Below are 576716 nucleotides of genomic sequence, written 5' to 3'. Positions count from 1 at the left end.
ACACAAGTTTCAGATTCCCACTTTTTGGGTTTTGGTTGTATTGGCTTTGTGCAAAAACTTTTAAAAATTTTATGTGATAAAAATTACCCATTTTACCTCCTATGAATTGCTATACCTTTCATTTGGGCTTAAACTCTTTCCCTATCTAAAAATCTGACAGATAAATTTTTCCATGCTTTCCTAGTTTGCTTATTATGTCACTCTGTGTCTAAATTTTATGTGAGAGTTTGGAACTATGCTCAAAAAGTTATCAAACTGTGCATACCCTTTGATCCAGCAGTGTTACTACTGGGATTATATCCCAAAGAGATTATAAAGAAGGGAAAGGGACCTGTATGTGCACGAATGTTTGTGGCAGCCCTTTTTGTAGTGGCTAAAAACTGGAAACTGAATGGATGTCCATCAGTTGGAGAATGGCTGAATAAATTGTGGTATATGAATATTATGGAATATTACTGTTCTGTAAGAAATGACCAACAGGATAATTTCAGAAAGGCCTGGAGAGACTTACATGAACTGATGCTGAATGAAATGAGCAGGACCAGGAGATCATTATATACTTCAACAACAATACTATATGATGACCAGTTCTGATGGACCAGGCCATCCTCAGCAACGAGATCAACCAAATCATTTCTAATGGAGCAGTAATGAACTGAACTAGCTATACCCAGAAAAAGAACTCTGGGAGATGACTAAAAACCATTACATTGAATTCCCAATCCCTATATTTATGCACACCTGCATTTTTGATTTCCTTCACAAGCTAATTGTACAATATTTCAGAGTCTGATTCTTTTTGTACAGCAAAATAACGTTTTGGTCAGGTATACTTATTGTGTATCTAATTTATATTTTAATATATTTAACATCTACTGGTCATCCTGCCATCTAGGGGAGGGGGTGGGGGGGGTAAGAGGTGAAAAATTGGAACAAGAGGTTTGGCAATTGTTAATGCTGTAAAGTTACCCATGTATATATCCTGTAAATAAAAGGCTATTAAATTAAAAAAAAAATTTTATGTGAGATGTCTGTGTTTAGTTTCTTCAAGACTGCTCTTTCTTTGGTTTTCCTCGAAGTTTTTGTTGACTATTGAGTTCTTGCCTCACCACACTGGACTCAGGAGTCAACAGAACTAAGTTCTAGTTTTATCTATTGCTAACTAGCTCTGTAACATTGAATAAGTCAATGCATAACTATGAGCCTGTTTCCTTATCTCTAAAATTAATTTCCGTGAATTGGGGTTTTACTGGGGCCAACTCCAAAGAGCAAGGTTTCAATGTGAGCATTTATACCTAGAAAATCAGCAATCAGTACTTAAAACTTACTGTTTTGTTGATTGTCTAGACATTTTGTCCATCTAAGAAAATAATAAAGATTAAATGCAGATTAAAATTAAAAGTGCATCATGTGTACATTTTTTTCTGAAGGTCTTTTGTTAAATATTTACTTGAATATCCCTTACTAAGATCTCTTTCTGATTTAATAGGCTAAGATTTTAGTGTCGACCTAAGAATCAACAATTCCTATCATATTTTTGGTGAGTGGATTGCAAGTTTTATAGACAAAAATAATCAATAGTTAAGTGTTTTGACTGAATAGCACATTTGAAAAATCATATGGGCACTTGTCAGTTTTATCCCAAATGTTTGACAACTAAAACCTGTAAAGAAACAAAAATTCAATTGAGATTTGAGGATATAATTGTTCATAGAAGGAAATATACCACAAATTGAATTGCTCAATGGTGTCCTGATTACATCTTATTTCTATGACATTGCCCCCAGTGATCTCATGTGAAAATAATCAAAAATGTGGGAATCATTTATAAAACATTTGGGCCTCATGGCTTTGATCAATTTATGATGAAATGTATAACAGAATCCCAAATCCAGCAGGAAGCTGTGAGTTCTGTGATCACAACTTGAAATTCATTTATGGCAATAGGTGGTATAGCATTTCAGAAACATCAAATGTCTCATATTCTTTCTGTAGATGAGAAAAGTCAGTGAATCTTTGAAAGTGTAGGAAGACAGTAAGATGGAAGGATATATGAACTGAGATGATATCTCTTTAGGGTTTCCCCTCTGTTAATTCAACACCCTATTCATTTTCCCTTCCTGAAACCTTGATGGACATTCCCTCTGATATGAATTTCAATATCACATTTTTTTTCATTTCAGAAAAGCTGAACTTTGGTTCTTCCTGTTCCAGAAGAGATGATGATGTCACTTAATCTCTTTAATTTAGACAGTGATATAATTTATCAGTAGGTGTCCTGAAAAGATCATAGGCTCATGGTTTTAGAGAGAGATGGGACTTTAAAAGCCATCTAGTTCCAACCCCTTATTCTCTAGATAAAGAAATTGAGACCCATAAAATTTAAGTGTCTTATCCATAGACACACAGTAAATGACAAAACTGGGTTCTGGATCCAGGTCCTCTGACTACAAATCCAGTATGCTTTCCACTCTATCATGTTGCTTGCAATCCAGACCTGAAATTTATCTTTTTAGAAATTCCTGGCAAAAACCAACAGATATACTTTGACCCATCTGTGAGGTGCAATAGAAAAAAATACAAGGTGATAGTGTCAATACCAACACATACTAGTTGTTGGACCCAGTTGTTTACCTTTATGAGCCTCAGTTTTTTCACCCATAAAATGAGGATACCATTACCTATCTCATAGATTTTATATTTTCTCATAGATTTCAATTTCTCATAGATTCTTAAATTTTAAATCAATACATAAATATCATCACCATCATTCATTCATGTATTCATTATTGATATGACTATTCTTGATGTAACCATACTGGCTCTTAGAAATCACCATTTTCTTTTCTGAAGGCTCACAATCCATTTTTTAAGGACACCTAAGTAATGCAGTGGATAGAGACCCAGATCTGGAATCAGGAAGACCTGGATTTAAATTCAGCCTCAGACATGCACTATAGTTGTGTGACCTGGACAAGTCACTTACCCTGTTTACTTCATTTTCCTCATCTGTAAAATGATCTGGAGAAGGTAATGGAAAACCACTTCAATAACTTTGGCAAGAATATCCTAAATGGGGTCATGAAGAGTCGGTCACTGAAAGGACTGAACCACCACAGCACCATGTTTTATACTGAATTATTATTCACATACTTGAGTATGATGAGAGTATTTCTAGATAAGATTCAGTGAAACTGCAAATCTGCATCTTTGAATTAAATGAGTTGGTGTCAGTGGTTCAATGTCAACTTAGAGGAAAGTCTCTAGTGGAAAGCCTCCAGGATCTGTCCTTAGTACTGTCCAGTAAACCTTATAATCTTTTTCCCCCCAGATAAATTGCTTTCTTGCTATTCCTTCCCATCTTGTAACTGCAAAATTATTTTTTTTGCACCAAATCTAAGACTTTACACTTACCTTTATTAAATTATTTCCCATTAGATTTGACTCAGTGTTCTAGAATCTAGTTTGTTGGGACTACTTTGAACTTCTATTCTGCCATCTGGGCCATCTGCCAAGCTGTTCTTTCTGTCTTTGAGCCATTTGCAAATTTGATAAGGGTTCTATTTATGCCCTTATCAGAATAATTGACAAAGAAGTAAATTAGTGCAGGGCTAACATCCCTGGGGCATTCCAAAGATTCTTTCCAAGGTGATAGCAAGCTACTGAAGGTTAATCTTTTTAAAGAGTTTTTGGATTGCCTATCATTTCACACTGTAGAGTCCTATTGACCTTGGAGTTCACTGTGATACTAAACTCTGTTTAATATAAGCTCCTATCTGTGACTCCCCATATTTCACTTGTGCATTCAATTTTTAAAACCTAAATATAAGACATTTATCCCTATTAACTTTCATTTCATTACATTTAATCTATAATTTTAACCTATTTAGAACTTTTTGAATTACAATTCTATCATCTATTCTGTTAGCTATGTCTCGTCCCTTTATGTCATCTACACATTTTGCAATTTAGGACCTTCATCCAAGTCACAGTCAAAAAACTGAACAGAAGAGGACTCAGGACCTGTTCTTTGACCATCATCCCAATCACTCTCCCACTAGAAACTTGGATTCTCACCCAGAGATACTGAGTGGCTCTGATATGTAAATTTTGCCTTATCTTGTCCAGAATCAACTCTCCATGTTGCTTTCTAGTCATCTCCAATTTATATTATTGTGCATTTGCTTCTCCCATTTATAGCTCTCTTTTATGTGTCTTTTCCCCATTGAAATATAAGCTCTTTGAAGGGAGGAACAATAATGCTTGTATTAGTATGCATAGTGCTTATCTCTCTCTCTCTCTCTCTCTCTCTCTCTCTCTCTCTCTCTCTCTCTCTCCTTTTTTGGAAAGGAATCTCAAAAGTCATCTAATGCGATCCCAGCTCCAATTTACAGATAAGAAAAATAAGATCTAGAGAGACCAAATGTTTAACAAAAGTCATACATGAAGGAAACTCAAAGCATAATTTGAACCCATGTTCCCTGATTCTAGAGTTGATGTTCTTTCTTTTCATTATACCATGTGCCTTATAGGTGACTCCTCTGGTAACCACAGACTCCAGTAACCCCTTTAGGTGGGAAAGTGCTGTTCTAAGCCTCCAGATATGAAATGTTTCCTAGTTATTTGATAATGATAATGATAATAAAGGGAAGCCAGCTGGTGCCCATAGTGCACAGAGTACTGCCCCTGGAATCAAAGAGATTCACCTTCATGAGTTCAAATCAGACATGTACCAGCTGTGTAATTCTGAGCAAGTCATTTCACCCTGTTTGTCTCACATGCTTTATCTGCAAAAATGAATTGGAGAAGGAACTTGCAAAGCACTCCAGTATTTTTGCAAACAAAATCCCAAATAGGATCCCAAAGAGTCAGACATGAGTGAAAGTGAATGACAAAATGATGATGATGAAGGTGATAACATTTATCTAACACTTAAATGTTTACATAGCACTTTCTTCATAACCCTGTGAGGTAGATCATAGTAAGCCACATTATATACACTTTACATATAAGAAAATAGGATTAAAAAGATTAGCATGGCCACACAGTTAGTGTTTGAGCCAGAATGAATTTGGACCCAGTCTATCTGATTCTCAGATCAGAACTCTCTCCACCATAGCAAAATTAAGCTTATTCGGTGATAAATAGGTTAGGCTTACTCCTCCAGAAAACCAGGTAGGTATCTCTCACCAAGCTCTTTGTTTAATATAAGTCCATCTTGTTCATTCTTTTCTGTTCTTATCTTTGTTATAAATATGTATTGTACCAAAAGACACTTGATTTGTGTTAATTCTTTCTTCTATTAACATCAGGCTATTTTTTCAAGAATACCTGTTTCCCTGCGTGACTTTTTACTTTCCCACTCAGTTCTATAGAATACAAAATTTGGAATATTTGTCCTGGAGACAAAACAAGCTATAATTTTGGATTTTTTCATGAATTAAGATACAAATATTTCTTCAGAAAGCCAGGGTCTGTTGACCGATAGGGGTACAAGGTAGGGAATCTAATGTTTTTTCAATGTACTTGCATTTTACAGAACTGTGGTTAGAAAAAAGCAGCAATAAGTAACAATGTGTTTCATGAAAAATTATAGTTATGTAATAATATCCATGGGGAAATTTTCAGTTGAGAAAAAAAGAGTAAGCAAAAGAGGTGGTGCTGGCTCTTGCCCCTAGAGCACATTCTTGAACTGATGATGATTTCCTCTGTGTATTTTGGCCAAATTGCAAGAAAAGTCTTTGATTCTATTCAAGAGAATCAGCTATTGGTTCACAAAAGACTTCTGGTTTCTGACTTTTTAATGGCTAGTGTGCCATTTCAGCTTAGGCGAAGAGACTGATTTAAGGCTGCTTTTGTAAGCAGGCAGAACAGGAGCAGCCTGTGGGATGTGATTTCATAGGTGCTAGAAAGGCCCTTTTGGCCAAAAATATCTTCTTTCCCTTAACAAAACTTTTTGATGCCTGGAATTCTCCATTTTGTGTTTGATTATTTTGAGTTAATATGTTTTCTTCCATTTAGCATACTAATACATTTACAATCTTCAATATTCAACTCTTATAATATTCCTTATAGTGAAAAATAAAATATTGTTTCCTAGTAGATGGTGTAGGAGTAGTGGACAGGGTAAGAGTAAAGATAATGGAAGTTTGGGGCCTCAAAGATTTTCTAGACTTTGAAGTTTAGATAGGGGAGACTTTAAATATTTACAACTCACTCAATAATTCCAAATTCAGCTTTTTCCCCTTTGCACAATAGATAGCTTTGAAATATATAGATATCAAACAATAATTTCTCATATTAATACTTACCAGAACACTTGGTTAAAGGGGCCACACCAAATAGTATGACCTAATGGGAAGGGGTGCTTTGCTCAGAATGAAAAAGGCTTATTAAGTTTTCCTTCTGATATATGAGTGACTAATCCATCACCTCACCTCTTTGTCCCTTAGGCAACTCTCTAGGTTTTTAAGTCTCAGAACTGTTTCCTTGTTGGAAATTAATTTGCACAAATGAAACCCTAAGTCCAGATTTTTAAAAAAGGACAAACAGTCACATAAATCAAACTTCATGCTTTCTTGCCATCACCAGCACTAATAAAATTTGCATTAATAAAATTACAATTTTTAAAAAAAGACTCAAATGGATTCATCTGTCAAATGAGTCAGAGAAGGAAATGACAAACCAGTCCTTTGGCACGAAAACCACAAATGAGGTCATCAATAATTGGAGATGACTAAAAATGACTGAACAACATATATGTGTGTGTAAATATATATATATATATATATATATATATGTATATATGTATTTATATGATTGGCATCAAAGTTGGAATTCAATCTAACCAATAAACGAACTAAGAACCAGTTAGCTGTCTTCTTGATTAAGAGGACATCTTCTGTCAGTTTGTTCTATGAAAGAGAAAAGGCAGAATGAGATGGAAACTGTGCTTAGAGGCATAATACCTGAGCTCAGTTTTGACTGTGACATGTACTAGCTGTATTATCCTGGACAGGTCACTTTCTTAGCCTATTTCCTATGATGAGGAAAGTGTTGTAAAAGACTAAAATACATATAAGATATTTTGCTATTATTATATATTATGCACATAAGATATTATTTCTTCCCATAATATCAAACCCAGGGCCCAGTAAATTCAGCACTAATGGAAAATAGCCCTCCATACCCAAACTTGAAGTGAGAGGATATTTTCTTTCCATCAGGGGCATATATATTTTTCCCTTCTCAGTAGTGATGTAGGGTGAGCCTTGAGAGTGAGGAAGATTTCTAAGAGGGGAGAATGGCTTATAGTCAATGTAGGAAATGTCAGAAATGGTAAAACTGGCCCAATTATCTAGAAACATCCTGATAGAATTAACAGTGTGCAGACATGGAAAACTTTTAAGTTACACTCTACACTGCATATATCAGAGGGTGGTGATTTTAGCTACCATCATAGTTGGATTTAGCCAAAAGATCAGTTCTAGACAAGCTCCATCTCACCCTGATAATTATGCCCTTTGTACCCCTCTGAGGGGAAGTGTCAATACAATGCCAAGTACTCTGTATTTCTCAGAGAGTAGACAACCTCCTATATCTCAACTCTGCCTCTCTGGTTTGTCCAGATATCTTTTATTCAGCATTTGAAACCAGTGTAAAATTAGTCCTTGAGCCCCCAATTACTGGTCAAATGTAGAAGTTTTAGAAGTTCCTGATCATAAGATCATAGATTTCAAACTAGAAGGGAATTTAGAGGTTCAAGCCACTCATTTTACAAGTGAGGAAACTAAGGCACAGGGAAATGACTTGTCTTATATCAAAAGGTAGCAAATAGCTAAGGCAGTATTTGAACTTAAGTCCTCTGGCTCCAAATCAAACACTCTCCAAACTTGTTATATTTTACTAAGCCCTGGTGATATGACTTTGGCTCAATTGAGTCAATTTTTCATTGGAACAGATACATGGATATTATATATAGTTTTCTACTCATCATAAAATGAAAAAAGGAAAAAAAAAACATTACATAAGAAAAAGGCTATCTCGTGGCTCTATCTCCACAGCTTCTTCTATATCCAGGCTGCTCCTGATGTAGACGTATTTCACTGTACACACAGCTAAACATAGTTTTGCTGCTGTAAACCAAAGAATCCTGAGAAAGTCATGGTTATGTTTGTTTAACAATCCCCATCAATTCCTCATATAAACAGGTAACTGAGACTAGGAAACGCAATATGGTTCTCAACTCATATTTGACGCATACATCCAGAAGAACCATCCATTGTATGAAGAATTGAAGAACTCTGGATCAAGGTTTTGGTACATCTCCTCAACCAAGGGTATAAACTTTGGGGTTTGAATAGAAAAAAACCTTTTTGGCTGCTACTTTGGGATCCAGGCTCATTTTGCTGTCAGAGATCTCTATCTCTTATCTCTATAGCTACATCATCATTAATGGAATGGTAAAACATAAGGAAGGGCAAGCTAGATGAGGAGGGAAGTTTTCTCTTTTCTCACCATTTTTCATCCTCATTTCAGACCTGTAGACCTTCAGTTGTAGTTTCCAGAGGATCAGCAATTGATACAAATAAAAACTTTCCAGCACAAACTTTGCTGGCTACTGGCAAATCAGTTTTAAAATTATTTTTGGATTGTATTCAGTGAAACTGAAAATAAAAAAATTTCAAAATTCCTGTGAGATATTGGGAAAGGGCTGCTTTTCTCCCTAGATGCCCACACTTTCCATCACTTCATATCAGAATGGAAGTGGGAGGCAGTATTTCTAGGCTATTTTGGCTGGCACCGCCAACAAATTCTGCTGGCAACCAATGACGACAGCTCTTAAACTCTATTTTCCTTCTCTAGTCCCTTTTTTTTGGTAAATATATAGAATACATTTTTAAAAATATATTTTTTAAAGTTTGGAGTTCCAACTTCTATCCCTCCTTTCCCTAACCCCTCCTTGAGATAATAAATGGATACAGTTTATTATATATGTGCAATCATGTAAAACATTTCCATATTGGTCATTTTGTACAAGAGGAATCGAATAAAAGAAAAAAGAATTAAGGAAAGAAAGTGAAAAATAGCATCCTTCAGGGTGTATTCAGTCAATATCAGTTCTTTCTCTGGAGACGGATAGTATGCTTTACCATTAGTCCTTTGGGACTGTCTTTTTCACTCCCTTCTGAATGAGCAAAAGAAAAGGCTAAAATCCCAAGAAATGACAGAATTGCCTTCTCACTGTACCTTCCAGTCATATCCTCCCAATCCATGTTGGGTCTCATTTTTCAATTACTAGTCATCCCAGAAATATTCTACCTATCAGGGACTTTGGCTTAAATTACTTCTTCCAAAACTTCTGACTCCCTGCTGAAAAATGCATTTGCTTTATTATGGCAGAGTATGTTGCCCAGTATCCCTTCTGTGAGAATATTACTATCCAAAATGTGATTTTGTAAGGCCTTCCTGACCCAAAGAAGTCGGACTACGTTTTTTTGACAGCTTCATTGTCAGAGCTGCCAACAATAATCTGGAGAAGAAAAAAATGACTCTCTGAAAAGAACTTATTTGTGCCCCAGAATCTGCCTCAATTTTATTCCTGTGGTAAGACATCTTTTTAATTGCTTTAAAAATGTGTAAATGCCTTTGGTTTTTATATCAACTTCCTCTCTGTTTCATATCTGTCTTCCCACACTGAAAGAACACAAAAAAATGCAAAAATACTTCAACAAGACTAACCAATGTATCAACTACATCTTTTGGACCCATAGCTCAAGAGTGACAGGTAGTCTGATACCTCTTCTTTGGGAAAAATCAGTCATTATAATCACAAAGTGTTAAAATTTAATTTTGTAGTTCTTTTACATAATTATTACATTGTTACATTGATATAGTCACTATGTATTTTTTCTTGGTTGTGTTTCCAGCACTCTGTATCTGTTATCTTTCCATGCTCCTCTTTATTATTTTTATTCATAATTTCTTATAGTGTGGTAGTTATACTTACCTTATGCTTATGCCACAGTTTGATTAGAAAAGCAATTCTCCAATTGATGGGCATCTACTTGGTTTCCATCTCATTGATCGTTTTTTAAAAAGAGCTGTTCTGAATATTTTGGTGTATATGGGGCCTTCAGTTGCTATTTTTAATTAGCATTAAGCATCAGGAAATATACAGCTTTCTTGCCAAAAATTCCCTGAGCCTACTCCTCAAGTGAGTCAAGAAACAGTTCTTTCCTGGGGAGAGGAACTTCTCTCCAAATTCTAAGGGGCCAAACCACCAGTCAGCTCTAAGACTATATCATTGGATGTTAGCTAGGGAAAGCCAGTACGTGACTGCTGGTCATTAGGATTTTTCACATTTCGTTTAGATATTGCCATTGTCAGTCTGTGGGAGACCATTGCTCTTTCTGCAGGAAGATGGCTGGGATAAATATTCTATTTATCTGAGGCTATCCAAAGAAGCTTTCCTCTTGGGAACCCAGAAGACAGATTGGGGCATTAAACTGAGCTCAGTAAACTGACCTGAAACAAAAGGGACTAACTGTATACCCACCTCCCTGTAGAGACAGGAATCTATCCTGGGCACACAGGTGTATAGGAAGGCTTGTACACCTCTCTCCCCAAATGGGGTCACGAAGAATCAGAAACAATCAAGACAACTGAACAATGACAAAAAGTGTTTGTTGATGGGTTGATAATGCTCTGGGGCTACAGAGTAAAAAATAGTCAATACAACCTCTGGCTATTCATGGACCAATATTTGAACAAAATGCAAAGATGTTCGAGAAATCCTTCCACTTTCTTCCGTTACTTCCATTTTGATATGGCTCATTCAAAATAACATACCAGTTCCATAAGGATTTTGTATTTTAGCATAAAAACATTTGCGACTCCTGTCATTTCATGAAAATCATCAAGCGATTTATAATTTGCAAGCAGTATTTCACAAGTCTCCATGACCTTCTTGTTTTAGATATGTGAAACTTTACTTAGCTGGTATATTTTAGATGCATTGCATCAGTAAAGCAGAGACCCTGACAACAGAAAAAGCATACTGCTTTCCAAAAGGATTTAAAGGATTTAACATGGTATCCTTATTGGCAAGTCTAGAAGCTGAGGGAGCTATATGTGATAATCTGATGTAAAAACTAGAACAAGAGAGAAGATCCCCCCAAGGTCATAAAGAGAGGTTTAGCTATAGCTCTCTTAATCTCCAAGCTTATGCTCTACCTTCCAGGTTCCCTTAGTTTACCATCTGTTACACACACACTAATCCCAACAATAATAATATTTACATAATAATTAATTTAAAACTTTGAATAATATTTAGATAATAAACTAACATTTATATAGTTCATATTATGTACCAAGCACTGTGCTAAGAACTTTCCAAATATTATCTCCATTGATCCTAATAACAAGCCTAAGATGTACTGTTATTATCCCCATTTTACAGATGAGGAAACTAAAGCAGACAGAGATAGATGACTTGCCCAGGGTCAGACAGATAATAAATGTTTGAGACCAAATTTGAACTCCTCATCCTGACTCTGTCCCCTGCTCTTTGCATTGCTGCCTCACATCAGTTAAAACAGTTTACCCTCCCTTATATCCAAGGAGCCAGTTCCATGATAAAATTGAAGCCAATCATAACCTCCCTCCCCATTCCTTCTAATTTTTTGGCAGTACAGAAGTGAAGATCCCTTAGGACCTATAGATCTGAAAAACAGCTGATCAGAGTGATCCAAATGAGGAAAAGGAACCCGCCTTCTATTGATATTCAAAACTAGAGAAAGATCAGTATGCTTTCGAAAAGGTCTATTCATCGAGCAATATTAGGTTTAACCATACTTTTCTTAAGTTCAATGAAATTCAGGAAGCATATTTCAACTGAGAATTGACTTTGATAATTTATATAAACAAGAAAAGAGAGACAAACAAAGCTAGCTCTCTGTGGGTGGGTATTTTTTATCCTTTTAACACCAATTTTTGAGGTTAGAGTAACTTCATTTTCTAATAGGTCTCTTCATCGGGTCAGGTAAGATGTATCACTCAAATTGATCAGATTATTTTATTACCCAGATAAGGAAATAGCTATGATGACCTCTAAGGAAACATAATGACAGCAATATAAGGAACACAATAACAGGCTATATTACAGGACTGAGAGTGGAAAGGACTTTAGAAATTCAACTCTCTCACTTTATGGATAAAGAAAGTAATTTCTTTACTTAAAAGTGAAGTGACTTTTTCACTCTTACATAGGTAAGAGAAGAGAATTGGGTGTTACACACATAATTAATAACAAATTATTTAGATTCATCTAATGCACATCCCATCATTTTTTTAACATAAAAAAATGGCTTAAAACAGAACACCCACTAACAAGGAGGAAAATCCTTAGCTGGCATCGATTAAGACAAAATATTTGGTTAGTTTGTTCATTTAATTTCTGCTTTTCCAAAAAAAATGGAAGGATATTTTCAGTTGATTTTGGAATATACCTTTTTTTATTAAAGCCTTTTGTTTTTCAAAACATATGCATGGACAATTCTTCAACATTAGCCCTTGCAAAACCCTGTGTTCCAATTTTCCCCTTTCCCCCATGCCCTCCCCTACATGGCAAGTAGTCCAATATATGTTAAACATGGTAGAAATATATATTAAATCCTTAAATCCTATATATATATACAATTATTGCACCACAAAGAAAAAAGAAGAAGCAAAATAAAATGAAAGCAAACAACAAAGAAGAGTGAGAATGCTATGTTGTGGTCCACGCTCAGTTCTCATAGTCCTCTCTCTAGATGTAGATGGTTCTCTTCATCACTGTACAAGTAGAACTGGTTTGAATCCTCTCATTGTTGAAGAGAGCCACGTCCATCAGAATTGATCCTTGTATAGTTTTATTTTTGTCGTGTATAACAATCTCCTGGTTCTTCTCATTTCACTCAGCATCAGTTCATGTCAGTCTCTCCAAACCATTTTGAAATCATCCTGCTGATCACTTCTTATAGAACAATAATACTCCATGACATTCATATGCCATAACTTATTTACCCATTCTCCAACTGTTGGGCAAACACTCAGTTTCCAGTTTCTTGTCACTATGAAAAGGGCTGCCACAAACATTTTTGCACGTGTAGGTCCTTTTCCCTCCTTTATGATCTCTTTGGGATATAATTCCAGTGGAAACACTGCTGGATCAAAAGGTATGTACAGTTTGATAACTCTTTGAGCAGAGTTCCAAATTGCTCTCCAGAATGGCTGGATCTGTTCACAGTTCCATCAATAATGTATTAGTGTTGGACAGATACCTAAGGAGTTTTTTGTAGTTATGTATCTCACATTCCATAATCCTCAAAGTTTGCTTACTCACAATCCTTACAAGGATCAAAACTATACCTCTTAGATTGGCTAAGGTGACAGGAAAAAAAAAAAGATGAATGTGGAAGGGATGTAGGAAAACTGGAACATTAATGAATTGTTGGTGGAATTGTAAACTGATCCAACCATTCTGGAGAGCAATTTCAAGCTATATCCAAAGGGCTATCAAACTGTGCTAAAAATTTAGATCTAACAATGTGTCTATACTGGCTCTGTATCCCAAAAAGGTCATAAAAGAGGAAAATATGTGTGAAAATGTTTGTAGTATCCCTTTTTGTAGTGGCAAAGAACTGGAAATTGAGTGGATGCCCATCAGTTGGGGAATGACTCAATAAGTTATAGTATATGAATGTCATGGAGTATTATTGTTCTATAAGAAAGGATGAACAGACTGATTTCAGAAAAGTCTGAAAAGAGTTCATGAACTGATACTGAATGAAGTAAGCAGAACCAAGAGAATAGTTCACACAGTAACAACAAGATTATGTTATAATCAATTGTGATAGAGTTTCCATTTTTCAACAATGAGGTAATTCAAGGCAAAACCAATAGACTTTTGATGGAAAGTGCCATCCACACCCAGAAAGAGAACTAGGAAGACTGAATGTGGATCAAAGCACAGAATTTTCACTTTTTATATACTTTTTTTTCTTCCTTGTGCTTTTTTTTTTCATTTTTGAGCTGATTTTTTTTCAGCATGACAAATATGGAAATCTATTCAGAAGAATTTCCCATATTTAACCTATATTGGATTTCTTACTGTCTTGGGGAAGGGAGAATGGGAAAGAAAAGTTAGAAAAATTTAGAAGACAGGGTTTTACAAAAATGAATATTGAAAACTACCTTTAAATATATCTGGAAAAATAAAATACCATTAAAATAGAACAAGAAAACAACATACAAGTTTCTAGGCCATATGATCTCACTGATAAAGTATACTAAAAAGAGTCTTGGAATGGGAGTCAGAGGGTTAGATTCAAATCCTACTGTATTAATTAGAATTGTGACTCCTGCCAAAGCATTGAGCTTCCTTTGAACCTCAGTTTCCCGATCTGTAAAACATAAGGTTGTACTAGATGCCCTCTAAAGCCTTTTCTTGCCCTGTGATCCTTTGACCTCTTTAGCAGCAGATCCCTAAACTACAGGACATAGAAATTGGGCTAGACAGGTCTAAAATCCTGTTTTCTCCTTCATAATCAGACAAGTTTTCATGTCTAGTGATTGTAGTAATGGAAATCTCCAGCACAATGACAGAAGGTTTGGGGAGCAAAATCTTGGACCTTGTAGATAACACCACCTGAGCATCATTTTGTCTCCCCGGGGATTTTTTAAAAAGAAATTTACTTAGATTTTTAAGTGCTTATTTGAGTGAATCTCAGCCAACAAATGGCGACATACTCTACCATTTCAAAAGACATCTTAAGCCATGGGAAAGAAAACATGAGTGTGAATCTGACCCATGTGAGAGCTGAAGGAATCTTACAGCTTTTTAATCAACACAGATTTTATGCCAATCCCTTCATTTCTCCATCCCCTGTTTCATAGGGTTTAGGCACAATGGCTAATAATGGGGTTTAAGTTATCAGCAATTGCTCTGTAGAGTGTGGTAAATTGCACTTAAAAGATTTTCTTTATAAAGTAATTTTAAGGTCAAAAGATCATAGATTTAGCAGCTGGTCTTAAAGGTCAATGAGTCTAATCTCATTTTTAAGATGAGAAGATCAAAAGGAGACCATCTGGACCCAACCAAAGACCTTTAGTAATGGGAAACTCACCACTGCTTGGGAGAACTCATTCCATTCTGGAAAGCCCTAAATGTTAAATGGGATTGCCCATCCTTGCATCTGCATCTGTCTCTCTGTACCTGGAAGTTAGGGGGTGCAGTGGGCAGAATGCAGGACCTAGAGCCAGGAAGACCTTAGTGAAAATCTAGAGTCAGACCCTGACTAGCTATGTGATCCTGGGCAAGGCACTTAACCTTTGTTTTCTTTAGTTTCTCCATCTGTAAAATGAAGGTAATAGCATCACAGGGTTGTTGGGGGAATCAAAGGGAATAATATCTGTAAAGCACTCAGCACAATGTCTGGCACATAGTAGGTGCTTAATAAATGTTTGCTCTTTTCCCCTTCCCCTTCTCTGCAACTTTTACTCAGTATTCCTACTTCTTTCCTCTGGGAACAAGCAGAATAATGGTAACCCTTCTTCTATGTGACATCCTTCTGTTCCTTAAAGCCTGCTTAATAGCCTCTGTTTGACATCTCTTCTCCTTTGCTTAGCCATCTCTTGTTCCCATACAAATCATCACATGGCATGAGCCTGAGGCCTTCTTTGGGCTACTCCATGTCCTTCCTAAATTATGTATGTAAAAAAAAGTATGTATGTATACATGGTACACATGCAGACTGATCAGGGTAGAGAGTAATAGGTTCTCCTAGAAAGAACGAATCGGGATTTTAGATGCAACTTTCTAATGTGCTTATCATTATACATTCTTTATTGGTGTTTGTGTATTACTTCTCCTGTAGGACTGTAAGTGTTATGAGGGCAGAAACCATGTTTTAGGCAAATTTTCTATCTCCTTCAAGGCCCAGCAAAGTTCTTTGCACATAGCAGGAACTGAATAATTGTTTATTGAGTTGATAGTTTAGAAAACATGAACATTAGTGGTATAGTTTTATTGGGATTATTGTCTTGCCCCCACCCCATCCCAAGAGGAAAATATTTTCTCCATCCTTCAGATTCTGGTCAAATAAAAACCCCATCATTAGCATGACCTTATGTTATGAAGGGAGAGTGATGGTTCGCTACAATCAAGGCTTCATGGAATCTCAGCAAACTCCAGCTCTCTCCTCTGCCATGAGAAGCTTTCCAGGAGGCCTCTGGTGCAGCAGCTGCAGATCTGACCAACTGGATTTGCTCATCCTCCCATTTGCCTGCAGGGACTCATCACTCTCCTCTGCTCCAAAGTGAATTGGTACTAATTGGCCAGTGTCACTGAGGTTTTTACCTGGCTCCTGATCAATGGAAACAGAGGCCTGTAAAGTATGTCTGCAGGGATGATAGAAAGGAAAAGTATTATAAACACACCTTGCTGTCCAAACTGTTAACTTTGGAACAATCAGGGAGTCATCAAACCAGAGCAGCAGAATTGGGAGGGACTTTAGCAGCCCTTTTGTTCAACTTTTATCTAAATCAGGAATTCTCTCCAAAATATCATTAACAAATGCTCACTCAGATCTCAACTTGAGCACTCACTACCTATCAGGATAGTCCACTCCATGTTTGGAAACCCAAATTTCATAATAAAAAAAGAAATACAAAAAACCCCAAATACTTTGACTAATATTTTTAAACTTGAATTATTGTGCCTGAATAAATCACAGGTCACAATAAAGTGAGTAGATCCTGGAGAAAAAAAAAGAAAGAAAAAAATAACTGGGATTTTAGCTGCAACTTTCTAATGTTTTTCTAAAATTTCTAATGTAGGAAGGTCAGTGCTCTATTATAAAGCACTAAATTTATAATCAAGAAAGCTCATCTTCCTGAGTTCAAATCTGACCTGTGTGACCCTGGTCAAGTCACTTAACCCTATTTACCACAGTTTCCTCATCAATAAGAAAATGAGCTGGAAAAAAAAGGCAAACTGCCTGAGTATCTTGGTCAAAAAAAGCCCTAAAATTGGATCTTGAAGAGTCAAATATAACTGAAAGGACTGAACAGCAACAATGGTTAGGAAATTCTTCCTTTTATTAGGCCAGTGTCTGCCTCTTTGGAATGCATCATGGTGAGGTTGGAAGAGCATTGTTGTGGGTTTCAAAAGCCCTCATTTGAGACCCAGCCTATTTACTAATCTTACTATGTGAACATGGACATATGAATTAATCTCCTAGGGCCTTAATTTTCTTATTTACAAAATGGAAGTAATGCACATTTCTACTGCCCATCTCATATAGGTATTGGGAAAGAGTTTTATCAAATGAAAACATATACATACCTTTATAAATACAATACACATATGTATATACATAGCACATATATGTGCATATAACACATAGGTATAAATATATAATACGTACATGTATATATGTACATTGTGCTGGACCTCTGATTTCCTCCATGCATGAGCATCCAGTAACGGTCTCTATCCATTCCCATTGACACTATCTGGATGACTTGCAGTCCTAGAAAGTTACCCATGGCAGTGGGAAGTTAAATGATTTGCCCAGCATTGAACCACTAATATATGTCAATGTAAGTAAGGTCTGTGCTCCAGTTCTAACTGTCCACCCAGTATTCCACACCATCTCTACCCTACCTATGTGAAGTGTGATCTTTACTGGCCCCTCATCCACCTTACTTCCAGTCTCCACAATCCAGATGAAACAACTCCAATTGCTATTCCATGTTAACTTTTGTCAGGTATTTGAATATAGATATTAGAATGCATGGGAGGTGATGAGATTTCCAAGCAAGATGATGTAGAGAGAAATGAGAAGAAGCCCCAGAATGTTCCCCTACAGGGAGATGAGTGACGAGCTCCCTCTGTATGCTTGTGTGCCTAGGATAAATACAGAGAAACTTAAAGGCTTGGAAAACATCTTTGTGGGACTGATTTCAAGTGTTAAGCAATATCATACGGGAGGGAGCATGGGTCAGAAAAAAGCTTCATGAAGGGGTTAAAAAGTTAACTGGGACCAGAAGGAATTCTGTAACGCCAGGAGATGGATATAAAGAGAAAGAACATTTCAGGCATGGGGCACTGCTGTTGAAAATTCTGAGAATCAATAGAGGGAATATTGTGTTCCAGGAAAAGCAATAAGACTAGTGTCAGTGTGCCACAGATTATGTGAGGGGAGTAAGATATAAAAAGACTAGCAAGTTAGTATAGTCCAGATTGTGACAAGCTTTAAAAACTCTTTGATTTTGGGAGTTGCTTGAGTTCACTGAGCAAGGAAGTAACATGGTCAGATCTCTACTTTAGAATAATCACCTTAGCAACTAAATGGAGGGGAGAATGGAGTAAATAGAGGCTCGAACCATTCCCCAATTGATAAATGGTCAAAGAATATGAACAAACAATTTTCAGATGAAGAAATTAGAACCATTTCTAGTCATATAAAAAAAAAATGCTCTAAATCACTATTGTTCAGAAAAATGCAAATTAAGGCAATTCTGAGGTATCACTCCACACCTCTCAGATTGGCTAAAATGACAGGAAAAAGTAATGATAAATGTTGGAGGAGATGTGAGAAAACTGAAATACTAATACATTATTGGTGGAGTTGTGAACTGATCCAACCATTCTGCAGATCAATTTGAAACTATGCTCAAAGGGCTATTAAATTATACATACCTTTTGATACAGCAATGGCACGTTTCTACTGGGCTTGTATCCCAAAGAGATAATAAAGGAGGGAAAAGGACCCACATGTGTAAAAGTGTTTGTGGCAGCCCTTTTTGTAGTGGCTAGAAACTGGAAGCTGAGTGGATGCCCATTAACTGGAGAATGGATGAACAAATTATGGTATATGAATATTATGGAATATTATTGTTCTCTCTAAGAAATGACCAAAAGGATGATTTCAGAGAAGCGTGGAGAGAGCTGCATGAACTGATGTTGAGTGAATTGAGCAGGACCAGGAGATCATTATATACTTCAACAATACTATATGATGATCAATTCTGATGGACGTGGGTCTCTAACAATGAGGTAATTTAGGCCAATTCCAATGAACTTGTGATGGAAAGAGCCATCTGCTTCCAGAGGGACATCTGTGGGGACTGAATGTGGATCACAACATAGTATTTTCTACTTTTGTGGTCGTTTGCTTGCCTTTTGTTTTCTTTCTCACTTTTTTCCCCTTTTTGATCTGTTTTTTTCTTGTGCAGCAAGATAATTGTATAAATATATATATAGAAGAATTGTGCATGTTTAATATATATTGTATTAGATTACTAGCTGACTCGGGGAAAGATAGGGGGAAGGGAGGGAGAAAAAAATTGAACACAAGGTTTTGCAAAGGTGAATGCTGAAAACTATATTTGCATATATTTTGAAAATAAAAAGCTATTATTAAAGAAAAGAGAGAAAAAGCCTTGAGGCAGAGACAAAAGGCTATTTCAGTAGTACAAGAAACCATTCATGAGGAAATGAACTGGGATTGTATCTGAATAGGTAAGAAAAAGGATACCTTGAAGATATAGACCAGTTTTGTCAAGGGGATGAATTGTGGGTTGAATAAGAAATTAAGGATGACACTAATGTTGTAAGGCCGAGCAATAGGAAGGATAATGATACCCTTGACAATGATAGCGCTGTTTGGAACAGAGGAAGGTTTTCTAGGAAAGGTAATGGGTTCCATTTCAGACACCCTGAATCTGAGATATCTCTGGAGCATACAGTTTGAGATGTTCAAGACGCCACTGGAGATGCATAACTTACCAGTCTCTCAGGAAAGAACCTAGGGTCTGATATATTCATAGATGTGGGAATTATCTACATGGAGAAAATTCTTGAGATCTTGGGACTTGAGGAGACCACCAAGTGGGATAGTACAAAAAAAGAAGAGAGCCCAGAAAAAAGCTTTGGAACAATCACGATTAATGGATGTGACACTGAAGAAGAACCAGCAGTAGAGACTGAGAAATAGCAACCAGAGAAATCAGAAGAGAATAAAGAGAGTATAGTGACCCAAAAACCTTAAAGAAGAGAGAGAATGTAGAAGATCAAGAGAATCAAATACTGCGAAGATGCAACAATGAGGACTCAGATAAAGCCTTTTTGTATATGTATATTATAGATATACTTATGCATACACATGTAGTGTAGTACATATACATGTATATACATGAATCTAAACACACTGTATATATGTACATAAAGAAAAATACACAGTGGGATCGACAACTAGTCACTAACCACTGGGAGAATTGTGAAAGTGCCCTTGAAAAAGGTACCCGAGATGAGGTTTGAAGGGAGATAGGTATTCTCATAAGCAGAAGGTAGGAGTGGGAGCAGTACAGATTGGAGGAAAGCCTGGACAAAACAAGAAGGTAGGAGATGAAAAGCAAATGGGAGAATTGGCTGTATGTGTAAGAAATGTAGAATTAGCCTAGAAAGATAAACTGCAGGCAGACCATAAAGGGAATGAAATGACCCCTAAAGTTTCTTGAGGAGTAACACATTCAGACTTTGTGTTTTAGGAATATCACATTGGCATCTGTGTGAGGGATGACTTTACCATAGGAAACTTTAAAGACAAATTATCATTATTATTTTATTGTAAAAAAAATTTTATTGAGACAATTTCATACAGATAACATAATAACTAGAATATTATGGCTAGTATTTACAAAGCGCTTTGAGATTTGCAGAATGCTTTACAAATATTAGCTCATTTTATCCTCACAACAACCCTGAGAGGTAGGTGCTATTATTATTATCCCATTTTACAAATGAGGAAAATGAGGCTGATAGAAATCAAGTAACTTGCTCTGAGTCACACAGAGAGTGTTTGAGGATAAATGTGAACTCACATCTTCCTAAGACTGAATCCAGTACTCTATCTATTGTATCATCAAGATACTTCTACGACAATCCTCACAGCTAAACTTTAAAAATTCACGGATCAGTGGAGGTAATTTCCTACTCCACTCTCTGAAGCTAGGAATTGTTTTAACCTAAATATCCAGGATCCAACCTCCCCCCAAAAAATGATGGGCAAGATGAGTCAAGGTTACCTTGCAAGGGATAAATTATTTCAAACCATACAAATGAGAGGACATTCTTACTCCTACAATATTTCCATTTTGGTGTATATGAGGAGAGGGGGAATCTTTGTCAGCCTGGCTTAGAGTTTCCCCAACTTCCAAGGTCATGTTCCTCAACCTGAAGGAACCTTCACATTGCCATTTCCTCCTTGGAAAGTTAGGCTCCTCCAAAGCTATAATGAGAGCAGCAGCAAATAAATAAATGTGTATAAAGTGATCCAAGTCCTTCAAGCACTATATATAAAAGTCAGTTCTTATAGGACTCAGCTTTGTTATGGCATGTTACTGCTTCCTGATTAGATTTTAATCTTCTAAAAGGCCATTGCTTTGAATTTAGCAAACATATTTTTCTCAAAAAAAATCTCTCGAGCGCAAGCCCTTCAATTCCTAAATGACTAATATCCCCATCTTTGCATTAAGTGTTGGAATAAATGACTGCGTTTTTAGCCTGAACCATAAAAAAATCACAGCCAGAATTAGACTCATAGAATATGTTGTTTCCCCATTTTCCCAATGAACATACCTAATGCCCCTGACCAGCCCCAACTCTGTGTACCTAGTGTGAGGCTCTTCTGATTTATTTCAAAGAAAATGCTTTATTTAAAAAAAAAAGGGAAGGGATATTTATTTCGTTGTTGATGGAAAATAGATATTAGGTGGCTAACTTACCAGACTAGCTCTGTTTTCCAACATTTCCTCCATCTCATCTGCTTCACTTCTCGGTGCAGTCCTGATCACAAGGCAGATGGATGGATAGGTGGATGGATAGACTGAAATTCTCTGGTGAGGTGCATACAAAAGAAGCTATCAAAAGCAATCAAATGAAAGTTCCCTTGAGGACAGAGGCTCCAAGAGTCAGTCTGCATTTTCAACACTTAAGGCAGATGATGTTTGTGGTTGAGTGGGAGAGTGAATTAGCTGAGCATGGGGAGGTGGAGATCCAAGATGGTACCTACCTAAATATCCACATATACCTCAATTATAGGGATGACAATGCTACCATCTGATAATTCATTCCTTTGTGAAAAATAACCATTTCTCATTGTGTGCCTAAGGGCTCTATTACAATGAATGGAAAGAGCATTAGATCTGAGAATAACAGGAGCTAAACTAGAATCTTAGCTCTGCCAGTTATTTGCCTGTGTTAAGTAAGCTCCTACATTCCTCTGACATACAGTTTCCTCATGTATGAAAAGAAAGAGTTGATCTGAATGGCTTTCAGAGTCCCTTATAGGTCACATTATTGGTTAAAGATGATCGCAACAATTCCCATGATCTTGAGAAGCCATGGATTGGATTTACTGTCTCACTCAAGGGCACGATGCATCCAAGATCTGTTTCTTAGAGCTTTTGGAATGGGACAAATCCATCTCTTGTTTCCTTACCTCTCTGGTTTTCCAAACAAATGGTGGGGTAGCCTAGGTCTATGGTGAAATAAATAATCAACATTAAACATTCTAATCATCTGCCATTCCAGATTCTTCCTTTATAACCATCCCTCAGCAACTCTCCTCTTTTTAGGGTCATGTAATTCAAATTTTTCATCCAATGCAAATTCCAGTAGTTGTCATCTACTGACTCCCCAGGACATCCTCCCTCATTTCTCAATGGATTGATTTTCTGGGTCATAGCTTTTCTCTCCCCACTCCAACTTCTGCCTTTCCTCCAAGGGATTTAAATACAAAAGTTGATGTTTTTTCAAATACTTTAACTTCTTGATCCCTCAGTCTAGCCAACTTCTATTGCCTATTTTTCACTTCTGTATTCAAGAACTCTAAATTTCCTTTATCTGATCATTTTAAAAATTTTCCATCTTTACTTATGCTTTATTCTTCCTAAATGTATTATTTTTTTCTCACAGAAAAATATAAACACTCTATTCCTAGCTTGTGCCAGACAATACTCTCCTACCTTCCCAGTCTTGATCCCTTGTTCAGCTTCATACAATACTCTCTAAAATTCTTTGCTCCCTTGTCCTAATGCTGATCTTGTCAAGTCAGCGTGCTTCCCTCCTACTCACATATTGCCAAACGAACTAGAGAACTAGAGAAAATCATGAAATTCTGCTGACTGGGTCCACTACGGATTTATGATAACGAATCTTATCTGGGTCTTCATTACAACCAGACAATCCTACTCCTCTTCCCTCATTGATTCTTTATTTTATTCCCCATAGCAGCCGTTCTAAACCTTTGCTTCTCGTTTCAAACCTCACAAATCATTTTCTTGTCCATCATTTTTGTTGAGGAATTTGTCTCACACCTACACAAAGAATTGAGAATATTCACTGAGGGCTCTCTTTTCACCAATACCTCATGCCACATTCCTGGACAATCCTAGGATTGCCCCAATATTTACTCCTTTAATCCAGCCATTGATAACGAGGTGGTCCTTCTGCTTACCAAGACCAACCTCTCTACATATATCTTTGATCTCATTCCTTCTCATCTTCTAGAGAGCTTGTTCTCATCATCTTCTCTATCTCTCTAAACTTCAATATTTCCCTATCAATTATATCTCTCCCTCCCACTTACAAACATTTTTAAATCTCTTCCATCCTTCACTAATATAACTCTACCATGCTTCCAGCTATATATCTTTATCTCTTCTTCTCTTCTCTGCTAAACTCTTGCATTCATTTTCTCTCCTCTCATTCTCTTTTAACCCTTCTAAAAATTGGCCCCTGATCTCATTATTCATCTAAAACTGCTCTCTCCGAAGTTACCAATAATCTGGTAATGATCAAATCTAAGCCCCATCTCAATCCTTACCCTTCTTAACATTTCTGCAACATTTGAAACTGTTAACGATCTTCTCTTGCATACCCTCTCTACTCTGGATTTTCATGACTATTTTCTTTTCATTTTCTAGCTTATCTGGCTGCTCTTAGAGATTTGTTTTGCTGGATATTCATCCATATCATATGCACTAATTATATAAGTGTTTCAAGGCTTTATCTTGGACTTTTTCTTTGCTTCTTGCTCTCTTATCATTTTTTCATCTTTCTTTTGGTTATTTTCCTTTTGAAGCTATTTGTATAAATTTTTAAAATATAATTTGTTCTCTAGATTCTGTTCACTTTATTTTGCATCAGTTCCTACAAATCTTCTGGGGATTCTTTCCTTGGTAGTTTTTTGTAACACTATTCCATTCTCATTTGCTGATCTTTCTTCCACTTTGTAAATAAGAAAATTAAGGCCCTGGGAGATTAATTCATATGTCCATGTTCACATAGTAAGGGAGTAAGTGGTCTGGGTCTCCAAAGGGCTTTTGAATCCCACAACAATGCTCTTCCAACTATTCCATAATGCTTTCCAAGGAGGCAGACACTACCCTAATAAAAGGAAGAATTTCCTAACCATTCTTGCCATTCAGTCATTTCATGACCCCATTTTGAGGCTTTTTTGACAAAGATATTCAGACAGTTTGCCTTTTTTTTTTCTCTAGCTCATTTTTTTATTGATGAGGAAACTGTGGCAAATAGGGTTAAGTGACTTGAGCAGGGTCACACAGCTATTAAGTGCCTAAGGCCAGATTTGAACTCAGGAAGATGAGCTTTCTTGATTATAAACCCAGTGCTCTGTTTATTACGCTGCCTACCTGACCTTCCAAACATGGAGTGGACTGCCCTGATAGGTAATGAGTCCTCAGGTGGAGGTCTGAGAGAGTATTTTTTTTAATGTATACATATTTATACAGTTATCTTGCTGCACAAGAAAAATCAGATCAAGAAGGAAAAAAAAAACCTGAGAAAGAAAACAAAATGCAAGCAAATAACAACAGAAAAAGTGAAAACGCTATGTTGTGTTCCACACTCTGTTCCCACAGTTCTCTCTCTCTGGGTGTAGCTGTTTCTCTTTATTACTAACCAGTTGGAACTGGTTTGAATCATCTCGTTGTTGGAAAGAGCCACGTCCATCAGAATTGATCCTGGGATGATCTTGTTGCCATGTATAATGATCTCCTGGTCCTCTTCATTTCACTCAGCATCAATTCCTATAAGTCTCTCCAGGCGTCTCTGAAATCATTCTGCTGGTCATTTCTTACAGAACAATAGTATTGCATAGCATTGATATATTATAATTTATTCAGCCATTCTCCAATTGGTGGGCATCCATTCAATTCTGAGAGAGCTTTTGTTAATATTTTGGAGAGAATTCCTGCTTTAGAAAAAAGTTGAACAAAAAGGCTGCTAAATTCCCTCCCGATTCTGCTGTTCTGGTTTGATGACTCGCTGATTGTTCCAAAGTTAACGGCTTGGACAGCAGGGTGTGTTTATAATACTTTTCCTTTCTATCATCCCTGCAGATATACTTTATAGGCTCTGTTTCCATTGATCAGGAGCCAGGTAAAAACCTCAGTGACATTGGCCAATTTGTACCAATTCACTTTGGAGCTGAGGAGAGTGATGAGTCCCTGCAGGCAAACGGGAGGGTGAGCAAATCCAGAGTTGGTCAGATCTGCAGCTGCTGCACCAGAGGCCTCCTGGAAAGCTTCTCATGGCAGAGGAGAGAGCTGGAGTTTACTGAGATTCCATGAAGCCTTGACTGTAGCAAACTCTCCTTTCATAACATAAGGTCATGCTATGATGGGGTTTTTATTTGACCAGAATCTGAAGGATGGAGAAGATATTTTCCTCTTGGGATGGAGTGGGGGCAAGACAATAACCCCAATAAAACTATACCACTAATGTTCATGTTTTCTAAACTATCAACTCAATAAACAATTGTTCAGTTCCTGCTATGTGCAAAGAACTTTGCTGGGCCTTGAAGGAGATAGAAAATTTGCCTAAAACATGGTTTCTGCCCTCATAACACTTACAGTCCTACAGGAGAAGTAATACACAAACACCAATAAAGAATGTATAATGATAAGCACATTAGAAAGTTGCATCTAAAATCCCGATTCGTTCTTTCTAGGAGAACCTATTACTCTCTACCCTGATCAGTCTGCATGTGTGCCATGTATACATACATACTTTTTTTTTACATACATAATTTAGGAAGGACATGGAGTAGCCCAAAGAAGGCCTCAGGCTCATGCCATGTGATGATTTGTATGGGAACAAGAGATGGCTAAGCAAAGGAGAAGAGATGTCAAACAGAGGCTATTAAGCAAGCTTTAAGGAACAGAAGGATGTCACATAGAAGAAGGGTTACCATTATTCTGCTTGTTCCCAGAGGAAAGAAGTAGGAATACTGAGTAAAAGTTGCAGAGAAGGGGAAGGGGAAAAGAGCAAACATTTATTAAGCACCTACTATGTGCCAGACATTGTGCTAAGTGCTTTACAGATATTATTCCCTTTGATTCCCCCAACAACCCTGTGATGCTATTACCTTCATTTTCAGATGGAGAAACTGAAGAAAACAAAGGTTAAGTGCCTTGCCCAGGATCACAAAGCTAGTCAGGGTCTCTGACTCTAGATTTTCACTAAGGTCTTCCTGGCTCTAGGTCCTGTATTCTGCCCACTGCACCCCTAACTTCCAGGTACAGAGAGACAGATGCAGATGCAAGGATGGGCAATCCCGTTTAACATTTAGGGCCTTCCAGAATGGAATGAGTTCTCCCAAGCAGTGGTGAGTTTCCCATTACTGAAGGTCTTTGGTTGGGTCCAGATGGTCTCCTGTTGATATTACAAAGGGACTGCATTCAAATGCAAGTTGAACTAGTTAGCGCCAGAAGGCCTCTGTCAGCTGTGATGCTCTGGATGGCAGCCAACCTCCAAGAGCATGAAGAGTTTCTTGGGTTTTTGATGGGTTGGTATTTGGACTGAATCCATGATTTTATTGAAATATATCTAATATGGGGCAACTAGGTGGTGCAGTGGATAGAGCACCAGCCCTGAAGTCAGGAGGACCTGGGTTCAAATCTTATCTGAGACAATTCCTGGCTGTGGGACCTAGACAAGTCACTTAACCCCAATTGCCTCAGAAAAAAAAAAAAAAAGAAAAGAAATATATATATCAATAAAATCATGGATATATATATAACATATATATGGAATTCTTGAAGAAACTCTGAGGGAGCTGTGCGGAACTTAGAGGCTGACTCTATTGACCTTGCTGTATTGTTTTGCCAGACTCAGAATCAAAAAGACTCAAGTACAACTTTTACCTCATACACTCACTAGCCATGTGACTCTGGGCAAGTCACTTAACTTCTGTGCTTTGCTTTTCTCATATTTAAAATGAGGAGATTGGACTCATTGAGCTTTAAGACCAGCTGCTAAGTCCATTGATCTTTTGATCTTAAAATTATTTTATAAAGAAAACAGATAAGGTGCAAGTTACCACACTCTGCAGAGCAATTGCTGATAACTTAATTTCCTTAATAGCCTATAAAATAGGAGATGGAGGAATTTAGGAGCTGGGCTAAAAAGCTATGTTGATTAAAAAGATCTAAGGTTCCTTCAGCTCTCATATGGGTCTGATTCACACTGGTGATTTCTCTCCCATGGCTAAAGATACCTTTTGAAATGGTAGAGTATGTCGCCATCTGGTGGCTGAGATATACTCAGATAAATACCTAAGATCTAAGGAAATTTCCTTGGGGGGTGGGAGGGAAGTCCCCTGGGGAAATAAAATGGTATTCAGGTAGTGTATCTGCTAGGTCCAAGAGCCTGCTTCCCAAAACCTCTGTCACTGTGCAGAATATTCTCATTATTACAGTCGCTAGACATCAAAAACGTGTCTGATAACTTTGATTACATTAAATTTAAAAGGTTTTGTACAAACAAAACCAACAGACACAATATTAAAAGGGAAGTACAAAGCTGGAGGGGAAATTTTTACAGCCAGTGTTTCTGATATAAGTCTCTCTCATTCTAAAATATATAAAGAACTGTGTCAAATTTATAAGACTACAAGTCATTCCCCAATTGATAAATGGCCAAAGGATATGAACAGATAATTTTCAGATGACAATATTAAAGCCATCTGTGGTCATATGGAAAAATGCTCTAATCACTATTGATTAGAGAAATACATGCAAAGATAGTTTTCAATATTCACCTCTGCAAAGACTTTGTGTTCCAAATTTTTCTTCCTTCCTCTCCTCTCTGCCCCTCCTCTCCAAGAGAGCAAGCAATCCAATATAAGTTAAACGTGTAATTTTTCTGAATATATTTCCATATTCATGCTGTGAAAGAAAAATCAGATAGAAAGTGGAAAAAAAAGAAAAAGTAAAAAAACAAAAATTAAAACCAGTAAACAAACAACAACAAAAGGCCAAAACACTATGCTTTATTCTACATTCAGTCTCCATAGTTCTCTCTGTGGATGTGGATGGCATTTTCCATCACAAATTTATTGAAATTGCCTTGAATCACCTCATTGTTCAAAAGGGCAAACTCCAACACATTTAATCGAATAATCTTGTTGCTATGTACAATGTTCCTTGGTTCTGTTTACTTCCTTCAGTATCAGTTCATGTAACTCTTTCCAGGCTTTTCTGAAAATAGCATGTTAGACATTTCATATAAAATAATAATATTCCATAATATTCATGTACCATAACTTATTCAGTCATTCTCCAACTGATGGACATCCACTCAGTTTCCAGTTTCTTGCCACTATCAAAAGGGCTGCTACAAATAATTTTTGCACGTTTCCCTCTTTTATGACCTTTTTGAGATACAGATGCAGTAGATCCACACATACAAAAGGTATCCACATTTTGATAGCCTTTTGGGTGTAGCTCTTAATGCTCTCCAGAATGATTGGATTACTTCTCAATTCTATCAACAATACACTAGTGTTCCAGATTTCCTACAGCCCTTCCAACATTCATCATCATCTTTTCCCATCATCTTAGCCAATCTGAGAAGCGTACAGTTTAACCTTGCAACATGTAAGGATTGTGGGTAAGCAGACTTTGAGGATTATGGAATGTGAGATACACAACTACAAAAATTCCTTTAGCTATATGTCCAAAAAGCAATCTGAAAATAGCCTTCTATTTTTTTTTTTGACAAGCAGAAATTAAGTGAGCAAATTAACCAAATATTGTCTTAATCTATGCCAATTAAGACTTTTCCCCTCCTTGTTGGTAGGGATTCAGTTTCAAGCCAATTTTTTTAATCTAAAAAAAAGTCATGGGGTATGCATTGAATTAATCTAAATAATTTGGTATTAATTGTGTATGGAACACCCAAATACTCTTCTGTTGTTACCTGTATGACAGTGAGAAAGTCACTTCACTTCTAAGTGAAGAAATTAGGTTTTTTTCTTTTTTTAAGCTTTTGTTTCCAAAGTAACTTCATAATTTCGTCATTCACTCTTGCAAAACTTTGTATTCCAAATTTTTCTCCCTCCCTTCCCCCAACCCCCTCCCTTAAATAGCAAGTAATCCAATACATGTTAAACATGTTCAGTTCTTCTATACATATTTCCATAATTATGCTGCACAAAAAAATCAGATTAAAAAGGAAAAAAATAAGAAAGAAAACAAAAAGCAATTAAACAACAACAAAAAAAGGTGAAAATACCTTGTTGTGATCCACACTCAATCCCCACAGTTCTTTCTGGATGCAGATGGCTCTATCACAAGACCATTGGAATTGGCCTGAATCAGCTCATTGTTGAAAGGAGCCACATCCATCAGAATTACTCAGCACATAATCTTGTTGTTGCTGTGTGCAATGTTCTTTTGGTTCTACTAGGAATTACTTTCTTTATCCACAAAATGAGAGAATTGCACCTCTAAAGTCCTTTCCAATTCTCAGTTCCATAACAGAGTCTGTTATTGGATCACTTCTATTCCTCTCTTTACATTTCCATCATATCTATTTCCTTGTCTAGGTACTAAAATAATCTGGTCAGTTTGATTGATACATCATTCCTAACCTGGTGAGGAGACTTATTAGCTAATGAAATAACCCTGACTTCAAAAATTGGTATTATTGTTAAAGGGACAAAAAAAAAAAATACCCAACCAACAGAGATCTAGCTTTGTTTGTCTCTCTTTTCTTGTTTATATAAGTTATCAAAGTCAATTCTCAGTTGAAATATGTCTCCTGAATTTCATTGAACTTAGGAAAAGTATGGTTAAACCTAATAATTGCTCAACAAATAGACCTTTTTGAAAGTGCTGATATTTCTCTGGTTTTGAATATCAGTAGAAGTGGGGTTCCTTCTCCTTATTTGGATCACTCTGATCAACTGTTTTTCAGATCTATAGATCCTAAGGGATCTCCAGTTCTGTACTGCAAAAAAGTAGAAAGAATGGGGAGGGAGATTGCGGTTGGCTTCAATTTTATCATGGAACTGACTCCATGAATATAAGGGAAGGTAAAAAGTATTTTAACTAATTTGGGGCCGCAGCACAGAGAGCAGGAGATAGAGTTAGGAAGATGAGTTCAAAATTGGCCTCAAACACTTATCATCTGTGTGACCCTGGACAAGTCATCCATCTACCGTCTGCTTTAGTTTCCTTATCTGTAAAATGGGGATAATAACAGTACCTAAATCTTAGGATTTTTATTAGGATCAAGCAAGATAATATTTGGAAAGTTCTTCGCACAGTGCTTGGTATATAATAAGAACTATATAAATGTTAGTTTATTATCCAAATGTTATTCAAAATTTTAAATTAATTATTTTGTAAATATTATTATTGTTGTGATTAGTGAGTGTGTAACAGATGGTAAATTAAGGGAGCCTAATAAGTAGATCATAAGCTTGGGGATCAGGAGAGCTGTAGCCTAATTTGGTTTTATGACATCTCATCTCTTGGGAGAGTTTTTTTTCTTGTTCCAGGTTTTGGATTGGAAAACTTTGGACTATTACATGTACTTCCCTCAGCTTCTGGGCCTGCCAACAAGAATAAATCCTTTGCAAATCCTTTAAATCGTTTAAGAAAGCAGTATTCTTGTCCTGTTTTCAGGGTCTCTGCTTTGTTGATGTCATGCATCTAAAATACACCAGCCAAGTAAAGTTTCACATATCTAAAGTAAAAAGGTCATGGAAACTTGTGGAATACTGTGTGCAAATTATAAATAGCATCATGATCTTCATGAAATGGCAGGAGTCGCGGATGCTTCTATGCTAAAATACTTACAAATTCCTTATGGAGTTGGTATGTTATTTTGAGTGAGCCCTATCAAAATGCAAATAATGGAGGAAAGTGGAAGGATTCTTTGAAAGCCTTTGCATTTTGTTCAAATGAATATCCAGAGGTTGTATTAACTATTTTTTTACTCTGCAGCTCCAGAGCATTATTAATCTACCGACAAAGACTTTCTTGTGGTTGTTCAGTTGTTTTGATTTTTCCTGATTCTTTGTGACTCCTTTTGAGGTTTTCTTGGCAAAGATACTGGAGTGGTTGGCCTTTTCTATCTCCAGCTCATTTTACAGATGAAGAAACTGAGGAAAATAGATTAAGTGACTTGTCCAGGATCACACAGCTAGTAAGTGTCTGAGACCATACTTAAATTTCTATCTTCATGACTTCAGACCCAACAATCTATCCATTCTGCCACTTAGTGACCAAAAACACTTATTACAAGCATCTACTATGTCCCAGGATTAAATGCTGAAGATTCAAAGATAAAAGTGCTACCCTCAAAAAACTTAATATTTGTCCATGTTCAAGGTACTAGACCTTGTCAGGGACACTGCAAGATGAGCCCATGCATATCACTCAGGTGTATAGGCAGTAAGGAATAGTAAGAAAAGACTTGGTGGGATTCAGAATAGGAACAAGGAGATCACAGGTCAATATTTATTCTCTCCATGACATTGAGTCAATGTTCCAAAATCTCCATTTCTTCACCTGTATAAAGCCAACTAATCAATTAATCGATATGCTTTTGTTAAGCACCTACTATGTGCCAAGCACTGTTCTTGGTACTGAATATTCCAAGAAAGAAAAAAAAGTCCATGTCTTTGAAGGTCTAGTTAAGCACTTTGCAATTCAATTCTCCAATAGTTATATTATGGGAAAGATTCCTTTTGCATATGAATTAGACTAGATGGCCACTGATGATATTTTTTCCAAATATCAAATTCTATGACTCTGTGATAAGCATTTTGTGCTTTGCAAACCTTAACATGCTATGTAAACTACTACTGGGATTATATCCCAAAGAGATTATAAAGAAGGGAAAGGGACCTGTATGTGCACGAATGTTTGTGGCAGCCCTTTTTGTAGTGGCTAGAAACTGGAAACTGAATGGATGTCCATCAGTTGGAGAATGGCTGAATAAATTGTGGTATATGAAAATTATGGAATATTACTGTTCTGTAAGAAATGACCAACAGGATGATTTCAGAAAGGCCTGGAGAGACTTACACGAACTGATGCTAAGTGAAATGAGCAGGACCAGGAGATCATTATATACTTCAACAACAATACTAGATGATGACCAGTCCTGATGGATCAGGCCATCCTCAGCAACGAGATCAACCAAATCATTTCTAATGGAGCAGTAATGAACTGAACTAGCTATACCCAGAAAAAGAACTCTGGGAGATGACTAAAAACCATTACATTGAATTCCCAATCCCTATATTTATGCACACCTGCATTTTTGATTTCCTTCACAAGCTAATTGTACAATAATTCAATCTGATTCTTTTTGTACAGCAAAATAATGTTTTGGTCATGTATACTTATTGTGTGTCTAAGTTATATTTTAATATATTTAACATCTACTGGTCATCCTGCCATTTAGGGGAGGGGGGGGGTAAGAGGTGAAAAATTGGAACAAGAGGTTTGGCAATTGTTAATGCTGTAAAGTTACCCATGTATATATCCTGTAAATTAAAGGCTATTAAATAAAAAAAAAAAAGAGAAAAAAAAAAACATGCTATGTAAACGTGAGACATTCTAATTATTAAAATCCTCCTTTTAAAATTGAATTGAGTGAACTTTGTAAGCTCTGAGGATAGTGTGATTTGTGGCCCATCTGTCCAATTTATTGTAGGTTCATAGCAAGAGTTCAGTAACAATCCATAAATACTCAGAAGTCAATAAGAATCTGGCAAAAACAAAAACACCCCATATATATTAAGTAGAAAAGGTGCTCAGGAGCTATGGAAATGTTCCTGGAGTAATAATAGGAAGAAGCCTTACCGATCTGCACTAACAAATGGTAAGAGATAATACATTCTATTTAAATGATGACTGATAGTTAGCCATTATGCTAATGTAACATGGACTTGAATATTCTGACCTTCCTCTTTCAGGATCTGGGCTGTTACATTTTTTCCTCCCTTCTTGGTTCTCTAATACCCCCAAAGGATTGGAGAATTGGAGAATCTTTTTCCTTTGCCATTGACTCAAATTCCCACCAACTACCTCCTCTTTTTCCCTATTTGAGGGGCCCAGTTTCTAGAACTTAGTTTGAAAAAGAATATTTACTTCAAAAATCTAACAAGAACAAAACATTTTCCCAACATTTTGGAGGCATAATCCTCCTACTTTGTTCTCTGGAGTGGGGGCAGATTAAGTCACAATTTAGCTCAATTCATACATAGCATTAGATTCACCAAATTGAATGGACTAGAAGGCAAATTCTTCAAGGACCAGGACTATTTTTGCTTTTTTGGTTGGCTAGTCAATGGTCAACAAGCACTTATTATAGAGCCTACTACTATATATCAGGAACTGTGCTTAGCACTGGGAATACAAAGAATGATAAAAAGCTGTCTCTGTTCATGCTGAGCAATAAGTAAAGTACTTAAAAAGGCTTGTTGACTGACTAATCAGATGCAGTCAAGTATTTAAGATGTTTTGTAAGCCTTAGTTGCTGTTGATCAATCATATAAGAGTCTTCATGAGCCTATTTAAGATTTCTTGGCAAAGATAATAGAATAATTTGTAATTTCCTTCTCTTTTGCCACTTACTAGTTAATGTAACCTGGTTAAGTCCCTCAACCAGGCAGCTTGATGATACCATGGATAAAGTTTGGATATGGAAACAGGAAGACCTAAATAACTGTGTGATCCTGGGCAAGTCACTTAACCACTATATGCCTCAGATTCTCATCTGTAAAAGTACCAATCTCGAAGAATTATGAAGAGGATCACAATATGTGTAAAGTGCTTTGCTGGCTATTATTATTAATCCATCTGGATCTCATTTTCCTCATTTGTTCAATGAGAGGATTGGAGTACATCCAAGGTGTCTTGGATGACCTATAGATCTAGACTTAACCTCCACAGTGTTGCCATATTAAAATGGAATCAGGACATGTTTAACAAAATAAATAAAGATAAAATGCTATCTAGATAATATTAATTTGTGGTTCTCCAAGTCAATTGATTTCTATTTGAGTTTGGAATACATGAAATACATGAACTTTGGATTCCCTTCCAGATCAAGATCTATAATAAGCCACATAGTCGGTATTATTTCCTTTCTCTTTTATTTTTATTTTGAGAAAATTGGGGTTAAGTGACTTGTCTATGGTCACACAGCAAGTGTCAAGTGTCTGAGGTCAAATTTGAACTCAACACCTCCTGACTCAGGGCCAGTGCTTTATCCACTTTGCCATTTTTATTCTCCTTTCTTTGTCTTAAAGAAGCATCTCAGGACACATTTTCAATGACTCTCTGGTAGTAGAGGCAATTAAAATCCAGTTTTTGTGCTGATTAATAGCATCCTCTAGTGGAACTCGGGAGGTAGTGAAGGTTTTCAATTTGCACCAAAAAGTCAACATTTTTAGGCAAAGTGATCTATTTAAAGGCATGAAAAATTTGTCAGCTCTTTAAAACCTTTTTATAGAATCACATGAAATCCATGGGATATACACATACTTTGAGTAGGCCAAAAATAATGCCACTGACTTGTTTGTTTGAGTTCTGCTCCTGGGAACCATGGCTCTATGGAGGCCAAGATCTAGGTTTGAGCCTGGGCTCTGCTACTTAATCCTTGGGTGACCTTCAGTCATTTTCTCATCCATCAAATGAGGTAAAGCTCAATGACTCCAAAGTTTCCTTCCAGTTTTAAATCTTTAGACCATCTTTAAAGCTCCCTGAGCCTCTAGCTTTCAGAGTTTCTGGCACAGAGGAAGCATTTAATAAATGCTTGTGGGTTGGTTGATTGATTCTCCTCTTTGGCTCTCAATTTCAATTTCAATGCAATGTATATAAAAATTAAAATTAAGATGATAATCTTTGACCTGTCTACCTCTTGTGAATATGGTAAAGATCAAATGTGAATTCATATATGTAAAAGCATTTTGAAAAACTGATAAATACAAGTCTATATAGAATAATTTTATACACATACAGCTATTTGTGTCTAATGGTAGTTATCTCTAAGGTGGGGCAGGAGGAGGGAAGAAAAAAGGGGGGAAAAGAAATTTACATAATAACTTTGTTATATATTTTAAAGGATTAGGATAGATTTACAGTTTCAGGTGCAATCATCTTTTTATTATATTGTTGCAAAGTTACTTGTTTTATTCTATAAATTAAAAAGAAAATAAAGAAAAATTTTAAAAAGAAAAAAAAAACTGTAAAGGTCTGTACCAGTGTATGATATTATCAATGAAGGTAATTGCTTATTTTTAACTCAATAGGAAACTGAGAATATGTATTCTGGGAAAAACTCAAAATGCAGCTGCTCTGGATGTCTACAGAGCCTGATTTGTTCAAATGGATCTCAGCTAATTTAGGAAAGATTTTTTCCTCACCCTCAGGGGGTGGGGTGGGGAGGAAATTAGGACTCTGGCTATTTCTAAATATCTATATACACACCAGCAGGTTAGAGAGGATGGGAAGGGGAAGAAAGCAAGAGAAATTTTTTCCTTCTAACACCAGGCATGTTCACAGGTTGCAATGTCTCAAAGCCTCCCATTGTTGAAATTTCCAAGTTTAATTGTTTAAAGTCACTGTGGTTATACCTAATTAGTTTTTTCAGCGAGTTTTTTTCCTTCTTGAATTAATCAAATTGATATTTCCTCCTTATAAAGGCATCACTGGGATATGACTACATTATTACAGATAAACAGTTCACTAGCACCTTATGATTAAATTATGAGCATTCTAGACTTTTTTCCCAAAGACTGATTCTCTAAAAGACATAAATAGATACACACAAGAAGCATTCAAAGTAGATGAAAAATAACCTTAGAAAGAAAGAATTAGCTGTGGGAGAGGAAGAAAAAGGTAATATTTGAATTGCCTTAAAGAAAGTCAGTGATTCTAACAGAGGTGAGGAAGGACAACATGTGGGACATGGGAGTTAGAAAATATGGAGACACTGAGTTGGGAAATGGATGGAGCATTGTGTGTGAGGAAAACCAAATTGACCAATATGGTTGGAGCAAAAAGAGCAAAAAAGAGAGAAAATTGGAAAGGTAGGATGGGGTCAGGTTGTGAAGAATTTTAAATTCAAAATGATTAGCCTGTCAGTCAGCAAAGATTTATTTTTATTATTTTTAGCAAAGATTTATGAAGCCGTACTATGTACTGAGGTGCTGAGCTAAGTGCTAGGGATTTTAAAAAGTAGTTTATGGATGAGCCATGAAGTAATAAGGAATCAGTAGAATGTTTTGGATTGGGGGAGGGTGACATAGTCAAATCTACAATTTAGAAAAATCACTTTGATAACTCTTTTGAAGATGAATTAGAATGTCAAGAGACTTGAGGCAAAGAGCATGAAAGAGGTGATAAAGGCTTGAATTACAGTGGGAGCTGAGAAAAGCGGAGATATAAGAGAAATGTTGTAGTGTTGGAATGACAAGATTTGGTGATTTTGATTGGATATATGATATGACTGAGAATAAAGAGCCCAAGTAAAACACTGAGATGGTGAATCCAGAAGAATGATGGAGGATTTAGAGAAATGGATAGTGAATTCTGTTTTGGTCATGCTGAGTTTGAATGCTGATAGTGAATCAGTACAACTTGGTTTTTGAATCCCTGATTGACCACTTAATCCTAGTTGTCTACATTGTGACATCTATTTTTCTCCCCCTTCCTTACGTCTTACTGTTCTCTCTAGACTTTGCCTTAGATTTATTTTATTTTTTTTAATAATTATAACTTTTTATTGACAGAACCTATGCCTGGATAATTTTTTACAACATTATCCCTTGCACTCACTTCTGTTCCGACTTTTCCCCTCCCTCCCTCCACCCTCTCCCCCAGATGGCAAGCAGTCCTATACATGTTAAAGAGGTTACAATATATTTTAGATACAATATATGTGTGCAGAACCGTAGTTCTCTTGTTGCTCAGGAAGAATTGGATTGAGAAGATAAAAATAACCCAGGAAGAAAAACAAAAATGACTTTGCCTTAGATTAAAGTTAGCTTTCTTATTAACAAATTCTCATCTAGGTGTTAATGAGTGGTGGATGTTAATGATATTAATGACTTATGAATGCTTTCATAAGTCATATTTCATAGGATTATCTCTCTGGATAAAATCTAGCTCAAGTAGAATTTTTATTCATACCATAGTTAGTACTAAGGAAGTAAAATCATTATCAAGGAGATTTTGTTTTTAAATACTCAGAGATTCAGGGGAAAAAAACAACACTTTTTCCCCAACTGTTTATGGGATTGATGAATTACTAAACAGCAATCTACATTTCACTTTGGAACAAATAAATACTATCCCAGAAAGATAAGGAGTGGATTTTTTTAACCAACAACTTCTTTGGACTGATCACAACAGCCATTAGGGATAAAAATGAATTGAGAAACTCCATAACTACTCACTTTAGGGAAGAAAATCTTGGAGTAAATCCCCTCATCCCCTCTTCAGATTTTACTATTCTTTAACTACTATTTTGGTGTCAAGATGACTGTGTTCTTCAAAGAATTTTATCTATTTAAATAAAAAATTGAAGCTCAGTTCTCTATGGAATTTTATCTTCTTTCAAATTGTGTGTTTGTATTTACACACATACATATATACACATTTGTATATGTAAATAGACTTGTGTGAATATAAGCACATATATGTACACATATCCACATGCATGTACATGGATATATCATATGTGTTTTCTTAGTTATAAATGATAAGGAGATAGATTGGACTAAATGATTTCCAAGGTCACTTTTAATTCTAACATCCCATGATCCAATATCTCTTCAACCATACTACTAATACTATTGATAGCATATATTTATATATTGCTTTAAGGTTTGCAAGGTACTTTACATATATTATCATACTTGACTTTTACAACACTGTGAAGTAGGTGTTATTATTATACCTATTTTACAGATGAGGAAACTAAGACTGAGAGAAATTATGTGACTTGTCCAGAGCCAGTAAGTATCTGAAGTGGATTTAAACTCAGAACTTCCTGAATCTGAGTGGAGTACTCTATATCAAATGGGGAAAAACTTCATAGCTCATAATTTAGGATACAGATTTTTAAAAAAGCAACGTCTTTATCCAGTTACATGTAACTATGAGGATATTCAGAAGTAAGAATTCCTCCTTAATTGAGCAGACCCAGGGCTTTTTACCCCCTGAGACAGACAATCTGCTAAATGATTTGTCTCGTTTCACATCCAGAACAAAATAATGTGTTTCTATGTTCATCATTGGGAGGTGGCACGTAAATCAGGCCAGTCTTCTGGTAGCTTAGGTTTGATAATGGAATGGAATGAAGTACTATTAAATATTTCAATAGTTTCAATAAATCTACAAATGTAGATTTATTTAGACATTACAGGGGCAGGAAATTTAATAAGGGTATGCACTGGGGCAGTTAGGTGGTACCCTAGAGCAAAGAGTGCTGGGCAGGAGTCAGGAAGATTAATTTTCCTGTGTTCGAATCTTACCTCAGACACTTACTAGTTGTGTGACCCTGGGCAAGTCACTAAACCCTGTTTGACTCAGTTTCCTTATCTGTCAAATTAACCAAGGAGGGGAATGACACCATTCCAGTATCTCTGACAAGAAAACCCCAAATCATGAAGAGTCAGATGTGATTGAAAAATGATAGACAAAAAATCTCAAATTACAACAGATTGCAATGATGTTCTGGTAAATGTTGACCTTACTCTCTGAGAGTAAAAAAAATGTACACAATTTTAAGCTTAATTTGCATCATTAATTATTTCTCTATCACTTTTCTTAAGTCTAGATAATCAATAAAACAATAATTCAATTCCTGATTTGTAGCTGATTTATGAGGCAGAGATTTACACTGAAAATTTAACAATTGGTTCTTGAGTCAGTTGGAGCTGGCTTGAAAGGATTTTCTCAAAGTTACAAAGCTAGTAAATGGCAGAGATAGGTTTTAAAACCATTTCACTAAAGAATAAAGTCATTAGCAGCCAAACAGCAAACATTATTTAATTTTCCTTCTTTATATTAAAAGTGAACACTAAAAATAATTATAAGGTTATATAAAAATGTAAATTAGAGATGGCAAAGAAATTTGGTGGAGAGACACTTCTGATTATGGCTTAGATGTTTCTAAATAGGATAATGGACCATTGTAGTCATGACTCTTGTGATTATTGTAGTTATGGCCTTGCTCTGTTACTGAGCTGTCTCTAAGAGAGTTATCCTCTCTGACTGCTTTTTTTTCCTGACCTGATCTCTTTAATTAATTAATAGTCCACAGGGTTTATCCTTTCCAATTCCTAAACTCATGAATGAATGAAAAAAACAATCATTCATTGCTCACTAGGTGTTAGATAAAAATCCAAGACAACAAAATAAATTCTGCCCTGAAGGAACTTACATTTTAATGGAGGAAGAAGTACATAAAAAGGAAGTTGTGTTCGAGACATTAGAGGAAATGGTGATTGGAATCATAAGACAATTGATTGGCATCTCCTTTTCAGTAATGATGATGTTGATCTCACCCAATTATTACTGTGATTCTTTGGTTTGGGGGGATATTGAGAGAGGGGGAAAAACAAGGAATGGCATCAATCACAACCAATAATAATTAGTCACAATAACAAATTATCTTCTACATTCATAAAATATTAGTAATAATAGTAAGCATTGCATTTTTTTGTTTCTCATTTTTTCTGATTTGATTGGATTTTTCTTGTGCAGCGTGATAATTGTATAAATATGTATGCATATATTGCATATATTCCTACCATGTTGAACATATATTGGATTACTTGCCATCTAGGAGAAGGGGTAGGGGAAGGGAGGGAAAAATTGGAACCCAAGGTTTTGCAAGGACTAATGTTGAAGAATTGTCCATTCATATGTTTTGAAAAATAGAAAGTTTTAATAATAATAAAATAAGCATATAAAGAATACTTCAAGACTTGCAAAGTACTTCATGTATATATAGTCTCATTTGATCTTCACAACCCTGTGAAGATGTTATTATTAAGTCCATTTTGTAGTTAAAGAAACTGAGGATAAGAGAGTTTAAGTATCTGAGGCAGTATTCCAGGTGAAAAAATGAAAAGCCAAAGAGACAGAATTTCTGGGTGATTAATAATCAATTTATTCATTAGGCTAGCAAATAATCAATAAATTGATGATAGTCTGGTACCAAAGATAAATCATGGATATTATCAAATATATAAATACCTTTGGAAAAGTGGGCGACCCTGACAGAGATCAACCTTGATTAGTGAACAATTGCCTCAGGCTACCTGAAACTTTTTCCACCAGTCACCCCGTTTCACTTGACAAATTTTTACGTGATCCTTGGTATATAGGTATCTAAAATAGGTATACAAGTCAAACATTTGCTGATAATAAATCCTTATTTCTCAATCCCCACAATCAAGTATGAGACCCCATTTGGGGTCATGATCCACAGCTTAAAAAATCCTAAGGGGATATAGGCAAAGGTATCTCTTTCCACAGATCACTTAAATTGAACACTGACCCAAAGATCACCTAGATTAGGCTTTCTTTACACTTTCATCAGAAATAATAAAAAAATAAACTCTTACCGTTGGATAGGGTCCAGCTCAAGATGAAGGAGAATATTCTCAGAGGATCTGATTAATCTCATAGTCAGCCCTGTCCATCAGAGGCTGATTAATCTACAAGGTCTAAACTTTAAGTGAGGAAATGCAAAAGAGAAAAATAAAGAAAAGGACAAACCTTGAATCCCAATAATAGTTGGTTCTTAATAATCATTTATCTCACAACTCACTCTTATCCAGCATACCACTTCATTAATTTATTTGTTTTTAATGTGTAATTAAACCTGTGATTTAACATGTATTTCAGCATGAAATCAAAAGTCTGAACCCAACTAATAATAATAATTGTCATAGAGACTTGAGCATTAATTTTCACATGCTATTGTAAAATTGATTTACAACAGTTTCACCAAAAGCCCAGGCAGTGTTGTGATCTCTTTGGCTGGATATACAGACATCTGACCTTTAAAATGATTATATCTACTTAAATCTGATAGCCTGGAGTGACAGAATACTAGTGGGTCGTGGGGCTGGAAGGAGCCACTAAAGCCTGTCTCCAGAACAGCTGTGCTAATAAATTAACACGAGCTATATACAGGCTATCGCCTTGGAAAGAGCTAAGGTTGGGCTGAAAAGAAATGGGGCAGTAGATGAGTGAAAATCCAAACCCTAATGAAGAACATGAAGCAGGAGTCAATGGGGCTTCCTATCACTGTGTCATGGCTGTGATCACTTCCAGAAAGTCTGGCCAAAAGTTTAACAAATTAAACTTTTTTTTTCTGAGTGCCCAAAGCTAATACGCACTAGCAGTGTTCGGCAGATGGTAATGTGTCTTATTGGGAATGACAAAATTGTGAAATTGTCCATGTTTGTCTTTTATCACCTGCTTATCTTTTCAGAACTCTGCTCCCTCTCCCTCTCTCTAAGTGACTCCTGCCTCTCAAATGTCAAGTTTACTCAAGAGGTCCTTTTCCATCCTCCGTCAAAATTTGTTCTCAGAATAGGTTCTGATAAACTCTTTCACAATACAGGAAAAATGGCTTTCAAAGTTCAAAGAAAATACCTTGATTCTTCAGGAGTGGTAGAAACTGGAAAAAAATGCTGGGCTTAGAGTCAGAAACTTGAATTCAAATCCTGACTGTAATTTCTATCAATCCACAAGAATTATATTAAGTATCTGGCTATGTGGCTCTGGAATTATGAGGACCATATTCCAGATTTATTAATGTCACCAACCTTCACTGATTCAATTCAGTTCAACAAATGGTTCCTTTCAACAACTACCTATAACACTTCTCATATAATAGCGTATATTATAACGTATATTATAGTTATCTGTATTGACATCTGATATTCTTTTGGAGCAGAGCTTCTTAACTTTTCCCCCTGTGATCCCTTTTTACCTAAGAAATTTTATGTGACCTTGAATATATAAAATAGATATACAAATCACATATGTACTGATACTAAATCACAATTTTGCAAACCCCATATTCAGTTATAAGACCCTATATGGAGTTGAAATCCACAGTTGAAGAAGCTGGGTTATAGACAATGAGTTCCATGGAAGGAAGTTCAAAGTCTGCCTATTACGTAGCATGCTCTGAAGTCAAGGAGCACTTAATACTTGTTGGAAGAAAGAATAAAAGAATGGAGGATGGCTAGGAAAGGAACTCTGTAAAAAACTGTTGTTCTGTCATTCAACCTTCTAAAAGCAAGTATCCCCATAAGAGCTCTCCCACAAGATTTACTCTGTCCCCTTTTCTCTACACTTGCATTTTCTCTTTTCAACCTCAAGCTAAAACTAGAGTGGTGTGATTGGGCTTTGCCCTAGAGCAATGAAATTCAGAGGGGGCTAACTCCCTTGCATTCCTACTTTAGCATAGAAACATAACAATAACCCATAAAAATAATTAGTTTAAAACAAGGATTTGAATTCCATTTTAAAATACTAGATAGGATACCAGATGGCTCACTTTTTCCCCAGTTGGACTGCTTTCTAATCTGGCTGTATCCCTTTTTTCCTTTACAGCTGAGGCCAAATGCTATTTGCTCTGGACACCAAGATTACTTGCTACAATTCTGTCTTTATGCAAATGATTCACAGATTTTCTCTCTACTGTGAGCTCTCTTCTCATCTTGGGCTTTCAAAGTTGGGTTCTCCAAGACTAGTACAAGTTCTAACAGATCCAGGTAGTAAAAGACCCAGTGGTAGGATGTGTTTGTCATTAAAAATAAAAATAAATAAAAATAAAAAATAAAATAAATTAAAGACAGATAGCCAAACTCTAACAGACTCATAACCAGAATCCTGCCCAGGTAGTAATAGGTGTGATTTCCCCTACTTCAATGAAATGAGTGCCTACACTGGTGACATTTGCTCTTTCAAAATATTGAAGTGATGGTTCATTCCAATTCTTCAATTTAGGAAGGAAATTGACAACCTGGAGAAGATTCAGAGGAAGACTACCAGAAGACTGAAGGGTCTTGAGATCTTGTTATATGATAATTAGTTGAAAAAATGGAGATGGGAAAGAGAAGACTGAGGGGGTGGGTGGGTAAAGACAGAATAACTGTCTTCAAATATTTCAAATACTATGAAATTGGAAAAAAGGATTAGACTAATTATTTTTTTTTGTTTAGAAGACAGAGCCAAGAAAAATGGGGTGAAAGTTGTAAAGGAACAAATTTAAGATGGATTTATGAAATCCCATGATGCTGTAAATCTATGGTGGTAGTGTGTTCAATAATTCAGGTTTTTCACTGAGTTGAGTAATCCTACTCCTCTTTACCCTGATCCCATTCTTCGGAAACTCCCTTGTTTTGCAGAGGAAGCTAAGATTAATGCATTCCATCATGTCACCCCTACCATCAGAATCCAGGTCCATTCAAGAATTGCTAAGGTCCTTTTCTGTTCTGGGATGCTGAAAGACCCCAAGTACAGCTAGTTAGCCTGATGTATCAGACAATACCCATCATGGCTTTCCTTAATTAACTGATTAACTAGTTAAGCTATAGAGAAGAAGCACTGTTTGTAGTGAGTGGATGAATATCAGAGCCAGAGAGACCTCCCTCTAAACCTGTGCAACCTGAAGCTCTGGGGGGGGGCGGGGGGGGGGGGGGGGGGGGGGGGGGGGGGGGGGGGGGTTACACAACCACGTGTAAAGGGCAGGAACTCTGGAGAAATACACTCAAGGCTCAGTGTGATTGATTTACTCCTACAACAAGGTGTTAACCCAGTGGAATTGATGAGACAATGGTAATCTAGTTTACATGTACTTAGTACTTAGTATAGTTCGACAAGCTAGTACCTTGTTTTAAGGATACTCCTCCAGAGTTCTGGCTCTCTACATCCCCCGCTTTCTTTTACAACTGTGGAAGGCTTTAAGTTACAAAGAAGGCACTGACTTGCCATGGGAGACTGTTTCTCAATTTAGGAGCTCTAATATCAATGAAATCACAGATCCAGCCTCCATCCCCAAGCTGATGACAAATCAATTAAGGTTCATTTTGTTTCTTGTTTGGTTTTCCCCCAGACCTGGATTTTCATTGCTCTTGGTAGCTCCAGTTGAAGAATTTCCTTGACTAATGCAGATGAGAACTTTCTGTCATTTATGGGCTTAGAGTGTTTCTGGGACATTGCAAGATTCGGTGACTTGCCCAGACACAATTTCACAAGGCAGTAGAGGAAAGTCTTGAACATTTAGCTTCTCAGCTCAGAGGCCGGCTCTTGTCCCAGCTATACTGGCCAACTTGTTGCTCCTCCAACATGAAACTGCTTCCCTACCCCAGGCTTTTTCATTGGATGCCTGCCATGTTCAAAATGTTCTCCCTCTTTATTTCTGACACTAAGTTTCTCTGGCTTCCTTTAACACTCAGTTCAAATTTCATATTCTCTAGGAAGCATTTTCCACTAGTCACCTAACCCTCCCTCACTGCTCTCTAGACGGAGATTACCTTTCATCTGGATTTATACATCTTGGATATACGAAGTTTTTGTATATTATCTCCCCCGTTATTGTAAGCACCTGGGTTTTTTGCTTGTTTGTTTGGTTTTTATCCCCAGTACTTAATATAGTGCCCAGAACACAATCCTTGCTGACTGCCTTTCATAAAAATAAAGAAAGAAGGCAAAAATAAAATTAGATCTGTAAAGAAATCCTACTTTATTTCTGGACCTGATTGTGATTGTTTTAATAAATGGAATTCCTGATGAAAAATTTCTCTCTGTCAATCCAGATCAGCCTTGGGGTACAAATCCAATTTAATACATAGAACAGTATGAATTTTAGTTTAACTACCATAGCCAACCTTGATGTTTCTTCAACAGTGATCTCCCTTCTTTCAGACAGAAATGAAAGTTCAACTTTTACAAAACATTCCTTCTTGAGACAGGAATGTTTGATAAAAGTTGAACTTTCATTTCTTGCTTCTGAAGTGTCTGTGCTGTGAGATTTAATATTTGAAAGAGAAACCTAAAGAAGGAAAAGGAAGAGATTAAAATTTGAAGGAAGAAAGTTAACACTCCATAGTAAACTGGATTTCTAGGGCAGTAGCTTCCTGATTTTCAGGGATATAAATGCCACATAAACATTCACCAAAACTTTCTATTTGAGGGTGTATTCAACGCAATTATGAAAGTTTCCTAATTGAATGGATGTCCATCAATTGGGAAATGGCTAACTTGTTTAGCTAAATAAGTTAGCATATATGAATGTAATGGAATATTATTGTTCTATAAGAAATGATAAGCAGGCAGATTTCAGAAAAAATCCTAAAAGACTTACATGAACTGATGCTAAGTAAAGTGAGCAGAATCAGAGAACATTGTACACAGTAACAAGATTATGTGAAGGTCAACTGTGATGGACTTGGCTTTTCTCAGCAATGTAGTAATTCAAGACAATTTTGATAGATTTGGGATAGAAAATACCAACTGCCTCCAGAGAGAATTATGGAGACTGAATATGGACTGAATCTTCTTTTTTATTTGTTTGCAAAATTTCTTTTTTCCCCCTTTTGGTCTGATTTTTCTTATACAAAATGACAAATATGGAAATATTTTAAAGGTATTGTGCATGTTAGATTGCTTGTTGTTTTGGAGAAGGGGAGATGAGGGAGGAAGAGAGAAAAAATTTGGAATATAAAATCTTGCAAAAATGAATGATACTTTTGAAAACTACACATATTTGAAATAAATGTAACACTTTTTTAAAAAGAAGATTACCTTTCAAGGAGCACCCAAAGATTCATCTCTGCAGTAATTAAATTTGCCACATCAAACAAGGATATAAGGTCATAGAGCAAGAAAATTTCAGCTCCTTTCCAGCTGACTCAATTGTGCCTCATTTCATCAAATGTTCTTCACCAAAGAAGTTGAAAAGAATAAGGAGTCAGGAGAAGAACCAGGCAAACAAATTTCCTTTTTCTACTCATCTGTGGCTGCCTCCACCTCTACTTCTAAACTTTCCTAAGATATCCCAGGCCATTCTTGTATGAGGAGTAATTCAAGAGTTCCAGGGACTCAGAATTTAGAGTCATTCTGGAATGAACTACCTATGATAGTTTTGAGAGTACCAGAGCTATTTGTGATGAAATCACAAATTATTAACAACTCTCACTAATAACTTCCTAGTAAAGGGTTATAAACAGCATAATTACCTCAATCTAACTGATGCAACCACATCCCTTTAATAGAAAGATGACAAGTAAAATGCTAATAAGTTGAATGAATAATGAGGAAACAGGTATTAGGCTCCTGCCATGTACTTTTATTTGACATATTAAAAGTCCTTATAAGTCAATAGCACTTCTAAGAGAGGGAACATGGAGATCACAAGGAAAATATTACGAAAGTCCTCTTGAAACCTTTCTTTCCACCGACATACAGTTTCACCAGGAAATCATCTACTTGATTCTAAAGTTTGTCTTTGACTTTCTTCCTCATCCCCTACCCCCCTCCAACAAAGGTGCATCCCAGCTGCAAAACACAACTGGATGCTCCCTGATTTCAAGTCAGACAATTTGGTTTTGAATTCTGACTCTGCTAGTAACTTCCTATGAGATCTTGAATCAATCCCTTTACCTTATCAATGGACCTCAGTTCCTTTTCTCAAAATATGAGGAGGAGCAAAAAATATATATATTTGAGGAATTTGTCTCAGATTAGGGATTCTTGATCTTTTTTGATATAAAGTTTGGTGAAACCCTTCACAGAATACTTTTTAAAGACAAGAAATAAATTACATAGAATTACAAAGGAAAACAAATATGTTTAAAAAGTCATAGCTTATGAACAGACAATTTTCAGATGAAGAAATCAATAGTGCTTTAAATCACTATTGATTAGTAAAATGCAAATTAAGAGAACACTGAGGTATAACTCCATACCTCTCAGATTGGCTAAGATGACAGAAAAAGATAATGATAAGTATTGCGGAGGATGTGGGGGAAATGGGACACTAATACATTGTTGGTGGAGTTGTGGACTGATCCAATCATTGTGGAGAGTAATTTGGAAGCCCAGAGGGCTCTCAAAGTGTGCATACCCTTTGATCCAGCAGTATCTCTACTGGGCCTGTATCCCAAAGAGAACATTAAAAAAAGGCAAAAGGACTCCCATGTGCAAAATGTTTGTAGCAGCCCTTTTTGTAGTGGCAAGAAACTGGAAACTGAGTGGAGGCCCATCAACTGGAGAATGGTTGAATAAATTATGGTATATGAATGTTATGCAATATTATTGTTCTGTAAGAAATAATGAGCAGGATTTCAGAAAGGCCTGGAGAGACTCACATGAACTGATGCTGAGTGAAGTGAGTAGAACCAGGAAAACATTGTGCACAGGCAACAACAACATTATGTGATGATCACCTGCCTCTTTTCAACAATGAGGTGATTCAGGCCAATCCTAATAGGCTTGAGATGGAGAGAGCCATCTGCAACCAGAAAGAGGACTATGGGGGACTGAATGTGGATCATAACATAGTATTTTAATCTTTTTGTTGTTGTTGCTTGCTTTTTTATTTCTCATTTTCCCCTCTTTGGATCTGATTTTTCTTATGCAGCAAGATAAATGTGGAAATATGTTTAGAAGAATTGCTCAGTTTTAACCTATATTGGAATTGCTTGCTGTCTAGGGGAGGTTTTGCAAGAGTGAATGTTGAAAATTATTTTTGCATGTATTTTGAAAAATAAAAAAGCTATTACTATCATTTAAAAAAAGTCTGAACTGAATTTGTAAAAAAAAAAAAAAAAAGAAAAAGAAAAAGAAAGAAAGAAAGAAAGAAAAAAGTTATCCTTAAAAAATCACACACAAATAAAAATATGTTCAGTTACCCCAGATTAAAAACACCTAGACTAGTCAATCCCCAAAGTCCCTTCCAGCTGTAACATTGCATGATACTAATTTAGCAGAAATGAAATAGAGCTTAGGACTCAGTGAGGGCTGAAAGCTGTCATTTCCATTAGGATTTTCCCCAGGTTTGTGTCCAAGTGTGTGAAATAGTCAAGAAGGCTAAATGTCACTTTCTCTCTCTCTCTCTCTCTCTCTCTCTCTCTCTCTCTCTCATTCACTTTGCATGAATGCTTTGCTTCAATTATACCTTTTCTCATCTTTCTCTGGGTTTAGTCTTCATCCCCTGTCCTTAATTACTCCTCTCTCTCTCTCTCTCTCTCTCTCTCTCTCTCTCTTTTAGCTGCTGTTCTGCTTTGAATGGAGTCCAACTCCATCCCAGGACACCTGCTCCACATGCTTTGCCTGAGAAGAGCAATGATATGAAAATTGGCAATGAAATTCAAATACCACTGTAGAGGTAAATAATCTTGACATCAGAGTTTCCCATGTTCTCTGAAACCTAGTGCCTTATGCAAAGTGAATAGGGGTTCTGGGAGAAGATATTCATTCTTAGCAGCATTTCACCCTCTAAGATATTAAATTTAGGGAGACAGCATGACACTGTCAGATACACTGACCTATATAAGAAACTGGCAATAGTTGTGTGAAAATGGACAAGAACTTAGTCTGTCAACCTCAGTTATCCTCATCTATAAATGAGAATAACATCAGATGTTGTGAGAATCGAATGAGAAGTAAAAAAAAAAAGCATCAAATAAATGTTTTCTGTTTTTATTCAGTAGAAAATTAGCTGTACATAAAAATGCTTATAATCTGACTTTGTGGGGATAGAAGAAAATAGGCTTTATCTCCTTTATTCTATAATTCTTCACACTAGCCCACCCCGATTTATCCCAAGAATAGACCATACTAAAATTGATGTTTCATCCAAATTGTCCTAACTTATGTTCTATAGTAAAATTAGTTTAGGAAATGTTCTCAATATATTTTATTAAAGTAACTGAAATTTATATGGTGCTTTCTTTTTATTATCTTCTTTGAATTTTACAACAACCATGTAAGGTATTATCCCTATTTTTCAGAGGAGAAAATTATGGCTGAGAGTAGTTATAGTGCTTGCCCTGAGGTTCCCAGCTCACAAGTGCCAGAGGCAGTATTCAATCCTAACACTCAGTGTACTATTTCACACTGCCTCCCCATCAAGTATAATAAAGATGTCTCCTAGTTGCTGATCAATGTAGGCATTTTTGTCATAAATACAGAAGCCCTGGGTGAGAGGGGGTAAATGGCCAGGAAGTGATCCAGGCAATTTGTCAGTCAATTGAAGTACCTGAATGCCCATGAGCGATGTGGTGGAGCACAGGTGTGCCTCATCACTATATTTTCCTGAAAAGTTGCCCACAATGGCTTAAAAAAAACAAAAAACATCCCCCCCCCAAATCTTCCAGTATCATTTCCAAAGATGGGCAACCTATTGTGATAGAACCTCTCCTTGCAATTTAAATGGTCCAGGAGAATAAGGTGACCAGCAACTATATTTGGGACTTTAACCTAAGTGCTTCACACTGCTGACCAGAGAAAAGGCAAATGTGGAGACAGTCGGGGTTCCTGCATCCAATTGAATCAACACTGAATCATGCCCAGGTACCCCTTCCATGTTATCGTTAAATAAACCTCCTTTTGGGAGATCTTATATGGTCTGAACTTCCCTGTTTTCTTGAGGGCAATGCCATCCTTCCAGTCATTTGCTTTGCAATCTCAGAGGCTTTTCATTTTCCCTCCCTCCACCCCCGTAGGCTATTAACACAACATTTTCTCACATCATTTTTCATTCTCACATTCACTCTCTTAATTCAGGATCTCTTTATTTCTCATCTGGATTATTACAATAAACGTCTAATTAATAGTTTCCCCGCCTCAGATCTCTCTTCCCTCCAAACCACCCTTCACACAGTTGCCAAGTTGATATTCCTAAAGCATTAGTCTGACCATATAAATGCCTCTGACATTTAAAGCCCTTTACGATCTGGCTCTGACTTATTTGTCATCATGCACCTTCAGAGACTCTACAATTCAGCCAAACTGGGCTGCTTGTCTTTTTTACAGGACATCTCGTTACTTCTCCCAATAGATTACACTTTTTTAGGGCAAAAGATGTTCTATTTCATTTCATTTTCTGTTATTTTGTTGTTGTTGTTGTTGTTTATTGGCACCTAGTGGGAGCCTAACAAATGCTTATAGAATGATTGAAAATGGATTAAATTTGCATCACCCCTGCTGGACTACATGCAAGATAGGGAAGACATGGGAAGATGAGGGAGTGGTCCACACAAAGAGGTGATTGAATCGGAGGAATTTAGGAGAGGAGAGCAGCCAAGCAGGGCAGGGACGGCTGGCAGCCTTTGCTGAAACAAATAAAGGTTTATTTTGGATCTGGACAGAAGTGCTCAGCCAAGCTGCTGCCGTTGCTTCTTGGTGGGGTGGGATGATGAGGGATGGCTTGGACAGGGAAGTCTCAAGTCATGATGGAACCCGACAGGAAGTCTTTCTGAAACACTAGGAGAGTCTGTTCTCAGTCATTCTTAGCCATATCTCCTTCCCTCCAGAGTCCCAGTGATCATCTCCCAAACTACCCCCCCCCCCCGACTGTTAATAGGGAGAGCACAGAGAAGGTTGAAAAAGGTCCAATCAGATGAGGAGGTTCAAACAATCAGGGGTTGTTGTGAAATGAGGGAAATTTGAGGGGCAAATCTATAGCTCCCCGAGTAGCCGGGGAGTCGCGTTTCATTTGCTGGAGGATTGCTGCCAACCCAGCAATCTGCTTTCATGCCATGGCAAAGCTGATGGTAACATGGCCCAACAAGGCCATGGAAAATGGTTTTTGTTGCCAACAGTAGAACTCTTTGGTGTCTGTGGAACCTAGAGGTTTGGAACAAGAAAGAGGGAGATTGTATTTTTTAAGGAGGCTGCTGAAAATGTTAGGCAACAGAGGCAGAGGAAAGGTAGGTTAGAGACGTGTTAGATACACAGAACTACAACTGGAAGGGAAGGGACGTCCCTGGTCATTTAATCCACCCCTTTCATTCCTCCACTTTAACTATAAAATTGAGCTTCCTAAAATTCAGGTCTCCCACATTAAACTGTGAGAGCAAGGAAGTTTTTTTGTTTTGTTTTTCCTTTCTTTGAAAGTATATAAGGGGTGCTTAACAAATGCTAGTTGACTGATTATCAAACTGAATTTTCATCCATTCCACTTTGCAGCCAAGCTGCAAAGATATGAACACTCATACCTCTTCCTTCCCTTTCCTTTTTAAGAGGGGCTGGTGTGGGGTGAGGTATTTGATAGCTTGAGTAAGTGGAAGCAAATTACTTCTATTGAAAAAATATTGTAAAACACCATTTCCAAAGACCATCTCACAAAACCCAGACAATCAAAGCATTGCATGAACATACAGTGTTGACAGCCTGGCGTTGAGGGTTAGCTCTGGGAACAGGTGGCCTTGGACGCAGTTTTTGCCAATCTTTGGAAACAGAGCCTATCACATGGCAGCCCTTATCTACTCTCCATTCCAACCTAGCTGTTTCCCCAAACCTGATATTCTCTACACTTCTCTGTGCATTTGTCCAATCCTTCCCCTGGGCCTGGAATTCACTTCTTATCTCTTACTTAGAATTCTTATCTTCCTTCTAGACCCAACTCAGCTCAGGTGTCATTTCCCCCTGGGAGTCCTATCCTGATTCCCCCCAGGTGATATTTCCCTCTCCTCCTCCTTAAATTTCTTTATACTATATCCCTCCAATGTCAAGAATCTTCACTAGCTCCCTATTGCCAGGAGGAGAAAAAAAAAAAAAAAGCACATTCTTTCGTTTGACATTTAATTTTAACCCGGTTGTAATCTACCTTCCAGAATTATTTCATGGTGTTCTCTTTCACAAACTGCTCCAGTCAATTTGTATCTTGTTCTCCCCCAAATTCAGTGTCCAATTTTCTACATCTATGCCTCTGCACACCTGTACAGGCAGTTAGACCTGGAATCAGAAAGATTCACCTTCATGAGTTCAACTCCTGCCTCAGACACTTAGTCTCTGGGAAAGACTCTTATCCCCATTTTCCTCAGTTTCTTCCTCTGTAAGTGAGCTGGAGAAGGAAATGGCGAACCACTCCAGGATCTTTTGCTTCCTTAAAACTCCATTTCAGGTGCTACTTTTTATAGCAAGCTTCTACTTCCTTTAGTTATTATTCCAATCTCTTTACTGAAATTACTTTGTATTTACTTTTTTTGTATATGTATTATCTATCTGCTCAAGAAAGTGTAATCTCCCAGAAAGAAGGCAGGCAAATCTTTGGTCTCTAAATCTCCAAAATCAGGCAAGAGGCTTTATGCATTCATTGCATTGAATTGATAACCTTAAATTAGCTGGTACTTAAGAACAAGAATTGTTCCTGTTTATCTTTGTGCACTCAGGCAATTAACATTTATCTAATGTGCATATCTCTGTGTGTGTATTGGGGTGGGATTCCTTCCCCACTCCTGCTTAATTCCTATGCTTTCCCTCGGTTCATTTTTAGCTCTCCCCTGTTTATAGTTAACTTTATAAATATGTGTTTTCATGTTGTTTCTTCCCATTAGACTATAAGCTCCTCGAGGGCAAAAACTAATTTTTTCCTCCTTTTCTGTCCCCAGAAGTTAGCATAGTAGGAACTAACTAAATAAATATTGATGGATTGATTAGATGTCTAATATAAAGTTATATTTGTGAGACTAGAGGACAGGAGTATCAACTGTCAAGCATTTAGAAACCACGACATCAAGTGAAATAAGAGAGAGAAGGGAGAGCCCAAGCTAAGACATAGTTAAAGATCCTGCAAAGGGACCAGAGAAGGAATATTTATTTGGATAGGTTGTAGAAGAATCAAAACAGAGAAGTAGCAAGAATTTTTTTTTTTTTTGCCATTTTCAAAGCAAATTATTTTTATTTTCAATTTTAAATTCTCCTCCTTCCTCTCACCACCCCCTGACAAGACAAGAAATAAGATACATATTATATATCTGAAGTCATGCAAAATCTATTTCCACATTAGCCAATATATTGCCATTTTAAAATAAAACTTCCATGTGGTGCTGAGAAATGCATAGGGTCTTTGGCAGTCCTATTTAGAAGATGCCATAAGTCTTTCTGCTCGAATGTTTTTAGCAAGTTGTTCAATTCTATATTTTCTCTTTTGTTTATTTTTCTGTTACACTTATTAAAAGGGAGGAAGGGACATTAAAATCTACCATTATTTTATTACTATATCTTCTTAAAATTAAAGTTTCTGTTTAGAAACATGGCGTCTTCTTTTAAATAGTTTCTATGTTATTATCTGATAAAGTTTACTTCCTGAATACTCTATGTGTGTGTGTGACTTTTAGAAACACCATTCTCTCTAGTTGATATAGATCCCCTTCTCCCCCAGTAGATATTTTCCTATGTCCCTGTGTAGTTCATTTTGGATCTCTGTCTTCCCTATCTCATTTTCACATTTTTGTGAAGTCCATCACAGTTGATCATCCCATAACCTTGTTGCTGTGTACAATGTTCCCTTGGTCCTACTTATTTCACTCAGCAGCAGTTCACATAAGTCTTTCCAAGTTTTTTTCTGAAATCAGCCTGTTCATCATTTCTTACAGAACAATAATATTCCATAACATTCATATGCCATAACTTATTCTTCCATTTCACAACTGATGGGCATCCACTCAGTTTCCAGTTTCTGGCCATTACAAAGAGACCTGCCACAAACATTTTTGCACATGTGGGTCCCTTTCCCTCCTTTAAGATTTCTTTGGGATATAAGCCCAGTAGAAACACTACTGGGTCAAAGGGATGCACAGTTTGATAACTTTTGGGGCATAATTCCAAATTGCTCTCCAGAAAGGTTGAATCAGTTTCAACTCCACCAACAATGTATCAGTGTCCCAGTTTTCTACATCCCCTCCAACATTCATCATTATCTTTTCCAGTCATTTTAGCCAATCTGAGAGGCATGAAATATTACCTAAAAGTTGTCTTAATTTGTATTTTTCTAATCACTAATGATTTAGAGCATTTTTCATATGACTAGAAATTTTAATTTCTTCATCTGAAAATTGTTCATATCTGTTAACCATTTATCAATAGGGGAATGGCTTGTAGTCTTATAAATTTGAGTCAATTCTCTATATATTTTAGAAATGAGGCCTTTATCAGAAACATTGGATGTAAAAAGTTTCCCCAGTTTTTTGCTTCCCTTCTAATCTTGCCTACGTTGGTAATACCAAGAAGATTTAAAAAGAAAAAAAAGGATAAAGGATACAGGATTGATTGACAATATCAAAAGCTGCAGAGAGTCCAAGATGGAAGAGGACCAGGGGAAAGATCATTAGATCTGCAAATAAGAGATTATTAATAACTTTGGAGAAAATATTTTTAATTGAATGATGAAGTTAGGTCAGATTGCAGAGAATGAGGAAGAAGTACAGTCCCTTATTATAGATAACCCTCTCAAAGAATTTAGCCCCAAAAGGGAGGAGAGAGATAGAGGACGATCACTATCAGGGAGAAGGAAGGATGGCTTTTTGAGGATGTATAGACATAGGCATGTTTATAGACAGTAGACAAGCAGCCAATAGAGGCAACAATCAAAGATCAATGTGAAAAAGTAGACAATAGAGGGAACAATGTGCTGGACAAGATCAGATGGAATAAATCACTGTCTTAGCAAAAAGCACCTCTGCCATTTAAACAGGTATAGGAAAAAATAGTGACAAGGCATCTGAGTGATGTGAAATAAGAAAGTAGGGAGAAGAGAGAGCTCTGCAAATGACTTCAATTTTTTTTTTCAGTGATATGAGGACAAGGTTTTAGGCTGGCAGGGAAAGAGAGATTGTCAATAGCTTGAGAAAGGGCAAGAAGGGTTGGAAAAGATGCTGTGGTAAGATAGTGCATTGATAGGAAGGTGTTTAAAAATCACGTTGCTGTCCGATTCTTCTTGTGCAGCAAAATAACTGTATGGATATGTATACATATATTGTTTTTAACATATACTTTAATATATTTAACATGTATTGGTCTATCTGTCATCTGGGGGAGTTGGTGGGGGAAGGAAGGGAAAAATTGGAACAAAGGTTTTGCAAGGGTTAATGATGAAAAATTACCCATGCATATATCTTGTAAATTAAAAAAAAATCTTGTGTAAAAAAAAAAAAGAATTGCCATGTTGCAGTGAGAGCCAGTTGAGATTATGTAATGTAAACCTGTTACTCAAGAGTACATGAGTAAGAGGTTAGGTAATAAATAGCAGGAGTAAATCAAAGATGGGGTTGGGAAGGGCAGAAATATTCTATAAGATAATGAATGGGGCAAGAAGAGGACATCATATAACTGAACGTGTTCACAATTAAATTAGGATGTAGAAGGAAGGATATTGTGGACAGTGTGAGGTAGCCTGGGAAAGAACTAAGGACTTGCCAATAAGGATTGGAGTTACAAAGCACAGAGAATGGTGGAATGACAACAGACTACGATCAGATAAAAGAATTTCAAAGTTTGTGAACTTGGATGGATGACATTTGTGGGCGATGGCAAGATCAAGGGTATGACTATCTCTCTGCAGCTATTGAAGGTGGAAGAGAAATACGTAAGTAGAAGAACTGGGAGATTAAGATATCTGAAGGAACATCACTTATGTTCATTGGGAAGTCCCTTAGAATGAGAGCAAAAGTTGGAGAGGAGAGAAAGAACAGTTTTTATTTAATAAATGTTTCTCTGCTTGAATTAAATCTGTTTCTAGCTTTCATCATTAATTATTCACAAATCCTCAAACCGCAGTGCCTACACAATTAAGCAAGGAAGGGTGAATGAAAAAGATTTTTGGTTTTAAGGAAGTAGTTTAAAGCATTGAGAGAAGTTATGTAGACTTTGCAATCTAGCAAGTTAAATCAAAGTTATAAAGTAGTATTTTCCAGTTTTTCTTAAAGGTTAGAGAAGAGTAAAAAACTTTGTAGGATAAATTTATATCCAATATGAGATATGTTATTTAAAGGCATAGAAATTATGAAGGTGAAAAAGGAAACATTTCATGATTGCATTATAAGCAAATGCAAAGATGAGCATTTTCCCACTAAAATAAGCAATCATAGCTATACATGATTTTTGATTATTCACTCTAAGTTTTTAGTTAAGCAAAATTTCTTCTATAGTTGAAATGGCACTTTTTATTATCAATTTATCTAAACGTGTCATAGGATCCAATGAAAGTATCTTATAGATTTTATTGGGGAAGGTGGGTATTGAGGAAAAGAGGTCTAGATCTGTTTCACTGATATTTTCTTCTCAAATAAAAATACTGTTCATTTTTATGGAAGGGGACAAGAATCAGAGGATCCAGATTAAAGCTGATCTCTATACTTATTGTCTGACCTTGCATCATTCAAATTTGTTGGCCCCTGCTCTATCATCTGAAAAATGAGGGGGCTGGACCAGATGGCCTCCAGGTTCCCTTCAATCTCTGCATCCATGACTTCATGATCTAGGTGGCTCAATAGCCTGCAAAATTTAGGCCTGGGTTGTTTACAATGCTGCTGTATCATGCACGCATGCTCAGATTATTTTAGTAGCTGTGGGAGGTAGGAGCAACTGTACACAAAGAGACCAGATAATTTTGTGAATGCATATCATATATAAGGAAAGCTCATCAATACTTCAAAAATGGATCATTTCTTTGGGGTGTGCAGTCCCTCTAACAATGCAGATGCCTTTGTACATGGTCTCAGTACTGAAGTACTTTGGTCTTTGAAAAAAAAAAGACCCCAGAAAACTAACATTCATTGGTCAGTCTAGAAATGAGACAGACAAAAAATCCAGTGCCTGACACTCTTCCAGTCTGATGGAACCTGCCAAAGTTTGCACTTCACTGACATAGAAGGCAAGGATTTTAGACCACCTTCCATCTCCTGCTGAAACATCCAAGAAGACTTGTCATGGAGACTAAGTGAAGAAAAATGGCACAAATGGCAGAAGAGCTTTGGAACATTGGAGTTCCTTTCTAGGGATGGATGATTTCACTTAGTCTCTACAGATGCAGCTGAAAAACCAGCTCAACATGGAATGAAAGAAGAAAGGAAGGAAGAAAAGAAGGAAGAAAGAGAAAGAGGAAATAAGAAAAAAAGGAAGGAAAGGAAAAAGGAAGAAAGAAAGAGAAGGAAATAAGAAGAGGAAGGAAGAAAGAGAAGAAGAGAAAGATAGAAGGGAAGAAAAAAGAAAGGAATGAAGATGGAGAGAGGAAAGAAGGGAAAGAGAAGGGGAGAAAAAAGCATTTCTAAGGCATTTAACTATATACCAAGCACTGCGCTTAACTCTGGGACAAATATAAAAGCTAATCCAGGTCCTGCTCTCAAGAATCATATATTCTATTGGGAGAAATAATAAAAGGAAGTCATGACCATGGAGGGGTTATTTTGATTAAGAAAATTACAGAGTTGGTGAGTGTGGTCACTAGGGAACAGATTAAATGATTCTTCTCCAAGACACTAAGGATACTTTCCTATCAGACCAGAGAAGAAGTCCTTAGGCTTTGGTTTCTAGGCCAGGTGATTAGGCATTTAGGGAATAAAGACTGTCTAGGGCACAGCTGAAGATAACACACATAAGAAATGGTAACTAGGGAGAGTCATTTTGGTCTGGAAAGAGACAAATGGAACTGCATTTTAGAATGGTAATGTCGTGTTAACTGAAAGCCATTATTGACCTGTGGACAATCATGGCCGCTCTCCTTAGCTCGGAAAGGTCATTTGCCATGATACTAAGACAACTGGTGTGCTGGAAACAGATCCTACTAATTCGTATGAAATTTTCAATGTGACTCTTGCAAACACTACAGATCAAAGCTTGATTTATTGTTTTATTGATTTTCTAAACTTTTTTAAATGATAGAGAAAATGTTAAAATGCATATTTAAAATGTGTTGTATGCAATTGTTTTTCTTGCAGAGTTAGTTGTTAAACATTTACCAGCATACAATATTCTAAAGCAACCAAATGTAGTCTTTTTCTTTTTCCCCTACACAGTCACAGAAGTTATGCATATAAAGACATAGTAACCATGAAAAAGAAATAACAGAGAGGTTCTACTTCAAAAAATAGACTCTGCTTCTGCTTTTAAGTCAAAGAAATTCTGCAATGTGATTGGACCAATTTTGTGATAGGATATCACATTATCTCTCTTCCTGGCATTGGTCCAGTTAGAAGTGGAAACCAGTGACCTCTTTTAAGGATTTTTTAAAAAATTATTAATTTGTATTCTAAACCAACAAACATCTAATAGAATAAGAATGTTCACATATAGAAAAACAAGAAATGATTATTAATAATCAGTGGTTTGGGAAGATCCAGGGTTGGAAGATCCAGGGTTCTCCTCCTTCTTCAAAAGTCCTCATTTCAAGGCTCAGTCTCTGAAGGACAGGACTGATGGTAATAGATAGAATTAATAATCTCCTCAATCTAGTTTTTTGTTACCATGCTCAGTTTTGCAAGAGCTTTAATTTAAGGTGAAACTCCTAGCCTATTGTGTTCTACTAAGGTGTGGGTGAGGGAATACAGACCCTTTGAACAATGGTGGGGTATGATTTGGAAGTAAAAGCAAGTCCTGTAAACCCTCATTAAAATAGGTCATCTCTCATTATAATATTCATTCTCTCATTGATTGTTAACCAATCAGAGATGAATGCCACTCTCAGGAATACTTTCACTCATCCAAGGACATATAAACTGTGAGCCCATTCCCACGCTTGTCTTTGGACCAAGAAAGATAGCCAAATAACCATCCCTTTTTATTAATAAAATGCTATTGTTACTAATAAAATAATTATCTAGATATATCTCAAATTTTTTAAGCAACACAAATCTACAAATACCTATTATATATAGCTTCTTTTGTTTTAAAAATACATAATAAATAGAATCTTAAGCTTTCAAATATTTTCTGATTTTCTCCTTTCTGATATAAATGCAATATCAATGCAGTTCTCATTGAGTAACTTAATTGGCTTCTCCAAAAACTATCAACCCACCCTCCTACCCCCTCCATCCCAAATAAGAACAATGATGAACACAACAATATTGAACACAAATCAGGATCTTAGATAACTCAGGCCACAGAATGATTTAGTCAGATTCCTTCATGAAAGCCTGATCTTAAAAGATCAACATATGATATATCAAATAAGATATAAATGAGATATGATATATCAAATATATGATTAAAGGGGAATTGCCACAAAACTGCTTATGGCATGATTCAATCATCAAAAGGAGACTGTCTTTATGTGGCACTGAAATGGTCACTCTACATCCTTAAATAAATGACTTATTACAGTATTAATATGCTGTTAGTATCTCATTAGGAAAATCAAAATTCAATTAATGGGATAAAAAAGAAGTGTTGAAACAATTTAAAACAGTCCAAAGATGGGCACAGGACTCTGAACATACTGAACATTTGATGTTTGTAGGGTTGAAGGGTTGAATTTGTTTCCATTTTGATTTGGAATTAAACTGGAATTTGGTTTTCAAAATAAACTGGATATGATTTTCTTCTAGGAGTCGAGGAGTCAGGGTTCATCCTAAGGGATTATTTAATTCCATGAAAAATTTTGCCTCACTCTCTGTGTTCCAGCTGATTAAAGGCATTCATTTGGGCATCACTGGAAACACAAGTGGTTCAGTAGGAAATAAGAAAATTAGGAGTACATTACTCCAGCATGCATAACTATTTCTGGATATATTCTTGTAAAAGTAAACTAGAATGAATGTTGTATTAGTGAAAGAAAAATGAATTGTTAATGTACCTTACCTGCTTAATTCCCCCCAAATATAATTTATCACAATGATGTATTACTGAGGTTCCATTCCATTTAGAATAAGATGCCTACTAAACACCAAATTCATTTCTTCCTACACTGTTGCTAGCTAATAGGAATCATCCTACAAGAATGCTTTTAATCATTGTAGCCTCTAATACAAAATTACCTACTGTAGGATACAGTCCAAACTCATCAGTTTGGCTTTCACTGCATTGTATATCCTGGCTTTATGTACTCAATATATATCTTTAATCACTCATTTCATTGACCGTTAACCAATGTGTACCCTCTGTTCCACCCCACCATACTTCTTCATTGTCCTTGAAATATATCATGCTCCCCATCAGAATATCTGTGCCTTCTCTCTGTTTCTGCCAATTCTAATTTCATTTCTCCTTTTATTCATGAAAAAAAATGAATATCTAGTATGTGCAATGTGTTGTCCTAGAGGCTGGAAAAGATAAAAAGATAAATAGGAATAGGATGCAGCCCATTAAGGAGCTAATAATCTAGTAGAGGAGATGGCATATACTCAGATAAATATAATATTGAAATATGCTAAGTACCTCATTCAATTAAATGAACACTTAAAAGTCTAGTATATGCAGAGTTGGGCTAAGCACAAAGATGGAAAAAAAATGACAAAAGTCCCTTTCTCCAAGGTGTTTACCATCTAATGAGTCGTAGGATATACTAAATATACAAATGAATTAATACAAAAATTATTTATTAAATCTACTATGTGGCAAGCACATTAAGGGATACAAATACAAAAGCAAAGACAGCCCTTATCCTGAGGGTGTTTCACACACACACACACACACACACTCTCTCTCTCTGTATTCATGTACATATATAGAAAGATAGGTAGATAAATAAAATTTTAATTCTGCACTTGATGTTCACCAAAGAAATGAATATATATATATATATATATATATATATATAATAAAACAGAGATAGGATTATAAATAAAACTTCAGATCTCTATTTATAGCTTGATTTTCCTTTAACATATGTAAGTTCAACTTGTAGCTTTCAAGGCTATTTTGCTTCTCTCCCCTTCTGTTTTTTCCTGCTTTTTCTCAATTAAGAAATTTTAAAGACATTTTAATTTAATTTTATTTTTGGTTACATCTTAGAAGTTTGGGACTGAGGTTCTTGAGAGCACCATGACAATTTTCCGTCAAGGAAGCCTTACTCATGGAACATACTCATGGGAAAAATATTCACAATGTTTTTTGAAGATTGGTATAGCTGTGTCTCCCAAATAATATTTTGTATACTACCAGTTTTTCTTCCTGCAAACAAAACTCCCAAGCAATATTTTGTCCTGACCCCCGATATGCAGTTTGGATTGTTTCAGAGACAGCATCCAAAATCACAGCTAAAGATTCTCTAGGCACTTTGGAGCATACCCTCCCCTCCAGCATACACATCCCTTCCTTCTGGAGGATCCCCCCTTTTTGCAAAATGGAACTATGTCTCTCTGCTCCCCAATGCAGCCCAGGGCTTATGTGAGTTAGTGTATGCCCGAGTTTTCCTTCCTTTAGATCCCCTAATCTTCTCTCGCTCCCCCTCTTCCTCAAGGCTTGAAATATTTATATTGAATCAACCCCCATTGTTTTACATGATATTAACTCATTAAAGTGGTTTTTTTGTTTGTTTTTGCCAATGGTTCTGGCTGGCCCATCAATACTTTTATGTAAATAAACTGGGTCCTGGACAAGAGCTCAACCCATCGACACTGTTTAAGTCCAGCTCACAGCAAGGTCAGTAGGAGAACCCTGTGTCCTCCCAGGAGGGACTCCTTCATGTCAGAGGACTGCCATGAAGCACCTCTATTTCCCTCTCCCATCCTCCCTTCCACCCTGGAAAACAAAACAAACAAGAACAAAGCCCTCATAATAAATATCCAGTCAAGTAAAACAAATTCCTTCATTGGCCACATCTGAAAACATCTTATTCTACATCAGCACCTATCCATCAATAAGGAATGTGCTTCAACGTGAGACCTCTCGCTTCATAGGTGGTTATTGCATTAGTTTCCAAATTTGTTTTTATTGATGTGTACATTGTTCAAGAACATGGCAAACTACCAGAAGACACAGTACTTATCTCGAGGTGTCCAGGAAGAGAACGAACTATCATGCAGTGACAATTCCCAATAATGGCCACCAAGTGGTGGTGTTGACCTGGGGAAAGCACAAATAGTATGTAGATGCTGGGAGATCAGGTAGCTATGGGCTTCGAGTGACTGTACCTCTACACAAGTTATTTACAAGCTAGTTGTTTTTGGTAATTATGGACCAACGAACTGAAGTGGGATTAACTAGGGATTTGGTCAAGATGAACAAGTATTAGCTCAAGGGAAAGCAATAAAAAGTGACAAAATAGCCTGACTTGATCACTAGGTGAAATCTCTTCATTATCTTGGAATTGGCCAGTACTTCATCCTTTGATATCAACTTTTGACTGTCATATTCGACTCAATTTTTCCCTCCTTAGGTTCACTTTACTATTAAATGAACCAAATGTACCACCATTTATGACAAGTAGTGGAAGTTTGATGCTTTTACATATATGCAATACCAAAACTTAACAGCTATTAAAATTTGAATTTCCTCTATTTTTGTGTGGCTATTTACCAATTCTTATTTCCTTTAGGAAGCCTACTATTTTTTTAGGTACTTCCTCCCTCCCAGACCAAATGGCTAATAACACACTTGTGAACCAATACTTGATCATCTTCTAGGTGTTCAGAGCACTAGTAAACTATTGTTCTTTGTCCTTCATTCTCAAAAAGGACCATAAAATCAGGGAGACAGGACATGCAACTAAATTGAAGGCCTGTGCAAAGTCAGTCTCATTTTCTTCTTTGGAGGCATCTGGGACCAGTGGAGAGATCTTGATCTTTTTAAGTTAAGGTCTTTAACTGGTCTCAGTTTGACTTAAGGCAACACCCATTCAGTGATTTAAAGATAAGTAAGAAATGAGGCAGAGAATGACCTCTATCTGAATTAGCAAATCAAAGCAGAAAGATAGTCATCTCAATGTTTTCTCAATTCAAACATCTGTGGAAACCACTTTCATACAATGACAAAGTGCAAAAAAAAAAAAAAGGGAGTCCTCAAATACAGCTCAAAGATTACTAATATATATTATGACATACATGAAAATAAATACAACTCTCAGTTATTTAAAATGGACATCACATTTATATGGCACATTACCAGACTGTTGATTCCACAGATTATTTTCCAGAGATCTTTTAACTACATTTGCAAATTCCAAACTTAACTATACAGAGTATAGTTAAGTCTATTTTATTCCATTAACAAAACAAGAAAGCTTCCCCCCTTATAAAAATCATGGGTGAACATAATGAATTCATGAAGGAGGCAAGTATATTTATCAAGTATTATGGACATAGGTTCAGCTGGCACACAATGTGATAGAATATACATTTCACAGAACCTTCTACTAAACCAAAATTGACTTATTAATTTGATGAATATTTACCAGGCACCTACTATGTATGTTCATACCACTATGGAGAATACAAAAGCAAGGTCCCTGTCCTCAGAGTTTATTATTTAATAGCTTAAACTTTTGGGTCCAGTTCTTTTGGCTATCCTGCTTCAAGCCAGTTCAACTATATTAAATTCACTTGACAAAAACATAGGGGCTATTAATGTCTTCATTACAATTAACTAGGCAGAGAGGAACTGCATTTCCAGGTGTTAGAAATCATGACACAATCCTCCTCCCCCTCAATCACATCATCTCAATTGCACATACTTCCAATTAATTACACTGTTCAAATCGACTCTTTCTCCCTTTCCTCATTCTTTAGAATAGCCTATCAGAAGAAGGAAAGGAAGATTTGTGGCTTCTTATTTTTTAAGGCATGAGCCATAAAACAGATATAAAAGCAAAGAGTCATCCAAAGACGATATTAATTTTCACAACAGCACAATATGACAGCTTTTAATTAACAAAGAACCAAATTGTGACACTGATGATATACAATTCAGCTATATACTACACTTACTTGTTCCAAGTATTTTACAGTAAAGGAAGAATGGTCATGGAATGTGCCATTATGCTTTTAAGGAGAAGGGGAAGTAAGCTCAAGATGGTATTTAATGCTTTCTTTTCCTTCAGTGCTCAGCTGATTAACTTCCAATGTCACACAATTTAACTATTCTTCTTGAAAAGAACTACTTGCTGAAGGAGGAATTCATTTATTTGAGAAAGTTTATATATTAAAAAAAAAGTGCTTGTAACTTGGATCTTGTTTAAACTTGGGAGCATAACTGCTCACAAAAGTGTTAATAAGCTTTTTTATTGTTAAGCTGCAACATACATGGTTTAATACAACAAAAACATTTTAAATCAAGTGAAAAGTAATAAACTGAACAATAAACACTCAAAACAAAATATTTTCCATTGGAAATGTGTTAGGATGAATAAAGGGCTTAGTTACCATCTTACTGCAATTTTCTTATGTGTTACTAGCCTACAGACATGTTTTCTGTAATCATGCAGATGTGAATGGAACTTTGAATGATTAAATAAATGAAAAGTCCGTTTACTGCAGAGACTCATTTCACAAGGTAGCCAATTTGGCTTAGAGAACAAAGCTATTCAAGAAATACTCCATGTGTTTTTGCTCATTTTAGAAACCATGAACCTTAAGCTGCTCCTCCTTGACAATGCCAACCTGTAAAACAAAACACATTTTAGCAAGCTGTTTTTAGAGGGGGGAAAAATAATCCCTCCCTAAAATCATCAATATAAAAACGTCCTTTAGTTGGGACACTTGGTAAAACACTTATCTCTGGAGAAAATTTCTTTGTAGAACTCAAAATACAATTTTTGTATTTTGTCTAAATGTGTGCTCATTTCATTTAAATTAAACAGTAACAGAACCATATTCTATCAAGGAATCAAATTTCTGGCAGCAAAATCTTCTGAAAAATTGTCACAAATCATTTCCCAAATAGTGTTATCATAAAATTTTTTGTTTCAATCGAAAACAAGACCTTCAGACATCTGTAACGAACAATGTAAGGCCATTTTAATGTGAAATGGACATCTGTCCTTCTGCCACTATCTACACATCCTCTAATAACTACTCAGTAACTGATTCTGTGCATTGCTTTTATGAAAGTAATTAATTGTTGATATATAAATATGATGATCTAAATATTGCTCTAGTTCATCTGCAGCCACTCACCTCCAAGAGGAACTGGCAAATGTTCTTTCTCTGGTCACCTTGAAGCTGGATAACCTCACCGTATTCAGGATGTTCAATCACAGTACCATTACAAGCAAATTTCTGGAAATAGATGAGCCACAAGCAATTACACCTTTTAAAATCACTAAATCAATTTCACCATAACAGTTTAAGTATTGTAGTTCTACATTAAATGAGAACATATTAAAATGGCAGTTTATAAATGTTGGCAAATTAATACAAAAGTTAATCGAAACTAATAAGATCTTATTGAATTAATTAAATTAAAAACTAAATTAATTTTCACATAAAATATACACTTAAGGAGTTCTTCTCTCCCCTTCCCCCCCCCACTTTTTTTTTTTTTAACCTTTCAACTGGCTGGAAACTGGACATTACTCTAATACTTCCTTTTCTTTTTAAATTTGAGAGTGAACTATTGCACACAATTTTAAGGTTTGAGCACGAAACTTGGAATCCAGTTACTCGGCTTTTGTCTTTTCCGTTAAGAATAATATCTCTTACCTTTTTGAAAGCTTTCACAAGTTTCTTTTTGTCATAATCATCTGCAATTCCCTGAACAGTAGTCAGTGTCTTTCTGCCGTTTCGTTGTTGGATTCTTATATGAATGTAATCCTCAGTCCCTGCCGGGAGTAAGTCGTCACCCTTAGTTGCATCAGCAAAGGGGTCTGTGGACACAACACCAAACAAGAGGAGTAAAATTACCGGAGAGGAAGCAGTTGGAAATTTAGAGTAAAAAGAAGAATGTTCTAGCTGTTTGTAAACCATTCTGGCCTTATAAGCCTTCCCCTCCCCCCAGTAATTGTGCTTCAAGGACCCCATCATCACCTTCAAGAGACACATGCCAGCTGAAATTGACACTTAAAACATAAATCGCTATAATCGATTATATACAAAATCTCTCGAAAATGTTATGGGACAAAGCGGTCTCCTTTTTCGTTCCAGATTTTAAATGTTTTTCTCTTGGAACGCGTACGTTTCTATTACTCATTAAAAACAATCATACCCGAGCACCCAGCACCTCCAGGTCAGAGTTTTACCCCGTTAACACGCGGCTCTCCCAGCGCCCCCGGCGCAACCCCCCCCCACTTCCCCCCTCAGTGCCCACGGAGGCCCCCGCGGCGGGGGGATCCGAACTGCACCCACAGCGACCCGGCCCCAGGGGTAGGAGACCCCCGCCCAAGGTCACCGGGGCCGAGGCCCCGCACGTCTGGAACCCAGACCCCAGTCCGAGGGTGGGAGCAGGCCGGGGCGGACAAAGGCGGGAGCCGGGATGGAAGCGCAGCTCGAGGGGCCCGGGAGATACAGTTGATGGGGGAGGGGAGAGAGCGGCGATGGGGGAGGGTGGCGGGACGCCTGGCCGGGGAGGGGGCTCGGGGCTGGAGCGGGGGTCCGGGCCGGGGTCCGCTCGCCGTCGGCCATTTTCTGGGCGCAGACAAAAGCCCGGGGGCGCCGCGGGAGGGGGGAGACGCGCGGCCCGGGGGGGCCGGGGATAACGGGCGGCCCGGGAGCTCCAGGCCGATACTTACCGAAAGATTGGAGGTTCTGGATAGTGGACATGCGATATTAGTGAGAGGCCGGTGAGGGGATAAAATGCCTGCGGGGCGCGCCCGGGAGGACCCTGTGTCAGAGGCTGTGGGGGCGAGGAAGGGAGACAAATCACGGAGAAGAGGCAGCGGGGGCGGGGAGCGAAGCGGAGGCGGGCGGAGGGCGGCGACGGAGGCAGCGGAGCAGCGGCGGCGGCGGGAGGCAGCGGAGACAGCGGGGGATAGAAGCGAAGGAGACGCGAAAGAGGAGGCGGCGCTGCGGCTTCTCCCACAAAATGGCCGAACGCGACTATTTAGGCACGCACTCCGCCCATTCCACGTGACTGTCTCCGCGCTACGTCTCTTGGGACTTGTAGTTTTCTCCTGGCGTGACTGGCGGCAAGGAGCGCCCCCTGGAGCAGAATAGGAGACCACAAATCCCAGCAGGCCCTGCGTCCCCCCGCCCCCCCCCCCCCCCCCCCCCCCCCCCTTCGGCTCCTCAGGGGGGCTTGGAAAGTTGTTTCTAAGCTCCTCACTGGAAGAATTCGTTCAGGGGAGGGCGAGACCCCACCCCCTCCCCCTCCCCCTTTCCCCTCCCACGCAGACACTCCCAAAAGCCGGGGGTCGTGATTTCAGAGCCTCAGAGACCTTCAAAAATCATTTTAAAGAAGAGGAAACTGAGGCAGAAGGAAGGGCAGTGACCCGGCCACAGTCACGCAGAGAGAGGAACGTTCACGTTCACGGGTCTCTGACCGCGGAACCCTTTTCACATTAATTAATAACCCACTCAGGTGCTTTATTAAGCGCCTACTACGTGCCGGGCGAGTCAATCAGCCCGCCATTGTTCAATAATTAGGCGCCGAGGGCGTGCGCGGTCTGGCGCGCGCAAAGAAGCGCTTTTCCACTCTGGTTACGGGTTCCCCCGGAATTTCCCTCCGCTCCCATCGGCCCTTACTCCCGATTACTCCGTTTTAGACCAGGATCTGCCCTTGGGTCTTGCTGGCCCGAAGCCCAGAGCTCCATCCTTTCAATCTTGCTCCATTCTCCGCGACCCCGTTCGGGGTCTGAGCAAAGACCCCGGAGTGTTCGCCATCTTCTCCTCCAGCTCGCTTTACAGATGGGGAAACTGAGGCGCACGGCTTCCGTGACTTGTCCAGGCTCACGGGCTAGTAAGTGTCTCGGCTGGATTCGAACCCAGGAAAAGGCGACTTCTGGACTCCAGGGCAGATCAGGGGACCTTCCAGATGATTAGGTGGCCCCTATAGCATTTTACAGAGGCAAAAGGCTCTCCCAAGGCTGGATCTCCTCGGATTCCCACGGGGTTGACAGTCAAGGTGCTGGCATGCTGACAGTGCAGAGGAAGGATGAGAGAGTTTTAGGCAGGCTGAGACACTGATTCCAGGACTCTTTCATATACAATCCCTTTTTGTGTACTGAAATGTTGGGGTGGGTTGAGTAAATTCATAATCAAAGGACTCACTCCCCTTGTCCACTTTCCATTTGTGAGTCGACTTTCCCATCAGAATATCATCTCCTTGAAGGCAAGGATCGTTTTAAGTGTCTTTTGTGTCCCCAGTGCTTGGTATTGTGCCGGGCAACAGCAACAATAACAACTTGTGTGGATGTGTATGTGTGTCTTTGTCTCTCTGGTGTACACATATATGTTGGAATCTTTACAAAGTGTGAAGCCATTGGAGTTGATTTGATCTTAGAAAGAGATATTTTGGGCCAGAACGTGAAACAAGGTACTAAGTGGAACTGATAGAAACCATGCTTGTGTTCACACCTTTAGAGAGCTCATAAGTATCTAAGTACTCAATGGAGTTCACACGTTGGAGAGTTTTACTTGGAGTCAGAGAGAGCTCTTGGAACCCACAAGCCCTCTCTTCGAGGCAAGAGATTCATTGCATCTTCCACCTTGGTGCTGGCTGGAGGCTGAAGAAAGCAGAGGCAGAAGCCAAGGACAAAGCTGCAAGAGCTCGTGGAACCAAGCAGAGAGATAGGCCTGAGCTAACGGGGCTATCTTGGAAGGAGAAATAAACGTTTGTACTTTTACCAGCTGGCTGCATTTTGGAGTAATTATTGATTGTAACTGAAACTAAGGCTGCCTCCAGAAAACCTTCACACATATATGTAGAGGGAGAAACTTTGGAGAAGTGTTCCTGAAACAAGTATACCTGAAACAAGGTGTTAACTCGGTGGAACTGAGGAGATGATGATTCTCTAGAGCACACATATACTTAGTACTTAGCAGGTTCTCTAAGTTCACACATACTCAGTAGGCTGTAATGATGTAATCGTAATAGGGCATATACGGGCTAAGAAGGCTGGAAGCCACACATTCTATCTTTGACCAGCTTCAAGTTTGCTCTCATGCCTCCTGCACTAAGATCAAGACTGGGTCAGCATGAAGAATCTAGACTCTTTTCTTGGCCATTCTCGTGGTGACTATCCTGCTGAAACCAAGCCCCTTCTGGAGAATGTCCAGAAAGCTAGCCCGAACACTACACATATAGATATACATATGCCCCCCCCCACATACACACACATATATACCCATATCCCTACTTCTAAATACACAAAATATATACCCATACCCTAATATACATATATATTCCACATGAATATATACATATATAAATTACATAAGAATTTTTATACAGAGAGTATTCCAAGAAACTATTAAAATAAACTTAAAATTTTATTTAAATTAAAAATTTTAAACACATGCACACTTTTAGCAGTTTTATCCAGCCAGGGCAATTCTTGGTATGTTGACATCTCAGCTATGCTCTTGGGGAGTTGCTTGGGAGGCAGAGCATCAATGACTTTCTCATTATCACACAGCTTGCATGAGTCAGTGACAAGGCTTGAAATCAGGTCTTCCTGACTCTAAGATTGGACTTTTATCCAGTATCCTAGCTGCTCCTAGGTGCAGAAATAGATATGGAGTAGGAAAGCAAGAGTCAGAGAAATAGTCTGTGGATAATGCCAGAGACTGGAAGAAAAGTCAGATTTTAAACAATGAAGGGACTAAAGGACAGCATGCTTAGAGACCCATGTAGGTTTGTGTGTGACAGGGATATTGTTTTGTGATGTTGCTATGAGGTAAATCCAGAAAAGCTTAAAACTACAAGCTTGCATAAGAAAAATCTCTTGAAGCAGAACACTAGATTGAAGTATGGCCAGTTGATGGAAGATTTTCTTTGTCTATAGGCGTATATTTTTTTGGTCTGTTCTTTCCATTTCCCATAGTAAATGTTCCTGAATAGAAATTCCCTAGCGTGGGTGAAATTTCATCATGGTAAAAATTCACTTGGGTGAAATGTAATAGAATTTTGCAATGATGAGAAAAGTCAGAATGCATTCACCCTATTTCATGGAATTTGCTTATAATGGAAATGTCCAGGAAAGATGCCAAGGTCTTTGGCTATAAAATCCTTTTGCAGTTACCAGATTTACTATCTGCCTTTATGTAAAAAAGGCCAGTGTTCTGAAGGACAAGGTGTATGGAGGCAAGAGATCTGACCTATTTCTCCCACGTACTTTGGTGTTGCAATCTGAATAGTCATGCAAATTCTTTATTTTTCTCTTTTCTGCTCCTCCCTGACTCAACTGAAGAATTAAAAAAAAAAAACAAACCCTTATAACAAAAGCACACTCAAGCCAAATGTCCATGTGGGCCATGTATAAAAAATGTCTGTCTCTTTCTGCCTTTTAAGTCTATCATGTCTTGGGCATCTTTGTTCCTCTGTATGCTATGTCAGTGCATAATCAGAACATTCATTTTCTCCATTAAAAAAAGTCATTTTTTTTTTTTTTAGAAAGTCAGATTGAGGTCATAGGAAGAAATGATACCCTTGAAGTGAGGAGACACCTGATTTCAATTCGCACCTCTGAAGCTAATCAACGTTGACACCAAGGAAGAGGGAACGTAATTTCATAGAGCCTCAGTTTCCCTCAAATGTTAACATACAATGTTTAGAAGAGACTCAAATAAAATAATAGAAATACAGCATGGTGCAAATTTAACAACATAATATATGTATATTAGATATTATTATGATCGTTCCATACAATCATTCAATATAGACTTGGATTTTTGGACTAGACTCATGACTTCATTGGTTTAGGGTTTAAGGAGCTTTTTGGGAAGGGCGATGGACTCCTGCTCTGTAATTTTCTGTCTTAGAGAGTTACCTGAAGCATCGTGAGATTCAATGACCTGTTCATGGTCACAATCATCATGTATCAGAGGCAAGACTTGAACCTAACCTTATCTGGCTATGGGGCCAACCTTGTATCCGTTACATCATACAGCTTTGATATAGAATGCTCCCTTTAAAATAGGTTGCCTTAATCCCACAGTCCCTTAAGTGGATGTAATTCTAAATGGAGCATGATGAAATAAACTATAGAAAGTGTGCCTTGGGGTTTTGAATGTTAGAGTGTAATAGAGCTACATTAAGAATATTTATGGAATATGCTGAGAACATGTTACTGATGAAACAGTTATTTATATGGTAAAAAGTAAGAAAATAATAATCCTCACTGCCATTCCAGCCTAGTTATATGTCCTGCTTCTCATTGTGACTGTGAAACACTCCAACATGAGTTTGTATCTTTGCAGAATTTCTTTATAGGCCTGTTACAACTGGCTCTGTTTAAAATAAAGTGATTTTAAATGGGAGTATTTAGCCCATGCAGTTTGTTTTTGTTTTTGTTTTTTTGTGCGGTTGATGTCCGATCAGTAAACTGATCTTACCTTTGAAGAGAAGACTCCCTTGGCATCCCTCCTGGACACTTCACCTCAACTATCAAGTTGCTTGATCCGCAGAATGAACCAATTCCTTGGAGCCAGAATCTCCTTTGACTGCTAACTTACACATCTCCCCTGTTGCCATAGAACTGTCTGGGCACTCCTTGGGAGGAATGAAAAAAGTGGGTGATATATTGCTTCCTACTCTGAGGTAGGGAAAATTATCTGGCCATTTGCTTTGTTTCTGGTAACCTGCTCTCTCGACTCTCTCATGGTAACACTGACACAACTAGTATGATTTTGTAACTACATGTTCCCATTCATTACATTTGCTGTCTAATCTCTCTTAGATAAATGGCACAGAATGCTGGGCTTGGAGTCAGGGAGATTCATCTTCCCGAGTTCAAATCTAGATTCAGCACTAGTTGTTTGATCTTGGACAAGTCACTTAAGTTTTCCTCAGTTTCCTCATCTGTAAAATGAGCTGGAGAAGGAAATGGCAACAACTTAGTGTCTTTGAACAGAAAAGCTCAAGTGGGGTCATGAAGAGTGGGACACAATAGGAAAAAAAAAAAGACTGAATAATAGCAACTCTCCTATTAGACAGACTCCTTTAAGATCGAGAGTGGGGATGTGTCCTTTTAATATGTACTAGAAAGAGCCTTGGGCAAAGCTAATTACTATCGAACTGTGATTTGGCTAATTGGGAGGTACTAAAAGATATTTAATAAAATGGGCTCCAAAGCTTGCTTGCACACGCTTACTTTCCCTCCCTCCCTCTCTCTGTGTCCCTTTCTCTCTCTTTCCCTTTCTCTCTTTCTATATCTCTCTGTCTCTCTGTGTGTATCTCTCTGTCTCTCTCCGTTTCTAGGTCTCTTTTTCTGAGTCTGTCTTTGTGCGTGTCTGTATATCTGTCTCTGTCTCTCTCTCTTTCCATATATATATATATATATATATATATATATATATATATATGTCTCTATCTCTGCTTCTCTGTGTGTCTCTGTCTCTCTATGTGTGTCTCTGTCTCTATCTCTGTGTCTGTCTGTCTCTCTGTGTCTCTCCCCTTCCTCCTCCCTCCCTCCTCATCCGCCCCTTCCAGATGTATGCATAGGGAAATAGCGAGGTTTTGCACCGAACAGACTATACAGCAAAACCCAAGGGACTGTGGCTTGCAGCTACATGGGATAAGGATGAAGATGTAGTCCGGGAAGATGGGGAAGGCTGCCTTCTTTGATCTTTTGTTCTGAATCCATTTGCACATCGAGCGGGGAGGGCTCCTCAGACCCCCGGCTTCCACCTGGAGGTGTTTTTCTAGGGCCTCGGGATCCTTCTCTGAGAATTAAAGGGAATTTTCCCTCCGGGTCAGAGAGTTGTCCAGGCTACATTTCACATCAGCCCGGGCACTATCAGACAAGGACCCCTCCGACTTCTTCCAGAACGTAAGGCCATCGGCTGGGTTTGGTTTTCTAACTCTTAGACCTTGAATATGAATGAAAAGAATTAGGGCTCTTGCAGATGCGGAGACGGGTGACTCAGACCTAGCCGAGGACCACAGCTGCACCCTCTAGCCCAGCAGATGGCGGGAGAGAGCAGCTACACTGAGATGACATAATGCCCAGGGAAGAAGACGTGTCCATGGAGATGGGCTGCGTACCTGGGAGCTCAGCAAAGGATGCTGCCATCAGCCCGGGATGGATCGTTTGTCCCAGGCCGTGTGGGATTGGGTCAGACTTTTCTCCCTTGCCTTCCTTTCACGCCTGAACACACGGGGAACCAAACTATGTGCTCCCCCCCCCCCGCCCCCAAATTAGCCCCGTGGATTCGAATGCAAATTTCGCTAATCTTTGTTGCCTGCAGATAATACCCATGTGCACCGTGCGTGAGCCCTCATTAGGTCTGCTCATGGCTTGTGTGCTTCCCCCTAGCTGGTAACCTGTGGGAGGTTATGTGAGTATGGAGGGGAAGTCACTTTGTTATTCTGTTTGATTAATGCCTTTTTATTTTGAAGTTATTGATCTTCGTTGGCTGGAAAATATAAATACATCCATCAGTATGTGCAAAAGAGCCATTGGTTTTGAATTGATGCTAACAAAATACCTCAAACCTGCTGGAGCTTTTCTAAGGGACATGTGAAGTTATCCCAAAGAATACATGTACATATGAATTGTTTCTGCTTGTTTTTCCTTTCTAAAGATTCTATGTTTATCACTATTATTTGATCAAAAAATTTCATTGGAAAAATTTAGGCAAGCTGGATTCCCTGGAATGAAGTGCCAAATTTACAAAACATGACTGTGAAATGGAAACACAGTTTCCCTGATTAATTAATAGTCATTAATGAACAAAAACAAAGGAAAATTATTTGGACCTATAAAGCCAGAGATTTGTGTGAATGATAAATTGTTGTTTTTGTTCAGTCATTTTTCAGTCATATCCAAGTCTTTGTGACTCCATTTGGGGTTATCTTGGCAAAGTTAAAGGCCATTTCCTTCTCTAGCTCATGTTACAATTGAGGAAACTGATAGGGCTTTTTGCTCATTTTGGGCAGTGTGTCTATAAAAGTAGAGAAATACCCTCTTCTTTTAACATTGAGGAAGGATTATGAAGAAAAGAATGTTCTTGATGCCTTGTGCAGCCCAAGATTAGAAGCCTTTATCATTTCACTGGGGTAAAATTAGTAATAATGATATCTTCTCCACCCAGCAAAAGCAGAAAAAAAAATAAAAGAGTCAATTCTTTTTAATGTCAAGAAGAAAACAGAAGGGGGTCAGTTTTGAAACAAAATTGAATTTGTTATATACTTAAATCAATACACCATATAATCAAGATTCATAATCACATATTCCTCTTTTTTTCTCTTCTTGCGTCATGTTTGGTGATGTTGGAAAGTTCAGAATAGCAAATATTTAAATGAAATTGTGAAATAAATTAGTTCACTGTTCTTTTGTGTTTTTCCTCTCCTCCCCCTCCCCCTCCACCCAGTTCATTGATTTTATCAACTCTCCAGCACAATTCCTAGCACAAAGTAGTGTTTGTTTGGGGGAGGAATTTAACAACAACTCATATTTGCATAACAAATTGAAGTTTGCACAGCAACCTTTCAGCCTCTCAGTTGTTGCCATTCTGATTTCCTCTAATCTCCTTTTCTAATCCATTGGGGAAGCTCCCTCAAGGAGATACAATCTTCCATCAACTAGTGAATTGGGCATTCCACACAAAAACTCCTGGAGGGAGGTGCTATTATTATCTCTATTTACATTTGAAGAAACTGAGGCAAATGAAAGTTAATGAGTTTCTCTGAGTCAAACTACTGGGAAATACCTGAGGTAGAATTTGAACTCAAGTCTTTCTGACTCCCGAGTACTATACCACGCTGTCTACAATTTGATGAAACCTATAGATCCCTTCTCAGAAGAGTTTAAAAATATATGGAACCAAGGAAAATGCTAAATTTCAGTTAGTGAAAATTAACATTATTTTTATTCCATTTAAGTTCATGAACTCTTTGCAACCATCCATGAATCTGTAGACTTTAAGAAGTCTTAAACTATGTTTCCCATAAGAGGTGGCAATATAAGTTGTGTCTTAAAGGTAGGGGTATGCTGGGCTTGTCCAGCTTGATGATCAAGCTTGACTATAAAATTCTTAGTGCGGAACATTATACCTGAGAAACCACTAATGCTACAAACTAAGGCTTGACTCATTGTTTTGCTGATTGTCTAGCTTTAAGAAAATGATGAAGAAATTGTGAATAATGCAAAGACTTGAAGTCTGGAGATTGACTGCTGTTATCAGAAAACAAGTGGGCCAGATTGGCTAGAACACAGAACTCATGAAAGGAAATCATGAAAATGCCTGAAAAGGTAGGCAGGAAATTAATTCTGAAGGATTTCAAATTTCAAACAGGGAGTTTGTATTTTGTCCTAGAGGCAGTAGAGATTTTTGAGCAGAGAAATGACATAGACATATTCTTTGAGGAGAATGGATTGAAGAGAAGATAAACTAGAAGTCTGGAAGATAATTAGGATGACAATCTAGCGGACAGGGTATGAGGACCCAAACCAGAGTGTTAGTTTTGAGTGTGAAATGAAAAGATTTCTAATTTGGGAACCTCCATTTGTTTTTTTAAATAAATGTATTTATTTCTTTTGTTTTTATACTACCTAGATTTCTCAATGTGTTCCCTCTTCTAACTGCCTTCTAGATAACTATACCTTATGGCAAAGAACAAAAAAAGGCAGGGATAAGATATCCCATTATAATTACATGAAACCCTTATTGAAAAATGTAGTGGCCCCCTTCAGATAAATTTGCTGGTCTAGAGGGATTTACTCAAACTGCATTCCTACCCTTTTAGATGTGATTGGCTTATTCTAATCTGACTAAATTCACACCTTAGTAGAGGAGGGGGCTTCTTTCAAGTGAAGCTCGTTTTTCATCTCTACTTTGAGTAGGCTCATTTGCACCTTGTAAACAAGAAGAGGCTTTGAGTTTCTCTTTTGCTTGTGAAGAGACCAGCCAAGATAATGAACTGTCTCCCTATACACAGTCTAGCCATCGTTTGCATAGACCTTCATGAGGGCTGAAATTAGTATTGGCTTTGAGTGTGAAATGAAGAGAAGAATTTCATTGTGCCTTTGGGAACCTCCTTTCTTCATTAAAAAAGAAAAAAATGTGCTTATTTCTTTTTTTTTAATACCACCTAGATTTTCCAATTTAGAAATTAAAATTTATGGGCAAATGACCTTGAATATAGAAATGAAGATTTGGGAAATATAATGGATAATCGTTATAGTTTCTCCCTAAAGAAACTTAGCCATGAACCAGGAAAAGTTATTGAAAATGCAACTACGAGTTGCACCCCAGGAGTTCAGCCCCAGGTTTGGGGATGAGGTGTTTGGTAACTTCTGTTCTTGCTTTGCCATTTGAATAAGTCCATTTGCTAAGACCTAGTTAAGAATACAGACTGATTGTTAATGTAGAACATACCCGTGTAAATCCAGCAACTAGGGTTAAAAGCAGCTATTCAAACCTAAGGGATTCTTTGAAGGTTGAGAGATTGACTCTAGAGAGTCTGATAATTATCAGCAATGTTCCTTACCCATAATCCCCTGCTTTGGGTTGGGGTGGGGTGCACCTTTTCATATTTTTACTTTGGAGCCAAGTTTGGCTACCATTATCTTTCAGATTGTTGTGATTGTTGTCTACTCTGTCTGCAGTATTGTGTTACTGTATATACTGTCATCCTGCTTTCATTTATTCCATTTCGCATCAGTTTATGGCTTCTGATGCTTCTCGGTGTTCATCATATTGCTTCTTACATGTACCACAATGTCTAAGCTTTGCATCTGTCCCCATAAATAACTTCTTGTTGTTGAGTGGTTTCTGTCATGTCTTATTTTCCCATCAGGGTTTTCTTGGCAAAGATCTTGGAGTGGTTTGCCGTTGCCTTTCTAGGTCATTTTATAGACGTAAAAACGGAGGCACACAAGGTGAAGTGACTTGCCCAGGATCATAAGTACCCAAGGCCACGTTTGGATCCAAACGCCCTTATAAATGACCTTGCTAATATTAATCACAAGCTCTCTTTCCTCAGAGAATGTTTCCTTTCACAGTCTATCACCTGACACTAGGGAACGATAAACTTTCTTCTAAAGATGCTTCTTCCTCTGCAGAACATTTTGTCTATGTTTTCATATGCTGAACTCTGTTCTAGAAGGAAGAAGTGTACTTTTCACAGAACTTTTAGAACTTCCCTTTGTCACCATTACTCATCAACTTCTTTTCCTTTGAAATTCAATCCATCTGGCTATCTTGCTGTCCCTATTCTTTTTTGTTATCTCCCAATCGCATTCCAATGTGTTCGCTACATAGATCTCAGACTTTTTCCTCCCTGTATCCTCTGTCTTCATTCTTGATGTCTTCAATATTCAAGTTGATATCCCTTGAATGTTCTGGTCTTCAACTCACTGATTTTTTTTTCCAAGTCCCTTAATCTCAAGCTCTACTCATTCTTGAATCACCAGTTTTACCATCACCCATAAGTATCTCATTTTCAAGATTTTGAACTTTGTAATTCTGCTGATAATATCATGTACCTCTTCCTCACCCACTGCCTCATACCTCCTAAGCCTCCAGTCCCTTCACCCCTCCTTGCTTTCCCCAGGGAAAAAGAATACCCCGTTCTGCTCTTATTTTCCTCCCTTCATAGTCATTGAAGTTAACCAGTCTGACAAGGCACTATCCTCCAGCCTTATCTTCCTCAACTCTTTACCATTTGACCACTCATTCCCTGCCAGTTTCCAGTTAGGTGTTATACCTACTATCCAAGTTCTATGTATCTACTCCTAAGCTGTTGAATCCTCTTGGAGAAAGTCATGAAATTGTGTTAAGTGGAACCACTGTAATTTATGTTGTTTAATCTCAAGTGGGCCTTTACTTCTTCATGGCAACTCTTTTACTCATCTCTGATTTACTCTCTTCTCATTGGGTCAGTTTTAAACTTCTTGTCTCTTCAATTCTTCAGGCACCGGAATGCCACTAGCCTCTGTTTTCTTAGCAGAATTCTTTTAGGTAAGGAGAGAAAAATAGGATGTAACTGGAATAGGAAGGGCCTTGGACTCAAATATAAGGAGTCTATCCTTAATTCAATAGGCAATGGGGAACCATTGTTAGCTTTTGAGCAGAGGAATGATGTAGTTAGAATGACCCATTAAAATTTTCACAAGGGAATCAGAATGAAGAATAGGTTGGAGCATAGAGAGATTGGAGGCAAAAAAAAAAAAAAAAAAAAGTCAAAAAGCTATTAAATAAAAAAAAAAAATAAGGTGTTAACTCAAACCTCTTCAGAATCCCTTCACCTCAGTCCCCCTTTTCCTTTGTTTGGAGAGGGTGGATGGTGGGCATGGAGAGCTGCTCTCAGATCCTCCATTTAAGGAAGGGGGCTCAGGGCAGACACTCATTTCCCATTTGACTTTAGAGCTTCATCATGCTTCTACTCTGTACTTTTCCTCCTCTTTTGTAGTGTTCTGTGACAGCATTCTGATTTGCAGATTCTTTTTATGTATTGTCTTTTCCCATTAGAGTGTGAGCTCCTTTTGAATTCTTTTGTATCCATAGTACTTGCCACAGTACATTATAAGTGTTTAATAAATGAGAGTATGGTTACAATGGGAATGAAAAGAAAAGGATAGGAGCAAGAGACACTAAGGAGGTAGAGTTGGTGATATGGAACAGATTAGATTTTAGAAGCAATCTATTAACAAGCATTTATTAAGTGTTTAGTATGTGCTAGCATTGTGCTGAGTATTAAGCATGGGAAAAGGTGAGTAAGGATCAAAAAAAAAAAAAAAAGTGAAGATGGCCCCAGTATCCTCCCATCTATACCCACTGGAGATATATATATATATATATATATATATATATATATATATATATATATATATACCCAAAATAGGGAAGTTAAGAGAGAAAAAAAAAGTTTTGGCAAGAGAAAAGATGATAAATTTGGTTTGTTGACTTTTAAGGTACCAGCAGGAGAATCAGGTAGGGATATTATGGAAGCATATAGCTTTAAAGACTCAGTTGTGTTATAAAATTTTTTTAAACTATTGTGACAGTGTTCTAGTGTGAGGTCCTTGGTTTCAGTTGACACTCAGGCAGGATTATAGATTTAGCACTGGAAGGGGTCTTTTTTTCTGTTTATGTTGGTTATATTTATTGATATTTATTTTTAATAGCTTTTTATTTACAAGTTATATGTATGGGTAATTTTACAGCATGGACAATTGCCAAACCTTTTGTTCCAATTTTTCCCCTCCTTCCCCCCACCCCCTCCCCTAGATGGCAGGATGACCAGTAGATGTTAAATATATTAAAGTATAAATTAGATACACAATAAGTATACGTGACCAAACCGTTATTTTGCTGTACAAAAAGAATCGGACTCTGAAATATTGTACAATTAGCCTGTGAAAGAAATCCAAAATGCAGGCGGGCAAAAATAAAGGGATTGGGAATTCAGTGTAATGGTTCAACATCATCTCCCAGAGTTCTTTCCCTGAGTGTAGCTGGTTCAATTCATTACTGCTCCATTGGAAATGATTTGGTTGATCTCGTTGCTGAGGATGGCCAGGTCCATCAGAATTGATCATCATATAGTATTGTTGTTGAAGTATATAATCTCTTGGTCCTGCTCATTTCACTCAGCATCAGTTCATGTAAGTCTCTCCAGGCCTTTCTGAAATCATCCTGTTAGTCATTTCTTACAGAACAATAATATTCCATAACATTCATATACCACAATTTATTTAGCCATTCTCCAATTGATGGGCATCCACTCAGTTTCCAGTTTCTGGTCACTACAAACAGGGCTGCCACAAACATTCGTGCACGTACAGGTCCCTTTCCCTTCTTTACTATCTCTTTGGGATATAAGTCCAGTAGTAACACTGCTGGATCAAAGGGTATGCACAGTTTGATAACTTTTTGAGCATAGTTCCAAATTGCTCTCCAGAATGGCTGGATGTATTCACAGTTCCACCAACAATGTATTAGTGTCCCTGTTTTCCCACATCACTGGAAGGGATCTTAGAGGTCACCTAGTCAACTGCCTTACTTTGTAAATGAAAACGAACCTTAGAGTATTTATGGGACTTGCCAGAGTCACACAGTGGCATTAAATAAGTGGGGAGACTTGAACCTGGCTCTTGTCCATAACTCTTTCCACTGTACCACACTGCTTGTCTTAAATTGGGGGAAGGATTCTGAATCCTGTGTTTGGAGAATGAACTAAGAGGAGAAATACCTTTATGTGGATTGAGAGAAGTTAAGCTGCCTGAAAAGAGAGATTGCCCTCAGGAAGAGATTTTCTCCAAAGCTCACCAGCCTTATCATTACTATTGTTCTCCCTGGTAAGTTAAAAGCCATCAATTTTAACTAAATATCTTTGTTGTTCTGTATTGTGGATTTCTAGCTTCTGTTTGACTATTGTCATAGCAAATAAATGGAAGTTCCTAGAGGGAGACACTGTAATCTGAGTAGCAGAGGAAACTCGGAATATCTCTCTAAACTGAAATGCTTCTAGATTATCTCTGATAGATTTTATTTAAAATACAGACAATTGAATTTTTCTTCCATGACATCCATCAGGCCGTTGGGAATACAAGACCAGAATGGTTGGATTTCATTCAGTTTGGGACCTTTGACTCTAGGGGAACTGTCTCTTTTTAAAATGCTGATCCACTGAATACAACTATGTTAAGCACTTTCAGCCACCTCTGTGTCTCGGGATCTTGAGAGCAGAGGGAAAACCTCCTTTTAAAGCCTGACTAGAAGCTCAGCCATTTTATCACCAAGTGAATACCCTCTATCCCTTCTCCTTTTCAGTTTTCTTTCTAATCATCATTAGATTTTAAACTCCTTGAAGTCAGGAACTGTCTTTTTCTTATTTTTATATCCATAGTGCTCAACTGTGTTTGGCATATAGATATATAATATATATAACATATATAAATATATTATATTGCCTCAGTTTTATTATAAATTTTATATATATACACACATATACATATATACATTTATATACACACATATAGATAACTGAAGTCATTTTAATATATACACATAAAATTAAAGCAGTCCAATGTACTCTATATACATATGTAGCATCTATATAATATATATATATACACACACACAACCATATACATTACATATCTATAGCTATGCCCAGGAGTCTACCACTCTCTATACCCATATCCATATCATCTATATCTATGTCAATATCCCTATCCAAATTAGCTATACCTATCTATATCATCTGTATCTATATCTAACTCCATATATATATGTATGCATATATTTACTAAGACAATGGGGGTTAAGTGATTTGCCCAGGGTCACACAGTTAAGAAGTGTTAAGTGTTTGAAGTCACATTTGAACTCAGATCCTCCTGATTTCAGGGCTGGTGCTCTACCCACTGCACCACCTAACTGCCCCTCGCATTATATTTTTTAATTATATTCTGGATTGCCCCCTTCAGCCAGGGTCAACAGCTAGGCATCATAGATTGAAAAAACCCCACTCTATATGCATTTGCCAGTTTTCCCTTTTATCACACCTCCTCTGTGAATGAGAAAATAGTCTGACCAAGGAAGTATCTCCCTCATCCTATTACAATGATTGGTGCAATGTGCGTATTTCCTAATAAATGGGGTTTGTGTCCCTCCCATACACTACTGGATGAGCACGAATTTGACAAATTCCAAAGGATTGGATGGAACCGGCATCATTTTAGCATGAGGAGTAACAAGGAGGAGCCCAGAGAGGAGTGAAAACCAGACTGCAGAGAAGAGCTAGTAAAGGGGTTTAACAATTGCTAAAAGTCCTGATCAAAAATGCAAAAGGAGCAAAGGAGAAAACATCTGATTTGGGAATTTACATTTGTTGGTAAGAAGAAAATTATGTCATTGATTCCAAAGCCATCTATCTGAGAAAGTATGGTGTCAAGTTGCCTTTGACTTATCACCTAAGAGGTTAATGGTGGAGCAAAGAGAAGGTCAGCCCCACACAGGAGGAAATAGCTGTCCTCAGTTACAGGAAACCTCTGATTCTGGCTTTTTGTCACTATTCCCATTTCAGATTTGCATGCCCTACCTTCCACTTAGGAAAGGACTGTGGAGGGATCCTAGACCAGCTCTGAACCATGTTGATAGATGATCAGCCCAGCTTCCCTTGAAGAACTCCAGGGAGGAATCTGCTACTATCCAAGCAGTCCATTTCATTTTCCAATAGCACTGGTTGTGAGATACTTGGTTATTACAGATAGCTGGAATCTGCTTTTCTGCAACTTCTATCCATAGCTCCTATTTTTTGAAACCCTGGGCCAAGCTGAACTGCTCCAAGTTTTCTCATATAAGAAAAATTTAAAAACCCACCAGTTGCCACTGTCTTCTCTTTCTCTTTTTCTTCTGCTTACCATCTGTTCTGATACAGTGGGTATCAGTATTGGAGCTTTAAGAACAGAGTTCAAATGCTGGTTCAGTCACTGACCAGTCACATGACATTGGACAAATTATCTAACCTTCACTTGCTTCAATATATAATAAGAGGATTGGTCTAGCCTTTTCTTGGGCCATCTTAAGCCTTTCATTCTATGATTTTAGGAAAACAGTCCATAACACTTAAGTTTCACTTTGGACAAATTGTTTATATAATTTCTGAGTCTCAGTTTCCTTATGTATAATGAGAGTTGACAAGATGGCTTCTAAGGCACCTTCTAGCTCTAAATTTTGGATCCCATCATCCTTGAAATCAGAATTGTTTAAATCCAGGCAAGTCACTTCCCATTGCTGCATCTTTACTACCTCATCTCCACACCTGGGGATTGGACTGTGTGATATTCATCTCTGAAACGTTTGATCCTTTGCCATGCAGCTCAGTGACATCTATAAAAATAGAAACAACCACTGTAACTCATAACAGAGTTTTGGTGAAAAATAATTAAGGAATATTTATAAAGAATTCTTCCCAATAATGAAAATGTCTATAGCTTGTGTATGTTGAGTATACACAATTTCTCTAGCTCTATTTCTATCTATTAATTTATTTATTATCCACCTTCTACCATCTATCTATTATCTCTATTTAATAGAAAGAATTCTCTTCAGCAGTAGCAAAGTTCTAATACTATATACTCCATGATATTTCAAGCATAGGAAATGAGTTATATTGAAGATGTTTGAATAAAAAGATTGAAGAGGGTAAGGATTGTTTCATCCTCCAAAAAACCAAGTAGAAGCAAAAAACAAAAAGAAATATTTAAAAATAACCCCACAGATAAAAACCAGCCATGTAAAAAATGAGCAAATCAAGGAAAAGTGCTGATACAATTATACTACAGAGACATGAATCAGTTAAAATAGCAAGTCTAATCAAAAAAGGGGAGAAGGAGAGCAAGCTGAATCACCAAAATGAGAAGTGAGAAAGACTAGCTCATAAAGAATTAGTGGTGACTGTTATGTACCGGCTAATAAATTTGAGAATATCAAAGAAATGGATGACAATCCAAAAAAGTAGAAAATAATCAAACGAACATATCAAGACTTGGACAACATATATAGTCCAAAATCAGGAGATATTAGTTAAAGAGATCTGAGGTGCCAAAAGATGCTAGACCCAAATGAATACATGTTCCCAAACTAACTCTTTTTTTTTTTTTGGATAGCATTTTTTTTTATTCTTTCTTTATGTGTGGGTAATTTTACAGCATTGATGATTGCCAAGCAATTTTTTCCCTCCTTCCCCGCATTCCATCCCCCCTGATGGCAGGTTGACCAATACATGTTAAGTATGTTAAAGTATAAATTAAATACAATATATGTATACGTGTCCTAACAGTTATTTTGCTATACAAAAAGAATCAGAGTTTGAAATAGTGTACTATTGTGTGTACTATGAAGGAAATCAAAAATGCAGGCAAACAAAAATTTAGAGATTGGGAATTTTATGTAATGGTTCAAAGTCATCTCCCAGAGTTCTTTCGCTGGTTGTAGCTGGTTCAATTCATTACTGCTCTATTGGAGCTGATTTGGTTCATCTCATTGTTGAAGATGGCCACATCCAACAGAATTGATCATCATATTGTATTGTTGTTGAAGTATATAATCTCCTGGTCCTGCTCATTTCACTCAGCATCAGTTCATGTAAGTCTCTCCAGGCCTCTCTGAAATCCTCCTGCTGGTCATTTCTTACTGAGCAATAATATTCCATAATATTCATATATCACAATTTATTCAGCCATTTTCCAATTGATGGGCATCCTCTCAGTTTCCAGTTTCTAGCCACTACAAAGAGGGCTTCCACAAACATTTGTGCACATACAGGTCCCTTTCCCTTCTTTAAGATTTCTTTGGGATGTAAGCCTAATAGAAACATTGCTCAAACAAAGGGTATGCACAGTTTGATGACTTTTTGATCATAGTTCCAAATTGCTCTTCAGAATGGCTGGATATATTCATAATTCCACCAACAATCCAAACTAACTCTTAACCACGAACATTATTTTCAAAGTTTGTAGGTTTTGCAACTTAGTGGACCACAAATTCAAAATGAGTCAATGGTATGATGGCTGCCAAAAAAGCTAATGAGATCTTGGACAAAGCTTCCAGGAATAAGGAGGTGCTATTTTGTACCTGCTATATTTTGCGTATCATATAAATCATATCTGTAGCACTGTATTCAGTTCTGAGGGCTGCAGATTCGGAGAGACAAAACAAACTGGAGAATTTCTGGAAGTGGGCAACCAAAATGTTGATGGGCTTTGGGCCCCTGCCATATGAATACCATATGAAGGAGTAGGGGATGTTTAGCATGGAGAAAAGAAAGTTCAGTGGAGAAAGACTTATTATTTGCCTTCAAGTTCTTGAAGCATAAGAGAAAGGGAGCAAGAAAAGGAACAAGTATTTAATAAGCACATCCTATATTTCCAGCACAGTGCACTACACAAATAATATCTCATTTGATTCCTATAAAAACTGGGTGAGGAAGGTGCTATTATCTCCATTTCATAATTGAAGAAGCTGAGAAGAATTTTTGTGACTAGCTAGCTACATTTGAACTCGGCCTTCTTGACTCCAGATCCAGCATTTTCCCTATTATATTCACCTAATCATGGGATTAAATGTGTTCTATTTGGCCACAGAAAACAGAATTAAGAGCAATGAGTAAAATATAGAACTAGCAACAAGGCAAATTTAACTTGATGTCAGAAAAATCTACCTTATGATCACAACTATCTAAATGAGGAAAGGGTTCCTTTGAGTAGTAGTCCATCATGGAAGGTCTTGAATCAACGCCCGGGGGACTATTGGTTGGGTATTTGTAGTAAAGATTCTTTTCTAGATAAAAGTTGGTCTGGATAGTCAAAGAGCTGTCTTGCAACTCTTAATTTTTGTGAGTCTGTGTTTCTGCCATTAAGTGAATATGGTGTTGATCCCTAAATTGAACAAAGGAAGTCAAAGATGAGAAATGAAATTTTAGACCAATATCATCAGGGAATATGGATATTAATTACTAAGTATGTGTAAATACAGTCACCTCTGCTATACACATTCCTAAAAAATCACTGTGCTGTGCAAAACAATGCAATAAAAACAACAAGGCTTATGGGGAAAAATGGAGTTAGGTGACTAGCACTCAACAACTGAGTCAGTGATACATAAAAAAGATAGAAACCTAATAAAACAATAGTATACTTTTATATATATTAATGGTTGAAGAATATATAAATATTACAATAAATACTGATGGTATCCCAGGCCAGGGGTTGCTTCTTGGCTTGCCTGGACTGGCAAAGTTCAATCATGGTTGTCCAACCAGAAGGCCAACAAGATGGATCTTAGTGCTACAACTCTAGGACCATAGTGCTACAACTCTAGGACCATAGTGGAAGACAGGGAGAGGATGAGTGGAATAGAGATCATTGGTGTAGGGCAGCACATTTTTAATCATAGCTCCTACTTGCATCAGAAAATATATATCATACTTTATCTTGAAAAAAGGCTTGAAGTTTGCTTGTGGAACAGGGCATTAGAAAGGTTATAGTTGGTGAATTATTGTGAAGTGGTGAAGCCTTCCACTTTCTTACTGTTTCTTTTCTTTTTCTTTTTTTTTTTTATTGAGGTAATTGGGGTTAAGTGACTTGCCCAGGGTCACACTGCTAGGAAGTGTTAAGGGTCTGAGATCAGATTTGAACTCAGGTCCCTCCTGACTTCAGGCTGGTGCTCTATCCACTGCGCCACCTGACTGCCCCTTTCTTACTGGTTCTTGAGAATAAGATCATCCATAAGCAAAGTAGAAGTTCACATCATATTCAAATTATCCCTAAATAAATCAAGCATATTGGAACAAACCACATTTTCAAAACAATAATTATAACAGAACTGAGTATAGAATATAGAAGTATATAAAACTATTATGTGACAAAATTGTGACAAAGTTGGATTTATAATTGAAATGAAAAGATGGTTTGATAACAAGAAAACAATCTATATAATAAACCTCATCAACAAGACAAAAAAATAAAGACAATATGATCTTATAAGATGTAGATAAAGTCTTTGGTAAAATAGAACAAATATTCATGTTAAAAGATGTTAAAATACAAGCAGGGAAGTATCTTTCTCTGATATGCTAAAAGAAGTACATATTTGACAACAGAAGCTACTATATACAATGAAGAAATACAAAGCATTCTCATTAGAAACATCTGTAAATAGAAATATCTATTTTAGTCCCATAGAAAAATTTTAGAAATTTTAGCAATATGGCATGGGGACAAAGTTAAATGAACTAGTACTGGCTATGAAGAGGCAAAAAGAGTATTTGCAGACAATTTTATCATAAACTTAGAAAATTCAAGACAGTGGATCACTCCTGTGTTGAAAAAAATTGGCAATCACAAATGAATTTGGTGAAGTAACAAAATAAAAGAGAAACCCAGAAAAGACATTTTCATTTATATGTATCACTGATAAGAATAAAAGAAATTGATAAAATAAAATTTGTAATAATGACAAAATAGAGCAAATATCTGGACGTTGATCTATTAGATGGATATCTGGATATCTCCATATATGGAGATAGCTTCAAAAAGTTTTTGATAGAAATCAAGGAAGAATTGAACAGATATTACACAGTCCTTCCTCATGGCTAGGGTGAACAAATGGAGTAATTACGGATCAACCAACAATTAATTAATCCCCTACTATGTGTTATGCACTCTAGTCTACAAATACAAAATTAAATGGTCCTAAATTTGAAGGAGTCTACACATTTCATTCAGGCACACTGTGTGTGTGTGTGTGTGTGTATGTGTGTGTGTGTGTGTGTGTGTGTAGATGAATGGATTTATACAATACATACAACATACATACACACAAAGTAGTTAAACACAATAGAGTTGGAGAGAGAAGACACTAATGGTTGGAAGATCAGAGAAGTCTTCCTGTAGAAACTGGTGCTTGATCTGCACCTTAAGAGAAAGGAAGAAGAATATATGAGGCAGAGTTAAGGAGAGAGCACATTTTATTCATAGGAGATAGCCAGAGATTGGAGATGGAATGTCACGTTTGAGGAACAAAGAGAAGGCCAGTTTGTTTAGATCATAGGGATATAACATATAAAGAGTCTGGAAAGATAGGTTGGGCCAAGTTCTGAAGGACTTTAAAGACAAAATTGAAGTTTATATTTTATTCTAAAGTTAAAGTCACTGGAATTTTTAAGTAAATGAATTGCATAATGAGAACAAGGCATAAAGAAAAAAATATTTCCATGACTGTATGGAGGAAAAATGGTAGAAATGTGAATGTTTCCCAAACTGACTTTCGACTTCAATAAAATACTAAGTGGTTATTTCCTAGAATTAGATTTTCATAACAAAATTCATATGAAAAAATAGAGAAGAACATTAAGAAATGGAAAAAATGGAGACTAGCATCATGAGATTTCAAATTGCATACTAAATTAATAATAAAATTTATCCCTTACTGGAAAAAGTGGAGAAATAAATGAAGGAATATGTATTCTTTAATACAGAAGCTTGGTAAACAGCAAAGATTAGTGTTTGACATGGCTACATTAAGGAAAAAAATCACTGAGAAGTGGGATCATTATTCAGTAAAAATACCAGGCAAGAAAAAGAAAAAAAAGACAAAAATTTGGATCTAGACCTCATAACATATACCTATTTGTATAGAAATATTCATAGCTATGCTATTTGTGGCAGTAAAAAAACTGGCATGTCTAAAAACTGGAGAATGGCCAAAAATATGGTAAATTTATGTATTGGAATATTATTCCCCCAGAAAAAAATAAATATGAAGCATTCAAGGATTTATGATAATATCTATGTTTGCTGAAACAGAGGAAATTAATAGAAGCAGAGCTACCTGTACACGGACTATCACTATATGAAACAAATAAAGGAAAATAAGAAGAAAAACATATTCCCAAGGAGGCATGATTTGAAGAAAGTCTGGAAGGGGCAGAGACCAAGAGAATTTTCATGATTGTTTTTATAATTATCTGGTTCTGTTTTATTAAAGTCAAAGGGGATAACATTTCACCTTTTATGTGTTTATTTATTGTTTCTGGGAATGTTTGTTAAATTCATTATTAAAAGAATATAGAAAAGTAAAGATGAAGGAGTAGGTCTTTGAAAAAATTTTTTGCCAAGATAAATTTTATTTTTATTTTTGGCTCAATATTTAGTGTCTTCAAGTGATAGGTAATTTGGAAAACATTGATTGATTCATTTTCAGAGTCCTGCTAGATTATATAACATTTTAAAAGCTTCAGATCTCTGCTCTAATCCTAATTAAAATGAATATGCTTTTGAATAATCAAATGAAAACATCTTTTGTTAGAGAAAAATCTATTCCCTGCAACACAGAAAGAATATTTGTCAGTTTTGGTTTATATCATGGAATGGCATACAAAATGACACATTTTCCATGCTACCACTAAGCTTCTCACATTTATATAACATTTTGAATGAGTCAAAGCATACTGTTTTTATTTTTTAGAGAAAGTAAGAAGCATTGAGGCACTCTGATTAAATTTGGCCCTTACTTTAAGGAAAAGGAAGGAATGAAGCATTAACTGGAACACCAGAGTGACTAGTGAAGCCAGAGAATGTAACCACTAAAAAATGAAGAAATTCTACCCGAGTCATTTCATATTCTTGTCTGGATCATGTTGGCACGATCATAGACAAATGGGATTTTCTTACCCTGGATTGGAACAGGTTTAACGTAGCTTGTTTCTTCTTAAGTTTAACAAGGGAAAGGAGCCACTCAGTATTAGAGTTCAGTACTAGAAGAGCTGGACAGCTCCTGATGAGATTTCATGCAGTGCTGGGCTAGTTCCAGTTCAAAGACCTCTCCATAATGAAGTCAGAGGATCTTAATTCAAGACTCAGCTCAGTGTTTAAAAATCTCTTGCTTTGGACAAACCACTTGGTCTCTCTACCCCCATTTTTTCACATTCAAAATAAAGTTGGTTTAGCCGACCTTTCTAAATCTTTGATTCTATGAGCCTAGAATCAAAACAAAAGAAATGAGAATAGCTATGTCACAGTCTGGTGCATAGAATTAATAATTAATCAAACAATGGAGAAAGCACCCATTTTTCAAGCACATACTATATGCCAGGCACTGTGCTAAGTTTTGGGCACACAAAGACAAAAGCAAAACAGTCTCTTCCCCACAAAGAACTTACATTCCATCAGATATTACACATCTCATTATGCTATCAGATCTATTCCATTAGATTGCAAGCTCTTTGAAGGTACAGACTGTCTTAATTTTCTTATTTGTAGTCCCAGGGCTTAGCCCAGTGCCTCACACATAATATAATAAATATTTATAGCATAAGGGAGACATGTATATGTATATTTAAAACATTTACACAATGAAAATTGTTTGGGGAGCATGAGACCTAGCAGCTGAGGGGAATCTGGAAAAGTTTTACATAGGAGGTAATGCTTCCATATCTTTTGTTTTGCTACCAATACATTTAAATTCTCTGTGTTTTTTTTCTCAGTGTTCAGCTGAGAAAAAGGATATAGAATAATAATTTGAAGAGATGGTATGATCTAATGAAGGTGTTGCTTTTTTCTACAGAGTGAGGAGAGTTGAGCACATGAGCATTTGAATAAATTTGAAAGTACTAGGGAAGGAACAGATAAATAGAAAAGGCTGAAGATTCAAAGAGGTGGTGACTGAAGTTGCTATTTTCTGGAAAAGATAGGAGGGGATAGAATCTAGTACATATGTAGAGAGGATGGCCTATAAAGTAAAAAGGCCACTTCTTTGTCAAAAACAGAGAAAAAGGAAGAAATATAAAAGACAAAGAAAAAAGGGGATGATATCAAGGGGTTTTGAAATGAAGAGAAGGGGCATAAAGAAAACTCATCTACATTGGGCCTAAATCTTTTCAGTAAATTAAGAAGCAAAGTCCTCAGCTGAGAAGGAGAGGGTCATGAGAGATGTAAGAGGCTTGAGGAGAAAGAGGAAGGCTTGAAATAGTTTCTGTGGAGAGTGAGATAAGGAATCAATTAGGGAGAAATAAAAGGACTACCTTGCTGTTTTAAGGACCATGTTGTGATTGAATAATATGACTTTATAAAGTCAATACAATGTGAGACTTAATCCAATTCTGTTTAGGAGCTCATGAGTAAGAGCAGAGGACAGGTAATTCATGGTTCACTTTTGGCAAGAGAAGAACTGTGATAAGATAAGGAGGTGAGGATTTCCAAAGAAAAGGACAGTGTAGAATTGAAATGGATAATTACTGGGTTAAGATTAGAAAGGGAGAAGGTAAAAGAGTTGGAAATCTTAAAGAGAGCAAAGAATAGGCTTAGGCATAGGGAGAGGGAGATGCAGAATGCATCATGGTCATAAATGGTCATAAAGAGAAGCATCAGAATTTCTAATTAAGCAAGTGGACAACTTGGGGGTTGTGGTAAGATTCAGTGGGTGACCTGAGGTGCAGTGAAGGAGGAGGTAATAGAATTTAAGGAGGGTGAGAAATTGGGAGGTTAGGGGATCTCTGTCAAATCTATAATGAACTGTGAGAAGCACTAATAAGTAGAAAATAAAGTAGATTGCTTTAATGGGCCAGAATTTTGGAGAAATGTACTTGAAACAAGGATTCTTACAACAAGGTATTTAACTCAGGGTAATTGATAAGACAATGGTTATCTTGTTTAGCATGTGAGTTCTCTAGTTCAGTATGATTAATTTAATCCTACAACAAAGTGTTAACTCAGTGGAATTAAAATAATGATTCTCTAGTTTACATGTACTTAGTACTTAGTAAAGTTCTACAAGTTGACACCTATTCTACAATATTGACACCTATGATGATGTACTTATAACAGTATATAAGAGCTAAGGAATCTGGGAGGGGGGCAGACTCAAGATAAAGACCCTCGTGGTGACTGTCCTGGATCCTTCACTTCTCCACTGAGATGAGAAGGATTCCATTTTTGATCAGTCTTGTGAGGGCTCTCCTGCCTCCTGCATTTCCTCCACTGAAACCAAGACCCATTCCAGAGAGCCTCCAGAAAGCTAGCCAGGCCCCAGGTGAAGGAGACAGACTGTGAAGGAGATAATATAGACTTTGGATTTTATTATTCTGCTGAAACCAAGACTGGTCCAGAGACCTCCAGAAAGCTAACCAGAACCTTACACATAGCAAATTAATCTCTGTTTTGTCCATCCTTCAAAGCTCATGGCAAATTTTACTTGTTCTATGAAGTTTTCTCTGATGATGGAAGCCCAAAGAGGTTTCTCTCAATTCTTGAACTTGTAGTTAATTCCACAGTTTCTCAAAACCATACAACCTGGAGCTTTTTAACTATTTCACGTGTGTTACTTTTGTTTCATTGTCTGAAATATATTGTACTTGAGGGCGGAGACCCCACATTATATTTCTTTCTCATGGAGTCTAGCACAGAAAGCCATAGGATCCTAGAAAGTGCTTACAAACAATTGTGTGAGGGAGAGGAAGAGGGAAAGGGAGAGGGAGAGGGAGAGGGAGAGGGAGAGGGAGGGAGGGAGAGGATTCTTGGCAGCATGAAGACTAATCTTAGGGAGATCTTTCATAAAAAATCTAAACCATCTACCTACACTTTTTAAAAACATCTATTCCAACTTGCTACCTGCCAAATGGAATAAAGACACTTTAGTGTTTCTTCTCTCATGCTTTTTATCCTCATCATGTTTAAGTATTTGTAGCTTGCAGAATATCTCCTCAAATCTTGTTATATTTAAAATATATTTCCTCACAGTGACTGACAATCAAAAATTTCTAGCCATAGATATTGATATTAAAGAACAAGCTGGAGATACAATGAAGTGGTGATATTGTTTGACCTGTATCCCACTGTCTTGAATGTAATTTATATGGTCCAGATATAAACTTAATACCTTTCTAGTCACCATTTTAAAGAAAGCTGTCTAGTTCCAATTATAAATGATGAGATATGGTGGTTGCCCTGGAAACTCTTCTGAACACAAATAGAAACATGCTTTTGACTTCTCTGATCTCTGACTGGGTACCTACGTGGAAATATTTGGATTCTTCTGATTGTGTCTCACTATTTCATTGCTATACTTTGTAAAAAAAAATAGCCAATTTAGTGTTAAAGAATTTATTTGTTCCATGTAGACAAACTATTGAGATAAAAGAGTTTATCAACATAACCGTGTCAGGGAATCTTAGAACACTTGAGAAAGAAAGGATTTTAAGGAGCATCTGCTTCAACCCTCCTCCTTTTTAAAAAAACGGAAACTGAGGTCTAAAGGAACAAAGTGACTTGGCCAAAGTGATGCAACTAGTTGAAGGATTGATAGTTCAAAAAATTACCAAGCCATCAGTAATTGTGACCATTTTAACAGAACATGATTGTATTATTATGCTACATATCAGCAAGACATACTTGAGAATGCCACCTTAATATATTACACAACAATAAAGAATAAAAGCTTCTTTTGATAATAAAAGGCAGCAAAGTGAATTGAACCAGTATTGAACTTGGAGGAAGGAAACCTGGGTCCAAATCTTATCTTGAACAACTGTTATGATTCTAGCCAAGTCACTTTACCTTTAGTGGTCCAGTTCTCATTTGTAAAATGAGGATAAAAATTGTTGAAAACTCCCTTTCCTAAAAGTGAGACATTTGCATATTGCCAGTCCTACAGCATCTTTACCATTTCTCACTCTCTTTCAAAGATCACTGACAGTTGCTCAGTGATCACATGGGTCAGTTCTCTTGGTGCACTGGGATATCATTCATCTGGGTCCAGTGTCTTGAATTCACTGAAGGCTGCTAGTGCATCTTGCAAATTTCTTTCCTTTATCTATTAGCTATTTTTGTTATGTTCCTTTCAGTCTAATGATTATTCTTTTTTAGCAGAGAAAAACATCTTTGTCCCATCTATCTTGAGTGCTAATACTATTTCTTACTTGATCTTTTTCAATTCTTTGGTATTATTTTTAAAAAACACTTTGATATATTTTGGGGGAACATAATTTGACCCATTGCATGACTGAACGCCCATAAAACTCAGGTTAAAATTTGACTCTGCTCCTTTCTATCTTTGGCTTTAAGCAAAGTATTTCCCACTTCTAGCCTTCAGTTCCCTCGTCTATAAAATTAAGTTGGACTGGGCAGTCTTTAAGGTCTGTTTTGACTCTTAAGTCCTACTATTCTATAAAATACTGCACACAGTAATCAAATAATGTTGGTGGTTTCATTCAAACCAATAAATACATTGTGAGTATCATAATTACTTTGCCATAATGAGAGAATGAAAGAAAAACAACCTCTGGCTAATTTTCCCTAGGGTGGTTCCTCCCAACCTCTGGATTGTAAGACATTTCAGAGAAATATGAAAAAAGCTCATTGAATTCTTTTAAGGAGATTCTGAATATAAGATATGAGAGACATGGCATTTGGAGCCATAATTCCTGTTTCACATGAATCTAACACACCCTGCTCCATGTGCATGAAGATATAGAGAAAAAAGTGAACCAGCCATTTTCTTTTAAAAGCTTGGGTGCAGCTAGATCAAAATCTTGGCTCTGCTGTGGATACCTTCTTCTTTTGGCTTCAAGTAAGGCAATTCCTTTCTTTTGGTCTCAGTTGCCCCATTAGTAAAATGAGGCCAGCAGGATCTATCAATTCCCTTTCTGATTTAATTCCTACAATCTTAGCATAAGGAGCTGAAACTTATTCTGCTGCTGAAACTAATGGAGTGTTAACAGCAGATGGAAAGAGATGGTATAAAAGACTTACGCTCTCCTTCACAGAACCACGGCAGGAATTTGTTAATTGACAAAGGGAGGGAGATGAGAAGGCAATAACTGTGCCTAATACATCTGCTATACTTCCCTTTCCACTCTGGGCTCCCTTGTTAATTTGAATAATTTGCACTTAGCAGCTCAATTCCTTTTAAAGACTTAAAGGACTTTGTGGCTCTTTCATTCATTTTCCTGATAAGTCCTTTGGGAATTGAGCTGTGTATATATGAGAAATAATACTCCAAATCTGCAGACTGTTTTATATGTTATTTCATATGATTTTTTAAAGCAACTCTTGAAGGTAGGGGTTATTACTCCCCATTTTAGAGACAAGAATGCTAAGGCTAAGGCTGGATTGGACCACGGTCATATATTTAATGTATCAGAGGTAGTATTTCAGCTCATCTTCACGGCTCCAACTTCAGTTCTCAGGAACTCAGGTGTTCCTGACTCCGGGGGCAGTACCCTATCTAGCTGCCTTAGGTGCCCTGTATGCCTTTCTTTTATTTGTTTCTCCAGATATAGGATCACAATTTATTTCCTCTTCCTCAAAAGAAATACTAAAACACAAAAGAGTCCCAAGTGCATATTAACCAGGATATTTAAAACATAAAACAACAAGACATCTTTTATTTTATTCTCTTAGGAGATAAAGACAGCTTTGTAGGGCTGATCGGTGCAGTCACCTCTGATTCACACTGAGCAATCTACAGGTCCATGTCTCTTGGCAAACCAGTTTATGATTCCCTTTTTCTCAATCTTGCCAGGTGCAGCATCCTGCACCTAAATGTGCATTTCCAATATATCAGGACAACCATCTCTAAAAATCCTAAAATATGGAGACTGGGCATTTTTGTATTAGGGAAATTATTGCCACTGTTAATATGAAGTGGTTTCTGCATTCTATTCAGCTTTGGCTGATTTTTCCTTTTATATTTTTATTTGCTTTCTTGTAAAATGTCGTTACCTAGAATTCCATCTTACTATCAATTTCTGCTTTGCTAATGCTATCACATAATTTTTGATGCAAGCTTATGTTTTTATCCTTCCATTTTCCCTGATTTCACTGGCAAGGCTTTCAGCATCTTGGTTCACTGCCTTGGCAGAGCATCTGCCTCTCTTCCTAACACCTCTCCCCTCCTCCCTTCTCCCTATCCCCCAAACACTGAAAGTGGGCCACACTCTATATGGCAGCCCAGCTGTTATCACTCAGCTGGTCTCCAATCCAGAGCAGATCATTTAACCATTAAATTGATGACAAAAGCAAAATTGCCTGCCTAGAACAGGAAATGTGCTTCTTTGCTGGACTATCATACAAAATGACCTGCTGTCTCTATAGATTATAAGGAAAGAAGGGCTCTCAGTCACTAAACTTTGTAAGGAAATCCCTCTATAACGGCACTGTCACTCATCAGGATATAATCAGGGTTTTTATTTTTTTGGTGGTGGGGAGGAGAGATAGCAAAGGTGGATACAAATATTGCTTTATATTTTGGTCTTAGAAGATACCAGTATTTAGATATGTTTGTATTTGTGTTGTATATACTACGTACTTACTTATCTAGGTTGCATTCCCCCATAGCATGTTAGCTCTGGAGGGCAAAGAATATTTTGTTTCCTATCCATACCACTGGAAACTTAGACTTTATCCCTGACTTTGCCCTCTCCCACCTGGTCAACCTTTTGCTTCATTTTTTCCCCTAAAACCAGCTGTCCTCCCAGGAACTTACTAGGTTCTTCTGGTCATGCTCTTCTTGGTTGACCTTCTCTCTTTCCATTAACTCTTTATATGGTGTCTTTCCCCATTGCCTTCCTCAAGGCAAGGCTCTTGAGGCCAGGAAATATCTTGTTTGTATTTGTGTCCCTAGCTTTTAGTACATTACCTAATTATAGCAAACACTTAATAAGTACCCTTCCTCTCCATATCTCTGTTTCTGTCTTTTTTCTTTGTTTATCTGTCTCCCTCTTCTCCACATTATTAAGGTAGTTTTTCCAGAGAGAGAATATATTCAAACATTTAGAATATTTGGAAAAGCCAAATTTGAAAGTATATCTTAGAATGATATTTTTTAGTTGTTGTTACTTAAGGTAGTTAAAACATACATTTTGGAATTTTTTTCTAGTTATTTAGCTTTAACAAATTACTCCTGAAAAAATGATTACATTTTAGTAACAACAATTCTTAGAACTCATGCTGTCTCTCAACTCTGGGCTAATTTCCCAGGCTGCCTCATCTGCCCTGGGTCATCTCCTTCATTATAAATGATATCTCTGACATTCTGCTAACTATGAAAAGAATAATAATAGCTAGCTCTGATATTCTTCTTTAAGGTTTGCAAAACCACTGTACAATATTAACTTGTTTTATCCTTGCACCAATCCTACGGGGTAAGTACTATTATCACCCCCATTTTATAGATGCAGAAAGACAGATGGAAGTTCATATCAAAATTCATACAGCTTTTGAACTCAGGTCTTCCTGACTCCAATTCAGCTCACTCTCCACTTTGTGAAGTGTGAAGAAACTTTACATTCTGTAGGATGACATTTGTATTACTATTTGTCAGATACATGCAAGATGCTGTTGTGATTAATAAAGTACTGATCTATTTAAAAGAATGGCTGAAGTAATTGTAAATGCAATATAAGCTGATAGAATAAATATAAACTCCCTGAAGACAAGAACTGTTTGTATACATCACTCAGCATAGACCCTGGTACAGAGGAGATGCCTGATAAATCATTGTCAATTGATCAATTGCAGCTTTTTTCTAATCAATGGATGTCAACAGTACAGTTGCTATGATGTGGGAGTCTGAATATTTTTATGTTAAGAAGGGGTATTCATGTTGGAAACGGTTGGGAGCCTCCATCTAAAGTCTTTCATCCTTATCTCTTTCAACTACTCAAGCAGATACCACATCTTAATATATTTTAGAGTTGTCTGTGTTCATTATCTAGGCTACTTTTAGGAATGAATAGGTCGGCAACTCTGAATTTGAATCAATTAAAGAGGCTTCAGATATTTTAAATGGACATTTAAACTTTCCAACCCCAGGGAAAGCTCTTCAAAAGACAGTTCCATTTACCTGCACTATATTATAATTATTACTCAATTGCCAAGGCTGAGGGCTCATTCAGCTAAATGTTCTGTAAAATGCAAATTTTGCACAAGGCAGACTTCTCTAAAGGAAAAATAAAGAGGTTGTCATGCAAGGAGATGTTTTTAAATGAGCACACCAAATGTCTTCTTGATTTGAAATGTTTCAGCATGAATTTCAGTGAATAGAGGATCCTTGCTGATAGAAATATTGTCATGACTGTTCAGAAGCAGCCAGGTGGCCAAAAAGATAGAGGGCTGGATTTGGAATTAGGAAGATTTGTTTAATTAAGATACTTAATGCCTCTTAGCTTCTGTTTCTTCGTCTGTAAAATGGGAATAATAAAAACACCTCCCTCAAAGGGATGTTGGGAGGATCAGTGATGGTCTCCTACACATAAAGCATTTTGCTAGTTTGGCTATACCAAGAAGATTTGGAGTAGATTTAATATAGGCATGGAGCAATCTCTTCAAGATTTTCCTTCTCCACTAAACATTCAGGCACTCCAGGAGAAGCTCCAATTTTCCACTAAAGATTGACTTAAAGACAATTAGTAATTTCTGGCATGTGTTCCAAGAAGTATGATTTATTATGTATTTTGGGAAAATGACATAAACAGCAAAACCCTGGACCCCATTTGGGGGGCCTTATAGCACAAAAAGACTAGTGAATGGAGGATAAATACAAGATAATTTTTAAAAATTACTTTGCACTAAATTTGATGTTATTTAAAATTTTCTTCTGTTGCCCTTCACACAAACACACACACACACACACACACACACACGAGTTTTCTTCCTGCTTCTCAGTGCCCTGCAGTGTTTGGCACATGGCACAAATGCTTGCTTAGTTCTAGTTTAATGTTGCTCCTTGAGAACAGGAATGGTTCCATTTTTGTCTTTGAACCTCCAGTGCCTAGCACAGCACCTGGTACAAAAAGGTGTTTAATAAATGCTTGTTCAACTAGAAATTAGATTTAATTTGATCTTAGCTTTTATCTTATTTCTGCCTTTGTTTCTCATCATCCTTCCTTTCAGATCATCCATCTCATTTGACATTTTCGACCAAATATGTGCATCTGATTTTAGATCAAGTCTATGGAACAGAAAAAGCTAAAGTCAAGGCAAGATTTTGCTTCAAACATTTTTACCCTTGAAGGAGAAGCTGCTGGGGCTCTCTGTGCTCATTATGATCGCAGAGCTCATGGGATTTCAAAGCCTTGTCACACATGAAAGTGACCCCCTAGATGCAGCTGGTTCTTCGTTCCCGTAGCCCTTTATGGGACTGAATTGTTCTCTGTACTTTGCAGAAGGCAGATAGTTGAAAGAAAATGGTTTGCCTGGAATTGTGAGTTAGTTGGTTAGAGCTCGGTGATAATGAACCCAGGGTCATGAGTTTAACCCCCAGGTGGGCCAATATGCCTAGCAGTGAGAAAAACTTTCTTCCATGGTAGAGATCTTGTTCCAGCAAACCTCTAAGCTTTGAAGATTCTATAAAACGAGAAGAACGGCTGTTTAAACAGTTCTAGGCTAAACACAACTTAGCCCTTTTTGTTGTTTTTTAATTGTTTCAGTCTTTGTGACCCCATTTGGGGTGTTCTTGATAAAGACACTGAAGTGGTTTACCATTACTTTCTCCAGCTCCTTTGACAGATGAGGAAATTGAGGAAAGCAGGATTAAGTGATTTGTCCAGGGTCACACAGCTGCTAAGTGTCTGAGGACAGATTTGAACCCAGAAAGAGGAGTCCAGGTCTGGCTCTCTTCCCATCCACACATTGAAATCCAGCTCTGTTCCTCTATGAAGCCCTCTCTGCCCAATCCAGCTAAAAGCACCCCCTGCTCCAATCTGCAGCCCTCTAAACCCTTCCAGGGCCAAGCACTGCTTGATCTCTTCTGTTGACTCATTGTGTCGCAGTCTCATTATTTGTTCTCTGTATATATTTCATACCTCTGTGAGACTGTAGGTATTTGAGGGCAGGAAATGGAACTTGTTTTATCTTTATGAGGCAGTTACACAGCAGAGCAGGTGGTAAACTGGACTTAAGTCTGGCAGTCTTAAGTTCACATCCTCTCTCAGACATTTACTAGCTAAGTAAGCCTTGGCAAGTATTAAGCCTTTTTAAGCCTTACTTCCTTACCTGTACAATGGGGATAAAAATAGCACCAACCAATTTTACTTAAATTAATCTATTTATTTAGTGCCACACCCATCAAACTATAAGAAGTTATTTTTGGAGTTAGAAAAATAATAACAAAAGTAATTTGGAAGAACAAAAGCTCAAAGATGTCAAGGGAATCAATGAAAAAAATCTGAAAGAAGGTGGTCTAGCCATACCAGATCCCAAACTGTAGTATTAATTGGTAATTATTAAAACAATTTGGTACTGGCTAGGAAATAGAGTGGTAGATACAAATTATATTATAGTAAATGACCATACTGATGTAGTATATGATAAACTCAAAGATCCAAGTTTTTGGAACAAAAACTTCTGGAAAAACTAGAAAGCAGTATCGTAGAAATTGGGTATAGACCAACATCTCACACTGTATACCAAGATAATGTCAGAATGGGTACATGATTTACACATAAAGAGTGATACCATAAACAAATTAAGAGAGCGGGGAATAGTTTTTCTGTCAGATTTTTGGATAAGGAAAGGATTTAAGACCAAAGAATATATAGAGAACATTGCAAAATGTAAAATAGATGATTTTGATTATATAAAATAAAATTTTCTTTGCATAAACAAAACAAATGCAATCAAACTTATAAGGAAAGTAGAAAACAGAGGAAATTTTTTTTTGGCAAAAAGTATCTGATAAAGGCCTTATTTCTCAAATATATAGAGAAATGAGTCAAATTTATAAAAATACAGGTCAAAGGATATGAACAGATAGTTTTCAAACAAAGAAATCAAATCTACCTACAATCATATAAAAAATTCTCTAAATCACTATTAATCAGAGAAATGCATATTAAAACATCTCTGAGGTACAACCTCACACCTATCAGAGTGGTTAATATGACAAAAAAAGAAAATGTTGGCTGTTGGAAAAAATTGAGATACTGATTCATTATTGATGGATTTGTGAATTGATCCAATCATTCTGGAGAGCAATATGAAATCATGCCCAAAGGGCCATAAAACTGTCCATACTCTTTGATCCAGCAATAACACTACTATATATATCCCGAAGACATCTAAAAAAGGGAGAAAAGGACCTATTTGTACAAAAACATTTATAGCAACTCTTTTTGTTTTGGAACTCAAAGGGATGCCTATCAATTGGGTAATGGCTAAACAAGCTTGGTATATGATTGTAATGGAATATTATTGTGGTATAAGAAATGATAAGCAGATTGATTTTTAAAAAAACCTGGAAAAATCTACATGACACTGATTCATAGTGAAGTGAGCAGAAACAGGACAATGTTGTATATAGTGAAAGCAATGTTGCTCAGTGCATAACTCTGAATGACTTAACTATTTTCAGCAATAGAATGATCTAAAACAGAAAGAACTAATGATGAAGCATTCACTCTCTCTTCTTCTAAAGAAAGAACTGATCTTGATTGAATACAGACCGAAGTATGCTATTTCTCATTTTCTTTCATTTTTTTCTTTTATTCGCGTCTTCTTGTACAAAATGACTAATAATGAAATTTTATACATAATTGCACAGGTATAACTTGTATCTTATTGCTTACTATCTTTGGGAGAGGGATAAAAGAAGGAGAGAAGGAAATAATTTGGAATTCAAAACTTTAAATAAATGTTAACAAAATAAATAAAAAGAGGGCTGTCATTGATGTGGGAAGGGTAGCAAAAGATTATTGTAAATAATCTTTTAAAATTTTTTAATAGTATTTTATTTTTCCAAATAAATGTAAAGATTGTTTTCAGTATTCACTTTTGCAAAACCTTGTGTTCCAATTTTTTCTCTTTCTCTTCCCTATTTCCTCTTCCTCTCCCCAAGACAATAAGCAATCTGATATAAGTTAGAAATGTGCATTTTTTAATGATAGCTTTTTACTTACAAGTTATATGCATAGGTAATTTTTCAGCATTGACAATTGCAAAACCTTTTGTTCCAATTTTACCCTCCGTCTCCCCACCCCCTCCCCTAGATGGCAGGTTGACCAATACATGTTAAATATGTTGAAGTATATGTTAAATACAATATATATATATATATATATATATATATATATATATATATCTACATATCCACACAGTTATTTTGCTGCACAAGAAGAATTGGACTTTGAAATAACGTAAAATTAACCTGAGAAGGAAATCAAAAATGTAACCGGACAAAAACAGAGGGATTGGGAATGCTATGTAGTGGTTCACACTCATTTCCCAGAGTTCTTTCGCTGGGTGTAGCTGGTTCTATTCATTACTGAATAATTGGATCTGATTTGGTTCATCTCATTGCCGAAGAGGGCCACATTCATCAGCAACGATCATCATATAGTATTGTTGATGAAGTATATAATGATCTCCTGGTCCTGCTCATTTCACTCAGCATCAGTTCATGTAAGTCTCTCCAGGCCTTTCTGAAATCATCATGTTGGTCATTTCTTTTTTATTTTTTTTATTTTTTATTTAATAGCCTTTTATTTACAGGATTTATACATGGGTAACTTTACAGCATTAACAATTGCCAAACCTCTTGTTCCAATTTTTCACCTCTTACCCCCCCCACCCCCTCCCCTAGATGGCAGGATGACCAGTAGATGTTAAATATATTAAAATATAACTTAGATATGTTGGTCATTTCTTACAGAACAATAATATTCCATAACATTCATATACCACAATTTATTCAGCCATTCTCTGACTGATGGGCATCCAGTCAGTTTCCAGTTTCTGGCCACTACAAAAGAGGGCTGCTATAAACATTTTAGCACACGTGGGTCCCTTTCCCTTCTTTAAGATTTCTTTGGGATATAAGCCCAGTAGAAGCACTGCTGTATCAAAGGATATGCACAGTTTGATAACTTTTTGGGCATAATTCCAGATTGCTCTCCAGAATGGCTGGATATATTCACAACTCCACAAACAATGTATCAGTGTCCCAGTTTTCCCACATCCCCTCCAACATTCAGCATTATCTTTTCCTGTCACTCTAGCCAATCTGACAGGTGTGTAGTGGTATCTCAGGGTTGTCTTAATTTGCATTTCTCTGATTAATAATGACTTGGAGCATCTTTTCATATGGCTAGAAATAGTTTTAATTTTTTTATCTGAAAATTGTCTATTCATATCCTTTGACCATTTATCAATTGGAGAATGGCTTTATTTCTTACAAATTAGATTCATGAATTGTAAATAATCTTAAGGCTCCTGGAGGGAAGAGGACATAAGACTAATACCTTACCTTAAAGTGGGGGAGAATAGTTGATTAGAAAAGAAAAAAGAGAACAGAAAAGTCCGAGGAACACCTCAGTTAGAGTTAGTTCATGATTTGTGGCATCTAGGTGGTGCAGTGAATAGAGTGAAAGGCCTGGAATCAGGCAGACTCATCTTTGTGAATTTAAATCTGGCCTTGCTTACTATGTGACACTGGATATGTCACTTAACCCTGCTTGCATCATCTATAAAATGTGATGGAGAAGGAAATAGAAAACACTCCAGTTTTTTTTTTGAAAAACAACTGAACAACAACATTGATGATTTTAGGAATCTTTAAAGGTCAAAGTTAAGGAGCTAAATCACTGGAGACAAGACTAGCTTATTATAAACACAGTTCCTACCATGTTAAGGCAAGATTTTCTTTTCATCTTTCACTGTTATTTCTGGGATAACTTCATCCAAAATAATTATTTCTCTCATCTTCCTATGAGACAGGGTGTTGCTTAGAAAAATAGAAGGTCAGCGAATGCAACAAAGATATTTTCTCATTTTTTTCTGGAAAACAGAGATGAAAATGGGCCAAAAGACAAATTAAAGGGGAAATGAGGTATTCAAAATAGGTAATTATTACCTATTCAGAATGGATCTAATAGGAGAGAGATTAGATGGGCCTCATGAAGTCTCCAGCTTATAATCATTTTAACTAATGTCACTAATTTTCTACTTGGATACCTCATCTTAAGGTGAAGATGGCCTTTGGTCCTTGCCAGTGGAGTGTACGCTTGGCAGGTTTCCCTGAACTCAGTAAAGTTCAAGTATGAGCCCAGTGAAAGCCTGTATGTTGTTGCTGGTTCAAGGACTAGTCTAGCTAGTTTGGAAAGGATTATCACCAAATGCTTGGTCATTGGGTGATTAATTTTTATTGTTATTCTTAATCATCTTTTTTGTTTTTTGCCAAGGCGTCTCAGGAAGACTAATAAGGCAGGGGTGTTGCACACCTGCATCATTGAAGAAGGCACCTACTATGTTTTCTCTTTCGGTCAGCTCATGCTTTTCAAATTGAGACTCAGCTAAAGTTGTCCAGGATAAGGACTCCTTGGAATATACTCTTCAGCTTTTTCTAAATATAAAGTGTATATGGAAAGGATCCTTCAGTGCCTTCTCTGTCATATACAACTCAATTTGACTCCTTTGTGTTTCCAGCTGGTTCTGATCCTTACTTGGAGTAATTTTGGACAAATTGAAGAATCAGGGATTAGAATAAATGTAACTTTTCATCTTCTATTTTTCTCCAATGGATCTGTCCTCTCACTGATGTGGACATTCCCTCTAATGCTGCAAAATGCAGTCCATCTATCCCAACTTGGGATAAGTCAACTGAGTATGTCAAGATACTGAAAGGGTTACGTGGAAGAGTTACTAGATTTGTTCTGTCTGGTCATAGAAGCTAAATGACTGAGTATCCATTACGTAAATTTTAACGGGGATTCTTTCAGATATGAGTTGGATTAGATGGCCATTGAGGTCACTATCAATTTTCAAATTGTGTTATTCCTTAAGATTACGAGGGAAGTCTGCCTAACCTCCTGACTTCCTTGCTTTATCTTGACATTGAAAGGATATTAGAGAAACAGTGGATTTTCATAAATCTGGAATATGGATATTCCTGGAATTTTTAGTTGTTCATTTGAAATTGAAGGAAGGTGAGGAGTCTCATGTTGGCATCACATCTTGGAGGAGTGACAAAAATTTCCTAATAGTCTTTCTTTCCATAGAGAAAGCAAATTAATATTTGCTTTCTGGAGAGGAAGGATATCAAGAGAAAGGTAAATCCCTAAGTATTTTCTTTGGTTTAAAGCATAGTTTGGCATGATGCTAGGTTTATTTTTTTAGAGTATTTTATTTTGTTATTTTATTTTAAGTTTTTGATTCTCTTCCTCTTCTTTCTTCACTAATTGAGAAATATGTATCCACATTTTTAAAATATACACATAGATATGTAGTATATATTATATATGTACCTCTCTATATTTATAAATGTATTTGTTTTTGTTCAATCATTCAGCTGTGTCCAACTCTGTGTACTTTTTGCAACTCTCTGGCTCATACTGTCTGTTGGAATACTTTGCCATTTCTTTCTTCAGTGGATTAAGCCAAATAAAAGGGGCTTACCTAGGGTCACAGAGCTAGTCAGTGTCTGAGACAGGATTTGAACTTAAGCCTTCCTTACTTCAGGCCCAGGGTTTTATGTGTTAAGCCACCTATCTGCTCCATCCCTATCCCTCTATCCCTATCTCTCCCTCTGTCTTTCTTTCTCTCTGTCTCCCCTTACTCCTCTCTCTGTCTCTGTCTGTTTCTTTTTCTCTCCCCTCTTTCTGTCTCTATCTCTGTCTTTCTCCACACACACACACACACACACACACACACACACACATTTAATTCCTACAGTAGCTCTAGATTTTCAACATCATCCTTTTCCCCTCCTGCTTTTTTTCTTTTTGAATAACTCTGATTAAACTTTATGCAGCACCTGCTTAGATCCTTCCTTGACTTGGAGCATGCTATGAATTCTCTCAGTATTTACTGTCCTAACTAGTGGTGAATTAGCAGCTTAGATTCTCAGAGGGCAATGTCTAATTTCCTCCCCAGAGTTCTAAAGATCTGAAGAACCAGAGTTTCTACTTCTGGTGATCAAGAGTTCCTAAGCAATGTGTTCTCCAATACTGATTAAATTGTTGACATCTATTTGCTTTTGCAAAAAGGGTATTTATGGAGAAGTCATGTCAAGAAAAGTGGTTACAAAATAGTTACCCCAATCCAGGGGACATATTATCTCCTTGCACAAGTAAGGTCCCTGGAGAGAGTAAGTTCAAACTTAAAATAAGGTTGGAATGATGATGATGGTGATAATAATTACTACTTATACAGTTCTTTAAGATTTTCGGTGGTATCTGATTTGATCTTCCAACAAGTATGTGAAGTAGGTGATACTGCCCATTTATAGGTAAGGAAATTGAGGCTGACAACAGGTTAAGTGACTTGATCCTTGTCCCACAGAAGGTGCTTGGGGTAGGATTTGAAGCAGGTGTCTGAGGCAAGTCTTCCTGACTGCAGCTTTTACCCCTGCCCTACCCACTGACATTTGTTTCTGGAATGTTATTGATGATGGACCACCCATTTTCTTATTTAATGGGACTGCTCCTCTCACCATGGCGGCTTTAGCAGATGTTTTCCTTCCAGTTGTTCTGGATCTTCTTCCTTCTTCATTGCAGACAATGCCATAACCATGTTCCTCCAGACAGCCTCCTTAGCCACCATCAGCTCTCTCTGCAGTGCAAGCTCTGATGGCTCTCTGAGGCTCGTTGGTTGGCTACGAACTCCCAAATCAGAATCCCGACCCCCCCCCCACAATCTGGATAGAATAAAGAATAAACTAGCAATCTGTTTGTGTGTAGGGGTTCCTGGGGGAAATAGGGCAACTTGGGATCTCAAGGAGTCCTCCTCACTGGACAAACCTCCAGGGAAGCGGGATGCTTCGGGGACAGGGGCCATCCTTGTAGTATCTCTGTGGAGTTTCGGCTGTACTGACACATAGCTTAGCCCTGAGTCGTCATGGCTGACATGAAACAGGAAAAGGATATTTGCTCACACTTTGGAGTGTGGGTACGTCTGTGTAGGGGGAAGACAGAGGTTGGGTCCCTCCATCGTATGTGTACTGAAGGAGGCCTGTCCAAGCTTCTAGGTGATGGGCTGGGATCCCCAAACTCTACTGACTTCCAATCTCTCATCTCCAGTTACTGTTCAGACATCTTGCATTGAATGTCCAGCAGATGTCTTAAACTCAGTATGTTCAAAATATCATCGTCCTCCCTTAATGCTCCTCCTTTCCTGTTACCGTGGACACCGGTACTCTGGCTCACAACCCCATGAGTCTTCCTGGACTCCTCACTATTTCTCCCTTCCTCCCCACCATATCCAAGCTGTTGCCAAAGCCTGTCACTTTTAGCTCTGTAGTCCCCTTTTCTCCCCCAGCCTGGTGCAGGCCCTTAGAACCTCCTGCCTTGATTATTTCCAGAGACTTTTAGTGGGTCTGTCTGCGTCAGTGGGGACCAGGCTTTCCCCACTCTGGTTCACTCCTCCATTCAGCCGATAAAGTGATTTTCCTAAAGGGCAGTTTCCATCATGTCCTCCTCTATACAATAATTATACTGTCTCCCTATTGTCTCCAGAAACAAAACAAAACACTCTGGCATTCAAAGTCATTCATGACTTATCTCCCTCCTACCTTTTCAATCTTTTTACACCTTATTTCCTATGTCCAGTGACAACTGACTTTCTGGTTGTTCCAAAAGTGGGAAGAACTTTGGATGTGGAGCTGGAAGGACTCTGGGATCAAGGTCTTGACTCACTATTCTTCCTGGAGTTAAAGAACTTTATTCAACTCACAAACTCTCTGAGCCTTGGTTTTTCATATTTAAAACAGGGACTATAATATTTGCACTATTTACTTGTAGTTTGTATTTACAGTGTAGTTAAGAGGACCAAATGAGAAAATGCATGTAAAAACACATTGCAGCTGCATCACAGAAATGCAAGTGATTATTATAACATTATTATTGTTCATATAATGAGGGCAGTGATAAGCCATTAAAAGTCTCCAGTTGGAAGCAGCAGGAACAATTTCTAATGTTGGGTAATATGCATTACTCCTCATTTCTGATTGAATTCATTAAGCTATTTACCAGATCAAGGCAAGGGAGTAACATTAATTCAACTACATTAATTATAGCTTCTTTAAAATCTCAATTAACATTTATTACCTCTAAAATTCATCCTAAAATATAAGAACTTAGGATTTATGATAGTTATTAAAAAAGGAACTTTTATTACCCTGCTAATGAAGTTAAAATTGAGGCCATGGACTTTATTATCCATCAAGGTTTTACTAAATCTTACTTTCGATTTGTTGGGTTTCCTGGTGCAATGTAACACGTCTGTTTCACACATTGGGCAAGTACATGAAAAATGGATTGTATGACAACTTAATTTTTCAATAGGGATAAGGACTGAATGAATTGAACTAGATGTTCTCAAAGGTCTCTTTCATCTGTGACATTCCATAGATATACCCGAGAGAAGATTTATCCAAAATGACCAGATCTAGGGAGGATTAGTCTTGTCCAGTTTAATTAATTGACATAATTCCTGTTTCAACACATACAGTAAATTGATTTATTTGATATATGGAATATAGAATATAGATGGAATAGATGGAATATATTCTATTCCATTCCATTGAAGCCAGTTTCTTTTCAGAATGATTCCAGAGTGGGAGCAAGAGATTGAAATTGCATGGGGGTGAGGGAGAGAGAAGTAGCAAATCAGAGAGGAAAAGCACATTTTCTTTTCAGGAGAGCCTTACTTCTGAAGGTCAAGGTGATGGTGGTAAGTGGCTGATATACAATGGTTTTGTAGGGTGACCCTGCAGGGCTCTTTCCCATCAAAGTTTGCTCTTTGTTGCAGTGATTAGACAAAATTTTATAATGTGTAATTCAGGGCTGCCTCAAAAACTCAATCCTTATTAAGATCAGCAGGAGTCATATGGATTAGTCACCATGAGCTTTGGAAACTTCAGCAAGTCCAAGAGTAATTATTTCTGTATATCACACACAGGGACGGGAAAGGCAGAAATAATCAGGCATTGTTTAGGCAATTACATGGAAGTAACTGCAATCAGAGTGATGGAGAGCTGAAGGTAAGCCACAAGAGCATTACAATGAAACTCGAGCCCTTTAACTTGAAAGTAGCTTCTTGTAAGGTGAGTTGAGGGGATGCTGGGTTCCCTGAAACCTTCCCAAACTCCCTTTGAAAAGCACTCCTCAGACAGTGATCTCCATGTATGCCGGCCTGCTTGCCTGATGGATGCAGATTTACAGACCGACACTGAGGAATAGGCTCCTGAGTTCCTTAATCAATATAGATCAAGTGATCTTAAAATACATAGGAAATACAAAGGAAAAAATAAAGATTAAGTATCTTTCTCATTCAAGTCCATGAACCTCTTGACATCTATACAGGAACATTGGACCTCAGGAGAAGAGCCTCTAATCTAGAATTTGGAAAACATATCAGTCTGGTCAAGCAGAAGAGCTAAGCAATCAATAAATCAACATGTACTTATTAAGTACCTCCTATGTGCCAGACTGAGGTGCTGAGCTGGAGAGCGTAAAACTCTCTCTCCTTAGAGGGGGCCCATGGTGGGCAGAGGCTCATGGGAAACTTGCTCCCTTTTGCCTTTGGAGGGCTGATATAATCATGTGAAAGAGGGACCTGGTCTCAGAGGGCAGAACTGGAATCAATGGGTAGAACTGGCAGACAGGGCAGATTTAGGGGTAAAATAAACCACTTCCTAACATTGGGGCCGGCCAAAAGGAAGTCAGCTTCTTGGAGGGGGTTAAAGGTGAGGGGCTTCCTTTTAATGGAGGTTTTAAAAAAAGGCTGGATGACCGTTTGTCAGGTATCGAGATTTCAGTTCTGATGCAGATTAGTTGACTTCTGAGCTTTCTGACACTGAGATTCTGTGTTTGTTCCCGTAGGACCGATGAGCTTAATTGAAAGTCATTTCATTCTTTTTTTTTCACAGCTAAGAACTACCAGCAAAGCAGACTCAACTGTATGTGACTGGTATAAATCCTTAAGATTGGTCTCAATGCTCTATTCATTCTGTTTTTAACGAGACAATATCTTGACTTTGGTGTGTAAATGCTGAGAACGACATCCCAATGGCATATATTCTGAATCTGACAGGCTCACTTAAACTATAGGCACCTATTGCCTAAGCTAAAGAGACATCTTTGTTTCTTCCTTCCCTTCCTTCTTCCCTTCCTTCCTTCCTTCCTCCCTCCCTTCTCTTTCCTCCCTCCCTCCCTTCCTCCCTCCCTTCCTTCCTTCCTTCCTTCCTTCCTTCCTTCCTTCCTTCCTTCCTTCCTTCCTTCCTTCTTTTCTTCCTTTCTTTCTTTCTTTCTTCTGAGGCAATTGGGGATAGCAATGTTTGAAAAGCTGCAAATCACTCACCTAGCATTGAAAAGTCAAGCTTTCCTCCTAGATCAGCAGAGTGTCCCTTGTGACTGATATTAGAGGTACAAGTCTCAGTAGTCAAATCCTTATTCAACAGAGAGATATCTACCCAGAAGTCATCTTCCTGGGCATGGAGTTCCTTTTCTGGCCTTATATTTGGCTTCTGATTTCAGATCTATCTGCCTTTTATAGAACTCCAAAAAGCCACTTAAGGACGTGGTATATCCTTCCCCATACTGCTCGTCAATGACTCACAAGTCCCTTCAGACAGAAGCGGCTTTAGCCACAATTTCTCAATAATTCAAGCTTTTAATCAGAACTGTATTTAATCAGGTTTGTGCGCCAGTGTCCTGTGACTGTATGTGTGTGAATGGATGGGGGGTTGGTGATGCAGGGAGAATATAGGGTGAATACCACTATAAATTCTTGGCTTCTCTGGAAACTTAGATCATATTTTAAAATAAGTGAAATTACCAGCTATCTAGAAAGCTGGTGCTGCTCAGGAATTAGGGAGCTGGCCTTGGAGTCAGCTCATTTTAGGTAAAGTCCCATATTGGCTGTGTGACCTCAGGCAAGTGACTGAACTCCTTTTTCTAACTTGCTAAGCTCTAGACTGCCCAGAAATTGCTGGTTTACATGGGTCAAAAGGGTTTCTTCATGCTCTACCAATACAATCACAGGTTTAGGCCAAAAGAAAAGCTACAACAAAAACCAACTCTCTTTTTCTTGGTCACACACAAACAGGTGTGATTTCTCAGAACTAGCATCAGGGGAAAGCCCACATTCCAACCAGGATTCCTATAAGGACTCCAGAGTGGGCAGAAATTGCTTTGTTTCTGTTGATATCTAGATTTCAGTTTATGTTATCCGGGTGTTTTAATGCAAAGTGAAGGCGCATATTGAGTTAGGAAATAGCTAAGGCCGGTGGTCAACAAGAGATGTCCCAGAAACCCCTTGAGCTTTGGGAAGCTAGAACAGGTGCAGGGCTCCTTGGAAGGTTCCTGGGTATCCAGTGTTACAAAGGAAGTCAAGTCACTGCATCTTCCCCTTTACCTCTCAAAATAGACTGAACGTCTTTCTCATCCAAGTTCATAGACTGCTGAAATCTCTCCAAAGTCAATGAACTCCAGATTAAAAGCCCAAGAGACCTGTGACTTCAGCATTTACATGAGACTTGAGGCAAGTGGTCAAACCTGAGAGGTCATTAAAGGACAGGAGGGAAAGCCTTCTGTGACTCAATTCAATTCAGCAGGCATTGACACTGACTACATGATGGATGCAGGAAAAAGAACTTAAGGCTCTTTCTCCGAGGCTGAAACAATCAGTCCATCTGGTCAGAAAAAAATCATCTGACTTAGGGAGAAACATCAGTCAAAAGTATTCTGCTGGTAGTTCCAGCTTGAGTACCCAGAATGTGTGTGCGCACGTGTGTGTATGTGTGTGTGTGCGCGCGCATGTAGATGTCTCATATTCTTTGAGAAAAAAAACCCCAGTCACAGACATTATTTTTCATAAATGACTTTTACTCTGTTATCACTTCTCCTGACAGTAATTCTTGGCAAAGATGCAGATAACATGAAGGCAAGCTTAACTTGTACTCAGACTTCATTAAAGAAATCATTAAAGCATCTTAATTTTCTTAAACCATTAAAATATTTCATTTATAAAAATTAATCTAAATATAAATATTAACACTAAAGATTGAAATCACTTGATGACAAAATAATCCTCCATTTTGATAGAACATATGTTTTTTATGATTTTTCTGAATGGCAAAATTAAATCTTCACACAGATTTGGCACAAGTAAACTTTTGTAAAAATTCAAATGCCATAGAGCAGGTTTTTTTTTTTTATTTTTTTTTTTGCAATGCTTACACAGGACACGTTTTTGTCAAAGAAGACAGAATATTTTAACACTAACACAACAGTAGCTTCTTCTCATGCCTCTTTATGGAAAACATTTTATTCTGAACTCAGAGCTTTTTTGAATGGTGGGCTTTTTTCTTCTCCATTTTGTTTTAAATGACGCCAGTGGAACAAAAACCAAAGATTTACTCTATTCAAATGAGTCTTTTAGGTTGGATAACACATACACAGTATTAGTAAATATTATAATTAGACAAATATGCAAATCACCATCAGGGGCAGCTCATGATTCATACCTGCAGCCACCAAGATTAGGGAATGGATGTAACAGACAAACCAATTATCTAGAGGTTAAAAATGATGCAAAGGGAGATTTTCTTAAGTCATCTCAATTCATTCAATACTCCTAATTAGATTTTTCTTTAATAACTTATGAATAAACATGTCCTATTTTATTGAATGAAGTTCTTAGGTCTGTTTGCTTTTGTGAACAGATTGCAAGTTGACACAAATTTAGCACGTGTTCCTGTTGTCCACATGTCCAGAGTAACATAATAGTTTATTGTTGCTATACTTAAAATTTGGAATCATGTCCCTTATGGTAAATTTTTTTTGAAAAAAAATTATGTAGCATTTCTCTTGAAACAATTTGATACTTTGAGTCCTAAAAAATTATTTTCCAACTGCCTTTCAGTAAGTAATCTTGTATTCAATTTATCTTTTGTACTCTATTAGAACCTACCCAATAGAACTTTACCTAGTAGAAAGAGTCAGAGACGAGAGTCTCTCTGCCTTGGTGTCTTTATCTGTATACTAGGGAGTACTAGTATCTTCATGGCTTACCTCCCCCACAGGGAGGGAAAGCACTTTGGAAGCTATATTGTATAATGTAAATATGTGAGCTAACATTAGCACTAACTTGCACACCCTTAATTTTGGTTAATGCTCAGGAGGTGAGTTCTGGACTGTGTTTCCCATCATTCTTCTCTCCTCTGGTGTGGGAAAGTCTTTATCCTAAGGAGGTCCATGGGCACCTACACAGTGAATGAATCCCCAATTGTTGCTGAAGGTGTCAAGGTACCAGTGGCTTGCCTGGATTTCATGATAGTCCCTGGGATGGAGATAAAGAACAAATGCATGTCTTTGTTTAGGTGTGCCATATACATTTCACCAGGGTCATCCTGGTGGAATGAGACATTATGATTTGTGACTGCAAACTAATAAAAATAATCATAAGCGCCAGGAGCCTGGCAGACAGAGAAGAGATTAACAGATGTCTCTGATCACCAGTAGGTTTCTTTTTTTATCTTTTGTTTTTAGGAATGAAACTGCTCCCCTTCCACTCCCAACATCAGTGAAACTAGCATTCACTCTCAGGTCCGTTTTCCATAGCATGCATAAATCAGGGAGGTCTTTGTGAGCACTGAGGGGCCAGTATATGGTCGTTCCCTCTTTTACCAGATGGAATTTTGATAGCCATCTGGTGGAATCAGGGCTACCAAAAGGAAAAAAAAAAGCCACATATATTATCTTAAGACGACATTCTTTAGCACAATTGATTGACAAGAAAAAAAAGTGTCATTTGTAAAACAAAGAGCTTTGCTTTGGAAACTCAGTATCTTAGTATCTTTCCTGGAGTCTCAAGGGAACATAAGGCAATGTTCCCACTAGCAGACCAGAATGCTGAAGCCTTGGACAGCTTTCTCAGTGAGGTATCCAAGACAGAAAGAAAGCCCTGCTCCCAGAGGAAGCGATGCTCCTCCGGGGCCTATTTTCTATGGGACATACTGTATACAATGGCTGTTCAAGAAAGGCACTGGTGTATACAGCTGGAGGCAGTGTGTGATTGGCAGTAGAGAGTTCTGTACCACTAAAACATTATGGCGGATCCTAGAGTTGGTTCCTAAGAGAAAGAGAAAATGACACATTAGCAAAAGATCGACTAAGACTTTTGGCCACTTTGCAATAGTAAAAATATCTAAGACGTTACTGGCTATCCATCCAACAACTCCAGGCCATTCCTACTTTAGAGCTTAGTCAGAAGGACTTGTGGTCAACATAGGCTTCCAGGACTCTTTCCATGGCTGCAGATTGGTACTAATAGATAAATCCAGGGTAAATGCCCGAGGAACATAGAGTTTAAAAGCTGGACTAGATAGCAGGAGGCATCTAGGTCTTAGCTTCTTAAACTGTGGTCGTGGCTCCATATGGGGTCTCATAAATAGATATGTAGTATATATATGTAATATATATGTGTGTGTGTATAGTATGTTTTTGTATAGATATGTACATGTGTATGATATATAAGTAGATATATAGTATACATATGTGTATGATTTAAATAGATATATAATATATATGTGTGTATATATATGTGTATGGTATATATGTGTATATATGTATGATATATAGATATATAGTATATATGTGTGTATGTATATATGTATGGCATGTATATGCATGTGTTATAAATAGATATATAGTATATATGTATATACATGTATGGTATATATGTATATATGATATATAGATTTATAGTATATATATGTGTGTGTATAGTATGTATATGTATACGGTATATAGATATATAGTATATATGTGTGTGTGTGTATATGTATGCACACACACACACACACACACATATATATATATATATATATATATATATATATATATATATACACATGTAATATACAAAAATATATTTTGATCCGGGCTTCTTAAATTTTTTCATTCATGACTGATTTTCACTTGAGAAATTTTCGCATTACCCTGGGTATAAAGGTATATAAAACAGGTATACACATCAAACATTTACTGAGAATAAATCATAATTTTTTGACCTCCACATCCCGTTATAAGACCCTATATGGTGTTGCAAACCATAGTTTAAAAAGCTGAGCTATAACTAGATAGAGAATATGTAATAAAGGAAATTTCATCAAAGAAGCATTAACAGCAAAGGAAGACTGGGAAAGTTCACATATAGAAGATGAGATCTGAAGAAAGCCAGAGATACTAGGACTCATTTGAGTTGGCAGGGAAAAAAACTGATAGTAACATACTAGTATGCAGGTTGTTGTCAACCCTCATAGATATTATTCTCTTCATCAATGTTTTTTTTTTTTTAAGTAAGAAAATACAAATTGTCTTGTTACATAGGAGGCAGGCACTGAAAAAGTCTAAATGTTTTATACCTGAACAAGATTTGGATGGGAAAATATTTCTGATTATAAAGCTCAACAGCTCTATAGGAAGCAGCAAAAAGGGATGGATTAAAGGATTAGATAGGCTTTGTATTTTGCTCATGCTTTTCTAATTTTCTGTAATGCTCACAAAGTCTCCCCCCATTTAGATCTTAGTCATCCTTAGAGGCCTACAGCAAATCCTTCCCTTTCATTTTCCTTGACCAGCTAGCTCAAGTGAGATTTCTTTTCTCTGGACTCCCAGAGTACTATGGAATTTAGTATATATTGCTTGCTGGTAATTAGTTTTTCATACAGGTAAGTCTTATCTCTTCAACTAGTGTGTAAGTTGTTGGGGAGCAGCTGATCTGTATTATATTTCCTTATTTAAGATATGGTCTTCAAGCATAGAAGTACTGAAAATGTAGCAAGCCTACTACCAAAGCGCTTATAGTTTTTTAAGCAACTAAAACAGATACTTCAAAATACATGGCATTAGAATATAAGCTTCCTGAAGGAAGGGTCTATTTTGGCTTTATTATCTTTAGTACTTAACACAATGATTACATACAGTGAGCACTTTTTTGGGCAGCCATTTATTAAGTACTTACTATGTATTAGACACTATGCTAAATGCTAGAAATATTAAGAAAGGCAAAAATATGGTTCCTACCCTAAAGGGACTTATGTAATATTATAATTATACAGACTACCAAAAAAATATGTATGTACAAGATACATACACCTGCATCTCCTGTATATTGAAGGAAATCAGGAACACTGAGAGTCAGAGGTGAAGAGGAAGCATGTTCCAGGGAATGGAGGATAGCCGGCTCAAAGGTTTGGACATGGGATGTGGAGTGTCACATGGGAGGAACACCAAGTGGACCAGGCTAGCTGAATGTGTGTAGCAGGGTGTAAAATGCAAGAATTTTATTTATGTTTTCTAGTATAAGGAAAGGTAGGAAGGAGCCAGGTTGTGAAGGGCTTTGAATTCCAAACAGAGAATGCTTGCTAATTGATTGAAAGAAAAGTAACTAACTATACCAGATAGTATATTTGTCATTCTGTGAATTAAACTCTGAGGTTACCCCCCAAAAGGGGCTGTGGTTTCCAGTGTTCTTGCCTAGAATTAACCAATGTTCATTGGGGAAAATGAGGAGGAAAATGAAATTTACCATCAAGTCCTTGGCAGTACTTTTTCTTTCTTTAATCCTTTGTGTCATAGACCCTTGGATTATGAAATTCCGGTTAAATGTTTTAACAGAAGTGAGCGAAGCAGCCTCTATCTTCTCATCTGAAAAGAAGTAAGTGAGGGACAAGGTTTATTAATAAGTCTTGGCTGAAAGGTTCTCCAAGGGCTGGCTACTCAGAAGACGAGATCTTTCCATTTATCTCCTTTCCAATCTCCCCTTTCTGTTTAAATCATGCAGATTAGACAGTTAGTTGATGGTTTTAAAACATACTTTTCACTGGTGGGGCTGGGAGCTTTCGTCTTTGCTGCCTTGATGTGTCAATGGTCTGTACCTATAAACAGAACAAAAGAATAAACATAGGTATCTTTTACAAAGCCAAAAGACCCCCCCCCCAATTCTCCAGATGCTGAATGTGATGACAAAAAAATTAAAAACACCTGGTTCATTTGCTTCTGGTCCCGCTTCCTTGTCAGACGGACACATGGAGCCACATTTAAGCCTGCCAGTGTCAGGGCTGCAATCCTGCTCTCGATATCTGAAATCTTAAAGCACAGAAAAATGGAGACAGGCAGGAAGAAGAGAATAAGACTGTTAAAAGTCTTTCAAATATTCAAAACCATGATTAATCAACCATGTTATATATTCAGTAAGTCTACATTCCCAGAGAGTAAAGGTCAAAATACTCAGTCTTCCCTTACAGGAATGCTAGAAGTGGCCATAAGAAAAAGTATGGATAGATTATTTTATTCTTCTAAAAGTTTTATTTGTTAAATGTGAGCATTATGCCAAAAAGGTATAATTTCTTCCTCTCCTTTTAAAAATCAACACATTCTTGGCAATTCCATTTGAAGGTATTCCAATCATGGAATGCCACGATTTCCAAATAACCAAAATTACTGGTGACCTAAAGTACAAAGATCAAACACATAGTGGGTCTAAGTAGGCAATAACATGTCACTCATGAGGACTTTTTTTGTGAGAAGTAAAACCCCCACACACATACATATATACACACACATAAACACACAAACATATCTAGCAAACATAATCAGAAACGGGGGGAGGGTAGGATGAAGGTTGCTGCTGCTGCGAGACAGGGAACTACTATATTAAATTGCTTTGAGAGAGCCACTAGAATGCTGTAGAACCTCTAAGAAAGCAATAGAGAAGTTTTTATACCCCCAGATTGCTGCATAGAATAAGTGTTTTTCGCTATGTGCGTAACTTTAGCTTTAACCTGATGTCTTGCTGCATTACAAAGATGACTATGAGTCCTCCATGGCTATGCTAAAGAAGCACAGGCGCTATCTTGGATTTTACCTTAATTTAAAAGAATTCACCAAATGCCTGTCTGAGGGTGAATATAGAAAGAGAAGGAAAGCATAACTTGAGGGCACTTTTTGCAAGGGACAGAGGGAAAGGGAATACGATTATAGAAAGGCTATGTTAAGTGAGCAAGACAAACCACTTAGTTTGTTGTTTTGCTGAAAGACTGGAGTAAAGAAAAGGGATATTTATTATTGGGATTATTATACAAACGGTGGTAGAATCAGGGAAAAAAGAAATACATGGCCTAGTCCGTATCTAGCTGTCATTTACCACCCCTGTGACTGAGCAAGATAATTCCTCCCTCTCCTTTTAAAAAATAAATACTCTCTTGGCAATTCTATTTGCTGACCAATCATGGAGTGCCACCATTTCCTCTGGGGCTCAGTTTCCACACCTGGACAGTGGGGGAGCGGGTTAGGCGGAATTCCTTCTAAGATCTCTTGTGGCTCCCTGACTCAGGGTCCCCATCTGGACACTCTCACCTGCAGCTCTGCATGGTGCACCTGGGCCGCCGCCGTGGCCACCTGGTCCTCCAGCTCGGCAAGCTCCGACTCTCCCGTGGTGCTGCTGATTCTTCGGGCAGCATCCTCCAGGTCATTCAGCTGGCCCTCTAAGCCATAGACGGTGCCTGCAGTCAGATACACCTGCAGACAAGGGACAAACGACAGCCGTAGGGACTCTGGGTCAGAACGGAGGCTCTCGGAGGGGAGGGACTGAGGGCAGTTTCCTCCTGGTCTCTGTATCCCCAATATCTGGCCCGGGGCCCGGCCCGGCCCATAGCAGGCATGAATAAATATTTAACTGATTCATTGGGACAGTTTCTGGACTAGATAGGTTACATTTTAATGGGAAAATTGCTTTGGTAGCCAAGTCAGGTCTCGACTTAGGGATGGGTGAAAGATGACCAAATTGAGAGATTTGGGGCAAGGGACCTGGCAGGGATCAGGCTTGGACAGGTCACTGAACTCTGGGACTTAGTTTCCTTTTCTGTAAAAAGAGTTGGCTGGGCTTCTGTCCCTTCTAGGCCCATCAATGATTTTGGTCTCAGGAGTGCTCTTCCCACCCTCCTCATGGACTCTTGGCTTTTCTTAGGCAGCACTGGATCCGGGCACCTGGTTATTATTTTTAAAGATTTTACTTGCACTTCTTTTGTGGATTTTTGATCACGTCTGATGGCGTGTCATCCTGGTCTGTCAGCTTTTTGGGGACACCCAGAGAGGGGACAATTGTACATTGTCTCACCCTTACCTTTTGTGGAAGAAGGCAATATTCTCTTCTACTCCACCACACTGCCTGATAATAGACACTATGTCCATCACCAGGCCTGAAGTCTTCCAGTCTGGAAGGACCTGACGGAGACTGCATTCCAGTGATTGACCATTTTTGAGCCTTGCCTTCCCTGCCACAATTAGGCACTGAAGCTAAAATGGAAGGCATCTGTAAAATGAGCTGGAGAAGGAAATGGGCAGCCACTCCAGTATGTTTGCCAAGAAAACCTCAAATGGGGTCACAAAGAGTCAGACACCACTGGAATGACTGGACAACAAATTTGATAAGCTGCTGTATAAAGTATTCCTCTCCCAAAACTGGGTATTTTCGCTGGCTGACTCCCATGTCTGGAACGCTTTCCCTCCTCATCTCCATTTTTGGCTTCCTGCAAGTCTCAGCTGAACTGTATGTTCTAAAGGAAAGCCTTTCCCAATCTCTGTTAATTCTAGTGCCCTCCCTCTGAGTTTATCTTATGTGTAGCTTATTTGCCCACAATTGTTTGCATGTGTCTCCCTCCTTAGGTTGTGAGCTCCTCAAGAACTATTTTTACCTTTGTATATCCAGTACTTTAGCACTGACTGGCACATAGTGGGTATTTAATAAAAATTTGTCTTCACTTTGCAGAACTAGATAGGAGTTAAGTGAGAGGTCTTGAAGAAAAACAAACAGAAAGAGTGATTTAAATCACCTGCCTCTGTCTCTCAAATGAGAATCTAGAATTATTTTTTTCTTTTAACTAAGGCTGATTTTTTCTCTCAATGCATTTCTGGATTTCCTTCTAGAAAAGACAAAAAGTTTCCTTTACTGGCTTGACAAATTCAGCAAATTTTTCAAAAGAGGTGGAAGATGGTTTACTACTATTCTTGATTCCTCCTGACTTATAAGGTTCCCCCAGGAATATGGAAGGATTAATCTTAAAAATGAAATGGGGGACTAATATTTCCCTACAGAAGAAAATGCCTGAGAGACACCTGGAAACTCTTTGACAGGAAAAGCTGTGTTTTCAAAAGCCTCTGCCTTATAGCATCTCCCCAAGAATACAAAATCATTGCTTTAATCTCCTTAGAGCAGAGGAGATTACTAGTGTCACTTGCATTCTGAGTCAGTGGTAGACATCTTTAGAACAGGAAGGCTTAATGAACATGGAAATGGAAACGGGGCTGAGCACGATGGAGGCATCTGAAATAAGCTGACCTCTGACAGCAAAATAATCCTATTACATGCCTTGCATAGGAGCAGGGAGATTCAGGAGAAAGGTTTATTGTAAGTTAAATCTAACCATTTCAGGTAATAAAGTGTAGTAATATGATTATATTTGTAAAGTACTTTGCAAACCTTAAAGCTCTAGCTAAATGTTAGTTATTATTGTTATTATTGCCTAAGTGTGCAATAAATATAAAATTTAAATAATAATAATATTGATAATAGATATTATTTGATTCGAGTCTAAATGTATATAATACTTCAGTACTTCAAGGATATGAAATTTTGTGGGTAGGGGTTCTGCCTCTCAATTCCCAGTTTAGAGAACCTTTAGGGAAGGAGTTATTAATATTTTTTAAATGTTGCAACTCTCTCCCCACATCTTTATCCCGTTTTGGTGAAGAATATAGCCCCCTTCACCAAAGAGTGTTTTTAGAGGCATAAAATGAAATACAAAAGATTCCAAAGGAAACCAGTAATATTGAAATATCAGAATATCAATAGGAAAAAAATTACAGACCCAAGATTAAGGAATTTATCAGCCTGCAGTCAGTCCAGTGATGAGCTTGTCGGCATTAAGACTGAAATGAGGTCATTTAGTCTAAACTTCTTACTTTATAGATGAAATAACTGAGGGTCAGAGGATGTTAATGACTTGACCAGGATTCTGTACATAGTAAGAAGTAGAATCAGGATCTGAACACAGTGCTAAAATTCGCCTTCTCCTCTACCACCCTCCATGGCTAACAGAAGCCAGCCCAGCACCAGCACTAGTCTCTAAACTTCTCCCCTCTATATGGCTTTCCCTCTGACTGTAGATTTTGAGAACCGGGTAGCCCTTCTTCCCCAAAACGAGCTACCAGAGAAAGGCCCCAGTGGAGGCTGCTAGCTGCTACATAAAATACATCCTTTTCCTAATTTGTTTTCCCCCAAACCTATTTGATTCTGCTTTTAATTTCAATAGAACTTAAATTTCTCTAGGGTAAGAAATGTTTCAATTGTACATTTCTATCTCTAGCAGTGACTGGCACAAAGTAGGTGCTTAATAAATGCTGGTTGATTGGCTGTAGGGCATAGTAACGATAATAAGAGTTGTTCAGTCACTTTTGGTTGTGTTCAACCTCCTTGTGAGGTTTTCTTGACAGATATACTGGAGTGGTTTTCCATTTCTTTCTCTAGCTTTTTACAGATGGGGAAATGGAAGCAAACAGGGTCCCACAGCTAGAAAGTGTCTCAGGTTGCATTTGAACTCAGATCTTCCTAACTCCAAACCTGTTATTCTGCTCATTATCCCACCTACCTGCCCACAATAAAAGTAATTTCCATTTATACCATGCTTTACAATTTATTTGTGTGTACTTTCTCATTTGATCCTCACAACAATCCTATGAATTATGAGCTTCACATAGGATCACATAGCTGGTAAGTATCTAAGGCCAGATTTCAACTCAGGTTTTCCTGAGCTCAAACTATTTTCAAATTGTTTTTATTGTTATTATTATTATCGTGTAGTGGCTGTTATTATTATTACAATTGTTGTCATATTCAACAACCTCTCTGAGTCCCCAACATCTGGTGATTCTGTTACTTTGCAATTTAAGGCCCTTCTCCACCAAAATGGAGTTCTTTAAATCAGACAGGAGAATTAAATGTCCCTAGGACAGCCCTTTTGCATGTGATAGAATGAGGGAGGGTGAAGTTAAACCATGATGTGTCCCTGGGGCTTTCTCTTCCCTGATAGTTCTTGCTGCAGCCTGGAATGTGCTGCTGCCTCCAGATGTCAAGAAGTCCTGGAGGTCCTGACTCTGTCCCTTTCTCTACAGGAGAAGGAAGCCCAGGTTTGATTGAGTCTTTGGATGCACGTGTAGTCCTTTCCCTTACACTGTGTTGACCAGTGTTCCCACTAAGACCCCAGTAGGATTTGGGGGCTTTACCACCCTGTGGGGGATTGTTGGGCAGGAAGGGATGGCCAGACCACTATTAGATTCTGGAGAATCAACTCAGCCCCTGGGACTGTGACTATTTCATAGGTTATCATGGATTCAGGCTGAAAGGCGTCTTAGAGGAAAAACAATTCAGGGCTCCCATTTGACAAGCAGAGAAGCTGAGGTCTGCAGAGGGAAACTGAGTCCCCCATGGTGCTACAGTAGCCAGCGAGCCCCTCAGCCCTGCCAGTCCTCCTCCCTTCCTAGCCCTCGTCCATGTGTTTGAGATTGTTCACTGGGTGCACTGGGCTAAGCTAGTCTCAGGGAAGGTGTCCATGTACAAGAACCAATTAGGAACCACCATTGATCAAACCTGAGCAGGGCCCACCCAGGCTCACATTTTCCTCCAGGGAAGTGAGCTGCTCATCAAGTCTCACGTGGTCTGTCCCCCGAGGAAACGTCCCCTTCTCTCTCTTGGGAGGATCTGCTGGGAAGTCCCAGGGACCAGAGGACTCTGCTATCAACTCCTCTGTGGCGTTGATGACCTTCAGGACTTCAGTAGAGATGTTGCAGAGGGACACAGCCGAGTACTTCTGTTTGGCCCATGCATGGAAAGGAAGAAAAGGCAAAAAGATCACATCAGTCACAACATGAAGCTTCTGGGTTGTTTGGAATGAAATATAAATATAAACGTGTTGTTTTCAAAGACAGCGAGCGGTGAATTAAAAATGCCAGAATATTTTTTAAATGAGAAGATTTAAAAACAGCTATTTTTAAAAACACAGCATGAAGGGACTTGAGTGAGTGAGATCTGGTGTGACTAGACTGGATTCTTTGGCCTGAAAAACAAGTATTTTATTTGAACCGATAGTCAAGAAAAAAACATTTACTTCATTACCAGTTGTGCCAGGCAATGTGTTAGGTGCCAGGGACACAAATCAATCAGTCAGCAAATAATTATCAAGTACCAAGATAAAAGTGGGATATTTCTTGACCTCAGATTGCTGACACTATGATTTCCTATTGTCTAATATTTCACTGGACACTTTCTATAACGGGGAGCTCAAATTTACTTCATTTCATAAACACTTATTGATTGTATAGGAGAGCTGTTCCCTTACTGTCCTTGCTACCTGCTTTTATTACATGGCTTTATTTTATTTACTTGGAAACATTTCCATTCAGATTTTCTAATTCCACAGCTGTTCAGAGACTGTTCTTAATTAGATCCAAATGAGCATACTTGTTTGAGGAACAAACATTTATTTATTGTTTTATTTATTTTTGATCCGTAGTTCTACACAAGAACCCACAACAAAGATTTTTAGGAACTAGCTCCCATCTTAGAACCAGAGAAGCCAAAAATATAGAAGAGATCAAGTCATTTGAAATGGCTGTGTTGACTTCTATACCTACTGCCGTTTGTTAAACAATAATTCTTTTTTTTTTTGGACAGTTAAATAATTATTCTGTTTATTCATATCATAGTGCAGACACAATAGGTGAAGAAACATAAGGTACAAGGGAATTGTTCTTTTTCATGGTTGATAAGTCCTTCAAGAATGAGTCTCTTAAAGAAAGGCTATCAGAAATATTTCATGCTGTTAAACAATAATTCATAGCAATATATAGAGCTATCCTCGGGACTTTTCCCTTCTGGCTCTAGAAAATGTGGTAAAAACATTGCCTCAAATCTACCGAAGGGACAAGAATCTTCCTGTTCTTTCCTCTTGTATGTCTAGTGTGGTGGGGATTTGCATCTGGCTATCCCAGGAGATTGATTTAGCTGCCATGGCAGATGTGTGCTGTTGACTGTAGACAGACTTTTCCATATGCTAGAAATCAGTGTCTAGAAAAGTAGATTCCAAGTACCTTAGGTGAGATGGGAGTGCCACGGCAAATGCCATAATGGCACATGCTTCCTTTGACCTGGCTCTATCTTTGTTTTTCTTCTCCATTCTCATGTCTGGCTGTTTACTTAGGATGATGAGTATTGATCAAGAGTACAACTAATAGATAATAATTTTCCATGTCTGGGTAAATAAAAGAAAATCACCACTCTTGAGATCTCTGTAAATTTACGAGTTCTTATTTGCTTGCACCCAGTAAAGAGAATTACAGGGGAAGAACTGGATTCAGCAGGAAACAAAATCATTTTTTGTTTATTTGTGAACCGTGATGAAATTGACTTTGATCATTTTACTTTTGCTTTCAGAAAAACTATCAAAAGTGTAGGTGAAAAAAATGCATTTATATTCTTAAAAAGATATGCAATGAGAAAAGATTGATTCTGAATAGATACAAAAAAGGTACATGAAAAAGATGGAGGTATGTAGTATTGGGACCAGCGTACAAATAAATCCAGAGCACAAAGCCTCTGATGTGTCAAATAAGAAAAGAACAAAGAAAAAAAGAAAAGAAAAAAAAAAAAACAAGCCATAGGAGCCCCACAGAGAATGCTTGTACTTTAATAAAAATGATTCACCTATAACATTTTAAGATTTGTGAAACATTTTCTATGTATTATATTCTTTGATCTGTGAATCATGTATTATTAGTATTCACATTTATTGCAGATAAAGAAATTGAGGCAACAAAGCCAAAAGCATAATGACTTGCTCAAGGGGTCACACTATAAGCAAACATCCTAGTGGGTGTTACCATGTCCTTCTCAAAATCATTTTACAGATGAGGAAATTAAGGTAGATAGGGTTAAGTGACTCTCCAGGTTCACAAAGCTAATGTCTGAGGTTAGATTTGAACTCAAATCCTCTTGACTCCAGGGTTGGCACTCCATCCATTGTGCCACCGGCTTAATAAGGGAAATAAATTCCTAACATCAAAGGAATGTATAGGAAATAAATATTCAAATCAATGTTTTTTTTTGCATGCAATTTTTTTTTTTTGCTGCTAACAAATTAAGTCAATTTCTCTAGTTCTTAGCCTCTAGTCCAGTGAGAGGGCACTTCTACTTTAAGATAGCCACAGGTTTGGATATCTACAATTTGCTTTAATTCATCAGGAGAGAACTGGTCACCAGCTGGCCCAGTGACTTAACAAATTAAAAAAAAATAATAAGTTATGTACTATGTTCTGGCTTGCTGGTTTCCTGATTATATAAAAAGTGTGCTCCCTGTTGGGAAGCAGAAACAGGGGTAACAGCGAACAGATCTTACAAGCTGCACTTTCCCAGCTATAAGGAATCAAGGACTCTTGTTGCCTGGAATATTTGATTGCCTTCCCTCCCTCCTGTCACAGTTGGCCTGAATAAACAATGTACTGACTTCTATGAATGCAATAAATAGAAATATCACTGGCTTTGGAGAGTGCTTTTAGGTTGTCCAAATCATGTCACAATTGGAGGAGTGGGATCTGATGGCAGGAAGGTTCAATTGTCTTCAAGCTGAGAGTCAGGGACAATTGGGAGAATAATCTCTGATCCCAAATCTCTTTTCTTCTAGTTAGAGAGGGCTTGGAGAGCAGATAAGGATGGGCAAAATGACACGAATATTAATCAGGAGGGGAATGTCCGGCTAAGGTGGATCTCAGGGATAATTTCAGGATAACTATGGAAAAATAGAATTTGCCTTTGAAGTAACTTGGATGGAAGTGCCTTGAGGGGATTGTTCTGGACACTCCAATAAACAAGGAGGAGATTTTAAGGTTTGAAAGAGAAGCAACAAGCTACCTTCTTTGAGATAAAAGATGCCATTTTAAATATCTGTCAGCAAATGTTTAACTTAAATCCCAAGTGGACTATTTAAATAGAAGCTCATTTGTAATTAAGACCTGCCTCAGGTAGATTTTATATCATAGATTTTACACTTATTGAGAAATCACAAGGTTACTTTTAATCCATGCTCCTTTACTAGCATTAATAAGGAGGAAATTTGGTATAATTTTAATCAGGATAAATTGCTAATAAGGGGATGTCCAGACTGCCCTATGCTGAATCAAGTTGTTGTTGTTGAGAAAATGAAAGGGGAAATGGACTTTTTTGGGGGGAGTGAAAACATAATAAAATATGAATAAGATGGTTCAGATAGTCAATTAAGTATTTGTCAAGCACAGGCATATGCTAAGCACTGAGGATGAAAATGCAATTAAAAGGCAGACAACTCCTGTCCTCAAAGAACTTACACTACAATAGGAAAAATAACCTATATAAAGGAACTACAAAGGCGAGAATGGGATGGAGGAGAGGTGAAGGTGGTAGTAAAATGCAAAGAATCAAAGCAGATCTAGGAGAGAAAATCAAGGATGGATAATCATCCTTCCAGAAAAAGGAGGTAGGCTTTGGGAGGAACTCATCAATATAAAAATGGCACCACATAGGTGGAGAGACATTCCCAGGTGAAAAGGATGGGACAAAAACATAGGGACACACTGCATTCTACATGTCAGAGGAAATGTCCAGATGCTTTTGGTTTGCTGGACTTGATGTCAAATATTGTTTGATATGATGATGATAGGATCAAAGGATCACAGATTTAGAATTGAAAGTAACCTCAGATATCAAGTCTAATCTTGTCATTTTATGGTTGCAGACTCTGAGAAAGATGAAATGACTTGGTTTAAGTCACACAGCTAGAAATTGGTAGAGATGGGATTTGAACCAAGGTTGTAACTAGGATGATGATGATTAAAAAAATCTATTGCTACCTGAAGCATGGACCAATTTTTGTCATAAACATGTTTTTATTGCGATGAAATTTGTTGACTCATGGAATATAAGTTGCTATCAAAGGCCCGGTGAAGAACTAGCATCCTTAGCACTCTAGCAAGCTAGAAAAAACTTCAAGTACAAACGCAGTAATCTGCCTATTGTCCCAGAAGCAGCCTAGTTAAATTCAAAGAGTCTCATGTGGCTATAAGGAGATGATTTTGGGGGCCACAGAAACTCCTAATGTCACAGAAGAGTTTTCATAAACACTGGAGATGAAGTGCCTAGATTAATTACTCTGACACTGATGAGGATGAGGATGGTACTGGTAGCAATTATAAGGATGATGATGCTAGCAACTGGCATTTATATGGCACTTAAAGGTTTGCAAAGTGCTTTATACAGATCACCATCCATTTTCCCTACAATAATCTTGAGCGATAGAAGAGGCAGAAAGATAAGATTTTTATCATACAATCTAAGAACTGGAAATGATCATCTCCTCATTTTAAAAAATTGTGTTAGTTTATTCTGCAAATATGTTCATTTTCATACACAAAGCAGAACAGAAAAAGAGAATTTCATGGTGCAGCTGGGTCTCTGCACCAGGCACAGTTTATTTTTCTCATCTAATATAACAAATTTAAAATGTTATTTTAAAAGGAGTCCTGCTTATGTTTCTAGCTAATGTTCTTTCTAGTATTTCCTGTGCACTGAAAGACCTTTTCTTCTTTTTAAAAAATTTGTTAACCCTAATACTAGTCTCCTTTTTTCCTCAAAACAAAGAAAGAAAAAAAAATCCCAACTACCTTCGCATAAGATATAGTCAAGCAAAACAAATCAAGTCTGAAAATGTATGTGTATCTCATTCTATCCTCTGAGTCTATCTATCATCTCTCTACCAGAAGCCAGTTTTCTTGATAAAACTCAGGCCCTGAGGAGTGAAATGATTTAAGGGCATACAGCTAATTAGCAGCAGAACAGTCTTGAATCTGTAAATCTTTCCCATTTCAATGCTCTTTCCAGTACATCACGTGGCTTTGCACTAAGCCAGTGGGTGCATCATTTCTGTATGACTGGCCAACACGTTGACCAAACATCATCTGAGACCAACATCTTGAATCAATATTTTATAGGCTGGATTTAGGTTAGGTGTTAAGTAGTGGCTGTTCACATCCAATGCACTAATTCATTTGCAAAACATCTGTTTGTCCTTGTTTTAGGTGGAGACTGAGTAAAGACAGAAAAGGGGAAGGTGGCAGGAAATTAGCCTGGAAAGAATATATAAAGAATCAGAGTATGGTCTTCATTTTTATGTGATTAGCAAATAGAGCTGGGAGGGAAGGGGGAAACGCAAAAATATATCATTGACAAAAAAAAAAATAAGAGAAACCAAACAATAGGGAAAACTATTATAATAAGACAAATTGGTCTTTGTCTTGTGGAGGAAAATGGATGTGGAAGAAAAATAGTGGTAAAAAAGTAGTGACCAAACTGTACTTATATCCAAGTGTGCTGATTTACTTATCCAAGATGTACTTATCCCTATAAACAGAAAGGGATCATCTTAACAAATGGATAAATAAAATCAACTTGCAGAGGATGTATTGTAGAAGTGTTAGATTAGGTATTGGGAGACTTGGGTAGAAATTGCAGTCCCATTGTTGCCTTTACAGCATGGCATTGGGCAGGTATTGCAACATTGCCGAGTCTCAGTTTTTCCATGTACACATGGAACCCTACTTATCTCAATGACTCTTTTTCTTTGGGGTAAAGATCAAATGAAACATGGCATGTAAAAGAGCTTTTAAGACTTTTAGTACTAGATGAATATGAGATGGCACAAGAATATTTCAGTGCTAATTAAGTCGGGGATAGAAACATCCAGAAAATCCCTAAATGAAGCAATTAGAAACATCATTCGTTTTTTCTTGGACCCAGCCGTGGGGAAAAAAGACACACACACACACACACACACACACACACACACAAAGTAGGGATAGCCATGTCCTGATCTTGGCTCTACTATAACTTTGGGAAATTGATTAACTTGGAGAGCTGGGTCTCAACTTCTCATATATAAAATGAGGGAGTTGTATTGGATAAATACCAACATTCCGTATTATTCTAGACCAGGTCCTTAGAGAGATCTTAAGGTAATAGAAAGGTTGTTCAATTGACTCTTAGGTTTGAGTTCTATCTTTGATCTCACTGGATCTCAGTTTCCATATCTATAAAAGGGGAAAATAATAACCACTTCCTTCCTAGAATTTTTATAAGGATTAAATGAAATGATTTATGTAAATTCTGAAGTGCTATGTAAATAGCACTTTATCATTAGAATTAACTTTAGAGAATCCTCTTTCAAGAACTCAGCATTTAAAGATGGATAAATGCTGAGCTCACTGTGGGCACACAGACACACACAAACAGAAACTTCAATCAGTGAGAGAGATCAATATGCCTTACATGGGACTTGAGCTCCCAGAGTTCAAATTCAGAAAGACTTTATTGTTAGCTCTGAGGAAAACATCTTAGTGCCTGAAGGCAAGAATATCCAGGAAGCCCCTTATGAGAGAAAGGATTTGATAATTATAAAGATGGCTTAGAAATAAGAAGAATTGACAGAAGGGTTGACTCTGTTGAAAAAGAGAAAGTACACAACTTCTCCCACCCAGCTCTACCTCCTCCCACCCCCGGCCCCACTCAGGGGACCATAGAAAAAGCCACTAGCTAGCTGCAGTATTCTTGCATCCTTTGGGAGAAGTCTGTGGAAGCTTGCCAGGGACGGAACAGAAAGCCAAGTTAGCCTGATAAACTGTCACATTTTATGGTGTTCTGAATAATATATGAGGCATTCGCAAAATTACTGAATAAGTAAATTTCAAAAAATGTCTAAAGTCCATAGAATTTCCCTTTAAAGTATCTGAACTATACAAAGATGCTGCTCCTGATCTTAGTCAGTAGGTCATTAGTGGAGTCTTTTTCTGGTGGCAAGGATGAAATTGCTCTATCCACCTACCTCATTTTTGATAAATGTCATGCCCTTGAGAAAGAGCTGGGCAGTTTCTAGATCCATGTGATCAAATGACACAGGAAAGCTAATTGTCCCCGAGAGACCATATTGGTGACCTTGACCTTATTTATACCCTGCTTTGACTTCCTCTGCTAATGAATCCGAACAAGGATACATGACAACAATAGTAACATTAAAACCAGGTGACTCGGAGTACCAGGTGGGGTCTGCCCATTCTACCTCCCAGCCAGGTAGGACCACTTGGCATTCCCTAATCCTGCCCTAGTCCTTCCCATGTCATTGCAATGCGTAGTTCATCCCTCACGGCTGAAAAGGATTCTGCCTGCATTTTGCAAACTGTGGCTGTTCTTGTCTGGCCGTTTCAGCCATGTCCGGTGCTTTCTTGGCAGAGACACTAGAGTGGTTTGCCATTCCCTTTTCCAGGTCATTGATGAGGAACCTGAGGCAAAAAGGATTAAGCTGCTAAGTGTCTGAGGGCAGATTTGAACCCAGAAATGGGAGTCCAGGTCTGGCTCTCTGCCCATTCACACATTGAAATGCTAATGCTCAAAATCCAGCTCTGTTCCTCTAGGAAGCCGTTTCTGCCCAATCCAGCTAAAAGCAAGCCCTGCTCCAATCTGCAGCCCTCTCTGGCAAGTCAAAAGCGTTTCTAAACCCTTCCAGGGCCAAGCACTGCTTGATCTCGTCTGTTGACTCATTATGGCACATTCTCATTATTTGTTCTCTGTATATGTCTCATACTTATTTGAGGGCAGAATGGTTTTATCCTTGTGAGGCAGTTACGTGGTAGAGCAGGTGGCAAACTGGACTTAAGTCTGGCAGTCTCAAGTTTGCATCCTCCCATTTAGTAGCTATGTGACCCTTGGCAAGTATTAAATCTTTCTTAGCCTTACTTCCTTACCTGTAAAATGGAGATATTAACAGCACCTACCTCTCAGAATTGTGGTGCCAATCAAATGAGATATTTATAAGATGCTTTGGAAATCTCAAAGTACCATATAAATGATAGCTTTTTAATTATTTTATTTTTGTATGTGTTTTTGGATTCAAAGGTTCTAAAGATAGATGGATATATTCTCTCATTTGATGCTCACAACAACCAACAATATGGTAGGTACTATAGATATTATCACTATTCTATAGATGAGAAATCTAAAACTCAGACAGGTTAGTGACTTCTCCAGGGCCAAAGAGTGAATGAGTCTCTGAATCAGGATTCAAAATCAGGTTTTCCTGTCTTGGACTCCAGTATTCTACCCGGTATATCACGTTGCCCCCTCATAAAATTGAATTATTAATTCAAACAAACAAAAATGTTTGCCCAGATATTTCCCCAATAGCAGACTTCTCTCTCCACTGACAGAAGGGCTCATCACTAGTTCCCAAGGCTAATTCCAGAAAATAATAGGCATCAGCCTTAATAAAGACTAGCACCATCTCCTTGTCTTGCAACCAAGTGACAGCCATGACCCAGGGAGCCATCAAAGGAAGTTGGATTACAAAAACCTGAAGCAGAGTTAGTTAACATAACTCAAAAAATGTGGCAGCACTAAAGCTAATGGCCATTTAAAAATCAAGAAATAAAAATAACTACAGCAGAATCCTATTTTCTGATAGAAAGAAATAAATTAATCTGGACATAATCTAATGCCCTCCATTACATATTCTAGACAAATGGATGTGGTTTTTTGTTTTAAAATATCTTCTTCCATTTAAAATCCTTTCTTCTGAAAAAAAAAAAAACACATGATAATTTGTCAGAATTGGAAGGGACTTTTAGGAGTCATTTATGCTAGCTCCCTCATTCTTATAAGGTAAAGCCCACATAAACAAGTAGTTCAGTGGATAAAGAACTAGTCCAGAGTCATGAAGACTTGAATTCAAATCCAGCTTCATATATTCACTGTCTAAGGCAATTCACTCACTTTATACCTCAGTTTCCTCAACTGTAAAATGGGGATAATAGCATCTCTTTTTAAAAGATTGCTTTTAGGATCAAATAAAATAGTTGTAGCATGTTTAGCACAGTGCCTGATATATCCTAATAAATGCTTGTTTCCTTTCTTCTTTCCTTTAATGACTTTACCAAGGTCACATAGTTAATTTATGGGAGAACTGGGATTTGATTCCAAGTCCCTTGACTCTACTAGATCCAATGCTTTTTTCATATAAGCTGCTAATTACATTTTTTCTTTCCTACCTTTAAGCTTTGGGAATAACTATTTTCCTACTTTGCTGCCCAGGACCTTCTGGTTTTAAAGTTAGTGTTATTGCAGACAAGTGAGAATTTTTCTCTCTCTTTACTAAACTTTGGAGTGTATGTATGGGATATTCAGGAGGATTAGCACCTCTGGTGTGAGGTCTTGCTGAGTCCTTTTCAGGTCTGCACATTTTATCTTTAGTGTCCATCTGCCACCCAACTATTATCTTAGAGCTTCTTCCAGGAGCTCTAAGATACCCAGTGGCCCCTTCCTTGTCAAACTATTTCATCAAACAGGCTAAACCAGGTTGAGACTAAACTATAGACCTCAAACTCCAGAGATGTCTGTCCCCCAAATGTGAAGATTTTTCCCCATAGGAATGGGTGGATGAGAATATGGATGGCCCATGTTCCAGGGCCACGGGGAACACAGAGTTTGGTCAGACATCCAAGATGCTAAGATCACCCACTGCATCCCAGACCGTCAGTAGTGGTCCTGATTCTTGTCTTGCCATTGGGGTCTTGATGACTCTGGAAATGCAACTCTGTCTTGCTTAAATCCAATTTATGTATAAGTCAAGACATCACCCGCCGATGTCATTGGTCTTCAAAACTGTTGTTTCAGGAGAAATGAGGAATGATGAATGGCCACTAAATGAAGGAGAGGTTGAGCACTGTTTCTTCGAGCAAAAACCAAACACACTTGATCTTCCATCAAACTGAAACAAAGGCAATTACTAACGATCCTTCTAGAGGCCTCCATTAAGATTTTTCAAGCTACTAGTTCCAATTTCCAAGTTTCACTGTAGGCCCCAAAGAATACCAAAACTATTTGGAGCCTGGATAAATAGAGAGAAAACCAACACTTCCCTCTAGAATTTCAGACAGAACAGAGACAGATTAAATGTCTAGAGTGCTTGTAAATTGGTTTCTCTCTTCCTATTTGCTTTGTCTCTTCCCCTAGTTCTTTCTACTGTGGTTACTATCCATAAGGTGCACATCAGTCTAATGTCTGCTACTTTTTATTTTCACCTTTTCTTTCACCCCACTCCCCATGTCTTAACATTTTGTGTGTGTATGTGTCATTTTTCTTCTTTCATAATAAAACCTACTACCCTCTCTGAAATACATGCTTCTTGGCTGGCAGTTGTGATGAGGAAGGAAGGGAAAGACATTAAAGCATCCCACATTTCTGTCATTCTGAGGCAGTATCCCACTGTTATTTATTACCTGAGGGGAAGACATCCTCTTGCCTGCCTAGCCCAGCCCTTGTCAAAGGGGGGCACTGAATAAGTGCTGCCCAACTACTTTTAGTCTTTTTCTCCCTCCACCCCTGTTAAGATCATTCACCGTTCTGAGGATAAGAGCACAAGATTTGTCTCAGAACACAAGTGTTGAATTCTCATTCTGTGACTTAGCTGGGGACTCTGAACAATTCACTGGCCTAAACTATGTAATGAAGGGATTAGATTAGATAGGATTCTTCCACGTTCATGTCCTTCCAGAAGCATATGGTACTTCCTCTGTGAATCTTCTAGAATAGGGCTTCTTAAACTTTTTTCATTTATAACTCCTTCCCCCCCCCAAATTTTTATATGATCTCAGGTATATGGGTGTATAAAATAGGTATACAAACCAACATTTACTGATAATAAATCATAATTTCATGATCCCCATATTCAGTTATGAGACCCCATATGGGGTTGTGATCCATAGTTTGAGAAGCAAGGTTCTAAAGTATGGGGGTGATGGAAAGATCTTGTGGATTAGGGAATCAAAGACTGTCAGGGTTGAAAGAGAATTGAGAAATCAATTAGTCCAATTCCTGAATCTTATTAAGAAAAAAAAACAATCAGTTAAGTTAACATTGATTAAGCATCTATTATGAGCAAGGTACTTAGTGCTGGATACTGGGAATATAAATATGAAGCAAGAATACTGGCAATGGAGTTGGAGGAACTGAGTTTTAATACAATCTCTCTCACTAATTATCTGTATGACTTTGGACTCATGAAAATTTGCCTAGCATCTTTGACTTTGACATACTTTCTCAAGTTGAAAGCAAAGCGAAAAAAAAGTTCCATACATTAAAGAAGAGGGTCTGAGAATGTGGGTTAAATGTAAGGATTCTATACTCACAATGCATTTGTTTATTTCTCTAAAAAAATTACTATGATTTGGCAATCCAAGTTAGAGATCAATTGCAAAGTGGCAATACATGATGATTACAAAATCCATTTGTTTTTCCTTAAATTTTAATCCATTACCACAACGATTCTTAACTTAGGGTTTGTGAACTTTTTAAATTGATAACTATATTTTGATATAATTGGTTGTCTTTGTAATCCTATGCATTTCATTTTATTCATTTGAAAAGTATTTTGAAAAGGGATTCATGAACTTCACCAAATTGCCAAAGGGGCCCATGTCTCCCATTGCTGTCATAATGTAAAGAAGGTAAAATGCCCTCCAGACCAAAAGGAAGAAATGTGGTATTTTTCTTTTTACAAAACCTTCCATAGAACTCCCTTCACCTATAAGTATGTGGTTCAGTGGTAAGTGCACTGGATTTGAAGTCAGGCTGTAGGTTGGAATCCTGTCACTGCCACTAAATAGCAATATCATCTTGGGTAAATGACTTCATCTTTCTGGACATCTGTTTTCCCAGTTCTAGTAAGAAAGGGTTTGCTAGAGCAAAGCTTTCTAAACTGTATGTCTCAACTCCACATGGGGTCACGTATCTGAATGTGGGGGTCATGAAATTATGATTTGTTATTAGCAAATGTTTGATTTATATACCTATATGTTCATCATGAAAATTTCTCAGATGAAAAGTAATTATCAATAGGAAAAGGTTAAGAAGCTTCTAACTCACCTCTAAGGACTATTTCAACACTAAATCCATGATCCTAATTCATACAAAGGTACTAGCATGGAGGATTCTCAGATAAGACTTACCTATATCAGTAGAAAATGTGTAAACACAAACAAGTACTCTAATGGTGGAAAAAAGACATTTTAATGGAGAGATATTTTTAAGTAGTAGGATCTTCCATTTAGTCACATAAAATATATAGTTTAAACCACCTAAAATACATAGCCTCCTGAATTGGGCTGGACGTTGTCCCATCTCCCAATGGAGCTTGAGTCTATTAAGGTGGAATTTGCTACTTGGTGAGAACAATAATGAGACAGGAATAGAAGTGACTGAAAGAAAACCTTGGAAAGTTCTGATGTCCACAAGCCAGCAACCCTCCAATGCTGCGTTAATGCCGAGCTCACTCCCTGGCATCCAAGTCCGTAAGCCCAAGTGATTCAATCCCCATTAAAAAGCGAAAGCTAGAACATATGGCATGCTGGGGACAGTCACAACAACAGACTTGGAGGAGCGGTTTTGGTGACAGGCTCATTTTTTCTGCCTTAAAAAAAGCATACCTAGTCTCAAGGCATCAGGAGACAATTAGCTAATAAAATGTGCTCTCCTGGAAAGCCCTCTTCCGTGTCTCAAGATGCCTCTGTCTTTCTCTTTCCAACTACAGAAGTTATTCTTGCGATCGCCTGATGAAAAATGCCAAACCGTAGCAGAGAACACAGCTGAAAATTTGTCCTAGCATCTTAGACTTTAACACACTTTCTCATATTGAAAGCAAAAGAAAAAAAAAAAAAAGAAAGATAATTCAAATGTTCCCCAGGAAGCTGCCAGAAGTCTTTTGCAGGAAAAATGTAAAAGCAAATGTTTCAGTTTTCATGAAAAACAAGGCATCCTGGCAATGTGTCTAATATGTGTCAAAATATGTTTTGCGGGATGCCCTTGAAAGAAGAGACTTGATTAGCAAGTCTTACAGTTATAACAAACTGAAAGATGAGCAAGGCTACTTAGGATATTAACATATGCAATTAACATTAAGCATATGTGCTATAAAGAGTCCTAATGAACTAGAACTTTGGGCTAATTGAAGGTGAGGATTCAGAGGAAACATGTCTCGATCACTAAGGCCCTCTAAGAAAGAGATGATAAGTTAAGTGGGGAGAAGACGAAGGGTCCTGGGTTTGAATCCTGGCTGTCCTAGCTGACTTGAAAAGTCCCTTCCAATTCTAAATCTGGGACTGGGTTTCAAGGGTGACGGAATTTGGGATGAGCCAAGGAAGTAAATTTTTATTGAAAAAGTCAAATCTTATTTGAAATTTAGTTTTTCTACTAAAATTATGGATAACGGAGCCACAAAATGTCTGAGCTTGGAGGGGCCTTAGAGAAATCTAATTAGACCCATTTTACAGATGAGGTCACTGAGGCCCAGAGATGTGACTTGTCTCCTTTCCCTCTTACATTCAGTCTGCTCCAGTTATAGGTCATCCACGAAGGTAAGGCAAGTGGCAAATGCAGAGACAAATGCTACAACTGCCTTCTAGCCACAGGGACATTATATTTGACACACTGTCTTATAGACAGCAATTAAGGTATATTACGAGTGCAGTGGATATGGACGCTGAAAATCTCAGGATGAGCATAAGGTCCCTTCTAAAATCTGTGGTTTCTCTCCAGATGAAGGGCATGTGGAGGCCATCCATCAGACGATAAGAAGAAAGAAAGAAAAAAAAAGAAAAAAAAAAAAAAAAAAAAAAAAAAAAAAGAAGAAAGGGAAAGACCCGCAGAGCCCTAAGAATTCTCAGTTCTGTCACCCCAGGAGTGCTGTTTTCCTCACCTCTGTGAGGAAGGTTGGCAGGAAACCTCTCAGCTGGGTAGAAACAGATCATAAAGACCCAGAGTGAACACAGACAAACTAACGCCATGGTGCAGGGGAAGAAATGCAGACTTTGGAATCAGGAGACCCGAGTTCAAATCAAGTCTCTGCTAATGAATTACATGACCCTGAGCAAGAGGTTTTAGCTTTGTCTTAGTTGCCTTACCAACAAAATAGTGGGTGAAGGGTAGATGAGATATGATTTTTTTCATTTTCTAGAGTCCTTGACTTTAAGCTATGTATTTAGCTATGTATAAAGTAGAGTGGGCTTGGAGTCAGAAGAGCTGGTTTGGTTTCTTAGCTGTGTCAGGGGACTAAGTTATGTGACTTGGAACAAACCTTTTTTTCCATGCCTCAGTTTTCTCATCTATAAAATGGGAATGATCACCAATCTAAGTGAATTATTATAAGGAATTCACTTTGTAATCTGCTTTACATGAGTTCTCAACAGTATTACTTCCATTATTATTTGTTTTGAGAAAACATTGAATCTATGTAAAAATAGCATTATAAAGTTTGGGTTTTTTGACCATTTATTCTAATATTTGTCACCTCCTCCCTTCAGGTTCCCCTTTCTACTTCATTTTATTTTTACAAGGAGTTCAGGTTCTTCAGACTAATGATCAGCTGTTCAGGCTTCCTCTTGAAATGTCTCAATTGGGCTTGCCTTTTAGTCACCGTCTCCTGCTTCATAATTTTCCTTCCCTCCCTTCCAAAACTTCCATGGCTCCCATAAAAACTTATTTATCATTCATTCCCTCAGAATCCTGCTAGGTCACCAGACTGTGAGAAAATCAGTTTCCCCTTGGAACCTCTGTTTCTTCATCTTTAAAATAAATTAAGTGTCCCAATTTCCTTTTAACTATAAATTTATAATCCTTAGAATCTAGGTAGACTGAAGATGGACTGAATTAAAACATGTGCTAATGGATGAAAACTACTCATAAAGTATCCCCTTTAAGAGAACATACATTTAAAGAGAGATCTTCAATGCTTGAACTCCGAAAAATGAGTAAGGTGAAAATTTCAGACAACACAGCAGGGCTGAGACACACACTTACTCCCGTGCTTCATTGTGACATCAAGGGCCTGGATCGTTGAAGATTTCATCAGCAACTGTGGTAGCTCTTATCAAATTGGAAAAGCTTCAAATACAGACTCAGAGATGGAGTCTGTCTGTCATTGGAAGACCAGTCTAGCTAAGAGTAGAAAGATTCAGCCCTAAATGAGTTGGTTTTTCTGCTATGGCAATTCACAAAGATCATCTATTAAGAGAGGGGGAAGGAGAGTTGGTTGTGATTTGCCATAGTTGAAAAAATGCCTCGAAGTATGTGTGTGTATAAATATATCTCATCAGCCAAATGGTGATCATTTTTTGTTATATTAATTCTGAAAGCCCATCTACCAAGTCACTAAGGATTGTGAACTACCTCTGTAGAGGTAATACCAATGCAAATAAAGTTACAGATTATTGATGTATTAAGGAAAAGGAAGAGAGAGAGAGAAAGAGAGAGAGAGAGAAAGAGAGAGAGAGAGAGAGAGAGAGAGAGAGAGAGAGAGAGAGAAAGAGAGAGACAGAAACAGAGACAGAGAGAGACAGAGAAGGAGGGAGGAGGGAAAGAAAAAGGGGGAGGTGGATCAAGAGAAAGTTTGTGTGTGTAAAAATGGATATAAACTAAGAAACCTTCAATTCAGACAATTTAATTCAATAACATAAAGATTCTAACAGACAATATTCACATATATGTATATATAAGTACACATAACATATTAGTATCTGAATTTATATAAATATACATATAAAATATATGTAATATATGCTATGTATATACATATGTATATAGTTACAGGAGTTTGAGGGAAATTAGACCTGAAAGAAGCATAATCTGATCCATTTCCTGATTTACATGCAAAAATAATGAGGCTCAGAAAGGATACTTATGATTATACAGGAATTTGGAAGTCCTATGGCTAACTAGGTCTTTCATCTCCAAATCCAGTGTTCTGTTTTATGCTCCTCCTTCCCCCCAAAGAGAATCATATACAGGAAGAGATTTCATAAGTCTAACCCCTACAAACTCAATGACACACACACACATATATGTATGCATATATACAGATGATATATATGCATGTATACATATACATATATATGCATACATACTTGTATATATCAATTCATTGATAATTTGAGGAAGGGTTCTGTAATCCTCAAATGGTGGTTTATAGATGGCCATCCCAAGTGCTCCTCAGCCAATCCCTGTGCTCAGTCACAGACTCAGCTGAGAGGCCCACAGCCCTTGGAGTTTTAGAGCCCTGAACCCGCCCAGCCAAGCAGGCAGTTTCTCTGGATGCACCGATGCAATGGGACCTGGTGACGGGCAAAGCAGCCAGAAGCACAAGGCAAATAAAACCGTCTCACCTGTTGTAGCACTGTGGACAAAAACTGTAGCTTTAAACAGACATCTAAAGCCTCTCTCTTTTCCTAGGAGAGCAGTTAAATAGAAATTCAGGAAAGAGATATTAATTCCTAGTTAGGAAACAGGCCAACTGAGAAAAGTCTAGATGGTAATATAAAAAGATAAAGAGATAAATGTGAACTATTCCAATCTTATATTTTTCTGAGATTAAATTATTCACTGGGATCATGAAATTACAAGGACTTTTGAACCCCTTGTGAAAGCTGAATTAGGCCCTTCTCTGAAGGATCAGAATATTTTAGGAGTATGTGATACTCCAGAATAATAACTGATTTTGAAGATTAATACTCCTAAAATTAAATATTATAGAACCTAACAATTATTGGATGAAAATAGAAAAGAATATATGTATTTCTGTATGTGTCCTTACAAAAACTAACCATATCTTGGGACATCAAAACCTAACCAAAAATATAGAAAAGCAGAAATATTATACATATCCTTAAATAATCATAATGCTATAAAATTATATTAGAAGACCATTAAAAAGTATAAATAGCAATGAAACAACCAAATAACTTAATCCTAAAGATTTGTTGGGTGAAACACCCAACAGTAAACACCCTAATTTTGGGAGTACCCAAAATACTACTTGGGGAAAATTTTTGAACATTAAACATTTTTGTAAAGAAAAAAGAAAATAATGGATCAATAAATTTAAAATTCAACTAAAATATTAAAAAAAACTAACAAAAATTTAAAAACCCAGTTAAACAGGGTTAAATAGAAATAGAAATCTTGAAAATTAGGGAAGAAATTAATAAAATTGAAAACCAACAAAAATTTTATTTAATAATAAAAATAGCTTTACAAAAACAATAAAATGAATGTCATTTTTGATTGCATAAAAAAGAAAAACCAAATTTCAAGTATCAAAAATGAAATTAAGATTCACAGCAAATTAAGAAGTAAAAGATATTATTCAAAACAATTTTGCCTATCTGCCAATGAAATTAATAACTTAAGTGAAATAAATGTTTACAAAATTGTAAAACACCTAAATCAGCAAAACAAGAAACCAAAAGTTTAAACCAATTTCTGAGGAAGAAATTAAGCCATAAGTTCCAAGGGGGAAAAAATTGCCTCCAGAACCAGATGGATTCAGTGAATGAATTTTATCATTCAAAGAAAAAAATCCAATATTACATAATTGTTTGCAAAAATAGCAAAGAAACCATCTTATTAAATTTCTTCTATGACACAGATATGGTATTGATACATAAGGGAGAATCAAAACAACAAAAAAGAAAACTATGAACCAATGTCAGTTGCATAGATGAAAAAATTTTAAATAAAATATTTGTAGAGACTAAAACAATATCTCACAAAGATTATACACTATGATTAGTTGTATTTGTTCTAAGAATTTAAAGTTGCTTTAGAATTTAAAAAAAACAAACTTATCTATATTAATAACAAAATAAGAAAACCATACGATTTTATCAATAGAGAATAAGTTTTTAACAAAATTCAATATCCATATCTATTAAAAACCTTAGAAAACATAAGAATAAGCAAACCTTTCCTTAAAATGTTAAGCAATAAATATCTAAAACCAAGACCTACTATTATATGTAATGAAGATAAAATAGTATCTTTTCTAACAAATTCAGGGTGAAACAAGGGTATCCACTATCATCACTTCTGTTTAATCTATTACTAGAAATTTTGGAAATAACAATAAGACATAAAAAAGAAATATAGAGAATAATTATAGGTAAAGAAGAAACAAGGTAATCATTTTTTTGCATATGTTATACTTAAGGAATCCTACAGATTCAACTAAAAATTAATTGAAACATTCAACGACTTCATCAAACCTGCTGGATATAAAATAAATTCAGAAAAATCATCAGCATTTCTACATACTACCAATAAAACCCAGCAGGAAGAGATGGAAAGAAAAATTCTATTTAAAGTTATTATGGAGTGGATAAAATAATTAGAAGTACATAAATAAAACTACATAAAATTCCTTGCAGAAATAAAGATACCAACTAACTCTAACCTTAACTCCAAAGATTAGGGAAAATAATAATTGCTTATGGATGGAATGAAACAAAATAATAAAAATGAGGATATCATCTAAATTTACTTATCATCTTATACCAAAGGATTACTTTATAGAACTAGAAACAACCACCACCACTACCACTATGTAAGAAAAATGGGTTAAGACTCTCAAACAATAAAAAGAAATAGAAATGAAGACCCCTTGTAGTGCCGGATCTCAAATTATAGTGTAAAACAATACTTATTGAAACCACTGGTATTAATTGAAAAAAATAGAGATTGATTAGTGAAACAGATTAGGCATACCAAATGCAGAAGTAAATGTATCTGGCATCCTTATATTTGATAAACATAAAGAACTTAACTACTTGGCTTAGGACTCACTATTTGACAAAAGTTGCTGGGAAAGTTGTACAGAACTAAGGAAGAAATTAGATTTAAATCAATGGCTCACACCATAATCAAAGATCACCTCTAAATAGTATGTTACCTAGATAATAAAAGGTCAAATCATATACAAATAAGAGCAACATAAAACAAATTGCCTAAAAGCTATATGGTTTGGAGAAAAGTTTCTGATGAAGCAAAAAATAGAGAGGATCACAGCAGGTAAAATAGATAATTTTGATTACATAAATTATTTTTTAAAGTTTATTTTTGGCTTATTTTTGAACAAACAAATCGAATAAGGGTAAGATTAAAAGGGAAATAATTAACAGAAAAAATTTGCATTAAGTTTCTCTTTAAAGTTCTCATTTCTAAAATATATAAGAACTGATTCAAATTTAAAAGAAAAAAATAAATTCCCCAATTGATAAATACTCTAAAGATACAAGCAGGTAATTCTCAAGATTAAAAACTCAGGCTTTTTCTAACCATGTGGGGGAAAAAAATGCTCTAAATTCTTACTGAGTGAAGAATTGAAAGTAACACCAATTCTTAAATTTCACCTCACATCAATTAGATTAAGAAAGATGACAAAAAATAATGTTGGAGAGACTGTCGGAAAACAGGCTCATAAATGGGTACAACCATTCTGGAAAGCGATTTGATATTATACACACAAAAAATAACTGAACAGTGGATGCCTTTTGACTGAGTTATATTATTAGTATACTCAAAAGAGAATAAAAAAGGAGAAAAAGGCCATCTTTTTGTGGTGGCAAAATAATTTGGACACTAAAGTAATATTACACATCAATCAAGGAATGGCTCAATAATTTGGCATACTACTGTGCTACAAGAAATAAGCAGATATATGATTTAAAAAAAAAAAACCTTAGTACAATGTAACATAAACAAGAAAAGAAGCTTTGGTTCCCAAATGTACATGAATATCAAGATGCATGTTTCCGAAGTAAATAGAACCTGAAAAACAATTTATATTATAATGTCAATACTTTAAAAAAGAACAATTTTGAGGAATTATATAAACTTTTGATGACTGAAGTGAGTAGAAGCAGAGGAATGTTATGAAACAACAATGTAAAAACAAAAAATTTTGAAAACTCTCAAGAACTATGATCCAAACAATGACCATTTATAGTTCTAGAGGATAGATGATGAAACAACTATATCAGACAATTCACCTCAAGCAAGTCTTTAAGCCTCATTTTCCTTCTTTGTAAAAAGGATATTTTAATACCTATAGTATTTTACCTTATAAGAATATTGAGAGTATCAAATGATATACTAGTTTATGTTTATAAATGTCTATAGAAACCCCAAATGTGCTATATAAATATACTTGTTAGCATGTTATATAATTACTCCTACTGCTATTATTACTAGTGGTGAAACCATTTTCCAATAATGTACTGGCAACCTGATTTTTGGAATTCAGAATCTATGTTCCAATAAAAGCAATATTATAAATGATGGGTAAGCTCCCAAGTCAATCTAACATGATCCATAATCCATATAGTATCTGAAATGCAGCCTGCACATTAACGGTAATGGATAGAACATGGTAATTAAGGTTAGAAAAGCTGTCCTGGAGCCCTGACTCTGTCCACTTAACTAGGCACATGATGTGCAAGACACTGAACCTCTATGATTTTTATTTTGTTTCTTTCATCTCACAAGATTACTGAGGATCAAATGGAATGTTGTATGCATTGTATCTTGTAACTATGAGGTGCTACTCAGGAGTTAGCTATTATCGAGCAATTAGGTGATGAAGTGGATAGAGCAGTTGAACCTGGAGTCAGGTGGATAAGAGTTAAAATCCAACCCTAGTCATTTACTGGGTAAGTCACTTAACCTCTGTCTGCTTTGTCTATAAAATGGAGTTAATTATAGTTCTTTCCTCCCAAAGCCATTGTAAGAATCAAATGAGATAATATTTGAAACAAGCCTTTGTAAGCCTAAAATGTTATAACTCAGAATGCTGGAAACACAGTTCCAGTCCGTGATACCCTGAACGGGTAAAAGTCAGAAGAAAGGAGATATTTACTCTTAAGTACTAACTTGTCACTATTTTATCTGCAACTAAGAAGGAACTCCTCTATAATTGTACATTTACACAAGAGAAGGTATTTTTCTGGGGCTATTCCTTTCTAAATTTTCTTAAATGGAAGAAAAAAAGAATAGTTTTAAGGTAAGAATTCTTTTTTTTTTTTTTTTTTTTTTTTTGTATCATGGCAGTCTGATAAAGCTTATGGATGCCTTCTCAGAATAAAATTTTTTAGTTCCTAATTGAATGAAATGTTAAATTTCAGTTTTTAAAAGGTAAGGAAATAAAGATGTACTTTTAAAAATCCCACTTAGACATATCATCCCCTGAAATCAATGCATTAACATCTCGGGGGTCCACGAATCCCAGGTTAACAACTACTGGGCTAGGAGTCCAATGTAGTGGTGCATAAAAATTGAAGCCCTGAGTATGTTATTTGTAGGTATTTGTATTTGACAAATACATGGATTTAGTAACTAATTTTTATATGGTATTTTATAGTTTATTTAGCATTTTTCATATATTAGTTCAATTAAGTGTTACAAAAACTCAATAAGATAAAGAGGACATTTCTGATCAGCTTTCCCCACTCTAGTTTTTTCCTTCTGAAATGACATTCCACTTAAACTGTATGTAGACTGCACAAACATTTTTTAATATAGAGTTTTCACCCCCATGAGAATGTAAGCTGAGGGCAGGAATTGCTTTTGCTTTTCTTCGCATTCCCAGCACTTAGCACAGTGTCCACACTTATTATGTGCTAATAAAATGTGTTGTTTGAGCATAATCATCGCAATTTTAGAGAAGTTATGTAGAAAGTAGAAGGAGTTATGTAGAACAGAAGTTGTGACTCATCAATTGTTAAAGACTTAGTAGCAGAGGTAGTTTTTGCACCCTGGTCTTCCTGTCTAGCCATCTAACCATTATGCTACTTGCATTTATTCCCCATTCACTAACCCAGGTTTAGCTGTTGGTCATTTGTATTCACTATAATCCTTCTTTGAGGATTTGAGGGACTTCTGGAGAATTCAGTTGCATTTTAGCTGCCTAGATAGAGAGATTCCCAGGGTATCTGGCAGTGAGGATGGGAGTGCCCAGGCAATGATACAGGATACAAGATGCTTTCGCTACTTTCCTGACTGGTACAATGATATGCCATGGATGCTAATGGAGAAATTGAAATCATAAGGACATGTAAAACCAAGGCTATCTGATTTCTAAAGCCAATGCAGGAGTATTCCACCAATATTTTTGCAGGCCAATGTATCTTTGTCAAAGATGTTAGAAGAAGAGAGTGAGAAGTAGAAATCTCATCTAGATATTCAAAATAACTAGGAAAAGAAACTTATTGGACCCTGAATCATTTGGTTAATTCATTCTCTATTTCACCTGACATTTGTAGAGAGACATAGTTTATGTGAAATGATTGCTCTCAGTGGGGCATTGGAAGCTTATAAAGATGATCCAAATATATCTAATTTCTATTATGTTCAGGTAGTAATGGATTTTCCCTAGGAGAAACTAAAGCGGGCAATTTAAAGGAAGTAGGGAAAAAAGGAAAAATTGAAAAAAAAATCTAATTTCATTAAATATATTAATGGTGACTTCTGAGACATTTACCCTTCAGTTCAATTCAGTTTAATTAACATTTATTAAGCATCTACTATGTGACAGGCATTGTGTTTAATACTGGAGAAACAAATAAGAAAAAAGTCTGCTCTCATGCAGCTTACATTCTAGTGGCTGAAAAATGGGGGAGAATGGAATGGGGGTGTGCTAATCTGTAGAGTCAAAGCCAAGCAGACCTGCTGATGGAACATGGAGTTACCCGGAGGGTGATGAGCCTTTCATAAAGAAAAATGATGGGAGAAGTTCAATGCTCCATCCCACAGCCTCCAGATAGAAGAGGCAGCTAAGGTTAAGTTGAGATGTTGAAGATCAAACCCTTTCCAATATTATACCTTTTTACCTTCTACTTTGCTCTTTGGCCTCTTTTTTTGAGAAGTGAAATTTAATGTTTGATTTTCTAAAGTTGTGACATCTGCTGCATCTGCTACTAGGACAGCCATTAGGGTGATTTCATTGGCTACACAAAAGGCTCGGAGTCAGGGTGTCACAACCAGTCTTATTTTTAGCCCTATGGCATTTTAATTATCAATCCAATTCAAAAACCATTTATTAAGTGCCAGTTTTGTGTGAGACACTGGGCCCCAAGTTGGGGATACAAATATGAAAAAAAAAACCCTGCTTTTTAAAAAAGGTTTTGCCCTAAAAGAACATGAAGAGGAAGAGGAAGAAGACAAGTTTGCACACACACACACACACACACACACACACACAATTAAGATACAAGGTAAAATCTGATAGAGGAAAAGAAAAAAAAATCTATCCTAAAAATGCTTGGATTTTTTTTTTGTTTTTTGTTTCTGGGGTCAGAAGTCTAGAGATCCTTATAACCCATGTGATCTTACACAGTTTATTTAATATCCTTGGGCCTCCAGCTTCCTCAATTGTAAAATGGGTGTGTGTGTGGTAATTGTGGATTAGGGTCTCCATTTGTTATCCTAATCTTTTCTCCTCTCCAGTGTTGCACACAACTGCCAAAGTTATTTTCTTAAAGCAGAGGTTGGTCTGTATCATTCTTCTGCTCTAAAACTCTCAGTAGCTCCTTATTGTTTAATATTCCTGGGAGTTTTCATTTTGGTATCTTTTTCAGGAGATGACTGACTTGAATTCAGTTTCTATTTTATCCTCTGGTTCTAGAATATTAGGAAGTTCTCCTTAATAATTTCTTGAGAGATGCTGTCCAGGCTCTTTTTTTAAATCACAACTTTCAGGTAGACCAATAATTTTTAAATTCTCTCCTGGATCTATTTTTCAGATCAGTTGTTTTTCCAATGAGATATTTCATTTTTTCCCTTTTTTGGTTTCACTTTATTGTGTCTTAATTTCTCACAAAGTCATTAGTTTCTATTTCTCAATTCTATTTTTTAAGGAATTATTTTCCTCAGCGAACTTTTGTACCTCCTTTGCCCATTGACCAATTTTGCTTTTTAAGGCATCCTTCTTCTCATCAGCTTTCTTTTTTGTTGTATTTCCTTTTTTATTTCCCTTTGTACCACTCTCAATTTTAACTTTTACTCTATCTTTCTCATTTGATTTTCAAAGTCCCTTCTGAGCTCTTCTATGGCCTGAGCCCAATACTTATTTTTCTTGGAGGCTTTGGGTGCAGGAGCTTTGACTTTGTTAACTTTTGTGAGTGTTTTGATTTTTCTTGTCATCATAATAACTTTCAATGCTCAAAAACTTTTTAAAAAATTTCTGTTCATTTTCCCAGCTTAAAATGGGGTCCTGTTTCCAGGATGATGATGCCCTATCTCAAGCTTCAGGGGTTTTGTGCAGCTGTTTTCAGAGATCCTCCTAGGAATCTGACCCCAAGCCGCCTTTCTTGTCATGAAGCAGGGCTGGGGTTGGGGCTGTACTGACCCTTTCTGCTGACCTTCCGATTCCTCCCTGGGGTCCCCAGGCTAAGAGGTCCAGAAGTCTCCAGCACTACTGCAGATTCAGAGGTCCAGCCTAGCTGGCTCTGGGTCCGGCCAGAGCGGGCCGAGGCTGGCGTGGCCTGCAGCAGGATTGCACCCTGGACTCCCATCCTGGTATCTCAGACCTTTTCTGCTGACCTTCTAAGTTACCTTCAGCTGGAAAATGTTCTACTTCATCTTTCTGGGTGTTCTGATGCTCTAAAATTGGTCTAGAGTCATTATTTAGAGGAATTTGGAGCAGTTTGGGGGAGAGAATGGTGAGTTCTTGCCTTTTCTCTGCCATCTTGCCTGGGTCTCCCAGCTCCCTTTTGTTTATAGGATAAATGACTCAGCCTACCATTGAAGCACTATGAGCCTTTCTCTTTTCAATATCGTTCTATAGGCCTTTGTGAACTTCATATTCCTGTCAAATTTGTTGCTAGCTCTTGCCTGAACTTGACCTTCACTCTTCATCTTCAGTGCATTTTCATAAGCAATCCCTCATATCTGAAATGTGCTGTCTCTTCAAACCCACTTTTTAGAATCCTTATATCTTTTAAGATTTAAATTCTATTCCATGTACTCCATGAAACCTTGCTGAATCCTTTTGGTTACCAGCCCCCCTTTCCTTTCCACAGATTTACTTCTCTGTGGAAATTCTGTATCTGCTAATAGAAGGTAAACTCCTTGAGGGCAAATATTATTTTTATTTTTGTCTCTCTCCCTATTACCTAGCAACATACCTGATATATAGTAAGCAATCCCTATATATTTATTGAATTGAATACCGTAAATATTATTTGTCTATTATATATAATTACATTTTAATTGCATTTTGTAGTCTACAAATTGCTTTCTTCATTTTACAAAAGATTCAGTGGCTGCCCATTGTCCCATCGTTTGTATGTGGCTATGGTCTGTATTTCTGATTCAGAAAGGAGCACATTCTTCACAGTGTGATGACTGCTGCCTCCCAGAACAGGAACTGCACTGCCTGCATAAAGAGGGGTTGGCTGACAGACAGGTAACTTGCTTTTTTAGAGTTTTAATTTATGGAATAAAACAAGCATTTTCCTAATGTAGAAACATAAGAGATGATTGCATATGAAACTGCAAATCTGTTGTAGACAATTTGCTGTCTTTCAAATATACAACAAAATTATCATGTAAATTTCTTTTTTGTCTTCCCCCCCCTCCAACCCTGCCCTAGAGATGACTACCATTAGACACAAATAGGTATCTATGTGTAAAATTGTTGTACATACACTTCTATTGATCAGTTCTTTCTTGGGATGCAGACAGCATCTTTCTTAATATGACCTTTATAGTCAATTTGGTTATTTACAATAGTTGGAATGACTTATTTGCTCAAAGTCATTTTAAGAACAGTATTGCTGTTACTGTATATGAGATGTTCTCTTGGTTCTGCTCCTTTTGCTCTTCATTTTTTCATGCAAGTCTTTCTATGTTTTCCTGAGATCATTCAGCTCATCATTTCTATTAACACAGTAGTGTTCCATCATAGCTTATTCAGCTATTTCCCAATTAATGGGTTTTGAGAAACGGTTAAGAATTATTGGATGGATAGAAAACATTTCTTAAGCCCTTACTTTGTGACAGGAACTTGGTAAATGGTGGGAACAAAAGCAAGACAGTTCCTGACCTCAAGGTCATTTTAATAATTCAGCCTCAGATACTTATTAGTTATAGGAGTCTGATCAAGTCATTTGGTCTCTGCTTGCCTTACTTTCTTCAGCTTTAAAATGGGGACAATAATTACATTTACTTCCTAGGGTTATTGTGAGGATCAAATGAGATAAAATTTGTAAAGTGCTTAGTACAATGCCTGGCACATGGTAGATATTTGGTAAATCCTCCCTCCCTCCCTCCCTCCCTCCCTCCCTTCCTCCCTTCCTCCCTTCCTCCCTCCCTTCCTCCCTCCCTCCCTTCCTTCCTTCCTCCCTCCCTTCCTCCCTCCCTCCCTCCCTTCCTTCCTCCCTCTCCCCTTTCCTTCACTCCTCCCTTTCTCCTTTCCTTTTCCTTTTCCTTTCCTTCCTAATTCTAAGCATAGCATTCTATTCACTATACTACCCGATGCCCCAACAATTCTTAGGGGTCACTCGGCTACCACTCACCCACCCAATTAAAATGAGACTGTTTCTGCATGTGCGAGAAAGAAGGGCACCCACATGGCCGCCTGGCCCTTGGACCTGCGTTTGTTGGGGCCTTCCTCGCTGTTCCCAGACTGCCCACGAAAGGAGCCCGATCTGCGTGCGAGCAGTCCGAGTGACCGCTGGGAAAACCCCCCTGGATCTGAAGCCCGCTCCCCTCCCTCCCTTCCCCTCCCCCTCCTCCCCGCTCACGGTCCTCCCTCTGCGCCCCCTTTAGTCTAGGTGACTCGGCACTAAGTTATCCGGTGGTTCCCTAACTTAGAAAAGAAAGGTCGAACTAGCTGCTCTCTGGGCTCTCCCCAGCCCGAGTGCGGCAGAGGCTCCGCCAGAGGCGCGTTTCCCTGGCGGCGGGGCCGGCCGGGAGAGCCCCTCGCTTTCGGCTGCCGGGGCCGCTCTGCTCCTCGCGGGGCGGCGCGCTCCCGCCCGCCTCCCTCCGTCTCCGCGGCTGAGGCTGTCACTGGCCGTGCTGGCCCCTCTCCGCGCAGGGGCCGCCTGCACGCCCGCCCGCCGCTGTGGCTGCCGTGGGCCCGCTGGGGCTGGGAACGCCGCGTCCCGGAGGTGGTCTGAGGGCATTGCCGCTGACTCGCGGTCTAATGAGCTCTGGGGCTATAAAAAGGCGCTCGGCAGCAGTGAGACCGCGGGCAGAGACAGCACCCCCGCCTCCCCGGCTTCCTCCTCCGTCACACCTGAGAGCGGAGCGGGGGGAGGGGGGGGAACGAGAACCCGGCGACGGGTCAGGAAAGCCGACTTCAAGTCCCATTTCTGTCCCCAACTATCCACGTGATCTTGGGAAAGTCACCCTCTGCATCTCAGGTCCCTCATCTATAAAAGTGAGGTAGAGGGGGAAAGGATGGGCTAACCAGTCAACCCAATTAAAGGAAGTGCTCCCTTTGTGTACATCACTGAAAGGCAAGCGAATATGCAAAAGAAGGCTGTGGGAAGGAAGGAGAGAAGGGAGGGAGGGAAGGAGGAGGAAGGGGAAGGAGGAGAAAGGAGGGAGGAAGGAGGGAGGAAGGGAGGGGGGAGGAAAGAAGGAAGGGAGAAGGGAAGGAAGAAATAAGGCAGGGAAGATAGGAGGGAAAGAGAGAAGATAGAAGGGAATGAAGGGTAAGAAAGAAGGAAGAAGGGAAGGAAGTTATAGTTACAGAAACTAGATTATGAAAGACTCATATTAAAATCAGGAGTAATTGCCATCTTTTCCCTCTCAGCAAAATCCTGCAGGGAAGGTAGAATTTCTTTTCCCAATATATTATTAAACATTATGCGTATGTTTTAAAGTTTCAAGGAAATAGAGATCAGCCTAGCTGGATTTGTATCCCAGTGCTATCCATTCATCCAGAAGACTTAATAAAATGTAACTGACTATCCTACAGGCTATACATGACAGCCTCTACTGATTAGGCAAGGTAGAGGTGGGCACCACAGTATAATGGAGAGGGATCTCATCTCGGGAGAGATCTGAATTCCAATTCCAACTGTGACAATTGGCAAAACCCATTTCTCTGGGCCTTCGTATATTCCTTGGTAAAAGGCAGGGGTGATAATACCTGTAGTGCCTCTCTCAAAGGCTATTGTGAAAATCAAATGAACTATATATAGAGAGAAATTGGGAAGTCTTACAGAGTAACTATGTGAATGCTAATCATTGTTGTGATTGTTATTTGTATTTTTAACAAGAGACACAGAGAGGAGAGAGAGGGAGGGAGTAGAAGGAGGGAAGGAGGAAAGGAGGGCCCTGGAAAGGCACTTTCTCACTCAGTGACCATTGGGAAATCTCTGACTATACTAGAAAAGATGCCAACATGCTTTGGTAGAGAGAGTTGACTCACCCAGGAGTTCCTTACATTAGTGAAATCACAGGTCCAATCCCTATCCCTATTATTATCTTTAAATAAAAGGATGCATTTGGTGGACATTTTTCATGTAACATAAATATTCAAAATCTTAAATAATCAATGATAAAAAAGAACAAATCTATTCAAATCTCATTCTTGAATTTTATTTTCACTCTTCTTTTATATCTAGCTCATCTTTCCACAATGTTTTTTTTAAAGCATTTGAATGCTATTCAAATAATTGTTTATGTCAGTGCTGTTGAACTCAAATAGAAATTGGAACACTGGGTGGTTATGTATTATTTTAGAAAACCACATGTTAACATTGTTAGATTTTATTTTTGTTTTTTTCAATATTTCTCAATTATATTTTAATCTAGTTTGTTCTCACTCAGGAGTGTTGCTGGTTTAATGTGTGCAGGGCCTCGTGGTTGATAGTTCTTATCTATTTCTCAAACTTGCTTTTTTTTCTGCATTCATTTCTGCTGAAAATTAAATTCCCCTCAAGGTGATTTTTGACTATATATTGGAACAATTATGTTTGTGTGCCTTTTCCATAGGAAATAACATTATCTGATCAAACCTTCTGAGTAGAAAGCATGGACAGCTGGTTACTTGGCCTTTTGACCTTGAGCAGGGCTGGGCTGGCACTCAGAGGGCATCTGCTTTCCACATGATCACTATGACGTCCCACTTTTATTCCCAGCAGTAAGTGAGCTATTCACTGACGTTACCCAGTTTTCCTCTTCTCTTATCCTTGACTTCTAGAGCCACATTTATTAACATATGAGAAAAAAAAGCAGAAGGTGCTACAAAGTTCACCTTCAGAAAGTCCAGTCTCAAAATTACTGGGAAAAAACAAACATTTTTTCATCATGAGTATACTCTCAGTGATACTACCATCTGGCTAATGGAACACAGCAGGGCAAGAATGATGTTAATAGTTGGGGTAAATGTAGAAAAAGAATCATAAATCGGGAGCTACAAAAGTCCTCAGAGATGAATTAGTCAAATCTTTTCATTTTATAGGTGAAGAGATTTGAGGCTCATGGAGGTTAAGGTATCTGATGTAGGATTTGAACCTATAGTCAGAGCTCTGACTTTGGAGCCAGTATTTTCCCCCACTATGCTGTTCAATTGTTTTTTATGTCATATCTGACTCTCTGTGACTCCATTTGAGATTTTCTTGGCAAAGATACTGGAGTGGTTTGCCATTTCCTTCTCCGACTCATTTTATATATGAGGAAACTGAGATAAATAGGATAAAGTGATTTGTCTAGAGTCATACAGCTAGTGAGTGTCTAAGGCTGGATTTGAACTCGGGAAGACTGAGTCATTCTGACTGCAGATCCTCCACTCTATCCCACCTAGATGCTCCTGGTTTATATGTAAAATAACAACATTATATAATCATAACATAGGATAACATTATTACATGGAAGCAATTAGATGTGTGAATATGTATGGGAACAGTGACAAAGGAGGCCATCCCCTTTTATATGCGATCTGTACACAGTAAATGCTTAATCAGGCTTTTTCTTACATTAATTTATCTATTCATTCCTAGGAATGAATGGAAAAGAAGTGGGTCATTTTTACAGTGTGACTGCAGGATATAACACACAGGCTCCATTAGCATGCATGCAAGGTAGAGACAACAAGAGGTTCACTACAGAGAACTTGCCTTTGAAAGACACATGTATCGGATTCAGTAGACAAGATAGAAGGAACTGGTGGCAATCAGCACCAGTGGAGGGAATGCCCACATGGATGAGAACAGACATGCAGAAGAGGCTAATATTTGCTTAGAAATGTACTTCATTAGCTTTGAGGGAAAGACTGATTAAACATTACTTTCCTCCATTCTATAGTCCAGTCAAACATGGTTCCCTGCCCACAACATTCCATCTCCCATCTCCATGCCTTTGTATAGAGGTAAGATTCAGATGTGGAATTCTTTCCACTGCATCATATTTTGGTTGTCTCTATATATTTGTACTTCGGGGTACAATGATCACTTTTTGATTCGCATCTAGATTTACACAGGGTACATTATGCCATGGGGCTCATTCCACACAAGTTTCAACATTGACCAGTGAATGGTCAAAGAAAATGTAGGCTGTGCTTTGAGGTTCAGAATGACAATGAGCTGATGGGGAATCTGAAAAGCTTCCCTGTCTCCTCAGAGCTCATGCATTGTTCAGCACAGGATCCAGGCCATTTCTAAATGCTCGGTACCACACAAGGACCATTTGGAAAAGAAGAAAAACCAAGTTCTTTTTGATGTTAGCACACAAAATAGGCTTTGTTTCTTTTCAAAACATCCTTGTGTGGGAGCAATCTTTTTTTCCCTAGCATTAAACTGAGCTTAGTTCTAATCTTTTTTTGTTGTTGCTGAGATGTTTCACAGAATAGGTTTTGGTACCATCAATTGATCAGATTACAGTTAAGATTGGATAGCACATAGGAGGAGGGAGCATGGAAGAATCAGTGATTAGTGAGACCACCTCCACATAACTACCTGACCTTGGATAAAGGACAAGTGTGAAGTTCCTAAATTCATATTATCATTAATCTTTACTACACTAGCCTAAATACAGACCGCCTTTCTCCTTTGTTCCACCCACAACTGCCTCAGTTTAATTTGTATAAAACTAGAATATGACCAATACTTGGAGTTCTTTCTCTGTCTTTCTCTGTCTTGTCTCTGTCTGTCTCTTTCTATTTCTCTCTCGACTCTGTCTGTGTCTTTCTGTCTCTCTCTTGCCTATCTGTACGTATGTCTGTCTCTCTGTCTGTTCCTCTCTCTCCCTCTCTCTCCCCGCCTTGTCTCTGTCTGTCTTTATTTCTCTTGTCTCTATGTCTGTTTCTGTCTGTTTTTCTTTGTCTATCTGTTCCTCTGTCTCTTTCTCCCTCTATCTCTCTTTCTGACTTCTGTCTCTGAATCTCTCTCTCTCTTCCTTGTCTCTGTCTTTGTTTCTCTTGTCTCTATCTCTCTTTGTCTATCTGTTCCTCTGTCTTTCTCTCGCTCTCCCTCTCCCTCTCTTTCTCTCTATCTCTCTCTGTCTTCTGTCTCTTTCTGTATACATGCACATGTACACACACAACATTTTTTCACTTCAAAGTCATGGCATTTTTGGGTGGAGACTATAGTTAGGCTTGCCCTATGTTCACACCTCTAGTGTATACTATTCCCTTTCATTAATACCAAAGATTCTTGTGACCAAATAACAATGAATAGACAGGCTTCTGTAGGAAAAAATAGACCTCAGGTAAATCAATCCAGATTAATTCTATCAAAAAATCTAATATGAAATAAGAAGTAGAGCCTTGATGTTGAGAATAACTGAGTATAACTTTTGTGATGATTGTTGTTCAATTATATCCAATTCTTCATGACTCTACCTGGAGTTTTCGTGGCAAAGATACTGGAATCATTTGCCATTTCCTTTTCTAGGCCATTTTACAGATGAGGAAAGTAAGTGTCTGAGTTGGACTTAAACTTGGGAAGATGAGTCTTTCTAACTCCATGCCCAGCACTTTAGCATTTCTTCCTAAATAGTGATCTAATCACATAGATCTAATTGACAGGTAATTATTCATTCATTCATTTATTTTTGTTTAGTTTTTTGCTCCAAACTTTTAAACTTTTAAAAGGTTGGAGGATTACATAAAATCAATAACCTCCAATTAAAAACCAGACTGAAAAGAAAGCCTCATTAAAAACAGATGGGTAAACCCAACTCTACCTGCCCAGATGTATCCAGGCAGAGGAATCAGATGAACCAAAGGCCGGATGTGGGTACTGGTTTGAGCAGATACTCATTGCGGTCTCTACAAATACTAAATTTTACCCCATATAAAAGCTGGACCAAGCTCCCAGCCAGGGTTCCATAGAACTCACCTTCTTTAGCTCCTCCTGGATGCACTGGCCATTGTCTTCGGAGGACAGACTTTCTTTCTGCGGGTCTGATTCTGTCCTGGCCTCCGACTCCTGTTCCTCACCTGACGACGTTTCCTTCTCGCTCATTTTAGCAGCTAATTCAAACAACCTGGATTTCAGCTTCTCCTCCGTGGTGTTTGTCCTGCTTTTATGGTGGTGATCTTCACTGCTGATATCAGTCTCCGACAAGTCATCGAAAACCTAAAAGGCACCAAGATGGGAAACCAAAGAAACACCTGTCTCAGTCCGAATATCAACAGTAGTTTCCAACAAGCTCCCACTCATGGGCAGGTAGTCTGGGACTTTCCTTCCTGAGCAATATTTTCTATATTTTAGACTTTCTTCCTTGGTACAGAGAGACATGTACTTCAAAGTTCATCCTTTTATCTACTTAATTCCACAAACTTTTATTTAACACATACTGTGTCCCCAGAAGTGGCTCAGTGGATAGAGGACTGAACCTAGAATCAGAAAGACGCGAGTTCAAATACAGCTTCAGTTGCTTGGTATCTGTGTGACCCCGAGCCAAACACAGATAAATTGCCCTCAGTTTCCTCAAATGGAAAACAGAGATAGTAATAGAAGTTACCTCCTAGGGTTGCTGTGAGGATCAAATGAGCAAATATTTGTTAAGCATTTAGCCCAATGCCTAACACATAATAAATATGTGTTTTTTTCCTTCCTTCCTTTCTGATGTCCCAGGCACCATGTTAAGATACAAGAGTGATCAAGACAAAAATGAAACATTTACCACTTAAATATATATATAAGTTGTTTCCACCATTAGAAAGTAAGGTCCTTTAAGGCAATAATTGTTTCACATTTGTTGCAATCACAGTGCCTACTATAGTGTCTGGTGCATAATACATGGTGGTTATTATTGAGTCATTTTTCAATCGTGTCCAACTTCTATGACTCCATTTGGAGGGTTTTTTTTTTTGCTGAGGCATTAAGGGATTGAGGGATTAAGTGACCTGTTCAGGGTCACACAGCTAGGAAGTATTAAGTGTCTGAGATCAGATTTGAACTTGAGTCCTTATTTCAGGGCTGGTGCTCTATTCACTGCAGCACCTAGCTGCAATATCTTAGCAAAGATATTGGAGTGGTTTGCCACTTCATTTTCCAGCTCATTTTACAAATGAGGAAACTGAGGCAAGCAGAATTAAGTGATAGCTACTAAGTGTCTGAGGTTAGATTTGAACTTAGGACTTCCTGACAGTCCTATACAGCTTCTCCATAATAAATCATGTGTTGATTAATCAATTTGGCTGAAGAAGCTCAAATTCTACCGGACATTCTACAGCAGGGGTCCTCAAACTTTTTAAATAGGGGGCCAGTTCACTGTCCCTCAGACTGTGGGAGGGCCGGACTATAGTAAAAACAAAAACTTTGTTTTGTGGGCCTTTAAATAAAGAAACTTCATAACCCTGGGTTAGGGGGATAATCGTCCTCAGCTGCTGCAGCTGGCCCGTGGGCCACAGTTTGAGGACCCCTGTTCTACAGTATCAGTTTCTACAATCTTTGGGAGATACCAAAGAAACTCTGGGCAAATGAGCAGCAGCCTACAACGCTCTGTTTCTCCCAAGTACATTCAGCAGCAGCCTCTCTCCTCCTCTGATCCTTCTTATTTCCCACCTCTAATTCCTGGTTGATTTCCTGCAGGCTTGACATGATTTCTCCTAGACTTTGACATATAGATTCTGACAGGCTAATAATTTACAAGGCTCAGGGAGTTAACTCGATGGAGGAAGGACTGTATTTTAGCTTGACTGCTCATCAGTTCACATCTGTCTCTTTGTCAGTTTGCATTTGGTGACCACTTTGGAAGGAGTGACTGATTTTGGTGAAATTTGTTGTAGGGCTAAAGGGTGGGATAATAGCACTTTTGATTGGTGTTTCAGTTAACCATGTTGAGATTAAGTGATGATTGATTTGGTTCCTTAAGTAAAGGTTTCAAAGATGTACGATTACGGAAAAATTGCTAGAATTCACAGAGCTGGTAATGATGAGTATGCAAATTTAAGGATTTATTGATAATGCGTACTAGTACTTTGAAATTTTGCAGGAAGTGTAAGCTCCTATCCCAATGAGGGTAATTACAATGGCATCATTACATTGGTCAACATCAAATACAGTCTTAAACACAGGAGAATAACTAGGCAGAATTTGGTCTAGTAAACTTTCTGATTAAAATAACCAGCATCAATATCTCAAAAGGACAGGTAGGTGCTCAGTACATAGAGCACGAGGGCCTAGAGTCAGGTAGACTCACCTTCCTGAGTTCAAATCTAGCCTCAGACACTTACCAGTTGTATAATCCTAGGCAAGTCATTTAACCCTATTTGCCTCAATTTCCTTATCTGTAGAATGAGCTGGAGAAGAAAATAGCAAACTACTCCAGTATCTTTGCTAAGAAACCCCAAATGGGGTCACAAAAAGTTGGAAATGACTCAAATAACTGAGTAAGAACAGCAACAAATAGCTCAAAGGAAAAATGACTTTAAATTTCATTTAACGTTTGACTATGAATATATTATAAGAAATTTTGTTATATTTTATAAGACTTAACATTTTTCATGTGTATCATTTCTTTTAAAAACTTAATGTATTTTAATTAATTAAAAAAGATGGGGTCTCCCTATTTCATCTGGGTCATAAGTACAACGGCTGACTACTTATGGACCTCCTAATCCTCATGAGAATAGGGCCAGCTTGATTTGCTCTTGTGTTGACTTCAGCTAGTTTATCCATCCTTAAGCAACCTTAAGCCCCCTGATTCCATGGGCTCACCATTCTTTTGCTGTGTGGACACACAATTGGCTCAGTCCTCTACAGCTCAGAACTCCAGATGAGCACATATTCCAATTTTTAAATGAACTTTAGAATTATTCATAGAACATAAACTTAACTTAAACATCAACTAAATTTTGTTCACAACATGTGTTGTGAATTATTTATTTATTTATTTATTCCTAAACAGTTGCACATAGCAAACCCTCATACTGCTGCAGGAAAGTCTTCTGCAGATATCTATCTATAGCCATCTACAGCCATCATAACATTTTGTCTTTCTGTCTTGGTCTCTCCCTACACACACACACACACACACACATACGTGTGCGTGTAAATTTTTCATTAGAAACCTGAGACCTGCTGCAGAACACAACCCTCTTTTCACCTGATAGAAGCTAATGAAATATTCAGGATATACAGAATAGCCAATGTAATGGACTCAACTCCGAAATCTTTAGGAAATGAAGCACTATCACCATCTAGTGGCAAAAATAATTGAATGAAGTTCGAAAAAAAAAAATGGTTGAATCTAGAGAAAAGGTTTTTATTAATGAGTATTTACATAAAACCCTAGGAATGGTTCAGTTTTATTAAAGTAATCCATCTTTTTTCCCCATAGGTTATCTTTAGAACCATTATTTAACTGAGTCAACATTTCCAATTAAGAGAAATGAACCTTTGAAAAAAATCTAACCGCCTTCTCTGAAGCTTCCCCCCCACAAATTTTGTCTTTTAATGTCCAACCACCAGGCAGCAAACATTTATTAAATACCTAATATGATGTACCAGGAACTATGCTAAGTGTTGGAGATCCAAGTAAATGCAAAACCCTTCAACAATTCTCTCAGGGAACTCAGTCTAATTGGGAAGGTGCTATATAAATAGCCTTGAATGACCAAGTTATGGCTCCTGAAAGAGCACTGGTAACTTTGGAGAGAGCAGTTTCCATGGAATGGTGAGGTTGAAAGCCGGACTATAGAGAATTAAGAGAGAGTGAGAGGAAAAGTAGAAGCCTTGATTATAGATGGCTTTCTAAAAGAATTTAGTCATAAAAGAAAGGGAGGTGAGAGATGGATGACAGCTAGTGGGGATGGATAGCTCAAGTGAGGGGTTTTGAGAATGGGAGAGACATAAGTTTGTAGGCAGTAGGGAATAAGCCAACAGACAAAGAGTGATTGAAGATAAGCGGGGATACCAAAAGAGACAATCTGCTGGAGAAAATGGGATGAAGAAATGTAAAGGAAATGTTGCATAATATAATATAAAGAATGTTGCATCTGTAGAGAACATGAGTTCCAATCCTGGCTCAAAGATTTCCAAACTCTTCTCTCTTTAACCCATCCTCTAGATCTCATACTAATCTTTTGAAAGCACACATCTGACCACATTACCTTGGCCATTTTAAGTCCCCAAACTGTTGCTGCTGAGGCATTTCGGCTGTGACTGACTCTTTATGTGGCCCCACTTTGGGGTTTTCTTAGCAAAGATACTGGAGCCATTTGCCATTTCTTTCTCTGGCTCATTTTACAGATGAGGAAGCTGAGACAAATGGGATTAAGTGACTTACTCAGGGTCTTACTCAGAGTCTGAGGCTGTATTTGAACTCATGAAGATTTGTCTTCCTGTGATGTATCCACTAAACCACTTAGTTCTTGACTACCCAACCCCAGAGTACCTTTACAGGCATATATATCATACCTTATTTGCCTTCATGCCTGATAAATAAGACAACTCACTTCCTCTCAACTCAGAATTCAAATTTTCCTTTCCATGAGCTCCAAGCCAGAAATGTACTTCCTCCTCCCTTCTTTCTCTTAGAAGCCACACTTTCTTTCAGAACTGACCTTTGTGCATCACTTCCTTTGTGCAGCCTTTTCTGATCCCCTTGGACTAGCTGGTTCTCTCTCTACCCTGCTTGCTTATTTGTGGACATGAGCTCTTTGGAGGCGGGGGGTCATTTTGTTTTCATCTTCGTATCCTTATGCCCCAACATAGTGTATTGCTCTTAGAGGGTTCTACTCAGTTTTTTATTGTATTGAATTTAATTCAATATTAACAAACTCCTGAAGAGCTAGAGTGAAGGGTAATGCAAATGTGACAGAGAGAGGGTGGGGATGTGTAATCAGACAATCTGGGTTTCAGTTCTGGTTCTGTGTGACTTTGGCCAGATCATTAACCTCTCTGGATGCAGTTTCCTCATCTCTGGATGCAGTTTCCTCATCTCTGTGAGGCTCCTTCCAGCTCTGAACCTCGGAGCATGGAATAGCACGAATTTGTGAGTCAGAGAGATTTGCTAACTGTGCGACTCTAAGCAAATCACTAAATAACCCTATGCCTCAGTTTTCAAATTTGCTAAATGAAAGGGCCGGCTTGAGGGCCTCTAAAGTCCTTTTCAGTCTTAAACTTGTGGTCCACTGATCAATTAACTTGCAGCTAGTGATCACTTTCTTTATCCATAAAAGAAGACCTTTAATGTTCCTCCCAGGTGTTTGATTCTCAAAGAAGCAGTTCTCAGAATGGCCTCTATAGAAAGGGATCGCCTGCGTGCTGGAGCTATCGGGAGGGCTGCCTGGAGGAGGGGGCGTTTCAGACGCATCCAGAAGGATGGGAAGAGATGGAGGAGCCAGGGAGTTTAGGACATTGCCTATGAGGACAGATTCGACATGGTGCATGGCACATAGAGAGCACTGAATATTTGCAAACTCAGCGATCTCAGCTCCAGAAACGGAAAGAGACCTCAGAGGTCCCTCTGGGTTCTCAAACGTTTGTTCTCGTCAGAAGTTAACGAGGATCTGACGGGAGGATTTCTGTTTATGTGAGTTATTTTTATAAGTTTACCAAATTCGAAACGAAAGCTACTTTAAATGCCTCAGAGATTCTCTGGAGCACATTTTGGGAAGCACTCACACGGCCCAGTCCCTCGGATTCACGGCTGAGCAAGCGGAACCACGGGGTTAGGGGACAACAAAGGCGCACGGGCAGGAACCCGTCCTCTGAAGCTGGGCCCTCCGACCCCGGGCCGCCTCCTTCTCTTTGCCCTGTTCCTGCTGCCGTCACAGCTGATTGGATAGCAACAAAGGCGGCGGAGGGGGAACCGTTAGCCGTGGGGGTCACGGAGATCGGCGCTGCTAGCTAGGCTCGGGCCCGTCGGGAGGCTTCGGGCCTGACTGAGGGCTTAGCTGCGCCCCTCCGCAGCGGGCGGCGTCCGGAGGGGGCCACTCAGGCTTAGGAGACGGGGATCATCGGGGCGGGCGCGGCGCTGGGACTTCACTGGCCCACAGGGAGACCCGGGGGGCTGCCCGAGCGGCCGCCCCTTCCCTAGGGCCCTCCGTCCCCGAGATGGATCGGGGCAGGGGGCGGCGGGCAGGACGCGGGGCCCGGGCCTGGCGCAGAACCTCAGGGCCCGCGCGCGCGCGCTGTTACCTGGTTAGAGTCCGAGTCCTTGTCCCGGGTCGGAGAGCGGGCCTTCCCCGCCTCCGGCTCGCCCGAGGCCGGCTTGCCCCGCCTCCACCTGCGGGAGCGCGGCCCGGCCGCGTGCGGAGCGTCCTCGGCCTCGCTGCTGTCCCAGTCCGGGGAGGCGGCGGCCTGCGGGTTGAAGTTCACGTCCAGCCCGGCCTGCGCGGGCTCCGGGGAGCGGCTGCCGGGGGCCTTCCGCGGCAGCCGGGGGCGCTCGGGCCGCGCCTGCGCCTCCCGCGAGGAGCTCACCGAGGACGTCTCCGAGTCCGAGCACATGGCCTCGAGGGCGGCGTAGGGCCCGGGCGAGGCGCCCCGGGGGCACTGCCCGCACGCCCACTCGGCGCCGCGCGGGGAGTCCGCGCCGCAGGAGGTCTCCGAGAGGCTCGCGGGCCTGCGCCGGAGCTTGTTCAGGGTCAGGCTCCAGTCCAAGTCCTCCTCGCTGTCGGAGCCCATCTCCTCGTAGGCGGAGACCACGCGCGACGCCTTCTCCAGGGCCTGCAGCGCCTGGCTCTTCGGCTTGGCCAGCAGGGGGCGCGGGGACGGCTTCAGGGCCACCCAGTTCCCGTCGGCGCTCTGCAGCGCGGGGTCCGCGCCTGGGGAGAAAAAGTTGTGAGAGCTCTTCCTGGTGCCGATGGGGCGCCGGGCCGCAGAGGGAGGGGGCGGCAAATGCGGCTGTGGGGCGTTGGGGGCCCGAATCCAATCCTGGCCGGGCGCTATCACTGCCGTGTGAGGTTTGTGCAAGTCACTCAACCCCAACTGCCTCCGCAAATATTATATATATACACACACACATACAGAGAGACAGAGAGTGAGAGAGACAGAGAGATAGAGAGACAGAGATAGAGAGACAGAGACAGACAGAGACACAGAGAGAGGGAGACAGAGAGAGAGAGACAGAGACAGAGGAAGAGAGACAGAGAGACAGAGACAGAGAGTGAGACAGAGACAGAGAGTGAGACAGAGACAGAGAGTGAGACAGAGACAGAGAGAGATAGAGAGACAGAGACAGAGAGAGACAGAGACAGAGACAGAGAGTGAGACAGAGACAGAGAGAGAGAGATAGAGAGACAGAGAGAGGGAGACAGAGACAGAGAGTGAGACAGAGACAGAGAGAGATAGAGAGACAGAGACAGAGAGAGACAGAGACAGAGACAGAGAGTGAGACAGAGACAGAGAGAGAGAGATAGAGAGACAGAGAGAGGGAGACAAGAGCAGAGAGGAGAAGAGACGAGAGAGAGATGGGATAGAGAGACAGAGAGATAGGAGACAGAGACAGAGAAGCAGAGAGATAGAGAGAGGAGACAGAGAGAGACAGAGACAGAGAGAGACACAGAGAGAGAGAGAGAGGGAGAGAGACAGAGACAGAGAGAGATAGAGAGACAGAGGAATAGAGACAGACAGAGACAGAGAGAGAGAGAGACAGACAGAGACAGAAAGAGAGAGAGGGAGACAGAAACTGAGAGAAAGACAGAGAGTGAGAGACAGAGAGACAGACAGAGAGTGAGAGACAGAGAGAGACAGAGACAGAGACAGAAACAAAGACAGAGAGAGACAGAGACAGAAACAGAGACAGTGAGACAGAGACAGACAGAGACAGAGAGAGACAGAGAGAGAGAGAGACAGACAGACAGAGACAGAGAGAGAGGGAGACAGAAACAGAGAGAAAGACAGAGAGTGAGAGACAGAGAGAGACAGACAGAGAGTGAGAGACAGAGAGAGACAGAGACAGAAACAAAGACAGAGAGAGACAGAGACAGAAAACAGAGACAGTGAGAGACAGAGACAGAGAGAGACAGACAGAGACAGAGAGAGACAGAGAGAGAGAGAGTGTCTGTGTGTGTGTAGTGGCGATCAGTTTTTTTTTTTTTTTTTTTTTTTTTCTGTAGACAGGTGGTAGAAGGCTATTCTTCTAGCCCAAAGAGGAGCTACCACCAAGATTTTTCTTTTATGTTCTTTTTTTTTTTTGTCTCCTCATAAAATTTGGAAAATCTGTGTGACCTCAAGTTGAGGCAAGATCCCCAGAATCCATGACCATCCTCTTTCTGAGAATGATAGGGAACTTTATGTTTTGGGGATTATTGTTAAAAATTCTATTTTGATTATAGAGGAATCATTTTTGTTAGATTTCTATATTTACTAAGCTAGAAATGTCTGTGGTCCCTGAGCTTGATAATCTAAGATTATATGTTTATTATTGAGTAAAGAATTTTCTCTGTCATCTACATGCTCCATGGCCCTCACAAAATATATTTTTTTCCTTGAGCAAACCATATCTTTCTTTTCTTAGGCTTGGTTCCTAAGCAAACTCATGGCTTTGCAAATAGGAAAGTACTGACCTTCAACAGATTTGGAGTGCAAGTAGGGTGAAAAAGTAGCTTCTCATTGCCTTAAAATTAGGAGGAAAGTCTGCCTACCAACTCTAAGTAAGGCAAAGTAAGAATCGAGATCAAAGATAAGTTTATCACAAAACTGTCTTATCAATCTGGGAAAGGAATACCATTAGATCTTTTAGTCAGAAGACGATTACTACTTATATTCATTTTAAGCCATCAAAATTTAGAAGTATATGTATACACACATATACATATATATATACACCACATATATGTATGTACACACCTCAACTCTCTTATTCTTAATTTTCTCATCAATAAAATAACGATAATAATGCTTGCTGCCCAGTTTCTGAAGTTGTTAGGAGGAAAGAATTCAGAACCAGATCAAAATATAATTGGAAAAATTAAAAAAAATAATAAGATAATACACCATAAATAATGTGAATTTGTGGGTTTCGAAGTCAATGTCATCTGTGGGGATCCATTTCTATTTAAGTGATACACCGCTCCCATCAGCCTTAGGATACTTTAGGAATAAAAGCTGGGATTACAATCATTCCAAATGACAAAAAATGATGCTGTTCCTACTCTGGGATTTTCTTCCATGGGCATGGGATGCCACAGCACTGAGTAATGTATGTAAAGGGGAGAATCTCAAATCCCACTTTTCAAAACTATAGAAGTTGTGAGCTGCAGAGGTCAAACATCTTGCCTTTGTTGGAGGAATTGAAATAAAGGTCTGAATTCTATTCAAATGTACTCTGCTATGACTGATAGACTGCCAGAAGAAGGACAAAGGCATTTTAGCTGCTATTTGCTCATCCCCTGGCCAAACTGAAGTGCTGTGACCCCCTTTTGGAAGGCAGGGGTCCTTAGATCTGTTGAATTCTCTTAGAGCTGCCAAGATTTTGAACTTGAGATTATTTAGTTTTCTTGACCCTTTTGTGCTCAGTGGCTGGTGGATGTTAGGGTCCATTGGGACTCATTAACCAATTCCTCTCTTGAAGCATAAACAACAATGTCAAAGATAGGACAACATTCATTAAGAAACTTGAAGAGACTCGCCCTAGTCCCTCGAGGCTGCCTTCCTTCCATCTCAGTGCAGTTAATGGAGAAATGGCCCCTGGAGAGCATTTGCTTTGTTGTTAAATAAATTAGACAGCCTTTGGGGGGGCCTCTTATGTTAAAATACGTAACAGCAAAAACACCAGAATATCCAGAGGCAATATGGGTGACATCTTCTAGCTGAGATACAGACCCTCCTTTTGTTTTTTCTGCTCACTAAGCAGTCAAGTTTTATATGAACATATTAAGATTACTTACCCAGGTTCTTCTTTATTAACATATTAATAATAATATGAAATTATTTTATATTTATTTTATCTTAGATGTGATATAATTATTTGTTAGGATTAATATTGTTTTTAAAAGTTTAATTTTAAAATTTAAAAAGTTAATAACAATTTTTATGATAGTACCTCCTATTTATGTCACATTTTAAGGCTGACAAAATATTCTCTCCACATTAACCCTATGAAGATAAAGAAAGGCAGTGTGGTTCAATGGAAAGTACAGATTACAAAGAGATGTCAGTCATTTGGAGTCTGGAATATTCAGGTTTGGATTCTGCCTCTGAAACTTAGTAGCTGTGTGACCATGGGTAAATCACTTAACTCTTCTGAACTTCATTTCTGCATTTGTAGAATGAGAATAAAAACAGCTACAATCTCTCCCCTGGCTGGTTGTTTGAGGATCAAAGGAGAGAATTATGTAAAACCTGTAAAAGTGTCAACTGATATTATCACTGGGGCAGCTAAGTGGGGCCATAGGGCACAGTCTCTGATATCTACTAGCTGTATGACTCTGGGCAAGTCACTTATCTGGTCTGCCTCAGTTTCCTAATCTGTAAAATGAGCCAGAAAAAGAAGTGGCAAAACATCTCAGTATCTGTGCCAAGGAAACCCCAAATGGGGTCAGGAAGAGTCAGACATGACTGAAATGATTCCACAAGAACATTGTTGTTAGTATAATCCCTCTTTTATACATAAGGTTTTATAAATACATACATAAGTGTGCATATTATATATGTCCACATATATATATATAATATTTAGATTATTTATGGAGTAGATAAGGAAACTAAGTTTGAGAGACAAAAGGTATTGAATGGAACCATCAAATAATGTAAGGGTGGATGGGACTTTGGAGATCATCTAACTCTACCTCATTTTTATAGGAAAAAACCCTCTGAATCACAGAGGAAGTACATTGCCTACAGTCCCACAGTAAGTGTCCAAGCTGGGCTTTATTTCCAATTCTTCTGGTTCCAATAGGAATCAAACCATGCTTCCTGTTCCACCACATGGCCTCTTATGCTTGGATGCTAGAGGTGTATGACATTAGGAGACTTCTGTTTCCCCAACCTATGAAGTGAAGGCTTTAGCTGAATTCTCACTAATGTCCCCTTGTAGATCTCATCCAAACCTGAATATTCCAGACCTCACATGACTGACATCTCTTTGTAATCTATACTTTCCACTGAACCACACTGCCTTTCTTTATCTTCATAGGGTTAATGTGGAGAGAATATTTTGTCAGCCTTAAAATGTGACATAAATAGGAGGTACTATCATTAAAATTGTTATTAACTTTTTAAATTTTAAAATTAAACTTTTAAAAACAATATTAATCCTAACAAATAATTATATCACATCTAAGATAAAATAATAACATAAAATAACTTCATAATATTATTAACATGTTAATAAAGAAGAACCTGGGTAAGTAATCTTAGATTCCTTGATTCTGTTATCCCATATAAAGAAGCTCCTTTGACAGAATAACTGTTATTGTTTGTAACAACAGTATTGTAGAGAGCTTTAAGATTTCAAAGTACGTTACGTACGTTGCTTCATTTGATCTTTATCACGATGCTGGTCCATAGGTGCTATCCCCATTTTACAGATGAAGAAACTGAGGTACAGTTACATGACTTGCCTAGGGTCACCCAGCTGAGCCTGGATCTGAAGGCGGGTTTTCCTGGTTTCAGGCCTAGCACTCTGTGCTTTGTACCAAGCAGCTTTCTTGTTAGTTGGGAAGTAGGAACAAGTAATGGGAACATGGGAAGGACAGTGGATGTAAAACTGTCGCTGGGCATCGGGTGGACAGAAGCTTATAACTAGGGATGTGATATAGTGAAAAGAAGTGGAACTGGCGTTAGGCAGCGGACTTAACCTTCCGTATCTCAGTTTCCTCATCTGTAAAATGGGAATCATCGCAAGAAAAGAGTTTTGGAAACACTGAATCACTGCATTAATGTGAGTTATTATTGTGAGCTACCATCATCATTATCTTTTGAACCTGTAAATGAGCCAGGGAGATCTGGGATAGGGGCACTTGTGCTTTGGTGATGCCCTCGGTTCTCCCTGGTCACTTTGGCACTGAGTGTGTGGCCTTCCATGGGCACTGCCAACAGATCAAATTATTTCCCACTCTTAAGGCTCCTGTTGCGAGGGCTAATGAGCAGCCACAGCTCGCTTTTAGGAGGTGCAGACCCATCGTAAATGTATTAAAATGGTTACTTGTCTCATTCAGTCTGTCCATGCTCTTCCAGCTGGGCAAGGCAGCGTACTCTTGTTCCCTCGGCTTCTGCGCCTGGACCCTCTGCTCTGCCCACGGGGTCTCCGGGGGTGCCGAGACCTGTGAGTCTTTGCTTGGAGCCTCTTCCCCAGTGAGGGAGAACGCCGACTGGGACCTCTGCTGAAATAAAACACGGAGTCTTAAAGGGGACAATTACCCTTGCGGCAATCAGCAAGCACCTACTATATGCCAAGCACTGTGTGTACTGCTGGGGATGCAAGTACAAGCTTACGTTCTAACGGGAGAGACAAGGACATACCCATACATTAGAAAACCCTCAGGGTCCCTTTTTGGCTGTACTCAAGAAATCGGTATAGCCTGGCAAAGTTATCAGCATCGAGGCAGGGAGGGATTTTCCTGTCAACCTTCAAAGGGAAACCATTAACTCCAACTCCTTTATGCAAAACTACATGTTCCAAATGAAAATTCCCTTCTCTGGAAGGAAGACTGCAAACTTAAGAAATGTCATCATCTCAAACAACATCACTTATCTAGACATTATGTATTCCCGGACTGAAGTACACAGACAGTTCACCAAATAGTAGGAAACCGCATTTTCATGTAAATTCGTTAGGGTTATTCCTAGTTGTTAGTTGAGGGTTATTGAATTTATTGGTTTGAGACTTTTTTTCAAACCAATAAACAGGAGTGTGAAGGTGGATCAAAAGGTTTGGGACATTTCTCCTTGGAGAATCCGTTGGTTATATATTGTATCAGAAGATCTCAACCAGGATCCAATATCCATGTTGGGTGAGCAAAAGTACAGAGGGGATGGGGGTGGGATTATAGGGGTCACTAAAGCCTTTGGGGAGAATATACTGTGAGATGAAGAAACTTAGAGAAAGATTGTCATGGAATGAAAGAGAACAGACTTTGGACTACCGGAGGATCTAAAGTCTGTGCTGTGGGTGATCCTGTCCTGTTAACTCAACCTCTCAGTGCTCCAGACAATTCTAACTCTCAAATATTGAGTAAGTCCAAATCTATATTGGTAGAGTCTCATCTCTGGGTATTGTCCATAGCAATGAGATTATAAAAAATACGTCAACCTGCCTTAGTGTCCTGAATGATTCCAGGCACCACAAAAAGCTCTCAGTATTGTTGAACAGAAACTCATTTTTCCATCAGTTAACTGAAATGAATTTGTTCCCCAGAAGATGGCATCACAACTACATATATTCTTGATCATTGAATAATTTTACTCTACCTGGGAAAGCTGTGAGGAGGGATTTAGTTATTTAATTCATACAATCTTGTAGTTTGCAGTACCCATACTAATTACCCCTCTGTGGACTCCATTTATCCATTCCTTTACTCCCTATCTCCTGGGCCTCTTCCTTTTTTTCTTTTCACTTCCTTTTTTTCCCATTGCTTTACTTTGTTGTTTTTCAATCATTTTTAATTGGGTCCAATTCTTCATGACTCTTTTTGGGGGTTTTCTTGGCAAAAGAAAACCCTATTTGCCATTTCCTTCTCCAGTTTATTTTCTAGATGAGGAAACTGAGGCAAATAGACTGAACTGATTTGCCCAAGATGACACGGTAATTGTCTGAGGCTGGATTTGCATTCAGGGAGATGGGTCTTCCTGATTCCTGGTAGCTACCTAGCTACCCTGGAGTATTTATTGTAATCAAACAAAATAAAGAGAATCCTTTGAAACTCTGGAGGAGAATTAAAATCCTCAATTTTGACCAAAAATAACTCAAAATTCTATCCCATGTTATAACCACAGAAATAAAAACATCTCAATGCTTGTTAAATTTTATCTTAGTGGTCTCTAGGAGTGAAGTCAAGAGACTTTTCCCTTCATCAATGATGGATATTTTAAACTGCCCTCAGCTGATACTTTGCTAATTAGTTGAGGGGAAAAAAGTGAATTTGTTCTATTCTGGCTTTGAGAAGTTTGAACATAATAGAGAATAATTTACTCTGAGCTCAGATCCTGAGTCAGGCACCTGGGCTTCAGTGTTGCATGTGGTTAGCCCTAATGACAAACAGATGGTGAAATCACTCTCTCTTTCCTTCTCCTATGACAAGTGGCCCTGATGAATGTTTGGTAGGAAATGAGGCACCACATAGTGAGTATTACTAAATAAGGTGGCTCTGTAATTTAAAAGTGTTGTTGGTTTTTTCCCCCAGGATGCAGGAAGTGCTTTGGAAAAATCCATCAGAAAGAAGATACAGTCAAATCTCACTAATTCCTTCTAATGATGGGGAAGACCAGCTTAATTCTGAAAAACACTGAATCACAGACAACTTTAAAAGAAAGTCACTCCTGTCTCATTTAACCCAAATGCCTTTCTTCCTCCTTATTGTCCAAGTTCCAGCCATCTTTCCAGGCCTAGAAAGTCTTATTTCTTCCATGAATCCTTCCTCTGTTCTGTCTAGTCATATTTTCTGAATTATTCTAGCGTATAATTTTTGCACCTTGTGTAAAATACACTGTACTGTATCTTTAATTATCTCAAGCATTGGAGTTGACTGTAATACATCACTAATAGCTTACATTTTTATAGTACTTTAAAAACATTGTCTCAATTGATTCTTACAACCAACCTAAGAGATAGACAAGGATTATCATCCTTATTTTTTAAATTAAGAACTTAGACTCAGTTAGGTTAAGTGTCATATGGCTATTAAGGGTTGCAGGTGAGATTTGAACTCCCATCTTGCTGTTCTCTTCTAAAAACCACTCTATTACTGAAGTCAAGTATTATTTCTAATAGTTCTTTGTAATCATTTCCTTCATACTGCCTAATCCAATTCTTGGCACACAGTAAGTGCCATTTTACTAAACATTTCAACTCTGTTGCTTTCAAGTCCATATAGTAATATAAATAAAGTGATTACAAATAGGGATCGTGTCCAAACTTTGGAAAGAACTATATAAGGATGATTTATCATTACTTGCATAGAATTGGATGCTGGTGTTTGGTAGTAATGCTTCCTCTTATGGAGATCAAACCTTCTTTCTGTAATCAAATTTATACTTGCCCATCGTTTTGTAAACACCTCCATCTTTCTGATACAAGTTTGATGTTACTACTCTCTTTTTCTGGTCTTGGTATTATTTAAAATAATGCTGCCTGACATAACAATTTGCAATAACGCCTATGATGATGACAAATTATAACTAAATCTATTTTAATTTTATGTAATTCAGTCTTCATCTATTTATGAGGTTCTGTGTTAGGCAGAAGGGATAGGAAAAAACAGAGATTCTTAGTCTTATGGGGTTTACAACCTACTAGGGGATGGTGTGGGATTAGGGTAAGCAGAATATGATTGTATATACAGAGGTAAGTAAATCCAGGACAGTTTAAAGAAAAAGATTTTGGAGAAGCTCACTGTCATAGTGTTACTTGGATAATATTGTTCTGATTAAATTCCCTGCCCTGATTTCAATCAACATGTTTTGGCAGAACCAATAAATGGAATTAGATAGCATATTTCAGTTCTCAATCTACAATGATTCAATTGAAATAAATTCCCATTTGCACTGCTCAGCCAATTATGTCTATGTTATTATTTCGGCAAAACATTTTTCAAGTGTTTAACATTTGCAAATTACCTACGGTGGGCAGGAGAATGTATCCTATCTTCAGAGGGCAACTTTTGTCATAGGTGCTGATATATGCATATTGATTTCTCTAATATCAATGACATAGAGGGAATATGAATGCCAAGAATTTGGATAATAATTCATATTTATATAATACCTTAATTTGCATGACATTTTCTTCCCAATTGATCTTTGAAATAGAGTAGTATATGTATTGTTTTTTGGACAATGGAATATTGTACACATACACTTGTGCAAATGCAACTATGAGAGAGACAGGGGCAAAAAGAGACAGAGAAAGAAAGAGAGAGAGAGAGGGACAGAGAGAGAGAGAGAGAGAGACAGAGAGAGAGAGAGAGAGAGAGAGAAAGAAACACAAGAGTGAGGCAAATTCCACTCAGAGCCCCATTTGCTGAGCATAGGACTCTGAGTGTGAGATGGGAGACAGGAATCTGATGCTCCCTCAGCCATTCTCAGTTTCTGTATGGTTCTTACAGCATTAACCTTTTCTTATGGGATGCCAACCCTTCCTTCTTCCATCTATTTCCTGCAGCCAGGTCTCCCAGGATCCCACTTCTGTCATGACTCCTCTGCTCTGTTCTATCCTCCCTAAAAGCTGGGGGCCATCCTGGCCTTGCACAGTCTCCAGGGGCAAAGCGATTTCCCTTTATAATCTAGATATATTCCCTGTGTGTCTCTAATTCTGAGGCTCTGTAGGGGAAGGGGAGAGGGCGGCTGAATGGAGAGAGTTTTGAAGGGAGGGAATGCCAAAGGAATTGATCAGGATGGACCTGGGATTCCAAGAAGCAGTTCACTGGACAGGAAGCCCGATGTCCTGCTATTTCAACCTCACACACTTCTCTGACTTAGAAAATAGGAAAAAGTCCAAAGGATGTTGTAGGCCCAGAAAGTCTCACTTCCTCCTAAAGAGGTGGTATAGGGCTTGGGGTCAGGAAGACCTGAATTCAGATTAACCTCAGATATTCGGTGTTTTTTCTTGGGCATATCACTTTCACTTCACTTCCCCAACCTGTAAAATGAGAATAAGTGCTGTGTTGAAGAGTTAATGGGAGAATCAAAGAAAATTTGTAAAAAGTGCTTAGAACAGGGTGTCTCTCTCTCTCTCTCTCTCTCTCTCTCTCTCTCTGTATATCTTCAGGGGATTTGGCAGCAAGGTCTGACACACAAACTCTTTAGGATAAAACCAATATAAGACAACACAGTACAAATAACACAAGGGAAAACCACTTAGAACATCAGATCTCTTTGAAACCACCATTGCATCCCAGAGATGTCTCACTGGGCTCTATTTCTACCCCTTTCCCTTTTATTTTTTGCAGAAGCAATTGGGATTAAGTGACTTGCTCAGGGTCACACAGCTAGGAAATGTTAAGTGTCTGAGACCAGATTTGAACCCCGGTCCTCCTGACTTAAGGGCTGGTGTTCTATCCACTGTGCCACCCAGCTGGCCCTCTTTCTCTTCTTTGAACACAAGCAGTTTAACAGAAGAATGAGACAGTCTTTAGTGCCTGGAAAGCAGCCTTTCTTCTCCCAGTTCCCCCATACTTCAAGCAGCTTCAGCATGGAAGAGATGCTGATGCATAGATACTGCCTCTGCTAATCCCATGCTCAGATGTCCTGACTTTGTGATTGTGGTGGGCCCAGAAGATAGCTGAAACTGGACCAGCATTAATGATCTGGGTTTTTTCTTAAGAAGAGAATTTTATGGATATATTTTGTTCTTATGTCACTTAAATTTTACCCTGTACTTCTTTCCCCCTCTCTTCCCAAAGAGCCATTTATGTAAGAAAGAATTTTTTAAAAAGGAAAAAATTAAGCAAAATCTATCTAGATTTTTAAAAAATCTGAAAATATATCTAATGTTCTACAACTCTGGACCTGGGAAATTTGCATTTTGGTGAGAAAGGTCCGAAAGTTTAAGGTATTGCACTAGGGCAGAAAAATTTAAACAAAATTTTTTAATTGATATTATTTTGAAACTATCAAGATTTCATATCATTTATCTAAATAAATGATGAAAGTCTCAGAAATGTAATTATCTGTGAACAAACAAGTAAAGGCGGTTCAAATCTTGTCTGTTGGTCTTCTGGTTCTCCCCTTTCCCCTCATCCCCCATCCTTTGTCTCCACTGCTAGTGCCTTCCCTCTCAGCTTGAAGGTAATACGCGTTTTTTCTTTGTACGTGTTCCCCCTCATTGAAAAGCTCCTTGAAGTCAGGTGTCTTGGCATCCCCAAGCCTTACTACAGGGCCAAGGAGACATGTAAAAAAAAAAAAAAAAAGCTTGTTGACTTGTCAGGCTTTAAAATGCAAGACATAAACTGCTCACACTCTTAGCCAATTCAGGTATCTTCTTTATGTCATAGTCTACCGCACAAGATTTCCTACACCCCACGGCCCAGAAAGCTAATCTAGCTTCTATCGTCAGTACTTTGTAGGTCAGAATCCTCCCCAAAATTTAGTTCAAAGCTCACGCCAATGCATGCATTGTTACCGGCTTTAGTTAGACTACTGGTGATGCAATGGGTAGAAAGCTGCACATGGAATCAGTCCAGCTTATTTCAAATCCTGCCTCAGATAATTATGTAACCCTAGATAAGTCACTTTGAAGCCTCAGTTTTCCCTGTATAAAATGGGCATAAAATTATGGCATCAAGCTCTCAAGGGTATTTGTAAAATACTTAGCAAGTTTTAAAGTATATACATACGACTATTTCCAACAATAACAATTTTTAAAAATTTTAAATAAAATTTAAATTTAAGAAATTTAATGAAATACCATTTCAACAAAAGTCATAAATCTGTAAAATTTCCCTCAGAAATCTTCAGATCACTCTCACCAATACCCACATCCTCGGTCCTATATGTGGTGGGTATGGCAACATGCTCCTTAGTGGTAAAAATTCCATTGCTTTTGCTTTCTAGGTGGTAGAAGACAGCCTCCATTGCTTACTCACCAAGAGTGTGCAGGATGCCTGTTCGCCCCCTGGAAAAGCTGGTATCTGCTGACTGCTCACCTTCCTGGTGCTACTGCTGGGCTGTGGCCAATCACAGTCCTTCTCTGTCTGTTCCCCTTTGTCTTTTTGCTTCCTTATGATCTGCAATAGTGGCCACAAAGGGTGACTGGTTACTGGAAGGATTCTTTTTTCCTTTTGAAGGCCTAGGTGTTGGTTGTAGTTTCAAATTTATTGAAAAAATCAATATATTTTGGGCATTTGGTCAGTCTCTCTGTCTCTGTCTCTCTGTCTTTCTGATCTCTCTGTATCTGTCTCTGTCTCTGTGTCTGTTTCTCTCTCCCCTGTCTCTCTCTCTCCCCCTTTCTCCCCTCTCCTTTCTCTCTCCTGGACAATTTTATGGACAAATAAATTTTTTAAAAATAAATTTTATGTAATAGAATAGAAAGAATATGACTCGGATTTTCATTTCACAAGTAAAGAAACTGAAGGGGCTTTGACTATGAGATAACTTCTAAGGACCCTTTAGTTTTATCTCCATGCTCCCCAAAGAAGAGCTAAACAAGGTTTTTCATGGGCATTTTAGAAGGGAATTTTACTGAAGGCCCGATTGTAATACAAGGTGAATTCCATTTCAATTTGGTGGTGCACTGGGGACCCACTTCTCCCCTTGGAGAGGGGCTGGTAGCAGATGTGCCCAGGAGATCCAGCGAAAGGGGCAGAGATTGGGCAGAGTTGCCGCTACCCTGTATAGCAAGTTTTGATGCATTTTCTGGGAAGACAGAACACAGGGAAGATGTGATCAAAATTCCTTCCAATTTCTTCTCATCTGTCAGGTGCTTTGGACTAGGGGTGCAGTTGGCTTAAAAATGCTGTAGCAAAAGACAGCGAGGTACCTTCTGAACGATGGTGGTGGCCAGCTCTTCAATCAGCTCCTCCTTGTGTTCACGTAGATAACTGGCTTCATTCTGTTTGTCCTAGGAGAACACAGACATTTACCCTTGCTATGGACCCACAGACTCTATGACAAGGAATTTGCCACATACTCCTTGGGACCAATTGGATAAAAAATGGCTTTTGGGGCTTGCTTCCAGGAAGGCTTCTTAAGATAAAGGAAGCCGCCTTTATCCGTCCAGGAGGACGATGCTCCCGAAGGATATGTTGTATAAGTGGGCCCGTGGCACCCATGGTGAGACCCTCCATCGGGGTGCACTTACCAGGCTATCCCCGGAGGCTTCTGCCTTGGAGATGGCCTCTTCCACGGCTTCTTCGGCCACTCGCAAGGCCACTGCCAGGATGTCCATCATGCTGTGCCCTGCTCAGGAAATAAAAGGGCATCATTGTCGCCAGATGGCTTAGGATGCTCTGAGTGGAAATAACAGAGTCAACCGTCCATTATTCCTCCCTACTTTCCTCCTAGGAGCATTAGAACATACTCTTTTAGGGATCATGATAATGGAGATTGGCAATTGATGATGAGACAGGCAGTGAAGCCCAATGGAACATAAGTTAGAGGCTCTGAGGCAAAAAAAAAAAAAAAAAAAAAGTATGTTATTTAGTACCAGACTGACTCTGGTCAAGCTGCTCATTTCCTCAGGGCCTCAGTTCTTTCATTTTTAAAATAAGAATTGGATTAGGTCAGCCATGTCAAACTCAAATAGAAATCGATCCCTGTGGTTACTTATTGACTGAGAACATTCCAGATTTATCTATATTATATTGTATTTTTATTTATTTTGTTAAACATTTTTCATTTTCATCTGATTTGCAAACACTTGGGAGTTTGGGGCTGCTTGGGGGTCAGACTCACCCCCCTGAATGTCATCTATCTCTAAGCCTCCTCACAGTTCTAAATCTGTGATCCCATGGTTCACAGAGTGCTAGACTCTGGATATGGTAAAACATGATATAAGAAAACTAACCCATTTAAAAATAGATAAAATCTGTACAAGTACAGAGAAAAGGTTAATTTGATTTGGACAAAATGACCAGTAGAGAAGTTATTTTAAAAAAATCCAAATAAATTTTTTTTTCTTTGTTTAAAAGCAGTGTATTAAAAAGTAAAAAAAAATATTTTCTATGATTAACAACAATAAAAGTAAAATAACTGATGTTTATAAAGTACTTAAGTTTTTTTTTTAACTTAAAATCTCATGGGAGATGGAGGCAAGATGATGGAATAAAGGCAGGAAGCTCTTACCCAAACCCCTCCAAATACCTTTAAATAATGACTCTAAACAAATTTTAGAATGTCAGGACACACAAAAAGAATACCCAGGTGGGACTGGAACACAGTCCCAATGCAGGCTGTACCAACACAGCCTGGGCCCCAGCAAGCCAAGAGAAGGCTTTAGGAGCCTTTGAATCAATGGCAGTGGTAGAGGTTTTCAGCCCATAAAACACCAAGGATGATTTGGAAGGTTGTCAGGAAAGGTTTGTTGCACTAGGGTGTGAGGGGAGCTCCAGCAAACCAGGAGCAGACCTTGGGAGCCATTGAATTAGTAGTGATGGCAGTGGCCACAGTCGCTTCTGGAGGTCTCAGCCCACAGATGGCAAGGGGATTGAAGGACTAATCAGAAGGAGATTGCAGGGATCTCTGCTAGTACCAAGCCCAGATTCTGTTGCTTTTCCCATGCTCACATCTGCCTCTTTGCAACTTCTACACATCATTCCTAGCTGTCCTTTAGGACAAAGCAAAACAAGTCCAATTTCTCTTTTATACCAATGTTTAAGTTGTAATAGTTATTTTTTTTTGAAGGAACATTACCTTCCGACTGCCTGTAGAATGTAGAATCACTGCCACTGATGCTTCCTTCATTCTCCAAGCTCGGCTCCAAAAAGCTTCCTTCTACCAAAAAAGAGAAAGAAAAAGGGACACAAGAAATATCATCATCACTGCAGTGGATCTTAAACTTTTTGCAGGGAGGAACCCTTCATTAGTTAATTACTCAATCCATCCATCCATTCATTCATTCACTGTCATTCATTTACTTATTTATCTATTTGCATTTCATCTATCTATGAATTTCTGTCTTTTTCAGTTGCCTTTTTCTACCCATTTACTAATATACTTCTATAGTTCTTAACACAAAACCCTTTCTTATGTTAAAGAAAGACAGTTAAGGAAAACTTATTATATTATTATATTTTTATATATCTTGATGTGTTAAACAAATACTCTAGGCATTTTAAAAACTATTTGAATAGAATATCTTTTTCTATTTTTTTGGGGGGGTTGGCTAAATATAGATACTATAAATATATTTTTTAAAAAACTGAATCTCACTAAATCTATTAATCATCTTGATAAACTTTTTCATTGATTCACTAGGATTTTCTATGTATACCATTATATTTTCTATTAATAAGGATAATTTTGTCTTTTCTTTCCTGTTTGTAGCTTTAATTTCTCTAAATTATGAAAAAGAATAGTGAGAAAAGAAATATCCTTGCTCTATATCCATAGATCTATATCCATGTGTTTTGGGAAATCTTACAGTGTTCTTCTATGTAAATGAGAGGCAGCTGATAGCACAGTGGACAGAACAGTAGGCCTGGTATCAAGATCTGGGCTCAAATTCAGCCTCATATACTTAACAACTCTGTGACCATGGGCAAGTCTTTTAAACTCAACTTGTTTCAATTTCCTCAACTGTAAAATGGGGATAATAATAGCATCTATTTTTCTCTCTTTTAAAAATTTTTCCACTTAATAGCATTTTATTTTTTCCACTTACATGTAAAGATAGTTTCAACATTCACTTTTATAAAATTTTGATTTCCAAATTTTTTTCTTCTTCCCTTTTTGCCCTCTCCCCTCTCCAAGACAGCAACCAATCTGATATAGGTTGTACATGTACAATCATATTTAATGTATTTCCACATTAGTCATGTTGTGAAAGAAAAATCAGAATAAAAGGGAAACACTACAAGGAAGAAAAAACAAAAAAAAGAATGAATGATATGCTTTAATTGGCCTTCAGATACCATAGTTCTTTTTCTGGATGGGGATAGCATCTTCCATCATGAGTCGTTTGTGAATTGTCTTAGATCATTGTATTAACAGCACCAATTTCACAAGGTTGTTGTGAGGATAGAATGAGGTATTTATAAAAAGTACTTAGCAGAGTGCCTAACACATAGTAGGAACTATATGCATGCTTATTCTTTTCCCTTTTTTCCCTGAATATCAATTTGTACCTCTCTGTATCTCTGTCTCTGTCTGTCTTTTTATCTCTGACTTTCTCTCTTAAACATAAAGGAATTTCAGCATCCAAGGCCAATTCTCTCTCTCCTATATTAATTAGGTTTCTATTCAAGACTTGGTCACAACTTAGTCTTTTTATTTATTTATTTTTTTGGTTTATATTCTCAACAAATATTTGTATTTATATACATGTCTATAAACCAAGAGCTCATGTTTTATATATAATATGATTATATATACATATATACATACAATACGTATTATATGACATGTATTATGTTATGTTGTAATTATACATATCATAATATGTATTATATTATATGTAATTATATTACATATTATATATACATATATTTGTAATATATGCTTATATATTTATATATAAAATTCAAGAGCTAGTGTTTTTCAAAGAGAAACACTGAAATAGTTATATTTTTTGACTATGTTAAGGAAGAACACTTCTATGGCTATTATTTTGTAATTTTAGAAAAAATGAGTATTGCATATTGTATAATTATGTTTCTTTTCTGTTGAAACAATCATTAGGTTCCAGTTTTTAATGACCAATTATGTTAATTGTTTTGCTAATATGGATCATCTTTATAATCACACAGAATAGCTTTTTAATATATTTCTGGAGTGTTTTTTTTTTTTTTTTGCTAAAATTTTATTGAAAAATTTTCAGCATTATTTGTTAGAAAAAATATTTGTACATTCTCTTCCTCAAATTTATCCCTCCCTCATTTGGGTACCAAGGTCATATTTGTTTCTTAAAAAGCATTTATAGAATATATATTTTTTATCAATTCTTAAAAATAATTTCTGTAGCATAGATATTAATTGCTCTTTAATTTAAAGATACTCATAAATTCATGTGGTCCAGGGTTACCATCCTGTCCTTGCCCTTCAAAATGAATTTATTACTTGTTCTAATTATACTTATGAAAATGAGTTTTTAAAGATAATTATTTTCCTTTTTTAGTACTTAGAGAGTCTGCTATGTAGTACAGTGGGTAGACTTAAATTTAGTGTCAGGAAGACTTGCGTTTGAATCCTTGCTCAGAAATTAATATGTAACTTCGAGGAAATAATTTAATTTGTCTCAGCTTCAGTTTTTTATCTGTTAAGTGAGAATGATAATAATAGTACCTACCTGACAGGAATATTATGAGGATATTGTGAGATAACATACATGTAGTGCCTTTCAAAAGATATAAATTTTAGTAATGATTATTTTCTTTATGTTTCTCTATCAATTTCTTTTAAATTTTCAGTGATGTTAAAATGAAATATTTCTGATAATTCTTTTAATTTCCTTACTGTTGTTTTGAATTTATATTGATTATTTTTATTCTTATAATTCAATTTTCTCTTGTTAATCAGTTTAATTAATTTTTTAGTTTAAAGAAAATTATTTACATTTGTGATTTTTATAGTTCTTTTTAATTTGATTTATTTCTCATGTAATTTTTATACCTCCTTTTGTATTTGATTTGTCCATTTCCTAGTTTTTAAAAAAATGTGCTCATTTTATATTTTATAAGTCTTTTTTTCAGAGATTTAATTTGTTCTTTGAAGATTGTTTTAGTCTATTTCTCTAAAATGTTGCCATGTTGCTTTATTATTTTCTGTGTTTATTATTGCTTTTATGATTTTTTTCTCTTGCTCACTAATCACTACTTAGGATACCATTTCTTCTGGACCTTGTCAAATTGGAGAGTTGCCAGAGTATTGAGGGGATAAATGACTAACAATTATCTCATCAGTAGCATGTGTTTGAGGTAGAATTTGAACCCAGGTGTTACTGAGTCTGAAGCTACCCCCTTTATCCTACTGCCTCTATGTACTACTTAGTCTACATTTAGGCCTTTATTTTTTGCTTATGTTCCCTGTATTAATTATTATTTTTGCTTTTGTTGTGTTTTGGTCTTTAAAGGAAAGAGGTGATTAGCATTTCTGTCTTTCTGTATTTTTTAATCTATTCTTTGTGCTTTGATATAAATAATTTATTCAGTTTTTCCTCTTCTAAGAAATGTGGCTGCATCATCCCTCTTATTATTTTACCCTTCTATATAATTCTGAAATCTAATATCCCATCCATATGCTTTACATTTTTTAAAAACATATATTGTTTTAAGGGGTGCATTAGTCTATATTTATAGGCAAAGACTACTGCTGGGCTATTCAAATTGATTTTCTTTTATAGTTACAGATCTCTCTCTTGACTGCAGTAATTATTGTTTGACACAGAAATTCTGAAGTAAAAAGAATATATATCTTGGTTCTTTAAAGTTAGGTTTCCTTTTTTTTTTATGTTCCACATGGGGTTACTTTAAAAATATAAATATTTTTCAATATCATTCAGTCTTCTTTTTTTTCCTTCCCCTTTTCCTTTTGTCTCACCTAGAAGATTTACATCATAAAGGAGGTAGTATACTTTATAGAAATACCTCTATCCCTTTACATTCACCCATGTACACCATAGCACCCTGGATCCTGTAAACTCCTCAGGACAGAGATGTCACACTCCCTCTCCATGCACAGCTTGTGATCCTGTGATCCTTAGGTAGTTAAAGCAACCTTGGGATGTATTCGTATCCTCCAAACCCATCATGAGACTTCACCTTTTAGGGAACACACCTCAATTCCTTTTCTGCAACAGCTCCTGAGTTCTGCTCCTCAGTCCTGACTTTCTGTGCCAGCCATCTCTTCTCCCAGATGTTCCTTTCCTATTTTCTACAGCTGCTAAAGACTCAAGAAACCACTTTCTGCCTTCTTCTGAAACCTCTCCTCTGAGTAACTTTCCTTTGCATCATTTTTCACTAGACTGAAGGCTCTCATCATTGGAGAGTGTAGATTATAATCCATGGAATTTTATTTAAATTCTTCCTCCTTCTCTGATCTTGACTTTGCTGAAACCCAGAGATCATTAGTTACTTAGAGCCTTTGCTCATAGGCATTCTTTCTTTGTTTTCTTTTAATAATCAGAAGTTGGAAAAAACCTCTGCTATATTCTTCTCCAGCAAGTGAAGCACAAGAGCACTGATTTCATTTTAAGAACCTTTTCTTATTAGATACTTTTATTGTATTTCTCTTATGTGAAATATCTGTATGTCATTATACTGATCACCTTGGGGTTTCTTTTCTAAAAATTACTCTATTTTGTTGAAAGTTTATCTTTCAAAATGAATGATTGGATTCATTTTTAAAAGATATATTATTTTGAAGGGTGCTTTATTCTATATTTATAGACAAAGACTACTGCTGGGCTATTCAAATTAATTTTCTTTTATAGTTAAAGGTCTCTCTCTTGACTGCAATAATTATTGTTTGACACAGAAATTCTAAAGTAAAAAGAATATATATCTTGGTCCTTTAAACTTGGGTTTCCTATTTTTTTAATGATCCATATATTTTCTCTATCTGTACTTTGCCCTGAGTTTCTAATATTCCTGAACAAACTTCTTTATTTTTTACTTGATGGAATTTTGGCTTCTTAATTCATTGCATTTTTTCTGGGCAATCTATTATCTTCAAATTATCCTTTTGCATCTTATCATTAAGTTTTGGACACCACAAGTCATATAGTCTCTTTTTATTCAATTCTGTCATATGTTCTTCTCTTTCACTATTTCACTATGGTTCTAAATCTCCCATCTTTTTTGGAGAGTTTATACATCCTATATTCTAAATTCTTTATTTTATGTATTCCTCCTTTAAAATTTGTGATTTTCTGTTTACATTCTGCCCTAATTTCCATCCAATTTTTTTTCTTTTGATATTACTTTTGCATCTTTTCACTATTCTCAACATTTCCAGGATTACTATTTTACATCATTTCTGGAAACCCAACATGATATATTGTCTTGCTTTATTTTCCATTAGACATTTTGGGAGTTAATTTTATTAATTTTTAAATATTAATTGTGTTGAGATCTTTCTAGATTACTTATTCATTTTTTATTTTTTAGTTTCATAATTATTTTTTCTGCTTTGGGGCTAGATTTATACTTGAGCTTTCTCTCTTGGCTTACTTTGCTTCTGCTTCTCTCATGTTCTAGGTTAACATTATTTTGCCTGGATATCTGCTTAGTCAAAACTTCAAAAGTAGACTGATGTATAGATTCTGTCACCTTCTATTTGTGTTGGGGCCTCTTTCCACCTCTCCCTTCTCTAGAAAGTTTTATACTTCTGAGTTTTCCTCTCAACCCTATGGGACATTTTCTCCATCCTGGGTCTAGGTGAGTTTAATCTATTCCCCTTGATCAAGGGTGACACTGGAGGTCAGACTGAGTCATTGTCAAAAAGAGACAGAATAGAAGTTACCACATATCTAAAACTTGATATTTGTATCTGTTAAAGTGAGTTGTGTTGGTATCAGGACAGATTGGGTAACATAAGGTGTATATATAACAAGCCTTTCATGTAAATAGCCTACTGCTATTCTATGCTTTTCCTTGTGTGAAGGTAGCTTTAGTTCCTTTTTTGTCATGTGATTTTAATTAATTTGATCAATTCATTTCTTATTATTCTGAGGTGGGTGAGGATGGAAGCTTTGCTGAGAATTCTGCACAATTCTACTTTAAAGACAACTTTGTGTTTCAATAAACATATTTTAAAGTGATTAAAACAAAATCTTTTACTAATTGTATCTAATAACATATAGTTGATTTAAAAATATTTATATCTTCAAATTTCTATTCTGCATTGAATAACATTATAAAAGCCAAATAATTAGAAGGTTGTGATTATATAATAAGTGAGATGGGAAGGGTTTCTGTTGGAGACAACAGCTCATTTGTAAAATGCTTCACAATACTTTTCGTTTTTCTTTCAACTTAACACAGAGAGAAGGATTTTGAGGGGATTGTCTCAAATAATTATGTTTTCACTTTGAAGTTTTGAGTGTTTTTAAATGAATTATGTTTCATCTGTAAATGCCTCTCTAGTTCTGGAACTCTTAAAATCTGGTAACAACACTGTATCAGCATCACTGAAAGTCAATTCAAACTGGAGATAACTATTATTGTTATCAGAATTTGATTCATAATTTAGGTGCATGGATGCTTGTTTTATCATCAGAATCTTAGTTTAATAAGAACATTTTTGCTTTCTTATTTCTTCAGATATACTGATGTTATCCAAATAGCCTTCATGGACAACATAAAATATAAATAAAATAAATAATATAAAAATTCATGGGCAACATAAAATGTAAAAATACAGCAAAATTAAAATATCTATGATTATAAATTTGTGCTGATTTTTTTTCAGACTTTTTACTGATACACATCAATAGTTAAGTGTTTAGGTGGCCCCTCTAAAGGGGCAGGATCACTAATTGAGTCTAATTCAGCCTCTTAGAGTGCAAAGAGCACTATTTCTGGGATCAGAGGACCTAGGCTAAAATCCCATCTCTGACATGACCTATGTGACCATGAAAACATCATCTAATCTCTCTGGCTTTTCAGTTTTCTCATCCATAAAAAGAGAATGTCACACTAGGCAAAAGAAGTCTTCTGGAGTTCCTTCAAGTTCTATGATCCAAGACCAATAAGAAACCAGCTTTCCAGTAATGTCATCAACTTACATCAGTTTCTTTGAATTCACTTGAATCCAGTTAAACTGATAAGAACACTGCATTCAATTAACACATGAGAACAAAGCAGAGGGGATTACATTGGGTGCTTATCTTCTCTTACAACCTTTCATGGATAATTTCATAGAATCTAGAGTTCTCTGGAAAACAATATGAGAAATATGATTCTCTAGATAAAAATCAGTAGTTACTCCCCATCAAGCCATCTAAGTCTTCTTAGACTGAGTTTTCAGAAACAGTGTGTCATAGTAATACGACTAGTAATCAAATTTGCACTGACTTCTTCCACCCTGATCAATGCTAGGCCATCCCTCGCTCTTTCTCCTGTTCTTCACATTACTAGACTAAGAGAATCCAAACATTCCATATGCAGTGTCAAGAATTTCTCCTCTGCACCTCAACACATTCAGTCTGGAGGCTCTAAGGGAAAATATAGAAAAAGAGCAGACAAGTGAATCATAGTGGATTTAATTTCCTTTTGAGGAAAGAAAATCATTTTATGCATTGATTTAGGGAAGTCATTTAATTACCATTGGATCTATATAGATGTAGACAGCTAGGTGATGCAGTGGACTTAGACTCAGGAAGTTTGAGTGCAAATTCAACCTTAGACACTTACTAGCTATTTAACCCTGAACAAGCCACTTAACCCTATTTGCCTCAATTTCCTAATCTGTAAAATGAGATGGAAAAGGAAATGGCAAACTACTCTAGTATCTTCCCAATAAAATTCCAAATGGGGACACAAAGAGTTGCACATGATTCAAATGACTGAATAACAACTGCATAGACATGACATACAAGCAAATTTTTATTTTAATGGTTGGTTTGAATACAAAGAATAGATAGCAGATCCGACTGAACCAGATTATCCTTAAATTATTCTTGGGTTTTAAATTGGGAGCTTTTATCAATAGCATTACTATATAGGCTTAATACTTCTAGATCTTAGGGAAAATGAGGAGGTTCACCTAGATAATCTTGAAAGTCCCTTCATATTCTAAGTCATAAGGGTATATGGTTTTATTTTCTACTTAGCTCTGATTCTTAAAGCACATTTCAGGAAAATCAGTAAGGGATTAAGCCTTAATGGCTTAAGGCTTATTTATTTGCTTTAAGACTTTCAGGACATCCAATGTGACACAAAGAAGCAGAATTCGAAAAGGCTAAGAATTTAAACCCTTTGTCCTGAATAAGAATAGATTTTTACCAACATACTCTCTATCTTCCTTATTTTCCTGAGTTTTGATGGAATATAAACTTCTTGATGACTGAGAATGTCTTCTTTATAGCCTCTGCTTCTTGCACAATGAGAGGGGAAAAGGTAAGGGAAGAAAAAAGGAGATAATGAGGAAAGGCACAGTGAGAAGGAAAATGGAGGAAGGAGAATTATAAGGCCCAGATATATATATATATATATATATATTTGTATACTTGTATATAGGAAGAACATAAAGCAGAGACTGTATGAGCTTGGAGAACTGGTCATATTACCTACTAGTCCTATTTATAATTAGATAATACCTAAATTACAAATACCATGGTTATTATCACAGGAACAGAAATAGAGTTCAGTTTCAAAGGACATGGCAATTCCTAGAGGCAGCAATGTGGGTAGAAAGCCGGCCTTTGAGTCAAGTACAAGTCCCTCCGAATTTGACCAGGGCAAAATCCTTTCACTTCTCAGTTCCCAGAGCAACTTGCTAAGTCTCTAAGTTGAAGGGCAGAAGTTGATTTGTATTTGGTGGAGAGACATTCTAATGAAATCACAACTCTGGTCTCCCCTTCCCTCAACAATACTTAAAGACTGAGGCAATATGGCTCAATGGAAAGAACACTGGATTTGGAGTCTGAGAGGGCATGAACATGGGTGATTTTGGACCAGACATTTGGACATCATGGGGTTCGAGTAGCCAACTGTCTCGTCCCTCAAGTGTCTAGTCTCTTCTTAGTTCCTGTTCCCAAGAAATATTTCAGGAAAATCAGTAAGGAAGAGGATAAAAAAGCATGGATGCTTTTCTCTCTTGGCTACAATATTTCCAAGTAGCTTGTGAGCCTGTATTTGTGACAACCACTCTGAAAGTCCACATGAGTTAAAAAGTTCCTTCCTATTCCTCCCTTGCCTAAATGGGTATCTTATTTTTAGATGAGACAGAACTGAAGAGAGTGTTGAAACACCAACAATGTGAGATGATGACAGTAAAAAGGCTGAAAATGAGATGGATGATATTTTTCCTTCAGCAACATTTGCTAATCAAAACTATTCCCATGTGCCAGCAGAGTGCTGAAGACTGAATGAACATTTTTGTGTTCATTTTCCTGTTCTCACAGCTCTGATGTGTTTCCCCTTAGTTTCCATAACCTACATGGCACTAGGGATAGAGTGCTAGACCTGGAATCAAGGAAGATCTGAGTTCAAATCCAGACAAGCCCCTTCACCACTCGTGGTCTGTTCCTCATCTATAAAATGGGGATAATAATCTATTTATCCCTAAGGTTTTTTTTTTTTTTTGCAAGAAGCAAATTAGAAAATGTGTATAAAACACTTTGCAAATTTAAGAGCACTATATAAATTTTATGTCAGGCAGGGGAAGGCCAGTAGTACAATGGATTGAGTTTCTGTCCAGGAAGACTCAACAGCCTGAGTTCAAATCTCCTCTAGGTACTAGCTTTGTGGCCCTGGGCAAACCCTTAACCTTGTTCTTAGCCCCAGAAAACAGGCTCAAGACCAAATGAGCACAAGATTTAGAAAAGGAAAAACTTCCTAACAATGAGAGTTGTCCAAAAGCATTGTGAGGTAGTCTGTTTCTCATCACTGGAGGATTTTGAATGATCACTATATAACCGGCCATTGGTGACATTATGGAAAGGATTTTTTTTTTGACTCAGTTTTGGATTAGACTAAATGGCCCCTGAAATCCCTTCTCCAAGGGTATTCCAAGATTTTGTGATTCTAAGATTTAACAAGATCCTAAAAGAAATGCTACAAAAGACTTACATCATAACTAGATTGAGGACTCCTATTCACTTCCCTTGCCTGTCTCCAATTCTGCATTTTTAACCTTTTATCCAAGCAGGGATGTCCAAATGTATTTTTACTGTTCCAATACAACTGGCTTCCACCTACCCCATCCCCAGGCCCTCTTCACTTATACCTTAAACTCATTCACTCTAAGATTATTTCCCCTTCATAGTCTATTAACAGTCCCTGGAGCAGGGCCCAATACCTATTAGGTCAAAGCAAGCTCCACTCTCCAGTCTGTGTTTTTTATACAAGTTCTTCAGGACTTTAGCACTGCCGAAACGTTTGAAGCGGCTTTTCACGTTATTGTAGTACCATTCTAGGGACTGTGTTCTTAGGAGTCTAAAAGAAACAGAGGAGAAAACAAGATTTAGAAATAAATGGCACATATTCAATAATTGCACTTAAGTAATGTAATCACTGGAGTTTATAACCACCGGAGTACTGCAGGTAAGATTAGAAGACCCGGATCTGAGGCGATCTTTTAACCCATGGGCAAGTCAAGTATCATGTGAAATTATTGGTTGTCTTCAAGAACAAAGAATCACCACCATTTATTTTCTAATTAAGGTCTTTGGTCTCACTTTGTTTACGTTTAAAATGAGGCACAGCCTATGGCCAATCACCATAATCTCTGTGATTTAGTAGGCATTTATTAAGCCCCTCTACTGGTTAAGTGTTAAGGATTCAAAGACAAAATTAAAAATAATTCCTGCCTTCCAGGAGCTTATGCTTTATATCTAAGAACCCAGTCAGATAATTTAATTCAGCATTAAGAATTAAGCAGGTGCTATGGACAAGGTATTGTGCTAAGCATAAAAAGGAAATAGTTCCTGCTGTCAAAAAATGTACAGTCTAATAAGGGAATCTGAAATATGCTGAATATAAAGTGTAGAGGCAGTATGTCCAAAGAACAAAGAAAAAATCCAAAACACCAGGAGAAATCTGAAAGAGAAAAATCACTTCTAACTCGGGGGGATTGAGAGGTCTTTAGGGAGAAGGAGACCATGAAATTATTTCTTGAAGGGACAGACTTTACCATTTGTGAGTAAAAACCCATTCTAAGCATTTAGAACGAGCCCCATGTGCTAGATATGGACAGAGGAAGATAAGATGAAAGAGGCAATGTTGAGTATTCCAGTTTTAACTGTAACCTAGAGTAGTATAAAGGGAAATAATAAGGCTGGTGAAGTAGATTGAAATCAGATTGTGTAAGGCATTGAATATCAGAATAATTACTTTCTGTCAGATACGGCAAACCACCACCTTGATCTTGACCACTATTCCCCCCCACCCCCCGCCATAGCCCAAGACCCTTAACTCAAGGTCCCCAGGAAAAGCAGCATCCCCTACATCACTAGTCTCTGCAGACATTGTCCAGGGCAGATCCTTGTGGAGATGTGGCCAAGTACCTGTTGATGATGTTGCAGCCCTCACCTCTTCCGAGCCCCAGCTACTAAAGACTTAGACAAGAAAATTCTTACCATCAAAGTACTTTCAAATGGCTCAAGCACCAAAACAAATAGAATTTTATCAGTGTAATGACATTTTGAAAAATGCATTACCATCTGCTTTCCTCTTGTAACCTAAGGACCGTGGGACCTTTCCATCTGGCATTTTCCTATATTTTTGTCTTCCCTTATTTAAAAAATAAGGTTCTTGAGAGCAAGAACTGCCATACTCTTCTATTTTTATCTCCACTACTTAACACAGTGCTTGGGACACAGTAAGGACTTAATAAATTTTTTTTCACTCATTCATTCAAATTCAAATAGGCAAATTTTGAACACAATACTTGGGACTCCAGAGCCAGTATACTATGCCATGTATTTCTATTAGCTTTAAAGCTTATTTTAACTAATATTCCATTATCCACTTAACAAAAATTTATCCAGCTTGTATTATTTTCCAGACACTGTGCCAAAAACTCAGGATACAGAGAAAGGCAAAAGCAGTCCCTGCCCTGGAAGAGCTTACATTCTTATGGGAGTAGGCTCTATGTAAATAACTAGGTCTCTACAAGATATAATAGCTGAGGCAATCAGGAAAGGTGCCTTTCTTTTATTGAATAATCTCCAATTAGGAAGATGGAAAGATCCGAGGTATCCCACCCTGTAGGATATGTTCTTTGTGAATCCCTAAATTAGCCAGTTTCCCCAAAGGGCAGTTATCCCAGGTGCTGGGAGGATCCAGATGGCTCTTTCAGCACACTTTGCTACTCATTCCTCTTAGATTGCTACTAAAGCATTGTTGGATTCACTCGAAGATACCAATTTTAAAATAAATAAGTGAATTAAAGCAGAAATGTCATATGAATGCCATGATGTGGTGAGTCCTTCCAAAGACTTTCAGATGCTCTCTTTATATTAGCTCTTAGTCAAAACATAGTCTCCAGCTTTCCTCAATACCCTGTTTGACAAGAACCAAAGCATCTCAGTTTACAACTATATGAAGTTGACAGCCATCCCCCAAAGGATTGCATTCTAGCCTAACCATGGCCCAGCAATTCACTAAACATTTCTGACAAGTTCTAAGTTTGCATGTGAAGAGTTTTAAAAGCTTGTCACTCAAAAACCACTGCACTTGAGGTAGCTATTTTCTATTAAAATTGGTGAATAAATGCTCTGTTCTATGCCATTTTTAAGGCCTATATTGGAATAAAGCAGAAGCTAGTGCAGTATTTAGAAATGATACTAGTACCTTATTTGCTTATAAATTAGAATTCATTATGGAGTGGATCCTTTGTGGAATCTTATCTTGACTTGGGACTCCTCCCCCTTGACACCTTTTATTCTTCACAGAGTAATACAATCACTACCATCATTGCTTTTAAAATGGGCATGTCAATTGGCTGCTCAGTGGGCCAACTTACCATTCCTTGTGATTTCTGGGAGGCCATTTTTTACTTCAAATGAAGCTTCAAATGAGACCTATTAAAGACCTTTTGTATGGACTCTGGAAGGGGAAACGAGGCAGGTGACCTTGCACAAGGTCACCTTACTTAAATCCAATTCACTTGTGTGTCATATATCACTCCCCTGATGTGATGGTCATCTTCAAGAATGAAGGATACGTACAACTCAGAAATCTTGTGACTCTAGATCCAAGTTTCCTTTCTCAATCATGACCCCACTAGATGCACTGAATGCCCAGTATGATGCAAAATATTTATATTTGTAACTCTAATCCTTCTCAGAATGACTGGAATATAAATGCTCTTAAATTAATTAATTAATTCATCCTTTAGTCATTATTTCAGGGAATTTAGAATGTTGGAATATCAAGACTTTCATATACTATAGGGCCAACTAGGTGGTACCATATTGCATACAGCACTGGACCTGGAGTTAGGAAGACTCATCTTCCAGACTTAAAATCTGACCTCAGACACTTCCTGGAAGTGTGACTCTGGGCAAGTCACATAATCCTGATTGCCTCAGTTTCCTTATATGTAAAAATGAGTAAGAAAAAGAATTGGCAAACCACTCCTGTAACTTTGCTAAAAAACCTCCAAATGAGGTCTTGAAAAGTTGGATACAACAAAGGGCTGAATCACAAAGAATCAGCATAGATGCTGAAGACAACAATCTAACAAGACCATGATTAATAGGATTTTGAATTAGTAGAGAATTTAGGAGTAAACCAATCTACTCATTTTATGGAGAAAGAAACAGAAATTCAGAAGGAGTAAATTATTTGCCTAAAGTTACAGATGCTCAGGAGTAGGATAGAGATTTGAACCCAGGACTTAGGTAACATTAACTTAAATCTTTATTTTGGTATCTTCTGAATCCTGTTGTATTTTTGCAATTTTTTTGGTGGCAATTATGAAGGAAAATAAACTGATGTCCTGGGCTAGATGAGGGTTGATTGTTGGGTAAATAAATCTATCCCTGAAAAAACATTGATCTTCTTGGAATATATTGAGATGTTCCTGTGAGGCTCATCACAGTTATAGAGAGGATCACATGGATTTTTTGAGGAAAGATGAAAAAAATGTGAGATATAAGCACAAACACACATTTCTGGGGAGGAAATGGCTCATGAATTATTAAATGGAATCCTGTAAAATGCTTATCCCCAAGAATATTATGGACTCAGTCAGAATGGAACAGGGTGAAGAGAAGCATATAAGTCCATCATTCCTAGGAAATTACTTCCCATTCTATGGCTGCCTGGCCAATTTTGTCTGTTTTAGGAAGGATGGAATTGTGATTAACATTTTGTTTGGAAATTTGGGGGGATGGAAACCAAGCAGACACTTCAGGCTGCTCAGGATTCTCCTCTGACGCCAAATCCTAATAACCCTAAAATGAGGCTCCTCTTCCTAACTGCATTCACAGAATGATGACAATGAATTTTCTAATGCTTTTTCCCACAGTTGCTAATGCTCAGATAAGTCACAATGATTTCACTGATTCCCTGCTGCTGAGAAAGCATTTGGGAAAAAGTAACTATTCTATAGACATTGAATAAAAGAGACTATTCAAAAAGAAAGAGCATATTTTTTAGCACATTTCACAATCTTTTCATGTTGGCTTCTCTTTCAAACAGGGCCTTATCTAAGAAACTATCTTGAATCTCAGATAATAAAATAGCAGAGCCCCGCCTCCATTGAAATGACAGTCGCTCCCAAATACTTATTATCAGAGTAATGCATCTTATCAATTGAGGAGAATGTTATGAAAAAGATTCCGGATAGAAGGAAGTCCATACCTATCTGACCCTATACATTGTGAAAGGTAGTTATTGCATTAAGAGCTATTCTGATACCTCAGCCTTGTGCAAAGGCTTTGCATTCTTCATATTTGTCACAATTTTATAAGGCTATATATATTCCATGACATCTATATGAGGACAGAGAAAATGGGGAATGGGAGAGAGGAAAAATGAGAGAGAAAGAAAGAGAGAAACAGAGTCAGAGAGACAGACAAAAAAAATACAGTGAGACAGAAAAAGAAACAGAAACATAGACAGAGAGACAGAATCAGAGAGAGACAGAGAGAAAGAATTAATTCCAAGTCTTCTGACTCTGGGCTAACTCTTAATCAATCAATTAATAGACAGTTATTAAGTGCCTATTATGAGCCAGGCACTACATACAAATGAGAAGAAAACAATCTCTCTTCTTAAGAAACCAACATTCTAAATCACTCAGCACACATAGAAATTCATTTGTGGATTTCTAGAGTATTCACGGAAGAAAAGCACTTCTGGTGTAAGGGCTTATTGAGCTCTTTTCAGGACTGCTCATCCACCTTTGGTGTCTTCCTGGCACTCAGTTTTCATCTATGGCTCCAAGAAGCTGGAGCATCCAAGTGGCCACAGCCTGGTAAGCCATCTCAGCAGTCAGACTAAACGAGGTAGAGGGTAATCAAAAGGCCCTGAACCCACCATGAATTAGAAAGTTGTCTACCCCAGAATGTGAAGACTTCCCGGGTGGAATGGGCAGATGAGAACAGTTTATTCCAAGGACCATGGAGACAGCTGAAGGAGAGGCTGTGGAATGCTTAGACCTCAGTTAGACATCAAAGTTGATCCTCCACTGCATCTCAAGCCCATGACAATCATCTTGACTTTCATCTTGCCACTGGACTATAATGACTGAATGGGGCTGACAACTTTGTGTGATTGCCTCACTTAAATCTAATTCATGCATGAGTCAAGACATCACCCTTGGGAGGATTCTGGGACAATGGCAGAGTAAGTCAGTAAGTTTCAAGCTCTCCAAATTCCTTCCACAAATAGAACAAATTTGCACCTCAAGGTAAACATAAACTGGTGAAAAATCAAGAAGACTTGGGGTAAAACAGGAGTCCAGGTACAACCCAAGAATACCCAAAGAAAGCCCCCAGGCTGAGGATTAGCAAGTTTGAAATGCCAACACCTCCAGGCTAGCTCTACCAAGTGGGGATCTCTTGAGCAAGCTGGGTTTGGCTGTGTCTCAGCCCAAACCACAGAAACTTTTATCTCCTGGATAGCATGAGGAGTCAGGGTATGAGTGTGGAAGACTGAGGGAGCCTCAGTTGATTAGGAACACCAGACTTAGCTGGGCTGCTGAGATGAGCTCTGCTCAGTCCTAAGAAGGAACCAGCACCTGTGAATACAGAGGCAGTAGGGCAGGGATACTGCTGGCTGTGGGGCATTTGCAGGAGAGGGGAGCTCTTGGTTTGAGGTTCCTGATCAGAGGGGATAGCTGAAGTGAAGCTAGAGGTACCATCCCCACTTCATGATTAAAGGTGCTTATACTAATGATTCTCATAAAAAAATGAAACAGCAAAGAAGAAAAATCCCAACCATAGAAGCTTACTATGGGAATAGGGAGGACTGGGGTTCATCTTCCGAAAAAAAGATTGAAGTAAAAAAAAGCTTCTTTTACTCCAAACAGAAAATTTACAGAAGAACTCAAAAAAGACTTTAAAAATCAAATGAGAGACATTGAGGAAAAAAGTAAAAAACAAAACAAAACTAAAACTAAAAACCATCCAAGAAAAACAAGAAAATTATGAAAAACCCCAACTAGAAAAGGAAATACAAAGTTTCAAAAAGGAAAATAACTTTGAAAATTAGAACTGGGCAAGGGAAAGTCAGTGAAAGTATAAGAAACTAAGAAATATCAAAACAGAATATAAAGAATGAAAAACTAGAACAGAATATGAAGCAAGAGAAAAACAATAAGAAAATTTTTCTCAAGAAGAGAAAATATGAGAATAATTGGACTACCTGAAAACTGCAAAAAGGACCTTGATACAATAATGCAAGAAAATGCATTCTTGCACAAACAGGTCCCTTTCCCTTTTTTAAAAATCTCTTTGGGATATAAGCCCAATAGAAACAGTGCTGGGTCAAAGGGTATGCACAGTTTGATAGCTTTTTGAGCATAGTTCCAAATCGCTCTCCAGAATGGCTGGATGTATTCACAATTCCATCAACAAATGTGTCAGTGTCCCAGTTTTCCCACATCCCCTCTAACATTCCACATTATCTTCCCCTGTCATTCTAGCCAATCTGACAGGTGTATAGTGGTATCTCAGAGTTATCTTAATTTACATTTCTCTGATTAATAATATTAAAAATATATCCATGTTAAATTCCACGAAATCAATCTTTGATATTGGCTCTTATACAGTAAATTTTCTCCTGAGCTCGGGTTTGGTTGAAAGTCCTGAAAATCTGCAAGTTCCTTGAATGCCCATTTTTTTCTCATTCAATATTATGAATAATTTTGCTAGATGTGATATTTTTGGCTGCAAAACTAGTTAGTTCTTTTGATTTCCATGTATGTATACATATATATATATATATATATATATATATATATGTATGTATGTATGTATGTATGTATTGCAGGACCTGAAGTCTTTTATCATGGCTGCTGATAAGTCTTGTACAATTCTAATTGTAGCTCCAAAGTATTGGGATTGTATTTTCCTTGGTTCTTACAAAATTTTCTCTTTGATCTGTGGGTTTAGAAATGTGGCAATATTTTTATGTGTTTTCCACAAAGTATCTCTTTGAGGTGGTGATCTGTGGATTTTTTTTTCTATTTCAACTTTCCCCTCATGTTTTATCGCTCCAGAGCAAGTTTCTTGGATTTTTTCTTGCATTATTGTATCAATTGGAGAATGGCTTGATTTCTTATAAATTAGAGTTAATTCTCCATATATTTTGGAAACGAGGTCTTTATCAGAACCTTTGACTATAAAAATGTTTTCCCAGTTTATTGCTTCCTTTCTAATCTTGTCTGCATTAGTTTTATTTGTACAAAAGCTTTTCAATTTGATATAATAAAAATTTTCTATTTTGTGATCAATAATGATCTCTAGTTCTTCTTTGGTCATAAATTCCTTCCTCTTCCACAGGTCTGAGAGGTAAACTATCCTACATTCCTCTAATTTGTTTATAATCTCATTCTTTATGCTTAGGTCATGAACCCATTTTGACCTTATCTTGGTGTATGGTGTTAAGTGTGGGTCAATGCCTAGTTTCTGCCATACTAATTTCCAGTTTTCTCAGCAATTTTTGTCAAACAGTGAGTTCTTATCCCAAAAGTTGGGGTCTTTGGGTTTGTCAAACACTAGATTATTAAAGTTATGGCTGTTTTGTCCTTTGAACCTAACCTATTCCACTGATCAACTAGTCTAAATCTTAGCCAATACCAAATGGTTTTGGTAACTGCTGTAAAGCCAGTGTTTTTATACCACTAAGTTCCCTTTTCTTTTTGCAGAATGATTTCTCCCACACCCCACCATGGTAAATTTGAGCTTATCATGTATCCTGGCACTATGTAATGTGAAAAACTGGCATAAAATGTTGCCAGGTGTCCTGAGGAGAGAAGAGACACATCATGAAAAAGGCCTTTCCCCCCATTTACCTTTTCCTTTCCCTTCTTTCACAGTGGGTGGATCAAATAAATTCAACATTTATGTTGTTGATGTGCAAACCACTGGGGAAACAAAGGTAAAATTCAACCCCCAGAGAACTTACATTCTTCTAGAAAAGCACCAAGTATTACAGCCCTGGTTAAAGTACTGTTTAGGTATATTTGGGGATATATTTATGAATTAGAGTCAGCTTTTGAGGACATAGGATCCTGAGAATATTTATACTAATATATAGAAAGAACCATTTATGTTTGGAAGAACACCTTTTTTTGGAGTTTATTACCTCTCTAAGAAGACACTTTTATTTAAGCATATGTTTATTTCTCCATGAATAAGATTATAAATTGATTGAAAAAAGAAGTTGCGAAATAATTATTTAACCACAGAGAAATCACCTCAGAGAAGGAAGCTACAGTTGTGATTATTTGCTTGGAGTAATTCTAGATCTTTCAACCTTTCACAAAAGGAAATAAATAAAACAAAAGGCAATTAAGATTGAGCTATACACTTCTTTGCCCATCTGGGACACTGACTGCCCTAGGAATGCTGCATTATGGGTGAATTCAATTCTCTTTATATGTTTTATTAAATTTCCTTTAAAAATCTATTTTTTACCTTACTATAAGCTAATGGTTTGTTTTTCTAATGCATATCTAATGTATGAACCATTTGGGATTTGATACACATTAAAGTATCAGTAGTAGAAAGCAATAAATTGCTTAGGTAGGGAAGGAAGGTCACATGGATTATTCAATAATAGCCTAAGAACAGCAAGTTGTTATGCAGAATGGTTGGGGATGGTATGTTCTAATAATCAAGTATTTTGATGGGCAAAAAGGGTTACAATAAGACCATAGTTGGATACTTGTTTTTCAATATTTTTGGCTTTTGATTGGATCTATGATTTCTTCAGCATAGGAGGCTATCAATGAACTTTTTTTTTTTAACCAAGGAACATAGGTATCCACTCTGTGTGGCTAAGTAATTTGACCAAGTTCACATAGCAAAGGCACAAATCTTCTTGATGGCAATGCTAGCTCTCCAGCCACTATACCATCTAGCTTTCATTTGAAGACTTCAAATATAATATCAAAATACTGAGAACACCTATTCTCAGACTTTAATGGATCTATAATATTACCTTGACTATATCCCATCTAGGCCTAGTATGGGAATGGGGAGATTTGCACTTAAATTGGGCCTTGGACACTTATTAGTTGGGTAAGCCTGGGCAACTCACTTATACACTATTTGCCTCAATCAATCAATTAACATTTATTAAGCTCCTACTATGTGTCAGGCACTTTGTGAAGAATTCTTCTGTAAAATGTGGAGAAAAATAGTACCTATTTCCCAGGTTGTTAGAACCAAATGAGATAATATTTGTAATGCACTATATAAATGTCATCATCATCATCATCATCATTTCCACAATGATGAAGTTAAAAAATTTAAATCAGTATCTTTTTTTTTTCTGGACCTGTGATTTCATTGGTATATGGAGCTCCTTCATGATGAAACTTTCTTTGCCAATGAAGCTCAGCATGATCTCTTCAACTTATAATTTTAGAGAATTGCCAGGGGTGTGGAGGATGAGGTGGGGAACTCTGAAAGCTTATGTGTTATGTCCAGGTTCATTCAAATTCTGTCTGAGGCAGGATTTGAACCAAAATTATCTGGATTGTGGGACCAGCTCTCTTTCTTTTATATGACACTACCTTAGTAATAAGTATGATAATATTTCATGTTGCCATAGACATCTTTTTTTTTTCTGATGAGCTCATATTGCTGTATTATTTCATTTAAAGCACATTTAAAAATAAAAAGAAACAAACAAAAGATACTCCCCACTTTAGCAAAGATTTCAGTCTCTTTAATGTATTAGTAGGAAGTCTTTCTGAGTTTCTGAAGTAGAAAAAATAATTTATTATTTGGTGGCCAGCCTTCTAGCAATGAATTTTTCTGCATTTAGATAGGTAGGCTGGCTGATGGCATCTATATAATTACATCCATTGTGGAACCCACTCTTTAAATTTTTCCAATATGGTAGGACCTGATTCGGCTTAGATGACATTGATATTGCTTCTGAAAACACAGGATCATCTCCACACTGCAACTAGGTAAGAGAAAATGTCTTTAGAAGAGAGTTAAAATAATATTCTGAATATTAATAACTTCAAGGTGCTAATTATGCATGCCTTTTAAAAAAGTCTTCTACTATTACAATAAACGAATTTGTAAATGCAATATATTCCTAATAGAACATGACTGAAATAACTCAATTCAATTTAATTCAATTTGAAAATGGCAATGAAATTCCTTGAGCAACAGCACTTAAAAATATAGGAATAATTTTGATTCAGCTAGACTAGAATTTGTTAAAAAGAGAAGAATTAAAAAGCAGGAACCAGCCAAAATAAGACAATGGCTAAACATTTAGCAGATTAAATATGCAAATGAAGGTAATAGAGATAGGATGATTTCCTCATATGCTTATCAGTGACTTGTTCACAAGGTGGCTTCTGCTTATATTTCTAGGCTTATTACATATGTAACAAGTTATCTTCCACAGGCAAAATGGGGGTATCATATGGCTTCGAGGGAAGCAAGATGGAATTTCCAGTTTCTTCTCCTTAAACGCTTGTCTAATAGAGACTTTAATTTCTGTCATGAAGGGAAGCAGGAAGTTGGGTCCAGAAGCTCTTTTGAAGGAGAGGGTACTGGGATAGAATGATAATCTACCTGATCCCTTAAGTACTATTAATCTAGGGAAGTTAATTTTCAGGTTTAAGCTAAACTTCTAATCGCTGTTCATTAATGAGGAAGGACTCTATAGCCAAAACTTTGCTTCCTTCCCCTAAATCCTACTTCTACAATGAATACAAATAGCAATTAGGAAAGAAACTCATTTATCCAAGTTGATAGTAAGACAAAAATCAGAGAATAGGATATATGATAATATATATCAGACAATATATATTGAAGGAACTCTCTTCTTGGGAGTGCTATAACTCAACTGAACCAAGAGAGAATCCCAGATTTCACCTAAAAGGAAATTCCCCCAAGCTGAAGAAAAAACCATGATGGAGATTGCCAGCTCCATTAATGTGGCTTCTTTCTGTAATCTTATTCTCCCTTTCAACAACCTGAAACAGAGTTAGCACTGTGGACAGTTCCTTCTCCCTCAAAACTGGAAGCCAGAAATGTCCAAAATCCAAAGAGATTCAAAAGAAAAAACTCAAGAGATTTAAGAACTCTCTTCTCTCATACTCTCATCACCTGCTTTACCCCTCATCTAGGTATAAGGCACTACTCTTTTCCAATGAAAAGAGAATCCTGCACCAATGGACATTCCTTTCAGGAATTGTACGGTCTTGCCCAACTGGTATGTCTTTTGCATATGACATGTATCCTTCTGTCTCCACATATTTGTTCGCACTTTCTCCAAGCCCAGAATATGCTCCCTCTGCCTCTTAGAATCCTAAACTTCCTTGAAATCTTAGCTCCCCTCCCTTCCCTTGCAGTTGCTAATGATGAGATTTGCATATATTTTGTACTTAAGTGGGATTTGTTATTCTTTATAGAAAATATAAGTTCCTTCAGGGAAGGTACTATGTCAGTTTTGTCTTTTTATCTTCAGTGCTTATCATACTTTTTGGCACATAGGAGACAGTTAAATAATATTGATTCATTAATTGCTACTACCCAGAATATCACCCAATGGTTTAGGTGATATTTGGGAGAAGATATTGTTCCCTATGACAATGTATATAAAAACATCATCATATCTTCAGACCAGACCAGCACTGTTGGTGAAGGGATGTGGGGAGGAGAGAAAGAAGCAATAAAATTCATGAATTAGATCTTGGAAGGAAACAAAAATGATGACAGCAAAATGGGAGAATAGGTTCTGCTATGTAGATTGAGTGCCCTCCTGGGGGAGCACAAAAATGCTAAAAGAAAGAGATACTAAACAAAAAACAAAACAAGACCAAAAATTATTGGAAGGGCCTAAAATCACCAAGGATAGCAACTTAGTTGGTTTTGAAATTTTTTTTCAATTTTTTTCAAAAACAGGCAGCAGGGCAAAATATAGTATCTAGAAAGGTAGCCTGGCAGTTAGGAGAACTGGATTCAAATGTCTCCCTAATATAGTTTTGTCTCTATATCTGTAAGCAAATTATTTAACTTATCAGTGTTCCAGACAAGTATCTATGACTATAAACTACAACAGGGCTGGCGCTCTCTCTCTCTCTCTCTCTCTCTGTGTGTATATATATATATATATATATATTTGTAGAGAGAATCTTTTACCATCGAAATCTCAGATTTGGGTAAACAAGAAAAATAAATATATAAAAAATGGAAAAAATTTCTAATTCAAAAAACCAGAGAGACTAGATACATGTCAGGTCAGGAAGACCTTTTGAAAAGAGCTTGTTGATCAAAAAGTGATTAGGAAAAAAACAACTCCTAACATGACCATATCTCTGTTTCCAGAAACCCAGTTCTCTCCCACTGACTGAAGACAGGGACTGGCTTTCTAAAATGGAGAAATTGTTTTTGAAAAGTAAGAGAATGCCCAGAAGAATGAAGTAAAGATAGGAATAAATAGTCTCCTAGGAAAAAGACAGAGTAGGAAAAGGGTTCATGATTATGCCATATGTCACCTGCAATCTGTCAGGGACAGGGAGCTGCAAATATCATCTTCACCTGTCTTTGACAAAAATGAGGGAAAAGTTGATAACAGGAGAAGATCCATTCATACACACATACAAGAACATGTTTGTATGTATATACATGCTTAGTATTTATGAACTCCAGCTGCCTCTCCAGCTGGCATAGGGCATTAATCCCTACCCAAGGAGGAGAGAGCTCCACATCAGTGGGTTTGACGGTTCCTGTTACATATATTACTACTTTTAGGAATTCTTGAAGCTAAGGATTTTAAGAGGCACAGGTGATGAGAGAGCATATTCCATATTTAAATGCATGTGTGTGTGTGTGTGTGTGTATATATATATATATATGTGTGTGTGTGTGTGTGTGTGTGTGTTTGTGGATATAAAAAACCCTTTACTTCTCTGAAATTCATATATATGTATATGTCATATATAAATATATGATATATAAATATGCATATATATAACACATACTGCACACACATATGTAAGCAGATACATACTCATATACCCTTTACTTTTCTGAGAATTTATATATTTTTACATGTATGTGTATGTATATATACATTCATATATACAAACACACATACACACACACTCACATACACATTTTTCCTATTGTGGCCCAGGATTTCCAGCTCATATGTCAGGAAGAATCTCCACATATCACATTCTCTTTCTTCCTCTAATGCAGGGCTTCTTAACCTTTCCAGTGTTATGGATTTCTCTGGCAGTGTGATGAAGGCTGTGGGCTCCATCTCATAACAGTGTTTTTAAATGCATAAAATAAAATTCATAAGATTACAAAAGAAAAATTTTCTATTGAAAAAGTTATAAAAATATCTTTTTAAAAATGTCCATAGACTTCAGGGTAAGAAACCCTGCTCCAAAGTATTGCATTCTCTATGAAATGTGCAATTAAACTCATAGTCAGTCTACATGAAAAATACAATTTTGTTTTTATAAAACTTTAGACTTTAAATCTGCATCTGTCCTGGAGTTTTATCCTCTTTTAGTTTCCAGGAACTTTTTGCTAGGATTTAAATTAGCATAATTGTCCTGGATTCAAATGGTTATACATTTACTAAGAAAAACTGAGAAAATGCTTGAACTAACATAATACTTGTCTCCCCCCAACTCAAAAGTATGGAGCTCTCTCCTTATTGGTGGAGTGCTCTGTCCTATGTGGGAGATGGGCAGGTGGGAAAAGACCTCCGTTCTTCACCAGTACCACTTTGGTAGTTGATGTTGGGGGAAATTTCCTACAAATCTGCTTATCTAAAATAAAATGGGCTGTCTCAAGAGATAGTGGGTATCCCCTTATCAGAGGTCTTCAGGTTCTGCTTAGATAGTCTCTTGTCAGTAATATTATCATGGGAATGTTTTTATTTGGCAAGGTTGGAACACAAGGTAGCTCAAGTCTCTTTTAATTCTTAGCTTTGACTAAGTTCACTGACTAATGTCTATCACATGGCCATTCTATCAACAGTACCTTGTTGAGCCATCTAATATCAATATCAGCTTCCTGGCTAGCATGTGGGTACTATAAAAATCAGATATTTCTCCTGTAAAATTTAAGTGTTTATAGATCATTCTAATCAGGCTTGAGATTATTTGACAGAGGCTAATTTTACCCAGATATGGACGTTAGTTATAAAATAATACATACATAATACTTCTATAATATACATACAACATGTATAGCTAAACATATATATGTTCTCTATACACATGTATGCATGTATAAATAATATTAGATACGTATGTCTATCTCATCTAACTCACAACTCTGTGATTATATAAAATCAATCTGAAGGTAAAATTACATGAATTTTACTGCACTAAGAAAATTCATGTTGAACAATGACAAGTCAAAATCAACAATAAATGATAAAATATCTAAAGCAGGAGGTAGTACTAACATTGCCTATGAAGGCCCATTATTACAATTTCATTTTTTTACATTGACAATTCAGAAATGAGAGCAAACATCATTTTAATGAAGCTGGCAAACAGAACCATGGAAGTGCTTAGGGCAGGTATTATGGCCAAGTTGTATGAAGATACTGGAAATATGAGTAGAAAATAAAATGTACTTCAATTTGGAAAAATACAAGTTAACGCGTGTGGATGTGGACACAGTCCTGTCAAAGGAAATTCAAGGAAATATTGGATGATAAACAAAATCAACTTTAATTAATTCAATTTTAATTCACCTACAGAGAATTGGCTCTGCACAGGTATTCTGTGATAGTCTGGGATGAAAACTGAAATTTAAAGTTTCAGGTTTTCAGTTTTATTTTTTAATTTGTAGATACTAAGTTGAATATTATGATTACTCAGCATTTACATAGCCCACATCTACCCAGGCCCTGCATGCCTAAAATTTGGGTAGAGGGTAAACTACACATTAATCTATTATTTAAATTTCCCTAAACATTCATTATCAGCAGGCAGTGCATTTTGTCTCTGAGACTACAAAATAATAGCTTTGGATTCTAGAACACACAAAAGACTTCTCTGTGCTGAATTAATGTTGGCAGAGAAATATGGAACAAGCCAAAGTCAAAGTCATGTTGACCTGGGGAGGATTGTGCTGTTTAGAATGGAGGGAGCAAAGGGGGAAATTAGGTAAAGGGCCCTTAGTTTGGGTCCTACCTATTTGGAATAATGATAATAAGCTTTGTTAATATAGTCACCCCCATGTTAACATAAATGCATATATATATATATATATACATACAAATATATATATATATACATATATGATATATATTGATTATACGTCTACATCTTTTTTTTTTTTTTTAATTCCTTAATGAATCATGTTGGGAAAGAAAAATCAGAACAAGAGGGGAAAATAAAGAGAAAAATAAAACAGAAGAAAAAGATTTTTTAAAAAGTGAACATAGTATGTGTTGATTTAGATTCAGTCTCCATAGTTCTCTCTGTGGATGCAGATGACATTTTCTGTCCAGAGTTTATTGGGATTGCCTTGGATCACTGAACCTCTGAGAAGAGCCAAGTCTTTCCATAGATGATCATCACATAATCTTGCTGTTATTGTGTACAATGCATTCTGCTTGTTTTGTTCAGCATCAGTTTGTGTAAGTCTTTCAGGGTTTTCTAAAATTAGCTTGTTCATCATTTTTTTGGTAGAAAAACAGTATTTCCTTACTTTTTTATTACTGTAACTTACTCAGTCATTCCCCAATTGATGGAAGACTCAATTTCCAGTTTCTTACTATCACAAAAAGGGTCACTATAATCATTTTTGCACATGTGGGTCCTTTTCCCTTTTTACAGATTTTTTGTGATACAGCCCTAGCTAGTAGTGACACTGTTGGATCAAAAGGTATGTACAGTTTTGTAGCTTTTTGGAAATAGTTCCAAATTGTTCTTCAGAATGGTTGGATCATTTCACAACTCAACCAACAATGTATTAGTGCATAAGCATTTATTAAATACCTACTCTATGCAGGAGATACAAAGAAAGGTAAATGTTTCTGCTGTCAAGGACCTCTCAGGAGACAACATGAAACAATTCTGCACCAATAAGATACACATTAGAATTAACTGGAGTTATAATCATGGGAGAAAGGTGCTAAAGTCAAGAATGAGGAAAAGTGTCTTACAAAAGTTGAGTGAAGCCAGGGAAGTTAATAGATGGAGAGGGAGTAAGAGAGAGGAGAGATTCCAGAGACTGGGACAGCCAATGAGTAAAAATGTCCAAAGTAGGGAAACAACATGTTGTGTATGGGGAGTAGTAGGGAGGTCAGTGTCATTAAAATAATAATTTGTTTATATTATCAACCAAGTATCTTAATTCAGTAATTATATCACTCCATGCTACTTTTGAAAATGAAGGACAAACAATAATTTACAAGACTTCACAGGAATGACAGTTGAAACTTTATTTTTCTACCTGTGATTTTTTTTAATGGCAAATGGATTGTCTGAACAAGACATCAGGGGAAATTTTTATTATCTCGAAGTGACCTGTTTTTGAGTACTTTAGAAATACTCAATTACATGCAGGCCTGTTACCTTAACAGTCCTTTGCCCATTCACTAGCTTCCCCAGTTCACTCTCTCACTTATTCATTATATTCAACAAATATTATTTAGTGTAGACTACATGGAAAATACCAAGAGAATCCCACGTTCCTTTTAGTATTCTAGGTCCCCATTCCACAGCCTAGCATGAATTTAGACTTTCTGTGTTCTACTTCTGCTTTTCTTGGAGATTGAGACTTATTAAAAGATAATGATTTTCTAGGATGTCAACCTTTTATAGCTTAAGAGACCAAGGGAATGGAAATGAAATGGGTGTTGAAATTAGGAAGTCATTGGAACTTTGCAGCTTATATTTCATATAATTAATGAGCTTTGATTTTACTCTGTTTTTTCCTAATCTAATTATATTGCTTAACTATGAATTTGAGATCTATGTAACAGAAAACAAATCTTGGATGTTGAAGAAATAATATGGTTTTCAGGTTGGAGCAGAAGACCAGGTGAGGGAAGTAGTGATTGGTCAATATTTTTGGACTGAGCCTGGGCTAATAGGGAAGGGGCAAAGTGCTGGATGATTGTCCATTTACTAACAGGTCACATCCCTCTTACTTGCCCTATGTTATTAGTTGCTAATAGGGCAATCTGTTATAGTTTGAACTCTCTCCCAGCTCCCCTCTCCTCTTCTCTTTCCCCCTCTCCTTTTCCCTCCCCTTTTTTCATACCTTCCCTTCTCTCTTACACACACACACACACACACACACACACTTTGCAGATAATCAAGAACTAAAGGAATGTGTCCTCAGGCTTGGATTTTGAATATTAAGATAAAGTTAAGGCAGCTTGAATGGCTTCTAATGCTAAGATATTTGGAGTGCAGAAATGAATACAATTTAATTGGAGATATTTGGAGGAAACTATGTGCTCCAGGAAATTTGCTGAGGCCTCCATAAAAACAAATGCTTGCCATTTTAAATGCAGCCTTAAAAAGAACTCTGCATCAAGTAAAAATTGTGGCTCTTAGTTTATGTAAGCCAGTTTTATAAAAACAAAACAAAACAGGAGCACAGAAAGTACTGTGATGGGTAAGAATCGTATAAAAATAATATCACAGAAAGGGTGTTATTGAAGAAGAAAAACAGAAACATACTTTAGGAACAGGCCAATCAGAGCAGTATTGAATTCTAGTGTCATCTTCAACTCTTTCCATAAAATTTGCATGGATTAACTAAAAAAATATAAAGGATTTTGCCAAGGTCTCCTCGGTTATAAAAAGGACAGTTTGGGTAAGTGATAGGGGAAAAAAGCATGGTTTTGATTCATTTTAACCAAAGTTTCTTATGAGCTTTGTGCTGTTAGAGCCTTTTTATAGGATTTTCATTGCATTTCATTAAAATACATTAATTTGTCATAAAAAACAAAAACAAATAGAAGATTGCATTCAACTGCAGGTAAAGTAGCTCGTGCACAGTATGTATGGGGTATTAAACTGAAAATCTCTCTCATACACTCTCTCTCTCTCTCTCTCTCTCTCACACGCACACACACACACACACACACACACACATACACACATTATTGAGTGGGTTGCACAGTTGGCAAACAACTTCCCTCTTTTCTTCACAATGTAACTAGCTTGACTAAGTGATGATGAAGTGGTTCTCAAAGGTGTTGATGCCATTTGAACTTTAAAAAGCCAGAAAGCATAAAAGAGCATTTCTTAAAATAGCCTGAGCCCAAATTCTGTGATTCTCAAGTGTTAAGGAGAAAAAATTCCTGTGTCTTTGGCTTAGTTCAATATATTTATCCTTCTGGGAAACCAGTATGGGAGAAAACAAACAAAAATAATCTTAATGATAAAAAAGTCTTTTTGATGGAAATAAGTGTACATCCATATACAAACACTTTCAAATTCAGAATAATTTACTTTTCATAGGCACATTAAAAGGAACTACCAAGTTCATCTAGCCTAGGGGTTCTGCCATGCACTTAAAAAATGTTGATAATTGGATATCTATATAATTGGTTTCCTTAATATTATGGATTATTTAAATTTTATTTTAAAGATTATGCAGAAATGGGTTGCATAGGCTTTGCCAGATTGCCCATGGAGTCTAGGACACAAATAAGATTAAGATTCTCTGTTCTATGAGGCCCAAAGAACTATAAAACTGTGCAGATCCTTTGATCCAGCAATTTCACAACTGGGTCTACATCCCAAAAAGATCATAAAAGAGGGAAAAGAACCTATATGTAAAATTATAATAGTCTTTTATGTAGTGAGAAAGAATGAGAAAATGAGTAGATGCCCATCAGTTGGGGAATGGCTGAATAAATTATGATATAAGAATATAATAGAACATTATTGTTCTATATGAAATGATGGGTAGGGTGATTTCAAAGAAGCTTGGAAATTCTTACATGAACTGATGCTGAGTGAAATTTACAAAACCAGGAGATCGTTGTACACACTAACAACAAGATTATGTGACGATCAATTATTATAGACTTGGCTCTTTTCAACAATGTGGTGATTCAAGGTAATTAAAAAAGACTTGGGATGGAAAATGCCAATATTATAATACTAATCAATTTGATAGTTATGAAGTGGCACCTCAGAGTTATTTTAATTTTCATCTCTTTACTCATAGTATTTTAGAGCATTTTTTTTCATATAACTATAGATAGATTTGACTCCTTCATCTGAAAACTGCCTATTCATATATTTGACTATCAACTAGGGAATGACTTGTATTCTTATAAGTTTAACTAAATTCTCTATATATGTGAAAAATGAGGCTTTTATCAGAGAAAATTGCTTTAAAAATTGCCACCATTCTTTGGCTTTCCTCCTAATCTTGGGTACCTTGGCTTTGTGCAAACCTTTTAAAATTTATTATAATAAAATTATCCATTTTATATCCTGTGATGCTCTCTATTTCCTGTTTGGTCATCATGTTCTCTTTCCTTAATTATAGATCTGACATGTAACCTATTCCATGCTCCCTTAATTTGCTTATGTGGTAGGTCACCCTTTATGTCTAAATCATACACCCATTTTTAATCTCATTTTGGAATATAGTGTGCGATGTTAGTTTGTTCCTGAGCTCTGCCAAACTGCTTTCCAGTTTCCCCAGCAATTTTTGTTAAATAAATTTGTCAAATCAATTAAACATATAGATATTCATTATTGAGTACATTTAGGAGTCATTATATATTGCAGCCATCATTTTCTTATCTGAAGATTGCTATTGTGTCAACATCACTTTGAAGACATTGTCTTCTCCATTTCCAGGCACAATAATAAATAAATGGATGTAAAGAAGCTTCAATAACTATTTCATTAAAAGCATCACTAAAGATACTTAGGAATATAACATTAAATCTCTACCAATCTCTTAGGTGTCTCATGTCCTACAGCCTCCTCTCTGCAGAGAGCTGTTTCAGCTTGCAGAAGCAAAACATAAGCCTGTTTGGAGGAAAATAATCACATCCAAGTCTGATTGGGGCCTGGGATTGAGGGTTCTTATTCTACCACTGTCACCATCACCAGTGGAGGTCAGACTCCTAGTTCCATTCCAAGTAACTTTTTGTCCTTTCTTTAGTGTGAATATGAACTTCCTTCAAATCACAATCCCAGGATGATCATTCTTGATCATAATGGTTTATAAATTTGCTAAGTCTGGTCAGGAACACTCAAAAGGAGTTTGCTCTTTTGATTTAAGTTCATAATTTTAAAGTAAAGATTATAGTTAAATTTTAAAAGAATAATTGTTATAGTTTCTTTGTATTGATGAATAAAAACAATAGCTTTTAAGGTTGATTGTTCAATAATTATTCACCTAGAAATAGAGTAAAAAGCCCTGGATACACTTCTCAACAAAATGTATTAATACATACCTATGTAATTGACTATGTGTCTTCATAGAAGAAATTCCTATCAAAGTTTTCAATAAAAAGAAATAAAGACTCCAACAAAACTCTGAAATTTGCATCATACAGAAGGTCCCTAGCATTTTGTCCTGAGATGACACAAAGGATCCTGGAGAATTAGAGTTCTGATCCTCAAAGATTCAGGGAGGCCTAATCCTGGGAGGATGAAGTCATTGACCTATTCCAGGTGACCAAAGCAAAGACCAAACACTCAAAAGTGTAACATGAGGCAGGGCTTGGCCCTGACAGAAAGCTTTCATTCGAGAACTAAAACTGGAGAAACTTAGTAAATCAAAGAAGACACAGACAAGATTTTTTAAAAATTATGGTAGGTCTAGGTCTATATTTGGCTACTCCTAAATCCAGTCTAGAAGATAGAGAATATATGCAGAGACTCAAAAGAACAATATATTTTACACAAGGTATACATGAATTCCTAGAAGAAATGGAGTAAAGGATTTACAAAAATGAAATAAAGACTTCAGAGAAAAGAATTGGTAGAATAAATGGTTGGCTGGCTGCTGTCCTTCATTCCTGAAGAGGGCCAAAATAAAATAACTATGATCCGATCAAGGTTAAGGTAGAGTGTGTCTGACTATGTTTAACCAGACCATTATAACCAGATCAAGCACAAATAGTCCATCTGAACATTTGGAACATCTAAATTTGTGTATCTCATGTTTCCTTTGAATTACTGCAATTCTGCTTTGCTCATACAGCCTAACACTTCATTTTATGCAGACATACTATGCTGGGAACTATAGTTCCAGTCTCACAATTGACTGCAAAGTTCTTAAGAGTGACCTTGATGGTACTCTTCTGTTGCTTCTTCTAACTTTCACATGTGTGCCTGAATTGTGTGAGTTCACCATAAAGTAGTCTTTTAGGTAAATGCACATTTGATATTTAAAGGAGAATATATAACTTATAAGAGAAAGTGGTAAATCTGATCCAAGTAAGGGATTTCCTGAAAACTAGAATGAACCAAATAGAAATCAATGACTCCATGAGAAAACAAAAAATAATAGAGCAATATAAAAATATTTTAAAGCAAAAAAGTAAGATAACAGATGTCAACAACAATTGTCTTGAAAATAGATTAAGAAGAGATAAGTTAAGAGTCACAGATACCCAGGAAAACCATGATTTAAAACAAAATAAAACAAGAAGCTTGGATATTTTATTTTTAAAAAAAATCATAATATATTTAGAGGGTAAAGTGAAACTAGAATGTATCTACTTATTCCCCCTGAAGGAAATTCCAATAGTATTACTCTTAGAAATTTCATAGCCAAATTAAAAATAAAAATAAAAATAGACAATAGGTTAGAACAAAATGATAATGTATCAGCAGTATGGCTTCTAGGAAAAAAAAGAGACTAACAAGTAAATGACACTTAGATTGTAATGAAGGATGCTGTGACCATTTGGAATTGTGCAACAGGATATGTGGTGAATTCAGAGTTAGAGAAGCTGGGTATACACTAGTTCTGTTAGATGCAACCTATATGATCTTGAATAATTTACACTCTCTGGGACTCCATTTTCTCATCTATAAAATGGAGAGATAGGATTCAATAATTTCTGAGATCTCTTTCAGTTCAAAAATCAATGATCCTATAACTTCCAAGAAGGAGATAAGGTGAATAGATGAGTTGGTTTATGTTTGACTTCCATGGAATGATCAGAAACTTTTATAGCAAGCTCTTAAAATAAAATTTTGAACTAAAAAGTTCAAAGGTCCTGAGACCTAAAAGACCCCACTCCCCAAAAAATCCCAAACCAAATCAAACCATCCATCTCCTTGGCATTAGAATTAGCTCCTTGGTAACAGAATCAAGTTCAAATTCCTTAGAATGAATTTCAAGACTGTCCCATACTTTGGCCACATCATACTTCAAAGTTTTAGTCAGCAATATTTATTAAGAGCCTACTATGCCGTCAGGTTCTATGCTAAGCACTGGGAAAACAAATCACATGCAAAAAAGGAAGACAACTGCCTTCAAGGAGTTTACATTCCATTGGAGAAGATTAACACATAAAAAGAGGGTTGGGAGAAGGTATAGAGCTTGTGGTAATTAATAATGGAAAAGTCTGGAGGAGCTGCCTGGTGGAAAATGATGACATGACGTATTAAATGGAGGTTTTAGAAGAAGCTGTCCAATCAGAAGAAGGGGCCTTGGGGCAGAGGGTACTTTTGAAAATAAATTTCTGGGCTGAATCAAAATTCAGGGGAGTGCAGTCTAATGGGAAATGAATTTATCTCTCATTTATTCCTAACGTGAATCCTTTTCTCTTTCCAGATTAATCTGTCTCAGTGATTTTCCCCCTACCAGCTGGTAAGTTGCAAACAATTGTTACATGTCAGTAGGCTTGTCAAAAGATGAATATTTCCCAGCGCATAACATTCTTAGACCTTGGGGCTAAAATCGAGCATGAAGTAAAATGAATGTGTTAGAAATATGCGCCTCATTAATTTCAATCTGGGTTTCTCTTCCTCTTGACCTTGTTACAAAATTTCTCTCTTGGTTTCTCCCCTCTTAACAGGAAGTTTGAATATCATGATGTTACAATATATCTATATGGTCAGTAACTATATTTGCTTTTATGTATTGATTAGGATTAAATGGTTAATCATTATGAAGCATACAATAACATTTTTGCTCCTTTTTTCAGTTCATAAGGTCATATAAATACTCAAAATTGCCGATTCCCAATTTTTTTGGGGGGGGGGCGGGGAGAGTACTATTCAACTTCAACATATTTCCATCACTTTGTCTTTGGTCATTTTGTTATTTCATGTTTATTTCCCCTCTCTTCTATCTTTGCTTATGAAGGTTGTCTCTAGCTTTTGAAATCAAGCTCAAGTTCCACATCCTCTGTTGTGTTTTCCCTAACATGACCAGAATGTAGTAATTATGACTTTTTCCAGGTTTCTGAAATTGATAGGGTACCAATCATACTTGTCATTCCTTTAGCATGTAAGAAAAAAAACAGATATTATTCATTTTTAGTAAGAATTTTTGAGGGGGGTCTTGCTTTAGGACAAGTGATTTATCAATATGGCAACTTCTAGCACGGAAAGTCTCTACATGACTCAGATCAATGTCCTCTCTATAGATAATAGTCTTAGAGAGGTTCCTAGAAGCACTAAGAGTTTAAGCAACTTGCTTAGAATCATACTGCCAGCTTACTTTACAGGCAGAAATCAAATCCAGGTCTTTTGAATCTAAGTTCAGTCCTCCGTGTGCTACCTACATCACAGTGTTAGTAATTACCAAGGATAATCAGTTTGAAAAGGAAGCCACAAGGGCAGCTAGATGACACAGTAGTTATAGCACTGGCACAGGAGGACCCAAGTTCAAATCCAACCTCAGACATTTAACCCATCCTAGCTATGTGACCTGGGTAAATAACAACTCCAATTGTCAAATAGATAATTTTTTTTAAAGGAAGCCATACTTGGGGAATATCCTGCTGACTAGGTTGTAATCCAAAGAAAACTTCTTTATTGTCCTGTTCTTCTTTGTCTTGCTAAGTCACTTTATAACTTTGGTCCTCAGTTTCCTCATATATAAAATAGGGGATTAAACAAAATGACCTAAAAATGACCTCTTCTTCTTCTAAATCTATCCTTTGTCTATTACTGATCCCCTTCAAATCCTCAAACAGTTCCTTACTGATGAGGTTGCTATCCCATCCCAAAGTCACATATCTCAGATTTCTTTCAAAGTCCCTAGCTCTATTACTCCTCAACTTAATTTGTTTTATGAAATTCGAAGGCATCCTTCATGATGCTCTTCCAGGTACAAGTTTTGGTTTTCTTTGAAGACAACACTTTCATTTCCTTTCTGAGGCTGCCAGTTCCTACTTACGACCCTAAATTTATGTCCCCTTGTCTAAGTGCCACCTCAAAGAACATTTAGGGTTCCTAATAGTACTTTCAGAGCCCCTTTGGACCTAAAATGATGATTAACTTCTAGAGACTCACAGATTTAGATTCCTGTGAATTTGCCCCTTAGACTTCCATCTTCCATGAAGATTCCTCCCTGCCCCTCCACCCCCCCTCCCCCTTAGAGAAGTCCAAACCTAAAGCAAGGCAGCTGAGGCAAACTACAGCCAGAGCTAATGATCTAAACACTGGCTGTAAGGCTTACTATGTGTTGATTTGGGGAAAGTCACTTAATTGGCCTTAGTCTTAATTTCTACATCTATAAAATGAGGGGATTGACCTGAATGGTCTTTGAGGTAGTTTTCAGTCCTAAATCTGTGCTCCTATAACCTCACTGATTTAAACTGATCTGCTCTGCCTCCCCTTGAAGAGGCAGAGCTGAAATATTTCCTTGATTTCTTTATGCATTGAATGTCCTTTCTGAATGATGGGAGCATTCTGTTTCTGTACAGTAATATCACCTTAAGGAATACACACTCACTCACTCACTCTCTCTCTCTCTCTCTCTCTCTCTCTCTCTCTCTCTGTGTGTGTGTGTGTGTGTATTTATATTTTCAATTCAACACATGTCAAATGGGAACCTACTATGTGCTGGTACTTAACTCAACCATGCTGGTTATGAATTTCCCAATATTCAGATAGAATTCTAAACCTATTAACTGGGACTTAAAAATAGCATAGACAGATCCTACCAGGACATTTCTTTCTACAATTCAAACTTCAGCTTCTATTTTGTCACTTCTAAAAGAAAATAATGAGATTGTATTGCAGGATTTCCAGTCTTTAAAAAAAGATGTTGGTAACGTAGAAGTTTCCTCCCCCCCAAGAATTATCTCTTTTGAATTTGTCTCATATACTGAAATAAAACGACTTCAAAGTTTTCTCTTATCTCAAAATTCATCTTAATATCTGTATCATGCCCTCCACCCCACCCCCACCCATATCTACAATACTGAAACCTCCCTCCTTCCCCTGTCTTGTTATGAAAAGTAAGTACCACTAAAAAATAGCTGCAAGAATATTCAAAGAACATATGAAGAACCTTGTTGTTAAAATACTGCTACCTAAGCAAGCATCACGATCCTCATGAAATTGATCAACTCATTTAAGATTACCTGAGTCAAAGATTCTTCTATTCCCAAGTTCATTTCTAGCCTTAGTTCCTTGAAAAAGAAACTTGGATTAAACACCAATATGCTGGTCAGGAAGTCAGGAAACATTCACAAGCCATCTTTGCTCTCAGAGAAATGCAGAAGACAAACCACACAAATTAATTGGATGATCCTGGCTAGGAAGATACAGGGAGCTTCCCACGAGCCAAAGAATGAGGCAGGAAAGAAGGAAAGCTCAACAGCCCGTTTGTAATGTTTGCTCCTCTTCCCAGTTTCAGCTGAATGATACTGACAAAGAGCTGTGAAATCCCAGACAACTGAGATGAGAAAACCCATCAACACATAACATAAAAAGTGAGGGAGAAAGACTGAAACTCATTTCAAGCTGTCTAATTCAAGGAAACTTCTCTTGGGGGAAAACTTACCTGCATCCTCATATTTTACTTGGATTTTAAGATTTCCTTTATTTTTTGTTTTTCCTTCTGCAAAGACTAGCTTTTGCAACTCAAAAATGCTTTTGGCTTAAAAAATACAATCTTTTCCTGTCCTTTCTTGTCAGTTCCAGACTATCAAATTTGCTTGGTTAAATGTTCAGAAGCAGCATAAACAGACCTCAATGGGCCCTGGGTGGGGGAAGGAGGATCCTGAAAAAGTCCACAGCATGGGGAAAGATCTCTGAGGAGGGTTCCATCCATTACCGCTTTCAATAGAGATAGGTAAGGAGAAATAGAGGTCACATTTAGTTAGTTATGCATAAAGAGAAATAAGATTCCTCTCTCATCTCCTCCTTCCTCTCCTTGGTAAAGCCCTGCCTCAATGTTATTTTGCTTTTTACAAATTCTATACATGAAATGATACCCTTTAGGCATAGCACTAAAAACCCATGACTGCATTACTTCAAGTACAGGTACCATTTAGCAGCATACATGTTATCTGAGAGTTAAAATTCCACAGAGCTCTTCTTGTGTGACTGTCACTAATAAATAGGACTAATGCCATCTCCTCTCATGCTGGCAGAGCAGAACCAGATGGGCCTTTTTGCCTTTTTATAACTTTACTCACTAACTTGAAATGTGCCACTTTCAGTGCCTGTCTTTGTCAGGTGGTGTTTATCTGGGTATCTGGATGAGACATTTTCCAGGCAGATATCTAGAAGAGAAGAAAGTTGGACAGTGGAAGCTACCCAAGTGCCTGACAGAAACCCAGATGCCAGCCTACAGATGACGTCAAGGGGAGAACTGGCAGAAGGTTTTGCTAATTACTCACAGGAGATCTTCATCCTGGCAACACAACAAATGTGGATCCAAATCTAAGTTCATATTCATAAAACATACATATGTGTATATATATACATATATGTATAAATATACTTACATATATGTACTTCATATATATTAGAATTGGAGTTAATTTTAAATATTTTGGAATGATTATAACATCAGAATGCTAATCCACTTTTTTTCCCAAAACACCAATTCTTTTACCTTTATTTACTTACTGAGTTTCTGCTGTGTTTGTCCCAATGAGACCACAGAATGGAATCAAAGGTCAGGAGAAAGGATAGATCTTCTGGGAAAAATTAGCAGGAATTGCATTTCTTGTAAGGCTTTCAATCTGATTTTGAGAAGTGAAGCCTTAGGAAGGAAATCAGAATGTGCAATGGAAGCCAGAGTTTAAGATTATTAACCATTTGGTCTTTGCATAAGACTTTTCATAATTTGGACTCTGCCAATAGAATGGGTCATTTTGCATGGAATTGACCTTATAAAGGAAATAAACTCACTGTAATTCATGCAAATAAGCCCTTCTGAAAACCTATCTGTGCACTAATAACTAGGGATACAACTAGATCCTTCCTCTCCCTCACCCCAAATCTCATTTCTTAGTTCTCATCAGGTGGTAGATGCTAACTCTCAGCTGGAGGCTGACTAATTCCCACTGAGCCAGGAAGTAACCCAGATCTCTCCACCAATATAACTTTAGACTCAGTATCCTTTTCCCAAAAATCCTTGGGATTTGTCTTGCCATTACTCTGCAACATCTCTAGGGCTTTACCATCTGGCCTGTTTCTTTGTCCACTGGACCTCTGTACCACTTACCTTTCTATTGGCTATGAAGATGAGTCCTCCTTTATGTTTTGTTTCTCTTAATTAAATTGTGAACACCTGGGAGCAACAACTGTCTTACTTTTTCTGTTCTTATCACTAATACTTTCTTTTCCATCACATTTCATCTCATCAGGAAAGGATTTTCATGGGGACAATTAATTGGGCATCAAAGGTAGACAATAATAGCTAACATTCATGTGGCATTTTATGGTTTACAAAATGCTTTACATATATTATTTCATTTGATCCTTATCTAGAATAACTATGTGAAGTATTAGTACCATTTGTCCAGATGAAGAAAATGAGGCTCAAAGAAAAAGCTAAGGAAACCCAAAAGTAGAGGCTTTAATCAGAGAAAGATGAAGATCCAATTATTTTTCATTCCATTGCCAGCTGAAAATATTCTCTGGTCTTTTTTCTTTCTCATCACTCAGAAAGATATCTGTAGCTTAAGATTGGTATGACTAGGAGTTTGGAGGGAAGATAATGAGTTCTGTTTTGGACATGATAAGTTTGAGATGTCTGTGGGATAACATGATTTTTGGGATAAAAAGATAATTTAGACCTACAGCTCAGGAGAGAGACTAGGATTGCATATATAGATTTGGGAACCATCTGAGAAAACAATTGTAGCCCTGGGGACTGATGAGTCCCAGACAAAGTTTTGGGGAATACCAACAGTTATTGGATATGATGTGAATAAAGACTGAGATGGAGGACAATGAAAGCTAGAATCAGGACCTAGTTCTTATGATTACCAAATTCAAGGCTTCTCTACTATCATTTATTCCAAACCCATGATTTTAGTGAAACAAGATCACTTATCCAAGATCACATAGTAAGCTACAGGCAGAATTGAAACATGACCAAGTCCACATACTGGTTATTAGTAGAGCTGATGCCATTACTGGTTTTCTTATCCCTAGCCTTAGGCTTAGAAATGCCAAGATGAGAATGTTTTGGGTTTATTAATTTGCAGAGCAAGAGTTTTTAATTAAATGCTCCAAAGTAAAGTGACAGGTAAAAATCTACATGCAAGACTGCTAATCCTTATTAAGCTCATTCTTGTCTCTTAGTCCAGACTGAAATTAAAGAGGAAAAGAATATACATTTTGTTGCTTAAATTGTTAAAATTGCTGCTTAGAATTGATAAAGTTAGTGTTGCCACTCCTGCTTGGTGGCTTATAGCAGGAGGAAAATAGGAAAATGTTTGCCTCTTTGACTTGAGATTATTTAATATATGTCTGTATCTCAGATTTTCATGTGCCAAATGAACTATATTGGTAACTTATGACCGGCAAACTTCTATCTGAAAATATCAAACCATTGGGAGTTTGAAAATCAAGGAGAGAGAGAGAGACCAAGAGAGAGTGAAAGAGAGAGAACAAAAGTGAGAGGGAAAGAGAGCAAGAGTGAGAGTGAGACAGAGAATGAAAGAGAGAATGGAGGGGACAGGGAAGCCCTAACACTCTGAGCCCAGAAAGAGGGACCCTTCCTTAATGATCTTAATCATTTGCCCTGGTTTATCAGGTTTCTGATTAGCAGATGTAAAATCTTGGGCCTGGGGATATCATACCATCACAAGCCTTCACACGTTCTAATTGCACATATTTAGTCTATATCAGATTTAGTCTATATCAGATATTTTTGCTGTCTTGGAGAGGGAAAAATAAGGAAGAGAGGGAAAACATGTTAAAAAACCATCTTTATGTGTACTTGGAAAAATGAAATTCTATTTGAAAAAAAGAGTCTTTTACAAGCTTTGCTTTTATTTTCAACTTTATGGAACAAGATGCTCTCATGTCAGATCCTCTGGTTTCAACCTTACCCATTTGCAGTTTCCTTTTGTGTTGCCTTCTTTCAGTAGATTGTAAGATCCTTGGGTGGGGAATTAATTGTCTTTTTTATTATTTGTATTCCCAGTGTTTCTTATCTGCCTGGCATATAGTAGGCACTTAATAAATGCTTGTTGATTGATTGACCACGGACCTTAGAGATTATTCAATCTAATACCTATGTTTAACAAATAAGGGGATTGGATCCTAGAGAAGTTGAGTGATTTGCTCAATTGAGCTCATTTAGAAAGTTGTAATAGAAAAATGAGCCAGCACTCATGAGTCTGCTTAGTGCCCTTTCTACTGTGCCACAATGCTCATGTTTTGTGCTTTTTGATTAATCTGGTAGAATTGGAGTCATCTTCACCCCTTTTCCTTTTGACTTTCCATGTGAGAGGAATATTGTTGCTGTGGTGAAAGTTCCCTCAGCTAAGTCTGGGAACTCGGGCCAAAGAAATTGGCACTTTGTGTATGTCCTGTCAGCTCTTCTTCCTCCTCCTCCTCATTATTCACAAAGGAAAAATGCACCTGAAAGCCTTTTATCTCTAAGACCACATTTCTGAACTTGGCTAGGCATGGGGCAATAAATCAGCCCATGAATTTAGATCGACAACAGCAAATATTACAACCAAAAAAGAAAGAACAGAGTCTATCAGCTAATTCGTGCTTCTTTGTCTTCAAACTTGAATCCAGATAGTGAAATGAAGTTGGTCCTCCATAGAAAAAGTCAGATAAGACAGTTCTTGTGACCAGTAAGGAGTAAAAAGATGTCTGATCAGGGATGGCCTGGTTTGAACCAAAGCCTGTCAGTCAGATTCACATATTCCTTTGTCTCCAAATTGAAGAAAGCACCAATCGTTGATGTGACTGTTACCATCAAGAAGATAGAAAGATGGTTATCAGAAGGTGAAAAAAGTTGGATCTGCGGTCATTAGGCAATTGAGGACATTGGTCCAGGATCATTTGTCAGTGACAGACCCAGAACTGATCACCAAATTTCCTAGAGACCACAAGTATTTTTTGTTGTCCAGACTTATATCTCTGGAAAACTGCATTCAGTGACATGATATAAGTTTCCAATGAGGAATATTTTAAGGTTCACAAAGTGGTTTTTGCCCAAATATTCCACCAAGTTGTTATAAGATAGAAAAACCATTAGCTTTTTAGTCAAAATACTGATTTATATCCTGTCTATGATGTTTACTACCTATGTAACAATAAGCAAGTCTCCTTAGTCTCAGTTTCTGCATTTGTAAAATGGGAGGTTAGAGAGGTTCTAAAGTCACTACCACATCTAAATTTATATTTATATATAAATTTATAATTCTGTGAGTTCTCTAGCTATTATAACATCCATTTTACAGATGAAGAAACTGATGGTCTGAGAGCTTGAAAAATTTGCCCAAGACTACACAGCTTCCAAGTGTAGGAACTCAGACTCAGACTTTCTTACTCAAAGCTTTTGGTCTCTTTTGTCTGTGCCATGCTGCATTTATAGATCTGGTAGTATGACTTATTGCTTAAATTTATACAATTCGGTATCACTCATGGCTAGGAAAGAATGTCCCAAAGTCAAAGATTCTGAAGATAGCCTGCAAAGCTCTTAGAAAACCTTGTGGATATAAATCTGGCCTGGTTAGGTCAGAAGCAGGCCCACATATGCTTGTAGGAAGGAGAGAGGAGAGGGAGAAGAAAAGGGAGAGGAATTTTTTTTTAATGGTTAATGTCCTTTGATGGGCTTCAGAATGGTACTGAGTTCTGTGGATAATGAAAGACCCTGATGTCACAATGAATTCTGGAAGTCTAGTAGGAAGCTGTCTCAGGGTGTAAGTTAATGTGGAGCCCTTGGATTCAACTCAAATGCATCCCTGTAGCCACTGTAGCATGCATTCTAGCATATAGAACAGTTTAGGATAGGGAGCATGACAAAATGTCAGAAAGAAATAAGAGAGTAGGGAGCAGGGAGCTGGGAAATGGGCAGATGATGATAGGTTCTTCAGGATGGTCTAATGAAAGCACACTAAGGCTGTGGGGAACAGCTGGATGGAGAAGGGTTCTGTGGGCACTTCTGCTGGGGGCCACAAGAAACCAGGATACTTAGGGGAACAGAATTCACATATCAGTGAATTAAGTATTAGGTTGGCTACATTTACAATGGAGAGGTGGTGAACATGGGTAAATGATAATAATCTCAACCATAATCAGAACATTTGGAAGGGAGAAGAATTTAGAGAAAAGGGAATGAGTTCCATTCTGGGCATGTTGAGTTTAAGATGACTCCATGATGTCTGGTTTGGGATTTCTGAGAGACAGCTGGAGCTTTGTTTTTTTTATCCCAGCACCTAGCACACCATTTGGAAAGTAATAGGTGCTTCCTAGTTATTTGCTGACTGATTTATTAATTTTTTTAGGGTATTTTTCCTTAATAGTTCTATGTCAATAATATTGCAGCCTTCTCATACCCACCCTGTGCATTATGTGATTTCTTGGTATTCCATTAATTCTAAAGAAATCATATACATTGGAGTAAAAGTATAAACTCATAATTTAGAACATATAGAAAATATGACATTGTGCCAAACTCATTCTTCTTTGAAAATTAAACTGGATTCATCAAACTAATCAATAGTTTTATTCAATGGATTAAAAAACTCTCAAATTTGTTACTCCTTATTATAGGTGATATCTTTCTAGGCGTGAAGGGGAGCCAGTGTATCTGGAAATAAAGATAATGTTAAAAAACCAAAAAAATATATAGATAAAAATTTAAATAAAAAAAAGAAAAATCAAATTATAGACTATCCCATTTTTCCATCTACGCCTTACAAGTTGATCCATAGTCATTTAATTTAAAATAACATATTTTAAAATGGCTACAACATATATATTTAAACAATGTGTTTATTATGTATATATGTATATAATACATATATGTAAAATATATTTAATAAAAATAGATTATTATAGCATATAGCATAAATATATAAATATAAAACACACTTATAAATATGTATATCTCTATCTCTTTGTTTCTTTCTCTCTCTCCTTCTGCTTTAGCCAAATGGCTTATCAAGCCTAGTTTAGAAGACATATTCTTCATCTTTGATCAACTGTGGAACACTCAGCTTTGTGTGGGCTGGAAGAGCATTCTTGGAAAGAGTTCTTTTAAACATGATTATGGCAGTGTTTGACTTCTGATTTTTACAGGGACAAAGTGTTAGAGCAGTAGCAGTTTGTGAAACCTTGTTCCAGGCGTTAACTAGATTTTAAATAGATTTCAATAGTGTCTGAATGGCACTGGCTAATTTACTGACTAATTTCGACCATAAACAAGTTTGAGGCTAACAGGAAGTAGGACTCCTTTCAAGACACAACTGGGATCATGGGATCATGGGGATTTGCTGTTAGGTATCTGTACTGGAGTCATGATTGTGCTCAATTAGGAATCAGATGTTTGACTCATTCTTTTATTAGCTATGGAAAATGAAAAGGTTTGATCAGGTCACCCTTACAGTCCTGGTGTGCTGGATCCATTAGTCAATGGATATTCAATGTGTGACCTTGGACAAACGACAATCTCTTTGGGTCTCAATATCCCTAAATGTAACCTAAGTAAGCCCTTGTATCTCTAAAACCTTATATCTCAGAAACCTATTTGATAAACCCTACTATCTCCTTTGTGGGAAATAGGATTAGGTATTATTAAAATCTTTAGACAAGTTCTATACTGTGTATCCTGAAACACCCTATTCACTTGGGATAGGGAATCTTTATATATATATATAATTTTTTTGCTTTGAAAAAAATCCTTAAGAGCCTATCAGAAAGTGGCATTTTATTTCCCAGCTGCTAAATGCTAGTTTTCTTAAATACTTAGATGACAAAATTATCAATATCATTTTTTAAAAAGGAGAGGCCCTAAATGACATTGTTTGTCATGAAAGCTTTCCATTGGGTCAATACACATTGTTACTATTAATTGTGAAAGAAGGTACATTTGAGAAGTCTGAGACAATGAAAAGTTTTTTCTTCGGGGAGGGTGAATAACTTTTATTAAAAAAAAACTTTTTTATTCTTTGATATCTGGAGAGTTCTTTCAGATGTCTGAGAATAGCTGATCTACACTTTTACTTGATGAACACTGAGCTGGGATGTGTATTTTAATTGGGCTTGAAATTAACATCTATTTTTATTTACTTCTTATTTTGCTCTGGCATCATTAAAGATATTAGCAAAATACTTTTTGGAACCTGTTGCTAAGCAACAGACGACAAGTAGAGAAATGCCCAAGGACCAAATTCTGTACGAACCAAGGTCTGATCTGAACTCAACTTTGGTGAAAACAAAGACATTTCTAAAGGCAAATTGCTGGATTTCCTAGTAAACTGTAATCTTCTGTGTATTAGAAGAAGAAAACAAACCCAAATGACTTCCATGCTTGTAATAACCCCAGAATCTATTAGATCTCATTCCCCTTGAGGGACTCATCACCAAGTAAGGAGGTGATGGTAATTAATTGAGAATGATAAAGACTATGATTTGAGAAGCTCTTTTTTGTGTATTTTGAAAGTTAAAGGAAGGTTGATTTCTTAAAACTTAAGAAAACAGTTAAAATCAAAGGGGAGGAAAAAATCTCAATGGTAATTGGATATTATTGTTGCTCTCTTCCTTTGATGATGATGATAACTATAAAAATAACACATGTAGTGCTTGAAGGCTTGCTATGTGCTTTACAAATATGTCCTCATTTGGTTTTCAAAATAATCTTGGGGGGTAGGTACTATTATTACTCCCATTTTACCAGTGAGGAAAATGAAGAGGGAAGAGATTAAATGACTTGCACAGGATCACATGTGTGTGTGTGAGGCTAGATTTTAACTCAAGGCTTCCTAATTCCAGATCTAGCACTCAGACCACTTAGTTGCCAACAGAATCATTGAATGTTTAAGCTCAAAATCCTAGAAGCCATTTTTTTCCCTTTAAAATATGGAGCCTAGGGCTCTAGAAAAGTTCATAGTATAATACACCAAAATCTGGAAGGGACCTTACAGACCATATAGTCCAACCTATTCTTCATTTTATTGATGAAAAAACTGAGGTTAAGTTGGCTAAATTACTTGTTCAGTGTCACAGATAACATTGGAGGTATTATAGTACCTCTCTGCCACATAGTCACCCTAAATGGAAATAATGGACCTACATCAAATTACTAGGGGACTATTCAACATGATATCTGCTCTCACTGTGCAAAGCTCTGGGGATACAAAGAAAGGCAAAAGCAATCCCTGCTCTCAAGGAGCCTGTAATCTAAGAAAGAAAGGCAATATGCAAGTAATTGTGTACAAGCAAGATATTTACTGGAGAACTTGGAGATAATTTAGAGGGACGGTTTAGCATTATAAAGGATCAGTGAGATTTTTAGCGGGAGCTTGAAGGAAGCCTTGAAGTATTCCTGAGATATCAGGAGGCAGTGACAAGAAGGGAGAAGGAGAGAACATCCCAAGATCGTTTTCAACTCTTTTGTAGAACTTCATTGACTGTAATTTGATTTATGATTTGAGATTCAAAACCAGTGACCTAGAACAACCCTCCTACTTTACAGATGAGGAAACCAAGGCCAGCCATCATTAATATAGTAGTCATTACTGAATTCTTTCTAAGACATCCTGAAGATGTCAAAGTGAAACTGTTACTTAAATTGATTCTTAAATATGAGTCTTTCTGGGAGAACAACTAGAGATAAATGACTATTTCATGTCCCAGTAAACACAGCCCACTGACATTTAATAAGTTTTCTAGTTACATGTCATAATCAATAAGGCAGAAAACATAATGAGCAATCAATTTCATAATCAGGAACTTGTTCTGCCAAAATAAAATTAGGTGTGTTGTATTATACTAGACAATTCATGTCATCACTTCCTTTACAGCCAAAGATGGTGATTAAGAACTCTTAACTAGTAACTAAAAGAAGGATATAATCAGGGAAACATAGCCTATTGCCTCAAAAGCTGAAGTTATTTAATTTTAAAAATTATAAGAATGTATTGTACAATAGAAAGAGAATTAGCTCAGATGGCAGAGAACTCTTGGTTCAAATCCTGCTTTGGTCACCAGTTTCCCCAATTGTGATATGAGGACTAGATAGCTTATGACATTCCTTCAATCCCTAAATATATGATTCTATATATTAATTTCTCAGGATTATAGATGGTTCCCCCAATTATGAAAACTTTTCAGCCTAAAATTAATTTTATTTATTCTGTATTTATTTTGGAAACATGTGTTATCCTCTGTAATGTAAACTCCTTGAAAACAAATACTGTCTTATGTTTGCTTTCATATCCCCAGTATCTAAAGATTAAAACAACATATAATCTGCTAAACAACATATATCTGACTTCAATGATAGAAAAAATGAGGATGAGGAGAAATATATGAGAAAGTATTGTTCAGGGGAAAAAAAGAAACAGATCAAAAACTTATTGGTTCGACTAAAGCATATGCATCTATATTCATTCATAATGAATGCTTTCTTTAAAAAAGAGCTGGCAGTCTCAATGAGGTAAAGAACCAAAAGAAATTACAAAGAATGAAATTTGACTAATTTTAACTTATAAGAAAAGATTTAGACCTCTTCTTCATCAGAGCTAAAATCAGACTTTATTTTAACTTTGTTATTTTATTTTAATTTAATTTTAATTTTTTAAAATTTTAATAAGAATCACAAGAAGAAGTTGAAACGGGGTGAAGTTAGGAAGACTTAATCTTAAATTATTTAAAGGAGCTTTTTAAAAATAAGAACTGACATGGACACTGAAAAATAATAATTTTACTCTTAAGTTTAATTTAAATTAATTGTTATAACAAGAAGACTAAAAGAGCCCCCAAAGTATCTTACTCAGCATAAATTTTGCTCACTTGCTAAATGGGGAGGGAAGGCTGCCAAATTCAATGGTTTAAAATATAAACTTGTCTGTAAATTAGTACAAAGAAGGATGATGAAGAATTCTGAGCAGTATCATATCATACAGCCGAGACAAGCAGCAGAAGGCAAAATCAGTCTAAAGAGAGCTTGGCAAGATATCAAACTAAGCAGAGTCATCCCAGGAGCATGTGAGGATGAATAGGAAAAGCCAAGTACAAACAGAAAAAGGAGAAAGATTTGAAAATAAAACAAAACAAAAAACTTTACAACAAATTTTTTTTTCTCCGTCAATGATAATGTAACCATAATAGTATAATCCTTTAGATGCTTACAGAGAAAATAGAAATGATATTAAAGAGAATAAATATGGGAAGAAAGGCAATGAGATTGAATCAAAAATACATAAAAGAGAGCTTTACCTGAAGGGACATAGTTGCGAAGACATGAAGGATCTTGTTTAAAATGTATCCAAAGGAAAAATAGAAAAAAAAAATAGTCTTTAATGATATCAAAAAAGCTAAGTAAACACTATTACAAATCTATATGCCTAATCTCCCATCTATACAAAATCTTCATAAAAGTCATTTTTAGATGAATTCAAAGCATCCTTGATGAGGATAATAGTAGGGAACAAGTAGATTTTCACAATCAATATTTACCAAAGGTCCATATCTTTATAACCTCATAGCCTACTGAAATAATGTAGAGCATATAAGATTCAATTTTGCCTATTATTTCTTAATTATGGAAAAACCATTTGATTTAGTATATAACAGCTCTAACAACAGAAAAAAAACCCTGTTTAATGATACTCTGGTAAGAAACATTAGACAAGGCATAAAATAGAGCTGTGCTCACCAAAAGTATTTGACACTGTGATACCAGACCTCCAATACATAGTACAGGTCAAGAAGAGATTCCTTGTGGCTAGTGAAGCTTTTTAAATGCTTTAGTTTGTTGAAGACATTTAACTGATTGCATCAAGCCTCAAGACACTGCAGATCCTTGTGCAACAGACTACAATTACTTGAAGAAATATGGTCTCTCTATCCACACAAGAAAGACCAAATGGATGAAAAATGTTTCTATCCATATTTCAACATGGATTTGATATCCAATAGATCTTTGTTCAACAATGTTCATATCTGAAGCAGAAAATATATGTGGGTCATGTACTAAACCCAGAGTTGAAAAAGGATGAAAAGAGTGAATGAATCATTTTTGGGAAATTGTAAAATATTTTTACTGAACGAAACCTTTCCATAACAGCAAAGGCTCCTCTTTTTCACAAAAATATTTTACTAATATTGCTGTATGGCAATAACACCTGGAACAGCATTGCCTTTGAAGAACTAAACATGAACATTACACTAAGGGCAGTGGAAAAGCACATAGTGATAGGAACACACTGCAACATATAACCAATATGAAGCTTGAAAAGAAAACAGAATGAAAGGATATCATTAGGGATTTATATTACAGAAAGAAAAGATGAGCTAGCCACATAGCAATAGCAAGGAATGGCAAGTATACAGCCAGAATACTCTAATGATATACTTTTGATGTTTAGAGAAAGCAAGGAAGGTCTCCAGGGAATTGGGTGGATGTCCCATGATAGGAAGATATCATAAAGGAAGGGAAAAGATGGGCTTCAATTTGCATCATTTGATGGAACTAATGAATTGTTGAGATTATAAATCCATTTAAACATCTTAGTATCCAGTCTAGTGCCTGACACATAGGAAATAATTTAAAATGTCTTTGTTTTTCTAGGAGAATATAGGAGAAAATACTCAGTTCAATAAGTATCTTTCCCCTCCAAAATAAAATAGAAATTGTGATTTCAAAATCCCTTGAATTATATAACCTTAATCCTTATTCAGCAGTTTACATTTCTTTTATTCATTTTTGGGAGATCCTATGCTTAATAAAAGGATTATAGTTGCGCCGCTTTGTAAGCAGTTTCAGTAGTGATACAAATGCCATACCACATATCCCAAGCCCTTGCCAAATTGTGGTGTTTCTACCTTCACATTTCCCACCCTTTTTCTCCATTTGCACAGCCTACTTTAGGCTCTCATTACTTCTTGCCTGGACTATTCCAAATGCTTTTCAACAGGTTTTTCTAACTCAAGTCTCTCTCCATTCTAATCTATCCTTCATTCATCTGCCAAGGTGATTTTTGTCTCAAGTTGTTTTCCTTTTCAGTGATCTCCAGTGTTTCCCTATTACCTCTAGGAGCAAAAAGAAAGTCTTTGGCACTAAAAACTCTTCATAATCTGGCCTCTCCCTTCATTTCCACTTCTTCTCAATGGACTCTATGGTCTATTTACACTAGCCCACTGGCCGTTTTTTAAATAGCATGGTCCATTTCCTTTAATCTTGTCCATGACTGTTATGGCATATAGAATGCTCTCACTCTCTATATCACTGCCTTTCATTCTCTAGCTACCTTCAAGACTCAGATTAAATTCTACACTCTCTAGGAGGCTTTTCCTAGTTCCCTATGATGCTAGAGCCTTCCATATACTTTCTATATGTTTTCTTTCTTACCTATTCTCTTTCTCATTAGTATATAAGCTACCTGAGGCAGGAAGTGGTTTTTGCTATTTCTTTGTATCCCCAGCATTTAGCACAGTTCAAAATTTGTCTCCAATATAAACACATATATTCAATAAACACAAAAATCTACCTATGGATACCTGCTTTGATGTTTTTGAATGTTCCATTGATGTATACTTTAATTCAATTGCATTTAAATCAACAAACATTTATTAAGCACCTATGTCAGGCTTTCTGTACACAGATTAAAACAATACAGTCTTGACCTCAAAGATCTTGCATTTTACTGGGAGGAATGACATGAATAGAGATTAACAAATGGAAAGTATATATGAAGGAAATAAAAAGTGATTTTGTGGAGGGTGTCAGAGGAGGACACTAATAACTGGGAACATTGTGGAAGGACTTTTGAAAGGAAGAGATCCTTGAAGTAACTATTAAAGGGATCTATAGATCAGAAGAGGCAGAGGCAAAGAAAGAGAACATCAGATTATACTTTTAGAGTTTTAAGGGACCATTAAAATTGGCTAATCTGACACCTTTATTTTAAAGATGAGGAATCTGAGATCCGGAATATTTTAAATAGTTTGCCGAAGGTCTCATAACGAAGCAACAGAGTCTAGATTTAAAGTGAGGTTTTCCATCACCAAATCCAGTCCCCTTACAACTATTCAAAGGAATAGAGGTAATAGATGAATTAAATATGAGGAACAACAAATAGGTCAGTTTTCTGGAAAAAAGAGTATTTGAGAAGAAATATTAAATAAGTCTAGCTAAATAGGTTGGAGTCAAAATGGGAAGGATATTAAATGTTAAATAGGGGCAGCTAGATGGTACAATGACCCTGAGTTCAAATATAGCTCAGACATGACCTTGAACAAGTCACTTAACCATAATTGCCTCAGGAAAAAAAGTTAAATAGATCTTTTTGCATTTTAGCCTAGAGACAATAGGATTATTGACACTTTGGGGGAAAGAAATGACATGCTCAGATGTGTTTCAGGAATTTTAATTAAATAGCTATATGTAGAATGATAGAAGAGAATATAGATGCTAGAATGGATCGTCCACACAACAGATGATAAGATCTTGGTTGCCATGTGAGTGGAAAAGGACAGATCCAAAAAATATTTAGAGACAGAAAATAACAAGATTTTTCAGTTCAAAAGGTGAGAGATCAATGAGTTAAAGATAACTCTGATATTGTGAATCTCCATGACCAGTAGGATGTTGGTACTTCTTGGAGGGAAGCTATGAAGAGGAGTAGGTTTGGGGAAAGATGATAAGATACATTTTGGACATTTTGAGTTTCAGATACCTGCAGAATTACGCAGCTTAATATGTTGTCTTCATGAGTTTTTATGACAAATATTTCAATGATAAACTTCTCTGAACTTAACTTAGGCTGAGCATTGGGGAAGTTATCATTCTTCCTGCCTAGTGATACTCTTTCTTCTCCTTACCCTTGCATTAGCTTTCCCTCATTTCTAGAATGCATTTCCTCCTGCCCTCTGCCTCTTAGATCTTCCAAGGTTCCTTTGATTCAAACCAAATATTTTCTTCTTAAATTGAAATCATTTCTAGTCATATGAAAAGGTATTCTAAATCACTATCAGAAGAAATCAAATTAGCACACCTCTCAGATTGACTAAAATGACAGGAAAAAATTATGATGGATATGGAGGGAATGTGGGAAAACTGGGACACTGATACATTGTTGGTGGAGTTGTGAACTAATTCAACCATTCTGGGGAGCAGTTTGGAATTATGCCCAAAGGGCTACCAAATTGTGCATACCCTTTGATCCAGCAGTGTTTCTAGTGGGCCTGTATCCCAAAGAGATCATAAAAAAGGGAAAGTGACCCACATGTGCAAAAATGTTTGTGGCAGCCCTCTTTGTACTGGCAAGAAACTGAGAACTGAGTGAATGCCCACCAGCTGGAGAATGGCTGAATAAGTTATGGTATGTGAATGTTACAGAATATTATAGTTCTATAAGAAACAATCAGTAGGATGATTTCAGAGAAGTCTGGAGAGACTCACATGAACTGATGCTAAGTGAAGTGAGCAGAACCAGATCATTGTAAACAGCAACAGCAAGATTATACAAGGCTCAATTCTGATGGATGTGGCTCTCTTCAACAATGAGGTGATTCAGGCCAGTTCCAACTGTCTTGTCATGAAGAGAGCCATATACACCCAGAGAGAGGACTGGGGGGACTGAGTGTGGATCACAACATAGTATTTTCACTTTTTTGTTGTTGTTTGCTTGCATTTGTTTTCTTTCTCATTTTCCTTTTTTGATTTGATTTTTTTGGTACAGCATGATAATTGTGGAACTAAGTATAGAAGAAATGAACATGTTTAACATACATTGGATTACTTGCCATCTGGGGGTGGGGGAAGGGAGGGAAAAATTTGGAACACAAGGTTTCGCAACATTGAATGTTGAAAATTATCATTGAATATAAAAATAAAATACATAAAAAGCTTTAATAAAAAAAAGAATGTGTTTGCATTTGGGGAGAAGAGGGAGATTTTCTTGCAGCTAATTATACTATCAATTCTGTTCCCTTTGAGATACTTTCAGTGATATATATTTCTATGAATAGAAAGAAGATCATATAAGAAAAAATAATGTCTTGTTGGTTGGTTTCTATGATTAGCAGTGTTTCTGGAATGCTTAAATAAGTGGTAATGGTCATTCAAATAAATGTAAACACCAACTATGTATAGAAGGTATATTAGGTAGAAGATAGAGATAAAAAGACAAATTTAGTTGGCATAACCTTTGAGAATTCATGAACAACTCTATGCCATGGTAAGTCATCAGTGCAGAGCTTAGTTTGAAACATGTGTATACACATGCCACATAATAGGTAAATTATACATAATTACTTTCACTCTGGAAAATTTAATGATAAAAAGAGGGGTTTTTCAATTTAAAAGACATAGTTTCAAAAATAGAAAAAAGGAAATTGTGTTATTATTTGATAATAAAAGGTAAGGGTAATAAGAGGTACAGTGGATAGAGCACTGGGCTTGAAATTAGGAAGACTCATCTACATGATTTCAAATCTGGCCTTAGATACTTCCTAGATGTCTGACCCTGATTATTTTAACACAATTTGACTCAGTTCTTCATCTGTAAAATCAGTTGCAGAAGGAAATGGGAATCCACTCCAATATCTTTGCCAAGAAAACCCCATAAGGGATCATGAAGAGTCAGACACAATTGACATGATTGAACAATAATAATAAAAGGCAAACAAAAAAGATAAATTAGAAATTATTTATTGATTTTAATTATTAGTATTTATCTTTCTGGTAATTTTAAGTGATTATTCTTTTTTTTCCCATGGCAGTTATATAAGCTAGGTTTATGATGAGAAAATAAAAATGACCCAGAATAAAAAAGTTTAAAAAACTCTATGAAATCATTTCATTCACTCCTTATTCATTGCATTTCAGTTGTTTAAAGGATGATTCATAGTTTCTTCCTTGACCTTTGTTCTTTTTCTCAATGTATAAAAATCAATTGATGTCACTTAAAAATTTGGCATTTGTCTGCTTTTCTTGGTGGACTGAAACAGCCAGCTAATCTAATTAGAACTATCCCTCAGTCTATGAAAATGTTTGCGTTTCTCCTTTTCTCATCTGCACTGATGCAACTTACAAACCTTTGTGTTTCTGTCCTTCCTAAATAGCTCATTTATAAGAACATGTGCTGGCAATATAATAGAATGACATAAGAGTTCTCCTGTGACTTTTCAGAGACTCCAAGGGCAATTCACCCATTGCCTTTTATTTCCCTCTAGATGATTCCTTGTTAGAGTAAATTTAGGTCGGCCTGGGTTTGTGGTTCTCAAATAGCAAAAATCAGATCGTCACAACCCAACCAAGTAGCCCTTTCTCTAATGTCTATTGTCTATCTTTGTCCTTCCTGCATTGAAACCCCATTGCTAAGAGTTTAAATTTCACTATAACTGAAAAGAAACCAGCAGATAGGAAGACCTTCAGAAAAATAGGCCATGGATGTTGGAGATTTAAATGACAATTTTCAGTTCAAGTGAGTTATTTCTTTTTTGACAGGAAGCATCCAACTGTACATAGAGTCATATACGTCCTTCCCCGAGGTGCTAATTTCTTTGCTTCCTCTGGGGTTCATGATTGAGCCATGTTCCTCCAACAATTTAAGATAGGGCTATAAATCTGACTTTTCCTAAAATTCCCCACCCTAAATTTCAAGTCAGATTAAAATCATCTCTTAAATGTGTCTGGACAATGATTCACTGAGACATTCTACATCCTAGAGTTTGAAGAATGGCAGGAGGATTGTCTATTTTCCATTATTCTTCACTTAGATAATGTTACATCCAGTATGCATGAGTGTTTTCTAGAACTATTTTTTTTTCTTTTTTGTGCTCTGATTGTATATGAATATTCATTTGATTGATGTTCTTTTGATGGAGGTTGGATTTTATGATTACAATTCCATTGAAAATGGTAATCTGATCATTTTTGCTTATGATGAAATCTAAAATATATTGACCTGCCTGAAGAGGAGGAATAATAACATGTCTTAAAATGATTCCAATTTAGAAGCTCCTTTATTTGATATTTCCTATCGATTTCTATATCCTAGAAGATATAGCATCTTTGAAAATAAAGGCCCAAATACATTTCCCTCAAATCTTTGCCAGTTAAATCAGTGTTGGGGGAATTAACATTTCTTTTAGAATGCTGTATAAAATTGGATAAAATTCTTTTATGTGAAAAATTATGCCTTATGCCCTGATGTCAACAAATTCATGTCAGTCACATCTAAGGGGTGATTATTGACTCATTTTTAGCACGATAAAGTTAATCTCAAAAACTTACAGTCTCTTGGATAAGGGCAAAAATCACCAGTCCACAATCAACAGGTAGTTTCTCTCCACTATTAAGATAAGAGCTCCTTTCATTTCTAGATTATATGGAGAGTTTTAATAATACATCAATGCAAAATAGACCTTTCTTTAATTAAAAATGGAAATGAGGGTGATTGACACATGGCTTATTAAATTTCAGGCAAATTTTTTTGGGAAACAAAGGGATTCTATTAGATTTTTGTTAGAACTAACTTTGTCCCTCTGTCTAATGGTTCATTTATAATACCTTTCTTTAATGCAGACCAAACCAAACCAAACCAAAACAATATTATCTAAGATTTGCTAAGTGGGCTCACTAATGACCTTCCTCAGATTGCTTCCAGTTAGGCAAACAAAGAAGGATGATACAACTATAGCAGAGAACAGATGCTTCATGCCTAGGGGGATTAAAACCCCAGATTTTAAATGACTGGCATTTAGCTATTGAGGAGGAAAAACAGAGAGAAGCCAATTGAATTTTCTGATTATCCGGTTTCCTACCCTGGAGAATGGGAATCCTAAAATCCTTCTTAAAAGCATCTCCTCTTTTACCCACTAATTTTAAGCCAGAACATCCCAGAGGGAATATAGGGATGGTTTCTTGAGTTTAGTGATTGGTGCTTAAGGCTAGTTAATGTTATTAGCTATTTTAATAGCATTCTAATCACTGAACCAAATACAAATCTATTTCTCTCCATAGAAATGCTGCCTGTAATGTGATCAGATTCACCATTTAGACTTATCAGCATCTTGTTTGCTCCAGTATCACTGAGAGGGATGAGACTGGCTGATCTAATGAAAGGGTACCAAGAGTAGATGGAGATATTCACAAAACTCTATTTCCTCTGCTTTCTATTTGTTCTCCTTTGCTCAATTTCTCTCTCTATGGTCCCCATGATCACCACCAACTCACACATTTTCACTCAAGGATGGATCCTAAAAAAGTGAGTGAGAAAGTAATTTTAAATTTAAGATACTGGAGATTAAGTTTACCCTATGTTCCTTTGTGATGACTTTTTTTAATCGTGTTCTGAATACAGAATAACTTAGGATGGTAAATGAAAAAGATGAAATTATTGAAAAATCATATTCATTTATTTTAGTTACCACAGATCTACAGAAGCCCAAGATGATTATGCCATCTTGCATCCAATACACCAAGAGCATTATTGTATCTGCATTAGAACACCAACATGTGTGTGTGTGTGTGTGTGTGTGTGTGTGTGTGAAAATTAAATCTGTGCTTCTGAATATGTGGTAAGGGCAAATACCACTTGAAGAAGCCACATGACACAATGGATAGAGCACTGGACTTGACTTCAGACACTTAGTAAATGTTCGACTCTAGGCAAGTGGCTCAACCTCTGTCTGCCTGTTTCTTCATGGGGATAATAAAAGCATTTAACTTTGAGGGTTGTTGGAAGGATAAAATGAGATACTTACAAAGAACTTAGCAAACTTTAAGTGTATGTGTATACATATAAATGTATGTATATGTATATACATATAACATCTTATATTATAAAATGTACTGAGTATTAATATCTAGCATTCACTTTATATTTTAGATTTGTATATTATAAAATATAACAGGATGCAACAAAATGTTATAATTATGGCCTATTATAGTATATCTTATGACACTAAATATTATATTTATTTTTAATATGTTATGTAATATGGTAGTTATTATTATTAAAACATACTCAATATAATGATTCATGAAAGAAGGATACACTTTTTTAAAACAAATGATGGACGGCATTTCAATTTAGTCCTATTTTGTGGTGGAAAGAAAACTGGTCTTGGAGTCAGAAGGACAAGTTTTAAATTCTGTCTGTATTACATGTTAACTCTGTGACTGATTAAGTTCCTCAGACAACATTCTAAGAATACAAGTTACTGCATTATATTATATCACTGCCACCATAGGTCCAATCTCTATCTCTATGGATCCTGGCCAGGAAAAGGGGATGAGCAACATGGTTTTCTGAGAAACTAACACAATGATCCTACTTAATTGTGCTTTTCTTTTGCAAGTAGATGAATATGATTACATCGAGTTAGGATAGAAGGAAATGTCATTTTGAGGATGTAACAGTGAACAATAGGGACAGAAGTTTAGAATTATGAAATCAATAAAAAAGGAAACTTTAGACTAGATCCAAGGAAGGAAAAACCAGAGTCTACAGCATTCCCAAGAGTTCTTTGTGACATTTCTATATAGTCATTTTAGATTAACCCCAGTAACTGTCCAGGCTAGGAGTTATACATTTCCTTATTCCTGATTGCTACCAATAGAGTTGTGCAAATCCTGTACATTTCATTAAGTAGTACATAGGGAAGATCGATATTATTCCTAGTTTTATCCTGCTTTATTTCTTGTTTGTATACAACTTGTTTGGATGATATTTCCTCTAATAGATTGAGCTCCTTAAGAACCAAGACCTCTTCTTTGCTTTTCTTTGTATCCCTAGTTTTCGATCAACAAATGTTAGCTGGTTGATTGATTTCTGAGCCCTGGCCATTGGTCTTTAAAATATGATGGGAAGAAGAAAGATTTCATAGAGAAAAGGACACACTCTTCAAACTATAAGTTGTTGAGCATGACTTTTATAATGAGAGAAATTCTATATTAAAGTGATGATTTGTAAACCTCTAGAAATGGAAGCAGTCACCACTAAGGACAAACATGGTTTTATCAAGATCGGACAGAATTATTAGACTGGTTGAACAAAGGAATATTCTTTTTAAGTGTCTTTCTAATTCTAGGTACATATTGAATCTTGAACCAGATGGGCTAGAGGATGAGAGAAATAGTTGAAAATTGATAAAAATGAATCAAAATACAGTTTAGTGTTCACCTAGAACACTAATTTTTGTGTGTGTGTATCATAGACTACTATTTTGGTAGTCTGTGGAAGCACTTAGAATAGACTTCTCAAAATAACATTTTAAATAAACTAAACATCAATTATATTGAAATATAGTTATCAAAATATTTCAAAAAATTTATGGATTTCAATTCCTTCTTCCTCAGGTTAAGAATGTTTATTAGGGGGCAGCTAAGTGGTGCAGTGGATAGAATACCACTCTGAACTCAGGAGAACCTGAGTTGAAATCTGGTCTCAGACACTTAATACTTCCTAGCTGTGTGATCCTGGGCAACTCACTTAACCCCAATTGTCTCAGCAAAAAAAGTCTATTAGAGAGAGACCTTGAATGGAATTCCTCAGGAATGCCTTAACTATATGCTATTAGACATCACTGCCAATAGCTTTGATGATGGTATATTTCCTCAATTTGCAGATGGCATGAAACTGTGAAAGAGAGCTATTGGAAGATAGAGTAAGGAACCCAAAAGATCTCAGATAAAGCTTTTAATAAGTCCCCCATTGAAGATGGGCAATTTCTAGTGCTTTATCACTATTATTACCACTATCTATCACCACCACCACCACCAGCACTACTATTTCTACCACCATCATTACTACTACTACTACAATTTTTATTACTACTACTTCCACTACTATTTTTACTACCACTATGACTTCTGCTACTACCACCATCACCACCAACCCCAAGTTAGAATTTATAGAGCACCTTCTATATGCCAGGCACTATACTAAGCACGTAACAAGAATTTTCACACCAAAAACAAAAACAAAAACCATCAATAGGTAGTTTATTATAATAAGAATAAGGGTATATAGATAATTGAAATGATGGCACTCTTTCAAAAAGCTCAGTGAACTGCCCTTATTAGCATATTATTTCAGATGCAGCTAGGAATTTCCCAACATATCCCTAGCAAAGTAAGCAGTAAGGTTCCAGTGGCTACAAGCCATCCTTTTTTAATGCCCCCCCCCCGAGGGATGTCTTTAATTCATCCCTGACTACTTTGAGCACACTCATAATTTCAGGTACTCATGAGTCCAGTGTATTTTTTTCATTTATAGCTTAGTCAATTTCTATTCAATTACCCAAAATGACAAACTTCAAGGTTATTTATTTTCTGGGCCAGCAACACACAATTCATCTTCCTGGCATTTAATGCTCTGCAGAATTCTGTGATCATTAGATAAGATTTTTGGGATGCTATGTTTCTAATTAGGTCCTAGCTATAATTTTATTTAAAACTATAAATCTTATCATCATCATTTGTAATAGTTCATCCTCCCAAATGTAAAATGCTGCTCTCCTTAGTCCCATTAGGAAGAAATACTGAAGCCCAAAGATAGTTCTTTTTTAGGTATATATGGGAATCTTGATGTACAATAAACTATCCTTTTAATTTCTTATGCAAAATGTCTTTAATTGATGGATCACAAAATTTTTTTCTAATATGAAATATTTTTAGTTTGGTCAAATTTAGAAAAGAAGATCTTATGCCAATTCATAGCTAGAGAGAACCCTGAGTTTTCTCCTAATATATATATATATATATATATATATTTTTTTTTCCTTCTCTCCGGTCCTTTATCTTCATTCCAATTTCCAAGCTCGTGAATAAAGTCAATCACCTTTGCTTAAAAGAAAAATAATATTAATGGTAGTGAGAAAGAAAAGCAATAAAGGTTAAGGAACATAGAGAATAAAAATAGGAGTCTGGATATAAGACATAAGATTATAGTGTCAGAGGCTGAAGAATTAAGAAAGGATCTTAGAGGAAAACAACTCTTCTCTCTTTCCCCAAAGTATTGCTGTGGGAGGGGGAGTCCTAGAGAGATGAAATGACTTGTTCCCCCTTTTCTACCACCTGTCCTTTCTATCTTAAAAATACAATTGGAAAAAAAACATACAGTTACAGGGAAAGGCTCAAGAAAATATTTCCATTGGGAGTCTAAATTGGGGAAAAGAAAAGGCCACTGAGTTTTTTAAAAATTTTGAGTTTCAGATTCTCTCCCTTCCTCCCTTCTCTTTCCCAACTGAGAAGGCACATGTGAAGTTATACAAAATATTTCCATAAACATCAGTGTTGCAAACTCCCCTCACAAACTACACCCCTGCAAATCTCATGAAAAATAAAGTTTAAAAAAGCATGCTTCATTTCGTATTCAGATTCAATCAGTTATTTCTAAGGGTATGGATAATATTTTTCCTCAACAGTCTTTCAGAGTAGTTTTGGATCATTGTATTGTTTAGAATAATAAAGTCATTACAGCTGATCATCTCACTATATTGCTATTACTTTATACATAGTACATGTCACTTTGCATGAGCTAATGGAAGTCTTTCCAGGTTTAAGAAAAGGCTACTTTGGAAGGAACTTTAAATACTAATTTAGCAATGAATTTTAGTTTTTTAATAAGGAATGGGTCATGTTAAGAAAACATCTAAAAATGTAAGGGGGAGCAGTGCTGGTAAGCAAGTACAGTACTCTGATGATATAATTACCATGTAGAAAATACGGGGAACTTATTTCCTAAAGGAACAATGATGTGTGATAGAAGGGCTCGAATATCTGATCTGAAATATACATACATACATTCTGGCTTTGTACTGCTAACCATGGGCTGAAGAGACAAAGTTTTGATTGGTTACTAAGCTAGAAATGGAGCACAGAAACCAAGGCATACAAAGGCTGACAGAGTTTTGAGGATGGTTGTGACTTTTCAAGTTTAGAATGTCAGGAGAGAGAAGTCTGGGAGTTGGAGTTTATATTGAAATTTCCCAGAAAGCAGATAGTAAGGAGCAAAATCCCAAGCAACCTGTTTGATCTAGCATGGAGGGATAGCAGATAAAAGGGAGCAAAAGCAATTGATTTATCAGTAATTATAAGTTTGAATTTGAACTTGGTGTAATGATTGCTAGGAAAAAGTGCTTTAATTTTGACCCCATTCTCCTCAAGAGTTGAGGTGGTTTAGAGGAAAGCATATGCTTACGTTTTTGGGGAAAATGTTTTCATTTATATTCTTGCTGTACTTTGTAATAATGTCCTAAATTAACTTTTTGCAGTGGAAATTGGGATAAGGATGTCCCAAAATTTATATGATCTACAAAGTTATTCTGAAAAGGGGGGTTATGTTTTTGATTCGTTTCATGACAGTTGATTCTTTTTTTTTAATTATAGCTTTTTATTGACAAAACATATGCATGGATAGTTTTTCAACATTGACCCCTTCAAAAACTTCTGTTCCTTACTGTTTGATAAAAATTGCTGGGAAAATTGGAACCTAATATGGCAGAAACTAGGCATTGATCCACACTTAACACCATACACCAAGATAAGGTCAAAATGGGTTCATGACCTAGGCATAAAGAATGAAATTATTAATAAATTAGAGGAACACAGGATAGTTTACCTCTCAGACCTGTGGAAGGGGAAGGACTTTATGACCAAAGCAGAACTAGAGATCATTACTGATCACAAAATAGAAAATTTCGATTATACCAAACTGAAAAGTTTTTGTACAAACAAAACTAATGCAGACAAAATTAGAAGGGAAGCAATAAACTGGGAAAATATTTTTACAGTCAAAGGTTCTGATAAAGGCCTCATTTCCAAAATATATAGAGAATTAACTCTAATTTATAAAAAATCAAGCCATTCTCCAATTGAAAAATGGTCAAAGGATATGAACAGACAATTCTCAGATGAAGAAATTGAAACTATTTCTAGTCATATGAAAAGATGCTCCAAGTCATTATTAATCAGAGAAATGCAAATTAAGACAACTCTAAGATACCACTACACACCTGTCAGATTGGCTAAGATGACAGGAAAAAATAATGATGATTGTTGGAGGGGATGCGGGAAAACTGGGACATTGATGCATTGTTGGTGGAGTTGTGAACGAATCCAACCATTTTGGAGAGTAGTTTGGAACTATGCTCAAAAAGTTATCAAACTGTGCATACCCTTTGATCCAGCAGTGTTACTACTGGGATTATATCCCAAAGAGATTATAAAGAAGGGAAAGGGACCTGTATGTGCACGAATGTTTGTGGCAGCCCTTTTTGTAGTGGCTAGAAACTGGAAACTGAATGGATGTCCATCAGTTGGAGAATGGCTGAATAAATTGTGGTATATGAAAATTATGGAATATTACTGTTCTGTAAGAAATGACCAACAGGATGATTTCAGAAAGGCCTGGAGAGACTTACACGAACTGATGCTGAGTGAAATGAGCAGGACCAGGAGATCATTATATACTTCAACAACAATACTATATGATGACCAGTTCTGATGGATCAGGCCATCCTCAGCAACGAGATCAACCAAATCATTTCCAATGGAGCAGTAATGAACTGAACCAGCTACGCCCAGAGAAAGAACTCTGGGAGATGATGATGAACCATTACATAGAATTCCCAATCCCTATATTTATGCCCACCTGCATTTTTGGTTTCCTTCACAAGCTAATTGTACAATATTTCAGAGTCTGATTCTTTTTGTACAGCAAAATAATGTTTTGGTCATGTATACTTATTGTGTATCTAATTTATACTTTAATATATTTAACATCTACTGGTCATCCTGCCATCTGGGGGAGGGGGTGGGAGGTAAGAGGTGAAAAATCGGAACAAGAGGTTTGGCAATTGTTAATGCTGTAAAGTTACCCATGCATATAACCTGTAAATAAAAGGCTATTAAAAAAAAAAAAACAAAAAAAAACTTCTGTTCCAACTTTTCTCCTCCTTACCTCCACCCTCCTCCCCTAGATGGCAGGTAGTCCCATGCATGTTAAATATGTTAAAGTATATGTTAAATACAATATATGTATACATATTTATACAGTTGTTTTGTTGCATAAGAAAAATCAGATTTAGAAAGAAGGTAAAAATAACTTGAGAAGAAAAACAAAAATGCAAGTGAACAATAACAGAAAGAGTGTAAATGCTATGTTGGGGTCCACATTCATTTCCCAGTTTTCTTTTGCTGGGTGTAACCGGTTCTGTTCCTTACTGATCAATTGGAACTGATTTGGATTCTCTCATTGTTGAAAAGAGCCACGTCCATCAGAATTGATCATCATATAATCTTGTAGTTGCCGTGTATAATGATCTCCTGGTTCTGCTCATTTTACTTAACATCAGTTCATGTAAGTCTGTCCAAGCCTCTCTGTATTCATCCTGTTAGTCATTGCTTACAGAACAATAATATTCCATAACATTCACATACCAGAGTTTATTCAGCCATTCTCCACTTTATGGGCATCCATTCAGTTCCCAGTTTCTTGCCACTACGAAAAGGACTGCCACAAACATTTTTGCACATGTGGGTCCCTTTCCCTCCTTTAAGATCTCTTTGAGATATAAGCCCAGTAAAAACCTTGTTATATCAAAGGGTATGCACAGTTTGATGTCTTTTTGAATATAGTTCCAAACTGCTCTCCAGAATGGTTAGATCCATTCACAACTCCATCAACAATGCATCCCAGTTTTTCCACATCCCCTCCAACATTTGCCATTATCTTTTCCTGTCATCTTAGCCAATCTGAGAGGTGTGTAGTGGTATCTCAGAGTTGCCTTAATTTGCATTTCTCTGATCAATAATGATTTGGAATACTTTTTCATATAACTAAAAATCATTTCAATTTCTTCACCCGGAAATATGACAGTTGATTCTTAAAGCAGAATCTATAATGTCTTATTTGTACTACAGCCTAAATAGAATTTCTTCTCTCTTGATTTTTTTATTCCAAATGGAATTATGTTCTTCAATGAAGACTCCTCAGCATAAAGAGCCATTGAGTTCTATGACATTTGTATATTTAACAAATATTTCCTGAGAAACACTTAAAACACAGTGAGAAATCATAAGGAGAGTAATGAAGTTAGTAACACAAGCTCATACCCTTATGGAGCTCAGAGGTTAGAAATCTCTCAGAAATGTTAACCAGTCATTCATTCCCACATTAGGAAATGGGATCATACTTGCAAGAAGTCACTGAAATGGTCATTTGGCAACACCTTTCCCACTCAATTCATTACATATTTAATGAGTGTCTACTTTGTGGCAGACTTAGTTTTAGGTGCTCTTAAATATTCTATTAAAACTAGTATATCATTGATTTGGGATTTTCCTTCACCCACTGGTGGAGCCCCTTCCTACTTTCTCCCAATAATCCCTGTTGTCCATAGGGCACTTTAGTAGATCATTTGTGCTATGGAATTCACAGCACAACTACTTTTTCTGTCATAAAATTCCTTAATGATATTCTTGGTTTTGTTCTTTTGAATTCCTAATCTCTCATTGATTATATAATAGACCATTCTCATGCCCATCATATACCTTTCCACTACCTTCTGTGAGATGATATTTTTAATTTTCTGGAAGCACATTTTAGGACATTTTAGGAATAAAAAGAAACATGCAAAACTGTTGCTGCCATCGAAGAGCTCTTATTTTATTTTGCATGAAATACTCTCAAGTGCCTTCTTCAAGTTCTGAAAACAGGATTTATATATAAATAAAACTTGTCACAAAGTGGAGTCTTCTTCCTTTGGGTTACTGGGCTATTGTATGCACTCAACATACCAAGGAAACTGGACAACTTTATTCTCCATAAATATGCTGCAGTCTTCCAACCCCATGTCTTGCTCATGTAGTTTCAAATACCCAGAATGCTTTCTATCCTCTCGCTCAATAGGTAGCCATTTTTAGGATCAAATTCAACTGCTATCTCCTTGACTTCCGATCCTCTCAGAAAGCAGCTGCCTTCTAATAAAACCTCAGAGAGGATCCATTTGAGGCCGTCTGGTGTACTTTTCAGATCCACTTTACTCTCTGGGTTTCTATCTTATCCATCATGATCCATAACAACAACAGATACTATGGTTTACTTTGCATCTGTCTATCCCAGTACCTATCAAAGCACTGCATACTGGAGATGCTGAACAAGTGTTACTAAATAAAAGAATAAGAAAACAACATATTCTGGAGAAATGGGCTGAAGAAGATACATTTGGATATGGATGAAGATTACTAGAACATTCTCTGAGAGCCTTAATGATAAAAAAATTTCAGTAGTTTTCAATATTTTAATGAAACTTTTTTTGTCAAAAACTGTCTATTGAACATCAACGCACTAAAATTTTCTTGGTAACTAATGATATTCATTTAATTTTAACACAAAATATTATCAAGACTCTTTTGCCATCCATGCCAATAATGGTCCCAACAAAATTATTTATTCTTATGCACTTTTCTGCATTTATGGCCACTATCATTTCTTCTACCTTTGTTATTTTTACCTTGAATTCTTTCTTTTTTTAATTGGTCTTTTCAATCTTTTGATAATTTCTGCACAATTCTTCTTTTTTTGCATTTAAAAAAATTTCAATAGTATTTTATTTTTTCCAAATACATGTAAAGATAATTTGAACATTCATTTTTGTAAGACTTTGTATAGTTTGCATTATTTCAAAAACCTCTTTCCATATTTTTTAAACTTCTTTATATCTGTCAGTCTTAATGGCACTGTATTATTTTATTACAATAATGTACCATGATTGATCTAACTATTCTCCTACTGTCAGACAGTTAGGTTGCTTCTAATTCTTTTTGTTTTCAATTGCAAATAATGGCATCCTAAAAATCTTTGAATAGATTGCTCTCTTCCAATACATACTGCTTTGAAAATCTATTAATGTGGTTTAAATTTAAATTTAAATGAAAGATATGGAACAACAAAATATTTCTATTCATAATCCAAATTGGGGTGAGAGGAACGAGAGTACCACGATTGGAAGATCAAATCTCTTTAATGCTGCCACTTTAAATAATAACAGTAATGATTTATAATCATTAATAAGGAATTTATAAAAGGTAACTTATTATAGTAATTTTATGATACATACCTAGTCTATTCCTTATATTCCATATAAAGGAAGATGAACATTAAAAATTTAGGTTTTTATTTGAAAACTCAAAATTCCAGTTTTTATCTTGTCCTGATTAATTTTTCTTAGAATGAAATAATCAAATGCTATCTGGATCTTCCTAAATTCATTGTTTTCCTGGTCAATCATTGGGATTATTTTTGAGTCATTACCTAGATTTTTTATTTTAGGTTTCAAGTGCCCCTCAAACCAAAGACTGCTACCTCACAGAATAACGGAATGCCAGAGCCAGAAGGGATTTCACAGCAAATCTAGCTCAACCAGTACTTGAACAGGAATCTTTTCTATAATGTCCTCAACAAATAATGATCTAGCCATTACTTGAATACAAAAAAAGCAACTCAATCTATCTCTTTCAAGCCATTACTAATGATATAACTGGATCTAAGCAACTCTTTGCTAGCCTAAGACAGGGACAGATAAATCAGGAAATAGAAATAAAATAAATAAATACTTAGTGGAGACATTAATAGCCTTCTCCCACAAGGAAGCTTCCCAGGTTGGGAGACCTCATGCTTCCTCTCATCATTCTTCTTTGGAAGCAAACCTAGAAAAAATTTAAATAACTCAACCTGGCTGCTCTTGAGTAAGAGAGGAGAAATAATAAATAGAGAATGAAAGTGGCCTTTTCCAAACCCCTCATGTAAGTGTTTAAACACTAGGGGATAAAATGAGGGAACAAGCCAAGAGTAGAAAATAGCTATAAAGCAGTATCACCTATTCCCATAGGCATCTCATACTCTTTGTGTGGGAGGGTAGGGCTATGGAACTTAAGTGTACAACACAGGATTTCAAAAGAGTGGAAATACTCTGGTTGAGAGATCTGCTTTGAGCTCTAAACACTTTTGAGAGAGACTAGAAACCAAAAAGTATATCTTTAGGTGGGCCAGCTGCCAAAAGATGGGCTCTTGACCAGACACTGCTGAAGAGTAACAGAATTGAAGAAGGCAGGAAAGGAATTTGACCATAAGAGGCAAAGCAAAGCATCAGTTGACCTGAGATCTGAGCTATGTGATCCAGAGATATTAAGGAAAGTAGTCTGGGGATATGAGTCATAGGAGCCAAAGTACAAAATGTAGCTGGCAAATGAATTACAAGAGACAGAGTTAGGGAGCCCAGCCGTATGGTGTGGCCACCATTACTTGTCTAGAAGCTGAGGGTGTTACAGGAGGTATGGAGTAGGAGGTGATGAGTAGGAACAAATCTGGGCTTTCTTTTATAGAAGTCCCAAAAGGGGCAGTACTGAAAGTCACAGAGAGTATACAGACCTTTGTTAGCAGAGTGAGATTATTAACATAGGTCTTTTCAGAATTCATTGACCTCTAAATAGAAACTCTGCTGCATTTTGAGCCTTAGGAGACCAAATTCAGGGTGATTACTCTTAGGAATATACAAGATATTGTCATGACTCATAAAACTAGGAGATCTCCAGAGTGCACCCAGACTCTTCATGTCAGATAGATTCCCCCAAAACAAGTGTTAACAATGCATCAAAGTAAGGTACTTAGACTTTAGATGCTAGTAGTCACCTCTTGATTCTTTGCTACTTTTATAATTGCCTTCCTCTCTCCTTTTCAGCAGTCACTGGAGGGATTCCCAGATTAACTGCATCCTTCCTTTCAACTGTCCTTCCCTTGCAGCTATACACCAGTCAATTATTGGTCTTCCTATTTGTATATTTTGATGTTCTTGAGAAAATATCTCCCACTAGTCCAAGTTAGACAGACAACATTTAACAAAAAGTTAATACTTCCACATCATAAAACATCTTAGAAATCCAGTCCCTTGTAATAAGGACACCAAGGGGAAATGACTTTTGCCAAACCCACTTCCTAATGATCACATATTTTATTTAGAGAGGTAATTTCACCAGCATGTTATGCAGTGGCTGGAAAATATTGGCATCTTGAATTATATTTCCATTTTTTCTTTTGTTTGTATGACCTTGGGCTAGTTACATAAACTATGTACTTTTCCCCACTCTTGCAAAATGGAATAATACTAAAATTCAGAAGGTTATGAAAAATGAATTGGTGCTAAAATAGTAAGAAAGCATTTTAAATATCAAATATAAGATAATACAACAATAATACGTCTAAACAGTCAGTAAAAATATTCCAAGAAGCACTGCAGGAAAAGCACAATGGAAATATGAGATGCTCTATAGCCTAATCATTTAACTTTTCATTAATCAGCTTATATGTTGAACAAACAAGAGATGGAACCTGTCCAGGAAGAAAACATACCAGGTCTTTATAAAATATAGGTCTTTTACAACTCTTAAATGTTTCAGTATCAAATTCAGCTTATGTTATTTATTGAACTCTTATTCTTTTTAAGGCTATGTTAGAGGCTACTAGAGAAGTGCAGAATCACTTCCTGAGTACTTTCAATATCATTTCAAATAATAATCTACTTAAGATTTGACTGTGGATAACTTGCATGAATTTATACCTCAAGCACAATTTGGCAAAGGACATACAGGAGATTTTTTTTCTTTTTTCTTTTATTATTATTATTAAATAACTTTTTATTGACAGAACCCATGCCAGGGTAATTTTTTACAACATTATCCCTTGCACTCACTTCTGTTACGATTTTTCCCCTCCCTCCCTCCTTCCACCCTCTCCCCAAGATGGCAAGCAGTCCTATACATGTTAAATAGATTACACATACAGGAGATTGTTAATGACAATGTAGGTTTACCCGTGTTCAAGTCCCCAAAGGTGTCCCCTTGAGGCAAAATGGGTTTGAGCCAATCATTACTTTTATATGTATTTAAATTTTTATAGTTTTCAAAGTATATTTAAACATATGACCTCATCTGCTTATTACAATAGCCCAGGGAAGTGTCAGGATAAATATAATCATCCCTACTTTGGACCAAATGAAATTTTACATATACATGTATATAAGTACATGTATACACATCACAGAAACAGATATACACATATAATTTGTTAATGTATTTACATATAACCATAAATGTGGCAATATCTATCTATCTATCTAAAATACACAATGCTTTTTACATCTTAAAGTGCCAGGTAAATGTTAATTATTATGGTTATTATTTTAATAATTTTCCTTGAAATGAAATGAATATGCTGCTTTACTTAAGTAGCTCCCTTTTGTAGTAATTTTTAAAAAATAATTATGTTAATAATAATAAAGAAGCTAAAGTTCTGACATGCTGTGACTTTCACAAGACCCTGGAATTCAGAGCCATAAGTAATATGATGGACCAGGGTTCTGCAGCAGGGTACCAAAATTTAAAACACTTATATTTCTTCAGAGGCACATGAATAACTGAAAACAATGCATAGTTATCAATAATAATTTGTTAAGAGAGGAAGCTAATATTTGGTCTGCTTTTTTGCTCAGTGTGATGCTCCAAGTGAATTCATCTCTATCCAGTGGAGTAAGTGTCTCCTGGGTTTCTAATAGGGGTTGGTATTCCAGGCCTTCTCTTTCTGTCTCAACTGATTCTGGCTCTAGAAGATGATCCGAGGGAATGTTTGTGCTGTTCCTCTTTGTAATTCTTGACATAAGTGTAGAAAGCATCTAGTTTGAATGTTTAGTTAATAAGCTACTAACAGGACTAGAATTCTCATCTTGTATACCTTAGCCAGGGACTTCCCCCAATATGGATTTGCTCAAATTATCCCCCACCACAGAGTTACCTGTACCTAAAATTCACTGGCAGCTATGAAGCCTATTTTCAGATCCATACAATTTATGTGAACTCATACTCCAAGTTCAATTTCCCACTTAGCTTAGCTAAAGTCACCAGGCCACTGCCTTCAAGGCTGGAAGATATTATAAGTAGCAAGAATATGGGATTTCCCCATAATCCTGGAAGAGGGGTGAGACAACCCAGTAAACTCAGGGCAAACAAACGAATTGATATTAATATTATTTTCAGTCATTTCTTTTTTTCCTCAGTCTTTTTTTATTGGTACCCAATGGAATCCTGAGACTCAGAAACACTCTTGACTATCCTATTTATAGACCCATCTAAACATAATTCACAATTTCTCCTGGACATTACAGGGGAATCTCTGAGAAGAGCATATACCTCTATTTTTAATGGAAAAGTTTAGAGATCTGACTTGTAGCCATCATGATGGATGATCTGTATAAAGCCCAGAGCAGTGGGATCAGATTCCTTTTTCATGAAGAAACAGCATTCAAATCCTTTCCTCTCCAGTACTAAGTAAGAATGATGGGAGAAGTTTTGTGGCCTGAGAATGTCTTCTATCCTTTTCAGGTTAATCGCTGCTAAATTAGATTCTATTTTTCTCCTTTCATATTATATTGCATGACTTGTGCAGTGCCCAAGAGCCTCCAAACATGCATAAAAATTGAAGATGGGGAATCAAAAAATGAAAAAAGATGGAAGGAGGGAGAGTTGGGAAATGGCATTCGAAGCCTTCAGAGGTAGAGTCAGCTTTCCAAAAGAACACCCAATGATTTCTTTCAAAATGAAAATCACAGGGACCCACAAATTTCCTTGAAATGAACGAATATGCTGTTCCATTTAAACAGCTCCTCTTTGTAGCAAACAGGCGAAATCTCCCTGGAACAGCCTGCCAGCCGCAGAATAATAAGAGATTTCACAAGTACTAATCTGGGAGAGAGGAGGAGGAAGGCAGCAAACATTGCAGAAACCTCCCTCTCCAACAGCTCAGGAGCCCTGCAGAAAGTGCCTATATATAAATCCCTAGGGGAAAAAGGGGCAAGCTTTACTCAAACAGTGTTCAGAGACACAAGATGAACAATGTGCTTGCTTCTCTACACTCCCCTTCCACACTGGATTTAAAAACTGAGGACCGAAGTACTTTTTAAAAGATTGCTAGTTTTGCTTTATACATTTACCATGCTCCTCAGAGTATTTTCTATGCTTATAGTGTGACATGGGTTAAATAAAAGTGGGATACTTTTTCCTTCTGTGTGTATTTACTATACAATTCTCAACCTTGAATGTCAACGCAGTCAGTTGCCTTGACATGAATTTACCCTAAAGAAATGTAGCTAAATTTCACATTGCAGGATCCGTGCATTCATTTGGCTATTCTCAAGAGACGATCAACAGCAACTTCTTTCAAAGCAACGGGAAGGTGTTAAAGAGACACAAATGTCAGGACATTTGGGACTTCCTATGTAAAGTCTGCTTTAATTTGCCTGACATTGGTGTCGCAATGTTTTCTCTCCTCTCTTTAAAATAATTACTTAGAGTTTCCCTCCATCCTAGGACAAAAGCATCATCAGCATTAACAGCAAATGAAGGGACTGGTAGTCCGAAGGGGATCCAGGGATGGTGCAGGTGCAGACAGAGAGCAGAAGGAAAGCCCTTGAGATGTTATTAGCCAGAAGCTATGCTAGCATTAGGTCTTTGGAATACGAACAGAGGTAGTATTTCTAAGAATGCATTTAAGAACAATTTGCCTAATTAAGTTCCATTCTAAAATTAGATTAAATGTGATGATCAATTTTGGTTCCAGAAGGCCAATGGGGAAACATATGTCCTTCTTCAATGGAGAAATGGTAGATTATGAGTACACAATGTTGTAGCGTGCTCTCTCTCTCGCTCTCTCTCTCTCTCTCTCGTTCTGTGTCTTTCTTCTTTCTCTGTTGCTCTATGTCTGTATCTGTCAGGTTCTGTTTCTCTTTGTCTCTTTTTTCTCTCTGTCTCTGTCTGTCTCTCTGAATGGATGTCTTTTTCTTTGTTATAAGGAAGAATTCAATAGGAGTAATGGTTATTGGTGAGTGGTGGCAAAATCATCAATAAAATATTATACGATATTTAGAAAATAAAGCAAAAGTACAATTAAATTATGTTTTCTTTATTTGATTCATAAAGAGTTGTATCCAAAAAGGACACAATACTTGTCCACAATGGCACAATGGGACTTATATCCAGGTCACGAGACCTGCAACTGAGTGGCTCAGTGGATGCAAGCACTGGACTTAGAGGTAGACTGATCTGAATTCAAATGCTGCTGCAGACATCTATTAGCTGTATGGCCCTGGCCCCATAGGCAGTGAATGTCTAACCTCTCTCAGCCTCAGATTCCTCAAATATAAAATGGATATAAACACAGTACATATCTCACAGGGTTGTTGTGAGGATCAAATGTAATGACAAATATAACAATCTGCTAACCTCAAGTGCTATAAAAACATTAATGTTTTTAATATCTAAAGCTATAAGGGATCTTAAATGGCATTTGTTCCAACCCTCTCATCTTACAGATGAAGAAGGAAACCTGGGTAAAGTGGCATGGTCAAGGTACATGAATAATAAGTAACCAAGATTCGATTTTAACTTAGCTGTCCAACTCAAAATCTGGCACACTTTCACCATACTGTGTCTTTTACTTGATTTTGGGTCAATCAGAAGAATCAATCACATCAGTCAGAAGTATTCCGATGTCATCAAGGGCCAGAAGAAATCTGGCAAGATGATAGAAAGCTGTCTATCTTAGGCAACTATTGTAGATTTCTGGAAAGGCATTTTTAAAATTTCAAGGAGTAGAGGAAGTTTAGCTGTTGCGACTCTTCCTTACCTGATATCTCCTCATGGCTTGAAGATGGACTTGGGTTTGGTACCATGACAGTGAGAACATATACTTAGTCAGCTTCCACCAAGCTGCAAAACTTCTGAATGGCCTGGTCACAAACTACACCTGCCGTTATAGAACATGACTAACTATGGAAGATGGAAGCCTTGTATGGAGCAGTTGGCTTGGAGTTCAAATCCAGCCTCAATAATTTAAGAGCTATGTGAGCCTGGGCCAGTGACTTAATCTGTCTGTTTCAATTTTAAAATAGAGATAATAATAGCCAGATTTTTGTGAAGATGAAATATGATAACATTTGTAAAGCACTAAGCATAGTATCTGTTACCTAATCAGTGCTTAATAATTGCTTATTCTTCTTTCCTCCTCTTGATAAAGAGATGAAATGTCATTTAACTGAGCACTCTCTCTCTCCAAAAAAGGGTGCAAGAGTTAACTGGCATGCCATTTAGTTAAAAAGATAAGCTTTAGGGAAAGCAAAGAGGTGCTCAGCATAGCACTAGTACATAGTAGGTTCTCAATAAGTGCTGATTGACTAAGTCTTCTAGTATTAAGGTTGAAAAAAGCAAACTGAGACAACACAGAAAGATCCATACCACCATCAACACTACTCTTTCTCTTTTCATAAGGATATTCCCCAAACTTTGCAGATATCACATCTGGCTTTTTGAAGCAACCACTTTTATTTTTTGGAAGGATTTCCCTACTTCCCAGCTTAGTTTGTAGGGAAAAACACTGTCTTTTTTTCTTCATTTGTTCTGACTCTCAGAATCAAGACATAATCGCATTTTATGGTAATATTTTGATTTGAAATATTAACAGCTAGCATTTATATAACATTTTTATAAGTTGGCCTTCAATAACTCTAAATTTAATTACTTTATACTTATTCTTTTTATGTATACTTAATATCACTAAATATGTCTTTTTTTTTCTCCTCTGTCAGAATGTAAGTAGGCTTGTTATATTGATTATATTTGCATCTCCAGCATCTAGCCCAGTGTCTGACTCACAGTAGGTACTTAATGAATACATATGGATTGATTGGTATTTGTAAGTCTCATCATAGGTAGCTGACTCAGTGGATAAAAGTCTGGGGTCAGGAAGATTCATCTTTGTGAGTTCAAATCTGACCCCAGATATTTATTAATCTAAGACACTAAAACAAACAGAATTAAATGACTTGCTCAAGATCACACAGCAAGTCATTTAATTCTGTTTGTTTCAGTGTCTTCATTTATAAAGTTAAAAAGTAAATGGCACTCTAATTAATCTCTGTCAAAAAAAAAAAAGAGTAGGACCTGACTAAAATGATTCTCCCCCTCATCTTCCCTAATTGTAAAATATGGGAATTAGGCTCAATGATGTTCATAGTCTCTTCCAATTCCAGAAGTTCTAAATCTAACATTCCATGATAGTTCATGCTACCACCCACTTTTGTTGTTTTATTGCTTTTTTTAAAAAAACACAAAGATAAATGCTTTAATGTTGATAGTATAGCACCAATAGCATTTATTCCTTTCGAACTATTTTGTTGCCTTTTAGTATTGTCATTACATTGTCATAGTCATCATTTGTACTGTTTTTTGTTTCTGCTTTCTTTACTCTGTATCACTTCAAAAAAGTCTTCCTATGTGTCTCTGAATGCTTCATATTTATACATAAAAGAACATGATATTGGTTGGGTTTTTTTTTCAGTCATTCTCAACTGGGTACACATTTTAAGCTTTTAATCACAAATTATGCTGCTCTGAATATTTCTGTTCACATGGGTCTTTTGTTGCTGCTATTATCCTCCTTTGGGAGTAATGCCAGTAGCATCATCTCTGGGCCAAAGGGTATGAATTCAATTTGATTCAACAAACATTTATTATGAATTATTTAATACTACTTCTTGAATAATTCCCATTTTCCCTCCTCAGAATAGTTGAACAAATTTACAATTCTACTAGTGGTAAATTAGTGTGTCTGTCTTCCTATAATCTCTCCAACATTGAATTCTGCCCGTCTGTTATTTTCTTTGCTAATTTGTTGAAAAGGATATGATAATTCAAAACCTTTTGGCAGAGATTATTTTCATCTATTACATTTAGAGAAAAAGATTTCATCTTTTTTATACCAAAATTCCTACTCTGGTACCCATATTTTCTTTTCTTTTAGTTTATAATGTCTCGAATGTTTTAAAAACTTAATCATGTGTGTGTATATACAATGAGGTCTTTAAATTAAGGTTTCTGGGATTTCTGTTTACAAATATAAACAAGAACAATCATCAAACATTGTATATACTTATTCATTAGTCATTTTTAAATGTATTGGGTTGGTGAAAGTCCATATTCTTATATATATATATTTTTTTTTCACTCAAATCACATACATTATTTATTCAGATCATGAGAATTACTCTTTAATTTAAAAATGAATTGTTGATTAGCCACTACGACAGGCCAACATCCCTCAACAATATACTGAAAACTTTCTGATACTGAATATAATGAAATATTTTGACTATTAATGAAACCATCTCCTAATCTGCAACGTATCCATATCCATAATGACTCCAATGCACGAGAAAATAGATTTTCAGGTCAACACAGTCCTATACTACCTATTTTAGAAAATGCAAGGTGACAATGTGTAAAGGGCAGAACTCTGGAGAAGTATACTTGAAACAAAGTGTTAACTCAGTGGAATTGATAATACAATGGTTATCTAGTTTAGCATGGTGATTAATAGTTCTGTAGTTCAGTATGATTGATTTAATCTTAACACAATGTTAACTCAGTGGAATTAGGATTATGATTCTCTAGTTTACATGTACTTAATATGTAGTATAGTTCTATAAATTGACACCTATTCTACTGAGTTAACATCTTATTTTAGGATTACTGAATTAACACCTTGTTTCAAGTATACTTCTCCAAAGTTTCGGCTCTCTACAACAATGATACAGTATAATTGAATTCAAGTAAAGTTTTGATAAGATGCTATGTTATACTGTATATAATATTTGACTCCTCTCACCACCGCTCTCTTCAAAGGCAATGTTGGATTGATACAAGTTTAGTCCTGAGACCTTTGCATTTCTTTCTCTATAACATCCAGTTCGAAGATTTTGAGCATTCTAAAAACTTTAAATATTATCTACATCTAGCTATGCCCCCACTCATATCTATATATACAATTTACTTCCATGACCACATCTCCAACTATCCATTTACTCATTCATCTCTTCCCCCAAAGTTGATTTCCTTTCATGGCTTTTTCATCACCTCACTCTTAAGGGTATGACTAATTCCTCAGTGACAGACTCAATTCCTTTGATCCTCTTCCATTTCCTCCCAACCTATCTACTCAGTTATTACATCCTTATCTAATCAATCAAAACACTTATATTAAGCACCAACTATGAGTCAGGCACTGTGCTAGCTTCTGGAACTATAAACACTCAGAATAAAACCAACTTGACTCTTAAAGAGCTTATATTTGAATGGTGGGAACAGTAAATACATGTATAAATATATAATGAAGAAATATAAAGAGAACATATTGTTAAGTTCTTCACATATAAAATGAACTAGAAAAGGAAATTGCAAACCATTCCATATCTTTGCCAAGAAAACCCCAAATAGGGTCATGAAGAATCAAATATAACTTAACTGACTGAACAACAATAAGGTTTGGGAAGGAAAGGCACTAGCATTTCGGAAGGATGACAGAAGGTATCATATAGAAGGTAATACTTGAGCTGCATCTTGAAGGAAGAAAGGAATTTTATAAGGTGGAAGTGGGGACAAAATGTTCTTCAAGCATAAGGGTGGTTGGTAATTCAAAGATAGGAGGAGTACCATGTATGATGAACAAAGAAAAAGCCAGTTTGGCTGAAACAGAGAGGGAGGAAGGAAGATAAGGGGGGAGAGAGAAAAAGAGAGAGAGAGAAAAGAGAATGAAAAAAGACAGACACACACACAGAGAATAAAGTTTAATGAGGTTGGAAAGATGAGTTAGGATGAAGTTGTAAAGGTCTCAGAAAGCTAAACAGAGGAGTTTATATTTTTCCTTGATGCAATAGGTATTTAATGATCAGGACAGTGAATAATCAGTTCTGTGCAATAGGAAAATCACTCTGGCAGCAATACAAAGGAATATCTGCAATGAAGAGATGTGAGGCAGGAAGACTATTTAGGAAAACAGGTGATAGGGTGAAGTTGAGAAAAGGAGAGTAGTAGATGGGAAAGATAATGAGTTCTGCCATGAATATATTTGAGATGTCTCAAAGATATATAGTCTGAAAAGTCTAATAGGCAAACAATAACATGGGACCAAAGTTTAAATACACACACACACACACACAAACACATTTATTAAACACTGCTATAAGTATTGTACTAAGCTCTGGAGCTAGAAAAAGAAATAGTACCTAATCCTTAAGGATATTCCAATCTAATGATCTCTAAGTCATCTGCATAGCGATGATAAACCCATTGGAACTGATGATGAAATCATTAAGAGCGAGCTTGGGGGACATCTGAGTTAGTGAGTGGAACACTGATGAAGATTCAGCAGAGTAGATTGGGAATGAGTGGTCAGAAAAGCGGGAGAAGAACCATGAGAAAGGAAATTCAGAAAGAAAAAAGGGTCCAGGAGAAGAGGATCATTGGTCATCAATGCCAAATGTAGCAGAGATCTTTCAGTTCCTTCTTTTTCCAATCCCACTTTAGCTTAGGACTTCAGAATTGACCTTCATGAAACTTTCCTTGGCTTTCAGAGATAAGAAATCTTGTGCTGATGGAGATGAAGCAATCAGAACCAGGATAAAACCGTATATCACAAGAACAGCTATATAAGAACTATTAAAAAATAAACAACTTTAAAAGACTTAAGAATTCTGATCAGCTCAGTGAGCAATCATATTTCCAGAGGAATGATGATGAAGAAAAGATATTACTCATGCTACCAAAAAGTAAAGAACAAAGTATGTAGAATGAAACACATATTTTTGGGCATGGCCAATATAGGAGTTTATTTTGATTGACTATGCAATATTTATCTTAATGATTTTCTCTCTCCCTTCCTCCATCAGTGGGATTTGGGAGGGAGAAAAAACAAATGTTTATTAATTGGAAAAAAAACTTAATTATTTCTTTATTTTTTTTAAAAGAAAATCTCCTTGGTCTTTCAAATCCACAGTAATTTATCATTCTTCATAGAAGCACAGAATGTCAGAGTAGGAAGGACCTCAACTAGAGGGCACTTAATGTTTGAACATTTGATTCTTGCCACTTACAGGCCTGTATCATTAGCTACATTTTCATGTATGTATGCTTCACTTTCTCCACCTACATGTGAGACAGCATGGCACAGTCCACCAGACTTGGACTCAAGAAGACTGGGTTCAAATCCTTCACTGACAGTAAGTTTTATGACTCCAGAAAAGCTCACTTAATTTCTCTAAGCCTCAGTTTCTTCATCTGTAGATGGAGTGCAATAAAAACATTTATTTTCAAGATTGCTGTGACGATCTCAAATTATAAAATATGCAAAGCCTATTGTTACATTAGAAACCTATACAAACACTAGCCACAGGTCGGGATAGAATTTGGTCAGATGTTCCACCATATCCTGGAGTTGAGGGAAGCATTCTCATTGGATCAACCATATTCTGTCCTTTTCGATTGAATTCCTAGTCTCTAACAAATCATGAATTATGGCCATCCAAGCCTCAGTCTTGGACTGTTCCCATCATTCATTAACTTTGTGCCTACAGGTGTGTCTTGAAAGGTAGAAAAAAAATCTTGACTGGGTCCACTACAAATATATATTACTTAACCTGAACTGGGCCCCCACTGCTACTGAACAATACTTCTATATTTCCTTTATCAACTCATTTTCCCATTCTCTGCAGCAGCTCTTCTAAATATTTTCATCCATCCTCAAACTTCCCATAGATTCCCCTCCTCTTATTCTCTTAGCTTGTCTATACTCAGAAATGTCATGGGACCCATGCAAGTGTTTGACTTTTCTGGACTAAAGGACCTTTAAGGTCACCTCAAGCTACGAGTCCATCAATCAGTCAATCCACAAGAATATAAGTGCTTGCTCTATACCAGATCCTATTGTTAAACAAGGTGCTCCAATGTGGGATAAGATAATACATTGTATAAAACTACAACTATTTTATAGAATCTCTGTTCTCTAGCCTGGTGACTTTAGAAAATCACTTAGTTTTTCTTGGTCTTATTTTTCTTCTCTATAAAATGGGAAAGTGTTAGACTAGTTGATGTCTAAAAGTTTCTTCCAATTTTTTGTAATATAATCATAAATCCCATGATTCACATTTAGAAGTTCCATTAAAATCTAATCAGAGACAGAGAATTAAGACAGAGGAAACCAGGGATAAATGAAGTCAGTAAATCAGCAAGAAAACATGTATTTATTTACTGATTCATTCATTTATTCATTTAGCAAGGCACTTGGGGGTTAAGTGACTTGCACAGTCACATAGTTAATAAATGCTAAGTGTCTGAGGGCATATTTGAACTCAGGTCCTCCTGGCTTCAGGACCAATGTTCTATCTACTGCCATGTAGCTGCCCTAGCAACCATTTATTAAGCACCAACCTTATGCCAGGCACTGGGGAGGCAAAAACAAAATGAAACAATATCCACCAACAACCTTACATTATATTTCAGAAGAAATTTAAGTACATATAAAAGAAATGAATTATCATAGTAAGGTTTTAGTGATGACCTCCTGTAATATTTAGCTGGGAGGGGGTAGGAGAAGTAGTTTGTTTATTTTGTCTAGATTTATTTTGGGGTAATGTTTAGAGAAAAAGCAATCCTTGACCCAAAACATCAGAACTCAGTTGTGGTGAGATGAAATGTTTGAGAGGATATGGTTTTCCCTGAATCTAAAAGTTATACAAGTCTTGCAAAAAAAGCACTGAACAAAGGAAAAGGGGCATAGATACTGAAATATATTTGCTGCTGGTACAAATATTGCATAGAAGCAAAAATTGAGATCTAGGAAAAATTTTATAATAGGCAAAATTTGTGTTTAGCCATCAACCTTCCTACTATATATATATGACCACTTAAAGGGGAAGAAATAGATCATAAAGTCTTTTTCCCCCCTAATTTTAAATAATTCCCTCTTAAGTTAAAAATCAAGACTATTTTCACTTATCTGAGAATTACCATTATTCTGTTCAGGTTTATGTATTTTATAGAGTTTCACAACCTCAAAACCTAAAATGCAAACTAAACTTAAAAAAAATGAAAATAACTGAAGCTGTAGTGACCTACTGCAGCAAGACTGAACCTTCTTACATAATATGAAAGAATAGAGAATACTCTCTATGTAAAGGATTTTATGAAAACAGCTCAATTTTCTCTGATGGGTAACTAAAGTTGACACTGTCTTTGTAGAATTAATTAAACCCAAAGGCACATTATTCTCATACAGAGGTCATGCTTGATGAATTTGTTGCAAGTTTCTGGCTTGAATTAATCTCCAGTAAAACCTGATTTACATATAGGTCATGAAGGGTTTATAGGGGAAGAATTATTCTTCACACCTGGAAAGCTGGGGAAAAAAAAGATGCAGTCATGCAAGATTCCCAAATAGAGAGAGGAAAATGACATTTTCGGATTTGGGGACTTAAAACTAATAGCTTGTTCATTAATGGTGTGATTTCTTTCAGGAAAGTACTTGCTTGTTGGTAATTGACTGCATTTTCTCATTTTAGAAGGAAAAGGTGGCTTTCATTCAGTATATTAGCATGCAGTAGCAGGTGCATTAAGGAAAGGTGTGTGGCTCAGTGGGAGAATGACAAATTTTATAGAATGACACATGTCAACACCCTTCTTTGCCATTCCTCTGAAATCCCTTCAATAATGATCATGGTTTTCTTTTACAATTAATCAATCAATTCGAATTTATAGAGTGCCCACTAGGTTCTCCTGACTGAGACAGTGACCAATTGAAAACAGACCCACACAAATAACATCACACTCTCCTGGTTTTTATCTTCCTATCTACCTATCTGACCACTCTTCTCTGTCTCCTCTGCTGAATATGTATACATGTGTTTATTTTCATATACATAGAAATATACCTATAATATATATGTATATAAAAAATATGCACATGTCATTATATATGTATGTGTATAATGCAGTGAACTTACTAATTTATATATACACATATTTCCATACACTGTTGTATGTACATACACAGATCCATATATACATACATACACACATGTACAACAGCTAGAACTGAACACAACAGCTGATTGGTTTAAGATCGGAAAAGGAGTATGACAAGGCTGTAGATTATCACCATATTTATTTAACTTAAATGCAGAATGCATCACACAAAATGCCAAGCTAGATGAATAAAAACCAAAATTAAGTTTGTCAGGAGAAATATCAACAATCTCAGCTATTCAGATGATACCTCAGAGGATTTAGATGACTGATAGCAAAAAATTGAAGCGCTAAGAAGGCTCTTGATGAGGGTGAAAGAGAAGAATGTAAAAGTTAGGTTGAAGCTTAGCAACAAAAATAAGTCAAAATAAAACACAAAACCCTGGTCCCATTACTTCCTAACAAATAGAGAAAAAAGAAAGTCAGATTTCAAATTCTATATCCCTGGGTTCAAAGATCACCATAGATGGAGATTACAATCATGAAATTAAATGACCCTTGCTCCTTCAAAGGAAAGTTATGGCAAATCTGGACAACAAACTAAAAAGCAGAGACATTATTTTGCCAAAAAATATTCATGTTGTCAAAACTATGTTTTTTTTGGTAGCAATATGTGGCTGTGAGAGTCAGACTATAAGAAAAACTGAGTGCTGCAGAACTGACATTTTCAAGTTGTGCTGGAGAAGACTTTTGAGGGTTTCTTGGAAGTCAACGAGATCAAATCAGGCAAATCAGACAAATTTAAAGAAATTAATTTAGATTATTCACTTATTGAAGGGCAAATACTGAAGCTGGCCACATGATAAGAAGATGGGGTTCATTGGAAAAGATTTTGAAGTCAGGAAAGATTGAAGGCAAAGAGAAAAGAGAATGGCATACAATGAGATGAATAGATAATCTAATGGGAACAATGAATACGAACTTGGGCAGACTTTAAGATTTAATGGAGGATTAGAAGGGCTTGGTGTGCATTGGCTGATGAGGTCACAAAGAGTTGGACCTGACTGAACAACAATGTGTGTGTAAATACATATATAAATAGATTCATACATATACATATACACACAAATACATACAAATGCTTTCCAATATATGTATGTGTACACACATATCTTTGAACTTGGAATCAGAAGACCTGGCAATGTAAGTACCTTAAGGTGTCAAGTCATTTTATTCTGAGACTCAATTTTCTCATCTACATAATGTGTGGAGTCAATGAATGCAAAGATCCATTCTAGTCTTGACATTCTATGGAATGACAGGAACAATGAAGATTTTACTTGCCAATTAACTTTTTCCAGCTAAAAAATGGACCAGAAACTTCACAAAAGACATATAATAAGAACTCAAATGGCACCGCTTCATTGTTCTATTTGCATATGTATGTATATCTGAAACTCCTGGCTCTGACTGGAAGGTGAAAATGCCAAAAAAAAAAAAAAAAAAAACTAGTGAGAAAAAGTTGTTCCAGCTATTTCCAGCCTGTCAGAGCAGGAAGCACCAAAAAGCCTATCTTAAAGAAATTGCCAGGTTCGTTATGCAAAATACAAAGGCTAAACTTTGCCACATTCTGTCAGCATCTAATGGATAATAATGGTGATTGCTCACCTCATGTACTTCTCCCCATGTTGCAAAACTACCAGGAACATGGAAGCTGTCAGAATCTACTGCTCTACATTCCTCTTTCTATCAAGATATACTTATTTACTTATTTTAAGACTTAGAACTGTGCCTATTCTGGCAGAAAGTACTAAGGATGGTTCTGGCTAGGTGAGAACCTTTGACTCTGTTTGGTCCATCCAATGGGACTCTTATTTCTGAAGCCCAGAGCTGATTGGATTTGTCTTTCCTATTTTGCTTGACCTCTGATAACATGTGCATATATTCTAGCTTTGCCACCCTGGATCTCTGATTTCTGCCTTTTTGACTTCTGGTACAATCTTGGTCTTGCCCATCTAAATCTTCTTGCCTCTCCAAACTCTTGGGCAGCATTACCGTTCTGTGTCTGACTCTTCTGTTCCTGGCATCTGTTTAAAGAGTCCGGCTTCTGCTCTTATACACAGTTCTGGTGTAAGACAAATCCCAAACCAAGGAAAAGTGTTTCCTCTTCTGTCTGAAGAGTGAGTGGGAAGAACAAAATTTCCAAAATCCTAGTTAAATTGAGCCAGATCAACTGAAGGGTAGCTATTTTTCCAGGGTAGCATCTGAAGGGAGAGTTAGAGTGGCAAACTTCTATCAAAGCCTAGTTAGATGCTACTTTCTCTAGAGAGAATACATCCAGTTACTAATATTCTCTCTGTCTTGAATTTAGGGTTAGAGACCTCAGCGAAACAAAGAATGCTGAACTTAAACTCAGGAAGTCTTGTGTTCATATCTAATCTCAGACATTACTTGGTAAATTGAATGAGATTATTTTCTAGAAGGGCCACTCATCTAGTTAAGTAAGTGTCTGAGATAAGATGTGAAAATAGGTCTGGAGTTTTCTAGAAAGCTCCAGAAGAATATTTTCTTTGGTCCCCTTCTTTATTTAAGGAAGTCAGTTGAAGCAAAGGGAGTCACATTTTTTTTCCAGCCTCTGTTCTTTTATCTGTATAACTGGGATAATAATAGCAACTATCTTCAGCGGTTGTTTGGTGGATCAAATTCGATAACATCTGTATAGTCCTTTATAAATCCTAAAATACTATATAAATACTAGATGTTATAAATTGTGGTTCCTCAATAGAACGTAAGATCCTTGGAATTAGGGATTGTTTCATTTTTGTTCTGTTTTTGTTATATATTCATCATTTTACACAGTATAGATACTCAAGAAGTTCTATTGATTGAATTTAATTGAATTGTTGAAGGCACTTTTCATCAAGTTCCCTATAATAACACCAGTGGCTCTTTTGGTAAAAGACTGAACTCATCTTACTGGGATTTGTATATATAGAAACATGAAAGCAGTACTTGGAGCAAATGTGCAAACAAAGGATCCCCAAGGCCTAGAACAAATATTGCTGGAAGAATAGGGGATAGGAAACTTTAATCTGTGTCCTTAGTTCTCTGGAGAAGAAGGTAGAGGAGGAAAAGCAAGGATTGTGAGACTAGTAGGAATAATAGTAGTAGTAGTCCTAGAAATTAGCAATGGTAAAAATAATTAATAATAAAAGCAATATTACTAGTATTAATTAGTATTAGTGCTAGAAGTATAAGGAATAAATATTTGTAGTAACAATAGAAATGATAGTGGCCACAATGCTGATAGTAACAGTAGTAGTGGTGTCACTAACACTAGTAGTAATGATAATACTATTAGTTGAAATAGCAGTAATAGCAGTGGTAGTTGTTAAAAAAGTAATAATATTAGTGGTGGTAATAATGGTAGAAATAGTTGTAGTAAAGCATTAGTAAAATAATAATAATAGAAATGATAGTATTAATAATAGTACTGTAATATAGTAATATTAATGGTAACAGTAATAATAATAGCATTATAATAGTGCTAACAGTAATAATAATGGTAGCAATAATAGTGATTGTAATAATAGTAATAGTAGTAGTGGTGGTGGTGATGGTGGTATTATTAGTATAGTAAAAAATAATAGAAGTAGTGCTGATAGCAGTAGTAACAGTAATAGTGATGGTAGTGATAGTTATAGTGCTGGTAGTAGTAGTAATAATAATGACAATAATAGTGGTGGTAGGAATAGTAACAGTAGTAGTAGTATTAATAATAATGGTAGCAATAATAATAGTGGTAATAATTGCAATTGCAGCAGTGGTAATGGTGGTAGTAGTGGTATTATTAGTAAGTAGCAAGAGAAAAATCAGTAAAAGTAGTGATAACAGTGGTAGTAGCATCAACAGAAACAGTAGGAGGAGGAGAAGAGAAGTAGTAGTACAGGTAGTAGTGATGGTAGCAGGAGCAATAGTTGTAGGAATAATGGTGGTGATGGTGCTAGTAATGGTGGTGATAGTGGTAATAGTACTACTAGTGATGGTGATATTAGTAGTGATGATAGTAGTAGTAGTAATGGCAGTAATAGTGGTGAAGATTGGGGGTAGGGGGTGCCGATAGTAGTAGTAGTAGGAGTGGTGGTAGTGATAATGGTGATAGCAGTAGTCATGGTAGTAGTAGTGATGTGGTAGTAGTAGTGATGGTGATAGTTGTATTAGTGGTGGTGATGGCAATAGTGGTATAAGTAGTAATAGCAGCAGTAGTAATGGTGGTAATGATGATAGTAATAGTAATGGTCGTATAGTAATAGTAGCAGCAGAAGTAGTAATAATTCCCATTCCCCATAGCCCTTACTTGTTGGGATATGGGAGCCACCTGCCAGTGGCTGCTGGAGGTCTAACTCAGACCTGTAGAATGGATCTCTTCATGTGAGTGGATGATGATGATGATGATGATGATGATGATGATACAGATACAAGGAGACTGACAGTTGCTGTTCTCTGACCTTCCTTCTCTTCCCTTTGCCTCCAATTTATTTCATTCCCAGTCCACAAGGAACACCTGTGTCAGCAAAGGCTGCCCTGCAACTCTTTCAGATGTTATGATCCACAGCTATGGAGACTCTTGGAGAATTGACTTGCCCCTTCACTTAGGCATGGTTCTTAACACTTCCTTATTCTTACAAAACACAATGAGTTACCACAAATTATCTTACACCCAGTCTATTTCCCGGGAACCATATCTGGAATCTTAGAATTCCTTTAATGAGACTCATGGGATCTATGACCACATTACTCAAACCTTGAAAGGACCATAGTTAGGAAGTCCATCCCAGGCTCTCATTTTACAGATAAGGAAGCTGAGGTCCTGAGAACCTGAGTGATCTCCCTAAGCCATTGAGCAGCCAAGCCAGGGCTCCAGCCCTTTCTCCTGCCTCTGGATTCCAAGCTGTTCTCCCTATGAAAGGCAGCTTCTCTGACACCATTATGGACCTCTGGAAGAAGAGCTGACAGCTCTGGGTACCTCAGGTTTTGAACTGGACTCTGAGGAGTCAGGTATTAAATGCATTTATTCCCCTCCCAGCTCTGAGAGGAGGCAAATCCCTTGAGTTCTTTGGGGCTCATTCTCCTCACCTATAAAACAAGTTAGCTGTTCTCTCCAGTCTCTTCCAGCTCTACTTATGTTTCCATGTTCCTTATTGCATCCTTTTAAGTGACTTCTGTGGCTTCAAATGTTCATCGGGGTCTCTATTTCAGCTTGCTTCAGCATCAACAAGGGGACAGTTTTTTTTTCCTTTCTCCTCCCTCTGCAGATTGCTGCCCTCTGTCACTCCCCTGTGAGAATTCAGCGAATACCAGCTCTTATTAAGTTGCCTCATTTAGAAAGACAGAGCTTTGTCACTGTTACAAACAGTCAATTTTTAAGCATCTTTCCTGTAGACTTTGCTGCAGCTGGTGTAGAAAACACTTCATATTCAAGCATTCTCTGTGGAGCCCTATATTTGGTGCAGGACCAAACTGGAAAGCTTGATTTTATGATTTTCATTGCCTTTCAGCATAATGATCTCTTCCTGAAAGTAGCAAGACCATATGCCTCCCACTGAAATAGATGAAAAACAACAAAAAGATTTGGAATTAAGGTTTAACTAAGGTAATATACTTTGTTCTGCCTATTGACTCCTTGTGGTGAATTACTCTCCAAAGTAGTGTAGAAAATAGGTAGAAATTGGAAGCGGTTCCTTCTCATCTGGCCGTGAATAATAAACATTGCACTTTGAAGCCATTTCCTTGATCGATACCTGTTTGATCGTAGCTCTTAAATCTCCCCAAGGTGAGGAAGGGTTTAAAGAATATGGCGGTGGGCACAAAGTTGATTTAATACTGAAAGACAAATGTCTTTTTGTTGAAAGAAAGTGCCTTAGAGGTCCAGCTAGAATGATTTCAGCATCATAGTGGGGTGACTATATGCTCAATGAAGTAGCTTCCTCAGTTACACAGCTGGTTAGTGCCACAAGGACTGATTTGTCCAATAAAGAGCTACTTTCACTTAGCTATCTCATTCTCTATTTCCCCACCTGCAAAATGGAGGGAGGATTAGATAATGCTTAGAATCTCTTCTGTGTCTCACAGAATTTAATAGCCAGACAGGCAGGATAAAACCATTTGAGGAAATAACAGGAAAAAAAATCCAGGACTATTGATATAACCATTCATATTTCAGCCAGAAGACTAGATTGTTGTTTAAAGTATTGCCCCATTGAGTCATTCATAACCCATAGCAAGGTAGGTTCTCAGCCTCTTCTGAAAGATGCTAGTAGTAAAAACTTAGTAATAAAAAACCAAAACAAAATAAAAAGCCCCCACCACAAAAAGCCCAAACCAAAACAAATAGGCTTTCTCTTTAGAAAGGCCTTATTAGACGCTTGGATAATGGGATACATGGACTATGGGAAATTCCCCTCAGGTGGATTTTGCCATTAAGTATTCCTTGCTTTAGAGTACTTAAAAATAGTCACAGATAGGGGAATCTATTAATTATTTTCAAGTCCCCACAGCTCTAAAAAGTAGAAACTATTTTATTTATCTCTATCCCCCAACCTAGTTCAGTGCTTGGCATAGAGGAGGCATTTTTAAAATGCTTGTTGATTGAGTTCTCTCTCTTCTAGAGTTTATATGTCAAAAGAACAGTTCTCTTTGCAAGATATAGATAATGTGCTATAGATAATGATCCAATATAGCATAAGCTAAAAACTATACAAGAATGCAAAGAAACATTTATGAAATACTTACTATGTGCTTTTCACTGGACAGGTATGAAGTTTAAATAAATAGACAATTCCCTACTATTTAGGGAATAAGGGACAATACACTAGCATAGCTATCAAGGATACCCAATATTGCTTCTAAGTACATGAGGGAACTATAAAGCAAAATGCTTTTCAGAGATGAGTAAAGAGATTACTGCCAATTAGAGGTGTCAGGGAAGGCTTCCTGGAATTGGTAGCTGGATTTTAAAGAATGGGATTAAAGATGAATGCAATAATTGTAGAGCTAGAGGGAGAACATCCTAAACACTGAAAGTAAGATCAACAAAGGTTTGGAAGTATGAAAGCAGCAGGTATATTGGGAAGATGTGCAAAAAAGAAGTAGTTTTGTGAAATTCCAGGCTAAGGAGTTACACTTTATTCAGTAGGCAATAGAAAGCCACTAATAATTTTGGGCAGAGGAGAAACATAGCTAAGATCATGGTTAAGAAAGATGATTTATATATATATATGAGAGATTAGAGGAAGTGATTTGGAAGCACCTATACTCAGCCCAAAACAGTTTAAAAAAATACTTGAACTGCTATAGTTCTTAGAGAAAACTTTAAGAAAACTGAAGATGTTTTACCATAAGAATAACAAAACATTTCAACTAAAGGATGTGGTTCATCAGTCATAAGTAATTAAAATTCTTCAAAACAAGAATTTCCATTAGAGCAAAATATGGCCAAAGGCCCTTCAGAAAGTCATGGGCCTTTTCTCCTTCCCTAAACTTTTCCAACATCAGAAGTTTGGGAAAATCCATCAATAGAAAACTCGTCATTCAGAAATCTTGAGTTATTAAAGACAGAATTCTAGTAAAAATTCACATGGGATCACATGGGAGTCTCCTATGAGGACAAAAGGAAAGAGGATATAGATAGGACAATATGAAACAGGATCCATAACAGAAATCAATACCTGAAATGCTAGCCAATGGGTACTGGTTTAACCATGAGCACTTTAGCGGAACATGCTACATCCCTCTGACCGCTTGATGTTCCTAGGTACTGTTTTCCTACCTATCTTGCAGTTTCAAAGCATTAGTTGTAATTGGAGAATGCAGCAAGTAACCCAATCTCAGGATGCCAAGGTGAAGGAAAGCTAAGGAAAGTTCCACATTGGAGAAGCAAAGCTGAAACCGAGGACATTTAAGGACAACGTTCCTGAAAATTTACTTAGATAACACTATTTTTTTTCATTTTTTCCTACAATTTTTTTAATCTAGTCAATATAATGAACTTTCCATGAAGAAATAATGCAAATGTGCACCTGTTCTGCGTTTTATAGCCATAGAGAACTTCCTGAAAATTTGTACTGAAAAAATTAATAATAATTAACAAAATTAGAATTAATAATTAATAATATGACCTTTCCTAAGGTTAAACAACCAAGTAAGTCTCAAACATGGGATATGAACTTCTTGGTTCTAAGGCCAGCCTTCTGTCCATGCACCAGAGTGCCTTTCCTTGATTACATATTCTCAAAAAATACAGGTAGAGAATGACATGATTCAACTCATTCCCATTTTCATTTTTTTTGTTTCTGAAACAGAGAAAACTATAACCAAAACTCAGCTAAGAGAAAAACCTGAACAATTTACCTAGATTAAATCTCCTTGGATTTTCATGTTCCCCGTTCATCTGCTAGGATAATTTATCAATTCTGAGTTGTTTCTTTTATAACTTTTTTACTACCAGTTTTACTTTTTTAGTATTACTTTTTTATTTTTTACCCACTGCTACTTTCCATTGCAACAACCAAATTACTTTTTGGGTAAGTTTGCTTTTAAACATGTTTTTTCTCTCTTTTTAAAAATAAGATAAAGTTGGAAAAAGTATTATTTCCTCAGCATTTTGCCTTCAATAATTAAATGCTGTAATATCCAATAAAGGCATTTATTACTCATTATTCCAGATTACTCTTTGCATGGTAACTACCCTATAAATAATGGACAATGAATTGCAGAAGAGCAGCGTTCCACATGGAATGGGAATTTATAAACAAAAATCAGTTTATCTAACCTAAGCCAGAAATAATAAGATGCAAATTATAAAATAATGGTCTAAAACAAATTTTTAAAAAAGCAATTAAATATGGCTTTCACAGTGATTCCAATAAATTATTTCTGAGGGGCAGACGATAGGACCAGACTCTTTTCCTCCATCCTTAATACCCTCTCCAAATTGTATCACTTCTCTGAAACAGATCAAAACAATACATCTTTGACACAATTCTTTTCCTCCTGTTCACCAATTGTTAATGGTATCTTAAATTTATTATCTTGTACTTAGTGACCCGGCCTTATGGATACACTTATGTTGTACATGCTTATATTCTGGATACACACATATCTGTTCCTCATTGGAATGTAAGCTTTTTGGGGGTAGAACTTACTTCATATATTTTTTCCTTGTATTCTCAGGGACTAAAATAGTACCTGGCACACATGATCAATACTAGTTGAAATTTTGCTCAAATCCCATATCCTTCTGCTGATATTATTTGTTTGGCCTTCCCATTTAGTTCTTCATATTGATAATTATCATTTCAAGTGCCTGTGTCTTGTTTTCTTAACTAGATTATGAGTTTCTTCAGGAAAGGGGCTCTGCCTTAGACTTTGTCCTTTCCCCCTCCCTAAATTCTACCCCTGGAACAGAGTACAGTATTTTGTACATGCAGGTGCTTAACAAATGTTAGTAGATAGATTAAATATTGAACAATATAATGAAGGAGCAAATTGTGTATTAGAAGAGATTTCAGGGCAAATAAGAAAGCTTAGAGTAGCTATGGATGGCTTCATGGAGACAGTGAAACTTATGCTTGACCTTGAATGGTAGGGAGAATTTGGATAGTTTGCAAGATCCACATGGATATTCCAATGGTCTTAAGTCCAGAAATAGACATGATATCCTATTTGTTGGTGATGGGGAACAGAAAGAAACTGGATTTTAGCAGAAGGAGTTTTGGGGGGGAGAAGTAGGAAATAAGGTTGGATAGGGATAATGGGATTAGATCATGAAGAACTCTGAATGGCAAGCTAAGAGCTCTATTGGAGTGTTCAGGAAAAAAATGGAAATCATTGGTTTTAAACCATAATATTGGACAAAATGATCTAATCTGCCTCTCTTATTTTACAGATGAAGAAACTGGTAAGCAATGATGTGACTTGCTAAAAGTCTCTTCCATAATAATGGACCAGGAATTCAGTTCACAATTCCCAACAGTACATTAGTGTCCCTGTTTTTCCATAATTTCTTCAACATTTGTAATTTTCCTTTTCTGTCACAACGGCTAATCTGATAGGTCTAAGATATTATCTCATAGTTGTTTTAATTTGCATTCACTGTGAATTCATTCAACCATTTTGGCATAGAATTATGCCCAAAGAGTTACAAAACTGTGTATACCTTTTGACCCAGAAACACCACTATTAGGTCTGTGATCCTAGGTGATCAAGGAAAAAGGAAAAGAAGCTTTATATTCTAAACTATTTTTATAACAGCTCTCTTTGTCATGATAAGGAACTGGAAATTGAGGGCATGCCTATCAGTTGGGAGAATGGCCAAACCAACTGTGGTACATGATTATTGTGGAATAATACTGTGCCATAAGAAATGATGAGTTGGTTGATTTTAGACAAACAAGGAAATATTTGAATGAAATAATGAAAGGTGAAATGAGCAGAACCAAGAGAACACTGCATATAATAATAGTGATATTATTTGAAGAACATCTCTGAATGGCCAAATTCTTCTGATTCGAAAATTACAAATTTTCAAAGCAACTATGGCAACGAAGGGAACTGTGGAGGAAAATGCTATCCTCCTCCAAAGAAAGAACTGATAATGGAAGAATGTATAGTATGATTTTACATATATTTATATATCTATCTCAAATGGTGGCCTTCTCTAATATGAGGTAGTGAAGGAGGGAGATACTTTGAAACTTAAAATGCAACAAAAAATAAAATAAACTTTAAAAATTGCATTTCTCTAATCAATTGTGATTTAGAGCACTTTAATAATATGACTATAGATCGTTCTGAACTCTGGAATGGGAATTTACAAACGAAATAAAGTCTGCCAAGAAGAAGAAGAGCACTTAGAAAGCCATTAGCATGGTACTAATCAAGAATCATCTTTAGCTGTGGGTGAGGAATGACTGATCTACTCCTTCCTAGTTTCTGAAGAAACAAAGGCCTAATGAATCTTGATCAGTGGGAGATCAATCAGGCAAATACTACGAAGGCTTGTTGGCTGGGCTTCTTTTATTAGAAGGAAAAAGAGATCAGTGATTCTCAATGACAAAGCTAAGTCTTTCTGCACAAGTCCCTACTAATTCCTAAAGCTTTGCTCCCAAGAAATGTCTATAGTCAAGGAATTCTAGTCTGCTAGCCCTTTCTTGACCATTACCCAATCTGTAAAAGTAGATTAAGTATCTTATTTAAATACTTTAAAACTATATAAATGTCAATTACTTTTACATCATTCTTGAATTAACTAATTCAACTGATTAGCTTAGCTCATTTTTCTTCTATACAACTCAGAATAAAATCCCCTCTCTCAATATTCTTAATGATACTAAAAAAGATGGTTCAGTGGAAGCACACTGAGTCTGGAATCAGGAAAACTGGGATTCAAATCTGATCTTATACACTTAGAATTTGTGTCACCCTGGGCAAATAACTACTGCCTGTCTCATTTCCCTCTATACTAAAATGGGCTCACAGGGCTGTTGTGAGGATCAAACAAGAGAATATTTGCAAAACCCAGTGCATGCCATAAAGCCGACTCTTAACAGACATTTGTTTATTCTCTCACATCTCTCTATATCAGCCAATATATGACAAATACATGGAATAAAGTCTTCATTTTTATTTCTGAACTGGTTATCAAGAAGAGTTTCCTACTTCTACTTCGATATGAACAAGAGTGGAAGAAGGGATAGTAAGGATTTTGACATCACTTAAGGGATCATTTGGTAAGCTAGTGCTAATGGCTACCCCAAAGCAGACCTTGGACATATTAGTAATATTTACAATAATAATAATAGTAACAACAACTATCATTGCTACAGTGCAGTAAGGTTTGTGAAGCCCTTTACATAAATTATATTATAACATTTCCACTCTGGGGTAATTGGGGGCACCATAGTTCATAGAACACTGATCTTACAATCAGGAGACTCATAATCATGAGTTCAAATCCAGCCTCATACTTACTAGTTGTGTGACCCTGGACAAGTCATTTAACCCCTATTTGCCTCAGTTTCCTTATCTGTAAAATAAACTGAAGAAGGAAATGGCAAAATATTTCAGCATCTTTGCCAAGAAAATGTCAAATGGGGTTATAAAAAGTCAGACATGACTCAATAACAACAACATTTTCATCCTACTTCCAATAACTGTTTGAAGTAGACATTATCTCTGTTTTATAATAAGGCAACTAAGAGGAGTTAAATGACTTCCTGGGGACTTGTATCTGATTAGCTTCAAATTCAGATTTCTTTGACTCTTAGTTTAGATCTTAATTATTTTGGTAATTTTAAAAAATCTTCTGCAGCTTTTTCACCATTTCATATGAATATATATCTTTTAATTGTAATGCATTTAGGGTGAAAGGGAAGGAAATGAGCATCTAATAAGCACCTACTATATGCCAGGCACTATTCTAAGTGCTTTACAAATATTATATCACTGGATGTGGATCTTTAACTCCTCTCTGCACCCCCATCCCCAGAGGTAGCTAGGGACCAACTGAATCAAAGGCTGAGTCTAGAGTCAGGATGATTTGAGCTCAAATGTAGCCTCAGACACATTGTAGCTATATGACAGAGGGCAAGTTACTTTGTCTATTTTGGTTTCCTCAACTGTAAAATGGGGATAATAATATAACCTGCTTCCTGGGTTGTTGGGAAGTTCAAACAAAATGAGACAATATTTGTAAAGTACTCAGCACAGTTCCTCGAAAATTGCAGACACTTAAAATGTGTTTTCTTATCTTCTTCCTCTCTCTATCTTTTCCTTTCCTTCCTCTCTTCTTTCTTCCTTCTCTTTCTTTTTTCCTTCTCTTTTTTCTTCTCTTCTACCTTCCTTCCTTCCTTGCTTCTTTCCCTTTATTTCTTCTTTCTCTTCTTTCCCTCTCCCCTCCCTTAACACTTAAACCCTTAAAAATGTCTTTTCTTGTCTCCTTCCTCCATGTTTTCCTTCCCTCCCTCCCTCCTTTCCTTCCTTTCTCTCTCCTTCCTTCCTTCCTTCTTTCTTTCTTTCCTCCTGATAAAAAGAAGTCAGATAATTAGGGATAGTAGTAGTATATAGAACATAAGCATCCAACAGGATTTCACCAGTTTCTTAAATTTAACAAACACACATACACCCATACATACACACAAACACACAAATCCCTAGGAGAATGCATGAATTAGATGACATCCTTTCAGGCCCATGGGAATTACAACTTTAAATCTCATAGTGTGGGCTTTTTAAAAATAGAACTAAAATTGATACTCCAGGTGCTGAAAACAGCACTTCTATGAAGCCCAGGTTGTGTTTTCCAAGTTAATGATGCTGAAACTCTTAGAGGAAGGCAGCAGACATCCTTCAGGCAGGAGAAGTGATGCTAGGCAAAATAAATGAAGGGTATGATGCTAGTATTGAAGCCTGGAGGGCTGGAATAAAGGCCTTGGGATTCCAGGGAGGAAGTCCCTCCAAACAGACAATTCTGAAAGGAAGGCAGTTTTGCAATCTGGAGTGCCCTGTGGTACTCAATAGAAAGGAAGGATAGCATTAAAGGGTCTCCCCTGGATAACCCTGATGAAGTGACTGATCTCATCCTAAAAACATTGTCTATTCTTTATCTTATTCAACAACCTTCAACAGATGGTTATTAAGAAGCTATTGTGTTCAATATACTATAGTAGAGAAAGAATAGAATTTGGCATCAGGAAGACTTGAATCTATATTGTACTTCCATCACTTATTGTCCATTTCTGGGTGAGTCATTTAAAACATCTATTCTTTGGTTTTCTCATTTATAAAATGAAGTTAGATTTGATGGCTTCTGAGATTGCTCTAAAGTTCATCTTATGAAACAAGTAGGGAGTTTTAAACCCTTTTATGTGTCATGGTCCCCTTTGGGAATGTGTGCAGAAACCTAGGGACTCCCTTCTCAGAAGAATTCATAAGACAAAATACAAAGGATCACAAAGTAAATCAATTATACTGAATTCTAGTTGTCAGAATCTTTTTTTTAAGTTTACAAAACCCAAGGTGATGAACCCTGGGCTAAGGTGATGAAAGTAAGATCCAAATGAATTAGACACAATTTCTGCTCTCAGAAGCTTACAATGATAATAGGCAGCATTTTTTCTACTGTTCTTAGTATACAGGTTAGGATGATAGAATATGAAGGATGCTTCATAACTTCCCACCACTAACAAGTATATACATATAAGAGTATATCTGAACTCAGATTTTCTCCAGACCTAGCCAGACCTAGCACTCTACCCACTGTGCTACATATTCTTGATTTCTCCTCAAAAGGAAAAATATGTAGAAATAGCAAGGAAAAAAAATTAGGTTTTATTAGGAAAAAAATAGAATTGTTAGGAAAAAGCTTCCTAATAATTAATTAACAAAAGTTATCCATTTATCTAAAACTTCTGCTTTAGAGAGTAGAGTTTGGGATCACTATCACTGGAGACCTTAAGCAAAAACTACTTGGCAAGTTTAGCAGAAGCTGGTTTACTCTACTATGGGTTGCACTAAAAGATAGTTCCAGAGATCTCTTTTCAGCTATAAGATTCTGTGATGTGGTGATTGTTTGGTATAGTTTAAGTTTTAAAAACATTTTCTCACAATAACCTTGATCATGGCAATTCATTCAACCTCTGTCTGCTTCAGTTTCTTCATCCATAAAATGGGAATAATAATAACTACCTCCCAGGATTGTTGTAAGGATCAAATGACATAATATTTGTAGAGTACTTTTCAAACTTTAAAGTAAAGAAGAAATGCAATTATTATAATTGTAAAGTAGGTAGTGGAAGTCTTATCTCCATTTTGCACATTTTACAATTAACCCTGTTTGTCCCAGTTTTCTCATTTATAAAAGGAATTGGAGAAGGAAATGGCAAATCATTCCAATATTTTTATCAAGAAAACTCCAAATGTGTCATGAAGAGTCAGACATGACTTAATTGACTAAACAACACTTAAGAAACTGAGATTTAGTGGGCTTATATGGTTTGTCTTGATTTATATATAGTTAACAAGTATCAGAGTCTAGGATTGGTAGAAAACAGATGCAAGCTACTAATTTAATGCAAATCCACTAGTATCTTCATTTTAAAAATTAATACTCCCTCAATTATGATAAGACTAAGCAAATACCAGGATGAATATTATTTTGTAAAAATCAAGTTTTATTGATGCTACTTGCTTTTGTCACAGTAATTTTTAGGTATACTATCTATATATAGTTAGAAAAACATCAAGCAAAACCAATTTTTTTTGAAATTATAAAATAAGTTTTTTTTAATGTCATTTATTTTGATGACACATTATTTTCATAAGTTATTTCCTGTCCCTTATGGAGAAACATCCCATGTAAGAAAAAAATTAAAGGCCAAAAATAAAAGAGAAAAAAAAAGGGGCAAAAAAAAATCAGCATAACTGGTCAATATATAAAAAGTAGGAAAATAAGTGCAATGTATTATACTTATGGGTCTTCCATTTCTGAAAAATGAATGTGTGTGGGGTACCTTATTATATCTCTTCTTTGGAACAATGCTTATTTTCTTTGTAATTTTAAAACATTGATTTTACATTGATATTGATGTAGTCACTATACATGTTGTTTCCTTGGTGATGCTCACTTTTCTCTGTATCAGTTAATGTTGGTCTTTTCAGGTTTTTCTTTATCAGTCATATTTATTGTTTCTTACAACATATTAATATTCTATTACATTCCTGTTCCATAATTTATTTGGCTATTCCTGAATCAAAGGACATTTTTGTTTCCAATTTTTTTGATATACACTTATTTTCTAAAGTTCATTTTTCATTTCTTCTTTGCAGTCAAAATTAGTTCTTATAATTATACAGCATTCAACTTTGCTTCTGTGATCTTTTCATTTATAATTTTTGTAGTCTCATTGCATATTGTTTTTACTAGTTCTGCTTATTTCAATCTGCATAGATCTGTTGATTATTACATTTATTTAATTTCTGTTATGTATCAAGTATTACACTAAGTGCTGTGAATAAAAAAAACAAACACACACACAGCCCTTGCCCTTACTCTAAAGTCTTAGTGTAAAAAACTGCACCCAAACAAATGATTAAGATACAGGATAAATGATAGGAGGAAGGCACTAGAAGAGTGTCAGAAGAGGCTTCTTGGAGAAGATGGGAATTAAACTGGGACTTGAAGGAATTCACAGTGTTCTGACTTCTTCATATTCCAGTGACCCCAAAATATTCTATGATGTTTACATACCTCAATTTGTTCAGTCATTTCCTGATTCATTAATCAAGGGATACAATGAATATTTTGTTGTATATGGGAGTTTTCTGTCTCTGTCCTCCTTGGGGATATTTATGGGCTTACTGTTTGCATTTATTCTGTTACCATTATTCCCTTGGGTCAAGAAATGCATTTTTAAAGTTTAGAACTGATGCAGAACATTTTATTAATACTAATAAAAATTCTTAGCACTTGCTACAATGACTCACAAAGTATGTTTTAAATTCATGACAATTTTTATTTAATCCCCTAGAGATATCATGATTCAATTGAAAACAATAATGTCAATATAAGCATAAGTTATTAATTGTTTGATCATTCAGAGATGACCAATATTGATGAATAATATGCATTAGCTTCTGCATATAAAATAAACAAATAATATTGAATATTGAGAAATTCAGTTAGCCAACTTTAATTCAGTTTGGCAAATAGTTCTATTATGATCTAGTCTTGAAGCTAAATGCTCAGAGATACAGCGATCAGTAAAATACAGTCTTTGCTTTATTTTTAGTTTATTTTGTTATTCTTCAGTAGTAGAGAGAATGAAACATGTACTATGACACAGAATATAGTAAATCCACAGAAGGAGCATTGACAAAAAGACAGAGGGAGAACTAGAATTGGCCCTTCCTTTTCCAAATACTCCCTGGAGTCTTATTCCTGACAAGAGGTCACTGCATCATTATCTTTTCAGTTGGATAATGTTTAATTTCCTTGTGAACAATTCCTGCAGATTCAGCTGGACAAGCCTTGCCTAACTTAGCAATATTCATAAACTATTTTGTGATATCCCTAGCATTGTTGTCTTATAACATTCCCTCACTCCTTTATAATCAAAATTATAATGTGCATCTGTCTTGTCTCTCTATTTAAAATGAAGTCGAGGAATATTATATTATATTGGTCTTAACAGGTCACACTTATCTTACCTTATTCCAGCATCAAAAAACTTCAATGGATAACTTTTGCTTTTAGAATAGAATCCAAATGCTTCTTCATGTAGCATTTAAAAGCCATTCACAATTTGGTTCAAAGTTATCTTTCCAAGGCACATTATTGTTTATCAGGCATTCTATATTCCAGACAAACTGGTCTAGTTGTGGTCATCTGCACATACTGTCCAATCTCTCACCTCTGTGATTTACTAAGCTGGTGTTCATGCCTAGAATGCTTTCCCTTTTCTCCTTCACCACGTGAAAGCCTAGCCTCCCTTCAAGGCTCATCTCAAGTGCTAACATCTTCCAAAGGTCTTTCCTGATTATCTTTGTTTTTATTTTGAGTTTATTCCTCCTCTCAAATCATTATATTTTAATTTTATCCTTTTGACAAACAATTTTATCAGTGTGTTTTGTATTAACATTGGAAATATTTACTCCCTTTTTGAGAAGTTTCTTGTAATAAAGTAAACAATTAAAATTACTAATAGCTATCTAATCTAAAAAGAACCCAAATTAACAATAATTACTTCATCTGAAAGTACAAGCAACATTCCATATCTGTAGCTTCCTACAGATCTATTTAATTTTTCTTTATTAATAGAAATTTTTCTCTTATCTCTCCCAACCCATTGAAAAAGAGAATATAAAAACAAATTCTTTATAATAAATATGCATAGTTAAACAAAACAAATTCCCTCCTTGGCTATACACACACACACACACACACATATATGTGTGTGTGTGTGTGTGTGTGTGTGTATTGTGATTTCATATGTATGTATGTATGCATATAAATATGCATGTCTCATTCACCATAAATCATTCTATCTAATCAATCTATCTTTCTTCCCTCCTTCCTTTCCTCCTTCCTTTCTTTCTTTTTCTTTCTTTCTTTCTGAAATCCTTCATTTCCTCATTTCTTATATCAGGAGAAGATTTCATCAATACACACACCCCAACTTGTTCAGCCATCCCCCAACTGATGTTTCTATCTAATGTGACCTTATCTGTGATCTTGCTCTAGCTCCCTTTTAGAATGTAACTGTGAAATCAGGGACACTCTTACTTGTATATTTGTATGTCTTATTCTTGGCTCAGTGCCCACAAGCATAAATGTTTAATAATTGCTTGTTGATTGATTGAGTCATCTATCTCTCTGTTTACAATACCCACATGGTACTTTCTGACTAGGAGCTATTTATTAAATATTTGTTAAGTACTACTGTTACACTTAAGATATGATTAAAATTATCAAGTACACCAAACTGAACATTATCTGGTTGTGTAGACAAAACCTATATGGTGACAGACATATAGATATGTTTTTCTGTGCACAATTTGAAAATGCACAATTACCTGTTCCCCATTTTTCTTAAAAGAAACAGTGAGAAGTGAAGATGATGTACTAAGAATTAGATTCTTCCCAGCTCATTATTCAAGAGTTGGGCTTGTTTTCATTCCCTATCAAATTGGCTGCTTTTGAGCCCTTTGGGTTCAAAACCTCCTCAAAAGTTTGGACAAGAGAAAGGAAAGCTAGAAATCTCACACCAGTTGAGCCTCCTGCTAGTAAGTAGCTGTGTTCAGTAAGTGCCAGTTCAAAGCCTGATTTACAGAACAGGAGGGAACCCTGAAATCATCTGCTCCCAAATCGAGAGACATGAATTGATTTGGCTGAGATCATGGAGGTATTAGTGTTCATTATTAAAATTATATTTGGGAATTATCTGTGATATTTACTAATCCCATTGGTGACGAAGCTCAAGTAGTGAGGTTAACTCAGGTTAATAGTCTTCAATGGATGAAAGAGAACAAATTTGTGGGGTTTTTTTTCCAGTTTTGCAGTAATGAATAGAACTTATGATTTCTTTTAATTTTTCATACTGTAAAGTTTATTGATGTTTTTGTTCTTTGTGCAAAGCTGGGGTTACTTACCTCTCCCTTACTGAACACCATCTTGTAGCAAAGAAAAAAAGCCGAAAATGAACTGACAATATAGGTAATATACCACATATATATTTTCCCACTTCTTGATTGAAAAGAGTTGCTTTTCATTATTGTTTGGGGTCTTGATTAACTATTATTATTCCAAAATAATTACAACATGATATAATAAATATAGGCAATATATCAATGTATTAGATTATAATTAATATACATTATAGAAATATAATCACACATGTTATATATTATTTATATATAATTCATATTGTAGTAAACATTAATTATATTCTTAATTATAACAAATTATTCCATGTTTGTCTGTGACAGAATTTTGATTTATTGTATATTATCTTCTATATTTTCCTCCTGTTTCTACTCATTTCACATTTCATCATTTCATTCAAATTGCCTTATGTTTCTCTGAATTCCTCAAAGTGCTACATCATACAGTGCAATTATATTCCATTATATTCATATAACAAAATATATTTATTCATTCATTCCCTAGCTACTTACAAGAATGAAGCTCAACTGGTGTGAGATTCCCAGCTTTCTTTTCTCTTGTCCACACTTTAGGGGAGGTTTTGACTAGCACCCAAACGGCTTATGTTTCTCTGAATTCTTCAAAATGCTACATCATACAATGCCATTATATTCCACTGTATTAATATAACAAAATATATACATCCATTTTATTTACACTTTTTGTAACCCCCAAATATAGTCCTAATGTTGGCTCACCATTTTACATGCTCTGTCTTTGGGTGAGGCTTGGGGAGGAAAGGGAGGTGAAAAAAATTGGTTTAATGTATGTCATGTAAAGCAAAACTTCTTAAACTGTGGATTGTGACCCTATATGGAGTTGTGTAACAATGTGGGGGTTGCAGAAAATTTGGCAATAGCACAAGAGTTCTGAACGCTCTATGTCCTGCAGTATCAAGATTTAATTCTTTATGTAAAAATAAGCACATCTATCTCAATGTGCAAATTTGCTTTTATTTTTAATAAATGGTAAAATTACATGTATACCAAAGAATTGTTTTAAAGTAAATTTCTTTATAACTTACTATCAGTAAATGTTTGATTTATATACCTATTTTTTATTTTTTTATTATAGGTTTTTATTTATAAGTTATATGCATGGGCAATTTTACAGCATTGACAATTGCCAAACCTTTTGTTACAATTTTTCCCCTCCTTCCCCCCAGCCCCTCCCCCAGATGGCAGGTTGACTAGTACATGTTAAATATGTTAAAGTATAAATTAAATACAAAATAAGTATACATGTCCAAACAATTATATATACCTATTTTTTAAACCTATATATCTGGGGTCATGTAAAAATTTCTTGCATTAAAAAGAGGTCAGAAGTAGAAAAAAATTAAGAAGCTCTGATATACTGAACTTGTAGCAAAAGCTAGCCCTAGTCTTGTAGAGTCATAAATTATGGGTTCAAATTTTCATTTTGCCATTTATTAGCTTTGTGACCTCAGATAACTTACCAAACATTCTCTTTAAACTTTCAATGATAATTTAATAATAATACTTGTACAGTCTAACTACTGAGGGCTGTTGTAACCTACACGATACAATCTGCAAACCATCCACATGCTATAAAAATAGCAGGATTACTATTTCATGGGTGCTTCTCTTTCCCTTCTGATTTATTTCTGAATAGCAATTTCTTAACACTTTAATAAAGGTTTTGTGACCTCCTGGTCTCTCCGTCAGGCATAATCAATAAACCAACCTATTCAAGGATGGATGGGAACTTCTACAGTAGAGGCCTTTTGTAAAGCAAAGAATCCTTTGGCAAAGGGAGAAATCACCCCCTCATTTATCCTTTATAAATCAACTTTTTCTTTAGGGAGCGTTTTCACCTGTATCAAGTATGACTATTAGTGGTATTCTCTGAAAAAAAAAAGAAAAGAAAAAGAGCCTTCTGATACAGAAGAATAATTTATTTTGCTTCGAATAACAATTCAGGATCCTTATCACTGTTTTTATGAAAAGCATTCTTCTGCAGATAATACCAGCAAGAATCTCAGCATAAGTTCAGTCTTAACTATAACCCTCTTCTTCCTTATAAGAGATAGTTTATTATTTACCCCATGATTCCCTTTCCCCCCATAAAACCCCACCAAACACTTTGCCATTCTATTCTGATAAGGATAGTCAAATTGTTCTCTTTCCTAAAATTCAGGAGTGGAAATACAAAATACTTATCTCTATGGTTAATTTTTTCTGTCTCAAAAACAAACTGGGCCTAAGCTGCATTGTTAAGAAAATTGAAAAGCATTTAAAGGTTAATTTAACCAGATATCCCATTTTTAATATTTACCCACTATCCATAAAAACAATAAAAATAAATATTTCTAAAACATATTAGGTTTGCAAAATGATGTTATTTAATACTTCCAAAGGACCGATATGGCTGTAGCCTTTTTTCCTTCTAATTTGCGATCTGATTTTTGTTCAGTTAAAAATAATTTATAGTGGGGGGGAGTGGGAAATACACAGGAAAGGCTCTTGTTAGATGTGCTTCAAAGCAAAACCAAATTTTTGATAGAAAGAAAAAATCTTAGATTGCCAAATATTCCTGAAATAAACAAAAATATCAGCAATCAGGCAGACACAGCTCTAGAAAGACACTTAAGAAATAAGCCAATTAATATGCTCCTAGGGACATATATTGTATGAGTAAAGTCTAAACCATAAACATCCATCTCTGGAACTGACTTCCAGCTAGTCAGCCTAATTTCTTTTAAACTATATTATTACACCCTATACAACTCAGTTCGTAAGAGAAACAAGTAGGATGCTTAAGTAACTAGTCATTGTTTTAAGGGACCAATAAAAAATTCTGCCTTCAATTCAGGCAGTATGTGATGTGTGGGAAGTGAGATAGATGAGGGGAAAGAGCTCACTCCCTATTTACTCAGGTCCTATTGAAACTGGAAGAGTATTATAGTAGCTTATAATAGTAATTCTAGGGGAAAAGGAAGGAATTTCCAAAAGTAAATGCTTCTGATCTTCCCTCTCACAAGCAATTTTAATATATGCCTTGTGGGCTTGGGACCACCAATAGGGGAATGGAAGAAGCACATGGCTTCCTGAAAATATGAAAATGTACATTGTCCAGTGATGACTTCCTTATCTTTTAGTTCATACATCCTACAAGAAACAGCTCGCATCCCCTTCCCAAAATGTATATTACATAATCATATTACCTTATTCAACTACAAAATTGTATGGGTTGTGAATATGAAACATGATTACAATGATCAGATTTGGTCTTAAGAAGAAGGGAAGGAAACAAGCATTTATTAAGCACCTGAGATGTGCCTAAGGGCAGCTAGCTAGTGCAGTAGATAGAGTGCCAAGCCTGGAGTTGGGAAAATTCATCTTCGGAGTTCAAATCTAGTCTCATTCTCTTTTTACCTCTGATACTGAGCAAGTCACTTTGTTTCCCCATCTGTAAATGAGCTGAAGAAGGAAATGACTAACCATTCCAGTGTCTCTGCCAAGAAAACCCCAAATGAGGTCACAAAGAGCTAAACATGACTGAAAAATTAAACAATAATATTAAAAACAACAAGCCTAAGTTGGTTTACTAGTATTATTTCCTTTGATCCCTACAACAATCTTAGGAGGTAGATGTTAGTATTATTCCTACCCCCTTCTATTTTTCAGTTGAAAAAATGGAGGCCCAAATTAAATGACTTCCACAGGGTCACACAGTAAATCCCTGAGGCTGAAATCTCTACTTTACCACTTAGCTACTACATCCCTTTCCATGCCCTAGCATAACCAAGTATAAAAGTACAGATCTTTTCAACTTGGATTTCCTTTTTTGAAGTTGTATAATCCATGTTTCTTGGGTGTCATGAAAAATAACTCATTACCAAGTTAAAAAGGGATAACACATTGAGAGAGCACCTACCTCTCTGTGTTGTTGAAAGGGTCATTCAAAATATTTATAAAATACTATTATTATCAAAATGAGGAAACTATGACACAGGGAATATGTGACTTATTACAGGATCCTAGGTTTAGTTCTGGAAACAGCTTTAGAGAACATCAAGTTCAATGCCCCTGTTTTCCTAATGAGAAACCTGAGACCCAAAATAGTCAAGTAATTTGACTAGCATCACACAGCTCTTGATTCCAAGTTCAATATTATCCATGGAGCCTCCTAGTTTTCTAAGGTAACCTGGATAATAAGTGAAAGAAGCATAATTCAAACTGGGGTCCTCTGAGTCTGCACTCAATGCTCAACCCATTCTACCATGCTGTCTCCCCTCAGTGAACATGGAGGATATTTTCGATATTTACTCTTAGAGCTCACAATAGGCCATTTAAATTTGAGAATTAGAACTTTTTGCTAAGTTTATGGATGAGAAGCTTTGCTTCTTTAATAAATTCTCTTCTAAAAGACATGTTGTAGAAGCTGAGGCTCCAGAAGACCTCTTCTAGTCTTTCTGGCAGTACTGGAAAGCGCTGTCACAATTGACAAGCATGCAGGTGCCTGAGAACCTCCTTGAGCATGGTTGGAAGTAATTTTTGCTCATCAAAGCTCCTTTTTTGGTAGAGTCACAATTTCCCTCAAATTAACTTAGGTCCAAGAGAAGAAAATAGGTTTTATTTCCCTCTCACCCTTATTATCTTCACAAAGAAAAGGACTACGGGCAAGGGAGAGAAGTGGGAGAAAGTTACAGGGCTATATGTCAGCAAAGGTTCCAAGATTAATAGCAGAAATAAGAAAATTATGAGATTTCAGGGGGCTTCTGGTCCTTGAAAGTGTGGTAGGGCTTGTAGGATTGGTTTTGAAGAAAAAAATGGGATTATAAGGGTGGCAAGTATAGGGGCCTTGGATGCTGTCTCACTCAAGTGGTCCTTTGGCTCGATACTGGTGTAGACCTTCTGCAGATACATGGGGGAGGAGTGGGGAGAGGGTAGATAGAATCTATCCTGGAGGCTGGCATGGATTCTGGGAATATTAAGCAGAACTCAGGATACTTTAAATAAAACAAAACAGCTATCTAGCCATTTATTAAGCACATTCTAAGGGCATGGAAGCAAGCAAGGCTTGAAGAAGCAAGTCTGCCTTCAAGGAGCTTATATTCTTATCAGGGTAGATAACACATAAAGGAAAGCAGAGAGTGGAGATTTCTACAAGAGACAGCAAAAATTTATCCATCCGTGAGAGATTCATTGGTGAACTTGAAGCTTCCAGAATAAGGGAGATGAGATTATGAGCAAAGAGCAGAAGTAAGGTCAGGGTTATTCCCAGAGATACATGGCACAGTGTGGTGATGGCTGGGAAGTGGTATGGAGGCCTGCCACTCAAGATTTTGCAAAAATTCACCTGTCAGAGTACTGGAACTCAGAGCATAAAGCTGTTTTTCATTGATATAATAATTACCTTAATTCATGATTGCCATGGGGAAGAGATGTTATACATAACTTCAGAGGCTAATAGTGAGGGGTGTGGGGAGGGCAGAAGAAGAACAGATCTTGGCTCGATATAAAGAACATCCTAACAGTTAATGAGTTCCTCTCCCTGGAACTATTTGAGCAGAAGCTGGAAGGAACATTATGTGAGTAATGGTGTGGGGGGGATCTTGATTTGAGTGGGATGATGAACTACATGTCCTCCAAGATGCCTTCTAAGTCCAATATTTTGTTAGTCCCTGCTATTATGACACCAGTTTTCTCTGAAGAGCTGGGGTTGGGCATTGGCGAATTAAAAAGCAAAACTAAAAGTGGAGCCGATGGAAATGGTGAATACATTTTGATAAAAAAAACTCAAGGTAGATAACATTGAATAACTTTTTTCTCTAAAGCTATTATGTTAGAATAAACATAAAGAACAGTTAATCCTTCAGCAAAGATCATCAGTGCCAGGCTGTCAAAGGCAGTACAGCCTAGATTTCATTTGGGAGAAAAATGCCAGCCAAGAAATCTTAATATTATCAGGGCTAACCCAGGATTTTCAAACAACAATTTCTGTATTTTTCCTCTCATTCCTTTCTTGCTCTGGATTTTCTCCTTGGTGAAAGGTATTTTGTTGTTCCTGGTAAGTATCCAATAAATAAAGGAAGAGGGAAGAGAATAAAGGAGAAGCGAACAGGAATGAGAGAATATCTCAATAAATCATAATCCTTACAAGGAGGGGAAACAAGTGTTACGTATGAATACTTTTATACCAACACATAATAAATTAGCTGATTTTTCTCATAAGGCTAAAAAGCCTTCTATCAGTCCTAAGCTAAGAGTCTCTGCTTTTCTGAAAGGGGAAAGCAGTACCCTAGCTCGAGGATTACAGCTAAGCCAAAGAGTTGAGACTACAGCTGCCCTTCTAAGATAAATCTTAGAGATTCCAACGGAGCAACCCGTCTAGGAAAGACATCATGACCTTCAAGGAATAAACCCAGGAACTACCAGAATAAATGCCATGCCTATGAAAAAGTAAACTCAGCTGAGAATTCTTTCTGGCACATATGCCATGCCCAGTGGGATACCCTATGAGTATTCTAATAAGAGACAAAGGACTTCTAGATTCTGCAGTACTGCAGTGTTGAGTTGTCAGATACCTGTCTTAAAGTATGCCTCATTGTTATTATTCTTGAAATCTGTTCCCACTCTCCCCTCTGGCAAAATATGTATTTGTGAGAGAATATAGCCTAGGTTTTTTGTAATTGTTGTTGAAGAGATACTTCATAACTATTCTTGCTGTACATTTTGAATTAATGCCTTTCCTAAAAGCTAATTTAACTACTGTTTGACTGTTAATTGGGTGTCCACTGGTGGGGGTTCAGGACTTATGTAGTTTGTTTTTCTTTTTTAAAAGGTGGTTGGGGTGCAGCGTTATATCATGGAATCCTGAGAATAGTTACCATCTCTGGGATCTAGCCCACAAATATATGTACATATTAGAAGAGTAGACCAGAGAAAGTGCAATACAAGATTACTTTAGGCAGGGAGAGCACTAGGACCTAGGAAAAGGTATCAGGGAGATTTAATGCAGGTGGTATTTGAGCTGAGTCCTCAAGGAAGTTAAGATAAAGCAGTGGTGAGTCCAGAGTTCAGTCTATCATGGGGTAATGGCTAATGCAAAGATTGATGGTTTGGCTGGATCAGAGTATAGGAGGAGGTATAGTTGTTGATTAGGCTAGAAATGCAAGAAGGGTACAGATTGTGATGCAGATTGTGAAGGACCTTAAAAGCCAAACAGAGTTTAAATCTTTTCTTAGAGGCAATAGAGAGCCCTGGAGTTTACTGAGAAGAACAACATGATCAGACCTGAACTTAAGGAAAATCACTTTGCCAGCTATTTGGAGAATGGATTGGAATGGGGAAAGACTTGCCCCTTCAAAGCCTTCAAAGAAGTCTAGGCCAGCTGAAAGGTAATAATAGGAAGTAGGCTGTATGACTGAAAGCAAATCACTTTACCAATCTGAGCCACAATGATTTTATCTATAAATTGGGAATAACTTGCTACCCCACACACTTGGCAGGTTTATTGTGAGAAAAGTACTTAATAAGTCATAAAGCCTATCTCAACGTGGGCTATAATTATTGATGTTATATTGGATGTTTTTTTGAAGGGTTTGTCAGCTTTCTCTCATGATTAGAAATTCTAGCATTCTAGAATGTTTACAAAGTAGAAAATCCATTTTTTCAAAGCACGAGGAAATGTACAAAATATATGTTATTTGAACATTTGAGATTATCTCTAGCAATTTGAAGATTTCTTGACTGGCATATTTTAAAAGAAATATAATACAGCTCTACTAAGTTTGACAATCTCACACTGTACATGTGGGCACTCAGAAAATGTTGCTGACTAAAGAGAGACTGAAAGATTCTAAAGAGAATGGTTCAAAAAGAACCAGAATAAAATTCAAAGACTGCTAATCTGAACATCAAGAAAAGCTATTCCAATTATACTAGGTCTACCAAATAGCAGCTACTACTGTATAATAGCAAAAATAGATCAGCTATTTCATAGATTGTACAAAGGTAGAATTGTGTCTAGGAGAGAATTTTTTCACAGTTCCTTAACTTGAAGATGACCCCGCTAATCACTTCCTTTGCCTTTTTCTTGCCAAGAGGGAATCTCCAAAAACCAATGTGTATAATCCAATTGGTTTAGAAGAGTTAAATCTAGAAAGCACTGTTTATCATTTTTAGGAATGATATAAAGCTCAGAAGGGAAAAGGAGTGGGAGTAAATATAAACATCTATCAAATGTCTACTTTGTGCCATGTAATATGCTAAGTGTTTTACAATTATTATCTTATTTGAGCCTTCTTACAATAATCCTGTGAAGTAGATGCTATTACTATCACCCCCCATTTTACATTCGAGGAAACTGAGGCATTTAGAGATTAGGTGACTTGCCCATGACCATACAGCTAATAAGTATCTAAAATCAGATTTGAAGTTGGTCTTTCTAAGTGCAGTCTCAGCTTTCTATTCAATCAAAATCCTCAATATAGTGAATCACAAAATCATATGATACTAATGGTACAAAGAGCCCTAGATACTACAATACAGTTTCTTGTTATCTCAGCACCTCACATATGTTTGGAACCTGCTCTAAAGGCAATAGGCTCACTTTGTAGGATATTCTTCTATTATAATTGAGATGGGTTCATTGCCATATCATCTACCATGGATTGTTGTAGAGCACCATGGAATTAAGTGATCACTCACTTAATTGATTGGTGAACTCTCAAATAAATTAGCCTCCATATTAATCCCCATACTGCTTCACTACAACCTCTTGTTAGAACTTGCAAAAGGAAATAACCTCTCCCCTCTCCTATGATTTCCTGTCAATCTGAGCATATCTTCGTTCTGGTGAGGTAATGAAAATTGTTCTAATCCAGGGATTCGAATTTATTGGGGTCGTTGAAGGCTGTTCCTGGGAAATCATTGTTATTTTCCCCTATTTGTTCTTCTAGTTGATGCTTGTTATTCTGCTACCCAGCAGTAAGGCCAGGAAAAATGATTCACCAGGGAGTACAAGGTGATAAGCTTGCAAGAGATTGCTTTGTTACTTTCCAAGAGCACAGATACTAGACATTAACTCCGAATTACCAGCTTCTCTCTCTTATCAACTTTAGGAAAAGACCAGTTCATCTCTAGGCAAGATTCTAGGAACTCCTTGATGAAACAGTAGACCTGGAAACTAACATGTGCCCATCTAGGGAAGACTTTGCATTATAGTTCAAAAACAATCTGGGTAGATTGTCTACTCTTGAATAAATTAATGGATGACATACTTCCTTCCCCCAATTTAAAGCTATGTTTCCTGATTTTATTTGTGTAATCATACAGGTATCACATAATTATATTATCCTGACTTATGAATACACCTTATTGATCTTTCATTTTTGTATTACTTTCATTTTTCAGTATAGCCTTTTCCTTTCCAGAGAACCACTCCTATAATAAAAAATTTAAAGGAGGAAAACAGTTAAGGAAAACTCACGATGTAATTAAACAATTTAATAAAAAGTTATGTTGTATATGTCATAGGCTTTTGTAATTTTTTTGTCTTTCCATTACCCCATAAGTTTTTCCCCCTGAGGCAATTGGGGTTAAGTGACTTGCCCAAGCTTACACAGCTAGGAAGTGTTAAGTGTCTGAGATCAGATTTGAACTCAAGTCCTCCTGACTATAGGGTTAGTGCTCTACCCACTGCACCACCTAGCTGCCCCAAATCATAAGTTATAATGTATGTACATCTGCAGATCTGTAGAAGGAATCTTGGAATCTCTCTAACATCACTTCCTTCAAGTTATAGATGAGGAAAATAAAGACCAGAGAGATAGTCATCAAGCATTTATTATGCCCTCCAAGAGTCCCATCTAACAGGAGCTGCCTCTAAAAAGGAAGACAGCACCAATAATTTTGTACATAGAAGATTTATACAGAGTAGATAGATAGAAAGTAATCTCTGAGGGAAGACTCTAGGATCTTGGGTAATGGGGACACATCCTCCTATACAAGGCAAGCTTTGAGCTGAGTCTCAAAGGAAACTAAGAAAGTCAGAAAAGTCGATAATAAACTGTTCCTTTAACCTTATCTACTGCATGAGGATCCATTTCTTTGCTTGTTGAGCTGGTACACTAAAGAGAACATGAAATATTTCAGGAAAAGAAGGATGCAGAAAGGTAGAGATATCTTTACTTTCATTTTTAGTTAAGATGACTACATTTATCTCATTTCATAAACTATGCTTGGTTTCATGAAATGACCAATAACCCAGGGAGAGAAGCTGAAGTCTAATAGAAGAGGGATAAGATTGAATCTTCCTATTTTTAACCTCACTGGGGTACATGGAAATAGCATGGTATTGAATTAGTACTGTATATGACATCAGAAGACACAGATTCAAAATCTGACTGATTTTTTATCACTTGTTAGGAAGTCTTGATCTATGTTTCCTCTTCTATAAAATTAGGGTATTAGGAGAAATGGCCTCTTCCAGTTTTACATTTATGATCAGTGAGCAAGTGGTGAGTTTCTGGGTTAAAGGATATTAAAAAAAATTCATTGGCATTTTTTATATAATTACAGATTATCTTTTTACTATGGTTGAGCCAATTCACAAACCCACAGCAATGTAGAAGTGTGTCTGACTTTTGTATCTCTCCAACACTGGTTATTTTTGTCTTTTGTCATCTTGGTCAATTTACTAAGGGTTTGGTGAAACTTCAGTATTGTTTTAATTGGTCTTTTGTTACTAGGAATTGAGAGCAATTTTTCAGAGAATTGTTGATTGTTTACAATTCTTCTAAAAACTGTGTACATATTATGTGGTCCCTTCTCATATTTTGAAGTTTTTTAAGTGCCCTTTCTAAGCAGATAAAAGAACAGATCGTCTCTGAGTTCTTTCTAGCCACCAAGACCAAGACTTATTCTAATGGACAAATGTTCTCCTTTTCCCTTGAATATTTCCATTTGAACAAACATAACCTGTTATAGTAGACTTCTGCTCTTTTGTGTAGAACATTTTCAATGCTATGACTTTCAAAAAGAAGAATCTTATTATTAGGTTTTGTGAAAGAATATGCTTGTAGGTAATAGTGCATTTTTTTATTCCTTTTGATAAGTTTGTAGGCTCCTTGCATCAGCTTCAGAGTTAAGAATCTAACTGGCCATCCAGTGCAACCCCCTCAAAGATTCAACCATTTAGACAAGAGCTACATGCAAGAGTCAAGATTTGAACATATGGGTTCTGACTTCAGTTATGACCAAGAGATCTGCATTTCTATATAAATTAAACTGGTTAAATAATATACTTAAGGAAAAAGCTAACTTCTTTGCTCAGCAAAGAACAAAACCTATTGTCTGTATATCCACTGTGGTTTGGGAGGCTTTTAACTTAAAGGGAAAAAATCAGATATTATTCTCTCTCTTTCCCTCTCTCCTTGTCCCCATCCGAGTTTCCATATATTTGATTAGATAAAGTCTGGGGAAATATATTGGAAAGGAAGGGAATACAATGTCCCAGACATAAGACTAAAGTGAATAGCAAATTGTAGAAAGAAAAATAAAAATTGTTATTTTCACTTATTGTCAATGTGTAATCTTGGTGATTATGTCTATTGGTAATATTTAGAGCAAATTACAGTAAAGAATCCATTATTCCTTTAGCCATTGGACAATGATGGATTTGAGCAGGGCAGCTCTATTTATGATACCTTTCTTTCATTCTCCAAGCTTGCAATCAATCAAGTTGCAGGATTAAGTAAGTGTAACCGCTATTGCTAAGCTGCTGGTCTATAGGATATTTTATTGAGTGTTAATGTAACCACTTATTTCAAAATAAAAATGTGTAAAATCTATGCTTCTATAGAATCTTGGAAGAAACTAAGTGATTAAATTTAGTGTATGCCATTGAAAGAAAGCATTTTGGACAATGATATTATCAATCATTATCTGTTTTTTATTTTTCCTTCTTTTTGACATCTCTTATTTTTACATTACCTTCACTTACAGATATAAAACTTCTCCATCTCCCTACCTATTTATTTATTCCTCATAACAAAGACTAAAAGATGGAGTCAGCAATACTAACAAGCAAACCAATCCATTTTTAGACGTATCTGTTGATTTTCTAAATTTAAAAATGCACACCCATTTTATTAATCTTTTTTTTCTATTTTGCTAATGTATGATTGTAAGGATATAATTTCCCCACCAAGAACTGCTTTAATATTAATCATAGAGGATGTGCAATATTCCACAATATAGTCCTCCACCTCTATAAAAAGGAGAGGTAGATCTATTTAGCCAATTTTTTTCAAGGGCCAAGACTGATCATTTTAATTAAACAGTGTTCAGTTTCTTATTCTTACTTCTCACACCTATAATTTCACTCTATTCATATAGCCACCATCTAATATCATGTCTTCATCACTTCTTACCTGGACTTCTATGATGCAGGAAGAGTGAGGTTGATGACTTGTTTCAATTCATCCAATTCATGTTCAAGTCAAGACATCACTTATGATGTCACTGGTCCTCTTTGAAAATGAAGAACAAACAACAAACTAGACTATTGCAATGACTTCCAAAATGGTATCTGGACCTCAGGGCTCTTCCCAGGATAATCTATGCCCTACACAGCTGCCAAAGGGATTTCCCTTATATATAGTTCTGCCCAACTCTTAAGATCTCTCTATTACCTCTAGGATAAAATATAGACTTTTCTGTTTGGTTTTAAGCCCTTCACAATTTAGCCTCAACTTATCCTTCCAGCCTCATACCTTATTCCATATCATTACTCTATAATCCAGCAAAATTAACTTTCTTGCAATTCATCACACAAAACTATATTCTATATCTGTTCCTTTGTTCTGTCTATCCCATATTCCTATAATGCATTCCCACTTCATCTCTGCCTTAGAGAATATAAAATAAATAGCTTCAGTCCATAAAGGCACCTTCTACAAAGATCCTTCCTGTATCCTGCAATTAGCAATACTCCCCCTCCCTAAATTTGTATTTTTCTGCAATTTTTTTTATTCAGTGTGTATACACGCTGCATATGTGTTATGCATATATGCATATATATGTGTTATGTAGATGTGTTTTATATACACACACACACACACACACACACACACACACACACACATACAGACATTGTGACTTACTTGTGGAAGTCTTCTTAGCTCATATTGATCTGATCAGCCATAGTCACACCCATTATACATGTATATATGAAGGTTATATCCTCAGCAGAATACAAGGTCTTGAGAACAGAGATTGCTTTCATTTTTGCATTTATGCATTCCTACTGCCTAGCATGGTACATTGTAGGTACATAATGAATGTTGATTGATTTAATTTCCTTTTGTTGTAGTTTTTCTTCCATTTATATTGTCATTGGATATGTTTTCCTAGATTTGCTTATTTGACTTAGTATCAATTTCTTTCTTCCCATCCTTCTCTGAATTCTTTATATTTGTTATTTCTTAGGGTGCAGTCATAAAAAAATAAATAGAATAAAATTAAAATAAAAAATGTCCATTACATTTAGGTACTACAATTTGCTTATATATTGCTCTTAATTAATGGTAAACATTTGACATTTATAATGACACATGACAATGCCAAATTAAACTGAAATTAACTTTAAATAACTTTAACTCTGGGGCAAGTAGGTGATACAGTGGATAGAGTGGCAAGCTCTATCCTGTAGTCAAGAACAGTTCTGTCCTCAGACACTTATTAGCTTGTGACCTTGGGCATGTAATTTAACTCTGTTTGCCTCAGTTTCCTCATCTATAAATGAGCTGGAGATGAAAACAGTAAACCACTCTAGTATTTTTGCCAAGAAAACCCCAAATGAAGTCACAAAGAATTGGACATGGCTGAAATGACTGAATAGCAACAACACCAACTTTAGATAATTATTTGGGCTATCTGCTACAGAGTTGACCTTTTTGACTAAGGAAGAAAAGTAGTAAATATGATCATCACAGCAAAATCAATGCTTTTGTGCTATGGCGCTGAAGACTTCTGAGAGTCATGAATGAATGATTCAGCATTAAGAAAATGATCATTTGATTAAAAGAAGCTATATAATATTTAAGCCTGAATTTGCTCCAGAGGTAGAGAAAGTTCTTTTCTTCCATGCTAAAAATCACAAAAGGGTAGCATACTTTTTCTTCAGCTAGAAATGCTGAATACATCTCTCAGGAGAGATGATTTGATTAATCTTTGAATTGGTTACACCTGAGTTATCCATTTGAGCTCAAGCTGCTTTCTTCATGGTCTAGGCGAGGAGCTGATTACAATTCTTGAGTTAATGCCTACCTCTAAATCGAATCTGTGATCTTAATACAAAAATAAACTGACACAAATTCTTTGTTATAAAGGATGCCTCTCTGAAAGGAGGTTGGGAATGATACAGGGAGATAATTAGGCCATGTAAAAATAAAAGATATCAATAGAAATTGATTTTTAAAAAGATTGACACTAGAATGTGAAGTCAGTACTATTTTCCCCTGGTTATATTTAAAGTTGGAGGCTGAAATATAAGAAAGGATATTTGGAATGGAGGTGAGTTCCTAGAACCTAACTTTATAAAACCATCTCAATGTAGAATCGAAATTTTTTAGAACCAATCTGGGTAAAAACAATATTTTTATATGATATTTATTTCTCTCTCCCTGCTTCTTGTCTCTACTCATTCCAATTGCAATTCCAGCTGGCAAAATAACCTCCCTAAAACATAGGGTTGACCATGTCACCCCATGCCACCCAGCTCAAAACCAACAGCTTCCTAATGTCTCTAGAATAAAATGCAAACTCTTCAGCTTAGTATTTAAAAACAATTGACTACAAACTTTACTTCAAATATCTCCCTTTTATGAACTCTACATTCCTCCCAAAGCGATCTATTTCTCATATTTGGTATTCCTTCTTCCATCTCTCAGCCTTCATGTACACTGTGTCTCTCATACTTGGAATGCACTTGTTCCTCACTATCAAACCTTAGCTTCATTTCCTTCACAAATAGCTTATTAACCATCTCCTTGCAGCCTTTCTTGATTTCTTTCCAATATTTTTAGTGTTTTCTCCTGCCTCAAGTCATCTTGTATTTACTTGTCTGTGTAGTAGATATTTTTTTCTCTCTTCCCATACCACATTCCTAGAGAAAAATGTTTATTCTTTGATGGATTTTTCTTTTTTGTCCTTGTAATTTTGGCAACCAATACAGCACCAAATAGGTATTTCAACTTTTGTTTGCTTCTTTTGAAGAAACTGATGTTCACTCACTTGCTCAGGGTCTCACAGCTAATGAATGCGTGAGGCTGGATTTGTTCTATCTGCTTTGCTGTCTAGCTGTCTCAGACATTTCATATTTAACCAAACTGAACCTTTTGAGCTCTGTGTGGAAAGTTTTTATTCCCTCATTCTTCTAGCACAGTGGTTCTCAAAGTCTGGTCCAGAGCATCCTGGGAATCTCTGAAATCCTTTCAGGGAGTCTACAAATTTATAATTAGCTTTTATTTTTAATGTGATCAATATCTATAACTATAAAACACATAAACAAAAACTCTTTGGACAGATCCTCAATTATTTTTTAATAGAATAAAGATTTTGAGAACAAAATCCTGTTCTAGCAGGACCTACTACATTTACTCTTCTTCTCCGTAGAATCAAATGGCTCTTGAAGGCCTTCCTGATAAACACTAATCTTATACATGACCATAATTCTTTACTTAAGTTTGTTATCAGCAGGTCTTATTCTTTTCTCAGCCTGCCATATTTGAAGAGTTCTCTGCTGTTAGATATCATTTTATTATGGACTTATCTAAATTCAGGGATACCCTTCTATGGAAGAAGATGAGTTAGCCCAATGTGTATCTGGATCAAATGATGCAAAACCAGAAGTACTTTTAGATATTTTCTAGTCAAATCCTCTCATTTTATGGATGAGGAAATTAAGCTCTAAAAAGTCACTCAGACCCTGTAAGCAGTAAATATCCCTGCTAGCATGTAAACTCATCTCATCTGATTTTAAATTCAATACTATCTCTATTGTATCACATTGATTTAAAGTTATTAGAAAGTTCCCCTACTCCAAAATATCTCTTCAATTGTCCTGGTCGTGTATAACCTGAACACTCTATATTGTTCACTCTGGAGGACACTGTTGAACTATATATGAGTCATGGTTCATAGTTTGAAAGAATTCAGAGATTCTTTTATAGTCACCATAGCTGACAGACCAATCTCTAAGAGAATCTAGCATTTAGAAAGAGTTCTGGGAGAGTTTTAGATACTGAAAATGTGGCATTTCAGTCTGCATGTTAATAACCTATATGGTTATAAATTATAAAAGAAATATAAGGAAGGAGCCAAGAAAGATTGTCATTTAGGGAAGGAGACAAGTAAGAGCTTTTACAGAAAGACAAATAAAGAGCAACAGATAAGAGGTTTTATTTTCTATGTTCCTTAGCTAGATATGCAGTTTTGAGTAGCTCCTGGGCTCTGACCCATCATCTCTCCCTTTTCTGTCTTTTGGGGAGAGGGAAATCTGGTGATAAGGGCTGCAGACCCATTGCTTTCCTTATTGGAAAGAAGAGAAGATTCCCCTTTCAGAATAACCAGATTAGTTCATGTAATTTTAAAGCATGGATTCTTTAAAGTTTATGGATATATTTCAGGGAAATTATGGCTGTATTTCTGTGAAATTGGATGGGAAAAACATACATCATTATTTTTATAAACCTTTCATTTCCTCTGTGTAATATCATTTAGAAACCTGATTCTGAAGAGTACATAGACTTTCCCTAGAATACCAAAGAAATCTATGACCTAAGAAATGGTTAAGAACCTCTGGTTTTAAAATAGGAGGGAAGGGCCCTGGAATCTGACTCTTTTTCAAATCTACCATTATGGCAGCTGTGTGACTGTAGCCAGCTTACAGACTCTCTTTATCTAAAGAATGTTTGCACTACCTATCACATAAATGAGGGACATTTAGATGACCCAGGGAGGCTCTCCTCAGCAAGCATGAAAACACTGGGTGACTGGTTAGGACGAGACCCTCAAAGCAAGCTGATGAAGGGGACAATAAGTGAGAGGAGTTTCCTAGAAAGCAGACTTTACAATTTTGTATAGCATTGGATCTCTATGCATTCTATACCTTCTAATATCATTAAAGCTTGATGAGTTGTGAAGTGTCCCCTTAAATCTAATCCAATGACAACTTTTTCCTCATCTACCTATACTGTCATCACGAAAGAAAGGGATTCTAATTATAAGTATTAACAATTCAATTCAGTTCAGTAAGTACTATTAAGAACTTATTATATGCCAGATATAGGTGGGCTCTGAGGATAAGAAGACAAAAATGAAAAAGTCCCTCCTTGTAAAGGAGTTGATAGAAGTAGGAAGAGTGTCAAGGTAAAAGGGTGAAAGGGAGAAGGAAAACCACATGAAAAATCAGTTATAGAGCTGGAAAGGTTTTCAAGAAAAAAGAATCAATATGTATGAAATTCCAAACATCTCAGAAGCAAGAAAGCTCACCCCTGAACATCTAAATTAATCTGTGATCAATGTCTTATGGATATAAGTGATATAAGCCTTCAAGCTGTTTCTAATTAATATGAGCATAAAATTAAAAAACATATTCCTCCAATTTGGCCCAAATGGTCCTCCATTTTTTTGTTATATTATCTTATCTTTGTAGGCTTTTGGTAAATCATAGATTGGGGTGAGAGGCTAAAACTTATCAAAGGCTTCAATGATATCAATATACTTAATGTGTGCATTATAGAAAATGTTCATTTCCCTACAAATCAATATTTATAAGCACAAAAGAGCTATATGCCAGACTATAGGTCCCCAACTGGCATTTCCCAAGGTCTTAATGGAAAAAGATCATAAAAATTTATAGTGAGAAGATATGCTTCCCTTCCCCCAATGATTGGTTTTTGTAAAAATTATGAGTTTGAATGGAGCCCCATATAAAAGGGACTCAAGTTCCTCTTATAGGAACTTGGAAAGTCTATAAAGGCTTTACAGGCCTCTGAGATCAATGAAAGACAAAAATGTTACATAGCAACCAAAAAAGCTAATACAGATAATTTCTTGTTGAATCACCAGCACCATCCTGTCTAGAATGAGAAAACTGCTTTGTAAACCTTAAAGTTCTATATAATTACCAGCCATTATCATCGTCAATTATGATTATTATTATTATAAGCCTCATTCTTTTTATTTTATATTCAATGCAGTTCAACTAGAAATTGTCCAGGGATTGGGAACAAGTTGCTATACAACTAACATTCTTTTATGTTTGATATTTAACAGACCTGTACAAATACATAAAATGATTGTCTTTCACAGTTCTGCAGACTCATGGGAAATTTCTCTAGGATAGTTCTAAGAGTGGACATAGGTGATATATCCCGTATTTTCTGCTGTTCTCATGTGATTTTAATTTCTTAGGTATAGGAAATCCTTGTTCAATATGACTACGGCTTGTCCAGGCCACATTTGGAGAACTGTTTCTAGTTCTGGGAAAGAGTTTAACAAATTGTGTCACTTGAGTGTAATGAATTATGCTGTACTTTCCAAGTTCCTACAAGAGGGACTCGAGTCCCTTTTATATAGAGCTCCATTCAAGCTCATCTTTTTTATAAAAACCAGTCTTTGGGAGAAGGAAGAATTCAGAGAAGCATAGAAAGACACATATAAACTGATCCATATTAAAGCTAATGGAGCCAAGAAAACAAAGTACACAATGATTATAACAATATAAATAGAAAGAATAACAAGAGAAAATAAATTAATAAACCAATTAATGAGCATTCACTAAATGAATTCACTCTGTGCCAGACAGTGGGTTTGGTGATACAGATTAAAAATTAAAAATCTTACTTTCAAGGAGTTTATTCTTAAGCCTGAAAGTCCATCATGGGATTTTCAGTGATTCTAGAAGAGAATGAGGTTGACAACTTTGTGCAACACTGCCTCATCCAAATCCAGTTCACACATTTATCAAGATATCACCCTGTGATGTCATTGGTTCCGGTCAAAAACAAAGTGCAAACTAATAACAGCTGCTGCCCAATTTCAAGTAGGAGGCATTAAAACCTGAAACAGCCCCCGGATCTGTCATGTTCTTTGGGTTAAATGAATCACCATTATTAGTATCAGCTACTATTCCCAAGCTTCTATCAGAGAAATATGGAGGAGTTGAAAAAATTTCAAGACCCATTTAAAGGTCACAACACTGGGGCTTTTTGGATATTCATGGTAGAGCTAAACAACTTTAGTTTTAGTAGTCAGGCAGTTGTTAGGAAAAAGAAAAGACAGGAAAAATACAAGAGGCAAAGTTTCCTATACGACAGTGTAGATAGGACAGGCTAGGAATGGTTCTGAAGAAATGACAGCTCTCCATTCTGTATTTCACACTAAAACATACTGTTTTTTGAACTACATGAAAAGATTTTTGAAGGGCTTTTCAAGGAAATAACAATAAGTTATTTTGTGAATCCCATGAGTTCTATGAATGCTAAGTAACAGGAGAGCAATCATATGAAGGCAAAGTATGCTAGACTCCAAGTGAAAATAAAATGAGACTTTAAGTTTTCTAAGAAGAAGAAAATACACAATGTATTTGAAATAACAATAAAGAATTTTTTTCTCAGAAAAGATGAAAACATACATTCTATTTTCAGTTTTACTAAGGGTGGGGGGGTTCCTGTTTATTTATAAATAGGTTGCAAAATTGGTCTGCAAGATAATGACAACTATAACAAGATGATAATGAGCATTTACATAGCCGTTTTAAGATTTTCAAAGTGCGTCACAGATATTTTCTTATTGAATCCTTATCTCCATATTAAAGATAATAATGGTGATAATAATAGATAGTATTTAAATAAACGCTTACTATATGTTCCAAGTGCTTCGTAATTATCTCATCATCACATCATCTTATCATTATAACAATCCTGGGAAGTAGTGCTATTATTATCCCCATTTTATAGATGCGGAAAATAAGATAAGCAGAGGTTAAATGACTTGCCCCATATCTCACAGCTAAATCTGAGAGAAATTTGGAACCTAGGCCTTCTCAACTCCAGATTCAGTCCTTTATCCACTGGGGTTTTTATAATTAAAATTTAGGAAGAAGAAGTGTATTTACTCCAAGCTTAGAAGGAAAGTCTTAGCTCTGGACACAGCTTTATTCTGATTGGTAAAGAGTACCACTTATGCACTGCAGGGGGACAGATTTTTGGAGTCTTGCCTCTTACTGAGATTTTTTAATATATTGTTGTTTACAAAGTCTAAAAGAATATGCACAATAACTTGTCAAAATGAACGATTTTTATGCATGATGAAAGATGGCAAAGTGTATAATTCATTATCCCATTTGCTATAAAAATATTCTTTCTTAAGAAATAAGCCATTCTTTTTCTTGCAATAGATTCATCTAATCTTCCATAATCTATTCAGGTGAAAATAAGATTTGAGGCCAAAGATAACACCAGAAAAAGCATTTTCATACATATCATATTGGCCATGATAACTAATGAAAAAAACTCTCTAATCAAAGGATAATTAGAGTAAAAACCTTTTCCTGGAGCCTTTCATCTGAAGTTGCCAAAATATCTCTGCAAACCTGAATGCCTTAGGACTTAGAATCTCATTTTTCTCCAGTGACAAATTCTTATTAAAAATAACTAAAATGGATGAATTCAGATTACAGAGTTCCATTACTTGTATGCATGATACTATGCTACTTTTCTTTAGTATTCCCAGTGCTTAGTATAGTGCCTAGTGCATAAGAGTTACTTAGAAAATATTGACTGATTGATTGATAGATTGGCTGAGAGGAAGAGAGTTGCAGTGGATTTAATACACTATAAAAATCAAAACACTGGTTAAAGCTCTGTTTTCACTAGTTACTACCCTGTGAAACTCTAAGCAAGTCATTTTACCTCGTCATTATTTTGTTGTCCGTCATAACCCCATCTGAGGTTTTCTTGGCAGAGATACTGGAGCAGTTTGCCATTTCCTTCTCCAGCTCATTTGACAAATGGGGAAATTGAGGCAAACTGAGTGAAATGACTTGCCCAGGGTCACACATCTAGTAAACATGAGCCCAGATTTGAGCTCAGATCTTCTTGACTCTAAGCCAGATGCCCTATTCATCGAGCCACCTGGCTGTCTCCAGTTTTCCTCATTTGTAACATAAGGAGATTGGAGTAGATGATCTTTGATAGCCTTTCTAACTCTAAACCTATAATCTTATGAACTCATAGGAGTTGCTTGAGAAAAGCAATCTATAAAGAGTTCTAGAACTAAAGGACAATCAAAAAGACCTGGGTCTGGTGTGCACACTGGAAACTGCTGATGGGAAAATGGAGAATTACCAATAACATTCTAATCCCTCAATAAAAGCAGGCTTTGATTGGAGCTCTCCAAACTGAGCAAGGCCAAGCTTTGAGTGCTGAAAACTGAGGCAGATCAGCATGGACAATCAGCCTGTCTTATGGGAAGACAGGATGTTCTGGGGCACTGAAACCATCAGAGCTGCTGCAGGACCTGAGATTGGCCAGTGGCCCCCATTGTCTTCAAGAGTAAATACAAAATTTTCTTTTGGCAGGGAAAGACCTTCCCAATCTGACCTGTCTACCTTTCTAGCCTAATTAGAGATCAATCCTCTTCAAGTCCCTTTATCCCAGCCAACCTGGTCCTTATACAAATCTTCAGGCACCACACTTGATCTCTTGGTGCCTTTGCATGGGTTATCTATTACTTTTAGCTCATAGAATCCTGCTTTCCTTTCCTTTTCCTTTTCCTTTCTTTTTCCTTTTCCTTTCTTTTTTCTTTTCCTTTCTTTTTTCTTTTCCTTTCTTTTTTCTTTTCCTTTCTTTTTTCTTTTCTTTTCTTGTCTTTCACTCTTAATTTTCTTTCTTTTCTTTTTCACTCTTTCTTTTCCTTCCTTTCTTCCTTTCATATATAATAGATGTTAATAAATGATTGTTAATTGAATAATTTGTCTCTTTTACTAAATGGATTATGACTTGAGCACTTTATCTCTCAGGCTCAATAATTTATCTATAAAATTAGGAATTAGACTAGATAACTTCTAAAATTGTATGATTCTAACCATTCCCTTAGAGCATCACATCTGAACATTTTCTGTTCACAAACACACATATATAAACAACATTTTCTTTGAAGTCTTCTAAATATATTGATCACCTGAGCAATTTGAATTGTAAAGATGAAAGTTTATTCTTGGTCAGCAACTAATGAGCAATAGTGACTTCATGAAAAACATGAGCATTTCAGTATGATGTCTTGATAAAATCCCACTGGGTCATTAGGGCTTTTCCCTTACATTTTGTATTAGATATTTCCCTCTCAGTCTCTGAAGCAAAGAAGAATATCAGTGTCATTTTGGACCACTGAAAGATTAAAAAATAGAAAACTAAAATGTTTGCCTCTATACAGATAAACAAAGAATGTAATAGCTTTCTGTGAAATGGATTGGGTTCACTTAACAAAGACTTCTTAAGTCAGAGACAATTGAAATTTTGGTCCTGTGGCTTCCAATGGAAGACCTCTAGTGATGAGGAACCTACCAATTTCCAAAATGTTTATTCCAGTATGATTGCTCTAGTAAAGACATTCTTCCTCATATAGGGTTGAACTTTAGTTCTTTGTGACTCAGTAGCATTTATCTCCTTTGCAATTTTTTTCATCTTTGGTTGGCAGTATGGAGCCAACTAGATGAGAATGGTCATGGAATCTCTCTTAGTATGATACATGCCTAAAAAAGTTGCTTTTCTGTGTCATTCAGAAAGATTCTAAACAACTGCTGGAGAATATTTATTTCCCTTAGTAGAAATTTTTGCATGCTTTGGTTAAGTATTCCCAAGGCAGGCTACAGAGCCTGAAAATATGTATATTTACAGAATTGACATAACCTATCTTAACATGGCTTAACTAAAATTGGCTTTAGATTGAAATCAACATATATGTTGTCTCTTAAAATTGACCAAAGGCAACTAATCAAATATGTTGGAAGAATAACCCCAAATAAGCAATAGTTCAGATAACCCAATTGCAAACCACAGAGAACATTTTACATTAAATCAATACTCTGGATAGCAGCCAAAAAGTTTTAAAGATAGTGAGGATTACAAAGCAATATGTTTCATGCCCCCAATATCCATGACTTAAAATTGTTACATTATACCATCTACTGCAGTAAGATCTATAATTGAAGTCAAAACATCATGTTATAATATAAATGCTTTTCTCAGTTACCAAGAACTGAGTGGGTAAAAAAAAAAATCCTATTTGTCTGAAATATTCCATGCTGGATTCAACACAAATTTGTTCTTAAAAGTTAAGCATAATGAGTTTGGCTGTGACTGAGTTATATAAGTATGGAAAAGTGAACAACTCTAGACTATATAAATAAAATCCGACCTTTTTATATTCATATATCTGAAAAAATGGCTAAACTGTAGCCCTATACCCAGGTGGGAAATCAAGACTATTTTTCTGGTACTGGAAAAGTAGTTTCATAAAACTGAAAAGCCTTCACTTAGCTCAATGACTTTATCCTTAAAGAGCATTCTTTAAGTGCTTGGAGGTAGTTCTGGACTGTACAAAGATGCTTAACACTATCTTCCCTCCTTCGTACCTTCACTCTGAAATTAACCTTCTTTTAATAATAATAATAATATTTATATATATATACATATATATCTTATCTTTTATTAATGTGTCAACTCTTTGAAGGTCAGGAACTTTGTTTTTGCTTTTCTTTTTAATCCCCGTGCCTGGCACTGCAAGCTGACTCATTTGAGAATTGTCTGGGGCACTGAGAAACTAAGGAACTATGTCAGTCACATAGTTGGTGATGTCTGATGAGATCTTTCTGACTCCAGAGCGACTCTTCTGCTACAACTGTTAATGATGGAGGAATTAGATTTACAGGGCAACTAGATGGTGCAGTGGATAGGACACCAGTCCTGGAGTCAGGAAGATCAGCAGTTTAAATCTAACCTCCCTTCTTAGCTATGTGACCTGGGCAAGGCACTTCACCCTGTTTGCTTCAGTTTTCTCATCTGTCAGATGAACTGGAGAAGGAAATGGAAAACAACTCCAGTATCTCTGCCAAGAAAACCCCAAATAGGGTCAGGAGGAGTTGCACAGAACTGAAATAGACTGAACAGTAACACTAAATTTATGTCAATCAATTAACATTCTATGGAGAAAGGAAAAAGTCCACCTTCTATTTTTAAAATTATCTTTTGTTAGGCTGGAAAAATTCTTCTAAAAATGGTACTTTGTTGTCCTTTTAAGAAATTTAGGGACATGGAAATGCATGATACAGTAAGCCAGGCATAATAAATAAAGAGAAGTCACTTATTCATTGCCATGCTAGCAATGGGAAATAAAATATTTCACCATGAGTTTGGTGGCTATTTGAGCATTCTAATTTAGTGGCTTATATTTCAATGGTTTAATTGAGGTGATTTTTAAAATAAAGCTATTAATAATTTAGTGAGATGACAGATATGTAATATCACATATGGAACTTTTCAAACTCAGATTTATAAGAGTGACCTGACATAGGGAATGAAGGTTTCCTAGCAACCCAAAGAATAGACAGGGTAGTATCCATCCTTCCAGCACAAATCAGAAATGAGAAGACTGTTAAAAAAAAGAAGCCAAACTTCAAAAGCCAATTGCTCATATTCTATTCCAAGCACCAACTTGGAGTTTGGTTAATGAAGGGAATGAGAAAAATCTTCTCATGGTTTTAAAAAAAGTGAGGATTAGAAAACTGCTCTATAGTGCATTGGTGAATGATAAAACCTACCTGGATTAGATAATGAATGAAAAATGCGACCCGATTCTCATTACTCTTCAGCCTGCCTTCCAGAAACATCTTGGTGACTTTTGGATAATAGATTCAGCCAACAATTCAAGTCAACAAGGAGGCCGTGAAAGAAAACAAGCCATTTCTTGAAGTGAGGATTCAGATCAAGAGGATAGGAAACGAAGGCCATTATCCAAAGTAAATTTATGTCAATTGAGTAGATGATTTGGAGTCTCTTTCTCTCTTTACAACCTTTATAACTCAAAGGAGCATATTTTTGAAGAAAAAAAGTGAATCTTGAAAATTATATTCTTCTAATAGTCATGTACTCATGACATAACTGTCATAAATCTTTGTTTTAGCATACTTCAAAAATAGCATGGTTCTAATCATGTCTGTACAAGATAAAGATACGAAGACAAAAAAATGAAATAGTCCTTGCCCTCAAGGTGCTTATATTTGAGCAAAGCAAGCAGCATGCTGTGTTCTTGGTTATTCTTCTACCTGAAAGTGAATTCTGACATTTGATCACTCAATGGGAAATCAAAGTAAATGTGAACTTAATGTATTCATTTGCACATCGTCTTTATAGATATCTATAATTAAATGAAGACATGAGAGTTATACAATGAGATTTCAGAAAACAAATGGTATCATAAACAAAAAGATGAAATTGTCAAAATCTTATTTTTGTCATCTGCAAAAATTACAAATAAGTCTAATGAGTTAACTAATTATGCTACTTAATAAGTCCTCTTCCCAAGAAAAGAGCCATAGTTTTTTTTTCACCAGTGTTCAAACATGTGCATTAATAAAAACCAATGATCCCTACTACATAGGAAGAATTAAATCTAACTCTGTATATAACAGGAACATATTGCTAATTTGTATATTGCCTACATAAATGAACCATGAAAAAAATAACTAGACACTAGTAATGGATTCATTAAATTATTTTTCTTTTCAGTGTTTCTAAGCAACATAGGATTTACAGATCCTTATGTAAATTAAGTTTTTAAAGTACACATGCAAGGCTCCATGCTGTGACCAATAATTTGGAAAACTGGAAATTTTTTGTTGATGTAATTAGGAAAGAAGGGTAATTAGAAAAAGAAAGTCACTGTCATTCCAGAATTTTCAAATTCTATGTCAAGATATAAAAGTTGGAACTGAGTTTCCTCATCTATAAAATGAACTAGAGAAGGATATGGCAAACCAGTCTAATATCTTTGCCATGAAAACCCCAAATAGCATCACAAAGAGTCAGACATGACTTAAACAACTGAACAACAACAAAAAATGAGCATAACAACAGCATCTACCTCTAAGGATTATTGTGAAGGTCAAACAAGATAATGTTTGTGTAATGCTTAGTAGTGCTGGGAATACAACAGGTGCTCAATAAATGCTCAATCCCTGCTTCCCCTAGAAGATGAAACCATGTAGGGCTACTTACCCTAATCTGAACTTTCAAGAGTTCCTGATTATCTACAGAAACAAGGCCATACTCTTTAGACCTGCACAATACTGCCCCACTCTATCCTTTTCATCTTTCCATCTACCATCATCCTTTCTAAGCTCAGGCCACATTAGTCTCTTTACAATCCCCTGAACAAGCTTCATTTATCCTTTGTCTGAGCCATAAAAACCTAAGTGGCTGCTGCTCTTGGATTGTCTTCTCTCTCTCCCTATGTATCTGAATCCTGCCTGTGCTACAGATCCCACATCATGTCCTCTGTCCTCTATGGGAGCAGCCCCTGAACTCTTCAGCACCCCAGCACTCTCCCTTTCTCTTTCCCTCTCCCTCTTTCCCTCTCCCTCTTCTTTCTTTCCCTCCCCCTCTCTCTTCCTCTTCTCTTCCCTCTCTCCCTCTTCCTCTCTTTTTCCATCTCTCTTTCTCCCTCTCTCTTCCTCTCTTCTTCTCTCTCCCCTTCCTCTCTCCCTCTCTCCTTCCCTTTCCTTCCCTCTCCTCTGAACAATCTCCTATTGCCCTCAATGTCTTTTCTGCTCATGTCATCAGATATCTTTACCTATATCTCCGCCTTGACTAACTAACCTCAATCTTCTTGAGAACCAGTGAGATCATAAACCTTTCCTGTACCTTGCACAAAATCTGGCTTAGACAGCAGTAGATGCTCATTACATGAAGTCTTCGCTTTAAAGATGGATGAGTCCTTAGGGATCATTTAATCCAATCCCCTCATTTAAGAATAATGAAACAGGATTCATGCCAGGAAATTGTTTGCCCAAGGTCACACCATTAGTATGCAAATTAGCTATGAAATTAAATCTAACTTTTGTGCCTTGATGCTTTCCTTCTTTCCCAGTACATCATGGGATAAGATATTTGGAGCTCAAAGGCGTCTAATCTTCTTATTTTATAAATGAGGAAACTGAGTCCAAAGTCACACAGGGAATAAGTGGAAGATACAAGATTTGAATTTAGGTCCAACTGTACCTCATTTGAATATCTGCAATTTTTAAAAGAATTAATCCCTATATGTTCAGAGTTCCTCCCTCCATTATTCAAAATTCAGATAATGTAGTTACTGGGTGATTCATAAAGAGTAAAAATTTTATGATCATCTTTACTTGGAAATTATAACCCTTCCCCTTATGTTTTAACCTCATAATAGTAGGTGAAAATGAGTGTAAAGGGCAGCCTTGAAGGAGAAAAAACATCAACAGAGGGCTCCAAGATGTTTTAAGGGACTGAAAGGAAAGAAACAGGACAGACCCAACCACTCCCCTGGTCTAAATGAGGATGATGAGGAACTCATAATATCTACCCATCTATCAGCTATCTTTTTATCACCTTCCTCCCTTTATCCCTCTTCTCCTCCTCTCTCTTTATCTATCATTTATCACCTATCTTTCTATGTATCCATCTATCTCCCTATCATCTATCACTTATCATCTATCATTCTATTTTTCATCTATTATGTATTATCTTTCTATCTATCCATCTATCTTTCTATCTCCCTATTTATCCACCTATCATCTATCAATATATTATCTATCTATTATCTGTCTTTCATCTACCTATCTTTCTATCTATATTTATGTTGTCTATCAAATCATTAATTATCTTTCTATTATCTATCTTTCTATTTAACTTTCTCTCCATTTATCATCTAATGATATATTACCTATTTTTCCATCACCTGTCTACCTACATAGATAGATATGGATATATATATATATGTTTGTATGTATATATAAGTATATATGTATATATATATATACACATATATTTAAATGCTTATATACTATATATAAATATGTGATACAAATAGTAAAATGTATAAACAATTATATACATACATATGAATAAACTAGAAATATGTGTATATATAACTTAGTACTTAAAATTTTAAATTTAATTTTTAAAAATTAGGAAAAATATTTTTCCTCCCACTTCCCCTGACTTTTCAAAAGAGGAAACATATTACTCTTGTAACAAATATCTGTAGTAAAGGGAAAATAATTCCCATATTAGTCACATCTAAAAATATAGATGTCTCACTCTGTATTCTGAGTCTATAACTTCTATTACTTTTCTCTTAGTTGGTAGATTGTTTAATCATGGATTTTCTGTAATTATGCTTAGTTATTGTCTTGGTCAGAGTTCTTACATCTTTTAAAGTTATTTATCTTTACAATGTTATTGTTATTGTGTAAATTAATAAATTATTCCCCTGTTTCTATTCATTTTATTCTGCATCAGTTCCTATAAATCTTCCCACATTTCTCTTTATTCCTTTCATCATTTCTTATGACATTCATAGACCATATCTTTAACCATCCCACAATTAATATATACCCTTTCCCTCAGTTTCTTGTTACTTTGCCTCTACTAAAAAAGTTCCATAAATATTTTTGTACACATTTTGTGTGTTCTTTTCTTCTTTATCTCTTTAAGATATAGACCAAATAGTGTATATTTATTGAGTATCTTTAAATATTATTTCTAGTTATAGAATCCTTTAAATCCTTTCCCTTTCTTGCTGCCTTCCTAATCCCCCCAATAGGGTGGGACCCCCAAAAGGATGAAGACAACAGTCCTTTTAGTTGTGTTCATGGTCCAGTTGTATCCAACCCTTTGGGGTTTTCTTGGTGAAGATGGAATAAGAAAAATGTGGCAAGCAGGTTTAAGTGACTTGCCCAGACTCACACAGCTAGTAAACATCTGAGTCATGTTTGAGTTTGGGTCTTCCTGAGTCCAGGCCTAGTGCCACCAAGCTTCCCCTTACTCTTCTTTTAGCTCTAAATTCATAAGAAGTTTGGATTTTATTCAACTGAGTTTCATTATGGTAGTGATTTAAAGGAAGACATTGAGCAAAATAACTGAAGGAAGATAGTACTGGCTTCTTTTTGTTCAAAATCAAATAACCATAATGGTTTTAAATTAAAAAAACTTTTTCTATCCAATAAAATGGTAAACTCCTTGAAGGCAGTCTATCTTGTAAAGACTAGTGGGTTGCAAGCCAAATGGGCTCAAACTCTACCTCTGACACTCATGTCATTTGCTCATGTGTAAATCACTGAACCTCCTAGCTTTAGTTTCCTTATCTAGAAAATGGGGACAATACCCCCTCATAAGTTCATTGTGAAGATTAAGGAATAGTCAGTTTAAAATATTTTGTAAATTTTAAAGTATTGGAAATATCTTCACTAATTGTTATATTACTACTACTTTGTATCATAGAATCTCAGAATGGAAAGGTACCTCAGAAGTTATTAAGTCAACCCCAAGTAAGTAAGAAGGTCCTCTATAGTATGTATGAAGTATGATCATTCTTGTTTGGCTTTGATGTTCCCTTATGAGGAAGAACGTCTTGGGACAGAGGAAAGAACACTAAATTTGGGTTCAAGAGACCAAAGAGTAAATATCAGCTCTATTTACTAGTTGAGTGACCTTGGGCAAATATCATTCATCCTCCATGGATTTTATCAGTTACTCTATAAATAAAAATTAATTCAACAGTTGGATTCTATGATGTATAAGGCCCTTCTGCTATCAAAGTTTTGTTCTTATAAACTTTGTTTGAGAGTCCAGCTAGATGAGTGTGGAGATGCCATCAGGAGATGAATTTTTTTGCAAGTACAGAAATTCACAAAAATAATCTCATAATGAGCTAGAGAAGGAAATGGCCAACCACTCCAATGTCTTTGCCAAGAAACTCCAAATGGAACCACCAAGAATGGCCATGACTGAAATGACTTAATAATAACAGAAACCCGAAAGCAGAAGGTTTAAGTAGCAGAGTATAAGACAGACACACAGCTGTCTTTAAATATATGAAATGGGTAAGTTTTATTCTGTTCAGCTGTGGAGGGCACAACCTGGAATAAAGAAGAGACACATAGAAATCCCACAGAGGCAAACTTAGATGTGATACCAGGAAGAGTTTCCTAACAATGTTGGCTACTCAGAGGCTGGGCTTTCCCAGAAAGTGGCCAATTTCTCCCCACTGGAAGTCTACAAGCATAGGGTAGATGACCATTTGTCTGATATGGCATAGTGAAGATTAATTTTTAGATTTCTGTTGGATGAGTCAGACATCAAGGTTCTTTTCAGCTCTTAGATTCTGTGATTCTATAAACGAGGAAGTATCTATAAGCTATCTCTCCTGGGTTTTTTCCACTACAAGACACTTTTTCCTCCATTTAATAATATTAAATTTTTTTCAACATTTACTTCTATAAGATTTTGGGTTCCAATTTTTTCTCCCTCCCTTCCTCCTCTACTCCCTTCCCGAGACAGTAAGCAATCTGATATAGGTTATACATGTACAATCCTATTAAACATATTTACATATTAGTTACATGACAGTCCTTAAGGTAGAAAAAGTGAACACTGGAGACCTAAGGAGCAGTACAAAAGGGTGTGTGTCTCTTTGGTACTGCTTATAGGGAATGTACACATCAAGTGGATTTACTAAGCCCTTAGAACCATTGCCTTTGGAAGTAATACCTACTTCACATGAAATAAGTTCTCTGCTGAATAAATTGTGGTATGTGAATATTATGGAATATTATTGTTCGGTAAGAAATGATCAACAGGATGATTTCAGAAAGGCCTGGAGAGACTTACACGAACTGATGCTGAGTGAAATGAGCAGGGCCAGGAGATGATTATAACTTCAACAATAATACTATATGATGACCAATTCTGATGGACCTGGCCATCCTCAGCAATGAGATGAACCAAATCAGTTCCAATGGAGCAGTAATGAACTGAACCAGCTATGCTCTGCAAAAGAACTCTGGGAGATGACTAAGAACCATTCATTACATTGAATTCCCAATCCCTCTATTTTTGCCTGCCTGCATTTTTTATTTCCTTCATAGGCTAATTGTACAATATTTCAGAGTCCGATTCTTTTTGTACAGCAAAATAACGGTTTGGTCATGTATACTTATTGTGTATCTAATTTATACTTTAATATATTTAACATCTACTGATCATCCTGCCATGTAGGGGAGGGGGTGGGGGGAAGGAAGGGGAAAATTGGAACAAAAAAAATTACCCATACATATAACTTGTAAATAAAAAGCTATGAAAAGAAAGAAATAAGTTCTGTGGAACTATGAGAGTATCTGTATCTTGGGAGAGTCTCAACACAAGTAAACTCTTGTTATTTCTTGGTTTAGCGGTACCAAGAGACTGGGCCAAAGACTGGTCCTTCTTCCCCTTAACCCTGCCTTCATGTTTTCCCTTATCATCCAGGATATCCTCGTATCACCTACTGAGTGTTCTGAGATGCAACAGCCACCTCTTCTCCTAGCCAATTCCCCATGTTCCTAAATTCACCTGATCATTCCTGAAACAAAAATTTACCTGTGCTATTTTCCATTCCATCAGTAACCTGACTAGCTATTCTGATAAATTAATTTGGAATTTAATTTCAATTTATAATAAGATTTACATTTCCATTAGGGGATTTATTGTTTTAAACTAAAGAAGCTATGTGGTCATTTCATAAGTGATAGCTAGGCTAATGAAAAAGAGTTTGTTTTTTGGAAGGGAGAAGTGCTTACAGAAACAGGGAATTAGAAAAGACTTTAGATAGCACTGTATCTGAGAAAGTAAGTACTCAAGATTCAGAGAAATTGGATGACTTTTCCCAAATGACATAGCTCTAATTAGTGGCAGTTAGCACCAGAACACTGCTCTCTTAATATAGTCTAGTGATCATTACATTACACACGGGTGACACTCTGGATCTGCTTCAAATAATAGCATGCAGATATTCACCTGCCTTGTCTATATGCAAAGCCAACTTTGGCCACTGGGAGATATATCATATCCTTCACAGTAGAACTCGAGTGAATTCTATTATGAGACTTCTACCATTTCTTGTACCAAGGGAAAATTGGAAAGAACCTTCATCTTCCTATGACTACAAAAATCCCAAATGGCAAATTAAACCACAATAAGACTGCATTGCAAAGACAAACCCTAGAGGAAAAAAAGCAAATACATCCCTCAGGGACACATTGCATGTTCCGATTTCTTCTTTCTTGAATTGGTCATGTAATGCTCCTAAAGTCATACCCAATGCCACAAAGTGACATTTAGGTGATCCTGGCAGGAGACTATAAGAATGCCATGTAATGGTCTGGTGACAGATTACAGAATATCTTTTATTCATAGGTTTTATTCATTCATATCATCAGGAACTCTTAATCCTTGACTTAAAGTTTCCCTCCTATGCACTTTTAGTTGTCCCCTTGGATAATACTCTTGATGAGAGAATTTCAGAGCTGAAAGAATCCTCAGAAGCCATCTAGTAAAATCCATGCTGGAGCAAGTCATTTGAAGCCCATTATACATAATGGAATTGAAGGAATGATTTCTATCAGTGGAATACAATTCAAATAGGAATCCTTGCTGGCCATATACTGACTTAGAAAATCACAAATTAGCATCATCTATGTTGTATTGCATTTTTATTTATTTTGTTAAACATGCCCCATTACATTGTACTCTGATGAATTTGAAACCTATGATTCATACAATTTTAAGGGTTTTTACATAGTAGATTCTTCCAAGTTTTCCCTTTGTACTTTCCCTCTTTTTTTCCTCCAAAGAAGGATTTTGTGGAGAAGACTACACTAGGAAATGCCTAAGAACGCCAGAGAAATGAAATGAAATTTTAAAAATCTCCCTATTTTGAGAATTTTGGAGATTTCTTGTGCCCAAAACATCAGGAATTCCAGTTTCCATAAATGAACAGCAATTAACAATTAAGGCTGAGGAATGAGGATTTGAGTTTCAGGTGCAAATCCTTCTCTTTTCACTTCCTTTCCTCTCTTCTTCCTCAACTTCACACACAGGTACAGAATAAATGCCTACAAAAAAATCCCACAGAAGTCTTCCAAGTGGAGAGGGAAAAAGTAAGGAAAGAAAACAAATGTTTGCCAATTGAGGGGAGGAGAATAATCTAATTAAGAATTTTCTGAAATGACATTTCAGTTACAATTTTCCATTACTCCTTTTTTATAGCCAGGAGCTGGTAGGCATCACTGTGGAAGAAAGAATTGGATGGTTGTCCCAGTAGCACTAGGAGGCTGACTTTGGCAGAGCCTATAGACCCCATTCTTACCTGGTTTGCTGGCAGACACAACACAGCCACACCCTCTCCTTTTTCTGGTAGGAACTGCAGCTTTTGCAAATATTGTACTTGCAGTCACAGCATTGCCTCTTTGTGTTGAGGAGAAAGGTGAAAGGGGCACAACAGCGCATGCAGCAATGCTCTGTGAATTGTCGGTGTTTGGAGAGGATGCTACACTTGCTGCCTTCTTCATCAAGCTTTTGCTTCATCTCGCTGGGAAAACCATGAGGAGAAAGAGAAAAAAGAGTAAGTGAGAATCTCTAGTCACAGCACATAGAAGCTTGCCCGAATCCTCCTTCCCCTTTTCCCATATAACTCATCAGCTAGTTTCCAAAGAATCAGTAAGCTTTGGAGAGGCACTAACTTTTTGTGTTAGATACTAGGTATACAATGACAAAAATGTAAGAGTCCTAGCCAACAAGTATGTGTGTTTACATACATATCAATGTATATATGTGCATATATATTATATAGAGAGACAGAAAAAGAGAGAGACAGAGGTGGAAAAAGAGAAGAGATGGAAAAAGTGAGAGATAGAGAGGAAAAGAGAAGTAGGAGCAAGAGAGGGAGAAAGAGCAAGAAAAAGAAAGAGGGAAGAATAAGGGAAAAGAGAGAGAGGAATAGAAAGGAAGGAAGAGAAGGGGAGAGAGACAGAGGCAGAAAGAGACACACAGAGAACTAACATAAAAATAAATCTGTAGTTAAGGAGATGGAAGATATCAGAAGTCAGGGGAATCAGGAAATCTTTAAGCATGTAACCACACTTTGAAGGAAGAGAAATTTTCTTTAAGATGAGGAAGGAATAAATTCCAGGCATAAGCTCTGAGATATGAAATGATGTTCTATGTATAAGGAACAAAGAGAAAGCCATTTTGACTGGACTAAAGTATATGGGATGGGGAGTAATATAAAATGAGGACTCAAAGAGAGCAGGTCCAGATAGCAGTGGGATTTTAAAAACTAAACAGAATCTTCCTGGAAAATGGCCAGTCTGGAAGTACCTCATTTTGTGATCTCAATGACCCTTCAGAAAGGACACATAATTGGTGGGGCTTAGTGTTAATTTCTAGTTCTATACTGGGCAGATCATTTGCTAATGGTAAGAGAAACACTTAATCTGAATCTTTTCATCCAGAGACAGAATTAAAATATACACACCATTACAAATTTAGGTATATCTCAAAAAGAACAACATCTTAAAGTAACACTTTTATTTAATGTCACTTAGAACATTTGTTTTAAAATATTAATCTGTGTGACATCCCTATATGAGATGTGTCTTGAAAACTTGGCCATGTGGGAACCTGTGCTTTCTTCAATATGCAGTAGTCCTAATAATGAAATACCCTTTACCCAAGAAAATCCCCAACTCTTCTACAACTTATTTATAATCTTAGAAAGTTGTGAGAAGCACTAAAAAAGGTTAACTGACTTGCCCAAGGTCAAGCAGACAGTATGTGCCAGACTTTAAATTTGGACCCACTTCACATATATGGAAAACAAAGCACTGGAAAGTTAGATTACATATTAATGGCACTCAAACAAGGACAAAAATTCATGTATCCTGGAATTTTTTCCTGGTCTCTATTTTTGTCCACCACATTTAGTACATATTCAAGACTGTGGGATTGTTAATTTGCATACTATAATTTTCAAATGCCCAAATAAAAAATAATTTGATAATAATAATAATACTATAATAAAATAGTATAATTATAATCATTATTAATAATATGACATGCAATATGATTGTAATAATTACAAGATAATATAATTAATATAGTGATATAATAGTAATAGCTAGCAATTACATAGCTCTTTACAGTTTGTAAAGTACTTTACAAAAAAAATTTCATTTGATAATCACAACAAACCTGTGAGGTGACTACTATTATTATCTTCATTTTACGGATGAGGAGATTAAGAAGACAGTCTGAGCAGCTTGCTTAGTAAGGTCACATATCTTGAAAATGTTTTAAGCAAGATTTGAACTAATAACTTCCTGACTTCAAGCGTAATACTCTATCACCAGGACACTATCTGTCCCTATCATTAGAGACAACATAGAACCAATTGAAAAGGACAATTTTGTTATGTCCATAAAACATACTATAACAATTTATTTAATGTCAATTAAATTCCCAAACCATTGCCTTGCCCAGATTGCCAATATTCCATGACATCTGGACTCAAGTAACATTTGGCATTTGAAAGACAAATGTACCATAGTTATAGCTGTTCAGAATAGTTTCTCTTTTCTCTTGGAAAATCTGATAGGAAAATTCCTCTTAAGAAGATGATCTGCAGGTATGTACACTTAACTGACTGAGTCAAATCACTGCCTCTTTCCCTAATTCTTCAGCATAATCTCAATGTATCAGAAGTAGAAAAATATTTTTTCAGAAGTTGTAGTGAAATCTATCCATTGCTAAATTATAAAGGAACTTGTGAACTAGAGTTCATTGGCTAAGTGATTATAGAACAAACAGCATTTGATTTAAAGATACTTCAAACTAACTTTTCAAGAGCCCCTTCCATGGGATAAAGGCACCAGCAGGTAAATGTATTAGAACATATAGAGTTGTTATAATTCAATTTAGAAAAGAGAAAAACATTTATGACAATGAGGATATTTTGACACTAGGGACTTAATGAAGCAGTTCTGGAGCAGCTAAGTTTAGCAAAAGAATTTTGTATTAATGAGGAGAAATGGACTAGGCTATCCAGCAGGTACCTTTCAGCAGGTCAGCTCTGTAATGAATATCTATGACAGTTGCCAAAGACACAAGTTAACTTGCAGAGCCATGAAACAGTAGATAGATTAACTATAGCTGGAGTAGCAACAGGACTCAGAGAGCACATTTTGCAAACTGTTTTTTTTTTTTTTGACTTGACTCCAAATGTCACTCACTCATTATTACGGAGCCAAGTACATGATGTTTAGTACATTTAATCAATAGAAATCATTATTCTTAGTCCTCCCTCAGGAAGGAAAAGTAGCTAGCTGGAGTTCCATGATATATCTACAACTGAACTCATTATCTTTGTCCTTAAATTCTCTTCTCTCCCCAATTTCTCCATTTCTGTAGACATTACCACTTTCCCAGTCATTCTCAAGTTTCAAATTTTCAAGCCGTTCTCACATTTATCCTTAGTGTTTCACCCTCCAACATCATCTGAATTCAATTTTTTGCCAATTCTTCTTAATTTTCTCCACATTTCTCACATTCATTCACTTCTTACCTGTTAGAACACTCAATTCAGGCTCTCATCCTCTCTTGCTTGAAATATTTGCAATAGTCTCCCAATTAATTCCCTTCATATAGTTTCCATCTCTATCCTTCACACGGCAACAAATTAATATTTCTGAAGCCATAGTCTATCCATATTTTCTTGTTCAAGAAATAATTGTCCTCATTCTTAAAAAAAAATCATTAGACCCTACCATCCCTTCAAGTTTCTCCCCTAAATCTCACTTCCTTTTCTCAGTCCAACTCCTTGAAAAAGCTGTCTTCACTTAATGCCTCCACTTTCTTTGTATTCACTCATACCCATTGCAATCTGACCTCATTGCTCAATAGAAACTACTCTCTTCAAAGTTACTATTTGTTTTTTACTGAGGCAATTGGGATTAATTAACAGCCAGAAAGTGTTTAGGATCTGAGATCATATTTGAACTCAGGTGCTCCTGATTTCAGGGCTGGTGCTCTATCCATTAACCAACAGGATGCCCCAATAATAACTTTTTAAATCAAATAACTTTTTTAAATCAAATAGGTTTTTCTCAGTACTCATCTCAATTATCATCCCTACCACATAGTTTCTCTTCTCTGGATTTCACAATGCAGCTTTCTCTGGAGTCTTTCACTTCTTTGACATCTTCTTAGTCTTTTTTATTGGTTCAGCATCCATATCATGCCTTCTAGTGTAATTGTCTCAGGTTCTGCTTTCTTGATAATCTCATTAGCCCTTAAGGCTTTATGACCTCTATGTGGATAATTTCACAGATGTGCATGCACATAGGGATGTACATAGATGTTACATATATAACATATAAATATATAAATTTATATAGGACATGTATACAAATGTGTATATATACATCTCTACATAAAATTCTCTCTTTCTGTCTCTGTCTCTGTCAGTGTCTTTGTCTCTGTCTCTGTCTGTCTCACTCCCCCTATCCCTCTTGAAATTAGAGACCAATAGGAAACAATTTGAGGAAAGGAAAAAATCTAAAAATGAATAAGAAGGAGGGAACCAATGGAGAACACAGATTAAAGGACTAGACTGAGCAAGAAATAAGGATCCTTCTACTTCTGATATTGGTAGGAAGGAGAAAGGGTGAGTGATGGCTGCCTTCCAAAATCTTTTTGGCTTACTATTTTCCCTACATTTGGGTCCTGCAGTCTTCCTGACTATCATCGAACATATTTATGTAGTTATGGACCTCTGGCCTTGCCATCTACCCCGCTAATCATCTGTTAGGCTTCCTAGGTTCTTCATCTATCCTAAAGCTGAACTCTCTTGTGTTTTGTCTCTTCCAATTAGAATGAGAGACCCTTGGGGCTGTCTTCTTTCAAGTTGTGTCCCCAGCACTTAGCACAATGCTTAGCACATAGTAAACCCTTACTAAATATATTTTCATCATCAACTTATTCACTCAATGCATCATTCACTCATTCATTCATGGTTAATGGTAACAGTTTGAGGAATGCCGTAAGGCAGCTGAAAGAGCTTCCACCAAAGGGCTATAACTTTCTAAGTAAATCAGTCAACCAGAATGGTCTTTAATCACCTATGCACCAAGCATTGTGTGAGGGCACTGAAGGATGATATATACGTCAACAGCTTTAATCATGAGGTTCATAGGTACGTCTTGGGATATGTAGAAACCACTGGAAGAGCTTTATCATAATCAAGGAAGGAAATGGGAAAGAGTCAATAAGAACAGAAGCTAAAAATTTTCAAGTAGCAATGAGGGCCTAACTTAGTTAACCATACATCATGGTAACCAAATTAAAACAACTTTATTATTGTATCTAGTTGTAATTAATAGTTTGGAAATGAGAATGGATAAATCAAATAGTGGTGATAGTTGAGTGTTAGCAATGATAAAGATCAGGGGTAAGAGATTCTAGTATGATATCTGACAGCTCTTAGACCAAGATTAAAAATGAAAGCAATTGAAAACAGAGTGAAATAAGTAGATTGGGAAGAAGTGGTTAAGGAATTGTGAAGAGAGAGTACTATATTTGCTGAAATTTAATGATACCACCATTCCCCTAAGGGGAACTACATGGCACAATAGAAAGAGTGTCAGGTATGAAGTTGGGAAGATAGGTTCAATAGCTGTATGACCTTGGGCAAGTCAGATATCCCTGTTTGCCTCAGTTTCCTCATCAGTCAAATTGAGCTGAAGAAGGAAATGGCAAACCATTCCAATATCTCTGCCAAGAAAATCCCAAATGGGGTCACAAAGAGTTGGACACAAACGAAATCATACAACAAAAAGAAATTACTCATGCTCCATTCTGATGGTATCTAAAAGTTCAATGGGAAAATCATCACAACTAAATTACAAATATGTTAATAATGAGCAAAAAAAAATGTAAAAACAAAATGCCAGGGTTCTATAATGTTTTCTCCTTGGTGGCCGATTGTAGAATCTTTCCCCACTTCTATCTATTTTTCACATGGCCAAACTGATTTTTCTAAAGCACAAATCTGACCATGTCATCTCCCTATTCAAAAAAATGGTAGTGGCTCCCTAATGCCTCAAGAACAAATAGAAATTCTCCAACCTGGCATTTAAAACCCTTTGTATCTTTCTAGGCTTCTTATTTTTTATTTTCCTCCAAGAACCTGCTCTCTAGTTACCATTTGGTGTTCCACAATACCATCTACCAACTGTCTCCACTGGCATTGACATTGAATATACTCCATGACTGGAGAGTTCTTCCACCTCACCTTAAATTCCTACTTTCCCTGGCCTCCTTTAAGACTCCACTCAAATGCTACATTATGCAGGATAACTTCCCCAAAGCTTTGGGGACTTCAGTTTCTCATCCTGTGTTCTGTGAACAGATTGAAACTATTTCTATTTTTTTAAAAGCATATAACAAAAATACATGTTTACTTTAAAGAGCTCAAGGGAGAAAATTCATATACCATTAATTAATTTGACCATCATCTTAATGATTTCTTATAGTAAGATATATGATTTTTTCCCTATCATTTTCAGTCCTTAGGCAACTTTACTGCATTTTGAAAATGGGATTTTCAGTGAATTTTTGTTATATCTGTCCCCTTCTCTACATTTGCACAGACATTACTCTAGTTCAGTCCCCTCTAACTTCGTCTGGACAATTGTAATAGCCTCTTTTTTTTACTGTTCATCTTTCCAGTTTCTCCTCTTGATGACTCATCTTTGACATGGTTGCCAAATTATCTTCTTAAGGTTTAACATAAAAAAGGTCTTCAATGGCCCTCTGTTGCTACTGGGATTAATATAGATTCCCTAGAGTGGCATTTTAGGTATTCTGCAATCTAGAGCCAACATATTTTCCCAAATTTGCCTCATTTTCCTTACATGCTCTCTGGGAACTGGATAAACTAGCCTACAAAGCTTTTCCCCATATTTCCCACACCAGCCTTTGTACACAGGTTGCCCACCATGGATAGAATATACCCTCATTCCCAATTACTACTGCTTAGAAACCTTAGCTTCCCTGAAAGCTCAGTTGAAATAATACACCCCAAGAAGAACCTTCCCTGATTCTTTTTGTTTTCTCAAATCACTTTGTGTTTATTTATGTGTCACAGTGTAACCCCAATAGAATATAAGCCAGTGAAAAGAGAAATATCCTTGAAATGAGGAAGACCTAGGCATAAACCCAGAGCCCAACACAAAAATCTATCTGGGTGATCTTGGCCAAGTCACTTCATCTCAGTTCCTTAAGCAATTATAAATTATAAAGGAATGGTTAATACACATCAGAAGAGGAAGTCTTTATCCTACTGAAATAACAAATCCCAACTCTTCCCTCTTCCTCTAAATAAAGCAGTTTGTCACAGAGCCACCATATTATGAAGGTCAAATAAGACAATTATATGCAAATTGTTTTTAAAACTTTACAATTCTCTATGAAAGGCTATCATTATGAATCTTTGCAGCCTGGGTACCTAAAATGGTCCTTTGCATATAGAAAATATTTAATAAATGCTATTGAACTGAACTGAGTTGTTGATCCCAGTGTGACTGTCTTTTTTTCCTCATTGCTTTTCACACACACACAAAAAATCCATGTTTAGTTGCTCCAGGAATCTGGGGAGAAGGTGGTGAGAATATTTTACCGTTGCTATATCCCTATGAGCATTTCACCATATAGCATGAAAACATGTGGTCTTCTCATTTCTCTATAAACATAACCAATTCTCCCCAACTGAATTTAAAAACAGCAACAAACAATGACAAATTTCCATGATCCTTCTCTCCTCCCCAGGTACCAGCCTATCTCTCTCTTCCCCTTCACTGCTAAGCTTCTTGCAAAAGCTGATTATACTAAATACTTCCATTCACTCATTGTCACCCTAATCCCTACCTTCCAAAGTCCTTATAATACAGATTCTGCACTCAAAATTATTGGCTAGAGAATCAAAAGATTTGCTTGATACCTGAAGGTCTAGGAGGAAGATACTTCACATTTCTGGGCTTTTGTTTTTCATCTGAAAAATGTGGGAGATGCACTAAATGAACCTGAAAGTCCTTTCCAGGTGTGAATCTATGATCCTAAAATCTCTGTCCCTTTCACTAATTCCTCACTTTCTTAACTCCTCTAAGGCAAACGTGGTTGGTAATTTCATTTCTTCCCATAGTTTCAATACCATTTCTATACCAACAAAACTCTCAAATCTCCTCTCTGGATCTCTGATCTGAGCTCCGGACCCACAATTGCAATTGGCCTAAAGGATATTTCCATTGACTTTTCTACCTAGATATATCATCATCAGTACTTCAAATACATCAAGGTCTCCAATCCAGTCCATTCTCTTTTCTCTGTACCACGTTCTTCTAGATTTTTCATTTCTGTCTGTAATACCATCACCCACATAGGAGGATTAATAGGAAAGAAAGCACTTTCTCAAGTCATTCAGTCAATAAGTATTTATTAAATCCCTAGTATGTATCAGACACTGTCTCAAGTACAGGGAATTCAAAGAAAAGAAAAAGATGATCTCTGTTCTTAAGAAACTCACAATCTAATAGAGAGGTAATGTTCCAGTATCTGGAGTTTGATCACTCCTGGGATTTGCAAAATGAAAGGATTTATCTAATACATAAACTACTAACCAGAATTTTTAAAATCTAGAGAAACAGACTATGGGACCCTGAGGCATAGAAATTCTGATCAATCAAATCTACAAGGGAACTAGAACTAAGTAAAGATTCAAGTTAGGCAGGGAAAATACCAGAAGAGTACACAGACTATCTTTTCATTGATGTTTTGGACCAACATTAAAGCAACTTGTGAATCTGTTTGCATTTTCAGTGAGTACTATAACACTCTGTCTTTTCTCCTTTCCTAGAAGTGCATCATAGTCAAACACTTAGAATCACCTAACAAATTGGACTCATGTTAGAAGAGAATACAGAAGGAGTATGGAGAAGAGAGACTCTAGTGAATCTCTGGGAAATGGGAACCCTTTACTATATAACAGTCTGATGATTAGAGAACTCCGAAAGATAGCAGTAATGATGGCCACAAAACTCTACCATCCTTGGTAGAGGACATGGTCTACCTTAGAGACTTATGGTGGTGAGCCTCTTGGCTATGTGACATCCTGACAGCTTCAGTTATAGTTCAACATTAAAATGGTCTTCTTTCTTTTCACCCTTGAATTTTATAAAGTCAAATAGTATGACCTTGGAAATGAATTAGGACTCAGAGAGCTTATCTTAGTTTTTTCCAGTGACTCCAGGGTTATTCCTAATTCCAGTGTCTTCATATTGCTTCATTTTAAAGCAATAATATTATTTATTAATGATAAATAAATTCATTATTTAGAAATGTTAGGAACAAGTTTTATTTGGATACTGTGTGGATTTACTAATTTTCATAAGATACTTGGAAAAAACTGTGATGAGTAATAAAAGACAGGCAGGGGAGTGGCCAAGAAAATATGAATTTACTCAAACTCATACTTGAATTTGACTAATCCCTGCCTAATCAGAATCCCTGGACAGTTCCAAAGTCGGATTTGATGAAAGATATTAAGTAAACCAAATTGTTCAGTTTTAGATTGTTAGAGCATCAACTGAATTCTTAAATTAGGCAGATCTGGGCTAGAAGCATGGAATCCCAGAGTTGGGAAGTACCTGAGACCATTAGTCTAATCCATTCCCAAACAAGAATCCTCTTCAATATATCTCCCAAATGGTCACCCACTATGAGCTTTAAAATGCTAGCAGGAGAACCCCAATGATTCTTGAGGTAGCCCAATTTTATTTTAGAGTTGGCCTAACTGTTAGGAGTTTTACCTTAGATCAAATCTGAATTCATCTCTTTGTAACTTAAGTCTGATCCTTTTTCCATGTGGCAGTCCCTAAAATGTTTGAAGATACTCATCTTTTCCCTTATATCATCTTTTTTCCAGACCAAACATTGTCTGTTACTTCATACTGCATGACCTCAAGGCCCTATAATCCTAGTTACCCTTTTCTGCATAGCTCTTTAGTCAACTTCAGATGTTTTGAGGTAATAAAGAGGAACTAGGCTTTGACATCACCTCTCACACAACTCCAAAATTCCAAAGTTCCTCTGCTTCACTTTTAGCCAGGATACTGAGCACAGGACTTACCAGAATTTCTCTGTCTCTCTCTTTCTATGTATGTATGTATGTGTGTGTGTGTGTCTATATATATATATATATATATATATATATATATATATATATATATATAAAATCAATAGTCAAGAAAGAGATGCTTCTGTTGATGATGCATTCAATACAAGACAGGAAACTAAGGATTATAACCTCTAAATATTTTTCCCACTTCCAATAATAACTTATAGAAACTAGGCCTGAAGTAAAAAAAAATCTAAATTCAAATCTGGCCTCTGACAATTACTAGCTCTGTGACTCTAAGCAAATCACTCAAATTCTCTTTGCTTTGGTTTCATCATCTGTAAAATGCATATGGCAATAGTACCTACTCCATATAATTGTTATGAGGATACAATGAAATAATATTTCTAAAGGCTTTGCAAATCTTATAGCATATACAAGTAATATTATTATTATTATTATTATTATTGTAACATTGAATAAAGTAACTCCTGCAAATGAAGATCTCACACCTAAGTGAGAAAATTGTTCTGGGTCACCTTCCTCCTCATACCACAATCATACAAGTACTTAACTTTTCTCAAGTATTCATTCCTCAAGATTTGGGAACAAAGGATGACATGTATTCAAATTCACAATACAGCATTCTATCAAATTTCACAACACCCACTGCCAAGCTTGATGCCAGTCAGCAAATGGATTTACTCCCATTCATATGCTAATGGAATTCGGGTGAGTAGGTATGATTTAAATCTAGCATTTACTGTCCCTAATGCATTATTTGTTCTCGGAATTGTTCAGGTGTTTTCTGAATTACTTGGCTCATATTCCTTCAGTAAAGATCTATCTTATTGGTTTGGTATGCCATAGCTCTGACAATAGAATAATACCAGCTCTGGAAAGTTTACCAGTCTGGGAGGGCTTTGAACACAGGCTGTAATAAGAAATTTTAAAATTTCTTTTTATTTGATTATTATTTGGGGTTCAGGGTTGCTTCTCCTATTTAGGAGATTCTTTGGCTGGCTGAAAGCCTATGTGATGTAAAATTTAGTAAAGGCATTAAGACATTGCTGATATAAGAACCCACAAGGGAGACCAGCCTTTCCAAAGTAATTTGCTTTGCTATATTTGTGGAAATATCCCAAGGAACTCAGGCTCTGGAGTAATCTTTTGCCATGTAAATCTCTTTGTAAATATAACTTTGACGGATAAATCTAAACAACCTATCCTCAAAAAGTAATGCTCTTAAGTTTATCTCTATAAATGTTTTTATTTCCACTGCTTTATATGTGAGATTCTGTCTAAATGCCTTGAAAATCCAGCTCTTGATGCATCTAAATACACCTTGACCTCCAATTCTAACCCTAAACCTTAAGCCTAACCATAAATGCCTCTGACTTTCACCTTAACTTCTAACCCTAACCCTAACCCTAACCAACTTTGACTTTGACTCTAATCCTAACTCTCCAAATTTGAAGGCTACAAAACAAACATTTCTTTGTCTCTCTGATGTATTTGGAAACTACATAAGCTTCATTAGAACACTTACTAGGGTTCACTGTTGTTTTTCTGAGCTCTGAACCTGCGCTTGAGCATAATAAAACCTAGATTTTATCCCCTGAAATCTCTGCATGACAATAGTTATTACACAACAATTTATCTATTACAAGAGCTCAGTATGAATATATTTTCCCTGAAAAAACAAACTACAAACGATGTCTCCATCTTTCAAGGCTCAGCCTGGTTAAGCTTGGTTGATTTCTTCCATTTTTAGATTATAGCATTTAGAATTTAAGGGGCTTTACGTGGCTCTGATCCAACCCTTTCATTTTATAGATGAGAAAACTGACAGACAGGTGAAATACCATAATCAAAATCCTATAGGTGGTAAATGACAGAGCTAGGATTCTAATCCAAGGCCTTTAACTCTTAAGCCAGTTCTTCCTCCTGTCCCCCACTCAAATTATACTACCTCCCCATCTAGGATATCTTTGCCCTTTTTAATAAGTTGAAATAACAAAGCTGTTTGTCAAAATTTTTTTATCTCTAAATGCAAAGAGAGATCAGCTTTATTATACAGTTAGTGAGTAGCTCAAAGAGAAAGCCATAAATAACCCTCAGAAAATAAGTAGCTCACTGGAGTAATTCCTTTGATTTCCTTAACTCATAGAAGGGAAGGCTTGCACTACCATTCTCCAGGTGACTTACAGACACTCCTTTCTGGATGGGTAGGATTCTTTTGCCAACATAAATTGAGGACCAGTTCAAATTCCATCTTCCTTTATAGAATTTTCCCTCTCTACCCTGATCAATCATGTCCTTTCTCTTTCCTGAATTTCTTTAGCACTTTTGGTCACATCATTTATTTGACACGTGATGGATATTGCCTTATGTTAGCAGATTCTTCACAAATCTGTTTGATATATGGACCTAGACTATACACTTCCTGAGGGCAGGGAGCTTCTTTTGCTTTTTTTCATCACCTATAAAAACTAGCAACTATATTCTCTAAAGAATAGGAATTCAGTAAATGAGTTGATTTTTTTTTGATAGAAAAAGGAATGGTTTATAGTCCTTTTTGGAAAGAATTCACCTAAGTCTGAATATTTATTCCCAAATTCTAAAATTATTCATGGGGTATTACAATGTACCCAAGAACAAATCTTAAGCTTAACCAAACACTAAAGAAAAAGAAACAAAGATCTCTCTCTCTTTCTTTCTCTCTCTCTCTCTCTCTCTCTCTCTCTCTCTCTCTCTCTCTCTCTCTCTCTTTTTCTCTCTCTCTTCCTCCCTCCCTGTTTTTTCCCTTAGGATCAGAGATCTAGATCATATAAATTATCAACAGTCTTGAATCTCAGACACAGTCTATCAAAGAAGCCTCTGAGACTGGCTGGCATGTGTAGGTATTTCATAGATTCTAAATTAAAAGAATGAGAAATGCGCCTGCAAGAGAATTCTTTGGGGACTGAAAAAGCTCTGGGAGTGATTCAGGAAGGGCTACATGAGATTTTTATTATTTCTGATACACAGTGCTGCAAGCTAAAAATTACTTTTTATAACCTACCAATTAAGACTGTAGGGGAAAAAGTTGATTTCTAAAACTTTTGTGGCTCACACCTTTTGCTTCATTGTAGAAAAGGCAACAATAGTCATTTCCCGTCACATACTCTCTTTTTTGGGCAAATATGCCATTTTGCTATTCCCTCTATGACATCCTATTTCCTACACTTGTCAACATATCTAGAATGCTCTGCTAACTAACTCTTTCTCTTGCCTCTTTCCTGAACTCCCCCAGTTTTTGTACTCCCTCCCATATTATTTAGTATTTCCTTTGTGTGTGTTTATATGTGTTGTTGTTTGTCCTTCCTTCTCTATGAGGACCTTGATATCAGGGAGATGACACTCAGACATGTATGTGAACTGGACTGAAGTGAGGGAGAGCTGTGCAAGATCACCTGCCTCACTTTCCCCTCCAGTCATCTGGGTCCAGGAGCCAAATACATTTTAGGATGTGCACATGCATACATATATGGTATATATTCATATATGTGTATATATTTTCATACACATGCACACACATGTATAATAATGGCATATAATACATAAACTCAAGGCAATACAATAGAAATATATACACATATACATATGTGTATACTAAAAAGCCCATCCAGGGCCATCTCCAGATAAATACATGATTTGCTTTGTTGATGATTTCCTATTTTATTAGACAGAAGAAGCTGGGAAGTAGACTGGTAGACAGGACCTCAAACAACGAGGAAGAACTCATTTGTGTTGTAGGGAGAAAAAAAAGGAACTTGGTCAGAAAACAACCAATTTTCATTGGACTTCATGGTAGATTAAAAAGAGAGAATTCCAAGTATATCCAGACACTGACCCTGTCATTTAGCAAAGTAAATTTCAAAACAAACAGAGAAAAGCCAAGAAGAATCTCATCGTCTGAGACTGTATGCAAGAAGTAAACTCTGGAGTTTACAATTCACAGGTTTGCAAGATGAGGAGTAAAGTATAATATGCTAAAATTTGAGTAGTGGGATGGGAACAAGTTGAAAGGGGAAAAAAGAGTTTTTAAATTATTCTGGGGACAGGAAGAATGAAGATTAGATAGGCTTATTACTTTAAGGCCAGCTCCAAACCAGCCCTGCTTCACTCTTCAGATTTTGCAGCCATGATTTATCTTCTTTCTTCCCTTAGTGAATTCTTTCTGGAACTTCCATTTTGAGAAAGTGCCCAGATCATCCATCCTTCCTTTTTAGAATCTGAACATCACATAGCACCTTGTTTCTCAACCTGGGCGTTTCAGCTCCATTTTATGTGCTCTTTCCTCTCATTAGAATGCAAGGCAGAGGCTGTGTTACTTTCTGCTTATGTTTGTATTCCTAATCTATAAGTAAGCATTTATTAAATACCTACTGTATGCCAGGCATTATGCTAAGCATTATAAAATATAGCAAAGAATGACCAGTCCCTGCAAGACTCAAAGTCTAACCAATAAGTGTTTAATAAATGCAGGTTGAATTGAGGTTAGATATTAAACAAAATAGCATATTATTCAATTCCTTTTTCAATCTGTATCATTCTACTTACCTACCAATGTAATAATAGTTTCAAAAGGTAATAAGATTAATAAATATTTCTTTTATTGATAATGATTCCATGTTGGCTCAGGGCGATATCCCTGAGCTATCTTTTATTTCTTATGTCTCCCAAATTTCTTTAATAATTGCTCCAGATCTTTTTTTTAAAACAGTAAACAAAGTCAAAATTATTGGTTTATAGTTTGCAAAATCTATTTTCTTCCCTTTTAAAAATTCATCTGACAAATCCTCTATAATATTTTTATTGAAGTGATGCAACAATATAGATGGGACAATAGGACAGTAAGATGGGTTTGTAATCAATTCAATGATCATAATCAAAAGGGAATGACTACTAATATCAATGCCAGCTTGGAAGAATTTGCTAATGAAGTGCCTAAGGAGTCTGTCTTTAATCCTTTTGTGGTCAATTTTTCCCCCATTTATTGATATGAATACATAAGGATCATTCTTATGAAATTTGATGTAAAAATGAAGCTGGAAAGGATAGCTAACATAATGGGCAATGTAAATAGGATCTAAAAACCTTCCAAAATAAAACTTAATTTGGACAAATGTAAAGCCAGTGCTTGAGTTCAAAATATCAGCTATGTAATGACAAGGGTTGAAATGTAGCTAATCAATAGTTCATATAAACATAACTGAAAGTATTGTTGGATTGTTAGCAGAATGTGAGTCAACAGTGCAAAGAACATGCATGATTGCCAAAAACAAATTTAATTTAAGCTTGAGCTCCAGTAGCAGAATGAGAAAGCTAATAGACATACTATTATGTTGCAACCTGTTCAGATCATAAATAAAACATTGTATAAAATTCTAAGAGGGAAACATTTGTGCCAGTATAGAACAAACTCAAATAAATTCTAGCAAGATGGAGGGTTTTCAAACATAGTAGAAGTGATACACTAAGCTGGAGAGAATTGTAGAGGTTCATCACCAAAGTTTCTGTTACTTATCAATTACCAGGTAACTTCTTTTTGCCCTCCCTCTCTTACTTCTTACTTACTACTATGATTTATTAGCTGTGTGACCCTGGCCAAGTAACTTTGTGCTGTTTGCCTCAACTTCCTCATCTATGAAATGAGATGGAGAAGAAAAACAACATTTCACTACCTCTGCCAAGAAAACCCAAAATGAAATCACAAAGAGTTAGATTAAATGACAATAACAATAAAGTATTAGAGGTAGATTATCACCCCCAAATTTCAGAAAGGCACTTATTAAACAACTATATCCCATAGTATATACCGCCTATATTCTATAGCATGTGATCTTTCAAATGTTTGATGATTGCTGTTTGTAGGCTATCGTTCTCTGAGCTTTTTGATCTATGCATCCAATCCCATTTTAAGTTTCTCAAAGGGAGAGTATCATGTCTTTGAAAGCTTCTGGGTTAGAAGGAGCATTTACAAAATAAATAATGAGTTCATTTGCTACAGGAAGGCAAAAGAGTTTATTCCCTCCCTACTACCAAATAAATGCAGAATGGTACCACAGAAGTCCCGGATGATTATTGAATTTATTACAAAGACATCATGGTCAAGTGCAATGGTATCAGACTATAATAGAAATAGAATCCTTTTATTTGGGTCACATGTTGACTTAAAAAACTACAAACTAATATTATCTGTCTTGTATTTTATTTAGCACTGCTTATAGACCACAGGCCCCGAGCTTGATATTTCTAGTGTAGTCCCTGAATTAAAACTGAGGAAGATTTGAATCTTTCTCACTAGTAATTACAGGCAAGTCACTTATCATTCTCTGTCCTTCAGTTTCCTCATCTGTCAAATGGGCTCTATAGCCTCAAAGATCTCTTCTAGTTCTAAATCAATGATCCCATGGTCTTGCTGAAGTGTTTTGGGTGAATCACATACTATCCTTCAGCTAGTCCTTCAATCAACTAGCATTTCTTACTATTCTTAATATTATGTTCCATGCATGGTGGTAAACCTGAGGGGTACAAAGAAATATAAATACCCAAAGGACAATGCTGAGCCATTCTGATGGTACCAAGATAAGAGACAAGTCCATATGCCCAAAGTCATTCTTTCTGAATGACTTCAGCCTCTGACTTGATATCAGAGCAATTTCCCATCTAAGCTTCACTTAATAAATGACTCATCTGACTCTACTCTGCCATGGCACTAACCTTTAATTACCAAAGCAGCCTTGCACTGGTGCATCCTCAACTGGAAATGACTGACAGGCAGATAATTAGGGAACAAAGAAGGGAAACTATTCCTATTTTCCTAAAATACCTTTTTCTTTTTCCCTTTAAACACATGAACTGATAAGAGGCAATCAATGTAATTATAATTTCTATACACATTTTGGAAGATCAACTCTCCCATGAGCAACAAAGTTATAATTTATGCCCAGACCAGAATCATTTCAAGGATGAGAAGGCTCTAGCAAAATCTGTTCATTTTATTTCTTCTATTTACTCAATTCAGCCTCTGCAATTTCAGTTTGTCATCGTTATACCACAACTACCTTCTTACCAATTCATTCACTCATTCGATGAACATTTAGGAGGCTAGGTGTAAGGGTCCTCAAACTTTTTAAATAGGGGGCCAGTTCACTGTCCCTGAGATTGTTGGAGGGCCGGACTATAGTAAAAACAAAAACTTTGTTGTGAGCCTTTAAATAAAAAAACTTCATAGCCCTGGGTGAGGGGGATAATTGTCCTCAGCTGCCGCATCTGGCCCATGGGCCGTAGTTTGAGGACTCCTGGATAGAGTACTGAACTCCTTAGTTCAGTATCTAGATAACTCAATTAACCAAGTCATTTAGCCACTGTCAGTCTTAACTTTTTCTAATTTGTAAAACGGGTACAATACTAATAGATATAGTGCAAAGCTTATTAGAGAATCAGTTGAGATAACATATGTAAAATGCAAAGAAATCCTAAAGTTATATAAGTATTATTATTATTATGATTCTCCTTTATTTTTATATTAGTCTTTGCTTTTTCCCTAAACCCACCTGACCCAATAAACCCATCCATATATTTCCAAGATTTCATTTTCTACAGTGATTAAGGAATGAGATATACCCTCCCCCCTCTTTTCCCTAAAGATTTCCCATCCTAATTTTGGGTCCTTGTCCCACTGCTAAGATTGAATTTGGTAGAGAATTTGGGACCAGAATATATTTGGGATTGATATATTTTTTGTTAATTCAGTACAATTCAACAACCATAAAGTACCTACAGGATGCAAAACACTGAGGGAGTCTAGCAAGTTGTGATAAGACTGTCTTTAGTAAAATCATGGTGGGTAATCAAGTAGGAAGCTAGGAAAGAAATTTAAATGACTCCAATATCCTACAATTCATTGCATACTTTGACTTGAACAGTCACAAAAAGGAGAGTTCAATTATTCTGAATTTTATATTAAAAATTAAAAAAAAGCAAAAATGCGGGTTTACACACACACACACACACACACACAGAGAGAGAGAGAGAGAGAGAGAGAGAGAGAGAGAGAGAGAGAGAGAGAGAGAGAGAAAGAGAGAGAGAGAGAGAGGCAGGCATGGGAAGGTGCTAGTGCCAGCTTAAAAAAAGCTGAGAATTCTTTTACACATCATTCTTGCACATACATTACATCAAAAGGCCAAAGCTACAGGGTGATACAGAACTCCTTATAGAGAAAAGTTTTCAGCAGCCAAACCGTGCTTCAAACATTGACTATACAGATGGAAGTTCCAGAAGCAGATTATGCTCTGGAGAATTTTCTTCTCGTTGTTTGGCTTAATGTGAATCTGGCCTTTGGCAGGAGAATTCTCTCCCAAGAGAAAATGACTATCACAATGCTTGAAATATTTCAAAGAAAATTGTAGATTAGTTCTAGATTCTCTGTCTCCCTTTTCTGTCTCTTTTTCTATCTCTGTTGCTATCTCTGTCTCTTTCTCTGTATCTCTCTCTGTTTCTGTCTCTCTGTCTGTGTCTGTATCTGTGTATGTCTTTCTGTCCCTCCCTCCCTCCTTGTCTCTGTGTCTCTGTGTCTCTGTGTCTCTGTCTCTGTCTCTGTCTCTGTCTCTCTCTCTCTCTCTCTCTCTCTCTCTCTCTTTCCTTCCTCCCTCCCTCTCCCTCTCCCTCTCCCTTTCCAAATAAGATCTTTAAACATATTTACCACATTGATCATTTTCAACATTTTTGTTGTTGATTTAACAAGAAACTTTATGCAGAACAGGTACCCTCCAGGGAAGTCAAAAGTGTAGATAGGATTCAGTCCTTGTTCCCACAGACCTCACAATATACCCTGATATTGATAATACTGATTAGCAACATTACTTGTTGAATGCATCCACATGTAAAATAAAGTATTATGTGATGTCCTAAAAGGAAGGTCATTATTGAGAGGAAAATCAGGGCCATCTTCACTTAAGGAGACTGCATTTCACTTGGATGATTTTCTTTAAAGTATGGGGTGTATACAAACAACACTAATGCAGACAAGATTACAAGGGAAGCAATAAACTGGAAAAAACATTTTTACATCCAAAGGATCTGATAAAGGTCTCATTTCTAAAATATATAGAGAATTGACTCAAATTTATAATAGTTCAAGCCATTCTTCAATTGATAAATGGTCAAAGGATATGAAGACAATTTTCAGATGAAGAAATTGAAACTATTTGTAGTCACATGAAAATATGCTCCAAATCAGTATTGACAAGAAAAATGCAAATTAAGACAACTCTGAGATACTACACACCTGTCAGATTGGCTAAAATGACAAGAAAAGATAATGATGAATGTTGGAGGGGATGTGGGAAAACTGGGACACTGATGCATTGTTGGTGGAACTGTGAACGGATCCAACCAAATTCTGGAGAACAATTTGGAACTATGCCCAAAGGGTTATCAAACTGAGCATACTCTTTGATCCAGAGTGTTTCTACTGGGCTTCTATACCAAAGAGATCTTAAAGGAGGAAAAGGGACTCCCATGTGCAAAAATGTTTGTGGCAGCCCTTTTTATGGTGGCAAGAAACTGGAAACTGAGTGGATGCCCATCAATTGGAGAATGGCTGAATAAATTATGGTGTATGAATGTTAAGGAATATTATTGTTCTATAAGAAATGACCAGCAGGATGATTTCAGAGAGTTCATGGCTTACATGAACTGATGCTGAATGAAACGAGCAGAACCAAGAAATCATTATAAAAGGCAACAACAAGACTGTATGACGATCAATTCTGATGTATGTGGGTCTCTTCAACAATGAGAGTATTCAAACCAGTTCTACTTGTTCAGTGATGAAGAGAGTCATCTGCACCTAGAGAGAGAACTGTGGGAACAGAGTGTGAACCACAACATAGTATTCTCACTCTCTGTTGTTGTTTGCTTGCATTTTGTTTTCTTTCTCAGTTTTTTCCCCTTTTTTGATCTAATTTTTCTTGTGCAGCAAAATAACTATAAATATGTATACATATGTTGGATTTAACATGTATTTCAACGTATTTAACATGTATTGGATTACCTGTCAGCTAGAGGAGGGGTGGGGGAAGGAGAGGAAAATTTGGAACAAAAGATTTTGCAAGGGAAAAAATAAAATGAATTTTTATGAATCAAAAAAAAATTATGGGGTGTAATTCAACAAAAAGGGTGAAGACATAGGTAGATACTATACTGGTTTTAGAACAAGGGGTCTTGAGTCTGAATCCCAATTATTCTATCTGTGCAACATTTTCCATCTGTGGACCTCAGTTTTCTTATCTGTAAAATGGCCAAATAGGACTAAATAATCTCTTAGGACCTCTCCAACTTTAGCACCTGTGATCCTGTGTCCATAGATTGTTTAGTGTTTAAAAATTTCAGGATATTGCAGAATAATCAAAAGCCCAGGGGCAGGAAAATGGAGGACATGTTCAGGAAACAGAGGATAGTCCAGTTTGTCTGGTGCATTAAACATGAAAGATAAAATTAGGAAATTGGGTGGTGATAGATTGTCATATGCTTCATGTGCCACACAAAGGAGTCAAGCCTTGGGGAGCCATTAAGACACTTACACAGAGCAGAGCATCACAGATTTAAAAATGGAAGAGGTCGGTTAATCCAACTACCTTATTTTATAAATAGGAAAAGGACTAAAGTTCTTTTGACCTGATTTGTCAAACTCTAAGGTCACATTTGCAACCATCATCCTGGGAAGCGATCCCTGGAGAGATGTACCCTAGTAACTGTTCCTGTAGAGGCTGCAACCATAGCTACTGAAGGCCCAGAAGAGAGCTGTCCTTGGTGCTGTCAAATGGTTCAACTTCAGAAATGAATAGGATTTTATCAGTCAAAATGACATTTAAAGAAGCAACATTCCCATCCCCTGTGTCCTTGCACCCTAAGCACCATGGGAGCTGGACATCTGACTTGGAGTTCAAACCTTCCATGTGCTCTCTTTCCCCTTTAGAATGTGAGCTTCTTGAGAGCAGGGATGTCTTACCTTTCCATTTGTATGTCCAGAGCTCAGCACATAGTTAAAAGTACTTTAAAAATATTTCATTTATTTGTTCATGCTAACAGTTAACTATATAAGTTACAAAATTTAGGATATAAATACTCGTGCTTAGATCTCACTCGTGAATTGATCTACAAGGATGACTCAATCTATTTGATTGATTTCTTTGTTGCATGGTCAATTAAGTGTGATGACCTTTTCCAAAACAGAAGTACAGTTCTTCAGTCAAAATACCAAACATTGACTCAGTAAAACAAAGTCCAGCACCAAACAAAAATAATTTTAAAAAGGCAATTAAAATACAACATTCATAAAAGTTTTTTTTCTGAAAGAAAATTCTAAAAAATTCTGAATGAATTTCTGAAAATTCTAAAAGGATAAAACGTGCTGATGAATGTTTTTTTTCCCCTATTCAGTAGTCTTATCTCATTAGAAGACAAGAACATTAGTACATGTATGGCATAGACTTGTATTTGTTTTGAGTAATAAGCTGTTTTTGCCTCTTAATCCATTCTCTGCTATAGTTCAAACTCAGAATGTACGTGGGCACTCACCAGTTGGCTTCCTACGGTAGATTTTATTTTTTGGGTAAGGAAGCTAAAGGGAGCAATGGCCTATAGATTTTGGAAACTCAAGATTGATTTTGAATGCAGTTCTATTCAATGCAGCAAATTATTATTAGCAAAACATGTCCAGTTTTATTCTAGATGGAGTAAGTGCTACCCTAAAAATATCTGAATGTGGAACAAAGCATACTTTCTCAATTATATTTATCATTTTTTTCTTTTGTTCTCTTTCTTCTTTTACAACATTACTAATATGGAAATGTGTTTATCATAATTATACATATATAAGGTTAGGGAAGTAGGAGAGAAAATTTGGAACTCAAAATTTTTTAAAGTTGAAGCTAAAAATTATTTTTACCTGTGATTGGGGGAAAATGAAATATTTAATAAAATGTGCATACCCAGAAAAATACAAAATGTGACATCCACCTTCAAAAAGGAGCTAAATAATATTAATATTAGTATTAGTAGTAATAATAATAAATTATCTCCTTAACACTTTAAGGTCACAAAGTCTATTTCTCACAACAATCCTGGCACAAAGTAGTAGTTTAATATATGTTTATTGATTGGAAACCAAATATTATTAACCCATTTTAAAGAAAGGAAGATTGTGAACCAGGGAGGCAAAATTATTTCATCCATGGCCACATAACTATTAAATGTCAGACCACAGAATCTAACCTAGTTTCTTGACCCAAATTTCAGTGATTTTTAGATTATATCATCTCTTACCTATATTGAGACTACTATCATAAAATCACACTGAGTAGACATGTCATACACACACTGTTCACTTAATTCTACAGTGGGTAGTTCCACCCAGCTTACAAGGTCACTGAAAAGTCTTGATGTAATTTTAACTTGTAGTTGCTTAAAGCTTTAAACTGTTAAATTAACCTTAGCAATTTCAAGATAGTAAAGCTTGAAATTGTGCTAAGATTTTTGGAACACTGTTTTTCTACATGTTTGCTTATATTTTTAAGTAGTTCCAATCCACTAGATGTGTACAGTATTTGAATTAAATAACATAATAATTTCTAGCATTATACTACTTTTTAAGATTTGCAAAGTATTTTAAATATCACTATTTTAAAAATGAAGAAACTGCATTTGAGAGACATAATTGACTTAAGGATGCAAGCTAAAACAAGAAGGTTTTCTTGACTTCAAGCCCAGTGCTTTGTCCATAATGGCACCACTTTGCTACATGCAAGCAGACACTTAATAACTGCTGAGTGTATACTCTTCAAAGAAGAGGAATAGAAATGTCAATGAGTCCCACTTTACACAAATCATACATAAATCAAAATGACAAAACAGAGTATATATATATATATTTTTTTTTTCCTTTATGAAAAGGGTTTATATACAATTGCCTTTAAGTAATCAAAGTGCTTTAAAATACAGTTTAAAATTCTACTTGCATCAGTTTTTAAAGAAGCATACATACTTGTTTCAAAATGCTATACACAGTGTCCCAAAAGTCTAGTAAAATATAAAGCTTTTAACACTTTAAAATTGGGTTAAGACTTTTGGGACACTTTGAATATTATTGTCTTTTAAATTTCCTTTAGGTAAAGAAATAAATATTCTTTGGTATAATTTGTAATTTAAAGGTAATAACTGTCTATATCTGGCACTGATCAAATTTAAGATTGATTTATTTCCTTGGCATCATAAAAATGAACCAGGGCTTAAAATGTGTCTATGAATTATGAAATGATTTCCAAATAAAAATCAAATTTCAGGGCTCACTAATGTTAATAATCAGTAACGAATCTGTTACTAATTCTCCATACTTTTTGAACTAGAAGCTTTTCAAAATTTGTATTTTTATTTTTGCATCAAAATATATAAACAAGTAAACTTCTTGTTATATTAGTTCCCATGAGTTTAGTTATAATTTTTATCTAGAGGAGTCACAAATAATTTATCCTACTCAATCCTAACCCAATCCTTAATATCACTCTTATGCTCCAATTTCACATTGCCTACAATATGCTAGACATCTCCATCTGGAAGATCTGAAGGAATTTCAAATCCAACCTACTCAAAATGGAGCTCATTTTCTATATCAAAGCTTCTTAAACTGTGGTTTGCAACCCCATAAGAGGTTATGTAACTGAATATGAGAGTTGCAAAATTATGATTTATTATCAATAAATGTTTAATTTCTAAACCTATTTGATATGCTATTATGGGCCAGAACTCTGAACTTGAAACAAAGGATTCTTACAAGGTACTAAGTCAGCGGAATTGATAGAGACAATAGTTATTTAATTTAGCATGGTTCAGTATGATTGATTTAATCCTACAAGGAGATGTTATGGGCCAGAACTTGAAACAAGGTACTAAGTGGAATCGAGGAGACAATGGTTAAATCTAGTTTAGCATTAATTTAATCCTACAACAAAAAATGGTTTTCTAGTGATGTAATGATTGGTGTGTCCTCAGTGTGAAGCATATAAGTGAGAAGCTCTCAGGGGCAAAGAAGACAAGCATACTAGAAGCTCTCGAAGGCTGCCTCAGGAGACCCCAAGCAAACCTCAACAGAAAACATTACACTTTAGAGAGAACATTACAATATGCCAATATACCCAGGGTAATGTAGAAATTTCTCAGGCAAAAGGGGGTCATGAATGGAAAAAAGTTTAAGAAGTCCTATTCTATATATTGAACAAATGTGACTCTTTTTGAGGGCATAATCATCCTTCTGTTCACTCAAATTCATTTTATAAATTCATACTCACCTCTGACTGTTCTATAACCTTTACTTTATCCAGTCAATTGCCAAGGCTAGTCAATTCTATTTCAACATTGATCTTTTTCTCTCTACTCATGTGGCCACACCTTCATTTAGATAATCCACCTCTTCTCAGTAGTTAGAGCAATAGCCTGGTGATTGGTCTCCCTGCTTTCAGATTCTGGTCTCCAACTGACCCTCTCTAAGGCTGCCAATCTAAACTTCCTAAAGTATAGATCTTCTCTATCCTTCTCTCACTCAAGAATCTCCTCCCTATCATCTCTATGATAAAATGCAAACTCCTCAGCTTGATATTAAAACCTTTCCCAAGCAGGTGATTTTCCCTTTATTTTATGTTGGTCAACATTCCGACTAATCTTGGCATCCCATTTCCTGTCCTATCTATGATTTTTTCCCTCCTCATCTCTGCTGTTTGGGATTTTTACCAACCTTTAAGCCTATCTCAGGTTTTTACTCCCCTCAATCAGAAGCCTTTCATTATCCATCAGCTTTTTAGTGCTTTCTCTTTCTGCAAGAAATTCCATATTTACTTATCTGAATTCATGTGGTATCCCTTAGCAAATTGTAATCTTCTTGAAGGAAGGGGTTTGCTTTTTGTTTCTATATCTCCAAAACTCAGCATATTGCCTTGTAACTAGTAGGCACTTACTAAGTCCTTGCTGAATTGAATCAGTATATATATATATATTTTTTAGCCATTATAGAAATCAGTTTTGGCTTTATACTCTATCCTGATTTCTGGTTTTTGTCAGATATCCCTTAGAAAAGTAGACACTGATTCAACATTCCACATCACTAATGAAGCGAAAGCATATGCCACAACATTTCGGCTAAGAAATGTGAAATGCTGTTTTTCTGCCAAGAATGAATTTTAATATGTTGATTTGGAATATTTCCCCATCTTAAAACTATTTCACTGCCCTTAATTTTTACCCTTTGTCAATAATAATACTGTTGTTCTGTATCAAAGTAGAAGCTTAGTGTTGTTTTTTAAACAGCATACTACCAGCTTGTTGCATTGTGTTTTCTAAGAGTTTCCTGTAAGGTCAGATGTATCCTGTAAGATCATTCTCTAATGGTTCATGATAGCATAAAAATAACCTCACTTCTCAAAGGCAAAGGCAGCAGAATACAAGATCTGGTGGATTCTACCCACTAAAAGGTGAATTTTATTATGTTTTTGGGAGACAATCAGGGTTAAATGACTTACTCAGGGTTATGCAGTTAGTGAGTTTCTGAACTCAGATTTGAACTCAGTCCAGGGCCAATCCACTGCACCATCTAGCTGCTTCCCAAAGTGAATTTTGACTATAGTTCTAGAAAAAGTCTTGTCTTCTGCCTAAGGACCACTCTTGATCAGTCCATTGTGGGGTTCAGCCAGAATGTTAGTTACTGATTGATAAATTATTTGGCCACGTTGACCCATAAAACCAGATAAACACAAAAAGAAGTTCTTGGTCTGGATTTATGGTGGCAGGACATCAGTCAGCAAAATGTGTTAAAGTTATTAGAAATAACATGGAATTGTTATCTACTAATTTCTTCCGTGGTACTCTTAGTGTGAGATCATTGACCAGCCACTTAGCAAATACATTAGGAATACAACATCCATGCCATCAATAAACCCAGAAGACTTAAAAAAAGTTACAGTTATCTGGAAGGAACAGAGGTTCTCCTGAGAGAGGCAAGTAAAAGAGTTAATTTCATTATTCAAAAAGAAATATCATTCCTTGAGTTGGTTATCTAGTCTTGAAAAATTCACAAGGAACATAAACAAAATGACTAACATGAAGATGGTTGGCACATGTATATGTCAGTCTCTTCCGATTGAAAAAGAAGAGAAACTCTATGAAGGAATTGATCAGATGCTCCAAAGGTAGGTGGGAAAGAAGCTGTCAAAGAAGAATCCTGGAATTATAGTGTATTCTGAGTCATTAAATTCCCCAAACTTTTCTAATACATTTGCATGACCATTAAATTTCATCCTATTCCTACTTAAATCTCTTGACTAATATAGAAAAAATAAGACAAAAACAAGTCATGTTTCCAAGGGTAAAGTCAAGATGGCAGAGGAGAGAAAGCGGGTGAGTTCTTCCAACTTTCCCTTCCAGAAAACTAAAACAACACCTCATATTTAATTATGGAGTTACAGAATCTGCAAAAGTCAGAATAAGACATTTTTCTACTCCAAGATTAACTTGGGAGTCCAGAAGGAAAGATCTAGAATGGAGCCCATAGAGTGGCAACAGCAATGATTGGCTGCAAGAGCACCTTTGGGAACTTCCAAGCTAAAGATGGTAAAGAGAATGGGAAATTGGTCAGAAAGAGATAGCAGGAGACCCAATGCTAGCCCTTGATAGGGACTGGGTGCCATTTAGCAATTCCGTTGCTGACACCCATTTCTGAGCCACAATTCCAGGGTACAGAGGAATACTCAACATCACAAAGGAATAGGGGATCTGGCTAGAGTACAAACCAGAATGACAGAGATCACATTTTTCCCCATGTCAGACAAACTTGGAAGCATTGGAACCTCCAGAACTAGCTCTGAAAACAGCAGTACGAAAAAATCTGAAGTTTGGGACAGTGAGGCCTTATCCCCCCACACATACCCAAAGAACACAGCTTAATTTTAATATAAAATTCAAATTCAAGAAATATAATAAGAATATAATAAAATAACAACAACAAAAAGAGTTTGACTGAAAAAAGATACTATAGTACCAGGGAAGATCAAGACACAAATTCAAAAAAAGAGAATGGTATCAAAATAGCTTCAAACAAATCTCCAGAGGAAATATGAATTGGACACAAGTCCAACAAAAATTCTTGGAAGAGCTAAAAATTAGTTTCAAAATGAAATAATATTGATAGAAAAAAATGGGAAGAGAAATGAAAGTAACTTTAAAAAGTCATGAAAAGACAATTAACAGTTTGGTTTTTTTTAAAGGCATAAAACTATTGAAGAAAATACACTTTAAAACCAGAATTGGCCAAATGGAAAAAGAAGTACAAAATCTCACTGAAGAAACTAACAACTATATAAGACATCAAGAAACAAGAAAACAAATTCAAAAGGATGAAAAAGTAGAAGAAATTGTGAAGTATCTTATTGGAAAAACAACTGACCTGGAAAATAGTTTGAAGAGAGATAATTTAATCAAACTATCTGGAAGTCATGCTTTTTAAAAAAAGCCTATAATTAATTAAGTATAAAGGAAAACTGCTCTAATATCCTGAAACTAGATGGCAAAACAGAAAATGAAAGTATCTACCAAGCACCTGCTGAAGGAGATCTTCAAATGAAAACTCCCAGGAATATTACAGCAAATTACAGAGCTCCCAAGTCAAAGAGAAAAGATTTCAAGCAATCAGAAAGAAGCTAATCAAGCACAAAGCATTCACAGTCAGAACTCACAAAATTTAGCGATTACTACATTAAATATTCACAGGGCTGGGAAGCTGATATTATAGAGGGCAAGGAACTGGGATTATAACCAAGATTAGCCTACCCAACAAAAATGAGAATAATCATGCAGTTGAAAAATATGTAATGAATGTTTGAACATTAATGAAAAATGAATAAATAAATAACGAATAATGGATATTAAATGAAATAGAGGGCATTCAAAAATTCTTCCTCCTTTTTTTTGAGGTAATTGGGGTTAAATGACACCGTTTGTAAGATTCTGAAGCCAGATTTGCACTCAGGTCTTCCTGAGACCTAGCACCTAGCTGGTGTTCTATGTTCTTGCCCTATCAAGAATATTTGATAAAAAGACCATAGAAAATTTCACCTTCAAATATAAGATTCAAGAAAAGCATACAAAGGTGAACCTTTATCATTATTAGGGCAGTTAGAAGGACTAAATAGAAAAAAGGCATGGGAATGAGTTGATTATATTGGGATGATTTCTGGCCCCATCAAAAAATGGATGTATGAAAAGGATACATTGAGAGAAGAGGGAAGGGAGAGGGGAAATGGGGGAAATTATCCCACATAAAGGTTATACAAAAAAGAGCTTACAGTGGAATGGATAAGTGCAGGGATAGGATAGGCAATCCTTCAGGCTCATTCTTATCAGAATCAATTAGAATGCCAGCCCTATTTCTTATGATCTCTTTGATACTACTTAAGTCATTTTACTTCTTCATGCTTCAATTTCTTCATCTGCAAAATGGGAATAGTGAAAGCTCTATTACCTACTCCCAGGGCTACAGTGAAAATTAAATGAGATAACAGATATAAAGTAGTTTGCTATTTAAAATGTTAGTTATATGAAGAAAATACTTAGTCCCCCCCCATATTATGAGTGGTTGAATTATGTTAAAACTAGAAATGTTAAAACTAGAGAAATTGTACTTTTTTATTGCTTGTTGCTTGTTAATTGAAGCTAATCATGAAAGCAACATTTACAGAAACATGTAGATTATTAAGTTTAAATATAGCTCAAAGTTTTAATCCCAGAAAGCTAAGAAATATAGTTTTTCATTCAATCTTCTTTTGGAAATGCTTAAAATTGGGTATAAAAGAATATTGTTGCTCTCTATACAATCATATGAGTGATAGAATAGTTGTGGGAGTGATAAACTAGGTGGTAGTTACTGAAGAAAACACAGAAATATTTCCCATTCCCCATTTTTAAGGTATAGAATTGAACGTTTTTTTCTTTTTTGCCTTTGTTAAGGCTTTTTATTTTTCAAAACATATGTATGAACAATTATTCAACATTAGCCCTTGCAAAACCTTGTGTCTAGTTTCCCTCCTCCATCCCCCACCCCTCCCCTAGATGGCTATTAGTCCAATATATATTAAGCATAGTAGAAATACATATTAAATTCAATATATGCATATTTATACAATTATCTTGCCACACAAGAAAAATCAAATTAAGCTAGAAAAAAATGAAAAGCCAAATAAAATGCAAGCAAACAACAACAACAAAAAGAATGAAAATGCTATGTTGTGAACCAAACTCAGTTCAGTTCTCTCTCTAGATGTAGATGGCTTTCTTCATCATTAAACAATTAGAACTGGTCTGAATCATCTCATTGTTGAAGAGAGCCATGTCCATTAGGACTGATCATAGTATAATCTTGTTGTGCCCTGAATAATGATCTCCTGGCTCTGTTCATTTTACTTAGCATCAGATGTTCATGTAAGTCTCTCCAGGTCTCTCTGAATTCATCCTACTGGTCATTATTGAAACAGTTGTTTTGAAAAGAGATTAATTTTTAGATAGTACTTTGCTCACTTTCTTCTGGAATATTAAATACTAATTAAAAATACTTTTATGATTTAACAATCCTTACAGGTATGGACTTAAAAAAATTAGAAACTTTTTTCTTAAGCTGAGGTCAAACTAGAAAGTCAAGTGCTTAATTTCCTTTCCCTTCCCTTTGACTTATTTTGTCTTATAGTCACACATAAGTTTCTGTAGTGCAGAAAGTGTATAAGCAAGTTCACATATCATAGAATGGATGCATTTATATTGATAGCTGGAAATTATGGGACTTTTACACAATATAGAAGTGTATATCTTAAAATGAAATTATTGATGTACTGATCAACATTAAGCTGCTAGCTTTTATTAGGTTAGCCATTCTCTCTGTGATTTGATTTCCTACCCTCATTCTTTTTAGGATTACAGAGCTTTCTGTGATCCTCAACAAGCTTCATGACCTGGAGAGAATTTAGTGTTTTCCCTTCTAGTTTTTTCTAATTAGCATATTGTTGATGGATGCCTTAGGAATACTTCCTCTCAGTCACATTGATTCATTTAGCATGGCAGACCCAAGTTTGTGGGTTGCTATGGACTACAGAGTTTGCTAGACCCCATCAGTTGTAATGGGCTTAAGTGGTTAAAGCTCCATAGCTAAGCTCTCTTTTCTTACTAGTGTGTTGTTTGCTTCAATTGTGGCTTACATGGTGGTAATATTAAAAACCTATTAATTCCTAATTTGTTTCATATTGGGGCAATACAAGTTCCTTTCCAACCATTTCTGGCTTAGAAACTACTAAAGCCATCCCATAAAGTAATATTTATTACTGCATCATTTTTGTTTTGTCTTCAGTTTTTGATAAAGTAAGCTTTCTGATTTTCTCTGAGGGTACTAAATAAGGTCCAAAATGAGTGTAGTTCAAAAGAGTACACATTAGTCTACACTATCTTCATTTACTCTTATTACTTTATACCAAATTTTATGCCTAAATACTATCATCTGTCTTTTTGGCTCAGTTGTAGTGATAGATGTCGTATACATCAATTCTGTGAACTAAATGTTTTTGCCAGGCAGCAACAACTATTTATTTTTCAAATAGGACATTTTCCTGAAGATGAATTTCCCAGAAATACTAGTTAATGAGTAGCAGAGATGAGAAGCGGGTGCATGCTCACTAAGGGGCAACAGCAACTTTGGGTTTGGATTTACTTGAATAGAATAGAAATTACATTATTATAGAAATAGAAAAAACTTATATGCATGAAAAAATATAATAGCCTTATACTGAAAAATAGTACTTTAAGCATGTAAATATGCAATCCTTTATGATGACTTGTATAGAAATATATCTAAATCTATAATATTTTATAATATATGTGTGCACTTATATATCTTTTGAAGTATTGAAAGGAAAATAGTTCTTCATATTTTTTATCATATTTTTGCAAGTGTTCAAAATATTCCTGTTTATTTTTCCATATTATTTTGCAGTCTTAAAAAGTGTTTCAATGTATAAATGAATGTATAAAATACTAGCAAATCCCTTACATGACATAATACTGCATTGTACATAAAATAGTGCATATATTAAATTTTGTCTCCAAAAATATTAGCTATGTTGATGTTCCTCATATGACAGTATCTCTCTCCTAATTAAATAAATTTTGCTTATCTGTTTTTACTGTCTCTGAATATTATAAGATGTTGAATGCATTTGTATTAGATTACTCAATTTCTTTTAAGAAAAAGAATTAAATGGTGGAGGAGCAGAGAATTATTGAGACCAAAGGAAAAGATTTTATAAACAATCCTGAACATAAATAACTCCAACAACATCCAAAAAGAAAGACTTAGGTAGTAGGAAGAGGAAAGGAAGAGAACAATTACAGAGAAAAACAATTGGTAGAATAAGTCAACCAAGAGTTGTCTAAATGGAGAGAGTAATGAAAATTAGTCAAGAATAATAATAGCTGGCTATTAAATAGAACTTAAAAAGTTTGCAAAGTGCATTATGGATATTATCTCCTTTTATTCTTACAACAACCCGGAGGTTAATATGTAGGTGCTAGTATTACTTACATTTTACCAATGAGGAAATTGAGGCATAAATGTTAAGGTGACTCACACAGGATCACATACCTAGTAAGTATCTGAGATCAAATCTGAATTCAGGTCATTCTGATTCTAGAGTTAACACTATATCCATTTTATCATGTAACTACCTGAAACAAGTACTTAATAAGTTCTTTAATTTTATGGTTTAGTAATAAATCTATTTATTAATTTATTATTTATTAATAGTGAATAATATGTAATCAACAATAATAATTAATTACTGATTATTTATTAACTTCCCAGAACCCTATGTTCAGTAGTGGGAATACAAAGACAAAAATGAAACATTTCTTGTCCTCAATGATCTTATATTTTACTGGAGGAGATAACATGTACCAATATCATTTATATATAAAAAAGTAATTTGGGGAGGGAGAAGCTGGTGAATGCAGACAATCAGAAAAGATTTCTTATACAAAGTGTGGCTTTAGTTGAATTTTGAAGGAAATAAGGGGTTCTAAGTAGACAGATAAGAAGAGGGAATATAGTCAGGCTTGGGGAAAAGTTAGCACAAAGGCAAGAAGATAGAAGGAGAATTACTTGTGCAGAACAGTAAGAAAGCCTGATTAGTAGGACCATAGATTATGTGAAGGGAAGTCACATGTGATAAGGCAGGAAAGACAGGTTGAGGCTAGGTTGAGAAGGGCTTTGAATGATAAATAGAATAGCATATTTCCAACCAGAGGTAATATACATAGAGTGCTATCAATGGAATGACTGGAATGGAACTAGGTAATACTAATAATTATACTAACAACCACCTTGTGTTTCTTATTTTAAAAATAAAGTTAAAGCCAGAAAGGCAGGTATTACCTGGATTTTGTAGATAGAAAAATAAGGACTTGAGAAGTTAAATCAATTGTCTAAATGTATATCACCAGAAAGCAGCAGTCATGGTACAAACTTGGATCTTCTCAGCTTTCAGTGTGCTTTCTACAAAGAAACATTCATTTCCTGAGGAGACAAGACCTTCCTTCCTTGATGAACCAAGGAGAAATCTTTGGTTGGAGCTAGAGATTAAAATAGATTAAAATCACTATAAAAATAATGATTTGTCATTTCCTTTTCCAGTAGATCTTGCCATTGAACTTTGATCATTCTGGAAGAGAGAGAGAGGCTGATAATCTTGTATAATTCTGCCTGACTTAAATCCAATATACAAGTAAGTCAAGATATCATCCATAATGACACTGGTTCTCCTTGAAAACAAAGGTGGAACATCAAAGCAAGGTGGAAAATGAAAAGAATGTGATTAATCAGTGAGCCAAGGAGAGAATGATCTAGTAGCTAGTTAAATAGCTTTAGATGGCATAGTGGATAGACTAACAAACTTGAAGTCAGTAAGATCTGAGTTCAGATCTTGTCTTAAATACAAGTTATGAAATCTTTGGAAAATCACTTCACTTATTTTAGCCTCAATTCCCTCATCTGTGAAATGGGGATTATTATTGCACTTAGCTAAAAGATTCTTATAAGGATCAAAGGAAATACATAAGAAAGGTGAAACCATGTGAAAAACCTGGGGAAACCATTTAACTCCATTAACTTCAATTTCCTCATCTGTAAAATGGGCTTTATTCTTGCACTTACCTAAAAGGTTTCTTGTAAGGATCAGAGGAAATACATAGGAAAAGTGCTTTGGTAAACCTCAAGGTGCTATATAAATGCTAGCTATTATTTTCCACTATTATGGTTGTGTCTATTATTATTATCATTAATATTATGATGCATTAAAATATCTAAATATGACTAATCTCCTAAATTGAACAAAGCACTTCAGTTCTGTAAACTTCAGCATCTTCATCTGTAACACAGATGAGATGGATTTAAATGACTACTTGCAAGTCCCATTGAAGTGATATGATTGTTAAGCCCTTGGATAAAGCATGGAGCCTTGTAGAAATGTTAATATTGGGAGCTGTACTTTTGCAGTTCTTTAATAGCAGAAAAATGATACCAGATACTTCCTTATTTCCTCAGCTCAATTAAGAATACATTTTAAAAAATCTCTTCCCCACCCCCGCTTAAATTATACTTAGATTCATACAACAAAAGGACCGCATCTGTGAGGCTGTACAATCTCATCTATTTTTTTTTTTTTGCTAAGTATATTAGAAGGATGGCTTTGGTTCTAACAAGTCAGATATGAGGTATGGGAAATTAAATTAGGAAGCAAGTATGCATCAAAGATATTTCATTTGCAGAAGACTGTAACACACTAGAGACGGTTAAAAGCATATTAAATTGTACCGGGTCCAGAAAATTGGGATGATTTAATGGTTGCCATCATTTCCTGACAATGGAATGTACTGTAGATTTATGGTTACTAATAGATTGCATTTAATTAGAACGTAGTTTGCTAATTAGAAACATTTTATCCTGTAACTCTAAATTATTTACTGATTGTCATGTACTATAAATGTAATCAAATCAAAACTCCAACATAATTGAATCATGTAATTCTGTCCTGCTAAAACTCAAAAATATACATCTTAAAAACAAAACAGAATAATCCTCCTCTTGTAAAGAAGTGTATCTTGGTCTAGAAAGGTGTTATTGGGGAAGGGGTTGGGAGTTCAAGTCTAAGACTTAATATGATGGCATGATTGGCTCTGAGCCAGAGAATTGTTGTTGTTCAGTCATTTTAGTTGTGTCCAGCTCTTTACAATCCTATTTTGGGGATTTTCTCAACAAAGACATCAAAATGATTGGCCATTTCCTTCTCCAGCTTATGTTAGAGATGATAAACTGAAGCAAAATGTATACACACACACATACACACACACACAGAGAGAGAGAGAGAGAAAGAGAGTGTATGTATGTATATATATGTGTGTATATGTGTGTGTGTGTATCCACATATATATGTAAAATTTGTTCAAAGCGTGAAAATGCCAACTACCACCCTGGAGAGCATCAGGAATCCCAAGCATTCAATAGAAAATCTAGTTTTAGACTTGTTACTGTCAAAACTGTACTTCTTTTGAAAGAGGAAGTCAAAGTGAGGGAGCCTATATGTGACCAAAGTCCCATAGGATTCTAGGATTGATACATCTAAAAGTGGAAGAAATCTCAGAGACTGTCTAGTCAACCCATTTCATTTTATAGATGAGAAAATTGAGGCCTAGGAATGACACAGACTTGTCCAATGTCATACAGGTGGTAAGCAACAAAGGTGATTCCAGAATCAGTACTCTTTCCCCCCAAATCACACTGTGCATTATGAACTGCTCCCCTACTCCAAGCTTGCATATGACATTGAGGGGGACTTAATATTTCCTCAACCTTACCTCTTCAAGGGAACTCCTTTCTTAGAACTAACATTCAAGGCTTCTAAAAAGCCCTGCTATTGGGGAAAAACAGTAGAGATGGGGAGCAAGTGAATGGAATTAACAGCAACTTCCTCCATTTTAAATATGTCTATAGGAAAGAATAATCAGAAAACACTGAAAGCCAATTTTATTTTTAATCAGCTAAAAAAAGACACAGCCTAAAGCCAGGTACTAATTATTTCCTTTTGTTTTTGAAAGCTATGAAAAATAATGAGGGGGAGAGAGATAGCCAATTCTCAACAACTAAGATGCTCAGTGTCTACAACAGGGAATTTTCTTCTATGTGCTGATGTGCACAGATACATGAACTAGAAGGAGACAGACACAGGTAGAGTTAGGATGTGACCATCCACTCTTCTCTCTACCAAAGTAACAATAGACTAAGGAGAAAGTTGATGTGCCCAAATGGAAACTGGCACTCCAAGTTATTTTTAATGTTATAAGCCAGAGAAAGTCAAAGACAGATGCAAAGAGAGGAAAATTCTGGGTATTTTGGTGGTCATTTTTAATAGACTAATATGTGTCTTAATATTAATCAATGTAAAGAAGGATAGAAGATATACTCTATAGAAAAGGTTGAAAACTGTGGATTTAGACTAATGGATTTATGACGGGGCAGCTAAGCTAAGTAATATTATGGATAGTGTGCTAGGTCTAGAGTCAAAAAGACTCATCTTCCTGAATTCAAATCTAACTTCAGACACTTGCTAGCTGCGCAAGAGACTGGGCAAAAGAAAGTTAACATTATTTGCCTCAGTTTTCATATTGGAAAAATGAACTGGAGAAGGAAACTGCAAACCAGTAATTCGAAAACCTTAAATGAAGTCAAGAAAACTTAAACATAACTGAAAAATGACTAAGCAAACAGGTTTTATAATGCCAAGGGCAAAGCTTTGCCTATGTGATTGGTGGGAGACTTCATATTTCCTCCCCTAAAGGGAAGTTATATCTGAGAACATTCTAAAAGATGGCAGATGTCAGGAGATAACTGGTCATCATTCCTCATGTGATAAGCTGTTATACTAAAACTTTTTGCTTCTCAGTCATTAGCAAGTGTGGGGAGGAAAGGAAAAGGATAAGGAAAAAAGAATAAATTAAAAAATTAGTTGTCTCCTTAATTTTGTGTCGATTACAGTAGATAAATAGGAGAAATAGAATCACTGCAAAGAAAACAAAGGACCAAAGGTGAAAAATCCGGACGTGTAGTGCTTGGAAAAGAAACCTCAGATAGCATCTCTGCTGAGAAATGGGAGCCATCCTTCATCATCAGCCCTTGAGGGCATACTGGTTACCACACTGACCAGAGTTTGGAAGGCACTGAATGTCGCATTTATTTTCGTTTGTTTCACTTTGTGAATTGTTCTTCAGATTCTGGTTGCTTTGCTCTAAAAAGTTTATTAAAAAATTCTTCCTAAGTCTCTGAATTCTTCATTTTTTGTTTGTTTGTTTGTCATCCTGTATGACATAATAATGTTCCATCACTTTCATCTTCCACATTTTCTTCAGCCATTCCTTAATCAATGGGCATCCACATAACTTCTTGGTCTTTGTCACTAAAGAGCGCTGTGAGCAATGTCTCTTTAAATAGACAATCTTGCAGTGCCTTTTCCTTCATATGTACAATGAGCATCAGAATAGCACCTATGTCCCGTGATTATTGTGAGCATCAAATAAGGTAATAATAATAAAGAGCTGAGCATAGCACCTGGCATGTAGTGGATTCTATATAAATATTACTTATTATTATTATTATTAAATATAGTGCTTTACAAAGATTAAAGTATAATATAGGTAAACCTTTAGCAGTGATATTTGGTGCAAAGTTTTTGTTTGTTTGTTTCTTAGATCAGGGAGTAGGGGGCTCTTTCTCCTTGATTTCTTTTGATAACCTAAGTTCCAAGCATTGCCACCCCAGAGAACAAACACGAGATTCCATCTTGTAGGCCAAGGTTAGCTAAACAGCCCGGGGCAAGCAAGACCTACCCCCATATAGGCAGAAATCTTTTCTGATAGCTGAACAACTTTTCTGGCAGATGGATGCTCAGTCTGGCATATAGCATCTCCTAACAAGATGCATTGTACAGGATTTCAGGACTTATTTGTTTTTCTAAGGACAGCCTTAGGCAAAAAAAAGTCACTCTGTGAGAGTATAAGAATGACAAATAAGAATTCCTAGAAAAACTGAATCTACTTACCAAAAGCTAACTCTTAGCCTAGGATGTTACAACTGTGGACAATTCATATCTCCAGAAAAGTGGGAGCATATGCAATGTGGGCTGCCAGTGCCTAACTTCAGTGATAAATGGAGATATTTGGTCAGTCCTTGGCAAGGATAGTGGGCAGCATGTTACTGTAGAAATATCATTAGATGAAAGAACTCTGGGAGATGACTAAGAACCATTACACTGAATTCCCAATTCCTATATTTTTGCCCACCTGCATTTTTGATTTCCTTCACAGGCTAATTGTACAATATTTCAGAGTCCGATTCTCTTTGTACAGCAAAATAACGGTTTGGACATGTGTACTTATTTTGTATTTAATTTATACTTTAATATATTTAACATGTATTGGTCAACCTGCCATCGAGGGGAGGGGAGGGGGGGGAAGGAGGGGAAAATTGGAACAAAAGGTTTGGCAATTGTCAATGCTATAAAATTACCCATGCATATAACTTGCAAATAAAAATATTAAAAATTAAAAAAAGAGAAATATCATTAGATTCAGATTACCTAGGTCAAAACTCTAACTCTATTAATTAGCATCTGAGTTAAGGAAGGAGAAAGAGAATAAGTACTTTTATAATACCTACTATGTGTCAGGCACTGTACTAAGCATTTTTTAAAACAGATATTCTCCCATTTAAGATTCACAACCACCCTGGGAGGTAAGTGCTATTATTATCCCCATTTTATAGCTGAGGAAACTGAGGAAGACTGAGGTTAAATGACGCCCATGATCATACAGCTAATGTTTGAGATAAAATTTTAACTAATGCCTTCCTGACTCTAGTGCTCTGTCCACTATACCACCAGCTGACTCTGGTATGAACTTTGGGGGGATATTTTCTTATCTGGAAAATAAGGTAGTTGGACTAAGAGACCTCTAAGGTTCATAGTAGAGAGTGGGAAAGGATAAGAGGCTTAATACTATTCACATTATAGAAACTTTTGGCTCTAGAAAAGTTCCTTTCTAACTCTGAAATGATAGAATTCTAAAATTCACAGTATCACAGGATATTACAATAAGAGTTGAAATGGATCTCAGTGGCCATGGAGTTCTTAACTTCTCATTTTATATATTAGCAACCTAGGACTCGGGGAAATGGAGTGGACTTGTCTAGCATATACAAGTTCTAAGCTATAAAATGTGATTTAAATCTGGAGTTTCTGATTATGGGGCTAGTGTTCTTTCTACTCTATCATTCTAGCCCCTGTTTTTTGGAGAAGAAGAAATGAGACTAAAAAAAGAATAAGTGATTTGCCTCGTTTGTATAACAAGTTGGGGGAGCAAGGTAATACAGTGAACCTGGAGTCAGAAAGACTCATTTTCCTGAGTTTAAATTTGACTTTTAGAAACTTACTAACTGGGTGATCTTGGACAAGTCATTTAAGCCTGTTTACCTCAGTTTCTTCATCTGTGAAACGAGCTGGAATTAAGAAAATGGTAAACCATTCTACTATCTCTGCCAAAATAACCTTAAACGGGGTCATGGAGGAGTCTAAAAAATGACTGAATGACAAGAAAGCTCTAACAAGTTAACATGGCAAGACTGGAAATAGAGTGCAAGACTTGAACTGCCAGGCCAGTGTTAAATATTTATGAAGTGCTCACTTTGTACGGCACTATGGTTGGACTGGGAATATAGAGATAAAAAATGGCAGGTCATTTAGTGGAGAAGAGATTGTAGAATTTAATTTGAAGGCATTGCCTTCTATAGTCAAGTCAGGATTATTATCATTTGCTGGGAATCATAGCAAAGACTTTGTTTCCTTAGACATAAAAAAGGGAATTTTTCAATGCTCATTTATTTTAAAAGTAAATTTCAAGTGACATGAGTCTTTACTGTGATACTGTGTAAATATAGTTAATTTAATAGCTCTTCGTGGTATCATGTCAATTATTAAATTATGCTATTCCTAATAGAATAATATTATCTCTAATGTTATGCCAAATATTAAAAGACTAAATATTTTTAAATTATGATTGTGATCATCATGTTATTAAATTATTTCACTTGTTAGGGCATGATATCACCTTTAATATACATAGACTATATGTTGCTGAGATGATTTTTCTGTATAGAGAAATTTTCCTCTATCTCAATCACTTTCTAACTATCTACATAATATTGTTCATTTCTTCTTTTTAAATTGCATTTTATTTATTTAAGAAATCAAGTATTTACTTTTTTCTCATTCCCACTTCCTGAAAAAAGAAAAAAACCAAAATATTTATAAAAACTATGTATAGATAAGAAAACAAATTCCCACATCAGCTGTGTAAAAAAAAATTCTTGTCTCATTCTACATTTTAAGTCCTTCATGCTTTGATAGAAGATGGAGTATATGCTTCATTATAAATCCTATGGAATCATGGCAGTTTTAATGATTAGAACTCTTCAGTCTTTCAAAATTGTTCATTTTTAAAAATGCTTTTGTTATACTATAAGTTCTTCTCACTTCGTTCCATGTCAGTTCATACAAATCTTTTCAGGTTTCTCTGAAATTATCTCATAATTTTTATGGTTATTTATTTATATTGTATTTATTACATTATAGTTACATAGCATCATTCCCCCACCATTCTCTAATTGATGAGCATTCCCTTATGTTCCAGTTCTTTGTCACTACAATATTTTAAAATATATAGAGAATTTTTTCTCTCTTTGATCTCTTGGAAGTATAAAGCTAGTGATAGTATCACTGGGTTGAAAAATATGCATATTTGCCAACTTTCTGTCATAGTTCCATATTGCTTTCCGAAAAGACTATCCTAATTTACAGTTCAAACAATATTGTATCAACATGCCAATTTACCTGGAGCCTCTCCCTCATTTGTCCTATTTCTTTTTTGGAGTGAAATTTGATGATTAAAACATGGTTATAAAAGCTGTCTTAGACAAATAAATTCTGAAATGTCCTTTGGATTTGTGAATGATGCTAAATTTTATGGTATTCTTGTCACTCTAAAAAAAAGACAGGCATTATATTACCTAACAATTTGGACATATGGTTCCAAAAATCAGTATAAAGTCAATAGGATTAAGATAGTAAACATAAGGAATGGGGAATATAAATCTCTGTTTCCCTATAATAGGGAAAGATTAGAGGGAGAAAGAAAACGAAGTCAGGAGTCATACTTAATTATATGATAAGGGCAAAAAAGGAAGATACAAAGAAAGGGGATAAAATGAGTCTCCTCCTTTAAGAGCTTACATTTTTTTGATGTAAACAACTTATGGATGGAAAGTATAAAATATATATATATATATATATATATATATGGAGTCGATGGAAGGGAATCTTACAGAGAAAGTACTAACACCTGAGGGACTAGAAAATGCCCCCTGTAGAAGGTGAGATCTGAACTGAGTTTTGCAAGAAGCCCAGGAACTTTAGAGGCAGAGCTGAAAAAGGAGAATGTTCCAGGCATTGAGAACAATTGGTACAGAAGCAGGAAATGGAGTATTGTGTGAGAGGAATAGCAAGTGTGGCTCACTTGTAGAGTATGTGTAAGAAGATTTGAAAAGGAGGAAGGGGCTGGGTTATATTTGATTTTGAAGGAAATAGGGATCCATTAGTGTTCATGAAGTACTTAGGTGACATGGTCAGATGTACACTTTAGAAAAGTTCCCTTAACAGAAGAGCAGCATGGGGACATAAGGGGGAGATCCATTGGGCAAGAAGATCAATAAGAAGACTTGCCATAGTCTAGAAGAGAATCTAGGACTGTGACAGTGTGAGTAGAGAAAAGGAGATGTATATGAGAGATGTCATGAAGGTATAAACAACATAATTTGGTCATAGATTGGTTACATGGAGTGAATGGGAGTCATTAGTCAAGGATGACATCAAGATTGAGAGCTTATGCAAGGAGAATAATAATGGTGACCTTGACAGCAATAGGGGAATGTAGAAGAGAAAAGGTTTTTGGAGAATGAATAATGAGTTCTGTTTGGGACCTATTGAGCTTGAAATATCTAAAAAGATCAAAGAATTAGTAGATAAGGGAAAGAGAAAGCAGCATCATGAAAATGAGAGATCAAGAAGGCTCATGACTGAGAAAAAGGTCATCACATCTTATATAGAAATATAAGAGATAAAACGATAGGAAATGAATGGTGACTTTGGAGAAAGTTATTTTAGTTGAATAATGAAATCAAAAGTCAGGTATTATAGAGAAATAAATACATTAGCTCCAAAGTCAGGAGGACCTGAGTTCAAATCTGGCCTCAGACACTTAACACTTCCTACCTGTGTGACTCTGGGCAAGTCACTTAACCCCAATTGCCTGAGAGAGAGAGACAGACAGACAGACAGACAGACACACACACACACACACACACACACACAGATAAATGAATCTGTTCGCAGATAAGGAGGATTCAATCATGAACATTTTATATATGGGAGTGAATAAGAAAGAATGAAGGTTTAAATGTGACTATCTTACGTGCAAAGATGTTTGTGGCTGCCCTTTTTGTAGGTGGAAAGTTACGGCATATGAATGCAATGGAATATTATTGTTCTGTAAGAAAAGACCAGCAGAATGATTTCAGAAAGCCCTGGAAAGTCTTACATGAACTGATGCTGAGTGAAATGAGTAGAACCAGGAGATCATTATATATGGCAACAACAATACTATATGATGATCAATTCTGATGGATGTGACTCTCTTTAACAATGAGATGACCAGTTCCAATGATCTTGTGATGATGAGAGCTACCTATACCCAGAGAGAGGATTGTGGGGACTGAGTGTGGACCACAACACTCTCACTTTTGTTGTTGTTCACTTACAATTTATTTTCTTACTCATTTTCTTTCCTTTTTAATCTGATTTTTCTTGTGCAGCAAGATAATTGTATAAATATGTTTACATATATTGGATTTAACATATATTTTAACATATATAACCTATATTGGATTGTTTGCCATCTAGGGGAGGAGGTAGGGGGAAGGAGGGGAAAATATGGAACACAAGGCTATGCAAGGATCAATATTGAAAAATTATCCATGCATATGTTTTGAAAATAAAAAAGCTTTCCAAAAAAGTGACTATCTTATTATGTTGAATTAAAAAGGGAAAAGAAGAGTTTTTGTAATAGAGGAGGTTGAGGAATTGTGTGGTTATTAAAGGAATCGGATGTATACGTGACCCTACATAAATCACTTGACTTCTAGAAATAATAATAGTTCATTCTCCCAGAGTTGTCATGATGATCAAATGGGATATTTTATAAATAGCCTGATTGCACATGTAGAACCTATACCAAATTGTGTAGCATCTCTGGGAAAGGAAGGATAAAAGTTAGAACTAAAAACTTAAAAAAAACCTCTACAAATATATTTTTTAAATTTTACATATAATGGAGGAAAATTAGACACATATATGCATAGACACATATATATTTAAAAAGCACTTAGCACAGTACCTGGCACATAATAGCTACTATATTAATGCTATTTATAATAGTCTTTTTGAGGATGGTGAAAGAATGAGAGGAAGACCACAAGTCAGGTTTCGAAGTCATGAGAAAATAAGGATTGTGAGCCAGCAACTGATACAAGGATAAGCAGAGAATAACACAAACCAACTGCTTGTCATAGAAGAAAACAGCTTAGAGTTCACATAGAATTTAAAATTAAACTGTTCTGTCACAAGGATCTTGGCTTTTTAAAATTTATTCACTAGGAAACAGCAGGGGAAAAGAGCATTAGGGCCAATGGCACGCAAAAACATTAATATGGTAAGTTATGTAAATCACTATACATTTAGAAATGCTTATTCATTCCGTTTTTGTGCTTTCTAGGGGATCCAGGTAAAATTTAAATAAATAAAAGACACCAAAGTGGCATTCGAAGTCAATATTTTGGTCTGGGGAATTCCAGTAATGTGCACAAATCACTCAAAATTTTGCTCTTGTGGTTTATAATGGTAACAGAAACATTCAATTATACTGGAGCCCTAAATCACAACACAGTGTATAGTTGTATGTAGAAATAAGCTCCCGAGGACATAACTACAGCTCCCAGAGAAAAAGGGAATGGTTAGCAAAGAAGCTACCATTAATTCACCCACCCCAAGGAAGATGCTGACTGCTTATTCTAGATAAATATTCTGCCCACATTTCAAAGAGACTTGGGCCAGTACAGACAAAGCAGCATTTAGATCAGCACCTCCAGTGGAAATTCTGAGCTTCATTCCTTCCTCACTCACTGGGCAGGAGGAAAGAGATAGCAAGGGGTGCCATGGGCAGGCAAAGTGACAGTGAGGAACCCTGGTTTTTTCTCCTTGTAATGAGGTGGGGAAACATCACCACTTTGATCATTATCTTTTAGAGGTCAACTAGTTATGGAATCACAGAATTGGACATGACCTCAGAGACCACGGAGTCTAATCTCTCCATTTTATAGATGGGCAAACTGATGCCCAAAGAGTTTTTAAAAACTTCAGGTCATTGATCTAGATAGAGCTTGAAGGGGGTTCAGCCTTGCAGCTTGGGGATGATATGCTGAGACTGGTGGTTGATTGAGTAACTCATCCAAGCTGCCTGAGGCAGATTTGAACTTGGGAAGATGAATCTCCCAACTCCAGGCTCTGGGCTCTGTGCACTACGATGCCACCTAGCAGCCCCTTAGAGAAGTTCCGTTCCCCAAGTGTGCGAATAATCCACATCTTCCCCCTTTGAAGTGTCAAGATAGATGTGTATTACTCATTTCTGAAGAAGTCAGAATGATGGGTAATTCTTGCTCAGAACACTTGCCTTGCATATATATTTGGCTTTAAATTCTTCATCCATACAAATAAAAGATGTTCTGGGGATGGGGGGGCAGCTAGGTGGTGCAGTGGATAGAGCACCAGTCTTGAAGTCAGGAGGACCTGAGTCTAAATGAGAAAACTCCCTCTACCAATGGAGATCAGTACCTATTCTGTGACTTTAAAGTCTTAAGAGACTATAAATGTCATTCTTGGAATCATACAGTCAGCATGTGTTAGAGGAGAAACTCTAACTCAGTCTTCCTCTCGAAGGCTAGCTCTTTCTTATGTCCAACAATGCCTCTTATTTCCTAAAATGTTTAATTAAAACCCATCAGAGAAAAGATAAACCTGCTACAAATAAAATAAATAAATCACATTTCAAAATCTTTTGATCATTCATTCATATGAATCTGGAGTAATACCTTTATTAGATCTCTTGTTTTTCCCTCCACCATTATACAATTTTTATTTATTAATTATTTTGAAAGCTCTTCTCCAATTTTAAATGAAAAACTTCAAAGCATATTTTTTGCCCTGCACCATAACTCATATTGGATAATTTCTTTTATTTTACTTTCCTTTTGTGACTGATTTTGGTAGTTCCTTTATAGACTGGCTCAATGATGTTATTTTGTAAAGACATGAGGCCTTTGCTGTTTCCTTAAGCCTGGAAATAGGAAAAACATTGCTAAGAGCTTGGTACAGCTGGTTAAGTAATAGAAGCATTAACCAGATGTGGAATTGAAAATCCACTCAATCAAAAACCTGTTTCTCCCCATCTCTAATTTCCATCTTTTTTAGCCTCATCTCACTGGCATTTCCCTTCCTACACATAGGATCACAGGAACATAGATATAGAATTGAAAGGAATTTTAGAAACTACTTGGTCGACCTTCTCCTACTTCCTTTTGAAGATGTATCCTGGGTCACACAGCTCAGCTAGTAAGTGTTTGAGAAAACATTTGAACTTCCTAACCCCTGATCCCAAACCAGATTCACTACATCAGAGGTTTCAAAGAGGCATCTCACTGTCCATCCCAGATCTCTTCCCCCATTAAAATACAATTGGGAAATATTTAACAAAATAAATAAAAACACCACATAGATGATGTTAACTTGTTTTCTAAATCAATATGTGGGCATAGATGATTTGACTTTGACACCACTGTCACTGTATTGTCACTAAACTGGACTGCTACCTATTCCCTTAAGTAATCTTGATTTTCTAACACCTTTGTATTTATACATGAATATACATATTAATATATATGTCTATACACACACATATATAAATTAATGAAAAGAATTGTTAAGTATATACAAAGTGTTCTGCTAAGTGCTGGGGATACACAGACAAAATTAAGACAGTTCTTGTCCTTAAAGAGCTCACATTCAAATAAGAATAAGAGGAACAGAGACCAAGGAAAGGAGTTTCTTTGGATGGAGTCACAGAAATATTGAGTGAAGCCCATCCCAATCCATGGTTATGACTGTTCTGGAAGTAATAATGAAAGTGACTGGATCACTGTTTCTAGAATAAGAGATGAAAATAATGAATTGAGAAGGGTGGCCTTGATGGCAGGTCTATGTGAGAATGATTATTTCTATCTTACATTAATAATTAATTATTGAATTAGGACCAGGATTTTTTATCTTCCTATTTGCTCGTTCAAAAACCAGACACCTATAGGTTTTTCAACCTCTGAAGGACATTGTTGATGGAAAGCTGTACCTAAATCCTGTGATACATGCTTTTCCATAGTAGGTGGGAGATGCCACTGAACTAAAAAATTTAATCTAAGGTAAATTCCCAGTCCATTGTGTTCTATTCTGACTTGGGTGGCAGTAGATCCTTTGTCTAAATTGTCCAATATTTGGAGTGGTCTAGCTGGAAATAGTCTCTCTTTGTCCAAGAATGAAATAACCAGTCACAGCCCTTCAGTCCCTTATTGGACTAGGTCTACCTCTCATTATAATATTCATTCTTCTCATTAATTGTTAACCAGAGTTGATGGCCACTGTTGGAATCACCCACTCTTCCAAGGGCATATAAGTGTTACAAGGCCACCATGATTGGTCTTTGGTTTAGCAGAAACAACCAAAAGACCCTTTCACTAATTATTCACTAGCAATAATGAAGAAAATGAGGAATTACCCAGAAATGATGTCTCTCTAACTTTTTATATGTCTCATATGTAAAGGTGGACTAGCCAGTATAGGAGATGTGTTCTCCGTCTAGATGCTACAGTTTCAGATGGGGACAGGATTGGGTGGGATAGTCGACAGCACAGTAGATAGAAAGATTTCTAAATTTATAGCTGTCTGAAATGGATACTCTCCTGTATCTACACACTGATATATCCTTATTTCAGTATGCAGTTTAGGGGACACCTCCCTTGTTAAAGTACTAATTTTCTTTTTAGCTTGAAATGATTTCCTCATCCTAAAATCTCTGACTTCATTTGAGCATTTAATCAATTTCTAAACATATTCATTTCTGTATCTGAAGCCCTTATACAACCACCACCTTTGAAGTTATGGACTACCTCACTTTTGTATTCCCAGGGCCAACCACAGTACTATAATAGCAATGGTTGATAATGGATAGCATTTCTTTTTTATAATAATACCTTTTTATTTTTCAAAATGCATGCAAAGATAATTTTCAACATTCATTCTTTTAAAACTTGTAATTCCAAATATTTTCCCCTTCTTTCAGCCTCGCTCCTGAACAAGTAATCCAAAATAGGTTAAACGTGCAATTCTTCTAAACATATTTCTACATTTATCATGCTACACAAGAAAAATCAGATCAAAATGGGGAAAATGGGGAAGGAAAAAAGCAAACAAGCAAGCAAGCAACAAGAAAAAAGGCAAAAAAATTGTTTTGTCAGCCACATTCAGTCCTGATAGATCTCTTTAAGGATACAGATGGCTCTGTCCAATACAAGTCTATTGCTATGGGCCTGAATCATCCCATTGTTGAAAAAAAGCCAAGTCCAATGGATAGCATTTCCATTGTGCTTTAATATTCGTATGGGACTTTACATATGCAATTTCATTTAATCTTCACAACACTGGGAGATGCTATTCTTATCTCCATTTAAAAATGAGAAATGAATACAGAATGATGAACTGACTTTCCCAGGATCAGAAAGCTAATGGGGTTTAGAGATAAGATTTAAACTCCACTCTTGCTGACTCCAAGCCTAACACCATTCACAGTGGGTTTTACTAAATATATGTTGAATAATTATTGAAATATGGAAGAATGTTCCTCAAATCAATGATTTGGAGAAACAATGTGATATTTGGACTATTGGTCAATCAATCAATCAATCACTCATGAGGTCTGGTCTTGGAATCAAGAAAACTTGGAATCAAGAAAGTTGTTTCAGAGGAATATAAGCCATTCCAATGGTCCCAAGACAATTTGCTCAAAGGACTCCTTACCCTGGGGTTTGTGAATTTAAAAATATGCTTCAAAAAACTGTATTTTGATACAATTGATTTTCTTGGCAATTCTGTCTATTTTACTATGTACATTAAACTATTCTTCTAAGGGGTTTCTAGGTTCACCAAATTGCCAAGGAGGTCTTTAATACACACAAAAAGTTAAGGATCCCTGTTCTAAGATGCCAAGTTATAGAAGAGATGCTTGTGAGTGTGAGTAGAGGGAGTTTCTGCACCTGGAGTTGTGTGTGTGTGTATCTCTCTGTGTGTGAAATCTCAGGTCTGGATGGGGGAGGGAGAAGACGAATGAAAATGGTTAATAGATGCTTATTGACGTGACTTGAATAGTCAGTTAGTACTACTGTCAAAATTTAACTATGTCCTCTAAGGAAAAGTAAGAATTGTTTTTAAAATGGTTTCTTAAATTAATAATAGTCTAGTAACTTCAAAATATATATAACTTTTTAAGGTTTACAGAGCATTTTACATATTTGATTTCCTCATTTGATTCTCTCAACAGTTCCATGAAATAGGTGTTATTTTTAACCCTCCTTTTTTTTTTAAGAGATGAGGAAATTGAGACAAAGTGATGTTCATGCCTTGCCCCCAATTATACAGCTAGTTAAACATGCAAGGCAGGATTAGAACTCATTTTTCAGGCTTCTGCAGTCTTAGGATGTCTTTACTGTATCACCAAACTGCCCTTTTAAGGGAAGGAGGAATATACTGTGCCCGGGATACATTAAATATTAACCACAAGAAAAGCTACCTTGGTCTACATGTAACAGGAAACTGTAGACTAAATTAACAAAAAAAAATCATTTCCTCCAAATAAAAAAAAATCCCTAAATAACTACTGACGTCTTTATCATCAGCATGAAAAAATTAGAATCCTGTCCAGGCAGCTGTCATACAGCTATACAAAGAGAAAATTGTGCTTATGGCTTCTTCTTCCAGACACAACCTTACAGCATTAAGGACTGTCAAGTAATCAGTTCAAATGTTTTGCTCAGAATACTGTCACAGCAGCAAACTCCCATCGAAATTCTATCATTTGCTTTCAATCTTTACAGCTTTGGAACAACCTTGGGAATATTCACAGAGGGATCTCTGTCTAAAAAGAAAGGGTAAGCCAGTGTTTTCTGAAGCAAAGATTAAGAGTTGGCCATCATTCATGTTAGGAAGGAGAGCAGGTGTGCTTCCAGATCGGAGGAGCTTGAAGGTTGCTTTTTTTCTTTTCAAAGAAAATTTGAAATTGTGGATTTCAAGTAAGTAGAATGACAGGGAGGATGTTAGAAGGTAGAAAGTTTAAGGATCTTTTGGGGTATAGGGGTATGGGGAAAAGGGCAAATTTACACCTTAAAGGTATAACCTTTGGTACAGGGCTCCTCAAAGTCCTACTTGTTATGATCTTAGGGGTGCCTGATCTTAGTGCTGTACTTTTTAGTATCTAAAGGACAAGTCTCATGCTTAGAGATTTATTAATTGATCTGGGAAAAATTTCCTCATTTGTAAAATTAGAAGCCCCTTTCAGCTCTAAAATTCTATGCTCCTGCTCCTTAGATCTAGTACTTCCTTAAAGTTTCAAGTCAATCTAGGGTGATTCAATCTAGGGGATGGATATTGCAGAAGCTCTAGTCTTTTCTCCTTATGAGCTGTTTCTGTTTTTAAATGTCTTCCTATGAAATTATAAACACACACATGAAATCCTTTGACTGCCCAAACACAATAAAAAGTAAAAAAAAAAAAAAAAAAAAAAAAAAAAAAAAAGGAAGGGGAGGTCAAAGAACAAAAATATTTTTAAGGTCTGAAGGACCCTTGATGTTCTATGGTCACAAGTGCTAGTGCCTAACTTTCTAAATTCTATAATCTTTCTGCCTACATGCAAGTTATACTGAATCTCAAGTCATTGGGAGCTGGGTTTAAATCCTGGCTGTGTGACACTGAAGAATTCATTTAAATTTTTTTGGATTTCACCTATAAAATGAGCAGGTTAGTATTAATAATCCTGAAGGTTCCTTTTAGCTTTCTAGCTATGATTTCCTGACCCTCTTCCCTTAAATCCCAAAGATCTCTTTGTTGTTGCTGCTGTTTGACTCTTTATGACCTCATTTAAGAGTTTCCTTGACAGAGATGCTAAAGTGGTTTGCCATTTCCTTCTTTAATTCATTTCACAAATGAGGAAAATGAGTCAAACAGGGTTAAGTACATTGCTTAGGACATAGAGCTAATAGTGTCTGAGGCCAGATTTGAACTCAGGATGATGATTATTACTGATTCCAGGCCCCAATTTTAATAATTGAATTCAATGATAATATTATGTGTTTTATTTTGTGTATTTAAGTATATTCTGTGAAAAAGTCCATTGGCTTCACTATGTTGCCAAAAGCACACAGTTAAGAACTCCTGGTCTAAGACCACCAGTGCATTGATAAAGGAAGATTCTTACCCAAAATCCCCTTACCAATCACAGATCCAGTTCCTGCCCCAAATGTGTACCAGTCACCATACTAAGTGGCTAGAATATAAGTAAAAACAGAGCCAGTTGCTCCCAGGGAGCTTATGTTCTAATGGAAAAGACATTTACATTAATCAGCACTGGTAATTACAACATACATGGGAGGTAGCCTTAGAGAAGAAAGTATTAGCAGATAAGAGGATTGCAAAGGGTCTTCTACATATATGGTGCCTCCTTCTCATTGAAGCATGTCCGGTTATTTTTAGAACACAGGTGATGAGCTTGTTCCTTGGCCCTGTCATCATAAGGAGATTCTGTTTTATTTTTTTCACATGTTATGAGACCACCATATTTGATTTTTATTTTTTTTTCTCTAAAAGCTACCAGTAGGAATGTGTCAGTAGTATTCTGCAAAACAGTCACTTCCAATCGTAAGTATACATAGAGCACTGGCCACTATCTTGAGGGAAGGGGAAGGGCCCATGACAATGTTCCCCTGGGGTGTCCCAGCATCCTGTCTCTATGTACACATACATTTAAATTAAGTAATGAATAACATGGATTTGTTCTTCATACACACTTCCTTCCTCCTATTAAAGTGCTTATTTTTGCAAAGAAAACATCAATATGCTTATGATCTGCTTTTTGTGCTTTAGATGCTGTTGCCTATTAGTCAATGAGATTTATCTACTGCCCATCCTGAGCTGAACCTTGTGCTAAATGCTGGCCGTCACATTCATTTTTGTCAATTGGTATAAAACAGAACAAAGCAATCCCCCAGAAAATACAAGGAAATTTTGCAGTTGGCTAAGAGGTAGTGACATCAGTAGTGAGAAAAGTACATGGCTTGTTTTCCCATTACTGAGTAATTCATTTTAGTGCTCATTAGGTCAAAACAGATGCTTCAAATCAGCTGCCTAGAATTGTTATTCTCCTAACCAGTGCTCGTACTTTACTGCTATTTGATGATGCTAAAAACAAACGAAAAAAAGAAAGCATTTCTGTTTTAAAGAGATGATTCATTTAATGTCTTCACTGTCACCCCTTCACCAATTAATTGTCACTTGGATTAACTAGGACAGGGTATAGTAGTTACAAGGAAATGATCCCAGGTATTTTATAAGGCAAAGTATAATCATTTATAATTTATGTGATTTTACTGTGAATATGTCTGGAAAAATAGGGGCTTTTTTGTTCTAGGTAAAGTTTCTTATATTTGGCATTTAATGTTGTGGCAGGGGCAGGGAGAACAAATTATCATTAATGTGGGGGTTCATGCTAGAGATGAAAATATTGATGAACACATACACATCCATATACGATGGAGGGAAAGCGGTGATATGATTAGAATAGAGAATGAAGTTAAAGGTCATCAATACAATCTTGCCTCTTCAGTGTTCCAAATTAAATTACAGAGTAAAGAGGATAATCTAGCCCTGGTACTAGCAATTAAAGACATGATAGGAATTTGGAAGGAATTCATTCCTTTCGATCTCAATCTAAATATAAAAACCAGGGATTTTATGCTGTTAAAAGTAAGCTACTTTTGTTTTTGTTTATGACAAGTTTGACCTGGGAAATTGATTTGCCCAAGCTGTCTAGGTACAGATGTGGATCTGACTCACAAAAAAAAAAAATGAGAAAGCCTGAATGAACAATGTACTGTCTAATAAAAGAGTTATGAAGCCTCAACTGTAGGGAGACAAACACCAAATGGCCACAATTCAGGAAGAAACAATATAATTGTAGGGTCTAACTTTTTATTCTAAGATATTAGATTTTGATAATAGAGATGACACTATCCATGAAGATGATACCATTAGTTTTGTGGGGGAATCAGCTTTGGAAGCAAAGATTTTTTTTTGTTTTGTTTTGTTTCTTTTTCTTTTCTTTTCCCAAGCTGTGATAAAATCCTAAGAGCAACAGTTGCCTGTTTTATCTGTGGTGTGGAAATCTGAGGGTACAGTTGTTCTTGAATGTATGCATAATTTTACATTTATTTGTCTTGAAATTTTATTTAATCAAATGCGTTTACTTTAGGATGATTTATCTCATGGACTTGTATACTTAATAATATTAATTTTGAAACTAAAAATGAACTAACAAAATATCTTGAACTTAGGTAGAGCTTCTATGAATTCACATTAAAAGAGAATCTTGTCTATATTTGGGGAAATTTTTTCACTAAATTTTCTTTGGGCCATATTAAATTATGCCATCATAGAGGGAAAGAGGAAGTAAGGAAAACAAAGCAGACATCTGACTTATATAATTCTAAGGTTTCTGCCCAGTCTTCAAAAAGATTGGAAAGAGAAAAGAAAAATTGACATATTGTTCCAAACTTTGTGATATTTAGACATACATTGTTCTGGGAAGTGTGACATCTAGGGAAAAGATATACTTCACATCATTCCAGCAAAAGTACTGGTTTCTCCATCTCTCAATTAGGGGTTCTTGGGACGAATAACAGTTAAGTGCTAGATTGGTAAAGTCTGTGAAATTGTTAGAATCTTTTAAATACACATTTATACGCATAAATACACAGATAAATTAAGTGTACTTATCTCTCATTTTATTAAAAAATAAGTCAATAGAAAACATATTGGCTTCAGAGTAGGAGAATGTAGAACCTTTTTTGCCCAGTCTTTTTCTAATTTATTTTTGCCATTATTAGATTAGATGTCAGGGTAAAATCAACTAAAAGGAGCAGAGACCAGGCAGGTTGCCATGGTACTGGTTCTCCAATAACACTTACAAATAGATTCTGTGATGCAGTTCCAGAGATGCTCCAAACAAGTCTGCATGCTGGTCACTTCCATGGACATCACTCATGAGTTCTTTTTAGGCTGCTGCATTGCATCAAATGACAGGGTTTTACCCTATCATTCTTTTCCATTCTCCTCTCCTGGGTTTTATCCCACTTGGAAAACATCTTTGTCTCCATAGTTTCTGCCTCTTATTTCCCCTACAGAGATGTGGGTATCATCTTTAGGACCAACTTCTCTGTTGTTCTGTCTCCTACAATTTCTCCACTTTATGGCTATTTCAATATAATTGGTTTCCTTTTTAATTGTACACATTTTATTTTATGCATTCTTAGATTTCATGAGACTGCCAAAAGGGTCTATGTTACAAGAAGTTAAAGAATTCCTTCTGTAGAATCTAATCCTTTTTTCTGGTTGGAGCCCAAAAAATAATGATTTTTCCCTTAGTCTGTCCTTCTTTTATTCTCAAGTCAGCTAGAGCTATATTTTACTTTTTAACTATTAAGGACAACAGACCTTTTTTTTTTTTAGTTGGTTACGTAGGCTTAGCCATGATTCCCTCAAGGTTAAAGAATCATAAAATACTAGCCTGTAAGAAATCTTCAGATCACTTGTTTAATTTATTCATTTTAGAGATGAAAAAACTGAAAGCTGAAGAGGAGTAAGGGCTTGACAATATTATAAACAGCAAATACTAGAAATAAAGTCAGAAAACCTGGATTTGAATTTTATTACCTTTTGCTTATGGTTTAGAGACTTAAATTACAATGAGAACCTGAGACTAAGGCCTAAAAACAAATCTGAAAATCATTCCTTGACCGGGGTGGGGAGGGGAAGAGGAGGATGGAGGAACATACAAGCAATTCAATGGAGGATTAGTAGGTGACAGTACAGAGCATCTTGACCATGGAGGACCATAAAAATTTGGCCAATCATCAAAGAAAATAGCTCAGTATATCAGATGACAGATATTGTTATCACTGGTCCAGTTAGATGACATCAGTGAATCTGCAGGGGCACCACTCAGAAACAGCTTCAAAAATAGATTGGGAATGCTGACATAGATGCATGTGCATTCTCCCATTTGCATTTTTTCATTTGGTTTTTCTATTAGTGAGATGGCAATCTGTAGGTGAGAACACTGGTGCAAAATACAGTGGAATTTCAGGACACTATTCCACTCTAATTGTGATATAAATCTATATAATAACAAAATTCAATAATAAAGTGGAAAATTTCATGAAGTTTATTATAATAGAGTATTGAACCTATATTCTTTTTGTCTTTGATTCAACTTTAAAATGTTACTTTTTGAATACCAATTTTAAAAATGTTTTAGGAGTACAGTTAGATCATGAGAAAATAGTAAGTGAAATATGCATTTGGTGAATTCAGTACTAAATAAGAGTTTCTCAAGGGTATCAGAAGGAATAATCCTACTGAGAAATATAACCTGAATCCCTCTGATCAGCAACTATTTGGTTTTTGTCTTTTTATCTCTATCTTCTACCTAATATACCTTCTGTACATAGTAGGTGTTTAAATTTGTTTGAATGACCATTCTCACTTATTTCAGCATTCCAGAAACACTGCTAATCATAGAAACCAACCAGCAAGATATTGTTTTTTCTTATATGATCTTTTTTCTATTTATAGACATATGTCACTAAAAGTATCTCAGGGGGAACAGAATTGATAAAATAATTAACTACAAGAAATTTGTCCCCCTTTTCCCAAATGCATGCACATTTTTATTAAAGCTTTTTATTTTCAAAATATATTCATAGATAATTTTCAACATTCATCCTTGCAAAATCTTGTGTTCCAAATTTTTTCTTTCCCTTCCCCTATTCCCTAATGGCAAATAATCCAATATGTAGGTCAAACATGTGGCAATTCTTCTATATATATTTTCACAATTATCATGCTGCACAAGAAAAACCAGATCAAAAAGGGAAAAAAAAATGCAAAAGAAAACAAAACGCAAGCAAGTAATAACAAAATGTTGAACATACTATGTTGTGATCCACACTCAGTCCCCACAGTTCTTTCTCTGGATGTAGATGGCTCTCTTTATCACGAGACCATTGGAACTGGCCTGAATCACCTCATTGGTGAAAAGAATCATGCGTGTCAGAATTGATCGTTGTATAATATTGCTGTTGCCATGTATAATGATCTCCTGGTTCTGCTCATTTCACTTAGGATCAGTTCATGGAAGTCTCTCCAGGCCTCTCTGAAATCCTCCTACTAGTCATTCCTTACAGAACAATAATATTCGAAAACATTCATGTACCATAACTTCTTCAGCCATTGCCCAGCTGATGGGCATCCATTCAGTTTCCAGTTTCTTGACACTACAAAGATGGCTCCCACAAATATTTTTGATTTTATGATCTCCTTGGGATATAGGCCTAGTAAAGACACTGCACAGTGTGTAGTATGCACAGTTTGAAAGCCCTTTGGGCATAGTTCCAAATTGCTCTCCAGAATGGTTTGATCTGTCCACAACTCCACCAACAAGGTATTAGTTTCCCAGTTTTCCCACATCCCCTCCAACATCCATTATTATCTTTCCCTGTCATCTTAGCCAATCTGAAAAGTGTGTAATAGTATCTCAGAGATGTCTTAATTTGCATTTGTATGATCAATAGTGATTTAGAGTCAAATGCATACACATCCAACAATCAGAATTCATTTCCTATTGGTGCTATCAAAAGACAGGGAGGCAGGAAGCTAGAAAAATCAAACATACCATATTGAAATCTTTATATCAATAAATGCTAGAAATCTGATACAAATTAAATTTAACTTGAAAAAGTAGGGATCACAGGAAACCTCAATCTTCACTCAGCAACAGACAGGTAAGATAAGAAAGGGGGTTGATATAATTTAGTTATTTCAAAAGAGGCATTTACATTTACCAAAGTAATAGACTCATATTTTCCTGACCTAGATCACTAGTGACAGCTACGCTCAAGATAGTGTGTATGCAAGCAAATCAGAATTAAAGACACATGTATTTATAAAGTGGGCTAGTCAGTTCAGGCTCACTGAGCACTCTGAGATCTAGAAACAACATTTCAATTACACAATTAGATGGTATAACTCTGGTTCTCAGGTTCTGCCATTAGCCACAACAGGAAGGTATTTGTCAGAAGCACCATTTCAAATAAGAAATCCCACAGGCCAAGCACTGCATTAACTGATTAGCTAATCTAGGTACAATAAGAAACTGCCATTGTATATTAGCTATACTTGAGACTAATGATTTTTCCTTTTTAACTGATTTTAACATGAATGCTGTACTTCTGATCAAGTTGAATTACTTGTTTCAGATCCATGTGAAAAAAGCACTATAAAATAATTTACAATAATAACAACAATAACCTAGATCCAATAATGTCAATTTACTAGTGATATCCGGTGTCTGTATTGAGCAAACATTGATTGGTGCAAAGTACCAGCTATGATGGATGCTGGATGAAAGGGCTGTAGCATAGCTAACTGCAGGAGCATCAAGCAGTTTTAGCTCTGTGCCCTGAGAAAGAGTTGAGCTTGGAGTCATTCTTATTTATCCTTATCAAGGACATCAGCAAGGAGAGTGGATGGGAAATAAAGAATCCAAGGAGTGGGGAGTGCTCACAGGGGACATCTAAATATTACTTGCCCCTTTACAATTTGCTTTCTTGATAGCTCATTTAACCTGGGCATCTATCAAAATTGGATGCAGTCACAAAGTACTTGAGGAGCAATGATCAGGGGAATATAGAATTCATCCACACTACCTTTAAAATTCAATCAGTCTTTGAGATTCTGCAAAAGGACACTGGGCTCACCACTGGTATTAATGGAAATGATCCCTTCCTCTTCTGGAAGGTACACTTAATAAACATTTATTAAGCCCCTAGCACTGGGGACACAAAGAGAGGCAGGGCAGTACTTGCTGTCAAGAAACTCAAGCTTAATAGTGGAGATAACAAGCAAAGTAAATACAAACAAGCTATATACAGGATTAAATGGGAATAGTCAACATTCAAAATAAAGGCTCTGAGTTGACAGCTCCATTGCAACTAGAACATCAAATTATGGTGTTTGTCAGCAGACACTTATAGATGGCATGTGGGTAAGTTTCCATTTTCTTTAGGTGAGAGCTGACCACACAGGAATGGTGACAGAAGGCATGAGGAATGGGAAGAACTGAGAATGAAAACCTTATTTGGGGAGAAATAGCTTTCTCTGAGTAGACATGTTTACAGAACTGTTGAAGCACACTTTACCAGTGGGGAGTCAGTAAGACCAATTATCTTGACGACAGGTAATGTAGTAGTGAAAATATTGTTCCAATGTGTAATCTCTGGGCTGGACATCAGCCTAGAGATATAAGACAAAGAAAAATATAGCTTGACTTATAACATGGAAAAGAGGGCTATTCAGAAGTGCAAAATGAATTATGATCCTTGGTCCAAAAGAAAGCAAACAGATAAAAGCTATGGAGATGGAATATTTCCCAGAAACACAAATATCTGGCCTTGGTATTTTTTTTTCTTTTTTTTTTTAATTTTATTTATTTCTTTTTTTTTATTTAATAGCCTTTTATTTACAGGATATATGCATGGGTAACTTTACAGCATTAACAATTGCCAAACCTCTTGTTCCAATTTTTCACCTCTTACCCCCCCACCCCCTCCCCTAGATGGTATTTTTTTTTCTTTTTTTTTTTAATTTTATTTATTTCTTTTTTTTTATTTAATAGCCTTTTATTTACAGGATATATGCATGGGTAACTTTACAGCATTAACAATTGCCAAACCTCTTGTTCCAATTTTTCACCTCTTACCCCCCCACCCCCTCCCCTAGATTGGCCTTGGTATTTTAAACTTATCCTTCATAGCCAAGCTTTCCCTGAATCTTAAGACTTGCTTTTCTATTCTGGAAGGCAGGTCTAGGTCCTAACTCTCCTAAGCTCCTCCACTTCAAGACAGATGATACCCTTCACACTGGGCTATATCAGGAAACCAAGATAGGGGCTTCTGTCCCCTCCATTTCTAGTATGTATGTATGGATTGGCAATTTGGAGTTTGCATGGTACATTCAGGTCTTCTTGAGTGAGCCAGTTGAACTTCTCAGGTTCATGCAGTAGAGTTTCTCCACAAATCTCACTTCTCTAGATACCCGTTGTTGTGATAGAACAGAGCAGTTCCACTATCTGTGTTAGGTGATATGAAGATGGATGCTAGAGTTTGAGAATTCAGCTTATTCATGCTAGGAATCCTGACAAGTCCTCACTTTGACTGGGGGAGAATGAATGAACTGACCAAAGATAGGGAAGCCATTGCCTGATCAGTTGCCTTGTCTTCAGATGCCTGGAGGAATCCTCAAGTGGTAAGTGCTCCAGCTGAGTCCTGTGTTTGGAAAGCAACTATATTAGTTGGGGGGATTATGGGGAAGTGCTGAATCAGCCATTCAGCATACAAGGAGCATTGCTGAACTGGAGAGTGAGCAAAAGACTTCCTTTTGGCCAGGAGAAGTCTTCACTGCAACTGCAGCCAGGCATGCTGCGGCTGGGCTGAGTCAGGCATAGGGGATTAAAAGAGAGAGCAGCCCGGGGAGAATAAGGGAGCTAGAAGTCAAATTTGCCAAAAGGTAGATCTGAGATCATCAACATTGCCTGACGAATCATTTTTAAAGCAATGAAGGAAACAGACACTTTGAAGGAAATAGAGGGGGTGGGCTAAGAGTGGATTTTGCATTCAGAGGTAGATCCTATTAATGCTTTCTTGTGGGACTACTGCTCATGTTCTGCTGCCCCATCACCGTATGTATGTGAGCTGCGGTTAGCTGTCCACACTTTTGTAAATATGCACAGCTGTGGCAAGTTGGAGAGCAAAAAAGGAATGAGAAGCAGTTAAAAGAACCCTGGGCTGAGAGTCAGAAGTAAAGGCTCAGGTCTTCAAGTAATATCTGTGAACCATCCTTCCATTTAGCTGACACTTTCCTTCCTCTGGTTTCATTTATAGCAAGAATGTCAAGCTTGCAGTGACTCAGCTCAACCAGCAATCTGTCCATTCGATGGTCACTGGATAAGGATCTCACTTTTAGAGGTTTAGAATTTAAGGTTTACAATCTAAAAATTGTGATTCTGACTGAGCACACTTGGCTGCCACGTAAGATCGAGGACCATTGTATTTTTTCTTTCTTTTATTTATACTTTGCACTTTCCATAGTCTTATTAAGTAGGTCTTTGAAAAAAAGACTTGATCTGTTCCTAGAACCATGCCATCATGGGAGAAGTTGCTCGAATTTATGTTCAATTTCAATAGTCTTTGGTGACTCAGAGTCACCTCCATACAATAGAGTGGGAACTTTTTGGAGAAATATTGACAATCACAATAACATCAATTGTAATTGACAATGTTATAATTGATAATTACTTTTATGATCATTGTGTGTGTATATGTAGGAAAATATAGAAATAGTACCAGAATCTTGCTATTGCTTTTAGATTTATTGTTCTATGAACATAGAGCTGTTGTTAAATTGTTAAGCTGTTAAAAATGATTGCTTGTTTTAACTAAACAAGAGCATGAGGAAATAAACTCATTTTCTGTGGACTTACTGAATACTTCGGGACAAGTCTAGTAAGAGGAAGGATAACAAGAATCCTATGTACCTGGCCCTTCTGCCATTTTTTCTTGGGGGCATCTTTGTATTTTGAAAGTTTTATTCTAATTATAAGTAATTGAGAGATTATAATGATTAAGTACAAAATCTCTTTAAAATGATGTTTTCAGAGTTTATTTCCCATTACTAAGCTTGATACTGCTTAATTCGTGTCAATGTATCTCAAAATCTTGGGGTTTCAGAACATAAAGGAGTGCCACTGTCTCCTCTGTTTTTCACATCAAGCTGATCACAATGGTTCCAAAAAAGGTCAGCCTGCACCCCTATGCCAACTTGTCTGTTTTCAAGATTCATGGGGCAATTCATGGGGGGCACCATAAAGCTCTGGGTTTGGAATCAGATTCATCTTCATCAATTCAAATCCAGCCTCAGATACTTACTAGCTGTGTGATCCTGGACAATTCATTTAAGCTCCTTTGCCTCAGTTTCCTCATCTGCACAGTAATCAGGACAAAGAAATGTCAAACCACTCCAGTATTTGCCAATAAAACCCCAAATGGAGTCATGGAGAGTAGGACATGACTGAAAAAAGTGACTCAGCAACAACAGCACCATTTTTAAGTATTATATTACATTAGTCAGGAATCTAATTGTAATATTTCCAGAGTCCAGTTGGCCAAAGTTCCAGAGTTCCTGACAGGACTTCACAACTTTTGAACTAGTCTCAGGGTATATAATAATTCCATTGTTGTACATCACCCTGCCTGCCATTCCCTCCCTCACAACATGGACAAGTTGACTTTGGAGCTTTAATAATAATATTAGTTCACATTTATATAATTCTGACTATTTTGGGATCTTATAATAAATGCTACATAAATATTAACTCATTTAATCTTCACAACAACCCTAGGAGGTTTCTCCATTTGATAGATAAGGAAATTGAGGCAAACAAAGATTAAGTGACTTTCCCCAGCTAGTAAATCTCTGAGATTAGATTTGAACTCAGGTCTTGGCTCTAGGCCCAAGATTTTATGTACTATGGCACCACCTTTGCTTTTAAGAGTACTTTACTTTGGTCAAAGATAAACTCAAATGTGTGTTGACTTTAAATTTAAGTTCCCATGTCAGTGATCTAATTTGCAGTCTGACATCTCATTTGGAACATACTTGGTTCTGTCCCATAGTGCAGCAGGCCCCTATTGATTCAATCAATACCACTCATCATGCAAAAGCTCTGGCATTAGTTTTTCATTACTAATTATAGACAAAAATACAATCATCGGTAATACCTTATTAAGGCTCACATTTATGCTTAAGCATAAATCAGTGTCTACACTGTCCAACAGTGCTATAACACACGTCTCTTCTAAGTAGGAAGTTCTGTAAAATATCCAGTGATGGCCTAGCAAGCCCGGGTATTTAATCATTGAAATGTCACAGAGTGAGTGCAACTCTCCAGAGAAATAGGAGCATGGCATGTTTTAATATATGTCTGCTTTGAAACAAGGGTGCATGAACTCATGAAATGACTAACTCCTTACAGGAATTGTGTGGGAGAATAAAATACCCAGATTCCTCACTGACAAAGACAAAAAGGACCCTGTAGAGAACAGTAGATTCCTAGGTGTGATTTTTATCATGTGTTGGGCCAGATTGATTCTTATGGAAACACATTTCTGAAATTATAATGGAAAGCACTGGGAAAGGAAAACTCAGTATACTAAAAACAACAAAAAAAGCATTTTATACTTCATATTTCAGTAACTGCCAGTCTTTTAAAGAAAATCTCATCTGTATTCATTTTCATTTGGGGGAATTTTTTTTCTTTTCTCAAGAACATTCTTTTCCCCGTAATTTTTTTACAGCTCCTTGAGGCAGTATTATTGCAATTAAAATTTCTTTAATTAATACTATCTGTATCTTACATTAGTGTTATTTGAAAATCCTTATTAAATCAACATGAAGTAGGGAATGGGAGGTGGGACGGAGATAATGGAAATGATGGTTAGGATCCATAATTTCAGTGGTAATAGGGATGTCTCAACGAAAATTGTCCTTTTACCAAAACAGATCAACAACTCTTGCATAACTTTAAAATTTTAGAGAAATGCCTGGAGTCACTGAGAAACTTCTGAGGATGAGTCATACAGCCATCACATATCAGAGATTGGATGTGGATCACCCTGAAATCAGGACATCATTTTGCCTATCAAATGCCTTATGAAATACTCACAATGTGTAGAAGGAATGGTCTCCATTTTTAATTTGTGAGTATATTTCAGAGCAATCTCAAGATGGAGAACACAGACTCTCCTCATTGAAGGACACTTGAAGGAAACTGTATTCTATTTGATGAGAACAATAGAGTTTTTTTATATTAACCTTCACAGGAGAAGATCCACACCAAGTTTCTACTTTGGGATGAAGGATGGAACACAGATTCAAGAAGGCAGCTTGGAGATTAAATTGAGAAATGAAGGGGGAGGGGACTTGCTTTGTCATGTAGTATCATCAATATTTCTTTTTGGATACATAGAGCAAAGCTCCTTAAGTGGTGACTTGCAACCCCATACAGGGACATGTAACCGAATGTGAGGGTCATGAAAATTTGGCAGCAATAAAAAAAGTATCAAATATTCCACCAAGATTTAATTTTGTGTAAAAATAGACAAGCTCATCTATCTCATGAACTCGCTATACAAATTTGCTTTCATTTTTAATAAATGGTAAAATTATACGCGTACCAAAGAATTGTTTTAAAATCAATTTCTTTGTGATTTATTATCAGTAAATATTTGGTTTGTATACCTATTTCCTATACCTATATACCCAGAGTCACATAAAAATTTCTCAACTGAAAAGGGACCATGAGGGGAAAAAGTTTAAGAAGCCTTGATTTAGAGGATATCTGCATAATTGTTGTACTTCTTGAGGATCCTACTAATATTTACTAGTCTTCACTGATGTGACATTTGGGGAGAGAGGTTATGCAAAGGATAAATTTCTTCACATAAATTCTTGCCTTTTTAAAAGTTCATTTACTATGTAAATAACTGAATGACGTTAATTCTGCATCTTTTCTTCCATCCCCTCTTTTTTCCCTTTGTTTCTTTCTATCTTTGTCTGTCATACACACACATCCTTAATTTTCAAAGCTAAACAAGCACAAATTTGCAGACCAAGCAGAGTAATTACAAATCATTTAAAATTCAGTAGGAGCATTTTGATAAATGGAAAGAATCCACAGGAAAATGCAGCCAATTTTTACCCAGTTCATTCATGGAAATCAAGTTCATGGTGCCAAATATTTTCTCCTGTTTCTCCAGTCATGAAATCATAAATTTTAGGACATTCCAGGACCTTACATTATTTTATAAGATAGAAATATTATTCTTCGTAGAAAACACGAGATCCAGGTAGAACAACAAGGTCTGAAACCTGTCTTTGGCAATTATTTAATAGATCAGACATTAGGCATTCACAGAGTGCCCACAGGCTGCCTGACAGTTGTGTAAGAGTCATTGTAAAGGTTACAAACAAACAAACAACCAGCTGCTGTCCTCAGTGGCTTATTAAGGGATTGGCTGGCAGTTACTGTCATTTTCTGTCTCCAAAACTTTGGCTTCTGCTTTTTTTCTAAAAGAGAAAAACTTTCTCACCCTCTGAACTCTTTTGGCTTCTGAAAGTATAATATGGTGCTATCACACATTGCACTAGTTATTTCTATCACAGCTGGAAAAGGACAAATGCCTTTCTCTTGAAAATCCCTCAGTAGCAGTTCCCACAAGAGCCAGAGGGAAAGCTTGTAAAATAATTCTCTGTGCATTTTCTCTGAAGGCTAAACTCATCAGTGCTCAGGATGGGTCAGTAGTAGGAGCTGTGGAGCCCACTGTCTGGTAAGAATACATTAAGGAAAATGCATACTACAGGGAAGAAGAAGGTCTTCCATGCTGCTACCCATTCTCCCAATCCTTGGTGTCCACGCTACACTGAGTAAAGAGATTGCCAAGTCTCCAAGTCGACCATCTGGCATATGGTTACTATTAAGGCTATTCCTCCCCTTTTGTAGTGACAAGGAACTGGAAATTGAGTAGCTGCCCCTCATTTGGAAAGTGGTCGATATATGCTAATAATATTTTAAATGACAATAATAATCTTCACAGATATCTTTAGGTATGATATTCAGGATTTAAAAAATATTTTCTTTCTCTACTATAACACATTAAAAATATGTCTTATCCTTTACTGTTGTATTAAGCTAATAAATTTACAAAAACATATTTTTAAAATAATTCTAAACTATTAATAATAAAAATTTAAAAATAATAAAAATAAATTGAATATATTACAACAAATACATTACACTTCCTATTTAAAAAATCCATCTTTATATGAGTTCCTTCTAAGGAGTAAAGATGGGAGAAGGAGCAGAGATGGAGTTTTACACCATCCTATTTGCTTCTCCTTTTAGTCCTAGCAACACCCAATCTGATTGAGATGAATAGAAGCAGGTTTAGTCACAGCTGCCTCTACATCCCACTAATACATTGTGCTGATTCATTATCATTTCTACTCATTCCTGGTTTGCCAAATTAGAAGCAGAAACCTTTCCCTAAATTCTGATTGCTGTGCCAGTATTGTCTTTAGCTGTGGAGAAACTCCTGTCCAGTCTCTGAATCTGTGTGCCTTTCTCTCCGAGGCTTGGAGAATCAATTCAGAGAGTCTAAAACTGGAACTTTTTAGAGGACCACAAAAAGCCAAAATATCCCATTTCATCCAATAGCACTTTAATCCCCAACTGTGCATGTCCTTGGCAGAGGCATAACAGGGACTACACATGAAAGGAGAGTTAACAATAAAGAGCTAAAAAGGAATTGTGGGATAAAGGCCAAATGAAGAGTACAAAAAATAAATTCTCTAGGTTTTAAAAATCCAGAGGAGGAAGAAATTATTGAAAGATGGGATGGTCTTTTAAGCATTCTCCTACTCATGATATAGGAAGAGCTATCTCCTATTTTTTTTTCAGCTCAGACCTGTGATTTTATTGTAGTGAACTCTGAGGAGAAAACTCCCTTTACTAGTATAGATCATAACCTGGACTTGGCATCTTATAGCCTCAGGGAGCTGCCCAGGATTCTGATTGGCTAAGGGATTTGTCCAGAGTCATTAAGCCAATATGTGTCAAAGATCTGAATCTCAGTTTCACTTACCCTTAGACCAACCACTTAGCCACATTGCCTCTCCTCCACACATCACAAATTCTATTTTTTAAAAAATCTGTTATGATTAGAATATGGCTGCTTAGGAGAAAAAGAGTAAAGAAACAACTATCCTTAACTCCAATTTAATCTAATTTTGATCTTAGCACAGTTCTTGTGCTATATATAGTAAATGCTTATAGATATGGATTGGTTGATTGTTGATTGATCTTGTTGGTAAGTGTGCCATAATGGAAAGAACACTGGGTCTAGAACTAAAGGATTCAGTTCCTGGCCCTGATCCTTATTACCTGTGCACACCTGGGAGAGCCATTTAAACTTTGAGGTTGTTGGTTTCTTTATGTACCAGAGCAAATTGAATTAAGTGATTTTCAAGGTGCCTTCAAGAGGTAAATTCTAAGATAAATGGGAGATTTCTCATATTTTAAGAAACAAATTACCTCCCGGAAGGAAAAAAAAAAATTAACAGCAGTATTACAAGCAAAGCCTTGCTATTTAAAGCTTAACTTAGAAAGATAATTCCATCATATTTGGAATACATATCTCAGCATGGGATGTTTGGCTGAGTCCAATCATAACAACATGGGACAACTGGCAAGACTGTGAATCATGCCAACTGATTTTGTAATATATATCTAGATTCTCACTGCCCAGAGTAAGAAAACAACAATAAAAGATAGTACGTCCTCATGGACTTGACCAACCCCCAAATTGGGGCTTTTACTTAATTTGGGAATGAGTTTCCTACTTTTCAAGTATTTTCAAACGCATCTACATTTTCTAACTCATAATTACCCTGAGAGGTAGTTAAGTGCAGGTATTAATTTTTTTTATTTAAAATTTAATTTAATTTAAATTTTAAATTTTAAAAAAGAAAAACAGAGAAATTCATTTTGTCTTGGATCCCACAACTAGCTAGCCAAAGAAGCAACAAGAGTTCATCTTCATAACTCTAAATATATGTATATGAATATACATATATGTGTGTATACATATGTGTTCATTTATACACCCATCCACAATCCATATATAGACATATGTATATGTATATATGTGTATGTGCATATGTAAGAAAAGGAAAGGGAAAGAAGAGGAAGGAAAGGGAAGGAAAAAAGGGAAAGAAAAAGAAAAGAAGGAAGGGAAAAGGAAAGGAAGGGAAAAGAAAAGGAGAAATGAGAGGAGGAGAGAGAGCTTTGTTTGGCATATTTCTAATACAGTAAACAGTAAAAACATTTATTGAGTGGTACAGTGTGCCAGACACTGTGCTAAGTATTGGGGACACAATAAGAAGAAATATAGAACCAGCCTGCAAGGAGCTTACTATCTAAAGCAGGAGACAACACACACAAAAATGCAAGAAAAGGGGGAAGGGACTCTAGGGAGTACCTGGGGGCATCTAGTTTGGTGGAACTGAAACCAGGCAGGGCAATAGATGCAAAAGGGAGTGATTTGAAGAAAAGGTTATTTTGAATTCCACTGAATATTTTATTTCTTTAGTTTCAAAGCACAGGATGAAATCATTTCTTCAATAGATTGTACAAACTAGTTTATTTTAAGGCATATACCATGACAAAGGTGAGACTATCTAAGAAGAGATCAGAAGCAAAAAAGAAAAAGAAAGCTTGCAAATGCTATAGATAACATTTTTCATAAGCAGTGAAGTGCTCAAAAAGTACTTTCCTTCTTATTTCTTATAAATTTCAAAAAGATTTTACTATTGAAGTTAAAATGGGGGAAGAATTTGTGGAGAAGCAACTTTGATGCCTCATCATGCCATGGAAAACTACTAGAGTCAATTCTCAATTATCTCAAACCTCTCAGTTTTCAGTTGCACAGAGAGGATCAGGAATCTGGATATTTAAAAATGATCAATATCAAACTACTAAAATCTGGCATTGGAATTATATCACATCATGGTTAAATTTGCCACTAGAGATAGTCTTGTATCATGGATAGGGATCTGGTTAGTAATAAAAAAAATCTTATTTTCAATCCTATCTGGAATAATCACTAGGTATGGGAATCTGAGTGAACAATTTAACCTTTATTTGCCTCAGACAATATTCTAGGATTTCTCTATTAAGAACTCTCTTAGGATATGACCCCAGGGTATTAGCTGAGCTAATACACATAAACATATGTGTGTACACATACAAACATATATTCTAGACATATACACACATACTAAGGATAGGAGTTCTCTTTTATATATGTATATACACATCTAGGTACAGATATACACACATATATTAAGGATGGAAAATCAGAAATAATCCAGTTAATAAGCTTGTATGCCTACCAAAAGGAGTGAATGATGGGCTTATGACAATGTAATTGCCATTTGCAGAAAAATGTCAAGTTTGTAATTCTGAATTACTTTAATATTAGGGAAGGCTTAGCCTACCAGATATGGCAGGTAGTAGTTGGGAGGAATGGAATTGGAAACAGCAACAGTAAAGATCACTTACTACTGAAGACTTAACCCTCATCATCAACACTGTCTTCCATTTACCTAACCACAATAAAACTTCACAGATGCACCCTCATAGAAAATATTGTTATTTAAAGACTATGTGATTGTAAGAAGAGACATTCAGGAAGTGAGAGTGATAAAGGCAATTTATGTGGTACAGAGTGCTGGACTGATCATAGACTTAGCTCTCCCACCTACATATTCACATTCAACAAAAGTGGCAGTCCCAAAGACTACCAGAAGAATTGATGTCATCAGATAAGACGGTTTCTCTGAGTAGAAACAGTTTGTTGCTAACTTGAAGGTGGAGTTGAGCCAATAAACTGTTGGCAACAGTGAAGCAGAAAAGAAGTGGATAGCTTTCAGAGATTTTGGTGTATTTGTTTATTTGGCTCAGAACTGTCATAAAATCAAGACCAATTTAACAAAAATGATGAGGAAATTTGGAAGTTGCTAAATGAAAAATGAAAACTCTATAGGGTATACTAGCAGAATAGTTCATCCATCTCTAAAGGCAGCATTTAATTTCATCAAAAGAAAAGTACAAGCAATGGTTAGAGAGATATAAGATTCTTGGCTCAATAAGAAGGCAGATGAAATTCAAGTTTGTACCAATAGAAATAATCCAAAAAGCTTTTATGATGCCCTGAAGGCTATTTATGGACCAAAGACCTATGGTGCATCTTAATCATTCAGTACTGATGGAGCCATATTGATTAGTGATAAGAACATGATTCTTGAGAGATGGACTGAACAGTTCCATAGTGCTCCCAACACACTGTCATCAATCAATGCTGAAACCATTGACTGTTTACCTCAGGTTGAAGTCAATCCCTCCCTAGCTGAAGTTTCAACTGAAGAACAGGTTTTGAATTCCATTAAGCTTCTTTCATGTGGCAAAATACTTGGTGTTAATTCTATTCCAGCTGAGGTTTGCAAGGTGTAAGGTCCATTGTTCATACAAAAGCTGACTGAGATTTTTCTGGTTATGTGGCAATAAAAGGTCATCTCCCAGATGTTCAAGAAGCCTCCACTATCCGTCTCTATAAAGGCAAAGGGGATGGACTGTCCTGTGACAATCACAGTTTGGGGGGGGGTCCTTCTCTCTTAGTCATTGCTTGCAAAATTCTTGCCAGAGTCCTCCTTAATAGGCTCATTCTTCACCTAGAAGATGACCATCTACTTGAGAGCCAGTGTGGCTTCAAAAAGAGTTGAGTAATGGTGGATATGGGGTTTACTGCCTAACATCAAGAGAAATGCCAGAAACAGAACAGAGGTCTATAAGTAGCATTTATAGATTTGACCAAGGCCTTTGATACTGTTAATTGTGATGGGCTTATGGAAAATCATGTCAACATTTGATTGACCAGAAAATTTTATCAGTTTTGAACAACAATTTCATGATGGCATGCTTGCCCAGGTTCTGGATAAGGGACAATGCTCTTGTGCTTTCTCAGTCACCAGTGGAGTGAAACTAAACTGTGTAATTGCTCCCAAAGTCAGCCATTTCATTGATTGTAAATTCTTCTACTTGGAAAGTTTACTAACCAAGAATAAAGTGAAGGGAATGTTGGTGCATGATTTTTTTGTTTGCAGATGATGAGGTGCTCAATGCAGCCTCGGAAGTTGAGATGCAAGAAAGAATGGATCCATTCTCTGCTGCTTGTGCTAATTCTAGCCTAACAATTAACACCAAGAAAATACAGGAGCTCCATCAGCCAGCACTACAGCATCCATGTGTGAGACCATCAGTTATAGCAAATAGAGAAGTTTTGAAAGCTGTGGATAAGTTCACTTACCTCAGCAGTATTCTTTCCAGGGATGTACACATCGATAATGAGGTTGATACAAATTGCCAGAGCTAGCTCAGTGTTTGGGAGGCTCCAAGGAAAAGTGTGGGAGAAGGGAGGTATTAGATTGACTGAAAATTGACTGAAGTGCTGATCTTACTGTTGTATGCCTGTGAAACCTCGATAGTTTCCATTTGGATTGTCTCAGGAAGATTCTGAAAATCATCTGGCCAGTTAAGATATGAGACACTGGGTTGTTTATCAAACATTCAAACCCTACTATACAAAGTACAACTCCATTGGGCTGACCACATTGTTCAAGTGCTTATTTTACACTTGCCCAAGAGATTTTTTTATGGAGAACTACCCAGGGCAAGTGCTCACATGATGACCAGAAAAATGAAACAAAAACACTCTCAAGGTCTCTCAAGAATTTTATAATTGATTGTATAACATGGGAGACACTGGCACAGGACCGCCCAGTCTGGCGTGCTCTCATCAGAGAAGATGCTGTGCTCTATGAGCCAAGAAGAATTGAATTAGCTCAGAAGAAACACAAGATGTACAAATTTAGAGAATTTTCCCCTAAATGTTCACATAGACTATTTGTGCCCAACTGTGCTAGAGTGGTCCAAACTTGCATCAGTCTGATTAGTCATGGTCAGACATTCAGTAACTTGGCTCTAATACAATGGCCTCATTTTGGTCCTCTTTGAGGATGAACAACAACAAGCAACCATGGGTAGGATTTATCTAGGTAATATACATCCTTACCTCCAATTTATCTACTAAGTGTGTATGCATACATACACACATATACATCCATACACATAGATATATATGTATATGTTTAGAATAAGATTAATAGGTAAAGTAAGTAAAGGTTAAATGGTGGTAGAGAAAAAAAGGAGAAATAGAGAGAAGAGAAAAAGGAAAGATGGAAAGAAGGAAGGAAGGAGGAAAGGAAAGAAGGAAGGAAGGAAGGAAGAAAGCAGGGAAGGAAGGAAGGAAGGAGGGAGGAAAGGAAGGAAGGAAGGAAGGAAAGAAGGAAGGAAGAAAGGAAGAAAGCAGGGAGGGAAGGAGATTTTCTACATTTCAAGGAAGGGAGGGAAGGAGGGAGGAAGGAAGGAAGGGAAGAAGGAAGAAAGGGAGGAGGGAGGGAAGGAAGAAGGGAGGGAAGGAAGGAGAGAGGGAGAAGGAGGATGCACAAAACAGAGGGAGAGAAGAGAAAAGAATACACTGGAATCCGCATCGGTTAAAGAGTCACCATACTAGGAGTTCCCAAAACTCAAAATCACAGATATGTTACATATTAATTTACATATACAGATCCTTCACATATTTGCCAACTATTTTGCTTAAGCTCATTTTAGAATTGATTAATATTACTTTAGTCAACATTGAGTGAGCAGCAGGAAGAAGTAGCCTAATTATCCAAACTAGAAAGATGAGTTTAAAATTAGTTGTGGATAATGGAAATCATGGATAATCCACATAGACAGATGACTATAGAATTCAAGAATCACAATCTGACCTCCAAATTAACACCCAGTGCTTAGCACGCTATAGGTGCCCAATAAATAATTTGTTGACTGTTGAATAAATTAAGAGAACAATAGAAAACACCATATAATTAGGGCTAAATTGTGTGCTACAGACACTAAATCCTGTGGGAGTTTAGACAAGGTAAAATTTACTCATCTAGAAAATGAGAGGATGAGACTTGATGATCATTAATGTCCTTTCAAGATCTGAGATTCTATGATTCCATGAGAATCCAAAGCAAGAGAGCCTCTTGCAAGGAAGAACAAAGCCCATATGAGTTGATTCCTTTAAAATAAAAGATGAAGTTTTCACTTCCTGTAGGCGTGGGTATGACTAAGGAGACTGGGTTTTCAGTTTCAGCATTTTTTCTCCGCCCAAGATCATAAGGGCCCATTATAAAGCAAGTGAACACATTTTGCATGCTGCAGATGAGTGGGAATCCCCATTACTTACTATCCCTCTACACACACTGATCTCCTTTGAACCCCATTTTTTCTATTGAAATCTCAAGAAATGTAGTTTTTGCCAACCTCAAACTGCCCCTTTGGCAGTGTGGTAAAGCCTAAGGAACCCTTCTGAGAATAATGTTTTTAAAGACATAAAGTAATACATCAGATTACAAGTGTTAAGAACACTTGTAATGATAATGAAATGAAATAATAATGATAATGAAAAACCATTATCATTATATTTTAAATTGTCAGCATTTTTAAGTATTCACAAACCCTAGATTAAGGACCAATTCTTTGCATTATTTCCAACAATACATGTCCCTGATGATGTCTTTTATGCCACTTTCTGTTTTAAAATCATCACTGCTAACGTACTTACTCCTTATGCCTAGTTACACCACCCATAAAATTTCCATTGCTTTTTGGGACCCAAGCAAGAAGCATCCTATCTGCCTCAGTTCCCTCATCTTTAAAATGAGGATAATAATAGCAGCTACCCTCTAAGATTGTTGTGAAGATCAAAGTAGATAATATTTGGAAAGCACTTACACAGCATCTGGCATATAGCCAGCACTTAATAAGCTTTTGTTTCCTTTTCTTCTTCCTTCCTTCTCTCCTTCTTTCCAATTTGAAGGAGAGGAGGAAAACCAGAAGAATCCCATCATCTACCGATGGGGTTCCTAGCTGGACTTTGCAAAAAGCCACAGACATGCCTTACTTTATGTCTTGCTGCTATGGATAAACAGACTGAAAAAAGCTCTCTCTATGGTTTTATCTATTTAAGAATCTTTCTATGATCTTAATATATAATAATTAATATGAGAAAGTAGAGAACCTTTAAGGCTATTTTTTTGTTCTCCTAAGGAGGATAATTTGACTTGGAAGAAAAAAATACGTCAAGAAGATATTGGCCCATTGTCGATCACAATTTATATCCAGTTATTGAAGGAGAATACAATTTCTTATTTTATTTGTTGTTCCTTTAGTTAAAAAGAAAAGGAAAGCATTTGGCAATAAACTTAGATAAGGTCCTTTACATCTTTCTGTCAACTATATGGTTGCAATGTATTCTGCTCTTGTAGGAAACTGTCTATAAGGATCTGTCTGCCATCTTCTCATCTCTTATTTTCATCAAGGATTCCCTTGATACATACATAGAATATTTTCATGAAGATTTTATATGCAAAAAACATAGGGATGCAGGTTTACAGTTGCACATTCTTATAATGGATGTTGAAGCCTACAATATCACTAGCTTTTTTTGGTCTTTTGTTTATATATATCCTGGTCATTCACAGATTGAGGAGCAAATGTCTAAGGAAATGATGTTTTTTGATGCCTTTGGGCACATGATGAAACTAATTTTTTCATTCACCTTTCAAGGGTGAAACTGTAAACTGACCTTTCTCTAAACTGCAACTTCTTTGTCCATCTAGTTTCATTTATTATGAAAAGGCAATTTAGTGTTTCCAGTGTGACATCGACTTATCAGTTGTACAAAGATTTCACATTTAGATTACCAGCAGTCACATTAATATATATATATATTTTTTTATTTAATAGCCTTTTATTTACAGGATATATGCATGGGTAACTTTACAGCATTAACAATTGCCAAACCTCTTGTTCCAATTTTTCACCTCTTACCCCCCCACCCCCTCCCCTAGATGGCAGGATGACCAGTAGATGTTAAATATATTAAAATATAAATTAGATACACAATAAGTATACATGACCAAAACGTTATTTTGCTGTACAAAAAGAATCAGACTCTGAAATATTGTACAATTAGCTTGTGAAGGAAATCAAAAATGCAGGTGTGCATAAATATAGGGATTGGGAATTCAATGTAATGGTTTTTAGTCATCTCCCAGAGTTCTTTCTCTGGGTGTAGCTGGTTCAGTTCATTACTGCTCCATTGGAAATGATTTGGTTGATCTCGTTGCTGAGGATGGCCTGGTTCATCAGAACTGGTCATCATATAGTATTGTTGTTTAAGTATATAATGATCTCCTGGTCCTGCTCATTTCACTCAGCTGTTCAGTTCGTGTAAGTCTCTCCAGGCCTTTCTGAAATTATCCTGTTGGTCATTTCTTACAGAACAGTAATATTCCATAATATTCATATACCACAATTTATTCAGTCATTCTCCAACTGATGGACATCCATTCAGTTTCCAGTTTTTAGCCACTACAAAAAGGGCTGCCACAAACATTCGAGTCACATTAATATTTGAAGATAGTTAAGTTCTACTCCTCATTATCTGCTACCTGAACTGGGAAAATGATAGAAGGAAACATAGAACTAAGGGCCAATTTGCATTTTTATTTTTTTATGATTCCACTGAGCCCAACTGATTTCTCATGCAGTGGCCAAAGCTCTGGGGCTGGGCTTATCCGTACCTAGAAAGAGATGATCAATCATCAGGACTGATCTGGAAGTCATTCCAACATGGTAAAACTTGGTGGAGATTCTGCTCCCCTGTCAGTGTCTTTAGCTGAATAGAACTTAGGTGGGATTCTAAGTAGAAACTCCATGAAATTAAGAGCTACAAAGAAATAAAATAGATAATGAGTTTCCAATAACTAGATATATTTAGGCAGAGACTGGAGGATAACTTGTTGGGGGTGTTCTACAGATTATTTATGTTTTGGGTAAGGGTTCAAAAATATATCATTATTAGATAATAGTATCATAGATTTAGGGATGGAAAGGAACTCAGAGGCAATCCATTCTAACTTGCTTATTTTATGCCAGCGGAAACTAAAACTCAGAGAAATTAAGTGAGTGGTCCAAGAAAATATAACCAAGAGAAAGCAGAGGTTTGAACATAAATCCCATTGATATCATGTCCAATGCTAATCCCACTGTCATGCATCTGCCATTCTGCCTCTAATGCAGAAGAATGGATATTTTCTATTAATAATAAAATATACATGCATATGTGCCTATGAATATATACATATGAATATATATTATATATTTTTTCTGTCTAATTTTTCTGGTAATGAGAGAAAACTCAGGAAATGTCCTGAGACCAAACTTCAGTTTAGGCCTGAAGATACAGAAAAAGAATCTATCTGTCTTTTATTGTTGATTGAAAGACAGATAGAATCTATCTGTCTTTCAATCAACAATACTCATAATGATAAGAGGTAGTTCAGTAAGCACAAAATAGTGCTCATTCCTGCACTGATTATCACTGTATGTGATGGCAATATCAGGATTCCTAGTTGTGACAGTTGGAGTCAATGAGGAAAGAGTTGGGTGTTGGTGAAGCAATAGAAAAAGATGACAAGGAATTCAGCACAAAAGGCTGCTACAAAAAGCTCAGAGACTCCCACCCCTTTATTTGAGAGACAGCACAAAGTTGTGGAAATGACCTTGAGCTAAGGGTCAGAAGGCTTGAGCATGAGTTTTGTGGAATTGAACAAGTCCCTTAAGAATTCTGAGCCTCTGATGGAGGAAGTCTGGGTATGGCCTGGGGGATCTTGAAACCCCCCAAGAAGCCCTGAAGGCTCTTCAGAGTCTCAGCATAGTGACTTCCCAAGTCTCCATGATAACAGGGAAATGATAACTATCATGGGCCTAGGAAAATGGTCATAAGTAGGCTCCATATGCTCCATATGACTATTTCTAGGACTAATAGAGATTATAAATGTAAAAGTGGTTTTAAAAGAAGGTTGAGACCAAATGCCATGTAAATATATTATTATTTACTTGTTTCAGTCATGTCCAACTCTTTGTGACCCTATTTGGAGTTTTCTTAGGGAAGAAACTTAGACTTATTTGCTAGTTCCTTCTCCAACTTATTTTATAGATGAGGAAACTGAGGCAAGCAGAATTAAGTGATTTAGCAAGGGTCATACAGCTAGTCAAGTGTCTGAGGTCAGATTTGAACTCACGGCTTCCTGACTCCAGACCCAACACTTTTAACTACTTCACCACCCAGATGCCTGATGTAAATATGGAGTATCATTATCTGGGGATGAGAGTAGACCTGTGATGTTTTCAGCATAGGGAACTTAGAATGAGGTTCTTTCTCTCAATGTCGATCAGCCTGACTCTGCAAGTTACAGTCTTTGACAATGGGGTTCTTAACTTTTGGGGGTCATGGACCCCCATAGGTTGGAGAAGATGGTCTCTTAAGTCCCTTTCAGTTCTACGTCTTTGATGCTATGATTCCTGTCTTTAATTTTTGAAAACTTGTGAAGAACAATCTCTTCAGTGATGATGGTTCTGATAAAGAGAACACCCAATATGTTTGTTCAGAGGTCTGGATGAGGTCTGAATGATGGCTCTCACAGTCACCTGCCTCCCCTGTCAATGGTCTGTTATTCCTTTCGAGTCTCAGAAAGACCGGCCTGGTGAGGTTTACCCAGGCAAGCGCCACGTGGCTCAGCTGAGAAAAAAACAAATGCACGATTCAAAGGAACATTAGACAAAATGACAGCAACAGCACATACAAGGCATGTGATTGTCACTGTTGTTTATCTCGATGGCACTTAAGTTAATTGTGGGGTTCCTTTATTCTACTCATTCCTGCTCAACCTTGGCCAGGGCCAGGGAAAGGTTTTCATTTCTGGCACAGTTCCTGCTTAAGCAAATTCTCAATTCCCATTACACAAATAGTCCCCGTGAACCCAAAATTCTATTTAGATTGAGGTCAGTTGCAGAAAGCTGAGGGGAAGGGAGGGATAGGATATGGGGTTTGATAGAGTTGATGACAATCTAGTAGTATCTGCTGCTGGATATTACAGAAAATACAAGCTGCACCATTCCCAGCAGCCTGAGATACTGTCATCCATAAACATCCTTCTGAGAATTTCCCAGGAAATTAAGGAGGAAAAAATTAAATTTTTTTATGCATAAAAATTTATTTATTCTCCCAACCACCAAAGAAAGTAGTTGCTATTATTTTGCTCATTTTACAAATAGGAATACTGAGATAGACAGTAAGTTAAGTGACGTGCTAGGTCTCTGGGATTTGATTTGAACCCGTCTTCCTGACTTCAGAATCCACACTCTATCCACTGTGCTACCTAGCTGCCAATCAGGAAGGATTTACCTTTCTCTCTTCATGGTTTCATGTGGCAGTGTCAGGGATGTAAGGCACCATAGGTCTCCAAGATCTCTTTAAACTTAGCCACTATGTATAGTTAAGGTACCCACTGGGGTACTCAGTGCTCTCTGACTGCCATAAAGGTATTGTCTTTCATCAACCTCCAGAGGTCCTGTTAACCATTTCCTTCTTTTGGAATTGTAGAAGAGTAAAATCTTGTAGGTAAAGGTTATGGCCAAGTTTTGTGGATTTGATACTTCTTTATGAGTATGTAGCATGAGGCATGCTACAAAAAAGGCTAAATACAGTCCATAGTGGCTACTTTACATGGCGTCGGTATATTGGATCATCTTTCATGACCATGTTTTCATACATCAAAGAAAACAGTGTGAAAAATTCTTTCAACACAAAGGAATACCAAATACTCCATAGATAACCTCATTGTCATCTGAAGGCAAGCAGTCCTTTTCTAAAACAAATATTTCTATTGTTTTCTGGTTAGAAAATCAATCAAAAATAAAGATACTTAACAATTAGGATTTATGTTTATATAAATGCTCTCATACATAGTTTAGCATGATGTAGTGGAAAAACACTATCCTGGGAACTGAAAGCCCTCTGTTGTTCATCTAGGTTCAGTCATTAATTAGTTGTGTAACCTTCACTGTTGTTCCAAAATTCTAAGACTGAGATAAAGAAGTGCTTATGTCCTACAACTAATTGAGCCAAGTTAACTCGATGAATCACTAAATTCTCATGGAAAAATCCTGAACCAAAAAGTTTCATCACACTAAAGAAAGAACAAAGCTATTTTTACACAAGTTATAGTTTAATGTAAAAAGATGTATTTTGTCAATTATCATCAATTAATATTCATTGTGAATCCACTAGATGTCATCCTGTACCAAAAACTCTTTGAAACTAGACACACGTTTAATTTTTGAGATAAATATAATCTCAAAGATCTGAAATTTCTGCCATTGTGTGTACTCCCTCTAGCAATGCTGACTGCAATCTCCTCAATATCTTAGCAGATGGTTGTTTGTGAGTTGTTGGAACCAAATAAATTCATCCCTTGGTCACCTGGCTTTTGGTACTGGAACTTTCTAAAAATGATACTTACCAAAGCCTGCCCTCTATTGCCACAATCTTGAGGAACCCAAGGTCACTTTCAGGTGAGACATTATGTAGACTATAACTCAAACACCACTTGCATCATTACAATAAAAACAGATGCCATCGACTGAGCTGGAAAGACCAAAATGAACCTTAGGAAGATGTGGCTTCTAAGAACTTAGGATCCTGCATTTAAAGGTCAAGTGAATGTTAGAGGCAATCTAGTCTTTGCAGATGAAAAAAAAATGTGGTCCAGAGAGGATGTGGATTGTAGAAATTGTATAGCTTTAAAAAATTAGAGATGAGATTGGAACCCACAAACTTTGATTACAACTTGAGTGTTCTTTTACCCAGGGAATTACTTTATCATTTCCACCCATCTGTAGGACTTCATCATACCCATGAATTGTCTTCCCCATTAAAATGAGGTTCTTGAGGACAGGCATTGATTTTTAATTTTCTAGTCTCCCTGAAACTTAGCAGTGAGCTCAATAAATGTTAATTAACTTCATTTTAGCAAGATTGTTTTCCATAGCTATCACCTGATGTAACTAGTACTATCTATCCAACACAATTCATTCAACTAATATTTATCAAACAAACTCAAAGTATATAATATTCTCATGGATCTTGTGGGATAGCCACATAGAAAAGTGATCATTTGGAGTGATTGCCAAGCTTTTAAAGAACTTATGATCCAAACTAAGATAAGTAGACTTTGTATTATAAATATATGTGTGTGTATTTAAACAATATAAAGATTATTTTCCAAAGCCATCACCTGATGGAATAATACTGTCCATCCATCATAATTCATTCAACTAATATTTATCATATAAACTCAAAGTACATAATATTCTCATGGATCTTGTGGGATAGCAACATAGAACAGTGAGCATTTAGAGTGATTGCCATGCTTTTAAAATACTGATGATCTAAACTAAGACAAATATACCTTGTATTATAAATATATATGTCTATGTATATTTACATATGTATAGAGACATATGTAACTAGAGAATATGAAGAGATTATAAATGCATAATTGAGTTTTATTGCTACAATTTGCTATCGATTATCACATAGGTCATATTGGTCAATTGTTCTCATGCAAATTTAGTGCTTTACATTACTCTTACTCTTATATCAAAAGTACATAATGGTGGTATGATGCCTGGTCCCTAATGCTGGCAATCTAATGGGATTATAAAGTAATATTAGATATGAAAATGACCACAGTGGTCAAGATGAGTTAAGTTATTTGAGTTTAACATAGTTTTTTGCTAAGTTCGGGGAGGTTAACAACTGGTTTTTATTTCTAAGGAAGAGATTCAATACTTTGGTATCATAAGAAAACTAGATTATTACACACACACACACACACACACACACATGCACATGCATGGAACACAGAATAAGAATGATTCTGTGCATAAGACAGTCAAAAACCAACCTACATAGAAAGGAACACATGGCATTTGATAATTTATTGTAAAAAATGAAGAAAAGAAGGAAGGAAGCCAATTGACTCTTTGTGGTTTCCAGTTAGGAGCTGACATTGATATGGAAGGTGTTTAGGAGTTACTAAAATAATAATACCTGACATTTATATAGCACTTTAAATTATGGGGAAAGTGTATAAACTCATTTTTGCTTCAAACACCTTTGTGAGGTAGATGGTGCAAATGATACTGTCTTTCTTCTATAGATAAGGAGACCGAATTTAAATGATTTGCCTGACTCCCAAAGTTCAACTTTAGGAGTATCAAAGTATCCATTATGTCCCATTATTTCCATGAAGTCATGGGATTCAAAGGTTTATAAAGGTTTGAGATAATAGAAATCACCTAGTTTAAGCCCTTCATTGTCCAAACGAGGAAACTCTTAGCCTGAGAGGTTCAGGGTCCCACCAGAACTCACACAGCTATAGTGGTCAGTAGAAATTTTCCTCTACTATATATCATGTTGTCCTTCATCAATCAATCAAAATTTATTAAGTTCCTATTACATGACAGGCATGTAATGTGCTAAGTTCTTGGGATATAAAAAGAATTCCTGCCCTCAAGAGACTTAGGAGGGAGACAATATGTAAACAAATATATATAAAGCATGAGATGATATTAAAAGGAGTTGGAGAAGGCTTGCAGTAAAAAAAAAAAAAAAAGGGATTTTAGTAAGGACCTGAAGGAAATCAGGGAAATTAGTAGGAGGAATGGAGGAGGAAGAGTGTTTCGGCAGTGAGGCCAGTCAAAAAGAATGTCCAGAGCTCAGAGATGGAGAATCTTATTTGTAGAATAATCAGGATGTCATTGTCACTATATAAAATAGTACCTGTTGGGAAGAAAGGTGAAGAAGACTGGACAGGTAGGAGGGGGCAAGGCTAGGAAGAACTTTGAGTGCCAAACAGAGCATTTTATATTTGGTCCTGGAAGCAATAAGGAGCCACTGAAGGCTATTGAGTAAAGAGGTGATATGATTGGAACTGTACTTTAGGAAAATCATTTTAGTGATTGAATGGAGGGAAGATTGATCCAGGAGGGACCTGAAGCAGGAAGATCCATAAATGGAATATTCCAATAATCCAGGTATGGGGTGATGGTGTACACTAAAAGGGGAACAGTGTTAGAGGAAAGAATCGAGCATATTTAAAAAGCTAATTGATAAATTATTGACAGGCCTACCCAACAGTTTGGATATGGGGGTGGGGTAACAATGAGGAATCCAAGATGAGTCTGAAGTTATGAGCTGGAGGTATTAGGAAGATGGAGTTGCTGTCTACACTAAGTGATAAAGAAGGTAGGATGAGAGGGGAGGGTATGTGGGAAAATAAGAAGTTCAATTTCAGACTTGTCTTATTGTTTTATTTAAGATGTCTACCTGACATCTAATTCAAGATGTCTGATGCAAGATTGGAGGTCAGCAGAGACAGGTAGACTTGAGAGATAATAAAGAGTTTGTTATGTAAATCTGCGAAAAACTTTTATAGCCAGAGTTTCTGATAAAGGCTTCATTTCTATAATATATTAAAAACTATGAAAATTAAAAGAATACAAATCATTTTCTAGTTGATAACTGGTCAAAGGCTATGAACAGACAACTTTTCAGATGATGAAATTAAAGCCATCTATAGTCATAAGAAAAATGCTCTAAATCACTATTGATTAGAGAAATACAAACTAAAACAACTCTGAGATACAATCTCACACCTCTCAGATTGGCTAAGATGACAAGACAAGATAATGATAAATGTTAGAGGGCATGTGGGAAAACCACAACACTAAAAAATGTGTTAGTTCAACAATGGTTGGTGGAACTGTGAAATGATCCAAACATTCTCGAGGGCAATTTGGAACTATGTCCAAAGGACTATAAAGCTGTGCATACCCTTTGATCCAGCAGTGTTACTTCTTGGTCTGCATCCCAAGGAAATCATAAAGGAGGGAAAAGAACCCACATGTGCAAAAATGTTTGTAGCAGCTCTTTTTGTGGTGGCAAAGAATGGAAAAATGAGTAGATTCCCATCAATTGGGGAATGGCTGAATAAATTATAGTATATGAATGTAATGGAATATTGATACATGGTTCTATAAAAATGATGAACAAGCTCGTTTTAGAAAGGCCTGGAAAGATTTACATGAACTGATGCTGAGTAAAACAAGTAGAACCAGGAATACATTGTACATAATAACAGCAAGATAGTGAGATGATTAACCATGACAGACTTAGTTTTTAGTGGTTCAATGATCCAAGGCAATTTGAATTAAAAACACCATTTGCATCTGAAGAGAGAACTATAGAGGACAAATGTAAATGTTCTGTTCACTTTCTTTTCCTTTTTCTTTTGCTTTTTTTCTCTCATGGTTTTTCCTTTTTTGTTCTGCTTTTTCTCTCTCAACATGATTCATAAAGAAATGTATATTAAAAAATTAATGTACACGTATAATCAGGAAAAAAAGAATTTGTTATGTATACAGCAGCTCTGATAGATTTCAGTAGAAAATAGAGAAGATGAGGCAAGTTTAAGGCAGAAACTTGATTCCCACACAGTTTGGTCTGGGAAATAAAGAACTGCCTGTTTCTGCAGGGTCCAAGACTGCCAAGGGAAGGCTCTGATTTAGGAGGGCTCAGTACAAAGAGGGAGACCTAACTAATAAAAACAGACTTCTCAGATAGCCAGGAAGTGAAGGATATGGAGCAGGAAGGAGCTGTATACTCTACTGATGGATACAGATATTGGAAATAAAGGAAAATGACTTCCAATAAGTTTTCTGCACTTTTAATCAGGGCCAGCCTTACAGGTGTATGGATTGAGATCACAAGATGCCAACTTGGATCTGGAAGGTTCCCCATCTAGTGCAATTCCTTTATGTTATCAATGGACATACTTGGGCAAAGGAAATTAAATGACTTTCCTAAAATCACAGAGGTAGTAAGTGTCAAAGACAGGATTGTGGTTCTTCTGACCATTCTACATCCCCATGCCCCTCATTCCTCTTAAATTTCCCCTGATTGGCTGATGATTTCTGAAATTTTGAATTAGAGACATACTTTGCAACTTACAACAGCTCAAATATGTTTCACATTTGTGCCTTTTCATTTAGTTCAACGTGTGATTACTCAGGCATTAGAAAAGGTAAAAGAACTGGTTCACATCAGGTGAAAGGATGTCAGGTCCACTTTTCAGATATTTAAACCTGTATTTCAGGTTTTCTATCTGTCAGTTAAAAGTTACCATAGCCCAAATGTCATCCAAAGCAAATTTTGCATGAGTTATTTATAAGGAGACAAATTATCATGATTGTTTTAGGTTCTTACATATATATATATATAAACACACACACACACACACACACACACACACACACACATATATACTAGTTATGTACATATGTATATACATAGCTGGCTGTTCACTTAAATTTTATAGTTACATATGTAATATAAAATTTTATTTTTTTCTATAACATTTTATTCAAGGCATGTGCCAAAGATACACAATGCCTTTTATAGCAGCACTAATTTATTGATGAATTTATATATTCAAGAAGCTGTTGGAAGGGGTTACATGACTATATCATAATATAACTTACAAAAATCTCCTGAGTACTATTATATCCTATTACACAATCAAGGTAACTGTACAACGCAATTGAATTATATACTCACTTAAAATATTAGTGTTACTTGGTCAATATAGTATGTATCCTCAAATGACTAATTGTGTTCTTTCCCTCGAGGCTAGTAAATAAATGTTTCAAGAATCCCATCTTAAGAGGAAGTAAGTCTTAGTGGATCAGGACAATAGATCACAGGTCAGGAAAATCTAACTTCTCTTCCAGGCATAAGAAAATGGTACCCCTTCCAGTTACTTTTATAAATGACTGCTTTCTCCATGTTATGATATTTAGTGTTTGGTTTTGCCTATTTGAGATCTTCTAGTGGTGTAATTACTCATTTGTTATGGAAATATTTTGTATGGCTCCCAAGTGACTTGGCAGGCAGCACTGTTTCAGAAATACAATTATTAACTATTATTTTTATTGAACACAATCAAGGCCATCAGCATCTGTAAATAGTTTTCTAAAAGCAGCTTGCAAGTGGTTCATTTTGTAATTTTCGGAAATAGAACTGGCGACTGATATTCCCAGAAATGTGACAGGACCTAGATGAATCAAATAGACTGCATGCATGCAGGTATCAATTCCCATTTTCCACAAATCCATATGATTTACAGGAAACCCCTTCTTCCTAATATAATTGTTTATATAAATGCATATTAAGATTAAGACTAATATATCTAGCAGCTGATCAAATTCATATTGCTGTTAGTAATAATGCTCTTTAATAAAAATAATTAGAATAGTAGCTGATATTTATATAGTACTTTAAAGCTTGTAAAGCTTTGTTAAGGATCTTTTTGCTTGTATCTCATCCCAAAGCTTGTAAAGTATCTTATTTGTATGCAAAGACAACCCTTTGAGGTAGGGGCTAGTATGATCCCCATTTTGCAGATGAGGAAATTGAGAATGAAAGGGATTAAATGATTTATCTGGGGTCATATTACTAGTAAATGGCAGAATTTGAACCTATGTTTTCCTGACTCCAATGCTCTATCAACTTGTTTCATAATTAACTTGCTTCTTAATCACTTGTTTGATAAATAATGAACTTTCCCAGAATGTGAAAGAATTCACCAGATGAAATTGTGTCTTTTTATCTCTTTGGCTGTGTTTTAGAATAGGCAGCCAATCAAAGGAAGGAAGGAAGGAAGGAAGGAAGGAAGGAAGGAAGGAAGGAAGGGAGGGAGGGAGGAAGGAAGGAAGGAAGGAAGGGAGGGAGGGAAGGAAGGAGGTTCACTGCCAAAGAACAGCATGGGTTTTTGGCTTGGGCTGAATATTCTAAATCTGAAAGGACTTGATTTTAGTTCAACTAGCTAAATGTGTTCTTCAGTTAATGTTTCTTTCTCTGGTCCCCCTGGCTGCCCCAGGCACTGAGTTATTTGTATAGCCATAGTCATACCAGTTCCCTCTATGATAAATCAACCCAGTCTGCTTTATCTATCCTGAAGTATTGGAGGGTCTGGCTCTGGCAGCAGCATGGGCTAAATAGATAATAAAAGGCAATGTGCTGTTGTGGAAAAAGTACTGACTTGAGACCCAGCTTTCCAGGTGTCTCCTATACTTTTTCTGGCTAATTGATAATACATGGTTATCTACCATTGCAGGGTTGTTCTAAGTTCTATTTATAAATTCTTGAGTACTCGATCAATTGAATTAATGATTATTACAAAATTATATAATTCAATTATATAAATGTTTATTGAGGATCTACTTTATATAAGGCATCAGGATAGATGCTAGCCTTGGATTGGTATGAGTAAACCAGATTAATCCCATTGAAGTAGAATTATTCTCCTATTGTCAAGGGCATGGGGATGAGAAAGACCTGGTGGAGCCCTAAAATAGTGCCAAGATTGGGGCCAAAAATATCAATCTCCCACCTGAAGACTTATCACATTACTAATCACCACTTTCTAAGAATGTTCGACCCAATAATTCAAGTTTCTTCAAACACAATGGACACTTATGAGCCCTTTTCTCAATAAGAATTAAATAGTTCAATGTTTATTGAGTACCATGGGCACAGATTTTAGACTTCTAATAGCCAAGAAAACAATTCCACAAAATAACATCTCCATAATAGGGATAAGGGTACATGTGGAATCTTCTATCACTGTAAACAGATATGTGATCTTTTTATTTGGAGTTAGCTTTGAAGTACCTTAGAATTAAAATTACATCTTTTTTTTGAATGATTCTGGAGGGGAAAGAAAGCTGCCTGTGGGGATAGTTTTGACATCATTCTAGGACTATGTATTATTCTGTTCCCCTCTTCCCAGCTGATGCTCCTGGGATCTTTTGGAGTAGGCTCATAGCATCCCATCAAAAGACCAAATCCAAAACTCCAATAAAAGAGATACCAATATCTTTAGGAGATGATGGCTATCAGTAAATCATAGGGCTAAGAGTAATAATAATAATACTAATAATCATAATTACATATAAAAGATCTTTATTATGTTAATAAATTACATATAATAATATATTTATAAAAACATTAGACACTGTATTAAGAACTTCACAAATATTATCTTACTTCAGTCAATGGGAAATAGGTTCCACTGAAGCAAATAGGAGTTAAGTGAATTGCCCAAGATCACACAGCTAGTGCATTTTTGAATCTAGAATTGAACTCAGATCTTTCTGACTCCATGACCAGTGTTTTATCATTTCACCATCTCGTCCCCCCATAAGTAATTGAAAGTAAGTGATGGCATATTTCTAGCTCAATACAAATCTGTAAATCTACTTTTGAAAGCATCATATATGGAATATTATTGTTTTATGGGAAATGATGAACAGGATGCTCTCAGAAAAATCTGGAAAGTCTTCCATGAACTCAAGCAAAGGGAAATGTACTAAGTACAAAATAATAGCAATGTTTGGGGATGAGCAACTGAGATAAAACTATAAGACAACATCTCTCCTAGATATCATTGGTTCAACTGACACAAATCTATATGATCTCATAGCTTTGTCCCAAAACATGACAGTAACAAGAAAAAAGAGAAAGAAGAGATAAAATAATTGGATCCAGATCTTAGCAAATTTTTAAGGCAAGGATTCTTCACCTGTGGTCAATAGATAGATTCCAGCGGATTCCATGAACTTGGAGGAAAGTCAATATTTGTTAACTTTCTGACTCCATAGACCAAATGCCCTGCCTCCCTAATTTTGGTAACACATCTCCTTCTTCTAAATAATCTACTCCTCACACACTCCTAGGATTGGAAACCAGGTTAAAATTTGAACATTCTAAGTTGTTCTAGACCTGATCAGACTATATAGTCTTAAACATTCACTAACAAAAAGGAATCGAAAATCAGAAATATCTTGCCCCATTTTTCATGGAATAGTTGTTTCTCCAACTTGGTCATCTGGTATATAAAGCACCTCTCTTTCTTAGATTTTTTTTTATTTTGGTATAAGTTAGATGTGGTTGAGAAAAAGGAGAGAAGTTGTAGTTATCTCATGAAGGAAGAAAGAGTAAGTTAATGAAGACAAATGGGCAATGATGTCTGAATAAGAAAGGTTCCTAAAACCTGAATTAGGAACTAGGAGTTTTAGGTCTGGCAAACTCTGCTCCTAAGTAGTTGTGTGACCTTTAACAAATTACTTAACTTCTTGGAATCTTTGTCTGTATAAGAGGTGGAAGGCTAATCTTTAAAGTCTCATGTGGTTCTAAAATTCTAAAGCCTACATATAATTCTGTTAATTAATTTAGAATCGCAAAGAAAGAAGATTAATTCAGAACCAAGAAAAAACTATGCTTTGGGGAAGTAAAAATTTTAATAGAAAAAAGAATGATATAGAGTCTTGGACTAAAATCAGAGCACTCAGTTCAAATCCCAATCCTGGATAACTTCTGGGCCTCAGTTTGTCCATTTTCCCATTGGAGAAGAGACACAATAAGTAAGTGATGTCTTAATTCTCTTCTGGTTGTTACATTTTGGGATTTTATGACAGATACTCTTCAGGGCTCACTGCCATCACAGTGTTAGTCTAAAGTACTTTAAGAAACGATTGCACATATCTTGACAGCTATGAAAACTTTAAAAGACAAAAGAAATGATTCCCATGAAGCAATTCAGAGTGAAGAAAGGAGAAAGAGGAGCACCACCCACTTAGATAACAATAATGTTAAAAATAAATGGCAATTCAACTGAGTAAACAGACAAGAAGGAAATTTGAAGCAGAGGGAGACAATTAAGGTACTATTAAAGTTATGTGTATATTTTTCCTTTCAATAATAACATCTGAGGCTTATTGAGCATTTTAAGTGACAAAGCACTTTGAAGCTAGGGGCATATAAAACAGGGAGAGGCATCTAGGTGATGCTATGGAGAGAGTGCCAGTCCTGGAATCAGGAAAACTTATCTTGAATTCAAATCTGGCCTGGGATACTTACTAGCCCTTGGATCTTGGGCAAGTTAAACTCTCTTCACTTTAGTTTCCTCATGTGTAAAATGAGCTGGAGAAGGAAATGACAACAATTCCAACATCTCTGCCGAGAAATTCCAAATGGGATCACAAAACACTGACTTACATATAGTGTCTTATTTGAGCTTCATTAACAATCTTCTGAAGCTGGTTACTATTATTGAAATCTTTTTTTAACAGATGAAGAAACTAAGCAGATAGAACTGACTTGAAAAGGGTCACAAAGCTAGGAAATATATGTGAGACTGAATTTGAATTCAGATCTTCCTCATCCCTGGTCTGGGATTCTGATTCTAGTCCACAACTCTTCATCATTCTTCTTGCTGCACCTCTGACTGAGAAGAAAACGAATGTCAAAGAACTTATATCATTTTCTCAAGTTCATGTTACTAAGTATCTGAGGTGGTATTGGAACCAAGATTTCCTTAACTCAACAAGCAGAAAACTGTTTGGAATTTATAGTTTAGTGATGAGGTTTTTTGCATTTAAAAAATTATTTATTGAACTAGATATAAAATAATAAAAAAACAAAGAAAAAAGACAGAAAAGGAAAACAAAACTTAGTGAGGTATCCAGCAGAACATCAGAGAGGATTTAAAATGGATAACAGTAAGTTTCCATTCATATATAAAAATAGAAAATACTATATTCATGAGTGACCACTTTTTTTTCTTGAGACAATTGGGGTTAAGTGGCTTATCTAGGGTCATATAACCAGGAACTGTTAAGTGTCTGAGGCCAGATTTAAACTCAGGTCTTCCTCACTTCAGGGCTGGTGCTCTATCAACTTTACCATCTAGCTGCTCATGTCCATCTTTTCTTTGCTTCCTTGTTGGTTATTCTTTATTATGAGGATGAAATTTTTTTCTGGATATAAACTTCTTTTCATTTTGGAGTTGATACATATAAAGGGGTGCTCCTATACTCTACCAATACCCTAGGAATCAACTGATTTACGGATGCCCACTTGTAGATTGTGTTCCACCTAGATGTGAGTGAGTACTTGGGTTGTTTTCTAAAAGTAGATTAAATCAGGTATTTGAATATGGAAAGACTATGAAAACAAGATTTAATATTTTAAATCATTTTTAGGTTCCTAGGCCAGCATATAAAAGTCTTTTGTGTCTCATATGTAACTGAACTGAATGGAAGTAGAGGAATAAGGAGGAAAAAGGAAGAGAAAGAATATAGAAATAGGACATATTTCTCCCCCATTTCATGTGCATATATTTGTACCTAGACAAATTTCTAACTAGATGAATTTGTTTAATTCTTCTAAATCTCTCTCTTGTCAGGGACTGGCTTTGAACTGGAATTCTTAACTCAAAAAATGAAATCTTTCACAGCTGCTTGGACGCCTCTGGACTTGGAAACTTATAAATTTCCTCTGTCATTTAAGGCTCTTACAGGTGTAGCTGGTTTGTTTGGCTTAAACTAAAATGGCTCATACTATCATATGTTGACATGGTATCAGAACATATACTATCTACAAATTAAGATGAAGAGGGGTGGAATTCCACCCCAAACATATATATATATATGCATCGCTTTTGTGCTATATGCAAATATACAATGCAAAGGGAACTTTTGGTCAGATCATTGTTAATTGAGAAACACTTCCATCATGTTATAAAGCCTCAATACTTAAGAGAAAAAGGAGTTTATTATAAAATCCAAAGTGTTATGGAAGAGATCATATTTTTTTTTCTGCAAAAGGAACGCTATGGGCTAATTCTTTTAATTATTTATTTGCTATTGAAGAAAAGAATGTCACAAAAGATGGAAAGTCAAAGAAATCAAAGAGAAAAGATAAGGGGTCTCAGAAAAGTGTATGTGTTTGTGTGTGTGTGTGTGAGAGAGAGAGAGAGAGAGAGAGAGAGAGAGAGAGAGAGAGAGAGAGAGAGAGAGAGAGAGAATGGCTAAAAGTAGAACAAATAGCTGAGACTTTGGAAAGTGTGAGAAGAGCAGATAAAATATAGATGAATAAAATAGGATAAGCCCTGAAAACTATACCACATAATCCTTTTTTTTGTGAGAGGAAAAAATAGCTAAAACCTCAAGAAAAACCTCTCTTGACCCTGTACTAAGAGCTATTTTCAAACTGAGAAAACAATTTTAATAATATTTGGTAAAAGAAAAAAATGTTTTTCTTGAGCTCTTGCATGTTGTACTGTGGGCTGAGCTTTTGACCTGGTACTTGTTCTGATCCCATCCTTCTTTTGCTCTAAGCTCTTCAAGGGCAGAGATTTTTTTCCCAATTTGAATCCCTAGCACCTAAATATTTGTTGCTTGACTAATTAATCCCATGGCCTTCCACTGCCAAGAGAATAAAGTTCAAACTCTTGGCATTCAGATTAGAACCCAATATAGTCTGGCCCCAATCGCCTTTTGAACAGTATTCTCAACCAGACGGATGTCAGGCTGCCAATCCCCTAAACAATGCTGGAATTTTTTCATCTCCATAGCCTTACCCATAATACTCTTACCACCATCACTGTGAAGGAGTTTATTTTGCTTTATTTGAAGGTCTGGACGGTCCTCTCTTCATAGTCCATGCCATGAGACCCAGACCACAAACGAAGCAAAATTGGAATCTCAGAATGTTAAAACCACCTTAAAGATTGTCTGATTCAACCCCTTTGTTTTATTAATAAGGAAACTGAGTCCCAGAGAGTTAGTTCCTTGTCCAGAGCACCTGACATAAGTAGTAGAGCAGAGAGTTCCATGATGTACTTCTTATAACTTCAATAATAAGATTTCCTGAACAGTGTCCAAGATTGATCTTTCTCATTTACCTTCTTCTGCTCTGTATTCAGTGATTCATTAGAATAGTTCTAGTGTCATTTTTGTTTTCTCAGTGGTATAATATCCTTTTGAGATCCCTTGCCAGGATCTCACCTTTAATCCAATCCTCTCCCCTTCCCACCAGCCCTTTTCAGTGGTTCTGCTGATTAAACAAAAAATAATAATCAGATTAATGATAATTAAGGATGGCATAGTGTTTATTTCATGAAAATGAGTATTAGAAAAACAATTAGCTGCCAGGATGCATGTTTTTTTAAAAAATCACCTCATGTATTCCATGAAAGCAAATCTCGCTATATCCTGTGCTAGAGCATTTGGCAGAGAGGTTACCCATCTGACTGAATTTTGTAAACCAGCTGCTGAATTTTAATTACTAAGCACTAAGGACATAAGAGACAATCCATTAAGAAATGTTGATTATAGGAAAGCCATTTAGCTACCATTAAAAACCATGTATCTACATTTCCCCTTTTAATCTCCTCCTTGGTATTTCCAGTAACTAACAAATGCCTTCTTTCAATCCTGAAATTCAATTTTTATGTTCAAATCCATTTTTATACCTTCATTCATGAAATACAACTTGGGTACTGGCTTATTTGAGGAATAAAGTCTAACATATATTGTTACCTAGTATGGAAAAAATGGGAAAATAAGAGAGAAGAAAGACAACCGAGAAGACTAGTGGGAAAGACCGCCATTATTAGCTGGGAGCTAAGGAGGAGGCAGAATAATCACTTGCCATGGCAGCTTATGGTCATGCTTGATTATGAAACACCATGGACACAACATCGCCTTGAGAGTCTGTGTGACAGAATTGGCATTACAAAGATTTGCATTAAAAATCCTACTCTTAACCTCTTTATGATCATCAGCAAATCACTAAAACTTTATTAAGGCCAGTGTTCTCAATTTTAAAATGAGACAGAAATGGACTAGATCATTTCTGAAATCAAGCAATCAGCTAATAAACATTTATTATTCACCTATTGTGTGATAGGCATTTTGTTAAGGCTGGGAAGTGGTTTGCCATTTCCTTCTCCATCTCAATTTAGAAATGAGGGTAATGAAGCAAACAGGGTTAAGTTACTTGTCCAGGGTCACACGGTAAGTTCCTGATGCCGGATCTGATATAAGTCTTCCTTTACTCCAGGTTTGATACTCTACCCACCACTAAATGGAAAGTACAGCAAAGCTGAGTTTGGAGCACAAGATCATGGCCAGTTAGTTCTCTATGCTAAAATCTTTAGTGAACTTGCCAAGAGACACATCAAATGTACTCAAAAAAAAAACTATTCATAAAACATTCTATTGTTATTCTTCCTGAACAGGTAGAATATCAGCACAGCATAAAGATTCATACAAAAAGAAAGACAACCATGGCAACAAATCCTGTCTCTCTGCCACTTTTCCTCCCTTCCTCTCCATTTGTTTTCTGAAGAAAGAATTAAAAGACTGGCTTAAAGATCAAATATGTCAATAGTGATTGCTTCACACTGCTTAGGTGGACTGCCTTAACTGAAGTTATTGTTAAAAGAGAAGTTATAAGTACAGTTCTCACCATTGAATTTCATCTCCTTTGCCTTACTTGAATTTATACTAGGTTGGAAATCGTGTTAAAAATTATATTTTAATCTTTGTGGTCTTTCTGATTAGAAAGTCAATCTTGTACACTAAGATAATCAATGAATAAGAATGGCCTCATTCTAGTATTTGCCCTATTATTAGCTAGCTGTGTGAACTATTCAAGTCATTTAACAAAGAGAAGTGAGGAACAGAAAATTAATCCTCTCAATTTGGATATCTGCTATGGCATTATTACCCTGGAATGAATGATGAGTGAATCAAACCTCATCCTTTATATTTAGCTGTCCCCAGCCTACATTTGATCTCATCTAACTATTCTCCAAGACACCAGGATCTAAGAAATGTGTTCATCTTAGCATCTGAACTTTGGCTGTCTTTTCTTTACCTCTAATTTCCACCTCTTCCTCAGAGAACAATAATCAAATAAGCATGATCATTGCTACTTGAGATATTATGACCATCAAATAGCCCGTGGCTCCATTCAAAATTCCCAGGACAGGCTGAATTAGGGTTTGTAATCTGTTTTTGTGCTATGAATCCCTTTGATAGTCTGAGGAAATATATCTTTCTTGTTTACCTTCTTCTGGTTCATTAGAATTAGAATAGTTCTAGTGTCATTTTGTTTTCTCAGCAGTATAATATCCTTTTGGGATCCTTTGCCAGGATCTCATCTTTAATCCAACCCTCTCCCCTTCCCACCAGCTCTTTTCAGTGGTTCTGCTCACCAAAATTGTTTTTAAATGCACAAAATAAAATACATAAGTAACAAAGGAAACCAATTGTGTCAAAATACAGTTATCAGAATATTTTAAGAATTCTAGCCCCAGCTTAAGAACCCCTAGACTAGACCAAAACTTTCTTTCCTGGCCTCATTTCCCCAAAACATGTTGTATCTCCTAAATAGAATATAAGCTCCTTGAGAATAAAAGTGGTCTCTATATTTAATCCCCAGAACCTGGAACAAAATAGGTGCTTAATGAATGCTAGATAACTGATTAAATTCTCAGCTTTGGGTATCTTATTTGTTAACAGGGATTCTGTCATTTTTAATTCATTTTGTACAAGTCCTAAGACATCTTCACAAACATACAGACCCTTGCTAGATTCTACTACTGTTGCGTTAATTGAGAAATTGAGTTCCAAAAGCACAAGTGCTTCTTAAGGTGTTAGGCACTACGAGAAATTTTCAATAATTTATTTGTCAATGCTACTCTAAAATAGAGCCCTCAAGAAAAAAGAAGTGAGGAAGGAAGAGAAAGAAAGGAAGAAAAGAAGGAAGGAAGGAAGGAAGGAAGGAAGGAAGGAAGGAAGGAAGGAAGGAAGGAAGGAAGGAAGGAAGGAAGGAAGGAAGGAAGGAAGGAAGCACCAAGGACAGTACCTGGTTTTCTTGATTGATTTGGATTAAGGACTATAAAAAAATGACCAATTTAGAATTGTTTGCAACACAGGATTTCAAAGTTTCAAACTGAGACCATTTTTCACCTCCATTTTCTCATTTGATAATTTCAGGATTCTTAGGTGACATAAAAATAATCATTTATGTTTTTTTTAAAAAGCTAAATCATTAAAAATTATGTCACAGTTACTTCAAAAATTGTTTCTTTGCTCATGCTTTTAAAATTTTTTTCAATCCTAAGAAAAACTAAATTAATATGCTAATTAGCATGCTGAGAAAGAAGACTGCAAATAATGATCACTTTTTTGTTGTGACTTGGATGAAAACTCAACCAGCAAAAGGAAAAAAAAACCTCTATTAGAAAAGGAATCCATGACAATATTGATAACTATTGCCTTTGACATAGACTCCATGAAAGTGTCATCCACATCCAGAGAGAGAACTATGAAGACTGAATATGGATCAAAGCATGGTATTTTCACCTTTTTTTGTTGTAATTTGTTTGCTTGTTTTTTTCTCCTTTCTCATGTTTTTGAGAACATTTGAGCTGATTTTTTTCTCAGCTTGACATATATGGAAATATGCTTAGAAGAATTGCACATATTAAACTTATTTTGGATTGCTTGCTGTCTTGCGGGGGGGGGGGGAGGGAGATTTGGAACACAAAGGTTCCAAAATGATTGTTGAAAACAATCTTTACATAAATAAAATACTATTTTAAAAAAGTAAAATATTATTCAAATAAAATTTTAAAAGAAATAAGTTGTATGATGATCATGATTTACCATCATAACAAGCTGCATTGGGAATAATGATATAGTTAGAACCAGAGGATCTGGGTTTGAATCCCTAGTTCTCTCATTTAGAACAGATGCAACCTTGAATAAATTGCTTCTTTTAATTAGCCACAGTTTTTCCATCTGTAAAAATAATAGGATTGGATCAGCTGATCTGCACAGATGCTTCCACCTCTAAACCTCTATTGTGTGCATCTACTCCCAAACTTGTCCTTGATGAATCATTACTGATTCTATTCTGCTTCTGAGCATATAAGATATTAAAAGGGCTAATGGTAGTGTAGCATACTGTTAATATTTTACAGCAAACATGTTTTTAACAATAAGGGTAAGCTAGTATTGTGCTTTGTGGTAATTAATGCTGAAAATCGCTGAGGCTCATCACTGTCAGCTATAATTTTACTGTACTATATTTCATTGATGGGAAAGGTTGTAATCTCAGTTGGTGCTTTCCTTGAGAAAGAAGAAATAATGCATTTATTAGTATTCTTGAACTATCTTTACGGTCAACAGGCAGCACATGAATTATTCATGAATGTAATATGATAAACTGAAACTTGCTATTAAAACAGCCCTGGCCCTATTTTTGCACAACCCACCAGTCTTAGACCTTTGAAAGACATGGAGCCCTTGTCCCCAGAGATGAATTATGAATTCAATTCAAAATGGAAAACTCAGAGCTGGTATCCCTAAGACTAAGGATGACAGATTTCTTTTCCCCTGCTAGGATGGTACCTTTGGATGATCTGAGAACTACTACTACTACTAAGAAATACTTTTATGAAATAGTCTGATGGACTTCATGCCTACTTTTAAAAACCTACATGACAGTTTCAGTTAGACATATTAATCTCAAAATATCAGAAGGTAGAATGAGTCTCAAGAAAAAAAAGCCTTTCATCATGCTCAAAACAGTCACAATCTGGAGGAGGAGAGGAAATAATACTCTCAACAACAAGCTGATGTCATTGGTCTTCTTGGTAAATGAAAGATCAACAAAAACAAGAACAATAATTCCTAAACAGAGTATAGAACAAAATTTTACCTAGCTGATCACTTGTTTCCTAGATCAGGCAGCTTTAATTATACAATATAGGTACTTTATATTATTGACAATTGATTCAATTGATTTTTAAGAGCTATGTTGGCCAATAATGAGAAAAATTGGGCTTTTTCTCACATTCTTTGTCTTCTTATCCATATCCCAGCACAATGGGGGAAACTTCTTAAGGCTTGAATTCCTCTCATGTTTAGCATCTTTCCAAAGGGAAGAGTAGGAATATAGCCAATGTGGATTAAAAAAAAATTGCTTCTCCAGCTGGACTAGTTTTAGCTTTATTTGGCTTCACCATGCCCTTAACTTTCTGGTTGGGATTTAAGGAGGAAAATGCTAATATTTTCAATAAAATTACAGAAAGGCTAACCACCTGAGCTGGAAATGTTCAAGGAAATTAGGAAAAGAAACTATCACTAAATTGAATGGGCTTACTGGTGTTACACCAGGAGAAACTGATCAAAGGATGTTTAGGATATGGTGCTCATGTACATTTCAATATAATGAGAAGAAATGGGCCTAAGTTTCAGAGAGGGAGATTTAAACTGGATTTTAAAAAATCTTGACAATTAGACCTCTTTAAAAATTGGAATGGGAATAGTACGTCCACTCAAAGACTGGAAAACAATATAATTATATTGTAAAAGGGATTCTTATTCAGGAAAAGGTATTTTGGCATATCTCAAAGGAGAGCAAAGTCCTAGAATTTTTCTGGACTTTAAGAATTGAAGTTTCCCTGTGCATACCCTTTGACCCAGCAGTGTTTCTTTTGGGCTTATATCTCTAAGCCATCTTAAAGAAGGAAAAGGGACCCACATGTGCAAAATGTTTGTGGCAGCCCTTTTTTGTAGTGGCAAGAAACTGGCAACTGAGTGGATGCCCATCAGTTGGAGAATGGCTGAATAAGTCATGATATATGAATGGTATGGAATATTATTGTTCTGTAAGAAACGACCAGCAGGATGATTTCAGAGAGGCCTGGAGAGACTTACATGAACTGATGCTGAGTGAAATGAGAGGAATCAGGGTATCATTATTCAGGGCAACAACAAGATCATATGATGATCAATTCTGATGGATGTGGCTCTTTCCAACAATGAGATGACTGATGCCAAATGATCTTGTGACAAAGAGAGCCATCTACACCCAGAAAGAGAACCATGGGAACTGAATGTGGATTACAACATAACATTCTCACTCTTTTTATGTTGTTTGCTTACATTTTGTTTTCTTATTTACTTTCTTTTTTTGATCTGATTTTTCTTGTGCAGCAAGAGAATTGTATAAATATGTTTATACAAATTGGATTTAACATGTATTTTAACATATTTAACATATATTGGATTACTTGCCATCTAAGGGAGGGGATAGAGGGAAGGAGGAGAAAATCTGAAATGCAAGGGTCAATGTAGTCAAATTATCTGTGCATATGTTTTGAAAATAAAAAGCTTTCAAAAAGGAAAAAAAAAGAATTGAAGTTTCCATCCCAGGAAAAAAAAAAGCTGGTCACTAATGTGTTGATTCATAAATGAACATGGATATAACAAAAACTGGGGTAGGAGAAAATATTTCTAAAGTCTTAACTCCCTTAGCCCCCTAGGATATTAAGATCAACAATTAATATTAAATATGTAAGGGCTTAAATTTCATATTAATTTCTATGACAGACTGAAAATTATCCATTATCTCCATCTGTTCAGCACCTGGCCTCATCATAATCATTGTCAATCACAATTTGACAGTGTAGACAACTGCCCAGGGGAACCAGACTAGAGGCAATAACTTCCAACAAGAATCAAATACCTTTGTTTGTGGATGATTTTAAAACAATTTTATTGTAAAATAATTACAGATTAATCTTAGACCTGGCCAGACCAAGTTGATAGTCTTGCTGGTCAGCTGACCCTGATGAATTCTGATAAGACTGACAACTCCACCTCTGTGCTTCCTGACTTTTCCCTGGCGTCTCCAATTCTTAGAATGCTACCCCTGTTTTGCCTCTCAGATTTCCTGGCTTCCTCCAAGATTTAGCTCAAATCTCATCTTCATAAGCCCTGCTCCCCTTAGCTACTGTGCCATCCCCCCCATTACTTTCTAACAACCCTGAATATATTTTGTCAATTCCTAATTCTCTGCATGCTTTTTCCTTCTTCTATTAAACTGTAAGATCTCTAAGTGGGAGTTAGGTTTTATTTTTGTCCCTTTTTTATATCCCAAGAGGCTAGCAGAATTCCTAGCACAGAGTAAGCACATACTAAATGTATCTTGACTGATTTTAATCCTTAAAAAAGTCTTCCTTTGACTCATCCCCAACATTAAAATGTTATCTGTGCATAATAAATGCTGAATAAAATTTTATTGACTGATGGGTTGATTGGCCCTTATAGTTCAATTCATTGATTTGAAAACAAGTTTTACACACAGATACAGTTTTATTTAGTGGAGTGTGGGGGGTGGGACTTTTGAGTATTTTGAGTCAGAAAACTAGTTTAAAAAAGCAACTTATTCTTTTATGAACTCTGAGGCAAGTAACTTTGCCTTTGGATTCCTAATCTGTAAAACGAAAGGGTTAGACTACATAATGCCTGCAGCTTATGATTAACTGAGACAGTCAAGGGAGTTGAAAGTCACTTTCAAAACCCAGAATAACCTTTGTGCCATTAAAAAGAATAAATAATAGGGCTCTTTACCATTTCTTATCAAGATGCTGAGGTCACTTGGGGAAGGAGCAATGTCACCCCTACTTAAAAAGGCACTAAAGCCATTGTTGCTGCAAAACTCTTGAAATCAGTACCAGGGACAGAGATTATGAGTTTAGGGGATTTGGGCCTAGATACCTAGGAGGTTAACATCAGTAATAATGCAAATGAACCACAGTTTTAGATCCAGAAGCTCTACCAACACAGTTAGGTGTTTCTGAGATGACATAGACACTTTAATACCTTCTATCACAAAACTAAACTTAAGAAGGGCAAACTGATAAATGAAAGGAGAAGAGAAAAAATAATCTTTTAGGGAGATCACCAACATAAGAAGGTAATGAGAAATAAGTTTTATATTAAGACACCATTCTATAAAGAAGTTTTGAGTCTCAAGAACATTAATAAAGTGCCACACTTTGATTGTTTCACAAGAGTTTTGTTCTTTTCCATCACCCTTCTCCTCACATAAGGATTGTACAATAGAAAAGGTCAGAATTAGGGGATCTCCATTGGCATCTTACAATCTATTAATGACTCATCAAACTACCTGACTGTTAAGCAAAAGCAGTCATGACTCGTTATAGCCCTACTGACCAATTAATTTTAAGAGGGATTTGAGGAAGATTTCAAAAATATTAAAGTTAATTAATCCTTCAATCCAAATGAAAGTATATTTGGCATTATTTAGACATTTTCTAAAATGCATTGGTATTTAAGATAATTATATAAATATATATCCAATGGAAAGAATAATTACACAGATGGTAAATATCTTAGCAAAATATCACTTTATCCTCATGGTGATATTAGATATAGAACTCATTTTAAAAGACTGAGAATGCATCTATTCCAAATAAAAATAAATTAATGTCACTAGAATTTTTTTTAAAAAAAACAATCTAGCAAAGTAAATTCTTGTCACTAAAATAAAAAAAGCAATTTTAAAAAGGTCAAAATGGAAGAGTAAAAGGTGATCTAGTCTCAGCAGCTCCCTTAAATTTATTTGAAATTAATGAAGTGCCCAACAATGCAATGAAAATAACAATAATGAGAAGAGGAAAAGTGAAATTAGACAAAAAGGTTAATTTTTACAGAAAAATAATAGAATTCTACCTCACCATCCATCTCATAACTTAATGGTTAAGTTGCACCAAACCCTACATCCTATATGATATTTTTCAAGGCCAGAGTTTTAAGAGCTAACCCACCAGTGTTGTACTCCCAATCCCTCAGATAGCCGGGACCTTTTTACCAGACCAGTATCCAGGGGCCAGCATGGAGGAAAGGTGGTAGTTATATAGAGTATAAGGCATAAGCAAAAAGCTTCTTAAATCAAGAACTATAACAGTACAAGTCTGAAAGGGCATTAAGCCAGAGTTGGTAAAAACATGGAAGAGAGACCTAGCTACAAAGTATTGTTTCCTCTGCCAGTACCCTATCAGGACCCTTCAGTCCATATCAGAGTCATACAAAGTATGAAGGAATTGTTCAACATTAAAAAAATTAGCTAAATTGCTTCCATGAAAAAACATATGATTATATATAGTTCTAATTATACTAATAAAATAAAAAAGAAGTTAAATGTTATAATCATCAGAAAAGCAGATTTACATGATTACTATTTATAAAAATGATATGGATTTTACTTAGAAACCCTCAGAAAGTTATGAATAAAGATACTTGAGAAAATTATTAATGTAAGGATTATATTTCTGTTGTTCAGTTGTTTTAGTTCTGTCTGATTCTTGGTGACCCCATTTAGACTTTTCTTAGTAAAGATATTGGAGTGGCTTACCCATTTTTTTCTCCAGATCATTTTATAGATAAAATACAGATGAGTACTGTAGGGTAAAGGGACTTGCCCAGGATCATATGTCTGGGATCAGAATTAACTCAAGAAAATAAGTCTTCCTGACTTTAAGCCTGACTCTATCCACTGTACAAGCTAGCTTCCCAATTTTCTTGATAGTAGAATCCAAAATAAACCACCAAAAATCACCAACTATACCATTTAGTATTTATAATAACCAGAAAAAAAGGTGAATGAAACCATATTTTCCAGGGAAATTATGTTTGAGGATAATGAAATGAGTCACACTAGACTTTTAGTCAAACCTGGAGAAAATATGAACCTGATGTTAAGTATGTGATTGACATGTTCTGAGAAGGGAGACCTAGACTTCTATTCAATATCATGATTACTTCTCAGGCTAATCACTGAAAAAATATATAGATTCTAAACAGAATAAGGTTAGCTTTATATATGTTTGTGTGTGGATATAAATATAGATACTATCAGTTATCTCTGAGTATGCATGTTTCCAGAGGTCTGGATAATGTGAGAAGGCAATTGACATTTTGGGGGAATATTTGGGGGATGGAGTAATCCTATATTTCATTAGTGGTTCTGAATTCCTATGCAAACTTGATGAACCAGGGCAGATTTATTACTTGTCAGTCTTAGAGAGATGTATAAGACAACAGGGCCTTGTGGGGAGTTGGGAGGAGAGCTAGATGCTAGTTTTCTTGACTCTGTATCCACTAAGTCCTGTTGTCTGATTAGGATGGCCATAAAGAAGGAAAAGGAGAACATCACGTACTTTTATTTCAGCTTCGTGTTGGAGTCCTAATGATTTGTATCAGTAATAAAAGGAATACAGGAAGTAAAAAGTCATGATATTTTTATAGTTGGCCTGGAGGTGCAGTCAATAAATAAGGGCAAAAGAGCTGAGTTTTCTTCAAATTAAGATTTCTGATTATTCATTCTTTCTTCTCTCCTAAACACATAGAATCACATGTTCTCAGAATTGTGTGAGATCTTAGAGGAAATCTAAATGGAATCATCTTCTTGTGTGTACACATATATGTAACATATACACATACCTACACATGTATGTATGCATGCACACATACACACAGTCACTCATTTTCTGTTCTCTTTTAATCATTCTTTAAATTCAAAATCATGAGGATCAATTATGTCAGTAAGGAAGCAAAGCCTTTAAAGGAAAGAAACCAAGGAAGTCAAGGATCGAAAGAAACATCCCCATTTTTAATACACATGCTTAGGGCTAGATTTTTCATGGTAACAAGTGTCATGGATAGGTATTGGATTGGAGCATAGTTTCAACCTTATCTCAGGCACATATTATCTAGGTAACAGTAAATGGATTATCTGAATGTACCTACTATGAGCCAAGCCCTATGTTAAGCATATTATAATTATCTTCTTAGATCAACTCTGCAAGGAAAGTGCTGCTATTACTCCAATTTTTGCAGTTGAGGAAACTACAGCAAACATATGTAAAGTGATTTGCTCAGGGTTCCACATCTAGGAGATATCTGAAGCAGCATTTAAATTCAGGTTTTCTTGACTCCAAGTTCTAGCTGGGTTGTTATGAGAATCACATGAGATACCATGTGTGAAGTTTTTGAAAACTTTAAAGTATTATAAAAATGCTAGTTATCATAGCTATTACCAATAAGTAGTAATTTGTAGTAGTAATTGTAGTAAAGCTGAAAAACTGTAAACAAAGTGGTTTTCTATCAATAGTGAAATGTCTAAACAAATTGGGGCAAGTGAATACAATAGCACATGATTGTGCTAAGACATGCCAAAGATGAATAATTCAGAGAAACTTGGGAAGACTCACGAGTTGATGCAAAGTGAACTAAGTAGAGCCAAGGGACCAATTTATATAATGAATGTGATCATATAAAGGGAAACAATATGAAGATCAGAATTTTGATCCCTACAGTGAACAAACTTGATTTCATGCTATTTACCATTAGAGAAACACAACTCGACAACCTTGGCCAAGAAATTAGAGGATCATGGGGTTATGGGGTCACAGATCTAAAGCTAGAAGGGAGGTCATACACTCCTTTTTACAGAAGAGAAAGCTAGGGCCCTAAATGGTGAAGAAATTTGTCTAAAGTCAAATGAGTAGAAAAAGAGATTGAATTAGGACTCACACTCAGAACCTTTACTCTTTCTGCCCCCTCCATAGTAGGAATGATCAATGTGTTAGATGGTTTGTGTAGGTATCATTCCTTGCTTCAAGGGACAGTTCTCTGGGGACGGGAGAAGGGTAGTTATTGGGATAAAACAATAAAAATAAGAATCAATAAAACATTCTTAAAAGACTGACTTCAAACAATACCTTTGAGAGTAGCAAAGGTAATATTTTACCTTAAAAATAGACTTTCACTCATGATTGATGATAGAACATGAAGCAAACTGCCAAGTTCCTGCAATCTACCCCAGTAAAACCTTGAAGTTTACACCAGAATGAATAATGATCAAGAAATCCAATGAAAAGTAGAATTGTAAGTGATTACTCCCTCATCCATTCCAGAACTACAAAAAAAAAAATGGCTAGAACCCAATGAACAGCAACCAGCAAAGTCAGTGCCAGCATAGCATAACCTCATAGTTTAACTAGAGATTCATGTAGGTTTTAAAGTTCTGTGTCTGAAAGTAGAAATAATAGCAAATACCCCTAAGAAACCACTAGGGCTATCAGAAAGCTCTAAGGTAGTCAGAGATCATCAGAATAGGGTCCTTGGAAGCCCTAGGGAGCTTCAGCAGAGCTGGAAGTGACTAGAGTGACATAGTCTTATTCAGTACAACGCAACACAGGCCCAGAGACACTGATGTTCCTAACAATCAATCAATCATTAAACACCACTATAACTTTACCAGCAGGCTGGATGACAGTATCCAGAGGTCTGGAGGGCATAAGGCCTAGAAAGTTTAAAAATACAATTATAAATCCACTTGGGTTTGGTAGTTTTTCACTTCACTTTGAAGATGGAGACCACCATTGTGATTGGAAAATCTTGGTTTATCTAAGTGGTATAAACAATCATGTCACTCTTCCTGCCCATTGGAGTCTGAGCTGATCTTCATATAATTTCATGGTAATGAGTCAGTGAAAATAATCAGAAATGCCAATACATATTTATTTTGTCTTCTCACAGTTCATTTTCCCATGGTCCCTATAGAAACTGATCGCCATATAATTGTTTACTAATGTAGAGTTTTCCCCAAAAAATCATTCTCCCCTACCTAATCCCAAAGTACTTCTTAATTTCCTCAACTTGAAAACCCACTGCCTCAAGCCATGCTATATATTTAAAGCAAAAAAAAAAAAAAATTGCTGAAAACAAGTGCCTTTCTAAGACAATAGATTAAGAGGCAGAGAAACCGATGTCTAGTCTCAGCTCTGAAACATAATAGGCAAGTGGCTTTATATAAGTCATTTCCAGCAGAATGTAAGCACCTAAGGGGCAAGGGCTGTTTGTCTTTGTCTTGTGTCTTTGTTTTATGAGTTCTCAATAGAATTGCATGTTTGTTGAATGAATTACAAATATAAATTCATCTGTAGAAAGTTTTCTCCTAATGGTTTGGACATGTATACTTATTTTGTATTTAATTTATACTCTAATATATTTAACATGTATTGGTCATCCTGCCATCTAGGGGAAGGGGTGAGGAGAAGGAGGGGAAAAATTGGAACAAAAGGTTTGGCAATTGTCAATACTGTAAAATTACCCATGCATATAACTTGTAAATAAAAAGCTATTAAAATTTTTAAAAAGAAATTTTTCTCCTATTATTATAGGAGATGTATATTACCCTACATAATATCTATAGTCAAAATAAATAGGAAGGTGAAAAATTTATTGCAGAATCATGTGACTAAGAGGTTTCAGGATCTTAGAGTTTGGTATAGTTCAATCTCATTTTGCTGAGAATTATTGTAAGTTTCCAGATGAATAAATAGGCTGAGGGGGTAAATTGTAAAATCCAAGGTCACACAGCTAATAAATGGGGGAATCAGACTTCTATCACACATAGTCTGATGACCATTCCTTTGTAGTCCAATGAAAATGACTACAAAGATAGCTAGTGACCATTTTTTGTTGTTGTTGTTGTTTTTTATCTTAATTAAAAGATAGCTATTCTATTTGTGGATCACATCTCTTAGTATAACAGCTCCATCTCTGTGAATTAAAAACATAAAAACAAATGAAATTGAGTATTGTATGTTTTCTCACTGGATTTAAAGAACACAAAACCCCAAATGTAATAAAGAATACATTGCTGACAGAGACAAATTTTTCTTTCCATGCAAAAAAAAATATAGAATATAAGGTTCTGGAATATAAAATACAGCTATATAAACAATACATCGCTAAATAGCTCTAAACATTTAAATTGGGCAACAATCCCTAATTATGCAAAGTTTCATTTGAGAACTATTTTGAGTGCTTCTTTTAAAATGTTTATGTGTTCCTAGGACATATGCAATTTGAAATTTGTGATTCTAGGGAAATGCTTTGGAATGAAAGGGAATATATAATTTTACAAAGATGCTAAGAGGGAATTAAAAGCAAAGAATTCAATAAATAGAACTCGGCAAAGTCCTAATATTAATCAATTCATTTTGTATAAATAAATGAAAAGTGTCTCTACATGAAAATGTATATTTAAAGATATGGGAGGAGTTAGAGTACAAGGAAAGGTAGCAAAACATACTAGAGAATTCAAGATGATATATAGTTCTGCAGATATTCTAAAGATGTGGTTTGATGATTCACAAAATCCTACTTTTACTGATTTTATTTATTTATGGACTTTACTCAATGTTTTATGAGCTGACTATTTTATGGGTTTAAATATAAAAACCTTCTTGCTATATTCCATTCTAATTTTGTCTCCACCAAGATTACTTGTCTGGGTATCTCTATTTTGTCCATGTCACAGAAACTACTTGCATCTTGGATAAAGAACTGAATCTGCATTAAAAAACAAACAAACAAACTAGAAATTAACAATTTAACAAAACCAAAATAAACAAGCTAGAGAAAATCTTGAAAAATCTGAGGAGAAATAGATAAAAGGGAGAATAAAAAAGATAGAAATGATAAGATAAGAACAACCATATTCTAAAACATAGCATTAATTTATTCTAACAACACTAAAAAGGATAGATATCAAAAGGTCATTTTTAATATGATAGGAAATTCATATCTAAAATCTATTTTCAACACCCTGATAGAAGTATAATATGATCTCACATTCATCATGAAATTCAGTAATGGGCCAGTGCATTGTGGAAGCCATACCAAATACTTTAATCTTCCAAATGCTAGAAGAAACATACAAGACCTTGCCTACAATTAGCAATCTTGTTGCATTAATGTGTACGTGACACTCCAAAAAAAGTTCATTTTTAAATATAGGGGGACAAGAAAATTTCAGTAGACATGAAATATTTCTTCATATAAATTGAAGTATTAACTGAAAATTCTGGTTGAAAAAGAAAATACTTCTCCCTCTCAAGCTGTCAAATCAACCATTGTTATGAATAGCCTTAGACAGCCATTGCTATTCAGCTCAAGTGCTCAGTGATGTTTTATCTGTCTCTTGTTTCAGAATTCATGACTACTACCATTCACCTGCTCTATCAATATGTGTCAATAAGATTTCCCCTGTCTTTAGATGTTTAGAACATCCATGGAATTGAATAAAATGAATTTATTCTGCTATGATTGCAGAGAACAGAAATATTCAAAAGAATAATGTTTTCAAATACTTATCTTCTTCAATTAATTATTTACCATTTTAAGCAACCCCCCTCAAATGAATCAGCAAATTATAATGAGTATTTATTGTATATATTCTATGTAAATAGAATAAGTAAATTCATTTATTAAGCACCTAAAATGTTCCAGCCACTGTGCTAAATGCCTATAAAAAAAATCATTCAATTCTAATTCAATCATAATCTCCTTATAGAAAAAGTGTATGTATTATTTCTCTGTCTTCCCCAGGATTTAACACATAATAGGTGTGAAACACATCTGGGATGAATTCTTCTAACATCTGGAGTTACCCCACTTGATCTTCATGTTTAATGAATGGTCTTGAGCCAAGGGATTGCACAATTTGAGCAAAGAGGAAAAACAACTCCAGCCAAATGTTGCAGTTTACTATGCACACCCCTATATTGCATGCAAGACCTGGATGAATGCCATTGGACACTAAACCACCAATATCCTCAGAGTGACTCATTTACCTTCCTCACATTCTTATTTAATCATAATTGGAAAAGCACATAAAACTGCTAGTCAAACACATCAGTTTTTTCAGATATTTATTTGTATTAGAAAAAAAGAAACACCACACACAAAAATAGCATCTTTGAATATACAGCCATGTCACTTTGCAAGTTGTTTTGGATAAAAGCAGGAAAAGAAGACATTTTGACAGAAAATGTGGGAAGATGTTGATTTTACATTTTGCCTGGGTGATTAACATAGGTACACATTAGAGATATACAGTAGATACATACATCAATACTCTTTTTTAAAAAATGACAGAAGGCTTTGAACTATACCTTTCAATGACTTCATTTGCATTTTGCAGGCTAAGCATTTTTTCTTTGCAGCTTTCAGTAACCTAACTATGCTTTTTGTCAGCTTTGATATTCCTCTAGGCTAGATATTAAATGTCAAATGCAAAGATAAAGAGGCCCAAAAGGAGGAGATAGAGGCCTTCCTTGTACTCACAAGTTCATAAACTCTAAGCTTAGCCTTGTGATGAGGGGCCTTAGGAAGAGATGGCAGAACTCGGGAAATTTTTAAATGAAAGCAAAATGAGATTTTCCTTTCATGGCTACGTCTTACATCTGCCCAGTACAGTTATGTCTAGAACATTGTAGGTACTATGTAAAAGCTTATTCCCTTCTCTTCCCCACTCCCATGAGAACATTTCTTTACAATTTTTTTTACTCCTTTTGAATTTAAATAGAAAAAAGAAAAACACTTCCTTATACATAACACTACATAAAAAGAAAGTTCAATATGAAGCCCTGAATCTCTATTTCACATTGTTTACTTTAAATATATATATATATATATATATATATATATATACATATATAATTTTCAAAACTGCCACACTTTTTAAGTTTTCTTCTGAGTTTTGCTTTGCTTTCTGTTGTGCACTTTGAGTAGTCTTAATGCATCTATCTTTGTATGTATTTGAGAGCAAAGGTTTCAAGAGAGTAATGAGCATATCTGATTTGTTTTGTACAATATCACAAAGTACAAAGTACACATACCAATGGATATAAGATTTGGGAGTACTCCTGATAAAGGATAGGGTATAGGTGATGAGATAAATAAAGGTTTAAGTGAAAATCCCTAGTTTCCTTCAAAATACTGCCACCTCCTACATGAGGAATTCCCAAATGTCCCAGTAATTAGTAACAAATTCCTCTTGAAATTATTTTATATGATGACAAAGTGACTAAAATTTCCATGCCCAAAATGACTCCAGGATTTCACTGCTGGGTATAGCTCAATATTTAAAAAAACTGCTATGATGGACACAAAAATATTGATAGCAGGAGTTTTGTGGTAGCAAACAATTGGGAACAAAATAGATGCCCATTGAATGGTGGATGGCTAAACAAGTTGTGAAGCATGAATTTAATGGAGGCTGCAAGAAATGACAAATGCAATACATACACAGGAGCATAGGGAGGTGAAAAAACTCATGTTAAAGGAAATAAGCAGAACGTGGAAAACAAATACTGGGAACATACAATAATAGAAGAAAAAACAAAAAAAAATTGAAAAAGGTTATGGAATTATGGCTAAATAAATGAAGGCCTCTAAAGAGATTTTATCCCCCTCATTTTAAAAGATAGGGAATTATGAATGAAAATCAATGAAAAAATTAATAAGTACATATAAATTATGAAGCACAGAATTAATGATGCAAGTCAGAAATATAAACAGTTCCAACTGTTAAGGAACTCACCTTCTAAGTAGGAGAAATAACAAAAAATAGAAGGGTTTAGTTATGAGATAGTCAGGAATGAAAAATACTGTGTGCCCTGAAAGTTAAGATGAAGAACAAATTGCACGGTCTAGGGACTCCTTAGAGTCCCCTGCTTGGTCAGATGGCAGTACCAATGCAGTCTTTAGGGCATAATGTCAAGACAAAATATAAAACCCCATGCCCCTCCATCTTATAAAAAATATTGTACTTGGAAAGTCCTTGTTCATCTTATATGATGGTGGGAGGAGGAAGATGGTAATTATTTCTATAGTAGTTTAAGATTTACATACCATCATGGTAACAGATAGTACAAATATTGGTATCCTTGTTTTATTAGTGAAAAAACAAACTTCAGGAAGATAAAGGAATTCATATAAAATCACACCGCTAACAAAGGGGAACTAGAAATTAGCCATTTGGTATAACATCTTTTGATTCAATGCTGACTTTATCCCATAAAATGCCTAGAGGACACAAGAAGTAAAAGAATTAAGATGCAGAATAAAACAGGTATTTTTAGACATGGTCAACATGGAAATTTGTTTTGCTTCTCTATGTTTATTAATATTTTTCTTTTTTTAATTAGAGGAAATTGGGAAGAAAATAAATGCTTTTTAAATTATGTTATTTGGATAAAATGAGATAAAGCACTATGTAAATATTAGCTATTATTATTATTATTAAAAATAAATTTGAATTGATAAGAGAACAATTTATCTTCTCCACTTTTTGCTGCTCCTCAATTTTCAGCTCTATTCATTTGAGGGTACCAAATAAAGACCTATACCTATACCTATCATCTTTACCTATTCAATTGACTGCTTCCTTCAATGATACTGATGATAATGACTAATATTTATATATCACTTTAAGATTTTCAAGGCACTCCTATTTGATCCTCCCAACAACATTGTGTGATAGATGCTATTATGATCTCCATTTTACAGATGAGGAAACTGAAAGGCCCAAGGTCACACAGCTAATGTCTGACAAGGCACAATGTCTAGCATGTATGCTTTTAATATGTTGATTGATCCTGAGTCCAGGCCCTGTGTCCTATAAACAGTGTTATTAATTGTCTTAGGATCCATTTTTGACTTAAGATTAACTACTTTAAAACTTACTCTCCAGAAATAATCAAGAGAGATCTGTACAAAATTGTATAATCAGAGGCTAATTTGTGTGAGAGAGGCAGTGTAGCATAATAGATAGAAAGCCAACTTTGAAACCATAAAGACCTGTGCACAGTAGGACAAGTCCCTTACCCTTACTCAAGTGACTAAGATTTTTTAATTGCAGATAAAGTGCTAACCTTCTCTGGTAGAGGAAATTTCCTTACCAGGGAGTTCTCAATAATAATAAAATCACAGATCTATTCCCCAGTGTCTAAGTGGTATAATACAGATTATGAGTATGGAATAATATTAGAAGATTTTTTTTTCATTGTGTTAGCAAGTATGCCTGAACTCTGTGTGTGTGTGTGTGTGTGTGTGTGTGTGTTTTGTTTCCATTACAGGGCATGATTCATTGACTTATTAAGGATAATGGGGTCTTGTCTTTTCTTCCTAACTCTTATTGGTTTGCCTCTTCCGTGGCAGGATGGGCTTTGGAAATAATGAGAGTGAGAGACTCACAGGAACCTAAATTTTAGTAGAGATAGTGACTACCTTCAATTTGTAAAAATGCCTTTTAAACTTTAAAACACTGTATAAATGCCAGCTATTATTTTGTATCATCATTTATAGTAACAATATTACCCTTATCAAGTTCAATTGTCTTCAGCTCTCCTGTCTGTTCCAATGGAAAAGTCCAGAGACAGCCAGCCTCAGAAAGCAGTCCCCAAAACCAGTGTATTCACTGAAAACAGTTGGAGGGGAGTTAAGTGAGTGGAGTTAAGTGAGGGGCAGCAGACCCAAACCTTTGCCCATGTATGTAAAGGAATGATGACATAAGACAGGACAGCAATGAACATGTGCAGAGATCGGCTCTTTTATAGTGGATAGATAAAGCCCAGTAAGATTGTGCTGTTTAGAGACACGGATTGTTTTCATTGACAATGGCAGATTCTATCCTCTTTCCTTACACTGAAATAGACTCAGTTTGCTTTTCCTCATCCAAACACCCAAGTGCAGGCTCTTAAGAAGAGTTTATTTTTTTTACTCCCACCATCCCCTAGTGAAATGGTACCTCAAGAGCTCTCCTGAGTCAGAATCTTATTGTCTAAGAAATGGGCTGCAAATTGCAAATATTTGACAAGAGAAAATCTGAAGAGAAGTGGAGATTTCTTACCAGAATCAGGCCCACATCTTTATCTAACAAGAGACAGCCTAATGATAAAATCCTTCATTCAAATCTGCTGTTACCTACAAGAGTAATAGCAGTCCTAACAATACTAGAATGCTCAAGATGTAAAAAGATGTTGCAGTAAAAGCAGTTTGGATTTGGAGGGCTGCAATACAAATAATTAGAAATATACTATCTATTGATCTGCCCTCCCTGCTGACACCTCACCTTTCTCTGCCAGCCAAGAAATGTTCTTTTCTTCTCCCTTTGGAACACTACAACATACTTCTTCTTAATAGCTATAGGTCAGGAGAATCTAGCATGTATGGCCAGGACATGGACAGTCCAATGCCCCAGAGATTTCTGTAGCAGGATCCCAGTCCCCTTCTATCTTATATGTACACAATTGCTTATATGTTGTCTTCCCCATTAGAATATGAACCCTTGCTGGTTTTACTTCTCTTTATTTCCGAACTCTTTCATAGTTTCTGGTGCATAATAAATGCTTATTGACTGATATAGGACAAAGAATATTATAAGCACTAGTATGAGCCATCCAACCACTACAAAGACATTTCATCCATAATGGATAAAATTGAAATGAGTATTTGCTTAAAGGGATAAAGAAAGACTAAATAAATGTCATACTATTATCTACTTTACAAGACTGTGATAGCATTAAATGAGATATTACATATGTGTGTGTGCAAATATACATATAGAAGTAGAGACAAACACACAGAGAGAGAAGTTTGCAACTCTAAAATGGTTTATTAAACTTTTTCCACTTGTGACTCCTTTCTGCCTGAGAAATTTTTATGCTACCCTGTATATATAGACATATAGAATAGATTTATAAAGCAAATAAATGCTGATAATAAATCATAATTTTGTGACCCCCACATTTAGTTACACGGGGTCAGGATCTATAGTTTAAGAAGCTTTGCCCTAAAACACTATATAAAGGTGAGTTTTCATCACTATTACCATAATTAGAATTCATGACTCCAGATTTCAAGTATAGTGTTCCTAACCTTAAGTCAAGTTTCTCCTAGTCATTTCCCCAGGTAAATAACTTCCCCATAGCAAAGTAGGCCCTTAAGAAACTCCAGTACTTCTGGGAGCTGACTAAAAACCATTACATTGAATTCCCAATCCCTATATTTATGCACACCTGCATTTTTGATTTCCTTCACAAGCTAATTGTACAATATTTCAGAGTCTGATTCTTTTTCTACAGCAAAATAACGTTTTGGTCAGGTATACTTATTGTGTATCTAATTTATATTTTAATATATTTAACATCTACTGATCATCCTGCCATCTAGGGGAGGGGGGGGGGGGTAAGAGGTGAAAAATTGGAACAAGAGGTTTGGCAATTGTTAATGCTGTAAAGTTACCCATGTATATATCCTGTAAATAAAAGGCTATTAAATTTAAAAAAAAAGAAAAAGAAAAAGAAACTCCAGTACCTCTTAAAAGACCTTACAAATCCAAGAATGGCCAGGATATTCTGGGGTGACAAAATTGTCCCAAGATCCTACAGTATGGGCCTCTAGTTCCTTCCCTCTTCTGCTCCTCAGTAATCTAGTCAAATACAAATATCTGTCTTTGGTCTTTATCATTACAAATAAGGCTCTGATGAAGAATAAACAAGCAAGAAAGTAAGACATTTAGCAGCCTATGAAAAAGCTGGATGTTTTTTCAAGTACAGAACATATTAATTGGAACAAACAGAACTGTGTAGGTACCTCAGAGGGAACCAATTAAGCAGTAACCAGTGAATCAGGTAGCTGAAATAAGACATCTTGAGCTGGTCGGCCAAATGTCAAATCCTTTAAGTAATTAGACCCACTTTCTAAATGGAATTAACAGTAAGAAAATTAAAATGATTTTTCATTCACTGAAGAGAGACTGTGGGTGCTTAAGAGGAAAGAAATACATTTACTTGCTGTTCTCAGTGAAGAAAAGGAAGCTTCCACTAAAAAAATAAAATAAAATAAAATTGGGAAATGAAACTGACCTTGTGTGTCAGATCAACATATTAACCACATCTTTTTTTTCTAATGAAAAGTAAGAAGTTGATGGCAATTTAAATCTAATATTATAGTTATATAGTTGTAGTCATACAATTTGCAGCAGCAGTGGTATTGCTAACAACATAATTTTACAATTATCTGTCATACCCCATGATCATAAATAATGCTCTTAAAAATTCCAAACCTCAAAGTTCTTGAATTTCAAATTTAAAACTTGGGTCACATTTACACAGTTTTAAAAATGTGTATCTCTAAATAGACCACTCAATTCAAACCCACAAAACCTATTCCTATTCCCACTCATTCCAATTTTTCTCCTGAAATAAAGAAACAGATTGACAATTACTTCTATCACTTTAAAAAGCCAATGCCTTCCTTTGGATTTAAAAAAAATAAGAGGTAGATACAAGTGTAGATATGTTTCTAAATTACTTCTTATAAAATTCAACATCAGTGGTATTTTACTTACGAAGAAACTGAACAGATCCAGGAAGAATATTATTACAAAATTATCATTTTCTCTCTGGACATACAGTTAAACCTCTATCACCTGAACGAATGAAATAGTGAACATTAATTCACAGCAAAACAGTGTTTCCCCAACTGAGGTTCCAAATATTGGGGGAGGGAGGAATTTTTGAAGAAAATCTTAAAATCAAAAAAGGTGAAAGAAGACAACCAGGGAACATCATAATGCCTTGAGTCCTCAGAAAGATCTGAATTTGAATTTGATTTCAGATACAATGTAACTGTGAGAGCCTGGGCAAGTCCTTTAACTTGTTGCCTTCAGTTTTCCCATATGTAACATGAAGATAATAATAGCCCCTTTCTTGTGAAGTTGTTGCGAGGATGAAGTGATACAGTAATTGTAAAGCACTTAGCACAGTGCTTAGCATCTAGTAAGCTATACATAAATTTCAGCTATTAACAAAATATTATCTTTATTATAGGACATTTGCCTTCAGTTCTTCTGAGAGCTGATCTACCTATACTGTTTTAGAAAAGGTTGTTTCTGTTTAAATTGCTTTGTATAAGGTCTAATCCAGGGTCATAAGTGTTAAGAAATTCAACATTATTTGATGGTAGGGAGCATAGCTTTCGGTAGTTTAAGTGGTCCATTTGAAAAATGATAATGGTAAAAATGATAGAGGTAAAAAGGTCAAGGGAATTGTAGCCCTAATGGAATCCTAAGCTTAGCACGTACTCCCTTTATCAGTGTGGACACACTTTTAAATGATAAATTATCTGAGGGAAATGACTCTTATGATACTCCCTTACCCAAATAAGTCTGTCTTCTCCAGTGGAAAAAACAAGAGCCATTCCTGAAATGGGACACATGTGAAAAGCAGCCCTTAATTTTGACCCTGGACACAATGTCCGCTGTTTCTTAAGCTTCGTCTTCTTCCTGAGTTTGAGCTGAGAGAGTCTGCCAAAGAAACACTTGAATTCTCATTGTAGTAATAGTACTTAGAAAAATATTTATACAGTTGGGCATGGTCAAAGGAAGAGGAAAGGACTGTATTCAACCGATTATGAGACCTCGTTAATTCAACATATTAAATGAAGTTTAACAACAAGTATTTATTCTCTCTGCCAAGTTTTCCTATGCATGGCATTCATCATCTAGAATAATGACTGCAACGTTTTCTTCCTGCTTAAGGGGAGCAGCTCTAGTGGAAAGAACATTGGATAGACTCTGTGGAACAGTGTTCAAGTATTGGCTTTCCCACTTATGGCCTATGTGACTTTGAGCAAGTCACTTAAATTCTCTGATGCTCAATTTACCACTCCATGAAATGGGGAGGTAATGTTACTTATAGTATCACAGATCAAATGAAAGGGTTTTGTAAAAGTGCTTTATAAATGTGTCTATTAGTTTTATGATTAATACAGTGTCCCAAAAAGCTTAGCTATTTATATTATCTATAATTTATATATATATATATATATATATATATAATAGCACTTCCTATTTATATTATCTATTGTACCAATGGTGGTTGAATTCCCCTTCAGTGATATAGACAGCAATCCCTGTGAATTAATAGATAGTTTTCTTGAGTCATTAAGCTCATAGGAGAATTCTTTACTTATTGGTCCCATTCTTAGGTAATGTATGTCTCCAAGGTTATCGAGGCTATCAGACAAAAGACATTGCTAGAGTTCATATTGAAAGCCTTTTTGGCTTGACAGGACCTGGAAGAATTTGTGCTCTGCTGAAACAGTCACCTCCACACCTCAGTGACGCTTTGAAGGAGGATTTTCTTGGAGTCTTGTCATCCTCAGCTTCCTCATAATCAGCAGTAGTCACATCATTACTGTTCAATTGTGTGATTCTGTTGGCATATATGCATCAGACTGTGCCATTGTTGATCTTTAAATATTGTATGGGGCCACCAAGGGATTAAATGACTTGGTCAGAATCAGCCAGTCAGTATATGTCTGTGCCAGATGGTGAACCTGTCTTGCGGACTTTGAATCAAGCTCTCTAACCATTACACCAATCCTAATAATAGTAATAAATCAATAACATATTGTTGTTAAAAATTGACCCTTGTTTATATGAATTATATACATGCAAATCTAAAAGCCAGGAAACTCCTATCATTTATTCTCACAGAGTCTCAGTCTCCTTGTAATAACACTAATAATTCATCTATATGTATACATATATGTGTGTATGTATGTGTATATATATATATATATATATAACTGAGGTGTGGAGGTGACTCCTTTGAAGTATAAAGTTACCAGAAGGAATTCTAAAAGACTTAATGTGCTGTTAGACCCACAAGTCACCATGTTGGTGGTCCATACTAACTCAAGCAGTTTTTAAAAGAAATTATTTATAGCATTATGTATCTTTCTTTTGTATAACTAGACAATAACGACATGATCTAGCATCACTGAGTTGACCAAGCTCCATGGTCACCTTGATGATGGATAGATAAGCCATTCTTCAAAATGAGTATTTTCCACATTGCTTCTTGGATTTTCAGGTTCACAATACCAGCCATTTTTATAGCCTTTTAGTATTAAGCAAATATTTATCTCTGGGTATGGATTTATTGGGTTGTCTTAGAACCACCCTCAAAGGATCTGCAACAATATTTTCCATCTAAGATGAATAACTGATTTTAGTTAGCAGGCAGAAAAAGTTAGTCTTTATAATGCTCTGGATAAGAATAATATTACCATTAAAAGAAAAAAATCCAGCAAAAATCATTAAAGAAACTGGGAAACAAGTTCATCTTTGTAAATCTTTGTAGAATTCTACAACTTCTTTAGAGAGATTTAAATTATGAGTTGCCACAACTGACATCTCTATGATTCTAAAGAGGTTGTCAGAGTTCAGATTTCCTAAAAGGTTCTGATGAGGTGATATTCTGATTTAGGTAGACATTGAGGATGATCTCCAATAGATCTGGGTATCAGGAAGCTAGATTTTGAGCAAATATATTTCCAGAATACTAGAATCTGAAAACAAAGGACCTGCATTCATGATCCAACTTCCTGACTTAGCAGCATGTCCCATAACCCCTTTGAATCTCAGTTTTCTTATCTATAAAATAGGGATGATGATGTTCAATCTATGTATTTCCCAGGATTTTGCTAGAAACTGCAAAGTGATTTCTATGCATGAGTTATCACATTTATAGCTAATAAAATTATTCAAATCAAACTCCTGAGCTTTGGAGGTACTCAGGCAATGCAAAAAGATAAGGCATGACTTTTCAGATATACTGATACCTTTTTCCAGGTCTCTATCATCTCCAATTCTCTTTGCCTTTTCTTACTTTGGCGACAGCTCATTTCTATGGGATTCTGGAAGATATTTCATTCCTCTTAAGCAGACCTCCCTTTCAGGTAGCTAAAAAGCTAGATGGAAGATTTGAGTTCAAATCCTTTCTGAGACTTGATATCTATGTGATACTGGGTAAATCACTCAATCTCTATCATCCTCAATTTCCCCATTTGTAAATAGAGACAAAATCAGTTGATTGTTGTAAGGATCAGACAAAATAATAAATATAAATACTTGGTCTTCTTGGCAAAGATACTGCAATGGTTTGCAATGTCCTCCTCCCGCTCTTTTTCTAGGTGAGAAAATTGAGACAAACATATTTAAGTAACTTGTTCAGCCAGATCTTCCCGATTAAAGGACCAACACTCTATCCATTGTGTGACCTAGCTGCTCTAAATATCATTGTTATTTTAATGAATCATTCCTATTTTATCCCTGAAATTTCTGAATTCTGATCTCATAAAATCTACTATAAATGTTAGACTATGCCTGGAATTCCCTTTCTTATGTATTAAGAACTTTACAGCTGTATGGTCATTTTCCCCAAGATTCTCATCATTTCTACTTTGACAACTAATTCATGATTACTGAACAGAATCAAGTTCTAAATAGCAGTCCTCCTGATGGTCTTTTCTATCTTCTGGGAAATTATTAAAATTTTTAAGACATCAAAAGCAAGGCAATTTATCCTATATATATCCTATTCATACATAATTATTTAGATGTCATCTCTCCCATTAGCTAATCAGTTCCTTGGGCGTAGGATTTGTTTTTGCCCTTTTTTGTGTGTCAAAGTATTTGCTACCCAGTAGGCACTTCACAAAAATATTTATTGCCTTGACTTCTCAGATACTCTGTTTTTAGCAGAGATGCCCCTATAATAGGCATTGAAATTCACCACCCATAGATCTTTGTTTCTTCCATGCCACCTTTGTGATATTTATTATAAACTCATCCATTTATCTATTTTGCTCAGTAGCACACTATCTCTGTGCTATCACTCTTATTTCCCTCTCCTTTTATTGCTATCTAGTGAACTTTACCAGACTTTCCCTTTCCCTATCTTGCTTATGGTTTTCCACTTAGGTAAGAATTGGCCAAATAACACTATGTTTCAAAAACATAACGTGCTGTTTCTTTTGAAGAAGGTCTACCTTTCCATTGCCATAATCCAGTTATAAAATGGATTCATTAAGTTTCATTGAGATAATTTAAAATCATATTGGCCATCTTGTATTAAGATTTGCAGTTCACTTTATTATTATGAACCACCCAATGACATATGGAAGCCATGATCAGCATTTTTGCCTTACTTCCCTATCACTGACATTTCCATTGCTATTTTTCTTTCTATGACATAACTTTTGTTCTTTATGGTACCTGAATAATTTTCTCACTTTTCCTCCATTTTCAGTTGAAAGTCCTCTTCTGAACTATATCAGCAAGTCCCCCAGATGTATAAATTCTCCTAAACTATGATTATATTCATTCTGTCACTGGCCAGAAGCCCAGAATTCCAATATCTCAAATAGTTTTGAAATGATTTATTGTTAAGTCATGATAGATTTTTGGTAGCACCTTAGAATTTTTTTTTATTTGGAGCTGGAAAGAACCTTAGAGATAATCTAGTCCAATCAGTTCATTTTACAGTTGAAAAGACTAAGGACAAAAAGAATAGATGACTATATAAAATGTTGATATTATCTTATCTTGCATAACATTTTACTAACCATCTTGGTTTCAATTTCTTTTCCAAAAAGGAGATATCTTTTAATTCTGAACCTAGATAAAAAACATTTCATAACTTGATAGAAAACATTGTATTGCACTGAGAAAATTCTATAATATTCTCATATTCTGTCTGTCTGTCTCTCTTTTTCTCTCTTTGAACATATTTCAAATTTTTCATACTCCTAGTTCAATGAGTTCTTTGTTATAATCCTACTAGGGGTCTTAACCTCCCAAAATCCATTTTGCCCTTGGTTCTGAACTTGAACTGCATAAGATTTCTTCTGGCAACGATTCTAAATCAAGCCCATCCAGTTTAGCAATAGTTGTTGGATTGCTACAATCTCTATCAGATTTCTACTTAATAAGTAGATTCTAAGAATTCTAAGAATTAAGAGATGTCTAACAGTGCAAATGACAGTGAAATATAGTTGAAAGCTTCCAAACTGAGGCTATGAGGAGACCCATAAGATATCTACAGAGAGGTTGGGTCATTTAAAGTTCCTGCTATCTATGCTATGCAATGATACTGTTAAGGACTTGTTCCAAAGCAAGGTCACCTTCATCAATTCCAAACAATCCAATCCAATGCAACAAGCACTTATTAAGCTAATATTAAATCCAAGATACTGTGCTATTAGGCCATTACATCAAAATGTAAAAAAGAAATAGCCCTTGCTCTCAAGAAGTTCACAGTCTAATTAGCAAATCATAGGTTCTTTACTCATATGGTGATGGTTCCAAATTCAACAGTTTTTATCATCTGGGCAACTACAATAACCTTCAAGCTATTCTCCCCACTTGAAGCCTCTTCTCTCCAATCTACCTTCTACTCAGCTGCCAAAGTAATGTTTCTAATGCACAGGTTTGTCTATGTCACTCCTCAACTGAAGAAATCCCCATGTGCACCATTGTCTCTAGGATAAAATACGAACTCCTCTTTTTAGCAATTACATATTTTGGCAAGCTAGCTGTAATTTTATCATACAGTCATCTTCCTTACAAACTCTACAATCTAACTAAACTGGGCAGAAATTGATTGCTTTTAGAATATATTAATGGGGGGAGAGTTCTTTTTTGTTGTCATCCTGCTTCCATTTTAATTTTTGAATGTCCCTGGGAACTTTGTTGAGCCATCCACATATATGCTATGGTAAGGTATTATCAAGGAAACTTTTAAGAAGGGGGTCCCCAGTAGAATCAATTTAGATTCATCCTGGGTTAAACTCCCCAAGTATGACCTGTTTTAAATTGAATTCCCAGAAATTGCTTAAGATTGGAAAACAATGTAACTAAAAGAGGGATTATCCTATAAAAGTCTGGAGAAACTTTCTCAATTCTGAAATTCAGGGGTAAAAAGATAATGCAGATAGCATCTACATGGTGCTATGTAAGTACCAACAGGTAGAATCAGCTATTCAAATACAGTATTTATTAGCTAGAACTTGAAGTTTGTTTTTTATCCATATAAAATTTAAAAAGTGTTTCCTCTTAACAACAACAAAAAGAAACTCCAACTGACAGAATTAGCCTAATTAAAATAAAAATAATTTCAAAATTTTACTTGTCATTTATCTTCTCTGTTCCTTAGTTTCTCTCTCTAAGTGAAGGGTGTAGACTAAAAAGCTTAGTTATCTATGTAATTAATTGCTAGACTAAAAATCATTTCTCAGATCTTTCCATTTCTAAATCCCAAAATCTCATTATCCTATAGTGATAAAGATTAACAATTAATATGTAATATATAAACCTAGCAGAAGATAAATTATACTAAAGAACAAAATTTCTGTGTCATAGAAGGAATTTGGTAGGACTCCTTCATTCCCTATTTTATCAAATAATTTATATAGCATTGGGGCCAATTGTTCTTTAAATGTTTGGTAAAATTCACATGTAAATCCATCTGGTCCTGGGGATTTTTTCTTAGGGAGTTGTTTAATTGCCTGTTCTATTTCTTTTTCTGAAATGGGACTATTCAAGCAATTTACTTCCTCCTCTGTTAGTCTGGGAAGTCTGTATTTTTGGAGGTAGTCATCCATTTCACTTAGGTTATCAAATTTATTGGCATAAAGTTGAGCAAAATAACTCATTATTTCTCTAATTTCCTCTTCATTGGTGGAAAGTTCTCCCTTTTCATTTTTAAGACTACTAATTTCATTTTCCTCCCTCCTTTTTCTAATCAGATTTACCAAAGGCTTATCTATTTTATTGGCTTTTTCATAGAACCAACTCTTAGTTTTATTAATTAGTTCAATAGTTTTTTTACTTTCAATATTTTTAATTTTTAATTTCTCCTTTTAATTTTAGAATTTCCAATTTAGTATTTGATTGGGGGTTTTTAATTTGGTCTTTTTTTTAGTTTTTTTAGTTGCAAGCCCAATTCATTAATCTATGACACAGACATGGTACTGATACCTAAACCAGGTAGGCTGAAAACAGAGAAAGAAATTATAGACCAATCTCCCTAATGAATATTGATGCTAAAATCTTAAATAAGATATTAGCAAAAAGACTACAGAAAATCATCTCCAAGATAATATACTATGATCAAGTAGGATTTATACCAGGAATGCAGGGCTGGTTCAATATTAGGAAAACTATCAATATAATTGGCCATGTCAATAACCAAATTAACAAAAACCATATGATCATCTCAATAGATGCAGAAAAAGCATTTGATAAAATCCAACATCCATTCCTATTAAAAACACTTGAGAGTATAGGAATAAATGGACTTTTCCTTAAAATAATCAGCAGCATCTATTTAAAACCATCAGTAAGCATCATATGTAATGGAGACAAACTGCAACCATTCCCAATAAGATCTGGAGGGAAACAAGGTTGCCCACTATCACCGTTACTATTTAATATTGTATTAGAAACGCTAGCTATAGCAATAAGAGCTGAGAAAGAGATTAAAGGAATAAGAATAGGCAATGAGGAAGCCAAATTATCACTCTTTGCCGATGACATGATGGTATACTTAGAGAACCCCAGAGATTCTGCTAAAAAGTTATTAGAAATAATCCACAACTTTAGCAAAGTTGCTGGTTATAAAATAAACCCACATAAGTCATCAGCATTCTTATATATCACTAACAAAATCCAACAGTCAGAGTTACAAAGAGAAATTCCATTTAAAGTAACTACTGATAATATAAAATATTTAGGAATCTATCTGCCAAGGGAAATCAGAAACTTTATGAGCAAAATTACAGACCACTTTTCACACAAATTAAGTCTGATCTAACCAATTGGAAAATATTAAATGCTCTTGGATAGGGCGAGCAAATATAATAAAGATGACAATATTACCTAAACTAATCTATTTATTTAGCGCTATACCAATCAGACTCCCAAAAAACTATTTTAATGACCTAGAAAAAATAACAACAAAGTTCATATGGAAAAACAAAAGGTCAAGAATTTCAAGGGAATTAATGAAAAAAAAATCAAATGATGGTGGCTTAGCTGTACCAGATCTAAAACTATACTATAGAGCAGCAGTTACCAAAACTATTTGGTATTGGCTAAGGAATAGATTAGCTGATCAGTGAAATAGATTAGGTTCAAGGGATAAAACAGTCAACAAATATAGCAACCTAGTCTTTGACAAACCCAAAGATCCCAGCTTTTGGGATAAGAACTTACTGTTTGATAAAAATTTACTTACTTTTATCAAACTTACTGTTTGATAAAAATTGCTGGGAAAATTGGAAACTAATATGGCAGAAACTAGGCATTGATCCATACTTAACGCCGTATACCAAGATAAGGTCAAAATGGGTTCATGACCTAGGCATAAAGAATGAAATTATTAATAAATTAGAGGAACATAGGATAGTTTACCTCTCAGACCTGTGGAAGGGGAAGGTTTTTATGACCAAAGCAGAACTAGAGATCATTACTGATCACAAAATAGAAAATTCGATTATACCAAACTGAAAAGTTTTTGTACAAACAAAACTAATGCAGACAAGATTAGAAGGGAAGCAATAAACTGGGAAAATATTTTTACAGTCAAAGGTTCTGATAAAGGCCTCATTTCCAAAATATATAGAGAATTAACTCTAATTTATAAAAATCAAGCCATTCTCCAATTGAAAAATGGTCAAAGGATATGAACAGACAATTCTCAGATGAAGAAATTGAAACTATTTCTAGTCATATGAAAAGATGCTCCAAGTCATTATTAATCAGAGAAATGCAAATTAAGACAACTCTAAGATACCACTACACACCTGTCAGATTGGCTAAGATGACAGGAAAAAATAATGATGATTGTTGGAAGGGATGCTGGAAAACTGGGACATTGATTCATTGTTGGTGGAGTTGTGAACGAATCCAACCATTTTGGAGAGTAGTTTGGAACTATGCTCAAAAAGTTATCAAACTGTGCATACCCTTTGATCCAGCAGTGTTACTACTGGGATTATATCCCAAAGAGATTATAAAGAAGGGAAAGGGACCTGTATGTGCACGAATGTTTGTGGCAGCCCTTTTGTAGTGGCTAGAAACTGGAAACTGAATGGATGTCCATCAGTTGGAGAATGGCTGAATAAATTGTGGTATATGAAAATTATGGAATATTACTGTTCTGTAAGAAATGACCAACAGGATGATTTCAGAAAGGCCTGGAGAGACTTACACGAACTGATGCTGAGTGAAATGAGCAGGACCAGGAGATCATTATATACTTCAACAACAATACTAGATGATGACTAGTCCTGATGGATCAGGCCATCCTCAGCAACAAGATCAACCAAATCATTTCTAATGGAGCAGTAATGAACTGAACTAACTATACCCAGAAAAAGAACTCTGGGAGATGACTAAAAACCATTACATTGAATTCCCAGTCCCTATATTTATGCACACCTGCATCTTTGATTTCCTTCACAAGCTAATTGTACAATAATTCAGAGTCTGATTCTTTTTGTACAGCAAAATAATGTTTTGGTCATGTATACTTATTGTGTATCTAAGTTATATTTTAATATATTTAACATCTACTGGTCATCCTGCCATTTAGGGGAGGGGGTGGGGGGGTAAGAGGTGAAAAATTGGAACAAGAGGTTTGGCAATTGTTAATGCTGTAAAGTTACCAATGTATATATCCTGTAAATTAAAGGCTATTAAATTAAAAAAAAATGAAAAAAAAAAAAAAAAAAAAGAACAAAATTTCTTTTTTCCAAGTTACATGATCAGGAAACTATAAACACAAATTCAAAAAATTAGTGCAACATCCCAAATTGTTCAATATTGAAGATTACCCCTATTTTATGAAAAAGGAACAATTGGTATTCTCCACTACTCACATCTCAGGAGAGAGCATGGTACAGTTTGAATCAGAATGCTTAGCAAGTAGCTCTGTGATTATTCTCTAGGTTAATTACTGAACCTCTCTGGACCTCTTTCCACATCAGTAAAATGATCAGGTTGAACTGACATCTTTGGTCTCTTCCAAATATAAATCTATGATCTTAATGACATTGCAAGAAGTCACATGTATAAAATTTTAACAGAGCAGATAAAACCATCATAAATTAAAGCAAACATCTATTATTAGGAACTTCCAGCTAAGAAAATCCATAATTCTATGTCTCTACATATCAAAATGTACATAATAGCATCCTACAATGTGGAGATGTATATATTAATTTTCAGGCTAAAAATAATGAATTTTAATATATTGGTTAATGTGCAGGGGTGGTTTGGTATTCCTTCTATAATACATATCTTGATATTCTTGACTTCACAATTATTAGCAAAAATAATATCTTTGTCAAAAAAAGACAGATGCTTAGTAGAGATAGCAAATCAGTTAAAGAGACTAGTGGTGGGCATAGGAATGTGTGATTTGAGATTCCATTCTGATCATTAAGATCATTAATAGGCTCATCCCATACCAGGATGGTTCTTTCATGATTCTATCTGTTCTCATTTCCCAGCTCTCCTGGAATGAAATGGAAAGGAACAGGAAACTGAGGGGACCACAATAATGATTAGGATCAGAAGGTATAATCAGTTCAGGATCAAGGTACTTATGATTTGAGTAGATAAAGAAAGGCGGTATATTTCTTTACTTTCTCTATTTCTAGGTCTGGTTTGCTGTAATGTCCAGGCTACCTGTCTAGTCTGAGATGGAGCTCGAGCCCACACTTACTGGAGTCTGACTTTGTCCCCAGCTTAAATACCCTATTATAATTACATCATTACAGTATACTGAATAGAACCATTACATCATATTAGAGAACCATTATATCATCATACTAAGTACTAAGTATATATGTGAACTAGAGAACAATCATCTCATCAATTCCACTGGTCAACACCTAGTTTCAAGTATACTTATCCAGAGTTCCAGTCCTTTAAAGTTTGGATACTGTTTTACTTCTCCATCACCATGGACTATTTAGTAGATTGATCAATCAACAAGCATTTATTGAGAACTTACTCTATTCCAGGTTGGAGAGTAAGCAATGGAAATGGAAAGAGAGATGAGCTCTTGTCCTCAGAATTTCACATTTTAAAAGAAGAAATATGTAAATAATTGGGTATGTTCAAGATACATATAAGGTAGATATAAGATAATTTCAAAAGTGAAGGTAAAGTAGCTGGGGAATCAAGAAAACCTCTTGCATCAAATTGGATGTGAGCACAATTTAGAGGAGGAGCTCAAAGAAACTGAGAGGCAGAGGGAAGGACCGAAAACCTTCCAGACAATGGGAAAAACAAGAGAAAAGGCATGGAGATGAGAAATGGAAGTAGCTGTGTGTGAGGAACAAGAAACAGGCTAATGGAAGTGGATTATCAAGTATGATAAGACTCCATAATAATAAGGCAGAAAGAGGTCAGATTGTGGAAAACAATGGACTTTACATCTGATCCTAAAGATACTAGAGAATGATTGGATTCTACAGCTAATACTTAGAATTTCTTATAGAATTTTAAGGTTTGTAAAGCCCCATGCATGTTGTTTCATATGATTTTTTTTTTTTTTTGAAAAAGGGATAACAAGCTCAGATGTACAATTTAGGAAAATCACTTCAGCAGTAAAATGGAGAATGAATTGGTATAAGGAGAGACTTGAAGCAAGAGAGAGTATTCTAGGTATAGGGTGAGGGATGAGGGTAATGGTTGCATAAGTGGAGAGGGGACATATATGGAAGATGTTATAAATGTAGAGATGACAAGACAACAACATATTGCATATGTGAGAGGAATATGAGAACAATACCAAGGTCAAAAGCTTGTGTGACGGAGAGGATAGTGGGACTCTTGACAGTAATAGTAAAGTTAGGAAGAAAGGAGGATTTATGGAGGTTGGGAGGTGGGGCAGAGATAATGAGTTCTGTTATGTTGAGTTTGTGATGCGTACAAGACATCCAGATTGAGATGTCCAAAAGGCAATTGGTGATAGAGGAACTCGAGAGAGAGATGAGACAGATAACATAAATCTTGGAGTCATCTACATAGAGATGAACCTTGAACCCACTGGAGCAGACAAAATCACCAAGTGAGATAATAGATCCTCTACAGAACCTTGGAAGATACCCATAATTATTGGGCATGATTAATGAGTGGTCAGAAAAACAAGAAAACCATAGGAATCCTATCACATATACCTAGAGACAGTATTCATAAGGACAATGCGATAAACTATGTGAAATGTTGTAGTGAGCTCACAAATGATGAAAATCAAGAAAAATTCATTTGATCCGGCAATTAAGAAAGCATTGATGATTTTGGAAAAGGTAGATTCATTAAAATGATGAAATCATAAACCAGATTATTTAAAAAAGGAAGAAGAGGCGGGGGTACTTTGCTTATGTAGATAGATGGACCTTTACTTAATTTAGCTGAAAAGGGGAGGAAAATAGGAAATAATGCTTGTCAGAAATGGTCAGATAAAATAAGAGTAGTATTGTTTTGGGGTTTTTTTAATTATGGGAGCTAGATAGGTAAGTTTCTAGTCATCATGGAAGAGGCCAATAGAGATCAAAGATTAGAAAAAAGAGTGAGGCTGGGAGTGAAGGCAAACTTCTGAAAAAAAATGAAAGGGTGTGGAATTAAGAGTGTATATACATAGAGGGGTGGCCTTAATAAGGAGAAGAACCACTTCATTATCAGAGAGGATATAATGAAGGAAGCTTTCTGAGTAATAAAACAGTAGAAAGATTGCCTTACTGCAGTGAGAGCTCAGTTGAGATCAGATAATATAAAATTGTAATGGACCCAATCAGCATAGTTTCATGATTTTCTCCATCTCCACTCAACAGAATATGAATAGAAGCAAAAGAAATAGATGATGGGATTAATTAATTAAGGCATGATCAGGAAAAGGACATAGGGAATAGAAATTCAATTGCAGAAATTAGTGGTGAGTTGTTTCACCACCGTGTTTGAGATAGGAAAAGAAAGAGACTGTATTTAATAGAGGTGATCACCCACTGAGAGATAGAGGGAAAAAGGAAACCATGAGGATGAAGAACAGGGTAAGGATTTGTAAATCATAAAGGAAATGATGTGAAAGAAGATTATGATCAGCTAAGGCAATTTGGGAGTTCATGAATATGGAAGGACAACTCTGAGTAATAGCAATATCAAGGAAATAAACCATGTGTAGCTAAGATATAACTGGAGAGTAAATAATGGGAACTAAGTCAATCAAAGAAATGGGAAGGTTGAGGGAGTATCAATATGTCCTCTACTATGAAAACAGGAATTGAGATAGAAGGAAAGACTATGAGCCAGACACAGAAATCATCAAGGTAAGAGGAGATTCCAATGGTTATTTCAACTACAATATATTTTCTACAATCTATCTCCACTTCAATAACTTCCATGGCTGCATCAAGATGCTAATGAAGATTGATTGAACAGGGTTCTGAGGGACCTAATCTCATTACTAATAAAAGAAGATGAATCCTGAACTTTCCCACACTGCCTAGATATTAAATACGGCTTATGCTGATTAAGCGCTAGCAAGGTTAATTAAGAGAGGATTCCAGGGGAATATGACGCACTCACAGGACAATAGTCTGCTACCACTAAACAGGAAAAGGGAAATGAAGGCATCTCTCAGAATTAAACCAGAGCAGAGTCACAGCAGCCTGAAGGATCACAATGATTAAATAAACAGGGCATTGGCTTTTCTCAGCTGGTAATGTCCTCCCTTCCAAAAGCACACCTGGTTTTCTTCCTCGGAGAAGGATCTACATCAGCACCAGCATCAACACCGGCACTGGCATTTGGGATGAGTTTTGCTGAAATTAGAAGAGAAAGGAGTTCTATGGGTGTTCTACTTTCCCTTTAAGCCTGCCTCATGTGAAACCTAGGCTGGCAGCTTAGGAAAATCTGAGAACAAAAGAAATTGTTTTAATGAATTAAGGTCAATGAACTAAGACCTCTTTCAGTTCTAACATTCTGAGACTATTACTTAGAATGTGATTGTGGCTCAATAAACTGAGGTTCTTTTGAATCAGCAGAGTCAAAACAAAGCCCAAAGTCTAGGGATCACCTCAAAATTCTGCCCCATCGTGGCAAATTCTGAGATTGACCTCAAATCCAGCCTCAGATACTTACTGATTGTGTGACCGAGGACAAATCAAACCTTGTTTGCCTCAGTTTCCTCATCTATAAAATGAGCTAGACAAGGAAATGATGGCAAAGCACTTCATTATCTTTGCTCAATCAAACAAACAAACAAATAGATATCAATATTAAAATTTAGCATATATATATCCTGTTAAGGTTTGGGAAAATTTGCACATTTATTGTCTCATCTAGAGTCACAAAGAGGCAGATATAACACTTGATCTCTTTATGCCTATTTCCTCAACAGTAAAATGGAGTATAATGATAGCACCTGTTCCCCAGGGTAGTTGTGAAGATCAATGAGATAATTATAGAGTGCTTTAGCACAGTGCCTGATACTTAACTTAACTAACTACATAAATACTTGGTCCCTATCCTCCTTTCCTGATTATTTCAAGAAAACCTTTGATTTTTTTCTTAAAAAAACTGATTTTTAAGAAATACTTTTAATTTAAGAAAGCAAGTGTACTGCCCCTAAGGAGAGTAGGATAGCTGGAAGATATGGGTCAAGTAAAGGCCTTCTGGATCTTTCAGGGCCATTCATTTACTCTCTCTTGTAAATCTGAAGTTTGAGAAATAGAAGTTATGCAACAGACACATGAATAGCTGATGACTACCTCTTTGCTAAGTCTTGCACAAGGTGCACTTTCAGTCCATACAATACCAATCTTCTGGTGTATGGAAGCTACTGTGATGACATGAATCTCATACAAGATGCTAATGCAAAATAAAGTGATGATTATATCTTCATAAGCGCATATGATTCCTTTAAATATTTCAAAATGAAAAGAGCTCAAGCAGATGCAACTTTACCCCAGAGACTGAGAAAAATTCAATTTTAATTAAAGACATCTGCATAAACTTATTAAACTATTTTTCTAATTAAATTTACAGATAAAGGCAGCATTTGATTACTGACCATCATTCCCTTAGCTGAATAAACATCCTGAGCTGTAAAGATCCATCATGTTATATTACAGAAAAAAAGCTTTTATAACTTCTTAGGGGTTAAGAAAAAGAAGAGCTTTTTAATCTATAAAATAGAAGAAGAAAGAAATAAAATCCAACCTCATAACAACAAAGGAAACAAGTTAATATGGGGTTTGTTGAATTTTTCATTTATTTTTATTTATTGAATAATGCTTATTAAATAATACAAAACAGTGTTTTTATTTATATTTTCTTTTTAAATAACAATAATAAATAATGTTTATTTATTGATATTGTTTTTATTAATTTTTTCAGTTGATAAACATTTATTTTTTCTCTCTCTTGCATCCCACCATTCCCCCATTGGAAAAAAAAATGCTCATTACAAATATACATTGACCTTATCTAAAAATGTACATTTGAAAGTCAATATGTTCTTGATGGTTTAATAGTGAAAATTCTACTTAAAATAGCAGGATGTCAATTTATAAGCAAGCATATCTTTGAAAATATGACTTGAAAAATTATACCAAAAGTGCATTTTAAAATCTATTGTTTTCATTCTTTCTCTTTTAAACTTTATCTTTAACTTCCACCAGGTGTTTGTTTTGTTTTGTTTTTTTATCTGTTTGTTTTAGCATTTTCTGTTACACTTTATCCCAATTGCTATGGAAAGATTCACAGATAACCTGTTGTTGTTCAGTCATGTTCAGTCCTTTCTGACTCTTTGTGACTCCACTTAGGGTTTTCTTGGCAAAAATCTAGAATGGTTTGCCATTTCCTTCTCAATCTCATTTTACAGATGAGGAAACTGAGGCAAACGAGGTGATGTGACCTGTCCAGAGTCACACAGCTAGTAAGTATCTGAAGCTGAATTTGAACTCAGGAAGATGGGTTGTCTCAACTCAGGCCCAACTCTCTACTACCCCCTCAGATAACCTGATTTATAATTTTACCAAGGGATACTTTAATCTAAGATTGTTCATGTTTCTTTCCACAGATTCAAGTTCTACAAAATCTTGAGGGTATTTTAGTTTTCAAGTCAACTTCTTTTGCATGTATTGGGAAAATTACTATTTTAATTTTTCCTCATAGTCTGAATTAATACAAAAGTATTAATTGTGAATCTAATTCCTTTCTCTTTCTGTCACCAAATTATAGGTTTTACCTTCACTCTGGAGGAGTGCATTTGTTCCCAAGTATGGTTAAGGCCCTCATAAGAAAGCAAAAGTACAAATGTTGCTACCTACTGATTAAAAGTTGCCTCAATTCATGTTATCATAACCTAGATAAAATTATCTTTTAAAAAGATATATTTCATTCCAGCTTCAAAACAGAGACTGTGGAGACCTAGTAGAATAAGACGTAGGATCCAAATCAGGTTTCAGGAAGATCTTAGTAAAGTATAGTGGCAAGAATTGGGATTCCCTTGGTATAAAGAATTTCCAGGTGAGGAAATGCCCCTTACCAAAAAAGGTATACACTTTCTCTGCAACTCAAGAATCCTAAAAAGTTGTGTAGAGTGACAATTCTCAAGCTTTTCCTTCTCAAGAGTCCTTTAGATGCTAAAAATTCTTGATGACCCTAAGAACAGTTTTTTTAATGTGGGCAATATATCAATCAATATTTACTGTATAAGACCATATATTTATTATATGATATCCATCTGTTGTTAAATCAATGTCAATCGATATTTACTGTTAGATCTACTAATATCTACTTTATTGTATCCATCTATTAATAAATGAACACCTATTGATATTTATGACATTAAGAATTAAGACTGCTAACTTTTTAAATATTCATTAATTCATTTAAAATTATAAGAACAAATCCATTGCATGTTAATATAAATAGCATTTTTGTAAACAATAATAATTCTGTTTCAAAACAACAAAGAGATTAATAAGAAGAATAGCATTATTTTACATGTTTTTGGAAATCTCTCTTCTATCTGCCTTAATAAAAGGTGATTGGATTCTCCTCTCTGCTTCTGAATGCAATCTGTTAGGATATGTTGTTTTGGTTGAAGTATATGAAGAAAATATGGCCTCATACAGATAGGTAGTTGGGAAAGAGGCTTATTTTAATAGGCAAATGTCTTAGTATTGTGATGAAAACAGTTTTGGCCTGTCATGCTTTCTCTTGTATATATCTCAGGGACTACCCTCCACCTCCCAGAGGTCTGCAGATGACATTTTGATAACCATTGTCTAGAGCACTGAGATATTAAGGGACTGTCCTGGAGTCACACAGCTAATAAGTGTCAGAGGTAGGACTCGGCTTCATTTAATAAACAGCAAGATCAGTAAAAAGGAAGAAGTATAGCAGCATAGTGTATTAAGAAAATATACTTCATATTCCCCAATTGATAAATGGTCAAAGGATATGAACAGATGATTTTAAGATGACAAAATTAAAACCACTTATAGTTATATGAAAAATGCTCTAAATCACTTTTGATTAGAGAAATGTAAATTAAAACAACTCTGAGGTTCCACCTCACACCTCTCAGACTGGCTAAGATGACAGGAAAAGATAATGATAAATATTGGAGGGGATGTGGGAAAACTGGGACACTAATGCATTGTTGGTGGAGTTGGGAAATGACCCAACCATTCTGGAGAGCAATCTGGAACTATGCCCAAAGGGCTATAAAACTTTGATCCAGCAGTTCTGTTACTGGGTCTATATCCCAAGGAAATCATAAAGGATGGAAAAGGACTCATATGTGCAAAAATGTTTGTAGCAGCTCTTATTGTGGTTGCAATGGATTGGAAAATGAGTTGATGCCCATCAATTGGGGAATGGCTGAACAAGTTGTGGTACATGAAGACAATGGAATATTATTGTTCTATAAAAATATTGAACAAGCCAATTATAGAATGGCCTGGAAAGATTTGCATGACCTGATACTGAGCAAAACAAGCAGAGCCAGGAATACATTGTACACAATAACAGCAAGAATGTGCAATGATCAACTATGAAAGGCTTGGTTCTTTTCAGTGGTTCAGTGAGCCAAAGCAATCCCAATAGATTTTGGACAGAAAATGCCATCTGCATCTAGAAAAAGAACTAAAGAAATTGAATGTAAATCAATATAGGCTATGTTTACTTTTTCTGTTTTTTTTTTTTTATCTTTCCCATAGTTTTTCCCTTTTGCTCTGATTTTTCTTTCCCAAGATGATTCATAAAGCAATATTTATTTAAGAATAAGTAAACTTACAAAAAATAAAAAAAAAGAAAATATTCTCTTGTGAAGAAATTTGGAAACAGAAAATAAGAATTATAGTAGAGAATGTTTGGGTGAGGATCAAGAGAGGAAAAAAATGAGAAGAGATATTGTTCTATTTTTCACTTAGGATATCTTGGATCACTTAGATTAGAAGAGAAAATAGATGAGGAGGCTAGTATAGACCAGAGGCTGTCATGCTGATCTGATAGAGGGAGAAATGATAGGAAACCTGAATTATTTGATCATCTGCTAAATCCCTCTCTGCAGTCAATGGAGATCATACAGTGCTCAGGAAAATGCCAGGAACACAACAGGAAAACTGAAGGGCTTTGATAAAAGCAGGGAAGTGATGGAGGGCACTGAGGGCACTGATGTCATGTCACATGAGAATTGACATAACTAGGAAGGCCCCCCTGGAGAAGAGGACATGAATAAGGGTGGCAAGAAGATCTTAATATCCATCTATATCTGAAAAGCTATTGCCTAGAAGAAAGATCAGTCTTGTGCTAGGTCCCCAATGTCAGGAACCTCCAATTTAGGGGAAAGGGAGTTGAAATTGAAGGAAAAGAGACAAATTCAGACTTGAAAAAAGACATTTCCTACCAGTTGAAACCATTCCAAAGAGAAATAGCTAGAGATTTCCAAGCAGAAGATGAATTATTACTTGGGGTGCTATGGAGGGGACTCTTTTTTCCATCTATTTTTTTACTGGTCAACCACTGGGGTGACTCCCAACTTAAGAATCAGCATAATTCTTTAATTTTTAACCTTACTAGTCAAAAATTTCTCTTTCTAATCATCCTCTTTACTTACTTCCTCTTCTTTACGTCAGGAATTTGAGTGTTGGCCCTCCTTCCATACATCTAGCTCCATAGGCAAATCATGACTTCTCTATGATTCAGTAGCTTATTTTGTTGTAGCCAAGAGACAATGGTGGAATAGTGGAGAGAAACCTGGCCTTGAAATCATGAGGATCTGGATTCAAGTTCTGCCTCTGACACAGATTTGCTGTGTGACTCTGGGAAAGTTAATTAATCTTTAGTGCTCTAGGTTTCTCTCAGGGATATTAAATTGAAAAGAAGTTTCAAATCTGCAGTAATAAGGGATATTTTCTCACCAAGGAGTTCCTATATAATGAACTCATAAGTCTAGTCCCAGTCATAGCCAAAAATGTTCACCATCCTGGGGCTGGCACATAGTAGGGCACACAAAGAGTCAGCTTAGTTACACAGTGGATAGGATCCCACACCCAGAGTCCTGAGGAGTCCTGGAAGTCCTAAACTCAAATCTAACCTCAGGCTAGATTATTAGTTGTATTATTCTGGGAAAGCCCCTTAAAAAATCTTCATTTGCCTCAGTTTCCTCAACTGTAAAATGGAATTAATAAAAGCAGCTACTTTGCAGGGTTTATTGTGAAGATCAACAGAGATATTTGTAAAATTTGTAAAATGTCTGCTGTGTAGTAGTTACCATATTAATGTTTCTTTCCTTTCTTCCTTTTTTCATTCCTAATAAATGTTTTTGACTGATCTGTTTAGTTGCTTCTCTGAACATAGCTAATGTGTAACTAATAACGGATACAGAATTGTTTTTACATGTCCTGTAATCAAAGACTGGCCAGTTTGATAGGAGCTAGCAGTGGTAATTATTCTTTTTGCATAAACTTTTTTTTTTTTATTACATGACCAAACCGTTATTTTGCTGTACAAAAAGAATCAGACTCTGAATGCATAGACTTTTAAATTGCTGTTGTTATTGTTTAGTTATTTCAGTTCTAACCAACTCTTCATGATCTCATTTGGGGTCCTCTTAGCAAAGATACTAGCAAAGATAATTTGTCTTTTCCTTCTCCAGCTCATTTTACAGATGAAGAAACTGAGGTAAATAGGGTTAAGTGCTTTGCTCAAGATCAAACAACCAGTAAGTGTTTGAGGCTGAATTTGAACTCATGAAAATGAGTTTTCCTTATTCCAAAGCTAGTGCTCTATTCCACTGCACCACTTCCCTGCCTTCAGAGCTTTAAAACACATAGCCCTAAGTCATTTCAGTAATCCTTTACTAAGAGCTGTTATAATCACTAATAATAAAGTGATCTTTTCTTAAATATGGACCTCTTTTTTTTCTTTCTCTCCTTCTCTGTCTGTCTCTGTGTTTCTCTGTCTTTCTTCCTCCCTCCCCCCTCCCTTCCCTTTCCTCCCTCTCCTTCCTTCTTTTCTTCTAACCCTCCTTCCCTCTGTTCCTTTCTTTCCATATTTCTCTCCCTCCCATTCCTCTCTTCTTCCTTTCCTTCATCCCCCTCCTATATGTCTATATATTTTTAAATTCCTTTCAACACCATTTTTTCATCATAATTTAAACATTTGTATTTCCATGGGTTTGAGTACTCTTTTTCACCAAACTAGATTGTAGCCTATCACTCTGTATATGCCCTTTAAAAATTATTTTAGCTAAAATATATATCATCTTGTGGCCAATTTAGTGATGAAGGTCTCTTAGCTCAGGTAGACTGGTCCTCACTCAGTAGACATACAATCCATCATCAAGACACAAAGTGAAACTTTTCCAACTTGGTAAGACCTATTAGCACTTTCACTCATTTGACATAGTTTTTGAGATCTTAGGATTCCTTCTGTGCCATGAGGACTACTGGTAGAAGGATTTAATGGGGATGACTCTACTGTACTGTGCTGTATCTAAACAGTATCCTTTGCGGGGGGGGGGGGGAGTCATTCTATGAAGTTTTACATTTTTTAAACATGAGAGTCCTATAATTTCTGAAACCTTGAATGCCATCCTCTCCTTGACTGATCAATAGATTCTAAAAATCTCTATCAGGTACTACCTTCCAAATCAATATCTTTTTCTAATTTTAGCCTTTCAACAAATGTCAAAGTTCTTCTAAATGCAGAAAGCAAATGATTGAAGAATGTGATTAATTCTCTTTATCAAGAGATATGCTTTGATTTCCCAGGATGAAACTCATCCCACAAATTACTCTGCTTTCCCCCCTCTCCTCCTGAAATTACCTTCTATCACTCTTCTATCTTGGGGGTAGAGGGTGGGAGAAAAGATAAAAGAAGGGGAAATGAATGAAATAAAAGTAGCAATTCTATTGCTTATTGATAAGAGTCCTTGATGGAGTAAAAAGGCTGACATCAATTAGCAAAAGTGAAAGTTTTAGATCATCTCTGGGTTTTTCCTTGCCTAGACTATGACATCTCTCAGCTAACTCAGATAAATGACAGTCACAGTTTGCAAAGATTTCATGAGACATTTGATATAGAGACTCATCCTTCCAGGGAAATTATTTCTGTCTCAGAGATAATCTCTGTCACTTAGACTGAAGACTGTCCAAGGTAATTAGGAGTAGTAATAAATAGCATTTAGTTCTATTTTAGGAGTAAAAAGTGCTCTGAAAGGTAATTCATGGTAGACTGAATTTCATTTCATATTTGTCAGGTAATTGAAAAAAATAAAATGATAGTCAGATTTATCCTTTGCTATATATATTTAAACACTGTCCAGGACAGGTTTTAAAGGATATAACTTTACTATTTCTGTCTCTTGAGAAATTATTGGGGCAGCTAGGTGACGCAGTGGATAGAGCACCAGCACTGAAGTCAGGACAACCTGAGTTCAAATGTGGTCTCGGACAGTTAACACTTCTAGCGGTGTGACCCATTATGTATTCTATCTTTTAAAATATTATTTCTACTATTTCTTATAAATGACTAAGTCTTTTTTAGATTTAACTTAACCAAACTAGAAACTCTTAGTTATAATAAATGAAACTTTCTATTAAAATGAAAATTAAATCCTCTTTTGTTATCATTTAGCAGTCATACTTTATTTCTATCATACCATCTTTTATTAGTCTTATAAATTCGATTGTACTCTATTCCTAATATTTTTCAATTTTTCTTGATGAATCAATCCATATAACCATCTAAATATTGGAGGGAGCTTTTTACTAAATAGGGAGCTTTTATTAAGAAGGTTTTGTTGAATTAGTACACTTCTTAGTGCTCAGAAGTGAAGGTAATAATTTATGAATGATCCTACCATGGGCAACCAGAAAAGCTCCAATTTAAGACCACAGTACATAAAACCAATATTCAGATCAATCAAAAGCTTCTTATTTGGCCCTGACAAGACTAGAATGACCCTGTTCCATCCATTAACCCATATGAATAAAATCTGAGAGCTTTAAGGATCCAAGAAGCAAGACAATTAAATGTGCACCTGTAGAGAGGAATTTTTTCTACAAAGTCTTCAACAAGTCAACTAACCTTTGCTAAAAAATTACTAGAAGACATTTCAAACACCATAGACATTATACTGCCCAAGTTTTTTTTTTTTTTAAAGGAATCCTAAGCATTCACAGGGAAGTCTACTCCTATTTAAAAGGAAGATAGCATTAATAGTAAATAATAAATCATTATAAACTGTGGAAAATGGAAAGAAATGGGTTGAAGCACAATAAAAATAACAATTTTTACCCACACAAAATTTCTCAGATCGTTTGATGATTTAATGAAAATTAAATGTCAATTTTCAAAAGCTGGAATTAAAGTGGTGTAACTAATCCATCAACCAAAAAAGATTTTTTTTACTTTGTTCTAAGTACTGGAAAGACAAAGAAAGGTTAAAAAAAATCAAACAGTTGCTGCCTTCAAAGAGTTTACATTCTAATTGGGGATTCATATAAATAATTAGGTATGCACTGGATATATACAGAACAAATAGGAGGCAACATCGGAGAAGGTCTGAACAGATGGAGCAAATGGGAAAAGCCTTCTTCAGAGCACCATCACTCAAGATAGATTTCTGAAATCAGAGCTCTAAACTCAAAGAAGAAAAAAAACTAGATGAAGAGAAATATCATAATTAAAGGAATTCTGAGGAGACAAATACACTATAGAAAAGGCGAATAAGGAAAATACTTTCACAGGAAATTTGAAAAGGCTCCTCTTTTCTCCACAATCAATGAAGTGATACTGACAAGATGACATCAGATAAGGGAAAGGAGATCTTCAGAGACTGATCAATCCATCCTCTGAGTCTTTTGTTGTTGGCAGAAAAAATGATCAACCATTCATTTTGGAAAATTAGTGTACACATTCTTCCAATGCACAAATCATGGAAATTTTTGGTATCAATAAGAAGTTTAGAGCTTTGTCAGGCAAAAAAAAAGTTCCAGATGTGCTTAACAATCAAATTTTTCAATGGTATTTCAATAGATGGGAAAATTTCTAACATTTCCAAAGACATGTAAATCCGAGAATTATCTAAATACCAAACAAACAAAAATAGGCTTGTATTTCTCTTTACCTAAGACATGAGCTTATTTATCTCCACTTTAAAATACACAGCAAAAATGAAAACTAATTGTTTATTTCCATACAATGATTGCTTATAAAATGCTTTCTTCGTAGCAACTTTTTGAAGCATAGCATGAACATTATCCCCATGTCACAGAAAAAAACCAAACCTGAGACTCAGAGAATTAAGGTAACTTCCTTTACCTCTCTGGACTTATTTTCCTTATCTATAAAATGAGGAGAATGGATGTAATAAAATCCTTGCTCTCTTCCAGTTCTTAATCTATGGTCCTATGACATCTCTTTGGTCATATGGATTAATATGTGATAAAGTCTGGACTTGAAATAGGATCTCCTTAATATAAGCTCTTTCCACTATATTTTGCAATAGATGATTTCCTTATAATATAAGTGAGTTTTGTATTTACTATGACCAGCCTCTGGCAGCCGATTCCATACAAATTAACATTGTTCGTTGTGCATTTTCATGCACAAATTATCTTATTTGCAGAAGATTTTACATTTACTTATTAAATGTCATGGTTGACAATGATTTAAATAATTAAGATGCTTCCATTATCCAGAATGTCATTTTCCCTTCCTTCTATGCTATCGGAGTGATTGAAATTGGTGTTAACTGAAGAAAATGAAATATAATTTTTATTTTAGGCAGCAAATGTTCAAGCATGCTAGGAAATACTATTATGAATTAACATTCACATAATAGTGGCATTGAGATTTGCAGATTTTAGATTCTATCATGATGCCTACCAATTATCCTTTATTTCAAGACCAATTAAAAAAGCCTATTTGGGCAATAGTAGAGTTGAAGATAACATATGCAAGATAATATTTCAATGACTAGTCAGCCATTGAATTTTAATTTAAAGGGGGCTTTTCTTCAAATGAATTAGCTTGGATATATTGAAAAGAAAGTTTTCTGATCTTCCTTCTCTCCCCAAAAAAAGAAGAAAAGAAATAAGAGGGTCATTGAAGCTTGAAAAGCACACAAAGAGGAACAGATTAAAGATATACAGACAAGCAGGACAGTTATGAAATATATATGTATATGTATATGTTTATATACATATATGTATACATGGATATATATTTAAAGTGTGCTTAATAGAAACCTGCTATTTCATATATAATTCTCTTTTCTGTTCTTTTTTGTATATGGAAATATTCTTGAATGAATGAGGTGCTAGTTAAATTAAATTCTTTTAAAGATCAAAAAAATTCAAAGCAAGAAAAAAAAGGAAAATTTTACCTGGATAGCACCAATACATTTGCCAGTGCTATACTACAATAAATACACAGGACAGATAGCAAAGCAAACTAATATTTAAAAAAAAATAATTCTAGTTTCAACATGTTCATGACACAAATGTTTTTGATTAGGTGCAAATCTGGACTCTGTGGTCAAAGGTGGTAGGACAAAGTCACATAATCACAGCAATCAAATAGTTATAAATGAAATAAAATCAGTTATAAATGAAATATATAAATGAAAAAAAATGTAATGAGAGAGAAATGAGGACTATTCAGTTATGAAAATCATATATAACATTTATAAATTAAGCATTCTATTTTAATGTTAGAATTCCATATAGTTATCAGAGGGAAAGGAGGAGGATTTGAAAATTTGATAATGCATTGCAATCAGCATTCAAAAGGTATTAATGATCAATGTTAATATAATAATAATACATTTTATTTTATATGTATTAATATTTAATTAATTAATAATAATTCATTTAAATTATACAAATATCTACAGAGGATCAGTCCACAAAGTTTAATCATATCACTCAAATGCAAAAGATGAAAACATTTGCTTTGCTGACCTGCTCTCTATTTGATCTTTGAACATCAAAGAAGCAAATATTAAACTGTTAAAAGAAATACTCAAGACTAGAGCATTTAAAGGTAGTCTCTATCGTACAAATACATCAAAGGATATAGTAAACAAGCATAGCAGGCTTCTTATGCTGATCCCATCAATTGCTCCTTTCTTACCCCATATGGTCACCTTAATTCTTTCCAGGACTTTTGTATGTATCTATATGCATAAAGGTTTTCTTTCCTATTGTAACATAAGCTCCCAGAGGCCACAACTTTTTCATGCTTTTCTTTGTATTTCTAGTGCCTAGAATAATTGTTTATTGATTGATTTTTATACACTCTTTTTAGTACCTGCATGATATCAGCCCAAATCCCTCATTAATGAAGAGCAACCTGAAAATTGTATACAGTTTGATATTATTTTTCATTATATTAAGAGAGAATTTTTTTTAAAAAGTTTAAAAATACACATTGCTATATTCCACTGAGATCAATGAGTTTAATTCCACATGTGAAAGACAAGACATGGATATATGTCATCAAATTCAATTTCTAAGATGCCAACTAACTCAGAAAGTCTACAATTCTAACATTTTAATCAGCTTTTTGGATCAATTGAAGCAAAAATGAACCTTTCCTGAATAATCATCATCTAAGAACCATTAACACCATTAACAAGATACCCAGAAGCAAAGTAGATTTCCCCAGTTTTAAGAAATTATTTTTATCCAATACTAGGCAATGAAAAAGCTTTTCCCCCTTTTCTCTCTACTTTTTTACCAAATAAAAATTAGCTCCATAGTTTAGAAAAACAAACAACCCCTAAAACATGGTTATAACACTAATTAATTTATCAGATCTTCAGTTTCGAGCCTTAGGACCTTTAGAGGTTAGTGTTAGAATTTGACTTGAGGTCTTCTGATGGCAAATCCATCATTCTTCCCACTTCATCAAACCATTATCATTAACATCCTTCCTTTGCTAATGCAATAACTGAAATCAACAATTCAACAAGTGAGTTCAACAAACTCACTGTACTAGATGTTGCTAATATGATGTATAGTCTCTGCCCTCAATGAACTTATAAATCTAAGAGAAGAATAAGATAAAATACTCTTAAAAAAATAACACTAAGAAAAATCAATAGGAGCTATCCAATCAAAATAGTATTTGAGATCTGTAAAGGAGATTCCTTATTACAGGGAGAAAGGAGTAAAAGAGAAGAGAAAGGTCCAAAGACACTTCATGGAGTAGATTATATTACTGGACCTAAAAGTAGTTCAGCAGGTAGAGATGTGAGGGTTAAGACACTGGAGAAAGAAGAAAAAGATAGTACAAGTTCAAAGATATGTTATGTTAGGGATTATTTAGTTCAGCTTTGTGAGTTTAGATAAAACTCAGAGATTTGTCCAAAATCGCATGTTTTGCAGACATCAAAGTGAAAATTGGAATCCAAATTTTCTGACTCCAGATCCACAAACAGTAACTGACAAGATGAGAAAGGTAAATTGGATTTATCAAGACTTTGAAAATAGTTAACCAGGTATATGAATGTTATGGAATATTATTGTTCTATAAGAAATGATCAGCAGGATGATTTTAGAGAGGCCTGAAGAGACTTACATGAATTGATGCTTAGTGAAGTGAGTAGAACCAGGAGATCTATTCAACGATATTATATGAAGATCAAGTCTGATGGACGTGGCTTTTTCCAACAATGAAATGATAGAGACCAGTTCCAATGATCTTGTGATGAAGAGAGCTATCTACACCCAGAGAAAGGACTGTGGGAACTGAGTGTGGATCACAACATAATAGTCTCATTCTTTTTTGTTGTTGTTTGCTTGCATTTTGTTTTCTTACTCATTTTCTTTCCTTTTCAATCTGATTTTTTTTTGTACAGCAAGATAATTGTATAAATATGTTTACATGTATTGGATTTAACATATATTTTAACATGTATAAGATATATTGGATTGGTTGCCATCTAGGGGAAGGGGTGGGAGGAAGAAGGCGAAAATTTGGAACACAAGGCTATGCAAGAGTCAGTGTAGCAAAATCATCTATGCATATATTTTGAAAATAAAAAGCTGTAATAAAAAAAAGAAAATAGTTAACCATATAAGTTAAAGGAACAAAAAAAGATTGTTTTGTTATTGTAATGGTCAATTCTGGTCAAGAAGGAGAAGTAAGAAAAATGTACCTATCCTTCTTTCATCTCCTCCTCTTCTTTGAAGAAGTGGGGAACTATGGGTGTGAAACATTTCATATTATCAGTATGTTGATTAATTTTGCAGAATTAACTTTTTTGCTTATTTTATATGCTTTGTTACAGAGGATATCTTGCTGGAAAACAAGGAGGAAGAAAACATATTTGGAAATGATGCAAAAAATAATACATATCAACAAAATTCTTCATTAAAAATAAAAAAAAAATTGCTGAAGTTTAGTTAAATAAAGAGGCATAAAAAATAAAAAAATAAAATCAGCAGAGGCAGTATGGAAAGAGCTCTTAATATAATGTAAGCTTTTTGAGAGCAGGGACTATTACATTTTTGTCTTATTAACTCCAACTTCTAGCACAAAGACAGACATAAATAGTTAAGTGGTAAAGACTTGTATATCAATTGATTAATTGATTAAGAGAAAAGAGACATCGGCTACAGTACTAAATTGGTCATATCACTGCTTTGGGTGTCAATCTTCTCATGTGTAAAATGCAATAATTGGACGACTAGATTATTCCCAAGCTTCTTTCCCAAAATGCTATAAGATTCTGCTATTTCTTTTTGATTGTAACCTCAATTTAAGGTGGACATAAAGGTTTTGGTAAGGTTTTCTCTATGTCTGGATGACAGTATATGGTGTGTGTGTGGGGGGGGAATGTACCAATGAGGCTCAGCTATATTTTTTCAACCAGAATTAATTCTCAGTAGTTCACAGAAATGAATGCCAATTTGCCCAAACCGCCTCTATGTCAATACAATCTCTGGAGCACAGCAGAAATCCTGTTGTCTTTAATGATGTATTAGTGCAGCATGCCTTCAAAGTAAATGCATTTGATTCCAGAGTATTCAGGAAAAAGCACAATTCAGACTAAATGAACACAACTCAAGACTGGCTCAGTAGGCCAACTATACATAATTGTTGCCCTACCAAATTGAAGTCTCTGGAAAATGTCTTTAGAGCAGAAATATATGTTTGGACTAAGGAAAAACACACACACACAATTTCAGTCTCACTATCTCAAACCAAGTATCACTAATGCATTGTCATTGCATGCTCAGAGTTATTTTATCTATTTCTTATCTATCAGCTAGAGGAGAAAAAACTGTAATTTTCCCCAAAATTTATTTGATATTTGCCCACTGAGCTGCTTTCCAATTTAAATATCAAATTATCATTTCTTATAGTCTGAAAAAAGACAGAAACATAATATTGCCTCTCCCAAAGGTGTGCAGAATGTCAGAAGAAGGAAAACTTGCCTTAAAATTATCAAAATTTTGTATTGGACTAAAAAAGAAAGAAAAAAATGAAAAAGAAGGAAAGTTCAGGCTAAAAAGTTTTCTCTATCTTGAAAGGTTCAGAACAAAGGAGACTGTAAGATAAATGGGGAAAAAACAGAGAAGGAAAGTCAGAAGTAAACATTAAAAATTTCTTTCTGTTCATAAGGAGTGACCCAATAATAAAAATGTCATATAATTTCATCAAGGAAAACTATGCTTTTATAGAACAAAAGTTGTACATATGGTATGTTTTACAAAAGGATTTACCATAGAACTCTTGAGTTCCCAAATATATTTAAAATATAATGATATTGACATCCAGTTTTTCAAGAACACATCTCTTATGCAAAATTATGAATGGAAAATAATTAAAATACATATGGAAACAAAGAAATTATATAACCTTAAAGACAAGAGAATCAACATAAGTTTTCTTACATGCATTTGTGAAAAAAAATTATTCAAATTATGCCTTCTATGATAAAAATAAACATTATTGTGGATTTATCTCTTTCCATTCATAAAACCTCACCAACTGCAGATCATAATCCATTTATATTTCTTCACCCTGTACAACCAAATCCTCCAGAGAGGAGTTGTCTAGCTCATTAGAGAACTTCCTAGGCCCTTAGATCACTTTTTTCAAAGCCAGCAAAGTGTATTTAATCTAAAAGAATGGGTATGCTTGAGTCAGTTGAGGAAGAGGGGACAATGGGGTTAGTGCATCCTGTGCCAGGTACCTCCAAGACTTTAAAGTTCTTTGGTTTCCAATGCTATGTTTTTTCCTAGGTCTTTTAAAGATTTACCGAATGACCATAAAGGACTAAAGGTGTGCATTTGAGGGGATGAAGGAGACAAAGAGTTGAAGATGAGCTGGAAATTGGGTGATCTGGGTGACATATACAAAAATACTTTCCAGGAAAAGGAGAAATAATCCTAGGAATGGTGGTCTTTGAGGGGAGAGGGTGGAGATAGGGCACGGGAGAAAGGGAACAAAATGGAAAACTAATGAGTTCTATTTGGGAATGTTGAGTTTGAGAAATCCAGCAGGCATCAGGCTCTAATAGAATGGAACTCAGGAAAAATGTATACAGATGTGGAATTCATTTGAATAGAGGTGTAATAAACTCATGGGAACTGATGCGATCACTAAGAGATGTAGTACTGAGAGAAAACACAATTGCCCTTTAGTCTCACATCATTCTAATGTTTCTTTAATCATGGTAGTCTATGATTTGCAGATATGTAAAACTTTCCAAGAGAATACTGGTGTTAAAATATAGAATTCTGTTTGAGGGATTGGGAAAACCAAGCATATTTCAATATCAAAAATACAATTCTGTCTGCTCTCCTCTTCCTCTGCAATTATAGATATGACATACTGTCCATCTATAGTTTCTGTCCAAGGGATATACCTGAATAGATTGAGTCAATATACAGCTTGTCCAATAATATATCTCAATCTTGACAACACAACTTCATCCTTCATTAGTTTGCTAGGTGAATCTCTTTTGAGTGGCCTTGAACCTTATTGATAGAGCCCTGCAGTACTGTAGATCTCAGGATAATCCACACAAGGCCACAAGCAAACAAAGAATTAGAGGACTTCAGTGTCTATAGAAAATTCTTTCCTTTGAATTCTGCTCAGAACATTCTCTAAGATACATGCAAATAACTTTGGCAATCAAGTTTTCCTGTTTTCTCCTCTTAATATTGATCATCAAAAGATTCTTATATTCATATATTTAAAGAAAAGTAAAAAAACAAAAAAAAAAGATTCTTAAGTTATCTTAATAATTGAATTTCTCAAGGGAGGAGAGTGGGGGTAAAGAAGGGAGAAAATTTTGAAACACAAGGTTTTGCAAGGGTGAATGTTAAAAAGTATTTCTGCATGTAATTTGAAAACAAAAAAGCTATTATCAAAATTTAAACAAAAACGAAAATAAAAAACAGCAGTAAGAAAGTAAATAAATGAATCCTTAAAGGTTCCATATATCTTTTTGGTTGATTTTGTGAGAGGAAGATGAAGTGTTTAATAAGAGCAAAATACCATTTTGGAGGCAGGAAGAACTGAATTCAGATCTCAATGCTGACCCTTATTAGCAATATGAACACAACAAATATCTGACCAGTCTCAGTTTTGTTATCTGTAAAACAAAAATAATCACAGCTTACAGGATTGTTGGGAGGCTAAGATGAGAAAATGCATGTAAATTTCTTTGAAAAAATTAAGGTGATCCATATAAAAAAACCAACTGCTGTTATTCATTCTGGATTGTTAATTTAATCTCTATCCCAAAGTACCTTTAAAATGCTACCCCCTCCAGCTCATGTTTTATCCATGTGAATTTGTTTAGGTGAAGTTGCTCTTTCATGCTTGATCTTCCCAAGTACCATTTCACACTGCTCTGTATAGTACATTGGAGACTTAGGGAAATAAAAATAACTTGTTCACTGGCATCTATATAGAGAATTGATTCCTTTAAAAGCACTGACAATCAGTTTCATGTTATATCTGTCTGTTGTATATACAAGCCAACTCTCTTTAGGTTTCATCTATAAATTCTTTGGGGATAATTTGGCTAAATGGTCCTTGTGGCAAGATTTATAAAACTTCATTTTCTTTCAATTTTTTTTTAAATGTTTGATAGGCACTATTATTCTTATGCAGAGAATTCCATGCTTCATATCCTCCCCTTTTTTCAGCTTCAATGTCTCCCTTTCCATTGGCTCTATCCTTGCTGCCTATAAATGTGTCTAAAAAACTCTCAACCTCAATAATAAACAAAAAGCAAAAAAAAAAAAAACAAAAACTCCTTCACTTGACCTTATCATTCTTTCAAATTATTGCCCTATATTCTCTTTTTCTTTACTAAGCTTCTAGAAATAATTATCTACTCTCATGTGATCTACTTTTTATTTTCTTTCCTCTCCAGTCAACAGACAACATTTATTAAGTTCTTAGTATGTGGTGAGCGCTGTGCTGAATATCTGAAAATACAAATAAAAACAAAAACACAATCCCCAAAGTACTTATATCCTAAAAGAGAAGACAAGACATAAAAGGAAGTTGAAAAGCCAGACTCCAGAAATCACCATTCTACTATCTTTACTTGATGACTTAAATGAAATGGATGACTATTTACAAAAATACAAAATAGACCAAAGTATAAAGAACCTAAGTAATCTAATTTCAGAAAAACAAATTGAGGGAGTTGTAAATAAATCCTAGAAGAAGAAGAAACCCAAGATTAGAAGGATTTATTAGCAAAATTATATTAAACTTGACAAGGCCACAAGTGCTAAATTTGAAGGTCTTTTGCAGGCCTAATTATAGTTTACTCCTTTGCTGCATTTAGCAAATAAAATTGTATCCTCTTAAAGGGACATTTCCTTAAATTGTTTTATCTCCTTCTTGACAAAAAGATAAAGAACTTCCAGGCTGATGTGGTTTGAGAATTTCTGTGGCGTCTTTGTTGTAGCATTTATTTGGTGTTGGTTACTTTTCTTTATGAAATTGTGATAGGGCAGCTAGGTGGTGCAGTGGATAGAGAACCAGCCCTGAAGTCAGGAGGATCTGAGTTTAAATCTGGTCTCAGACTTAACACTTCCTAGGTGTGTGACTCTGGGCAAGTCACTTAACCCCAATTGCCTCAGCAAAAATAATAAATAAACAAACAAATAAATGAATGAATATATAGATAAACAAACGAATGAATGAATTGTGGTAATCTGAGTCTTTGGTTTTATTCTTCCTTCCACTTTTGATAGGACACACTTTAAATAGTTTGGGCCCCAACTCTTACAGTTGTACTCACATAGCTCTTCCTGCCTTTCTAGCCCTCTTACACCGTTCTCTCCAATATGTAATCTTTGATCCAGTGACAATGGCCTTCTGATTGTTCCATCAACAATGGAAGACAACAATTTTAACCTTTTAACTCCAAGAATTTTTTTTAGCTGTTTGTTGCCCATGCCTGGAATTTTCTCTCTTCCACCTAAAGAAAAACTTTCCCAGCCCCTCTAATTCCAGTGCCTCCCCTTCCCATTCTTCTTGTACACAGATCACTTTATATTTATTTGTTTATAAGTTGCCTCCCCCAATAGATGGTAGGCTCCTTAAGGGCAGGAACTGTCTTTTGCCTCTTTATGCATCCCCAATGCAATAATACATGTTTATTGTTTGACTGATTCTCATCATTATCCTTTCTTCTAATTTGGTATTGCTGTTGACCTTTGTTTTAACTCTTTGATGATCTGATTAAACATTTCTATTTTTCTAACATTTTCTCTCCTCCTCTGTTCCCACTTCTGGAGGGGGGGGGGGGAATAGAGATTTGTAATTTTAGTTTGGGGGACTTTGATGAATACTTCACAAAATGTATCTACTTCATCTTCTTCAAAAAATGTTGCTATAAGATCCCCAGTTATCTTCATCATGATCAATTGCTTCCATTATCTTCATGCATCTTGAAAGGTGGTATAAGACTATATGGGAAATTTGTGGAGGGATTTCTTTAGGTACAGGATGGACCCAATTTCTCCAAAGCCTTTATTCATTCCTCCGTTGGAAAAGAAACAAAATGACATACTTTTATATAAGTCTAGCTTCTGTACCATTTAGAATGATAATATCACTGTGCTATTCTGTTCCTGCCAAAGGATATCAATTTATTGGCCATTAAAAAATATCATAGGATTATAGATTTAGAACCGAGAAGAAATTGAGAATTTATTTAGCCCAACACCACCATATGAGAAATAACAATAGCAAAATTAATAGCTTCCTGAAATTATACTTTGCACTGTTGTTCCTCTAATCATGCTTTCCTAATCCCACGGCTGAACTGATTTATATAGGCCATCAGAACTATGTCCTTATAATTCACTGAAGAGATAAGGTCAACAGAAGAAAAAAAGCTGGTCTATGTTCCTTCCTGTTTTCTTTGGTTGTGCTGCCTGCAGACTCATTGAAAATCTATGGCCACTATTAAATTCTCCCACATGGGGAACTTTCGCTTGTGTGTTTATCTGAAGTAAAAACAAACCATGGGCCTTGAGGAGCATTATCATCAGAAAAGATTGAGAGGAAAGGAATAAAAATGTTTTCACCAATCACCCTCCCTCTTTTTTTTCCCTCACAACTGAAGGACAGAAAGTGATTGACAGACAGAGTGAAATTTCATTAAGATTCCAGGAAGTTTATGTATGAGGGGATCCTATGAAGGATTTAATAGGCCTTTTTCTCTGCAGCCCTATTGAGGGTAGTACTCAGGCAGAGGTAAGTCTCCTATTGTCTTTCAGTGGATTTATCTATAAAATGGCAACATCCTGCCTCAGGCACCATTAGCTGTGTGACTCTAGGCAACTCAGTTTCCTCATCTGTAAAATGGAGCTGGTAATACCATTTACTTCCCAGGGCCATTATAGGTTGAGGTGAGATAATATAATACAATAGAATAATAAAGCACTCTGCAAATCTTAACACATCCAATAAATTCTGACTGTTGTTGCAGTTATCTTTATTTATTTAAAATGGTACCAAGTTTTTTATTCTTTGGCTTTACTTAAATATTATAACAACACCTGCCATTCGTGAGCAAAGGTTCATAAGACTTAATATCTTTTAAATTTGAAACAAAGCAATAATGGAGTTTGCTCCTGGACACCATCTTTTTCCAGAGGGAGGTAACAGTGGTGGTGGTGATGGTAAAATCATTAGGGAGCATTGATAATACTCATACTCCACCAGTAAAGAACCAATTGAGTTTAGTGTCTGATTACTAACCGCAGCAACAACAATCATAGACATTTTAGAATAAGGTTTTAAAGATTGCGAAGCACTTAACATGTATTATTTTGTCTAAGCCTCAAGGAGGTAAATATTACAAATGGTCTTATTTCTGTTTTATAGGTGGAGAAATTCAGGCTGAGAAATTAAATGACTTGTCCATGATCCCACAACCAATAAAAGCCCAAGGGAGAATTCAAACTCAGGTTTTCCAGAGTCCAAATCTAATACTCAGTAGTTAGCCAAGATCTCTCTCCATCTTTATGTTCAACTAGCTTCACCTATCTTAAAATGTAAACTGCAGAATGTGTTTTCTACTGTTTGCCTAGTATATGCTTTGATAAGTTTGCTCTGGGCACCCAATCACTAGCTCTGACTCGGCAAAGGAATTTTCCTTTTTGAAATAGAAACTGCTTCAGGTCTTAATTTCTTATCATAAAATTTTAATTCTTTTGAAATGAAACTGAACTTTAGATAATGAGAGGTCACTAATTCATTTTATTAACAGTGTTACATTTTTCCCACTTAAGGAAAAAAAAAATCTAATTCTCAAAGGAGGTTTTTATGTAATAGAACCCAGCATTAAATTGGAAATAAGACAAATCTTTTAAAATATATAATTTTCAGGAAAGCAAAAGCTGCAATGTGTCATGTAGGCCTTTTCTTTAGGGGAAAAAAAACTAAAGTGTAGAGGAAGGACAGTGATCAGGGTTTATAGAAGAAATTCAGAATTGTGAAACTTTTAACCACTATTAAAAGGCCATAATAAGGCCCAGTTGTAATAGAAATTTTAAACAAGAAGAAAAAGTTTCATTTTTAAAGTTAATACCATAAATGAATGTGTAATCCAGTGCTTGATCACTCCATCTGCAGCTGAAATAAAAATTATCATCATCATTAGCTGCAGTAAAAACAATATTGAATATGAAAACAGGAAGACTTGAGTTCAAATCCAACCTGAGACACTTACTAACTATGAAATTCTAAATAAGTCACTTAGCCTCTGCCTGCCTCAGTTTCCTCATCTGTAAAATGGAGATAACAGTAGCAATTACCTTACAGTGTTGCTGTGAAGACAAAATGAGATATTTGTTAATCACAAATGTTAAAGAGAACTGAATACAGATCTATCTATATAGGTAAATAGCATTATTACTACTTATTAGTATATAATAATTCAAATGTATATAGTACTTTAAGGTTTGCAAAGCATTTCCCTCACAACCATTCCAGGAGTTATGTAGTATAAACATTATAACACTCACTTTTTAAATAATAGCTTTTATTTTCAAAATATATGCAAAGGGAACAGCTAGATGGCACAAAGGATCAAATATAGTCCCTGAAGTAAAGAGGACCTGAGTTCAAAATCCAGCCAAGTCTTAACCCCAACTGCCACAGCAATATGTGTGTGTGTGTGTATACATTTGCATACATATATATGCAAAGATTCACCATTTACCCTTGCAAAACTTTGTGTTCCAAATTTTTCTCCCTCTCTTCTCCTTCCACCCCTTTCCCTAGACATCAAGTAATCCAATATAGGTTAAATATGTGCAATTTTTCTACACATATTTCCACATTTAGCATGTTGCACAAGAAAAATCAGATCAAAAAGAAAAAAAATGAGAAACAACAAAAACAAGTAAACAAAAACAAGAAAAGTGAAAATACTATGTTGTAATCTACATTCAGTCCCCACACTTCACTTTCTGGATGTAGATGGATCTCTTCATCACAAATCTATTGGAACTGGTCTGAACACCTCATTGTTGAAAAGAGCCAAGTCCATTAGAATTAATCATTGTATAATCTGGTTGTTGCTATGTCCAATGTTCTCTTGGTTCTATTTGCTTCCCTTAGCATCAGTTCATGTAAGTCTCTCCAGGCCTTTCTGAAATCATCTTATAGAACAATAATATTCCATTACGTTCATATATTACAACTTATTCAGTCATTCCCCAACTGATGGGCATCCACTCAGTTTCCAGTTTCTTGACTTTACAAAAAGGGATGCTACAAACATTTTTGCCCTTTCCCTCCTTTAAGATCTCTTTGGGATAGAAGCCCAGTAGAGACACTACTGGATCAAAGGGTATGCACAGTTTGATAATCGTTTGGGCACAAATTGCTCTCCAGAATGGTTGGATCAGTTCACAACTCCACTAACAATGTATAAGTATTCCAATTTTCCCACATCCCCTCCAACATTTATTATTATCTTTCCCTGTCATCTTAGCCAATTGGAGAGGTGTATAGTGATAACCATCACTTTCAAAGATCACAGATCAAAAGAAATTTATCAAGGTTTTTGAGAAACTTACCTGGCATCACATGGCTAATAAGTATCTAAGGCAGGATTAAAACTCAGATTTCTTTACTCTGAGCCCAGATTTCCAATCTACCATACTGCCTCAGAGCAGATCTCATCTATTTTGATGTATATTAATGAAATTCTTATAATTAAATCTACTGTCTCTGATACAAACTGACTAATGAGGGGCAATTCACTCAGAAGTCTCTAAGAATAAGTGGCCAAGAATGTGCTGACTAGGATTAGAAGAGGAAATTTCCTCACCAAGGAGTTTCCTTATAATTTCTGATCCAATCCCTTTCCTCTTATCAAGTATCATACTAATGATAATGTTAGGATGATAGGATAAACAAAATATGCTGCATTCACTCCCTGAGTTGGTTCTCCTGTTTTTCTATGTTGGAAGAGAATGGAATAGAACAAGAGTGTGAGGGCCTGAACTAATTTTAAATTACATTATAAGGCTTCATAACTTTGTATCAGTCTGGTGAATCCAAGGCTTTCCATTTCATAGTGATGTTTTTAAGAATATACATAGAAAACCAAAAGCAAGTGAATATATATATATATATATATATATATATATATATATTTTCCCCCTTATCCAAAGCTGTGTAGGTATTCCAGAGGATGAAATCTATCTCTGAACTTAGATTAAGAACCTTGGTTCTACTAGCTTAGAAAAAGTTAGTTTGCTAAACAAGGTGTATTTTAGGTCAAGTATCAATTGTCTAAGGTAAAATCAACTCCACAGGTCCAAAGGGCTATCAAAATGTACATACCCTTTGATCCAGCAGTGTCTGTACTGGGCCTGTATCTTAAAAAGATCGTAAAAAAGGGAAAAGGACCCACATGTTTATGGCAGCCCTTTTTACAGTGGCAAGAAACTGGAAACTGAGTGGATGCCCATCAATTGGAGAATGACTGAATAAATTGTGATATATGAATATTGTAATATTATTGTTCTATAAGAAACGACCAGCAGGATGATTTCAGAAAGGCCTGGAGTGACTTACATGAACTGATGCTAAGGGAAGTGAGAATCAGGAGATAATTGTACTTAGCAACAAGATTACATGAGGATCAATTCTGATGGATGTGACTCTTTTCAACAATGGGGTGATTCAGACCAGTTCCAATGGATTTGTGTTGGTGAGAGCCATCTACACCTAGAGAGAGGACTGCGGGAACTGAGTGTCGATCACAACATAGTATTTTCACCTTTTTTGTTACTGTTTGCTTGCTTTTTGTGTTTTCTTATTTTTTTTTTCCTTTTTGATCTGATTTTTCTTGGGCAACATGATAATTGTGGAAATATGTATAGAAGAACTTCCCATGTTTGACCTACTTATTGAATTGCTTGCTGTCTACAGGAGGAGATGAGGGGAAGGGAGGGAGAAGAATTTGGAACACAAGGTTTTTCAAGAATGAATATTGAAAAATTTCTATGCTTATGTTTTGAAAATAAAAAAAGCTTTAATAAAAAAATCAACTCCACAGGTAACCCATTTCTGTACTTTTACAGAATGGCTGGTACACAAACACACTTGCCCTAGAAAACAACAGATAATTGCCTTTCTAGGTCTTTCTAGAGTCTCATCTGTCAATAGCATGTCAGGGAATTTTGCTAAATCAGCTTCAGGAGATGACTGAGGCCATTTTTTATTTTGTATTGGTAGCTTCTATTCCTAGGATATCACCTAGCTTAATAAAGGCTTCTTGCACTGAACTTGCACTGAATAGCTTGAGCCACATATCATAATATGAACTATCCGGGGGAGGGGAAGAGGAAGGAACCAGCATTAAGCCTAATGTTCCAGGCATGTTGCTGAATACTTTACAAATATCATATTTGTAGAAGAGCAATTTGCTACAATTCCATCAAGCTATAATAAAATGGTCTTGAAAGAAACAAATTCCTGTTGCCTTGGTCTGGAGATTGTCCCTTTAGAATTTAAGTACCCTGAATTAAGTACAGATCTCTATCTGTACCCCAAAGAGATCATAGAATAAAAAAAGACCTGTATTTATAAAAATATTTATAGCATCCCTTTTATGGTAGTGACAAAGAATTGGAAACTGAAGGGATACCCACCATTGGAGAATGGCTAAACATGTTGTAGTATATGATTATGATAAAATATTATTGTGCTATAAGAAATGATGAGCAGGGAAGAGAAAACTGGAAAGACTTACATGAACTGAAGCAAAGTGAAATGATCAGAACCAGAACATCATACATAGTGATAGCAATATTGTTCCAAAATCAATTATAATAGACTTAGCTCTTCTCAGTAACATGATGATACAAAACAATTCCAAAGGATTCATGATGAAAATGCTATTTATCTCCAAAGAACTAACGGAATCCGAATGCAGATAGATCTAAAGGGCTGAAACTCTGAGTGGGTGCACTTGGACAGCCAAACACTTAAGGCTAATTACTTATTAGACAATACTCTATTAGCATATGCTTGGAAAATGGCCCTTTCCACTATTCTGTGCTGCTAGATCTTTTGGTATATACAAATAATTGTAGGAGGGATTAGGGGGTGGAGCTAAGACAAGCCACAGTCACCTTCTTAGGTGACCAAGGAGAAGGGAGGTCAGTAGGCAGAAAGCTTGTGGCGGCTTCGTCCATCTCCTTTACTTCTCCCCCTAAAGACGAAGGACTTTTGCTGTTCCTGACTCTGGCTGATCCTGGGGTCAACAGGGAGCTAACCTGGATCACTACAGATAGAAACTTACTAATTTTTTAAACTTTATTGTTCTTGGGTTTTTGTTGTTGTTGCTTTTAATTTCCCTTTTTTTTTTTTTGTAACATGCCTAATAGAGAAATGTTTGGAATGATTGTACATGTTTAATCCATATCAAATTGCTTGTATTTTTAAGGAACAAGGAAAAGAGGGAAAGAGAGAATTTGAAACTCTAAAGTTAAAAAAAAAAAATAAAAATTAAATGTAAAAACAAGCACCATGACTTCATTAAGCACCAGCCATTATCTTAAATTATATAAAGATAAAACACAAAAACAGTATTGGACTGTGGATCTAACCATTTAGCATGGGATGCTCTAGAATCTTTTCTCCAATCTTTAAACATTTATTTAACCTAGAAAAGTGTCATAATAAGGCATAATTGTCACACAGACCTGGGCTGATCTTTACCTGTGCTTTTAAATCTTTAAGATAAACTGGGTTCTTTGTGGGCCAACTTCCAACATCCTCCCAAATGTTTTCTCTTCCCTTGCTGATGCTCTAATTACTCAAAGTCACTCTGTAGGGGTGTGGAAGAGCTCCCAGTAGGTAGGTCCTGAGCAAGGTGTGAATGTGGCCTTCTTTGCGGGTGTGTGGCAACATTAACAGCTAGGAGTGATGGAAACGGATCCGCTGAATAAATGATTAATTTTCTCCCCCATTTAACACAAAAAAGCTGAGGAGTTTAAACATTAATATAGTCTGTTAGCTTTAGCTCAAACCGCTAGGAAAGTGAACTGGGTGGGGGAAAATGTTCTATTTATCCCTTTACTTAGAGGCCCAGAGGTTCTTGAAACACTTTGAGACCAACACTTCCTGTCAATCAGTGCTCCCAAAAGCAGATGCATCAGACCTGACCTCAACTACTTCCAAAAACCATCAGTAGAACAAGAAATCTCTGGAATTTGTTCAGGCCACTGACTAGTTTCTCACAAACAAAGATCATGAGATCTGTGGTTATTTAATCACTGCATTACAATTTACATTTGAAAGAGAGAGAAATAAGCAATTAGTAACTACTTTAGCTGCTTTTTTTGTTTAAAATGATGGAGGACATAGACCTAAGGACTTACTATAAATCAAAAAACTTTTTTTTCCAGTCAATTTCTTATATTTATATCTGTTTTGCAAATGTGTTTCTCTGAAATTATATAAATAGGATGTCACAACTGACTACCTAAAATTCTGAGCATGACAGAAGGCAGAAGAAAAAACATCTTGCAGAACTTTATCTCCTACCAAAAGTGAGAAAATAGGGTATAATGTAGATATCGGGCTGTACATTTGTTTCTAAAACTTCGAGTTCCACATTCCCTGCCTTCCTCTCTCCTCACCTCCCCTTCACTGAGAAGACAAGCAATTTGAAAAAAAAAATAAGTTTTATACACATGTCATACAAAACATTTCCACAATAGTCATGTTGTAAAAGAAAATACAGCCAAAAAAGAAAAAAGAAAAAGAAAAGAAAACCTTCAAGAAAAGTAAAGTAAAAAAAATATGCTTCAGAATGTATTTACACACAATCAGTTCTTTCTCTGGATATGGATAGCATTTTTCATCATAAGTCCTTCAGAGTAGTCTTGAATCACTGTATTGCTGAGAACAGTTATTTGCAATTAATCTTAGAGCTGTTACTTTGTAAACGGTACAAGCTGATACACTTTGCATCAGCTCGTGGAAGTCTTTTTAATTTTTTCTGACAGCATGCTGCTCATCATTTCATTTTTTTTCCTTTTCTTCCCTCCCTCCTTCCTTCCCTCCCTCCTTTCCTCCCTCCCTCCCTTTCTCCCTTCTTCCCTTCCTCCCTTCCTTCCTTTCTTCCTTCTTCCCTCCCTTCTTCCCTCCCTCCCTTCCTCTTTGGCAAAGCAATTGGAGTTTACTTATCCAGGGTCACACAACTGGTAAATGTTAAGTGTCTCAGGCCACTTTTGACCTCAAGTCCTCCTGACTCCAGGGCCAGTGTTCTATCCACTGTGCCATCTAACTGTCTTCATTTCTTCTTATAGCACAAGAGTACAAATTCAACAATTTATTTAGCCATCCCCTGATTGATGGGCATCTCTCAATTTCTTTGCCCCTAGAAAAAAGATGCTATAAATATTTTTGGTACATATAGTTCTGTTTTCTTTTTATGTTCTATCTCTTTTGGATTGTGGACAATTATGAGATAAGAAAAAATTCCAAGCAATGTGGATCCACATGCTGTCTAGAATTCTGAGGTTAAGTGACTTGTCCAGGAACACAAAACCAGTATGTCTCAACAATGGATCCTGGGGTAAGGTCATGGGAAAAGAGAAAAAAACTTATTGAATGATAGATGAGGATTTGTTAATCACCTCCCATGTCTCAGCTACTGTACTAAATACTGTGGCGACTGTGTTAGCATGCCGGATACCTTAAAATCAGCCAGAGTCAGGATAAGCAAAAGTCCTCAGTCTTTATTCTTGGTCTTTAGGGGTAGAAGTGAAGGGGATGGAAGCAGGATCTCCACAACTTCCTTCTTCCTCATCTACCGCCAAAGTGACTCTGGCTAGTTTTACTCCACCCCCTAGTTCCTCCTACAATTCTCTGTATACACACCAATTATCGAACCAGCACAGGATAGTGGGAAGGGCCGTTCCCCAAGCACATGCCCATAGAGTATTGTCCAATCGGTAGTTAGCCTCAAGTGCTTGGCAGTCCTGACCTCAGTGCATCAACTCAGGAGTTTCAGCCCTCTACAAAATACCTTACAAATATCTCATCTGATCCCAAAACAACACTAAGAGGAGTTAATGTTATCTCCTTCCTCACATATTTTCCCCATTTTACAGAGGAATAAATTTTGGCAGGCAGTGGCTTCCCCAAGAACACACATCTAGTAAATGGCTGAGGCTGGTTTTCTTGACTACTGGCCCAGTGCTTTGTGCCCAATGGAACCTGCTGCCTTTTAGCTGTCCCTCGCTTCTTGGCTTAAGACCCATGATCTCTACAAGTAATGAAGGAGAAGAAACAGGAAGAACTCTATAAGAGATGATGGAACACATTGCGATGAACGATGGTTTATGTGAATCACAAATCTTGGCTCTGTTATTAGGATTCTAGGCAAGAATTCTGGGTCTTCTGTATATGCAAAAATGTTTGTAGCAGCCCTTTTTGTAGTGGCTAGAAACTGGAAATTGAATGGATGCCCCTCAATTGGAGAATGGCTAAATAAATTATGGTATATGAATATTATGGAATATTATTCTTCTGTAAGAAATGACCAACAGGATGATTTCAGAAAGGCCTGGAAAGACTTACAGGAACTGACGCTAAGTGAAATGAGCAGAACCAAGAGATCGTTGTACACAGCAATAACAAGACTATACAATGTTCAATTCTGATGGACATGACTCTCTTCAACAATGAGATGATTCAGATCAGTTCCAATTGTTCAGTAATGAAGAGAATCAGCTACACCCAGAGAGAGAACTATGGGGAATGAGTGTAGAACACAACATAGCATTTCCACTCTTTCTGTTATTGTCTGCTTGCATTCTTGTTTTCCTTCTCAGGTTTTTTCTTTCTTTCTAGATCTGATTTTTCTTGTGCAACAAGATAACTGTATAAATATTTATACATATATCATATTTAACATGTATTAGACTACCTGCCATCTGGGGAAGGGAGTGGGGGGAAGGAAGGGAAAAGTTAGAACAGAAGATTTTGCAAGGGTCAGTGTTGAAAAATTACCCATGCATATCTTTTGTAAATAAAAAGTTATAATAATAATAATAAGAAGAAGAAGAAGAAGAAGAATTCTGGGTCTTCCCCTTCCTCAGTTGACTGAAGAAGAGACTGAACTAGATAACTTAGTAAGTCCCATTTCTACCTCAAGATTCAGATCCTAAGTCACTTATGCTTGTTGAATGTCACTTTTGTCTTCTGTCAAATGAAAGGATTGGACTATGATCCTTAAACAACAAAACTTCCTGCCCCACCCCCCTCCCCACCAGCACCAACATGGTGCACAAAGACCTCAATGAACATGAATGGCACGAGATGCCCAAATGTTGTTATCCCTGTGACTCACCAGGAGGCTGGTGTGTTTGACTTGGCAGCAGGCCTGTCCAGCTACTGAATCACATGGGAAACAGTTGGACTCCACAGAGGTAAAACAAGGATTTAACATAAGCACTCAGAAATTCTCCAGTGTGGTACTGGCCTAGAAAGCTGCCTTAAGTCCTGCTCCACCTACCAGCCTCCTGCTTATCTGAGTTTTTATTCCTACCATAAAGCATGCTGCAGCAATCAGGCTTGGCCAGGAAATGCTTGCTGCTATCAAGGCTCAAGTCACCATAAATAAGGAGAGTAGACGTTATCTCTAGTGCCATATTCTCGTTGTCTTTAAAAAGCCCCCATTCTGTAAGAATAAGACAGCTGAGGGAAGGGGCTTCCCTGCCTCTAGCAAACTATAAAATAATGAATAATGGATATTTCTATTCTTCACCCTGGTATGTAAAAAATTTAATTTGTTCACTTATCTAGAGAACAAGGGAGAAAAGAATTTTCTGCAGATAATAAATCACATAATTGCAGAAGTAGAAGCATAATTGGTGATTTTATTCTAATTTATTATCTTAGGATCATAGATTTATAGCTGGAAGTGACTTTTGTGGTGATCATTTTGCCAATAAGAAAGCCCAGAAAAATCAAATCATTTGTCTGAGGTTACAAAGATCTTAAATGCTTTAGCATGACATCTGATATATAGTAGGTACTTACTAAATGCTTACTGATTGATTAACAGAACATAGGTTTTAATATAGAATCCTCCACTCTAAATCTGGCACTATCCCACTATAAAATACTGTTGCCCCTGCTTATAGGTCCTCAATGATTCTCAATTTGGAAGTTCCCATTGACTCTGGTAACTCACTTCTTTTAAAGAAACTTCTCTAGATAATAAAAGAGTAGATGAGGTTACACAGTGTAAGCAAGACGAGGAAGTATTCCAGTGACTTATAAAAATCAGAGATTCACTATAGATATCACCAACATTCTTAGCACTGTAGGCACAAGTATGATCCAAGGAAACGGGAGTACCTCGATGAATAGAGTAATAGAGGACACTGCTTTGTCCTAAATGTGCTGATCAGCAAAAGCTTGAAGGAACTCCACAAGGAGTTAAAAAGAAGCAGCATTAAAAGTGTTGGGGGGAGAGGAAATAGACACTTTCCTGAAATAGCCCAGCAATAAGTACAACAATTCCTGACCTAATGTTTCCTGGCGCTGAACCCTGGTCATATGAGAGGCAATATCAAAGGCTTCATGAAATCCTCTCCCTGGTCAGATTTTAAACATCAGTGTGAAGTAACCAGGTCATAGAAGCAGAAGATCAGGGAGCTGCAGCTGGTAGGCTAAGAGGAATTTTAGTCTGACTCTCTCATCTTACAGATGAATAAACTGAGACTCAGGATGTTAAACTATTTGCTGAAAGTCACCTAGGGAGTATTAGAGGTAGAATTCAACCCCAGCTTCTCTGAAACAAGAGAAAAATTCTTTTTTATATACTTTAACCCAATATCTCAGAGAAGTATAATAAAACACCAAATTGAACCCCAAGACATGTTCTCATTTCTATTTGAAAATGAAAGAATGGGCCTAAATAGACTCAAATGATAGGACTGATCTCCGCTATCGCTCCACCATATATATATATATATATATATACACACACACACACATACGTATACATATATATACACACACATATACATATACATATATATACACACATATACATATATATACATATACATATATATACACATATACATATTATATACATATATGTATATACTTATATTATATAAACTTCCCATAAAGTATGCAGCTATATATGGAATATCTGTTTGCTATGAATGTCATGAATAGGCAGTGTGGTTCAGTACAAGGAAGTACTAGGGTTGGAGGCAGGAGAAGTCAGGGTTGTAATCACATCTCTGACAACAGTTACATAAACACAGATGAATCCCTTACCTTCTCTGAAGCTTAGCTTCCATATTTGTCAGACAGGGCTGGTAATGCCATAGGAGAAGTAATAATGGGTAGGGTGGTGGATTTGGCATTATGAAAACTTGATTTCATTCCCTACCCATGACATTTCCTATCCAGATGATCCTGGGCTTAAGCTTTTAAAGCCTCAGACATCTCTGTAAGACTATAAATTGCAACCTGCTGATGCCAGAGGGAGTTTCCACACTGAGGAAATCACAGGTCCTGGTGAGCTGACATAGAAGCTCGTCTCATAGGGTTGCCCCAAGTAGCACATGAGACAACAGATGCAAAGTACTTGCAAATCTTCAAGTGCTATATAAATGTCAGTTGTTATCATTTCAGCAGGTCTATAATCGTCTTTTCCTGCTGGGCACAACTACCTTGCTTCTCCCACTTCAGGAATATGTGCTTTTGGAACATGAAACAAATATCGATTGAATTGCATTTGCAGCTGAGTTTCCCAATGTCCTAGACAGCATGTCCAGCGTTCCCATTCCATCTGCAGCCCTGGGCCCTTCCTCCTCACACAGTCCTATGATTGGCTGAAAAGTGTGCTTGGTGGTTGCTAGAACCAGACAGGAGGCAAATGGCTCAATGTCACATGTGATTCGTGTTGTGAAAACAAATCAAAACCAGACATCCTAACAATGGCCAGCCAACAGCAGCATTTTGCCTATGAAAAAAATATACTTAGATGTATACATAAAGATAAATACCTATGTATATCTCAATATCAGCACTGTCATGTTTATGTCAAAGAGACACTCCACTAAGCAGATCAGGTAATTGCAATATCAATGACCATTAAGTCAAAGATAAAAGACTTCTGCCACCTGTGTCCCTATTGAAACCTATAAGTTGTAGAAAGGAAATGGTCTATTGTAACAATTCTGTACTTCTTCCTGCTACAATTATATCACATGATTGCAAAAAATATAAATAATGATAATTTATATTATCATTGGTGACAATAAAACACTGAGATGAAAGATGGGAACCAACAAAAAGGAGAATTTATTTTTTGGTAGAAAATTGCTAAAGGAAGAGTTCCCCCTCCCTCTCTCTTTCTCCCTCTCTCCCTCCCTCTCTCTTTCTCCCTCTCTCCCTCCCTCTCTCCTACCCTCCTTCCTTTTGTTTTTCTCTCCTTTTCTTTCTCTCTTTCTGCCTCTCTCAAACAAATACACACATACACACACACACACACACACACACACACACACACACACACACTTTGAATAAGGGTGAAATGAAGGTTGATTCAACTATAACACCAATAAATTATTTGCTAGAAAATCATTCCTTAAAACTCTAATATCAAATCCACCTTCTGTCTTAAATCTAAAATAAAAGACTTTAATTCTGAAAATTATTTAGTGCAACTTGAAAAACTATTAAAGGTGGGCCATATGTTTCTTAAAGAATCAGTTCCAGAGAAACTTACCCATCCTCTGTGCTATTGAAAATGAGAAAACATTAGGGATTTGCACACACCTTTTATACCAACCACAAGAGTACATATTTTGGACATAAAAACCAAGACCAGCTGCTAATGAGAATCACACACATAGGTACACGTCTATACAGATTATATACTTTAATACATCCATGGGTATATTATCTCATCCCTGTAAGTACTCCCTTCCAAAGGTACCAATTCTAATCTCTCTGATGATATGGATTATATTGCTTCTCCTGAGCAATTCTTGCTTGGGTAAAATGTTATAGCCCACTTATACCTACCACATACATCTCCTTTTGGCTGCTCCATGCTTATAATTATTCAGAACACATAGCATTGCACTGTCTACTTTGTAAATGTTTAGTACCTATCAAATAGCTTCTGTGTTGCATCCCAACTTAATTGGTTTAGGTAGCAAGCTCTCTCCAGTAATGATCATATAACTATTTCTTGTACAGTATCTCTCTCCATCCCACCAGCTACCATGCTCAATAGATCCTACTCTGTGACAATGTAGCTCATAGACATTCAACTTATACTAATTGAAGGCTTTTAAATGTCTCCTGTTTTCTCTAATAGCCTACACTATATCTCTGCTGTTTTCATCTCAAATTCTTAAAACTTAAGTTATTAATTACAAAGAGCAAAAATTGGCAAAATTTTCTTCATACCTCCAAGACACCAGTTTCTTTACCTCTTAATAAAAAAGTCATTTCTTCAACAAATTAACACAGCATAATTTTGAAATGAAACTATAATTTACCTTCATTATAATATATAATGGTATTATCACCCAAAGGTTCTGTTCAATTGAGAATGATTTTCTATAGGAGCTATCGATGCTCAGAGAAAGCAGTGAAAATCCAAAATGCTTCCATTGAACCTTGTATATCTCACCAATATTTCCTGAAGCATGAAGGGAAATTTTCTGAGGAAAGAACAAGGCCTATACTGCCATTTGGAGCTGCCTTTACCTTAGGATGGTGGCCCACATCCTACACACTATCCTGGGGCTAATTCTGTCCTATTTATGGCCAAGTGCATTCAAGCTCAAGTGCAAAGTTTTTTCCCCCAGGGAATTGCCATTTTGACTGTCTATAGAAATTTGCCTACCTTGTTACTTTACATAAGAATAAAGAGCATCAAAGTGACTGACATCAATGAAGAGTAAAGGCAGGAAATCACATGCTTAATTTTCATATTTGAAGTCATTGTTATCTTTCAATAAAATAGGTTTCCTTTTTTTATAGCCACCATAACTCAAATATCAATGACCATTTTGTAAATTAAATATTAGTAAAACAAGTTGGTGTTTGTGCACAAGTGGGGAGGTAGAGGGTAGAGAAGTAATTCAGAAGAGGATGGTATTAGTCATCTCCTATAAAGGGCTGAAATTCTTGAGTCATTGCACTGAGGTCGGTTCAAGCACTTAGGGCTAATTACTGATTGGACAATACTCTATGGGCATATGCTTGGAAAATGGTCCTTCCCACTATCCTGTGCTGGCTCAATGATTGGTGTATACAGAGACTGTAGGGGGGACTAGGGAGTGGAGTAAGACTAGCCAGAGTCACATTGGCCATAGATGAGGGAGAAGGAGGTTGCAGAGATTCTGCTTCCATCCTGTTCAATCCTGCATCTAAAGACCAAGAATAAAGACTAAGGACTTTTGCTTATCCTGACTCCATCTGATTCTGGGGTGTCCTGGGTACTAGCATGGTCATCACAATCTCCAATTTATTTTCTCTATTTTGTTCATATATAGTTGTTTTCATGTTGGTTCACCAGTAGATACAAGCTCTTTGAGACAGAATGTACTATCTTTTGCCTTTTGGGGTATTTCTAGTACTTACATTTTTATCGTTGTTGTTAAGTTGTTTTAATCATGTCCAACTCTTCAAAACCTCATTTGGGATTTTCTTGAAAAAGATACTAGAGTGGTTTGTCATTTTCTTCTCCAACTCAGTTTATAGATGGGAAAATTGAGGCAAATAAGGGTAAGTGAGTTGCTCAGCATCACACAGGTAGTAAGAGTCTGAAGCTAGATTTGAACTCATGAAAATAAGTCTTCCTAATTCCAAATACAGTGCTCTATCCACTGCTGTCTACAATATGTCATAGTATATACTTAATAAATGATTACTGGCTGACCTATTGATAATTACTGGATCATATATTCATAAGCAAAATAGCATGCTATCAATCCAGAGCAATATGAGGGATGAAAAAGGTCTATGTGACACAAAATATCTTTACAAGAATATTTTAATGGAAGATTACTCTCCTTCCATCTTCCCTGAAATTTCCATTAATAGAGTAGATTTTGTTTGGTAGAAGCATCTTCTGTAGAAGCCTAGTTTGAATATATATAGACATATATATAGTACATACATACATACATATATACATACACACACATACTCACCCATATTTACTTATTTATTTATTTATGGCCTTAGATCCAGAAGGAAAACTTTTCATCCTCTCCCATTAGCAAGGATTAGCCTATCCAATTAGCAGGTTGATATTTTGGAAAATACTTAACAGCAAGGGTGATTGAAAGCCATCAGATAATTACAATACCCAAGCACATCATTCATGGATGGCCAGTCAAAAAAATACCTTCCCTAATTCTTTAAAGTATTTTTGGCAGGAAAAGGACATTACTGCCAATGGAGACCTCACCCAATATTTAACGTAGAAAGTATTACTACTATCTATATAGTCCCACCCCGCAATATCAAATGAACACACATTTGTCGGATGCCAATCTGCTGCAATGGAAAAGACCAATCATGTAGCGATTTAATAAACTCCAATAGTTTTCTATTATATCTGAGATAAAATACTAAGTATTATATTTGACATTTAGAGCTCTTCTCAATATGGTCCCAATCTACTTTTCTATCATTATTATATATTGTTTACTTTCTCCCATTTTTTGGCTTTGTTGTTGATCCTTACACATGATGCTCCATCTCCTAACCTTGAGACTCTGCACTGGCAGCATTTTAATCTTGGGTTTGTATTCCTCCTCATCTCTACTTCTTTGAGTCTCACAATTTCTTCAAAACTTTGCACAAACTCTACCTTCTATAGGAAATCTTTTCTGATTTCTCTCAGTTATTATTGCTTCCTCCTACCCCATCCCAAACTTATTTCCTATTCATCTTCTATATGTTTGGGGTATACATCTGTATATGTTCTCTTCTCAATAGAAAATTAGTTCCTTAAGAGCAGGGATTTTTTTTTTTTGTATTTTTAATGTACAATATCTAGCATAAAATTGATGTTTTATAAATGTTGGTTGATTTATTGATTGATAGGGATTGAACCTACAATCCTAGCAGTAAGTGAGAAGCCTCTATTTTAGTAAGGTTAATTTAATGTTCCAACTGAGCCACCTAGCCACAAATCCTTTTGATATTGAATAGGATCATAGGCTTAAAGGTGGAAGAGATGCTTGGCTCTTGCAATTGGTATAAGCCCTCATTTTGTTGATGAAGAAATAAATACCCAAGGAAGTGACATCAAAAGCATCAAAGTTATTAAAGAATGAATCACAGGATGTTTGAGGTGAGAGACATTTCTTAGGCCATCCTCTGAATAATATCTTCTACAAACATACATGCTAAATTGCCATCCAGCCTTTATTTGGATACCTCTAGTTAGTGAGAGGGAAGCCACTTCCTATCTCTTACCAGTAGCTAGTTCTCCTTTGGGATAACTCCAATCATCATGAAAGATGAGTGTTTTTCATGCTTATGTTGAGCTGAAATTTTGCCTTGGCATAAATTCTACACAATGCTTTTAATTACAGACAAAGTAATTGTGACAATAAATATTTCCTTTTTTAAAAAATGTCAATGAATCTACCACCTCCAACATATTCTTTCTATCACTACCTACAAATTGACAACACACACTTTACTCGCAAATTTCCTTTTTATTTCTTTGGTAGTGTTATGGAAGAATATATTGGTATAAAAGTTGTATGCAAATAGAGAAGATGGCTACTCACCCCTGAAAAGTTCGGACAATTGACTATACAATATGTAAAAAGCACAATAAATAATAAATATGCTACAGTTGAAAAAAAAGTAAATGACTGACTCTAAAAGTATAGATTGTTGGGATTTTTTTCCTTCTCTCTTTCTTTTAATCTTAATTCTCTTTCTAGACCAAGTATTGAAGTAACAGTTTCTGATGTCTTAGTCATTCCCACCTTCCCAAATTTTATGCTATCTTCTATATCAAACTGCATATTTGAATAGTTCAGATTCAGAAGCCACATTTTCCTCAATACCCCTGATTTCCTCTGCCTATACTAATCCAGTAGTTGCCCCTAGTATTCTGGGAAAATGTTAACAGTGATGGTGGTGGCAGCGGTGATACTATTGTTGTTTGGTCATTTTAGTCATGTCCAAATCTTTATGATCCCATTTTGGAGTTTTGTTCACAAAAATAATGGAGAGGTTTACTAATTTTTTCTCCATTCATTTTATAGATGAAGGAACTAAGGTTAAGTGATATGTCTAAGGATACACAGTTAGTAATGTCTAGGCCAGATTTGAACTTAGGTTTAAAGCAATTTAAAAAATATATCTGGACCAATATTTTCCTTGTCTTTTGAAGATGAGATCAAATATTCTAGACAGGGACAAAGGATATCCATGAGATCATTTTGGTGATATATTACTAAATAGTACAGTTCACATTGAAGATGAAAGTTTTTGGTACCCATTCTCTCTTAAACAAGCTGTGGGTCAGACTTTCCCTGTGTTTCCTTGGCAGTTTCCTTTGAGCTAAGTAGAGAATCACTCCCTCATTGGTATGCAAGAGGCCCAGGCATTCAGACAAGAAAGGTGATACATATCTCATTTCAACTCCAGTGACAATGGCATTTTCATTAACTTTAAAGATTTCCTCACCAAGCATATGCCATAAATCTACTGCGCCACGTCTTCAGGAAATCCCCAAACACATACTAAGCATTCAGCTGGGCAGGCAATCAGGATACTAACCTCAGAATGGAAGTTTGAAACATGACTCCCTGCACCCACTGCTCTTGGTTTACACACTTAGTTCAATGTCCAGGAGCTGGAGACAGTGTATAAAGACCAAGATCACGAGATGTCAGTGGAAGGTATTAAGACTCGTTCCACAAGACACATGTAAATCAGCCAAATTGTCAAGCACATAGTAGGCGCTTGTATATTGATTCCTAGCTATGCTATCATAATGCCTACATATAAGTCAACAAAGCCAAAAATGAGTGTCCAAATAAGGATTTTATGTTTGCCTCTTATCCTGCCCTTGTTTCCTTAACCTTCTGATATAGGGGACTCTGAAGAAGGGACCACACAATAGCAAGCACATGTGGAAGAAATAGATAGAATTGATCTATGTTAGAGATAGATACAGATTAGATATATAAAATATAAGAAACAGAGAGAAACAGAGACAGAGAGAGAAAGAGGTTATTGTTATCATGGGACACCAATGAGCTCGTCTACACAGTTCTCCTCCCAGAAAAAGGATTCAATGAAGACTGGAACTGACATCAGATTTGAAATATGGAGGGGGGTGGGGGGGGGTTGAAGCCAGTAGCAACATCCATATGATTACCAGAAATGAAAAACAAGATTAAAATCCTACCCATCCACACTACTAAAGACTCCTGTGTCCTGTTTGGTCAGGCAGCCAACATAATAGGTACTTACATTTAAGGCAAACATAGACCATTAAAATTGTTTATTTATTTTTACAACTATTAAACTATAGGAACTTAGGCAATCAGACCTAAAAGAGAAGTTAAAGGCCATTTAAGCCCATCCTCATGTTTTTCAAATAAGAAAACAAAGGTGCAAAAAGGAGAAATGATTCCTGTTACTACCTAAATACTTAATTTTCATATATATTCTGGGCTATAACTATAACTCAAATTGATTTGGACATTAGAAAATATTCATATCCAGATCTAACTTATCAAAATGTCTTAGAATATATAAATCAAAATAATGACAAATATTTATGAGGTACATTAAAGATTACAAAGTATTTTGCATATATTATCTCATTTAGAACTACACAAGGACATTATGAAGAAGATACCATAGTTACTATTATTTCCTTTTTTATAGATGAAGAAACTGAGAATCAGAGAGATGTTCAAATATAGTCATGTGCCCTGAGCATGAAGGTCCCTGGTCCGCTTATTTTTGAAGCTTTGTCACTTTGCCCAGCACATTGTCATTGATCCCATCTTTTAAACCATACCTTTAGAGAAAATGTCTATTTTCAGTAGCTTACTTAATATGCCATTGGGTTAGAAAGGGTCCTGAAGAATATACAATGCAAACTTTTAGCATCTATTTCTTATTAAGGAAAATAATCCTGTTTTATGAAATCCATTCATCCAGAATTTTTAAATTTCCTTCAGAAGATCATACTTCCAAGTGTCTATGTATTTTTTAGCTGCCAAAATGTAGCCACAATTGCTGAGTAAAAACAAGTTGAAACAATATTCTTTATGGTCATGTTGAAGGAATAATAATGATAATAATGATCTAGGAGGCAAAAGATCTGGTTTCCAGTGTTAACTCCAATATCTGCTGGTTTGTGACATTGGTCAAGCTATTTAATTTTTCTGGGCCTCAGTTTTCTCATCTGTAAAATGAGGAAGTTGGGCCATCTTCTATATGATTGAATAACCTTATCTCTATCTGACTCAGTCTCTTCAATCTATAAAAAACATGGGAGGGAAGAATGTCAATTGGATAACTTCTATGGAAGCTTTTTCCCAGCTCTGGCATCCTACAAATAGTGTCCCCTTTTGCAACATTCTCTTGGCAAATAGCATTGATTTCTTTAGCACAATGGTTCTAATAAAATATTACTCCCATCATTCATTGCATAATTTGTACCATCATGTTCTTGCTTATAAGTTGACTTTTAAATCGCTCTCTATTTGTTCTTAACAAATGCCAAATGAATTTAGGAATAAAAAAAAAAAATTGAAGTTGGTACCAAGTTCAATGTAACCATCTGGGACCCAATTTGGATAATTCTTTAACTCACTAGCTGTTCTTTGGAGATGAGGCACCAATAAAACCTCGGCTATAAAGTCAATATGTACATAGCACTATATACATACCCAGACTAACCCTGGAATTAACAAATGGTAATGATTGACTCCTAAATAAATGTAAATATTTGCTTATGTGACATAACAATATTAATTCCCAGACTTTATTGGCAGAAAAGGTTGGGAAGCCTGTTTGTCCCATATACATGTGGCTCATCACGATGAATTTAAGAAATAAAATCATCTTACCTTAGTCGTTCTTCTTCCTTCTTACGAAGATTGAAATCTCGCTGAACAACCTGAAGAACATGTTCTGTTTCATCATCTGTCAAACTGGAAAGGTCTAGTTTCCTCCCCATGGTTTGTTCAGTTGTGAACACCAATAGTTAAAAAGACCTAAAATAAAATAATAATGATAATGATAAAGATAGTGATGGGAATATGCATACAAATCAAAATCTTGGTGACAAGAAAATTGAAGGATAATCATAATATATCATCCAAAGAGGGTTCAGTAAACTTCTAAAAGATTTATATATTTATATTTCTAAAGGATTACATATATATTTACATATGCATATATACATTCTTTCCTTTATGATATTCAACAAATATTTTCTGAGTGCTTCTTGAGTTCTGTCCTAATTTGGGAGTAAGAAAAAGTCTTCACCTGTGACTTAATCAGCAGAAGGAACTTCCAATGTGGAAATGCCCTCTGCTGATGCAGACCTATCTGTAATCTAAAATTCTTATCAAGTTACTTAGTGCACTGAGAGATTAAATGACTTGCCTATTTTCATATAGCTAGTATACATCATGGGCAAGATACTTGAGCCCATCCTTAAAAGGTCAGAATGGAAGTAAGGACTTCAGGTGTACAAATACAACTAGCTTTGATGGCAAATGTATAAACACTGCTCAATAAAATAGCCCTATTTTTTTTTCTTTATGATATTTCTGCATCCCCTCCAACTAATCTGCTTCTGAAATTAGACTGATCCTCATCCATTTCTTGCCATATGTTTCAGAGACAGACAGTTGTGTCTCAGGATTGTATAACATTAGAATCTGCTACAAATCTCCAATGGATCTTGAAAGTATTTCAAAAGTGGAACTTGGGCAAGATAGAGTAAAATTCTCTAGGTTCTTTTAGAAGTTGATCATTTCTCTGGCAGGAGTTAAGCTCAGAAAATCCAAAAGTTGTTTGTTTCATACATAAGAAACATATCAGACTGTATATTACCAAGTCACATTGTAAAAGATTGCTGGAAGCATAAAGCCATAGTACATAGTGCATTAAAATTTTCTAGTACAGAAGCAGTTGATGAAATTTCCATAGAAATAAATTTCAGAAATAAAGGTAAAATGGGTTTTGGTTCTATTTCTCAGCAGAAAAGCTAACAAGTTGGGGGAAACTATTCATAATGCATTTGCCCTAATAAATTACCCTATTTACCCTAAATATTACCCTAGTTATTTTATTCAAGTTACTTTATATTATCTTTTTTGCCATTCACAATATTGAAGATTCAGGTTTATACGTACTAAGCACATATTAGAAAATGAAAACATATTCCTTTGATTCATAGCTTCTATTGGAGAATTCCACACTTATTTGGACTAATCTAAAATATCGTCCATTTTTTTTAACTGGAAAAAAGTATCAGAATAGAAGAAGAATTGTATTTGCAATCAAGTAAATAAAATCCAATTTAGCAAAGAGGAACATTTATTTGAAATCCAGGAATACTTGTCTTCCCATAGACTCTCAAGTGTCAATTATTATATAGCCTTTTGGATCCTGACTCTCTCATTCATTGTTTTAGCTATTCCTCTCAGCTTTGTGTCATCTTCAAATCAGATAAATGTATAATCTGTATCTTTATCCATACACTGATTAAAAATGTATGACAATACAGGACCAAGTACAGATACCTAAAGGTACTCCTTTGGATATTTACTGATTCATTGAAACAGTTCTAAATCCACTGATTGAATCCATTCTTCTCCATCTTCACAAGAATAATATGAATTATTTAGCTAATACCTTTGCTATTCAAATCTGGCCTCAGAACTTAACTGGCTGTGTGACCCTGGCCAAGTCACTTAATCCCAATTACCTCCAAAATTTTTTAAAGGTTTGCTACAATCTAGTTAAAATGTATTCATAACATTCCCTTTCATTGATTAGTTTAGGCATCCTATTGGAAAAAGGAAATAAAGCCAGGTCAGAATGACCTATTCTAAACTGACACATGATGGCTCTTGTAATCATTTCTCTTTCTCATGTTCTCTTTATAAGAGTTCACCAATCAAAATTAATTCTCAGGATCTTCTCAAATAATGAAATCAATATGGTACCTTACTTAACTTGTCCTTGAAGAATTCTGAAAGAAGAGCTATGGTAGGACACATTTCTGGAATGGAGAATAAATGACATCCAAGTATGGAGGAAGGAAACAAAATGGTGAGGATGAAGAAACAATACCTCAATTTCCCTGGAATTATATAGTGTACAAAAGAGAGTAAGGTAGAACAAAATTAAGGAAACTAGGCAGGAACCAGACTGTAGAGTGTCTAAAAACCAGTATGAAGAATTTGTATTTTATCTTAGGGACATTGAGGAACGCACAAAGTTTTATCGAGAAGGGAAATGACCTATTCAAACATATAGATCATTTTAAGAATGGATTAGAAGATCTAAAGGTAAAGAGAATGGTTCGTAGGATATTATAATAGTCTAAGCTAGAGGGTTCTCAAAGTGTGATTGGTTGTGGCCAACCCTTGAACCCTTTCAGGGAGCCCAAGAGATCAAAACTATTTTCATGATAATACTAAAATGTTATTTCCTATTAAAATATTTCTCCCTTTTCCAACTACATATTTATGTAAGGCCAGATTTTCTTCATCACAACAGATTTTATGCAGAAGCATAGATGGGAATCAAACTATCTTCTGTTACACCATATAAAAAATTAAATTTGCAATAATATGCAAAATAATGTCAATGCTTATATTTTTGAAAATATATAATTTTTCTTTGAAGTTATGCTATTTATAACATGTTATGTACTTATTGTTATTCAAAATTAACAAATATTTTAAATTTTTATATTTTAATTTTCAAATATATCAATTTTGGTAGACATAATCCATATAAACAAAAATTCCTTGGGGTCCTCAATAGCTGTTAAGACTGTAAAAGGGTTTAAATATTAAAAAAAAAAAGATCAAATGAGAAGATATTTACAAAGTGCTTGGCACAGTGACTGGTACATAGTAGACATTTAAATGTTTATTCCCTTTCCTTTTTCTCAAAAAAAGTTTGTGAAACACTATTCTAGGCAACAGATAGCAAGACTTGACTAGATAGCAACATGAATGGGGAGATAGAGGCAGATGGAAGAAATTTTTTCTTATTCAGTCATTTCAATCATATACAACTCTTTCTGATCCCATTGATGTTTCCTTGGCAAAGATAGAGTGATTTGCCATTTCCTTTTCTAGCTCATTTTACAGGTGAAGAAACTGAAGGAAACAACATTAAGTGACTTAGGATCACACAGATTTTAAGTGTCTGAGTCGGGATTTGAACTTAGTAAGACTAGTCTTCCTGACTATAGGACAAATATTCTATTCGATGACACATCTATCTACTCATGTGAGAGATATTATAGAGGTAAATTTGGCAATTGTTTATGCCTGAGAGATAAGGAAGAAGGCAGAATTAAAGAGAATGTCAAATCATCTCATGTGGATAATGATGCCATCAGAAGTAACAAGGAAGTTGAGGCAGACAGAGGAAACTTGGGGTGGGAGGTAGAATATTGAGATCCATTTGGTATAATGTTAAATTTAAACTAGAAGTGGACCATCCAAGTAGAGATGTCTAAGTTCACAATGAGGAACCAAATTTCATGTCTTAGATTTGGTATAAGTATATAGATCTTGGGATCATCTGCATAAAGGGGATAGCTGAATCCATGAGACTAGATCAGATCACTGGGGAAATAAGGTAAGGAGAGGCAGGTCTTGGATAGAGGTTTGGAAACACATTGAGATGGCAAAAAGAAGACAGACCAGTGAAATAGGTTGACATGTAACTAGATAAGAAAAGGAACCAAAGAGGAGGAAGGAATTTGTGACCAGAGAAGAACTAGAGATCATTATTAATCACAAAATAGATAATTTTGATTATATTAAGTTAAAAAGTTTTTGTACAAACAAAACTAATGCAAACAAGATTAGAAGGGAAGCAATAAACTGGGAAAACATTTTTACATTCAAAGGCTCTGATAAAGGCCTTATTTACAAATTATATAGAGAATTGACTCAAATTTATAATAAATCAAGCCATTTTCCAATTGATAAATGGTCAAAGGATATGAACAGACAATTTTCAGATGAAGAAATAGAAATATTTCTAAGTCATATGAAAAAGTGCAGCAAATCACTATTGATCAGAGAAATGCAAATTAAGACAACTCTGAGATACCACTACACACCTGTCAGATTGGCTAAGATGACAGAAAAAGATAATGATGAATGTTGGAGGGGATGTGGGAAAACTGGGACACTGATGCACTGTTGGTGGAGTTGTGAACAAATCTAACCATTCTGGAGAGCAATTTGGAACTATGCTCAAAAAATTATCAAAATATGCATGCCCTTTGACCCAGCAGTGTTTCTACTAGGCTTATATCCCAAAGAGATCTTAAAGGAAGGAAGGGGACCCATATGTGCAAAAATGTTTATGGCAGCCCTTTTTGTAGTTGCAAGAAACTGAAAACTGAGTGGATGCCCATCAATTGGAGAATGGCTGAATGAATTGTGGTATATGAATGTTATGGAATATTATTGTTCTGTAAGAAATGACTAGCAGGATGATTTCAGAGAGGTCTGGAGAGACTTATATGAATTGATGCTAAATGAAATGAGCAGAACCAGAAGATCATTATACATAGCAACAACAAAATTATACGAAGATCAATTCTGATGGGTGTGGCCCTCTTCAACAATAAGGTGATTCAAACTAGTTCCAATTGTTTAATAATGAAGAGAGTCAACTTCACCCAGAGAGAGAACTATGGGAAATGAGTGTAGACCACAACATAGCATTTCCACCCTTTCTGTTATGATTTGCTTGCATTTTTGTTTTCCTTCTCGGGTTTTTTTTCTTTCTTTCTAGATCCTATTTTTCTTGTGCAACAAGATAACTGTACAAATATGTATACATATATTGGATTTAACATGTGTTGCAACACATTTAACATGTATTGGACTACCTGCCATCTAGGGAGGGGATAGGGAAAAGGAGGGGAAAAGTTGCAACAGAAGGTTTTGCAAGGGTCAATGTTGAAAAATTACCCATGCATATTTTATAAATAAAAAAAAACTATAAAAAAAAACAACATATATATATATATATATATATATATATATATATATATATGAAAAGGAACCAAGAAAACAAGTCAGAGATGCAAAGGAAGAAAAATAATTTACAGGAGAAAAAGGAAGGAAGAAAAGAAGGAAGGAAAGAAGGAAGGAAGGAAGGAAGGAAGGGGAGAAACCATGAGTCTCTCCCACCCAAGCCTCAGTCATTTTCTTGTCATTCACCCAAGTACTGTCCTCTCCAGGTACCATGCTCTGGGAGTCTTGATCTGCTCATTTTTAGAATTTCCAATCTTTAATCAAGTACTCTAGATTGGAAGATTAATAAATAAATAGAAATATCACAGAACATATCAAATCAAACTGGTCCTTGAGCAAAAGGACCACATTTCAGCCAGCCAACCACCACAGCCATCATCTTGTCATATTCCTTACCACTGGTCCCTATAGACTACTAACCTTCCAGAAACAAGACTTTAGGGTATTTTATCCACTCAGCTTTCAAACTACCCAAACTGCCATTCTGCTTCATCCTTTATCTTGAGAACTATGAGCAAATCAATATCTCCACAGCTTCTAGTAAAGCGTGTAGCATTTATCATGTCCCTTCCAAGTCTTTTCCACTTTATAGTTGTTTCAAATGATTGCCAACTGACAGAATTCCAAGTCTTTCTATGCTATCGTAGAGTTCTATCACCTTGATCTAATTACTTTGAAGATGAAAGAAAAGTCTGCTTATGGCTCTCCCTATTGTTTGGGTCCTTAGACTTCTTTCTGAATATCTGAATAGTGGGATGATACCTAATCTCAGGGAGAGCCCTAAGAAAAATTAATAAAATAAACACAGCTTATGTATCTACAGACTCTTTTCTAATCCCCCTTTCCCTCTGGAACTTTGGATGTAGCCCCAAAGATGAAGAAGCATTTGAAAGAGCATTTTAGCTTTCATTGCCCCTGAAATCATATCATCCCATTGATGAGTGCCAATTCTACCAATATGACAGACTTACCCTAACTGATCCTAATTCATTCAAACAAAGTAAACAAGCATCATATATTGCACTTCATGATGACAGAAGCTTACTTCACCACCAAGGCAGGAACAACTGAATTGCTCCTTCAAGTAATTTAAACAAAAGACTTTGAAGTTATTGATAAACCTTTATATAGTTCTTCTGGAAATATAAAACCTTTATGATCATTCATCCATTAATAGTGGGGCTTATAAAACTCAAACACATCAAATGTTTATGGTCACAGATTGTTTTCACTTTATTGGACTCACAGGTAATTACAGAGTGAATTGTGGACTGAAATTCTGCCCTTTTGATTTTCTGTGATAACATGAGATAGGATAATATGGAACATTGAGATCCACAGATGAATCTCAAAATCTAATGCTATGCAATTGTTTTGAGTGTGAAAGCTATTCATAGTAGGCAAAATTGACTGAAGCGTGTCTCTTACCACCTATTTCTGTTCCTGGAGACCAACTAGTAGAACTGCTAACAATCAGCAGAAGAGTACAAAATAGAAAAAAATCGAAATGCTTAATCTTTCGGGTCATTGGTTTTACATATTAGGACACAATTTTGATTTCATATATGTTGGTTTATTCTGAAAATTTAGCATCTTAGGCACTTGTGTCAGGAACTGCTAATAAACTTGAAGCTTATTATTCTGGGCCACTGGGCAAATCTTCCTCTTCTAGGCACATGGCATCAAGTTTTTAAGAACATATATGGTTTGGTCCACTAAGGTCAGCATTCCTGATTATCAAACATTATGCTATGCTAGCATTAAGAATAGAATCCAATCATACATAATTCATGAATATAAATCACTGTGCTTGAGTGGAATGATTTATAAGAGAAATGTCAATTAAAATGTTAACCATTAGGGAATTCTCTGATTAGACAAAACTAGAGAATGTATGAGAGTTTCTGATAAAAATTAAGTACATCAGTTGCACTTGTTATAAATAAAAATGCTATAAAAATAAAAATATATAAATAAAAATGTCTCATTATTATTCAATCTAAAATAAGCTTGCTAACCCACATGGTTTAAAAAATGTCACCAATTTATATGGATAATGTGATAAAAAGTTTTCATTTCTTAGCTCAAAATTAGTATAGGTTATAAAATATTGAGGTAGAAAACACTTTATTTAATTCAATTCTCACTTTTACAGCTGAAGATACTAAAGCTCAGAGAGATAAAGTCATTTTCCTCAGAATTTAATAGTAAGATCATAAGAAGTAGGATGAGAATTTAGGTCTTCTCAGTACTCAAATCCATACTAAATTTATCATGATGCTTTTCTTACATTCTCACCAATGTTTCAAATAACTAGATAAAATCCCCCCAAATCTTAATAATCCTCATGAGAAGTCATAATGGAATGCTCTATTTACTAGGTGAGGACCCACTTTGTTCTATGACTTGGAAAGGGCTCCTAATTAGTAACTTTTCATGAAAAGAAATTTTTTTCTTTTGTTGTTTCTTTTCACTTTTTCATTTGTCTTCAAATCCTTAACCCTAAATACTAAATAAATGTTTGATTAATTGAATTAAATTGACAGGTATCATAAGAGTCCTTTTAATTCCACTATTTAACATTTACAGTAATTGCTTATCCAAATATTATGTATCATGAAAGACTATAAGTCATCCTCATGGTTCTCCCAAATACCTGCCCTGTTTTGGGTGAGTGGAAAACTCATTAGGTTTGTGGAAATTGGGGATAAAAGTACCTTTCTTGACTACTTTACAAAGTACTATATAAAGGATCAAATGACAATACATGGGAAAGTGGTATTCCTGCATTGTCCACAGTTATTTTTATGCCATTTTGAAAGGGGAAAAAAACTAGGAAGAAATTATGATTTTCTCTTAAAAAGAAAACTTACAAAATTGGAAAGAATCTTTTTGTTCATACCATATATTTCTGAAATTGAAGTGCTGAGAATTTTACTTCTTGAAGTGATAATCCCTTTGATCAAAAGCAAACTACAACAACAACATTTAAGATACCTGCCCTTAGTTGGTTTTTTTCTGCTACAATAAAATGGATTCCATAACCTAATCATCCTATCAATCTCTCTGAATGCTAAATCCAGTGTTTTCACCTGATTAATTAATTCCTATCTATCCTATGAGCAGATAGGTGGTACAGTAGATAAGATGCTAGACCTAGAGTCTGGAAGACATCTTCCTGAGCTCAAATTTGGCCTCAGACACTTACTGGCTGTGTAAACCTAGGCAAGTCATTTAGCCATTTCTGCCTCAGTTTCCTTATCTGTAAAATTCTGAAGAAGGAAATGGCAAACCACTCTAGCACCTTTGCCAAGATAATCCCAAATGGCACAAAGACTCTGAAATAATTGAACGACAACAATGGAATTTATCCCATAGATAGCTTCTTCCACATGTTTTTGTTTGTATGTTGTCTCCCTTCTTTAAATGTAAGTTCCCTGAGGAAAGGGACTGTCTTTTACTTAGATTGTATCCCCAGTATTTAGCACGATGCCTGGTACATAGTGTATATATATCTGTTGATATATTTTTGTTGATGGGTCGACTGAGATATCACTGTTAGAATGGAGTATCCACAAATGAACACAATACTGAAGAAGAGGTCTGATCCATGAGCCCTCTCCCTGCTGTATCTTATAGAGCTATAACAAAGCTTTTTCCTGCTTTCTTAGCAACCTATGAACTATCTTTGGCCCAACAGCTTTGGAAGAGCCCTTATTGATCCCACACAGAATTCTTGTCCAGAGCTGGTTAGGTGCCATGCACCTGCTATTTAGCAGAAATTTCTTCCGGTACCAAGCCAAAGCATTGTTATGATCTCATTTCTGGCAAATGAAAATGGGGCTGGAAGTTGCAAATTCACAGAGTAATCTGATCATCTTCATCCTGAAGAGGCTTTATTGAATTTTCCCTTTATTATTCTGGGTGAATGCTACTTCTAAATTAAGGCTGCAGGAGAGTGGGGTAGTTATTTCCTATTTCATTCTGGCTGCATCTTACAGCAGATGGAGTGGAGGGTTGGTCTCAAAAGTCATTTGACCCCACCATCTACATTTTTAACACCAGATGCTCAAAGCTTTCAAGACACCCTTTTGAATCCATCTTGGAAGCATAAAGCATGGTATATGTAAATAATGCAAGGTATATCTCTGTTTAAGACATGTTTTGCAAGCAAGAACATTTCTTGGTGGAGCTTTCCAAGAAGCTGAATTCCTTTACTAAGAGTCACACTAAGGGTTGCCTTTTGGTGCAGATGGCAAGCTTCCAAATATAAGGACACACATACACACACACATATACATATACACAGACATAATATATATAAAAAGATTGGTAAACAGAGGGAGAGAGAGATGGAGAGAAAGAGGGATGGAGAGAGGGAAAACAAGAGAGAGAAAGAAAAGAGAGGGAGAGGGAGAGGTAAATCCATAACCCTAGATTTTTATTTCTTTGATCTTGTCAGTCATCTTTCAGGTCCTAATAAGAGGAAAATTAAACTGTAAGCTCCCTGAGAATAGGCATTGTCTTTTGCCTTTATATCTTCAAACACCTCTATCACATAGGATACCACATAGGAAAAATACTTTGTGACTGAAAGGAAAAGGTATCATGTGATCTAGACTAAAGGATACAAAGGACTTATTTTTAGTGCTCTTTTTTCTCTTCCAAACTTAATTAACCATCAGCAAAACCCTTCACAAAATATTATAGATGAAACTAAAAAACATCATTTTTTAAATGCACGTGTTAACTTTAACAAAATAGGGACAAAAACATCCTGTTTGTTTCCTCATTCATTTCTGAACTCTTTCTTCTTTGTATTTTTCAATATTTGGTTGCTATGGTTAAATTTCTTATACAATTGTGAACACTGTGTGTAATGTTTCCTTTTCATTTTTTTTTTTTTGTTTGTTTCACTGAAAATAGTGGCTATACCATGGAGAGAATAATGAAGCAAGAGCTAAGAGACCTGTGTTCAAATTCTATATTTGCTATATGGCCACTGGCTAGTCTTTTTACAATATAAAACATAACATGATACATACTACATATTTTATAGGAAGATGTATTTCTTGATATTTTGAAAGGAGCATTGATGGGGAAGTCTTAGGATGTAGGTTTAAATTCTGCTTCTTATGCTTTCTACCCATGTAATCTTGAGCAAATTATTTTCCTTCCCTGGTCCTCAGTTTTTCCAGTTGTAAAAAGAAGTGTTTAGATTAAATGAATTCAAATTAGCACTGGGTCTGGAGTCAAGAAGTCCAGAGCCTGAAAGACTTAACTATCTTTGGACCCATGGCATGTCACTTAACCTGTCTGTCTCAGTTTTCTCAGCTATAAATTGTGTATAAAAATAGCACCAACATCACAGGATTACTGTGAAGATCAATTGAGATAATGTTTGTATACTCCGCACTTTACTTACTGGCACATAGTAGGCACTTCATAAATGTTTATTCCCTTCCCCTGGTTCCCTTTTAATGGGTTCTAAGAGGCCCCTTCTTATTCTAGATCTATCAGCTTAGATCACTTTACCCATAGTTGTATAGATCTTCATAAAACAGTAGTTGCTTCTTTTGAGGAAATAATCTTTTATTCTCCCAGCCAACAATTCCTTTAGTCATTCTCCAATCACTGGTCATAGAGGATGTTTTCTATTCAATATTATTACCCATAATGCTCATTCAATATTTTTCAAAGGAGGCATAGAATTATTTTGCCATTTATTATTTCCTTTGTTTAGATTTCTTGCCCCTAAGAACCAGCAGAAAGCTTAGTGAGGTCAATAGTGCCTTAGACAGTTTCCTTCTCATTCATTGTATTTAATGCTGCCTGCCTATCTACAAGATCTGGTAATTGGTACTTATTTATAAATCTAAATAACAATGTTCACCCCATACATACTTAAAATTGTTCCTATATCTTCAATTAAGCAAATGATTGTTTTTTTTTACTTCTGGTCCTATAACGATTGTGCATAATAGAGCAGTTGGGCAATTTTATCATAGATGTGGCAGCTGACTGCATTTGGAACTTGGATGATATGGGACAATAAAGAGATGGTACCATTAAACATGTGGATTTGGAAATGATAAAATGGCTCAATCCCAAAAGTCATGATGAATAGTCTGATGTCACTTTAGAAGGAAATTTCCAGGGGAATGCCCCTGGGATGTTTGGTTGGCCCTGTGCTATTACCTTTTTTGTCAATGACTTGAACAAAGCCATAGCTGATGTGATGTTCCAATTTTTAGAGGACATAAAACTGGAAGGTATAGCAACACAGTGGATGACAGAATCAAGATTCAAACTGATTTTGACAGGCTATAATACTGGGACAAATCTAATAAGATGAAAATTTAATAAAGATAAATGCAAAATCTTACATTTGGGTTTCAAAAATCAACTCACCAAGTACAAAATGGGGGAGGAGGAATCATGATAAACAGTTTTTCAAAAGAACTGGGGTTTTAATAAACTGAAGGCTCAATTAAATCAACCACATGCAATGATATTTAAAAAAACCCCACAAGATAAAGCAAACTTTGAGAGACACCGTGTCCAGGAATAAGGAGACAATAGTTCCATTTTACTCTGCTCTACTCAGACTGCATCTGGAATATTCTATTCAGTCTCAAAGCTGTAGCTTGGGGGAAACCAAGTTAGTGAAAGGCCTTGAAGACAGTTTGAACAAACTGGGGTGTTGTACTTAGAAAAGAGAAAACTCAGGGAGGCATGATAGTTGTGTTAAAATATAGGAAGGGGGATCATGTAGGAGTGGGATTGCTTGCTTAAACCCTAATAGAGAAAATTAAGAGTAATATGGAGAAACTGGAGAGAGTTAAATTTGAATCTGATGGAAGAAAAAACTTCCTAATAATCAGGGCCTCCAAAAGTAGATTTTTTCCCCTCATTCAAGTTCCTGATGCAGACGTTAAATGAGCAGTTATTGAAGTAAAGAAGATTCTTCTGGGGTTGGCCTCCAAGGTTCCATCTAATTCCAAGACTGTACACCTACGTTATTCTATGGTCTATGTTTATCTGTCTAGATCTTTACAGCAATATTTCATTAATAGGGGTTTCAAAAATTCAGAATTTATGATTGATTATTCATGCATACAAAAGCTGAATTTTATTTTATTAAGGGAATAGAGACTTTATATGCAAATGGGCAATATAAATGATGCAATTAGATGAACATTCACCTGCCAAGAGAATAAATTATTTTTGAGTATGTAAAAGGGTTTTTATTATTATTTTTTTAACATATACATTTTGTGACTAAGTAGAGACACTTTGGGTCTGGTGCTTTTTCTTTTTTCTTCCTTTTAGTTTTTTTTTTTTTTTTTTTGGAAGGCTTTGGCTTTGGCTGGTGCCTTTTCTTTTTTCTTCTTCTTTTTTATTTTTTTTGGAAGGCAATTGGAGTTAAGTAATTTGTCCAGGGTCACAAAATCAGTAAGTGTCTGAGGCTTCCTGACTTCTAGGCCAATGTTCTATTCACTTCACCATCTATTGATCCTAACTGGTGCTTTTTCTTTGGCATCATGATACGTTAGAAAGAATACCCCATTTAAACTCAGAAGTTGAAGTTCTAACTCTGCCATGGTGGAATTTTCAATAGCAAGTTTCTTATTCTTTTTTAACCTCCATATCCTTATTGGAAATTGAACAGGGACTGGACCTTGGACTTCATTATTTAGGGAATCTCCAGATGAGGAAACTCTACATGGTGACTAGACTTGGATCGCACAGTCTACATGAATCAGGGATAGGATTTAAACATGGATTTTTTGGACTCCAAGGCTAGCTCTCAATCTACTATGCCCTGACTGCCTTCTTATGATATGAACATAATAATAATTTCATGTAAGTCAAAGTAGGTCACAGCAAACAAACAAGATTTCTATTCTGCAGAAAATGTCATGAAACTATAAAGAAAAGAAATATAATTCATGGAAATTTATACCTAAATAATAGGATTCTGATGCAGCTCAGATGAGGATGTATGCAAAGTACCTTGTCAGCCTTGTACTGCCATAAAGATATCAGCTACTATTGTATCCTAATTACAAAGTTGTTATTTTTTAACTATATATTACATGTGTTTGGTAATTATTTAATTGACTAATTCCATATTGTCAATATCTAACACTAATGGTCATTCTGACCAGTCATTAATTTATACTGCTCTTTCCCTTATTAGTACCCACTAATTAATGAGGCTTCATTGATACATGTGTATCTAGATAATTTTTGGACTAGACTTCAGATTTCATCTGAATAGAGATTTCTCAATGAGGAGATCTCCTCTACCATCAGAAGTGGTAGTAGGTGCACTGTAACTTAGTATTTCATAAAGTTGTCTGGGAATACTAAGAAATCATGTGACTTGCCTAGAATCATACAGGAGTATGTGTTTGAAAAGTGGCTACTTCTGATAGTGTAGGGTTTGAAAGTGACTACTTCTGATTTTGAATGTAACCATCTATCTGCTATCATAAGCTTTCCCCTTTCTCTATATGTACCACACAGAAATGCCTCAGCACTCATGGAACCCAGTATTTGTGGTTCATAATTATTTTTACTTGCTAAGAAAGGGACTTATGGAGAGAAAAACAGGATAGGATGCATTAACAATCTTTTTACTGACCATTTTCTTTCTTTTTTATTATAGCTTTTTAATTTACAAAACATATGCATGGGTAATTTTTCAAATTGATGCTTGCAAAATCTTCTGTTCCAAATTCCCCCTCCTTTCCCCCACCCCTTCCCCTAGATGGCAGGTATTCCAATACATGTTAAAATATATGTTAAATCCAATATATGTATACATATCTATACAGTTATCTTGCTGCACAAGAAAAATTGGATCTAAAAAGAAAAAAAAAAAACCTGAGAAGGAAAACAAAAATGTAAGCAAACAACCTCAGAAAGAGTGAAAATGCTATGTTGTGGCCCACACTCATTTCCCAAAGTTCTCTCTCTGGTTGTAGATGGCTCTCTTCATTACTGACAATTTAAACTGGTCGGAATCAATTCATTGTTGAAGAGAGCCATCCATGTCCATCAGAATTGATCATTTTATAATATTGCTATTTCCATGTGCAATGATCTCCTAGTTCTGCTCATTTCACTTAGGATCAGTTCCAGTAAGTCTCTTCAGGCCTCTCTGAAATCATCCTGTTGGTCATTTCTTATGGAACAATAATATTCCATAACAGTCATACACCACAATTTATTCAGCCATTCTCCAATTGATGGACATCCATTCAGTTACCAGTTTCTAGCCACTATGAAAAGGGTTGCCATAAACATTTTAGCACATGTGGGTTCCTTTCCCTTCTTTAAGATCTCTTTGGGATATTAGCCCAGTAGTAACACTGCTGGATCAAAGGGTACACACAGTTTGATAACTTCTTGAGCATAGTTACAAATCATTCTCCAGAATAGTTGGATCCATTCACCCGTTCCATCACAATGTATCAGCGTCCCAGTTTTCCTACATCCCTTCCAACATTCGTCATTATCTTTTCCTGTCATCTTAGACAATCTAAGAAGTGTGTAGTGGTATCTCAGAGTTGTCTTAATTTGCATTTTTCTGATCAATAGTGATTTGGAGCACCTTTTCATATAGTCATTTCTTCATCTGAAAATTGTCTGTTCATATCCTTTGACTATCAATTGGAAAATGACTTGATTTCTTATAAATTTGAGTCAATTCTCTATATGGTTTTGAATGAGACCTTTATCAGAACCTTTGAATATAAAAATGTTTTCCCAGTTTATTGATTCCCTTCTAATCTTGTCTGCATTAGTTTTGTTTGTACAAAAACTTTTTAACTTAATATAATAAAAATTTTCTATTTTGTGATCAATAATGATCTCTAGTTCTTCTTTGACCACAAATTCCTTCCTCCTCCACAGGTTTGAGAGGTAAACTATCTTATATTCTTCTATTGTATTTATAATATCATTCTTTATCCCTAGATCATGAACCCATTTTGATCTTATCTTGGTATATGGTGTTAAGTTGCGTAGTTTCTGCAATACTAGTTTCCAATTTTCCCAGCAGTTTTTGTCATAGTGAATTCTTATCCCAAAAGTTGGGGTCTTTGGGTTTGTCAAACACTAGATTGCTATAATTATTGACTACTTTGTCCTGTGAATCTAACCTGTTCCATTGATCCACTAGTCTATTTCTTAGCCAGTACTGAATGGTTTTGATGATCACTGCTTTATAATGTAGGTTTAGATTTGGTACAGGTAGGCCAACTTCTTTTGATTTTTTTTCTTATTAGTTCCCTTGAAATTCTTGACCTTTTGTTCTTCCAGATAAATTTTGTTGTTATTTTTTCTAGGTCAGTAAAATAGTTTCTAGGAAGTTTGATTGGTATAACACTAAATAAATAGATTGATTTAAGTAGTATGTCATCTTTATTATATTTTCTTGACCTATCCAAGTGCACTTAAAATTTTTCCAGTTGTTTAAATCTGACTTTATTTGTGTGGAAAGTGTAATTTTGCTCATATAGTTCCTTACTTTTCTTTGGTAGATAGATTCCCAAATATTTTATTCTATCAACAGTTATTTTGAATGGAATTTCTCTTTGTATCTCTTGCTATTGGATTTTGTTGATGATGTATAAAAATGCTGAGAATTTATGTGGATTTATTTTGTATCCTGCAACTTTGCTAAAGTTGTGGATTATTTCTAATATCTTTTAATTGATTCTCTGGGGTTCTCTAAGTATACTATCTGCAAAGAGTGATAATTTGGTTTCTTATTACATACTCTAATTCTTTTAATCTCTTTTTCATGTCTTATTGCTAAAACTAGAATTTCTAATACAATATTGAATAGTAATAGTGATAGGGGTCAACCTTGTTTCACTCCTGATCTTATTTGGGAATGGTTCCAGTTTATCCACATTGCATATGATGATTACTGATGGTTTTAAATAAATGCTACTTACTATTTTAAGGAAAAGTCCATTTATTCCTATACTCTCTAGTATTAATAGGAATGGGTGTTGGCTTTTATCAAATAATTTTTCTGCATCTATTGAGATAATCATATCGTTTTTGTTAATTTGGTTATTGATATAGTTAATTATGCTAATAGTTTTTCTAATATTGAATTAGCCCTGCATTCCTTGAATTAGCCCAAGTATAAATTCTACTTAGTCATGGTGTATTATCCTGAGGATGATTTTCTGTAATCTTTTTGCTAATATTTTATTTAAGATTTTTGCATCAATATTCCTTAGGGATCTTGGTCTATAATTTTCTTTCTCTGTTTTCATCCTACCTGGTTTAGGTATCAGTACCATGTCTGTATCATAAAAGGAATTTGGTAGGAGTCCTTCATTCCCTATTTTTTTCAAATAACGTAGTATTGGAGTTAATTTTCTTTATATGTTTGGTAGAATTCACTTGTAAATCTATCTGGTCCTGAGGATTTTTTCTTAGGGAGTTGATTAATAACTTGTTTTATTTCTTTTTCTGAAATAGGACTATTTAAGCAATTTACTTCCTCTTCTTCTTAATCTGGGCAATCTATATTTTTTGGGTATTCTTCCATTTCACTTAGGTTATCAAATTTATTGGCATAAAGTTGGGCAAAATAACTCCTAATTATTGCTTTAATTTCCTCTTCATTGGTGGAGAGTTCTTCCTTTTCATTTTTAGGACTAACAATTTGATTTTCCTCTTTCCTTTTTCTAATCAAATGTACTAAAGGTTATCTATTTTGTTTTTTTTTTTTTCACAAAACCAACTCTTAGTTTTATTTAATAATTCAATAGTTTTTTAGTTTCAATTTTATTAATTTCTCCTTTTATTTTTAGAATTTTAAGTTTGGTATTGATTGGATTTTTTTAATTTGCTCTTTTTCTAGCTTTTTTTCAATTGCAAGTCCAATTCATTGATCTTTTCTTTATCTATTTTATGTAAGTAAGCATCTAGAAATATAATATTTCCTCTTACTACTGCTTTGGTTGCATCCCATAGATTTTGGTATGTTGTCTCATTATTGTCATTCTCTTGGATGAAATTATTAATTGTGTCTATGATTTGTTGTTTCACCCATTCATTCTTTAGGATGAGATTGTTTAGTTTCAAATTATTTTTGGTCCATTTTTTCCTAGCTTTTTATTGAATATAATGTTTATTGCATCATAATCTGAAAAAATGCATTTACTATTTCTGCCTTTATGTATTTGATTTTGAGGTCTTTATATCCTAATGTATGGCCAATTGTTATAGGTTCCATGAACTGCAGAGAAGAAAGTGTACTCCTTTCTGTGTCCATTTAATTTTATCCAAAGATCAATCATACCTAACTTTTCTAGTATTCTATTTACCTCTTTATCTTTTTTCCTATTTATTTTGTGGTTTGATTTATCTAGTTCTGAGAAAGCAAAGTTGAGATCTCCCACTATTATACTTTTGTTGTCTATTTCTTCTTGCAACTCTCTTAACTTCTCCTTTAGGAATTTCCATGCTATACCATTTGGTGCATGTATATTTAGTATTGATATTGCTTCATTATCTATGGTACCCTTTAGTATGATATAGTTTCCTTCCTTATCTCTTTTAATTAGATCAATTTTTGCTTTTGATTCATCTGAGATGAGGATGGCTACGCCTGTTTTTTTTTTTTTCACTTCACCTGAAGCATAATAGATTCTGCTCCAGTCTTTTACCTTTACTCTGTATGTATCACCCTGCTTTAAATGTGTTTCTTGTAAACAATATATTGTGGGATTCTGGCTTTTAATCCAGTCTGCTATCCACTTCACTTTGTGGGAGAGTTCACTCCATTCACATTTATGGTTAAAACTACTAATTCCGTATTTCCTGCCATCTTATTATCCCCAGATTATATTTTCCCTTTCCTTTTTCCTTTTCTATCTTCCCCAGTATTTAATTTATGAGCACTATTTGTCTCAAGCAGCCCGCCCCCCTTTAGAATCCCTCCCCCATTGTTATATCTTTCTCCTACCATTTCTGTTCTCCTTTCTATTTAACCTACCCCTTCCCTTTTGACCTTTCCCCTCCCACTTTTCAATAAGGTGAAAGAAGTTTCTCTGTAAACTAAATATGTCTAATATTTTCTCTTTGAGCCAAATCTCAATGATTCTCTCAATGAGAGAATGATTCACACAATTCACACAATTTACACAATTCACACAATCACCCTCCTTTCTTTCCCTCAAATGTAATAGGTTTCCTTTGCCTCTTCATGAGATGTCTAGAACTAATTCAGAGGCTGATTTTGGAAATTCATTGAGGGTCCAGGGAGAAATTCAGAAAGAAGTGTGGGTTCTCTCTACCATCTTGGCTGTGCCCCCAGACCATTTTCTTTTTAAAGCACTACTATGTTTTTAGAAGTAGGAAGAGAAACTGAGGAGACTAGGAAAAAACCTAGAAGTCTGATCCAGTTGCTTCACTGTTCTCTGGAAGGCAATATGGATATATAGAACATAAACCCTGAGTGGCAGCATTCCATTTCATATTTATTACTTTATCATCCCAGGTAATCAGTCCATAGTTGATTTAGAGAATAGGGGGTTGGAAGACAAGGGATAAGGAGAAATACTTGAGAAAACAACTTTACTTGGTATGGCTCAAGCCCCCAAAGTAATGAAGAGTAAGCAAAATAAATCCATAAGTAGCCAAGTCCAAAAATTTATGTTTATTTCTTCTTTATTGCAAATGGCAGAGGAGAAGGTAGGAAGGACATTTGCTACCCACTTAAGATCTAAATATAATCATTTATCCTGCCTCTCTCCAAACATGGCAGAAAAGTAGTTTCCTTCTCACCCACTCCTTTATATACATACATATATCTGTATATGTATGCATTATGTAAAATTAATCTATAAATACTTCTATTATCAGTTCTTCCTCTTCATGCAGATAGCATCGTTCTTCATGTGTCTTTTATAGTTAATTTGGATTAGAAAAGACCTAATAAATTTTTTGCTCAAAGTCATTTTTAAAACAACTCATATGGATAAAAAAGGTATCTCTTATACTTACTAGATAACCTCATATATAAGACCATAGCATCAGAAATATAGTGTTGGCTTGTAATCTAGATGTAATGTAGAACCTTGTAATCTAGACCTCTCACTTCTCTATCATTTACAGATTAGGAAATTGAGACCAAGAGAACTTTAGATGTTGAAATTCACATGGATAGTAAGTGATGCAGCTGGCATATGTTCCTGAGTTTTCTGGCTTTAAATTCAATGTTGCCTATATCTGGCCTTGAGGTCTCTAGGGCCACTTGAACTCAAGTCATCATTGAAAATAAGTGGCAGCCTATTTTATGTTCTACTCTCCATGCATAATTCTATTGCTCTTGGGTTTTTTTTTAAATAACTTTTATTCCTCAAGATCATTATGGTCCATAATTTGTAGCCATATCTCAGTGCTTTCAAGCTAAACTGTTCTCTGCTGTAGGACTCTATTTTAATACAAATATTTTCCTTTTGATATATTTCTTAAATATGATCAAACCTAATCATTTCCTCCTATTCAAGCTGGCCAAGTATGCAATGACTTTATAGAGAGAGTATTCAAGCTTTAGTACCTTTAAACTTCATTGAAATTTTTAGGATACATAGCTCTATACACACACACACACACACACACACATGCACACGCACATGCACATACACACATGTATATGTGTAATAGAACATAGAGACAAAGACAATTGAAAAAAAGAAAATTGATCGACTCCCCATCCAGCTGAATGTCAGAGGGAATGAAAATATTTCTGAGACCTCTACTTTTTTAGTGTAGGTGGATAAAATCAATATCCATTTCAAATTCATATGGGGGATTTCAGTGAAGAAGCTTTATGGTGTCACAGGATTCAATGTATACTATCTTCAGTGAATAGGAAACCTGGGAGAAACTCACCATCCTAAAGCAATCATTGATAAACATTTTGAGTAGACACGTCTTGTTTTTATGCTTCATTTTATGTTATACTCAGCAAGTTATTGAAAAAGGTTATTGATAATTAAATCTGCCATAGACTCTTGTACAATTTTCATTTGCATTTGGAAGACAGATGGTTTGAGGCTTTGGGGAAATTTTGCTTTAAGAAGCTAAATGACTTTTTTCAAATTAAACAATACCCACAGAGATCTTGATTCCTCTATACCTCCCAATCACTTATAACATCTTAAACATAAGATCTGCTTTAGAAAGTTGCCTGTAGAAAACCTCCTTGTTCCTTTCTGAAGTTCCCATCAATAATAGCCTCAATAGAGAGACTATTTCAATAAATATTTTATAATAAAGAAGATGCATGTTAAGAATTTACTGTCTTCTTGGTTATGCATGAGAACACATGATAAAAAATGCTTTCCTCTTTCTGACAGAGAGCTGATGTACTCAAGATAAAGAAAGAAACAATTTTTAGAAATGACCAATGTTAGTTTTCCATGTCTAAACATTTGTTATAAGGATTTTGTTTTTGTTAGAAGGAGACGAATGGAGGAGTAAGAAGATACTAATTGAAAAAAATTAAATTGTGGTGAAGCATAATGTATGGAAGTTGCTAAGACCATAATCTATAGAATCTATGATCTTGAATCAAGAATCTTGTCTTCTATAAGATCTTTTGGAAAATGATCCTCGAGTAGCCTAACTGTACCAGATCTAAAATTATATTATAAAGCAGTGGTTACCAAAACCATTTGGTATTGGCTAAGAAATAGACTAGTTGATCAGTGGAATAGGTTAGGTTCAAAGGACAAAACAGTCAATAACTTTAATAATCTAGTGTTTGACAAACCCAAAGACCCCAGCTTTTGGGATAAGAACTCACTGTTTGACAAAAATTGCTGGGAAAATTGGAAATTAGTATGGCAGAAACTAGGCATTGACCCACACTTAACACCATACAACAAGAAAAGGTCAAAATGGATTCATGACCTAGGCATAAAGAATGAGATTATAAACAAAATAGAGAAATGTAGGATAATTTACCTCTCAGATCTGTGAAAGAGGAAGGAATTTATGACCAAAGCAGAACTAGAGATCATTACTGATTACAAAATAGAAAATTTTGATTATATCAAATTAAAAAGTTTTTGTACAAACAAAACTAATGCAGATAAGATTAGAAGGGAAACAATAAACTGGGAAAACATTTTTACAATCAAAAGGTTCTGATAAAGGACTCATTTCCAAAATATATAGAGAATTGACTCTAATTTATAAGAAATCAAGCCATTCTCCAATTGATAAATGGTCAAAGGATATGAACAGACAATTTTCAGACAAAGAAATTGAAACTATTTCTAGCCAAATGAAAAGATGCTCCAAGTCATTATTAATCAGAGAAATGCAAATTAAGACAACTCTGAAATACCACTACATACCTGTCATATTGGCTAGAATGACAGGAAAAGATATTGCGGAATGTTGGAGGGGATGAGGGAGAACTGGGACACTGTTACGTTGTTGGTGATTGTGAATACATCCAGCCATTCTGGAGAGCAATTTGAAACTATGCTCAAAAAGTTATCAAACTATGCATCCTTTGATCCAGCAATGTTACTACTAGGCTTATATTCCAAAAGATTTTAAAGAAAGGAAAGGGACCTGTATGTGCAAGAATGTTTGTGGCAGCCCTCTTTGTAGTGGCCAGAAACTGAAAACTGAGTGGATGCCCATCAATTGGAGAATGGCTGAACAAATTGTGGTACATGAATATTATAGAATATTATTGTTCTGTAAGAAATGACTAGCAGGATAATTTCAGAAAGGCTTGGAGAGACTTACATGAACTGATGCTGAGTGAAATGAGCAGGACCAGGAGATCATTATATACTTCAACAACAATACTGTATGATGATCAATTCTGATGGACGTGGCCATCTTCAACAATGAGATGAACCAAATCACTTCTGATAGAGCAGTAATAAATTGAACCAGCTATACCCAGTGAAAGAACTCTGGGAGATGACTATGAACCACTACATAAAATTCCCAATCCCTCTATTTTTGTCCGCCTGCATTTTTGGTTTCCTTCACAACTAAGTGTACACTATTTCAAAGTCCAATTCTTTTTGTACAGCAAAATAACTGTTTGGACATGTATACATATATTGTATTTAACTTATACTTTAACATATTTAACATGTATTGGTCATCATCCTGCCATCTAGGGGAAGAGGTGGGGGAAAGGAGGGGAAAAGTTGGAACAAAAGATTTTTGCAATTGTCAATGCTGAAAAATTACCCATGCATATATTTTGTAAATAAAAAGCTATAATAATAAAAAATAAAGGAAATGGTTTGTCTGGTTAAAGAAAAAGAAAAAGAAAATGATCCTTGATCCTCTAAATTGGGCCATCTGTACTCCATTTTTTCTATATATATCTGGTCATCCTAGTATATTCTTTTCAGCACTATACTGTTTCTGGCTCTTCTAGCTCCTAGATGGACTGGTTTTTACTACTGCTGCCTCTGAAAGTGAATTACTTAAAAATACTGGGTAATCTATTCCATTTTAGGTCTATCCACTGTTCTAATTTTACCTACAAATGCTGTTAGAAGAACATGTGGACTCCACAAAAAGCTCTTTATAGAACTGTTCTCCACTGTTTTGTAAAACAATATAGCTTATAATTCTTTATCTTGCACCTCTTTTTGGTAATTGAGCTCAAATTTTAAACCACTGATGCTCTTGGCTACCACATCTCTATTTGACAAAAAATATCAAGTGTCTCCTGCAGAGGTGATTATTGGATTCTTCAGGCCAATTTTAGGAACCAATATTCAGTAAAAGTTTACTATGTGCTGCCATTGTGCTAAGTGTTAAGGATACAAAGAAAGGCAAAGAAGAATCGTTACCCTCAATCAGCATATATTCCAAGGGCCATAATTATAACTCTTTTATATCATTTAAGCTTGTCTAAGAGATGGCAGTGATCAAAGTTAATGTTTTCCCATTTCCAGTTTTAGAGAGCTCATTGCAACTGCTATAAATGCACACAATGTTTTATCACCCTTATCTCATTTTTTTTCTAGTTTAATTTTTATTTTGACTTTTGTTCTAGCTGGTCAACGGTCTGATTTCATCCAAACAGCTGAAATGATTGCTATATCTATAACCAGTAGTGAAGGCAGTCAATTGTATTTTAGGATGAGGTCATTTGACCTTTGACATATTTAATGCATTCAATATTCTTCCTAACTGAGATGATTCAAACCAGTTCCAATTGTTCAGTGATGAAGAGAACCATCTACACCCAGAGAGAGGACTGTGGGAACTGAGTGTGGTTTACAACATAGCATTTTCACTCTTTTTGTTGTTGTTTGCTTTCATTCTATTTTGCTTCTCTTTTTTTGTACAGCATAATTATACGCATAAATAATGCATAGTGTATGCATATATTGGATTTAACATCTCATACTATGTTTAACATACATTGGACTACTTGCCATCTAGGGGAGAGCATGGGAGAAGGGGGAGAATTGGAACACAGGATTTTGTAAGGGCTAATGTTAAAGAATTGTCCATGCATAGGTTTTGAAAAATAAAAAGCTTAAATAAAAAAATAAAATGCTTTGAAACCTGAAAAAAAAAAGTATTTATGATGTATAGGTATATGACTTCTGAATACTCTATAAGTCTGATTTCTTTGGGATTCCAAACAATAAATTTTACTATTCTTTCCTGTGCCTATTCAAACTGAAATCACCAAGTTTCAAAGTAAGTGATAACTTATTTTGGAAGGGACTGTCAACTTTGTCATGAAATTTTCCCTTTTCATCTTCTTCAATGGATTTTCATTCCTAAATTACAACTATCTTCAAAGTGAACAGTCTTTTCTGCTTTCTCTTGACTAACTGTTCTTTTTCTTAGTCCAATGTGCTGATTTTATCAAGACTACACTTACTATTAAAGTAGTCTTAACTGAGTGGGACAGTCTTCTCTTTTCTTTCTCTCTTATTTCCCTTAGTGATCTATTCAACTTCCATGGATTCAATTATCAACTCAATACAAATGATTCTCCTATCTACATATTAAATTGTGATCTTTCTCCTGGATAGGACAGCTAGATGATACAGTGGATAGAATGGCAGATCTGAAGTAAGGAAGACTCATTTCCTGAGTTCAAATCTAACCTCAGACATTTACTAGCTGTGTGACCTTGGCTGAGTCATTTAACCCTGATTGCCTCAGTTTCCTCAACTGTAAAATTAGTTGGAGAAGGAAATGGCAAATCCCCCTAGTACCTTTCCCAAGAAAATTCCAAATTGTGTCACAAAGAATCAGACATGACTAAAACCACTAAACAACAACAAACCTTTTCTGACCTTCAATCTCATATTCCTCAACTTGTTTTCTTGAACTGGATGTCCCATAGATATCTTAAATTAAATATGCTTAAAGTAGAACTTATTATCTATTACCCAAAACCCTCTTAACTTCCATGATTTGCTATTACTATTGAGTACAAAACCATCCTCTCAGTCTCAGGTACTTTTCTCAACTTTTTAATTCTAGTTCATCATCTAATCTTTTAACAAGTTCTGTCGATTCTACCCTTGATATATCTCTTGTACATACAACATTCTCTCCTCAGCACCATTTTTGTATAGGCCTTCATCACCTCGTGCTTGAATTGTTGCAATAGCCTGCTGGTGGGTCTCCCAACCTCAAGTCTCTGTCTAATCCCTGTCACCCTTCATTCAGCTACAAACTATTTTCCTCAAGCATGGTCTCAACATGTTCCATTCCCACTCAGTAAACTCCAGTGGCTCAAACACAAAGTCCTCTGTTGACTTTTATAACACATCATAACTTGTCTCCTTCTGCCTTTCCAATTTTCTTATACTTTACCCTCCTCCATTTACTCTATGGTCCAGTGACAGCAGCCTCCTTGTTGTTCTTCAAACAAGGCATTCCACCTTCCAACTCCATGCATTTTTCACTAGCTGTTTCCTATAGAATATTTCCTAGAATTCTTTCCTTTCTCATCTCTTCCTCCTTGCTTCCTTGTTTCCCATACAATTTCAGCTAAAATCCTATCTTCTGCCTTTCCTTTACCCCTTCAATTCCCTCTGAAATTATTTCCCACTTACTCTGTATATAAGCATTTAGCTGAGTGCCTGGTACATAAGTGAGAATTAATAAATTGTCTTCTCCATAAAATGATGTTTCTCTTAGCCTTTGAGTGTACTAAGAAACTAAGAAAACAATGCCTGTAATTCCTTTATTCATTTGAATAGAACCTGTAAACCATTGTTCCATTTAGATATAATGTCTTTATCTCTTCCTATTTCGTTTGTAGTGAGAAAGTCAACATGGAAATTATCCAATGCTACCAGTAACATATCAAATTTTTGATCATGAGACTGTGAGTCAACAAAGAGTACCAGAACAATTGAATTAATGATTGTTGTTAGAAAGGACTCCCATTGATAAAATGCTTTACATATTTTTGAGCCTCACAATAACAATTTGAAGTAGTTTCAATCCCATTTTATATAGGAGGAAATTTATATAGGAGGATCCAAAAGAATTAAATGATTTGGTCAGTGAGTCATAGAATGAATAAAGGTTAAAGAGGATTTGAACCCAGTGGTGAGTTTGTTAGATGAACAAAAAAACAAACAACAGCAAAAAAAACAAAACTAGGCACCTTCCACTCCCCTTTTCTTTTTAGATATTACTTTGTTATCATTTTTTGGTTTTATATCTCCTTTATTTCCTAACATATCTATCTACCCCCTTCTCTCTCCACTGAGCTATATTTTATTTTAAAAATAACTTTTTTTAAATAAAGGGAAAAATGTCAGAGAAATTATCCAATATACCAACTATGTCTCACAGTATATACAATATTCCATATTTACAGTATTCCACCTCTGTGGAGGAATATTAGAAGTACACCTTCTTGGCTCTTTTGGGGTTTCAAACTTGGTCATTTGTATACAGGTCCAGTTTCATTTTATGTTTTGGTTTTATTCATAGTTATACTTGGTTAATTTATATTTCTGGAGACATATTCTTCTGGCTTGGCTTAGTTCACTTTTTCAATTCCTCAAAAACTCCCATGCTTCTCTGAACTCTTACATTTTTTCTATAGTAAACTTAGCTAATTTCAAATTAAAGATTGATTCCCTGTTTTCCACCACTCTCCCAGTGCAGAAGGAGCTTTATTTGGCTCTTTCTTTTTACTTCATGAAGCAAATTTTATATCAAAGTTAAGATTTCCTTTCCATAAAAGCATGCCTTTTTGGGTTAGGGTAGAGGAGATGGAACAACATTAAAGCAGTAGAAGTGGGTTTCATGGCACAGAATTGGAGTCCCTGATATTGCTGAATTGCTTGAACTTGGAAATTCTGGATGCAGTTGGATTAAAGCTAATCTGGGAGTCTACATTAAATCCCACACCAATATGGCAAGCTTCTAGGAAGCTAAGGAAGGGCACACCAACTCAGCTAGGAAAAAACTAGTTAAAGCCTTCATGTCCCTCAGGAATGTGACTAGGCCCACAAGAGACTACTGTATTTCTAGGCTGGTGAGATAGTCTCTCTTTCCACCATCACCCCCAAAACAGTGGGGAGGAGAGAAGAATAAAAAGAAGTTTAAAAGTCTCTTTAGCCATATCATACTCTTCCTTGATCTTCCACTTGGCCTAATCCTTCTTTCTACCACATAAAAATAATTCCTGTACAGGGAAAAAAAAAAAACAGACCCCTCTTTATGCTCATTCTAACTGTTTAAAAGTTCTTTTTAAAAGAAGTTAGCAATAACTAGAAATTATTATTTCTAGAAGAAAATTCTATCAGTAGTTCAATAACAAGAATTCCCAATCTTCAGAATATTAAAAAAAAAAATCTGAAGGGCTAAAAATTAATTCCAAGAATTTACATTTATAAATATTGTATGAATTTCTGATATGTTTTGTCTCTCTTTGTCCCTTTAATATTTACTTGTTGAAAATACAAAAAAAATCAAAAGCTTGTGTGAGCGATTAGATCCTTTAACCTTTTTCTCACAGATGTGAGAGATAGAAACTAAATATATCTTAGTGTCAGTTGAAAAATGACAATAAGAATAAAGAGTACTTCTTGTTGGTTTGACACATTAGATAGGAAAATCTCTAGTATCTCTTCTGGATACTCCTTACTAACCCAAGAAGTGAAGCCAGTGTTAGAACAGGCAAAACCAAGCAATTAGAATGCAGGATCTGAAGTGAGGAAAGCCTAAGTTCAAATCCCACCTCATATATTTATTTGCTGTCGGACTCTAGGCAAATCACTTAAACTCTGCCTGTCCCGGTTTCTTCATCTGTAAAATGGGGGTAATAATAGTACCTCCCAAGGATGTTGTAAGGATCAGATGAGATATTTGTAAAATATACTTATTGTTTGTTGTCCTTTGTTCTCAAAGAGGGCTGAAATGACATCACTATATTAGAGTTGAATTACAGTGTGTCTGACTGTGGCTGGTCAGATCAATATAAACTCAGAATGCTCCGCCACAGGGTGGACACAAACAGTCCATAGAAATACTTGGAGTGGATTCTCCACCTCGAGTTTCTTCTGAGTTAATTTAATTCTGCTTTTCTTATAGAGCACAGCACCTTCTCTGATGAAAACATGCTGTGCTGGTTCTGCACCAGGATATCGTATGTCATATAGTCAACTCTAAATTTCTTAAGAGATTCCTTGAGAGTGTCCTGGTATTGCTTTTTCTGACCACTTTGTGAGCACTTATCCTGTGTGAGTTCTCCATAAAAAATTTTTTTGGCAAGTGTACATTTAGCAGTCATACAATGTGGCCAGCCCAACAAGTTGTGCTCTGCAGTAGAATTGGAATGCAAGGCAGTTTAGTTTGAGAAAGAACCTCAATATCTGGTATTTTATCCTGCCAAACTGCCATGAAGTACTATATAAATAGTAATAGTAGTAGTAGTAGTGGAAAAGGAGAAAGAAGAAGAAAAAAGAAGAAAAGGAGGAAGAAGGAAGAAGCAGAAATGGAAGGAAGAAAAGGAAGAAGAAAAAGAAGAGGAAAAGGAGAAGGAGGAGCAGAGGAAGAGGAGGAAAAAGAAGAAAAAGAGAAGGAAGAGGAGGAGGAGGAGATGAAGACAAAAGAAGACGAAGAAGAGGACAATGATGAAGAAGATGCCGCCGAAGAAGAAGAAGAAAGAATGTGGTAGTGGTGGTGGTTATACTAATTGCTTTTTCCTAAACACAAAGGAGAAAAATAAAGCACTGACCACAATCATATGAGCAATAAGCCCTTATTTGTTTCCATCTCTGGAATTAAACAAAACTGTTGAACCACTAGGAAGTGTTGCACATGGGCTGGTCCTATGATCATCCACTAAAAAAACATAAGCAATAAAGTCATATACAGATTTCATCACAAGCAAATAATATCTCATTAGCAAGTCATAAAAAACAGAGACAGAGAAAAGATGATTTGATCAATATTAAAAAAACAAACAAACAATAAAAACTCTCTCATGGTTAATTCAGCCCAGAAGAGAAGAATTACTTTCTGTTAAAGTATACTTCCCATTGGCTGGTTCAGCCTATGCTAGTATCACAAACTGAGTGGTTTCAGGAATACATCTACCTGCAGCAGAAGATTCAGAAACATTTTTAATTAAAATAAACTATTTCAAGGTCACTTAAAGTTGTGTCACCATGCTTCTATCTTTGTCTTGTCAGGGTTCCTAATGCAAGCCTAACCAAAATGAGCATAGCCCTAATTGTTCAGCTCAGCTTTAGGAAAACTATAAGGATCAAAGAGCATAAAACCATTGATTTTGTCACCTATGGTTTCACCATCAAATACAACCCTTTTTTTCAGTCTAATAATCCTAAGGGTAATCACAACACAAGAATTAAGCAGTAGGAAAAAAAAAGGAATTTTTAATAGTCCCTATCCAGTCCACAATCAACTAATTTTGAATAATCATCAGTGGGTGTAAATTTCAGTCTGTTCCCCCTGTTCCCAATCTTAATCCTTCTCTGTCTGCTTGTATTGTGTGATTCTAGTTCATGTCCTACCATAGATGTTTCATAGATGATCCATAGAGGGACCGTGTTTTCCAATGAGATTTTCCTAATGGTATCCCTTATGCAACATTAACTATACCCATAAAATATTGAAACAAGGTAAAAATGACCAGGGAAAAATTCATGCAATATTGGTTTGGTCAAAATAGATCTAAGGAAAAACTTCAGGGCTTATTTACTAATAATACAGATTTATTCTTTGTCTATTATTCAGAGCCATTACTAGTGAATAGAAAGGCATCCTGGAAGCCAGAAGGGCCCAGATTCAAGTCTCATTATTGACACATACTAAGCCGAGGGATAGTTATTCAACCTCTCATTGCTCCATGAGTTATAAACTGAATTATATTGAAGCAGGAGTTTCCTTACTGGGGAGTTCCTTGTACCAATGAAATCACAAGTCAAATCCCTTTACTTTGTGCTAACTTAGTAAGTTCACTTTTCATTTTGTAAAATAAGAGACTGAGGTTGGGTGAATTGGCTGTTCTAAAAAATTTTTTTCAAGAGATGATAATCCTAACGAACGCATGTGCATTTACAGATTCCACTGATTTCAAATGATTGAGGCTCCTTAATCTCATCCCATTCTTTGAACAAAACATGCACAGGTTGAACACATCCGACCTTAAATCAATTTAATAATTCTATGCTTAATTTAAAACTACTTTCAGAAGCATTCACCTACATTACAATGTCATTAGGCTTTTCTTACTGAATTACTCCAAAAGATTATATCAGTTTTAGTGACATGTTAAATTACAAAATTTTCATTCTGATGCTATAGTAAATTTCACAAGCAAAAGCAGTTTGAGACTTGGAAGTCTATTTTCCTCTCTGCTATTAAAAATATCTATGGTGTCAGTCTTTATATAGATGAAATATGAAACCATCACATAATCATGAATGTAAGGAAGATGTCATACATAGTGTGGTTCAAAGGGTGATGGAGAGATGAGGGAGAGACCGTTAAGTGACCAGAGAAGATTTGCATAAAAAGAGATCAAAGAATGTTGCCAGAATATTGGCTGAATCCTCAAAAGAGAATTCATGGAAGGATGAGAAGAAAATGTATGTAACATGCTGGGCGACCATAATATCACTACGAAATCTCCTATGATGTTAGCAAAAAAAAAAAAAAAAAAAAAAAAAAAAAAAAAAAAAGCCAGTGATCTGTCATATTATTTACCTGTTTGGACATATTACCAGGGGGCAGGAGTGGGGGCAGTTGAATGGATATAAATAAGAAAGCCCTAATGGGAGATATTACCAAATGAGTAATTAGAATGGTCAAGTAGAGAGGAAGCATGCAAAAACAATTTTGATGAAATTTTGTTAGAAGAATACATTTACCAAACAATGCTTTGATTAGACCTTAAGTTTCCTGAGGGGTTCTTGAGGTATTTGTCTTTATACCTCCAGCAGCTAACCTAGTTCCTTAAAAAGATTAAGTGCTTGATAAATGCTTATTGGATTTGATTTGAAAATTAAACTCTCCTAAGTTTGTGATATGTTTATACATATATGTAATATAAATGGATCAAATACTTGAATTAACCAGTTTTTTTTTAACTACACTAATTCCAAGAGAATGAGGCAAAACACAAGAAAGCCTAAAAAGCAATGGTTTTGGAATCAGGGGAGCAGAGTTCAAATTTTTCTGGCCCTCTTTCTAAATAGCCAAGTGTCCTTATGCAAGATGCTTCATATCCCTCTGGCCCCAGGCCTCTTCATTTACAAAATGAAGAGCTTGGATTAGATAGCCTCCCCTCTGGTTCTAAATCTCTTCTCTTGTGATCCTACATTCAGAAAGATGACTAGAGCACTACAGGTCTGGAATGATTCTGCTGAGACTATGATCCCATTCTATCTGAGACACAAGAGTGGTCTCCAGACGAGGTTCCAGCAGGTCACAAACAAGGGGAAGAAGTTCCTGATTAACCTTCCGTTAACCAGAAAAATTAAATCAAACTGCTGTTTTCTTTCATGAATTAATTCTAATTAGAATATTTCTGAACATAAAAAGCTTTGAAAAAAGAATCATTATCTCTTTCTTTCTTTCTCTTCCCCCCCCCCGTTTCTCTCTCTCTCTCCCTTCCTTCTTCCCTCCTCTATAGTCTCCCTTTTTTCTTCCCTCTTCTATATGTCTGTTCCTCTCTCACATGTGGTCTGTCTCTATCTGTCATTGTCTGTTTCTCTGTCTCTGTATTTCTCCCTTTCTTCCTCCTCCTCCTCTGTCTTCTTGTATCTCTCTCTCCCTCCCTTCTTCCTCTATATCTCCCTTACATGCAGTCTGTCTCTATCACTTGTCAGTCTCCATGTGTGTCTTTCCCTCCTTCTCCCTCTCTTTTGCCTTCTTTCTCCTCCTTCTTCTATATTATTTTTCTCTCACTCTCTCTCCTTATGTCTCCCCAGCCCCTTTCCCTTTTCTCCCTCTGCCTTCTCTGCCTTCTCTCCCCTTTCTCCCATTCTCCCTCTCCCTCCCCGCCCTTCTCTCTCTCACACACATATACATGGACTACATCAAATTCTCTAAAACTATATCTACATGGACAATGAGAAATAACAATAAAATGGAACAGAAACTTGATCATGCAAGCTTTTTTAAAAGAGCTTTTAGGTGAGTGTGGAGTGAAGGTCTAATAAGGGACCTGATTAATGTTCTATATTGATAAAAAATGATATGTAACTAAATGGAGGCACCTGCCTATACCCTGGATCCAAGATCATGTCTTCCCCCCTCCCCCTTAGGTTTCATTAATGTATGCAAATTCTAAGCACCACAAACCTATAAAAATAGTTTTCACACTGAAAAATGAGATAAATCACTGTATATGAAATATTTGATTGAGAAGCCTTTAAAAATAATTGTTAGTGAGCTATTAGTACTAATTATTATTCTAAAGGTAAATACATCAAAAAATCTGTGATTTCATAGATATGAAAACTTTTCACCAACAGAGACTGAGATCTCTATAATTTACTAGATGAATGGTAGTGAAGTGCCTGATGTTCAGAGGGATCCATGCTACAAATGCCCATATATTTATGGAGGGGGAAAGCACTCAATCTGATATTTTATAAGGATAGCAAACTCCTGGTATAGAAACTTTCTTCACTGATGAAAATTTATAATTGTCTGTAACAGAATATCAGAGAGTTTCTGGAGTACTGAGAAATCATGTGCCTATGTTCCCACACTACTAGAATTTGTCAAAGGCAAGAACTGAACCCATATCTCTCTGATTCCAATACCTCTCTATCCATTAGATGATGGAATAATAAATTTGAGCTAGAAAGCAACTTAGAAGCCATGTAGTCCAACCTGCTAATTTTATGTAGGAAATTGATGTCTAATGAAGTTAGGCGACTTACATAAATTCACACAGATAAAATGACTGAAGCAATATTTGAACCAGGAATTGACATCAAAATCTAACCTCCTTTCCACTGAGCCATGCTGTCTTCCTGTATGTAGCACTCTATCATATTATTTTATATACTATAAACTTTCCAGAGCTGGGATTGGAAAATAGGTCTCCTGAGTTCAGATACAAGTTTTCTTCTTCCAAGTTCATTGGCCTTTCTAGTGAATCACATTAGTAATAACCCCTAATCATGTGCCTAAGATACTTCTGGGCCTTGATTTTTTCATTTATTCGCTGTCATCATACTTATTTTTTCTGTGAAATTTATCCCTATTCTAAGTATTCTAAACTGAAAAATGATCATTAAACTTGTAAAAATAATTTTTACACTGAAAAGTGTGATAAATCACAGCATATGAAATATTTCACTGAGTAGCCTCTAAAAGTCATTGTCAATGACCCCATCTTATGCCACTGTTGTAATAAAATCATTCTGCAAATCTTAAAATGAAATATAACTATGTGCTCCAATTATTATTAAAATCAGTACAGAGAATACTGATTTGAGATTTAGGTATAAATCATGGGCAAGACTATGTAAATCTCAGTCTCCTTATTCTAAATATCCATTTAAATATTTAAATGGGTACCCACAGGATCTTTTCATAGAGTTTTGTGAGAGTGAAAAGATAAAGTATGAAAGGTGATTTTTAAATTTTTATATGTATAATATCAATTGTTAAAGAGGAGACAATGTTGTAACATTTAACTTGATTTACATAACAATTTCTCATTTGATTCTCTCAATAATCCTAAAAGGTAGATTCCTCATTTCCCAGATGAGCAAACTAAGGCAAAGATGAGTAGGCAGATTTGGGCAATGACACATAAATAGTAAATGGCAAAGATCAGATATTTTATTACAAATTCAGTGCCACCATTAGACTGTAAGCTCCTTGAGGGCAGACTGTCATTTGCCTTTTTTTTTTTGTACCACCAGCACTTAGCACAGTGCCTGAAGATAATAGGTGATTAATAAATATTTACTGATTGATTGCCCTTCCCTTTTCATTGATTTTCATTGATGTAATCTCTTTTTTTCTGAACAGATATAATATGGGATATTAATGATTATTACAAAATCTGCAACAATGAACAACTCCAGCCTTTGTGTTCCACAGATATCACTTATTCCCATAATTGTATTTGAATTCTTTCTCTCATTCATCTGCTTTGTCAGATTTAATTCTGAGTCATATGAGTAAAATGTATGCCTTCTTCTTCCCAGAAGTAAGTCCACCATATTCCTAGAACCTTGTCATAAATCACCATAGTGAAGGTTTCCATGAAATGTTTCTCCATTCTATATGAAGGATATAAATATCTCCAATTCATAATGGCCCAGGGTAAGAGAAAAAAATTACTTATACAATTGACATCCATAAAAAAATTCAATTCAGGCTTTAGTGTCAATCTCTTCTACATTTAGGTATTTTAGAAAAATTTTGGCCACAAATAAGACACAATTTTAAAGCCAGGCTAACCATTGGCATCCAATATATACTCCCCCCTCCCCCAACTGCTCCCATCCTGTTCCTCTGAATGTAATCTAACAAAATCATTCATTGTATGGGTCAATGATTAAATATTATATCCCCCCAAAAATATTGATGTAATGGCCATGAAGGCAGCTTAAGAAAGTGCTGTAGAGAGCTTAGAGCTTGTTCAGACATGAAAGATGCCAAGGTTATCTGGTTCTGCCCATGCCATTGCCAGTTGTCTTGATTTTTTGTCTTGCCACTGGACTTTTATGATTCTGGGAGAGAGATTGATGTTGACAACTTTGTGTAATTATGTATTTTGTGTAATTATGGATTTAAATCCAATTCACAAATTAGTCAAGGCATAATCCCATGATATGATTGGTCCCCTTTAAAATGAAAGATGAAGAATAATTTGCATTATGAAGAGAAGAGGCTGAGTGGGGTTCAGTAGATAGATCCTTGAGCCTGAAATCAGGAAGACTTGAATTTAAATCCAATTTTAGACACTAACTATTGATCATGGGCAAGTCATTTTGCTTCCATGTTCCTCATATATAAAATGGGAATAATAATTGCATCTACCTCCTATGAGTTGTTGTGAAGATCAACTAAAATAATAACCACAAAACCCTTATCGCAGTATCTGGAATATAGTACATATTAAATCAATTTTAGCTATTATTATTATTGCTTTTCTAATGGTAGAATTATAAGCGCAAAGATTTGATAGAGGAGATTAAAGGAAGTCAATCTCTCTGAGTCTCAATTTCCTCATCTGTAAAATGGAGATGATAACAATTGCCCTAAATATTCTAAAGATTATAAATTTGAGAGACAGTAAACACAATAATAATGACAAATCACATTTATATAGCATTTTAAGATTTGGAAAGTGCTAAATGACTCCCACTTATGACTCTCCTGCTTTAGATATACCACTGCAATGGGACAGTTCCTTCCTGAATACAACATTGATCATGCTATACTCCCTACCTATCATACTTCTAACCTTCCTTTAAGGGCTGCCTCCTGTTCTACTAGCTCCATGAAACTTTTCTTTAACATCCCAATCAACTGGCATTTCTAATTCCTTTAATTTCTTTTTTAGCAATTATTTTTGGTCTATGGGACTCATTGGGCATTTATGTTATATTGTTTGTCCATTCTCAATGATCTAGGGTGACGTCTTGATTTTTTTAGTGAATTGAATTTAACTGAGGCAGAGTTGAGCAAAATCATCAAACTCATGCTCTCCTCTAGAATCATGTGATCCAGTGGCAAGACATAAATCAGGATGATTGGTGATGACTGGGGATTTAGTGGGAGACCCAGGCCTTTTTAAATGAAGGTCTTTCTTCTTAAGTAAATATAATGAAAAGACAAATGAAGTAAGAGGATCTGGCTTTAAGAACAGAAACATCTCAGAATTTTAATTGTATTCATCCATTAAATAGGAATAATGTTCATTCTCCTGACTATCATCAAACTAAAATGCCACTTTCTACAAGGAGGTATATTGGATCTCCTTTAATATTAGTGTCTTCCTTCCGAGACATCTTATGTTGTCTTCTATTAGAATGTAAGCTCTTTGAAGGCAGATCCATTCTTGCCTTTATTTAGATCCCTAGCACTTAGCACAGTCACTTAATAAATACTTATTCACTCGACTGACCTGTATTACCTCTTATCCAAGGCTATTTTGAGAATCAAATAGCAATGTAAGTGAAACCATTTTCAAACTTTACAGTCAGTGCCTTATAAATTTCTAGTATCATTATCATTGCAAGGTCCTTGAAGGCAAGGTTTATATCATTCTTTTTAATCCTCCAGTTGGAGAATAGAACCACACCTTGTCCATAGTAGGGTTTTGATAAATGTTGATCTAAAGACATATCAAATGAATGAAAAAAAATATGCTTAAAATAGGTACAGCTCTTAGCTAGGCTTAAAAATCTAAGTTCAATAAAAGAAAGAAATAAGACTGTGCAACACACTCTAATGGGATTTTTCTGTATCTCTTCTATCCTTTACCTGGTATTGCATTACTTTGAGAGCACAGGAATACTTAGTACTGGTGTGCAGAGGAATTTTACTGTGCCCTTGGGAATGATCCTGTTACATTTTCTGTTGGCAGCAAAAGTAAAGGCTCGGCTCTATTTCCCTTCTTGAGTCACAAGGAAGACACCCAAGTATTCAATTCTAATTCTGCAATGCCCAAACTTCTCCTTTTTCTGGTTCCTCAACCACCCCATGCCCACAGCATGATCTAGGGACAGTTACAGGGTGAAGCAAATAGAGAGCTGCTCCTAAAATCAGAAAGACCCGAGTTCAAATCAGACACTGAAAAATGGGAACTTCAGTCTGCCTCAGTTTCCTCAATTGTAAAATGAGGATAAGAACAGCACTATTCTCCCAGGATTGTTATACAGCTCAAAAGAGATAATATTTGTAAAGAGCTTAACATAGTGCTTAGCATATAGCAGGTACTTAATAAGTGCCAATTCCTTCCCACTCACCAATCCTCTAACATGCCTTGTGATAACTCAAAAGCAGACTGACTCCAGTCTGTAACTGTTAACTTCTTTCTTCTCCCAAAGCTGTGCTTATTTCTTGCATAAAACAAGCCAAGTATATAACTTCTTCCAATAAATTGGGCCAGTATTTACTGAAATCCTACTACATGACACTGATCTTCTAGCTAATTGTCTATCAATCAATTCCAGGCATGTTAATTTTCCCCATGCTGGGAATGCTTTTCTTCCCTTCTGTCTCCTGGCTTTCTTCAAGTTCCAGCTAAAATCCCACTTTTTACGGGAAGCCTTTCCCAATGTTCTTTATTGCTAGTATATTTCCTCTATTGATTTTTTCAAAAAATACATTACACACATATACACATATACATTTATGTTGTTTTTACATTTTACATCATTGCATCATATTGTTTTTCTCATTACACTGTGAGATTCTCAAGGGTAGGGGCTGGGTTTTTGTTTGTTTGTTTGTTTTGCTTTTTTTTGTATCCCCAGAACATAGCATAGTGTGTGGCATACAGTTGGTGTTTAATAAATGTTTATTGACTGAATATGCTGGTATGATGGAATACATACTCAAAAGGATAAAACATGGTCCTTTTCCTCAAATAACATAAAATGATGTGGGGGGGATAGAAATTGAAAAAAAAAGTTTATACTGTCCCTTACTGGTATTCATTTCATATATATTACATGAACATCATCACATTTTATATGACTCAAAGATGTCCAGAAGAGCTAATGGATAATTTCTGACAGTAAGTATCTAGTCTAGAGCATTTGTGCTGAATCTCATTGGATGAAATTCAATGGAGATAACTATAAACTCTTGCACTTAGGTTCAAAAACTCAACTTTAGAAGTGTGCCATTGAGGAAGCACAGTCAGGTACAATTTATCTGAAGCAAATTCGTGACTTGGGTAGAGCACAAGCTTAGAATGACTCAACAGTGTGACATGTCAGCTAGAAAAGTCAACTTGGACCACTTTATGATAGGCATAGCTTTGAGGAACAAGGAGTTAATAAATTGCCCCATATCTACCATTATTTTGAAAAATAAAAAAGAAATTGATAAAAACTAGAGTATTCAGAATTTAAAAAAAAAAAAAAGGTAGGAAAGGCAACTAGGTGGCACAACCTGAGTTCAACTCTAGCTTCATACACTTAACACTTCCTGTGTGACCTTGGGCAAGTCATTTAACCCCAATTGCCTCAGGGAAAAAAAAAAAGTATTCCGAATACAGAGCCTGGATGCTGAAGAGCCTTGAGTTCATGCTATATGAAAATTGGTTAAAGGAAATGAGAAATGCTCGACCTGCAAAAGAGAAAATTCAGAGGACATAAGAGCCATGAATTGCATCACCTTTAGCCAGACTTAACGTACTCTTTCCAAACATTGCTCCTGTTTCTGCTTTTTAGTTCCAGACAGACTAAATCTAACAACTTTTCCACATGATGATCTTGTGAGTATTTAAAGATGGCTATTATATCCTTTGTGAATCTTTTCTTTTACTTTATCAATTTCCTTCTTGCACTGCGTCATCTGAAACTAATCAGATTGTAGTTGTTTGCTTTATATGGAGCAATAGAGGCATTGAATGTCCCTATCTTGAGTGCTTACTTATGGGGCCAAAACAAGACAAACACACACCTAATAAGTGCATACAAGAGAACATCCATACTTCCTAGGGAAATTTCTTCCCTTAAATATCAAGAATTGATTCATTCTTTGACTCCACAGTGCCCAGTATGAAATACTCATTGCTTAATCAAGAATTTATAAAGTAATTTGTAATTTGTAAAGTAAAAGGTAGTATGGGATAAAGCAAAAGATTAAGAAGGGAATTAAAAAAAAAAAAAACATACTTGTTTCTTAATTGTAAGTGAACCCATAACACCATATCTTTCAAAAGCTTTCTTGAGGAAAGATTGTTTCTGTCTTTGTATTTGTTATCTTCAGTGACAAGAATGTAGTAGGAGCTTAATAGATGCTTATTGATTAATTAGAGCATTTGAGACCCATGGCACAAAATTCCTGCTCCACAAAGGGGGGAAGAAAGAATTAAACAGAATAACAGTGACATGCAATATAGACCAGAAAAAGAATGAAAGGAAACAAAATACTTCAGATTTTTCTCAGAGACTGCCTGTCAAATGTGGAGCTGTCTAAGAAATTATGATGCAGTGGGGATACAGAGGGAACTAGCTTGCATCTTCTACTTCTCCTGTATCTGTTAGCGTGCTTTTAAAACTTTATTCTCTAATCCAACCTAAGATACTATCCCAAGTTAGTAAATTTCCAAAATAAGGGGAAGAACTGGGACTTGGAAAGGAAGGTCAGAGAGGATAAAGGAAGGAAGCAACATATAAGCAAAGCCGACCTTCAGGAAAGCTCCAGCTTCCAGCCGTTCACAGAAGCACTAAAATAGGCTGAGACTCTCCAATGCAAAGAGAGTTTTTAAAAGCTCTTCTTCATCAATAGTAGATTTAAGAGAAGGTTTCTAGCTCAGCAAGAAATCTACAGGAATTCTCGCTGTAAATCACGACGGGGAGGGGGGGTTGCATGATTTGGGGACGTGGGTGTGCTTCTTAAACTTTAAAAGGCAGGCAAATGATTTGGCCCCAAAGAAATGTGGACGTAAGAGTTTAACGCTTATACAAATACAAATCATGGTTACTGGCAGAAAGGACTCAGGTCCAAACACATAAACACACTTGCAGAAGTTAACGCAAAGCCAAGGCGTTTATTTAAAAGGGAGGTGGAGCTTCATTAAAGCACTAAGAAAGTCACTGCCACAGAGAGATAAACAGCTGGCGGCTGATCAATTTGAACAAACAGGGGCTACTGTTTCATTAGTCTGTAAATAAAAGGACTGAGGGCTGGAAGGGGGGAGGGAGAAGGGGTGAAGAGAGAAAGTAGGGGAACTGAAGATTCTAAGACTAGGCGAATAAAACTACGAACCAAGAACTGACAGGGGAATACATGGAAACAACACTGATGACATGGAGATCAGCAAGGCACTCAGTGGAGGTTTCTTTTTCACACACACCTCCCCGCCCCGCTACACACACACACACACACACACACACACACACACATCCTGGGGCTACTCCATCCCAGCAGTTCATTGCAGGTTTACCCCTGCAATGAAATAACAGCAGTTGGCAAAACCGAGAAATTGTTCTTAAATGAGAGGAGAGAGTCGATATTCCTTGACCAAATCAAATCAGTGAGGTACCCTATGAATTGAAAGGAGAAGAAGGAGAAGGAGGAAGAGGAAGAGGAGGAGGAGGCGAAAGAGAAGGAGGAAAGGAGGAGGAGAGAAGAAGAGGAGAAAAAGAGGAAGAGGAGAAAAAGAGGAAAAAGAAGAAGAAGAGGAAGAAGAAGAAGAAAGAAGAAAGAAGAAGAAGAAGATGATGATGATGACAATAATCCGAAGAAGAAAAGACAGTTTATGAAAAGACAGTTCAATTGCTTATGTTTTGTCTGTCCTCGGGGGCAAAGACAGAAGATTGGATTGGGAGAAGTGAGAGGTGCCTCCTGCCTATCGGAGTTCCAACTCTTTGGGCAGCACATTAGCAGGATGCGGGAGGGGGTGGACGTGAAACACTGGGATTTATCCTCCCGGGGTAAGACCCCATCCCCACCCTATCCCAGGACAATTTTAAAGCTCTAAAGTTAGCCTTTATAACTGGAGAGACACTTGCAGGAACAGAGCTGCTAGTAGGAAGAGGAAGGCTGCAGCTCCGGGAAAGGAAGTGACAGCTGCCTATCCCGCACCTGCACCCGGGAGACCCCAGGGCACCCGCAGCCGCGGCGTAACTCGCGTCCCTCGAAAGCCGCAGCGGCGCGAGGGAGGCAGGGGCGAGCTGGGCATAGGAGCAGCGTAGCTCCCCCTCTGCCGGGGCCCCTCCTTCCCTCCACCCGCCCCGCGGGTGTGAAACGCCTCTGCAGGGCAATCCCGGGCCCCCGGCCCCCAAGCACGCATCCCCCAGTCGCCAGCTTCTCTCCCTGATTTGAAGGGTCGTTTCTCTCGCCCTCCCCTAACCAAAGCCGTGACCGTCAGCCACCTCACATCTTCTCAGTCCGTGCGCCCTTCGCCCAGCGTCAGCGGCCGCAGCACGGACTCAGCAGCACTAAACCTCGAGGCCTCCGAAAAAAGCAGAGGAAAGGCGGAGAACGATGGAGAAAGGCCCCGGGGTTACGGGGGTCGCCTCTACTCACCCCGAGTAGCGAAGAGAAATGCACCAAAATGGAAGCCCGGCAGAAACTTGGTTCATCGATCCCTGGCGCCCCGGGCTTCCCTGGCACTGGCACAGACTCGGACACGGACGCCGGGCAGGGGTCAACAAGTCCTTCCTTCTAGGCGGCGCTGAGCAGCCGCACGTCCAAAGCTGGGCACACAGCTGTCGGTTAAGAAGAGCGCACCGCACCCACCCTGCAGCCCTTGGGTCCCCTCGGGGCCGCCGCGCTCGCTCCTTCCTCCCGTGTGCCTGCGGCTGCCTGTCCCCGAATCCTCCGGTGGGCACCGCAGCGAGGACGAGCAGAGGGGAAACGAGCAAAAGGAGACGGCGGCAGCTTCGGGTGCCCCGGGGTTCGGAGGCGCAGCCACGTCCGCGGGGGCTGCCCGGGCTCCCGGGAATGCGGAGAGGAAAGGAAAGGAAGGGAAGGCGAGGAGGAGGAGGAGCGGCGAGAAGGGAAGTGCCCGCGGAGGAGGCGACAGCTGGGCGCAGCCTTCTCCGCACTGCCCCAGGGCGCGGGCGCCTCCGGGGCTGGGGAGTGCCCGGAGCCGGCTGGGGCAGAGTAGAGCTGCGCTGCGCTGCCACCCGCGGGGAGGCCCGGCTGGTGCGGCTGCAGCTGCTGCTTTAGACGCTCGGGGAAAGGATGGGAACTAAGAGGAAGAAGGAGGCTGGTTGGCGCTGGCGCTGGCGCTGCCGCTGCAGCTCACGCTCCCCACAGCAGCTCACGCTCCCCACAGCAGCTCACGCTCCCCACAGCAGCTCACGCTCCCCACAGCAGCTCACGCTCCCCACAGCAGCTCACGCTCCCCACAGCAGCTCACGCTCCCCACAGCTGAGCCCGGCCGCCCCTGCCGCTGCCGCTGACACCTGGCCGACACCCGCCGGCCAATCAGAGGAGCCCGGGGCGGGGGCGGGGAAGGGGGCGGGCGGGAGGGCTCGCGCACGCTCGCATTCTGACACAGAGACACCCGCACCTTGCGCGGGCCCTGCCGCTAGGCACGAGCCGGAGGACGCGCCGCTAAGCCCCTTCCCCAACGCGCCAGCCCTGACCCACCCTCTGCTCCCCTTTCCCCCTCCCGGGGATCAGTGCCCCCGCGGCGCACTGGCTCGCGTGGAGTCGCCGTTGCCAGCTTGGCCTGGGGAGACCGGGGGAGGGGAGGATGCGGGTCGCCTCCTTTGCTGCTGCTGCTGCTGCTGCTGCTGCCTCCCGGAAGGCTGGGAGTGGGCTTGGAAAGGGCAATAAAATGGAGCGGGAATATGATGTAAAAAAAATTTTTTAAAAAGGTTGGGAAATGGAGAAGGGTTAAGGAGGAGATAGGATCCGTTCCTGATACTCCTAGGGAGAGTGGGGGAGCGCGGCTAAGTCCCGCTTCAAGGCCTGGCAAAGCCCCCCACCTCCCGGGGACCACTGCAGTACAGGGCTGAAGCGGGTGGCCAAGGAGTGCAGTCAAGGGGTTAGGATTGCAGACGAAGCACTCACTGCCAGAAGCCCTGGGTCCCTTTCCCTGGTGCTGCACCAGCGCTTGGCTCCCCGACCTTGCATAAATCATTTCATTTAACAAGCACTCCTTTCCCCAGACACACACTCATCCACGCAGTTTCGTGTACACTGGAGATGCCCAGTTCTCCAACCGGGGACCTGCCAGATGAAAGAGTTGGGTGATTATGGGGTTAGCCAGTATCCCTGGGAACCTTCTTTGAAAGGCTACCCGACAGTTAATTGAAGAGTTATGGGGAGGTCTTCCGTGTCTCACAAACCCAATCAGTCTTAACATTTCAGCTTACTTTCAACAGAGCTGAAGTTAAATGTATCTATCAGAGGCAATAGGAAGAACCCATTGCTTTCAAGTGTCCTAATTCTTTTAAGTATCCCATAACTGAGTAGATGAGAGTTCAAAAATGGACAAGCAAAAACTTGGAAAAACCCAGTAACCATGCTCATTTCCACCAAATTAATTACGTTCAAATTCAGCAAGCAAAACTATGTTGGGAGAGCTCCTATTTACCTGTGTAGAATAGTCAGTTTTCATGAAAATTGTTTTAAATAGCTACCTTCTTTTTGACAATGTCATCTCTTCCTAATACGTGACAGCAAATATTTCAGGGGATTTTTTTTCCTTCAATTATGATTGCATTCACCAAGTAAAAAATGTATTTACAATATTAGGGAGTTTTGTTTGGTTTCAAAGAAGTAGATTTGTGAGCTGTTCTCCAGATAATTAATTTCAAGATTCTGAGTATTTGACTTTCTTATTTTTGCAGATACAAATTCTAAGTATCCACCGGTAGAATAGTTCTAGGATTAGAGCTATTTACAACTGGAAAGGACTTCAGAGTCTCACCCACTAGGTGAGTTACTTTTTGAGAGTTTGCTTCAGCACTTTGAGGATATCCTTGGTACTTTTAGAAGCTCTATAACTCTCTCTGGCCAGTGGAATTATGGTATTCCCAAAATGCAGATTTATACCCTGAAAGCAGCTGGCTCAACATTGCTTGTTAGTATGTAGAACTATAAGAGAGAGAGAGAGAGAGAGAGAGACAGACAGACAGACAGACACAGACATACAGAGACAAATGGACAAAGATACAAAGAGAAAAAGACAGAGACAGAGAAAGTTTTCTTTTGACTGCTGATCACTGTTCAAATGTATTGCAAGATCTTATGTCTGACAGAACAGATATTTTGAAAAGGAGGAAAATACTGGCAAGCATATACTGTGAAAGATGTTAAGCTTATGCCAAGAAATGTGGCCAACAGACTTGGTATAGTATCTAAGTCCAACCATGAAACATTTCATCAAAACATTTGTTTCAGATCTCATTTTACCCTAGTAAGAGACCAAGAGTCATTTACTGAGCAGGGGCATTATTGGAGGATAAAAAACAAATAAGAGATGGGATTTTTAGTGGTCAGAGACTTGCAATTCAATTAGCATGCACACATGGAATTACAATTACAAGGAAACATATTACTTTGGGAAAAACCAATTACAAGGGAATATTACATTGGTATTTTAATGAATCAAGCACTTACTACTAATCCATATTCCCTTTACTAGTGTACATTATAACCTTATCCACATCTCTTCTAATGCTAATTTTTGTCTTTCCAAATAGTTCCTATAGAAGGTCCAAAAAATAACCTGGGGGTCCTTCTCCGGTTATTTTAAATATTTTACAGCTACTACTAAAGTACTGAGATTGTCCCCTAACCCTACATGTTAATCAAACATGTATTAAGTGTTTACTATGTACCAGATGTGGTAAGAGTTGGATGCAGAAAGTTCTAAAGTTAAATCATGCCTTACACACTCTCCAGCTAAGTAACCAAACAAGCCATTTGATTTCTCTGTGCCTCAGTTTGCTCATCTTAAAATGGCAATAATGATAACAACTACATGACTGGGTTGTTATAAGGATCAAATTAGTTAAATGTAATAAATATAATGTAGGATGTAAAATGATTTCCAAACATTAAAATGCTATGTAAGTTGTCAACATCGTACAACATCATACTTCTGATGCCTTCTAGAAGTCATCACCAGTAACATGCTACTTGGGTATCTGTTCTTCAATTTTCTATTGCCCTATGGACTATTTGAAACTCTGATTATTCTGAGACCCAATGTTCCATGATTCATAGCCATGTAACAAAATAACCAGGAAATGATAATGTTTAAAAGGTATAGGTATTTAAAGCAATGAGCATTTTAGGATCAATGAATGTGCTCCATAATATTCCCAAAGTTTATCTGTTGGATCCCCCAATGAGATCTGGGCCCAGTTCATTGTACATCTGCAGTGTCTACTCAAGATTCCCTTTCTCTTTGCTCTTATCTCTTCTCATATAGCACACCCTTTGAGATCATTTCTCCAAATTTCCAACACTGGCAGAGGGGGCCACGGAGGGGATGCTTCTAATAAGTAGCCTTATGGGTGATTATCCGAATACTGTAGATCATGAGCCCCCACTAGCATACTTCCCCTTAACAATCAACAACAGACTCAGTTGATTATCAAAAAAGATATTTACTCAAAAGGCATAGCAAGAACAGTATTGACAAAATATTTTGTTTAAAAAATATGGGAGAAACCATTCCACAAAACTGACTCCTTCTACCCAAGAGGCAATGGAAAGAAGAGTAGATACAAACTTATGGTACAGCAGTAGTTAAGCTCATGTGTAGGAAACATACATGATCAAATCATCTTAAAACTCTGGAACCTCTGGGACAACAGAGCCTTATTATCTTTTCTTCCTCTGAAAAAGAAAATAAATCTTACTGTGGGAGTGAAGAATCAGTGTTAGTGATGGATGACTCACTATACTACTAAGCTAAGCTGGGCTCTTCACCAAGCATAGGATCCTTACTGGATAGGTTGCACAGATAGGTTGAATATTACATGGTACAATGACTCAGCTGGATCCTATCACTACTAAGGTAGGTCAACCAGGTAGTGCAGCTGGAAGTTGGCTGAACTGACCAGGTTACTGAATTACTGGATCCAGCTGCTGCTGGACCAAACCAGGCAAGTCTTTCTCCCACTTGGATAGCCACTGATTGATTGGGTTGAGAAAGTTGCTATGTTGCACAAAGACAGCCTTCTCTGTAGATTTATCCTTTGGAGCCCTTGGATTCACTCTTTAATTTTTACTACCTTCAGACTCTGGTTGGGCTGAGTGTTGATATGCTCTCTTCCTCGAGAAATTATGTCATTCTTTTCAGCTACGGTGCCATGTACTTTTTCAGCAAGAGTTAGCCAAAAATTGTTAGGTCAAGACATCAACTTTGAAGTCTCCTACCTCCAGACAGGAGATAGAAGTCTAATCTCTCCTGATTGACAATTCTTTTTTTTTTTCTTTTTAATTATAGCTTTTTATTTACAAGATATATGCATGAGTAATTTTTCAGTATTGACAATTGCAAAATCCTTTATTCCAATTTTTCCCTTCCTTCCCCCCACCCTAGATGGCAGGTTGACCAATACATGTTAAATATGTTAAAACATGTTAAATACAATATATGTATACTTGTCTGTAAAGGGCTGAAACTCTTGAGTTGATGCACTGGAGTCAGACAACTGAGTACTTAAGGCTAATTACCGATTGGACAATATTCTATTAGCATATGCTTGGAAAATAGCCCTTCCCACTATTATGTGCTGCCTTGATCTGTTGGCATATACAGAGAATCATAGGCGGGATTAGGGGGTGGAGTAAGACAAGTCAGAGTTACTTTTTGGCAGGAAAGAAAGAAAAAGGAGGTGTGAAGATTGTCAAGTCCATTCCCTTCACTTCTATCCCTAAGACCAAGAATAAAGACCAAGGACTTTTGCTTATCCTGACTCCGGCTGATTCTAAGGCATCCAGGGTGCTAACTCAGTCTTCACACATGTCCATACAATTATTTTGCCGTCCAAAAAGAATCTGACTTTGAAATAGTGTCACAATTAGCCTGTGAAGGAAATCAAAAATGCAGATGGACAAAAATAGAGGGATTTATTCTTCCATATGAACTTTGTTGTTATTTTTTTCTAGGTCATTAAAACAGTTTTTTGGGAGTCATTTTTAAGACTAACAATTTGATTTTCCTCTTTCCTTTTTCTAATCAGATTTACTAAAGGTTTATCTATTTTATTGGTTTTTTCATAAAACCAACTCTTGATTTTATTTATTAATTCAATAGTTTTTTTTTTTATTTTCAATGTTATTAATTTCTCCTTTTAATTTTAGAATTTCAAGTTTAGTATTTGATTGGGGGGTTTTCTTCAGATGTGCATTGCCCAAATATGATCACTATCCATATGACTCTTCCCACTGAATGTAAGTATATTTGTTAATGAGTGAACCAAATGTTTAGAGGGAAAATGTTTTATTATTTTCATATTATTTCATTTAATATCATGTGATTTGAACCAACCAGTTAGTTCAAATTGATTAGTAATTTATAAGTAAAATTAAAGCATTGGGGGTTCATGAGCTATGATTTGCATAGTATTTTGACCTACCAAGTTCTTAGAACCTAGAGTATCTTTCTAGGGATTGCTGAATGAGAGAAGTCTACACTACTATTTAAATTTAAGAAAAAGTGAGGTCAATGGTTATTTTAAAATTTTTTTCAATTTTTAAGTTCAACAGTTTATTTAAACAAATTGGATTAGAACTTATTTAATCACATACTATTATCTTTTCCACATTTATCAAGGGGAAAAAAGGTGAACAATATCAAGGATTACAGAAAAGTTCAAGAGAATGAAAAGTGACAAAAGACCAAGATGCTCACTATTTTCTCACTTGGTTCTCAGGATACCATCCCCTTCTTCAATTTCTTTGACCACTCCTTCTCAGGGTTTTTTTTTTTTTTTTTTTTGCTAGATAGATCCTCAACAGATCAAAACTTCCAACTGTGGGTATTTCTTAGGGTTCTGTTCTCAGCTTTCTTCTCTTCTCCCTCTGTATTACTTCACTTGGTAATATCATCAGTTCCCATGGAGATTTAGTTACCATTTCTATGTTGATGATTTTCAGATTTGCTTGTCCTTCCCCAGCCTCTCTATGACCTCAGAACTTCCATTTCCAACTACCTTTCAGATTTCTCAAATCTACTCCAGAGGATAGAATGTTGGCAATAATTTTCAAGGTGTTTAGGATCAACACGATCATCACAAGATGAGATGACCACGTGCTCTATGAAATGTATTTTTGTTGCCTCTGGTATAAAATGAAACTGATTCTTGTCACCCCCACTTTTTTTTTTTTTTTTTACTTCTCCAAGGAAAGTCTACAAATGAGCTTTTTGTTTAACTGCTGCATATCAGTCAGTTCAAATCAAAGTGTTGTGCCCTGAAGAATAGTGTTTTTAAAAATACCCATATTGGTTAGAATTAATTCCCAAATCATAGAATATCAAAATTGGGAGGGGTCTCAGAGGCTCATTGACCCAGGCAAGAACAAGAACAATCCCCCAAATGCTTACTTAGCCTCTTCTTGAAGACCCTTAAGGGAGTACTCACTACCTCCTAAGATAGCTCATACAACTTTCCAACTTTTGGAAAGCCTTCATTGTTGAGAAGATTGTCTTTACACATAGGAAGGCAACATGGGCTTCTCTGTGACTTTTGCCAACCACTCATCATGGTGCTCTCTGGAGCCAACCAAAAAGAGCTTAATCTCTCCTCAATAAAGCCTTTCATATTCTCATAACTCTTTTCTTCTCTGAGCTGAAAGTGAGAAGTTCCTTCAATAGGGATGAGATTTTTTTTTTTAATTATGTTTTCCCAGTACAGCTAGGATTGGATTTTTATTTTGTTTTGATTTTGGTCTGGACCTTTTGTTTTATTGGTATGGGAAATCTCTAATTAAAAAATCTCTACCTGCCAAAGCAGATTGTCAATGGTTCTGAAATTTATATTCTTAGAGAATTATCAAGGGGAAGCAACATGCCTATCACAACTGGTACATATCGAGGCCAGATTTGACCTTAGGTCCTCCTTCTTCCTGACTCTAAGGCTACTTTTCTATCTACCATAACATGTTGCCCCTCATTCCTTTGACAGAAATTCCTTTGACAGAATGGTTAGCCCATTGTTAATTAATATTCCCCTCTGTTTACACATGACTCATGAAGGACTGTCAATGCACTATATGTAAGTGATGAATAAATTAACCTCTGGAGCCTCCAAACTTCAGTAGATTTTAAAGCTCTGTATTTATTAAAGGTAGTATTTTTAAAATCTGGAAAAACATTTTTAAGACTTAACATTTGATCCATCAATCATACCTGGAATCAAGTAATGGAAAACAATTTGTCACTCCTCATATGGGACAATGATGTTACTGATCCATGGTAAACAGGATATTCATTTTAGGCTTGATGATCCAAAGGCTTGACATAAACCCATTGTTGGTTCGTGGAGTATCTGGTCCCTGACTGCAACCTAGGGACGTAAATTGGCAGGAGTGACCAAGGTTAGGTAAATTAAATTTTACAGTCTGATTATAAATATTTATTTTTATAGTCATAGCCATGGTGCAGAACCATGCAGTGTAAAGGTTTCCAACACCCTCCAGAAATTGTTGACATTTTACACAGAGCAAAGTGAAGTATGGAATAACTAAGTGATTTGTACAAGGTCGTAAAGAAAGTCAAGAAGAAACTACAAATAGGAAAGTGAAATTGAATCAGGGAAGGGGATGGGAGGTATTCAACAACAGAAAGAGAGGGCTTTTTGAGTTCTGATTTCTGAATCTTCAATGGGAGAAATGATTGATTTTTAATACTCTACTTCAAAGAACTGCCATTTGAAGATGATTTAAGGTAACAATGAGACAGGAGTAGATGACTTCACTTTCCACCTTTTGTGATTATTTTTGTCCATGAGCTGTAATCAATCCAAGAATGGACTCTAGCAAACACTATTTCTCTATGTTGTTCCTAAGGATTTTCTAACAGGATCTGCTCCTTTGCCAGAGTTTTTTCATCCTGGCTATTATCAAAACTTTAGAAAACTACTTCCATTATCAAGAAGTCTTTGACTCTTATGGAAGAGAGAGAATGCACCCTCTCTTTTCACATTAGAATCAGTGAAACTTATTTCTTAGACACAGGTCCCACTAATGAATCCTAGGCAAGTTCATGATAACACAGTAGATTTTTTTCAAAGTATATTCTTTTGTATCACTCACCTAATAAAAATAACTACTATTTCCTTCTACTGAGAATTTAAATGCTAAGGTTGGAAGGAACCTTACAGAATATGTAGTCCAATGTCTTCATCTGAAAGAGAAGACTGATACCTGTAGGTGAAGCATCATAGCACCATAGGTCAAGGCTAGAAAGGATAAAGAGGCTCAATTACTTTATAGAGTAGTCAACTGAGGCCCAGAATGTTAAATCATTTGCTCAAGATCACCCAAGTAGTGTCACAGCCAGGACTTCTGACCTCAGGGACTCTGATTGTAGAGTCAGTGCTCTTACCATAGTATAATTCAACTTGCACAAGGAAACGCTGCTTAGTGGTGGCAGAGGAAGGATTAGACTTTATGTCTTCTAATTCCCAGTTGAGTGCTCTTTTGTCTACAAGTTTCTTCAAACTTGGCATTATTACAATTTTTCTTCCTATACTCTTCATTTAGAAAGATATATCTGGATCTCTTTAATTGCCAGTTCAAATGGACTATTTTCAGTCCTCATTCTTTTTCACCTCTGGTGTGGTCAACCACCCTCTTCTCTCTAGGTTTTGATGCTCTATCCTCATTCTCCCACTCCTACTCTGCTCTTGTTCAGTCTCCTTTGTGAATCTTCAGCCAGGTCACACCTGCTAACCATAGGTGTAGTTCAAAGCTCTGTCCTGGGCCTTTTTCTCTTCTTCCTATATACTATTTGTCTTCATAAATTCATCAGCTCCTAGGGACTCAATCTTGCTGACAGAGCAAGCAATCTCTTGGTGATCAGAAAAAAAATGATACAAAGACAAATTCAAGGTCTTTTTTGAGAACTTTGGAACTGATTGTATGACATGGGAGACTGGCACAGGACCATCCAGCATGGGGTACCCTCATCAGAGAGAATGCTGTGCTCTATAAGCAAAGCAGCTCAAAAAATATGAGATGCATAAATTTAGAGAATCTACCCAAATGTTCACATGACCTATTTGTGCCCAACTTGTGGTAAAGCATTCTAAGTTCATGTGGTCTGATTAGCCACAGTCAGACACATTGTAACTTGATTCTAAAATAGTCATGTCATTTTGGTTCTCTTTGAGAACCAAGAACCACATTCCTTGTTGATGATTCTCAAATCTACTTATTTATCCATAATTTGTCTGCTCATCTCTAGTTTCATACCAACAATTATCTTTTGGACATCTTCAACTGGATGTATTAAACTCAGCATGCCCAATGCTCCAAGTCATTATTAATCAGAGAAATGCAAATTAAGACAACTCTAAGATACCACTACACACCTGTCAGATTGGCTAAGATGACAGGAAAAAATAATGATGATTGTTGGAGGGGATGCGGGAAAACTGGGACATTGATGCATTGTTGGTGGAGTTGTGAACGAATCCAACCATTTTGGAGAGTAGTTTGGAACTATGCTCAAAAAGTTATCAAACTGTGCATACCCTTTGATCCAGCAGTGTTACTACTGGGATTATATCCCAAAGAGATTATAAAGAAGGGAAAGGGACCTGTATGTGCACGAATGTTTGTGTCAGCCCTTTTTGTAGTGGCTAAAAAGTGGAAACTGAATGGATGTCCATCAGTTGGAGAATGGCTGAATAAATTGTGGTATATGAATATTATGGAATATTACTGTTCTGTAAGAAATGACCAACAGGATGATTTCAGAAAGGCCTGGAGAGACTTACACGAACTGATGCTGAGTGAAATGAGCAGGACCAGGAGATCATTATATACTTCAACAACAATACTATATGATGACCAGTTCTGATGGACCAGGCCATCCTCAGCAACGAGATCAACCAAATCATTTCCAATGGAGCAGTAATGAACTGAACCAGCTATGCCCAGAAAAAGAACTCTGGGAGATGACTAAAAACCATTACATTGAATTCCCAATCCCTATATTTATGCACACCTGCATTTTTGATTTCCTTCACAAGCTAATTGTACAATATTTCAGAGTCTGATTCTTTTTCTACAGCAAAATAACGTTTTGGTCAGGTATACTTATTGTGTATCTAATTTATATTTTAATATATTTAACATCTACTAGTCATCCTGCCATCTAGGGGAGGGGGTGGGGGGGGGTGGTAAGAGGTGAAAAATTGGAACAAGAGGTTTGGCAATTGTTAATGCTGTAAAGTTACCCATGTATATATCCTGTAAATATAAGGCTATTAAATAAATAAAAAAAAAAACTCAGCATGCCCAAAATGGGATTAATTATCTTTCCACCAAAAGAACCTCTCCCTTCTCTATCATTTCCCTATTATTTGAAGGGCACCACAATCCTCCCAGTTCTCCCAGGCTCACATCTTCTCACTCCCTGTCACCATCCATATCTAGTCTGTTGCCAAGGCCAGTTGATTTACCTTTACAACATTTCTCACATATGCCCCCTTCTTTCTTCATTACCAACACTCTGGTGCAGGCTCCTATCACTTCATAACAGGACTACCACAGTAGCCTGCTGATTGGGCAATCTGCTTCAAGTTTCTCCCTACTCCTGTTCATCCTCCATTCAGCTGTCAAAAGTAATCTTAAAGCATTTAAGTCTAATCATGTCATTTCCATGTACATAGTAGATAGATATAGTGGATATAGATAAATGTGGGAGGAAAAATAGATAGATAGGAAAGAAAGAAAGAAAGAAAGAAAGAAAGAAAGAAAGAAAGAAAGAAAGAAAGAAAGAAAGAAAGAAAGAAAGAAAGAAAGAGAAAGAGGGAAGGAAAGAAACAAAGATGCAAAGAAACAAAGAAGAGAGGGAGAGAAGGAGAGAAAAAAGGAGGGAGGGAAAGAGGAAGAAAGTAGTTGAACTCTCCCAAATCACACCTCTAAATATCTTTTAAAAAGTGCATCAAACTGAATTCTGAGTAATGAATAAGAAATCATAGTGAGTCATTTTCCCAGCCCATAGAAGCTTGGGAAGACAAAGATCTATATCTGCTTGCATAAGAATTGGCTTGGGATACGATGGTTGAAGTGGTCCCATCTGGACTGGCACTGGGAGCATCAAATGTGCAGGGATTGTAAGGGGACTGAAAACCTGATCAGAGAAAAATTCCAGAGGGATTCTTGTGCTAGCACTAGATGCAAGATTGGGTGCCATTTAGCAGTTCTATCACTTATTACCCTGTTCTAGGTCAAAATTACAGGGTAGAGAGAGGATTGCAGTTTTGAGGTAGCAGGAGCTCCAAGAAAGGACCAGAACTCAGACCACGAGGGAACCCTCAGATCTATCTGTGAAAGACATAAGGAAGCTTGGGAAGTAAGAAGAACCCAACTTGAAGGAAGTCCAAAGTCAAGAAATAGGCTAGGAAAATGAACAGACAGCAAAAAATAATGTGAACACAAAAAGGTTTTGTCTTGAGAGAGAAACTCAAGACACAAACTCAGAAGAAAAAAAATTATTTGAAAACATCTATAAGCAAATCCTCAAAGGAAAAGAAGAACAAATTAGACATAAGCCCAACAATAATACCTAGAAGAGCTAAAGATTTAAGAAAACAAATGTATATTTTTAAAAAATAAAATAGTAACAGAGAAAAATTGGGGAAAGAAATTAAAGTAATGCAAGGAAATTATGAAAAAAGAATTAACATCTTGGCAAAAGAGGCATAAAAAACACTAAAGGAAATATCTCCTTAAAAAAATTCAGAGTTGGCCAAATGGCAAAAGAGGCAAAAACAAACAAAAATTAATCCCACCAAAAGAAATAATTCCTTAAAAAATTAGAATTGATCAAGTGGAAGCTGATGGCTCCAAGAAACATTAAGAAATAACAAAAACATAGTCTGAAAACTGGAAAAATTTTTAAGAAAATATGAACTATCTTACAGGAAAAACAACCCAGAAAATAGAGCATTTAATATTTAATTTAAGATAATCTATGTTACCTGAAAACCATAATAAAAAAGACATCACATTTCAAGAAATATGAAGGAAAACTGTCCAGATATCATAGAACCAGAAGGCAAAATAGAAATTGAAAAAACTTCCTGAAAGAAATCCCAAAATGAAAACTCCCAGGAATATGGGAGTCAAATTCTACAGCTCCCCCATCAAAGAAAAAATTATTCTCAGAAAGAAACAATATTCATTAAAAAGATAAATTTCAAAAACAATTGATCACAGTCAGGATTATTTGAGATTTAGCAGATACAACTAAAAAGGAGAGGAGAACTTGGAAAACTGATTCAATGGAAATACACACACACACACGCACACACACACACAACACATATACACACATCTACACACATACAATGCACACACACACAGAGGTATGGAAATTAATCTTATGAACAGGGAATAGGAGGGGGAAAAGATAAGAGAAAGGGAAAGGATGGTAATAAGAAAAAGGGTATATTATGGGAAACAGTTTTTAAAAGTGAAACAGACTTTTGAGGAAAAGACAGGGTAAACAAACAAACAAAAAAAAAAAAACAAAAGAATAAATCGGTGAAAATAGGATGGAAAAAAATATTTTTAATAATCATAATTGTAAATGTGAATGAGAAGTATTCACCCATAAAATGGAAGATAGCAGAATAGATAAGAAAACATAATACAACAATATGTTGTTTACATGGCATATACTTGAAACAGAAAGACACAGAATTAAAATAAAGGACTGAAGTAGAATATATTATGCTTGAGCCAAAGCAAAAAAAAAAAAAAAAAAAAGGCAGCAGATAGCAATCATGATCTCAGATAAAACAAAAGCAAACAAAAATCTTAAGAGATAATTAGGGAAACTATATTTTGCTAAAAAGGTTCCATAAACAATGAAATACTATAAATATCTAAGATATATACTTCAAATGCCTGGAAGAAAAGCTAAACGATATATAAGAGAAAATGAAAAGTAAAACTATACTAGTAGAAAACCCCATTTTACTTCTCTCAGATATAGATAAATCTAACCATAAAATTAACAAGAAACTAATCAAGGAGATGAACAGATTTTTTAGAAGAGTTAGATATGACAATCCTCTAGATAATATTGAATGGGGATTAAAAAAAGAATATACCTTTTTTCAGCTACATATGACACCTTCACAAAAGTTGGCCATGTATTAAGATATAAAAACCTCACAATCAATGCAGAAAAACAGAAACATTAAATGTACTCTTTTGGCACCATAATACAATAAAAATACAACAAAGAGCTTTGGGGCATAGTTAATTGGAAACAAAATAACAATTCTGAAGAATAGATAGACAAAAGAACAAATAATAGGAACAATCAATAATTTTGTTAAAGATAATTACAAAAGTGAGACAGCAGGCAAAAATTTGTGTGATGCAGCCAAAGCTGCAAAGCTTTGGGGAAATTTTTCTCTCTAAATGCTTATACCAATAAAAGAAAAAAAATTTAAAAATTGTGCATACAACTTAAAAAAAAAAAACTGGAAAAAGAACAAATTTTAAATCCCCCATTAACCATCAAAGTAGACATCATGAAAAATCAAAGGAGATATTAATAAAATTGTAAGTTTTTTTTAAAAAGTCATTGAACTAATAAGTAAAACTAGAAGCTAGTTTTGTGGACAACAACAACAAAATGCAGTAAAATAAATGCACTATTGCTTAATTTTGTAAACATTCACATTCCAGATTACTGAGTACATTCTGTACTCATGGTTCTAGACTCCTTCAGTTTCTGCTTTTTCCTCTATCTGTTCTTTTGAAAGAGTCCTTTTGTTTCAAATTCAAGGAGAACATATTTTATGGATCATCCTCTTTAGAATGAATCATATAATAGCAAAGATCCAGGATATTGTGGAGTAAGTAGCATTTCAACTCCAAATCTTATTGTCATATGAAGTATATTATTTTCCGTGCCAGATAAAGATGGATAGGTCACAGACAGGGCAAGTTCAATACCACATAGGAAGTGGCAGATCTAGGTCTCCTTGTTCCCCTAGTGCTTTATAATTGTCTCCATCATTTATAGTGGGTTTTTTCCTAGAAGATTCAAAGCTCAATGCATCTCTCTATCTCACTGCAAATTTTAGGGCAGATTTTGACCTTATAACGGCCATAATGTGACAGAACAATGTAATGTACCATAACAGTCTATTTCTGTTTCTTAATAAAATGAAGGCAGTACTACTTGTGGCATTTGATTTTTCAAACATTTTTTTCATTTAAAAGCATTTCATCAAGTTAACATTTTCACTTCAAGATTTAACCTGGTTCTTTAAACTGGATGTGTATCATAAAGCTTTGTCCCATTTAAAAAATCTCTTAAATAAAATCAGGAACAATAGCTAGATAGCTTAAAGTGAGAGTTATTGTCAGAGTCAGAAAGATAGGGTTTCAAGTCCTGCCTCTGACAAACTGTGATCCTGGATAAGTCATTTAATCTTCCAATGCCCCCCAAAGTAATCTGTCAATAAAAAAATTGTTATATGTCTATTATGTACACAGTACCATGCTAAATGCTAGGGATACAAATTCAAAACTAAAAGAAAGAAAATCAAGTTTACATTCTAATGGGGGAATACAACATCTAAAAGAAAGGTGAAAGGGCTGGGGGTGGAGTGGAATTAAGCCAGGTCAAGGGCATTGTAATGTCAAAGAAGTCCAAATGAGTGCAGCTTGATAGGATATGATTTATCTGGAGAGAACTGCCCTTCTCTTCTTAAATGAGTTATGGCTCCACCCTCCAATCAGAAGAGCAGAGTAATGATTAAAGTATAAGTGAAGAGGTTTTGGATCTTAAAGATGATGAAATTTCTCAGTGATAAGTTTATTGGGAGAATGGTGAAGAATTTAAAGAAGTTCAAAATTAATACAGCCAGATAGGAAATAAATATTAGAAACACCCCAAGATTATCAACAAAGCAATTGCTGAGCATCCTTGGGAGAGGGAGTTTGCTCACTACCATGTCTCTACATGAATGAAATTAGGAGAATTAAAGGGGACAAAATTGAAATCAGGTAAATGAAATGAATTTCAGATTTCCACAAAATGAGGTGGTAGGACACAGAGGGTCATGAATTGACTGGTCAGCTGTTCCCCATTCACAACATTCCTTCTTCTTTTGCACTTGTGTGTCTAGAAATGTATTGCTTCTTATTTTTCTCTCATAGATTCCCTTAGCTTCATTCAAAATATATTATAGGTGCTGCCTCCTCTAGGAAGCCCACCAATTTTCAGTCCTCTTCCTTCTCAAAGTTCATTTAAATAGCTTTGTATATAATTATTTGTATGTATACTATTTGCTTTTAAGACAAGGGATCTTGTTGTCTATGAACTTGTTTTCTCATATATATTTTGATAATCGTATTTTATGATTATAGATTTCTTTTGTAATCCTTTGTATTTTATTTTTGCATTTTTATTTTGTTTTATTCTGAACTGAAGAAATAAAGCAAGCATAATATAGTAGATTAGTAAAAAAGATAAGATTGTACATGAAAGTCCAAATATATTATGAACAACTTGATATTTATATCATATTTTAAGTATATATTAAAGTTTCCACGTACCTTTTTCTCCCTTTTTTTCCTTCCTTCTCCCCATCCAAGATTTGGCTACCATCACACACACATATATATACTCGTGTGTGTGTGTGTGTGTGTGTGTAAAATCATTTATTTTTCTGGATATAGATAGCATCTTTCATAGATACTTTGTAGAATTAATTTGGGTATTTATAATCATCAAAATGCTTTAGTTGCTCAAAGCTATTCTTAAAACTATTGTTAATATTGTATACAAGTTCTTTTGATTCTGCTCATTTCACTCTTCAATATTTCATGCAAGTCACAGGCTTTGTCAGACACTGCTCAAAGTTATTTCTGACATAGAAAAGGTTAAAAAAAAAAACCCTTAATTTATTGGAACATAACCCTTGTGAAAACAGGCTTCTTTAATGTGTGTATCCTCAGGTCCCAACACATAGAAAGTATTACCAACCAGGAGAGCCATACCTTTCCCTCCCTATCAAGACTATAGCTAGCTCACTACTACTGCCTCCACTCCAGAGAACTTTCTCTGTACATGCCATGTTCCAAACAGCAAAAGACTGTTCTGATATATTTTTAGCCTGAAGAAGAGATTATTCATTATAGATTCTTTTGGAAGTCTATGGATCACTCAGCACAATGTTTATAATGCATAAAAGCAAATGCATGGGATTACTAAGAAAATTAATTATATTGAAATATACTTATCAAAACATTTTTTAAAAATAAGTACATGGACCTCAGGTTAAGAATCCCTGCAGAGGAAGGAAAAACTCTGATCTAGTTCAGTTCAGCTTTGGGGAAATTCTATTTAAAAAATGATTAATAGTAAAAACTTTAATATTCACTATCTAACTTGAGCCAAGCCCTGAGTCTGGAAAAAGCTTGGCACTTTGGGATTTGAGCTCTAAGTATGTTGGTAAATGTTTAACAATTGACTGGGGGGAGGGAATATATGCTGGACTCATTTTAAATTTAATCTGCATCATTAATATCTCCACCACTTTCTTAGGACAAATCAGGGCTTGATTTATTGTTTTATTGATTGTCTAGACCTGTTTGCTGATTCCCATAAATGTTACACTGAAAATTTAATAATCAGTATTATATAATATTCCTGCAACCCCTTCCTGGACCTTTCTGTATTTATTCATACTCATACCCAAACACTGTTCCTCCCTATTACAGTATGCCTCTTTGTGGATGAGGCAACATGCAGATCAACAGTACTGATCTCTATTGTATTTATGTAGCCAGTAAAGGAAATTCAAACAATTGAAATAAAAATTAGAAAAATAATCCTAAAAAATTTATGATACCTTTCAGACTCATCTTCTACCCTTATCTTGGGCAGAGAAGAGTGAAGGGGAGGGGGGGGGGGGGGGGGGGGGGGGGGGGGGGGAGAATGTACTTGCTACTCTGATATCTGTTCTCCCAATGGAAGGTCAGTAATTACCACCTCCTTCTGTCTATGTAAAGCAGAGGCCACTGGAGGCATATGGGTTTCTGGCAACAGGCCTACTCTCCCACTCCACTCTTATCCTGAACAGTGGCCTCCTGGGCTGCTATGTCATGCTCAGTTACCCCAGTCTCTATTCTCTTTCTCTAGTTGGCACTCCCTCTCCTTGACCAACTGCATCAGCTGCTGCCACAATCAACTGCTGCTGCAGTGTTTAATTTAAGGACTTCCAGAGAGGTAGAAATCCTCTGCATTGCTCACAGCTCTCCTGAGTCTCAGTCCCTTTGTAGATGGGAAGAGAAACATAGTTTGTTCAGGACTACATTTCCCAGAAATGCACAGTCAAGCTCCAAGCTCCAAATAGGCTTTCTGTCCACAGAGGTCTGCTTCAAAATCTGGTTTTACACACACATACACACACACGGCTCTGTCTGTCTCTGTGTCTCTTTGTCTGTTTTTCTGTGCCTCTGTCTCTCTTATTTCTACATATAAAGTAGATAATATGATTTCACTTGTGTCAAGAATTCCCATTATGAAAACTCTTTTTACCAATGAAGATTTGTAATTTGGGGTCTTAAAGAGTGGTCTCAGGGCAATGAGGGATCAATGCATTTACCCATGGCCATATGACTAGTATGTGTTAAAGACCATGTGTGAATCCAAGTCTCTCAGACTGATCCTTTTCCCATGCTTTATATTGCTTCCTTCTAATAATAGTTCACTTTTTCCTGTCTTATTTTCAACACCTGCCTCAGATTCCTGAAGTATATTTTTCACATTCTCCCTTGTTGCCTCATCTTCCTTTCTGTTTTTCCCTCTTCTCTCCCAAGAAAGAGATGACTGAGTTTTTCAGTATTCTCCATTCAGCCATAGAAAAGCAATTCCTTCCCTTTAAATTCCTTCTGCCACTTGACATTGCTAATCATTCTGTCTTATCTATGAGTATACACCTATCACCTCTAATCTCAACTTCTCTAGCAGCTCTTCCATTCATCCCTTAAATTGTCCTTCCTTGCTTACCCCTCACTGTCTGCTGCTTCCCTTATGGTGCTATCTTTATCTCTCTCCTCCCCCTTAATGGACACTCCATCTCCAGAGTTTAGGCTGTCTTTTTCATCACCTAACTCTCATCGTCTGCCAGTCCCATTTTTTCCCCAACTCCCCACCATCTGTACCTGTACAATTTGCCAGAAACTCAGCCTAAAAAAAAACTAAAGGATAAAGCTGGCATCCAAATAAAAAATGAGGTGTTCATTTATGCTGTGTTATTATGTAAATGTGGTCATTTTTCTCTTACTGTCTCCTAGATATAAACCTATTTTCATGTTTGTCTAAAGATGTTTAAGAAAGTATCCATCCAAACTTGTAATTTTCTGGTTTTTAACTCACTGAAGTGACTGTCCCCTTTTTAAAAGTACTCACCCATGCTTCCCTCTTTGTGCCTTTTCCCTGTGGTTATCCCATGTGCTTGGAATCATCTCCCTTCTCACCTCTTCAAAGTTCAGTGCTCTGATTTCCAAGAAGTCTTTCCTGCCCCCTCTCTTAACAGCTGATATCATCACTTCCAAGGTTACATCATACCTCCTTCATATGTTTTTTATATAACCCTATGTATTCACATGTTATTTTTCTGATTATTCCCTAATCTATTTGAAAAGAGGGGTGGTTTTGCTGTTGTATATCTCTCCAGCATCTGACACAATGCCTGGCACACGGTAGGCACAATGCTTGTCGATTATTTTCTCTCCTTGTAACTGATTACTAAGACTTTTATAAGAGACAACTATGAATCCTGATGTCAAATAGCACCAGAGGCTAATATTTCAGCATAAATTGCTCCTTAATGTGTGTTTTCTATTTTACTATTTTTGGGTGGACAAAGATTTATATCTTCATATTTACATTTTTTTCCTATCTTAAAAATACTTATGTAATGTATATGTGAGATTATCTAAATATATTGATGAAGCTCGCTGGTGACAGAATAATATCTGGAATTGGGCTCGTCTTTTTGAAGAACAGGAAGAGGGTACCATCATCAGTCTAGTTGGAATAGGGACAGGCTAAGTGATCTCTCCTCAAATCTCCAAGAGGGATTTTGGGCTAAGATTAAATCTATCTGCCATTCCTCACTGTCTAGTCTAAAGGGTATGATTCTAAGAAGTTCAGAAGAAAAGCTATTCAAGAAAACTGTATAAATAGGTATACATATATTGTATTTAACATATACTTTAACATATTTAATATGGATTGGACTAACTGCCACCTAGGGGAAAGGATGGAGGGAAGGACAGGAAAAGTTGGAACAGAAGGTTTTGCAAGGGTCACTGTTGAAAAATTACCCATGCATATGTTTTGTAAATAAAAAGCTATAATAATGAAAAAGAAGAAAAGCTACTTTTTTGATCAGTCTCATGGAAAAAGGTAGCCCTTAATTTATCTTCACCAGCTTAGCACTTTCCTATCAAATACTGGTTCTACAAAAGACCTTCAGGAATAATAAATCCCAAGGAAGCCTTTTTGTCCAAATCAAGTATCAAGAGAAATCACAATAAGGTATTAGATAACAAGGAATACATAAAGTAAATGCACTCTTCATCTGGAAGCCAGCTAAGATCTCAAATCAAAGCAGAAGGGAACATTTCACTTAGAAGTCATCTTAGGTTGCAAGTTCTAGAGGTCAAGGATCATGATGCAGGAACATCCCACATATGTCCACCCTGAAGATGTGAAATGACCACTAAAATGTTTCTGCCTAAACTGTCTTTCAACTACCTCCTTTCAAGTATTCTCTCAAAGTGTAGAAGACAAACTTCTTATGCAGATATCAATGTCAAGCATTCTCTCAGGCAATTGGGAGTCATCAATCTTTCTTATAAACTGCAGAGCTGACAGGGCTGTCTTTCAGGGTACCACCTAGGGAAAGATTAAATTCCTCCCTTTGGCTAAGACTTTTTGCAGCCCCTGTAAAAACCAGCTTGCAGAAGTTTGAAACACATAACTATACAGCATAACTGCAAATGAGAGGGAAAGAGATTACAGATACCTCAATTTATAGTTACAACAATAACTTGTTGAGGAGGTAGGTGATATTATTAGTGTTATTTTAGAGATGAGAAAACTGAGACAGACACGTCTTTCTCAGGATCACATAGTATCAGAAAATTTAAATTCAAGCCTTCTTGATTCTAGGTCCAGCATGCTATTCCCCGCACTACCCAGCTACCTCTAACAATTACATTAGATGCAGGGCATAATTCATGCAAAAGTACAGGAATACATATGCATAATACACAATGATTACTTATAAACCACAAAGCAAAACGTAGCTAACAAAGTGAAGCTATTTGCTACTTTAACTATAATTTGTTTTTAAATATAGGTCTATATATTTTTAAAATATAGTTTAACTACAAACATGTCTCCATTAATCATTTTGTCTATATGTTATAACTGAAGTATGAGGTAATCTTAAAAAATAGCTAAATGAAAATCAAAAATAAACATGCTTAAAATGTAGCATTGATATGTGTAGCAAAAAAATGTATGCAATTATATGCAAAGTATCCTTCACATTGTACAACATGATCATTGAGTGGTTATCTTCAGGTTCATTTATAACATCACAAATAAATCTAATGAATGGCAGAGGTCTCAGATGGCCCAGGATTATCATAGACTTTTCCAGCTATAGTTAGGCTGATAGCAAGTTCACATTTGCTATCAGTATGTCTGAGCTCTGGAGGTTGTTATTGTACTTTAGAGTCTATAAAGCAACAAGAGTTTCCTCTTTGTGATCTTATATAAGTCATTTTTCTTCTTTGAGACTTAGTGCCCTCATCTGTAGAATGAGGCTATCATTATCTGCACCATTTATCTTCCAGAATTGTTGTTGGTAATATAGTTTGTAAACTTTACAATGATATTTATATATGCATGTACATGTGAGCTCACTCCCTTTTCCCTATCCCTTTCCTTCTTTTCATCCCTTCAGTCTCTCTTGTTGACAGATCAAGAGATGTGGACTGTATGATATTATAGTTAAGTAGATTCTAGAATAACAGATCTAAATAAAGTCAATTATTGAATTAATGTGAATCTGAAGAAACTGGGGGATGCCCATATGTTTTATGTACCATATGATACTTTTATCAGTGACTTGTGAGAAGAATGCCATATAGGTCTTCATCAATTTATGGATGACACAGAACTCTGATGGAAGAGTAACTTACTAGATGGTAAAATTGGAAGCCCAAAAGATCTTGACAAGCTGAGGATATAGGCTACACATAAAAAGATGAAATTTAATAGTGAAAAATATGAAGTCCAACACATGTTAAAAACCATCAATGGAACAAGTTAAAGAATGGTGGAGACGTCATTAATATGAAAGAAAAAACGAGAGGCTTAAATGTACAGGAATCTTCATATGAAGACCACATTTTTTTGTTGAGTCATTTCGATTGTGTCTGTCTCTTCATTACCCTATTTGGGATTTTCTTGGCAAAAATACTAAAGTCATTTGCCATAAACAGTTATCTTTTCCATATTGCAGGTATCTGTAGAAAATACAGATAAAAATATTTGGCCCTCCTTCATACAAGAGAAGAGAAGCATCTTTTATGATATTTTACAATATCTTATCATAAAATTTGAATTGATTATATATATATATATATACATGTATATATATACACATGTTGTGCCACAGTTTGCTTTTGTTTTACCTCAGTTTCCCTAATTGTTCTGCCTCAGTTTCCCTGGTTGCAACCCCCCTTTTCTGCCCATTAGAACTGAAATAATTAGGATTGTGAAGATCTGACATTCCAGAAGATAAGACTCCAGATGTCCTATCTCAGATATCTAATTGGCATGGTTTATAACTCTAAGTTTCAGACTTCCTGTCTCTAGCTGGACACCTCCTTAACTCCCAGTTTGTAAGGATTTATGGTCCTACCCCACTACCTGTCAGAACCAGATTGATGGTCCCTGCTTGGAGATTCCCACTCAACAGAGTTTGGACTCTACCCCCCTGCCTTTGTTTAGCTACTTGAGCTTGGAGGTATGTGTGTGTGTGTGTGTGTGTGTATGTATATATTATATATATGTCATTGAGAACTCGCATTTGCTGCTGGATGCTTTGGACATTAGCTCTAGGGGCATCATGCCCCCAGCACAATATCTCCCTCTCAGAAATCCAAATAAAATATTAAAAACACTCTAATCTCTATCTTGCCTCAGTTTCTCTGGCATTACAACATATGCATGTACACACACACATTCACATACACACACACATATATACATACATACATATATGTCTCAACTTTTTCCTGTGTCATCTACTGGTCTTCACATATCATCTTTAGCTTCCACAAGACAACCCCCAAATTCCCATTTTATTTCTTTTGCCAAACTGCAGTATATCGAACCAACCATGATGGAGAAAATCGTGATGTGGAACAGATAACAGCATAAAGCAGCCCAAAAGGCCAATGGTATTGTTAGGCTGCATTAACTGAATAAAATCTCCTTGAGAGCAAGAACCATTATTTAGCCCTTTTCTGTATTCCCAGGGTTTAACTCCAGTGCTTAGCCTACAATATGAGTTTAATAAATGCTTGTTGACTGACTGGGATATAATGCTTTAGTCATTTAGTTAAATGAGTGAGGGGATAGTCTTTTTGTTATGACCTGGTCAAATGATACCTTGATAGCTAGAAGCAAAAGACAACATTTCATAAGGCATCTAGAGAAACAACTTGAATAGAAAGTAAGCATTTTCTGGCCTTATTTTCGGTCCATTACTGATGCCATCTGGAAGATCTAAATGCAGTACAATCCCTCAAGATATAATAAATCCCACATATTAAATGTTCATAATGTATTATAAAAGGTTTCTCAAACATTAAAGTGCTAAACACTAGCCATAATTGCCATTCAATGAGACTCGAACAGAACATGTATCGAATTTATTCCCCAATTTATAACATTTAGACTCTCTCAAATATACATTTTTGTTATTTAAAAATATGATCAATATACCATCTTGGATGCATACTGCAACACCTTTCCTCTGAGATCATCTCCAATTTATTCTGTCAGTATCTTCTTTTCCATAGTTATTTGCATGTTATCTCCCTTTTTAGGTTGTGACAACAAGAACCTTTTTGGCCTTTATTTATATAATTTTTGTATAATAATTCCTTGTTGATCTGAATGGATATTATGATGCATTTCATGAGTACTTTGATATGTGATTTTCCAACTGTGCTATTTGTTTATACTGCAGATGCTGCCTCTGTTTACTTTTCCCTCTATCCCACAGTGCCCTCACATTTACAACACCTCACTCTATAATCACAGCAGTTCTTGATAAATATTATATTTTTATTTTGTGACTTATTTTGAGCATTATTAATATTTTATTAGAAAGAATTGATTTCCTACTATCTATGGGCTTTTAAAACGTTTGTTGCATTCTTAAGTAGATCTTCTAATGCCTTAGGAGAATCAATGGAACATACAACCCAGACAATGAATAATCAAATTTCTTTTTGTAAATCTTATTGCTGGTTCTTCTTCTACTGGCTTCAAATTATTGTTATTATTATGTAAATAAATAATAGGATCTTAGCTGTACAGCTAGAAGGGACCTTAATGATAATATAGTTCAAACCTCTCATTTTGTAGATGAAGAAACTGACCTTGAGCAAATTGATTCCCCTCTGAGGACCTCACTTAGCTAAGAAATGGCAAAGGAAGAATCCAAGCCAGGTCCTTTGACTGATTTCAGTACTTTGTACTTTACCCTCTGAAAATTGGATCCAAAGAGGATATGGCTTCAAATCCTACTTTTTCTTAATTTCTGTGTAACCATGAGCAAGCCCTAACCTCTTTGAGTCACATTTTCCTTCCTCATCTATATGATAAAGATGCTGGACTGGATCTGTGGGTCTCAAACTATAATGGAAATGGGAATCTCTAAATCGTCCAAAAGGATTGTTGTGGGTCATATATTGACTTAGAAAGATATATATTCCTATATTTTCTTCTTTTCTTCCTTCCTTCATGCATTCCTTCCTTCCTTCTTTCTTTTTTCTCTCTTCTTCCTTCTTTTCTTTCCTTTACTCCTTTCTCTCTTCCTTTTGCCCTCCTTCCTTCCTCTCTTTCTTTTTCTTTCCTTTCTTTCCTTATTTTTCCTTCTTTCCATTTTCTTTCTTCTTTTGTCTTTTCTCTCGTTCTTCATGCCATGCTCTTTCTTCCTTTGTTTTACTTTCTTTATTTTTCCTTCTTTCCTTTTTTCTTTCTTTATGACTTCTCTCTTTTACATTTCCTTCTCTTTTTATTAAATATTTCTCATTTTCACTTTAATCTTATTTGGACTATACTCAGGAGTGTTTAGGATTATATGTAGTTCATGGGCTACACATTTGATGCCCTTAGACCAAAGCTTTTAAACTATAGTTCACAACCCCATATGGAATCACATAACTGATGGTGGACGTCACAAATATTTGGCAACAGTAAAAGACATCAAATATTCCACCAATATTTAATTCTCTTTGTAAAAATAAACAAGCACATCCTTCTCATTAGTATACAAAATTGTTTTCATGTTTAATAAATAATAAACATATGTGTACCAAATAATTTTTTCAAAATAATTTTTTACAACTTACTATCATTAAATGTTTGATTTGTGTATCTATTTTATTTACATTTCTTGGGCAAAAAGGGATAATAAGTGAGAAAAGTTTAAGAAGCCCTGATCTAGACTGGACAATATCAAGTTTGCTTCCAGTTCTAAATGTATGCTCCTAGAAGATCCTAGTATAGTATACTGTTTTCATAGCTTTTCCAAAAACATTTCTTTCTCATCTCAGCATTCTTCCTGACATACTGAAAACAAGTCATAGTTTGTAATTTAAGGTACTCACAAAATCCTATATTCATCATTAAAGAAAGAACAAAATAACCTGTTCATTAAATTAAATGCATTTTCTCTTCCATTGCATTGAGATATTCTTTCAATGTTATAACTTATTCATAGTAATTTTAAAAATCATACTACCTTAAGACTCTGCAAAGCAGACTTCCACAGTCTTCTGAGACAACCGAATGGCTTTCAGGCCTTGTCAGTTTTTAAAATTGTTTTTATTTTTTGAATAGTCAGATAGTTTGCATTCCATTCTATAGGGACTGCTATCGAAGCACTTTGACTGAATAACTAAGGGGAAGTAGGAGTTCATCTGTCAGATGATCCAATAACCAGATATCCATTTGGGATTGCTTTGAAAAGATATTGAAAGACACTTTCAAGTAAATATCAAACTAGTTACCAATTGCTAGACAGATAATTTAACATTCTTCATGACACTGATAATTAATTCAAAAAATAAAATTAATCTCTATTTCTTGATCACAGTAGATTACAAAGACGATGATTTGATCAATAGACATTTGCAAGATTAGGTGTTTTGTTTTGCATTGTTTTAATCGGATGGCTATTAGGTAGCCTGTATAGAGTGCTAATCTTGGAGCCAGAAAGAACTGAATTCAGGTCCTGTCTTTGATATACTGGCTCTATGATTTGGGATAAATCAGTCAGTCAGTAAATAAACATTTATGAAGCACTTACTGTGAGCATGGTACTGTTTTAAGTGCAGGGGATGCAAAAGATAGTCACTTCTCTCTAATGATCAATCTATATACATGCACAATGTACAAACAAACTATAAATGATAAATAGGAAATAATTAGAATGACAACATAAAAGGATAATAAAGAAAAGAATAAAAAAGTAAAAGAAAATAATAAAAATAGAGTAAGATAAAAAAAGTAGAAGTAGACTATAGAATTAAGAGGGGTTTGGAAGTCTTTGATTCAGAAGTTCCTTATACCAATTAAATCACAGGTTTAATAAAGAAAACATAATTTTCAGTTGCCTAAGAATTTTTTTCTTAGCCCGGATCATACTACTTACTGGCATCCCCAGTCATAAGATTTTTATTCTATTAACTGCACAAAAGAAATAACAGCAAGAATTTTCAGAAGTCAACTAATTAGTCTCAAACATTTTTATCTGTTGGTTTTATGTGTCCTATAACTGTTTCTAGGGAAAATGGTTCTGTGATATCAACAATGCAAGTGATTGTGGGAGTGCAGAGATATGCAGAAATTTCTAACAAGGGACTATGCATCACCAAATAGGACAATGACCGAAAGTGGGCATGAGCCATATTTATTATCCCTCATGGATTCCAAATTTCTACTTGTTAAAAGAATGGAAAGCATTTAATCCAATAAAGAATAGGCTTGCTCTAATGCTGCAAATGTCATGATTCCATCAAAGTAAACTCACTTCCATTGCTGGAAAGATGAGCTTTCTGAATTGCTGTGATCCAATCCATTCATGACCTGTAGACAAGTTTTGGGCCTAAATGTATGAAGAGTAAATTATACAGGCAATAGTGCCTAGTTGTTCTTATCTTTTGGAAAATAGAATATTTGATGACAGCATTATATAGGATGTCCCAGAAGCCTTAGTGCAGTTTTAAAGTATTAAAGCTTAACTTTCTTAAATAGTTTTAATAACTTAAAACTGTCATTTTTGGGGAAACCCCATCTAACCTTTTAAAATGTTGTAATTGTTTATTCTCAAGAGGACCAATGACATCAGGAGGGTGATGTCTTGGCTTAAAAGTGTATCAGATTTAAATGATGCAGAGCTATGCAGTTTTAGAATGTAAGTTTTTTGAAGATACAAACTGTCTTTTTTGTTTATAATTGGATCCATAGCACTTAGCATAGTGCCTGGTATGTAGCAAATGCTTAATAAATATTCTGAAATTCTATTCATAGATATTTTTATGCTCAGTTATTGCTAGCTAGCTGGATGGATAGATAGATAGATATGTAGGTAGATAGATAGAAAGATGGATGGATGGATAATAGATAGATAGCTAGGATAAATAGATAGATAGATGTAGACAAAATAGACAGGATATACGGATAGATAGATAGATGGATAATAGGTAGCTAGGATAGATAGATAGATGTAGACAAAAACACAGGATAGATAGATAGATGGATGGATAATAGATAGGTAGCTAGGATAGATAGATGGATAATAGGTAGCTGAGAGAGAGAGAAAAGGATGGATGCATGGATAGATAGGGAGGGAGGGAGGGAAGTTGGTAGGTAGGGAGAATAGAGAGATAGATGATAGATTAGATTAGACAGAGAGACAGACAGACAGACAGATAAATAGATAGGATAGATAGACTAGAGATAAGATAGATGGAAAGATAGATAGGTAAGTAGGATAGAAAGATAGGTGATAGACAGACAGAAGACAGACAGACTAGATAGATTAAAGATAGGATAGATGGATAGATAGATAGGTAAGTAGGGTAGAGAGATAGATGATAGATAGACAGATAGGTAGATAGATGGGAATCTTTGAGGACCTTAAATCTATTTATCTCTCTATTTATCATCTATTTAAATCATAGACATTTTCTTATGTCCAGAACTTAGTTTTTCAGATACTTACTAGCTTTGTGACTCTGGCCAAGTTCTTAAGCCTCTCAGAGTCTGCATTTTTCATTTGTAAAATGGTGTGATAATAGTAATCCACCTGATTGCACAAGATCATTGATTAAGAGCTGAAAGGTAACCTTAGAGTTGGTCTATTCCAATTCCCTCACTTTAAAGCTGAGGAAACTGAGATCCAAGCTTATTTAAGACTTACTAAAAGTCATAATTTTAGGCATCAGAGGCAGAATTTAACATCAGACCCAATGTTCTCACTGTACTATCTCCATCTTCCACGGTTGTTATGAAACTCAAATGAGATAAAATGTGTGAAGTGCCCTGCTGACTACAAAGGACTAAATAAATATAAATTGATATTAAAATACTGGGTTTATCACATATAACTATACTCCATATTACATATAGAACTTCTATAGAATCTATAGAATAGATAATATCTATTACTGTTCTATGTTAATATTCTGTTGCTAAATATATAATTTTTTAAAAGGAAGTAAATTCCATTATTAGTACATACCAATTCTGTTGGGTTTTCCTCAGGTGAATTTTAATATCACTATTCTGAAAGAAAAATACCTTTCCTTATCTTCTCTACTCAGATGACTTACTATTAACTACTTACAAATCTGGCACAATTTAAAAGAATGGTTAACTCAGTGGAAGTTGGCCTTTTTTATTTAGTGCAGGATGAAAACTAGATCACATTCTCTCTCTTCATTTTCACCTTATTTTCCACATATCAGCACTGTACATGAAATAAAAAGAATACCATTTAAGCACATTGACTGAGAAAATCTGTGGGCACAAGGTAAATTATAATTCCAGATTTTTTAAGTCTTTTGGAGAGACCTAAGTGGGTATTTTGGAACTCTTTAATTATAAATGTTCCTTTTGTTAGGAGCTCTTTGAACTATTTCTGGAGTTCTTATGATGTTTAGAAAGTTCAAGAGACATAGTGTCTGGGTAACTGGTCATTTTATTAGCAATGCTAACATTTTGGGGAAAAGGTCAGTGATATACTTGAATGCCAAAGACCCTCATGGTGGACATGGTGGGATTCGAAAGGCCTTAGAAAAGTGAATGAAAAAGTGGATTCCAGAAGGTGGCAATCAACTGATTGCTTATCAAGTAATGAGAGAGTATGGCTATTATAGTGAGGGTCTGTGAGTGACATTGTGTCACTCTTGGACAGACAGACTCTCCCTATACCCAAGACTACTCCTAGCTCTTGCAAGCTAGACAAAAGACCCATCTTCATCCAAGCTCAATTTGAGTGGAATTCACCTTAGATTAGAAATTACTTGTAAGATTAGGTGGAATGTGATATGGGAGAAAGTTAGTTCAGCTTTCAGAGATGACTGAGTTTCTGAAATGGGGACTTTAGAAAAAGGAAGAACTCTGGATCTCTCCAAATTTTTGGTTATTAATACTCATTTCTCTCATTCTCCAATTGGTCATTGGCGTTTGATCCTGTATGGCACAGTAGATGAACATTAGAATTGGCCCTGACTTCAAATTCCCCCTTTCACTCTGACTCACGATAAAGATAAAGAAACCAGGCATTTGAAGAGTTTAAATACAGTAGCAGTTATCTGTCATAGGCTTCTTTGAGAATCAAGTGATATGATATATTCAATGCAATTTGCCAGTTATTATTATTATTATTAATTGAATATTGGATTTATCTCAATAACATGTTAAAGAGTGATTTCTCATAATTAAATTTTCTTGGGAATAAAAAAAAGCAAAAACTTATATAACACTAATTTATTAAAGAGGAATTTTAAAAGGGAATGCTAAAGCAAAAAAAAAAAAAAAATGCAGCCTTTTTAAATGGGTGTGAGGACACAAAATGGGATTTAAACTTGCTTTCTCCCCCTACTGGCTCTATAGAGAATAAAATTTTAACCCACAGAACACTAAAATGTCAAAAATCAGTCTCTTATTTAAATTGGTTGGCTAATAGGAAAATTCCTCAAAGACACATTTTTCACAGTATTTTATCTATCACATGGTACAAGAATTGAGGAATTCATATCCAGGGACTTTCATCAGGCAATCCACATTTTCACATTAATCTTTCTCAATAGACTTCTACCGAAAAAGATTTGTATTGGCTGTCACATGAAAATAGATTTTTTTGGGTTAAAGTTCTTATGTATTAATGCTAGTTTTTGTCTTAAGTAGTTCTGTGAAAATTACAAGAGGAAAACAAAGTCCTTTAGGTAAGTTAATAAGTTTAAAACTAATTGATCATCTAAAAAATGAAAATTCTATGAGTTTCTTGTTTCAAATAAGGCCCTTATGGGAAATTATTTTGTTAGAAAAGGCAAAGAATTCAGGCTACATGATGACATTTTTATCTCTTAATGTTAGGCAAAAAGACTGACAGACAGATAAATGGATAGATGGATAGAAGGAGAGAGAGAGAGGAAGAGAGAGAGAGAGAGAGAGAAAGAGAGAGAGGAAGAGAGAAAGAGAGAGAGGAAGAGAGAGAGAGAGAAGAGAGAGAGAGAGAGAGAGAGAAAGAGAGAGAGGAAGAGAGAAGAGAGAGAGGAAGAGAGAGAGAGAGAGAGAAAGAGAGAGAGCAAGAGAGAGGGGGGGAAGAGAGAGAGAGGGAGGAAGAGAGAGAGAGGAAGAGGAAGAGAGAGAGAGAGAGGAAGAGAGACGAGAGGAAGAGAGACGAGAGGAAGAGAGAGAGAGAGAGGAAGAGAGGGAGAGAGGGAGAGAGGGAGAGAGGGAGAGAGGGAGAGAGGGAGAGAAGGAGAGAGGGAGAGAGGGAGAGAGGAAGAGAGGAAGAGAGGAAGAGAGGAAGAGAGGAAGAGAGGAAGAGAGGAAGGGAAAGGAAGGGAAGGGAAAGGAAGGAAGGAGGAAGGAAGGAGGGAAGGAGGGAGGGAAAGAGGGAAGGAAGGAAGGAAGGAAAGAAAGGAGGGAGGGAAAGAGGGAATCAGGGAGGGAAGAAGGGTGGGAAGAAGGAAGGGAAGAAAGAAAGGTAGAACCTACATGATATTATGGACTTGGAGACCTAAGTTTAAAATCTGATTCTTACTAACTGTGGACAAACTATTTAATCTCTCTGAGCCTCAGTGTTCTCATTTGTAAATTAGAATAATGCCATTTATATCTATAATTCAAAACATTTTAATGTGAATTAATATCTATTGAACATAAATTAATTGAAGATTAGTAAGATGTGATTTCAAAAGCTGTTAGAAAGACAAGAACAGGGGAGATCAAGAGAGAACAAAATAAAAGAAAGGCCCAAAGGGGAGCCCAAGAAAAGAGCTGTTCAACTAGGTGCTGCCACTAGCACTTCCTCCTCTCAGTTTCTGATACCTTTGCCAAATGTGGTCAAGGACAGAGAGTGACTTTCCAACTCCATGGAGAGCATGACTAAACATTCCTAGATGGAGTGTGATACTGCCAACATGTTGTGGTTTCAGAGATCCCAGGACAAATAATTAAGCTTCCCCAATTCTTAGTTGAAGAATGAAATTCAATTATTAGAATTTCATTTGTTTGATTCCTTTTAAGATGTCAATAACCCTAAGAAGAATAACTTTTAAAGCTGTTATAATCATTTGATTACTATTTTAGTTAAGTATAGACCAAGTTGTTTTATTGAGAAAGGGTGCAATAGCAAAAGGAAAAAAGGGGAATGAAGGCTTTGGATACCTGAGGTAGATAAGGAGATGTCATGGAGAAGGCACACACCAAGTACTCTAACCTCCTTTGCAAGGAATCTATGATCCTTGACACAGACACATCTAAGAGAATAGGAAAAGGATCATGACATCAATAAATTCATCATCTATCACTGACATAGTTCCAGAAAACATCAAATATCTAGGTATAGCTTTAAGCCATGACCTGAGATAGTCTGTAGCACTGAAATAGATACAAATCAGGAATCTCCCAAACACACACACACACACACACACACACACACACACACACCTGGATGACCTGAGGAAAGTTCTTTAATTCTGGTGAAAATGCTTTGGGCAAACTGATGAGAAGAGAAATGAATAGCTCAGGATCTGGGACATGATTTAAAGGCCCCAGAATCAGAATCAAGAAAGGACCTTTATTGTTGTTCTTGATGTTCAGTCATTTCAGTTGTATCCAACTCTTGGTGATCCCATTTGGGGCTTTCTTAGCAAAGATATTACAGTGGTTTGCTATTTCCTTCTCCATCTCATTTTCCAGATAAGGAAACTGAAGTTAATAGGATTTGTCCTGAGTCCCATAGCTGGTGAGTTCCTGGTGCTAGATTTGAACTCATGAAGATGAGTCTCCTTGACTTCAGGCTCTAAGCACTATGGTACCACTTAGTTGTCCCAGAAAATGCCTTAGAGAGCATGTATTTCAGTCAGTTTTATAGAGAACCAGCAAAGTTCATCTAGTTCTAACCTTTATTGAAACTCAGTTCTTTAATGCCCTGCATGCTTATCATTTTTGTTGTCATTATCATATGCTGATGTTGAATTCATTTAAGAAAGATTCCCACATTAGTAATGAGTCATTTAAAATGAAACCAATTTCATTTTTTGAGATATAATTTTGTCCTTCACTATATCTAATCCACCAATTGCTTTTTTTGACATAAGCATTTGTGAAATAGAAATGTGAGATTTGGGTAGTCTTCAAGCCATTGGATCCTGCCTATTTTTTCTCCTGATGCGTATTTATGGATATATTCCCTATCATTCTCACTTGCTTCTGTCTTTGAATTGAAGTGACTGAGTCTCAAAGTAAATGTTTGTATCATCTGATTGCATAGAAACAGAACACCTATTTGTTAGAGCAAAATTAGCATAAAGCCCCTACAAAAAACAAAAATAAGGGAAAAAATAATTTGGCATGCAATCAAAACAACTTATTGCTGATCTTAAACAATTTAAAGATAAAATGCAAGTATATGATAGAAATTATTATGATAACTTCACGTAGGGCAGCTATGTGGTACAGTATATAAAGCCATGATCCTGGAGTCAGTAGCAGTTTCAATACGGCCTCAGACACTTACTATTTATGTGTACTTACTACATACATTATGGTCTCAGACACTTACTACTAGTCATTTAACACCAATTGTCTCAAAAAAAATTTCAGACAGAATATTTTTTATTTAACCAGAATTATTTCATCAGTGTAGGGAGCTCCACACAAGGAACTCATTCTGTTAACATTAATCAGCTACTTCTCTTTAATAGTGGGGTTCAAGCTCAAACTCTTCCTGACATTAAGCTTAGCATTCTATCTATTGGGCTATACTGCTGCTCACATAGTGTAACTGTTATAAATCTATTTCCATAATAAGATCAAAGGAACTTTAGAGGTACCTTAGGCAATAAACACTTGACTTACTTGCTGAACAGAGATGTGATCAAAGACAACAGTGGTTTAGAATTTTTTAATTTTAATTTTCTTTTTTTTAACTTAACAAAATTTAATTTCCTTCCTTCCTACCCTATGCCATTGAAAGACAAACAAAAAACAAAAGCCATCTGTAAAATCTTTTGAAGTAGGATAATGGAAAGATAATAGATATATAATGTTCTCTATATCTTACAAAGCAGAGAGAAGTAATAGAGATTATAAAAAAATATAGGGGACTAGGTAAAGTAATTGAGAGCATTTTTGAAATTAAAAAATATAAAAACAGCAAACGGAAGAAAATGGAAAAGATCTGCAAATACTATTACAACTTTTTTTAACCATCAAGAATAGTAGAGCCACTCCTCTTATCTGCTAATATCATAGTCTCACATTCGTTTTTTCATGTGATAAAAATGCAACTAGTAAGAGCAAGGATGGAGAAAACAGTTAAATTAGATCAAATACACAAAGAAGAAATCATACTAAAAGTGTTAAAATTATGAAATGATTAAGGGTTGATTTCCAAGGCATCTAAAGGATGGGAAAATACCAATATACGGAAAAAAATATTGGACTTTGTTAATACTTTCCACACAAAACAAAATTTTAAGACACGTAAGTAGACCAGTCCTAATAGAGAAAGCAAATGGTCTACATGTAACAAAAATAATATAGTCATATGGTATATATATTTATATACATATATATCATATATATGCAGCCTATCTAGTCATATGTAAAAATAATGATATAGTCATATAGTCATAATGAGCACTAGTACCATTGTCATAGGGAATAATACTAATGTAGTTATAAAAGCAAAGGTCTATATAAAACAGGGGTTCTTAGCTGTTTTAGTGGCATAGTCTGGGGAAGGCTATGGACCCCTTCTCAGAATATCTGTTGATGCATAAAATAAGATATATAAAATTGTAAAGAACTGATTATATTAAAATACAGTCATTAAAATATTTAAAAACAAATTCCTGGACACCAGATTTGGAATCCCTGATAAAGAACAGTACTTCAATGGTGGCTGAAAAGTTAGACCAGGGCCAGACCACAGATGGTTAAGGATTTTGGTCTGAATAACAGTTAAAAATAAGGAACTCCCCCCAAAAAGATTTTTATGAAGAGTAAGTATGAGAAAAAAATCCTTGATTTTGAGAATGTTAATTTTTTGATTTTCAGAATAAAGAAGAGGAAGAGAGATTGATAGAGAAGAGAGTACTACAATGTACCAGCCATAAGACTCACGCAGAGAGGTCTGGCTGTGAAAGTAGGAATGAAAGTAAAATAATAAATTCTAGAAAAAATAAGGAAAGAAGACTTGCCAGGACCTGGAGATATTTATGAAGACAGGAGTGTGATTGAGGAAGATATTAATCTGTTATCAAGTGTTTGAGCTTGAGTGTCTGGGAGGGAAATGAAGCTAATGCCAAAAATAGTTCATGGCACAAGGGATAGCCAGTTTGGGAGTATGGGGAATATGCAGAGGTGAAAACACTGAGTTTGACTAGGGACAAACTGACTTTGAGGGAACATGAGGACATCCAAGTGGTGATGCCCAATAGACAGCTGGAGACAGAGACAGTCTGTAATGAGCAGACGCTGACAACCGACTTTCTGTTCTGCAGGGAAAACAAAGACCTGATGTATTCATAGAAATACATAGTTCTAAATGGGGCCTGGGGAAAAAGGAGGATAGAACCTTGTATTTGAGCATCAGACCTTTCTCAAATCTGATGGCCAAAAATTATAATAAGCTTTTATATTAAAAGCATTAAGCCCATCAAAAGCTTCTTCCATTATTCTATTCTGTGTTCCTGTGGCCCGATCCCACTGTGCCAGTGGGCTCCAGCTGTACAAAGGTACACAGCCACTCTCTCTGCCAGCCCAAACCTGCTGGGTCCTTTCCTCCACTTTTGGTACAAGCTGCATCAGCTGAAGCATCAGCCAAGCCCTGAACCTGCAGAGCCCTGACACAGCCTGATGGCTTCATACTGAGAGCTTTGGGTTGGCTTGGGGCCACTCATTTATCTTGGGACAGTCATTCCAAAGCCCAGGAGGTTGTTCAAGAACTAATGAGACAAAAGAAACTTTTTCAGAGTTTGACAAGCATTTAACACGCCTGAAACACAGAACCAGATTATTCCAAGGGACTAATTCCCTAGGCAATAGCTTTGAATCTTACTGCCATCTTGGATTGGAACAAAGGAAGTCAGCCAGCCTTTAAATCATGTTCCCTTTTCCTTTTAAAAATAGCCTGTTTCTCTTTTTTTATCAATCCTATGGTTACGATCCTGGTCCAAGACCCTGTCACCTCCTCTTTGACTATTGCAACAGCTTCTATATGGCTTCCCTGCAAACAAAGTTTGAATAGTAACATCCCCTGATCCAATATGTTCAATTGCTCCTTTTTTCTTACTACACTAAATCTGAAATCCTCCTTGTGACTTTAAAAACCCTTGGTATTCTGGCTTCTTATTTTCCCCCACCTTCCTTCCTATGATCCAATAATAGCCATCTAATAAAAATAATGGAGGCCCCCATGTAGCTCACTAGGGTGGAGTTCAAATCTAGCCTAAAATACTTTCTAGATGTGTGGCCCTTGGCAAGTCATTTAATCTCTGCCTTAATCTACTGGAGAAGGAAATGGCAGACCATTCCAGTGTCTCTGTTATGGTCCAAAACTACATGGGCAGTTCTGGTGGTTCGTGGGTAACACTAAGGGCTGGATGCAACTGAACGAGTGAACAATAATAAATAGTTATAACAGCTAACAATTATTTAGCACCTATTATGTGCCAGGCACTGTGCCGAGAGCATTACAATTACTTTCTTATTTGGTCCTCACAACTTTGGGAATTGATTGCTATTATTATTCTTATTTTACAGATGAGGAAATGGAGTCAAAAAAGTTAAGTAACTGCCCAGGGTCACACAGCTGGTAAGTCAGGTCTTCCTGACTCCAAACTCAGCATTATGCTACCATCTACTAACCCAGGAACATGCCCAGTGTCAGACAAACCAACCTAGGCAAAGCAGAACTTTCAGGGTTTTTTTTTCTTTCCTGATCTACTGCCAGGGTGAATGAGAATAGCCTACCCTTAGAGGAAGGAGAAGGTTTGGCTCCAAAAAAACATCTGTGTGCCCAGGGGCATTTACATTTAAATAAATCAAATTTATTATTTATTGAGTGCTTTCTAGTTGCCAGTCCTGTGCTAAGCTTTGTGGATACAAAGAAAGGTCAAAAGCAAAAAAACAAATACACTAATTCAAAAATTTCTCTGTCTTCAAGGAGTTTACTTTCCAATAAAGAGGAAAACATGTGTTTATCCCCATATAAATTTCTGTATATACATACACACATGTATATATATACACATATACACACATATATACATACATGTGCATAATGTATATATTTATGAGTAGGTATACACATAGTTCTGAGTAGAAAAGGCTTCAAGAAACATCATCTTTTATACAAAAACATTTGGGAGGTAATCTTTTTGATGCTATTTAACTAATTAAACTAACATATGGCTAGTGCTATATTGCTCCTGTGATCCTCACAACATCCCTGAGAGGTACATGCTGTCACCCCTATTTTAAAGATGAGGAAATTGAGACTGAGACATAGCCAGGACTTCAAGTCAGCAGTGTGGTGTTCTCTTCTTTTAAATATAATATAAGATGGTTCTCTGTGAGAGCAGGTTTCTTGGGGAGGTTTTCTGGAGGCAGCCTTAGTTTCAGTTCTGAGTAATAATCACTTCAAATGCACCCAGGTGTTAAAGTAGTTCTTTATTGTTTCTTCCAAAATAGCCCCATTAGCTTTCTTTGGTTCCAAGAGTTCTTGTTGCTAGCTTCAGCCTCTCTCTGAATCTTAATTCTGCCCAATCTTCTCAATCTCCCAAACTGAACTCTCACTCTGACAATCTTCCAAAGTGACTTCTGGCTCTAGCTCAACTCCGATTAGTGGCTTCTTCTGAACTGACTGACTTACTAAAGCTCTAAGAGCTTCTTATATATGGTCTCTTAAAGGTGTGAACCCAAAGGTTGACTCCTCCTCTGAGAGTGGGATTATGGAAGGTGAATTCACAAAGTTACAAAGTTTTGTGTATCTCCCGTACTTGTGAACTCCAATGTATGAGCCAATGTGTGCTCAATTCCACTTAGTACCTTTTTTCAGGTTCTGGCCCATAACATCTCCTTGTAGGATCAGATCAATCATACTAAGGCATGCTAAATTAGATAATTATTGTCTATCAATTCTAATGATTTAACACTTTGTAAGGATTCCAACACACAAGCATGATGGAGAGTTTAGGCAGCTGATCCTGAAACTAGGAAGGGTTGGATTTGAACCCTACCTCTGACACACACTGCCTATAAGCCCCTCAGTAATTAATTCAGCATTTCAGTGTTCTAAATAATTCTAAGAATATCCGGGTGGCAGAGTAGTGGCCACTTTGACACTGTAAGAAAGAGCTGTAGTTTGGTCCTGCCTCAGATGTTTATTCAACCTCCCAGGAAGTCAGTTTCTCATCTACAAAATAAGAGAGTTAGATTCAATGGCCTTTAAAATGCTAACTCTAAATCTGTGACGTCATGAGGCAAAAGAGGTACTGAGCTGTATTAGAAGAGGGAGTGTTTCATCCAAGAATTTCTTAGACTAGTAAAATTACAATTAATCCCCATCTTTTTACTGCACCCATATTTCTAGGGCATCTCCAGGAATGACAGTTGATTGTGAAGGTTGGAAAATCTCCATGTTTTCTCAGTGGGTGGATATAGAAAGAAATCATCTCTATGAAAAGGAGTAGAGGGTTTATATAATTTACTTTGGAAAACAGACCTCATGGAAGATGGCCAGTTAGTACAACTACAATGCTCTCGGTTGAGATAAACATATACGACAATAAGCTACATCCTATTGGTTTTCTCTTCTTGTATTCATTCCTATTGTCGTACCTATATCTTTACTCTCATCCTGAAGTCTTCATTGTTTTCTGTTACTGCCATGACCAAATTGGCCAGCTGACCATTTTTTACTCCTACAATCCATCACCTTCACAGTCCCACTGAGAAGACTGGTCTCTTTGAATTTGTCCAGTCTTGTTTCTTTTTCCTTGATTGTTGTCACTCTACACTTTGAAAGAATGGATATGCTCCTGAAATCTTGTCCCCCAAATCATTTTGTTTGCTTGCTGCTACTATTATTTAAAAAATAATATACCATTAAAAGACCAGAGGAGACAAAAACCCTCAATAAAATCTAGTATTTAATAGAGGCTCATCTGTCAGCAATCAAGAAGTCTTACTCATTGAATTTGGGGACATATCTGACATTTTGTTTACCCAGCTATGCTCCTCTTTCCATGCTATGATCATAGCTATGACACTGAGTTCTTTGATAAGAAGACAGGAACTATTGCTTATTTTCTGGTATCTTTCAGTGCCTTAGTCCACCAGTGTCTCAATATGATGTTGAAGAGACAAAGTGATATCTTTGATCACATAGCTAGCAATTTTCTGAGATCAGATTTGAACTTAGGTTTCCACTGACACCAGAAGCAGGGAGTTTTTCATTCATCCATATATCACCACATGAAAAATTATCATTCTATGACTATCTGAAGGGTGTTACCTCTATAGAGAATCATGGATGCAAAAGCAAGTAGCTTAGGTTCGATGAAGTGTGGTGGTATACCCTGGTCAATTTCTTGAGCTTGTGAGTTCTGAGATGCATAGGGTTAAAATCAATCTAGATACCCACCAAATCCTGTACCAATAGAGTGAGCCCAGGATTTAATTATCAGACTGCCTAAGGATCACTGAACAGACCAGGAGAAAGCTTCCATGCTGAGTAACAGTGGGATGAGATCCAAGAGTCACTGAGGCAAGATGGAAAAAAAAAATAAACCTTAGATAAATGAAGAGGGGAAAAGTCGATTACCATAAGAAATAAATCATTTCTTCCCTTGTCGCTGAGATCGTTTTATTTTCTGAACTATCAGTAACAGCCAATAATATGTATTGAAAGTGTCTGAAAAAAGAGAGGGAAAATCTAATTTAATTTCAGAGCTTCACTGAAATCTGCTTTCAATTAAAAATTAGTATCCATTGCTTGCTTATGCTCGAGCCCTTTTAAAGGTCATTTCCAAAAGGAAGAAGTAAAAATGATAAGTTTAAACCCTTTGCTTCTTCAAGGACAGCACCATGGTGCTGTTCTTGAAGAAGCAAAGGATTTAAAAGTAATGCACCTGAATGGGGAAAGGGAAATAAAGAAAGGTATACCTCCTCCCCCATACACACCTTACTCTTTATCTTTTGAGCCAGCCAGAAGCCTCCTTGTGACTCAGATAGTGCCACATTTCAGGTCCCAGTCTGTGTTTTAATGGACTGGGTGGAAACAGCCACAATCAAAATGTAAGGGTTCATATTTTGGGAAGCTGTCTGATGCGTTGTCAAATTGTCTTTAACTCTAGAGCTTTTGCTTTAATTACTGCCATTGCTTCTTGACATATTTTCCTAGTGATGATTAATGTATCATCAATTACTACAAAATCAATTTGAAATATGATGACTTAAAATCTCTCACTATGGGGAATAGCAGAACATATTGATATGAGTGTAACTGGATTCCTCATATTTATCATTCCTTATATCCTCATGTTATTCTGAGAACCATGGGAAGACTGAACTGAACTGATGCAGAGAAAAAAATGATGAACAAAAATAATATGCATGATTTTGGTTGTTCAGGTGCTTTGCAGTTATGACCATCCCTTCATGATCCCATTTGGAGTTTTCTTGTCCAAAGATACTGTGGTGGTTTGCCATTTCCTTCTAGCTCATTTTACAAATGAGGAAACTGAGCCAAATAGTGTCAACTGATCTGCACAGGATCACATAGCTAGTAAATGTATAAGGCTGGATTTGAACTCAGGAAGGTAAATCTTCCTGACTCTAGGCTGGGCACTCTACCACTGTGCCACCTAGCTACCCCCAGTGTGCATGATGTAGTTTAGTGATTTTCAGTCCTGTCCTATTCTTTATGATCCTATTGGAGTATTTCCTAGCAAAGATACTAGAGTGGTTTGCCCTTCCCTTCTCCAGTTCATTATAAGTGAGGTAAATAGTGTTTATGACTTGTCCAGAGTCACACAGCTTATGTGTCTGTTGCCAAATTTGAATTCAGGTTTTCCTGACTCCAGGGCTGGCACTCTAATCACTGTACAAACTAGCCATCTTAATATGTGTGATGCAATTACACAAATTAAGGCATTACCAAAACACAGTGGAAATGGTATCAAATGAAAGGGCAATTTTTTTTTTTTTTTAAGATGACTAATGGAAACACATGACCCTCCTCTTGGTAGAGAAGTACTGATCTGATTAGATTATGGTCACTGTATTGAAGGGTGTAGATGAACTATTTTGTTCTTTTCTGATAAGGTCAGGAAGTACGGTCAAAAAAAATTAAAATGAATTCATAAGAAATATAAATACCTAGCTACTACAGAAATGGGTTTGAGACTTCCTGTGGGGTGGGGTGGAGCAAGGATTACTGTAATTATTTTTTCTTCTATATATGACTCTTAACCCTAATGCAGACAGTTCTAACCTCTATTAAAATTCTATCAATGCCCTTTAGGAGGTCATAGAAACAATTAAGCATGTTATAATAAAAGGCATGTTCCTACACTTTGATCTTCTGTCAAATCATGTTATTTTCAATTAAATCTAGTTACATTTCAAATTAGGTATTGGTGGAGTGACTAGCCTATGGTAAGCTTTTAATAAATGCTATTGACTGACAAAATCTGAATGAACTTTGCCTGATATTTTATAGAAATCTCAACCCACTTTGTGGCTTGCCAAGAATTTAAGCACAGCTGAGTTCACAGATGTTGATGCTGATAAATAAATAGTCGGCTCTTGATTTGGTCATGAATGTTGAGATGATGCTCATTATTTTGTTGGTGGTGAAGTTGACTTTCCAGTGTATTAGTAGTTAGTCCACAGCACTCTGGTTAAATAATTGCTTTCTTAGCATTGAATATTTCTATTTTCATTTTTAAACTGTATTATGGGCCAATCTGGCAGTCTGGTGAAGCCTGTGGATGCTTTCTGAGAACATTGTTTACCTGCATAAAATAAAATACATAGAAGTACAAAGAAATACAATTATCGGGAAGATCTAAAAATGCTTGTATACTTCAAGTTAAGAACCCTATTCTACTGAATTTTTTTCATCTTGAAAAGGAAATGTTTTGAAACCTCTAATCTCAATTAGAGCAAACTATTGCAAATTGACAATAAAAACAAAATCACAGAGTACTATATATTATTCTTCATTTTTCTCTTAGAAGTTATTGGAAATTGAATTATCACACCTCTTTCTTAACATAAAGAGGCATAAAATGGATATACTAATCCTTACCTTTATAAAGTTAGTATGAAGAAAGTAGGGCAGCTGAGTGCTTTGAAAACTTTAAAGGGATATAAAAATGTTGACTATCATTACCTAATGTGACCCTGTAACTTCTTTCAGAATTGTCCTATGGTATTCTTTTCAGGTGGCCATCTGACTCCTTGACTTCCTGTTACATAAATAAATTTGTTGCTGATCCAACCGTTCTGGAGAGCAATTTGGAACTATGCCCAAAGGGCTATAAAACTGCACACCCTTCAATCCAGAGTTACTACTGGGTCTGCAGTGACTGGGTCTGTATCCCAAAAAGATCATAAAAGAGAGGAAAGGATTCACATGAGCAAAAATATTTGTAGCTGCTCTTTTTGTGGTGGCAAAGAATGGGAAAATGAGTCGATGCCCCTCAGTTGGGGCAAGACTAAATAAGTTATGATATATAAATGTAATGGAATATATTTGTTCTTTAAGAAATGATCAGTAGACTGATTTCAGAAAAGTCTGGAAAGACTTTCCTGAACTGGTGCTAAATGAATGAGCAGAGCCAGTATTTTCCCCTTTAGTTTGTTTTTCTTTCTCATGTTTTTTTCCCTTTTCATCTGATTTTTCTTGTACAACATTAAAAATATGAAAATATATTTAAAAGAATTGCACATATTTAACCTATATCAGATTACTTGCTTGGGGAAAGGGGAGATAAGGGAAAGAGAAAGAAAAATCTGGAACACAAAGTCTTACCAAAAATAAAGGTTGAAAACATTTCTTTCCATGTATTTGGCAAACAAAATACTATTTAATTTTTTTTTAAATTTCAGTCACCAAAAAAATGAAACTGTTGTTCTTGTTGAGTTGTTTCAGTCACGTGCAATTCTTCATGATCCAAGAAGGGATGAAAATTGACAAAATGAGTAGAGATTTTCCAATATATTTCTATCTATTTATAAGAAGCATATATTGTTTCGCTTCATAACTTTTTAACATGTGACATAGAACTGGATTTGGACTCAGAAATGATATAGGTTCACATACTACTACTAGCTGTGATACTATAGGCAAGTTGCTAACCTTCTTTGAACCTGTTTCCTCATCTGAAAAATGGAGATAATAATAATAATATAACAATAAATTATGGTTTCACTTGATGATCCTCATAACAATCCAATGAGATAGATTCTAGGCATAAAAAAATCTTTCACTAAGCATTTTTGCTTGGTGCAGCTTTTGCTTTTATAGAACATTTCAAGTGTTCTATATTGTGTGAATTATTATTATTATTATTGATCAGAAATTAAAGGGCCTTTGGGTCTAGGGAACCATATGGCTAAGTTCAGAGTTCTCTGAACTCTATATGCTGAGCTAGAAGGGTTAATACAAAGGAGAAATTATGAATTCCTCTGCTGCTATCATTTTAAATAAAAAATATTCAAATTTCCCCAAAATACAGTTTCATAAAAAGACATTAGCTTAGTAAAGGATCAAATGTAGCCAGATCTTTTCTATAGTCCATTTTTTCAAAATAATTTCAGGAATTTCTGATCTTTAGGGGAAGGTTTGTATCCAGTAAAAATAACCTAGCATTAAGCTTGAAGATTAGAAAATGGGTTTCATTGTTTGTCAGTGGAAGAAATCACAAATCTTATAAATATAAAACACTAGTCACAAACTGCATAGATCTTTAAATCACTGTACATTATTCTTGATTGCTCATGGTATGTCTTAAAATTTTCCTGTCATATTTTATCTTGGCTTATTGACATTTTACAAGAAAGTTATTGTACACAAGAGTGTAACAGTGATAGCCTGCTTTTTTGTATGTAAGGTTGTGCTTCCTCCTCACCTAGTGTATCTGCATTGTACAGATGAGTCAATAAAGGCATCTTCACAAAAATATTATGGAAATAGAGAATCATAATTCTGTGAGAATGAAATAGAAAAAGCTCCTCATAAATTGTGACTGAACCCTGAGATCTTGGCCAGCTTCTATGGCATAACAGAAGTAGCACTGGTCTTGGAGTGGAGAATAGCTGCATTCCAGACCTGACAGTGCTCCCTCCTATTGGTCTGATCATAGGCAAGCCATTGTATGTCTCCAAGTCTTCGTTCACTCATCTTTAAAAGAGAGTGGAACTAATGTACAAGGAAGTTTCATGTTTAAAACCTGCAATCTTATGATTTGCTTGAAGTTATATAGAGAGGGGGGAAATATATTTATTTATTTATTTATGCAGGAAAAATGACTAAGCCAGTCATATAATCCAGTCCTAGAAAGAACACTAAAAATTGTGCTGATCCATGCCAGCTTGAATTGCAGTTGTTAAGGGAAGTGAAATTATGGAAAATGACAGAGGAAAAAGTACACATAGATGTTTTGTTTATTTTTATCCTATGGATAAATGCATTTCTATAAAAGAATATAAATGTAAAATTCACTTCCATTTGGTTGGGATTTCAATACTATTTTTTCAATATAACTGAAATCCTAGGAAGAATGATGAATGAAATAGACTGGTATAGGCTGTAGAACTAAAAAGATCAGTGTTTTACATGGTTTTAAGAAAAGGCATGGTCAGCTTTGATGGACATTACCACTCCCACAGTCAGCATTTTTGAGCTAGCAAAAGAATTCAGTGCTCTCATTTCTGTGCTAATGCAAATGGCACAATCCTTGGGCAAAAGGGATTTTATAGGTTTTAGAATCTTGGGGGTCTGGAAGTTGGGGGGAGAAATCTATAAGAAATATATAAGGAAAGAAAGAAATTCTAACTTCTCTTTCCTTAAGCATATATCTTTCTTTAAATCAGATAATTATGCCTTTTTAATGTTTCCTTAGGAAAAGCATTGCATTATCTTGACTGACTATCCAAAGACAGTTTATCCCATTTCCTGAATATCTTCTTGTGCCTACCACCTGTGGTTAGATGGTGTATTGAATACCTGGGTTATTGTGAAGATAAAATGAGACTTTTTAAATAGCTTTGTAAACCTTAATTACTATATGTATAAATAATAATAATATAACAAATTCAAGCTATTAGTGTTGTTGTTATTATTGTTGTTGTTATTTTATCATAAGCTTAGAATAAGAAAAAGAACCTTAGAGAGAGACTGCTGCTACATTTTACAGGTATAGAAACTGAGGCCTATTGAGATGATGACAACACATTATAAATAAACTGCAAAACTTAGGTATTTAAACTTGGGTCCTCTGACTCCAAATTTTGTGCTACAATTGCTGTAGGGAATAGAAGAATGAGAATCCCTCATTTTTAGAAGCTTATAGTCTTGGTTGGGTGATAGAATGATAGTAATAGTAACAGCAGCAAGAATTATAATAATATCTAGAATTTAAATAATGATTTAAAGTTTGCAAAGTACTTTACAGAGATTATCTCAGTTGTTCTTCACAACAACCATTCAGGTAAGTACTAGTGTTATTTCCATTTTACAAATGAGGAAACTGAGACTGAAAGGGGTTCAGTGACTTTCACAGGTTCACACAACTAGTAAGGATCTGGGAAAGGATTTGAACTCAAGCATTCTTCATTTCAAGTCCAACACAAATGAGAAGACTTCAGAGCTTCAGAAAATGGTGGATCATCTAGTTGCCCAAGGAAAGATAAACCAAACTAAGTTATAAGTAGAGTAAATGACAAACATATTAAGCAACTAAGAAGCAATCTAAGATGATCTGCATCTCAGTGCTGTATGTGAACCCTTAGGTAACTGGGGATGCTGAGTTTCTTTAATCCCCTAGTTCCTGTGCCCAAAGGGCATACATACCCTTTGATCTGGCAATCTCACTATTGGGTCTATATCCCAAAGAAATAATAAAAAGGGAAAAAGGACCCACATGTGCCAAAAATGTTTGTAGCAACTCTTTTTGTAATAGCAAGGAATTAGAAATCGAGTGAATGTCTATCAGTTGGGGAATGTTGAGGAGTATGTTATATATATGAAGATAATAGAATATTATTGTTCCATAAGAAATTATGACCAGGGTGATTTCGGAAAATCCTGGAAAGACTTACATGAACTGATGCTGAGTGAAGTGAGAACTAAGAGAACATTGTACACAGCACTAAGAAGATTATGTGATAAACTATGATGAACCTGGTTCTTCTCAACAATACAGTGATTCAATTGGAATGGAAAATGCCAGTTACATCCATAGAGCTATGGAGAATGAATGTAGGTTGAAGCATAGCATTTTCATTTTTTGTTTATCTCTTTCTCATGTTTTTTTTTCTTCTGTTATAATTTTCCTTGCACAACATGAAACACAACAACTATGGAAATATATAAAAAAGAATTGGACATATTTAACCTGTATTAGATTCTTGCTGTCTTGGAGAGGGAGAAGGCAAGGAAAGGAGGGAGAAAATTTAGAATACAGTTTAAAAAAAATGAATGTTGAAAATTACCTTTACATGTGTTTGGAAAAATAAAATACTATTGAAATAAAAAAATTGCCTAGTTCCTAGCAGTACCTACTACACAAAATAGATGCTGAATAAATTACTCCTTAATAATTCTTTATCAAAAATGAATAAAGACATGATCTCTATAAAAATCACATGTATCCCTGTATTTGGTATTACCTGTACCATTCTTTTGTTGGTTGGCTTTTAAATTATTTCATAATCTGTTCCAGTCTTCCTTTATATAATAATGCTACCTTCATTCACTCTCCATTTCAGCCAAACTGGCTTGCTTCCAATTTTCCCTGTTATGATATCCCATTGATATTCCATTTCTCTTCTCTTTCACAGGCTGTCCTTCACACATGAAATGACCTCCTTTCTCACCTCTGTTTTACAGAATCCCCAGTTTCCTTCCAAATTCAGTACTACCACATAGAGGAAATATCCCAAGCCCTCAATTTCCTATTGCCTTTCTTTGGGCAATTATTTTCCATATATTTTATATTTCATGAACATAGGGTGGGTAGCTGATGCAATGAATAGAGTACTGGGCCTGGTGTCAGAAAATCCTGGATTTAAATTCAGCCTCAGATACCAGCTATGTATCCCTGGGTAAATAACTTAATCCTATTTACCTCAGTTTCCTTATCTGGAAAATGAGCTGGAGAAGGAAATGGCAAACCATTCACCTTTAGCAAAAAAAAAAAAAAAAAAAAAAAAAAATCCCAAATGGGTTTACAAAGAATAGAAAAGCAATTGAACAACAACAAACAAATGCTAAGAGGAAAAGTCTAAATGTAGAATTCTAATTAAACTAAAATGGGCCCCTCTGATTGCCTAAAGGTGCTAAGACCAAACTCAATTCTTTCTAACTGTAGGCCTCTGGCAATTTTTTCAGCTAGTCTTACCCTGGAGAGATATCTTGGGGGAAATGAAAAAAATATGAATGTTCTGGAGACCAGGGTACTGGAACAGTGGGAAACTTGTCCCACTGCCTCTATCTTGATTGTTTTTTAGTGAGGATAAAACTTTGGTCATGGGACCTCCATATAGTCAATGATATAAGTGGGAAGTGATATCATTTAGTTGATAAATATACTCTACATTTTAGAGGTTCTTGGATCATGAAATTAAGGAGAAAACTGGGCATTATTTCTTTTAAAAAACATAGGAAAGCATATCAAATTGACTAAAATTGGTAATGAGCCAACAGAGATACAGTGGGAATAACTTACATTGTTGCCAGTGAAATGCAGTTACTTGCTTTAAGCTCTGGGCTCAAGAATATGATCTCAGGGATAGGATTGATGACATGGAACTGATTTCTGATGAGTTATTAGTGGAATAAAAAGCACTGTCAAGACAATGAAAATACTTCTCTGATGCCTAATGATGGCATGATAGTAACTCTGGGTCCCACAGGCTTCACTAGCTGAATGCAAGCTCTGGAAATTTCTACACTTCAATTTAGGAAAATGAGCATTTAATAACTTCTTGCTAGGTGTAAGATACTGTAATGGGTATGGGTGTACCAAGCCAAAAACAATAGCTCCTGCTTTTAAGATTCCATTCTACTGATGGAGATGTAGGGTGGGGATGAGATTCAGCATATACACAAATAAATATAAATGGAGATTATGGCACAAAACAGCAGAAGGACACTAAAAAGTAGGGGGACTGCGTAGACTGGGCAAAGCCCTGTGTAGGGGTTTGAACTATAGAGTGTTGTGTCCTGTTTTCTAAAGCCCCAAGTTGGGGTGATTGAAATATTGAGTTCTGCTTTCTAGAGGCCCCAAGTTGGGGTGACAAAACGGACCATTGCTTTCTACAGTCCCCACACTGGGGTGATTAAAGTATACCTTCCTAGTGGAGAAGTGATGAGGGACTTACGAGGATGGTGGGAAAATGGAGTCCATTTATTTCAAGACTTTCCCCTTTTTATAATGTAACAAAAACAATACTGTGCACATAGGACCACATAAACAACTTGCTATGTAGTTTGCCACCTGGTATCACTCTTTCACCTGCTATCATTCTGCTTCAATCTCAACACAGGTTGTCACCACCCCCTGACTTCTCGGGAAGTCTGAGAGCCCTTAGGGGAAATGGAGAGCTGACCCAGACATTGTTAGCAGGTTCCCTCTGGGCTAAAGGGTCTTATGCCTTACCCAGAGTTTCCCCACTGACTGTGATCCTCTACAATAGAGCAAACCCAGGAGCCCAAGAGGAAGAAAGAGAAAGATGAGCATTCCACTGATGAATGACACAGATAGAATGTTATGTAAGGAACAGAACAGGCCTGCTGAGAAATTATCAGTTGCCCCAGGATCAGAATAGCTAAATTCAGAGAGCTGCAAGCAAGTTGATAATAGGCTGAAAGTGAAAGCCCTAACTAGGATGGAGTGAAAGGATTTTTTAACAGAGCACTGAAATTTAAATAATCAGTTAAAATGGTACTAGATTCCAGTGGTAAAATGGTAACTAGATTTCAAATGTTCTTTCCTAGTCTACTATTGTAATCTTTGGCCCAGTAGTGTTTGTTGTCCCATGTCTATATTACTTACTGTGGCTATTATAATAACACAGATTTAGAGCAAGAAGAAACTTGAGACCATCCAATCTAACTCTTTCGGTTTATAGATGAGGAGAGTGAAATCTTTAACTCTTAAATGACTTGCCTGAAATCATATAGGGACTAAGTGGCAGAACCAAGACCTAATGCCAAGTTGTCAGTCTCAAAAAAAAGGTCTCAAAACTTTCAGGTATAATTGACTCAGGATGATAATTCTTTGTTATAATTCTATTGCTGATCTTTAGGAGTTAATGTGACTGATAAAAATGTTTACTGAGGTTGACTCCATAAAGAGATTGTCAATACTGATAACAGAATATTAATAATTATTATTTAGAGCCCATTCCTGATTAATGCAAATAATTAAATCCATGAAATAGCTATAGGTATTAAATAAAGATCACATTATTCAGAGATAAATTTATTTGAAATCTGGTGAATCTTTTCACACATGGAGTGTGAATTCAAAAAATTCAAACCCTTCATGGTAGTCATTATTCATATTAATGACCTACTTGTATAGCACTTTAAAGTTTGTATTTATATATCTATTCACTTATTCTTCACAACAATGTTGGGAAGTGGATGCTTTTATCCCCATTTTACAGATGAAAGGACTTAGGATTTGAGAGGTTAAGGGATTTGTTCAGGGTCACACAGCTAATTAAGTATCAGAATTAGAAAGATTCAAGTTTGAATTGTGTCTCAAAATCTCACACTCAGAATTAGGAAGACTCAAGTTTGAATTGTGCCTTAAAACCTCACACTCAGAATTAGAAAGATTCAAATTTGAATTGTGACTCAAAATCCCATACTCAGAATTAGGAAGACTCAAGTTTTGCCATAAAATCCTACATGCTATCTACCATCCCACCTAGATGAAAAGTGCCTCACATTCTTGAAGACTTAAAAAGTATTAATATGGAACTTCCACCAAAGTATTCCTTTGATTTCTTACCATGGCATGAAAGTGACTTGGTTCATTGAAGACTATGCCAATGGACATGTAGCTTTGATCAATATTACTGGAGGAATTTGACTCTAGAGGGACTTTTCATACAAATCTGGTGATACACTGTTTATTTTTCATCTAAATCTAGCCAAGTTTCAAAAAACTCATAACTAACTTGGTCACAGGGTGATCAAATTTTTCTGCCACAAGAACTCTCAAAGATCAGTTTCCAAGTCATGGAGAGGCTGAGATCTGCTTCAATAAGGTACCCTCACCAGCAAAGGCTTGGATTTTTAAGTTTAGCTGAAATAATTATTTGAAATTCTACATTATTAACTTCTAAAAACCCTTTAGTTGCTTTTTTAGGTACTGGACATGGCTAATATTATTCCATATTCATAGCTCATCATTAATCTAAAAATGTGGCATCATGTTTAACCCTGATTAAATAAATACATTAATTGTGTCATAATTTGGTGGTTAAACAGGTTTATTTTCTTCATGTTAATCAGAACTCAAATCCTAAAAAATCCAGGGACAAATTAGATTCAAATGCTTTTTCTCTCCATCAATATAGCACCAAGTTAATGAACATTTCTTAGCATAGCAATTAATCATGTAGTTGCATCTCACTTTTGGAAGCAATTACATGTAAAGATATAAAAAACTGTATTTGAACCTCTCTAATCCCTACTGTAACTCACTTTATGCTGAGTATTACATGAGAAAAGTATCCCCTAAACAGAAATCCCAAGAAAGCTACTCAGATTGAATCTTCAATTCCCCAGTTGTCAGATCACCATCACTATTTTGTTCACTTGTTTCAGAAAACACCACTTAAATTTAATTATTTATGTCCATCCTTTATATTGTACACTAGTAAATAAATATCCTAGAGCAGACCTTGAAAAAATAATGAAATCTATGACATGCAGGCTTTTGCCATAGCTCATTGTTAGTAAAGCTAAGGCTATTTGACATCTGGGTGAGAAGCATTAAATTTATAGAAGACCAGCATTAGTGTGATGGGGGATGGGATGAGGAATAAGACATTTTTATTTAGGCTGAAGGTTTTAGCATACCCCATCATTTACATTTTGTGTAAAATAGATAACAGTACCTGCCAAGTTTCAGATGTTGCCTGGTAGTATGTATTTAAGTGTTTCAGGAGACATTTGCCAAGCCAACACAAATTCATTTTAATAATACCTGCCATGTACCATTTCACAGGACTAATTAAACAATTTCATATTATGCCTGCCACTGATGATTGTTACTTACTAGAATCTGACTAAAAGGATAATACTATAACCTAGAAAGAAGCATGCTGGGTTTCATTTCCATGTGCTCCACAGGTTTCATACAAAAGAATGTACTTCTACATTTATTTCCCACTTTGGTATACCTGCTAATTACTCCCTCAATGGTATACATAAATCAGGTAATTACATGAATAGTCATAAGAATTAGAAATGTGAGGTTGATGACTGTTTCTTTATCCTATAACCCACTTTAGTTTCTGCTATAATAGGATATTTTGAAAGCAAGTATTTAAAAATAAAATAAAACATATTTTTCTTTTAAGTCTTCTAATTACTTTAATAGGAAAGAAAAGATTAAAACCCATGGGTTTGATTTCTCTCTTGTATGTCAAAATTAAACACTGTCCTGGGAATTATGGCCTATCATTCAATGACTTTCAAAATGGAATCCTATGGACAGCTCTCTGGTGAATCCAGGAGGAATTAGGTAGTTTTAGAAATGTTTTCCCCCAAAAGAAAGCGCAGAGTTTTAGTGACAATACTCTTCAGTTCATACTACATAGCTGCAAGTTATCTGAAAAAAATAAATTTAAGGATTTTTCAAAGGCCAATGAAAAGGACCATAAGTAGGCTGAAACTCATTTTCTACAAAGAATTACCCATAAGATGGTGCAAAGAAGGTCATCAAAGAGATGAATAACTGGAAAAGAAATGGAACCAGTCATATGGCAAGAGCAAGAGACAATTATAGACTTTTCATTTGGTATCCATCCAAAAAGACCTCTGAATACATTGAATATTTCCCCTATGATGAATACTACAGGACAAAATACACAAGGTAAGAGGACATGGATTAATTGTAGTCTGCATCATTGGATAATAGAACTCAGAGACACCTCAAAGTTGACAGAAACTCAGCATTTGAACTTATTTTTGTTTTGTTGCATAAGAAGAGAGAAACCTGAAAAATCTCATCCAAGTTAGATACAGAAATTCAGTTTTCAGTAACTACTTATAAAGTGAGAATGGTGGAGGGTTTTTTTTAATTATTAAAGCTTTTTATTTTCAAAACATATGCCTAGATAATTTTCAACATTCACCTTTGCAAAATCTTGTGTTCCAAAATTTTTCCCTCCCCCCAGCTCCTCCCCTAGATGGCAAATAATCCAATGTATGTTAAACATGTACAGTTCTTCTATACTCAGTTCCACAATTATCATTCTGCACACACACACAAAAAATCACATCAAAAAAGGAAAAAAACTGAGAAAGAAAACAAAATGCAAGCAAACAAAGTGAAAATGTTATGCTGTGATCCACATTGAGTTCCCACAGTTCTCTTTCTGGATGCAAATGGCTCTCTTCATAAAGACCATTGGAACTGGCCTAAATTATCTCATTGTTGAAAAGAGCCACATCCATCAGAACTGATCCCCATATAATCTTGCTGTTGCCCTGTATAATGACTCCTCATTCTGCTCACTTCACTTAGGATCAGTTCATATAAGTCTCTCCAGGCCTTTCTGAAATAATCCTGCTGATATTTTCTTACAGAACAATAATATTCCATAACATTCATATGCCATAACTTATTCAACCATTCTCCAATTGATGGGCATCCACTCAGTTTCTAATTTCTTGCCACTACAAAAAGGGCTATCACAAACATTTTTGTACATGTGGGTCCCTTTCCCTCTTATGATCTCTTTAGGATACAAGCCACTAGAGACACTGATGGATCAAAAGGTATGCACAATTTGATAGCCCTTTGGGCCAAATTTCTCTCCACAACAGTTCAATCAATGCACAACTCCACCAACAATGCATTAGTGTCCCAGTTTTTTCCCCACCTCCTCCAACATTTGTCATTGTCTTTTCCTGTCATTTTAACCAGTCTGAGAGGTGTGTAGTGGAACCTCAGAGTTGTCTTAATTTGCATTTCTCCGATCAATAATGACTTAGAGCACCTTTTCATATGACTAGAAATGGTTTCAAAGTCTTCATCTGAAAATTGTCTGTTCATAGCCTTTGACCATTAATCAACTGGAGGATGGCTTAAATTCTTAAAAATTTGAGTCAATTTTCTATATATTTTAGAAATGAGGCCTTTATTAGAATCCTTGAATGTATTCCTCCCACCCCTCCAGTTTATTGCTTCCTTTCTAGTCTTGTCTGCATTGGTTTTGTTTGTACAAAACCTTTTTAACTTAATATAAAATTGTCCATTTTGTATTCAATAATGTATTCCAGTTCTTCTTTGGCCACAAAATCTTTCCTTCTTTACAGATCTGAGAGGTAAACTTTTCTTTGTTCTTCTATTTTGCTTATAATATCACTTTATGTCCAAACCATTTTGACCTTACCTTGGTATAGGGTGTTAGGTGTGAGTCAATGCCAACTTTCTGTCATACTAATTTCCAATTTTCCCAGCAATTTTTTTTTTTATCAAATAGTGAGCTCTTATCCTAAAAGCTGGGGTCTTTGGGTTTATCAAACACTAGATTACTATAGTCACTGACTATTGTGTCTTTTGAACCTAACTTATTCCACTGATCAACTAGTCTATTTCTTAGCCAGTACCAAATGGTTTTGATGAACACTGCTTTATAACTATAACTATAGTTTTAGGTCTGGTATAGCAAAGGGGTGGATATTTTTTGTGGAAAGAGTGTCCATGATTAAATCCATCAAATTATTTTAAAAAATCAGAATCATCTAACGGCCAAATCCAATGGACGGTTTTTGTTTTTCTAGATTTGACTAGATTGGTTATTTTCAATCCTGCACCCAAAGTTTTATATAGATTTCATAAAATTTGTCAGAGTTTATTCTTCTCTAGCATAATCTTTGACAATTTAGGATGATTTAGTTGTCACAATGATACATTAGAATAAAGATTTGGGGAAGAAGATTTTAACAAAAAAAAAAAAAAGAAATTGATATTGTATCCCCATCTTCTCTATCCCTTCCCACCTTAATAATTGAAAACTCAAATTCGTGTGCCTAGCAAATGAGACAAAAAGAGCTAATTAGAAAGAAAGAAAATTCTTTCTAAATTCTATCTAAAATTGCAAGAAAGAAAATAGAGGCATCTAGGTGGCAAAGTGGATAAAGTACCAGCCCTGAAGTCAGGAGGACCTGAGTTCAAATCTGGTCTCAGACACTTAATACTTCCTAGCTGTATGATCCTGAGCAAGTCACTTAACCCCAAGTGTCTCAGGAAAAAAAAGAAAGAAAGAAATTTTAGACCAGATGTCTTCTGTACAAAGGACCTCACATATATATGATGTCTAAATCAAAACCATTCCCTTCTACCAAGATATCATACTATATTAGCCCATTTTCTCAGCTGTTTCTCTTTTAGCATGCAGGACATTCTGCCCATTTCTCTCTGATATACCTCTAACATTAGTATACAGGCATTTTAATAACCAAATACTATGGCATATACTATCTGCAAAATGTGTGTCTATAAATTCTAGATTTAATCACTTATGCAGTTCATTTCCATTGCTGAAACATTATTTTGCTCCCTGGTTGTACCTTTATAAATCTCTTTCCCTACATTGATGGTTCTATAAAGTTTGCTACCACACACACACACACACACACACACACAAAACAAGCACATCCACAAATACCCGTTCTTAGCACTACCACTAGTAAAGCAGCAGCAAAATCTTTATGGTTCATTCTTTTCCCATGTGATCAAGACACAGAAGACCCTGGACAAATGAGCATGATGTATATATGGTATCTCATTACTGAAACTGTGCTGCTGAAAAAGCCTGCTAAATTAAGGTCATGTGTTACCTGGTTTCATTTGACTATATAGTTCTGCCCCTTATTCCATAGTGCATATAAGAATGTAAGGATGAGAGTGCAAGAAGAGAAATATAATACAATATAATAATATAATATAATAAATATAATAAAATACACTCTTTATCCCTTCTTTAAGGCTCCCAAATTTAAGACTTTATTGCAAGAAAGGCCACAGACCACTGAAAGTGACTATTCAAATCTATCTCCTCTCAGAACCCTGGATAGTTCTATGAATTAAAGCAGGGAAATTCTTGAATTTTATTTTCCTTTCTTCTCTATGGTATTCTTATTTCCCAAACTGCAAACAAAACAGAGAATATGAAGCTAACTTGACAATTCATTAAATAAACAACAAAACTGGTTTATATTTACATAAAAGGTTTGTCAAGTCTAGATAATGGTCCACTAATGCTGAGCATCACTTGATACAGCGAAAGCCAAAAGGTAGTTGTGTCCTTTAGGGTTCCATACTATAGAATATGGGTCAGGGAAGCCAGATTAGAGTGCTAAAATAATTGTATTTATATTCCCACAGGGTGAAAACTTCAGAAAATTCTAAAATAGACAATAGTTGCAGGTAGGAATGGAAGTGTAAGCATTAAATTCAAGTACAGTATAAGGAGATTAATATACAATGCATAAATAGAAGTTAAATTTATATACACTATCTGATTCTCATTTAAAAATTATATATTCACTTAGTCCTATGATTCAGCAAACATTTTCCTGTTTGCTGGAATCTTACTTTTGATGTGATAACTTAAAGTTTGGGAATTAATAAAATCTCCCACATTTTGTCTTCTCCAAACCAGAAAAAAATTAATTCCCATATTTAGGACTTTGGAATGGGTGAAAGACTTTATATACTTACTGAATTTTATTTCTATTTCTTAACAGAATTCTCACTTAACTTCTGGTACACATGAAATAAGTAAAGAACATTTAAATATCTACTTTCCCTGTTGACTAGAACATTTGCCAATCCTCCCACATGAGCTGAAGAACTACCATCTTAATATACAGATTTGGAAATCTGCCTCCAAAGCCACAGAATACTGGCTTCTGTAGATTGAGAAGTGAATTTCAGAGACACCTACCCTCCTTCAAATACAGTTTGTCTCAAGGTCTGTGGATATAGAAACCTGCTGATCATGAAACAAGTATTTTAGTTAAAGCTTTGGGAGTGGGAGAGAATGGGACAGAGACACACAGAAGCAGAGAGATTGAGTCAAAGATAGAGACACACAGAAAAATAGATTGTGAGAGACAGATGGTAAGAGAAAGACACATAGTGAGAGACAGACATAGAGAAACAAAGATAAAGGAAGACAGATACAGAAAAATTGAGTTGGGAAAGAGAAAGAAATGTGTTTAGGGTTAAATTTTTACCTTGTAACAAAGGAACCAAGCTAACATATTAAGCACACACAGGAACAAAGAAAGGATTACTGAGGATTGCATTTAGTAATCCAGGAAATATTTTTCCAAGTCAAAATTTCAAAGCATTTATTAAGCACATATTTATCCTAGGCTATGTGCTAAGGACTAGGACTACAAAAACAGGCAAGATGTTGGCTTTGAAAATGGCATGTTAGATTTATTATATGTTTTAAGAATAAAAACAAACTGTATATAATAAGAGATTTATGCAGTCATCTGTATTCTGCATATGAACATGCGTATTCTTCATTTTAATTGACCCTCTAACTTTATTTGCTGAAGCAATTGGGATGAAGTGACTTTGCTCAGGTTCACACAGCTAGGAAGTGTTAAGTGTCTGAGATCAGATTTGAACTCGGGTCCTCCTGAGTTCCCAACTTTTTTGAATCATATGGAAAAATAAGCAAGCAAGATCATTCTGCTTTTAAGCAACTTACACTTCAATGGGTAAAGATAAAGCATAAAGGAGAACTTGCAAGGGGAGAGCTAACATGGATGTGGTGACAGTTTGAAAATAGCTAGGAATGATAGGGAGGCTGGGTTCTAGGCAAGAAAAAGAAAAGGAGTCCCAAAGATTGCATTCATGCTCTGCTAGGAGAGAGTTATGAATGACTACAGTTCCAGGGAACATGATTTAAAAGAAGCTCCTGTTTTGTTACTAGGCTTAGTGGAGAATAAGTACCAGACAACCCAGAGAGGAAGTCACCCATAATCATCACAGTTTGACTCTGCTTGTATATTGGTAGTAGTAGAACTTCTAATGCATATGCTGAGAGGGATCAGAATCTTTGTTGTTTTTCCTTCATTCTTAAAGAGTACCATGATATCAGGGAGATGATGCTATGACTTGCAAGGGAATTGGATTTAAGTGAGGAAGGTGGCATTGCCTCATTTTTCCCTTCAGAGTTATTTGGGTCCAGTGGCCAGATCTGAGTCTTTATGGAATAAAGAATAGTAGAGACTCAAGTTTCATGTCTTACCATAACCATGCTTCCACTGAACAGAGCTCCATGTACCCCATCCGAGATCAGTATCATGCACTATTATGATAAGCAAGTTGCCTTTGTTGGGGGAGAGGAGGCCAGAGCACTCAGATGTGGCATAAAAAGAATACCCAAGGAAATCATATACAGTATCCATATCTTTCCCTCGGCTCTGAAAGTCTTTTTGAGTCATCTCCTTTCTCTTTTGAGAAGTCAGTTCAAAGACAAAAAGGACTGTAGCCAAGTCTTATATCCAATAGTACTACTAGCTATACTTCTTTCTCTTCAAGTACTCCAGATGCTTATCACAGCTTGACACAATAAAATGAAAGACAGAGAGAAAGAGAAAGAAAGAGAGAGAATAAGGAGAATGAGATAATTCTCTTCTCAACTTCATGAAAAGGAATGGAGGAAATATCCATTCTTCTGTTCATTCTATGAGAGAGGAAGGATAAATAAAGTCAAGATAGCACTCAACTATTCTGTATGGCTCCTCTGAACATCCCTCTAGTTGTAACATTAAAAATTGGGTGAAGTTGGAAAGATTATTCTGTCCAAAATAACTTTTCCAATGTCCACTGCATTTTAAATGGTATTTTCCTAAAGATACCCCAATAAAATAAGACTCCTTTAGATTCCATTAAATGGTTAATAAAGGCATTAGTATTAACATAATTGTTTTATTATGCTATTAAAAATGCAATTGAGGGTTATAATCTTGCTTATGAGCTTATAATTCTTGTTGGAATGACACCCCCCTTTCCAAAAAAAAAAAAAAAAAGATATATATGGGCTATAGTTGGAAAGAAAGAAGAAAAGTGATGTGGAATGTTTAATTCTGAGGTGAAATTCTGAATAGACTTGCAATAAAAAAATCTACAATCACATTTCTCGACAGAAAAAAAAATCAAGGTTGTCTAATGTTCCTTACTTTGGAAATATTAACAAGCTTCTTAAAATAGGGGCAAAATTCTATTTTTGAGAAATCTGTATCCCCCAAATTTCCTGAGAACAAGTAACTCTTGAGATCATTAACTTTTGTCTCTAGTATGTCTGGCAGATAAATCATATAAAACAGACATACAGTTTTATTCTAGAGAGATGTTTAGTGGGGAATATGAAGCACGTGGACCATTTAGAGAATTGTTGGTTTAGTTAAACACAGAAACTGTATAATTTGAATGATGTAGAAAGTTAATAATAAACATACAAATCTATTATATATGATTTTTAAATAATGAAAATCCCATCTTTAAAACTTGGAAGATCTGAATTCATGTCCAGTATCTGATACCTATTGGCTCTGTGGCCATGATCAAATCACTTAACCTCTCTCTGGGCAGCTCTCTAAGTTATAAAGAAGACATTGATCTGCTTTGGTAAAGATAATTTCCTCATCCAGATATTTCCTTAGACTAATGAAATTAAAGGTCAGATCCCCATATCTTTGCTTAATAATAGCAGGTCTTCATCTTTGCAATTTAAATTTTTACAGTAGTTCAGAGAAATGAGAGTTAAGTGATTTACCTAGGACTATTTATCCAGCATGTATGACAGAACTTGAACACAAGTAATTCTAGTTTTAAGAACACTCTCTACTATGCCATGCTTCTGGATAATAATCCTCACAATAATTCTAAAAATATAAAATACAGGATTATTTTAAGAAAGATGACTACTATAGATTATAGTTAATATTTGTCCTACATTCACATTGAATGTAGGACAAATATTAACTATAATCTATTAGAGTACTGAATTTCCCATCCTCAAGAGAGAGGTAGAAAGATGTGGAGAATAGATAAAGAAATAGAGGAGACTAGATAAGGAAGAGAGAGAGAGAGACAGAGAGAGAGACAGAGACAGAGAGAGATAGAGAGAGAGAGAGAGAGATAGAGAAAGAGAGAATAGATAAGGAAAAAAGAGAGAGAGGGAGGCAGAGAGACAGAGACAAAGAAAGAGAGAGAATAAGGAGAATGGAATAATCCTCTACTCAACTTTAGGAAAAAGAATGGAGGAAATATTCACTCTTCTGTTCATCCTAGGAGAGAAGGAGGATAAATGAAGAAACTAGTTCTAAAAGATGCAATTATCTGGGCCAAGATCAGACATTAAATAACAGCTGAGGACAACTAATTTCAGTCAAATTAGAGCACATAGTCACATCAT

General features: G+C 36.1%; 2 protein-coding genes across 6 annotated transcripts; both read right to left on the bottom strand.

Moving 5' to 3' along the window:
• Positions 1-63361: 63361 nt before the first annotated feature.
• On the bottom strand, positions 63362-67326 carry EIF1B (eukaryotic translation initiation factor 1B). The gene is made up of 4 exons (XM_031940035.1): positions 67019-67326; positions 65994-66157; positions 65469-65570; positions 63362-64952 (listed from the first exon to the last, which is right to left on the bottom strand). Exons 1-4 carry the CDS (start codon positions 67047-67049, stop codon positions 64908-64910), a joined length of 342 nt encoding a protein of 113 aa, XP_031795895.1. The 5' UTR covers positions 67050-67326; the 3' UTR covers positions 63362-64907.
• A 44361-nt stretch (positions 67327-111687) lies between these two features.
• MYRIP (myosin VIIA and Rab interacting protein) lies at positions 111688-517167 on the bottom strand. 5 transcript variants are annotated; one of them, XM_031940030.1, is made up of 18 exons: positions 517067-517167; positions 476144-476290; positions 309536-309757; positions 187012-187148; positions 176746-176826; positions 175196-175293; positions 174875-174955; positions 173982-174122; positions 167387-167564; positions 161437-162062; positions 155182-155421; positions 139225-139287; positions 122559-122753; positions 118246-118407; positions 116872-116976; positions 116705-116765; positions 116417-116535; positions 111688-113956 (listed from the first exon to the last, which is right to left on the bottom strand). In XM_031940030.1, exons 2-18 carry the CDS (start codon positions 476251-476253, stop codon positions 113924-113926), a joined length of 2652 nt encoding a protein of 883 aa, XP_031795890.1. In that variant the 5' UTR covers positions 476254-476290; positions 517067-517167; the 3' UTR covers positions 111688-113923. The 5 variants fall into 5 exon arrangements, with proteins under 5 accessions (XP_031795890.1, XP_031795891.1, XP_031795892.1 ...); XM_031940031.1 differs by having other exon boundaries at positions 167387-167561; XM_031940032.1 differs by having other exon boundaries at positions 176746-176823.
• Between the last annotated feature and the right edge of the window lie 59549 nt (positions 517168-576716).

This window comes from Sarcophilus harrisii, chromosome 5 (genome assembly GCF_902635505.1).
Source record: "Sarcophilus harrisii chromosome 5, mSarHar1.11, whole genome shotgun sequence".
Classification (NCBI taxonomy): Eukaryota; Metazoa; Chordata; class Mammalia; order Dasyuromorphia; family Dasyuridae; genus Sarcophilus; species Sarcophilus harrisii.
Note: the sequence above shows the minus strand (reverse complement) of the source record. Positions and strands in the feature narration are given on the sequence as shown.

What these genes read in the sequence shown, in the direction of transcription:
- EIF1B (XM_031940035.1), bottom strand. Translation starts at nt 67,049, where the DNA reads ATGTCCACTATCCAGAACCTCCAATCTTTCG. An exon ending in CCAGAACCTCCAATCTTTCG is followed by an intron (nt 66,158 to 67,018) that starts GTAAGTATCGGC and finishes TTGTGTCCACAG; the next exon opens with ACCCCTTTGCTGATGCAACT. An exon ending in TTGTGAAAGCTTTCAAAAAG is followed by an intron (nt 65,571 to 65,993) that starts GTAAGAGATATT and finishes ATCTATTTCCAG; the next exon opens with AAATTTGCTTGTAATGGTAC.
- MYRIP (XM_031940030.1), bottom strand. Translation starts at nt 476,253, where the DNA reads ATGGGGAGGAAACTAGACCTTTCCAGTTTGACAGATGATGAAACAGAA. An exon ending in TCACTTCCCTGGAGGAAAAT is followed by an intron (nt 118,408 to 122,558) that starts GTGAGCCTGGGT and finishes CCTTGTCTGCAG; the next exon opens with GTGTATCTGACTGCAGGCAC. An exon ending in ACCAGAAGCAAATGAACCAG is followed by an intron (nt 116,766 to 116,871) that starts GTGTTTTTAATT and finishes TTCTGTTTATAG; the next exon opens with GTACAGACCATTGACACATC.